The 576,716-nt window shown below is 45.1% G+C and overlaps 2 protein-coding genes and 1 non-coding gene across 7 annotated transcripts; 1 reads left to right on the top strand and 2 right to left on the bottom strand.

Annotated features, from left to right (window-relative positions):
• Positions 1-266,185: 266,185 nt before the first annotated feature.
• Positions 266,186-387,160, top strand: LOC138582140 (zinc finger protein 282-like). Its single transcript, XM_069653156.1, has 8 exons — positions 266,186-266,330; positions 310,670-310,796; positions 330,714-330,827; positions 335,397-335,504; positions 336,921-337,028; positions 350,944-351,054; positions 361,399-361,497; positions 377,241-387,160. The coding sequence occupies exons 1-8, from the start codon at positions 266,316-266,318 to the stop codon at positions 377,858-377,860; spliced, it is 1,302 nt and encodes a 433-aa protein (XP_069509257.1). The 5' UTR covers positions 266,186-266,315; the 3' UTR covers positions 377,861-387,160.
• Positions 364,570-575,530, bottom strand: LOC138582142 (zinc finger protein 154-like). 5 transcript variants are annotated; one of them, XM_069653164.1, is made up of 8 exons: positions 575,349-575,530; positions 535,189-535,309; positions 499,971-500,081; positions 469,077-469,190; positions 437,380-437,505; positions 436,649-436,747; positions 365,077-365,156; positions 364,570-364,931 (listed from the first exon to the last, which is right to left on the bottom strand). In XM_069653164.1, exons 1-8 carry the CDS (start codon positions 575,370-575,372, stop codon positions 364,857-364,859), a joined length of 750 nt encoding a protein of 249 aa, XP_069509265.1. In that variant the 5' UTR covers positions 575,373-575,530; the 3' UTR covers positions 364,570-364,856. The 5 variants fall into 5 exon arrangements, with proteins under 5 accessions (XP_069509265.1, XP_069509260.1, XP_069509262.1 ...); XM_069653159.1 differs by lacking the exons at positions 364,570-364,931; positions 365,077-365,156 and adding an exon at positions 403,651-406,670 and having other exon boundaries at positions 575,349-575,526; XM_069653161.1 differs by lacking the exons at positions 364,570-364,931; positions 365,077-365,156; positions 469,077-469,190 and adding an exon at positions 403,651-406,670 and having other exon boundaries at positions 575,349-575,527.
• LOC138448160 (U1 spliceosomal RNA) lies at positions 419,588-419,749 on the bottom strand. The gene has a single exon (XR_011260013.1). It is a non-coding gene; the product is annotated as a U1 spliceosomal RNA (small nuclear RNA).
• Positions 575,531-576,716: the final 1,186 nt, after the last annotated feature.

Below are 576,716 nucleotides of genomic sequence, written 5' to 3'. Positions count from 1 at the left end.
AGATGTGCGCTGTTTTCTATGCGATAATCGCACTTGCACTGCGATTTTCGCTATTTCACTGCGAATCGCACGTTTTCGCACGCGTGCGCCGTTTTTTCAGCGCATATTCATTCCATGAATCGGCCTGTACCTGTACCTTGATTGCTTGGTTCCTGGACCTCTGTTTGGAATGTCGAAGGTATTTGATGCAGTCATGTGAATGCCTAAGGACCGGGAAACAAGTTTATGACATCAAATGTAATCCTACAGTGCCTCCAGAGGTCGACTGAAACGATGGCTCTTTCATTAAAGGATAGTTCCGGGACTTTTTTTTTATTGTCCCTACGGGTCGGCCATGTGTTTGTAAGCATAAATCGGTAGATCGTAGGAAACTTTCCTATGGACCTTACCCGACTTTTCGCCCATTATCGCACTCGAAATCAGCCTCCATTTTGTGATAATCCTATCATTCCGCCGCATCGACCTGGCTCACCTGCCTTTGCGGCACTAAATCAAATCCCCCGCCCCTGAGCCTGACATCAGCAGACGCGTACTGCCCATTTCAAGCACGTCTCGTGTCAACAATCGCTGCGCCTCAGCTATTGACGTGTTGCCATGGAAATGGCAGGACGCCTCTTTCCCCAATAAGTATAAACAGACCGTTTCACAACACACAGCAGCAGATTTTCGATTCCATTCCTCTCTCTGTGTTACTTTGAGTATTCTGTGACTCGTTTCAGTGCTCTGGTCAGCTACCTTCGCCGCTTGTAGCCCGTGTGAACACCTGTACCATCTCTGTAAATTATTTTACTATCTTTACCGCACAATGGCCACAATAATGCCGTATATGTACGAGCCCGAGTACACCGAGGAAGAACTACTGGAAAGTCAAGCACGCGAAAACGATGGGGATTCGGACGGCAGTTGGGAGGACCAGTCAACGGATGAAGAGCCTGGACCATGTCGCATGGACGGCGTCTCCACCTGGTGCACGTGCAATCGGTGCGAGCTAATGCCAACTGAGGAGGAGAACTGCTGCTGCCGTGAAAATTCCGGGTGCTTGGCCTACATTTCGGAAAGCGAGCAAAGTCTGCAGGAAGGCGAGCAAAGTCCGCAATGCATCACCGAGCTGCCAGAGTTCAGGGAAGCCTGCCTCTCACGGACCGTGTTGAGGATGATGATGGTGCTTATGCACGAACTTCGCGGCACTGTTCGTCCGCGTAATCCGAGTAACGAGTAAGTATACTCTGTTTGTGATGTCAGTGATGCCACCACTATTTCATGGTCGTCTCCCACATATAAAATTACATTTACATATCATTCGAACGCATGTAAATTTGTTCCATATAGTGCATTTTCTAGATATAATTTTTTTCTAAGAAAAATGACATGTGTTACCTGAATCGACATTGATAAGAAAGTTTGGTCAGTTTAATACAGTTTGCATCTTTTTTTTTCACAGGTGGTACAGGCTGGTGGCCTATCGTTGCTTCACTTGGTGGCTTCACGGGAGGCTCGGACACCGCGTTCGGAGAGTAATACCTGCCTGTGCGGTACTTGCCATTAGACAACATTTCCCCAGTGACAGTGGACAATACCGCGGATTTTCCCTCGATGTGCTGCAACCTCAACTTTACAATGTGTAATGTTTATTATTTATGTTTAATTAAAATCTAAAATAAAGCCCAACATATATTTTAACAATGGTTGTTTTGATTTTTTAAATGAATCTAGTGTATATTCTCCTGGGAGGGTGAGGTATTTATAAACTCACCCCCCTGCATTCCATGTAGTAGATCCTGCAGCCATCCTCTTACATTCAGTTAGATGGCCTCTCCTTGGTGAGGCCCTGCGGCAAACGGGTCTTGTCTGCACGACCACCGCCCCGATCCACCCCCCGCCCTATCAAAGGCAGTTCGCACCGGGGTACTTGTGCTGGCAAGTGGAGCTGTCAGGGAGCGATAAAGGCCAAGAGGTGCCAAAGACCATGTACACTTCAAAGTGGTCTATAGAGCATGGGTTGTTGTTCCCATGTCTACCTCCAGACCCCGTGTCTCCTGCCAAGCATCCCCCCTCACGCTGGACGGCCCCCTGCAATCCACATAAGTGTGTCTCCATTCACGAGTCTTCCTGTGTCTTGTCTGCACGACCACCGCCCCGATCCACCCCCCGCCCTATCAAAGGCAGTTCGCACCGGGGTACTTGTGCTGGCAAGTGGAGCTGTCAGGGAGCGATAAAGGCCAAGAGGTGCCAAAGACCATGTACACTTCAAAGTGGTCTATAGAGCATGGGTTGTTGTTCCCATGTCTACCTCCAGACCCCGTGTCTCCTGCCAAGCATCCCCCCTCACGCTGGACGGCCCCCTGCAATCCACATAAGTGTGTCTCCATTCACGAGTCTTCCTGTGTCTTGTCTGCACGACCACCGCCCCGATCCACCCCCCGCCCTATCAAAGGCAGTTCGCACCGGGGTACTTGTGCTGGCAAGTGGAGCTGTCAGGGAGCGATAAAGGCCAAGAGGTGCCAAAGACCATGTACACTTCAAAGTGGTCTATAGAGCATGGGTTGTTGTTCCCATGTCTACCTCCAGACCCCGTGTCTCCTGCCAAGCATCCCCCCTCATGCTGGACGGCCCCCTGCAGACCGCATAATGCCACGACATATACACGTCATTCATTCACAAACACACCCCTGTTTCGAATTCTTTATAACCCACTTCATATTTCTAATGAGAACTTCTTTGCGCTTTGCTAGTCAACCCGTGAAGGTGCTGGTTATCTGCTCTTCGTCTCTGTGAACTTCCGTGACCACTTTGAGCAAACTCGTCAGTTTGCAACCTGTGAACTGCTCCCTGTTCTACGACAAGAAACTACTCTGATCCCTGCATCTAACTGTTTGTTCGTCAAGGTAAGTCCATGTACCATAATCATTTTGCGTCCAATTTTTTAATTTATATCTATTTGCTAGTAGTCATCAAATTGCATCCATGTTTTCTTTTCGTTCACGACAGTACATGCAAGGAACTAGTCACATGTTCTGAGTTTAGTCAAATTACTTTTTCTATTTTTTGAAAGTTATTGAAATACTTATCCGCATGTGAATAACATGTATAGTTCCAAGAACCAAAACGGACCTTGCATTGAACCTTTTATGTGTCATTTAATGTTTTAACACATTGGTATTCATAGAGAATTGTTGATCTTTACTTTTCAGAACTTTCCATAATGCCTGCCTGTTCCATTGGCGGTTGCCCTTCGAAGACCCATAACAAATCTGAAGGTACTATAATGCATGTTTTCCCTAAGACAATAGATCAGATAAGAGAATGGGTCCGATATTGCGGATATCCAGCCTCTGAGATAGAAAGTAGAGTCCTAGAAGTCTTTGCGGACAAGAGGGGTGATCGATACCGCATCTGCAGCAGGCACTTTAGCCCAGACATGTACTCCACATCATTGCTAATAAGGACGAAAACACCGCGAGCGAGGCGAAAATTGCTCTCAACCGCTATTCCCACTCTATTCGTCCACATCCCTCCACTGGTGAGTCAAGTTTACGTATTTATCTCTCGGCATTGCGGTAGTGTGTAGCATTAGCTAACAATAATTTCCCCATTTATGTATCCACTCAATATGAAGGCTGAAGATTCTCCATCCGTGTCGTTATTGCAGTCATCAGCCACTTCAAGCGCCTATCGGGTAATCTTACTTAGCTATTCTGACACTGACTTGTTTTAGGCATGTAAATCAATAGTTTTAATTGATCGTGTAATTATTTTACCTAATGGTACACCACAGTACTCGTCCTCTAGTCTTTGTTTTCAGTTATAATTATTGTTATCCAAAATAATGCAAGTACTGTCTTTCAGGGAGATGCTGAGGAGTCCAACGCATTGACGACAACCGTAGATGTCACTCAGATGCTCGAGGTACGTTTCCGGACAGTTCCATCGATGGAGATCATCAGATCTTGCATTCTTGTAGCGTGATTGTTACACACAATGTTTCTTTCGTTTTTAGCCATTGGTATGTCCTTCTGTCGTCGCCCTCCTATGTGTCTTCTTTTTTCAATATTGTGTTCATTACTAATGAAAGTCCTATGTTTCAGGGAGTCGATGGAGCATTAGTCCAAGAGGAAGGGGGAGCATGCAGTTACGGGTCGGCGCAACAGCTTGCAGAAGTGTGCACCGCAGTTACAGCGTCCCTTGATGTTCTTATGCATTTCGAGGTATGGATACTGACAGATCAATCATGCGAGATCAAATGACGTGATTACATCCGCTATACTTCCTTCTTTATTAACGCAAGTACTATGTTTCAGGGAGCTGACGGAGCTTCTTCAACAAGAACATCACCCCTAGTAGTTGATGCAGATCTCTGGGTGGTGACACTTCCAACGATGGAGCAAATCGAATCATATTTAGATATCCATTATTTATTTTAGACAACTGATCATTTGTGCAGGTCTATTTAGATGAGCCGTTGACGCCTGCAGAAAGTTTATGTTCTTTTAAACAAAATAGAAAACCATACTAATGCAATTACTGTGTTTCAGGGAGTTGCTGAAGCGTCATCTTCAATAATATCATCAATGGAAGTCTATGCGGAGCCCGAGGTATGGATCTTGACAGTTCAATCTAACTAGATCAACAATGCGTGAACTATTGTCGTTTGAATGTTCTACACAATGCGTTCATTCGTGTTTTGCTATTGAGATGTACGTATGGGTATTGGTCCCCAAGTACATTTTGTGTTTTCAATATTATTATACATACTAATGAAAGTTCTATGTTTCAGCGAGTCGATGGAGCCTCAGTGAGTGATGGATGTGCTTATCATGAAAGTATAGTCGTTGCAGCGCGAGAGGAAGTGGAGACATGCACACACGAGTCGGAGCAACAGCGTCCAGATGTTGAAGTTCGAGGAAAGAAAGTTTCAAAGAAAAGAAAGCAAAAGAAGGTTAGTGTCCTGTTCACTATATTATGTTGTCTTTCACTGTCAATAGTTCAATACTGTAAGTTGTGTTTAAACTGAACATCCCTTTTCTAATCTGTCCTCTAGTTGCGAGTGGGTGTAAGAACTAGATCTACACAGACAGTGAAGCGAACGAGAGATGTTGCTTGTCAAACCTTTTGGCAGGGACTTGAGACTGGAGATGCATCGTGCCAATGGGAAGAATATGAAGTGATTGACAACGGAGCTATACCACCACCATCCATTGATAGTGAATGTCCTCCTGGTAGTTTGGATGCAGTCGTAGATCAATTCACAGAATCCACACCCGCAAAAAATAAGAGCACGCGAAAGTTGAAGACATTGTTTTTTTCTCCCATCTCCGGACAAGGAACAGATGTTGCAATGGAAGAGAATGAAGTGGACGACAATGAAACACCATCAATATCACTCAGCATAGCGGAAGACGATATCAGAGATTGTACCTTTCATGCGAGTGACATGTCCTCAACGTTACAGGCCGAACCAGCTGGGATGCAGAGTGACAGTATAAGGAAAGAGGCCAAATTCATTGTATTCGATAGCTGTTTGATGGATATTATTATGATGATGAAATGTGGGCATTGGGTTGGTGGGGAAGTATGTGGGGAGCCATTGATTAATGTGACTCGTGCAATTCGAGGCACTAACCTTAAAATACATGCCACCTGTACACAATATCATCCGTTCGCATGGTCTGCACAACCCATGCTGGGGCAACTGCCAGCAGGCAATCTACTTTGTGCAGCGGCCGCACTTTTTAGTGGTTCAAGTTTTAAAAAGTTACAGTATTTCTTTCAGTTTGTGGGAATCCATTTCATTGCGAAAAGTCAGTTCTACAAATACCAAACCGATTATCTATTTCCAGCCATCAGCGAAGCTTGGAGAATGGAAAAAATGTCAATGGAAAGTACATTCGCGGGCAAACGCTTCAGGCTAGCCGGTGATGGACAATGCGACAGTCCAGGATTTTCAGCCAAGTACTGCACCTACCACTTTCAGGACATGGAAAGTAAGAAAATTGTGAGTTCGGTGGTCGTGCAGGTGTCACAAAGTACATCCTCAGTGGCCATGGAGAAAGTTGGCTTTGTAGCATCATTGCAAGAACTACAATCGCGGGGAATGGTGATCGACCTGATAGCCACGGACAGACACGTTTCAATTGCCAAGACAATGAGAGAACAGTACAAAAATATAAATCACCAATTTGACGTTTGGCATCTTGCAAAATCAATCAATAAAAAATTGTCGGCTGCAGGAAAAAAAAAAGATATGCAAGGTATTTCACAGTGGTCCAAGTCAATCAGCAACCATCTTTGGTGGAGCTCAAAAACATGTGAAGGGTCGTTGGAAATTCTACTGGAAAAATGGCGGTCAGTAATGTTGCACTGTAGCAACGTACATCGATGGTCGACAAATGAGCATTTCCACAAATGTGAACATGGCCATTTGTCCACAGAGGAGGCACGGAAGAAGAAGTGGTTGATTCCTTCATCACCCACTCACAAGGCCATTGAAAAGATTGTATTTGATAAAACTATAACAAGAGATTTGAGGGGACTCACGGAATTCTGCCACACAGGAGATTTGGAGGTGTTCCACAATATGTGCCTAAAGTACAGGCCCAAAAGATTGCATTTTGGCATGGAAGGCATGATAAATCGGACTCTTCTAGCGGTCTTGGCACATAACCATAATGTTGGCCGTCAACAAAGTAGGACGACCGGAACTTTAGGGACGCTTCGCTACAATAAGGCCTTCACTAAAAGAAGTAAACAATGGGTGATCAAACCAGTGTTTGAGGATATGCAATATGAGTTTATTGAGAGACTTATCGTAGATGTCCTCGATAGGCACATACATGGAGTGGTGAACTAACCTATGCAGGGGACAACTGCATTGCCACCCAACATTGCCTCTGTTCCATGTCCACCTAAAGCAGAGCTCATTGAGAAATACACATCACGGTTTAAATGATTGTAATTCGATTGTCTGTTCTCTCGAGTCTCCTCATGTTGCAGGCCCATTGCAATTAAACCAAACAGTAATATAAATCATTTTTACAAAAATTATAGAATGTTTCCGTATTACAAACACATGGCCGACCCATAGGGACAATAAAAAAAAAGGCACGCAGACAAGATGCCCTTACACTAACTGGAGCTAACTAGAAATGTGTGCTCGCTCAAAGTGAAGGTCAGCTGCTTTGATGTTTTGCTCGGGTGGCGGAACGGCCCACGACCCAATATAAGGTTCTATTGTGATTTGACCTTGACAGGCCGGGACCATCCTGAAAGACTAAGAAAAGATAATGAATAAAATTTCAGAAACGAAACGATGAGCCACGTTCATTAGAAGAAGTAACGTCGGCAAAGAAGGAGTGGTGTTTCGGGTCTGCCCTACACAGAGACACAATGGAAAATGCAAATATAATGTAAGTAACTTTTGATGAGTTTATACCGCAATTTCATTACTATACAGTGGCTTTAAAGACGGGTTCAGTTGTACTTGTTCGTTCTATGTGGCATAGTGTTTTCTACCGCGCACTATCTGGAGGAGAACCATCTTCTTTTACTGAAGCACCTCAAAACCTTCCTCTTTGCTTCTGCTTTCTCTCTCCCTCTCCCCTGCTACAACTGGTCCACTGTCTGCGACCTCGGTCCTGGGCCCTTCCACTCTCCACCTGCACTGCCTCCCTGTCAACCCCTGCACTGGGGGACTGTCTCAGTATCCTACAGCCCCCCCTTCCCAGCACTTGTTCTGCACTTACCTTGCACTTGCCACCAGCTGGCCCTATTTATTTATTATTTTATGCTACTTACCTTGTACTCCACTCCCCCCCCTCCATGCCTCGCCACGCCTTTAAACACTTGTGTACACCCAGTAGCGCTGTCCTCGCTATGAAATGAATAATTTTAATAAGGATCTGATGGTGAGACTAATTTCATTTTTTATGTTTTTAGGTACATCATTCACTACTGTCTGTGTCACGAGTACCATACACCGGCGGACGGCTTCTACAGCCGCCAGTTGCTTCTCCGCGTGAACAACGTTACCACCCTGACCATTTTATGGGACGATCGCCAAGTACAAGTATGCCCTTACGCGGTACTAACGGTTAGATGCAACATACCTACCGTTGTGGTGGCCTAGTGCCTCGTTGTTGGAACAGCCATGCGATTATCAGTGCGACAGAAGAGCTTATTTTTATCGTAAACCAACACCCTGTGTACTGCACACGAACATCGCTTCCCTCAAGACGAACTAATTTGGATCGAGAGCAAATAAAAATGCAAATCGCTGAATATTCTCTAAACATTTGATGTCCAATAAACGTACTTTGCCAAATGTACAATCTTGCCGTTTGCTTTTAAACCACGGTTTCACATTCCGAATTGTGGTGCTGTATTGTGAGATGCTCTAAGACCCTGTGTACAGCAAAGGACCATCGCGTTCCTCAATACGAACTTTTTGGAACATGAGCAAATAAAAATGCAAATCGCTGAATATTCTCTAAACATTTGATGTCCAATAAACGTACTTTGCCAAATGTACAATCTTGCCGTTTGCTTTTAAACCACGGTTTCACATTCCGAATTGTGGTGCTGTATTGTGAGATGCTCTAAGACCCTGTGTACAGCAAAGGACCATCGCGTTCCTCAATACGAACTTTTTGGAACATGAGCAAATAAAAATGCAAATCGCTGAATATTCTCTAAACATTTGATGTCAAATAAATGTACTTTACCACATTTACAATCTTGCGGTTTGATTTCAAAGTACAGTTTCATATTCCGAATTGTGGTGCGCTGTATTGTGAGCTGATCTGTGTTGATTTCCGGGGTCTGTGTGGAGTCGCGTAGAAGACGCCTGGGCGCGTTTGCCTACGCAGCACAGTCACGTCACGGATAGAGGCGGGGAATATGAATGTTTTGATAAAGTCTGTTTCAGGGGCGGGGGATTTGATTTAGTGCCGCAAAGGCAGGTGAGCCAGGTCGATGCGGCGGAATGATAGAATTATTACAAAATGGAGGCTGATTTCGAGTGCGATAATGGGCGAAAAGTCGGGTAAGGTCCATAGGAAAGTTTCCTACGATCTACCGATTTATGCTTACAAACACATGGCCGACCCGTAGGGACAATAAAAAAAAAGTCCCGGAACTATCCTTTAAGAGGTTGAGGCCAAATGCTGTTGCAGTTTTGAAGATGAAAAAAGTGAAGGTGTGAGAAGGGTGATAGATAAAGCAGAGGTTTATAGCTGAAGAAGAGTAGGGGAGAGTGTCAGGTGGGAACTAGATAGGCAGACGAAGAGATGAGAGAGAGGTTTGGGCAAGGAAGAAGAGTACCTCTGTTTTGGTAGAGTTTAACATCAGAGAGTGCAAAGCCATCTAATATTTATTGGCAGAGTGACAGTTGGACATTTTGATAGAGAAATCAGAGGAGAGCTCAGGAAAAGAGAAGAAGATTTGGGTGTCGTCCGAGAGCCCAAAGGAGAAGATTAGTGCCCCAAGAGCAGAAGTGTAGAGTGTAAAGAGGAGCCGACCCAAGACAGAGCCTTGTGGAACACCAACAATTAGAGGTGCTGTTGCTCCAGGAGACAGAGAATTGGCGAGATGCAAGGTGGGATTCATTCCAAGCAAGGGCTTGATTGCAAATCCCAAGAAGAAAGACAGTTTTAAGGAGATCAGACTAATCAACAGTGTCAAAGGTAGAAGGCAGGTCAAGGAGAATTAGGATAGAGGATGTGTTTGAGTGCTTAGCAGAGACGATGAAATTGGACTCATTCATGAGAGCCGTTTCCATGGAGTGACAGGAGCGAAAACCTGCTTGTAGGGGGTCTTGAAAGTTGTGGATGTCTAAGAACTTGGTAAGAGTTTTTTTGAGCACTTTAGAATAGTGCAGAAGGTGAGACACAGGGTAAAAGTTAGCCGGTAGGTTCAGGTCAGTCCCTTGCTTATTTAGGAGAGGGATGACCGTGGCTGTTTTGAAAAAAGAGGGAAAGCAAGCAGAGTCGAAGGACAGGTTGAAGAGTTCAGCGAGGTGAGAGGCCACTATAGAAGCAATAGGCTTGACTAGCTGAGGAGGAAGAGGGTCTGATGGAGCACAAGAGGGGTTAGCCTTCATCAGTAGAGGGAGGACATCTTCAGTATTCATGCGATTTAAGTGGGAGATGAGGCAGAGGATGACGGTAGAGTAGACGGGGTGTAAAATGCAGGAGGAGGGAGTGTGAGGAAGATCAAGAGAGAGTCTCTAATTTTGCAATTTTTACAGAAAAGTATTCAGCTAGGTCATTAGCTGTGAGATTGCAGTTGATAGTCATAGACTTAGGAAGAGTGAGGAGTGAGTTTAGGGTGCCATGTAGCCGGTGAGGATGGTTGGAGTGAGAGTCAATGAGGGTTAGGTAGAATTCCCTTTTAGCTCTATCAAAAGTGGACTTCAGATAATTCAGGGCTGAGAGGTAAAGTTGCAGGTCCTCATGTGAGTGAGTACACCTCAATTTGTGCAGCAGCTGACACAAGTCTGTGCGGAGAGAGGATATGAATGGGGTGACCCAATGATCGAGGATGCTGAGACTTAGCTGTGAATGTAAGCAGTGGGAATTGAGAGGAGAATGAGTCATATAGTAGAGATTGGAAACTGGAGAAGGCAGTGTTCGTGGAAGAGGTATTGGATGTGAAGAAGGAGAGTCAGAACTGTAGTTTGGAGAGAAAGGGGACGGTGGCAGGAGGTTTACATTTCCTTTTAGTCATAGGTGAAGCAAGTGGTGAGGAAAGGTCAGAGGTTGGAAAGGAGAAGGTGGTGGAAACATGTAACGCTCACCTGATTCTCGCAGAGGCGCCGGTCTTGACTGGGCGACTACCGTATCTTCGAAGGTGATGTGTAGCACCCGGTTGGCTCTTTGGGCTGGACCTCTGTGCACTGTATGCCTGACGTGTAGAGTAAGATGTCTTAGGTAAGTGAATGCCGAGCTCTCCATCTGCCTCGGGGCAGGGTGCTGTAACCAGTTTCTTCACTGGATAGGTAGCGCAGGCCTCTTGACTTCAGAGGACTGCTGTCCGTCGTTTACTGCACGAACGGTAAGTTTCGAGTCATTCAAATGTCTTTAAAGTCTTTAGTAATGATGTCTCTTGTTTTGCAGGGTTCCGGCGATGGCGGATGACGGGCTGAAGTGAGTTGAAGATGGAGCCCGTGTGATGAATAGAAGCGCCTGGAAGCACGTAAGTAAGCGCTTGTTGCCTGCTTCACGATGCGCTCTAACTGTCTTTTTATTTTGCAGGTACGAGTTCGGAGCGGCTGCAGGGTGCCGGAATACCCACTGGGTTAGATGTGGAAAGGAGTAATGGCACGTGAGTATTAAAGTTCCCCAATGTCTTTAAACGCACCTTGTTTTGTCTTTCAGATGCGGGATGCAGCGCCGAAGGCCTCCGGAGCGTGCGAAGAGTTGGTAAGCTTTTGTCTTTCAGATGCCGGAATGCAGTGTGAAGACCTCCGGAGCGCACGAAGAGTAGGTAAGCCTTTGCCTTTCAGATGCCGGAATGATAACCTGTTCTTTCTTGTCTTTATAGGTGTTGCTGAAGACTGGATTCAGGATGGTAAGCCTTTTTCCTTAGGCCCAGGACCGGATGCAGAAGACACGATGAGCGTTCTGCTGCAGAGGGTGCAGAATAACGCAAAGCAAGATTCATCCACCGGGTGTGATTTAAATAGCCTCCTGTAGTGCTTAGGTGTCTCCTTCCACAGCCACGCCTAGGTAAGAAAAGAGTTCCTGGTAAGAAAAGAGTTCCTGCTTTCCAGAAGAGTTCCAGTGTTCTGAATCTAGGGAGTGGCTCCAGCCCCACCCAACAGGAAAAGTAGTTCCAAACAGAAGGGGATCAGAGGCTCAACTGGCAGGCAAGTAAGCAGCATGGTCTGCTGCAGGTAAGTCCACCCAAGCATTATGAGCCCGGCGCTTCCAGCGCTGGGACTGGGCATATTTATGAGCCTGGTGCCACTGGCGCCAGGACTGGGTCCAAAAGATCCCAATTGGGACTGGTTGGCACTCGGAACCTGGGTTATGGATCTGCTTCCAAGGGAGTTGGGAAAACCCTGACCTTTTGGAAGCAGAGATCATGACAGTACCCCCCCTTAAGGCCCCTCCCAAACCGGGCTTCTCCGGGGGTTTTGGCTTGTCAGGAAATGTTCGGTGAAATCTTTTGATTAGGCGAGGAGCGTGGACATATTCAGCAGGTTCCCAGGATCTCTCTTGGGGGCCGTAGCCTTTCCAGTCAATTAGGTAGAATAGTTTAGATTTGGAGATCTTGGAGTCCAGAATGCTTTTGACTTCAAACTCGAGTTCTCCATCAACTAGGATAGGTTTTGGAGATTTGGTTAGTCGGGTTTGAGGTTGCACAGGTTTTAATAGAGAGACGTGGAAGACCGGATGTATCTTCATGTGCGGGGGCAAGTCCAACTTGACCGCTACTGGGTTCACTATGGTAGTGATGGAATAGGGACCAAGGTATCTTGGGTTGAATGTGCGTGGCCCTTTTAGAGATAGATATTTGGTGGATAACCAGACTTGATCCCCTACTTGATAGTGAGGGGCTTCCTTCCGATGTTGATCTGCTCCTTTCTTGTATTGTTCTTTAGCCCTTTGAAGGTGAGAAACAGCTTCCTTAAAGGCTTGGGTGATTGTAGAATGCAGGTAGTCTACTGCTGGTGTTTCAAGATCTTGGAGGGGATCCAACTCCGAGGTTCGAGTGTGACTGCCGTACAAAAGAAAAAACAGGGTTTTCCCAGTTCCCGAATGGACAGAGTTATTGTAGGCATATTCGGCTATCCAAAGGATATCTTTCCAAGTTTTTTCAGTTTGTTGCAGCATGCAGCGTAAATACTGTTCCAGAGTTTGATTGGTCCTCTCGGTTTGTCCGTCGGTCTGAGGGTGGTGACTGGTCGATAGTCTCACATCAATTTGAGACGACCGACAGCAACTTCGCCAAAAATGAGAAATAAATTGACTACCTCGATCCGAAATTAGAACCGAAGGAAAACCGGGCAGTCGGACGATGTTTTCGAGAAATTCTCGGGCCAGAGTTGCTGCTGTTGGCAAGCCTTTGAGCGGAATGAAATGCGCCATCTTGGAGAATAAGTCCACGATTACTAGAATCGGATTGTATCCGGAGCATGGAGGTAGATCGGTGATGAAGTCCATAGAAAGCGTATGCCAAGGGCGAGGTGGGATGTCAATAGGGCGTAAGAGGCCTGCTGGTCTTTCCTTTTGACTCTTGTTTTGGGCGCATACTCCACAGGACATTATAAAGTCTCTGATATCTTTTTTCCAAGACGGCCACCAGAAGTAGCGCTTGATTTTTTCTGAGGTCTTGGCCATACCGGGATGACCTTCCATTAAAGAGTCGTGATAACAAGAGATTACTTTTTTCTGTAAATCTGTGCTGGGTAGGTATAATCGTTCTTGGAAATACAATAAGTTGTCCTTTACTGCAAAGTCCTTTCCCTGCAGATGCCAATTCTGTATGTCTGCTGGAGTTACAAGTTGCCTGGCTTTATCCTTAACTTCCTCTATGGATTCTGTGGCGATTACACCCAGAATTCTTTGTTCGGGAATGATTGGTACAGGTTTAGGGTTGATCAAGTGTTCTTCCACTCCCATCCGAGAAAGGGCATCAGCTTTACCGTTCTTTGTACCAGGTCGATAGGTAATTATGAAGTCAAACTCGGCAAAGAATAATGCCCAACGGAGTTGTCTAGAGGATTGGGCTTTTGCGGTTTTCAAATATTGCAGGTTTCGGTGATCCGTAATCACAGTAACGGTGTGTCGGGCCCCCAGCAGATAATGCCGCCAAGCCTTAAAGGCAGACTTGATAGCCAGAAGTTCCTTGTCAGTAATCGTGTAATTGATTTCAGGAGGCGAGAATTTGCGGGACCAAAATGCCACGGGATGCAACTGATTGGTTACCGGGTCCTTTTGTGATAGAACTGCCCCCATGGCAAGGCTTGAAGCATCAGTTTCCACGATGTAGGGGAGTTCGGGGCGAGGGTGTTTTAAGATTGGTGCAGAGATAAATTTAGTCTTCAAATCCTGGAAAGCTTGTTCCGCCTCGGTAGACCATTCAAAACGTTTGTTTTTCTTTAACAAGGCAGTGATGGGCTGGACTATTCGAGAGAATTCGGGGATAAACCTGCGGTAAAAGTTAGCGAAGCCTAACATGCTTTGCACACCTTTTACGGAGGATGGTGATGGCCATTTCAGAACTGCATCGACCTTCTTTGAATCCATACGCACTCCGCCAGGTGATAATATGAATCCCAAGAATTCAACTTCAGTCACGTTGAAAACACATTTTTCCAACTTAGCGAAAAGTTTGTGTTGATGCAATCTTTCGAGGACCATTTTCACGTGTTTCCGATGTTCAGATTCCGATGAAGAATAAACGAGAATGTCGTCAATGTAAACAACAACACACACATCTATGAGCTCTCTGAGGACATCGTTCATAAAATATTGAAAGGCGGCCGGGGCATTGCAAAGTCCGAAGGGCATGACCTGATATTCAAATAGCCCATACTTGGTGCGGAAGGCCGTCTTCCATTCATCGCCCTCTTTTACTCGTACCAAGTGGTAAGCTCCTCTAAGATCCAGCTTTGTATATATGCATGCTTTTCTGACTTGGTCCAGGAGTTCAGGGATCAAAGGTAACGGATATCTATTCTTAACGGTGATCTGGTTCAGGGAGCGATAATCGATACAAGTTCTAAGGTCTCCTTCCTTTTTTGGAACGAAGAACAAAGCTGAAGAAGCAGGGGACTTGGAAGGACGAATAAACCCATTTGCCAGGTATTGATCCAGGTATTGTCGAAGGTGAAGGTTCTCAGGCTCGGTGAGGGCATAAATTCTACTACAAGGAGGAGTAGATCCAGGTATCAGGTCTATCTGGCAGTCATAAGACCTATGAGGAGGTAGAGAGTTAGCATGCTCCTTCCGGAAAACATCTTGGTATTCTAGGTATTCGGGAGGTAACTGGGGAGTCTCTGAAGAAATTGCTGCCAGTGCAACACCAGGTGGAGGGTGACAAGTAGAGACACATTCTGGAAACTGGACCGTTCTTGCTCGCCAATCGATCAGAGGATTGTGTTTCTCTAACCAAGGTATTCCTAGAATAATCTGAAACTGAGGGGCCTTGATCACATCGAACACGATCTTCTCATGGTGTCCATCTTGACTTACTAGCGTCACCTCTTGAGTGGTATGCGTTACTGGCCCGGAGGCTATCTCCGTACCATCCACCGTAGTAATGACGTCCTTTACAGCCTTGGGACAAAGAGTTAGATTCATCCTCAAAACCATTTCATGATCCACATAATTGCCGATGGCACCGCTGTCGACGTAAGCTTCAATTGCATGTAATCGATCCGGATTATCAGGGCTAATGAGGACCATAGGTATCACGAAATGCGAGGTCACGGAACTGGTTTTCACGCTCGGCAAGAGGACCTCTATTCTTGTCGGGCGAGGTCGTTTCCCTGCTCAGAGTTTGTAACTTTGGTAACTGCAGCTCCTACTGCCTTCTTGGCAGGTTTCACCGGACAGTCTCGAAGAAAGTGCCCTGAGTTTCCGCAATATAGGCATAATTGCAACTGTTTTCTCCTTTCCCGCTCCCTTTGTGTTAGAGGACCTTTCAGACCCCCTATTTGCATGGGTTCCCCGGAGTCTACTCCTTTGGAAGGAGTTGGCGGTTTGGAAAATACTCGAGCATCAAACTTGGAACGATCGGCCTTCCTGTTCTGCAGTCTGTGATCTATTTGAATGACCAAGTCTATATAATCCGAACAGTCTTGTGGGGGATTCACTACTTGGGCTAAAACGTCTTTGAGCTCTCCACGTAGACCTCTATAAAACAGCGTAATCCTTTTGTCCTCAGGCCATTGAGTTTCCACTACTAGTCTATTGAAAGATGCAATATAAGCCAAAAGGTCTTGATTACCCTGTCGCAACGAAAGAAGCTCATTGTCCAAGGCCTGCCCCTGTGAATGTCTTGCGAACAGTTTTTCCATACTAAGCTGAAAGGCTTGAAAATCATGGAGAACCGGATCATCTTGATTAACTAGAGGGATCGACCAGTCTGCCGCATTGCCACTAAGGTACGAAAGTACAAAAGCTACTTTAGCTTGATCAGTTGGAAAGGCTGCTGGCCGGCATAAGAAGTGCAACCGGCACTGATTGATAAATACTGCAAACCTCTTTGGGTCACCAGAAAATCGTTCGGGCGGAGCCAGAGGTACATTCCCAGGTAGGTTGATCTGCACTGGATTCATAGAGGATGTTGAAGGAAGATTTGCCCCTGATGCGGGTAACGGGGTCTGTCCGGCTTGTGACTGTAGCAATTGTCTAGCAAGATCATCTGTTCTCTCCTTGGAAATAATTAGTTCCCTTCTTAGAGCATTCGTTTCCTGACGAGCTGCATGCACTTCTGCCCTTAGTTCCCCAAGTAACCGGGCTAGGTGGTCAGTATCCGAGGTTTCCATACCGCCTGGGCGAGAGTTTCGCGGTAGGCTTTGCGTTCTGTAACGCTCACCTGATTCTCGCAGAGGCGCCGGTCTTGACTGGGCGACTACCGTATCTTCGAAGGTGATGTGTAGCACCCGGTTGGCTCTTTGGGCTGGACCTCTGTGCACTGTATGCCTGACGTGTAGAGTAAGATGTCTTAGGTAAGTGAATGCCGAGCTCTCCATCTGCCTCGGGGCAGGGTGCTGTAACCAGTTTCTTCACTGGATAGGTAGCGCAGGCCTCTTGACTTCAGAGGACTGCTGTCCGTCGTTTACTGCACGAACGGTAAGTTTCGAGTCATTCAAATGTCTTTAAAGTCTTTAGTAATGATGTCTCTTGTTTTGCAGGGTTCCGGCGATGGCGGATGACGGGCTGAAGTGAGTTGAAGATGGAGCCCGTGTGATGAATAGAAGCGCCTGGAAGCACGTAAGTAAGCGCTTGTTGCCTGCTTCACGATGCGCTCTAACTGTCTTTTTATTTTGCAGGTACGAGTTCGGAGCGGCTGCAGGGTGCCGGAATACCCACTGGGTTAGATGTGGAAAGGAGTAATGGCACGTGAGTATTAAAGTTCCCCAATGTCTTTAAACGCACCTTGTTTTGTCTTTCAGATGCGGGATGCAGCGCTGAAGGCCTCCGGAGCGTGCGAATAGTTGGTAAACTTTTGTTTTTCAGATCCCGGAATGCAGTGCGAAGACCTTTGGAGCGCACGAAGAGTAGGTAAGCCTTTGCCTTTCAGATGCCGGAATGCTAACCTGTTCTATCTTGACTTTATAGGTGTTGCTGAAGACTGGATTCAGGATGGTAAGCCTTTTTCCTTAGGCCCAGGACCGGATGCAGAAGACACGATGAGCGTTCTGCTGCAGAGGGTGCAGAATAACGCAAAGCAAGATTCATCCACCGGGTGTGGTTTAAATAGCCTCCTGTAGTGCTTAGGTCCCTCCTTCCACAGCCACGCCTAGGTAAGAAAAGAGTTCCTGGTAAGAAAAGAGTTCCTGCTTTCCAGAAGAGTTCCAGTGTTCTGAATCTAGGGAGTGGCTCCAGCCCCACCCAACAGGAAAAGTAGTTCCAAACAGAAGGGGATCAGAGGCTCAACTGGCAGGCAAGTAAGCAGCATGGTCTGCTGCAGGTAAGTCCACCCAAGCATTATGAGCCCGGCGCATCCAGCGCTGGGACTGGGCATATTTATGAGCCTGGTGCCACTGGCGCCAGGACTGGGTCCAAAAGGTCCCAATTGGGACTGGTTGGCACTCGGAACCTGGGTTATGGATCTGCTTCCAAGGGAGTTGGGAAAACCCTGACCTTTTGGAAGCAGAGATCATGACAAAACAATTGCGTGATCAGATATGGATGGTGTGACAGTAGTATTAGTGGCTGAGAGGTGGAGATGAATAAGGGATCCAAAGAGTTACCCTCTTTGAGGGTAGGTAGGTTATGGAACCCTGTGGGTAGGCAGGTTATGGATAGAGTGAAGAGAGTGGTCACTAAGAAAAGGTTGAAGTTCATATTTCTGAGAAGTGGTTGGAGATGGAAGGTTAAAGTCACCTACGAGAATGAGGTGATGTTTAGTGGAAAGAGAATCAAGGAGTTGCCCAAGGTCATCAAAGATGATGTGAACCGAGTGAGGCAGAGCAGTAGTAGAGATGGTGAATTCAAAAGAGGTAGGTGAGGACATGACATTGGGGATTTGTGAGGCATTGAGGCAGGAAGAGAGTAGGTGTCCGACACCTCCACCTCTGCCAGTCAGTCGGTCGATGAGAGTGAACGCAGGACAGTTTGGAGTCTCATAGGGACGCAAAAGTGTCAGTGCCAGCTGAAGAAATCCAGGTTTCAGTGATAGCAAGAAGGTCTAGCGGAGAGAGTTGGAGTGAAAGTAGTCAGTGATAAAGGAAGTTTTGTTGCATACAGACTGAGCATTCCAGAGTACAATGTTCAGTTGAGGTAAGGAAGAGAAGAGAAGTTGAGTCTGAGAGAAATAGAGGTGAGGTGGATAGGTGTTAGAGGAGGTATGGTTAGCTCATCGGTTTTGTTTGTTGGAAGGAGGTTGAAGAGAAATGGAGTAGTGCGTGATTCGAGTGGTGAGTTTTATAACAGAGATAGGAAAGGAGGAAGTTTTAGCATGATTGGAGGAAGGTGTAGCATGATTGGAGAAAGTGTAGGGAAAGATTAATAGGAAGAGCAGCAGGAGGAGCAGGAGTGAATGTATTATAGGTTAGTAGCACAGTGTGGAGAGACAGCAAAGTAATTTGGAACCTTTGAGTACTCACAGGTGCAACAGGGAGAAAGGCAAAAGCAAAGGCTCATAGGACAAGAGGCAAAGAAGCTGGCCAAGGGCTGGTCTTCACCCTTCACTATTCCACCCTTAACTGGGACGCCACGGGCCAAATGCCCCTCGGGAGTTCAGAAGGGATGACACACGCTCTTGTCACCTGATTGCCTAGGCCATCAGTGGTTGGACTCTCTGATATTGTCCCTGCTGTTGCTGGGATGAGGCGATTCCTTCCTGATTGGTGTTGGAAGAGGAGCCTCTTGTGGCTTTCGGCTGGAGATGGTTTTTGTCCAAAATGGCTGCAGGAAGTGATGTCAAGGATCCAAGATTGCCGTTGGAAGTGATGTCAGTGACCAATCCAAATGGATTGTGTCATGGTTAAAGCTGCCGGTTACACAACCACTGGAGTCTGCAGAAAGTAACACGCACATTGAGCCCACATGATTAATCAGGACAGGTCAACTGTTTCTACATTGTCTGCATAAGAAGTCAAGGTCCTGTCAAGTTTGAATATAGGATTTTGTAAAGTTTAGGTAGTGGACTTCCATCTCTAAAACTCCTCAAGTCTGTCAGAATTGTGACTAGGATTATTGAAGGCTACCTTCGACCCACCAGCTGTTTCTGTGATCTCAGAGACCTGTAAGGAAGAGAAGGAAGAGAAGGAAGAAACAAAGAGGTGAGTACTGCTCCCCAGGCCCAAATAATCAGAAGCCAAATGGGCAAAATCAACAATTCCACCTGTGCAGGACCATTAGCCCCGACACCTACTAGACCACTAGACCAAAGCGTTACCCATGGATGAGTACCCAGGTGAATCCCAGTCAGAGGCTGGGTCTAACGAGCCTATATGGCGAGAGAAGAGGCCAGAGACTCTTTAGTAACACTGAGCTAGCAGAATGTTTCCTCAGTGGTGTAGATTCGACAACAGACATAGCCCCAATATGAATGTTCTTCCATCATTAGTTGGAATATAGCTGGTCTTCCTTCTAAAATTGGGAACCTAGACTGTCAGGATGGTATAGGCTTATTTGCCTACAGGAAACGTTGTCGTTATATTTAAAGATGTCAAGGCAGGCGCTCGGTTACCAGTCTTTAGCTTCTCCTCCTAACGCACGTTTTCATGACTTCATCAATCTTCAGGGAGGCTGAGTTTCTTTGTTTTTTTCAGGCGGGTCTGCATTTCTGTTTCAGGTGTGACAAGTTAATTAGCTCTGAGGATTCTGGTACTTGTATTTTTCGCTCTTGATTTTGCTGGCAGGTGACTGGAAACAACTCCCTCCATAGCACAAATCTTCCCCTTGATGGGGGGAGGGGGAAAGCCATGGTTGTGGCTCTCCAGTATAAGGCATGATGGCCCTGCTGCACTGCCTTGTGAGCCCGGGACTCCTGGAACAATGTTTAAAGATGTCAAGGCAGGCGCTCGGTTACCAGTCTTTAGCTTCTCCTCCTAACGCACGTTTTCATGACTTCATCAATCTTCAGGGAGGCTGAGTTTCTTTGTTTTTTTCAGGCGGGTCTGCATTTCTGTTTCAGGTGTGACAAGTTAATTAGCTCTGAGGATTCTGGTACTTGTATTTTTCGCTCTTGATTTTGCTGGCAGGTGACTGGAAACAACTCCCTCCATAGCACAAATCTTCCCCTTGATGGGGGGAGGGGGAAAGCCATGGTTGTGGCTCTCCAGTATAAGGCATGATGGCCCTGCTGCACTGCCTTGTGAGCCCGGGACTCCTGGAACAATGTTTAAAGATGTCAAGGCAGGCGCTCGGTTACCAGTCTTTAGCTTCTCCTCCTAACGCACGTTTTCATGACTTCATCAATCTTCAGGGAGGCTGAGTTTCTTTGTTTTTTTCAGGCGGGTCTGCATTTCTGTTTCAGGTGTGACAAGTTAATTAGCTCTGAGGATTCTGGTACTTGTATTTTTCGCTCTTGATTTTGCTGGCAGGTGACTGGAAACAACTCCCTCCATAGCACAAATCTTCCCCTTGATGGGGGGAGGGGGAAAGCCATGGTTGTGGCTCTCCAGTATAAGGCATGATGGCCCTGCTGCACTGCCTTGTGAGCCCGGGACTCCTGGAACAATGTTTAAAGATGTCAAGGCAGGCGCTCGGTTACCAGTCTTTAGCTTCTCCTCCTAACGCACGTTTTCATGACTTCATCAATCTTCAGGGAGGCTGAGTTTCTTTGTTTTTTTCAGGCGGGTCTGCATTTCTGTTTCAGGTGTGACAAGTTAATTAGCTCTGAGGATTCTGGTACTTGTATTTTTCGCTCTTGATTTTGCTGGCAGGTGACTGGAAACAACTCCCTCCATAGCACAAATCTTCCCCTTGATGGGGGGAGGGGGAAAGCCATGGTTGTGGCTCTCCAGTATAAGGCATGATGGCCCTGCTGCACTGCCTTGTGAGCCCGGGACTCCTGGAACAATGTTTAAAGATGTCAAGGCAGGCGCTCGGTTACCAGTCTTTAGCTTCTCCTCCTAACGCACGTTTTCATGACTTCATCAATCTTCAGGGAGGCTGAGTTTCTTTGTTTTTTTCAGGCGGGTCTGCATTTCTGTTTCAGGTGTGACAAGTTAATTAGCTCTGAGGATTCTGGTACTTGTATTTTTCGCTCTTGATTTTGCTGGCAGGTGACTGGAAACAACTCCCTCCATAGCACAAATCTTCCCCTTGATGGGGGGAGGGGGAAAGCCATGGTTGTGGCTCTCCAGTATAAGGCATGATGGCCCTGCTGCACTGCCTTGTGAGCCCGGGACTCCTGGAACAATGTTTAAAGATGTCAAGGCAGGCGCTCGGTTACCAGTCTTTAGCTTCTCCTCCTAACGCACGTTTTCATGACTTCATCAATCTTCAGGGAGGCTGAGTTTCTTTGTTTTTTTCAGGCGGGTCTGCATTTCTGTTTCAGGTGTGACAAGTTAATTAGCTCTGAGGATTCTGGTACTTGTATTTTTCGCTCTTGATTTTGCTGGCAGGTGACTGGAAACAACTCCCTCCATAGCACAAATCTTCCCCTTGATGGGGGGAGGGGGAAAGCCATGGTTGTGGCTCTCCAGTATAAGGCATGATGGCCCTGCTGCACTGCCTTGTGAGCCCGGGACTCCTGGAACAATGTTTAAAGATGTCAAGGCAGGCGCTCGGTTACCAGTCTTTAGCTTCTCCTCCTAACGCACGTTTTCATGACTTCATCAATCTTCAGGGAGGCTGAGTTTCTCTGTTTTTTTCAGGCGGGTCTGCATTTCTGTTTCAGGTGTGACAAGTTAATTAGCTCTGAGGATTCTGGTACTTGTATTTTTCGCTCTTGATTTTGCTGGCAGGTGACTGGAAACAACTCCCTCCATAGCACAAATCTTCCCCTTGATGGGGGGAGGGGGAAAGCCATGGTTGTGGCTCTCCAGTATAAGGCATGATGGCCCTGCTGCACTGCCTTGTGAGCCCGGGACTCCTGGAACAATGTTTAAAGATGTCAAGGCAGGCGCTCGGTTACCAGTCTTTAGCTTCTCCTCCTAACGCACGTTTTCATGACTTCATCAATCTTCAGGGAGGCTGAGTTTCTTTGTTTTTTTCAGGCGGGTCTGCATTTCTGTTTCAGGTGTGACAAGTTAATTAGCTCTGAGGATTCTGGTACTTGTATTTTTCGCTCTTGATTTTGCTGGCAGGTGACTGGAAACAACTCCCTCCATAGCACAAATCTTCCCCTTGATGGGGGGAGGGGGAAAGCCATGGTTGTGGCTCTCCAGTATAAGGCATGATGGCCCTGCTGCACTGCCTTGTGAGCCCGGGACTCCTGGAACAATGTTTAAAGATGTCAAGGCAGGCGCTCGGTTACCAGTCTTTAGCTTCTCCTCCTAACGCACGTTTTCATGACTTCATCAATCTTCAGGGAGGCTGAGTTTCTTTGTTTTTTTCAGGCGGGTCTGCATTTCTGTTTCAGGTCTTTAAACGTTGTCGTTATAGTCTATCTTGAAACCAGGTTATACTTCTTATTTTCTACCTGCACAAAAAAAAGCTTCAGGCAGGCCATAAGATGTGCTATTAGTTTGGGCTTTGTCCATCCTCTCAAATACGGTTTAGGTCTTCTTAAATTATGTGGACCATCAAACTACATTTTTTAATTGCCTCTATTCAAGGTAACATTTCGTTCTTTTCTTACCAATTCAAAGGTTGGCCTTTACCAAGTCGGACTGTGCTAATAATTTAAAACCATATGCTGCAGGGTGAAACTGTCGTCCCATTTACATGCATTGCATTGATGCCCTGAACCATCACTATAAAGAGACCTGCTTAGCAGTGGCATATTCCGCTTTGTGGTAGCAAAAATAAAATAAAACAATCGGGTCTCTTTTCTTGTGGTCATCAATATTTCACGTTATGTTGTACGTGCAGTGAAATACAATACCACAGCAGCCAAAAAACGATGTGTTGTATACCTGAGTAACATTTAATAGTTGCATTGTTGGCTTCCCTACTCATGCCCTAAACTCTGAATCTACATAATTTCAGACCACAGATGCTACTGTACAGAGCTGAGAGCAGCTGATAAATGTCGATTAGCGAATTGATTGGAACCGTTGACCACCATTAGAAACTGCACTTATTACTAAAGAGGGTGAGATTAAAATAGGTCAGGAAATGTCCAGACCCAAGAGCTAGGGAACTATTCCTAAGATTTAGACTGAATCTACTCCCTACCCTGGAAATTGTAATGTCTGGGGTAAAAACCTGATTGATGACAACTGTAATAAGTGTGATGATAAAGAACGGCAAATGAGTAAACATCAGTTATCTAGGTGTTCTGGTACTTGGGATGTGAGAGTTGTTAGTTTTAAAAGATTTGTTCATGATGTCCGGTGGTTAGATACGGATGAGTTTTGGGTTAGGTTATCCTCTGGAAACGAGAGATTTTTGACCTCAGAAGTGGTCAGAATTTTAGGAGATTTAAATCTGGATGGTAATTGAGAAATGTGAATTCTAAAAAGATGTAATTGATTGTACTTTTATTGTATGTTTTTTTCTGTGTTCTTAAAATGTGTGAAAAATAAAAGTTTTGGCTAATGCCCAATAAAAAATAAAAAAAACAGGTCAGACGTGATCATGCCTCTTTGTTGTAAAATCAGTCGGTGTGCATTGTACAGTAGGAGGTCAGGGTGACAGTCGGGCTTGTTGAACTGGGATGACAATAGACAAGAGATGGAATGTGTGTGCTGCCTCCTCCGCCATCCTCCTGCAAGTAATAATTCAAAGAATGGCTCTGTCCTTCTGGTTTGTGGCTTTTAGGTGTGTGAATAGGGAGGGGGTTATTATCAACTATACAAGTAACTGCATATTGAGGGCAATCTTTATTTAATGGTGCGAGTATCTGGCTCTGAATCGTGTGAATGCCTAGTATAAAGACACAAAAAGTAATAATGGGGTTGTATTTATTTGTTAAATTTATCTTGGAAACCTTCCACCCCAAATCCTTCTGTCACCACAGGCACTCCTGGCTGGGAGCACCCGGCAAGTGCTGCAGTCACTTGATTGGCAATCACAGCATCTTCAATGTCTTTGGGGAAGGGGCGCAGCAATGTTAATGACCACTTTCATGGGACACCAAAGTGAAGGTGCTGGTCTAATAGTGGCCAACCAGTGGCAGGGGCAGGTTTTGGTGCCACTGGGGGCAGCAGGCGCCTTAGGCGGAACCTGTCGATGCCATGCCACTAAGGAAATGTGGGACTCTATCCAGAACCCTGCATGCTCGGCCGTGGCATAATATCTGTGCATTATGTCTGATGTAGACTGATATTTAGTGTGGAATAAAATATATAGCTATTCTATTTTGCTTTTCTACCGCACTTAACCTGGTACACTTGATATTCAAGAAAAAATCTGCCAGTTTTATATATCCTTCTTAAAAATGCAACTGTGCTACAAGAAAAATGTCTTCAGATATATTTTTTCTATGTTAGAAATTAAAGTATTGCTGTACAATAAGAAAATGATCAAAGGGATCGCTCAGACAGACACTGATCGCCTTTACCATTTACAACTCATTCACTTTTCACTTGCTTTCTGTTAGGTAGCTATTTGCACAACCCTCTGGTGACAGCTGTGCAATCATCTAACCTTATCATTTCTGTTGGATAATTTATCTCACGCTAAGCAGGGCGGCACATGGCTGGCTGGGCCTGCCCCTGCCTGACTACAGCAGCGCAGTGAAAAACATCAACATCCAATAAAAACAAACATCCTGTGTTACTATGCAGTATTCTGTGTAGTAACACATAATGTGCACTTTTCATTGGCTGTTTGCCAGCAAATCAAACATGGTCACCTGTGGTGTGGGGTTTGGCACAGCGCCACCTTCAGTTGCTAGGGCGTTGTGGACTTGTCTCATGAGGAGAGCCTGCCACGTGTGGTGCACGTGGTGTGGCCCAGTTGCTTGCTGCCGGGCCCTCCCTCAGCCCTTGTTTCATTTGAGGGTACGTTTGGAGGATTGTCACGCGTGGCACTGCCTGGCCACCCAGACCTGGAAACAGTCTCCCAACGCCACCGACCGTCTCCCGTCCCCAAGAGTAAGTGACGTGCTGATGAAGGGATGGTGCCGTTGCAGCAACAGTTTGCAACACCATTTGGCAGTTTGGACACTCACTCTGACCTTCCTTTCACGGACCCGATTCCAGGTCGCACATTATTCTCCCAGGTGTTAATGCATCAATGGCCTACTGCTGTCGCACCTAGCCGTGCACCGCCTTGCTGCTGCATATGTCACACCCCCGCGGCCTAGTCCCAGGCGCTGCCGCCTCCCAGCATGCCGGCCAAAGCGGAGCATGGCTGATAGCCTGGTGCACGGTGCTGGCAATCTGTTATTTAAGGAATACGGACCGAAAATGTAAATATTCTATGAAGAGGGAAACGATGACATGATTCGACAACGATATTCCAGTCTCATTGAAACTGCGTGGTTGTAGGGAAAACGTTGCATGCCTTCCATCGACATCTATTTTATCTACAATTATTTTGGAATATATATTTGGAACCCTACGAAATAAAATGCTTAGTTAAATGTACCACAGAAAGCCACTTTGACATAAAGGCAGCACCTGGACCACCATCCGGTAGCGATGCGGTCCCGCAACGCCCCAGGGCAGCGTAAGTGCAGGGCAGCCGGTATGTGTCTAGTCACTGGGTATCACGCATTAGTCTCAGAACTTGTGTAGTGCACACTGCCAATTGAGCCAACACATGGTCCAGAGTGCAAGGCGCACCGCTCTGCAGGCTGGCAACACTGCTCCCACTACACCACTCAAGAGGAAGCAATGCACAGGGGGAGGGAAAAAGGGGGAACAACAGACACATTCGAATTTGGGAGTAAGACGGACTGATATGAATTATACAATAAAATAGATTTAAATTAAAGTATATGATGTGTGTTCGCCTGCTTTTCCAGTGGCACAATAAGGGCAGCATATCAAACCCGATGCTGTTTACTCCGCCAGGAGCACACAATTTAAGGGACACATCACATCGCCGTTTAATGTTCATAGGACAGAATCATATTCCTTACACTGAAGACCAGCTTTATATAAGTATTGATCCCACATACGAAATGCTCGGATTCTCGGTGTAACAGATTCACTGTATGATCAAATCAAGTGGCACACTGCATACCATGTTTTCTGCACTGCACTGGATCACTTGTATTCAATTTAGAAAGGGTGATGGTATAGGAATGTGTATAAATGTTATGATATGATAGGTTAAATTATAACGAGGTTTCTAAGCGCGGACCGGGGGATCGAAGCTGTATTGCTCCATGTCGTCTTGCTTCCAAGGCGAGCACTTTGCCACTGAGCTATCCTCCCTACACAGATGTTTATAAATATACTTTTAAATGACATGTTTCTGATTTTGTTGAACTTCAATTATGGACTTGTAGAAATGTAAATAAAATAACCTTTGATTTTGAGATTTAAAAAACAGTGAAACTGTTCCTCCTTACCTTATCTCTCAGTAATGATGGCTTCCTGGAGACCTTTGCTTGATGACTATTCAACTCTGTGGAGGTGCTGTGGCTATTCAACTCTGTGGAGGTGCTGTGGCTATGTGCCGACTGATTGTCCTCTTGAGGAGTTTTACATTTTCTTGTCCTTCACTGTTGTACAGGTTTTGACACCTTATTAATTAAAAAAAAAAAGCAAGAACACGTTTGTCTTCGGATTCTCTATACCCAATCACCCCACACTTTTCTAGTTCGTCTTTCATTTGGGTTTGCTTTTGATTTACAGAACTTAAATTGTACATACTACTAAGTCAATCATCTCAAGGCTGGGAACCTTTCTTGTGTGAAGAGGCAAGGGTTGTTTGAGAGCTGGGGGGCTTGCAGTGTGAAGCCTCTGCCCCCTTTGCCTAAGTATTTCAGGTGGATTTAAGGTATCAAATGGCGTGCTCTCTGGCCCCCACACTAACTGGTGTGCCAGGTACTGCAGTGATCAAGTAGCACAGGGAGGCTGTGGCCATGTTGGGTTGGCATTTAACAGTCAAGATGAGAATCTTGAACTTCATCCTTTCTCTTATGCGTAGCCACTGCAGTCTTTGGAAGGCCTGCTCTGCAAGGTCTTCTTTATAAATCCAGTAGTGAGTCTGGTGGCACCATTTTGAGCTTGTTGAAGTCTTTCCATTTGGTATTTGCGTAGGCCAGCATAGACTGTGGGGTGCACTACTATGCTAACAACCACCACAAAGTGATGCTTGCCTTTAAGGTAGGGAAAAGTTTCTTTTGAGTTGAGGATGGTGGAAGGGGGCTCCTTTTGTAAAATCCTATAGCAGTGTTTCACTCAACAAATCAAATTTCTAATAGACCGCAGTTTTCATGTGAGAGTGGTGGATAGTACATGCCGATGTCCCTTGCAGTCCTGCAAACCAGAAGCAAAAATGGCCATGTTACAGATGGTCTAGGTACACAGCCCTTGTTTGAGCCACCTTCTATATGGCTCGTAACACTTGATTTTACAGATAGACATAGTCTCACCAGCCAGTCAGTGCACCAGATATTCTAGTATAGCGGACTAACTGTGGTAGAATCAACATTACATTTTCTCCCCTGTTTCTCCCAGCCACTGAAGTTGCTTGGGCCGTCCAGAGTACTGCCCCAGCCTATGCCAGCAGTTGCTGCAGCGCCAATTATGTGAAATGGAGCAGCAGCAGTGTGATGGGCTGGTGGTGGACCGATCTAGGTCTAGCACTGAACCGGGACGGGCCGCCCGCAGTGCGAGCAGTGCCCACCAGCCCCAGGGCTGGCATTAGGGGGCCAAGATACTTTGGGCCCTGGCACTTATTTTTTTTTTACAAATTAACCACTGAATGGACTCTATTGCATAGTAGAATTATTCCCATAATCAATTATGTTTACTTATTTATATATTTATTTAGTGCCAAAGCCCGCAGGACAACAGGCTCACAGAAGAAAGCTGGCTAGCTAGCTAGAGCGGCGCAGGAGAAGTGACAGGTGGATACAGGCTATTCAAATAGTAATGTTTTTAGCCTTTTCTGAAATGGAAGATAGTGTTCTTCCAGTCACAATTCAGTGGGGAGAGCATTCCATGCTTGGGCTGTGAGGACTGGAAACAAATGGCCATGCCCTCGTGTTCATTTATGTTTCGGCACCTGCAAGTATCCACAGGAACATGAATGGAGTGGCCTGGACGGCAAGTATAGTTTCATGTGCTCTTTAAGATACCAAGGCATCTTACTATATATATATATATATATATATATATATATATATATATATATATATTTATATATATATATATATATTTATGAGCCATGGAGAGAGCTAAACATTTTACTCTGGCTGGTACAGCTAACCAGTGAAGCTTCTTTCTTAAGGCTGAGACATGTTCAGTTTTAGGGAGGTCACAGATGATGCACACCACATCATTTTGTAATACTTGGAGTCTGTCCAGATAGCCTTTGTTGGCTCCAATCAGTAGCACATTACAGTAGTCTAAGCGTGGCATTATGATAGCCCTAACCAATGTTTCATGATTTTTTGGTGAAAGAAGGTTTTTGGTGTGCCTTACAACTCTTAGGTGGTAGTTTGAGTTGGCAATTACCCCGTCCACCTGTGCTTCTGAGCTCAATGATGCCTCCAGATGTATCCCTAAGGTCTTGACCTTGTCTGTGATACCGAAATGGCACCCTTCGATGCTCATGCCCTTGTATTCTGCACTTAGTTTAACTCTTGCTTGTTCGGACGCAAAAATAATCAGCTCAGTCTTGTTGCTGTTTAGGCACATCCAGCTACTGGACAACCAGTTATTTATGGTATCGTAGATGTGCTTGAGTCTGGCAGAATCAGTCTTATAACAACCACTGAACTCCATCAGGAGTTCAGTGTCGTCTGCATAATTTGTAAAACTAACTCCCATTGATGTTAGAAGGTCACACAAGGGTCTAATGTAAAGGTTGAACAATGTTGGGAAAAAAACAAGCTCCCGGCGGGACTCCACAGCATATTAACTCACATCACTGCAACAAACCCTTGAGGCCCTGTTTGTTCAAGAAGGAATGAGCAGTTGCCGATGGTCACTAAGGTTTCCAGTAGGCAACTATGATCCAGCAGGTCAAAAGCGGCCGATAAATTCAAGAGTTTCAATAGTCATGCTCTGCTTATTTCCAGAAATTTCAACATATGTGTCTGGAGGTCCAGAAAATTGCTTTCAGTACCATGGTGCATTCTGAAGCCAGATTGTTTAGAATGGTAAATGCCTGCACCTTCCAAGTACTGCTGGAGTTGAATAGTGGCTACTTTGTCCACAATCATTTTCAACTGGAGTTTTGTGTTGGTAATAGGGTGTAGATTACTTGAGTCTCTAGGGTTCAGCCTTGCCTTCTTCAAGCAACGTCCTTGGTCTCTGTGTACCATTGGAGCAAGAGGAAGATGCCTTTTAGGTCAGTTTGACCTGGCCAAATCACCCCTTGCAAGAAATTCCAGTTTCTATTATCCCTATTAATACTCACGTGCGACTCTTGTACAACCAGTCCTCCTGGCCTGTTTGCAGTTTCAGCACACACTAAACAGCAATTCAAAGCAGCCTCAGGTCTTTCCGGTTTGGGATATCAGCTCACTCTCCCTTGTCTGGGGAACTGTTATATAAAAAAACATTGTATTGTAATGGTTTGACAACAAATTAACCATGTTAAGATGGGTAATTGTGCAGGTACTGACCAGCCACCTGCGCGTAATCAATTTGACATGTGCTAGCTCCTCAGGTTTTGGGTTACTTATAGACACTGCACACCATTTAGCAATGCCCTGATCTACCCGCAACCCCCTAATTGCAAGTTGCGTCAGGTACAAATGTTTTCTCAGGACATATGTAATTCTGCTCTTTGAATTTTATACAGGTATCTAATTTCGGGACAAGATATAAATTGGGTTCCCAGGTTTTAAAAGATCCCATTTCAGTAGTTACAATTCTGACATATTTGTCACCCTGCCAGAAACCCAAATTGTGCACCAACTTAGTCTGATAAATACATTTTGGGATGATTATGCAATACTCAACAGAAATCCTATCTCCATCCATTCCACATCTATGTAGGGGGAACTGCACTTTTTCTCCTGAATTGTTTCTGCCTCTCTTCATGTAGTCTGAGCCATCATTTGCCGGATGATATCAGAGTACACAAAATACAAAGGAACGTGACCTTGAACCAGCTGAGACACCCCACTCTGAACCTCCCACAGGAACTAGGTCAATAAACTTTCTACTGGATTCACTACATTTAAGATGTCCTCAGAATACCCTATTGTGTTTAACAACGATATTTATGGTATGATCTAACAGTGATGATTGCTCGTTTAGGGTCAAGGCAGTTTAAATCACGTATTGCACCAATTCCTTCTGTTCAGCTCTGACATTATCCACCCTCTCCTGAATTATTTTCAATTCTTGCCGTAACTCTCTGGCTTTGCCATCCAATGTGGTCACTGTCACTGCGCTGGCTGTTAATACAGTTGTCCCAACAATGGCCGAGTTTATCATTACTACGATCGTGGCAATAAGAAAACCAGTCATTCTTCACCCCCTCTTCTTTTTAGAATCGGATCAACTCATAAAAGTTTTTTCCAACTGCAACAGATCTCTCTTACCGCTCTTTGAGCCCCTTCTTTACGTATTTGCACTCACTCTTTCACTTGGGTAAACTTAACATCAGAGACATTAAACAAGAATTCTAGGATTAAATCTGGATTTAAACTGGTGTAAAGGTTCTGACATAATAGTCTCCTGTTCCCCCCAAAATAAAACCTGGAGTCTCCTCAACCACAATTCACAGTTCTATCAGAGCTTGCCCATTTGTTAGTGTAGCTCATGTGGAGGTTAAAAAACATATTATAACCAACAAATTCTAGTACAAAAGAATGCAATGTTTTTGTTTATGTTGCATGGACTTCCATGTAGTCATCTGGATCTCTCTCTTTTGCTTGCAAGCCTCTTTCCACCTTTTCTCCCCTTTTGGTCGTGGGGATTCTGCCTTGTTCCATCCCATGGCCTCCTCCATAAACATCTGGCTCCAGGAACCCCCACGGAACACTGATGAAGAAAAACGTTAAGTATCTTAACCAGACGAGAGAGACAGACAAGTTACGCACCAAGCAATAATTTCAACTGCCTGGCATGCACCTTTTACATTTTTATTATTAGTATACATCCTTACTTACCATTCATTCCTTCAGGCACACCATACCCAGCATGCCTACATACCTGCTCCGACAAACCCTTTTTATCCCCTGTGTGAGCTACTCACCTTACTGCTATTCACCTTACCGACTTAGCTTGATTTTAATGCAACTGTTACACCTCTCACTCCCCACTGGTTTCTCCAGACTGCTCTATCCTCCTAACTTCATGTTTCGGGTGAAATGGCTTGATTTGATTCACGCGGACACATTGTTCCACAGCCAGATCCCCTTTCTTGGTCATTATTCTGTACAAAACAGCCAAAACATTGTCCACAATTTTGAATGGGCCATGCCAGGATGCCATAAATTTGGCATTTTTACTTACACCTGGTCACTCATTTCATACTCTTAACATATGACTTCCTGTCATAGTATGATTTGGCACCCTGAGCTGCCCTTTCCAGATTTATAACACATTGAATTCAAAATGTCTGGTAACTAAGTGGTAGTTGCCAAGGCTTGAGGAAGATATCCATGTACTCTAAGGAGGGACCCCAGAAAATGCCACTATTCAGGTAAGTAGTGTAGAAAGTCATGTGTGAGCGTTACGTTGTGGTAAAAGTGCTCCAGAGGAACAGGTGCAGGTAGATGTGTGGTTTCAGTGACAAGCCAGATAAGTTCCAATTCCATCCCACAGATGCAGAGAAGATGCCAGTCTACACCATGGGACACCAGTGGAGACCCTTAAAACATGATCCAGTGCTGGGTTTTAGGCCCAGAAGCCCCCATATGTCAAATACCCAACCAACCCAGGGCCTGGAGGTAGGTACCTGTGGTGTCGGTTCTTGAAATGGCAGTTCTAGTGGAGCAAAACAACCCAGTAGGTACCAATCTTCTTTTATAGGGCAAGATGAATGATCCAGTCATCCAAGGACTTGAACCCTGAGCCAGCAACGACCCATAACCTCACAGCGCAAAATAAGAATATCTGACCATCTCAGTATGGGACCCACTATCCAGAAGTTAAAGCAGAGATGGAGATGGCTTCAGGATGACGGAAAAACCGGTGCAAGGCAGGTCCCTGTGGTTCGGCAGGCAAATCGGGGCATCACTCCACCATTTCGTTCCCCACCGGCAAACTTTGAATGACCCTCTATATAATCTGAGCTGATGTGCTCTATACGAAAGCATTACTTCTATAAGAATGCATACCTTGATATTGTAATACATAGTAAACATCATTTTGAGTTAAAATTAAAGAACTTGCTGGCAATTGCCTACCCTCAGCCTATCTCACTTTTAGCATTTAACATTTCATCTGATCCTCAATCACAATATATGATCAGGACTTAACCTCTCAACAACTAAGAACACCCTACACAGCTTCATGAGTGATACTGTTTTGGCCATTCGGTAATAGTGGCAACACAATTCTACAAAATAGTGTTGGAGTAATAAAATAAAAAACACACTTTATTAGTGCATCAAAGAAAATACAACCATTTTGCCCATGGCTCTTGTACAGGACGGGACAATTTGAGATATTTGCGTTAAGTTTAATCACACCATTACCCTGGGCTATTGCCTCCTCATAGAAAGACCTGAGTCATTGGGTCATTACAAGTTTGCCGGTCTGGGAACTATGGTCTACGGTACCGGTAAACTTGCCGGTACTGTAGTTCCTGGACCAGCAACCTACAAGTTCTTCTCGTGGGTGCCATTACGGCTGCCAGGTCTATCCTGGCGGCTGTAGTGACACGCGCAAGTAGAGCATGTCGGATGCACCGGCACCATTTTTAATGGTGCTGGTGCATCCGACCTCCCCATTCCCATTGAGCCCTAGGGGCTCACCCACCGAAATACGCTGCCCTAGGGGGCTCAGATGGCAATGGGGAGTAATGCATACGCGCATCCGCGCATCATCAATTAACGGGTCCGGCTGGGTCGTAATGATCCGGTAATTGCCCATTCGCTGGTGCTGGAAAAAATTGAGAGTTTAGCAGCAGCCTGCCGGTTTTACCGGCATAGCTACCACCAAACTTGTAATGAGACCCACTTTAACTGTGTGTGCGTGTGATAAAAGTCATGCACCAAAAATGTAGGTGGATTATCATTGATGAATCGAAAAGAAAGCACCTCAGGCGACTGTGACTGTGGTGAGCCCGAACGTTTGTCATAATTGTCTGGTCGGTTTTTTTCTCCATATGCTGCTACTTACAGGGAACTGGATTATGATTCGAATGTTCTTGTGTTTTTTGTGTGTTCTTTTAACATGCAATTCCCCTTAGATGTTAGCCAAATTCGTATCTTTTGGTGCTTAGCGTTTTTGCAGGAAGGCGCACAACATCGCGTTTAGCTCATGTTAGTACGATTAGAAACTTCCTTCATTATTATCCATTCTGCATCTTGTGTCTGGCAGATGCAAATCTTTGCACCGGCCAAATGTGCTCCTCAAGCCACAAATAGTGCCTAGTGAAATAAAAGAGTTTTACTACTAAATGTGTTGTCACTATAAAATGAAAGCAGTTGTTTTATTTCCTTAGGACAGAAGATGGACATTTGGCCGAGTGAAGGAAAACCTGATTATAGATAACGTGTTCATACTTCCGCACTCAAGCATTTAAAGTGGAAAATATGTTTTGCTAATGCAGTTTGCCCTTCTGCAGTCACTTCATGGGAGCTGCAAAGGGCCAGGTGTCACAGTTCAGAGCTCTTGCCAGGAGAGAAGGTGGAGAGATGAACAGATCAAGAGAAAGAGAAGGGGAATCAAACGGACAGACCATGAGGCAGAGATGCTACACCACACCAGCACCAGTCTCTTCCCAAACTGCTCTGGGTGCAGGGGTGTTGCTAGATCTGGAAAAGATCTGGGGCTAGGCCAATGTCAGGACTGTTGGGACTCGGAGCTAGCTAGCCTTTTGGTTGTAATTCTTGAGCTTTCATCCGGGGTTACAACCGAAAGACCCGGGGCTATAGCCCCCTGAGCCCCCCCATAGCAACGCCTCTACTTGGGTGGCTTGTTTTTATGCGATCCACGATAGAACAACAGGGTTATTTCTGACATCCTCATAACATCTCTATCAAAGTCATCAGCTTTGGAATGTAATATAATTGTTATTTGTATAGTGCCTTACACCATTGATATGGTCCCAATGCGCTGTACGTTGAAAGCCCTCAGGAAACGAAGTCCAGGTAGGGGAAAGTTATCAGAGAGGTTTGGAATGCCTGTGTGCGCATTTTAGCCAATACGAAGGTAGGTAGTGGTGGCCAAGTACCTGCTAGCTATCCATGTCGAGCTGCCATGTGATTGGGTGCTGAGAGGTAGTTCGGGGAAAATATGAGAGCAGGAGAGACATTATGTGTGCAGCTAGACCAAATTGTTATCGTGGGGATAGCTGCATTCTTATGGCAGAGGTGTTGTGCAATTGTTTTTATTTGTTTTTATTTCATTGTGTTATAGTTAATTATGAACTTTCCACAAATGTACAATCAATGAAACGAAAAGGAAAACACATCATCTCATGAAAAAACTAAAGAATAGAAAAAGAGACCATTGCATATCATATTAATACATTGCAGTTAAAATCCTTATAAGAACACAAAAGAAAATAACAAGAAATAATAAACAACGATAAATAAATAAAACCTTTGCACAATATAAACATGCCCAACCAAGAATATATATTCGAGCCATCTACTTTTATGATTAACCAAGATCTGGAATTGACCATACCTCGTTGTTAGAATAACCCTTCACTCAAAATAGCACTTCTAACTCAATCTAGAGAGTACAAAGACAATGGTCTGCCATACCCTGACCATTGCAATTCATGTGGCCAAACTATGGCCAGATAAACTATTTTTCCACAATACTTCACCCATCAACTCGAACAGGCTATCAGCAAAATGCATATAATATCTAACCTAGTATTTAATCATACGACTACATGATGTTAGTACGTGCTGAAGTGATTCAAGAATTCCGTCCCCCCTACAGAGGGGACAACCCCGTTCCCCAATGGGGAGACGTAACCAAGCACCCTTCACCTCCATAACTGGGAGCTTGTTTAGTCTTATCAGCATGAACAATCATCTAGCAGTCGGACTGGGAAATTGATATTGATATTCTTGTGCCCTAAGTTAATGGAGGAACAACTTGGAGAAGGTGTTCAATGGGGATAATTTACCTATATAATTGTGGTTACACAACCAGTCCCAATCTAACTCTTTCTTCTTAAATGCCACTAAAAGGGGACGCAGGCCCTCAGGGCAGTCTGGGAACCATGCTAGTTTATGAAAAAATACCTAATTCATGACTCTGAATTCCGACTGGGAACAACATCTGCCCCTTAACCACTTAACTGCCATGGGTTTCCCCCCACCAGTGCCAAGGCCTTTTTTGGTGATTTCGGTATGCCGCCATTCAATGCCTTGTAACATTTTTGTTGCATCAGATATCTCGGCCAGGTTTTTTCTGAGTTTGCTGTAGGGGGTGAGAGAAAATAATCAAAAAGGGAGAACATTTTGTTTTTTTCAGAAAATGCCAATAATAAGGACTTCAAGATGGCCGCCGTGGAGGGAGGACGCGTGTGAGCCGAGCTCCATCTCCCCTCACCGCGCCACAGCAGCTGCTAAAGAACTCGGCTCGCACGAATGACCTAGACTGGGCTTTGAGCCCTTGCAGCACTTGCCAGGACCTCACTGAGGCAGGAAATGAACGGCTCCCCCAGGCGCATCACCCCGAGGGCAGACGCACCAAGACGCGGGAGGGCCTCCCGCCGACCACTACTGCCGGCGCCCTCATCGAAGGGCAGCGATCGGACCAACGGAGAGTCCGCCCCCTCCAACTCACTTGCCGTTGGGAGGGCGTCCACGGACCAATACTACGGACCAATACTACGCCCCCGGGCCAGAATCCAGAGACATACCCAGCGAAAACCGGGACCTGGAGGAGAGATCCACCCGATCCACCGGCCCGAGCCGGGTGGCGCAATTGCGAGGCCTACACGCTGCAGACGAGGCGGTGGTGGAGGTCGGGCCCGAAGACAAGACTGCTCCGGCAAGCCCCCCTAACACTGCCTCCTTCACCCACCTCCCCAGCGACCCGATCGGCGTCGCTGCCAGAGGTAACCGGGCAGGGAGAGCCCCCATCAACGGATCGGAGGATCGGCAGTCACAAGTTTCTCCTAGAGGTCCTCCATTGTCGTTGGAGCCCCCGGGCACGACGGCCCCTTGCCGCCCCTCCAACACTCTCCCCCCCTCTACAGGGGACGGGCAACACAACGGACGAGGAATCCGCCGCAACGGAGTAGGGGGGAGAGCTTTCCCTACCGGGGTAATAAGCAAAAGGCCTGCACTGCAACTGGGAGGCCTCCCCTGGGCCCCCCCCCCACAGACGGGAAACAAGCACTTGAGAGGCCCCAGGCAATATCGCGTCGCCCCAAACGCAGGGGCAGGCGACAGGGGAGGCGACCCGGGAAGAAATTCGAGTGAGTGGGACAGACAAGCAACCAGAAGATTCAGAGGGGTGCAAATTAATCTACCACAAGGCAAGCTTCATAGGAAATAAACTCGCTAAAGCCCAGATGTCACAGACAAGTGGGAAGCAAAAACAGACAACCCCCTCGTCCCACACGCAGAAACAGGACCAGAACCTGGTCCACCTCTGGGGGGGAGACAAAGGGAACCCAGATAAGGCCAGAGTGCACAAAGCAATGAGAGGCGCCCCGGGAGTAGACGTTCGCCACGTCGAGATGGCCACGAAGGAAGACCTAAAATTGTGGTTTGGGGAGTTCCAGCTGCAATTTATGGACTCCATGAACTCGCATCTATATGCCATGAAGAACGAATTCAAATCAGGGCTCCAGGAACTAAGAACAGAAGTCGATGGACTGGGTGAAAGAACGGATACCCTAGAGAAAGTAGTACAGAACATCGAGGAAGAAACGCAACAAATGGCAGAATTGCAGGAACATCTGGCCCGTCAGACGCATAATCTGGAGATTCAATGCAAAGACTTAGAAAATAGATCGCGTAGGTCCAACATCAGGATCAAAAACATGCCAGAGTCGGTTGAGGATAAAGATCTTAAATTGGCCGTGCAACAAGTTTTCCTAGACATCCTTGACCTGCAGGAGGAAGAAGAAATACCGATAGATCGAATACACAGGGTGGGCCCAAGGAGAACAATGACCCAAGGTAACCGCCCGAGGGATGTCCTGGTGGCCCTCACGAGATATGCACAGAAGGAGCAGATCCTACGGAAGGCCAGGGCAATGGACCATATCCGAATGAATGGAGAGGTACATTTCTATCAGGATATTGCATTATCAACGCTTCAGAAAAGAAGGGACATGGCCCAAATCACAAAAGAACTCACCACGCGTCAAATTAGGTACAAGTGGACGTTTCCATTTGGACTACCATTCACCTGGGACGGCGCGCAAAAAAGGATAACCACAAAAGAGGAAGGTTTGACCATATTAAATCTACAGGAGCAGGACGACGTCTCCCCACAAGCAAGCGGAACGGTCCCATTCGCGAGGAAGAGCAGGGGGAATGGAAAATGATAAACAAAAGGGTGCAGCGCCCCAGTAAAAGGAAATAAAGACCGATAGAGGGCAGGAATGGTGAAGCAGAAAACATGAGAAGGTGGTGCGCAAGGAGCCAAGAAAATAACTGCAGGAAAAGCAAATCCTATATAACAGGTGCCGGGAGGGAAGGGGAGTGAGGACCCGGGGTCACTGTAGTCATGTGAAAGGGTTTAGGAACCCCTTCAAAATTGTCCCTGAGAGTGTTAGAGGGTATGAAGCACAAGGCGACATGCCTGAGCGTTAATAGGAAATCATGCCATCCTCAGGGTTGTTGGGGGAGGGAAGAGGGAAATGCGCCAGTTGGGGATTGCGCAAGTTTTAGGGGGGAGGGGAGGGTGTTGGGGACAGAGGAAAAACCGAGCATAACTCAAAAACAGAGAATGGGAGAAAGGATCACTGGACATGCCAGATAGCCCGTAAACACCAATGGGGATAAAGATCTTGACACATAATGTCAAAGACCTCAATTACCCCGTTAAGCGTAAAAAAGTGGAACATTCCATCAGGCAGGGCGCATATGATATTGTAATGCTTCAGGAAACACACATTAGAGATCGGGATAAGCAGAAGGTGCGTCTCAAGGGCTTCAATCAAATATTTCAGGCGAATACACAGGATAAAAAAGCGGGGGTACTGATAGCGCTCAAAGACTCTTTACATGCACAGGTTAACTCGTCTTGGAGAGACAAACAGGGAAGAAGCCTAATAATAACTTTAACAATTGAAGGCAGACCCCTTACTTTGGCCACAGTATACGCTCCCAACACTGGTCAGGAGGGCTTTCTGAGTGATACCCTGAATAGAATAGAACAGCAAGCGGTTGGAGACATCATACTGGGTGGGGACTTAAACATGGCGTGGGACCCATCCCTAGACAGATCCGGACCCAGACATCGAGATCACCCCATCCAAAAACTTAAAGCAGAAATTCATGAACCTAGGGCTGACAGACGCATGGAGGAATGGCAACCCCAATCAGAATACCTTCTCCTATTATTCACATGTACATAATACTGCTTCGAGAATAGACTACCTATGGGTATCATTGGGACTTCTAGGCAGTGTAAAACAGATAGAGATGGAACCCATCACACTCTCTGACCACGGCCCGCTGTGGGCAGATATTATCTGGTCAAGACATGGCCACCGTTTATGAAACTGGCGCCTCCCAGAGGACATTATTATAGACCCGGTGATGAGCCAGACACTAAGAGAACACATCCAAGAATACTGGGCCATTAACAATCTCCCCGGAACAAATATGGATACACTATGGGACGCCCACAAGGCGGTCATTAGGGGACATCTCATAGCGCTTAAAACACAGAAAGAGAAGGCTCACCGTCAGTGGGAAAAAGAATTAGAAGAGCAACTTGGGGCGATACAAGCAGAACTAATTCAGACACCCACCAGAAAACTAATGCGAACGATGAGACATGTTCAGGGGCAATTGGAAACACTCAGAACGAAGAAAGCAGAAAGGGCATTACTCTATACGAAACACTGGTATTATGTAAAGGCAAACAAAGCAGATAGACTCCTGGCAAGACAGCTGAGGGGAAAACAGCAGGCCCAGACAATACGAGCTCTGAAAGAAGAATCAGGCAAACTTAGAACACAAACGGAAGAGATAGGAAGGATACTAGGCAGATATTACCAAAAATTGTACTCCTCCGACCATCCGAAGGAGGACCTGCAAGAAGCCTTCCTGGCCGGGGTTCACCTCCCCGGATTGACGGAAGACGATAGACAGGCCTTAGATAGGGACATCACCATAGAAGAAGTTTATGCAGCAATACAGTCCCTCTCGAATAGCAAAGCCCCGGGCCCGGACGGGTACACCGCCATATACTACAATACATATAGGGATATCCTCGCCCCGATACTCACATCCCTGTACAATAAATTTGGGGAGAAGGTGGATCTGACACGGTCTATGAACGAGGCAAAAGTGCTGGTCTTTCATAAAAAGGGAAAAGAAGAGCAACTCCCTACCTCTTACCGCCCGATAGCTTTAATCAACCTGGATGCTAAACTGTACACGAAGATCTTAGCGACCAGACTGGCCCTAGTACTTCCCAGGTTAATCCACCAAGACCAGTCAGGATTTGTTCCAAACTGTCAGACATATGATAACATCAGAAGAGTCCTACACCTAGTTGAAAAGATAGGCATCAAACAAACCCCTGCAGCACTGGTAGCCTTAGACGCCAAAAAGGCGTTTGATCGAGTAGAATGGTCTTACCTTTTTTGGGTTGTGCAAAAGATGGGAATGGGCAAGGGTTTTATAGATAAGGTTAGGGCCAACTACAACTCCCCGTCCATAAGGATAGCGGTGAATGGAGGGTTATCGGACATAGTGTACCTAGGAAGAGGGACGAAGCAAGGGTGCCCGCTTTCCCCCTTCTATACGCCATATACTTGGAACCTCTCTTGGCAAAAATAAGGGATTTGCCAGAGGTGGAGGGAATAGAGATGGCGGGGCTGACCCATAAAGCGGTGGCCTATGCTGGCGATATGTTGGTGCCCTAGGAGACCCAGAGAAGTCCCTCCCACACTTAATGGAAACCATAGAACGATTTGGAGAGATTTCAGGGCTGAAAATAAATAGGCAAACATCGGAGGTGTTGATTCTGGCGGGGAATAGAGAAAAAATTGACACAGCGGCCACAGACTGTCAACTGAAAATTGCCACCTCGGGCGTCAGATATCTTGGAATCACCCTCACAGACCACATAGACAAATTGTATTCCCACAATTACCCGCAAATCCTAGAAAAAGTCAAAAATGACCTGCTAAAATGGAACCCGTTAGCGATTTCCTGGTGGGGGAGAATCACGGCAGTGAAAATGACAATCCTCCCCAAGCTAATGTATATGTTTCAGGCCCTCCCGATAAAGCCCCAACAGGCCTTTTTCAAAGCACTTAGGAAGGCAGTTTCCAAATATGTCTGGCAGAACAAGACCCCAAGAATCTCAAATGCGGTATTGACAGCTCATAGAAAGGAGGGGGGATGTGCCATGCCACACTTCAAAAAATACTACGAAGCGGCCCAGCTGTGGGTCATGAGGGATTGGATATCGGAACAGGGGGAGAAAATCTGGGAAAGGCAGGATAGGGCGGTAGCGACAACATCCGCCAGGCACATGCTATGGATCAATAAACGATTCCGACATGCAAACACCCACATTAGCGAAATAATGAAGACGGCATTGGCGGTATGGGACGCCGCCATGACAAATGAAACCCTGACCAAGGATCCTGCCCCTTTCATGCCAATATTTGGAAATCCCGAATTCCCCCCGGATTGGACAAGGGAGCGTTTCGCAAGTGGGAGGAAGGTGGGTGCAAGATGGTGGGAGATATGCAACAGAATCAACAGATCAGATCCTTCGAGGATTGCAAAACTCTTTTGAATCTGACACCAAAAGATAGATATAAATATGATCAGATACATCATTGGCTGAGCACTCCACGTATAAATGAATCACTGACTAGGGACTTGACCCCCTTTGAGAACTACATCATGACGCACTCTGGATCTCGTAAATTTGTTTCCACCACTTACAAATTTATAAATGCACTGAAAGAACCTACCACATGGCTATATATGAAGAAATGGGAGAAAACCCTGGCCTACGCACTCTCCAAAGAGAGGTGGGAATACTTGTGGGGCTTGATGCCAAAACTAACCAGAGCCATACAAACGAGAGAAATGTGGGTGAAGATGATGGTGCAATGGCACTACACACCGGAGAAACTGAATAAGATGTATGCTACCTCCCCGAATAACTGTTGGAGAAAGTGTGGCGGGCAGGGAGATTGGAAACATATCTTGTGGGACTTCCCGAGGATAAGACCATACTGGGGAGAGATAAAAAATCAAATGATGGGAATGTTCCCGGGAACAGAACACCTGGGAGAGGAAATATGGCTAGGGGGCTTTTGGGATCCAAAAGACAAAACGCTAACTACCCCGCAGAAAAGAAATTTTATGGGCCTCCTAATAGGAGCATGGTTGGAAATTGCGAGAAACTGGAAACACTAATCCCCACCATTGGTTGTTGATTGGACGCAAAGGGTCTGGTCACATCTGGCTCTAGAACTAATAACTTATAACATCCACGGGGATCATGGGAAATTCCGAGAGGACTGGGGAGAGGTACTGAAATTCCTTCAAAAGGAATATAAAGAACAATGGTGCCCACACAATATAAGACTATTGGACTTATTCACGTGAACGAGGAAAAGATCTTCCGATATAAAACATATACAGACTGAGTGATGCAGGTTGGGGGGAGGGAGGGATTTCTTTGTTTGCTTTGAATGAAGTTTGATGCTTGATCCTTGTATGGTATGACATTGTGCCAATAGAAACGTAATAAAAACATGTTTAAAAAAAAAAAAGAAAATGCCAATAAAATGATGTACAAAGAAGCCTGTGGTTCTTTTCCTTGTATGTGCTAGAAGCAAATGGTTTGCTGCGCTGAATTCCCCATTTTCCAGGCTTCCAAGAACAGGTTTAGTGGAAACCAAAAAAAAATATTTTGATATGATTACCAACCGTGTTGTGAGAGATAGGCGATTTTGTCCTTTTTTTCCAATAGGACATGCGTGGACGGAATGGAAGAAAAGGGTAGGAAAGCTGAATGGTAGGACAGAAAGGCATACATTTCTGAAAAGTAGACACAATTCTAAGTTAAGGAAGGGGTGATTTGTGCAGGTCAGGCAACAACTATGTGGGAAAAATTCCATAGTTTGGGGAAAAATCAGGAAAAATGACAGAAAAAATGGTATGTGGTGGATATGGATGGCCTGGTAAGGCAATGGCTTCTGTGAATTTTCAAAATACAACGCTCCGCTATATTCCCCTGACTCTTCCAGTTAGGAAATCACACATTTTTTGTAATGTTTCACAAAACAAGCAATACCACAAGCCAAACACAAAGCCATAGTACACAGGAGTTTTATGTTTACGGCCTAAACAGACATAATTAGCATGTGTATATAAGGAAAACAAATGTGGTCAGGAAGGGCAAGCATATATTTTTTGAAAGAGCACAAGCAGACCTTTTAAAGGGTAGGTGACATGTGCAGGTTACAAAAGTGTATAGTGCCTAAAGTAGCGACTAAATGTAGGTCACATTTGGGAAACTAAAGGGTTGTGTGACAAAGGGCAGCAGCAAATGGGTTGAAACGTTATGAAAACCATGCAAACACAACAAATGTTGTACCGTCCTGCATTCCCACAGGTGTCCCGATGAAAACGGTACTTCTGCTCATGTGGACAACCTACGGATTTGGGCGTAGGGTGTCGAAGCCACCAAGGAAAACAGGGAACCCCATGCATGTCCGAAAAGAGGACCCCCATGGGAATCCACAGAAGTCTGACATGCGCGAATCGCCCCAAAATGTATTACCCACAACCCCCGGCAAAGTCCGAAATGTGGTGAAAAAAACACATTTTTCGCACATTTCGCTCTGCTCACCCACCGAAACACGCAGTCAACCACACATGGCCTACCTTCCCACGTTCCCACAGGTGTTCCAACAAAAACGGTACCTCACATGTGTGGGTGCACCTACCTGGGCACAAAGGGAAAAGGCTGAAACACTGGTAACCCCAAGTCTTTCGGGAGAGCAGATTTTCAGGAATTTTGCTCATGTGGACAACCCTGCAGATTTGGGCCTAGAGTGTCAAAGCCACCTAGGAAAACAGGGAACTCCATGGATTTCAGAAAAGAGGACAACTGTGGGAATCCACAGAGGTCTGACTTGTGTGAATTGGCCCAGAATGTATTACCCACAACCCCTGGCAAAGTCCGAAATATGCCAAAAAAATCTAAATTTTCGCACATTTCACTCTGCTCACCCATCGAAATACGCTGCCAACAATACATGGCCTACCTTCCCGTGTTCCCACAGGTGTCACAACGAAAACGGTACCTCACATGTGTGGGTGCACCTACCTGGGCACAAATGGAAAGGGCTAAAACACTGGTAACCCCAAGTCTTTCGGCAGAGCAGATTTTCAGGAATTTTGCTCATGTGGACAACCTAGAGGTTTTGGCCTAGGGTGTCGAAGCCACCAAGGAAAACAGGGAACCCCATGCATTTCCGAATAGAGAACACCCGTGGGAATCCACAGAGGTCTGACTTGCACGAATCAGCCCAGAATGTATTGCCCACAGCCCCCGGCAAAGTCCGAAATATGGAGAAAAAAAACAGCTGTGTCCCTTGTCAAACCATACTTGAACACGTTTTTTTTTGTTCTCAAAATGTTCAGCCTAGATCTCAGGATTTCATCTCTGTGTTTCAGGTTAGGGGATTTTTTCAGATATTCCAGGGTATTGTTGGGAAGCCCTGTAAGTGTTTCGGAGAGAGTATACTTCTTTAGCGCTGAGCGTCTTGCTTCAAATTCTGTCCAGTCAGCAGACATGAGCACAATCTTTGTCCTCTTTGGATTATCACATAAGGTCTTGACATACGTATTAATATTTGTGAAGATTTCCACACATTTATCTCTCCAAAGAGACAAAGGCCAAAAAGTAATTCCTTCACCCTTCATTTTAATGATTCTGTACTGCGGAGGACACAAGGGGGCCACCATTTTGCGAAAAATTGTTAAGGATTTCCAGATAATTCTGCAATACAATGAGTAGAGGCCCAGTTCATGCCTATTAACAACCATTGTCACAGATTTCGGTAATCTTAGCAGTCGCTTCCAAAATGTTCCTTTGAGGTTTTCCCATGTTTCCCATGAAAATCCCAGTTCTGCTTCACTGGCATAGGTCATAGTGGGCACCACCTTCTGGTTATAAAAATGTATGATTGGTTGCAGTGAAAATTTGCCAAACGTTCTCCTATTTTTTTTTTTTTTTTTTTTTTTTTTTTTGATTTAATTGTATTACAATTTTTACAAAACAGAAAGCTGTAGGTAAACTCCTGTTTACAGTTTATGAGAGGGCCTCGACTCCGTTAGTCTTTATGTGTTAGTTCCAAATCCTAATTCCCTTCGCCAAGTCTCTTGTTTGATAGTAATGATAATAATAAGTCTCTGTTCATATGTAGGATCAAGGGATCCCAACGTGGTTCTCCGATTGAATGCGGCATACCCATCTTTACAATCTTCCCTCATTGTAAGTTCAGTGATTTGAGAAACAAGCTTACGCCTATCACGCATCTTTTATTGTTCCCGTTGTTCAATAATGACCAGAGATTTTCCCGGTCTAATGTTTGATAGTACTTCAATGGGTCCATCAGGAAGCAGAATCTTTCAGTCACCAAGCCTGTGCAATCCATTATTAGATGTTTTAAAGTTTCTATGTGTTCAGTTGATTTGCAGAACCGACATAGATTCGTTTGCACTTGTTTACGAATTGCCAAGATCTCATTGGTTTTCAGTTGGTTCAATTTAAATCGTAGAAATAGGCGACTGAGATTCTTATCCGGGAATTTGTGGAGATATCCTCGAACTGCATTTAGCTTCATGGGAGCGTTCGGCAGATTGCTTGTTAATGAGTGGTCGGTTGCCAGTTCTTGTGTGTGGATCCAATCCGCTTCGAACAATTTTGCCACCGCTCTGTTTGGGTTTTGAATTAAAGTTTCCAACGGTAAGTCCAGTTCTTTCAGGAGGGCTAGATTTGCTTGTTCCCATTCCGCAAGCATCCGATTGTCTCCTTCTGTCAATTCTTTGCGGATAAGGACCAGCACTCGTGCTTCTGGGTTATTAATAACTTTACGATAGAGCATCATTGATGCTCTCATCTTGACTGCCAGGAGTGATGAAATACAGAGTTCCCTCCTTATTAATGCCATGGGGGTTGATGACGCTAAACCCAGGACACTTCGCCAGAAGTAGCCTTCGTATTTCACCCAAATTGAGTTCGGGATCGAAGGCATAGCATCTGTGCCGTATATCAATGCTGGTACCACCTTAGCCTTATAGAACCTCAGAGTGGGGATCAACGAGTAGCGGCCATGCCTTCTGTCCACTGCCTTTGCTTGGGCTGTAAGGTTCTTCAATTTTGTCCAAAGTGCATTTAGCATGGTCTTTTCATTTTTCTCGTTGCTAATTGTAATTCCCAGGTATTTGAAAGCATGTACTGTTTCCAGTTTCCTGCCTTCACAGTGCCAGGAACATTTTAGGATCTTTTTAGATGGTTTCCCCAGGACAAGTACCTTGGTTTTTTCATTGTTTAACCGCAGATTGTTTTTTGACATATATACTACCAAGTTGTCTAACTGACGCTGAAGACCAATGGGCGTCATGTCCATCAGGATAATATCGTCAGCGTATAGTAGACGGTTTATCTTCTCTCCGCCCAGTTCTGGTGGGAAATGTCTGATTGCCAGACTTGATTCCCCATAGTCTGCGATGTATGCATTGTATAGAGAGGGTGCCAGAGGGCAACCCTGTTTCACTCCTCTTGCTGTCGCGATCTTTTCAGATAAAATTCCTTCGGCACTGAGCCGAACTTGGATAGAGGTTCCTTGATGCAGGGCCTTTATAGGGTCTAAAGTTGAGGCCGGGCACCCTTTTGCCTCTAATTTCGACCAAAGACGTTGTCTATTGACCTGGTCAAATGCTTGTACCAGGTCAATGAATACGACGAAGATCGGCAGGTCTCCTTGTAGCGCTTTCGCTTTCAGGGCGCTCATGAGCAGGATATTTGTGGTTGTCCCTGAATTCCTAACAAAGCCGTTCTGGAAAGGGTCCATAGATTTAGAGGAATGGGCCCATTGTTGAAAGTCATCCAATACAAAGGACGCAAACACTTTTCCCATTACGTCCAAAAGAGCGATCGGCCTGTAATGGTTCGGATCGTCAGTTGCGCCTCTCTTAAAGATTGGGACAATGTTCGCCTTTTTCCATGTTGGTGGGATATCTTTTGACTGGTTGCAATTTGTGAAGAGCTTGCTCATGAAGCTTGCCCATAGCTCTGGATGTTTTTTAAGTTCTAGGTTACTAATGCCGTCAGGCCCCGGCGCCCTGGAGTTGTTCAATTTTGTGAGCTTGTTCAGAATTAATTCTTTGTCAACAGGAATATTCCACGTTGTGTCCCTGGGGCAACTTTTCCTAATCGGCGAGTAGGGGTCATTCTCGTCTATAATTGGAGCAAATAATTTGGAAAAATGCTCAATCCAGTTTGCTTCTCCCACGTTGTTCTGGATGTTATCATTGGCGCTGCTTTGGGTCCCCTTGATCAGGTTCCAGAATTCTTTTGGTTTGTTTCCACAAACTGCCATCAGCATTTGTTCTGAGTCGTTCGAATACAGTTTGTGGCGGTAGTGAAGCAACCAACTTCTATATTCTTGCACAGCCTTTGACCATTGTGCCTTATTATCAGTTGAAGGAAACTTCTGGTAATGTTTCTTCAATCTTCTATGTTCCAACCTTTTCGTTACCAGGTCCTTGTTATAAGAATGTCGATGCCCAGTCTGTGATTTAGCTGTTTTGGTTGGATCCATCTGGAATCTAGTTAACAGGGGCGTGTAGTCCAAAACATTCTCATCCCTTAGCCCTTGCGTCGGACTTTTAGTTCCAGGTCTTACGTATTGCGCTTCAAGTTGCTGTAATCCCTTTTGTGAGATCTTCACTCTTTTACCTCTCTCTGAAGGCTCAAGCGGCAAGGAGCTCTTAATTAGATTCGATCTTGATGACCAACCTTCTAGGATTAAGAGGTTGTGGTCACTGAACTCTGTGCGCCTTACCTTGAAAGAGTGGATCTTTGACAGAATTTCTCTTGATACAAAGATATGATCTATTGTCCCTTTTTGGTCACCCCTTTGCCATGACGGGATCTCCAAGTTTAATTTTGAGCGAGTCCAGTGGAGATTATGCATATCTCTGTCAGCCATTAATTTATCGAGGAGAATCCCTCTTTCCCGTGCTGGGGTCTTTAGACTCGACTGCTTAGAAAACATATCGATCCCGTCGCAGGTTGCGTTGAAATCTCCATTGATGATACTACTATGGTCCGGCCAGTTTGTTTGGGTTTCTTCCCAAAGACTATGAAGTTCTTTGATAAAGTCTTCATTTGTTGTCGTCACCGGGTTCCAATAAACGTTTATTAAGAGCAGCGTGATCCCTTGATGTTCGTTGGCTGAAGACTTTCTTGTCAAGGTTACAGCTTGGATCCAGTGCAGTGGCGACGAAATTTCATGAACTTCGAGTCCTGTTCCAATTTTGATTGCAATTATGAGTCCCGCAGATGGGCGCCCTGTTTCTCCTTTCCTAGCGCTCTTGAAGATAAGTTCGTAACCATCCAATTGCGGCTTGGCAGTCAGCCACGTCTCTTGGAGGCAAAGGACATCAAAGGTGCCCAGGTTGACGTCAGTCCTTTTAGTAAGGTGCGTAAAACCCCTTGTGTTCCAACATCCCAGTCTTAATGGTTGTAGTAGATCCGTGGTCTTATCTAAGATCTTCTTCTTGGGTGTTTCGGGGTCGCATTTCTGTCCCAACCATCGTTGCTAATGGTTTTGCCTACGGTTGGTCTCAGGTTTTTGCCAGGTCCGCGCCATGTTTTTGTTCTCCCTAGATGTTTCACGGCTCCTCAGTATCGGGTCGTTTCTTGGTCGATCATGATATCTTTGGCCTCGCCCCTGGGACGGTTCTTGGTTGTTTTCTGCTACATAGTTTCTCCCCGTTTTTCCGTTCTCCTCTCGGTTAGACCTCTGAGTTCTCTGTTTAATTATTGATTGTATTTTCTGCTCAGGGCAGGCATGAGGCATCCGGCTAATATAGCGGACACGATTTTCCCTGTTCGGTTGAGCAAGTTCCTTCCCATTATTTACTTCTCCACGGGGTTTAACTTTTTTCTCTGTTTCAGTGTTTGAGTTCCCAATGTCCAGTAATTCGAAACCCCCTGCCAGAAGGTTATTCGCTTCTTTCAGTAGGCGCAGCTTAATACTCTCAGAATCAAGGTGTATGTATGAATAGTCTGTTCGGCCTGATGTACTAGGTTCGACTATCCATAAATCTTTATTTTGAATGTTTTTCAAATTGGTATTTTTGCTTAGGATTCTGATAATGTTCGTTCTGTTCATGATCAGGTCGTCATATTCTGGGTTGATGTTTTTCAACCTAACAGTAAAATCGCTGACAATACGCTTTGCTGCGCTTTTCTGCGTGCTTTCTATGGCGGATCTTCTCTCCTCTTTTCTCTTCTCGTTTTCATCCGAAATGAAGCGTAAGTATGAGTCTGAGATTTTTTTTTGTTCTTTTTCTCTTAGGGATTTGGGGCTCTTTCTCAGGTCAGGTCTGATCTCCTGTTTCCGCAGAGGAGGAGGTGCCTTCCGGGGTTTGTTCCTTTTCCAAATGTTTGGGCTTTCACTGCATTTTGGGTCCGATCTTTTCTCAGCCATTATGTTTATCCTCGGCTTTGAATTCCTCTCTAACTCCAATTTTTGTGAGTTGTCGGTTTTCCTCGAGGGCTTTGGCGACGAAACGGAATTGTCAACGATTAGGACTTTCTTTGATGGTTCGCTATTTGAAGTTTCAAGAGTTGATTCAATTGCTTTTCTCTTTGCTTGTTTTTTTGGGCGGTTTTCATATCCAGGTTCGTCAATTGTTTGTATACTCCAATCCGACCCGTCTTCAACCATAAGAACGGGCACGGTTTCTTTTGGACAAGCTGGTCCTTTTTCCATCGTATGTTTCTGATGTATATTTTTCGTTTCTTTTGTTTTAAGAGGAGCGTCTTTTTTCTTCGCCCTCTCTGTGGAAGGTGTGTTTTGCACTTGGGACTTGGCACTCCTAGAAGGAGTTTGACTCACTATGGATTTTTGCTGGTTGAATATTCCATACGTGAATTTCTTAGTGTTCTTTCCCGAACCTTTGTTGGATTTTGTTGTACTTTCTACTCTTTTTATGTAAGAGAAGGGATTGGGAGCTTGGTCCACCCCTGATTCTGCAGCAACAAATTGACTGAGCGCTGCACGGACATCATCTTCTTCCAGTATGGCTATGATGGCGTCCAAAGGTTCATTCGCCGAGTTGCTGACTGAGGTCTTGATTTCAGTGTCTTGTGTGGTTAACGCTCTATCAGATTCGTTTGGAGTGGTAAACAAAGTAGTTGCGGTACCCTTCGGATGTTGTAGCTGTCGTTTGGTACTTTCCTCGACGAGCAGATATTCCTCTGTCAAGTGGTTCGGAGGGTCACATTCGGGATGACTTTTCCCGTGTGTTCTATCTCTGTCTTTCGATCCTTGACGTCCCAAAATAAACCCTTCTAAGTATTGCAGTTTCGATTGCATTATAGATAGCATGGTCACCTGGTCTCGAAGTGTGTCATTGATGCTCTCATAGAGCTTGGAGAACGGGGCCAGAGCCACTGTTACTGTTGACATTATGGAAGGTAAGTCCAACTTCTGGTGGTCCGGGTACTGTAGAGGAACGTGCGCAGTTTTACTTGAACTACCCGTTACGGTAGGCATAGTAATCGTTGGAACTGTTTCTGTTGGTTCAGGAGACGTTCCCTTGGTGGGAGTGCTTGAATTCGTCACGTTGATCTGGTCTGAGTTTTTTAGTCTAAGTGGTTGTAAAGAGACAAGGTGCTGTTTAGGACTTCCGCCTCTATTCGTCACAGTGTTTTTTTGCTCCATGGTGTGACAACTTTGGTTAAGTGAGGTCTCCGTCAAATTAGTACTTAACTGTTGAGCCTGCCCCCTGCCTTCGAAACTTATGTTTTCCTCTTCAATATTGTCGAGCAGTCTTTCTTGACTGGGCTTAACACCTGGCCCGTCTTGCTGTGCGTCATTTGTATTTAAAGATGTAGCTTTGTTCGAGTAGTGCCATCTAAGGGGTGAGACACCCGTTGTTTCGATCCTGGTTGCAGTGTTTCCCAGGAGGCCTAAGTTTTCCAGTGGGTCCTCGGGGGTGGCTCTTACCCTTGTTGTTTCTGTCTCTAAGTGAGTAAGGCTTTCTAACATTTCGTTGTCCGACAGATCTTGCTGGAAATGAATTCCCCTTTCCATTTTTTTCTTAAAGAAGTCGTTTAGAAGTGACATTGTACAAGGCTTGGTTTGTCCATTCATTGGGCCCATTTTCTTATTTAGGGGGACCTTTGTTCTGGAGGTCTGTCCCCTTCTGACCTTGTTGTGAGTGTGTCGCTGGCTTTTCCTTAACGTCAGTGAAGGTATTTTAAGTTGATCATCGTTTTGACATCCTTGCTTTTCTTTTCTCTTTTTCGGCAAAACTACCATTTGAGGGCATATTACCTCTGGTATTTCGATGTTCCCGTTTGGGGTGATTGAGTCTGTTAAGACTTCAATCACTTCTTTCAATTTGCAAGATGTGGCGTCCAGAACAGCTGGGTTTTGAGGCTGGCTTCTCCATTTAGGCTCTTTGATCATACTGTTTACCTCGTGTAGTTTTAAAGTATTATCCTCTGCGGTACGTTCCCGCGTTGCCAGGTTTTTGGCCGTATGTATTTGGGCGGCACAAACTAATTCCTCGCCGTCCATCTTTGAAGGTGATTTACATTTCGGCTTGTATGTTTCTGTATTTACGGGCAATTGACCCGTTCTTTTGATGGACTTTTGCTTAGATGTTTCAGGTTCGGAGGTGCTTTCTTTTTGGTGGGCACAGTCCACCTGTGTCACCATGTTCAATTCCTGCAAATGCGTACTTTCGCAGCATGGCCGTTCGTTTGTTTGCAATCTGACCTCTTCTCGACTGGGAGAATCTGTCGTCTGGTGGAATGGATTCTCTCTTAGAGCCGGTGCCGTTGCAGGAGATGTCACAGCGATGTCGGCATCGGCAAGTATGTTGCTGTTGTTCTGATTGTGCGACAGTCTCGCACTTTTTGCGTTATTTTCCTCGAGCGTATCCTGCTGGGATGAAGTTATTGTCCTTTTCGGCACCCGTTTCGGCACTGGTTGCTTTTCGCCCTTCTTCTTCGAACTCGTTCTCCCCACTGGCGTTTCCTTCAGTGGACGGAGAACGCGACGAGTGGATTCTGCCTCCAAGCCCGCCGGCACAGAGGTACGGGGGATGTGAAGGGGAGGGGGAAGAAGAACGGGTAAGGAAAATGGCAGTGGAGGGGAAGGATCGGAGGAAAGGGAAGGGGGGGGAAGGGAGAGCAAAACAGAAAAACAAGAGGGAGGGGTTAAAGACTCAGACACGGACGCAGGTCGGGTAATAGGAGACACACACACAAGTGGGGGAGGTACCGTACCTGTGCCCGGTCTAGGGCTGTTCAATGGAGACGTTCCGGGCCACGAAGTTGAGTCTATGGCTGAGGCCGAGGCCCGCGGTCGCTGTTGTAAGTTTTCCATGAGTGGAGAAGTCCTCAGGGCAGCGATATCCGCCTCCTCGTTATAGTTGCTCATGCTGGCCAGGCAGTCTGCGGTGGAGACCGGTGTCACGGCCATGACACGGTCTGCACAGTCTGCACTACCACTCTGCAGCCCACTCCGCGGCCGCTCCGCGGTTGAAGAGGCTTTTTGAAGGGTTGAAAAAGTTGGGAAAGCTGGGTAAACAGTGTCCACTGTGGAAAGACTCCGGTCTGCACAGTCTGCACTACCACTCTGCAGCCCACTCCGCGGCCGCTCCGCGGTTGAAGAGGCTTTTTGAAGGGTTGAAAAAGTTGGGAAAGCTGGGTAAACAGTGTCCACTGTGGAAAGACTCCGGTCTGCACAGTCTGCACTACCACTCTGCAGCCCACTCCGCGGCCGCTCCGCGGTTGAAGAGGCTTTTTGAAGGGTTGAAAAAGTTGGGAAAGCTGGGTAAACAGTGTCCACTGTGGAAAGACTCCGGTCTGCACAGTCTGCACTACCACTCTGCAGCCCACTCCGCGGCCGCTCCGCGGTTGAAGAGGCTTTTTGAAGGGTTGAAAAAGTTGGGAAAGCTGGGTAAACAGTGTCCACTGTGGAAAGACTCCGGTCTGCACAGTCTGCACTACCACTCTGCAGCCCACTCCGCGGCCGCTCCGCGGTTGAAGAGGCTTTTTGAAGGGTTGAAAAAGTTGGGAAAGCTGGGTAAACAGTGTCCACTGTGGAAAGACTCCGGTCTGCACAGTCTGCACTACCACTCTGCAGCCCACTCCGCGGCCGCTCCGCGGTTGAAGAGGCTTTTTGAAGGGTTGAAAAAGTTGGGAAAGCTGGGTAAACAGTGTCCACTGTGGAAAGACTCCGGTCTGCACAGTCTGCACTACCACTCTGCAGCCCACTCCACGTTCTCCTATTATCAGGTCTTGAGCGGTGAGTTGGTTAATTTTGGTCCTCAGGGCTTTTCGCCACTGTCTGCGCTGATTATTATGCCCAAGTACTTTATGGATTTTGTTGATTTTATTTTATTATTACACATGCACCATTTGAAGGATTTTCTTGTTTTTGAATGTGGGTTTTTCATTTCCAAAAGTTCAGATTTGTCAATGTTAACTTTTTGTTTATTTCATTTCACATAAGTTTGGATGGCATCCAGTTTTAGATGTAGACCTAGTGGGGTTCTGTCCAACAACACCAGGTCGTCTGCGTATAATATTTGTATTTGTATTTATTAAATTTATAGAGCGCTTTACGCCAAAGCGCTTTACATTACAACAACAAGCATACATTAGAATAATTTGGAAGCATAATTCCAAAACATGAGACAAAACATCAAAAACAATAAGTAGAACAATTTACCTAGGACTGTAAAAGAGAAACAGAACAGAGGAAGAGTAAGAGGGAAGTATTGAGGTTAACAGGACGGGAGATTAAGAAGATGAAATTTCAAGGAAGAACAGAAGGATGGATATGAGGAAATGGAGCAGGTAGAGAGAGGTAGAGAGTTCCAGTGTAGGGCGGCAAGGAGCTGAACTGATCAGAAACGAGAAGGGGCACAGGGAGGCGGGGGAACAGTGAGTAGGAAGAGATCAGCAGATCGGAGGGGGCAAGAGGGAGCGTAGAATGAGAGGAGAGAGGAAAGGTAGGGGGACGAGATCATGAAGAGATTTAAAGATGAGACATCGGAAGTTAAATTTAAGTTGAGAATGGAAGGGAAGCCGCCAAGATAAGAAAGCGAGTAAGAAATGGAATTTTGAAGAGAGAGAAGACAAAGGATACGAATAGCAGAGTGATACAGGGATTTGAGGGGAGCAAGATGAGAGGCAGGGAGGCCAAAGAGGAGAGTAGAGCAAAAGAAAAGATGAGAGAAGATGAGGGAAGAGATTAAGAGTTTAGTAGCATGGAAGGTGAGGGAGGAACAGATTTTGCGAACATTCAAGAGGTGGTAGCGACAGGCGCGGGAGGTAAGAGAAATATGGTGGGTGAAGGAGAGGGAGAAGTCGAAGTGGAGGCCTAGATTGCGAGCATGGTCAGAGATGGTGCGATTAGAAGGGGGAAAGAGAATAAAAGGAGGAGGAGAAGGAGGGGAGGCGAGGTAGAGGGAAAGAATAAGACTTCAGTCTTATCAGAGTTGAGGGAGAGAAAGTGGGATGACATCCAGTTTTTGATAGCAGTGAGACAGGAAGAAAGATTAAGGTGGATGTCAGGAGTGAAGGACGAGAAAGAGTTAAAGAGCTGGGTGTCATCAGCATAGAAATGGTGAGAGATACCGAAGGAAGAGATGATGGGGGAAAGAAGGGAAGTGTAAAGTGAGAAAAGAAAATGGCCAAATGCAGAGCCTTGCGGGACACCGAATTCCAAGGGGAGAGTAGGTGAGGTATGACCGCCCCAAGAGACAGCGAAAGTGTAACGCTCACCTGGCTCCCACGGAGGCGTGGTCAGGTCTGGGTTGCTGTGGCCTCTTCAAGTGTGATGTGCAGAATTCGAACCACCGATTGAACTGGACCCCCAAATCTTGCTTGTCTGGCCCGTAGGAATATCCTTCTGCAGATGAGAAAGGGGATTAACTGTCTGCTGAATAATGTGCTTGCTCCCCCCTTCCCCCCTTCGTTCTCCTCTGACTTCCTCCAAAACCCCCGGTTTAAGCTCACCTTATGGTTTGGAAGGATGAACTCTCCATCCTGCTTCTGGTGCAGGGGCGCGCGTTTGTCCAGTTACTTCACTGGTTTTCAGAATGGCGCTGGCAAATCCACTTGACTTTACTGAGCGATACGCCGTAAGTATGAAGATGCAAAAGTTCAAGTGTGAGACTCCTTTTATGTTGTCTTTTTCTGTCCTTTATTTCAGGTGCAGAACAAGGCGATGCGTTGAGGGGTTAAATTGCCGGGGTAAAATCAGGTGAGTCAGTGATGAGGGCGACCCCTCTAAATGTCTTTATAATTCCCCAGTAATGTCTTTTGTCCTTTCCCCATAGGGGCCGGGGTGCGGTACCTGCCAGAGATGTGGCGCCCACTCGAGATGTGGAATGGCTCACCAAGAATAGCCGGTAAGTAATATGGCTGAAAACCCGGCTTTCCTCTTGTGTTCCCTTGCTCACCTTTTGTCTCTTCTTCACTCCCTTAGGTGCGGTGCATAGATGTGGCGACCGGCACTGAGAGCCGCGATGGAGCCGGGCGGCGTCTCGGGAACAGGTGAGTGAAGCGCAGTGCTGCAGCGAGCAACGCAGTGCTTTTAAATGGAAGTCTTCCTTCAGGAATGCTGGCGTGAAGATTCCGGATGCAGGTAAGAAGGTTGAAATAGTTCTTGGGTTTCACCTTTCTCTTCTCTTATTCCCTTACAGGTGTTCCAGGTTCGAGGCGGGCGTGGCTGGAGTCCAGTTGCAGGAGCAGACACGGTGAGCGTTCAGCTGCTGGGATGCAGAACAACGCGAAGCACGTGTGGCTGTCCGGGTGTGGCTTAAATAGCCTTGGAAGAAGTTCCAGGTGGGTATTCTTCCACAGCCCCACCCAAGTAACAAAATAGTTCCTTTAGAAAAATAGTCCCTCCTAAGCCTCATTTGGCTTGGTTCTTCATGCAGCATGGTCTGCATCAGGTGAGTGTGCAGCATGGTCTGCTTCAGGTAAGTGCACCAAACACTTCCCTATATGAGCCTGGCGCCTATGGCGCCAGGACTGAATTCCAACATGAGCCTGGCGCCAACGGCGCCAGGACAGAGTCCAAAGAGCCCCTATAAAGGGCCGCTGGGCTTTTACCCGGGGGCGTGATGCCTGCTCCCGGGGGTGCTGGGCCTGGCCTGGTGCTCCGGGGGTAGGCATCATGACAGAAAGAACGGTTGGAGAGGTAGGAAGAGAGTCAGTTAAGAACAGGGCCTTTGAAAACAAAGGAAGAAAGAGTGTTGAGGAGTAGGGGGTGATCAACGGTGTCAAAGGCAGCAGAGAGATCAAGGAGGACGAGGATAGAGGATTGCTTAGAGTAGCGAGCGGTAAGGAGGGAGTTGAGAACAGAGGTCAGGGCAGTTTCAGTGGAGTGTTTAGGGCAGAATCCAAATTGAGAAGGGGGAGAAGAAAGAGATTGGAAGCTGAGAGTTGAGAGTAGACTAAGCGTTCAAAAAGCTTAGAAAGGAATGGAAGAAGAGAGATTGGCCGAAAGTTGTAGGCAAGGATGGGGTTAGCAGAGGGTTTTTTTTCAGAATAGGGATGATAGTAGCGTGTTTGAAGGCGGAAGGGAAGGTGGCAGAGGAGAGAAAGATGTTGAAGAAGGAGGTGAGGTAAGGAATAAGAAGAGGGTAGATTTTAGAAATAAGGGGGTGGTGAGGGATCAGAGGGGGCAGCCCTAGGGTGAGTTTTGGACAGGAGGAGGGAAAAATCGGAAGGAGTAGCAGGGGAGAAGTTAGACATGTAAGGGGAGCAAAGAATGTTATGGCGTAGGGTGAGTATCTTGGATGAGAAAAAGTTAGCGAAATCGGAAGGAGAGAGAGGAGATGTAGTAGAATGGTCAGGGGTAGGCGGGAAGAGAAGACAAGATAGGGTCTGAAAGATACGACGTGGATGGGAGGATTGGGATTGGAGGAGGTTAGAGTAGTAGAAGCGCTTAGCTAAGCTAATGCAGGAGTCATAAAGAGAGTCGTATGAGAAATAGGAGGTTTGATTAGCATGCGAGTGGAGCTTGAGCCAGCGTCGCTCAAGGCAACGGAGGAGGCGGTGCATAGACAGTAGGTGAGGGGAAAGCCAGGATTGAGAGGGTTTGCTGGTGGGGCGGAAAGAGGAGAGAGGGTGAAGTTGATTGAGGCTAGAAGAGATAGAGGAGGACAGAGAGGATGAAGCTTCATTAGCCGAGAGAGAGGAGAAATCAGAGAGATGGGGGAGGGAGGAAGAGCAGGTGTCAAGGAAAAGAGAGGGGTTAAAGCTACAGAGATCCCGTAGAGAGAAGGATATGGGGGAGGAGGATGGAGTGGGGGAGAGAGAGGGGGAGTGAGGGAGAAAGAGACAAAGGCATGGTCAGAAATATAGTTGTGAAGAGTAGAGACTGGGGAGGAGGAGAAAGAAGAGATAAAGATAAGATCAAGAGTGGAACTCGAGGAGTGAGTAGGAGAAGTAGGGAGAGGAGTGGGAAGGTATGAGTCGAGAATGAAAAGAAGAGGGGATGGTTGATGGAAGAGGAGTGAGGTTGAAGTCACCAAGTACTGTAAGGGGAGAGGGGGAGGGGAGATGAGGGAAAGAAGGTGATCAAAGTCATCATGGAAGGAAGAGAGGGGGCCAGGTGGTCTGTAGATAATTAGGAAAGAGATAGCAAGAGGGTAAGTAAAGGATTTGTACAGATATTCGAAGGAGGGGAAGACAGGGAGAGGCGTTGGAGAGGAGGAGGAGTGACAGTTAGGGTGATATAGGAGACCAATGCCACCACGGTGGCCAGAGGGGCGGGGGACGTGAGAGAAGGAGGAGGAGGAGGAGGTGGTAAGGGAAGCAGGTACAGTAGAGTTGTGTAGGGGAATCCATATTTCTGTAATACACAGAAATTGAAGGTTGAGTCTCAAAAACATGTCCAGAATAGCTGCGGTCTTGTTGCAGAGGGATCTTGCGTTCCAGAGGGCAATATCGATAAAACTGGAGGGTTCAAGGATAGGGAGATAGATACGGTTGGGACGATGAGGAAGGGTAGAAGGGGGATGGTGTGGACGGGGGAGAGGTTGAGCGAGGGGGAGGTTATGAGGATGAGGGAAAGGAATAGAAGAAGGGGCAAGAAGCAGGGGTGGGAGGAGGGGGAGCAGAGAGGAAGGAGGAGGAGGAGAGTGAGAAAGGGAACACGCATGTCAGAGGGGGAAGAGAAAGGTATGGACTGAGAGGAAAGGTGGGGTAACTAGCAAAGGAGGTTGATGAGGGAAGGGGAGAGTTGAGAGATGGAGCTCAGGGGGGGGAAGAGGGGAGAATGGAAAGGGGGAGGAGGAAGGGAACTACGGGGTCTAGGGTGTAGAGAATGCTAAGGATCTGTGGGGTAAGGATGAAGAGGAGCTGCAGCTCACTAGGTGGGGCAAGGAGCTTGAACAAATAGGATGACAAAAAGGGGCAGGTACAGCAGTACTGGTATGGGCGTCGAAAGGAAGGAGGTAAGATGCAGGTAGGGAGGATCACTGGATGCTACATGGGTAGGGAAGGTCAGAGCAGATGCTAAAATTGACAGAAGCAACCAAGGGGATGAGGGGGAGGGGCCCAGTAGGGTATGAAAGGTGCAGAGAGCGCTGAGCGAGTCACTGGGTGCTAGGGGAAGGCAGCCACGGGATTGAGAGGGGCTGTAGGGGACAGGTTGTCGAGGAAGACAGAGGCGTGCCCAGTAGCAGTGGAGGCCAGCAGTCGGAGAACACAGATGGCAGGCCAGCAGGAACCAGGCAGGTGTAGAGGCAAGCTGCGGGAGGCGGGTAGGCCCAGGGTGGTGAAGGCTGACTGAGGTCCAAATGCAGCAGGAAACATCAGGAGAACACAGTCAGGAGAACACAGTCAGGAGAAGGGTAGGCACAGGGTGGTGAGGGCAGACCGAGGACCAAATGCAGCAGGAAGCTTCAGGAGAACATAGTCAAGAGGACACAGTCAGGAGAACACAGATGGCAGGCCAGCTACAGAAGGACACAGTCAGGAGATCACAGACCGGAGAACACAGATGCTAGGCCAGCAGGACCCAAGCAGGTGTAGTGGCAGACTGCGGGAGGTGGGTAGGCCCAGGGTGGTGAGGGCCAAGTGAGGTCCAAATGCAGCAGGAAACTTCAGGAGAACACAGTCAGGAGAAGGGTAGGCCCAGGGTGGTGATGGCAGACTGAGGACCAAATGCAGCAGGAGACATGGACGTACCAGCAGCCGAGGGTAACAAGGGTCAGAAGGACAGCTTCACAGCCCAGGCCGGCTGAAGTACCACGCAAAGAGGCAGGCCGTAGGAGGCGGACAGACCCACGATGGAGAGTGGCAGCAGAGATCCAGCCGCAGCAGGTCAAGCCAACGGGATACAGTGGTCAGGAGCAGAAGGAGCAGTGCCACAGTACAGGCATGTAAACACCCAGCTGACGGAAGCAGGAGCAGACCCCGGGAGGGGACCAGCCAAAGCCGCCATGCGTCCGTCAAAGCAACAGGAGGGGCCCAGCGACCCAGAGCCTTGCCTCGCAGCGTCACACCAAGAGGACCGGGGTAAGAGCAGACTCTGGGGGGAGAGGGCAAGCCACCACCAACACACGTCCAAGGAGGCCGCTGTTGAAAGAACGGTGCAGGCCAGAGGAGAGCCCCGGAGGAATCGGGCGGTTCGCAGTTGGGACTAAGCAGGTTGGAGGAATAGTCCAGGCACAGCAGGAGGTGGTCAGACGCGCCCGCTCAATGCATGAGTAGGTATGATGCCTAACTGGCGCTGACGCGGTGAGTATTTGCAGGCTGAGATCAGGCAGAAAGAGGATGCGAACCACAGGGAAACTTGAGCCGGAGGTGCCCTAGAGGTAAGGAAGCAGGAACATAGAATGGGGCTCAGGAAAATTGTAATTTACATTGATTTAGAAAGGTTTGAATAGGCCTGATGGAGGGAGACGCCGGATCAGGCGACCAAGCTTCTGGGCCCCCTGGTGGAAATAATAGATGGCCCCGAGCAACCGTTTTTCCTTGGTGAGCATGATCTACTGGGCTCAAGCACTTCTTTCATGTTCATGATGTAAAAGTTATACAATATCGATGCCAAGGGGCACCCCTGTTTCAGCCCCCTTCTAGTTGGTATTTCTCGAGTTAGGTTACCTGCTTGGTCTAGCCTGATCTGCAGCGAGGTCTCAGTGTGAAGTGCTTTAATGGCTGCCAATAGATCTTTAGGGCAGACTTTTTGTTGCATTATTTACAAAAGAATCTCTCTGTCGACTCGCTGCCTCCATATCAATACAGGGTAGGAAAAGATTTTCATTTCCTTTTAACATCTTCATTTTCAAGAGAATAATTAGGACACGATTCAGCCCGCAATGTACTTTTTCTACAAAGCCAGATTGTTGGGATCAAAGTTGCCAGTAGTCAATAGCCACTCTTTCAAGCGTTTGAGTAGGATTCCTGCATACATTTTCCCCAGTACATCCAATAATGAAATTGGGCTCTAGTTTCCAGGCTTTGCTCTATCCCCCTTTTTGAATATTGGAACCATTTACCACCCTTTTCCATGAGGCAAGAATTGATCTTAACTGATTGATTCTAGTGAACAGATCAAAACAAAAGTCCGTCCAGAAGTCTGGGGCTCCCTTCAACATGGCATTTGTCATGACATCGGGTATCGTGTAGGTATGTCCCTTTTCACTAGGCCTCAGGCAATTTAGAATTAGAGGGCTGTGGCCGCTCTACAAAGCTGGCAACACCTTTAAGGAAATCACCCTGCGAAAGGGTGGCTCATCAACAAAAAATAATCGAGTGTAGCACTTGCTGGGGTGGAGGACCATGTTTTTGTTCCCATCAAGTCCCCCTTCACCTGCCCATTGACCATTCGTATGTCTCTGTTCCTAGTTTCTTCTAACCACTTCCTGGTGCAGATGTTCTTCTTGGTTTTGAGGCAGGTCTTTTCGTCCCTCTTTGAAGTCCCCAGGCAATCGACATTCAGATCCCCACAAATAATTATCCATGGGTCTTCAAATTCTGCTTGTAGGTCATCTATCCATTTCATTGTCAGTTGTATGAAGGAATGTCCTTCTCTGGCATTAGGATTCCAGTGTAAATTGAGAATAACTTGTACTCCTAAACAAAGAAAAGAGGTTCCAAAGTTGGAACCCTCCCGTCCCCTGCACAATGTCATGTACCGTTGTCAGACAGTTAAGTATTCAATTCAAATTCCATAAATGTCCAATGTTTACATACATATCAAACACCACAACATATTTGTGATTAAAAAACAAAAGATATTTAATGAGCATATCATTTCTTCAGCAAGGATGTACACAAAGTCCAAATTCATTGGCTGACGCGTTTCGAGATTATTTTCTCTTCTTCTTTAGCCTAATTGGACTGTGGACAGATAACATATAAAGAGATACTATAAAAATGTTTGTCAGTCTCATTAGTACAAGTATCTGACACATATGAGTTATGTCTTTATAGAGGATTTATTCTTTAGAGTTGGTACTGATAAAACATGGTTATATTTCAGGGATCACATGCAGTTACCCGTGAAGAACAGTATTCCTTTGACACGCACTGAGTGAACTAATACATGCAGTTCCAGTGCATGTCAGTTGAAGAATCACCCTTAAAAACAATAATATGTGGTTTATATCACAGTGGAAGCGTTGAATAGTTCCAAAGCACTTTATTAGTCGTGAACGATGCAAGTGGTTTTCTCTACTGAGAGGGGATAGCAAAAATATGACATATAGACTCCTTTTTCCATTTCTCCCTGGGTGATTTGACTCTACGGTTCTTTAAGCATTTTACAAGCAAGGACCATCCAAAACAAAAGGAGCACTGCAGGACACAATAGAGGTATTTACATGTATAACGTCCGATTCCTCATGTTACCAATAGAAGTAGCATCTTTCATAATAATATATGACCAGAATTAAAGGCACTGATTGAGATTATGATGACCTTAGTGAAACAAATAACTAATTCCATGATCTAACTCAAATGTGGAGTCTCACTTGATGTGAGCCGGGTATCGATACAGAATATCCGCTAAACCAGGCATTGGGTGGGGTAGATCCACAACACGCATTGGAGATTTCTGTATAAAAGATGAACATGTTCCCAATATTACAAATAATTATTGTTTGACTCTATAGATGTACTATTGAGACTGACAAACATTCTTATAGTATCTCTTTATATGTTATCTGTCCACAAACCAATTAGGCTTAAGAAGAAGAGAAAATAAAATCAAAACGAGTCAGCCATTGAATTTGGACTTTGTGTACATCCTTGCTGAAGAAACTATATGCTAATTAAATATCTTTTGTTTTTGAATCACAAATATGTTGTGCAGTTTGATATGTATGTAAATATTTGCCATTTATGGAATTTGAATTGAATCCTTAACTGTCTGACATTGGTACATGACAGTGTGCAGGGACCGCAGGGTTCCAACTTTGGATCCTCTTTTCTCTGTTTATGTCTATAACAGTGGTTCTCTGCCAGGACCATTTTTCCTCCCCTGATCCTTAAAAAAGTGTGTATTACTACATTTAATTTCTCAGAAAGAATTTTGTTCTCCAAAATAGGAGTGCACCGACAATCCTTTGCTTAATAACTTATACACCTTCCTTAGGATTCAGGAACTCCTTTAGTTTTATTAGGGCGATCTGCATCAGGGGGAGGGGCTTATCACTCTCAACTCTTTCCCTGCCGTTCTGTTGTTTATGAACATGAGCAGTCCTGATGATGGTCTTTCTCTTTTCCCCTTCAATGCCTTGTTCAAATATCGAGTGAATCTATCTAGAATTGGTGTTTCTCTATGCCAGGACTCTTGTAGGCAAAGGACGTCCAGGTGTATTAACTTTAGATCCAGATGTTGAAACAGGTGAGTGAAGTCTCGGGTGTTCCACAACCAATTCTCAACCCACCAGTGCTTTTGCCCCTTGGGGAGTTTCTATCCGGTTTGTTGTACTTTTTCTCGTTATTTGAATCGGGTTGTTTATATTCGCTCCTCTGATTTATTATAGTGTCATTCTTCCTCCTTATCTGCGCCTCTATATCTCGTGAGCAGAGCTTTAGATCAAATCCCAGTTCCCTTAGATCATCAGTTGCAGTTATCATTAAAGTTGTTACTGCTTGGGTTGTGATGTGTAAACAAACCCTATCGTTCTCCAATTCACTAGGGGAAAATCTGTAATCTTAATATCCTTGGGTTGAATCACTCTGAGATGGGGCACACTATACAGGAGAGTCATTATATTTGAGTGGTTCATGATCAGACTTCATTTGCTTTCAAGGCTCGCTCCAATAAGATCTTGTGCGTAGGGCTTGCCGACTCAAATGACTTTCTTGAAGGATTTGAGTACTGTTGTTCCCCCCAGGAGCAGCCACCTGCCAGGTCTTTTGTGGCTCTTCTTTGCGTCTTATTTGTAAGTGTCTCTCATGTCTTGATCGACCCGCCATGACTTCCATTAAAGCATGTTGTGAGATTTTCGCTGACGTCTTGGCTACCAAGTTGGCTGTTCTTGCTTCCAGAGTTTCAAAGTGGTAGCTTTGTTTGAGAGTCCCTACTTCACCTTCATCATGGTCTGAGTAAACAATGGTGATATCACAGGATGTGTCACTTTCTATATCAGAAGGGGCATCATCCTCATGGGTGGAGAGTTGTAGAAGTGGGTCAGTAGCCCTTTCCAAATTCAAGCTTCCTGCATCTATTTGGGACAAGGTCACCCCAATTTCTCTTGTATTGGCATCTTGCCTCTTTACTAGATTATAGAGAGAATCACTGCCCCTGCCAGTGGAAAGAACTTTTCTATGAGGATGTTCCAATACTGTTCTCAGGTTTCTGATAACGTTTCTGGAACTTCAGCCCACCATTTGATTGTGTCTTGGCAGGTTTTTTTATCTTTTGTGTTTGTGGGGCTGTAAATGTGCACCTTGCTCCTAGACCCGCTGTCTTTGGATCCTGTGGGGCATCTAATTCAAAGATGGGAGAAACTTCCTGAGTTGAGTTTGTGGTTCTCTTTACTGGAGGTTGCACTTCTTTTGCCTTCCCTTTGTCTAACGTCACATGGTCATTACTGGAACCCCCATTACTCAGCAGGGGGCAGATGTTAACATTCTTTGTCAGGTCAAACAACTGTGCGTTTGTCCCTGCATCAGTTGTTGGCACGTCAAGCTACTTTCTCTCGTGATTATGGGCCCCAGCTCAGATTGCAAATTATGCTGGTCCTGGAGTACTCCATGTTGGTTTGACTCACTGTGCTTGTTTTCTTGTTTCTAACGTCTTGTGTTCTCAATAATTTGACAGTGTCCTTAAAGCAAGCCAGGAAGGACTTTTTGTCTTCTCTTGCCTCCCCTATTAAGTGAATTAAGGTTTTAAAAATGACGCTTTCAGACTCTTTCTCTCTGGCTCTCTTCCCCCTTGCTGCGTCGATGTGCGATTCGATGAATATTAATTTAGACTGCATCAATGCGATGAGTGTCGTCTGATGCTTGTAGTTTTCGTGGAGAAATGGTGACAATGTTATGGAGACCATTGAGCCCAGTGTCAAGGCGTTAAAGGACTTCCTGCGTTTTGAACCCAATGGTTCACTTTTCGAGTGCCTGCCGCCTTTTTCCCAGTTTTTTCTTTGTCTGAACACTATGCGCAAAAAGATATTTTTGTGGATGAAATAACATTTATTTTTATTTTTTCATTTTTTTATTAAACACACAGTTTTAATACAAAAACCTTTGTTTCCCCATTAACATCCGAAAAGTCATCACAAGAAGAAAAGTAGAGATGAAAAACAAGCTGAGGATAGAACCAAGAAAGGAAAAACAAAGGGGAAAGCAACGAAAACATCAAGCCCTCCCCTCCATATCCCCAAAAGGCAACGGTCCAACCTCAGCACCCCAGGTAATACAAGTGTTCCCGTAGTAGGCAATTGGAAGAGGCATACGAAGTACGAGGGGTCATGCAGTTTTCAAGTTCCAGGAATGTCTCTGTATTTCGTCTTGAAGATTCTCTCTAGGAATATTACCATACATCTGATTGTGGGCTGGTTAACGCCCCATACAAATATTCCCACCATAATTCAGGGTCGATGCCTGCTGTGTTCTTCAGTTTTTCATATAGTATTAAGGTTCTCTCTATCCAAAGCTCTGGACAATAGAGAGTCAAGTGCTGCAGAGTTTCCTCCTGGTAGTTGCACAGTCTGCAGTTCTTATCCTTCACCTTCCTCCATAACGATACAGCACAGATTTTCATTAAGGCAAAATCTTAGAAAGATGTCACGAAAGCCAGGTTTCGGAGAGTTTCTCAAGTATAGTGGCACTACTTTTAGGTGGTTGGTCACTGTTTGAGAGATTATGATTTTTTGAGACCGATCTTTTTGCCTCTGTTTCTGACCAATCAACAGCCCATCACACTCTCTTAACCCGAAGCAGGTTTTCACATAAAGTGTTTACAGACTGGCCGAATTGGGTCAACATTTTCTGACAGTTCGCACTCCAGAGAGTGTCTACAGGTGTCCACCGGGGAAGCCAATGAAGCCAGCAGCTAACAGACACAGACAAAAACTGTAAGTGTGGCATGGGTGGGGTGTAGAGCAATTACTCTACTCCGGAAAACATCCGCCACGCTACCTTACCTTTCCATAACATAGATTGCCATAAACGTACACCAGCCAGTAAACTTTAGCCTACCCCACACTAAGATGAAATTGTGAACTTTAGCCTGCGTCGCATCTAGATAGAAATGTGAATGATAGCACATGCCACAATTAAATGAAATTGAGTAATGTTAGTATGTGCCTCACTTAGATAGAATTGTGAACTTTGGCCTGTGTCACATCCAGATAGAAATGTGAATGACACCATGTGCCACACTTAGAGGAAATTGTGAATGTAAGCATGTGCCTCACTTAGATAGGATTTGGAAACTTTGGCCTGCGTCGCATCTAGATTGAAATATGAATGATAGCACATGCCACACTTAGATGAAATTGTGAATTTTAGCATGTGCCTCACTTAGATAGAATTGTGAACTTTGGCCTTCGTCGCATCTGAGTGCGAATGACAGCATGTGAAACACTTACATGGAATCATGAACATTAGCCTGTGTCGCATGTAGATAGAAATGTGAATGATAGCACATGCCACACTTAGATGAAATTGTGAATGTTAGCATGTGCCACACTTAGATGGAATCGTGAGCGCTGGCCTGCGTCAGATCTGGATAGAAATGTGGATGATGGCAAATGCCACACTTGGATGAAATTGTGAATGTTGGCATATGCCTCACTTGGATAGAATTGTGAACGTTGACCTACACCACACTTGGATGAAACTGTGAATGTTGACATGTGCCTCACTTGGATAGAATTGTGAACTTTGGCCTGTGTTGCATCTGGATAGAAGTGTGAGTGATAGCATGTACCACACTGGGATGAAATTGTGAATGTTAGCATGTGCCCCACTTGGATAGAACTGAGAACTCTGGCCTGCGTCACACTTAGCTGAAATTGTGAATTTTAGCATTTGCCCCACCTAGATAGAATTGAGAACTCTAGCCTGCATCACATCTAGTTAGAAATGTGAATGATATCATGTGCCACACTTAGACGAAACTGTAAATGTACCTTTTCAGTGGAGGGGCTTGAGTGGAGGGCAGTGATTGGCTGGGTGCAGTGTGGCCCAGAGACCATTGATTGGTGGTTCGGAGAGGAACAGTTCAGAAGTGAAACTGATTTTCTTTGCCGCGGATTCCCAGCCTAACGACCAGGAGTGTTCATGAGCATGTGAATCCATGCATATGAATCAACATTGAGCGTCCTCTAAAAGTCATACTGTGTTGAATTTTGCATCTAGACCATGAGCCCAAAGAATATTGAGTGTACCCAAAGTTTACTGTGTCAAACTCTGCATCTAGTTAGTGTGGCCTCTAAAAGTCTTACTGTGTCGAACTCTGCATCCAGATAGTGTTGCCAAATAACTCTGAGTGTCCTCTAAAAGTTTACTGTGTTGAATCTGGCATCTAGATAGCAAGGCCAAAGACCCACGACTCCATCCCACCCATCTAAATCCATAATGAGAGCTCCACTCTGGCGGGCCTCACACTTCCCGCCCCTTAAAATCCCCCCTCCCGTCCCAAACAAACCCACCACTCCCATCCCACCCTCCACCCACCATCATGAACTCACCAGGAACCCTCACCGTACCTCCCGCCCCAATCCAACTAGCCTGCTTAGAGTTTTGAACATTGTACTGCGCCAGACCCACACAGAATTGTGAATATTGCTGTGCCTCTCCTGCTTAGAATTGTGAACGTTGGCCTGGGCCGGATCCACACAGAGTTGTGAATGTTAGCAATGCTTCACCTACTCAGAATTGTGGACGTTGGCCTGTGCCAAACCTGGATGAGAGTGTGAATGTTAGCTATGCCTCTCCTACCTAGAATTGAGAACATTAGCCTGCACAAGACCCACACAGAATTGTGTCTGTCAGCAATACTTCACCTACTTAGATTTGTGACAATAACATATGCCAGACCCAGAAAGGATTGTGAATGATAGCTATGCCTCTCCTACTTAAGATTTCGTACATTAGCCTGATTGACTAGACGAAGCAGAAAAATGGACAGAGTGGACTGAATGAATGGGGCGGAATGGAATGAGTTGAACCTGCCGAAACGGCCAAAGGTTGTATCACAGTGCACCTGTTCTTCAGGTTGTCGCCATATACCTGTATCCCCTATATATGCTATCTATCTGTATCCCCACATATATCTGTATCCCATATAAACCTGTATCCACCCTGTTGCTGTATATCTATATGTCACTATGCACGACCGCCCGTCCTGCTCACGTGTCTGGTCTCAGGCACTTTTTACTGATAACAACCATATCACACCACTACGCTTACTCTCTACTATACACCATCATTCAACTAGAACAAAGCTATACCCCTGATAATTCGGCCTAGCTGTTCACATACGAATACGACCCCATGAACACCTCATCACCCTAATAAAATGCAGCTAGCCGAGCACACTCCGGCCAGCTGTTCACATAGGCGTTCCTCAGGCCTAACGCAGCCAGAACCCAGTCTGGGTATCCACCCACCAGACTGAACACATCCAACTGATATCCTCAGCACCACACCTATCGCTATGAAGCAGCTATCATCCAACAACTACACCAGCTTAACACATATCCGGTGCACCCACCCACCATATGACACTCCCTCTCTCTACTGACTTGAAATACGGTTCCCAAGGGTGTTCAACCTACCAGCGCTTTGAGGTCATACCAATGATATATAAGGCGCTATATAAATGCCAAGTAACATAACATAACATAGGGTAGAGCTGGCACCACCCTATGGTTATAAAATTGAACCACCGGCAGTAATGAAAATTTGCCATATTTTCTGGCGATCACAAGAGCCTGGGCTGTCAGCTGGTCGGTTTTCAAAATAAAATTTGCATTGCAGGCCGTCTCCGTTATAGTGGCACTGATCATGATTCCCAGATATTCGATAGAATTTGTTGCGGATAATGAACTGTTTCCGAGACTCCATCGGAACGGTCTTCTCTTCCCACCACCTGGGTTTTTGATAAGGATTGTTCAAAGTAACGTAGGCCTGCAAGGTGTCTACCGTTTTTTGGAGACCAACAGGGGTCCTGTCCAGCAGGACCAAGTTGTCCGCATATAATAGCCAACCAGCGGATCTGGTGTTGATTTTTGGTGGGCAAGATCTTGGGGGATCCAATATATTTGCCAAATCGCTGACAAAGACATTATACAGAAAGGGTGCCAATGGGCACCCCTGCTTCAGGCCCTTAGTAGTTTGTATTTCTTTTGTAAGGCCCCCATCTTTATTCAGCCTGATCTGTAAAGTTTCTCTCGAGTAAAGATCTTTTATTGCGGCCACAAGATTTTTCAGGCAGCCTCTATCTGTCAGCTTTGACTGGAGGAGCTCTGTATCTATGGAGTCAAATGCTGCCTCCATGTCGACACAAGCCACGTAAAGGCACTCTTTTGCTTTTAATGTTTTTGCCTTTAACAGACTAATGGCGTCATTACGAGTATGGAGGTAGACATGCTGCTAAAAGCAGCATGGCTACCCCCATACCGGGTACCAGGTCTGGGTCCCGCAAAAGGGGACTTACCGGCCCATTCCGACCTTGGAGGGCCCGGTAAATTCCTTTCGTGGGACCTGGTCCCGGTACATCCCCATTCCCATTGAGCCCTCACAGGGCTCAATGGGAATGGGGAGGATGCTAACAACGGGCCCGTTAATGATGGGCCCGTTGTCAGCATCCTGGTCTGCTAGCGGGTCCCGCTAAGGACGCCTGGTCTGACCAGGCGTTCCTTAGTGGGACCCACTGCAGACCTCGTAATAGGGCGGCCCGGAATGAACGGTGCCCGTCCCTTATCAGCACCGTTCATTACGTGGCCGCCTGGGTCGTAATGAGGCCCTAAGTATTAAAAATGTAGGCCACAGTCTGTTCCACTTAAAAAACCCATTTGTCTAAGGTCATAGGGTTTTTAGTTTTTTATCCATTCTTTTAAACGTTTCAAGAGGACTCCAGCGAAGATTTTCCCAAGGACGTATAATAGGGCGATTGGCCTATAGTTCCTAGGGTTCAGCCTGTCTCCCTTTTTAAATATAGAAACTATAATTGCCTTTTTCCATGAAGGCGGAACGTTTCCCTGGGATAATACATGTTCAAATAGCTTCATACAGAAAGCTGTCCATAAATCATGGGCCAATATCAACATCGAGTTGTCATTCCTTCTGGTCCAGGCGCTCAGTACGTGCTGGCTTTTAGGATGATGTATTTGATTTCTGTTCTGTCGAGCTTGATATCCCATGGAGCAGACGCTGTTTGAGGAACTGACTCTATGTTTGACTGCTGGGTGAATAGAGTCTCAAAATGGGAAATCCACCTCGACTCATGTATAGGGTTGAGTTGGAGGGCTCCATTTGTTTCTTCCTGACCATTCAACAGTGCCCATAAATTATTTCCATTGTTTGACATGGCAGCCTTTAGCATACTTTCCGAGTCCATTTGGAAAAGGATCGCTCTATGAGAAGCGGCCCAATTTCGAAATCGTTGTTTCAATTTCTTTCTTTCCTTAAGTCTGTGTTGCATTGGTAGTTGGCTCAATCTTTTGTGATCCTTCCTTAGTTGACTCTTTCTCTTTGCCAAGGTTCTATCATACAGATGTTTGGTTCTAAAGGATGGTTTGCTGTTGCTCCCAATGCCCTCTCTAAAAATCGCAAAACAGGCTTCATAATCCAACCCCTCTGCCAGGTTTGGATGCCATGCGCTCAAAGCATTGGCCAGTGTCAGGATTGATTTTTGGTTGATACGCAACCTGCCTCTGTTATGTTCCAAAAGTGCATTATTGGGCCAGAATGATCTGTTTTTCCTTATAGCTGATGTTATTTTAGGTCTTCGGTAGGTCAGAATCAATGGATTGTGATCACTCTTGTCTGAGTTAAGTATCATTAGCGAGGCAACCCTAGGGAAGGTTCTGGTGTCAACAAAGAAGTAGTCCAGGGTTGCACTAGCAAGGGGCGAGTGCCATGTTTTATCTCCCCTCGCGGTCACCGTTCACTTGGCCGTTAAACATATGTAGGACTATAATTTCAACTTCCTCCTACCACTGCTGGGACCTCAAAGTTTTTTTCTTTGGTTTTTTTTGGGCTTTGGGACCGCTCTCCTTGCATTAGGGGTCTCTTCATGGCCAGTGAAAGGCAGTTCATGTTTAAATCACCACATAATATAATCCAGGGGTCAGTGAATTTCGCTCTGAGATTGTCAATCCACTTTGCTGTTTTGTGGATAAATATGTTGGAGTCCTTGGCCTGCCGGTTCCAGTACAAGTTGAACAAAATTGCTATTCCCTCCTTCTTAGGTGCTGTGTTTACCAGTTTTATTCACAATATTTGGATTAGGGGGTTGGGATGGGTGCAATTGAGTACCCGGCCCATAGAGTCGTTTTTAATCATGGTAAGTAACCCTGAGCTGGGTCTACCCCTAGCACCCTTTGAGGCAACATTTATTTATATAAGAGAGGACTAAAACAATCCTTTTGTTCATTTCCCTCGGCTGAGCCATTTACTACAAAATGCCCCGGGTTTGAAATCTGTTACTTTACTCGCAGCGGCTCATTCATGAAAAATAAAAAAAAAATTAAAAATGAGACCTGGGTGTGAGTGTCCAGAAAAAGGCAGGTAGTCACAACACAGGGAGTGCTTGCCTAGATAGCAACGCACAAGAGCTTTCAAAGCCGCTTTATAGTTAAAGAGGACTCTATTGTAAAAAGAAAGCTTCCAGGAGCGCTTGGCTTACCGTGCCTCGGGCAAATTCAGTGCTCCTTCTTGTTGCTGGTTGCTACACCTTTACGAGACATGCCCGCCATGCAACAGGGGCAGAGTTAAATGACAAGGGGTTCGAGGGAGGTGGTTAGGTGCGGAGGCGCCAGTTCGTGTTACAAGTTTATAAAGAGAGGTTATGTTAAATTCACCTCCGGCTGTGCATCCTTATTACATCCACGTAGGCCTGACACGCACTACATTGGGTGACAAGGCTGTCTCCCCGCCGGCCGTAGTTCTCCTTCGCTGGTGACCCCACCAAGCATACTCCTGAAGCGACCAGAGATCTGACTGTGCCCGTCCTCCTTTCTCCGCAACGCTGCCTAGTGCCGGCGAGTCCCGCCGCGCACCTCACCCTGACCGAAAGGCGAAATTTAAGACACGCCCTGGCTGTCAGGGCCCAGCATATTACCCACCCACCGCCCGGAGAAGTCCTGCTGGGGACAACGCATCGCCCGGAAGTAGAGCGACACAGGAGTTCACTGGCAACAGAATCGGTGACATCCCTCCCACTACACCCAAGCCGGCAACACTCCCGCTGGAGCTGGGGCACACTACGAGGAGCGGACACATCGCATGGGAAGTGGCCCAGCTTGACGCAGCTCCACCCTCGGCTCCCTGCTTACACCGCACGTGCCCTGGGAAGCAAGCTCTCCTTCCCACACGGTTGCTGAGCCTCCCAGGCACTTCTCCTCTACACGTGGCCTCAACCCACAGGAACTCAAAATTACCCTTGGGGCCGCTGAACCTTGGCCAAATCATACTTTGGACCTTCATGAGACTCCAGGTTGCGCTAGCATGCTGTGGACCCTCGTATTCCCCTAGAGTTCTTCCTCTTCATCCAGTGCTGAAGAGGAAGCAAGCCAACAGGGACAAACGCCCAGAAACCTCTACCTAAACCCTGTGAGTAAATATAAATTTAACCACACACCCCACGTCCACTCCAAGGGACACATACCACCAGCATGAGTAGCCCAGCCACTCCACCACCTGCCCGTGCCATGAAGTCCATTCAGCTGCGCATGCCCCTGCCATTCTCTACAACGCCACAAGCCACCAAAGGCCCGTGCTGGACCGAGTGGATGGAGGACTGTTACCACTTTGTCAGGGGGTCAGGAGATGGCGACCCACCCCACCTACGGGATGTCTTCCTCAACTTGGTGCGGGGGTGAAAACAATTGTCAAAACCATCCCAACGGCCGAGCAGCCTGACTTTGCCGCTCTAATTACAGCCCTCGACAGGCTGCTCATTATTGAACCCAATAGAGACTATGAGAGATGCCTCTTCAACCAATGCACGCAGAAGCCACAGGAGACTGTGGATGAGTACAAAACGCACCTGAGGGTGAAGGAGGCCCACTGCCAATTTGACGCTTTATCTCTGGATGAAGCCAAACACCTGCGCATCATTGAGGGCTGCCTATCACCAACACTTAAGAAACAACTACTGAAGAAGCCCCTTACAATGCACGCTCCTGTAGGATGTTCTGTAAAAAAACACTCGGTCACATCAATGACGCAGTGACTTGTTGCCAAAGTGAAAGTTGAAAGGGGCAAATAAATGTTCAAAATAGAGCATTTCTAACGATAGTCTCTATGTACTCCATTGTTCTCAAACAGATCCAGCTCCAACATCTTCCACCATCATTGACTTAACAGCAACAAATCTATTAAGCTTGGGACCATTTACATCGTGAAATGTAATCAACGAGCCAGACCAAACATCAGCCAACTCTGCAAACCCAACAGTCATGAAGTCTATAATGCTCATAGTGGACAAACAGGTCCGGTAAAACTTGGCGAAGCACTCAGCCTCAGGGAGCTCAGACCAACCATATTAGATCTTCGAGAACACAAGGCCTAGACCTGACTAGACCCTGAGGAGCATGGAGTTCTTGCGGTCTAATCCCTCAGTCAAAGATAAATCAATAATCTCTAATACAGAAGGTCCAGCTATAAAAAGTATGATTTTTACTGAGACTCTCGAAGACGATGCGCCTGTAATGCCCTTTATGACCCTAGAAGAGCGCAGGAAAAGAACATTAAGGTCAGGAAACAGGAAGCCCAGGACTGCTTCACAAAGTTCTAAAAACGTCCAAAAACAAACAAACTCAAAGGTCCCGCAAAAACAGAAAATTCTCTGTCAAGGCACACGGCCAAAACAACCTGGAAATCGAACGAAATCTTCTGAAGTGGAAACAGCGCATCAATCGCTGCAGCAAAGACATGATTAATTTCACCCACTTAACCACAATTCTAGCCGGAAAAAAGGTCCCCGGAAACTCATTGTAGATCTAAAACTGAAGTATACCGGAAAACTTGGGTGTCTGACAAACCTACTTTTAAGTGGGTCTTTAAATTGGAACAAATACAGGACAACCTCAATGAACTTACTCTAAATAGAAGATCAGTGCTGTCTCTTTTTCACTACATTCCGAAACTACAACAAATTAAAATGGACAAACTGAAAATAGTGGATCCTAGACATAAACATGGCAAAACTGTAACCACATTTCGTCCATAAGTGTTAAAGATCTTCTGAGCCATGAAGTAAAAGAATTCTAAGACTAGGCTACGGCTTAACGGAACCTAAGGAAAAAAGTCGAACCGAAAGGAGATCTTCGAATGGGTCTACATTTAATAAACAGATGAGGAAACATACAACCTGGGAGGACCCTCAGCGGCAAGAAAAAAGACCAAACTGTTTGAGTAACTTCACGTACCGAAACGAACGAGACCCCAAGAGCACTACTTCACTCGAACCAGGCTAAGTGCTACCCAACAACTCAAAAGGTTGACTCTAATGAAAAGCGCCACCAGACTGTCTCGATGGAAGGCCTCCTAAAATGTTCAATTTTGAATCTAAAGACCCTGGATCAACACCATTTAACCAAAACGTCAAAAGACTACATGGAAACTACAAGAACCTTCACACAAGTCTTTCAGGCAGGGAATGTCAAACCGTCAACTCGACTAGCTAGTTCAACTTCACAAGGCTTTTGGTCGTGGCTCCCAAAAGCTTTAACATCGCAACGTGCCAAGTAGCAATCCAAGAGCCCTTCCTACAGACAAAATCTACAACCAACACTGATCCCCCTAATCTGATGATATGCTCTTGGAATACCAGGGGTTACCTTCACTTGACTGATGTCAGAGATGTAGACCTGGGCTCTTATGATGTTTTATGTTTCCAGGAAACGTGGCTCGTCACCAATCCCATTTTAGATGGATATGAAATCCTCCTAGCCCCTGCCAAAAAGGGAGCACTAGCCGTCCAATGGCTGGTCTGCTCATGGCCTGTCGGAGTGGACAAGGCCTCACCATGACACAAACACTGGTTTCAAACTACTCTTCGCTGGCTGTGCTGCTGGATTGGACCCAAAATCGTACTTCTGAAATTCCAAGACAAGCGACTTTGATCGCAGTCCGCAACACTTACTGGAATCCTGCAGTAATCGACTCACAGAACTACTTGCAACTGATCGAGAGCACGATAGATGAGATTTTAGCGGTCTACCACATCCTAGTGTGTGGGAACTTAAACGCAACTTGCAGAAAACAGAAATCTAAGCCTAATCCCTCTATAGCAGCACATAGAGATGACTTGTGGATAAACTTGATGGACTCCAGAAATCTGTTTAACTAGACACGGTATTCAAAAACTGGGATCGTCTTCCAACATGGACAAACGGAAAATTTCAATCTACAATTGACCACGTATTTGTGACCAGTCCACCTTTGCACCTGACTTCATCTTTTGAAGTTATTCAAAAAACGGCCAGCGATCACAATCTCCTGCAGACGACCTGGAAGTCCATGTCTTATAATAAAGACAGGGCGAAAACCGGGTTGGAAGTTAAGAACCAAGGTAATAGGTTGAAACTCACCGAAAAAAGCATTAGAGACCTGACCCTCAAATATAACAAAGACGATGATGTTGATTATCATAATTCCGTTGATTACGGGCCCCTGCTAGTGATATACAAAAAACCCGGAAACAGAAAAAACGCGACGGTGACGTCGACAAAACACACTCACTTATGATAAGCTCCTGGTGTTAAAACGGCGAGAATTCCAGAAAGCTAAAGAAGAGCAGCAAACCTGGAACCACAGCAGGCCAAAGTAGCAGTCCAGGATGCCACGAGAATCTACCAATCATGGGTCGGATCCCACAGATGGAAACTTTACCAACAGGACCCCGAATCAATTCTCAAGGCTATCTGTGGCAACAATGCAAGGGACTTTTGGTCTCTTTTGAAAACTATTTCCCAGTAAATGGAGATGTAATCTTGTAGAGAATAGGTGAAGCCTCTTGGATCAACCACTTCAAAAGCCTTTTCCAACTTCCACCGAGTATGCCTCTTATGAGACCGATAGCCTCGCCGGTTGAAGGTGAGATCTACTCGGCCCACACTCTCTTTGAATGGGTGAAATCCGACGACCAAGAGGAAATTGCTGAGTTTCTACAAAAATTTTAAAACTCGAGGGCACCAGGACCAGATGGTGATGGTATCACCATTGGACCTTAAGACCTACCCGGAAGAATGGTCGAAGTTTATAAGGTCTGCCTTCATCAGATGTGCAGAGTTGCAGTCTATTCCACCTTCATGGTCATCTGCCATTGTGGTGGCGATCTATAAGAAAGTGAATAACACCGACCCTTCAAATCATCATCCGATCGCATTGTTGGACTATTCGGGTCTATGCATATGAAGAAATTTCAACACTGGGCCATCCAAGCACCCGGTAAGAACCATTTCCAATCAGGATTTAAAAATAACACAGGAAGAGCTATAAATATTCTTCTGCTTAGCACTCTGAAAAGTAAGGTGATGGAGGGTGGCCCAAGGCTGTTTGCGCATGTATTGATTTATCCCAGGCCTTTGATTGGGTCGATAGAGCTCGTCTATGCGAAAAGCTTCAAAACTGGAAGTGTCCAAGAGACATTCTTGAGCCTATAAAAGCACTGCATACAAACACTGACATTACAGTGCACCTAAACCAACGAGGAACTTTGTCATCAATCATTGCAACGCGAAGAGGAGTGAAGCAAGGGTGCCCCTTGGCCCTGGAACTTTTCTTGTCCTATTTAGGGGACTACAAGTGTACAGAAGAGTTTGTCAGATCATTCCCTCCTAAATTAGCACAAACAAAAGTCATCAGACTGCTATATGCAGACGATCTAATCCTACTTGGTCAGACCTCCATCGGGTTGCAGCGCCAATTGGATAATTTACACAAGTACATAATGGAAAACAACTTAGAAATTAACATTGACAAATCCAAAATTATGGTTCTGGAGCGGTCAGCTAAGAAACTTGAAAAACTAAAACGGTCTCTGAACAACATTGATTTCGACAAGGTGGACAAGGTGGCAAAGTTCAAATACCTTGGTGTTTTGCTGGACAGTTAAAAAAAAGAAGCATCCATGCAAGAATCTCTACTATCAAAAACCAGCAAACTGGCAACACAGGGAAAGGCGATCGACAGAAAATTCAGACGTCTTTCCAATATTCCAGTACTAAACTTTTACAAGTTGAAGGTTATTCTCGCAATCACATATGGAGCTGAGGCAATGCCATATCTACCTAAAACGATATGGCCCAGACTTGAGGGCAACTTTTGGAGGACGGTGCTGGGTTTACCAAATTCAACATTGGCATTTCTGATCAGACGGAAACTGAGCCTGCTTTCCTTACAAGGTTCACTAAACTGCAACTCTCTGATGCTGTATAGGAAATGTGTAATCCTGAACAGTACCTTTCTCCATAACTTGATCAACAAAGAAATGAGAGACTCAAATTGCAAAATGTTAATAAAATGGAGAGAAGACAACATAGCCCTCCTGAAAACAGTTGAGTGCGTGGAAGAGGATCTGATCAACAACCCTGTAAAAGTGCTAAAAAAGGTTAAGGAGTTGGATTGGATTGACACACTATCTTTGGCAAGTAATAGCAAATGTACTTCACATTTACCTACATACACGAAAAGACTGAATAACCTGCAGAGCTATATTAAAAAGTTTCCAAGCAGACCAGCGCGAAATTTCATATTAAGAACCAGGCTGAATCTCTTTGATACCAACGAAATTTGAGCAATTAGAGGCCTCTCGGCAACCAGCAATTGCAGAATATGTAAGGTTAACAACGAGAAAGAGACAATTCGCCATCTCCTCTTGTCTTGTCCAGGTACAGACATGATTAGGACCCTGTTCATGAAACACTTCTTCATACACCCACTAATGGCAAATGAAGAAATATGGTGGTCAAGGATGATCAGTGGCGATAAACCTACCTGGCAGCTACTTTTAAAATTCTTCATCAAATAATGACAATGCTGACAAATATATCAACACTGCCTACATAAGTTGCAGTGGTCTAGTAATTAGTTTGTCTGCTCTAGGATCTAACAGAAAAGATCTTTAGTAGAAAACTAAAAGTAGCAATGCAGAAACTACTTGTTGAGGATGTTGTAAAAAAAAATCAATGTTATGACAAAAATAAAAAATAATAATAATAACATTGCAATGGAATAATAAATGTAGAGAAAAATGGAAACAGTGAGAAGTACTAATACATAGGTGATGTGATAAGTGTTAGGTTGACACAGAGAGATGAACAGAGTGAAGTTGAGAGCTAGATGACACCTGGCCAGACCTCTAAAGAGTCCCACAGGATAAAGGGTGCCCAAACCACAACAACCGCACCCGCAAACTATATAAAAAAGTAACATAATGTGCGAAGCCCATGCCAGCAGCCAAAAAACAGGAGCTATACGTTGATGAAATTAAATAGTCTGAATGGAGAGTGAGGTGCCGGAGGTAGAAGGCACAGGTGGTGTAGAGGTATCTATGCTGTCTGCTTTGAGGGATATGATGTAGAATTTGAGATACACAGGGTCGTCGAAGACAGACGTTCTGCCGTTATTTGTGACTTTGAAGGAACAGCTGTGAAAAAGACCATTTATGATGTTGAGTTGCTTAAAGGCAGGACGATATGAGAGGAACTCTTTCTGTCTCTGAGCGGTCTTGTGAGCAAGGCCCTGAGATATATATATCCTGTTGCCTTGCCAGATAAGAGTGTTTTCTTCCTTTGCTTTGGAAATTATGAACTGCAGCTGCATGTATTGCAATAATAGAAAAATAGAAATACATGGCATGGGATGGTGTGAATGAGCCGATTTTAGGGGCCCAATTCTTTGCGCTCATTGGATATTATGAATATGCAGCAGGGCCAAAAGCATTTTCTGCAGAAATGAGATGGGGTCTTTCCCTTCACATCCTTCAGGGAGGCCTGAGATGCGGAGATTGTTCCTTCCTCCTCGATATTCAAGCTCTTCATTGTCCTTCTGGAGTGTTTTAACAGTGCTTTCGAGTGGGAGTACTCAGGGAGAGAGATCTACCACCACACGAATTCTTTTTTCTGCATCCTGCATTCTATTTTCAAATGCGCCCCATCTGTCGTCGAGTTGTTGCAATTGGTAGTCTCAATGAAAGGTTTACCTTATCTCCTGTAATAGTAGTTCCATGCTGGGGTCCGAGGAATTGGACAGAGGAGGTTGGGCCTTTTTAGTGTTGCTTGGGATGAGGCTGACAGGGAGTCTTTGTTGGCCTGTTTTAGCTTCTAGGTGCCCTTTCCTGATGCCATGATGTATACAGTAGAATGTGCTGTGATATCCCAAAGAATAAAGGGTTTTAAGCCAGGAGAATGTCTGTGGTGGTATTTCGAGAGTTATTCCAGTCAAGTTTAGAGTTGAGCAAAGCTGGGGAAGTGGAAAGCAGCCACCACCAAATGATAAAATAAAGGTTAATAAAAGAGTTCTCACCACAGAATAAAGCAGTTGTTGCAGACGGTAATAAGCTTTCCTTTCAGTTTTATTTCTTGCTTATTGTTTTCTGCCCAGTAGATGGTCGAACTCTGGAGACCCACAATGTTTCCAAGATGAGGTTTGACGAGTTTCACCTCAGCTACGTCATGTCCAAGCGCAGACGGCGGCCACAACGGAGCTCGGGAGCTCTATGTTAGCAAATACGTCGACAAAACCTTAGAAAGTGGTATCATTCGACGCCTAAGAAAACATATAGCCACTGAGTATAAATAAAACCATGTAAGGAGTTAATGGGGTGCTGTGGGCGTATGTGAAGCAGTATTGCGAGCGGGAGGTGCGAGTTTAATGCACCATCAGGCTCAGCATCAAGCCACGCCCCCATCATGAAGGAAGTTTCTAATCGTCCTAACATGAACTAAACGCAATGTTGTGCACCTTCCTGCAAAAACGCTATGCACCAAAAGAAACACATTTGGCTGAAATCTAAAGGGAACTGCATGTCCAACGAACACACAAAAAACACAAGAACATTAGACTCATAACCCAGTTCCCTGTAAGTATCAGCATCTGGAAACAATCGACCAGACAATTATGAAAAACTTTCGGGTCACTACAGCTACAGTCATCTGACACAAATACAAATAGGTACTTTATTTTCTATTCAACAATGATACTTTTTAGTTACATTACTTTTATCACACATACAAACAGTTTAAACAATAACTCAGGTCTTTCTATGAGGGGGCAGATTAATGGTGCGGTTGAACTTAACGCAAATATCTCAAATTGTCCTGTCCCTTACAAAAGCAGTGGACAAAATCCTTGTATTTTCTTTAATGCACTAATACATTATATTGTGGCATTGTGTTGGCACTATTACCCAATAGCCAACACAGTATCACTCATGACACCTGGCCTTGTGAGTATGAAAGGCTCAGTTAGCACTGAAGGGATTTGAACCTGGAACCGCAGTCTGAAGATCTTTCTTGGCAGGCTGCAGTGAAGACGCATGGTGCGTGCCTTTGCACTTTGTTAAGGGAGGATGACATCAATCCTGGAATTAATTTTCTGTGTATTCTGGGATTGGGAAAGGTGCAGGGTGTTCTGAGTTGTTAAGAGGTTAAGCTCGGATCACATATTGTGACGGAGGGTCAGATGAAATGTTAAGTGAGATAGGTTGAGGGCAGGCAATTGCCAGCAAGTTCTCTAATTTGAACTCAAAATGCAGTTTACTATTTTACTATATATTACCATTTCAAGGTATGCATTCTAATAGAAGTAATGCTTTCGTATGGAGCACATCAGCTCAGATTATATAGAGGGTCATTCAAAGTTTGCCGGTAGGGACAAAATGGTGAAGTGATGCCCCGATTTGCCTGCTGAGCCACATGGACATGCTTTGCACAGGTTCCTCCATGATCGTGAAGCCATCTCCATCTCTGCTTTCACTTCTGGATGGTGGGTCCCATCCTGAGAAGGTCAGCTATTCTTCATTTGCGCCATCCGGTCATGGGTCGCCGCTGGCTAGGGTTTAATTCCTTGGATGACTGGATCATTCATCTTGCCCTTTAAAATAAGACAGGTACTTACTGGGTGGTTCCCATTAAAAGAACCAACACCACAGGTACCTACCTCCAGGTCCTGGGATGGTTGGTTATTTGAGATACCCTTAGGGATCCCCATGTTCTGTGGTAACCGGGTTCTGCAGGTCCTCATATACTTCATTTATCCACTGCCTTTTATTGAGGCTATGCATACTTCTTCTGGGGCTGGAGGGCCTCAAACCCAGCACTGGATCATGTTTTAAGGGTCTCTACCAGTGTCGCATGGTGTCGACTGGGATCTTCTCTGCATCTGTGCGGCGGAACTGGAACTTATCTGGCTTATCACCAAAACCACACATCTGCCTGCATCTGTTTCCTATGGTGCTTTTGTACAACAAAGTAATGTCCACAAATGACTTTCTAGGCTACTTACCTGAACAGTGGCATTTTCTGGGGTCCCTCCTTAGAGCACTTGAATATCTTCCTCAAGCATTGGCAAGTACCGCTGATTTACTAGACATTTTTAAATCTGTGTGTTACACTCCTGCCCCATGATATACATTGCATCAGTGCTTGCTACTAATGAGTTCTTACTTGGACTGTAATATGCCTTCTTGGGTTTAGGTAGTGTAAGCCAAAAGGATATCCTGCACTTTTCTAGCTCTTCTGACTGTGTTGGGCTTGTGTACCCTTATTTTGTACCTCTATGAGTTTTACTGCTGTGCTGTGTGTGTAAGTCTAGAAACTACCCTAAACGAAGTAGAGAAGGTATATTATGTTGGCCATAAACCAATCGCATCATGTGCGATCACAGAATTGTCTATAGAACCACAGGGCATCCATCTTGTGTAACATCCGCCATTTTCTGCTGATCTCTCTTTTGCTCTTTTGCTCTTCTGTTAAAAGCTTTGCTAAAGCATATTATATTCTGGAAAGCTCATATGCGGTACAAGGCCACAGCTTGCATGTTGAAAGATCAGCCCAGACAGGAATGCCAAACATTGGCAAATACATTGTTTTCCTCCCTCATGAAATCCTTGAGAGCAAGCAGAAACAGCATTTTATCAGCGGCCCAGGTGCCGGCCTGTCTCACTAAAGCTGTAGAAATAGGCAGTTAAAACATGAATTATAATTTTCTAGCGGTCCTCCTTCACAAAATCTTCCTTAGACTGGGCTGACCCCAAGTTCACATATAGAAACTAGTAGATAAGGTGCTTTGGAATGTTGCTCTCCCGCGAACAAGATATCCTCACTGAACGAGTGCTTTATGTTCTTTATAACAAAGAACTATGTCTGCAACTGTTGCTGAGTATAATAGATTAAGAAACTTGTCATAATGTGTCATATGTGTCATAATTGTTAATCACCGAACCCTAGCTGAAGAAGATACATTATGGGCGGTTCTGATGTGCCTTGAAGGCTAATATTTTGTACATATGTAACTGTTTGTAGGATGTTCGCTCTCTTGCGTCTCACAAGGTCTGGGCGACACACGTTGCGAGACGTTAGACCCAGTCGGCCGACTGAGCATATTTTTGCAATAAACCCTAGTACTTGGAAATCGAACCTCGTGTCTGTCGTATCACTAGTATATGGTGATTGTGCCTTGGTTTCCATATGCAGAGGGTCTTCAGGGCCTAGCATGTGCATCTCTACTATGTGTGATACCTTTACCTACAGTGTAGAATTAATCCTATGAATTGGCTATCATTATTCAACATCTCAAACCTACAAAATGTATAGGTGATCCATGCTCAGCCATGATAATAAAATCTGGTTCACCCATACTTATTTTTATTTTTTGTATTTGTAAAATGCACTAGCAGCCCGGAGGCATTGAGGCGCTGTTGCAAGAAGGTGTCTTAGTTACATGGACAAAACTCTATACTCAGGGTTACAGTGAGCATGTAGCCTTATAATGTAAAAGTGTATGATAACAAAGGATGTTACATGTTACATTATCATACAATGCAAAGAGGGTAACACTGCACAGAATTAATATAAGCGTATGGCAGGCCAAAGGCTATTTAGCCGGTCATGGTCACATTAAACAAACAGAAGAATTTTTATAGCTTTCTGGAAGGCTATTGTGAGTCTATGTTTCTGAGATGTGGTGGTAGGGAGTTCCAATGGGTCGGGGCCATTACAGGGAAGCTGGAGCCTACTGCGCGAATCCTAAATGTCTTAGGAATGGTGATTCGGTTTGTGTGAGCAGTTCTGGTGGGTTTGACTTAGATCGGTTTGGCGATTCTCTGTGAAAGGTAAAGGCGGGAGTGTTCTGGACACATTTGTGCATGATGGCGAGAGTTTTAAAGATGATGTACTCTTTGATGAGGAGCCAGTGAACTAGTCTCCTGGTTGCTGAGATGTGGTCCCTTTTGGAGATGCCGGTGGCGCCCGAAGAGCATTATTCTGGATAGTCTGGAGTTTACAGATGTTTTTTGCTGAAGTGAATGCAAGGATGGTGTTATAATAATCAAGCCAAGATCCAATTATTGCTCTTGCTATAGTTAGGCAGTTCTGCTCTGATAGGAAGGGTCTTTCTGCGTTGAGCAGTTTAAAGTAGTAGGCTGCGGCAGAAGCTATGGTGTTGACCTGTCTGATCATTAAGAGGTTGGAGTCTAGGTATTCTCCAAAGGTTTTGACCACTTGGGAGACAGGGATTTGGGTGTTATCGATCGTGAAGGAGCTGTACTGTTTGTCTAGCTTCTTTAGGGTTGCACGGGAACCAATTAGAAGTAACCCGTTTTTTTTGCCATTCAGACATAGCCAGTTTTCTGCCATCCACATTTGGATAGTGGAGTAAATGGTTTCCATGTCTAATTCAAAGCCACCTGTGAGGGGGATGAGGACCTGCGTGTCATCAGCATTGTTGGTATAGGTGATGCCCAGCGCCTACAGAAGATTGAACAGTTGCCTCGTGAACACGTTGTAAAGGGTGGGTGATATGCATGAGCCCTGTGGGACTCCGCATTCTATGAGGCTCAGGTGGGTGCAGGCTTGGTCAGAAAAGACTTTCATAACTCTTTCGTGGAGCAAGGAGGTGATACATGCTATGGCCTTAGGGGAGAAGTTGGCAGCGGAAGAGAGATGGTGGCAGAGGGTTTTGTGGTCCACCAAACCAAACGCCACTGACAGGTCAAGGAGCAGAAAGAGGGCTGGTTTCCCTGAGTCTCTGAAATCATCCATTTGGTTTTTGAGGTTTAACAGTGCAGTCTCTGTGCGGTGGCCAGGACGGAAGCCTGAATGCCGGAGACCGAGAAGGTTGTTAGCCTCAAGGAATTTTTTGACTTGCAGACAGGCTGCTTTGTCAAGGATTTTCAGGAGAAAAGGGACAGTGGTGATGGGTCTGTAATTCCCAGGGTTGGTTGGGTCAAGCGCTGGTTTCTTTAGGACAGGGCGTACCCATGCTTCCTTGACACAGGTTGGGACCTGGCCTGTTGTGAAGGAGGCATTGATAAAAGCAGTAAAGAATGGGGCAAAAGTGGAGGCGCATTCTTTGATGAGTTGAGGAGGGCAAGCATCCTCTTTACAGTTGGACGGTTTGATGGATTTAAGGAGGGCTATGACTTCCTGTTCATTCATTTCCATAAAGGCAAAGGAAGGGGAGTCAAAGGAAATCCTACTCTTGATGCCCTATGTAAATTTGTGAATGCGTCTTTTCCAGAAAATCATGTCCAGATGGGGATAAAAAAGGCTTGGATAACCCTGATTTTGAAGAAACCCGGATTATGTCCTAAAATGCCTTTAAATTATCGGCCCATTATGAACACCCCTTTTCTTTAAAAAATACTCTGGACAGTGTGGCCTATGTCCTAATTTGGGCCCATTTGAATAAATATGCAATTCTTAATAAATACCAGTCCGAATTTAGACAAGGTTATGGGACCGAAACAGCACTTCCGGAACTGAAGTCCAGGCTACTTGACTCTATGGATAACTGTCAGGCCTAGATTTATGCATGGCTTTCGAGCTGGTTGACCATTCCATTATGGTCACCAGGTTGAGAGATGTTGCACATTTCTCTGATGATGTGGCTATATGGATCTCTTTGTTTCTGAGCAATAGACAGTGCAGAGTGTATTGCGGAGAGACCGAGGCATTGCCTGGGTTTCTTGAATATGGCATCCCTCAGGGTGCGTGTATGTCCCCTTCCCTCTGTAATATTTTCACGGTTTCCTTTTTTGATCTTTTGGAACAGAATGGTGTGGCATTAACAAACTATGTAGATAACACACAGTGCATCATCCCACTAACAGGATCACATGAAGACGATGAAATCTTTATTAATGGGGCATATAACCTTATTCAAACTTGGTTGATTCAGAATGGTTTGGCCCTGAATAGAGAAAAGACCTAACTTCTGGTGATCGGCACACTGAATATGATTAAGAAACTGGGACCCACCTATGACTGTTTCTATATTGCTGAATGTAAAATTGGCACAAAAAAGAAAGTTAAGACCTTAGGCATCGTACTTGATCAGCATTTAAATATGAAGGCTCATGTTAGCAGTTTGGTCTCATCTTCTACTTACTATATAAAACTGCTAGTCCATCTTCGGCAATATATTACTCAGATTAATGCGGAAACTATTGCCAGGACCATAGTAGGGTCAAAAATTGATTATTGCTGTAGTCTTTTGATTGCCATTTGAAAATAGGAATGAAAGCGTCCACAGGTAATTCAAAATAGTGTGGTTTGAATGGTCATAGGCCTTAGCTGGAGAGACTATGTCTCAGAGGCCAAAAGGAGCCTGCATTGGCTCCCAGTGGATTCTAGATTATTGTATCACTGGTTGCTGATCACTCATAAATGCTGCATGGGAGTGATGCCAAGTGATCTACAGGAACAGCTTGTTGAGAAATCTAGTATAAGACTCAGATCAAATAATTGGCATCAATTGAAGCCTCCCAGTTGTAAGACCAATAAAGCCATGAAAGGGGCTTTTGTGAAAGTGGCGCCTAGGGCATTCAATGCCCTTCCGCTAGACGTAAGAGACCTAAAGACAACATATGTCTTTAGGAAAAAATGAAAGACATACTTATTTTCCTAGACATCTTTGCTGATCTGTTGCTTGTCATTTTTGAAGGCACCTGTTTAATGCTTCACTCTGTGCGATTGTCATTGTCTTGTCTATCTGTGTGCCCTTAAGCCTACGGATCCCTAGTTGCATGTTACAAATTAAATAAAGTAAAAGTAAACTATGAAGTTCTGGGTGACATCTTGGGCTATGAATAGGATAAGAATGTATATTTTTATTGTGAAGGGCTTAACTTTGTACTCAACTCTCATGGTTTATATGTATAGTGCATACCACCAGGCATGGGGCTTGCATTTTATGGTGAAGAGTTAGTTAGGTCTTAACTGGCCATTGCTGTTTTTATAACTTGACCACCACCTAGTGTGTATTATTCTTCACCTTAGTTTCTATTTTCATCTCATCAATTTATGTCTACCCCTGAGGTGTATTCTCTTGTGGTGAATGTTTAGAATAACTATCTCCCTGTGATTATTGTTCCCTGATGGACTGCTACAGCAGTCATTGGAGAGTCTGGTATTTCCTTTTGGGGGCAACTGATTAGGTTACATGATTGCACATCCGTCATCTGAGCATTGTGCAAATATCTCCCTAACAGAAAGCAGGTGAAAAGTACAAGTGAATGAGTTGGAAATGGTAAAGGTGATGAGTGCCTGCCGAGTGATCCTTTTAATAATTTTCTAATTGTATAGAAATATGTTAATTTCTAACATAGAACACATATATTTGAAGACATTTTTTTGTAGCACAGTTGCATTTTTAAGAGTGTAGATGTATCCTATAAAACTGCTACTTTGTCCTTGAATATCAAGCGTACCAGTTTTAGTGCAGTACAAAGCAAAAGAAAATAACTATATATTGCCTTAATTGTGTATTCTACACTAAATATCAGACTACACCAAACATACATAAAACACAGATATTATGGCCACGGCCGAGCATGCAGGGTTCTGGATACAGTCCCACATTTCCTTAGTGGCATGGCATCGACAGGTTCCCCCTAAGGCGCCTGCTGCCCCCACTGGCACCAAAACCTGCCCCTGCCACTGGTTGGCCACTATTAGACCAGCACCTTCATTTTGGTGTCCCATGAAAGTGGTCATTAACATTGCTGCGCCCCTTCCCCAAAGACATTGAAGATGCTGTGATTGCCAATCAAGTGACTGCAGCACTTGCTGGATGCTCCCAGCCAGTGCCAGTGGTCACAGATCTATTTGGGGGTGGACGGTTTCCACGATAAATTGAAAAATTAAAGACGACCCCATTATTACTTTTTGTATCTTTATACTAGGCATTCACACAATTCTGAGGTTTTGACACCAAATATCCAGATACTCGCCCCATTAAATAAGAATGCCCTCAATATGCAGGTACTTGTATAGTTGATAATAAACTCCTCGCTAGTCACACGCCTTACAGCCATAAACCAGAGGGACAGAGCCATTCTTTGAATTATTACTTGCAGGATAATGGCGGAGGAGGCAGCACACACATTCTGTCTCTTGTCTATTGTCATTCCAGTCCAACATGTCTCACTGTCACCCATGCACCCTACTGTACAATGCACACTGACTGCTCTTACAACAAAGAGGCATGCTCACGTCTGACCTATTTTAATCTGCCCCTCTCTAGTTATGTAAAGACATTGCAGTTTCCAATGGTGGTCAAGGGTTCAAATGAACTCACTACAGGACATTTATCAGCTGTTCTCAACTATGTACATTAGCATCTCTGGTCCTGGATGATGTAAGTTTAGAGTTAGGTTTTGGGGTGTCAGTAGAGCAGTCAACCATACAGCTATTAAAGGTTGCTCAGTGACGCACCGTTTTGTTGGGCTGCTGTGGTATTTTATTTCGATGCACGTACAAAATAACTTGAAACATTGATAATCACAAGAAAAGAAGAGTGCTGCCGACCCTATTCTTTTTTTTATTGCCACCACACAACAGAATATGCCACTGCTAAGGGTTATAAAGCAGTGGTCCTTAAGGGATAGTTCAGGGCATTAATGCCAGCATTTGTACATTGTAGAGGCCATCTGTTTGATTGTTAAGAAAAAAAACAAAGGTTACACTGAAAAGAGGCAAGAAAAAATGTAGGTTGAAGGTGCACATAATCTAAGGAAACCTAAACCTTGTATGGGAGGATGGACGAGGCCCAAACTAATAGCACATCTAATGGCCTGCCTGAAGCTCTATTCTGTGCAGATACGAAATAAGAAGTATAGCCTGGTTTCAAGGCTCCCAATTTTAGAACCAAGATCAGCTATATTCCAACTAATGATGGAAGAAGATTCATATTGGTTACATGTCTGTTGTCAAATCTACACCACTGAGGGAACCTTCTGTTGCCTCAGTGTTACTAAAGAGCCTCTAGCCTCTGCCCTCCACGTACAAGCTCTCATAATCCCACCCTCTGACCAGGCCTGACCTAGGTACTCATGCATGGGTAAGGCTTTGGTCTAGATTAGAAGGTGCCAGGGTTAATGGTCTTGGACAGGTGGAATCGTTGATTTTGCCCTTGTGGCTTCTGATCATTTGGGACCAGGGGCAGTACTCCTTCCTCTCTTTGTGTCTTCCTTCTCTTCCTTACAGGTCTCTGAGAACACAGAGCCCAGCTGGTGGGTAGAAGGTAGCCCTCAGTAATCCTAGTCACAATTCTGACAGGCTTGAGGAGTTTTGGAGATGGAAGTCCACTACCTGAACCTTACAAAATCCTATATTCAAACTTGACAGGACCCTGGCTACTCATGCAGAGAATGTAGGACCAGCTGACCTGCCCTCATTAATCATAGGGATCAATGTGCGTGTTACTTTCTGCAGACTCCAGTGCTGGTGTAACGTGCAGCTTAAAGCATGACACAAGCATACCAAATGTCACTACCTACCAAATATGAGGCAAAAGCACAGTTTCTATTTATTGCAGTGTTTATGTGGAATCGTGACTGTTTTCATTACCCCTGTGTCTCTTTTCCTTGTCCTTAATAATGAGGATGCCCCACATCTAGAACAGGCAATCCACTGTGGCAGGTATCCCGTACAGATCAATAGTGGGCACTTTCTCAACGTTAAACTTATTTTGCTTCCCTTCTTTTGTCATGACTTCCATGAAGATTGGTATCACAGCACCAGTGGTCTGTACTAGCACTAAACCCCTGCTGTAAGTGTGGGATGTGGCATCAGCAATTTCCCCACATGCCTTCTGTGGCCTCCACATTCCCTTACTGGTGATCGTATCACTGTTTCTCAAGGTCGCTGGTAGAGGGAATGCATTTTAGATGTTCCGGTCGATTGTACTATGATGGCACATCGGTTTGGAAGACGACACTGACCAACTCAAAAGTAGTTCTGCAATTATTATTATTATTATTATTATTATTATTGGGGTATTTACTGAGCACAGACCTAGCTTCGGGAAGCAATGCAGCACTTTACAGTCATAGGGGAAAAACAAGGTTAGGGAGCAGAGAAACAAGGGAGTGGGGATCCAACAGGGGAAAGAGAAATGTTCAGCAATGGATCTACAAATAACTAGGGAAAGAAACAGTGGGGATCAGATCATCCAGTCTCAGGAATGGTGGGGCTTGAAGGGTGGATGGACCTTTGTTAATGGAGGAGCTATTCCTTGAAGAGGAGGGTGCTGAGCTCCTTCCTGAGCTGTAGACGGGATGGAGCAAGCTGGATGTTGATGGGGAGGGGGTTCCAGATTCTTGGAATGTAGACAGAGAAGACATGTCTTCAGTTTTTTTCCTTCCTGCACCGGGAGAGTTCAAGTCTGCAGATGTCCTTACTATGTGTGGATTTTGGGCCTCTGGAGATGCTGGGTTTCTCAGGGAGGTAGGTTGGGGACTACAGGCTAACAGCCTTGTAGATTATGCAGCAGGATTCGAAGATGATATGGGTTTGCAGCGGAAGGCAATGTAGTCCTATGAGGGTCAGGTGATGTGGTTGAATTCAAATCCTTAGAGGAAGCATGCTACAGCATGCAGAACACATCTCAGGGGAGACAGGGTAGTCGCCGGAAGTTGGTACAAAAGGGCATTGCCACCATTCAGGTGGGAGAGGACCAAGGCTTGGAAGCAGGTTTGAAGTTGCTTTCTGTTATGAAGGGCTTGATTTTGCTCAGGAGAGAAAGTTGGTACCAAACCGTTTCTTTCTTCCTTGCTATGTGCTGTTTAAAGGAGAGGGTTCTGTTGTTGTCGAACCCAAGGGACATTGAGCAGGTGCCCAGCTGGTCTGTGAAGCTCTTCAGGTGCATAGCAGAGAGCCAGGTCTGGATGTCCGGGTGTTCGTTGTTTTTAGTCAGCAGTAGAAATTCAGTCTTGGAGGGGTCAAGCTTCAGGTAAGTACTGGACATCTACGACTGAATCAATGAGCTGCAGGCCTTGAACCTGTGCATGTCTTCAATGGAGGATATCTTCAGGTAGAGCTGCGTGCCATCTGCGTATTGGTGGATGTGAATGTTGTGTGGAGCAAAGAGGGTTCCAAGCAATGCATTCAGGAGTCAAGCAGTATACGTGTTGGTTGATTCATAATAGTGTAGACAGGTTAATGTACTCACATATTTCTCTGTACTGCTTGTTAATATGATATGGAATACAATTGAAGCCAAGGTTCATGTTTTTTCGATCCCATTGTAAAGGTAGATCCAAGTACCCCCACCTCAAGCTCCTCCCCTATGCTGCCTTTATGTTGGGAACCAAAGTGTGAGACAAGTGCAGTGCCCATAAGAGTACCGATACCAAAGAGAATTCTGGAAACAAGGTTCCCATTGAGAAAACCATACAAACATAAACGACAATATGATGGCCATTTGAATGAAATATCGGAGAAAGTGGGAGAACCAAGTAAAAGTGCAGATTGGTGACGTCACAGAAAAGCAGGCTTGACGCAACCAGAAGAGATGCAGAAACAAGTGAACATAAATTCTATATAAACAGCGGAGTAGATGTTAAAGATGAGCATCATTTCGGGCTCGAGATGAAGATACTCATGCAACAGAAAATAAAGAAGATATTAAGTTGTTTTTGAAATGTACAGTCGCAGCAACGCAAGTAGGGAAAAGTATTCCTTAAGGCTGGCTTTATTGTGAGTAGATTATGGCAATGCGCCAACGAATACGTATAGGAATACATGGACTATAGGTATTCCATAATGCACGTTAGCAGGGCTGGGCACTGTGAACAGAAAGGATTTTTTCAGTGTGTTGCAGCTGGAAATTAAAAGCTTAACCATGAAGATGAATCAAAGAAGGGCTTGGTTGGCCTAACACCAAGAAGTCAAGGCCACCACGAGTCAGAGTGTTCTTACTGAAGTTGCAATTAATGTGTGAACAGAACAAACTCCTTTTGAGATGAGGTGGGGAAACGCTAAAGACCTCAGATGTTCTTGATTTAATAGAGTTTAATACGGCGAAATGCTCTGAAATCAGGGTCTGAAGTCACGTGGATGGATGAAAATAGACACAGGACTGAGCTGAATCGAAGCTGGGAGGCAGGGGATGCCTACACTCCCTCATATTCCCAGGCACGAAGAACAAACTCAAGGCCAATCTTCAGAGGGCTAATTGACTGGCAGACAGGAGAGTGATAATGGATAGTAAGGCTAAGTTGTGCGAAGCTATGGTTATGACCAGCCTACCAAGCACCTGGGTGCCAACCTGCGTGCTGGTTACGCATGTGGAATATTACAGGGGGGTACAAGGGTGCCAACCAATTATAGAGGGACATATAATAGAGGGCCCTATAGTTTGTATAATCAATGGAACGTTGTGTATTTGATGACGTTCATTATGAACTGTATTAGAGGAGGGATTAGTTGCCCACCTGATAGTAGATACCCAATTACCTTCCTTAACCAGTATGAAACCTATACCTAGATGTTCCATGTAAGCCTATCACCATTCCAAGTAGGTTTTGTAGCCTGCCACACAGGTAGATGTCAATGGTGGCAAATTCTTAGTATAAGAGTGATGTTTCTTATGAAATGTTTTGGGAGATTGCTGTGCGATGTCGGATGATGTCAAAGAAGGGCTTGAGTGTTCTTACAGAAGTTGCAATTAATGTGTGAACAGAGATGAGGTGGAGAAACACTAAAGACATCAGAGATTCTTCATTTAATAGAGTTTAATACAGCAAAATGCTCTGAAATCATGGTCTGCAGTCAGGTGTATGGATGAAAATACACACTGGACTGAGCTGAATCGAAACTGGGAGGCAGGGGATGCCTACACGCCTTCATAATCCCACGCACGAAGAACAAACTCAAGTCCAATCTACATAGGGCTAATTGACTGGCAGACAGCAGAGTGATGATGGATAGTAAGTCTAATTGGTGGGAAGCTATGGTTATGAACAGCCTACCAAGCACCTGGGTGCCAACCTGTGTGCTGCTTACGCATTTGGAATATTACAGGGGGGTACAAGGGTGCCAACCAATTATAGAGGGACACGTAATAGACAGTGCCGTCTATTACGTGTCCCTCTATAATTGGTTGGCACCCTTGTGCCCTATCCTTTTTATAACCAATGGAACGTTGTGTATTTGATAACGTTCATTATGACCTGTATTAGAGGAGGGCTTAGTTGCCCACCTGATAGTAGATACCCAATCACCTTCCTTATCCAGTATGGAACGTAAACCTAGATGTTCCTTGTAAGCCTAGCACCATCATTCCAAGTAGGTTTTGTAGCATGCCGTGCGGTTAGACGTCAATGGTGGCAAATTTGTAGTATAAGAGTGATGTTTTTTATGAAATGTTTTGAGAGATTGCTGTGCAATGTCGGATGATGTCCGTTATAAATCCCTGTTTTAGATAATTGACATTAAAACAGTTGAACCTTGTCAACTTCCTGAGTCAGTGTGGTTATTTATGTTTGAGTATATTCTGCATCACCATCCATGTCTAAGTATTGCTACCTTGTCTTAAAGAGCTGGAAGATCTTTCCCAGTTCACCATTCACAACACCCATAAGAGTGGCACAAGTCAGGACGCAGAAAGCGGTTCAAACATCATTACTGATCTTGAACCAGATACTGGCCAGCACCTACAGTTCTCCCTGTGATAGCCTCAGCAACCCAGCCACTTACCTGTACCATTTCATTTTCCAATCTAAAACAGACAATTGAGGAAACTGTGACTACTGCTTTTGGCAAGGGACTAGGAGTCTCTGCGGAAACATTAGTTTCTATTATATGTTTACAATCACTTATGATTGATCCCCTTGCTACCCCAGACATTAGGACCTTAGCAGGAGCCTGACCGCAATGGAGACTGGTATGCTAGAGGCAAATATCTTTCGGCAGCAAGATAACTGAAGATGTGACAATCCCACATTCTGGGTCTAGATCATAGAGTCTGAGGATGCTTACAATCTATATGTTCCAATAACCATTGTCAGCCTCCGAATCCACCAAATTATTGTCTTGAATAATTGGCAGGACCCTGAAACACTAGCATGTTTAATCCCTATTTCTGGCCTGTGTTCCCATGCCTCCGCATTCAGGGTGAAACTTCAGCACACATTGCAAACCCTGCTTGCAAAGAATGCTGCATCCACCCGTATTGGATGGCAGAGTCGGGGGACATGTTCTAAGGAATGTTTGGTCTCTCTTAGGCTAGATTCCACTTAAAGCCTTAGTAATAAACCTGATCTCTGGAACTTCATTGGATGGTTCTTGTGAATAGGCACAGACATTTGGAAATTCACTGGTGGTTAAAGAGACATCTCTTGGTGCGGTTCCCTCCGGACCCTCCTCCTCCATTTATCCAGCAGCCAAGGTTGGGGGCCGATCAGCATTGCAAATCTGGTCAGGGACTCCGTACTTGAAAGGTAATACCCAATCCTCAAATTGGAGCTATAAGTCAGCATTTAACTGTGCTCCTGGAATTTGCACCTACCCCGGTGAAATGGCACAGATGAATAACTTGGTCACAACATGTTACATTACCTGTCAAGGAGGAAAAGGTTGCCCACTTTATACTCTTGTAAGCGGAACAAAGTGTGTTATCCCATAGCCCTTAGCAGGATTATTCCCTCGACTGTGGATTATGCCCCTAATGCGGGACTCTTCTGCATAGTATGAGAACATCTGGAAATGTGAGATTAGGTCTATTTTCAACTGCCCGTAATGCATCTGTCAAGCAAAGTTGCCTTTTTGTCTTGACTTCACGAGAATTAGCATGATGTGAAAAGGCATTCATAAAATCATAATTAAAAACATGAGGGATGTGGTGGAATTACCTTTTCCCTAAATCTGGGATGTGTCTGCCCTAAGAAGCATTGATACAATGCCTGTCTCAAGAGGGTCAAGTGCACCAGAGTGCTTGTGAAATCCTGTGTCTTGATTCATCAAAGGGTTACCAACGTGATGTTCTTATGGGAAGCATAGTTCATCTGCATCTCTAATTCTTTAGTTACCGTTTACTGGATCTGTTTGTACACATAGGCAATGTGCCCCTCCCCTACAATGGCTAGAGGTCCATGGTTGGCACACACTCCCTGTCTCATGTAATGTCCTCCTTCTTTTCTTCTTTTGCCCGTGCTTGGAGGAGTTTCCCAGAGGAAGAAGGAGAGGACATCAGATATTGTTATAACCCTGTTTTGTCATTGGAAGTCCTGCTGTTCTCTTCTGTGCATGGCATCTACTCCAAGGTGTACCCTCCAGATGTGTCCTTCTCCTTTGTGTTGGCCACACCTTTTAGCTTTGTTTCAGCCCTGATTTCAATCAATGTCTTGTCAATCAACCCGTGCATATTTCAAATGAAGAGGTCAAGGGTTATTGATCAGGCTTCCCAAAATGTAAGGGAAACATTAAGAAAGTCCACCTTTAATAGCAAGTGGAGTGATCATAATAAGTATCCCCTCACCAGTGTGTCATTTGTAATTTCTATTTTCTTAGGGATGTGTTTGCCTTTGGCTAGGCAGTGTTCTCACATTCCTATTTTATGGTCACGGCAATGGCCTTTGAGGATCCCTGGTGTGGCAGGCAAAAGCTGAAAGGAGGACCATGATAGGGGTGAGAAATGTAAGAGAGCACTTTTCGCATGAACGTGTGACATTTAATAATATAGGCACTCTGATTTGTCAAACATGAAACGTAAATATTGGAAAATGCATTGATGCCACTAACAATCTACTAACACATTAACACTTGCTTTGCTGTGCTGGGAAGGGTAAACTGCTTAAAAGATGCTTTTTTTAAAAAAAAATACTTGGAGGTATAAGGCCACCATGGGTTAAAAAATCGGCAATTAAATGGAGAATGAGGAAAGCTTTGACTAAGGACCATTGTCTTCAGAATGAAGCCTCCATCATGTGATATTACGTCATGGAGATGCCTGGGCGTGTGTGAACAAAGATATCACGGCAAGAAATGAATTCGCATTTTTAGGAGTACAGAGTGGCTGATTCGATGAACCTATAGATTCCTATGAAGCGTGTACGCAGGGGATTCATGAACTTTAAGCGTCGGCTGCATGTTAGAGAAGGGCCTGCATTTCGTGGATGTTGTCCAAGCAATCTGAGATGGATAATGAGGGCTGATGTTTTTTCTGAACAGAGAGACCTACACATTTGCGCTCTGAAAATGCAAGCTGGCTTCTGTTTCTGAACATTTTGCAGAGGAAAATAACATGCTAGTCTCATGAGTATCACAGGCTATCATTGAACTGCAAAGGAGGGGCAGTAAGTAGGGAGAGACCAAGATTACAAAAGTTGTTTTGACTGCTTTGTGTGTCAACGCTATCTGTAGGCAACGTTGGTCAGGAATAAAAAACAGCCAGACACATGTGTAAGTATTTAGTTAAGTGACTAAATACTGGGAGACCTCAAGACACAAATTGAGGAACTTAAGGATAACGGAAAAACAGCCCTGCTCCTCTTACTGGACTTGTCGGCTGCTTTTGACTTGGTGGACCATGCAGTTTTATGCAACCACCTCGAATCTGCCGCCAACTTCACCGGAGACGCCATAGCCTGGGTCCAATCCTTCTTAGCAAATCGCACCATGCAAGTCTTCTCCACCTCTGAATCAGCTGACCCTATCAAAATAACCTGTGGTGTCCCACAAGGATCCTGTGTCTCCCCCACCATGTACAATATCTTCACCAAGCCTTTGTTTGACAAGTTGGACGGACTGGGTCTCATCTACACGAACTACGCAGATGACACCCAGATCCTCATACCCCTCTCGGGCGACTACGAGACAGACTCAGCCTTGGTGAACAAGATATACACCCTCATTCAGGCATGGATGGCCTCATATGGCCTCTGCCTGAACGACAATAAAACGGAGTTACTAATCCTAAGCTCTGAAGCCAACATCCAAAAATTATGCCCAAACTACACATCCTTCAGCATTGATAACAACCCTATCAAGGTGATGTCTGTGGTTAAAACCCTTGGATTCTATCTGGACTCCTCCCTCACTCTTAAGAAGCAGGTCAACTCCCTCGTCTCTTCTACCACCTACACCTGCAAACTCATCCGTGCATCAGACCATACCTTTCCAGTGCCAGCTGCCTCACCTTAGCTAACGCCCTTATCATGTCTAGGTTGGACTACTGCAACGACCTGTATTCTGGAACCAATAAATACATCACAGACAAACTTCAAAGACTGCAGAGTAATGCCATGAGAGCAGCTCTGAATATCCCCTACAGAGAGCACATCACTAATTGCAGGAAAGAGGTTAACTGGCTAAAAATCACGGATAGAATCCTACTTAAAACAGCATCCCTCACATCTAAATGTCTTAACAACCTAGCCCTCCCGTATCTAATGGAAAAAATCAATAGGAAAATGTCCACGCGACCCACGAGATCTGCCAACACCTTCAAACTAGAGATTCCAAGGTTTAAACGATCCACCGCGGGAGTAACTAGCTTTCCTGTCAAAGCTGCTCACTGCTGGAACAAATTACCACTTGACCTTAGAACTGAACAACCGTATCCGATTCGCAGGCACAAGATAATCAACTGGCTGCGAGCCAATGACACATAACGTGACTTACACCTAGTTTACCCCCACCTTAGCCACTACCTACCTTTTGCCTGGACACCCCAAGACATGCCCTGTTCCTGGGCATATGTTTGTATATATTCTTGCATATTTTTGCTTTTTTTGCCGTTTGTTTTATAGGCATATGCTTGTATATAGTCTTACATATATTTGCTCTCTTGCCGTTGTGTTGTATATACTCATGCCTAATACTGTAACAAGCTTAAGTTTTCATGTAAACTGTTGCACATGGGTTTGGCGCGCATTACCAAATAAACAAACAAACAAACAAACAAACTTTGGAGACATGTGGTTATTGTTCTGCATTGGCCAAATATTTTTAGAGGCGAGACAGCATATTCGCCACTGTGGTTTTTCTATGAATATTACCTGACTGTTTATTGGAGCTGGTGTGCTGCTAATCGTGAATATTGATGGCTCATTGACCATTTGGGCATTAGAATTACGACGCTGTATCTTTAATGTCCCATAGTACCAGATCCTGTCCACATGGTCATTGTCCATCCTGGAACCTGTCTTTCAACGTTAGTATCCTAGGGTCTCCCCCACTAGACCATCGGGGTGAGATCACTTTGCAGGATGTTTCATCCATAAAATATTGTTTCCCTTGCCAATCACTTGAGTCCACGAGGTTGAGAAATCTGTGAAATTTGTTTTTTTCGGTGTCCTTTCTATGCTTTCTTTCTGGCAGCTTAGAATTGCATCATTCAGTCCCATGATTGTCTCCTCATTCCAATTAATTAAATACAGTGTTCTTCCCACTTTACTCCTTCATGGTGGGCTAGATGCTGGAGCTAATTTGCATGCTCTGGAGGCTGGCAAACAGTGAAAGAATATCCTAAAAAGACTGTATCTATCTGTTCTATGGAGGCTCGACTGGTCTCTGCTGGTATCCCGATGACCGGGCCACTGAGGATTAAACGTAGCAAGTGCACTTGTCTTATCATTTCCATGGTTTATGAGATTATGCTGTGGCTAAAGGTCTGATCCACCAGAGGTGTGTACACCTCTTGAGTTTCCTTTAGTGGTGTTTCCTTGACTGACTTTTGTAGTGAGGCCACTTGGGCCTCACCTGACACCCTTATGAATCACTATGAATTGTCTTTGGTTGGGACTTCTACCTCTTATGGGAAAATTATACTGGACTATTTTAATCAGTGGTGTGTTCGGCTTGAATAATGGCTATACTGGTGTGCAATATACTATTGCTGCCTGGTACATTATTATTACTAAGGACTGGAATGAGGTGAAATGGTGAAGAGGCAATGCCTTGGATGTATATCAGCAATCATCATTACTCTGACTTTTCCCTGCCTCAATCCTGATACCGAACTCTCCTGCCCTGGGAGATAGTGATATGGTTGGTACTGATTGTTATTGCTCAGGATAAATTCCTGAGGGTGACACATTTCATCTACTCATGGGGCAGGAGTCGAAACATTTTTTTTTCATATGTAAGCATTGTGTGGGTGGGTGTCCCCTTCATTATTATGGAATGGGTCAAGGAAGATTGGGAATAGTCAAGATGCCCTGTAAGTAATCAGGGCATTACAGCTAGCTGCATAACCAGGTGGGTTCTCCTCAATCAATCCTTTATAGAAATGTACCCCACCCTCCGCCCCAGAAGGTGGCGCAGACCTGAACAGTGCAGTGCATTTAATTGCGTGATGTGTATGTAGAGGATAATTGTGGACATGCTGACGGATTCCCCTTTGGAGCAATATATTAGTTCATGAGTAGGGCAGCACGCTGATAACTCAAGAGCTTGCCAGCCCGCCTTCATATGCCTTTCATTGTTGTGGGGAAGCAGATATGCCAGAATACAGCTGCATTATGCCTACTGAAGCAAAGAGCCAGAAAACTGACAAAGATTAGATTCTGCGTGGATGTAGACTGACTCTCTGGAAAACATCTGCAAGCTCTTACTTCTCGCATTGAACTGGTACTGGCAGATTATTATATTTTTCTTTCATTTCGAACTTTTGCATCCCTAGTTTTCCAGCAATGGGAGGGGGAATGGTCAGCATCTCTTTACCCCTGTACTGGCCATATGTGCAGCTTGGAAGCCTTTCATTTGCTTAATGTGCATCTGATGAAAACAATAAAGCAGAGCAGGAATGACATATGTAAGAAGAACCAGACAGCTGGGTGAGCTCAGTGATATTTATTAAAAGGTGTAAAGGCGCAGTTCCAACCTTGACATGGCACAAAGCGCTAACTCCGGCTTTCTGTGGGTCCTGGAGCACTCGGATCTCTGCAAACACAAAGATAAAGGGAAGTTAGTTCTATTTGTATTTCCAGGTCATAAAAGGGCCGCTTTTGAAATAGGGCCATAAGAGAACTGTATCAACCTGGAGCAGCCTGTGTTGGTGGTTTGCAGAGTGTCCTGTAGGGAGCATCACTGTGAACACATTCAGGTGTATTGGCTAGACTTCGATTAGACAGTGGAAAATATCACAAGCACTGCGGCCTCTATGCGAAGAACTGTTTGTTCTGTGTATTCTAGTGGCTCCAACTAATCATGATCGTAATTATGATATCCATGAGGCTTATTATGGAGATATGTATCATTGAACTCACTGGGATGGAGTAAGGTCTACAAGTGCCCTTACTCACCAATCAAGAAATAGACAATGCCAAGCTGGGGCGTGTGGGTATTTTATAACATATTATAGCCATTTTGGGAACCACACAAAAGACACAGGAGAGGTAGAAAAAGGGTTTTTTATGTTAAAGGATGGTCGGTTCAAAAGGGAAAAGGGCCCAACAGGACTCATAGGGTGGCCTATTTATCGACGCAAGAAGGGTCACTCAATAGGGGACGGAGGGAGGGGGTATAATATGTGCATTAGGCCATTCTACCTTCCACTGTGTAGCCTGCTTGTGACTTAGTTTGCTATCATGATGTGGTACATGACTCAGCCATGACTCTAGGACCAACAGGTTTCCTTCTTTCTTTATGTTTTGGCAAATTCAGTTAATCACAATCCACACAGCCAATATGTGTTTCTTTCTCCTGTGTGACTCGAATGCCTCATAGTTCCTCAAAGGGTCCTTGCCTCCTTCTGATTCACTAATAAGGAGGTGTCCAGCCTGGAGACCATCATTTAATGAAATGATTGCACTCAATAAGAAGCCACATTTTGCATTCCTGCATAGAAAACACCTGCAATATAACCCTGCTGGTAGGAAATCTGGACTGCTCAAAATAGATAATCCCTTTTCATGATGTCAAATACAGATATTTAAGGTGTGGGAGATACATGTAGATATTGACTTATGAACAGATTGAGTGCATATTCTTTAAATTGATTTCACAGCAATGTCATGATTAAAATCAAACTCTGAATTTAGCGACACTCTGTCGGCAAAGATAATCTTAATTAGACCCACCCAATGGCTCTTAAGGGTGGTGACCATTTGAAGGTTCACTTTGATGATCCTCATGATGGGCTTCGGAAGCGCGAGTTGGTTCGTGCTCAGGAAGGTGCTCTTCTCTGTCAGGTGCTCTGGATGGTGCGCGTGGAAACACTGGATGCACCACATGGTCATTTTGCAGCCCGCGGCTCTCTCTGTGATGCATGCGGTGGATGTCCAGAACTTGGACGTGGTTAACTGTAGCAGCAGAAGGGACTCCCGATGGATGAGGTGGGTGCTGGGGATGGTTCTCTGCTCCTGAGCCATGCTCGTTGTCTTCAGGATTGCTGTTCGGTTGAACATGTGATGCAGGAGAAGGGAGTGACTCATTCCTGGAGGTAGGACGTTCACCTCTTTCACCCAGGGCCCCTAGAAGGAGAAACAAATATCCTCATGAAGCCTCACATCACCAAGAGGGGATAAAGGGCACGTATGACATCACATATGGCATCATTGGCTGCAGTAAGGACATCGAACTTGGCAACACTAAACACCTCACCGGTTTCTTATTATAAATTCTTAAAATTCTCTTTGTTCTAAGCTGCATCCCCTCAGCAATCTTGGTTTGTCTGTGCAAAAGACAATAATCAGCAGACCCATCACTGTGATGTCATATGTGATGCTGTCATGGATGACATCAATAATATCAATTGAAATGCCATCTGGTTTGTCATACTTGAGACCATGAGCCTCATTACATGTTTGCCGGTCCGGAAACAATGGTGCCGGTAAGCTCATCAGCACCCTTGTTTCCGGACCGCCAAACTGCAATTATGCCTGCCGGAGCCACTGTGCCCGATAGGTTTGACCCTGCCGGGCGCAGCAGCCACGGTAGGCAGACTTATCACAGAAGCACTGGCGCCGTTGCAAACGCTGCCGGTGCTCCTGTGTCCCCACTCCCATAGAGTCCGACAGGACTCTATGGGAATGGGGATTAGCAAATGTAACAGCGCTTGACTTCCCGGCCGCCGGACTTGTAATAGCCTGGTGGCACTGGGAAGTCAGGCTCCGGTAAATTATTACAAGTCTGGCGGCAATCCACCAGTAGCACAGGCAGGGTTACCGCCGGACCCGTACTGAGGCTCCATGACTAGCAGGACAATGGATGGCAGTTAAGGTTTAGCTAAACCCTTAACTTTGCGACTCTTGAGGATGTGCAGTGTGACCTTTTCACAGAATGTTAATTTAAGTCTGCCCATGATATCTACATTGGGCTGGTTATTTCCCCAACCCAGATCTTTCAGCCATAATTTATAATCGAGTCAACCCAAGAGCAAGGGACGGTGAGGAGGAGCAGAGGGTGTGTGTGTGATGTTTTGCTATGTGCCTGCACTAAGGTATACTATATATGCCTGGCCCTGTTTTGAAGTGCTACACTGAATTATGTTTGATATGCTGCACTGTTTTATGTTATGCTACCGCACATTCTGTTTCAAGCTGTTGAAACATGTTGGTAACGTCTTGCTCTATTGGATCAATGTGTTCGTTTCTTAAAGCCAAATGCACGTTACACAGAATCTACCTCAGTGCTACTGTATGTACTCATGCTCTCCTTTAGGGGGTGAGTGAAGAATATGATATCAATTTCCATTTATACTAGCTGGCTTGGTCATGTTATGTTATGTTGAGGTTTCAGTATAAGGATTTGCGTTAAATGTTTACTTTTCTATCACCTTTAAAGCAGCCTTAAGACAGCAGGAAGCAACCCCCTACCAATAGGGAGACACAGAACTCTAATCTGTTAACTCAATCATACACCCCTGTTCGGGGCGTGAAAAGGCCATAAGAGGATTCCTGCCTCACACACCAGTATAACCATTACCTTAGAGCCCCTAGTACAGTGGTATTCAAACTGTGGGTCGCGACCCCCTAGGGGTCCGCGGGTGCATCCCAGGGGGGCCCTGAGAGCTCAGCATGAAAAAAGAATTTTTTTTTTTTTTTTTTTTTTTTTTTTTTTTAGATTGGAAGAAATGGGCAGGGGTGGCCCACATGGGCGGGCTGAAGCATGAAACTGTCTCAGGCAACAATGAAAAAGTGGCCCACAGTTGTAAATGGATATTCATTCCTTTAGTCACAGACTGGGCCTCATTACTACTATGGCGGACCAGTAACAACGGTGCTGGTAAGCTACCGGCACCGTTGCTACCGTTCCGCCATAGTAAGAGTTGTGCTCGTGGGTGCTTGACAGCCCCCGCCAGGTCTGACCTCAGCTCGTCGGATGCACCGGCACCGTTATTAACGGTGCCGGTGCATCCGAGCTCCCCCTTCCCATTTGAGCCATATGGGGCTCAAATGGGAATGGGGATCTACCGGCACCTTCGAAAGGGCAATTATCATGTCCGCCTAACTCGGCATGACCTAGTAATTGCCCATTCGCGGGTGCCAGACCCGGATGCAACTCCAGTGGCAGCCGTGCCGGTTTTACCGGCACAGCTACCGCCAGAGTAGTTATGAAGCCCACTGTTTCAATAGTACCCAAAGGGGTGCTTTGTGTTAAAATGTAAGTAAATTGTGATATATTCAGCAACAATGGTCAACATTACTAACTGCATAGTGGCCCCTCACCCATTATGGAGGAGCTAAGGAGCCAGCCCAGTGAAACAGTGAGCACTCCCTCAGCTGCTTTATCCAGCTAATGGAGTGCTCCTGGGCTGGCTGAACTGTCAAAGGGAAACACTGTTTCCCTTTGACAGTTCAGTTTAGTTCCCCAGCCGCACATGCTCACTGAGCCATGCAAGTGCTGGGGCGTTTTGCTTCGCCAGCATTGCATAGCTCATTGGAAATGCTGGCTGGGGCACTGCATGTCTGTATGTCCGAGGGGGAGCTCCTGCGCCTCCTCGCACATACGGACAGAGCAGCTGGAGCAGCACCCACACACAGGCCAATGCAGAAGGTACGTTTATGTTCATTGTTTTTATTTAAACATGTGTATGGATGCGTTATGAGTGAGTGTATGGTGATGGATGCTCATGTGAATGATAGAGTGATTGCTGTATGAATGTGCAGCGCTTTGCATATACACATAATCATGTTCATTGTGTTAGGACCAGTGGGGCCCAGGGGACAGGGATGGTATCTTTTTACCGGACATCTATCATTCAAAACCCTCTGCCTTGTCCACAAGGCTTTCTGGGGCCTCGGTCCAAAATACCTTCAGCTATTCCTCCGCAAATACCTCCCCTCTCGAGCTCTTCACTCCTCTACCTCCAACTCCCTCAGGGTCAGTCGTTTATCAAAGAAACGAGCTGGGGGTAGATCTCCGTCTTCGGCTGGGGCCTCCCTCTGGAACAGCGCCCTGCCACTCTAAAACTTGAGGAGAACCATCTTTCTTCCTGCACTTATCAGACCTACCCTGTCTGCTGCCTTAAACGTAGCACTTGCAAATTGCTGGCTGCACTACCACTGTTTGTTGCCTTTATTATTTATTTATTGTTATTTATCTGTTTCTCCTCTGCTTCGCACTTTCCACTTCTCCCCCCTTCCATGCACTTTTCCCCTCACACTTGCGCGTTCTCAATGTCACTGGGCCTAGTAAGATCGCTGTTTTATTCTCCTCTGTTCCCCTCCCTTGCCTTGTCACGCTCTGAAACACTTGTGTACGAGCGCGATAGAAATAAAATATCAATGCCTGCCCCCTGGACTCCCAGCAACAATTGCAAACTGTTTGGCTATTTACCCATTTTTTGTTAAAAGTATGCTCTACAATGCAACATTTTAACCTATTATTTAAAAAAAAATTCACAGGGGGAAACCCCCCCGAACCTCCCCTTAATGCCCCTCCACTTAAAAAAGATTCACCAGCCGCCACTGGCCCTCAGACTGTGTTGGGAACGGGATGGGGGAACCGAGGGACTATGGTGGGAGCACAATGGGCGGGAACCATGGGATAGTGATGGGAGCAGAGTGGGGAGAGCCCTGGGTGTGTGATGGGGTGGGGAGAGACCAGCGACTGGGTAGGAGTGGGATGAGGGAGCCCAGCGACTTTGATGGGAGCAGGTGACGGCGCGCAATATATACTGTCCATTTGGCATTTCTGGGGGGTCCCGACCTGCCCAAATTTTGCTCAGGGGGGCCCTGGCCAAAAAAGTTTGAAGACCACTGCCCTAGTAGGACTCAGGAAGCTCCAGGAAGGATGGATTGGGCTGCTGCTCCAAGGAAGCCGTGGTTGAATCCTGCACTCAGATAAATGTGCCCACATTTTCTTCCAGCTTTCCTATCTAAAGAACCTGGCTGTTTGTCGACATGTGGGGCTTAGAGGAGTAGGTAGAGGGGCTTTCAGTGGCGGTTCATCATTAATGGGTGAGGTGGCGTTGACCCACCGGGTCTTGCCCCCCCTACCCATTATGGAGGAGCCAGCCAAGTGAAATACGTGAAATACAAGCACTCTGTCAGCAAGCTCAATGAGCCATGCAAGGCTGGGGTTGTTTGCTTCCCCAGCCTTGCATGCACATTGGAAATGCTGGCTGGGGAACTGCATGTCTGTATGTGCAAGGGGGCGCTCTTGCGCCTCCTCGCACATACAGACAGAGCGGGCTGGAGTGGGGCCTTTCGTCACCCACGCTCAGGCCCCGCCACGCATTAGCAGAAAACAAGACGCTTTCTCATTCCTGTTCATGCAAGCAGGGACCTGAGCACTGGTGAGGAAAGACATGCAGCAGAGGGTAAGTTTGTTTATGTTCTGTTTTTTAACTTAAAGTATGTGAATGGATGCGTGCATGCTTGTGTTGTTAGTTGAATTAATGTATGTTGATGCATGCTGGTGTGCATGAGAGATTGATTGATGTGTGCATGTTGTGTAAATGTGTGTGTTTATATGTTCAATTATTTATTATTTAAATATGTGTATGGATGCGTGTATGCTTGTGTTATGAGTGTGTGCATGATGGGTGCTCGTGGAATGAGACAGAGTGCGTGCAGTGAGTATGTTGTCTAAATGTGTGCGTTTGTATGTTCATTTATTTATTTAAATATGTGTATGGATGCGTGTATGCTTGTGTTATGAGTGAGTGTATGATGGATGTTCATGTGAATGAAACAGAGTGCTTGCTGTGTGTATGTTGTGTAGATCTGTGTGTTTTTATGTTCATGCATGTATTATTTAAATATGTGTATGGATGCATGTATGCTTGTGTTATGAGTGAGTGCATGGTGGGTGCTTGTGACTGTGAATAAAACAGCAAGTGCTTGCTGTGTGTTTGCTGTGTAAGTGTGTGTGTGTTTGTGCTGGTCCAAGATGATTTTGGTCAGTGAGGGTAGGAGGTTTGTACAACAAAGGCATTTTAAAAATGCTTTGTTGCACAACCCCCCTCCCCACCAGCCAAAATCAGCTCTTTGTCTGAGATGCTGTGGGGCCCAGGGAACAGGGATGGTATTTCTTTACTGAACATCTATGCCAGCCCAGTAAAAAATACCATCCTGCCCCCAGGGCCTGGCACACACACATAAACACATTGATTGTGTGCGTGTGTGAGGATCTCGGGAACTAGGGGACATGCGTGTTATATTTTTTTAATGGGCATCTATGATAGATGTCCAGTAAAAAAACATGCCTTACCACAGTGCCCCCAGCGTTTAACATGCACACAACGCAATTCATTGTCCGTGTGTAAGGCACTGGGGCCCAGAGGGGAAGCATGGCATTTTATACTGGTTATGCCCAGTAAAGAATGCCAGCCCTGTCCGCATGGATTCTTAGCGCCTCACATGCAATGTCAAGCCTGACCGCTAGGTCCCCCAGCACTTTGCATGTACACACAATTCAATATCTGTGCATGTGAAGCGCTGGAGGTCAATGATGGAAGACAATGACTGGGCCCCCAGCACCTCATGTGTACCCAATTAATGTGTGCCTGTGAGGGGCTCTGGGCCTCAGGGGGCGGGCATGGCAGCTTTTACTTGGCATCTATGCCCAATAACAAATGCCAAGAGTGTACCCTGGGACCCCCGCTCCTGGCAAGCATCTGCCCCATGCCCCCCCCCAATGCCTTGCAATCACACATAATCACATTCATCATTACTGTGACTATGTCTGACAGCAAGGCGCTAGCATAGCATGAAGTAGTCATGGCATTTTTTTACTGTGCATTGTTGATAAAGCAAGCAAGATAAGTGTTATTATGTAGCTAGCCTTCCTATTGTGATATGACATTTTATATTGGGCAGCTTTGATAATGCAAGCATGCTCAGTGGTATTATTCTTTCTGTGCATACAATTTTGTATTGGGCATCTTTGATAAAGCAAGCATGGTAAGTGTTGATATGTAGCTAGACTGGCATTTCAATGCAGCCAGTGTAGCTATTTCATATTGTGGTATTTTGTATTGGGCATCTTTGGTAAAGCAAACATGATGAGTGCTATTACGAAGCAAGACTGGCATTTTTTATGTCACTAGTCTAGCCATTTCTTACTGAGGCATGACATTTTGTATTCAGCATCTTTGATAAAGCTAGCAGGATCAGTGGTATTATTCTTACTGTGTCATGACATTTTGTATTAGAAATCTTTGGTAAAACAAGGATACGTGTTATCATGTAGCTAGACTGGCATTCCAATGCAGCCAGTCTAGTAATGTCTTATTGTGGTATGACATATTGTATTGGGCATCTTTGATAAAGCATGCAGGATCAATCATATTATTCTTAATGTGGCATGACATTTTGTACTAGGCAGCTTATGTAAAACAAGCATACGTGTTATTATGTAGCTAGACTAGCATTTCAATGCAGACAGTGTAGTCATTTCTTATTGTGGTATGACATTTTGTATTGGGCATCTTTGATAAAGCAAGCATGATAAGTGTTTTTATGTAGCACGACTGGCATTTTAGTACAGCCAGTTTGTACATATTTTCATACTTTGACATGCATTTTTATTGCTAAAGCCAACTGCAGTATGTTCTTACGTGGGGATACTACCATATATTGGCAAAACAAACATGGACATGTTTTTTATTATAGTATCATTACTGGCATTATGCACAAAGCAAACATGAGTATGTTCTTATATGGGAACAATAGGGTATAATGGTGCAGTCCGCATGGAAATGCATGGGCACAGCCAGTGTGAAAATGTTTTTTACTGGCACATATTGTGGGAAAAGGCATCATGAAAATGTGTTCGAGAAATGCTTCTTTGCACTGTTTGTAACTTGCATCTACTGGATATGTTCATGAGTTACCCTACATAACTCAACTGCATACTGTTTGGCTCATTAACAATTTTTTCTACAAATTGTGCTCTAAAATGCACAATTTTTCACCCATTACTTAAACGAAATTCTCAGGGGACATCCGCCCCCCTGAACCCCACTTGAGTGGTGTGGGCAACCTCACTACGCTCTGTCGCTCTGGCATATCTGGGACTAATATTTACGCCCCTCCCGTTAAAAAATTCACCAGCTGCCACTGTGGGCTTTGCACACTGTGTTTTCATGGGCATGGTTTCTACATGCCAGAGCTCACCATGACACTGTAGAAGGCTCCAAGGTCCAGCCATAGTGAGGGTCAGTGTCCTTTAGCACTTTACACACAAGCCTAGGGTTTTGGTAGCCATGCACAAACAAAGGGGGTCCTGGGAGTGTCTCTCTACCAGCTTATATCCTGGGTTACGGTCTCAACCAGAGTCTTTCGCTCACCATCCTTTCACAGAAGAGGAATGTCCACTAGATACCAGTCTTTGTCCTGCCCAAGGGCAGTCCAGCACCAAAATGACGGGCAATTCTCTTCTGAACAAGAGTACCAACAGCAACCCCAGACTTGTGTTTCGGCCTGGTTGTGCATCACTTTTCCAATTCTATGCACATCCTTGACTCCAAGGAGCGTAAAGCCAGCATGCACCATCCACCCACTACCTACCCAAGCAACGCCAATGCAAAACACAGTACCCCAGAGACTCCCTTTCACCATCCTCACCTTAACCATAAGCAGTCTTCCCAATCCAATCCAGACCTAACATAAATGAGGTTTCGAGAAACTAGGCCTCATTATGAGGTTGGCGGTAACCAGCGGGTTGCCGCTGACGTTGTAACACCATTTCTGCCACCTGATATCAGGGCGCCACCAGGATATTACATGGTACGGTGGCCCGGTATGTCAGGCGGCAGAAACTGTAAGTCCCCATTTCTGTGTCTCAACGGGAATGGAGACACAGATGCACCAACACCGTTGCTAACAGTGTCAGTGCTTCTGTGGAAACCATGCCTTCGGGGACCGGTGCGCCTGGCCGGTCAGACCTGCCAGGAACACTGGCCCCTGCAGGCACACTCGTAGTCTGGCTGTCCGGAAAGGGTGCCAGTATGTTACTAACGGCACCCTTATTTCCAGACAGCCAGACTTGTAATGAGGCCCAGTCCTATCAACTCTTATTTTTTTTTAAACCTGAACAATTCAGCCCATTCCCCCCCTCCGAGGGCCAGGAATTTGATACCCAATCATGCTAATTTCTGCATATCATTATAAGCATATAGACAAAGGGCCTCATTATAAGTTTGCCGGTCCAGTAACAACGGTACCGGTAAGCTTGCCGGTACTGTTGTTACCGGACCAGCAAACTACGAGTTATGCTTGCGGGTGCCTTCCCGCCCCCACCAGGTCTGACCTAGCAGGTGTACTAGCACCCGCGAGCAGACGCTGCCGGTAGCACCGGCACCATTCTGAATGGAAGCTCTTCGTGGAGTGTTTCGGAACGTTTGTGTGATCTGGAACAAAGCTTGTCGATCAGAGAATAGCCTAAGGTAATTGAGAGCTTTTAGTTGAGTAAAGGGAAAAGAGTCTTTTTTTGAAAGAAGTGCCCTCTGAGGGTGCAGAAAGACACCAGACACAATGCTGTCACTTAGTGCATAAACCTATAATACAGATTATCCCCATAGGGAGGTCTAGGAAGAAACATAAGAAAAGGTTACAATTACCGGACATTCCATGCTCACATGTTAATTCAGGGTCAGGAAATGGCACGAAATACAAGATAATCTGTCATTTGTGTAGGTTACAATTGTGGTAAAACTAAGCGTTAATAGCAGAGAGATTTTGATAAAAGTGTAACATGTAAACAGCAGCCCCTGATTTAGGGGCGGCTTTAACACACCGTAACACCCCGGGCCTGGAAGTGCTGTAACGCGGGCCCTGGTACCATTACCGGTGGTAAGTCTTAAACCGGCGTTATGGCAGTTAGCAGCCTTGCATGTTGCATAACTTTGCTTTTAATTTGTTAAATGGCATGGTCACCGTTATTGGGCGGCTTGAGCACATCTGAAGCCCACCACACAACCTAATATTATGTAATTGCATTCTTATCCTCCTATTGATCTCTGAAGCTGCCTCGCATAATGTTCAGGATTCCAAACTTGATTAGAATATGTCTCTTTTCTGCAGTGCAGGCTTATGGTCTTCTTTAGTAGGTCACATACATTCGAGCTTTCACAAACATTCCTTTTTCCTTCTACATCACCCCACCCATGGTCTGTTGCTCCTGGGCCCATTTTCCCATCATCTTATCTTCTCCTCTTATCTTCTCCTCCATTTGGCACAGAACTGAAATGCTTACATTTTCCAAAATGTTGCTGAAGGGATTGTGGTTATGTAAATGACCCTGTCAGTTAATTTAATCATGCATACATTATTTCATCCTTTCATCTCTCCACCCATTCTATACATTCGTTTTCTCAAACCCACCTCCATCCAGCCATAACTTTGCCCTCACTCAATGTTTACCTGTTTTCCGTCATCCAGTTGTCAATGAATCTGTCTGTCCATCCATCAATATATCTGTCCTCTGTCCATCCATCCACCCAAGCCCCTAATACGTATTCCCCCATCTATCACCCATCCACTCACCCATCTATTCAACTGTCAGCCCATGCCCTCCCCAACAACTACGACTTTTGTATTTAAAAAGAAAAGGCATTATGTGCATTTGTTTTTACAAACTTTACATATATATAAAAGTACATTCCATCCTTTTTTATCATACATTAATGTTTTGCCTAAAACTTGCCAGGAAACTTTCATAAATATGTCTGACAACAATGTACAATTTATTAATTTAATTTTATTTATTTTATTGCTTAAAGCACAGACCTAGCCCGAGAGCAGCGGAGCGTGTGTAGCCAGCATTTGGGCTAGCATCTTTGAAGAGTAGTGCAGTGCGGTGAGGTCTGTGTGCTGGTATGTGCGTGCATTGGAATTAGTAGTTGGTCAGGTGTTGTTGGAAGAGCCATGTCTTGTGAGATTTGCAAAAAATTGAGAATTGTGGGGAGATTCAGAGCCAACAGCGGGATGGAATTCCAGAGGGTGGGTGCATGACAAGAGAATGATTGTGTGTGGGCCCTCTCTTTTCAGACGAGTTGTGATTCAAGCAAGTTGGTCGATTTGCTGAGAGAGGAGCGTGTGCCACCAGATATGTGTAGCTCAGCCACCAGGTACACTGGTGTGCTACTCAGGACTGCTTTGAAAATGGTACATGCAGTCTTGAACAGTATCCTGGCTTGGATTGGAAGGCAATCTAGTTAGCGTAGGATGGAGGTAATTAGGTCAAATGTTTGTGTTTCCATAGTACTGCAGTATGGTGGACTGCTTTTAGGGAAGCCAAGTGAGCAGCTGGGAGCCCTGTCAGGAGAGAATTTCCCCCATCGATGTGCGAGACCACAAGGGCCTGCACTACTGTCAGGAAGTCCTGTAGCGGGATGAAGGGTTAGATTTTTCAAAATCTACAGATTCTGAGACAGGCTATTGGATCCTTCTTGGCTATGTGTTTCTGGAAGGGCAGATTACTATCAATGGTGAATCCTAAGGATTTTTCTGAGTCTGAGAGTTGTTGATCAAATCCTTCCAGGCGCATATCATTGAGCCATTGTTGGACAAGTTGTTTTTTAGCGGGTGGGCCGATGAGGACAAATTCAGTCTTGGATTGGTTTAGTTTGAGGTAGGCAATCGGCATCTATGATTCGATGATGGCAAGGTAACCGAAGAGACGAATTATGTCCTGCACCCTATTTACTCTCGTGTGCAACTGAGTATCGTCTACGTATTGGTGGATGGCTATAATGGGATCTTTGAGGAGCATGCCCATAGGTTCAATGTAAAGGCTAAAAAGGATTGCTGAGAGGTTGTAGCCTTAGAACGCAACAAGTTCATCTGGGCATTCTGGTCTCTGCCTGCGAGGTAGAAGGTAAACCCATTCAGGACAGTGCCAGAGAATCACATCCTGTCAGCAAGGAGGGAGAGAAGGCTGCAGCGGACGATGATGTTGAATGCAGCCGAGAGGTCAAGGAGGACGAGGAGGCATGAGTCAACCATATCGATCATTTGGAGAGCATCATCCACAACCAGGAAGGTAGCTGCCTCGATGCTGCACTTTGGGCGCAACCCTGACTGATAGTCATTTAGGAGGTGTAGTTGTTCGATTCTGCCTAATAGTGGTGTAGCAACTACTATATGTTCATATTATGTTTTCCTGGGCATTTTTCTTTCTTGAGACTGCATCAATGCTCTGTATTCTATCCCAGATTTGAGCGTTCTTGATTAATCTTTTCCTTTGACTGGATATATCTACCTCTTTATCAATCTTAAAATGTATTTCAGTAAGGAATTCCAGTACATCTTTCTTATTCTTAGTTAATGCTTGACAGCTCCCCCTCTCCATTGTTTTTGCTAATAGAGCATGGATACCAACTCCACTGTGTTGTGTAATTTTCATATAGATCATACCTTGTGCAATTCTAGCACAGATACACAGCAAGGTTTACCCAAGTTGCATACAAATAGTTTCTATTGCTACACTATTCTTTCTGGTTGGCCTCACTTCTTATATATTCTGGTTGGCTCACCTCTGACTCAGAAAACAGAAACCTGCTCATCTCCTCTTTCAAGCCACGTCCTCACAACCTGACATGCAGAGACCCCAACGATCCAGCCTCTTGATTCTTCTCTTTATCGTATGCATGATCTCGCTGCTGGATATTATTAACAGCACAGGGCTCTCAGGCTTCACAATTATAGGTAGATGATACAGGAATTGTTTGCAAATCTCAGATGATTCAACAACAGACATATCAGACCTTAGCATGGGCCATGCACATGTGGACAGTTGGATGGCTTTAAACATACTCAGGCTTAACCAAACCAATACAGAACTCATGTTCTGCAGCATGACACCACCAAAGACCATGCCTCGTTAAATGTAAGGGGCATCTGCCCACCACCCACGTCAATTGTGAGGATTCTTCAAATCAAAATGGGAGGCTATCTTACACTAAAACAAGCCGTTAAAGCCATCATTAGGGGCTGCTTCTTCTGCCTCCATACAATCGGACGCCCTACCTCACCTGCAATTCTATGCACCTCCCACCAGCACACCATGGTAGGGTCTGGGAATGCATCACAAGGAAACCAGATATGACCTACCCTCGAGACAACATCAATCCAGTGATGATGCCCTATTAACAGTGTCAAGCTTCAACCGGAAAAGGCAAGGATGACTTTCCTTCTGCTTTCTAGCAACAAAACTCCAGAACTCAATGTCCAAACACCTGCGCATCAAAGAAGACCATCAGACTTTCAGGAAACAAATGAAAACCTGAATGTTCAACTAATACCAACATTAGATGAGCACCATCATCTACTCAATATGAACCAGCACTAAACCATGACATGGAGCAACACAGGTTCAATCCCCGGGTCCGGGCTTAGAATCCTCTGGGTATTAAGCGCATTATAAATAACCTATCATATCATATCATATCATCCGTGTACCCTTCAATCTGCACAGCTTACGGCCACCTATCTATCGATACTGCTAAAGACCATCCAAATCAATCCATCCATCAATCTGCACAGCTAAAGCCCACCCACCCATCCTCCCACGAATTCATTGTACAGCTAAAGCCACCAATCCATACAGCTAAATCACACTCACCCATCCATCCAATCATATAGCTAAAGCCCACCCAAGCATCCATGCATTCATCCATCTATACAGCTAAAGCCCAACCACCCATCTATCTATAAGGCTAAAGCCCATCCTACTCACTGATCTGTCTATCCATCACTAAAGCTAAAGCCCATTCACCAATCCAGCCATACATTCATTGTACAGCTAAAGTCCACCCATATCCCCATCCATCCACTCATCGATCCATACAGCTAAATCCCACTCACCCATCCATCCAATCATATAGCAAAAGCCCAACCAATCATCCATCCATACCACACAAGCCCACCCATTCATCCATCAATCAACCCATCTGTACAGGTAAATCCAAACCCATGCGTCCATTAGTAGAGCTAAAGCCCAACCTGCCATCCATCTAAAACCCACCCATCCATCCACACAGCTAACCATCCATCCATCAATCCATCCATCCAGACAGCAAAAGCCCATGCACCATCCCATCCATCTGTACAGCTAAAGCCCACCCATCCATCCATGCAAATAAAGCTCATCCATCCATCTAGCTGCATAGCTAAAGCCCATTCACCCAGCCAGTCAAGCATCCATCTATCCATCCATATAGCTAAAGGCCACCCACCTATCTATACAGCTAAATTCCACTCATCCACCCATCCATTCATCCAGCCATCCATCCATTCATCCATCCGTACAGTTAAAGCCCACCAACGCTTCTACCCATCCATCACCACATCTGTACAGCTTAAGCTCTCCCATTCACCCATCCAATCATATGTACAGCTAAAACCCACCAACCCATCCACCGGTACAGCTAAAGCTGACACGTCCATCCATCTTAGCTAACTAAATCAATACGGTAACAGAAATGGCTTTGGGTCACCACTGGCTACCCATAGAGCTGGGAATGGAGTTTAAACTCTTCTGCATGGTCTACTGTGCAAGCTAGAGGTCTGGCCCTAATATAGAACCGAACCCCTGCACCAGGAAAGACCTGAAAGCCTTCCACTTCTACAAGGGATTTCAGCCCAGAATACTGTAATGAACTCTTGATGATGTTTGGGATTTAAACATCCTCTGCTCAGCCCAATGAAGTCGACATGGGGTTTGGTCTGATATACCTGGACTCCATAACCACATTTAAATTCTTAAAACCCCGGATGTTCTTCGGGAAGCTGCCTTCTTGTGCAGGAATGAAGCTTATGTTTGTTGTGAATGGAGTGGTTCTTCTCCTTAACCCCACTCCCTTTCTGATGCGTACCTACACAAGTTCGATGCTTCCTCTATCTTACCCTTCTCTCCCATTATAGTGATCTCGTGAATTTTATCTTTACAAGCAGTGTTGCATATGACACAAAAAATACATCTCTCTGACCATCATCATTGCCTCCCAACCCCACAGATCCATTAACCCACTAATCTATTTATGCATCCGTTTGTCTTTATCAGATCATCCATTCATCGTCCACCTCTCCACTTTTGCTCTCACTGACCACCACGTGCCATAGCGCTTCAGTCTCATTTGCCATCTTGGTAACAGAGTCATACCTCCCATATTGGTCTTGGTGCTTACCACGGGCAGAGAGAGAGTGGACGATGCCCACAGCCAACAGGGTGAAGAGGGCCAGGAGCTTCATGGCAGGCGGCTGTAACTCGTGTGCAGTCGGTTGCTAAGAATTCGGGAACTGGAGCAAGACTTCTCTGCTTCCTAGAGGAACCACGCCAAGGACTTTATAGTGAATCTGCATGACGTAAAGGGTCTTTCACCTTAATGACAGACCAGAACATAAGAAGAAGCCTTTAGAAATGTGCGAGAGCTACAAACATAGAATGATATTTGACCTTTGCATACAATCTCCCTCTTCTTGCCTGCAGCTTAATTCTTTGCAGTAGGGGCAGGTGAAACCGGTTTACCTCAAACACAGAAACAACTGCGGCCATTAGCCAATTGATGCCCTTGGCCTAGATCGACAGTAGCCCTTCAGAAGTTATTAAGCAGCCATTTTGTTCCAAAATAGCAGTTTTAAAAGACCCATGCATCAAGATCGTTGTTGGCTTTATTGTATTATTATTATTATTGTTAGTAGTAGTAGTAATTATGTTGTATTATTATGTTTCTTGATATTCTACAGCCATCAAATGAACCAGTAACAGTACTCAAAGATGTCAGGCCACAAGACAGATATTGCGCCATTCATCAAAAGCTGCAGTGCTTTAGAGCTTCAAAGAGCAAGTTCGGTATTGTTGGAAGGGAGGCCGTTTTCCCGTCTGCCAGGGTGTAGTGCTGGGCGTCTTTTGTTGCATTTTGCGGAATTGGGTTCAGGATTCCCGAGGCGTGGAAAGGTACATTTCCTCCCAAGCTGCCTTCGCTAATACAGTTTCGGAACACATTTGGGCCAGGAATTCCCAGAACATAAGACATCTAGAAGTAGCGCAAAGGATGCGATTTGCAGACGCCGTTTTTCAAAAATGTGCTGGTCATCCTATTCATAAGGGTGACCTGCACATTTAGAGGGGGCTTTAAGACCGGCTGCTAGCACACTACTGAGGGTCCATTTCACAGTAATCGGGCTTCTAGGGTGAAAAGGTTAAAAAAGCAAATAACAGCTATCTCAGTTTGGGGATATAAATTCAAGCGTGACAGAAGGATTTCATACCAAATTGAAGCCCATTTGCGAATTTGCTAAACATTTTGTATTATACAGGAATGCCCTGTGGTGTGCAATTGCACAAAGGTGTGAAAATAAGACATCTAAATGTGCACATTGTAAATTCTGCACAACTCTTTTGGCACAATTGATAGTGATGCGCTAGTGCAACACCATCACTTGCACCAAAAAGCATTCCGACTCGATTTATGTAAAAACAAAGAGGTGATGGCTGGAAGGAATGAGAATGAATCTTAACCTCTGGCATTGCTCTGGGCAACCCTCCAAACCATCGGTCTTCGCCTGCCAAGCCATTACAAAAGGGGAAAGATCAAATGCAAATCAGGCTTGGTCCCACCCACAAAGGGGGGGTCCAGCCCGAACTGCTAGATCACATACCTTCTGCACAAGACCACAAGCATCCCCAGACATGTTTCAGCCTTGTTGGGCGTCATCAGTGAGGAGTAGCTTGGGTCTCTCGGCTCAGTAGGCACGGGACTCACGTCTGGGCATACCCGTCCGACTCGAGGTGACAAAGCAAAAAGAAATAAAAAAGAGAAAGGTGATGGCTAGAAGGTTTAGAATGAATCTTAACCTCTGGCATTGCTCTGGGCAAACATCCACACCATCTTTCTTCGCCTGTCAAGCCATTACAATACATGTTTTGGAGTTTTTTTGGTGAATTAAAAAATGTTAAAACAGTAGTATTTCAGTAATACGGATGTCTTCATAAATTAAGCATTGTAACTGCAAACTTGGTTGAACTGGAACAGGTTTAACATCAGCGTGCATTAGGTGTAATGTAAATGGTTTCCCTTAAAGAAAGTGAAAGCATTTTCCCATGTTTTAACTTTCTCCTCCGTGCATTAAATTGAATGTTGCAGTGAAAAAAGATTATCTTACAGAGGTCTTGTTGATATATATCCTTCCTGGAAATTGCATTATTCTTTCACTGTCTGGTTTTGAAGTTAGAATGTTCAGAAAGCAGTCAATACCTGTAATTATTGATTGAACTCTGAACATTCTGATTGGCTGACAGGAGGTCAATAATGATCAAGTCAGGTCAATAGTCATCTGGACCACGCGGGTATCCTGTTTCTCCACCTGTGGCCCTAATCCTTGAACAGCAAGTGACTATTTTCTTGCTGTTGGTTGCTTAGGGACGGAGGTATTCTTGTTCCTCGCGACCATCAAGTCTTGACGGAGCCTTGGGCCATAAGTTGAGGAAGGGTCATTTTCCAAAGCAATAATGACCCCTCCACAGGTCTATGAAGTTTAGTAGCAATACATGTTTTTGAGTTTTGGTGGTGTAGTAAACATTTTACTTTAACAGTAGTATTTCGATAACATGTCTTCATGAGTTAAACATTTTAATTGCAAGCTTGGTTAAACTGAAAGGTTTAAGAAGAGCATGCTTTATGTGTCATGTAAAAGTAAATGTCTTCTTCGGAAGAAAGTCAAAGCATTTTCCCATGTTTTAGCTTTCTCTTTTGTGTTAAATATGATGTTTCAGCAAAAAAAGGCCCTCCTATAAAGGAAGCATCTTGTTGAAAGAAATCTTATCTGGAAATGTCACTGTTGTTCCCCTGTCTGATTCTGATACAGAATGTTCAGAATTACGTCAGTACCAGTAGTTATTGAGTGCACTCTAAACATTCTGATTGGCTGAGAAGAGGTCAATATCCCAAGCAATGATGAACCCTTCTGAGATCTATAAGGCTATTAACATTAGCACATAGTTATAATAGCAATACACGTTTTGGAGTTTTGGTGGAGAAATAAAAAAACTTTAAAATAGTAACTAAGGTAAATAGCAACTGTGTTGTGGTTTTATTTTGTAATATTTAATTAATACATTTTAATTGCAAACTTTGTTGAACTGGAGTAGGTTTAACATGAGCGTGCATTAGGTGTAAGGTAGAAGTAAATGGCCTCTCATGTTCCAACTTTCTCTTTGGTGCATTAAATTAAATGTTGCAGTGAAATAAATATATTCCTAGAGAGGTAGTGTCTTGTTGAAAGATATCTTTCCTGGAATATGCATTGTCTGTTTTTGAAGTTAGAATGCTCAGAAAGCAGTCAATACCAGTAGTTAGTGACTGCACGCCAAACATGCAGATTGGCTGAGAGGAGATCAATAATGATCTCAATGTGCAACATTTACCAAGGTCTGCGGTAGAACTAGTCATCCTTGCAAAATTGTGGATAATACAATCTCAGCCCTCTTGGCAATGGTTGATGCAAGTAAATCCAATGCTGCATATCACTATCAGGCTTTACAAGATATTAACGCAGGCTTTTCTTTTTCACTGCTGATCATGGAGGTAGAAAATAATATATATATTTTTTTTGTTGAGTAAGTGATTCCAAAATGGCGAACAGATGAAGCACAAACATTTTTCTTTTTTAAAAGGCCCCAGAAAGCAAGAGCAAGCATTATGTACCTGCTCTCTGGGAACACTTCGATGGATACATTGCTAAGATACATTTATAACCTATGAGTCTGTCAGTGCCTGCAGATGGTGGCTTCCTGATATCATTCTTCAGTTACCTTGACTGAGTAATTTTGGTGGACTATTGTCTACTCCTGATCACTATTCGAGCTTGCTATCAATGCATGTGTGTGCAATTAATCGACTAACTTTATTTGAATATATTGTACACTTTAAGCATCGGCGAGCTCTGCATGTCACACAAATATACAGTTACTGTATCGTTTTACTATAGCTGCTCTGATAAACATCTATTCAGGTGGTTTGTCTCTTATGTTGCCCCCCCCTAGACTTCACTTCAATTCTTGTGTGACCCCTGCTCTCACTATAAATGTCTTATTGAGATCAGTGTTTCTCTGGAAACTGCCTGTTTTGTTACGCAATTCAACATTGATCGCCTCCTTCTGATGTTAATTTTCACTTAAATGCAATCGCAACAACATATTGGGAAGTAAAAAATGCATTCCCCTAGTGTCAATGGGCCTCATTACCAGGTAGGAGGTAGCAATGGTGCTATTAGCACCATGTCTACCCCCTTACCGCATTCCGGGTCTGGGTTCCCCAAATAGGGACTTACCGGGTCATTCCAACCTTGGAGGACCCGGTAAGTCCCCATTCCCGGAACCATTCCCCATTCCCATTCGAGCTCCCATAGGGCTCAATGGGGATGGAGCTAATAACGGTACCGCAATTTGCGGTACCGTTATTAGCTCTGAAGTCCCTTAACGGGTCCCTTCCATAACGCCTGGTAAAACCAGGTGTTAAGGAAGGGACCTCAGAATAGGGTGGTAAGGGATTATCGGCACTGGTGTTCTTACCGGTGCCGGTAATCCCTTACCACCTACCTCGTAATGTTTCAAAAATAATCTTAATAGCTCCAGATGAGTAAAATAAAGTAAGTTACGTTTAAAAGGTGAGAAGATTAACAGCAAGGGTGACCAAAAACAAACAACAATAGACTATATATAGCACACAAATAACTGGAGTTCTCAAAGTCCTGCACACTCACACATCAACACATCCCTTAAAGCTTGCTGTGTTCTGTACTCCGCTGTCAGAACGCAACACAGGAACCATGGGTGTTTATAAGGGCATGCATGCCCTCACACAGCAATCAAGGTTAGCATAAGCATGCACTGAAATGGGAATGTCATCCAAGTGTGCATGTAATGACAAGCCTTGCGAGGTATATTAATTGGGGATGGGGGGTCTGCCCTGTTGCTCCTGGGGAGCATGGCCATTCCAGAGTCTGTGATGAAAACATTTGCCTTAACACATTGATCCTCACATTGAATCATTACTTGAAAGTTGCCCTGCAGTGGAATGGGGGCATATTGCCATAGGCATAGGATTTTTTCCACAGTACACGCTGATGTAGGCCTTGGTTTGAGGTGCATGAACCGCTCAGCTGCTCAGCTGCTATCACTATCCAATAGTGCTTTTATCCTAAGGCCGCAGATGATATCTTTTTGGTTTGATGTCAGCCTCTGCTAGTAACGTTATCAACACCCCCTCTGCATCTCTGTCTTTGGCATCCAATAAGGGAGTAAGAGTCCTCTTCCTCTACACAATTGGTACAGTCCATGCTTGCGTTGTGGCAATTCCGTGGGGTTTGATGGCCTACATATCTTGGCATGGTGATTAAGCTTTCCGCAATTGGAGTACTTACATCCTGTTGCTGGGCGTGCACCCTCGTGTGGCAACTCTCCACCACGGCAACCGCAGTGTGCCATCTTCCTCCTCTGTCCCGCTTTCATGGAGTCTTTCCAGTGACCACCTTGTGCCTTCATGTGAACCACCTCCAGCTAAGGTTTGTGTGTGACTGCCATCACAGCATGTACAGCCTTCATGTGTGACACTCTCACGTGGGACAGCTCATGACCTCCAATCATGACCACTGGCAAGGAGGATAAGCTCAGGGGCAATGCTTTTGTCTTGGAAGCAAGACAACGCAGAGCAACACAGGTTTGAATGTCTGTCCCGCGCTTATAGACTAGTCTCTGGTAATTAGCGCGGTAGAAATGATGAATTAATTAATTAATTAACCAGGTCAAGCCTCTTTCTGAGTAAAATGTCAGGATTCCATAGAATTAGACATCTCAGTGTTACTGATTTCTAGGCCGGAGTATTCTGTGCACGTACAACCTTATTGGGGATAGCCAGGCTTCCAAATTACATTTTGAAGTGGTTGTATATAACTCCCTATTTTTTAAAGTTGGGAATGAAATAATTTTTTGGGACGTAAATGTATATTTTTTGTCAGGTAATAATACTCTAAAACATATACTTTTGCCAACAATACTACACTACAACTAATAATTAATTCAAATAAAAAGATGAATTTTTACTGTAAAGTTCCTCTTCAGATCAGCTAGTCACAATAGAAGAGCTCATTCCTGGGGCACTGCTCTGCTGATACCCCACTGATCCTAACATAACAGTGAAGCAAGTAGAAAATAAGGGCACCTGGCGGAGTCCTGATTTACCCAGGTGGGTACATGTATACATATGAAAGATCCTACAAGCGGTTTGTCGTTCTGAATGTTGATATTTATTTCAAAACAACAGAGAACATTATTAGTGACTCACAGGCCGATTCATGGAATTAATGTGCGCTGAAAATTCCTGCGCAAGCGTGCAAAACCGTGCGAATCGCAGTGCAAGTGCGAAAATCGCAGCAAAACCCGCTGACACAGTGATTCATGGAAGTCCGTGCGCGAGTAAAATATTGGATGTGCGCTGAAAATCTGTGTGGCGCACGCCGGCGCACAGGTCATCTAACGCCGTGCGCTACGGCCACAGCGAAAGTGCACATAGCGCGGTGCACATAACAAAAGTAGGCGTAACACAGGGCGTGACACGCGGAATGGGGAACAACGCGTGAAAATGTGGCCATCACGGGGGAAGTACAGGAGGCAAGTGCGCGGAACGCCCACACGCTCGCCTACAACACGTATTCATGGAATCGAATAGGGCAAACCAGCGCACCGGTGAAGACGCGCACAGGCCTAAACACGTACGCCACACGAAGGCAGGCGGTAGCGTCCCTGCGCATGAAAAAAATGTGCGCCAAAATGTGCGCTAACAAAAAGCACGTATATTCAGCTCTGATGATTGTCCCATAATGTGCCCGAACACCCACTGTGTCACAAATAGCGTGTGCGTGTATTTCAGGGGTGCGCGGGAAGTTTCACACGCGATTGGCCTTGGGCGAGCGGGGTGCGTGTAAATCTGGGGTTGCAGGAAGTTTCACACGCGATAGGCCCTGTGCGAGAGGGGTGCGTGTATTCCTGGGGTTCGCGTGAAGTTTCACACGCGATTGGCCTGGGTACGTGTAAAAGAGGGGTGCGTGTATTCCTGGGGTTCGCGCGAAGTTTCGCACGTGATTGGCCTTGGACGAGAGGGGTAAGTGTTTTTTGGGGGTGTGCGGGAAGTTTCACACACGACAGGCCCTGTGCGAGTGGGGTACGTGTATATCTGGGGTGCAGGGGAGTCCTACACGTGAATTGGCAGTGTAGGTCCTCCCAGGTGTTCCCTCTACACCCTCCACGGCCCCTGCAGGCAGCCCACACCACAGGGGACTACCCTGCACCCCTGGTCATGTCCCCCAGGCAGCCCATCCACCATGGGCATGCCCCCCAGCCAAGCCACATGTCACCTTGCACTACTGATCACCAAAGCATGACCCCCTCCACCCCTACCCCCCAGCAGTGCAGGGCACCTGCCAGCAGGCCCCTACTCATGTCCCACTCATGTCCCCTTGCACCCCCACCCCCAGCACTGAGGGGCACCTGCCAGCAGGCCCCCACTCATGTCCCCTTGCACCCCCACCTCCAGCACTGAGGGGCACCTGCCAGCAGGCCCCCACTCATGTCCCCTTGCGCCCCCACCCCCCAGCACTGAGGGGCACCTGCCAACAGGCCCCCACTCATGTCCCCTTGAACCCCCACCCCCCAGCACTGAGGGGCACCTGCCAGCAGGCCCCCACTCATGTCCCCTTGCACCCCCACCCCCCAGCAGTGCAGGGCACCTGCCAGCAGGCCCCCACTAATGTCGCCTTGCACCCCCACCCCCCAGCAGTGCAGGGCACCTGCCAGCAAGACCCCACTCAAGTCCCCTTGCACCCCCACCCCCCAGCACTGAGGAGCACCTGCCAGCAGGTCCCCACTCATGTCCCCTTGCACCCCCACCCCCCAGCAGTGCAGGGCACCTGCCAGCAGGCCCCCACTCATGTCCCCTTGCACACCCACCCCCCAGCAGTGCATGGCACCTGCCAGCAGGCCCCCACTCATGTCCCCTTGCACCCCCACCCCCAGCACTGAGGGGCACCTGCCAGCAGGCCCCACTCATGTCCCCTTGCACCCCCACCCCCCAGCACTGAGGGGCACCTGCCAGCAGGTCCCCACTCATGTCCCCTTGCACCCCCACCCCCCAGCAGTGCAGGGCACCTGCCAGCAGGCCCCCACTCATGTCCCCTTGCACACCCACCCCGCAGCAGTGCATGGCACCTGCCAGCAGGCCCCCACTCATGTCCCACACATGTCCCCTTGCACCCCCACCCCCAGCACTGAGGGCCATCTGCCAACAGGCCCCCACTCATGTCCCCTTGCACCCCCACCGCCCAGCACTGAGGGGCACTTGCCAGCAGGCCCCCACTCATGTCCCACTCATGTCCCCTTGCACCCCTACCCCCCAGCACTGAGGGGTACCTGCCAGCAGGCCCCCACTCATGTCCCGTTGCACCCCAACCCCCAGCACTGAGGGGTACCTGCCAGCAGGCCCCCACTCATGTCCCCTTGCACCCCCACCCCCAGCACAGAGGGGCACCTGCCAGCAGGCCCCCACTCATGTCCCCTTGTACCCCCACCTGCCAGCAGGCCCCCACTCATGGCCCCTTGCACCCCCACCCCCCAGCACTGAGGGGCACCTGCCAACAGGCCCCCACTCATGTCCTCTTGCACCCCCACCCCCCAGCACTGAGGGGCACCTGCCAACAGGCCCCCACTCATGTCCTCTTGCACCCCCACCCCCAGCAGTGCAGGGCACCTGCCAGCAGGCCCCCACTCATGTCCCATTCATGTCCGCTTGCACCCCCACGCCCCAGCACTGGGGGCACCTGCCAGCAGGCCCCTACTCATGTCCCCTTGCACCCCCCCAGCACTGAGGGGCACCTGCCAACAGGCCCCCACTCATGTCCCCTTGCACCCCCAACCCCCAGCACTGAGGGGCACCTGCCAACAGGCCCCCACTCATGTTCCCTTGCACCCCCATCCCCCAGCAGTGCAGGGCACCTGCCAGCAGGCCCCCACTCATGTCCCATTCATGTCCCCTTGCACACCCACCCCCAGCACTGAGGGGCACGTGCCAGCAGGCCTTCACTCATGTCCCCTTGCACCCCCACCCCCCAGCACTGAGGGGCACCTGCCAGCAGGCCCCCACTCATGTCCCCTTGCACCCCCACCCCCCAGCACTGAGGGACACCTGCCAACAGGCTCCCACTCATATCCCCTTGCACCCCCACCCTCCAGCAGTGCAGGGTACCTGCCAGCAGGCCCCCACTCATGTCCCACTCATGTCCCCTTATACCCCCACCCCCAGCACTGAGGGGCACCTGCCAGCAGGCCCCCACTCATGTCCCCTTGCACCCCCACCCCCCAGCAGTGCAGGGCACCTGCCAGCAGGCCCCCACTCATGTCCCCTTGCACCCCCACCCCCCCAGCAGTGCAGGGCACCTGCCAGCAGGCCCCCACTCATGTCCCACTCATGTCCCCTTTCACCCCACCCCCCAGCACTGAGGGGCACCTGCCAGCAGGCCCCCAATCATATCCCACTAATGTCCCCTTGCACACCCACCCCCCAGCATTGAGGGGCACCTGCCAGCAGGCTGCCACTCATGTCCCCTTGCACACCCACCCCCCAGCAGTGCAGGGCACCTACCAGCAGGCCCCCACTCATGTCCCCTGGCACCCCAACCCCCCAGCAGTGCAGGGTACCTGCCAGCAGGCCCCCACTCATGTCCCATTGCACGCCCACCCCCCAGCACTGATAGGCACCTGTCAGCAGGCCCCCACTCATGTCCCCTTGCACCCTCACCCCCCAGCACTGAGGGGCACCTGCCAGCAGGCCCCCACTCATGTCCCCTTGCACACCCACCCCCCAGCACTGAGGGGCACCTGCCAGCAGGCCCCCACTCATGTCCCCTTGCACACCCACCCCCCAGCACTGAGAGGTACCTGCCAGCAGGCCCCCACTCATGTCCCCTTGCACCCCTACCCCCCAGCAGTGCAGGGCACCTGCCAGCAGGCCCCCACTCATGTCCCACTCATGTCCCCTTGCACACCCACCCCCCAGCAGTGCAGCGCACCTGTCAGCAGGCTCCCACTCATGTTCCCTTGCACCCCCATCCCCCAGCAGTGCAGGGCACCTGCCAGCAGGCCCCCACTCATGTCCCATTCATGTCCCCTTGCACACCCACCCCCCAGCACTGAGGGGCACGTGCCAGCAGGCCTTCACTCATGTCCCCTTGCACCCCCACCCTCCAGCACTGAGGGGCACCTGCCAGCAGGCCCCCACTCATGTCCCCTTGCACCCCCGCCCCCCAGCACTGAGGGGCACCTGCCAACAGGCCCCCACTCATGTTCCCTTGCACCCCCATCCCCCAGCAGTGCAGGGCACCTGCCAGCAGGCCCCCACTCATGTCCCATTCATGTCCCCTTGCACACCCACCCCCCAGCACTGAGGGGCACGTGCCAGCAGGCCTTCACTCATGTCCCCTTGCACCCCCACCCCCCAGCACTGAGGGGCACCTGCCAGCAGGCCCCCACTCATGTCCCCTTTCACCCTCACCCGCCAGCACTGAGGGACACCTGCCAACAGGCCGCCACTCATATCCCCTTGCACCCCCACCCTCCAGCAGTGCAGGGTACCTGCCAGCAGGCCCCCACTCATGTCCCACTCATGTCCCCTTATACCCCCACCCCCCAGCACTGAGGGGCACCTGCCAGCAGGCCCCCACTCATGTCCCCTTGCACCCCCTCCCCCCAGCAGTGCAGGGCACCTGCCAGCAGGCCCCCACTCATGTCCCCTTGCACCCCCACCCCCCCAGCAGTGCAGGGCACCTGCCAGCAGGCCCCCACTCATGTCCCACTCATGTCCCCTTTCACCCCACCCCCCAGCACTGAGGGGCACCTGCCAGCAGGCCCCCAATCATATCCCACTAATGTCCCCTTGCACACCCACCACCCAGCATTGAGGGGTACCTGCCAGCAGGCTGCCACTCATGTCCCCTTGCACACCCACCCCCCAGCAGTGCAGGGCACCTACCAGCAGGCCCCCACTCATGTCCCCTGGCACCCCCACCCCCCAGCAGTGCAGGGTACCTGCCAGCAGGCCCCCACTCATGTCCCATTGCACACCCACCCCCCAGCACTGATAGGCACCTGTCAGCAGGCCCCCACTCATGTCCCCTTGCACCATCACCCCCCAGCACTGAGGGGCACCTGCCAGCAGGCCCCCACTCATGTCCCCTTGCACACCCACCCCCCAGCACTGAGGGGCACCTGCCAGCAGGCCCCCACTCATGTCCCCTTGCACACCCACCCCCCAGCACTGAGAGGCACCTGCCAGCAGGCCCCCACTCATGTCCCCTTGCACCCCTACCCCCCAGCAGTGCAGGGCACCTGCCAGCAGGCCCCCACTCATGTCCCACTCATGTCCCCTTGCACACCCACCCCCCAGCAGTGCAGCGCACCTGTCAGCAGGCTCCCACTCATGTCCCCGTGCACCCCCACCCCCCAGCACTGAGGGGCACCTGCCAACAGGCCCTCACTCATGTCCCCTTGCACCCCCAACCCCCAGCACTGAGGGGCACCTGCCAACAGGCCCCCACTCATGTCCCCTTGCACCCCCACCCCCCAGCAGTGCAGGGCACCTGCCAGCAGGCCCCCATTCATGTCCCACTCATGTCCCCTTGCACCCCCACCCCCAGCACTGAAGGGCACCTGCCAGCAGGCCCCCACTCATGTCCACTTACACCCCCACCCCCCAGCACTGAGGGGTACCTGCCAACAGGCCCCCACTCATGTCCCCTTGCACCCCCACCCCCCCAGCACTGAGGGGCACCTGCCAACAGGCCCCATTTCATGTCCCCTTGCACCCCCAACCCCCAGAAGTGCAGGGCATCTGCCAGCAGGCCCCCACTCATGTCCCACTCATGTCTCCTTGCACACCCACCCCCCAGCACTGAGTGGCACCTGCCAGCAGGCCCCCACTCATGTCCCCTTGCACCCCTACCCCCAGCACTGAGGGGCACCTGCCAGCAGGCCCCCACTCATGTCCCCTTGCACCCCCACCCCCAGCACTGAGGGGCACCTGCCAGCAGGTCCCCACTTATGTCCCCTTGTACCCCCACCCCCCAGCACTGAGGGGCACTTGCCAACAGGCCCCCACTCATGTCCCCTTGCACCCCGACCCCCCCCAGCACTGAGGAGCACCTGCCAGCAGGCCCCCACTCATGTCCCCTTGCACCCCCACCCTCCCAGCAGTGCAGGGCACCTCCCAGCAGGCCCCCATTCATGTCCCCTTGCACCCCCACCCCCCAGCAGTGCAGGGCACTTGCCAGCAAATCCCCACTCAAGTCCCCTTGCACCCCCATCCCCCAGCACTGAGGTGCACCTACCAGCAGGCCCCCACTCATGTCCCCCTGCACCCCCACCCCCCAGCACTGAGGGGCACCTGCCAACAGGCCCCCACTCATGTCCCCTTGCACCCCCACCCCCCAGCATTGAGGGGCACCTGCCAACAGGCCCCCACTCATGTCCCCTTGCACCCCCACCCCCCAGCAGTGCAGGGCACCTGCCAGCAGGCCCCCACTCATGTCCCACTCATGTCCCCTTGCACCCCCACCCCCAGTCCTGGGGGCACCTGCCAGCAGGCCCCCACTCATGTCCCCTTGCACCCCCACCCCCCAGCACTGAGGGGCACCTGCCAACAGGCCCTCACTCATGTCCCCTTGCACCCCCACACCCAGCACTGAGGGGCACCTGCCAACAGGCCCCCACTCATGTTCCCTTGCACCCCCACCCCTCAGCAGTGCAGGGCACCTGCCAGCAGGCCCCCATTCATGTCCCACTCATGTCCCCTTGCACACCCATCCCCCAGCACTGAGGGGCACCTGCCAGCAGGCCCCCACTCATGTCCCCTTGCACCCCCACCCCCCAGCACTGAGGGGCACCTGCCAGCAGGCCCCCACTCATGTCCCCTTGCACCCCCACCCCCCAGCACTGAGGGGCACCTGCCAACAGGGCCCCACTCATATCCCCTTGCACCCCCACCCCCAGCAGTGCAGGGTACCTGCCAGCAGGCCCCCACTCATGTCCGACTCATGTCCCCTTAAGCCCCCACCCCCCAGCACTGAGGGCCACCTGCCAGCAGGCCCCCACTCATGTCCCACTCTTGTCCCCTTGCACCCCTACCCCCCAGCAGTGCAGGGCACCTGCCAGCAGGCCCCCACTCATGTCCCACTCATGTCCCCTTTCACCCCTCCCCCCAGCACTGAGGGGCACCTGCCAGCAGGCCCCCAATCATATCCTACTCATGTCCCCTTGCACACCCACCCCCCAGCACTGAGGGGCACCTGGCAGCAGGCCGCCACTCATGTCCCCTTGCACACCCACACCCCCCAGCAGTGCAGGGCACCTACCAGCAGGCCCCCACTCATGTCCCCAGGCACCCCCACCCCCCAGCAGTGCAGGGCACCTGCCAGCAGGCCCCCCCTCATGTCCCCTTGCACCTCCACCCCCCAGCACTGAGCGGCACCTGTCAGCAGGCCCCCACTCATGTCCCCTTGCACCCCCACCCCCCAGCACTGAGGGGCACCTGCCAGCAGGCCCCTAATCATATCCCACTCATGTCCCCTTGCACACCCACCCCCCACCACTGAGGGGCACCTGGCAGCAGGCCGCCACTCATGTCCCCTTGTACACCCACCCCCCAGCAGTGCAGGGCACCTACCAGCAGGCCCCCACTCATGTCCCCTGGCACCCCCACCCCCCAGAAGTGCAGGGCACCTGCCAGCAGGCCCCCCCTCATGTCCCCTTGCACCTCCACCCCCCAGCACTGAGCGGCACCTGTCAGCAGGCCCCCACTCATGTCCCCTTGCACCCCCACCCCCCAGCACTGAGGGGCACCTGCCAGCAGGCCCCTAATCATATCCCACTCATGTCCCCTTGCACACCCACCCCCCACCACTGAGGGGCACCTGGCAGCAGGCCGCCACTCATGTCCCCTTGCACACCCACACCCCCCAGCAGTGCAGGGCACCTACCAGCAGGCCCCCACTCATGTCCCCAGGCACCCCCACCCCCCAGCAGTGCAGGGCACCTGCCAGCAGGCCCCCCCTCATGTCCCCTTGCACCTCCACCCCCCAGCACTGAGCGGCACCTGTCAGCAGGCCCCCACTCATGTCCCCTTGCACCCCCACCCCCCAGCACTGAGGGGCACCTGCCAGCAGGCCCCTAATCATATCCCACTCATGTCCCCTTGCACACCCACCCCCCACCACTGAGGGGCACCTGGCAGCAGGCCGCCACTCATGTCCCCTTGTACACCCACCCCCCAGCAGTGCAGGGCACCTACCAGCAGGCCCCCACTCATGTCCCCTGGCACCCCCACCCCCCAGAAGTGCAGGGCACCTGCCAGCAGGCCCCCCTCATGTCCCCTTGCACCTCCACCCCCCAGCACTGAGCGGCACCTGTCAGCAGGGCGCCACTCATGTCCCCTTGCACCCCCACCCCCCAGCACTGAGGGGCACCTGCCAGCAGGCCCCCACTCATGTCCCCTTGCACCCCCACCCCCCAGCACTGATGGGCACCTGCCAACAGGCCCCCACTCATGTCCCCTTGCACCCCTACCCCCCAGCAGTGCAGGGCACCTGCCAGCAGGCCCCCACTCATGTCCCACTCATGTCCCCTTGCGCCCCCACCCCCCAGCACTGAGGGGCACCTGCCAGCAGGCCCCCACTCATGTCCCCTTGCACAGCCCACCCCCCCGGCACTGAGGGGCACCTGCCAGCAGGCCCCCACTCATGTCCCCTTGAACCCCCACCCCCCAGCACTGAGGGGCACCTGCCAACAGGTCCCCTTGCACCCCCAACCCCCAGCACTGAGGGGCTCCTGCCAACAGGCCCCCACTCATGTTCCCTTGCACCCCCATCCCCCAGCAGTGCAGGGCACCTGCCAGCAGGCCCCCACTCATGTCCCATTCATGTCCCCTTGCACACCAACCCCCCAGCACTGAGGGGCACGTGCCAGCAGGCCTTCACTCATGTCCCCTGGCACCCCCACCCCCCAGCACTGAGGGGCACCTGCCAGCAGGCCCCCACTCATGTCCCCTTGCACCCCCACCCCCAGCACTGAGGGACACCTGCCAACAGGCCCCCACTCATATCCCCTTGCACCCCCACCCTCCAGCAGTGCAGGGTACCTGCCAGCAGGCCCCCACTCATGTCCCACTCATGTCCCCTTATACCCCCACCCCCCAGCACTGAGGGGCACCTGCCAGCAGGCCCCCACTCATGTCCCCTTGCACACCCACCCCTCAGCAGTGCAGGGTATCTTCCAGCAGGCCCCACTCTTGTCCCCTTGCACCCCCACCCCCCCAGCAGTGCAGGGCACCTGCCAGCAGGCCCCCACTCATGTCCCACTCATGTCCCCATGCACCCCTACCCCCCAGCAGCGCAGGGCACCTGCCAGCAGGCCCCCACTCATGTCTCACTCATGTCCCCTTTCACCCCACCCCCCAGCACTGAGGGGCACCTGCCAGCAGGCCCCCAATCATATCCCACTAATGTCCCCTTGCACACCCACCCCCCAGCATTGAGGGGCACCTGCCAGCAGGCTGCCACTCATGTCCCCTTGCACACCCACCCCCCAGCAGTGCAGGGCACCTACCAGCAGGCCCCCACTCATGTCCCCTGGCACCCCCACCCCCCAGCAGTGCAGGGTACCTGCCAGCAGGCCCCCACTCATGTACCCTTGCACGCCCACCCCCCAGCACTGATAGGCACCTGTCAGCAGGCCCCCACTCATGTCCCCTTGCACCCTCACCCCCCAGCACTGAGGGGCACCTGCCAGCAGGCCCCCACTCATGTCCCCTTGCACACCCACCCCCCAGCACTGAGAGGTGCCTGCCAGCAGGCCCTCACTCATGTCCCCTTGCACCCCTACCCCCAGCAGTGCAGGGCACCTGCCAGCAGGCTCCCACTCATGTCCCCTTGCACCCCCACCCCCCAGCACTGAGGGGCACCTGCGAACAGGCCCCCACTCATGTCCCCTTGCACCCCCAACCCCCAGCACTGAGGGGCACCTGCCAACAGGCCCCCACTCATGTCCCCTTGCACCCCCACCCCCCAGCAGTGCAGGGCACCTGCCAGCAGGCCCCCACTCATGTCCCACTCATGTCCCCTTGCCCCCCCACCCCCCAGCACTGAGGGGCACCTGCCAACAGGCCCCCACTCATATCCCCTTGCACCCCCACCCCCAGCAGTGCAGGGTACCTGCCAGCAGGCCCCCACTCATGTCCCACTCATTTCCCCTTAAACCCCCACCCCCCAGCACTGAGGGGCACCTGCCAGCAGGCCCCCACTCATGTCCCCTTGCACACCCACCCCCCAGCAGTGCAGGGCATCTGCCAGCAGGCCCCCACTCGTCCCCTTGCACCCCCACCCCCCAGCAGTGCAGGGCACCTGCCAGCAGGCCCCCACTCATGTCCCACTCATGTCCCCTTGTACCCCTACCCACCAGCAGTGCAGGGCACCTGCCAGCAGGCCCCCACTCATGTCCCACTCATGTCCCCTTTCACCCCACCCCCCAGCACTGAGGGTCACCTGCCAGCAGGCCCCCAATCATATCCCACTCATGTCCCCTTGCACACCCACCCCCCAGCACTGAGGGGCACCTGGCAGCAGGCCGCCACTCATGTCCCCTTGCACACCCACCCCCCAGCAGTGCAGGGCACCTACCAGCAGGCCCCCACTCATGTCCCCTGGCATCCCCACCCCCCAGCAGTGTAGGGCACCTGCCAGCAGGCCCCCCTCATGTCCCCTTGCACCTCCACCCCCCAGCACTGAGCGGCACCTGTCAGCAGGCCCCCACTCATGTCCCCTTGCACCCCCACCCCCCAGCACTGAGGGGCACCTGCCAGCAGGCCCCCAATCATATCCCACTCATGTCCCCTTGCACACCCACCCCCCAGCACTGAGGGGCACCTGGCAGCAGGCCGCCACTCATGTCCCCTTGCACACCCACCCCCCAGCAGTGCAGGGCACCTGCCAGCAGGCCCCCCCCCTCATGTCCCCTTGCACCTCCACCCCCCAGCACTGAGCGGCACCTGTCAGCAGGCCCTCACTCATGTCCCCTTGCACCCCCACCCCCAGCACTGATGGGCACCTGCCAACAGGCCCCCACTCATGTCCCCTTGCACCCCTACCCCCCAGCAGTGCAGGGCACCTGCCAGCAGGCCCCCACTCATGTCCCACTCATGTCCCTTTGCGCCCCCACCCCCCAGCACTGAGGGGCACCTGCCAGCAGGCCCCCACTCATGTCCCCTTGCACAGCCCACCCCCCAGCACTGAGGGACACCTGCCAGCAGGCCCCCACTCATGTCCCCTTGCACACCCACCCCCAGCAGTGCAGGCACCTGCCAGCAGGCCCCCACTCATGTCCCCTTTCACCCCCCACCCCCCAGCAGTGCAGGGCACCTGCCAGCAGGCCCCCACTCATGTCCCACTCATGTCCCCTTGCACCCCCACCACCCAGCAGTGAAATGGCAATCTCATGACACAAACCAAAAGTCAACTAAGTACATCAACACATGTCCGCCACACGAAGGCAGGCGGTAGCGTCCCTGCGCTATCAAAAAGCCTGTGGCCCTCTAGGACAAATGACGTGCAAAGGGGTACGCGACAAATACGGACACCCGCTGTGTAAAAAATAGCGTGTATTTCGGGGGTGCGCGCTAAATTTCACACGGGATTGTGCCTGGGCGAGCGAGGTACGTGTACTTCAGGGCCTCGCAGGAAGTTTTACACGCGATTGTGCCTGGGCGAGCGGGGTACGTGTACTTCAGGGGCTCGCGGGAAGTTTTACACGCGATTGTGCCTGGGCGAGCGGGGTACGTGTATTACTGGGGTGGGCGGGGAAGTACAGGAGGCAAATGCGCGGAACGCCCCCACACACATGCGCCAAAAAAGACGCGCTAATCCGGAAACACGTACGCCAGCAGGAAGCAGGCATACGTGGACCCGCGCAGCATAAAAGTGCGCCCAAACAACAAGCAAGCTCAGACGCCAGGATGAACATACCGTTCCTAGCAGCAGTGGTCGTGGGATACCGCAGGAGGAGGAGGAGGATAGTCAGGCCCAGAATTTTCACACCCAGAACCAGCCTTTTTGGCATGCCTGATGACCAGGTGTATAGGAGGTACAGGTTTCCACCTCACATAATACTCGACCTGGTCAGTGAGTGGGAGGATGACCTCACATCACCCACCCTCTGCTCCCAAGCACTCAGCCCCCTGGAGAAGGTCCTCAATGTACTGCACTTTTTGGCCACCGGATCATTTCAGCGGACAAGTGCCATAGTGGGGGGGGGGGTGTCAGAGGCCACGCAGTCACGCTGCCTACACCAGGTCTTGGCCATCATGACTGCACGCCCATCAGTCCGCAGGCACATATACCTGTCCAGAACACCTGCAGAAAGGCAGGCTGCCGTCCAGGATTTCTACGGGGTGGCACAATTCCCCAAAGTCATAGGTGCCATTGATTGCACCCATGTAGTTGTACGTCCCCCCAGGGCATCAGAGCACATCTATAGAAACCGCAAGCACTGGCATTCCATCAACGTCCAGGTAGTATGTGATGCCAAGGGAATCATCACCTCCATATATGCCAACTATCCAGGGTCCACCCACGACAGTTTCATTTACAGAATGTCAACCCTAAATCGGGACCTAGAAGCTGGGCGGCAAGGCGATACATGGCTGCTCGGTGAGTATAAATGCGACAGCACATGCATGCATGCCAGATACTGAGTAATGTCACAACCCTACTAATGATACCCATCACCACCTCCCCAGGGGACAGTGCCTACCCTCTGAGCACCCACATGATGAGGCCAATTCGGAACCCCACCACGCCACCAACACAACACAGCCCATATTGCAACCCGGGGCATAGTGGAGCGCACATTCGGAGTGCTCAAGTCACGCTTTCGCTCCCTTGACCGTTCTGGCGGGCAGCTGTTATACGCTCCCCCAGTAGTGTGCCGGATCATAGTGGCAGCATGTGTCCTGCACAACGTTGCAACACGCTGGGGCCTGCCGGTGAACATGGTGGTGCCCCCACAACCCCAACCACATGCACGCCCGCTGCGCATGGGAGGGGAATGGGCATGGGGTGAGGCAGCCCGAACGCAGCTGGTGGCTAATTACTTCACTTAGAATCACACCCCTGTGGAGTGCACACAGCCCTGCCACATACCAGCTGACAATCGATGATGACACAAGGGACAGTGAACTGTCACAACCATACCAGCCTGAGATTGGTCACCTGGAAGTGTCACAATGTGTGCATCCCTACCTACAGAAACACCACCAATGCTGTGTCATCAAAAGACACGTATGCTGCTAAATGCATTACCCCCTTGCAAAATACAACATGAGAACAGTGCCATGTCACCCAACCCCTCCCCAGCACCACCACCCAACACACCATGGCATGTCATGCTATGTGAGAGCAAACAAAGCAATCCCGAAAACCTGACACAAGTGTCACAAAGTACAGTGTCCTTAATGGAAACTGGCCACACACAATATGCACCCAGTAATGTTGAACTAACAACACACATGACCAAATACTTACCAACAATACAATGCAGCTACACAAGATCAAACATAACTAAAACATGACATTACTAAGTTAAAGTAGTCATAGTCTTACAACCTGAATATGCCACCAGATCGCCCCCTTCCAACTGTAGTCTTGCATGCTTAAAAACTTGTCTGTGTACTGCATACAACATGAACTCCATCTCCAAAGTAGACGGCCTTGTGAAGACATGAGGAATGAACCTGCAAATTCAGAGGGAGACATGGAAGTAGAAGCATACATAATTCCAACACGCAGTGTACAATACAACAACAATATACACAAGGAATGTTTACACAGTATTGACTACAGACTGCCCACGCAGCTCATGGGAGCCCAACATCACTGTAACTTGGTCACACCCTTTGCAAGCCCATGGAAACGGGAAGCAAGAGGGGTGTGTGTCTCACGAACCCAAGCATCGAACCCAAACTCAGGCCAAGCCTGCATGTGCCCAGCCGGAATGCAGTGGATGCCCACGGGAGCCACACAAGGCAACACACTGTTAGAAAATAATCAAAAATAAAAAATAAAAAAAGCAAAAATCAAAAATCAAAAATGGCCATGTGGGAGCCAGTGGGGGGGGGGGGGCACCCAGGAGGTCCGAGGACAGGGAGCGCACCAACCTGTGTGGATGTTGGGAGAAAAAACACCTCCATGGGATCATGGCCTGCACGGCTATGCCAATGTGGGAGAACTGCTGCTGTTGCTCTCATTACCCTCTGCTGCTGCCACAGGAGGTGGTGATGCTATGGGAGGAAGCCCACGCAAAGCCCTGGTATGGTCCTCCATGGCAGCAAGCATGCGGGTGTGGAAGGTCTCGTTCTGGAGGATTATAGTGCGGAGATCCCCATGCAGCACCTGACGTGATGCCCGGATCTCCTCCCAAATTGCCTGCATCTCAGCTGAGAGCGAACGTGTGAGCCGCTCCAGCTGCTGTTCTGTCCTCAAGTTAGTGGAAATCTCAAAGTCAACAAGAGTCTCCCTGAGGTGATGGAGTTCTACCCTCAGGGCTTCCCTGTGGCCCTGGGACTCTATTGATATCGATTGGCTTAGAGTCTCCAGTGCCGCCCGTCTGTCCCTGTTGGACGCCAACATGTCCTCCCTGTGTGATTGGCAAATGGAGTCTGTTGCCTGCTGTAGTAGCTCCATCTGCCTTTCAGGGGGGACAATGGAAGTGGCCACCCTCTCAATTGCTTGAGCCATCATCTCAACTGATGCTGCCTGTTGGGTTGCCATACCGTAAATGGATTGTTCCCATGCGGTATTGCCTGGTGGCATACGGCCACCGCGTCGGCGGGCACCACACCTGTTTGGGGCACGGCGATCTGCGCCTTGCTGTGCCGGCACTGCCTGACGCTGCAGGACTGCATTCCCCCTCTGATCTGCTGGCCCAGGAACAGGATCAGATGTTGTGGAGTGTGACCCTGCACCCGTAACCGCCAAAGGCTGACTAACCAACACTGACATCCCCATAGAGGGTTCTACCCCTGGTGCAGGTGGGTTGGACAGAACAGAACCCCTTCCAGAAACACTTACCTGCGACGCCACATAGGTCTCATCATCCGAATCAACACCTGAATAGAGGTCTGGGGAGTTGCACCCAGAGACACCCCTTGACAGAATCGTCTGCAGCAAGAGTGGTTTCTCACCCACCACCATACCACGTCCCCCACTGGAGGCCGGTTGTGCCTCAGGTTCCTCCTGGGTCTGCACCATCTCCTCAACCTCACCAGCATCAAGTGCGTCATCCCCTGCAAAAACATGAAAGACAAAAAATGGAAACAGGCATTAGCACCATAGCACACAATTAGGCCTGACAAGCTACAGAACCAGTACATGATTTACACATGTCCCACATGACTATAACCCTCCCATGCATGCACTGTCACAGAGTTGGAAGGGGAGGCAAAAGTCTGACACTGATGACACCAAGATGGAAGAGCAACACATTTGCTGCATGCTGGGTAGCACTGCCATCACCCATTGGCCTGTGAGTGGCATGTCCTATACACATAAATGACACATGCCATCACACAGATGGCATGTACCATAGCCATGGTACATTCCACAAGTACATCCATATGTAGGTGAATGAGTACTGTCACCCATCCATGTGAGATGGACATGAAGAGATGAAAAATGCCACATAGTGTGAAAAGATACACCATGTGCCACACACTGCAACACATCCAGTGTACAAAGATACAGTGATTGCAGGGCCATGTACACATCAATGGTTGTGCACTTCAACATGACAGGAAACAACTAGCATGTTCCTCATTCAAACAGGCCCAAAAACATCATGTGATCAGGACAATACTCATTCAGCCTGAATGGTCAAATCATTCAACTACCAAGGTGACACATGTGGGCCAATGCGGGGTTCTTCAATGACAGAAGCATGTCACATATGTCACAATAGGGCTGAGGAATGTGTTGCAAAAGTGGGAGAATTGAAACAATCAGCCTGAAAGAACAATGAAAAATACAAACAATGTTGTTGCATGATGCCACCTCAAGGGCAACTGCCGTAATGTTGCGCTAAATTACTACTGTGGCCAGAAGGGATAGTGTCACACCCAAATTCAAGGCCGCAGAAGGTTTTGGATGAAGCACATGGGTGACCCATACTACTCAGTCACACACACCCTCACCTGGCACTCAATCAGAACCCGTCTCCCAAACAACATACACATGCATTACACGCACACGCATGGGCACTCACCGGACAATGTGTCATAATCGCGTAGTTCTTCCACACCTCGGATCTGTTCCTCTGTGACAAAGGTCCCAGCAACAGACTCATGTTCAGTGAGTTCGTTGTCCTCTTGTGGAGACCCACCGCCAGTCACCAGAGTAGCGGCATGACTTGAGGCCAGCTTGTCCTTTGCTCTGCGTTTTAGGTCGTTACACCGCTTGTAGCAAACATCAGCTGAGCGCCTCACAAATCCAAGGGCACTTATGTGGTTGGCAATGGTCTGCCAGTGTGCCTTACGTTGACCAGGTGTGGTCTTGGACCCTGCAGACACCACCATTTCGTGGCTATGTTGCAACACATAGCTCACAAGTGCATTAAGTTCCGAATCATTGAAGCAAGGCTTCCTTGAGGTACCGGAGTGTGTAGCCGTGCCTGGGGTCTCAGCTTGTCGTGCCAGAGCACCCTTCTTCCTCTTTTTAGAAGGTGGAGCGGAGCCAGAGTGGCTAACGCCGCTCTGGTCAGTAGGGGCAGAATCACCGGTGGACTGGGTAGTAGGAGTGTGCGAATGCACACTGACCATAGGAATTGGTGCAGGCATTGTCTGAAGTGTGATGTTGGCAGGGGGAACATCAGTATGATGGACCAGGACCAACACTGTCCTGGCTGGGAGAGTCAGAGCTGGGGCGGATGGAGCTGCAGCTGCCCCTGCAGCCTCACCACCCTGCATACTTGGGGCAGCAGATGACATAGCTGCCCCAGATCCACGTGCCTTGGTGACAACTTGCACCACCACACGTGGCCTAGACTTGCTGACCTGGAAGTCAGCCAGGGAGTCATCCTGTGCCAGGTCAGGTGCCACAATGGGCTGGTCCAAGAGGGGCTGAGCTGGGATGGTCTCAGCCACGTTTCCCTCAACCATGGGGGGGGGCATGGGTGTCCCTGATTGGTCCTCCACACATGGGGGTATAGGGGCACCCTGCAAATCCTGGCCACGTCCCCTACCACGCCCATCACGTCCACCTTTTGAAGGTCGGCCACCTTTGCCTCCCTTACCGCTTGGTCGCCTCCCAACCATGGCACTGATGTTGTTGTGTGTTTGGGAGGAGCAGTAAACTATTGTCCTGGGCAATTGGGAGTCAAAGGGGTAGGGTACTAAATGGAATTTGTACCCTAGTGCTCTAACAAGGCTGTCTGTGACCCCTGGGGGAAGATGACGGGTCACGCAACGCACAGGCAGCCCAAAAACAAAAATAAACATGCACGCAACCCCTCGTAGACCACGTGCGTGGAAAAACGAACCCGCACTACGCTGTGGCACCCTGAAACACAAAAATAAGCGCACGCGTAATACACGCAGCCTACAATGACCTCTGAAGGGGTACACGACACACGGGGCAAGCACAGTTGCTAAGTACGTGCGGAACTCACCGTCTGCCTGGAAAAAGAACGTGAAAAATACACGCGTGTGCGTTGGCAACACCCCCGCCAAAAGAGGAATTGTACGCTGTCTGAGGAGATAGGACAAAAGGAGAAGTGAACACTGTTTGAGGAAACAGGCCCAAAAAAAGTACAAAAATGAAAGCTGTCAGAGGTAACAGGGAGTACGAACTTGAAACGCTGTGAAGTAAGCGCGTGTGAACCGACAAGAAGTACAGAATCCACCCACTCGCTCTCCACAAAAGCACGTACAAGGAAATGGCGTCCTACATTTACCTTTTAAACCGGCCCACACGTACACGTCACTTACGCGTGTACGCCCCCTTTCCTCCAATTACACGCGCTGACACTCGGACGTGCAGCTTTTCCATGTGTGCTCTGTCATCACGTGCTATGAGGGAAACACCCGCGCGAGTCATGTCACAGACGCGCTTACTCGCTAAGGGCCTTTGGTCCAATGAAATCGCATAGGGCCTTTCCTCAAATTACACGCTGACGTGCAAGATTTTCACGTGCCAAATCACTCTGTATCAAGCTGGCCACGCGTTCACACACGGAAGACCACGCTCCTGCCCAGAAGGCCGAATTACTGCCCCCCAGAGCCCCGAGCACACTCCCACCTGCCATCTGCTGCTGCCTGATTGCCTGCTGCCCACGTGCCCTGCCATTTGAAGCCTGCACGTCAGCCAGGGGTGCTGTTGCTGTGACCACCGCTGCTGGAACCGAAGACTGCCGACTGGGATTCCATCGCTCCACAGCCCAGCCCCAGGACCCAGTTGCCCACCCACTCCTGCCTCTGGGGTTGCCATGTCCAGCACTACACCATCTGGCGGCACTGGCAACCCCCAGCCAGAGAGGCAGAGGGCCACCAGCTTCACTGCCCCCGAAGTTGGTGTCCTGGTGGAGCAAGTCCTGGGGCAGTATGATGCCCTCTTCAGAAGGTCGTGCACCGACAAGGAAGGACGGACCAGGATCTGGACGGACATCGTGACTGCTATCAACGCGGAGGGGGTGGCAGTCCGCGAGTTCCATCATGTCAAGAAGCGCTGGGAGGACTTTAGGTTCAGGACCCTCAACAAGGCCCGGCACCTCTTGAAGGCAGATGGTTTTTAGACATAACCAATGTACTGTGATGCGGTTGTGTATTAGTAGGATGGGGCCGTTATGATGCCCTTTCAAACCATTGTCTGTGTCCCTTGCATGAGTATGCAATTTAATTTTCTTGAATGTCACACATTTTAATCAAAGTATGCACCTTTCTTGTTCTGCCGTTGCTGGGACAGGACCTTTCAGAGGCTGACCTGACACACCACCAATACCCAATTTGCCTTGGTATGGCGCTGCATCACTTGAATGTGACCACAACTGTGTCTTTATGAATTACTTTTCCTGTTGCGGTTTATGAGTATGCAACCCAGTATTCCCTTATGTCACACATGTGTAGTACTGCATGTACCCCCCCCCCCCAGTGTTTTTTCCATTCTTTGGACTACCGTTCCAAATCAGTATAGGTCCATATGTGTTTGTACACATTTTTTTACAATTAGAGGTACCGTTCCAAATCAGTATAGTTTCCATACGTGTTTGTACAAATTTTTTTGACAATTAGAGGTACGTGGCCCACTCAACCAGAGCATTTCCCTCTAGTGCGCCCACATCACGTGCCACTTTTGCGCACCTGTTCCCCCGGCTGATTTACTGAGAATTAGCTCAGAGTATACAGGCTTTACACATGGGACTACCTTTCCCATGATGCCTTGGATTTTGAGTAGTCCAAACACCTCGAGTGTTTGTCCACGCCTCTCCGCAATGAACCAGCCCGCACCTAATAGACTGACCCCTGGAGTCCGTGGGGATTGGTTGAAGCGGCCGCCTCCCAAACCACCACGCTCCCCCATTGGTTGGCCTGCTTCTAGTGTTAATGTTCAAAACACCCGGAAGCCGGTCCACCGCACACAGCAACCTCTGGCTGCTGAGGACCCCGTGTAGACGCTCGCTCTGGACACACCGCGGTAAGTTTGACCCCATGGAGCGCCGCATTATCTTCCTCATGTTCAGCTGGCACCACAAACCGAGTTGTTTGACGTTTTTTCGCTCAACCCGTTGTTTTTGATCCTCCCAGTCTTTTATTGTTGGCTCCAATAATTTCGGATGTATTGTAGCATAGCTGCCACCGACTTATACTATTCCACTACGTCTACGTGCTTTGACTAGAGACCCCTAGGCACAATTGCGCCCTGGGTTCCATTCCACTATGTCTATGTGCTTTGACTAGAAACCCCTAGGCACAATTGCGCCCCGGGTTCCAGCCCACCACTACCACGGGTCCCTCGCACATCCGGGTACTCTCACTACTCTGAACGTGCCAGTGTTCACTTAAACACCGCACCGACGGATGGAAGTCATTTTACACCGCTTCCTGGATCAGCCATTTATTAGACCACTGAGTTCAGTCCTATAGAACATGGTCAGCACTACCACCGCTCACCACCACCACTCTGTACGTGCCAGTTTTCAATAAACGCCGCACCTACAGATTGAAGTCCTTTTACACCGCTTCCCGGATCAGCCAATTATTAGACCATTGTGTTCAGTCCCATTGAACATGGTCAGCACTACCACCACTCACACCGATTGCTACAACAATTTCTGCACGGCTTTGCGCAACTGTAGGATTACGCTTGCCATTAAAGCGCCCGTCCTCACCTGGATCTACACTAGCTCACCCCACTTACACCTTTGGACATCACCACGGCCAAGCACGTAAGTAGACTTCGCTGCCATCCACAGTCAGCCGATCTCATGGAAATCACTTCCACCCTCACTCCTCATCAGGGTCAGCGTTCTGCCCTGGCTACGACGATCACCCACAACGTATTGAGGTCTCTGACCCCTGATGCATTCTTATTCATGCAGAGAATCCATCAAGCTAGATAATTCATTTAGAATTTGGACCGCCTCACGCTTCATGGTCCACCTTTGTTTTTCTCTCAGAATTGGGACCCACTCTGGCCCTATCCGGCTCACTGAGGGACTTCGGCCTCTAAGTGCTACACGCACCGCAATCCAGCAACCACTTGAGGGTTGCCCACAGCCTCCCACTGCAACAGCAGCAGCAGGTAAGCTGTACTCTGATACACCATGTGATGTAAGTAATCTCTTAAACAAGTCAACCACGTTCCAAGATCCTTATAGCCTTCTCTCACCCACAGATACCACGGACTACACAGCAACTGGTGTCTATCCTGATGAAGGCCAACACACAGGCAGGCTCCAATCAAGCCCTATCTGGCCAAAACACACCTGTGTCGATCCCCCGTGACACAACTGTACCACCCCCTCTTGTGTATGTTTTTGTAAAAACTGTTGTGTAAACCTTGTGTAAACCATGCCTGAGACCACGTTCTGTCCCAGGCGCACCCTCTTCTAATTGTAGGTCCTTCCTACCTCATTTCTGAATGTGCCTCTATGTGAAGTTTTGACCTCAATATCTCTGAGGTTGACACTTACCTGTGTTACCACTGAATATAATCACCCTTGTCCGTTTTGCTCTAAACTTTCGTGCTTATCGAAAGTAATGTAAAGTAATCATTGAGTCACAAATAATGTTCTCTGTTGTTTTGAAATAAATATCAACATTCAGAGCGACAAACCACTTGTAGGATCTTTCATCCTGATTATTTTTGATATGTATACAAAACAGTGAAGCAGTTGGTGCAAGAGGGAGCAAGGGGACGCTCCTATGGGCCTCATTATAACCCAGGAAGGACGGGGTTAACGGCGCCGGTCAAGGTGCCGGCGCCGTCAACCCCGTCCAGCCTGATTACGAGGTCCCCTCGCAGGACCCGGTCTGCACGTCTGGTTTCACCAGTCCTGGTTTCACCAGATGTGCAGAGCGGGTCCTGCAAGGGAAGGAGGGAGCACCGAGTAAACAACGGGCCGCTCGTAATCGGCCCATTGTTTGCTCCCTCGCCCATTCCCATTCAGCCCTATAGGGGCTGAAATGGGAATGGGGAAGGTCCGGGTTCCTAGAAGGAGGAATTACCGGGCCCTCCGAACTCGGAATGGCCCGGTAATTCCTCAGTCTGGGAACCCGGACCCGGTCGTAATGAGGCCCATGTGTCTGTTCTTTTCAAATGTATATTGGGAGTATTTTTACTGTTGAACGTACTTGCATTTTTTTTGTGAGTAAACATGGCTACTATGCTACTTATCTGTGGTTAGTGGTCTTACAGGGGCTGACCAGGTCTTTCAGCAGGTGTAGAAAGCCTCAATTGATTCAACTAGCAACTGCTTGCTCCACCACATTACAAACTGTACTTAACTGGCATTCACCGGGGGGCTAAAGTGACAATGGTGGGCCGCAAGCACTGCATCATGGTCAACTTCCATACTCATAATTTTCGCCATCAGGAGCAGGTCCCCCAAGGTTCAGCAGCATGCAGAGCTTTGCGGCTGGGTTTCAACTCCTTGATGGCTTTCAGATAGTTTGTTAGCTGTGCAATCCACAAATCACACCATTGTGCATTGAACACTGAACGACACATGTGGGCAAAACAGCGGAAAATGGAGCAACAAAATTGGCCTATTGAAATCACAACAGGGCAGCCACCTGTGGCTTTCCTCTGCCATTTGGAAACTGGGACTGACCTTAAATCCAGTGTTGTGTTCTGCATCTTGCAAGAAATATCAAGAACCTGAGGCAATAATCACAACAGGGCAGCCACCTGTGGCTTTCCTCTGCCATTTGGAAACTGGGACGGACCTTAAATCCAGTGTTGTGTTCTGCACCTTGCAAGAAATATCAAGAACCGGAGGCAATGGGTCCACTCACAAAGCAGTCCTTGGTGACATACATCAAAGAAAGTGCCTTGTATTTACACAGCCTCATCATGATCTCGAGTCCCGCTCGGGTGCTAGGAACTCCTTTTTTTAACTGCCCTCATACACCAAACAGGCCAAGGAGGGGAGAATGTGTGTGTCCTAATGGTTGTGGATCATTGAAGGGGCTGTGATCTACTTCATAATGCAGCCCAATTTTTGACTATCCACTCCTTCCAGGCAGCTACTTAAGGAATGCAGGCCAGTTCCAGGCAAACACCATCGTGGAGGCTGCTAATCCTGTGATCAGTCCCTGGCACTCAGCTGCTCTGCCCACCACAAGGTTTTTCATCTTCCAGACAGCTACTTAAGGACACCAGGCCAGCTTCAGGCAGACAGCATAGATGAGGTTGCTAGTCACGTCACTAGGCCCTGTCAATCAGCTGCTCTGGCCACCACCAGGTTTTTCACCTTCTAGGCAGCTACATAAGGACTGTAAGCCCCGCTCAAGGCAGACAGCATTGAGGAGTCTGCTGGTCATGTGACTAGGCCCTGCCAATCAGCTGCTCTGCCCACCACCAGGTTTTTCACCTTCTAGGCAGCTACCTAAGGACTCCAGGCTTGCTCTAGGCAGACAGCATTGAGGCGGCTGCTGGTCATGTGACTAGGCCCTGCACTTAGTTTCTCCATCCACCAGCAATTTTTGCTCATTCCAGGCAGCTTCTGCTACCTGAGTTATGGACAAACCGGGGTAAGGTCAGTCAGGCATAGACAAACCGGGAATGGGTAAGCCAATAATGAATAGCAGGAACTCTAGTCAGAAGGCACATTCCATGAAGATACATTTGAATGCGAAAAATAAATACTGGACTCCAGAAAAAGCCAACATGATAAAAATCCACATACTATATAGACACAGGTTTGCATAAAATAGCACAAGTGTTAACAGTGGAACAGAGTGGGCAGACTGCAGCAATGATACCAAACAGTGAGGGGAATGGGTTCTCACTCATACTTCACAGAGCAATGTCTATTTTAAACAACGGGAGAAATTACACCATGTTTTCTGAGTTTCTGATCCTCCTACCCATTGAGCCAATACAGCTGGGGGTGGAGCAGGGCCCACGGGGTGCAGCAGGGCCCACGTTGTAACAGGCCAGGAAGAACCACAATACCTATAATGCAACAAAACATGACTGGAATAGCTATGCATGCGTGCCATGGGATAATCTGACAGCCCTCTTCATTTTGCAGGCACTTCTGTCCTCACACATTCGTTTTGCCGTTGTGTCCATCTATTTTGTGAGCCTACTGACCATGTCGAAGTAGAGAGATGCCCGGTAGAGAGTGGCTCCTGTGGCCTCATGCTCCTCATTTACATAATCAGAGGCAAAGGTAAAAAGAATTATCAAGTCCATTAGCTTTTGCATTTGCTGTTGTTTATTGTAACACCCCCAAACCTCCTTCCATGATTGCAGATCTGCCAGAGCGCCAAGAGACCATGCAAGGGGCAGCAGTGCGAGGTAAAAGACCACATAACATAATATTTCATATTAATAGGTAAGAATGCAGTACATATTTGGGCTCTATTTACCCAGTAATTACAGACATGAGTGTATGTTAGTGTTTGCAGACACATAAACGTTGATAATAGGCATAGTAGAAAGACTTATATTCACTGCGGTGTATGGAAGTCTTTTTACTATGCGTGTTACTAATGTTATTTTTGGACCCAATTTCTGTGTGCGGCCCCTCTCTCCCCCATTCTTTTTCCTTTTACATCTACTGCCTGCAATAGGTACCATCATGCCTTCCTCCCCTCTCGCACTGCTAAAGGTAATCCTGCCTGTGATGATGCACTGTGAAATTGTTTTACTGCTTGTGAAGTTGTTTCTACCCTTTTTACCTGTCCATCCGATGTAGTCCTCACAACCTTGTCGTGAGGCTTTCCCAATGTGTGCAACCACCCTAACTGTTGCATGTTGCCTACTTGTTCCTATATAATTTGATGTAGCCCCCTGCACAACAGGGTGAGGCTGTTTTTCAACTACCTATTGTGTTCCCTGCCGCCTGCAACCTCTGAACTTTTTCCAGCGCTGCACCTGTTTGTTTTCAGCCACCCCAATAATCACCAGTTTGACTTTTCTCTGCCTTTCTCTGTGTTTCACATCTTGCCTACCCTAAACACCAGATTGACTTTTCACAGCCTTGCGCTGTGTTTCGCATCTTGCCTACCCTAAACACCAGATTGACCTTTCACTGCCTGCACTGTGTTTCGCATCTTGCCTACCCCAAACAACGCATTGACTTTTCACTGCCTTGTGCTGTGTTTTTACATCTTGCCTACCCAAAATACTGGATTGAATTTTCACAGCCTTGTTCTGTGTTTCACATCTTGACTACCCTAAACTCTGGATTGACTTTCTCACTCTTACCTGCTTAGTCTTAATTGCTTGTATGCATGCCTGATGTAGCCCCTCATTCCATGAGATGAGGCTTTTCCAGTCTGCAGTCCCTTTTTATTTATTTGTTTGTAAATTGCACCGAAAGCCAGCAGGCATCGGTGTGCTAACAGAGACACAAGGGACAACATGCAAGTACAGGACTAGCAAAGCAAGTTAAAATTGACTTAGTGGAAAAGTAGAGTTTTTAACTGTGGTCGGAAGATATTGTGTTCCTGCTGTAGTTTTTTAATTTTTTTAAATGTATTTTTATTTTCAATAAAACCAAACAAAATAACACACATTACAACTGTTTAGGACGTACATAATCAGCATCAAACCATCACATTATACATTATAATTCTCCGTCCTCCCCCATCCCTCCCCACAAACTAGAGCCTGCTCACTCATGTCATCTATGGGAGCATTATCAGGTATCGCAGTGCTTGTGCACTCATCAGAGTCCTCTGATTCGCTATTGTCCTGGTGAGGGTTTGCCATAGAGGTCACCAATTGCAGCCAGGCCAACAAGGGCCCTACTTCCTCCTCTCCCCCTCTAGTAACCGCTTCAAGCCAAACTACGGATTCCGCCTCCGCCCATCTGAGGAGGTCCGTCCACCATAGCTCCACCTTGGGTCTGTGGGCCGCCTTCCAACCCATTGCGATCCTGCGCTTGTCCAGGATGTAGGCTAATTCCTTCATTTTGCTTATGTGCTTTAAATCCCGTGGCCTGGGAAAAATCCCGAGCATGCATGGCCAAGCTGATCCCACGTCCAGTTCCACTCCCCCACCAGCCAATTTAGTTTTAATCGCGTCCCAAAATCTGTGCACCTCCGGGCAAGTCCAGAACATGTGTAGCAGCCCCGCTTCCACCTCCCCACACCTGCGGCATTTCTGCGTAGCCGAGCCTCCAAACCTTGCAATTTTCCCAGGAGTCAAATAAGCCCTGTGGGTGACATACAATTGGAGTTGTTGGAGTCTCGCATTCCGGGATACCTTTTTATGGTACCTTTGGGCTCTCTACCATTGCTCATCTGTCATGGGTCCTCCTACTTCCTCCTCCCAGTCCTGCCTCAATTGAAGTAGGGAAGGCCCTACCTTTGCTCTTAGAAGCTCGTATATTCTAGATATCTCGTGCCCGCCCTCCGAAACATCATACATCATTTCCAGGGAGGCATCAGGGTCATCCGCCAGCACTGTCTCCGGCCATCTCTCCCTTACCCGTTTCATGAGCCTAGCGTAGGTTATATACTGGCCTCTATGCACCCCTGTCTCTTCTTGCAACCTCTGAAATTCCTCCCCTTCCTGCCATATGTCCCCAAGGGTGGCCAGGCCCACCGGTTCCCAATATCTACGGACCGCTTCGAACAGTTGTGAGCCGTTCCCGCATAGTGCCACTAGCGGGGCCTGCTGAGAGAACGGCTCTATGTCACCCATCATTCTCCACATTCTGCGCCAAACCTCCCAGCCCAGCCTCAACAGCCGCCCTCTTCCCACGAGTTTCTTCTTTTGTAACCACACCACTTCATTCAAAAAGTATGGGGCCGAGTCTTCCCGCAGAAGCCTGGCTTCCGCCGAGTATTCAGTCGACAGCCACCTGGCCACATACAGCAGCTGCCCCGCCAGATAATATAGCTCAAAATTTGGCAGGCCTATGCCCCCCATGTCACATGGGTTCTGGAGTTTCCAGAGGGCCACTCTGTTCCTGGAGTTACCCCATATGAAGCCCCTGCACACGCTATGAAGTCTCACAAATAGGCTCCTGGGTATCAAAAACGGGACATTCACAAAGAAGTGCAGGAGTCTGGGCAGGACCACCATCTGAAGCAAGGCCGCTCTCCCCATCATGGTCAGGGGCAATCTGGACCAAAACACCATGATTTTCTTGACCCCCTCTATTGCTTTCTCTGTATTATGTTGGTGCTCCGCCTCGATCCTGTGGTAAATATTTACTCCCAAATACCTAAATTTCTCAGTCTGCCATGGTATCGGCAGGCTAGGCAGGCTCTGTTACGGGACATTCCTGTATCTACCCAAGGGGAACAGACTAGACTTCCTAGGGTTCACCGATATGCCCGAGAGGGTGGCATATCGGTCCATCACCTCTAGCACATACTGCAAGTTCTACTCCGGATAGCGCAGATAAAGGAGCATGTCATCTGCGTACAGCGATACCAGGTGTCTACCACTTACTGTACTAATCCCCACCTCCCCGTATTGTTGCCTCAGACATATTGCCAGCGGCTCTGATGCCAGAATGTATAGCATGGGCGACCAGGGGCATCCCTGTCTGGTCCCCCTGCTGAGTTGCCAAGTATCTGAGATTATGGATCCTGTTTTAACTCTCGCCACTGGGGTGCTGTATAACAACTGAACCCACCTGATATACCCAGGTCCCATTCCATATCCCCTCAGGGCTGCTTTCAACCACGGCCATCGCACCGAGTCAAAGGCTTTGACCGCGTCTAGCGACACGATGGCCAGCTCACCCGTATCTTCCTCAGTGTGGTCAATGATGTGGTGTAGCCTCCTATAATTATCTGTGATGTTTCTGCCGGGGACATATCCCGTCTGGTCTGGGTGTATCAGCTTACCGATCACCCTCTTCAGCCTATTGGCCAGCACTGCCATAAGTATTTTGCTGTCCTGATTCAGCATGGACAAGGGTCTGTAAGACCCACACTCCGCGGCCGGCTTGCCTGGTTTTAGGAGTGGGATGATCATCGCCTCGCGAAGGGACAATGGCAGTTCCCCCTGCTCATAGGCCTCGTTGAACATAACAAGCAGTGGCTGAAGCAGCTCCTGTTTGTATGTCTTGTAAAACTCGCTAGGCAACCCGTCCGTCCCGGGTGCCTTACACGTGGGCAAATGTTGGATCGCCACCTCCAGCTCTTCCGAGGTGATAGGGGCGTCCAATTCTGCGTGTTCTAGGTCGTCCAGGGTGGGCAGCTCTATGTCCTCTAACGTGTCCAGTATGTCTTGGCTCCTATCCTCCCCTGCGTCCTCATATAAGTGTCTGTAAAACTTGAGGAACTCCTCGTTCACCCCCTCCTGGGTATTACAGGTGCGACCTTCCTCATCCCTTATCTCACTGATCACTATGCGGGGGGTCTCACTCTTATACAGCCAGGCCAGCAATCTGCCCCGCTTATCGCCCCCTGCGTGTAGCCTCACTGTGTATTTCTTGTAATTTAGTCTACATAGCCTATCCCAGAGTCCACTGCAGGTTAACTGTAGGTCTTTTATCTTATCGCTATTCTTCCGGGCGGTATCCTCATGTCGCGTGAGGCCCTCCAGCTCCCTTTCCATTTCCTGAAGTTCCCTTTCAATGCCCCCCTGGAGCCCTTTAGATTTAGAAATGGCTACTCCACGCACCACCTTCTTGAACGCCTCCCATACTGTTCCAACCGAACACACACTACCCATGTTTATATCAAAATATTCCTCGATGGCCTCCCTCAAATCCTCCCGGAACCCCTCATCTTGTAATGCCTCAGTCTTAAATCTCCATGTCGGGATCCGCGCTCTGAGGGGTTGGTGTCGCCACTCTACCACCAACGGCGAGTGGTCAGATAGTACCCAGGCCTTGTATTCCGCTCCCACCATTTCTCCCGCTATCTCAGCCGCTACGAACACATAATCTAGCCTCGTGTGCAGGTCATGTGGTGCTGGGGCGAGTATTGCCTATCCATTGGATGCAACCTTCTCCACACGTCTTCTAGGCCTAGATCTTTTAACAATGTCCCCAGTGCTTTAGCCGCCGGCGCCGGCTTCCCCGCTTTGTCGACTGACCTATCCATTTTGGGATTCAGGGTGCAATTAAAGTCCCCTCCCCACACCACCGCACCCCCAACCAGGGGGGTAATTTTGCTGTAAAGGGATCTAAAATAAGCCGCTGTATCATGGTTGGGGGCGTACAGATTTATGATATGCACTTCCCTGTTCTCCAGGAGTCCTGTCACCGCCACCATTCTGCCCTCTGGGTCTACCGTTGATCTAAGCACCTGGAGCGGCACGTGCAGCGCCACCCAAGTGATAACCCCTCTAGCGTACGCAGAATACGTAGCCCCCACAACATGTCCCCTCCATTTACGCCTGACAACCTCCAACTTCTCCCTTGTGAGATGAGTCTCCTGCAGCAGGGCCACATCAATGTGCATCCTTTTTAGATACAGCATCACTTTGTTACGTTTCATATAGCTATCAAGGCCCCGTACATTCCAGGTCACAATTCTGAGGTTACCCGATGCCATCTACTCGGTTTGTTCCCAACCCACCTCTCCCTCCAATGCTTCCCTTGATGGTTTGTTTTCCGGCTCTACCCCTTCACCCCCTCGACAGTTTCCCCCCTCCCTGTTCCCCAACTCCCATCCACTGCACACAACCCAGCCCCTCCCCCCACCCTGCCCTACCCCAACAAATGCCCAGCACCATCCCTGGTTCTCAGGCCCACCCGCGTCTGGTCCTGCCCCGTCGCCGAGGACTAGGACCCCGCGGGGCGTCACTGATCTAACAGTGACCTAACTAAGTATATTACTATTGGGTACAAGGGATGCCTCCCAGGAGCTCCCAGTCGTCTATTTTAGGATTGGTGCATCCAGCGGGTCCAGCCAGTTGATACTACAACACACTCCCCACAAGCTTAATACAACTCTATAATCAAGTCCCCATGTCTTGGCCATGTCACCCTAGGTGCCACAGCCGTCCGCTACTTATCTCCTGCAGCTCCCATCTGGACATCCGGTTCTTGAGGTCGGCCCTGCATGTCCAGCCAGTCCATTGCCTCGGTCAGCATCTCGAAAAAAAGGGATCTGTTCTTATAAAACACTTTCAACTTAGCTGGGTAGAGCAACATGTAGCGATGGCCTGCGTCCTTCAGCCTCCTTTTCACCGATCCGAAGTTCATCCTACTACGCTGTACAAGCAGCGTATAGTCCGGGTAGGCCGTGATTTTTGCGGAACCCTTTTCAATCATTCCTCCCCTCCGGAAAAATTCGAGGATCTTCTCCCGATCCCGATAGTTCAGGATCTTTGCAATCAGCGGCCGCGGGGGGCTCCAGGGGGCGGTCTCCTTGTCAAGGCCCTGTGCGCCCTTTCAACCGCGAACCCCTGGGTCAGCATCCCGCCTGTTATCTCCTGTAAAAGCATGGATTCCACGTATTCTGTGGGGTTTGACCCTTCGATACCTTCCGGCATGCCCACTATACGGATGTTATTGTGTCTGGCGTGCCCTTCTGCTTGCTCAGCTCTGTCCTCCAGATTGCCCACCCGTTGCACGAGGGCATGAAGCTCCTTTCCATGTGCGGCGCACGCCTCCGTGTTCGGGGCCATCTCCTTCTCCAAGGCCCCAGTGCGCTCCGCAATCGTTCGCACGTCCTGTCTCAGCAGATTCACCTCCTCCTGGACCGCTCCGATCTTGAGGTCCAGGCCCTCCTGCAGCTCTTTCATTGCCTGGCCCAACTTAGTCTCCCAGGCCACCTTTAATTCTGCGATCGCTGCCAGCACCTCCTGGATCGTGCCCGGTGTTTCTGCCGCTGCCGTGGGGGTCTCATTGCTCTTGCCCCCCTCCGCTTCTGGGGGCGACCTGGCGTAGGTCTCCATCGTGGACTGTCGGATCCTGGGTCTAACCACTTTAGAGGACAGCCTGCTATGTTAGCTGGGCGAGGGCCTGCCGTGCCTCCCTCCGCACAAAGGTCCGGACCACTCTCAGCAGGCCAAGCATGTACTTGTATGTACTTGACTCTTCCCTCGCGCCCAAAGTAGGCCGTCTCCTCTGTTGTGCTCGTACCCTCTTGGTGTCGTGGCCTGGTCTCTGTCGTGTTCCTTCCGTGGCCAGTGCTCGAGTGCGCTCACCTATTCGCCGCACTCCCTTTGTTCCCCCTCTTCCGCGATCACAAGGCCATCCGGCCCACAATGCCCAGGCCCAGAGGGGCCGCTCTAAGTGCAGGGGATCAGCAATTGTCTTGCATCGGCCCCAACCACTGGCCTGCGCCGATGTTTCGTCTAACTCTATGGGATTTCTCCCATCATCCCGTGTATACAGAGTTGATCCGCTGCGCTGTGGAAAACTGCAGCCACCAACACCCGCTCGTTCGCGTCGGCTCCAGGATCCACGGCCACCTAATTGGTGCGCTGCCACAATGAATCCTCCTGGGTTCCACCGGCGTTCGATCCGATTACGCTGCAGGCCCACCGTCGGTTATCAATGTGCTCGATGAGTCTCGGCAATGCACAGTCCGTAGGTTGTAGCAGCTCCGGGTATGTGTGCCCACAGATGTGCGCCACCTCAGTGAAGCAACAGCGCATTCCGGTCAAGTGCCGCGGTCTGCTTCTAATCACTGGTCTTGGAGTTCTATGCAGGGGCTTTACAGGACTTACATCTCGTGACCCCTGTTGTCCTCTTTGTCTCTGCTGCCATCTTGTTCCACTCGCCGATCCGGGCCCGCGGCCCGCAGACGAGTATAACTCAGTGTCCTCACCCTCCACTTGCATCAAAGTTTCAGCGAGTGTAGCCATCATCTTCACACGCATGGGCATTATTTTTCAGTGCCGGCCGGTTCCCGTGCACACACTTCTCCTCCAGGATCATTGTAGGATCAGCGGAGCTCCACGAGAGCACGTCCCTTTACATGGCCGTCCAAGCCATGCCCCCTGTTCCTGCTGTAGTTTGAGATCTAGTGGCAGCTTAGTCTCATTTGCTTAATATCTACTTGTTCTCTAGAGATGCACACCAGTGTCAAAGTAGTATATCTCTTCAGGGGTTTATTATTTCTGTTGTGCTTATTCTGGGTGTGGGAGTGTGGGGGGACAAACAGCCCTGGCACAAGGCTGACTAATATATGAATAGAAAGAAATAGTCCTAGGTTTACCGATATCAGTCAATTATTAGGAAACAATGTACATATTAACTATTCCAAAAATGTTCACATTAAATCATGTTTTTAAAAAGCATAGTCATTTTAATCGAAGCAAAATTAACAAGGAAATTATGTATTCCCCCAAAAATGTTTACAGAGCTCTACACGTTTCGGGTATATAAACTTTCTTCAGGAGCAAAAATTAAATCACAGGTCCCGATTCTTCAATTTCATATCTACAAATCAAAAGTAGAATTGATGAGCTTGTTGGTCTCATCTACAAAGTATCATTATTAGACATAGTCTACAAAATGTACAGACTCCCATATTAAGGAGTTAACATTCACCTGGATTTATTGGGTTATGCTGTCAAAATAACCAATGGACTTCTTCTTATAAATTAAGGAGCAGTAGGCTGTGTTAAGATGGTGGGAATAAGTCAGCTAGGGTGAGAGGATGTATTTAATAGTGAGTTAGAGTGGGTAAGTTGGTGCAGATAGGCTGGGATGAGCTGTGTTGGGTGGAGGTGGGTAGGCGTGGGTAAGGTAGGGTTGCTTGGGCTAGCATGGGTGCTCAGGGATGGGGTAGGGAGTGCAGGCATATAGTGGGGTTGGGGTTTAGTGGATGTAGAGAAGTGTGGATGGAGTGATGTGAGTGTTTATGGGGCTAAATAGAGTTGCTGTGGATAGAGAGGTATGAGGTATTAGAGAGTGGTGAGGTGAGGATGTGGATCGGTAGAATGGGCTGAGGTATGGTGAGGGATTTAGAGTGGGGTGGAGGTGGAGTGCAGTGGTGAAGAGTGATGTGGGTGGGTGGAGAGGACAAGGAAGGGTGGGTATAGATACAGGTGATGAAGGGGACTGGGTGGTGGCATAGAGAGATGAGGAAGGGCAGTTGCGGGTGGAGAGGGGTGAGCTAGAGTTGTTAGGGGGCTGTGAGGGATGAGGAAGGATGGGGTTACTGTTGATTGCTACTGTCAGTGTAGATTTAACAATAATTACATTTAACATATGGGACTGGTGACCTGGAATTCTGGTGGCCCGTCTTTTTGGTACAGCATAATACGGCCATGCACCAAACAATCTGACCATTGGCCACAACTGCCACACCACAACTCGCCCTGAATCTACCAATTCAAATGACATCTACAGACATCGAAATGGACTGCCAACCCTATTTTTCACCTATGAAAATATCCCCATATCATCTAGATTCCACTCCCTTACCCAGACCAAGCCCTCTTGTAGTCACAAAATAACCCCAAATGTGTGTCTCAAGCTGTCCGCTCAAGCCCTCTTTTAGTCACCAAATAACCCAAGGTGTCCGCCCAAGTAATCTTTCAGTTACCAAATAACTCCAAATGTGTGTCTCAAGCTGTACGGCCAAGACTCTGCCCGTGGACTACCGCGGTGTACGCAAACTACTGCAGTGTCTGTGGACTACCGCACCACCTGTACGCTCTTCTTCCACCTAAACAAAGAGCCGCATATCAACACTTTCCACTCCCCCACCCTTCCCAGACCCTCTTTTCAACACCAAATGACCCAAGATGTGTTTTCCAGACTTTTCCCCCACAAATCCATCCGTGGTCAGTTGCAGCTGTCCGGTCATCCATCAAGGTGGGCGTTTTGAAAAAAAAAAGACACACCTCATGCTTTTCACAATCCAATCAGTGGGCATATTCGATGTCCGCTGGCTGACCTCACGTCCACCCCTGGAACAATCGGAGGCCCGTCCGCAGACCCAACAGGGAAGTGAGTCCGTGGACCGAACACAGATATATCAAATCTTTTTGGGCCTACTTTAGGCCCGTCTTAAAGAAAACTACTGAACAGATTTACACCAAATTTACAAAAGCACACTTTCAGGACCAGGCCGCCACTCCTGCTGCAGGTTTGGGGGATATCCGACCATGCGGTTTGGGCTGTAGACATGAGCAAAACATTTTTTCCATTGCGTATATGGAAAACATGAATTTTTAGGAGCCTCCCTATAACTTTGCCACCTCCCCCTTGACGAAACCTCACCGAAGTTCGCAGAATCAATCTGACATGGCCATATACTTTTTTTGCAAAGTTTGGTAAGTATTCGTCCAGTGGGGCAAAGTCATAAGCCACCCAAAGTGTTCTTCCTATGGGATGAGCAACTTAACTATAACTACAGGATCACTACCGCAGGCTCTGTAATATATAACTAAATTCACTTACAATTGAAGTTCATACTCATATACTTCAAGAATGTAAGTTCTATTTAATTCATCATAAGTTTAATACAAACACATTTAAATTAACTAAAAATAAACTTCCTTAATATTGATTAAAAAAAACTCAATCCAATCATAAAAATAACATATCGATCTTTCAACCAACATAAGTAAACAGTTTTTAAAAAAATATTAAAATGCTGTAATCATATAACAAAACAGCATTCAAAGTCAATTTTTTTGATCAGTGAACCGTGCAATAGCTAATGCAAAACATCCCCATGTGTAATAGATCCAGTTGGTGAATGTTAACCATGATAAAAAAATAAATGTGGTGTTTTATAAAAATCATCTGTGCCTTCCTGAGGCTGAGGACCTTTCCTATATCCAAATGATCTAATAACAGCAAGTAAGAACAAATCATTAAAGCCTTACGGGAAACCGAGACTCAACAAAGAGAAGGAAAAAAAACTAGGTGAGTAACTACCCTTGTAAATGTGCTCTAAAGAAAAGAACAATTGATACTTCTGGCAAACCTTGTCATCAAATTGTATTTATTTTATTTTATTGAGCATTTGTTAGCTGGAAGGACCCCTCATGGAAATACCATGCAGTATTTTTTCTGTAAACTTATGAGTTGTAATGTTGATTCACAAAATAAACCATATATACAAAAGGTTTGTCAACTACTTCATATATTGGGACATACATTCTACCTGTGAGATTATGGCTGACCCTTTTAAGTGTCCTCACTTATCGGTCACTGCAGACAGTATTCCACAACAGCAGCAGCTGCCCTCTCCATGGTCATCCCCACCTCCTGCATGTGACAGGTTGGGCCCTGAGGAAAAGAGAGTGGCCCCGCAGGCCACATCCTATATCACTGCCACAGCCAGAGGCTCTGCCACTGTCTCTAAGAGGCATTTCCTGGGAGCCCTTCGATAGTAGACTTGTTTTAGGAGGGATCATTGACTAACCAATTATACACTGTTACAGTACCTGCAGGGCACAATTGTGGTGGGATAAGCGTGAAAGTAGCTCTCCGTCAAGAAGGAACTTACATATTAGTCCCCCTAAAGTATCTCTTAGAAATGGCACCAGCGTTTCAGCCCTCAATTACAAGAGTCACCATTGTCAATTACAAGAGTCGCCATTGTCAATTACAAGAGTCGCCATTGTAAAGCCTCACCGTAAGTATGGTTGTGCAGTGCAAAGCAGTAATGCTCTATGCAGTGTTTGTTCTGTGGCCACAGTCAGTGGACGTTCATGATGGGTGAGTAAACCGTATAACTGACAAGGCCTTGTTAGGCACAATTCCTTGCTGATTATGTTCCACATCCTATGGTCATCTCCTTAAGGCCAAAGACCGAGCAAACTCACTCTGGACCCTCAGAAACCCAAATCCTGCTTCATCTGCCATACTGGAGCCATACACTATACTGCCTGAGGGCATTAAGGCCGTCATGCTTCATCTGCTGGCATGCTTCATTGAATAGTATTTATTAATTAAATCCATACCTAAATACTAATATACTTGCATCCAAAATATAATATACCTTTCCCACTACATGTCCTGGGAGAGAGGGGCCTGGATTGATTTCACTGTGGCCCTTGCTTAGCCTGATTGCCTTGCACCATAGGCCTTCCCTGACTGTAATGCCCCATGTCTAGCCACTCCTGCCGTTTTTGCCTACACCCTGCAGGCCTGCATGTCTAATGAGAAAAGTAAAATAAGTAGCTTTGATTCAATAAAAGCTATAATTTTTTAATGAGTCTCAAAGGATTTCCATTTGCACCTATGGCAGAGGACAATGCAGCGATGTGCTTGCAGATGGGAAAGGGTGTCTACCATTGCTTTGGAAAATGTCTCTGTAAGTTTGCAAGTGTGATTGCATCACGCTATGGCCCAGGTCGTTGATGGAATGTGACCCATAACTGCAGTTTCCACAGAGCGTGCTTTATGACTATTATCATGCAAAGATTATAATTATGCGATGCACGTGCAGGGAATAATGATATGATTACTCTAACAACACAAGTATAGCATTCGGCCAATGGTGTAATTTTACCAGTTCAGTTTAGAATGGTCTCTTCTAAAATCGCAAAGTCTAACCCTAGATCAGGCATTGATTGACACTGGCAGCACAGTCTTTAAAGAAGGTATGAGTTATGTAGCACTTTCACGTCTACGTACACTCAAAGGACTATTTCTAGTCAATTTTGATGCAAAGTCAAGCCTGACATTCCTTGCATCTCAGAGTACAACAGACTACGTGCACTCTACACACCCCATCTAGATATGTACCCTATTCCTCAAAAAGGTACAGTTTTCAAAAGAACATTAATGCAAGCAGATCTTATAAGAGATCTCCCAACAGTACCACCAAAGAAACAAAAAACAACTGCTACCCCATCAAGCAGTGCAACCACAAAACTATCTAGTGCAAACACAAGTGCACATCCATCAGCAGATATAAAGAGAAATATTTCATCTAAAAAACAAGTGGAGCTCCAGAAAATGTCACAGAGACAGAACTCTCTGGTCTATTTAAATGTTCCAACACAACCGGTGTATATTGCTATGCAAATGTAGCAATCAATCTTCTGTTTCAATTGCCACCAATTGTTCAAAACATTTACTTGAACGGCTCGGATCAGTTGTGTTTGCAAATGCTCGTCCTTCAGAGAAATGCCACAAATAATCCTGACAACACTTACAGTGTCTCAGGAATAAGGCAAGAATTGGACTCCTGTGCAGGAATGGTAAAATTCACCATAAACAAACAGGAAGATCAACAGGAATGTCCAATGTACTTACTGCAAGTACTGGAAACCAAAAACATACCTACAAATGAAATCTTCTAGATTCCATACACGTGGAAACATGCATGCACTGTCTGCAACCATATTTCACAAGAGCACATTCCTAATGAACGATATGTGTATGTATCTATACCGAATTGTGAATCCATTCCATTTCATCAGCTGGTGCAAAATGCAAATCATGCCATATTATGCACTTTTTGCAATTCAGACAATCGTTCCACCTTGCACATAAACTCACATAGACAATATCTGATATTATGCTTTTAAGGTACACCGCAGATGGTACCAAAAACAAATGCAAGCTTACTAGCTTCACACACGGGCAAGTATCACTTGGCGAGAAAACCTTCACAACAATAGGCATACTCTACCACACTGGTGCCACAACCACTGCAGGTCACTATACTGCATACATTAAAACAAACAAGATAAGATTGGTTTCAATGAAACAACACTTCAGTTTATGTAAAACAGAGATTACCAGCAAATCTAACAAATGCCTACTTAATATTTTATTCCTTAAAGCTAAATTTAGTCACTGACCTGTGAAACTATCATTAGTTAGTGCACTTTAAGCATTCCCTTAAGTACTGCACACTTCAAACAAACATACTGTGCAAGTTAAACTCACATAAATGTAGTATGTTTTTTAAAATTCTGTATAGATTTCTTTTCTCAATGACCCAATATTTATGCAAACAGAAACAGCAACTGTGCAGAACACACAGTCATGCTGTTTCAAACATAGTACTTGGAATGTACTAATTATGAGGGTCTACAAAATACATGAATATGTGACATTGTATGTAATGAGACATTGCACACTAGCCTGCCTAACAAATTATACTGTTTTTTTATCTCACAAAGAAAGAAGCAAATATTTCTCCTTCATTACCATGTACAACAAACTCAACCTGTTCCCACAATGGTACAGCAATCGTAAGTACTATTTGCACTTCCATTGTATTATGATACCATGTTACAAATATTGTATACTGCCCGTACACTATTTGTAATTACTATACGCATATTATTACAATGGTTGTATCCAGTGGGCAGATTCAATTTCTGTACACATATCATTATAATAGTTGTGGCCAGTGTTCAGACGACCATGCACCCAAGAATCTAGACACCAGCCACAAGCACCACAGAATAATACGGCCACAACCACCACACCACAACTCACCCTGAACCTCTGAATTCAAATGACGTCTGCAGACATGGAAATGGACCGCCAACCCTATTTTTCACCTATTAAAATATCACCATATCATCTAGATTCCACTCCCCTACCCTGACCAAGCCCTCTTTCAGTCACAAAATAACCCCAATTGTGTGTCTCAAGCTGTCCGCCCAAGCCCTCTTTCAGTCACCAAATAACCCAAGCTGTCCGGCGAAGCCCTCTTTCAGTCACCAAATAACCCCAAATGTGTGTCTCAAGCTGTCAAGCCAAGACTCTTCCCATGGACTACTGTGTTGTCCGTGGACTACCGTGCCACCTGTACGCTCTTCTTCCACCTAAACAAAGAGCCCCATATCATCTTTTTTCCACTATCCCACCCTTCCCAACCCCTCTTTCCATCACCAAATGAACCAAAATGTGTTTTCCAGACTTCCCCCCCCCCCCAATGCGTCCGTGGTCAGTTGCTGCTGTCCGTGCATCCAACATTGCAGATGTTTCGGAAAAAATTAAGCACCTCACGCTTTCCACCATCCAATCAGCAGGCGCGTTTATGTCCACAGACCTCGTGTCGGCCCGTGGACCAATCCGAGGCCCACCTGTGGACCGAACAGGAAAGTAGGTCTGCGGACCGAACCCAGATATCACAATTTTCTTTTTACCTACTTTTGCCCCGTTTTAAAGAAGACCGCTGGACGGAGTTACACCAAATTTAAAAAATCATGCTTTCGAGATCAAGCCACCACTCCTGGCGCATATTTGGGGGAAATCCGTCCAGCGGTTTGGGCTGTAGACTTGAGCAACAAAAAAAATTCCATTGCATCTACGGAAAAAACAGAAATTTTGGGACCACCTGTATAACTTTGCCCTCCCCTGTGGAAACCTCACCGAAGTTTGCAGAATCAATATGATGGAGCCATATACTTTTTTGCAAAGTTTGGTAAGGATTCGTCCAGTGGGGGCAAAGTCATAAGCCGCCCAAAAAGTGCTCTTGCTATGGGTTGAGCAACTTAACCCTAACTGCAGGGCTGCTGTCACAGCCCCTGTATTAGATAACTTAAAACACTTACAATTGAAGTTCGTACGCATATACTTCAGTTTAATACAAACACATTTAAATTAACTAAAAATAAACTTCATTAATATTGATAAAAAAAAGAAATCTGAACATAATAATAACATATGGATCTTTCAACCAACATAAGTAAACAGTTTAAAAAACAAATATTAAAATGCAATAATCGTATAACAAAACAGCATACAAAGTCAATTTATTTGATCAGTGAACCGTGCAATAGCTAATGCAAAACAACCCCATGTGTAATAGATCCAGTTGGTTGATGTTAACCAGGACATGATAAAAAAATGGGGTGTTTTATAAAAAATCATCTGTGCCTTCCTGAGGACCTTTCCTATATCCAAATGATCTAATAACAGCAAGTAAGAACACATCATTAAAACCTTGCGGGAAACCAAGACTCAACAAAGAGATAAAAAAAAAGCAGGTGAGTAAAAACCCTTAGTAAATGTGCTCTATGTAAAAGAACAATTCATACTTCTGGCAAACCTTGTCATGAAATCGTATTTATTTTATTTTATTGAGCATTTGTTAGCTGGAAGGATCCCACATGGAAATACCATGCAATTATTTTTTCAGTAAACATATTGAGTTGTAATGTTGATTCACAAAATACTCAGAAAAAACAATATATACAAAAGGTTTGTCAACTATTTCATATATTGGGATATATATTCCCCTTCAGGGAAAGAAGGGAATAGTAGTCATTAAAGTAATCGACTAGAGGTGGCATTAAGGTCTGGGGATGACATGTGGAGCAGTATTGTGCAGTCACAATAAGAGCATGGTGTAACTATACCTCATGGTTCGGCATAGAGGAACCATGTATGGCAAGTAGGCGTGCTGTTATTATTGCAAAAAAGATGTTATTGCAAACAGGGCATACCACCAAATGGTGCTTTAAATGTACCTAGTGTAATGGAGCACATGTGCAGGTGAATTGTATGAAACATTTGAGACTATTGTACATTTTCAATACATGAACAGACAAAAAGGTGCTGCAGGGGAGGCCAGGTGTTATACAAACATTTTGGTCTTCGTTTTTAGTATGCTTCTTTAATGTGAATACATTTTGTTTTGACAGTATTATTCTCACTTTGTTTGTGTGATCAAATGGCTAGTTTACAATAATTCCTAACCTGCTGTAGGTCTTTTCGCACCTCCTGTGCATCAAAGAGAGGGGTAGCCTTGACTCTCTGTCCTTCCTTTCTATTACTCACTTACCCTCTGGAGTCAGGCCGCACCTCCCGTCAACAGAAAAGAGGGGTTTTGCCCCATTTTCTCTGCTGACTCTTTTAAGTCCTCACTTATCAGTCACTGTAGACAGTATTCCACAACAGCAGCAGCTGCCATCTCCATGGTCATCCCCATCCCCTGCATGTGACAGGTTGGGCCCTGAGGAAAAGAGAGTGGCCTTGCAGGCCACATCCTTTCTCACTGCCACAGCCAGAGACTCTGCCACAGCCTCTAAGAGGCACTTCCTGGGAGCCCTTTCATAGTAGACATGTTTTATGAGGGGATCAATGACTACGCAATTACACACTGTTACAGTACCCGCAGGCCACAATTGTGCTGGGATAAGCATGAAAGTAACTCTCCATCAAGAAGGATCTCTAATATTAGTCCCCCTACAGTATATCTGGAAATGGCACCAGCCTTATAGCCCTCAATTAAAAAAGTCACCATTGTCAATTACAAGAGTCGCCATTGTCAATTACAAGAGTCGCCATTGTAAAGCCTCACCGTAAGTATGGTTGTGCAGTGCAGAGCAGGGAGGCTCTATGCAGTGTTTGTTCTGGGGTGGCAGTCAGTGGACGTTCATGATGGGTGAGAAAACCATATAACCGACAAGGCCTTGTTAGGCACAATTCCTTGCTGATTACGTTCCACATCCTATGGTCATCTCCTTAAGACCACTGACCGAGCAAACTCACTATGGACCCTCAGAAACCAAATCCTGCTTCATCTGCCATACACTATACTGCATGTCCTGGGAGAGAGGGGCCTGGATTGATTTCACTGTGGCCCTTGCTTAGCCTGATTGCCTTGCACCGTAGGCCTTACCTGACTGTAATGCCCCATGTCTAGCCACTCCTGCCCAGGGGTGGACTGGCCCATAGGGAACTCTGGAGATTTCCCGGTGGGCCTCTGCACCCCGGGCCTCTTTTGTGTGGTATTTCCAAATGTTCTCATAGGAAAAGCATTGGGCTTGCTGAAAATGTGTCATATGGGGCCACTTTGAACATTATTTCTAGGGCCTCTTTTGGTCACCAGTAATTATTTCCAGGGCCTCTTTTAGTTCCCAGTCCACCCATGCTCCTGCCGTTTTTGCCTACACCCTGCAGGTCTGCATGTCTAATGACAAAAGTAAAATAAGTAGCTTTGGTTCAATAAAAGCTCTAATTTTTTAATGAGTCTCAAAGGATTTCCATTTGCACCTATGGCAGAGGACAATGCAGCGATGTGCTTGCAGATGGGAAAGGGTGTCTACCATTGCTTTGGAAAATGTCTCTGTAAGTTTGCAAGTGTGATTGCATCACGCTATGGCCCAGGTCGTTGATGGAATGTGACCCATAACTGCAGTTTCCACAGAGCGTGCTTTATGACTATTATCATCCGAAGATTATGATTATGCGATGCACTTGCAGGGAATAATGATATGATTACTCTAACAACACAAGTATAGCATTCGGCCAATGGTGTAATTTTACCAGTTTAGTTCAGAATGGTTTCTTCTAAAACATCTCCAATAAAACAAGAACCAGTGCAAAAATAAACATTTCAATAATAAACATTTCAATAATGTATACTATGGGGGTAATTACGAGTATGGAGGTAGCCATGGTGTTAATAGGGGAAATACCGGGCCACTCCAACCTGGACCCGCAATTTCCCCATTCAGGGAACCCAACTCCATTCCCATTCGAGCCCCCATAGGGCTCAATGGGAATGGGGAGGTAGCTAGTGGGGAGGTAGCTAGCGGGTTTTACCAGGTGCCCTTTGCGGGTCCCACAAGCAGACTCGTAATAGGGCGGTAAGGGGTTAATGGCGGCGGCACCATTACCCGCACCGTTAATCCCTTACCGCCCAGCTTGTAATGACCCCCTGAGACTATACAATACTAAAATAAAATAAATTAAGTAAAGTATACTATGCAAAACAATATGAGACATATTTCCACTGAAGTCAAATAACTTAGATGGTACAGTACAATAGCCTAGTTGTTAAAAGCAGTTATCATGAAGAAATCAAGGTCTCCCCGTCCAGCCCACATGACTCTTGTTTCATACATAAATGTGCAAAGTCCTGCTTCAGAATTGATTTCATTAAAACATCTCGAGTTAGTAGAACCAGAATTAGCAGAATTCTGAATTTGGTGCATACACAATGGGCCTTCAGGGGTTGGCCGGTATCCCGACGTTAATTGCGTCGGGATACAGCCCAGTGTTATTAGCATGACCGCAACTCGGTCTGGCGCAATTTGCGCCAGATCGCGAGTTGCGGTGGGGAGGTAAATTTCCATTCTAATGGGGGGTGTTGCCGCAATTAGTGCCCCACTAATAGTGCCAAAAACGGGCAGAAAGGAGAGATTTTTACCTCCAGCAAAAAGCTGGAGGTAAAACCCCCACTTTCCGCCCAACTTGAGATTGGGTGGAGCCGTAAATGTGGCGGTAATAGCATTGCTGGCGGATTTTACTCCTCCGCCCAACTCTTGAGGAGGCCCAATATATTTACATATCTGAACACTCTATTCAAATCCTGATGACTTCTCGTTTCCAAAGTCTGATTGACATATTTCACCACTGGAAGTGGTATATGGGCTGCCCTTACATTTCTCCACAACTCTAAGGTACTATCCTATCTATGCGCATTACTTTTTAGAAGTATTAGAATAGACTACTCCATTTGGTCCTTGTTGAAGACCCTATAACAGGTGCACCTGGGTCCATCCTTTACTAATGTAATCAACACAACCCTTCTGGAGGCCCTTACTCCATCTGTGCCTTCAGACCACTACGTCCTGCAATTCTCACTTCCCTGGGCAGACTGTTACACTTACATCTGCAGAGGTGGCATCAGAATATTTGACAGGATTTACGCTTCACAGCCCCTCGCTCCCATTACAATAGCGGTCAAGGAAAAGATTCCCCTTCATGCTTTGCTATGGGGCTGAATAAGTGTCCCGTTAGGCACCGCCCTTCAAGGTTCCCTTCGGAAGGGAGTTTTGGGGATCCAATCAAATACATATGTGGAGCTGACATATTGGCCCTGATTCACAGATCCAATCCAATAGGAAAACGCTCCGTGAATCAGGCCACCTCTGTCATTAGATTACATTTTTGTTTATTATTCACAGCGAGAGCTTTCATTTGGTTTTTGCTTTCTGTGCTGCTTAAACCCAATGATTCCCTAATGCATTTATTTACCACTGAATATCTATTAAGCTCTCTTAATTCCTCTTTTTTGTTGAAACAATACAGGAACCATTTAACACTGTGAAAATTAGCAGGCCGCTGGATTTGATTACTCCTGCCTAAATTGTATTCGTCTTTATGATGCTTTTTTATCTTGTGTTTTGTGCTATGACTACAAAAATAATGAGAATTTTTAAAAAAAGTGTGTTACCCTTGAACTTCGATTCCGGATATATTTGGCCTTTTGCTTCAGAAAAGCCTTTAATCATTTTTCAAGATGATCATGTACAACCTGGTCAGTTAGGACAGATTTGCCATTTTCTATGAGCAATCTGGTTAGGACGTTAGAATGAACGTTTTGTAATCCGAACAGGGGGACTGCATTTACTGTCACTTTACTTGCCAGTAACCGGTACCAGATCATCTGAGCATTCCTGGATATAGTCCTGGAATTCGTTCCTCACTGCTTGTTGAGGGAATACTTCCTAGTTGTAGTGCCATGTTGGTTCTATGATGTTTGGGAAAATTAGCTCTTGAGGCCCATTTGTTCACAACCTTTTTTTTGGGCACATTTACTCACAAATAATATGCCCAACCCCCTGTATGTGTTTGAAAGGAAATGTATTGAAAGGCTGTGAGTGGGTGGGCATCGAGCAAAAGGGCCTGCAATGAAATGGGCATGAACGGTCAAGTTGATACAGAAAGGAGTGTAATTTGAACAATGAGGAAAGGGTTAGAGGGCTTTTTGAGGCCGGTTTGTCCAGCATGCTGATTATGCTGATAGAGTAAGAAAAACAAACATTACTAAAAACCGAATTTTTTTCAAAGCTGGTCTTTACAGAGGTCTGCAGTGGGAATGTTCCAACCATGTACCATATTTAACATGCTAAATTCCTTGAACAATTCGGCATCATTTGACATGACTTCACTAGTGATGTATGCCTGTAAATTCTGGATCCAGATTGGCTCACAAGATTCCCAGATACAACTCTGGATTGCTATTGCCTTTTTTAATGGAAATATAGGTGCTACTATGCCTTCATATGCTGCTACGTTATACATTTTATGCAAACCATGTATGAAGTTAACCTAAAATAAAAATGATACATTTGCTGGGTCGGGTGGATCAGAAGGCGTTTTCTTTCAACATGGGAAGACAGTTGCAGATTTGAAGGAGGAAGGAAGAGTCCAGTGGAGAGAGAAAGGTTAAAGAGCTCAGTCAGATACATGCCAGTGATTGAGACTAAGGCCCTGATTCATGGAATAATCTGCGTAGAAAATCGGGGACTTGCGGGCAAAATGACGTGCAAGTCCCCATTCGTCTATACATGGAACACAATGTGCAGGGCTTACCTGGGACATGCGATGATTCCGCGCCGGCCCAACATGTCAGTGCGACACCAGAAATGCCCTGCATGAGACTCCAAGCGAAGGGCCGGCCGGGGCAGGGCAGCCACCTAAAAAGGGTACAGAACACGTGGAATGAGGAAGAACAAATGAAAATGTGGGCGTTATGAGCGACATTTCACATTCAAACAATCTCACCGCCCATACGGGTGCAAAGCAACCATATTCATGGAATTGAAATGGGATCGCCGGCGTGCGAAAAAACAAGCGCAAATCCTGAAACACCTACGTCACACGAAAGCAGTCGTAAACATCAATGCGCACACAAACAATGCATAAAAAGCATGCGCAAACAACAAACACACGTATACAGCCACGATGTATGCACCATTTGTTGCAGCAGTCATCCTGGGACACCACAGGAGGAGGAGGATGGCCAGGTCCCGGATCTTCCAGCGAAGGACCACCCTTTTTGGGATTCCTGAAGACCAGGTCTATGCCAGGTAGAGGTTCCCCCTGATATCATCCTAGACCTGGTAACGGAGCTCACTTCATCCCCTGTGTGCTCTTAAGCTCTGAGACCCTTGCAAAAGGTGCTCACTGTACTACATGTTTTGGCCACTGGCTCATTCCAGTGGACCACTGCTATAGTTGGTGGCATTTCACAGCCAACACAGTCAGGCTGCCTACAAAAGTGTTGGCAATAACTGCCTGTCCTTCTGTCCACTGTCATAGCTATATGCCCAGAACACCTGCAGAAAGACAGGCAGTGGTCCAGGACTTTTATGGGGTGGCCCACTTCCAAAAGTGCTAGGTGCCATTGATTGTACCCATGTTGCTCTATGTCCACCTCGAGACACAGAGCATATCTACCACAACCGAAAACACTGGCATTCCATCAATGTTCAGGTTAATTGTGATGCCAAGGGCATGATTACTTCAGTCCATGCCAACTATCCCGGCAGCACCCATGATAGTTACATCTTCATGATGTCCCCCTACACTGGGCCCTGCAAGCCGGGAAACATGGGAACACATGGCGCATTGGTGAGTAGGAATGGTCATGCACATGCATGCATGTTACACACAGACAAAGAGACACTGTAAACAAATGACAACCATTCTCTCCTCCACAGGGGAAAGTGCCTACCCTCTGAGCACATACACGATGACGCCAATACGCAACCCCAACACACCTCCCCAGGTAAAATACAACACTGCCCATATTACAACTCGGGGCATAGTGGAGCGCACATTCGGAGTGCTCAAGTCACATTTCCGCTCCCTTCACCACTCTGGTGGTGTGTTGCTATATGCACCACCACTAGTCTGCAGGATCATTGTGGCAGCATGTGTCCTGCACAATGTTGCAACACAACGTGGCGTCCCGACGGACATGGTTGTGGCACCCCATCCACACCCACAGGCCCACCGCTTGCGTATGGCTGGGCAAAGGGCACGTGAAGAGGCTGCACTTACCCAGCTTGTGCAAGCATTTTTCACCTAACCCCCTTGCCTTTGGAGTGCACATGAGGCCGCCACATCCCAGGTGCCATTCAATGATGACAATGGCCCAATCCACTGTGCCCACAAAACCTCCCTGAGAAAGTGTCCTGGGATGTGCTCAATTGTGTGCATCCCTTAGAACTAAATCACATTTCATCTTGCGTTTACAAAAGAAACACATTGAAGAATGGGTACCCCACTACCACCATGCCATCCATTCAATTAAATCACCTCTGTTTCACCAGAACCATCCCACATGTAATGTAAAAGGATAATTGTTGTGGTGGTCCCCTTCTGCTCTGGTGGATCTGAGTAAGTAACATACCGTGCAAATGTGTAAGCATTGATACATTCAGAAACATGTCTGAGCTGCAAGCCATACATGGCCTCAGCCATTCCCATGTACACAAACTGCAACAAGCACAATTGGTAATATATGCACACATGTCCCAGATTGTGCATGATGCGCACACACATGTCCCTATTGTGGGGTGTAAAAAAGAAGTGCAGTATTGACCCATAAATTCTTGAACATCCCATAAAAACCATCTTTGCCTTTTTGGCACGTGGTATTGGTGTTGACCCAGTGTGGCTGTGACCACTCTGGGCACTACATGCCGGACCACTAGTGGCCTGGGGCATGGGATCACCCACTGGAGCTGGGCCAGCTGCTTTAGCTGCACGTCCCTTACCCTTCGGGCCTGGGCCAGCTGCTTTAGCTGCACAATCCTTACCCTTTGGTTCTGGGACAGCAGCTTCCACAGCAAGTCCCTGGAACCTTAGGTCTGGGACAACAGGTTACACTGCACGTCCCTGGACCCTTGAGCCTGGGACAGCAGCTTCCACTGCACGTCCCTGGACCCTTGGGCCTGGGACAGCAGCTTCCACTGCATGCCCGGCCACCTATGCCACCTTTCCTTCTTGGTGCCTTTCCACTCATGTTCCAGGTGTAAGTTAACAATGGAAGGCACACCAAGCTATTGTTCTGGCCAATTAGAGTGACGGGGCAGTGTATGTGATGGAAAATGTACTTCTGTGGTCCACACACTCATATAACAAGTCCCTTGGGGAGCTGAAGGTATTTACCACACACAGATTCTCCTTTATGCATTAATGGCATTTATTCACTTTGCACATTATTAGCAGCCCCCCCCCCCCACACCTGGTTTTATTAAAATACATGCCTAGTGCCTCCCTTCATATTTCCCATTGTCTGCTTCCCAACCCTGCTGACTCCAGATTGTCTATCTTCCCCCCTCCCTATGGTCCCCTACCATGAAACTCGGTAGCCACATGGGGGCCATGCTCATCCTGGCCTGTAGGGCAATACCCAATCCAAAACTCAAACTGCTAATGTGGATGAGTTCTTCTTCGCAAAGTGTACCACTGGTTTGGCCAGTGTGGGCCAGTTTGCTGCGTTACTTATCTGTGCCGCTCGTAGTTTTAACTAGCGTTGCTGAATACTTATTCTTTAAATTGCACAATTTGCATCATGTTTCGTCAAAACACACCCCGTTGGCCCTGCTTTTCCCCATTCACCACTACAGTGCTACTGCATGCTCGGGTCTGCATGCCTGCCTGCAACCTGCACTGTCTTCTTGTTCCAGCTGCCAGACTTTTGCCTGCAATCCTGTGTTGGCCCTGCAACCACCTCCACTGTACTTCCAGGGATTTCCACCTCTGCAAAGACCACCAGTAATCCACAACACTCATCCAGGATACAGGAAGCCCATAGCTGCCTCGGGGTGCCATGGCTGCCCCATCTGCATCATCTGGTAAGGGCAGCACCCCCACATCAAAACAGAGAGCACCCAACATTTCCGACATCGAAGTTGGGGTCCTGGTGGATCGGTCCTGGTCGCCTATGATGCCCTCTACAACACAGAGACGCAGCTGGGCTGCGACGCAAGGTTGAGGATCTGGGATGAAATCACAACTGCCATCAACGCGAAGGGGGTGGCAGCCCGCACCAGGGACCAGGTGAGGAAACGTTGGGCCGATCTCAAGACCCGCAGCCATATCAAGGTGTTTGCAGCCCTCGAAACGGAACCCACTGTGGAGGTGCACTGCGCAGGCTGCCACCGCTTTCACCGGCCACAGCTGCGGGTACTTGAGAGGTTCTACCCGGAACTCCACTCCCAGTACTTGGCCTGGAAGAGACATCTGGATGACGCTCGTGAGTACCCATGTGGGATCATGCCCTACAGCGTATGTGTAGCATGCATATTTGCAGGTGCCAAATCCTGTTCGTGTCTTGTGTGTGCTGTGAGTTGCAGCTGATTGGCGTCTCATGCCAATGGTAGACATTTGTTGTGTATGACATTGTATATTAGCAATTGCTTGTCAATTGGTGTATGGTGCAGCAATGGTTTGTTGTTGGTCACATGCAGGGTGTGTGCATGGTGTGCTTGCTTGGATATGGCAGATGTGGACTGGATGGGTTGTGGCCATGTGAGTTACATGCATGATGTCCATGTCTATGTGTGGTAGGACTGACAGTGCATGCATGTAGGCACATGTGATGGATGTGACACAGGTGCTCAAATGCCTGCGTGTGTGCATTGTGTGTGACTCAGTTCATGGATGTGACATGATGACTGGCTTGCCATGTTTATTTGTTGTATGCCAGACATCCATTGGAAACTGTGACTGATGTCAATGTTTTGTCTCCTATGTTTGTGCAGTTGCTGCAGCTCATGACAAGGGTGGAGGCGTCGTTGTGGAGCATCATGGGAGGGACAAGACCGCCAGGTGTAAGCGCACTCCCCAGACAGGCCGACTTGAGTCCAGCCTATCTGAGGGTCCGTCAGCTGGGGGTGTGCATGGTCCATCGGGCACAGATGCTGAGCGTATGTCCCAGGAGGTTGCTATGGAAGGGGACTGCTCAGTGGCTGTGAGCCAAGGTGCAGAGATGGAGGGGCCATCCAGGGAGAAAGGCTCTCTGGAGTCATATAGGGAGATGGAGGTGGTGGTGGAGGAGGAGGAAGATGAAGGCCAACGCACAGGGTTGGGCGGACACATCCAGGAGGGGATTCAGGCTTAACCCCTGGGACAGGAACAGGAGGATGTGCAGTGCATCAATGAGCAACTCCCTGTCCCAGCTGGTATGTGCACTGCTCTCGGGTGGTCTGTGTGTGCTGGCACATTCAGCTGCCCACTCCTCCACTGCTTCTTCTGTGCCCTAGTCGTCCTCCGGTGGGCCTTCCTTACAGGTTCCCATCACGGCTCCCTCTACTCTTGTCATGCCCACTGCACCCTATCTGGTGGTTCGAACGTACCTGCCTGAGGTGGATGTCCAAGGGAGTACAGTGGAGGTGGATGCTGTGCCTGACCAGGCTCCTACACCGGACCGGGCATCAGAGGCGGGTCCAAATCCTGGAAGAGGCTTGCAGGGATGCAGGGGTGCTGGAGAGTAGGACAAGGAACAGCCTGCAAGCCATCCAGGACCAGGCAATGGCCCGCCTCCAAGAGGAAGAGGAGGAATGTGAGTCGGCCCTGGATAACCTAAGGGATGAACAATGAGTCTGCTTCCTGTGTAAATAGTTCATGTGTGTCTCTTTATTTTCTGTTTTACTCTTGGACATTTCCCCCTTCCTACATCCATGTTTAATTTAGTGCGCATGTTAGTAATACAGTCTTCTGTTGTTGCACACACGTTTTTTGTTGTCTCTTTGTTCATGGGCAGAATGGGGTTTGCATTCATTTTGCTATGCCTTTGTTATGTGACTGCCAGGTGGGTCGTGGGCATGGCTGTGGAGATGTGGCATGCGCTCATCAGTCATGCATGGGGTGTTGCCTCCCGATGCATGGACGACCACCAACACACAACACTCTCCATACTGTGTGTGCTTTTGTGTCATTCTACTCTTTAGCCACTGTGGTGGCTGGCGTGGTGTGGGAGGTGAGGGGGCTGGAGGGTGTTGTCATAACTTGAAGGGCTGGCCTGGGGGTAACTTGAGGGGGCTGGCCTGGGGTGAGTGGGCCAATGGTAGACATGTGTTGTGTATGACATTGTATAGTAGCAATTGCTTGTCGATTGGTGTATGGTGCAGCAATGGTTAGTTGTTGGTCACATGCAGGGTGTGTGCATGGTGTGCTTGCTTGGATATGGCAGATGTGGACTGGATGGGCTGTGGCCAAGTGAGTTACATGCATGATGTCCATGTCTATGTGTGGTAGGACTGACAGTGCATGCATGTAGGCACATGTGATGGATGTGACACAGGTGCTCAAATGCCTGCGTGTGTGCATTGTGTGTGACTCAGTTCATGGATGTGACATGATGACTGGCTTGCCATGTTTATTTGTTGTATGCCAGACATCCATTGGAAACTGTGACTGATGTCAATGTTTTGTCTCCTATGTTTGTACAGTTGCTGCAGCTCATGACAAGGGCGGAGGCGTCGTTGTGGAGCATCATGGCAGGGACAAGACCGCCAGGTGTAAGCGCACTCCCCAGACAGGCCGACTTGAGTCCAGCCTATCTGAGGGTCCGTCAGCTGGGGGTGTGCATGGTCCATCGGGCACAGATGCTGAGCGTATGTCCCAGGAGGTTGCTATGGAAGGGGACTGCTCAGTGGCTGTGAGCCAAGGTGCAGAGATGGAGGGGCCATCCAGGGAGAAAGGCTCTCTGGAGTCATATAGGGAGATGGAGGTGGTGGTGGAGGAGGAGGAAGATGAAGGCCAACGCACAGGGTTGGGCGGACACATCCAGGAGGGGATTCAGGCTTAACCCCTGGGACAGGGACAGGAGGATGTGCAGTGCATCAATGAGCAACTCCCTGACCCAGCTGGTATGTGCACTGCTCTCGGGTGGTCTGTGTGTGCTGGCACATTCAGCTGCCGACTCCTCCACTGCCTCTTCTGTGCCCCAGTCGTCCTCCGGTGGGCCTTCCTTACAGGTTCCCATCACGGCTCCCTCTACTCTTGTCATGCCCACTGCACCCTATCTGGTGGTTCGAACGTACCTGCCTGAGGTGGATGTCCAAGGGAGTACAGTGGAGGTGGATGCTGTGCCTGACCAGGCTCCTACACCGGACCGGGCATCAGAGGCGGGTCCAAATCCTGGAAGAGGCTTGCAGGGATGCAGGGGTGCTGGAGAGTAGGACAAGGAACATCCTGCAAGCCATCCAGGACCAGGCAATGGCCCGCCTCCAAGAGGAAGAGGAGGAATGTGAGTCAGCCCTGGATAACCTAAGGGATGAACAATGAGTCTGCTTCCTGTGTAAATAGTTCATGTGTGTCTCTTTATTTTCTGTTTTACTCTTGGACATTTCCCCCTTCCTACATCCATGTTTAGTTTAGTGCGCATGTTAGTAATACAGTCTTCTGTTGTTGCGCACACGTTTTTTGTTGTCTCTTTGTTCATGGGCAGAATGGGGTTTGCATTCATTTTGCTATGCCTTTGTTATGTGACTGCCAGGTGGGTCGTGGGCATGGCTGTGGAGATGTGGCATGCACTCATCAGTCATGCATGGGGTGTTGCCTCCCGGTGCATGGACGACCACCAACACACAACACTCTCCATACTGTGTGTGCTTTTGTGTCATTCTACTCTTTAGCGACTGTGGTGCCTGGCGTGGTGTGGGAGGTGAGGGGGCTGGAGGGTGTTGTCATAACTTGAAGGGCTGGCCTGGGGGTAACTTGAGGGGGCTGGCCTGGGGTGAGTGGGCTGGTGGGTAGTCTCCTTGACCACTCTGGTGGTGTGGTGTCCTAGTGGACATGGTGGTGGACATCCACACCCACAGGCCCACAACTCATGGTTGGGCAAAGGGCACGTGGAGAGACTGCACGTACACAGCTTGTGCAATTGTATTTCACCTAAAATCCCTCCCCTGTGGAATGCCACAGTTTGATGAGCCATAGAAGAAGGAAAGGCTTTAGGTCCTACCTGGACTGGGTGGTCAGAAAGAAACGAGGTTACCCAGTCTCTCAGCATTTTCGACAGAATATTTCAGAATATTACACAGAATATTACACACTGATTTAGGTAATATTCATGTGCCTAGTACCATCATTCAATACGTTGAAGACTTACTAGTGTGTAGTGTATTATTATTATTATTATTATTATTATTATTATTATTATTATTATTATTATTATTATTATTATTATTTATCATTATTAGGGTCAGTGAGTCAGTGCAGGCAGGACTCCATAACACTCCTGCAACTCCTGGCCTGCAAGAGATACAAGGTTGATAGGGGGTGTAATTACAGTAGTGCCTCCAGGAGGTGCTCTACTTGAGTCAGGTAATTTCTGTCAATGGCAAAAGAATAATTCCTGATGGCCCGGCCTCTGTGTGTGCTACCCCACAGCCCACAAGAGTGAAAAAGATGTGAATGTTTTTGGGGCTCTGTAATTATTGTAGGGCATGGATACTTAATTATGCAGCATACACAAAACCCCTGCTGTAAGGTCTCAAGGAAGCTCAGAAGGGTGACAACAAAATAGTATGGACAGAGGGCAACACCGGCACACTTTTTTGGGCACTGACTCGGGCCGGACATGTCCAGAGGCGTAGACAGGGTAGAGCAGGCAAGGCACAATCAAAAATTCTTAAAGCCCTGCACTGCTCTGAGCTGGAGTGGCGCCGAAATTTCTTTTTGTTGCACCCCTCACCCCCCCCCCCCCGCTCCACGTTGCTTTGCGAGGGAGTAGGACAGGGCAAACTTTTTTTTGAGTTGGTGGCGCAAACGCCTGGCGCGCTCAGTGCTGGTTGCTATGCAACCACTGTATCCATGCAAAGGTCGGCCCAGGCCAGAAGCGCCGGGCCACCCCTTCCGCAGTGCACCGGCTCCTTGGTATTTTAAGGCGAAGAACAGATTGTAAAACCGTGTCCGTTTGCCGTCTCTTTCTATGCCAGCTGCTCTCTATGTGCTGAGCAGCAGGGTTGGACTGGCCCCATCAGCCAATCGGCCCATGGCCGGGCCGATCCGAGGACCTGGGGCCAGTCTACAATATATGGGCCAGTGTGCTAGGGGCTGGTTGGCTAGCCTGTGGGCTGCAGCCCGCTCAGCAGCCAGCTTGCGCCTCATCGCGGCACGATGCACAGCGGATGCATTCATCAAAGAAAGGTACCACGAAAGTGTTACCTTTCTTTGATGAATGCATCACGTAGGCCGTACTGGCCTGGCAGTGCCCTCAGCTGATCCGGTGATGGCGTGGTGCCGCCAGTTGTTGCAAATTAAGTGAATCGCAACAAAATGAGCGGCTCCTGTGGCACTCCTTTTGTTGTGATTCATTGCATTTGTACCAGTGCCCCAGAGGTATAAAAAAGCATTTAATATTGGCCACAAGAAATTGTCAGTTTCCCTACCCCCTTCATTAAATGGGACAATACTAAATGACATGAAATGAGAATTAGCAGTGCTAACCCCCACTGTAGCTGCTCGGCTTCCCGTCACACACCGCAGAGGCGCAGGGTGAAAGGGTGCACCGTGAAGCCACGTGTCTTCGAGGATCCTGCGAGGAGACTGCCCAAATGCGTGGCATCCTTTCACTGGGTAGATGGCGCACACAAGATCTCACAAAAATGCGACGGAGGTAAGTGCTTCAAAATGAGCACTGGGGAGGGGAGCCCAGCCAGCCCACCACTGGGCGGGCATAAGAAGGTGCCTTAAATCCATGCATGTACCCGGTGAAAGGCAGTGACCCCCCCCCCCAAGCTTCTGCTGATGTGCACCCACGTGGCCATTCACCGGTGCACTCTGTCTCATCGGACGCAGAATCGCAAATTGATTGATCGTGTTTATTGAAGCAGGATCCCTGGACAATCACTAAATGCAAAAGGTACAAACTTGGCCCCGGTTCCGGGGAAAGTGGGGTGAGCTAGCAGGCAGCAGGAGGTGACTTTTTTTGCCTGTACGCACCATTCATTGAACAGTTGAATAAGCAGCATCCATTTCGGACTATTCGCAAGTTGCAGTTATAGCATGTTTATTTTCTGCCGTTGTCTCTGTTACGATCATCACAAGACATTCCATCTCAGTGTCCTCGGTCACTTGACAAAATCCTTGTGCCTAAAAGCTTGTGTACAGTGTAGAAATATTTGACCACAGCACATCAAGTGACCATTGATTTCATTGTGAGCAAGAGCACCGAGATGTTCGATGCGTGTCTGCCCCAGACAGGCTGTGTCTGTATGCAGTGCACTATCACTGATTAACGTGTCTAGGTGCTGCTAGGCTAGTGCTAGCACGTGTCTTTCCCATGTTCAGAGCGATGTAACGTGCCGATGCCATGCCATTTCCCCAGGGCCGTCAGATGTGCGGGAGCCCATTTACCTACAGCTGGGGATACCTACTTGCATATGTTCTCAACACAAATGCAATGATATGGAAAAGCAGACGAGCAGTGCAAAATGACCTACTTTTTCTAATGGAATAAGCATGTTCCTTTAATGCAGTTTTGCATCTTCAGAGCACACATGGGATCACACCGTGAATATGTATGAACAATAGGAGGAACTGAGTGGATAAAGGACTGCAACTGTGAGCGGTGTATAAAATATACATATAACAGAGCATTGGTATCTTAGTGAAAATTCCACTGGGTGAATTCCCCGTTTTGTGATTGAGCAATTCCCTATGGGACTCAATGGGAATGGGGATTTACCGAATTCTGCCTCCGGAATTCCCGGGACACCAGGGTCGTAATGCCCTGGTATTTCCGGTAGTCACCGAGGCGGAATAGTAATACGAGTCCGGCAGTAACCAGGCGGTTTTACCGCCTCGGTTACTGCCGGACTCGTAATGAGGCCTAGGGTCTTTTATAATCCCACAAATGACATCAAACTGCTTTTTGTCTCTGCTCTACAGAGATACGTGCCATTACAAAAGAAGAAAGGCACTTTTGCATAGTATTCCTAGACTATGCAGTGTCAGCAGAAACGCAGTTATTTCACCTGCAGAAATTCAGTGAGTGCCTCGAATTTGACTAGAGCTGCACGTGGATCTTTGTAAGTCTATTGAGACACATAATAGCATATGCATTAATGAGCAGATTCATATTTTAACAATGAGGTAAGTGGAAGCACCAACGGCTAGAATAATGAGTAAATGTGTGGCTAAAAGGATGATTGATAGACAAGACAAGATGCAAGAATTAATCAGTACAAAAATAGGTATGCTATGGTATGTTTTGTTAGGTATTATTTGTAAAGCACAAGGTTTGGCATTTACCTTGCCTCGTGCCTAATATGTCGTATTGAACCATCCAATGTTGTGTTATGTTGTGTTACAATGTGTTTATACTACGCCAAATCACCACCATAGTGGTCTCAGAGTGCCTGGCTTATCCAGAAGTTGGCGTATTGTGTACCCGCCCAGGATATACAGACTTTAGTCTGTGGAAGAAAAGGAGTCAGGAGAAGACAGGATGATGGGCAAACAGGCCCAAAAGCAACAGACCATGCGCGAGTGAGATGAAGTAGGGAAAAGGAATGTTTGTGATAGCTTGAATGCCTGTGGACCTGTTAAGGTGGACTATGGGTCTGCACTGCAGAAAGGAGGTATATTGTATTTTTTTTTTATTATTATTTATTTGTTTTGGTTTATTCAAACCTTTACAAAGAGAAATATATACAAAAAAACAACAGATTTCAATAAACACAGATATCACAATGTACAGAAAACAGGTTTCATTAAAGAAAAAAAATTTCACAATACATTATTTATACATTTCAATTTCATTAAAATACAACATACAGAAATAACCTACTCCAATCCAAAATATATAACCACCTTGCAAGCTCATTGACCTTTTTAAACTATAACACATTCTGCATCATCCATTTAGGCACAAAAGGTTTATGTCAACATACAAATGTTTTTCAAAAATTTGTTGACTTTTATTTTCAAGGCGATAGAAGAACCATGAAGCATTTCACACCACAGTTTATTTCTATCCACCCCGGCTGTATTATAGACAAAATGTGCAAAGCTTTCTAATCTCTTCTCACGAAGATTTGGACATTCCAATAGTAAATGTTTTAGGGATTCACCTACGTCTTTGATTTACAGAACCGACAAACTTCTGTCCCACAGGAGCTGTATTTATTTATTTATTTATTTATTTATTTGATTCACGCCAGAGCCCGCAGGCATCAGTGCGCACATAAACACACAAGACAAAACTGAAAAGTCAGGACTCGGAAGGAGAAGAGATGGTCATCAACAACAGGGGTAATTTGTTTATTTAAATAAACCGGTCTTCAAGCGTTTCAGAAAGGGGAACAAATTCCTTTCCTGACGTAGATCCATAGGTAAGGAATTCCAGGCATAAGCTGTCTGCACTGGGAAAGACCTGCCATTTCCATTCACGCGTCAAACTATGACAGGAGAGAAGCTTAGCATTACAAGAGCGCAAGACTCCCCTTGGCTCTATTTAGCTATGCTTTGCTTGAGGTGGACGAGAGCCATATCATAAAGGCATTTATGTGTCAAAGTAATCATCTTGCACTGCACTTTGTCAGCCACAGGCAGCCAGTGCAGTTCTTTTCTAAATTCTGAGATGTGGGCACTGCAGGAAATGTTTTTCACATTACGAACTACCTCATTCTGCACAATTTGGAGTTTGTGGATGCCACCTTTGCCAGCACCGACTAAAAGAGTGAACTAAAAGAACACAGAGTGAAGTTTTGATTGTGTTTTCCCTGGCTTTACATGACCTTATTTGAGTATCTGTTGCCCATGCCTGTTCTTAAGGGTGCTATTGAGAGGAGACCCAGTGCAGCATGAAGGCACAGACATGAGGGAGGGAGGAGTCAAGTTCCTGGAGGGTGGCAGACCCTCTTCTCTCTTGCAGGTCTTCCTGGGTGTGAGAAATGCAGGGGCCCAGGATCACAGCTAGGCCCTAAGAATTTGGAATTGTAGCCATCACTTGTACTATTCTCGGGTGTGGATTGCCTTGATGTGTACAGGCATCGCCGCTCTAACAGTTCTGTGTAAGGATTGACTGTTAACTGTTCACACCTCTGACAATGGCCAGCGACAAGTTAGGGTTAAAACACGCAGGCTACAACAAGGCACCTCATTTCAGTGCATGATGTATGTCACCATTGAGTTCTGTGCGAGTGCATCCATTCCCTCATAATTGCAATGAAAATAAAAGAAGAGCACCAAGCAAAGAACTGTGAAAATATGTTTTTTTCACCGGATTGTTTTGACTAATCATTCATATTTACTAAACCCGAGGTGTCCGCAGGTCTGGTGAATTTTGCCATCAAACATTGGGCCTCATTACAAGTCAGCCAGTCCGGAAACAACGGTGGCGGTAAATCTGCTGCCACTGTTTTTACTGGACCGAGTCCTGTAGGTGGGTGGTGTCACTCCTGCCAAGTCTGACCTGGCAGGATTAACACCACCCGCCTGCAGACGGACATGGAAACACCGGCTCTTTTCTAGACGGAACCAGTTTTTCCATGGTCCCCATCCCCATGGAGTCCAATGGGACTCCATGGGAATGGGGATTTACAGAATTCTGCCTCCTGAATTACCGGGTCACCGGGGTTGTAATGGCGGAGGCGTAATGGTATTATGGGTCCGGCGGCCGCCTTCCAGTTTTTCCAGCACAGCTACCGCCAGACTCGTAATGAGGCCCATTGTCATTGATCCGTTTTTTCCTGATTGTTTATCAGGTTTTTCTGGAGGACACCTGTGAGTTTGAATTAATTCAAGTTTAATATTTACAAATTGCAGTGGTGCCTGCCCCTCCCTTCTAGTTATCATGCATTAATTCCCTCAAGATTCTTGGTATTCATTGCAAGGTACAGAACACAACACTGGCAATGAAGAGCGCCACACATCACACACAGTGAGCATATCGCAGAGAAAAGCAGGCTGGAACGTGTGGCTGTCCTACTGCGGTCTCTACAAGCCATTTCAGTGGCTCCAATCCCACGATTTCTCCCATATTTGGGCTGCCATCCAGCACACTGTGGTGGAAATTGTGGATGGCGTAGCTAACAAACTATCTGAAGGTCATGATGAAGTCTGACCCAGCAGCTGTGTGCTCCATGCTGCTGCACCTGGCAGGGGATGAAATGCACAAGTTGTGACTAAGCATGTGATATTTGTGTGCGTGGGAGGAGGGTGAACGAGTGTGCAGCACTACTCAAAGCTAATTGTATCATACAATAACCCAGAATACTTAATTAATCCAGGTGGTAGTTTGATAAAAAGTAAATTAAAAAAAGTATACAGAATCCATGCCAATCAAAACGTCTTTCAAGACAAAGATGGTAAGAAATCCAATGCATTTTGCATGTAACGTCTTTACATTCTAACAAAAAAAATCTAAGACCATGTAAATGGATACAACTTTGTAGACCACGTGGCTTTCCCCCGGGGCAACACAAACATTCTGAAATAGAAATATTAATTATCACCCTTCATTCACAAAATACCAAATTGAGAAACATGAGTTTGCAGGCGCTTCTTAATTTACTTTACACTCCCGTGGACCTATTTGCACAGATTATGGTTGAGAAGCTGGCCCTGGAGAAGGCTTTGTTTAGTTCCACAAATTGTATTGAATCATGTTCAACTGATTAACATAGCAGACATCTTCAAGGGAAGCATTCAGCCCAATAAAAGCTGCATAATGAGGACAGAGGGAGCAGACCAGAACTGTAGTGGAGTATGGGGGTTCTAAATTATAGAGAAAGCAAATGAACATCAGTGTAAAATATATATTCACAAGCAGACACTAATAGTGACCAGGAGTAGGCAATAGACCACCATACTACTCAGGGAGCGTCCAGAATGGCACTAGGAAGCTGCCATATGCAGGCCCCAACAGGCACATAACTTAGACATGAATATTAGCAATGCATTCATCAAAGGGGGCCCACAGAGGATCTACATAAGTGCTTGGCCTGCTTGCAGGCTGCCTTTTTGAAATCAAAATGAAGGGGGGTCTATTGCTGCACCCATTTCAAATCATTTATTCAGCAAATAATGCGCCTATTTTATAATATGCCTCCGTGATGGTTTGGAAACGAAAAACATTCATTATTAACTCGTTAAGCCATAAAAAAAGATCAGACCTTGTCTGAGGGTGTGCTACTTTTAAGGTAGGGCGAAAATTGCAAGTATGCAAATGACCATCTATGACAGACATAATATTACAGTGTGGAGTACATCCTATAATTTAGTTAGTGTAAGCACAAAATAGCCCTGTACCAGGAATAGTCCAATTAGAAACTATACATAACACATGCTCTGTGAACTCATAACTTTTAAACCACATTGCAGCAACCCTCTGGCTACTGTGTAATGAAATCACTCACGCAATGAAATTGAGGATGTTCTCCAGTGCAATGACGTGGCATTTCTCATTCTGGTTCCAGACCCTGAATTACTCTGACACGTTGGTGGAAGCAATGGCATTGCCCTTTGGATAAACAGAACATTGGCAACATTTTACCAGAACAAGACCTTGAGACCTCTGCCTTCTGACACAATTTTGTATTGTGCCTGAGAAATACTGTCTTGCGCTGTGTGTGTTGGTTTGTGTACAGTTTTGGGTTATGTCATTTTGGTTTAAAAATAAGTATTTATTTATTTGTACAAAGCACAACCCACCCACCGAGGAGAAATAGTTGTACTTGATAAAAGTACATCAAGATATTAGGAGATCGAAAATGAGATGGAATCAAACGATGTTTACAAAAGTAAGAAATTAACCACAAACCACAGCCCGGCCTTCTATAACTTCCTATATAATAACGTATGAGGTCCATACATTGCCACAAAATTATGGTAATAGTGTTTAATTAAGCTATGGGTGCTATCATGGCACAGCGGTACCTCCAGGCCATATGTAATCAGAATAGACTATTTCAAACCAAGAATTGCAACCACCAACAGTCAGACCCAATGCAAAATCAATTGCTTGGAGGTCACCGCGTGTACACAACTACTGGTTTGATAATGCATTGGAAAGTTCTGCTTTGGCTTTCACGTACTATTTTTCAATTATTGTGATTTTGTTACCTTCCCTATGTTTGTATAAGGTTGACAAAGGTCTTTTTGTGATTGTTGTAAAATAAAATTAATACATTTAAAAAAAACGGATCTGATTGGACAATGGAAAGCACATTCCAAATGTACTAACGGGATACTCGGATAGTCTTTGGAATGCACAGAACACAAACACAATCCCCTGCACCTGTTTGAACACGGTCAGGGTAACACCTAGGACAGAGTGGGTCTTTTTGACTCTTTCATGCTTTTAATTCAAGATGGAAAGGAACAGTAAAAACCGCTTCAGTCACACTTGCATTTATATGAGACTAGACAGGAGAGAACAATTCATTCCGCCCTGAGAAGTCTCTGCTGCCAGTACTATATGGTGCGAGGAATCCGATGGATTCATCACCGATTCCCCGGCGGTGAGCTTCATCCATGTGGCCAGTGGACAGCAGCCGCTACCTGATCCTGACCCTGGGGTGGTTATATGAGGGAGGATCACATGGCAGGGGACAACAACTGCAGAGAGGGGATGATTTCATTGGATGAGACGCAGTACTCCCTCCCTTTTCCCTGACGAAGACCCTATAATACCCATGTTCTTGATGGTTTTTTTGTGACCTCATAATTCCGCCTCTATGTGAAAAGCATGAACCCCTTCCTTCATGGCAATCTAGAGAACAACCAATGTAACCTTCAAACATGCACAGTACACATAAAACATCTTCTGTTTCTGACATTTCATTAAGTGAAATTGTTAAAAAAACATCATTGTAGAAATCCAATTAGATCTCTGGACTTCAGCTCCCATAAAACTTCAAGTACTGAGGCGAAGAAGAGAAGGAAAGATTTGATGCAGACTAAGCAACGTTCAAAGACTAATACTAGTTGTTTTGTTCAAAGTAAAGTTCCTGGGACATTTAAAAAAGGGCAACTGCAATATCAAGCAGGGAAGTACAGTAGAGAATTGTGAATAAGAATACGGGCACATCCCTGTGGCGGCACACGAACACGAGTCACATATACCTGTGAGGCGTGAAGGAAGGAGAAGCACAGCAGGCATACCTGAAGGAGTGTGGGAGAACCAGGAAACACAGCAGAGCTCCTGGAGATACGGTTGTGTCAGGAAACAAAGCTCTCCGGTCCAGGCCACAGAAGGGAGCTGGCGAGTGAACGCAGAGCTGCAGGAAACGCTGGTGTGACATCTGCACGGTGTTGAAGAGGGATGGGGAAGTTGGTCCTCTTCTCCCCCTCCTATAAGATACATGATGCAGAAGAAGGCCAGCAGATACTGTGATCGCCCATACTTTTTCGGACCAATTTCTAGTGCTCCAATGATTGATAAGTATGTTGAGCGGTACCCCCTCAGCCAGCTCTACAGGACAGGTTTGGTACAAGTCTACCCCAGAGTGGACGAGGAGCCCCAGGCTGCAACCTAAGAGACATCAAGTGACAGTATTGACTAAAGCGCAGAGAAGCCATGTTGTTGACATCGATAGAGACACCACGACTTAGCTGCGTTAGAAATCAAGCACATGTGCCATCCGCACTTCGGGACACAAACACACACTCGAATACAAGAAGAACAATACAGTTCTATAGTTAGAGGACAGGTATATATACATCCTGTCATTGCTTTTATTATTTTGCCATTAGCTAAATGCAGGCATGCAGAAATTACAAGAAGCAAGAGATCCTGAGTAAAGTGTGACTAACCTATAGAGAATATAACATAGCACAAACACTTTAGGAACCGTGTTACGGTTTAGGAAAATTACAGCAGGCCACAAGCCTCTCACCAAGCTGAGTTGAATTCAGGCTGGACAAGAGTAAACGTGTGAGGCAGGACCCGCTGCCAAGGCCACTAGATACAGATGACATTCCATTCCCTGAACGACAATAACAACATCTGCAATAAATGCGAATAATTCTTCATAATTCAGAGCTGCACAGCTCCAAATCATGTTCTTGGGACACGTGACGCGGTCGACCCTGACAATGGACAGCAACCAGCACTGGGAAAGGGAGCCAATCTCACGCTGCCAGACAGAAGCTTTTAACAAAGATGTTACAATGTGAGACACGTGTTTCTCAGAGCGAACAAGCACTCTCAAGACTAAGGTGGTACACACAAATTACAATGCAGACACATAGTCATTCTTACCTTGAGAAGGTACACCAAGAGCTGAGAACCTTTTCGGATCCCAGGCCTGGGGAGGTCAGCTCTAGCCAATCACAGTTCAGACTCATAGGGGTGGGTAGCAACGGGCAAGAACCAATGGTAAGACCCTCACACTGCAACTTTGTTATAGTTAGTGATTTGGGGATGGACCAGGCCAGCCCCCTGATATGGGAGAGCCAGTAGAATAACATGTTTAGGGGATCATATAGGTTATTAGGCTCCAGATGTCCAATCCAGTAGTCTGATAGGTTTTCTGGAGAGGGGCCCAGGTTGTGACGTCACTCTGATGCAATTTTCGGTCAAAACTGACCTGCGAGCCAGGAGATGTTGAGACATCCACTGATTTCTTCTGTACTGATCCCTGTTGGTTTTTGATGTAATAGACCTCAGTTTTAACTTGCCGTTTGACTGAGTCCAACGTGTATTTTGGGGAAGGTGTTGGCCACCCGAGAGTCCGCAAAATCCTAGTGGCCCTCTGGCATACCTGGGAGTTTATCCCAACAGTGTAAGAAGCCAACCCAGGGAGGAAGCTTCACCGCAGAGGCATGCCATAAGTCAAAGGTGCTGTGAACGACCAGTGAGTCGGCTCAGAGCCATTGGGACTCTGGGGCATACAGACACTGAGGAAATCAAGTGAATGAAGTATGTGAGATTGATATTTTGGACAAGGCTCACAAGCAATCTAAACATAAACAAAACCTAATGTTAAATCAAGGCTTAAAAGAAAGAAGATTTGAATAGCGACAAGAAAAGGTACAACAAAACTGAACAAATATATATGCATGAGATTTCAATGTGGAGGAGAACTGAGACAAGTGGGTATCAGGTAATGTTTTCGCCAGCAAAAATATCGCCGAACATATGGTCGTCGGGAACGGCCATAGGCGATATTTTTGGTGGCGAAAATATTAGGTGCGGGGTTTGCGGGGTTGTCACCCGCACATAAAAAATGATGCGGGGGTGTCCCGCGCAGGGTCCATGTGTTATTTTCGCCGCAGAAATACGGCAATATTTTTGCATCGCGATATTTTTGTGGCGAAAATATCACATGCAACCGACAAGTGTTACCCTAAGTAAATACATTGAACAGAACAAAATAGATTCTGTGATATATATTGAAAATAACAGTAAAACCAATAAGAAGTCCTGGTAAACAGAAAGGCACCAGACAGTTGATATTTGGGGAAAGATACCAGGCAGGGAAGTATAATAGGGGATTTATAATACCCCAGAGAAGGATTCCGTGCAGTGGAGTATAGCAGGTAATCCACTGAAGTTGTGTAAAGGATCTAAACATTGTGAAATGATACCTGGCAGGGAAGTATACAAGGGCATATAACAAGTACATAAAAGAAAGAAGTCCTGGCAGCCGAAGCTACCAAACGTTTTGAAAACTGTGGAAAGATATCTGGCAGGGACGTATACCTGGGGCTCTGAAGAATCCATAAGAGGATTCCTGACAGGGGCAATCCACCAAAGTGGTAGAGGAAAGTTTAACAGTGATAAAAAATACCCGAAAAGGGAGTATACAAGAGAATCTGGAAAGAATATGAAAGAAGTTCTGATATGTACATAAACCAGGCATTTGAAGTTGTATAAGAGCTCTAACATTTTGGCAAAATACCTGACTTGGGAGTATACTAGGAGGTCTAAAGGGTCCATAATAGGATTTCTGGCAAAGGGGTACAGCAGCCAATCCTTCAAATTTACAGAACAAGAATCTTGTAAATCCATGATAAAGAAAGTGTTGCTTAACAGAAACACTTTTGCTACAAAGTCATTGTTGGATGATATGGAAAGTATTGTGTGACCAAGAACTTTCTGAATCTGACATAAAAGCCTCAAGGATCTGTTGGGTAAAGAGATGCTCATGCAATACAATTAAACTGTTGTTTACAAGAGACACTTTCACCATCCTTCCTAAAAACTCAGGAGAAGGGACCCATCCTCTGGATCCAAGGCTTTATCCTTGGAAAACACTTTTGTTGGATGTATTTTTATGTTTTGATTATGTCCACTTTCCAATAAACATATGTCACAGTTATTTCCTTAGACTCTTAGTTGTTTCTTTCTAGTGTAAGGGTCAGTTTAGAATGTTTTGGGCACACGGACGGTTTCTACATTACTAACTACTTGGCATAGACTAATTCCTAGCTTTTAGTTTCCTAGGATGGGCACCTCTTTTTTAGGATAGGGCTAAAGAGGTGTTTTTCCAACCCAATTCTGTTAAATAAAATGTCTGACAATGAGAATATTACAACGTTGGGGCCGCCTCTCATTTCTGGCCCCTCACAATGGTCAGGGAGTGGAATTCCTTCAATCCAACCATGAAGGATCCTCAGACCTAGCATCGACATGCTAATCGAAACCAAGCGCAGTGAGACAGAAAAATATGGAGTCGCAGATTTCCACACCCTCACAGCAACATTGTGCAACTCCATCCCTTAAAGAATCCTGACTGCAGAAGACCACCTAGCTTTTGGATTTTTTGTTAATATCCCAGGGTAGAAGAGACCTCATCACAGCTCGAGAAACAAACTAAATTAAAGCAGGCAGTCATAAAGCTTCACCATCGGACGACCTGGTACCAAGAAAACAAGGAAAAATCCCTCCAGAATGAGCATAAAGTACAAGCACTCAACATAGAACAGACCTACAGCAAAGTTTAAATTGTATTAACTCAGAATACCTTCGGCTATCATGCTCTGCAGGTACCGACCATCTAGCATAACTCTTCGGCCACAAACAAAGATCCCACCAGAAAGAATACAAGGAGCAAACAGACAACAAGGAAGAAGCTTGCAGGAAATCTGATATGGCCTCTACTCAAAACACTTTGGAGTAGCATGATATAAAGGCCCTGCTCACCAAGCCCATCAACCAGTATTTTCACAAGACCAAACTGGAACAAGGGTAAGTATGACACACTCTAGAACTTATCCGTACCCAAGACCAGTAAAGAAGATCCTAAACACTGCAACTGCCACAATAAACACAACCCACTAACAACCTGATCCACTCCTCATTCACACTCAATGATCACATGCTCACCAACCAAGCCAACACAAATGGCTACACAAAACCCTTCACGCTACCACATCAGTCACAATTTTACATCTCTCGAATCAACGTGCAAACCCCACCCACTGGCCACATCCTTCTTACAAGAAAGATAGTTATGATCTCGCATCTGGAAACAAAATGCCACTGATTTATCATGCACTATCCACATAGAAAAAAAGACCCACACAGACACCAGTTGCTCCTGGTTCAACATACATAAACAATTAGGTACAACTCCTTGTCTTTTCTTTACCATCCCCTCCCATATCCAATCCCCAACCACTTTTATTTTCAGATCCACATGACCCCGTGGAGACCATGCAGTTGGCATTGGTATACAGTGTCAATCGCAATAACATACAATATAATAACATAACTTTCAAGATTGTGGTATGACCACCTGCTGCACAGGCTCAGATGAGTTCTGCAAAACAAAGAGGGCCCCGTTTAGGGTTTGGAGGTATTTCCTTTGGCAAGACTGTTAGCGCATGTGGTAAGCATGTGATAATTGGAAAGTTCCTCATGATCTAGAGTCATGCAGACCCTTCAGGTATTTCCTCTTTTTGAGGCCCATTGGACTTAATTGACGATTAGCACATTACCACAAGGGGTTTTGCATACATTAGTGGTTGTTGCATGGAAGAAACTTCCTCCACACAACGCAGGTTTTTTTTTCTGAAGCCTTAATGTTAATCCAGGGCAAAGTTATCAACAGACTGCTGGCAATGTTTTCTTACAATAATAATGAAGGTCCTTTTAAATAAATGTATAATTTGCATGGAAAAGATGGAGTAAAAAGCAAAAACTCGCCTTTCCCCTTCTTTCTGCACTCCGCAATGCAGATTACTACTATTTATGCATGGTAGTTAGCATTTACAATGAATTCTTATAAGCAGTTAGATTCCAGCGGAATTAAATTCAGTTGTGCCTGCAAGAAAATATTCTAGAGAAATATTCGGCATTAGCTGCCGAGTTAGTGCAGTCTGTGGCAGGCTACTCTACTCTACTGAGACATGAGTCTCTCTACTGTTTCAGTCTTTTTGTGGGAGGACCCATAAAAACCCTCACTATCTGCGCAGTGGCTGCGGAGTTAGCTGCTGAGTTAGTGCAGTCTGTGGCAGGCTACTCTACTCTACTGAGACCTGAGTCTCTCTACTGTTCCAGTCTTTTTGTGGGAGGACCCATAAAAACCCTCACTATCCGCGGAGCGGCCGCAGAGTTAGTTGCTGAGTTAGTACAGTCTGTGGCAATCCGCGGACAGGACTGGCAGACTCCCCCTCTATGGAGACTGAAAGCCTCGAAGAACTTCTATTATCGCCTCAGGGTGGTGACGACGAAGAGAGGCGCTGGATGCGTAGCTCCAGACAAGGCCAACATCGACCCGACTCTAATCGGGGCCTTTTGGCTCGCTCCACCTCAAGACAACGGTGCTCTCCAACATCGATGCTGTCTAAAGACTTAGCTGGCACCAAAGTCTCCAAATGTTTCAAATCGTCCAAACAACTGCCGTTCGAGTGGAGGGTTCACTCGAACACTATCAGAACCCATCCCAACTTGCAGATAACGGGCCAGGAATGGCAGATTCCAGACAAGTCCAAAACCCTCTGGAATACAAAATAGCAACGGAAGACCCGTGACTGTGTGTGCAAGCGCCGAAACTCCATACTCCCGGCATGCCCCCAGTGCAGCCCGCCGAAGGGCGGACTGCGAGGGATACACCTGCCGGTTTGAGTAGTGCCGCCGTATCTGCCTTGGTAAAAGAATCTCAACATCCCCCCCTAGATACCCCCAAACCTACCGCCATCATAGCGACCCAGGTGGCCGAATGCAGGCCTCTGTCCCAAGGCCGGCCTGGCCCCCTCGGTGGGTCCAGTGTCGTGGATGAACCCTCGCCTCTGGTTCCACGTAGTATGGAGAGTGGGCGGGGTCTTTCCCCTTCGCAGGGCACGTCATCGGAACAGAGGTTGGTGGAGGCCTTGTTCCACACGGCAGAGAGCGAGGCTCTGCTTCCGCATGGGAGCTCTCTGGAGGCAGACCCCGGCTCCCGATAGAAGGAAGAGGGAGGTGGGGCTCCCCCCCTGTAAACACCGACCTGGAGGACTCAACCATGGAAGAAATTAGTGGAGACGCTTCGCCTTCCACTTCATTTTCCTCTACACCACCAAAGAAGAAAAACAAAACAAGAAACGGGATGAAAGCTTCCCATATATCAGTATCAAAAAACAAAAACATAACGCATCTGACTTCCCAAAAAAAAAAAGAAAACCCCTCTGAAGGTTTTGATGAAATCAGCAATATGTAACTCCCTGAAAGAATACTTTGTGAGCCAAGGCAAAAGAAAATATGATGTGCTAAAAGAACTAACGGACGCTGAAATGCTGGAAGTCACCATAGATCACCCAGTAGGTCCAAAAAAAACGCCTTCATCCCAAAAAAGGGTCCAGCAACAGAAAAGGGACCCCACAGTGAAACACTCTTGTTGGAAGTAAACAACGCTTCAAGTCCCCCCACTTCCATTCCTATTTTGACTGATGGAGCCACTCCTATTAACTCTCTTGAAGCTCCTCCGAACCGGGGAAAACGCAAGCTAAATCACTTCCGACTGACCTGCAATCTCTTGCAGCAGCAATCTCAACAGATCCCGAGCCCTTGGGGGAACTGTCTCCCATCAAAACACCACTTTTGAGAGACCACCAAAAAACAACCCACAATGTCGGAACCATTAGTCTCTGAGATTCAGGCAGAATCTGTTCCGCTGCATTCGATACCATCAACATTCGTCCCCGTCCTAGGTCCATCTCCATCTTCAATGGCCAAGGACCAGAGGCCTACAAAAAAACGCAGCACAAGCGCCAACACCCAGGCTCATCTACAAGCCACACCCAGAAGAAAAAGTAGAACGGGAGAGCTACTGGACGACTCCCAGAAAGAAACTCCAACAAAAAAGCTTGACCTAACAACCTTAATGTCTGCAATAACAACTGCGCTCGCCCCATTCGGAAAACTGTACAAGGCTATAAGTGATACACTAAAGGACCAAACGACGCTAATCGCAAGACCCACACCAAATTGATATATCTGGAGGGGTACATTACAGCCAAAGAAAAACTGGACAGCGAACTGTTTAATAACATTCTGGCTGCCCCCCTAGAATTGGTCCTACTATAGAGCCTCTCACACCACGAACCATTGTCATCAAAGACTCATCAGACTGTGCCTCCCAAACTGACTTCAGCAACCTTAAAGAAACTCGCCCGGCTCCCCAATTACAAGTGGCAGCGAAAGCGAAGCCTTCTGGAAATTCTCCAGTCCTACCAAAAAAACAACAAAAAAAACAGCAAACAAATGGAAATATCGACTCAACCAACCTATTTTCATTTGCAGGCTGCCAAAGGGGGGCTTTTAAACCCTCTTCAAATCTAAAGGGTACATCAGTGGGTTTTCCCAAAACCATGATAAACCCTCCGACACAGGTAGGTTCACCACCTACCGTCAAGTCGGCCGAGCAAACAAAAACTCCACTACAAATTATCAAAGCAGTAGAACAAATCGACCTAACAGCGAGAAAAGGGGGAGCACAACAAATGGGACCAACGGTTAGGCCAAAAGAAAAAGCCTCTAAGGAAAGCAAGACCCTTAGGCCCCTGTTGCAGTGTTCGGAGTCTGCCAGGAATCCTCCACAGGCCTCCCTAAGACAATCACTGATCACTGCAGAGGACTTTATGAGAGATGAAAATTTCATGAACATAACCTTCCACACATCCCCTTCGAGTGGTTCTGACCCTGAAAACTGGAAATATGGGAGTCAAACTACATCCACCAACCTCAATTGCACAATCTCTCCAAAAAACGTAGGAGACTTAGCAGCAACCACAGTGAAGAGAAGCAAGTAAACAAGTCTAGATACCCGAGAGGCCCTGCATCTTTGAGAAACCTCCCGGTATCTCCAAAAAGGCCCTACAAAAGCACAGACTTAGATATCCGGGACAAAGTAGAGCCCAGAAAAAGAAGTAGTCCGGACAGCCAACGGAGAGAAATTTGAACGATAAAGCAGAGCAGCCATTACAGGTTAAAGGATTCCTCCCAAAAACATACAACCCAGCGTAGTCTGACACCGTCCATCATTTTCAAGTTAGAACAGATCCCGCAAAACGCTGAGGCAATAACCTTGAACAGGGGAACGGTTCTGAAAGTCCTGAAACATGCCAGAGACTTTAAAGACCTGATGACGGACAACCTAATTCTAGTCGAGCCCTACCACAAAGGCCACATGTTAGAGTTAATGCTCTAGGGCGAAGGTCAAAAGAAGGTGAAGGAGACCTCCTCAAGCGAGCTACCACATCAGAGAGATGACAAGACCAACAGAGGAGCAAACAACTACTCCTCTGGTCAGTCGCCCTTTGGGCCAGAAGCCCCAGCTAAGGTCCAAAACAGCATTCATTCAGTGGATTCCATCTCAAGTCCAAGAACCAACGTGCCATCGAACGAGCCATCAAATCGGTTTTCCAGCCTTTCGACCTGAGACCAAACACGCCAACAGGAAAGACACTCAAAACTCTCCGAGCTGGCCAAGAGGAAGTAGAGATCCCAGTCCAGAACCGTATGGAGAATCTGCAACGGCAATCCAAAACCCGGCCGAAAAGGAGCACAAAGCTCCGGGATACTTGAAACCTCCACCCTCCCGGAAGACCTTGTCAACATTTGCTCCAATTAAACAACTTCTAGCATGGTTGCCGAAAGCCCCAACGACTCTAATGAAGAAATATCAACCAACTCCAACTAACATGCCTTTAAGGAAAAGCCCAGTCTCCACAGAATCAACTGACTGTTACAGGACAAAGACCCAACTTTGTGCAGACCTCAAAATGATGTCTTGGAACACCAGAGGATACAGCCACTTAACAAGGCCTGGAGAAGTCAACCTAGGAGACTACGACATCATAACATTGCAAGAAACGTGGCTCCTCGAGACTCCAGCAGTTGATGGATTCTCTGTATTGGTCTCACCAGCAGCCAAAGGGCGACTGGGTCGACCGTCGTCCGGTCTCTTAGTGGCAGTCCGTTTGGGATCCGGTCTGTCTATTAGGAAACACCTAGCTTCTACCCAGTGTCACCTAGCAGTACTAGTGAAGTGGGAGAGACCGTCTGCTTCTTCCCCCCAAACTATGGCGACCTCCTGGCTTGCGATAATAACAATGTATTGGAATCCGCAGACCATCTCGGATAAGAAATTCCTAAAAATCATTGAATCAGAGATTGACGGAATTATTGCAGCTCATGACGACACACTAATAATAATAAGTGGAGACCTAAACGCCAAATGTCCGAGACGTTCTCCAGACACTAATCCATCGCGCCCCAAACTCCAGGCAGAATCCCGTGGACAGTTATGGCAATCACTCATGAACTCCAGAAACCTCCATAACATCAAGGAGGCTCTACCCCCAGCCTGCCATATTCCAACTTGGGAAAGAGGCGCACAAAACAGGACTATCAACTACATTTTTACATCAGAAGACTGCTCACCCGGATCACATCTTTCGAGGTCATACGGACCGACGCCAGCGACCACAACATCCTGAAAATTGGGTGGCCCATTGAGAGCAGCCTGAGTCTTCATATGTCTGAAGAAACTGAGACAACAGCCCAAGGAAATCGCCTCAGACTAACGGCGGAAAGGATCAAAGAACTTTCAAAAAACTATGCTACGCAGCTCTCCAGGAAAGAGAGAGGCCTTATAGCTTCCATGGACTACCAACCTCTCCTACTCCCAGACTGCTCAAACTTACAGAAAAAAGTAAGGGGTAATCTACAACCGTTACACGAGTACGACAAGGAGTTGATGCGTAAACGGTGAAACCTGAGGAAACTGAAGAGGCAGGCGGCAAACTCAAATTCAAACTGTGCTAAGAAAGCCTACCTGGATGAACAAAAGAGTGTTAAGTCCTGGCTGAGATTCCACCGATGCGCCCTCTACCAGCAAGACCCTGAGGAAATTCTGAGAAAGTTGGCAGATAAAAACTCTGGAGCTTTCTGGCAACTGATAAGAAAGACTGGCAATCCCACGGCACTCACTGCATCGAACAGTGTTGCGGAGGATAGATGGAAATCTCATTTTTCCACCATTTTCCAGCTCCCCATGCCGAAGGGCATCATAATTGACGAGACTCCCAAAGCTATTAACTGGGAAGACTTCTAAGATATAGACGACATTGAGACAGCCATAAAGAGACTAAAATCCTCAAGAGCCCCAGACCCCGATGGAATCACTAACATCAATCTGAAAAATCACCCAGCAGAATGGGCTATTTTCATCAGCCAAAAACTGCTCTCTTTCTAGATCAATCCGTAGCTCCTGGACCTCCTTCGTGGTCGCTCCAATCTATAAAAAAGGAGATAGGGCGGTGCCTGGCAATTACTGTCCAATTGCGCTCCTAGACACGATCGGGAAGATTTACGGCTCGTTCCTCCAAAGGAGCTTTCAAACATGGGCAAAAACCGGCCCATGTAACGACCCCTTTCAGGCGGGATTCATGAAGAACTCCGGAACAACAGTGAACATCATGATCCTCAGTATCATAAAAAACAAACTTGTGGAAGGGTCAGCAAAGGTATTCCTGGCGTTCATACACCTCACCCATGCATTTGACCAAATTGACAGAGAGATGTTATGGCTGAAACTGGTCCATTGGAACTGTCTGAATGCAATACTTGAGCCAATCAAAGCCCTTCACACCGGGACCACGATGAGAGTCAAGCTAAACCAAAAAGGCCTTCTATCCGAGAAAATATCAACATACCGAGGAGTAAAGCAGGGCTGCCCTCTCGCCCCAGCCGTGTTTATTTCAATTATGGGTGATTACAAAGAGAGCGTCAGCCAAATAAGATCTTTCCCACCCAAAATTGGCCAAACAGCATTGGCCCGTCTTTTATACGCTGACGACATTATCCTCCTCGACCAGACAGGAATTGGTCTCCAAAGACAAATGGATAATCTGGCCACATATATATCAAAGAACAACCTGGAGATAAATAAAGAGAAAACGAAAATCCTGACCCTGGAAAAACCCTCGAAAAAGAAGTTGAAGAATCCAAGCTGGCACATCGAAAACTCAACCATCGAGGTAGTTAAAGACTTTAAATACCTGGGCGTGATGGTAGACAGGTCCAAAACCGAAGTAACGATGCAAAAACTCCTGTGGGAAAAGACACGGAAACTAACCACGCAGGCCCGTGTAATAGACAGGAAATATGGAGTTTCTCACTAATACCAGTGTTAAAATTCTACAAAGGAAAAGTTGTGCCGAGCCTGGTGTATGGAGACGAAGCAATGCCCATGATCCCATCAACAATTCGGCATAAATTGGAGGGATACTTTTGGCGGATGGTCCTATAATTCCCAAACTCGACATCCATTGTGGTCATCTGAAGAGAACTGGGTCTACTCTCTCTGAAAGCAGTAAAACACGCCGGAGAAATGGCTCTTTTCAGAAAAGTGTTAATGTTTGAATCCCCTTCACTGTACAACCTGATAAAAATGGAAATGATTTCCGGCAGTTGCAAGGCTTTAACAGCATGGGTCGCCAAACAGAGAGTCTGTCTGGCGAATATCGCATGCTTGGACGAGGTCCTGATCCAGAACCCAACAAAAGTTAGACGCAAAATGGACCCGGAAGACTGGATCGAAACTCAAGCCTGAGTCGAAAAAAACAAACTATTGTCCCACTTACCTTTCCATGCTAAAAAACTGAATTTCACGGCCGAAATCGTGAGAAGGTTCCCAGACAGAGCCTTGCGTCTCATCTTCCTAAGAGCAAGGCTGAATTTACTGCCAACCAATGAAATTAGGGCCGTCAGGGGCCTATCAACAACAAATCACTACCGCTTATGCAAAATCGAATCAGAAAGGGAATCGGTGAAACATCTCCTGTTAAGCTGCACAAAGACCATCAAATGGAGAAGAGCGTTTCTTGGACCCTTAATCGAATCAAGCTTTCTGTTCGAAGAGGAAGTTTGGTGAAGTCATCTTCTGAGTGGTTCAAAGACATCATGGTCCCTAGCTGCAGCAAAAATGTTAAGGGCAGCCTTGGACGAATGCTCTAAACAAGTGATTGATTAAACTCACTGCGAGTACTGTCTGAGAGACAGGCAAACTGCAATAGGACAAGGCATAAAGAAACTAAAGAAATGAACGAAAGTAACAAGTTACAACCAAGATAGAAGAAATAACAATTGAAATAAGTCATTAAAGAACATTTGCAAAATCAATGATTTGATAAACGCAAAAAAAAATATATATTCTAGTGTAAATGCATTCTGTTGTTTTCTGTCAAAAAGCACCAAAAGGCCCTGTAGTGGTTTGTTTGTTTGTCTGTTTGTTTGTTTATTTGTTTGTTTATTTGTAATGCGCACCAGACCCAAGGGTATCAGGGTGCAGCAGTTACAAGAACATGCAAAGCGTAGTTACAGAAAATCATACAATGAAATACATTACTTACAAAGGCAAGATATACAGATATTTACATTTACTTGCTAGGCAGGATAAACCGATATTTACAGATATTGTGGGCGTTGTACATGTACATGTGAAGTTACAGCAATTAGGTATTACTAGTTGCATTTTGGTTACACAGGCAAGGATCTTGCATCATGCAGATTAATGATCTGTGGATTTTGTGAGGCGTAAAAAAAGTGTGCACATGTTTTACATATAATTTGTTCACCTCTGACACCGCTGCAGGGACTTCGAAAATGAGCTTCAATGTGTTTAAGCTAAACTGGTTTTGCCTCCCATATTGCAAAGAATTTGGCTGCAGGGTGGAAACGTGCTCTTACATACAAAGGTCAAATTTTGTTTTTCTGAGCCCCTCGCGCATTTCTAAAGGATTTTTTCTAATTTTGAGGTATGTCCTTAAAATGACAGACCAGTTACGCCATGCAGACACGCTATAAAGCTCTTGGCACAGTCCATCTAGAAAACAGAGAAGTGTAGCTCCAGTACCTGACTCCGTAGAGACCGACAGCACACCAGGGGCAGCTGGCTGCCATGAAGCTCCTGGTCCTCTCTGCCCTGCTAGCAGTGCCCCTCGTCCACTCTCTCCCTGCCCGTGGTAAGCACCAAGACTAATCCAGGAGAAATGACCCTTGAAACAAAATGGTGAATGAGACGAAGGCCCCTTGAAACTTATTTGGGAAGGACCTGGTGTCAGGGGTGTTGCTAGGTCTGGAAAAGATCAGGGGCTAAGTTAATGTACGGACTGGCTGGCAGGACTCGGGGCTAGGTAGCCTTTTTGGTTGTAACCCCTGAGCTTCTATCCGGGGCTACAACCAAAAGACCCGGGACTATAGCCCCCTAAGGTCCCCCCCTAGCAACGCCACTGCCTTGTGTGCAGTGAGAGCAAAGTGTAGAGGTGGTGGGTGGACGTCTATGAAAGCAGACGGATTTAGCGTGACTAGCAAAGAGACTGAGACAAAGACAATGGAGGGAGGACAGGGGTGCAACCAAACCCAAGCTTTGGGGACGGAGCAGGGCTAACCCTTCAAATCATTGGGGAGAGGCTACATTTCGAAACTTGTGGGGGGAGGGAATGTACGTTTATGGGCCATGTCCTCGCTGTTTACCATTGAATGTCTGTGACAACTAATCTTGATTTTGCATCAAATGGTGCATTTTAAAGCACATTGGGCCAGTGTCATTGGGCAAATTATTCTAGGATTTAAAGTTGATGTCCAGGTTTCTATCGGTACCTTTGAGCATGTTATCACCTCTGCAATGTAGTGTGCATTTGTCTGTGTCAGGTTTTAGTTCGTGGTGTGTGTCCAGCTGTTTTGTGTCATAATTATACTTAAGACTGAATACTTGGGGATACACTTAAGACTTAATACTTGGGGGGGGTGCCTGAGTGTGCAGTCATTGCTGTCTTGCTGTGGAACCTTTTGACAAACAAGGCTGTTTTCAGGAGGACCACATACTGAGCAACACGCTCCTTTTCAAAAATGGTCACCCACCGACAGTGTGGCAGAGTGTGCAGTCATTGCAGTCTTTGGCAGTCGTTGACCTCAGGTGGTGAGGTGGGTGGATATCTATCCTTGCATTGAGAACCTGACCTTCTCAGCAACTAAAAGATTGCAATGAGGAGGTGTGGTGTGCATGTTGGCCTTCTGTTTGAGCTAACTGTATTGAGTTTACTTAGATCCATCTACGATGTCAAATGAAGGCGAAATTGGCTCGTACAATTTACAGAGCTGTACAATGGATACTAACACTAATACTTGCCATGTCCCTCACCACATATGTGATAAAAGTAAAATCACTACTTATTTCAACAATGCTCTGGACGTGGACGCAGCCAGCGGAAAAGTAGGGCCCATTCCACTGCCGATAACTCAAAATACACTTGTGTAGATAATAACTCTCTCTCCTTAACCTCTGTTACTCCCTACAAAACGAGGCTAGCAAGATCACGTCATTGACTATACAAGTACCACCAGAGCCTAACACACAGGGCATACCTTCAATTAACAACTCAGGTGCTAACACCAACCTGAGCACTAGCCTTACGGCTACACCGGATTTGTTTGCGGTCAGGAAATCATCAGATCACATTGTTTTTTGCACTGAAAATACTACAAGTCAGTAATAAAATCTACGATGGAATGCTTGTACAGGCAGAGGCAATACAACAATTGGAAGATGGTATGAGACACCTATGGCATAAGAGGGAGGCTTGTGCATGCAATGTGGTTTATAAGACAAATGTGTAAACTCAAACATAGACAGAAGTTACTCGTGGCCTCTTATGTTCGATCAACCAGAGCTACAACATGAGGATGCTCTGGCATCAACAGAATTCGAGGATGTAGTTCGAGCTACGTCTATCATTAATATGGGTACTCAAGATAATCAGGTCTCCTACATCACACGTAGGGAACACAGACAAATAAAAACAATTAACACAGCTAAAAAGAGAACAGGAACTAAAAACAAATAAGCCCTTGCCCCCAGATTAAGTATTTGATGTTAAAAAAGGAGTAACCGGCATCACAAAAAAACGAGGAAAAATATTCAAACAGAACTGAAGACAGCACAGGCACGAGGTGACCTCAATGGTTGGTTAATTAAACCTAAAACAGACCCTCCAGAAAATACCAGTGTTACTGAAGATTCTAATGAAGGAGAGCAGCCCAATCTAATCAAAGAGGAGGATCTGGATGAGATTGATGTGCCCAGCCTGATCGGCACCAATACGAATATAGATGACGTCAATGTACAGACCTACACATGGCTATTGTGTCTCTCCAGTCATTGTACATATGATTAGAACTTATGTACACAGTTTCCTTACACTTGAATATGATCTAGACAACATGGAACAAAATGAACTACCCGCTAGAACGAAAACTGACACTGAGCATACTGAGAGGATCAAATGAGATCTGAAAATCCCTTTGACTACAAAAGGTCACAGGGTGGAGGACTTTCGCAGTTTAGAACTGGCTAAAATGATGGATTCAGACCGTGGCGGTGGATAGCATTGGTTATCCTCATTTCTACGGACTAAGCATAAACCGAGGCCATGACACTGTAATATAATGTCCTGGATTACGTATGGTCATAGATATTATACCAGTAACACTGGGGGGAAGAAGACATTAACAGAGCCAGATATTTTCTTTATCCAAGTAAGTTGGATGATGGATCCTTTAATAATGGACAGGTACAAGATCAATCATAACCAGGCACGCAATGGACCTAAGGGGAGGCCATTTGGTGAACTACTGTTGGGGATGCGGGGTGATATTGACTCTTGGGAAATACATGTTGCATCCCATTTTAATATCCTAGCTGTGCATGCATCCTTACTTTTGGAAGGCAGGACAATTAAAGTGCTGCTGGTAAATGTCTACGACACGCCCAGGGGGCTTGAGACCGATGGCATCATGAATGATCTATATGACATCTCAACTAAATATTATAATCCTTCTGCAACTGATGCCTTATTATTGGAGGTGAGCTAAACACTTGTTGCTTGGGTGAGCTTAACTGCAACAGTACTGAGTTAGTATACACAAATAGCATCATGAGACAAGCTAGACAAGATAGGCAGTGAAACAGATGGATTATGTACATGCACGATTGGGATCTCATTGTGTTGAATGGTAGATTAAAATTGGATCGACCTGGAAATTACACGTGGAAGCTAGTCGGCAGAACCGCTACATGTGATTATAACAGTGAGATCACTCTGTGTCAAGGATAATGACTACAGTGATCACTAGTAGATTGATAAAGGAGAAAAATATCTACAACAATTGGGTGATGTTCCATGAGGTTAGTGACGTTGATGTAAATCAAGGTGCCCACCGACTTGGATGGACTGGACGTGATCTAACTGCTGTTGGTAAGTACATAAAGGTGAATGAATGAAGGTATTTGGAAATCTTCCTAGCTCCGTGTCAGATTTATTGGCATGCATTAAAAGCTTGACTGCAACGTTTCTGCCTATTAGAGGGCCCCTTCTACAGATGCATAAGAACAGGAGGACATTTGATCCTGCCATTAGTGCTGTTAAGCGACAATTGAGACAGGTGTATGTTTCTATCCTCTCCTCTGGCAAACTGCCTGCTGACCTCTTTTAATTGTTCTCTGTTGTCTGTCTTGAAAGCACCCTGAGACCTATGGGAGAATGGCACAATAGAAGAGATAGATAGATAGATAGATAGATAGATAGATAGATAGATAGATAGATAGATAGATAGATAGATAGATAGATAGATAGATAGATAGATAGATAGAGTAAAATATGCAGAAAGGCAGTGTAAGGTTGTAAACATATGAGACAGGGCAAGAGGTGGCATGGTTTGGTTATACACTTATGTTTATGTACCACAAATAAAACCTTTCTATCCCAAACTATACGAGGGGTTACCCTACCTCAACCTAAAACTAATGAAGTGTCAGAATGTCTATCAAATAATATTCACTGTCCTTGTCCAACATCCTTACATTTAAACTACATTTACATTTATATTTATAAAAAATAAATACAACAAAATAAATCTAATGATGCCAACAGGACAATTCTGGTATTCAGCGTACTTAAAAATTCCAAGAGAAAGTCTCCCTTCTCCTGGTACACTCAGAAACGTTTTCTTTACATAAAGGCACACGCCAGGGGGAATGACTCCCTTCCTCTGACGTTCTGTTGACTTCTATATTAGTTTAGCTTTCAGATTCCGCTTTACAAAAAAGCACACGCCAGGGGGAATGACTCCCTTCCCCTGATGTTCTGTTGACCTCTATATTAGTTTGGCTTTCAGATTCCTCTTTACAAAAAGGCACATGCCAGGGGAAATGACTCCCTTCCCCTGACGTTCTGTTGACTTCTATGTTAGATCAGCTTTCAGATTCTTTACCAGGAGAATGCCTCCCGTCTCCTGGTGTCCATGGATGTATGACAGTGTCCAAACACTTGGAACCAGGGGGAATGACTCCCTTGCCCTGGTTCTCAACATATAACTTATAATGTTCTTAACTCCTGCTAGGTCGGCAATTCCGTTGGCTTCTGTTCCAAGGCTCTTACAGTGTCACAGCTCGTTCTATGAGTTTCAGTGATGTCCTTCTGGTCACTGAATTGGAGAAAGTTTTCCTTATGTTGTATTGCACTTTGCTTTGGGTTCCTGACCCTTATCCAAGTAATCAGCGGTCTTCCTGTGGCCACTGGATTGAGGACATTCCCCTCTGTTGCTTCTTTCACCTATTTTAGGGTCCCAACCCCTTCTCTGATGGTCAGTGTTTTTTCTCTCTCCACTGAGATGAGGAATTACTCCTCAGATGCAGTCTTTATTCATTGTGGGGTCCCCAACCCTTCTGTGGTGGTCAGTGGTTTCACTGTCTCCACTGAGATGAGGAAGTATTCCTCGGATGCACTCTCTGTTTGTTTTAATGTCCTGACCCTTCTCTGGTGGATAGTGGTTTCTCTTTCTCCACTGAGATAAGGAAGTACTCAGATGCAATCTCTATTCGTTATAGGACCCACAACCCTTCTTGGCCCACTTTCAGGCTCTGCCATGTTGATGGCTGGAAGCAGAGACCTCTAGGCTCTTCACTTGTCCCCACTGGCACGCCCATGCCTCCCATTACCTGTTAGGAGCTGCTTGCACAGTGCCGGTTCTTCCGGGGACTGACATCAGTCTCTTCCTGACTTCCCGCAGTCTTCAGTGGCTTCAGTGAATTTGCAGCATTTCTTCATCTGTCGGCTCCCTGCAGTCTATGCGTCGTTGTGGGACCACACGTCCAGCCCCAGCATGAGGTCATGCCACTGCCTTACTTTCTTTCAATGCTTCTTGGATCTGCTGCCATTGGATCTGCTGCATCCTCCATTCTCTGGGCTTCGCAGCTTTTGGACGTTTGCATTTGGCAGCTTCCTCACCTCTCGCTACTCCGGGCTGGCTTGACCCAGCTAGGATTGACTGTTTGTATAGTCCTTTGTGTCTATTTATACTTTATTGCCAGCTCCTCTTTGGCAGAAAGTCATTTGTTCCTTTTGACATTTGCATCTTTATTCCTCCTCAGGGTCACCTTGTAGCAGTACTTGCCTGACCGGTACTTTTCACATCTTCTGTGATCTTCCTCATCCTAGTCTTTTCTACCTTGGCTTTACTGTAGATATTACAATAGTACATATGTTTTTCCTCAAGAAAGGGGTTTGTGATGGAAAGGGGGCCAGATAATGTCGTATTTGTCCCCAGGTCGGGAAATCCTCCCCATGTGGTTCATCCACATTACCAGCCCTAGGAGGAATATTGTGTAGCGGTCTCACCACCCTAGCCTTATCGGAAGGAGATCCTCTTGGGGAGAAGTGATGACACCTAGTGAATCGTCATAGCAGGATACCCCACTGAAATAACTAGTAGATTGATAAAGGAGAAAAATATCTATAATAATTGGGTGATGTGCCATCGATTTAATACATTGAACACCTCATGGCAGAATATGTATTCTATACTTAAGTCGGGTGATACTCGTAGGTTTTGGGTCCATCTGAATTAATTAAGGAATACAAAATCTAATCTTATGACTTATCCTATCGACCAGGAAGAGACATATTATCCTCAAATCGGGCAATGCAGTGGTGAGGCCAGTGGACACCTACACAGAAACCTTTTCTAGATTAGACGTGGAAATAGCACACATACAAGAGATAATTCATAAATTCAAATGATTGGGTGCCCCCGGACCAGATGTAATATAGAATATAGTAATAAAGAAACAACCAGAATTTTGGATTACCCCACTGAAACATCTGTATGATAGATCATGGAGACTAATTGTATACTTGATTCTTGTCGTATCCGGTATTTTAGAAGGGGGCACGTGAGAACCCTAACAACTACAGGTTACTGGCTCTTCTAGATGTACCAATTAAAATCTTCTCATCAATGGTTCATTTGGAACTGGTAAACTGGATACAAAATAGAGGGTTAGTAAGTGATGTTCAAACTGGGTTCAGAAGAGGCCCTGCTACTACGGATAACGTTAGTACAAAATGCGGGACTAAACAACCATCCTCCTCTATATATATACCTTATGTAGACTTCTCTCCCGCATTTGATACTTTCATATGGAACAGATTGTGGGAGAAACTGAGGAAGATGGGACTCCCTGAAAGTTTCCTCTCAGTAATAGTGCAGCTATACACTGCAACAAGCTTTCATATCAGCCTCAACAATATGGGTGATATGACAGATGAAATTCAGGCACATAGAGGGTTAAATCAGGCGTGTGTATTAAACCTCCATATTATTGATCCTGTATTTGGCAGATCGAACTGACCATATGATGAATGTTAAAAGTTTTCCACCTAAAATAGGAGATACAGATTTTCCATGGATGGCTTAAGCAGACGATGAGGTGTTGCTGGACCAAACTTTGGTTGACATTAAATGAAGTGTCATAAAACTCTGTGATTATGCTGAGGCAAATGGACTCCAGATTAATATTAGTAACACTAAAATAAGGCGTATTGGCTCAGGTAAGGACATGTTACCGTATATCGTAACACCACAGGGATACATCGAAAGAGTGCATCACTAGACCTATTTGGGAGTAGAAATATCTGTTAAAAGGGGGTGTCAAGAGATCATTGATGCCAAAACAGAAAGGCAAAGCAATTGATGAGTACACTAAAGAACTTTGACAGAAAGACAGTGGCATAGAGCCGTAATGGTAGTATTCAGGCTTATAAAGAATGCGTTATCACTGCAGTTTTGTATGGATTAGATGCTTGTATAGCCTTCCGATAAAGTGGCTAGACACCCTTGAAGGTAACATTTTGAGACGCATACTGATGTAGTGCAATGTCTCCCTGTGGAAGTGTTAAGACTGAAACTGGGCCTTGTCTGCATCAAAAGACACGATTGTTTATACAAATTAGGAATGGACCTGAATACCCTCTGTTGAACATAATGAGAAAGGCACTCAGAGGGCAGAGATGTAAAGCAGCGACTAGCTTTAATGACAATACAAGATATTTTGAAGAATGGATCCCGGACTGGGATAAGGACAAATATTATATTACACCGGAATTTATTTGTAAAGCCAACCAACATAATTGGCTGAATAGCTTTATACATCTAGCAGAATTAAAAATATCTAAACGATTCACTAGACTGGAACACCCGTCTAAAGAGTAGACATAGCTGTATGCTTCATAGAATGCGGAACTACCCCTTTTATAAGTAAGTGGAACCTGCAATCGGGTGAATAAAGATAATAGCTGCAAATTATGTAAATGTAAGGGGGTGTCACTGAAACCAATCGACATGTATTAACCTCTTGCCAAGCAATGGTTGGCGTTTACAGCATATACTTGGGGAAATATTAACAGTACAGAATGGCAGGGGTGCACTCTGGTTCCATGCAAAACCACCTCACAGTTACTGATGTTATCCTCCGACCGGTTTCTGTGCTTGTCACGTCATCTGTATTCCTGATGTAGCCTGCGCACCATGAGGCACAACTTTCCTACACTGTGCACCTACCTTATTTTGTCTTGGTTTATCTGCATTCCTCCTGAAGCCCCTTGCACCATGAGGTGGTGGCTCTGCCAGATCATGACTTTAAGACCTCTTGCATGTTGTTGATGACTTTTTTCAGCAAAATGTTTTCATTAAAAAACGAGCCGAAAAAACCTGCATACACACACACACATGCGCAATAACCAATCAGATAGCACTAGAAATGACTGCGGATATGACCAATTCATGGATAACTACACACACACACACACACACATGCAATAACCAACCAGATAGCACCAGAAATGACTGCGGATATGACCAATTCATGGATAACTACACACACACACACACACACACACACATGCAATAACCAACCAGATAGCACCAGAAATGACTGCGGATATGACCAATTCATGGATAACTACACACACACACACACACACATGCAATAACCAACCAGATAGCACCAGAAATGACTGTGGATATGACCAATTCATGGATAACTACACACACACACACACATGCAATAACCAACCAGATAGCACCAGAAATGACTGTGGATATGACCAATTCATGGATAACTACACATACACACACACAAATCATAGAAACGTTAACACCACAAAATTAGCATTGGCACACACAAACACACATAAACACACACAAAACCATACATTCATCTCGTTGAAACACACACGGCAACAGCATACATACATCAGTGTGCATAAACCTTGCCAGTATCTATATGAAAGTTGGCAATTGACAATTTTGATGTTATATTTACTATGCTAATACATGCAAACTTGGATAGTAGGGACATTTATTGAATCAGATCAGACTAAATCATTCTGCAATTGTATATTTTGAATGCACTCACACGTTTGTCCGGGCATGTTCGGAATGATCCTTATCCAGACAGTGATTGCACGTGTGTGCGTGCTTGGGTGTGCATTGTGCATGACTTACCCGATCCCATGGCCCGAGTTATCTGGGTTGCTGTGTCATCTTTATGTTCGCCAGTCTCTGAGCTGTGAATGTATTTGCACATGTGTACGAATATCCACGGCCTTTCTGGACTAATTGGAAGGATGGATAGGAAAATGTCTATTGGGTCACTCTCCCTGCCTTCCAATCATAGCCATAAGAGCGGCCTTAGGACTAAGCTCAGTTGTTCCCTCTGCTCCAACGTTAAGAAGAGGAACCTTCTCCACAATGATAATGTAACCTACGCCATGATACCTGAGGGTTTGGGCGTATATCCAAATGAAATAAATAAACAAAATTTAAAAAGTGTTCATGCTGATCACTCATATATTCATAAACTCTGATAAATATCTGGATACGAGGTTCATGCCCTTATGATGATAGCTTGCTTTGCTCAGGCCCATTAGCCAGACGTCCAAGTGCAGAACAATCAGTGTTTCTCCAGGCAATAATGCTTAATTTGAACATTGGAATGTTTGCAGCTCCATTGCAGACAATGTGGTGCTAGAGGGAAATAAGGGCGGTGTAAATCTTCTACACCAGCATCCCAATGGTGCTCAATTGTCGTTCCTTGTTCAATGTCACTAGAGCATTATAGACCTGCCACGAGGGCCGCATCAGGCATTATGGTCCCTTACACTACTTTAAAAGAAGTTGCTGTGCTTGGACCTTTAACTCGGTGGTTCAGGGCAATAATGCAGTGTACACCCTTTCCTGTGCGTCTATAAAACTATATTACAACTGTGGGATTTGGCGTGTGGTTCTCATAATGTACAATTTGCAGTCTTAAGGGAGCGCTACAACTGCAAGTTGTTCAGCATGCCACAGTCAAAGCCCACCAGCTAAGCAGCACATAACTAAAGCCAAATGCTCATGCCCGTCCAGTCAGATGAATACACTATCAATAGGCCTCTTCAAATATAGCCTCAGCCAGTTCCCCAACCCATTCCAGGGGGATTGATATACTATAAACAGGCCTGCGCATACTATGTTCACGAAGTGGAAATTACATTAACCCGAGGAAGAGTTTGACATGGTATCTCACCCCAACCAAAGGAACGGAGGATAGCACAGGGGCAATGCGCTGGTCTTGGCAGAGAAACAGAGGTTCGAATTCTGGATCCGCATTTAGAAACCAAACTCAGGTATGGTATTAGGTGTGTTATAAAAAAAACAATTAGATAAATAAATACACTTTGGAGTTCATTAGAGCAGTTAGCGATCCCTGCTCCACTCTTTTCAGCCATCAGATTATTATATACAGACAATTTCACGACAGTGAGTGGTTGTTTAAACCAGGGGTAGAGCACCCCGTTTCAAATGGGATTAGCCAGGGGTGTGTCTTGGCACCACTATCATTCTCACTGTTCATAAACATGACGATAAATGATATGTCAGCACTTAATGTGGATATTCCATCTTTGGGCGGTTTCAAAGTAGCAACCCTATTCTATGCAGATGGTTCATATCAAAAGCATCGATGAGGTTACAATGACAACTGACATTCTTTAACAACCTTGTGAAGGGTCTCAAAATAAATATTGCAAAAACTAAGATCCTGAATGGTCATCCCCAAAGGTGCAAGAAACCTTGTAGGCCACAATTAACAATAGATGACCATACAGTAAATATTGTGAATGGAGGATAGGAAGCAAGACTACTCAGAGCAACAGAGGTTTGAATCCCGGATCCGCGCTTAGAAAACCGACTTGTACTAATACGGTCTTAGGCATGTTATTAAAAAACAATTAAATTAAAGTTAAATACATTTGATTACTTGGGTATTAGAACTAATCCCATAGTTTAATTGGAAACCACAAATTGGTAAACAGTCTAATATTCTAAGCCACATTGGTGAAGCTATGGTCAAGTTCTCGAAGCACTGTAATGATCAGGTGATTTCCAGTGCTCTCGTCGCAGTATTTAAATCTCAAACTGTAGCTGCAGCCAGCCACGAATCAGAACTTTGGGGTTACAGCGAACCCCCTGCAATGGAAACAACGGAAAACGAGTTTTTAAAAGGCTTTTATCCCTGCCATACAGAGCATCAACACTTCCAACTAACATGGAATTGGATACATTGGGAATAGCCCACAAGCTGAGATTAAAACCACTCACCTATTAGTTAAGAATTTGGAATAGTGAACATCTCAGTGAGTACTCAGAGATGCTCAAAGTGTTCCTTTTGTCACCGGTTGCCGGTGATTTACCCTGGTTTAGATATGTCCAATCTATGCCTTCTAGACTTCATATCTCTGATCTATGTGTCAATCCTCATTGACTTGGAATGCGGAAACAATTTTGGTTGAAGGAGGCTTATGGGAATTGGGCAATAAGTGAGATATGGCGCACCAGCAAGGAGGGTCGTTTGACTAGAGCATACCTGAGCATTAAACGCGCTGCGTCAGATTGGAAACCAAGGACAGTGTCCTGTGGTTAACATTCCAGATGGGGATTCGCCCCATAAGGGCATTTACATCAAGGGGGGAGGATGATGGCCCTACAAAGTGTCATTATTGTACCATGCATGATGAAACACTGGTCTATTTCCTTGTGCTTTGACCCTTCTATAATAATTTGAGTTGTCACTGTTTGAAACCTTTGTTTATAGCAAAAGGTATCAGGAATGGCCAAGACGCGCAAAGCTTCTGCAAATTATCTAATGATTGTGCAATTGAAAAACTGCTTGTTTTTAGATGGAGCATGACGGACACGATTACGATTCTTTGTGGCACGCAGGGTATTTTATTCCTATTGGACACAGTTGAGACTGATTGCCTGTTCATTGCTGCCATTGCAGGCAGGTCCACCAAGCTATATTAAATTATTCCAATAGCATTCAGGAAATGTTGTAATCGATGTATACTACATGGCACATGGCACTTATCCATAACAGAAATGAATCTCTGTTATTCTAGGTTTTTTAGACGAAGATTTTAGTAAAGTCGTTAGGGTGAAGGTGAAGGTGTATAGTTAATGCTGAATGAATGCAAAGTGGATTTTTATCAATTGTGTAAAACATGTTTGATCCCAAGAGCCAGTCTAATCAGATGGTGTTTTATTTGTTGATATGTATCATGTGTGTTTGTTTTATGGAAATGCCGAAATTAGCAATAATAAGTAAACAATGGTCCAGATTCTTGGAATTATTTTCACGGTTCAAAGGGGCTTTGCACTGCTGACACAGACCCGGATTCATGGAATTGTGCAAAGTGTATTTTTAAAGGGCAAAGTCAGTGCAAAGTTCATTTTGTACTGCATGTGCCAATAGACATTGGATGGGGTCATTGACGCTTGGCTTTCTACTCCCTTGGAGTCAAGGATGTGCGTAGACATGGAAAAATATGGCACACATTGATGAGGAGAGAGGACGTATGCTCGATGGGGGATGTAGTCATTTGAGAAAGATTGATCAAAAAGTTGAAGGATGAAGGGATACAAATTAAATTGATGCATGCAAGAAAGGTTGGGAGAAGGAGAACATCTGTGCATTTAGGGAATCGTATCCAGACTCGGTGCATATTTAAGAGCAGAGGGTTGCTACAGAAGAAGAGTTTGATGAATTGATCAAAAGAGAATTATGCCTGGAAAGAGCAGGGGAGGGTGAGCCTGGCGAATATAGACATCATGGGCCGGCTTACATTTACACTCAATATAAAACTGAATTACTGAGGATCTTAAGGTCACACTGCAAATCCTCAAAAGTCCCAAAGTTAAGGGAGCAACTCAACTGCCATGCATTGTCCTGCATTCTCACTGTGCGTAGCAGATAATATTGATGTCATCACTAACAACATTGCACCTAACTAAACACCGAGAGGTACCCTGATTATTGCCATCTGCATAAATATAACATTATTTGTGGGATGGGTGCAGCTTACTATATAGAGACTGTATAATGGATAACTGGGAATGTCAGTAGCAATGTCACTTGTGATGTTGTCAGTGCTGCCCATGATGTTGTAATAATGATGCCATATGTGATGTTGTCAGTAATGGCAGCAATCATGGCAGTCAAAATGCCATCTGGTTGTCATAAGTGAGACCCAGGGGAGGTAAGACAATGCATGGGAGTTAAGGTTTAGTGCTGAAGGAAACAAGGTATAAGAAGCCCAGGGGATTGTATCTTACAATGTTTTCCTCCACTCGTTCTAGGGTGAAGCTAAAATGTGGATCTATTGCATTGTGCTATTCCGCATTTTAATCAGGCAGTGTTTACCGCTGGATGTATTCATTTGGTAATCACGGGAGTTAACACCGTCAGCGGTGTTCCGTAAAATGGAAGGTGATAAAACAGGCGATATCTGCAAAATGACGCCTGTTTTAGAATACCACCAAAGCCTAAATGAGACCCTTAATCTCCACACGTTTGATGAAGGATAATCCTCATGAAATATAAATCCCATGTTTTTCTCACAGATACTGGGCAGGAAATTGCCAGAATAAGTAAAGGATCATTGAATACTGCACTGGGTAGAAAACAGGAATTGGGTGCAACCACTGTGTTGGTATGTCTCAGCGGCTCGTAGAAAGAGGTGGAGGTTACAAGTAACGCATTATTTCCTTCACTCATTGAGTTCCCTCTGCTTATGTACCACCCAAGGCACATATTCCCATTGTCAGGTGTCTCAGGTGCTAGGACAGAAAGAGGGTGGCCTCAGATGACACAGAAAGTACGCAGCAAGCAGAATGCTATGTCCTGATTCCCCAGACATGGAACCTTGTCCCTTTCATAACAACTTGGTGGTGGGAGACTTACTGAAGAGTGGGAACCATTGTTTACAGCATATCTGTTTCTCCTTCTAGGGGCCCCCGTTGAAAGACCTACCTTCAGAAATGAGACCCTCCCTGCACTCCCACCTCATGCTCAACCAAACAGCCATCGGACACTACCGCCTGCTCATCTTGGAGACACTGGCCATGATTCCAGAGAAGAGAATCATTCCCAGAGTCCACCTCATCCATCAGGATTCCCTCCTGCTGGTGCAGTCAGCCACTCAGAAGTGCTTAACACCCACCACGTTCAACGCACAGAGAGCAGAGGCCAGCAAAATACCCGACCGGCGCATCCAGTGTTTCCAAGAAGAACACCAGAAGCACCGCCCAGACGGGGGCATCTTCCTGCACACGAAACAACGCGCACTTCCGGAAGCCATCGTACTGATCATAAAAGTACACTTCGGAATGGTCAACACCCTTAAGAGCCATTTGGTGGGTCTACTTCAGATCAACTTTGGAGTGAGACTGCTGCTAAGCATAGAGTTTGATTTTTGTCATGAAATTGAAAAGAAATATTTCTAAAGAACGTGCACTCAAATTGTTCATAAATAACTGCCAATCCGCCCTTGTAGGCAACATCTAAATAAATGGTTTATTTCATATTCAAAATGCATTGCCTATTTTGAATAGTCCACATTTCCAAACAAGAGTGCTATATGTAGGAGTGAAACACGTATTCAGTGTCTTAATTTCACTAAATGATCGACTCCAGTCTAGACAACTCCTTATTAATGGGCTGGGAGGAGGCACAGCATCTTTATTGAGCTCTGACCCAATCAAGCTGCAGAGGACAAGGAAACATGTATTGGCTGTGTGGATTATTTTGATTGGTTGTATTTGTCAACACCATGAACTAAAGGAAACCTGTGAGATATCACCTTCCAAAACCACCCTAAGCCACAATTCAGAAGAAGAAAACATTGATTAATAAAGATATTGTCCCTCCTCATTTTAAGCCCGATTAGATGTCCCTTCTTGCATCCATGATGTGATGGATACATAAGAGCTTTTTCAAACTCTCCTGTGACCTATGTGTGGTCCTGAAAATAGAGGCAATATGCTACGAATATGTCCTTGCTAAAGCTTTAATGCATCAGCAATGTGATGTCTGCATTACATGAGTTAACAAAGTACAAGCCCACCTCGGCATTGTGTCTAATTTCATTGGGGCGTATGGACACCACTAGGCTTATTCCGCCAATTCAGGTCAATGTTATTTATTAACATGATACAGGCCATAAATATGATCATCATAATCACTATTAGCATTAGTTGGAGCCACGAAAACATCTAGAACAAGCTGTTCCTCCAATAATGGACTTAGTCCCTCTGATATTTTCCATTGTCTTATCGAAGCCTAGGCAATATGATATGATAGGTTATTTATAACGCGCTTAATACCAAGAGGTTTCTAAGCGCTGACCCGGATTGAACCTGTGGTGCTCTGTGTCGTCTTGCTTCCAAGGCGAGCACGTTGTCCCTGAGCTATCCTCACAATACTCTTGAATGGGTTCACAGTGATGCTCCCTACAGGATACTCTGCTCACCCCAAACATAGGATTCTCCAGGTTAATCCTGATCTGTTTGAGCACCAAAACAAAAGTAGTCATATAAGGACCTGGAGGATAAAAAGAACTAACTTCCCTTTGTCCTTGTCTTTTCAGAGAACCAGATGCTCGGGGACTCAAAGGAAGTCAAAGATAGTGCTTTGTGTCATGTCAAAATTGTATCTGCTTATTAATACCTTTTAATAAATATCACTGAGCTCACCTAGCTACTTGTTCCTGTGCTTTCTAATGGTCTTGTGACCACTTTATTATTTTCACCAGGGGTAAATAGATCTGATGAACTTCTCCAAAGTTGCACTATATATTTACACATGGCTAGAGCAAGAGGTTTTGGCATTTCAAGGGACGAGACATGCTGTCACGCTTTTGCCAAGAAAAAATAAACGGAAAACTAGGCGGGTATAAGTATGAAAGGAAAGCAAATCCAATAACCTGCCCTCACCAATGAAATAAGAGAAATAAGACCTTAAACTTGTTTACCAGTGATTCACTATGAACCAGCCAGAATCTAGTCTTTGTCAATATTCCGACTCGTTGTTTCAATAAATAAAATACACCTACAGTATGGCATCTGTGTACGTCACCATAATAAAGAAAATTCTAAGATGGCGGATTGGCACGCTCTTCATTTATCAGCTGGCTGCTCCGTTCAGTATTTAACATATTGTTCCAGGGATGATCCCTCAATATTTCCACCTCAAGCCTCTGGTATCCTCTAAATACCCATCATGCAACTAATTGCACCACACTGTACAGGCCTAGTGCCACCTGACTGGTGGAGTCAACTTCTGAACAGGGTTGCTTGGGGAGACCTTGCCTGGTTATGCCACTGGCAGTAATTCCTTGATTAATTACAGGTAATCGTCCTTACTTCTACTGTTCCTCATCCTAGTGCTTGATAACAAAGAATAAATTAATTTCTTAAACAAAAAAACATGTTTAACTTCTTCCACATTAGAAGAGAAGGTAACATGTGTCACCCTCTGGGATATATTTTGAGTAATAACTAGAAATGCCAACCATATCAATATCTCCCAGAGTTTGGGAATCAGGACTGTGGGATGGGAGAGTAAAACTCAGAGTAATGTTGATTACTCGTGCATAATCAAGGTGCTGGACCTTATTTCTTCGTCCTTGTTCAAGTCCTTAATAATGATAATATACCATGCAGCGATAGATCATATTGCACACCACTCTTCAATGCTATGAAGTTCTCTTCCAGTGGCCCCTTGGTCCTCCTGAACCATCAAGGAAAATATCGCCTCTCCCGCCCCTGCACTTGCTGATCTCTGCAACCACTCCTTTGCAACTGGCTCTTTTCCATCCTCCCTCAAGCACTCCCGTGTGCGCCCCCTCCTTAAAAAAACCTCTGCAGACTCTTCCTGTCCAGACAACTACTGTCCCATTTCCATCACTCCCTTCCTGGGAAAACTGCTTGAGAAGCTGGCCCTCCTCCAACTCAACTCTCATACTGAACTTGTTGGTGGCCTACATGATCATCAGTCTGGATTCTTAGCATCCAGTCACACGGAAACTGCTCTTCATATCACCTGTGAAGAACTGCTTGCATTACTTGACTCCAACTCCCCTGCTGTCCTCCTCCTTCTTGATCTCTCTTCTGCATTTGACACAGTGAACCATTCCATCCTCATAAAAAGGCTCCATGACACCCTTGGAATCTCGGAGCGGGCACTGGACTGGCTTACCTCCTTCCTAACTGACCGCTCCTGCAAAACCATTCTAGGCCCTTTCTCCTCCCCTACTTCCTCCTCCTCCTGTGGCTTCCCCCAGGGCTCCATTCTTTCACCCTGGCTCTTTAACATATACCTTTCTCTACTGGCATGGCTCATTTCCCCCTTCTCCCCCAACTCCCAGTGCTACACTGACGATACTCAACTCTTCTTTGAACTTCCCACTGACACCATTGCACCCTCCTTCATCCCTGACTGCCTCTCTACCATCCAATCCTGGTGCACTGCTAATGACCTCTGCCTCAATGCCAGCAAATTGAAATTCTCCCTATTGGGTCCCTGCACCCTACTTCTTCCCTGCTCTCTGGCCGTCCTCTATGGGCCCCCTCCTCTGAATCCAGGAATCTCTGAGTCATCTTCAACTCCTCCCTTTCCTTCATCCCTCATATTCAGGACATTGTCAAGAAGTCCCACTTTCAGCTCTTCCTTCTCAAAGGAACTCTACCCTTCCTCACCTTCCCCCAAAGACTCAATGTTACCCGTGATATAGTTCTCTCCAGGCTAGACTACTGAAGAGTATGAGAATGAGGTCCAGCATGTGGCCCACCAGGAAGGAGTGAAGTGTGAAAAACAATTATTAATGTAACTGGATTTCAGAAGCAATGAGGGAATGAAAGTTGAAGAAGGTTGCATTTTTTCTTTGCCATTGAGCCAACTCTGTCTTTGCCTTTATGATTTTGATGAATTAATTACTGTTTTTAAATAGTTTTATCATCAGTTACACTTTATTCTAACTGAATTGTGGATGAATTGAAATTGATTTGCTAAGCATCGTACTTGAAGTTGCATTAGGTTTACGGATGTATTATCCCCCCATTGATTGCTCTCTATGTTGCACCTTCTCATGCTGTGGAACGGGAGAACCCTTCTGGCACTTCATTTCCCAGCTTCCTGTGCCATCTGTCCCTGCCCGCATCACTTTCCCTTGCTGAAGGCTCAAAAGGCTGGTATCAGAACAAAGCTCTGACACAAAGCCTGTTTGTGCCTGTTCCGGCAGTTCGACGGTTGGCATTACCGGCTCGCCCAACAAGTCTGGTTTAGAAACCGTTTGTCTATACCTCACTCTGACCTTGTAACTAGCTTCACCTATCTTCCTTGGATATGTGTCGCTAAACACGATTTAGGGCTATGTGTTATTATAACAGAGATATGCTTTTGGGGTTAAGCAATGATTTTGGTTTAATCAATCTTTGTGCACTCATCAAACTTAGTAAAATATGTATAAATCTAGCCCTGCAGTTCCCCCCTATCACAACACTCAACAAGCATAGTTTTTTTTCAGACTTCTTTGATAAATGCCAGATCAGTCACAAAAAAATGCAGTTGTATTCAAATACCTCATTATTTCTTTAAAATGAGATCTCCTTTTCATTACTGAAACATGGTTCTCTGCTGGCTCTGTTGCCAGGGCCATCTTAACCATTTGAGACCTGGGTCATAGACAGCCTTGCCTCCCCCAAAACCCATGCCCCCCCACCCGAAACCCATGCCCTCCCTCCCAATCTGAAAAAGGAAGGAATTGCATACATTGAGTCAAATTCAACAGAGACTCATCTAGGCTCTCAATTGATTATTTAGTTGTTAACAAAATATAAACATCACACATCTCTGTGACCTATTAGAGACAATTTCACTTTGTTTTTTGTATAATATATTAGGATTTTTTTAATTTAACACAAGGAGAACCTAACAGTTCAACCTGACATGTTTTTCTGTATGAATGTGCCCAAAGTACAAGCACTTGGAAAAACATAACATTACTAGGTAGCCCAGGAATGAACACCAAAATTCACTTAGCATTTCAGTTAATGCCCACACAGCAAACAGATTCAAGTAATCATAGAAGGAATGACATGAGAAGCACCCAGTGAGAATATGCTTTCTACTGCCCAATGCTGATGTGCCTGCAACACTGCCAAGATTAAACTATGGGTTTCTTTCGAAATTGGAATAATGCAAAATCATTAATTATGTCAGAATGTTCTATCTCTTGAACCATTCCAGACTCAATGCTTAAGAGTGCCAAATAATTCAATCTTGCTTGAAGCATTCAATTTTGATCAACAACATCCAAAATCTTATAGCATGTTATACTACTCTGAACAATGAGAAGTCAATTCAATCTGCAAATGTGAGTGTGGCAAGTAGTCAGGTTTCCATCAACAATGTTAACATTTGTCGTTTTAAATGCACACAACATACATGCAGCTGCCGTGAGCCTGTACAAAGGATATCCCTTCTGGCTTGTGGGTTGGATTCCTTCAGTAACCTTACCTGATGCTGGTGTATCATATTTAATAATATTCCATGGGCTTGTTTATACGGTACGACGTCCTTTGATTTTTTTTGTGATTCTTTTTACCACAGATTTTTTAATGAAAATCCGGGGGTTACAAAAATATATATTTGGGGTGTGGGTGATCGGGAAGATACAAAACAATTAACTAAAGAGGATGGGGTTTGAGGAGTGATCCCCCAAAAATAGAAAATGTGATGAGTTTTTTTGTTAAAAAATCTGCTGTAAAAAACCCTGCAAAAAGAATCCCACGATGAAATGAAATGGAATCGTTTATACCTCCCTAAAATGTTTATGCGCTCCTGCAGTGGCCATTCTCGTATATATTTAAGACCGCAGTGCTGGATAGTTTCTGAACGCATACAGCAGCTGTGCTTTTACTGAATTTAAAGTTGCAACTCTTGCAAATACACCCTGCCGCCGCTGAAAAAAACAACTGCATTTATCTAAACTTTGTGAAGTGTTTATTAATGCTGTGCATCCCGGAAATCTGAGTCTTATGACCTCTTGTTGCTAACCTCGAGTTTCTGTATTATACCCTCTAAAACCCTTATAGTAGTAGTCTATCACTGTACGGTGTATTGTAATACTAGCATAGAGAGTGCGTGGTCTAGAAGTGCTTTAAACTAGGCCTAAGCCCCACTCAGTGAGCTGGCTCAAAGGAAGGATAGGGGACGGAGAGGGGGATCAGCAAATTCCCCAAAATCAAGGAATTGCTTCTGGGGTGAAATCGCCGCCTGTCAGGTTAGGTGCTATTGAATTTTTCTGCTTGACCTCAAGCCCTGTGGAAACCTGATGGTCTTCCTGCTGAAGGTTTGGGGATCTGCCCCTTGTTACTGTTGCTGGCACGCTTCCAGCATGGGTAATGACAGTTTACATCCAGTACATGACGAATGTTTGGACTTCCAGGCTCGCATAGTCTCATTTAAGTTCCAGCCCTACTCCCTCCCCGAGGCCCCCAAGTTAGGCAGCAGGAGCCCCCACCACTGCGGATGGGGACCTGGGCCATGTGCCCCATTTTCCCATCCATTAAGACGTCTCTGTCTGTTGCACACTTCTATCTGCTCGTTCCTGAAGACTTCCAAATTAAGTGGTGTAGTCGTGAACATCAGAAAGAGGGAGATGCTATTATTTATACATCATCCCTAGCATCTAGCATTGTCTAATTTTCACTCCTTAAACTGGAGGATTCATCCCAAATGTATGCGTGCACACTTTCCTTTTCACCCAATGACTCTTGTCATTTAGTACTCTGCTATCAATCTCCCGGCCTCACTGGATCCTTCTTGGACAATCTAGAGCTCTATCTGGGATCCGAAGCTCTTCATTACTCTAATTCATCAATTATGTGTGATTTTAATATCTGGTATGACAGTCACGATAATCCAGACTGTGTCAAGATTAATGATATTCTTCAGTCTCATGATCTTTCGCTACTTACAGCGTCTGCCTCTCATAATCTCTGTGACAGTTTGGGTTTAGTTACGTTCAGAGGGAACACTTTACTTCACCATTTACATGGTCTGATCATTTTGTTGTCACTTTTCCCATTTCAATAGACCATGTAGGCCTTTGGCGATGTTTAGGCTATCATGCTGCAAATAAAAACCTTAACGCTATCACTGGCCCACAATTAACTTCTGGATTGACTCCGGTTGCTCCTGATCTAAAGTGTAGTGATTACTACCAGACCAATATGTCAATCGTACAGAAATCCTGTGATATGAACGCCCCATTGAAAGCTATGACAAAATCTAAGAACAAAACATAATATATGGTATTCCTACTCCCTAAAGAGTCTGAAGAAAGACTTTTACAAGAAAGAGAGGACCGGGTTAAATCTAGATTGACCTCACTAAAAATAGATCAAAGGAACCTTTTGCCACAATACAAATTTTAACTTCCTTTGTGTGTGTCTATCTTGGTTATCTCTATCACCTAAGTTGGTGAATGAATATAATACTTTTTTTAATGAAAAAGTAAATTCTATGCAACAGAACATTGATTTACAACTCATGAATCTTCAAACTTCTGTATCAAATAATTATGCGCTGCCGCCCTCTTTAACAGCATCCCCCAACTTCACATTCACTCCAGCTAATGTGGAAGATACTGATCCTAAAACTCAAACTCACAAATCATGACTGTGACTCAATTCCAGGTTGCCTTGCCAAGCAACACCCTTCCTCTTTGAGGGATTTCATCACTTCCTCCTTGGACCTCAGGAAATCTTACTTGACCCCTTTACTCAAAAAATCCTCATTGGACTATAATGTGCTATCTAACTATCGACCCATTTCTGGTCTAGCCAGTTCGTCTAAGATACTTGAAAAAACAGTAACTGCACAACTCCCGAATTTCCTGGAAGAAAACTAAATCCTCGACCTGTATCAGTCGGGGTTCATGCCTGGTCGCAGCACTAAACCGCCTGATTGGCCATCTGCGGAGATGTGGGTTAGCCGGTTAGTGCCGGTATATAAGGTAGTGCTCACTCACCTTTAGCTTCATTTTTGCTAAAATTGTATCCCTTGCATTTTAGGAATTGTTTGTAAAACGGATTGGGCTACCTGTATCTAGGCCACATACTGGGCAATTTTTGAATTGCTACATTTTGTTTGGGGCTTTTTAAAAAAACAGGTGTCAGGTTTTAATTGTTGAAGCACTGTGCTTAAATTATACCAACTTTTAGCTTAATAGCTTAATTTGCCTCTTTGCACTGAAAACGATCATTTCTCACTTGAAACTACATTTCCCAGTGATCTTGCAGTTCTAGGGACTATTTGTCTGCTAACCAGGCACGTTAGCACCAGCGTGTTAGGTACAAGCCGGTTAGTGCTGGTTTGTGTCCGAAGTGTTTGTACGTCTGTCTGGTCACACTGTCATCCAGTGCTCCGATCAGGTACAGATTCCTCTGTTGTCTCTCTCTAAATGCCACAGCTCAAGGAAATTCTAGATAATGGGCCTCATTACGTGGTAGGTGGTAAGGGATTACCGGCACCGGTAAGGACACTGGTGTCGCTAATTCCTTACCACCCTATTCCGAGTTCCCTTAGCGGGTCCCTTCTTCAATGCCTGGTTTTACCAGGCGTTATGGATGGGACCCGTTAAGGGACTTCATAGCTAATAACGGTACCGCAAATTGCCCCATTCCCATTGAGCCCTAGGGGGGCTCGAATGGGGAATGGTTCCCGGGATGGGGACTTACCGGGTCCACCAAGGTTGGAATGACCCGGTAAGTCCCTATTTCGGGAACGAGGACCCGGAATGCGGTAAGGGGGTAGCCATGGTGCTAATAGCAACATTGCTACCTCCTACCGCGTAATGAGGCCCAATGTGCCTAATTCCCATTCTTAGGAATCCTGCTGATATTCCTGCCACATATTGCACATAGGCAGTTGGTATGACGATCTCTCCTGCTCCAACACTTTGCGCCGTCTGATACTGTCACACAGACATCAGGCAAAGTGGAAAGTATCCCCCTTCTCTTAGCCATGGACAACTATGTCAAAAAGGCTCCCATCTCTGATTCCCTCAAGCTGGAAGTTGAGCAAGCCACTATTCCTCACTTTAGTATTACTATGTTACGGTCAGAATCTGTTTCTTTGGACTTATTAAGCTCCGACCCAAGAAAAGTTTCTCTGCCATTGCCACCTGCTTCCAATATATTCCACATATCCCCTTGCAATACCATACTAAAACAATGCAAACCCAAACATAATGTTAATACTCAGAACACTGCTATGTGTATGTCTTTGTTGAACACTTGTTCACTTCTTAAGCATGTTGTCTTATAGAGACATTGTGGTATCTCATGGCCATTACAGACTCTTGGCTTACTGATTCTACTCCCCCCTCCGCCACATTGGCTATTCCACCTGAATTTTCTCTCCTTAGAGCCGATCGTCTCGATCACAGATGTGGGGGAGTTGCCATTATTGTAAATAAGCGCTTTGACATGCATGCAAACCCTTACTCTTCCCTAGACAGCTGTGAAAGTCTTGTAGCTAATAAAAAACTCAATGGAAATAGCTCCCTTACCATCGTGGTAATTTATTGCCCTACATCCGATGCCGCTTTCTTTGAGAAACAATTGATTCATTTGCTTAATAATATTACACCAAGGAAAGCACTCCAGTGATTGTCCATGGAGATTTCGATCTCTGAGCAAATGATCCTCTTGATAAACAAGCAGTCTCTCTGCTTCTTCACCTGAAGGCCATTGGCTTTACTCAGAAGCTGCAAGCTCCTATTCACAGAGATCGAAACACTCTGGGATGGGTTTTGACACATTGCATAACTGCAATGGACACAAGCATAAGCTATTGTCCTTGGTCGGATACCTTTTTGGTGAATTTTATTCTTCCTTTGCCAGATTCTTCCTTGATCCTTAATTCTAGCTTCAAACAATGGGCATCTGTCACGAACCTGAAAAAGGTTACACCTCAATTGTTATGTTCTTAGCGTTTTTAGCCAAGCTTATTCCAGCAGATTTGTTCACAAATTGAAACGATCTTGCTTTTCATCTTACTTCTACCATCAATGACATTATTGAAGCCCTTGCACCTAAAAATGCAAATGAGTTCAACCCAAATCCAGCAAGAGGGCTTGGTTTGATGACACAATTATTACTCTACAGCGTATAAAATGGAAAGCCAAGAGGGATTGGCGGAAGAACCCTTCTCCCTGCTCCCTCTCCCTTTATAAGCAATCGGTACGTATTCAGAAAAAGGCCATCATTGATGTAAAATCACACATTTTTAATGACAGAATTGTTTCTGCAAAATCTAACACTCACGAGCTTTTTACAATCCTTAAAGAGTTTGAGGGTAAAGTCTCTACCAAAAAAAATCATGCAAGGACTCTGCCTGGTGCCAATCGATACATGATGAGTTTAATCATAAAATCGCCGGTCATCAAAAATCCATCAAAAATCCATAGTGGATCAACAAAATCAATGCATCAAGCGGACCAAAACCCGTCCAGGCCTGCCGACTCCTCCCTTTCTTAACAAAGAACACGTACAACCAATATTTGAGTTTAAGTCTTGTACAGAGGCCCACATTTGCAAAACTGGTGCAGGTATGAGGCCCACCTACTGTCTAGGGAACAGCTGTACTTCTAGCATCTTTAAGGCCTGAATGGACACTCTTGCTCTCTGGGTGACTAAACGTGTTCATCTTTCTTTTACCGAAGCTAATGTGCCCATGGTTCTTAAGGAGGCATGGATCACTCCCCTCCTGAAAAAGAGTAATCTTGACCCCAACATAGCAAAACATATCACCAATGTTCCATTTTTACTTGAAATCTTGAAAAGTGTCGCTTATACTCAATTTCAGGAGTTCATAGAAAGCAACAATCTACTTAATACAAGACAGTCAGTTTTCAGGTCTAGGCACAGGACGGAGATCGCATTACTGGTTCTGAAATCCAACATTGCCAGCATTGTTGACAAAGGCAAGCCAGTTCTCCTTATGGTGCTCAATCTATCGCAGCGTTCAACCTAGTGGATCACTCTTTTTTAGTTGCTAGGCTAGGCGACCAGGCATATTTTTCTAACATGGCTTCCCAATGGATCTCTTCTTTTCTCGGTCCTAAAAGCGCAAGAGCAGCTCTGGACGATGCCAGCTTTATGATTCTATTCAAGAGTGTATGGTCATCAATTCTCTGGCATTGAATGCAGAAAAAACAGAACGTTTGATCATAACATCTGGATATAAGATTTAAAAAATGGGCTATGAAAGTTTCTTTATAGCAGGGAACAAAATCAAAGTCGCTAAGAATTTAAAGACACTGGGCATCATTTTGGATGCTGAGGTTTCCATGAAATCCCAGGCCACCCATGTTCGCGCATCTTGTGGATATGTTACCAAACTATTGAATTACATTTGTCCCTACATCTCGCTAAAAAGCAGATCATCACTAGCCACAGCTCTGATTAACTTGTGCCTTGACTATTGCAACAGCCTGATGTTAGGTACACCAAATGCCGATTTTCAGGCACTACAAGTTGTACAAAAGGGTCCAGTTAGAGCTGTCTTTGACTTGTCTAGGAGAGACTATGTTACAGAGGCCAGGAGAGAGCTTCACTGGCTCCCGATTAAACATTGTGTTACACACAAGATACTCTTTCTTACTTAGAAGTGTTGTAATGGCGAGGCTCTACAATACATGGCAGATCGCATTACCGCCCTACCACCCGGGCATCATTTACATTCCTACAACCATCTAAATTTGGTACAACCAAGGTTTAAGCTTGCAAGCTTCAGGAGGTACCTTGTTCGACGTTCAGTCCCCTCCTCTTGGAACAAGCTTCCGCCCGATCTCAGGCGGGCTAATTCCCTTTCAGGCTTTAAGATGGGTGTCAAGACTCTCCTCTTTAATTGCAATCTAGATTAATTTCTGCCTGGCTTAGATTATTATTCACTTGTATAATTGTTATCTGGTGTGTCTTGTCCATTTTATTTGTGCACTCTGAGGGCTATGGGCGAGTAGCGCGTTAAATAATAATAACAATAATGTCCTCAGGGCTGCTGATGAGGAACATTTGAGCATGCTAGTCATGCTTGACCTATCAGCGGCCTTTGAAACAGTCGACTTTGACATTCTTATTTCCAGACTGTCCAAGGTGGCTCGGGTATCTGAGGAGTCATTGGGGTCAATCGGGCCCAAGTAGTCAAATTGGGATTGCAATACTCTGACTCTCTACTGTCCTTTGTGTTGTACCACAGGGGTCTTCCCTTTCCCCCCTACTGTTTAGTATCTATATCCGACCATTATTAAACATCTTTCCTGTGTTTCACTGAGGGATCCCTAAAGGCCAGGGAGACAGCCACCTGACAGAAGGGAGGACACTGCCAAACCAAGGATAAAGCCATGCCTGAGAAAATACTAAATGAGAAATAGGGAATGGGTAAAGGGACTTTATGATGATCACTGCACCAAGTACAAGCAACCCTCCAATGCCTATCAAATGGGCTCTGTGTAAAGGTTTTCCACACACTGTGGATGTCCTATCCAATGACACTTGACATATGCAGCTGTAATAAGCCACTCAATTTAGTTACCAAGCCATCAGTTGCAATTGGGACAGAAACAGAGCTGAAAAGGGTAACCCAGACAAAGGAAAAGGACATATTAGGCGGCTACACATTGTGGCATATCCCATCTGCAGAAAAGAAAGGTATGACTTCCTAGGGGGATATAACAATACCAGTTCCTCAAGGGAAACCTTGCAATCAAAGGGACAAGGCGGAAAGAAAGGAGACACTGCTAAAATTGAGAAAGTCCAAACCTCATGCCTGAGGGGCCAGAGGCCTGGAGCAATAGCAGGGGAGAAGCGCATTGTCTGTGAATGTAAACAGATCTAGTGAAAAGCCATTTATAAAGTTACAGGAAAAAGACGAGGTGTGCAAAAGAATGAACCTTTCCCTAAGTCTGGAGGTGAGATTCTGTTTAGTAATCTTTTAACAAATGAAGATGCAGGATTTCAGAAACACATTTGTAGTTCATGGCATGTCTTTAAGATTGGTATTGCACCGGAGATTCCTAGTGCAAGCCACACCTCCACACTTCGGGAAAGCGGCCTAATACATTTAGCTATAACTTTATAGATAATGTGCATGTCATGCTAAGTATCACGAGGGCAAGACGTTATAGCAAGTTTAATTGACAGGCCCCTAACAGGTATTTGTAAATAGATCTAGTCTCAGTGTCTCAGAACTTTGAGATACTATGTGGAAGAATGCAGGCACAAGGGTATAGTTTATAGTCATGGGAAAGATCCTGTTCACAGATTTTCCACCCAAATGGTCTCCTCCCCTAGGATACAATCAGACTACAAGGATTTCTGTCCACAAGAGGATGGAGTGAGCAATTGCTTTCAAAGCTCTCAATCTTGTTCTTCCTTGATGGTTGATGTAGGATTGTGTGACTGATTGCACGTTTGTGCCAACACAGACATGTGGAGAATGAGAGACAATCCCAGACGTGCCAAGTTAAATGTTGATGGTCCTCTCCAATTGGAGAAGCGACAGTTGTCTCCGAGGTCCAGTGATCCAGAGCAGATTTGGGATGTAAAGTTACCCCATATCAGGTGCTAGCACCCGTTCTAAGGACAATTAGGGCAGACAGGTCCGGAGGGATCCCTACCAAAAGATGTCTTTTTAACCACCACTGAAGATCGAATTCACAGGCACCATCTGATGATAGTCCAGAAAGCTGTAGCTCCAATAATGTACCACGTTTAATGCTGAAAGCTTTATGTGGAACCTCACACCAGGGAGCACATATATTCCTGAAAACATGTTCCTGACTTTGCAGCCTAATCCATGTGGATCAGGGTTTGCTCCCTCTGTTGCAATTATACGCTGCATAGGAGAATCATGGTTGCATAAGCTAGGGATGGAGTTGTGAATGGTTAGTGTTTCAGGCTCAGTGACAGTGTTACTCCCACTTTGTGGACGGGGATGTTGAAGACGGTTGTTTGAACATATTGACTGTAAGCATTCCCAGAGGAGGAGAAGAAGAGAAGTCAACCAAATGCAACTTCATCAGAATGTGGGTTGTCGCTTCTTCAGTTATCTCGCTATTGGCCCCTACATAGCAGTCATAATTTCCCCAATCTTCTGTCCAAGGATGGAAAATAAAATGGTACAGGTAAATAGCTGTGTGGCAGGCAATTATACCACAGAGTCAAAAAAGAAAGGAATGGAACATTATTGCTGTCATAAATGATGGTGCCTCACACGTAAGTACTATTTTAAGGAAGAGTAGAACTAGGAGGAATGAAGAATACTGTCAAGTAGTACCTTCATTACTTCTTGTCCTACTCTTTCCTCATCATAGTATCTACTCTTTTTAGAGTCATCTGCCCTCAAACATAACCTATTCCCAAAAACAAATGTTTACTTTTTAAACTCCTCACTTTTCTCATCAGGGGTAGAAAACCCCTAAGCCTACCGAACATTCTCCGGCTATAGAAAAGATTCAGGAGCGACTTGCCCAAAAGGAGAGAAAGAGGCATGTTGTAAGTACTGCAACAATGCAGACTAGCTCTACAACCTCCACCTTCCTCTTGCGCATATCAGTACTACCAGCATACCTAATACAGCGCACTGTACTGGGCAAAAAAAGGTTTGAAAAACACCCGTAACAGTACTCTTATACAAATCCCAAATGGATACAAGGAGACAACAGAGAAAATCTAACCATATTGGGTGCAGGCACCCAGTTAGGAGGAGCTCAGATCAGAGGAGAATGTACTGTTGAACAGCCTTTTGCAGTACTCTTACACGGTAGCTCAGGCACCTAGACTTATCACAATCTATAGCCATCTTGTTCAACAAGTAAGTTGACATCCCATGAAGCACAAGAACCAGTAAAGGGAACCAAGCGTTGATTACCACAGAGGGCCCTGAGCGTTTAATCACAGGCTTTGAATGTCTGAAAGGCAAAGGTAGAGGAGCAACTGGACCACAGCTAACAGATTTCCCATACAGATCTACTGCACACTGGACATACAAGAACATTTATAAAGGAACAATGCAACCGTCAGCAGACTACATTGACCCAGAAGGTGCACCAAACCCTGATTCTTGCAGCATCATTTTAGGAGGAGGGACTGCAATCTCCTGGAGTGTTCTCTCAAATGGTGGTTGAATGTTGAATGCTGAAGATGAAAAACTCCCTGATCCTTGCAAGGATGGGCTAAGCCCCTGTCATGAGTCAGCAGCACCCCTCAAGGTGCCAGCGGGAATTGACTGGACTCACCCTGCACCTGGCTTCTAAAGCTCCTTTTATACCTCAAACAGTTTGACAACAGAAATACAGAACTAGACATACCAATACTTGTGTCTTTAAACATTTCTGTAAGGCTGCTATCGTGCCACTGCAAAATGATGCTCCCTCTGTGTGTCTAGGTCAAGATACCAGTTCCTCCAGTGGAACAGCCTGTGATATAGCTCTGTTCAAGTGCAAGCTAAGGTAAAGCATTCTGCTGTCACTCACAGGCCTTTGGCAACCATGGCACTCTACTCAGTAGGAATCCTAGAGGTGCCTAACATAGTCACCAGGCCCAAGGCTGTCCCCCTCTATAGTGCCCATGCCAAGCCAGGAGTTAAGGGAAATAGAGAAGCATCCAAAACCAACAATGACCAGCAGTGAAGTCCAGCTTCAGGAATAATGTTATGTAACTTTAAAGGTATTTGTACCGTGCACCGTCAACAATGGTCGCCAGGCACTCTGGCAGATCTGAAAGAGGAGGTTTGGAGTTTAGTAGGGTGTAGTGGGAGTGGGATAGTGAGAGCTGTGATGTCCTGTTGGCAGCTTCAGTTCGGTTTTCACTGCGCGCTGAGCTTGAGTGTGGTTATCGTATCAGTGAGAGTTCCGATGTGCTGTTGATGCAGGTTTTGTGTTGTTTGTCTGTTGTAGTGTGGTGAAGTACGTGCAGATTGCTGTGTGGAGAAGTGGTTGTGTGGGTTTCAGTGTGAGAAGATTATGGGGAAAGGTGAGGTTTTTCTAGTTTTGGATTAGTGCTTTTGTTTTTTTTTTTACCTCTTAATCTTTGCGTTTCTGTTCTTTGTTCCACATCTGCGGTTATCCTGTGAGTTTGGTATTGCAGTTTGTCCGTCTCGTTGGAAGGCATGATTGGGTGGCAGATTTCTGAGAAGGTCTCCACAGAGTGTACTGTTTTAAAGGACAGAAAGAAAAACAGTAGGAATATGGGTATGTTAGAGGGTTTCAAAGTCTGGATGAGAGAAGGAAGGAGTTTAAAACATTTCTTGTAAATGACTTCTGTCAGAAGGTGGATCACTCAAAGACAGTGGGACGTGGACATACTGTTACCTCTCAACTCACATGCTTTTACGGGTCCCGAATTCATAGCTTGTGTCCAGCATCCCGCACACACCCTCTCTCCGTAACAGGGAAAGTCTAGACTTTGGGCCAGATTAAAGCCTTCTAAGCTTTCACACATCTTCACATGTTGCATTGTGTCAATGTGGCATTACAATGGGAGCAATTAGGTATTGATGTAAGGGAAGGGGACAGCAGCAGGGACTTCTGCTCTTTAGGAAATGTGAATGGTGGTTATGAAAAATGGGAATGAAAATACCAGATGGGCCGTAAACCTGCACTGGCACAATGGTATCACCAGCATATTGCGAGATTGGATTTGCCAACAATACCGGCTGATATTTGCCAGTAATACCAGCAAAACCAAATTGGAGATAACAACACCTCAGAGCAGCCGGTAAATGGACACACATGAAGGTAATAAGGCCACAGGTGCGCCCAATCAACCCAGAAGAGTCCTATGCACACAAGAAGAGTACAAAAGGGCCAGACCTTCCCCAAAAATAATTCCCAACACAGCCATGCTGCGAGCCATTGCTGCAAACATGGAGCTGGAGGTGTTGCATGCCAATTTACAGCTGCAGGAGCGTAGTACCAGCAGAGGCAACAGGAGGCCAGGGAGAGAAGGAGGAGGAGGATGGGGATGCAGGTGGTGAGGCGGAGGCGTGCAGTGATCCCTCACACAAGGGCCACACCGTGGGCCCTCACTGACAGACAGATTCTAACTCTGTACCACCTAAACAGAGAGACCATACTTGACCTCTTAACACACATCCAGGAGGGCATTGGGAGCAGGATCGCCATCAGGTCAGGCATACCACTGCTGTTAAAGCTGGTGTTGGTCCTGGCTAGTGGCACGTTCCAGCACTCTGTGAGTCCGCTGCACAGCATTTCGCAGCCTGCCTTCTCCAGAGTGCTGGTGCAGGTGCTGGAGGCCCTCCTGCACCATGTGGGCCAGCACATTGCCCTCCCCACCACCCACTAAGACCGGCTTGAATGCAATTGCAGGCATGCCCAATGTGGCGGCAGCATTGGACTGCACGCATGTTGAGTGGGTGTCACCCCTCCCCCACGCCTCAGAGGTCGTCTACAGGAACCAGAAGCAGTTTCATTCCCTGAATGTCCAGGTAACCTTTTATGCGGACCTTACCATCATGCACTGCTGTGCCCGATTCCCGAACCAACCCACAACACAAAGGTCCTGCACAAAAGCATGCTGCCAGCCTACATGGAGTGTCACAGGGGACAAAGGACATAGATGTTGGGGGATGTGAAAGCATCATGAAACAAGACACAGACAACAGATTCAAAGTTCAAACAAATTAACTTTATTAAATTAAATGTCAGGATGGTTGATTGCCTACGTTGGCCTATGCTAAGGTGGGATTTCCCTACATAAAGAAATCTAAGGAAAGTCTGAGTCAGTGAGTTCAACTGAAAAGTCTGTCTGTGTCCCAAACCTATGCTTTTCCTCACAACTAAAGCTAAACAATGTGTAGGGATGTCAGCATCAAATGAAATAGTGTTCCAAATAAAGGCATGTGCTTCTTCTAGCTCTGGGCTTACTTTCCAGTTCCCCTTCCCCAAGTTCAAGACAGTTCCACAATGTCACAAGGGTTACCTTCCCTAAGAAGACAACACAGTTCCACAAAAGCTTGGGGTTCCTTTCCCCAAGTTTAAGACAGTTCCACAAAGTTTTGGGTTCCCTTCCCCAAGTTCAAAAAACTTCAACACAATCGCTGTTTTTTTTTCCCAAGAAGACAACATAGTTCAAAAAGGAGATCTCAGGGTGCCTTTCTCCCAGAAGACAACACAATTCCACAAAGAAACCTCAAGGTTCCCTTCCTTAAGGCAGCAACAAAGTTCATAAGGTCTTAGAGTTCCCTCCCCTAAGACGTCAGCTTTTCCAGCTTTCCGACGTACACTTGGCTTCAGTCTCTCAATATCCAAAAACCAATTCCAGGTGAACTTTAAAGTCCTTATGGTTTCTTAACAGTTCATACAGATTGCTTTCTTCTGCTTCACTTCAGCAATCTCTTTCATATGCTTAGCTTCGCTCCCCCCATGTTTTCTTGGCTTTCAGAGATAGGGTATCCCTGGTCTAGGCGCAGTTGTCGGACCACACGGTCCACCCATTACAGGTCACGCAACTGGTAACCCTAGGCTTGCTTGCTCACACAGGTTCTTTTCTACCTTCACCTGTGTTCTGGTCTACATTCACTTGGCCGTAATGTGTTTTTTGCGCTTTTCCAGTCTCTTTACTTTGTCACAATGTGTTTCTTCATACAGTGCATTCCGTGGTGCTCTCTTGCGTTCACCCCATTCCTTTCACATTCTTCAGCAATATTCAATACTTGCTTTTCACTGCTTCGCATAAGGTTCGCTTGTTGCTTTCAATATATTGTACGTGCACTTCACACACATTTGTCTACTGTTCACAGGCTTTTCAGAAGCTTTCATAGGCTTGTCAAAAGCTTTCCTTTTAGTTCAATATTCCATAGTACCTAAATTCTCATTATTTTGCTCACAGTTGATCTTATTCATATGGTTCACCACAACCCCTCACTTTGGGTTCACAATATCTTCCACAACTCAATTGGGTAATTCAGCAATCACTTTTGCCATTACCAGTCCCCAGGAACGCCCTGTTTTGAGTGTTTCCTTGCATTTACTCACCGGTAGTTAGCGGCTCCTCTAGGCAGCTGCTTTCCTCATCTGCTGCTCTGCATACACCTTTCCGTTGTCTCGCGAGCCCAGCTCGAACTCCGGTCTACTTTCGATGGGTTGCCAGCAGCTCTGCTCACTTCCCCAGATGCTGCCTGTTTTCTTCTGTGTCTCGCAGCTCTTGCTGCGAGCATCCGACCAGGGAGGCTCCCACCGCTGTGCCCCTCTCACAATGCTCCTGGACCTCGGCATCACAGTCTCTGCAGGGAACTTGCTAGCATCCTGGTTTCCTGAAAATACCCTCCTTGGCAGCCTCCGTCTCCACAGGGTTTTATTCACTTCAGGCATGCAACGCGCAGCCTGGCGCCTCTTCGCTGGTCTCTCTCATGCCGGACTCTCCCCTTTTTATACACCTGCAACCATTTAACAGGTTGTAGGTGTGCATCCTTAAGCTCAATTTCCTGACCATAGTTAGTAGAGCTCTCGGGACATGCCTGACCCTTACAACAGTCTGCAGGCCTGTTCGTCGTCTCGGTACCAGAGTGGTGAAATGAGATGTTAGTGTCTACCACTTCTAGTTGCCCCTTCCTCATCCTAGTACCAGAGTGGTGAAGTATTCATGTTAGTGTGTGTCACTCCTAGTTGCCTCTACTTTGTCCCAGTAACATAGTGGTATGAATGCGGGTAAAGGAGGGTAAGTGATTCACAACAGCCTATGAAGGCAGGGGGAGGTTGATTACTACAAGAAAAATGGGGATACCATGCCTTGCCTGTGCTCCTCCTCTTTCCACCCTCTTTTTAGTGTCCCCAGATCGATAGTACCTTCTGAACAAAGGGAGAAGCGTAACAATATCCCATACATGCATCTGGGATTGAGGGTTCGTCGTTGAATGGAAATGGGGAATATTGTGTGTCATCCATGGACATCCTTCTACATTTCCCTAAGTCTCTCCTACCCATGTGATCCTCTCTCACATCTCCACCCTCAGCATTGGGATCCAAGAGCGATGGTCCTTCCCTGGCCACCTGAGCAGAGGATGTTGGGGAGAAGGAATTAGGATGCCCTCAGGTTCCTCACATACCCTGCCCCTATAAATTTGGCCTCCCGCACAAGGGCCACCTGCTGTTAGTCTTTTAGGTGGTCATTTTGCAACTCTTCAGCAATCAGAGCCCAGTCCCATACAGATGTGGTAGGAAAAAATGTCTCTGCCTGCCAGGTCTTCAATGGAGAAAACTGAAATCAGCCTAGGTTGACTTCTTGCAATAATTCTTGAAATTTGGGGAGGTCTGTACCGATAATTGTTTCTCTGGAAGGCCTGGTATTATGGCAGAAGGAAAATGAGTTGTGGTTCCTTGGACATGGCTGAGAATGGCTACTTTAGGATATATTTCTTGGTGCCCATGGACACAGGTGATCTTTACTAAACAATTTCCATATCATTTCTTATAGGGTATGAGATCTGCTCTTATGGTAGTTTGCTTGGTCCCAGAATCTATTAGGGCCTGAACCAGTATCCCATCTAAGAGAATAGGCTCATAAGTGGCTTTGGATGAGGTTCTACAAAATAAATCACTTTGGGTCTCTTCCAGTACATATGAGTGTGGATCTTCCCACTGTCCTCCTACCATGCACCCAATTTTCATAGGCTCCCCTCTGTCACGGCTCGCTCTCTTCGCTCCTGTTCCCATCACTTGGGGGCATGTTTTGGGGGTTTTTCCCTACTGGACATTTCCTCCGAACCTTATGCTACAGTGCTGTGATGAATTGGGAGCGCTAAAACCTTATTTTCCAAGTTACTTCCCTTCTGGATCCATTCCAGGTTTTTGGCAGCCAGCATGCTACGTTAATCTAATGACTATGCTTCCCAGAATGCCTGGCTCACTGCCTCACCTCCTCCCTTGCAGGACAAGGTTGGGTGGAGGATAGGCAACACCTGTGGCTGCAGGTGCAGCAGGCGGCACACCTGAGGGGTGTGCTCGTTAAGGAGCTTTAAAAGCCTCAGTTTACTTCAGTCCAGTGCTGGTCATTGTTGCAGTGTTCCTGGTCCCTTGTTCTTGGTTCCTAGTTTTTGTGCCTGGTTCCTAGTTCCTGTTTCTTGTTTCTCTGCCCTGGATTTCGAATTTATGTGCTTAATTGATTTCTGCTTTCTGGATTTCCCTTTCTGTCTTCCTCTGTCTGTAGGCAGCCTTTCTCTGTGCTTTACCCTTTGATGCTGCCCAATTTGCCTGTGTTCTCTGTTTCTTTGAAGCTGTCCTTTGCTACTGAAAAACTTGATGCATTAGTCTTTCCCTTTATAGATTTAGCTTCCTGCCTTTTCTCCTTGGATGGGTGGGAAAGGTTTCCTTTTGTGATATCATTTTCCCTGCTCCTGATCCTTACTTTCTATTGGGATCCATTCCATGTTTTCCATTGCACTTCTGCATTTATTTCCCATTGATTATTAGGTGTGGGGTGCTGTTGTAACTAGTCCCAGTGTGAATGCCCTTTGTTTTCCTCACTATTCTATAATCACTATTCCTACTTGCCCCTTGACTAGGGTCTTATGTATTTAGTTTCCTCCACCCATTGCTGTTATAGCCTTCAAGGTCCCTGTTTGATCAACTGGGTTCGTGAGTTTACTGACATTCAAGTGGTCTTTCCGGTCCTCGTGAGTACTGTTTCTACGTTCCTTATTCAGTATCATCCAGAGTGTCAGCTCACAGATCCTGTCCTTGCTTGCCCTCTACGTGGGCTTAGCGCTGTCAGTATCTGTAATAGCATAGTGGGTAAGGAGTTTGCCGACTTTCCTTTCAGTCATAAGGAGGTACTAAGTGCTTACCCCACATCCCTTTTCATATATTGGTATTATTGTTTCACTCTATTTGCACTCCTGGGTTTTAGTATACACGAGTCTTGGGTATTGTATGCACATTGTTAGATTCAAAGTTGTTCACTGTGGGATTCCGTGCACATTTCCCTTGCCATATTCATTGCCTTCTTCCTTTCTTAACACCCTCTTTCATTCTGGGGACAATTTCAGGATAGGTGTCCTGGTTCTTTACATGAAAAACAAATCGGGGTTATAGGTTTTGTTGGTTTACTATCTTCCCGGTATCGGATCTTCTTCCTATTGTTTCCCTCTCTCCACTATAAAGGTCTCTGTACCAATTAGATCATTTGGTTTGAATGTGGTCGAAGAGGCCCTGTATTTTCTTTCCTTTCTTCTGTCCGAAGTAACATATGGAAGTGTTTGTTGACATCACTGCGGGCTCAATAGCTAGAGTTAGGGTGGGCTTATTTAGTTGTAAAACTACTCTTTGAAGTTTGGGAGGTAAAGAATGAATACATTGTTTTATACTCAGAACCTCCAACATTTCAGGCAGGGTTTTCTTTCACAACCACAAGTATACTGTATTCTTAACTCGCTCCCTCAATTCTACAGGTGTTTCCCCTGAGTTCAATTATAGGCTTCTGGCGGTAGAAGTTGCTGGTTTGAACCAGTTGTCGTAATAGCCCTTCTTTGATGTAATTAAAAGAGGCTGTCCCAGGGAGATTTAGTAATTGGTATGAGGTCTGTAATTCTCCTTTGAGTAGCGGACCTATATAATACAATTTTGGTTCTTCCGCCCATCGGACCTGATTGGCTAACCTCTCGAAAGTTTAAGAAAAAACTTCCTAGATCATCTCCCTCTTTATGTGGCTGGAGCACTCCCTGGGGAATGTTTGTTTTTTCTTGGGCTGCAATCAGCCATTTGAACCCTGTTTGAAATAGTTGCTGAGCTTGGATCTCGTGTGTGGAAAACTAGGTCAACACTTCTTCTAAAGATGACATTATGCCTGGACAAGATATGGTGTCACATGTACTTCCTTCAGAATTGGACATAGAAAAGAATTCCAAATCTTCAATGGTATCAGATTTGACCTCAAACACCTCTCAACTGGTGTGCATTAGAGTCCCTTCTCCAGTTTCCTCTTTCACTGACTCCAAGGGAGAGGGAAGGGAAGTGTCATGTCTCGCTGGCGCCGCGGCTCCCTTTGGCGGCGCTGGAGAATGCGGACTTTGTCCTTGTTTCCTTCTCCCAGCATGGCTCCTGTTACTACAGGTAGCGTTGCAGTGTTCCCGTCTTCAGTCAGACGTCCTCTGACGTCACCGCGCTGTTCCAAGGATCCCGGATATGGTGCTGCAGAACCACAGCTCAGCGCGTCGCTTCTCTCCTCAGACGCTCCGTAAGTTCGCAGCTAGGGTGCATGTTACCTACATCCTTGTCCTTAAACTTACCTTTTCTCTTTACCTACCTATCTACATATCTACAGACTTGTGTCGGTATCCAGCCTCCCTCTCCCGACCTCCGAGACTCCTCAAGACTCCTCCTCCATCCAACTCGCTCGGTACTGCTCTTTTCTCACTTCTGTCTGTTTTTTCCATGATTATATTTCAGCTCATACCCTGTTTGTTTAAATTAGAATACAGAAGCAGACAGAGTCATGCAAATAGAATCCTTCCCACGTTGAAGATCGACGTACCGAGGACGATTGGATCCATCTCCGTTCCGGCAGGGTTTTCTCCCCCAGGAGGGTTTCCCTGGGATCCCTTACACCACCACTTGTTTCCTAATCAGGAGAGGGGAGGTGTCAGGGTCCCTAGGGGGCTCCCCAACTGCCTCGTTGATTGCTGCACCAACAGGTTAGTGTTCGAAATCCTTACAGCAAGCGACGCCCGTAAAAAAGAAATCTAATTATGACAACGCTGCAAGCAGCGTTAGACCAGGTGCAGCAATTAACGACTGTGGTACAAGGTTTGTCCCATGAGGTACAAGCCTTGAAACATGAAAACGCTTATCTGAAACAGCAAATGTCAGTGAAGCCTCCCACAAGTTCGGAAATCCCTCCGGGTCCGTTACCAGGAGGGAAATATGACGGAAATCCTCAATCACTAAGGGAATTTCTGGACGCATGCACGGTGCAATTTGCATTTAAAACATCTTTTTTCCCCTCAGATAGAGATAGAGTAGGATACATGATTACCCATCTAACAGGACCTGCTCTAGCCTGGGCCACCCCTATTGTAACTTCTAATAACGCCATTCTTGATTCAGTGCCCGCTTTTACTGCCAGCCTGAAGGCTATGTTTTCAAGAAAAGAGTACCATGTCTCCACTCAGGAGAAACTGCTAGATATCAAGCAAGGATCCTTAGGTATTCTAGAATACATCACTCGATTCAAACAAATGGCGGCCGGCACCTCGTGGGCTGATGACGCTCTGATAACTTTGTTCAGAAGGGGGCTTCATGATGAGTTAAAAGACGAACTCGCGCGGGTCTCTAGGCCCAATACTCTTGCGGAATTGGTCTCCCTCACCATGCAGTTAGACTATCGGCTACAAGAACGACAAGCGGAAAGGAAGAAAGGGAGAAGTCACCGCTTTGGGCCAGACATAGTTTCAGTTCCCAAAACCACTAATTCAGATGAACCTATGCAAGTGGGAATTACTCGGGGACCTCTTACTCCAGAGGAACGGGCTCGCAGGAAAAGCCAAGGGCTATGTATGTACTGCGGCTCTTCCTCTCATACAGTACAAGAATGTCCTATTGCTCCTCTTAGACGGCAAGCACGTTCGGGAAACGCCAGACCCCAACCGCAAAGGGAACAACGGTCGGGGCAGCGGGTGCTGGTTCCCACTCTCCAACCCTGATTCCTCCATCATTGGACATGGTAGTTTTACGGGTCTCTCTTTCCTTACCAGATAGAACCGTAGTAACGGTACCCGCCTTGATAGATTGCGGTGCAGCGGGATTGTTCATAGACGATTTGTGGGCTAAATCACAGAATTTACCTCGCTCTCCCAAAGCCTTTGCCATACCAGTTGAAGGGGTGGATGGCACGCCTCTAGTTTCAGGACCTATACTGGAACAAACGTTCGCCTTAAAGATGTCTATCGGTTCCCACAGAGAAGAGATCATATTCGACATTATTAAGGCCGCCCACTATCCCGTCATTTTGGGGTTACCCTGGTTAAAGCTACACAATCCATTCATAAATTGGTCAGCTGGTTCTATCTTTTTGGGGTCAGAACACTGTGTTCAACACTGTCTTGCAGACAGCTCTGTAGGATTCTTTACTCCTCCTTCACCTCCTGACAGATCCCATAAAATAGTGGACCAGATCAGTCTTCTTCCTCCCGAATATGAGGAGTTCCAGGACATTTTTTCTTCTCCTCAGTTCTCGGACCTTCCGCCTCATAGAAGAGACGATTGTTCGATTCGACTTGAATCTTCACAACCCATACCCTTCGGTAAAATGTACATCCTTTCGGAGAAGGAAAAATCGGTCTTAAGACAGTATCTGGATACTAACCTCAAGAACGGTCTGATAACGGAATCAATCTCTCCGGCAGGGGCATCATTGTTTTTCATAGCGAAGAAGGACACAGACGAATTAAGGCCCTGCATAGATTATCGGGGTCTTAACAAAATCACCATTCTGGATCGTTATCCGATGCCACTCATCCCTGATATTTTAGAGGCCGTAAAGGGAGCCACAATCTACACTAAACTAGATCTCAGAGGAGCCTATCACCTCATCAGGATTAAGGAGGGGGATGAGTGGAAAACAGCCTTTCGCACCCCTTTTGGTCATTTCGAGTACCGGGTGATGCCCTTTGGTTTATCTAATGCTCCTGCTGTTTTCCAGAGATTTATCGACCATATATTTTCTGATCTCCTTCTTCACACAACAGTCGTATATCTCGATGACATCCTGGTGTACTCCAAGGACCCAAAAGAACATCACCAACATGTGAGTCAAGTTTTACACAGATTACGGAACAACCACCTATTCTGTAAACCAGAAAAGTGCAAATTTCATCAGACTACAGTTACTTATCTAGGGTTCGTCCTGTCCTCCTCTGGGATTTCAATGGATCCCAGCAAAGTAACAGCAATCCTAGAATGGTCTCCACCTCGTACCGTCAGAGAACTCCAAAGTTTTCTGGGATTCTCAAACTTTTACAGGAAGTTTATTGCAGGGTTTTCTTCTGTTGTTCTACCACTAACAAGGCTGCTTAAGAAGGGGAAGACCTTTGAATGGACAATAGAAGCTCAGTCCGCCTTTGACACTTTGAAAACTCTTTTTACGTCAGCCCCAATCTTACGAACTCCAGACCAGAGCCTACCCTTTATTGTAGAAACAGACGCCTCTCACTTCGCCTTGGGAGCCGTGTTGAAACAGACTCAGGCACTTGGATTAGAACATCCTGTGGCCTATCTTTCTAAAACCTTCTCTCCCTCGGAAATCAACTACACAGTATTAGAGAAGGAACTATTGGCCATAAAACGAGCATTTCAGGAATGGAGACATCTCCTATTGGGTTCCCAACATCCTATCGAAGTACGCACGGATCATCAAAATCTTAAAAGCCTCCAGTACGCAGAAACACGTAACAGTCGGCAAGCTAGATGGGCACATTTCTTTTCTCCCTACAACATAACATTCACAATCATTCCGGGTAACACCAATCTACAAGCCGATGCATTATCACGCAGAGATCCAACATGCAAACCTGGTTTTCAGACCGCAAAACTGTTTCCTCGGGCTACATTTATTGCTGTAGTCCAAGATTTCCTTCACTCAATTGCATCCCAAACCTGTCTCATCAAGGATTCTATCAGTCTTCAAATGGGAAAGTGGGGTCTCTCCTTTGAAGACGGATGCTATTTTCAGAACCATCGAGTCTATGTCCCTACTCTCCAACTCCGTACTGAAGTGATGCATATGTGTCATGATTCTGTCATGGCCGGACATCGCGGTATAGCCAGTACTCGGGAGCTTGTTTTAAGGCATTTTTGGTGGGAAACCCTGGGTAAGGACGTGAAAGACTATGTTTCATCATGCATGGTTTGCCTCCAAGCCAAAACCCCTCGCAGCAAACCTTTTGGGAAATTGGCAATGGTACAAATACCTACCCGTCCCTGGCAACTGATTTCTACGGACTTCATTGTCGACTTGCCTACGTCTAAAGGTTGTACCACCATTATGGTAACGGTCGATTATTTTACCAAATTGGCCCATTTTCTGGCTTTGCCCTCCATACCAACTGCCTCACAAATGGCCAGACGCTTCATCAATACCATATTTTCTCAGCATGGTCTTCCAGACAGTATAGTGTCCGATCGAGGTTCGCAGTATATCTCCCGATACTGGAAGCAGGTCTGTTCCGCTTTGGGGATTAAAAGAGCTTTAAGTTCAGGCTACCATCCTCAAACTAACGGACAGACCGAACGTTTGAATCAAACCCTGGAAACTTATCTGCGTTGCTTTGTGTCTGCGGCTCAAGATAACTGGATGGAACTGTTACCCTTGGCAGAGTTTGCCTATAACAACGCTCCTCATGCATCCATTAAGACAAGTCCATTCCATTGTACCTATGGATACCATCCCTCCTGTTCTCCTTCCTCCCTTCTCAAAACTTCGGCATTTCCAGATGCCGACGCCCTTATGGGGGACATCCAGCAGGGACATCTTTTGGCCAGGACTGCTTTGCTAGAAGCTCAGGAAAGCTCCAAACGCTTTGCGGATTTGCATCGTTCACCATCACCCAAGATTACTCTGGGGGATTTGGTTTGGCTCTCGGCAAGATTCCTTCCTAGACACTTGATTCCGTCTAAATTGTCTCCTAAATTCTTTGGACCTTTCACTGTTTTAAGGTCGAAGGGCTCTCTAGCCTTTGAATTGCAACTTCCTCCATCTTGGTCCCGAATTCACCCAGTATTTCATGTGTCCCAACTCAAGCTCCATGTTCCAGATCGATTCGGTCGTTCTAAGGACTGTCCTCCGCCTGTGTCAACTGAAGATGGTCCCGAATTCGAAGTCTCCGGTGTTTGTGATTCTCGTTATCATCATGGTCGACTTCAATATCTGATCCACTGGAAGGGGTATACTATAGCGGACCGTTCGTGGGAACCAGCCTCTGCTGTCCACGCACCTTTGCTTGTTCGCCGCTTTCATAGGTTGCACCCCGACAAACCCGGTGGGGGGACCCTTGGAGGGGGGCATACTGTCATGTCTCGCTGGCGCCGCGGCTCCCTTTGGCGGCGCTGGAGAATGCGGACTTTGTCCTTGTTTCAATCTCCCAGCATGGCTCCTGTTACTACAGGTAGCGTTGCAGTGTTCCCGTCTTCAGTCAGACGTCCTCTGACGTCACCGCGCTGTTCCAAGGATCCCGGATATGGTGCTGCAGAACCACAGCTCAGCGCGTCGCTTCTCTCCTCAGACGCTCCGTAAGTTCGCAGCTAGGGTGCATGTTACCTACATCCTTGTCCTTAAACTTACCTTTTCTCTTTACCTACCTATCTACATATCTACAGACTTGTGTCCGTATCCAGCCTCCCTCTCCCGACCTCTGAGACTCCTCAAGACTCCTCCTCCATCCAACTCGCTCGGTACTGCTCTTTTCTCACTTCTGTCTGTTTTTTCCATGATTATATTTCAGCTCATACCCTGTTTGTTTAAATTAGAATACAGAAGCAGACAGAGTCATGCAAATAGAATCCTTCCCACGTTGAAGATCGACGTACCGAGGACGATTGGATCCATCTCCGTTCCGGCAGGGTTTTCTCCCCCAGGAGGGTTTCCCTGGGATCCCTTACACCACCACTTGTTTCCTAATCAGGAGAGGGGAGGTGTCAGGGTCCCTAGGGGGCTCCCCAACTGCCTCGTTGATTGCTGCACCAACAGGTTAGTGTTCGAAATCCTTACAGCAAAAGGCAGTGGTGCACCTCTGTTTCAGGCTTATGGGTCCTAAAGCCCCAGGTCTAATAAAGGTTTGTGATTTTCTAATCGATACAAATGTTTTGTCCCTGTGCTTCTGATGATAGGTGACCAGGGGGCGGGTATTGAGAAGGATTTCAGATCGATGGTATGAATCTTGACACTTCACAGGGATATATAGTTGGAGGGAGATTGCTTTCTTTAGGGTTGAAACTCTTGATCAAGAACCTCTACAACTGTATCCTTTCCTGCCGTTTGTTGAACTACCAACCACATAGGGTTCCCTCAGTTTATATCAATTGAGTGCATCCCACTACTGACACCATTGGTGAAGGCATGATGAAGCAAGACACAGACAACAGATTTGAAATTCAAACACGTCATAGAATGGAAATGGGGAATACCGTGTTTCACCCAAGGACATCTCCTACCATTCCCCAGGTCTCCCCTACCCAGGCCATCCTCCCTCGCATCTCCACCCCCAGGACCGGGATCCAAGAGTGATGGCCCTTCCCTGGTCACCTGAGCAGAGGATTTTGGGGAAAAGGAAGTGAGGGTGACCTCAGGTTCCTCACAGTGAGTACATGTACAAAACCATCTACCTTGCAGCATAAGTGACATACAAAGGTGGGGTGGCAACAATGTTGCAAATGCATGTCCGGAAAGCACCCTACACATGCAGGACCCAACAGCGCATCCCTCAATTGACAGGCCACAACACACAGGAGTAGCACATGACTCAAGATGTAGCAGTCACTGAGCAGGCCATTTCAAACCCAGCAGGACATCCACACGCAATGCACTTCAGGTACCAGAATGCAACACCCCCATTCTATGACAGTGAATCAGTAGACATGGCCACCTAGGGTCATCAAATGTATGTCCTGGGGCACCCAAAGAGCCCAGGGTTAAGCCTGTAGGTGACATGCAGCAACAACAAAGACCAAGGCAGTGGAACAATCACAGGAAACAACCCAGTTCAGTAATGCACAACTAGCCGTGCCTATCCAATCAAATGTCCCTAACTGGGGCAGGTAGCCCAGGCCCACTGACACTAATGCAAGGTGCGAGGCCCACAAACAACAATGTTGCCCATTGTGTTGCCGTTAGTTGAAGCACCCAAACACCCCCCCAAACATAGGATGAGAGACTACCAAACAACTACTGAGGGACACTAGCCTGCCACAGACCTGGCATGCACTCCGTCCACAAGTAATAACGCACACCATAATGGATGCCACACAGATCATCTACACGTGCAACTCAGATTCCTGTCAGTTACCATGCATGGTGGCAATGCACAGGCCCAGAACACCCCTCCATGGCATGCCGCCCTCACAGTCAGATACCAAATTGCAATGAGCATTGGCCATGAGCCACGTGCAGGTGTTACCTCATCAGTCTGCACCCCCCCTTCAGCAGTGCAGTACGCATGTGAGGACTGGCATGTGAAACAGTGTGGCACAATGAGACATGGGACATGCATGCACAGACTGACCCTTGAGATGCTGCAGTCACAGGCAGCACCACTGCTGAGCATCATTGCTCACACCTATGTCCTTGCCCTTTGTAGGTGATTCTGGATACCCGCTGCTTCTGTGGCTGATAACCCCTCTGAGGAATCCCCAGAAGCTGCAGGAAGTGGCATACAACATGGCTCAAGTAAATCCCAAGGAGAACATTGAGCGGGCTCTTGAAGGCACATTTCAGATGCCTACACCGGTCTGAGGCGGCGCTCATGTACTGGCCAGAGAAGGTGGGGCAGACAGCGCTGTCCTCTGCAACATCTGCATCAGGCACAACATACCCTTGCACCCATAACTGGACATTCCTCCAACATAGTATGATGATGATGCAGCACCAGCCGAGCCCATGTACCTGAGCATGGAGGCCAGGGATGGGCGCATGGACAGCCAAGAACTGCTTGAGAACTTCTTTTGAGTTTCCCCTACACTCTGCACATCCCTTGCACCTTTGGAGTTATCATGCACCATCACAGTAAACACTTGTTAGGAAAATATTAATGTCCTGTCAGTACTTCAGGTGAAAACTTTGCATACATTAGTAACATAAATGCACAAAAGCCCTACACCCCCCACCCACTTCCCCAAATGCACACCTCCCGAAACACACACTGTCCCCCCCTCCCTGAATTACCTACACAAAAGAAACCATCCCGCTCCCTAAACAGTGAAGCAACCAGTCAGTGTTCAGTGTCACTTCCAGCCTCTCTTTGGCATGGGGCTCTTAGCAGACTCCATTGGGGACCTGTGTCTCTGTGAGCAGCGCCTTGGGCTGCCATGCTGGGAGCTCTCAGTGGTGGTAACTGATGTCAGTGGGTCAGACACCTGGCCTGCATGTGTTCCAGGGTCATTTGGATGGAATGGTTTATGGCCTCAGCCATGGCATAGGCAATCGTGTTGCCCTCACACACTCTTTGGGCATGGGTGAGGAACGTGCACACACTAATCAGCGCATAGATGAAGACCATGGACAGAATATTCACCTTTTCTTCACCCATTAGTGTGCTAGACAAATGTTTTTGAACACGTTGACTAAATTTAGAAATATCCCTAAAAGTCCAAAGACCTAGACTTTAAAAAGTCAATTTTGAGCACTGAAGTTGAGAGAACTGTGAATAATACTCTGCTCAAATAACCAACCTTCGAGGAAACTGCGCCTCAGAATTCATGTGACACTCCATACATGTTCTATAATTGTTCTGTTTGATTGTATGTCACGTAAAATATGTTGCAGGAAATATTTAGGCTGAATTTATGCTTATTCCTTCTTTGTACATTTATTGTTTGGCACTAAGAATTTAAAGTGCAACACGGTTATATTTTGTTTTATTTTGGTTACACACTGTATATATGAGTCACTGTAAATTGGTCGCTACACACTTGTACCATATAAATTGTTCTTTTACTATATAAATTGTTTTCTCAATACAATTGGTTGCATACGGTCATTCTTCTTTAGTTTGGCAGTCAGAGGGCCCGAATCAATAGAGGCAATTGTACAAACCATAGAAACAGACATAGACCGCGACCAATGCAGAGAAATGTGAAGAGCTCCTCAGTAGTCCCCTTGTCTAACATCCAGTGACGACGCAGACAAAGACAAGGCAGGAACAAATTTTATGCCCCCATAAACCTAAGGAGCGCCACATAGAATTTATAAACTGGGAAAGGGGACAACTTTTTCTTTGTTGGCTCACACACTCTTTGGGCATGGGTGAGGAACGCAGCAGTGGCATGGCCTTCAGACCTGGCACTCCTGTGGCTGGAGGCCTGCATGCATTCCTGCATGAATCTCATCTCTTCCAGCTGCTGCCATGCTATTACAGAGAGTTCACTGTGGTGATCCTCAACTGCACGCGGGCATGCATCAAGGGAACAAATGCAGGTCAGTGGCAGTAGAGAGGAGCTGTGTGGTGTCATGTGGATGTTACATGCTGATGTGTAGGACATGTCGTTGTTCACCTCCTCCTCCCCGTCAGTCGTGACCCTTCCACGATGGCCAGGTATCTGCTGTGCGGTTGGTGGTGTGGAGGGCACAGGAGGGACAGTGGGGCCACTGACCAGAAGGGTGGTGATGGCGGCAGCCACATGCACTGCTGCTGATGTGCCACTTCCAGCGGTGGGTTGGGATGGTGGCGATGATGGTGATGGTGGTGGGGGTGATGGGGATGGTGGTGGGGCTGACGCTGCTGGAGGTGGTGGGGCTGATGGAGGCTGTGATGGACCAGTTGCCCTGCCCTGCTGCCTGGACCTGCTGATGAGTGGTGTGGCCTTCACAGGTCTGCTTGCAGCTGCTGGGCCTGATGATGATGGTTCAGGCGAGTCAATGTCAGAGGACCGTGTGCCTGTTGGGGAGAGATGAGCATGATGTTAGTCTTCTGGGAGTCATGTCTGTGGGCTTGCATTACACTTATACTACATTGTGTGTGTCCTAATCTTGTCATGCAGCTTCTTTTGGTCTGTTGGCTTTGATGTGTGCTTCTACATGTAGGTGGTGGGAGTGCACATTGACAGCTGGTCTGCCAAGGGAGGGTTGTTGTGTGTGCGGTGAGCCTATGATTCCTGTCCTATTCTCCCATGGCACCCATGGGCGCTTATCATGTGTCCATGTGTGGGGCTGTACATTATGGCAATAGTGCTTCTGCATGGCTACATCTACCTGCATCCACTGGCATGTGTGTGTGTTCTGGCCATTTGCTGTTACTGACACGTTTTTGGACCTGTTCCCTTGCCCATTAGGTGATACTCTGCCTGAGGATGCATATGTTTAGAGTCAACATATGCATTTACATGGGGTTTGTTGTACTTACTACGATCACCTTGGGTGCCAGCTCATGCCTCTGCTGTCCTGACTCCCTCTATTCCCTCCAAGTGCAGGATGTTGCTGCACCTCTCCTCCCAGGGCATGAGGTGGAGGGGTGCCACCGTCCCTCCTCCTGTGGCAGCAGAATCCCTTCTGTGTGTCGAGATGAGGTTGTGGACCATCAGGCGCAGGTCATCCCACTGCTTATCGCAGTCCGTGTGCGTGTGGGGGACAGTCCCCACGGCTGTGGCCCTTTCTGTCACTTCCTTCCAAATTACTGTCTTCCTCTTCCGGCTGGTCCTTCTGTGGCCAGCCCCAAAGAGTGTCTCGACATGCTGCACAACAGTGTCGACCAGTGCAGTCAGCTCTGCCTCTGAATACTTTGGTTTCCGCAGGTGGACGTCAGGGACTCGTGCCTTTTTGCTCCCAAGCATGTTTCCAAGCTTAAGTCACGGTGCATGGCAGCAGGAAATGGGAGATTCAAAGTGAATTGAGTTTTAAAGATGGCCACCCGCGAGCTTCCCGCTCCGGCAGCAATGCTAATTCCTGCACCGTTAATTCCATCACTGTTAATTCTGGCGCCAGTAATTCCGGCAGTTTGGGTGCTGGTAATTCCGACAGTTTGGGCGTTGGTATCGGTAGGTATTACTGGCACATTTCTGCCAGTAATACCGATGGAATGATACTGATGCTATTAATACCGTCACACTGGTATTACCGTTTACAGCAGGGGGTGCGTATGCCAGGGGACTTGTAATGAGCCAGTATTTCCGGTGGTCGCCCTGCCAAAGACGGTAATAACGGCATGACAGTGTTACCAGCATTTTACCAGTTAACTCATAATGAGGCGCTATGGCTTCTAAAACCCAGGGGGAGATTTGTTTAGACTCACATTACTTTGCATGGTGCTATAATCAAACTATTATTCAAGCACAGGAAACTGGAACCAAAACATTGATAAATATTTATTTCACCTAAACATGCGGAGATGTGTGGTCAAGTGCTTAAAATGCCCACATCCCAGCTTCACCACACATCCTGGTTTTACCACTTAAACAAAGTGCGATCCTGGGCAATTAATTTAATTTTACTGGTACTCAATTTTCAATTCCCCATAACTACACTGTTATGTAAATGGTTCCCCGCCGCCTAATTTTCCTCATTTGCACAGTGGAGTGCAACAGAATAGTGTAATAAGGCAGCATACAGTCCTGTATGCCACCCTTTTGCACTCCTCTGTGCAAATGAAGTAAACGCTGCCTGCCATGTACTCACGGCAGGTGATGTTTACAATGGATTCCTAAGGAGACCACCTACTTTTTGCTGGTGTAAAAAGCAGACAGACTCCAAAGGTATCCACAACATTTGCGCCAGCATGAAAACCTGTGCTGGCACAATTGCAGTAGTATTTTTATGGCGGAGAAGAAGGGGGAGGTAGAATTGTAAGTTGTGATCGGACCCTACTCTCTGCCATACAAATTAATGAAAATGGGGCATGACTTGAGTAGAAAGGCCAAAAGTCTTATGCAAGTCTTTTACGCCTTTCATTTACGTTGCACTCTGCTCCAATATGAGCACCCTGTTTCTTATCTGGAGTCTCTGTAAGTGATTCAGTTAATAGTTATAAAAATTATGTTATTATATTAACTAGCGGTACCAACCAGCGTTGCAGGGTTCTGTAGCTGACATGCACGTGGGGATCTGCTATAGCCTTGTGTTTGTTGTATTGTGTCATAACTTCCTATAATTGAAAATTGCAAAATTGTCAATCTCCCAAAATCATCTATACTGATAGCACAGGGCCGGACCCCGCTGCGCCATTGTGCAGGGCGAATGGGTGGGGTTGGTTAAATTTCACTATTGACAGTGCACCCCAGACTGGTATGCTGACCATGTGTCCTAACTTCTTATCATTGTAAAAGTTGCGAAATTGGCAATCTCCCGAAATCATCTATACTCATAGGACAGGGCCGAACCCAGCCCTGTGCACAGCGAATGTGTGAGGTTGGTCAGATTTCACTATCACCAGTACACCCCAGACTGGTATGCTGACCTTCGGGCCTAAATTTCAGCCCACCAACTGTTATGGGACCGGAGCCACCCCTGAGCATACAAACACACTTTCACAAATGTATATATAGATAAGCGATTATATGCTATTATTAAAAAAAAACTCCCTCATGGTTTACTTGAATATAGAGTTGCTCTATATTCGAAGCTATAACAAATGACAGGAAATGCTATACAAATATTATATAATATGACATGTATAACATATTTCTTTCTTTGTATATGATTCTTAAGGAATGTTTACAAAACAATGTCATTGTAGTACAATTTTTTAAAAGAGAAGTGTACATAGCATAATCATTATTACTTAGAATGTTTCAACAAACACTTAGTTAGCACATAGTTAAAATATAATAGTCAATCATCAACTTAAAACCCCATATCGGCAAGAGCAAATACAGGTTCTACTATCGGTGTAGCTACCCAGGCAGGTCTAATAACCGTGTTGGCTCTTAACAATTGCTGGGTCACAGTCCATCAATTTATTTATCTTTACGTCGCATGGCATTTCATATTTTAACTCTGTATCTGCACGTCCAATATACAACTACACCAGGCATTTTTACAATACATTAAAATATATGTCCACTAATAACTAATGATAACACCTAGTCCTATCATATTATTTATACTAACATAAACGTCCAATTCCTAGCTTCATTCTCAAATATTCAGCCAAATTAGAGGGCCTTTTTATCTATAGGTAGTCCACTGGCGATTCGACGCCAGAGCCAAAAGAGGCTAATGTGGAGGCTTTCCAGGTCGGAATTGAGGCATTATGTCCACAATTAGTCACTTTTTATACTGTCATAGTTGTGTATGTATCCACTGAGTAAGGCCATGTATATATCGCCCAAAAGTTTACATTTTGAATATGTGTTTGGGGGTCTCTAAGGCACCCGGTACATTCCATATTCGGCACACTCTTTGGGCCAGGGGGATCTTCGGTGCACACCCACAAAAAGCAAGAGTGGGAGTTGGTTGGTTCAGAGTCTGAGAATTAGGCTACGCACTGCAGGCGAAGATAGGGCTGTAGGCTCAGGTACCTATGTCCAACTGTCGACACGTAAGTGTATGACTTTGGTGTCGACAGTCAGACATAGTTGTTAGTCCAATCCCATTGGGCCAGTCTCTTTCTGAGCAGGTTTTTCAGTATTTCATATTTAGTCCCCAGCTCAAACAAAGGATACCATCTTAAGTTCTCATATAGCTGCTTAGACATATTAAAGAACTTGCCGTCACCCCCTCTCCAATTCTTCCCCCTATTCGCTCCCACTATTGTCAGCAGCTTGCATCTAGGATTTGGAATTAGCCTTCAGATGGAGTCCACCCTGCCGGGCAAGGAACTGACCCCACAATGATACCATTCCCTGTTCTAATCTTAAGTATTCCACGAGACGTTCTTCGCCAATCTCAATACTCGTTTCCAGAAGTTGTCCTCTAGTCTGTCAAGCCAGCTTAGATCTGTCATTGCTAGGGCCTCCAGGCCATATAACACAGAACACGTGACTACATGACACACACGCTCCAGGGCCGAATCGGATCGTGCCTCATTTACACTGCTAGAATAAGCAGCCACACAAATAGTCAAATCCAGTTCTGACATTACCTCTATGTGCCACCTTCACAATATTTGCGGATGTTCGAGTAATCAGACTCGGAAAATTGTAAATACACAGAGACACAGGCTACAATGGCAGCGTCCATTTCCGCATTGCAAACAACACAGCGAATCAGGACTCAGAACTCTTCAGTATCCTGATTGGCTGAGAGACACACACCCTCCTCCACTCCCGAGTACTCGCCTGTGCTCATTACAGCAGCGAAAAAAGCAAGCTCTGCAGACGCCGAACGCACAGCTCCCAGCAGCAGGCAGCTAATGCAGACCAGCCTCTGCACACGGCGAAACTTAACTTCAGGTAATTCTAAATACTAACCTCTCTCGATGAGAGCGCTACTTACGACATATATTCTTTATAGGATCATGATTCTCATGTGAGCCTCTCCTCACAGAGACACGCAAATTGCCAGATATGCAACTACATTTGGCATTTCTTTCCTTTTGCTTTTCCCACCACAGAAACGCATGTTGAGGTACTCACGCCGGTACAATAATTGAGCCCTCCCACTTTTGGTTCTTCAGCATAGAGGAACGCACGGAATTTAAGCAAACCCTCACGTCCAGGTATTATATTTATTCATTTATTCTCTATAGATAACAACAAATTGAAACCTGTAACTGGTACAATTGCTGCCAGCTCCAGGCCACATCTGTCTAGAACTTGTTTAGACATTTACCACAAGGCACTGGCACTCTGCATGGCACAAACTCCTTCCCTTAGATCCCGCCTTCATCTGCATCTCTGTCACTTTTATGTTAACAGAGCCTTTCCATTAACTCCTGGAGCGGGATCTGCATATTTCAGGTCAGGGAGGCCGACATTGTTTTCCTCCTCCCCCCTTCTGAAGAACAGCAACCTGTCCTGCACCCTGCGACACATAGACCGGGGAGCCTGCACGATCAAGAGTGTATCCACAAGGTTTCTGTGGTGAGACATTTATTTAATTCGCCCACCACAGTTAGGCAGAGATAGGAGCTAATATGTAGTTTACTCTGTCTCCTATATCAGGTCATTTTCACTTTGAAGTATTTCTCAATAGGCAACTAATTCCCTTAAAGTTCTGATTTATTCACCTTTTTTACTAATCTACCCAGAAAAGTCCAGCAGGGAAACACCACCCCACCAAGAGAACAACTGACCAACATTTTCCCTCTTTTGTATCTCTTGGTCTCTCCACTACAGGGGTCATTCAATCGCCCTGAAGAAGGTGGCTTCCACGTCCCTCTGATTTGGTTACAAGATGGACGCCATTGCCGCCGAAACGTTATTTTCAAGCAAGGGGGCTTTATGAACCAACTGACTGTGGTTCAGTGAGACAATACTGTATCTGTGATTGTTACACTTTAGGTGGAACCTCCACCAATATACCCCCTGCTACGTTGGCACATAACTATTTGGGACCACCCTTTCCCAATAGAACTTATTAAAACAGACATCCAACCATTGTGATTCAGATAGAACTTAATAAATTAGACAGTTCTAAGAACTGCCTAGGAATTTTTTTACATAAATATTCCTAAAGAACACAAGTTGTCGATAAACATAGATATGTGTTATATTATTTGCACATTCTAAACACCTTTTTGCTTTTTTATGTTATATGTTCCATTTTAGAATATTTCTCTACAGCACTATGTTCAAGTTGTATTGTGTTGTTTAAAACACTATGATTTGCTTTTGTTGGTAATTAATGAAAAAATGTTTTGTACATATTTGTAAGTGCGTGATTTCAATACAAGTTATTTATTTCCACAGCCCCTCGTATATATGTGGGTTTTCCTTCTGGACATTTTAGTTGGGATAATTTTTTCAAGGTACACTCTATTAGTAAAATCAACCAAGGTTCCTTGATATTACAAATAGGTTAAGCTTTATTCAATGATAAACAATCAGGATGAACCTTTTTCAGTAGCAGTACTACTTTTTTTGTATCAATTTATTTTGTGCCCGAGTCTGCTACTCCTCACCACGGGTACACCGAATATTTGGATGCATATAACACCATTGGACAGAAACTTTGTTGGTATAGGATAAGAATCATGTGCAAACTTCTCGATCATATTTTCCAGTTTGCAGCCCTTGCTCGTTTTGGCCTCTACAATGTATTTGTAGCTCAAGCTCTGGCTCATATCCAGGCCCAAGTAAGGGTGTTTGTTGACATATGTCAAATTGCCCAAACTTGTAGAGATCCTAGGACGACTTATCCGATTAGCTGAGACTACCATGATCTTAGTTTTGGATATATTGATGGTCAATTTGTTTTTTGCTGAAAATTCAACCAGAGTTTGAAACATGTTCTTTATTCCACTATACGTATGGTTAAATATAACCAGGTCGTCTGCGTAAATCAGTCTGGGATTGTCACCCCACTTATTCTCAGGCAACAAACAGGGGCTTCCGCAAAAGCAGCAGGTAGGTCCCGCATATAAAGATTGTACAACAGTGGAGCCAAAACACACCCTTCTTTAACTTCCCTGTGGAGCCAAACCGGAGCAGTAGTCAATTCCGCATCATTCATCCTTACCCGTCCCGTCGTACCATCATGCAGTCTCCTCACAATATATAGCAGCCATCTCGGGCAGTCTAAGCCTACCAGTTTTGACCATAGTTTAGAGCGGCTTACCCCATTGAAGGCTGCCTGGAATTCGCCGAAAAAAATATATAAGGCGTGGGAACACTTTTTGGCTGCTGCACGTATCAATACGTCCAACACTCGCAAGTTATGTGAAGTAGAGCACCCTGGACGAAAACCTGCTTGTGTAAAATTGTTACGCTCACCTGATATCCCCAAGGGCGTCTGGAAGGCTCTGAGATCTGGAACCCTGGATGCGTAGTTGCCCAGTGCTGAATAATGAATCTGCAATTACAGAAGGGAGGATTTGTGATAACTGTCTCTAATGGTTGAATCTCCCACCTCCCTCTGACCGATTCCCTTCCCACTGGGTTCTTTTCTCACCTTAGCTATTTGTAGGGTGAGCTATCCGTCCTGCGTTTCTTGTGCAGTGGCACTTGATGTTTGTTTGGTCGAGCTGTCCGAGTTGCTTCACTGGTGCAATATGCCTTCCTTGGGCCCAGGCCTACTCTGACCCCGAATCTGCTGATATGCAGGTAGGTTTGTTAATTGTAAGTCTTTGTTCTGTTTATGGTGGGAATTTGTTAATGTCTTCATCTCCTTCGTTTCAGGTGCGAAGGTCTTGATGCTGGCGTGCCGGATGGAGAGGCACGTTTCTAGGTAAGAGAAAGCGTGAAGCGCAGCGCCTTTATTGTCTTTTAAAGCTAACCTGTGTTTTCTTCTTCTTCTTCTCACAGGCCGCTGTGGTGTTGCGAGTGGATGAGAGCGCGATGAAAAACAGGCCCCCGGAATCTGTTAAGGTAAGTACAGCGCTGTGCGGTTGTTTAATATTGAACGCGAACCTGAATATGTCTCTTTTCCTTTTGAACTGGTGCTCAGGATGGAAGCGTGGCGTAGCGCGATGGAATTCAGGTAAGACTGATGGAATTCGATGTTTTAGAAGCGCGCGTTCTAATATCGTTTTTCCCTTTCTCGTTATTGCAGGTCGCAATGTTCGAACAGCAGCTGTGGTAGCGGTTCGCCGGAAGTCCTTAAGCTATTACTTGCAGGTGAGTGATGTTTCTTCTTCTCTCGGTTTCCACAGATTGCAGCCCAGTTAAGATGCTGAGTGCTGGATGGTGATTTCTCAGGTAAAACAGAATAATCTTGTTCTTGTTCTTGCAGGATTACAGGAAGATGCTGAAGACCAGGAGCTGGACACGGTGAGCGTCACGCTGCTGGTTGCAGAATAACACAAACCGTGTGTGGTTTGGGTGTAGTTTATATAGCCCAGGTAAAGTAGTACCAGGGAAAGTAGTTCCAGGCCTGCCACACCTAAAACACTAGACCGCATGGCTTGGTTCTTAGAACTAGACTGTGTGGGTGCTTCCATGTTGGTTTTAAAGGCCCATGTGCATAAATGGGACCTAGTTTGAACAGTCCTTCCTTCCTACATATGAGCCTGGTGCCAAAGGCGCCAAGACTGGCTCCAGGAGCCCTTCTTCAGTGGCCCTCAGGGTTCTGGTGGGAGCCTGCTTGTGGCACAACTTGTGCCCCCTCACAGTGGTCATGACAAAAATGGAGCAGCTCTCTTTCCTCTTCCCATGCTTGCAAGTGGCTCAATACCAAATTGGAAAACAGTTTGCCCGTAACATCTAGACATCTAGGAGCGACAGCAGTCTGTAGTTCGATGGAGACTATCGATCGACCCTTATATAAATAGGTAGGAGGATGGATTGTCACCACAATTCAGGGATACATTGCTCTGCACAGACTCTGTCAAACAGTATACAAAAGAGTTTAGCCCATCGGTCCGGGTCTTGCTTTAATACTATATTGGCCAGGCCATTGGGGCCGGGCGCTCTGGAGTTCTTAAGGTTTTTAATAATTTCCAAGATTCTCTCAATAGAGAATATCAAAGGACACCCATTTACGCAAAAAGGTTCCCTTGTTATGATCTCCTCCTTCCCTGATCTGTCTCCCAGATAAAGTAGCCAATCATTTTCCTTTATGGGATTAAGTGATTGTCTCATTCTGTCCCGTTTAGCACAGGATATGATCTGCCAGATGGAGCTACATTTTTTACTGCGTAAGGTGCCGATCGTACGTTGCCAATGGCTGTTACTAACCGAAGCGCACCAACGTTTTAACCAATTCCTGTATTCGGCTTTTATCGCTGTGGCCTGTCATCTCATATCCCTCTGATGCATCCCCACACCTCTGAGTTTTCTTAATTTGACTCTCATGACCCATTTTGCATCGCATATGGCTATATAAAATTTATTAGCATGCCTCTCGGTTATTGCTGGGTTTTCCCGCTGGTTTAGTCCTGTGTTGATGCTAGGCCTTAAACCATTCCTTTATATCGTTACTATTGGCCATAATCAACCAATCCATGTCCCTTATTATTGCACATTTAAACAATTGGTTGGCTTTACTTGTATGGCTGGCTGTCCAGCGGATATGATTACCCACATGCTTGGCAAAGTCCCCATGCAGCACTTTATTTCTTGGTGTTCACTCTGGAGATCCAAACTCAGAGACATGATGGCATGGTCACTAAAATTATTCAATTACCTTTTTAGTTTGCTTGTCTTCTGAAGAAATAATCTAAGGTAGCTCTGCTCTTACTCGAGCTCCAAGTGAACTGCCCCAGTACATCTCCCGTAGTTCTCCGATTCATCAGAGTGAGGTCCAATGTTCTTAGGAACTGCACCCATTGATTACCCTTTGTGTTGCCCACTTTTTGTAGCATTTGGTTGGTTTTTAACACATGACTATACAATGGGCATTCTTAGTCATCTATACATCGGGCATTCAGGTCTCCCCCGATAGGATTATTCGCTCATCCCCTTGGCTTGATCCCACGGTCAGTATTTCTCCCAAAGATTCCTGTATATCCTCCAAACTACTAATGTCAGGAGGGATATACATATTCACAATCACCAGATTGAGCACCTCATTTGGCTTATTAAGTATTAGCTCAACTCCCAGCATTGTGCTACTAGTAGGGGTCAGTACCTGGTGGGAGGCACCGAGATTGTGACTAATGCCTATAACAAGCCCCCCATACGGTCTACCTCCGGGGCCCCGTTTGGCCATAACTTGGTAAATCTGGAACCCCTCAAAAATGAAGGTGGTCTCCAGCCAGGTATCTTGTAAAAAAAAGATATCAGTCTTAGCGAGTAGCGAGGCTGATCCCGCTTTGCTCGCCAAATGATCATAACCCCTAGTATTCCAGCTTGCAATGATACACCTTTCCCACATGTCCTCGATCGCTGTAACTGTGTGTCAACAGGGCTTTGTTCATTAACCTACTGGATACATCCAGGCCTTGTGGTATAATATTACCACAGTTTCTATTCAACGGTCGGGAGAGATCATATAAAACTATTAATGTTTAGCCTACAGATCTTAACGTTTCAGCACACATACACAATAAAGGAACAACAGCTGGAGATGCAAAATTAATCAATGCCCAATTTGACACACTATAGCATCCTGGAAGTTTCAATCTGGTGCATGTCTCTACTGCCAATCAATGATAGTCTGGGGCTAGACGACCAGAGGTGCAGAAGGGCCATACGATTCATAAAAGGACTGGCAGCAGTAGGTTAAAGCTCTTCTAGTTTTACCAGAGAACCCATTCCCACCCATTCGTTTCAGATAGCGGGGGGCATGGTTGTGGTGCTAGTAAGGGGCTCGTCAGGGTTGTGGTAAGGTCGAAAGAGCGCTGTTTGTTGCCATACTTTTTCTCACCCCCACCTCCGCAGTCCTTCGACCATGCTCAGAATGCCTTAGTTCATAAGAGCATATTGTCCCATTCTCAACTGGCTGATAATTAGGAGCACTAGGCTGTTCTCCGTGGGCACTAGGATCCTCCATAGCTCTCTTCAGGGTCCTCTGGCAAGCTATATGGTCCTGGTCCTTTGGCACTTGTATATTAAGTGGCTTGTCCAGAAACGAGGATGATGATGATTCAGTGCACCTTCCACCTGGGACACCCTCGTGATTCTAGGCCTGCTCAATTGCTTGGTCGCCATTGGTGGCTCTTGTTCAGTTAGTATAATCTCAGGAAAAGAGTCTAATATAATGTCTGCCATTCTATCTGTGATAGTTTTTAGCTGCAGTTGATCGGCAGCCATATACGAATAGGGATTATGGAGGCCTTCCATTTTTGTTAAAATTAGTGTCAGTTGCTGTAAGATAGATTCGATATCAATCTCTGTGGCATTTTTATGCGAGAAGCTTGAGGAAACCTCCTTAATGGAATCAACGTCATCAAGTCCAGACTTATCAACCAAGTCTATCAAATTAGGGCTGTTGGACAGTGAGGATAGAGTAGGGTTTATAGTCTGCGCCAAATGGGTCCTCAGTGAATTGCGCTTTAAGGATCTACACATTTTGAGCAGTGAGCCATTGTTGTCTATCAAGGAGATAGGGCTCAATATTTGGTTATCAAATTCTTCTCTCCCTGTTCCCTCTGGGTTTTTAGTCATCGGGATCGAATTACAAACCACTTTCATCTGCCCATGCTCACTGTTAGATTCTGTTGTATGGCATATTACAGCCCGTGCACCTGTCAAGAAGGAGGAAGGGAGCATTATTCTTCGCCTGCTGACCACCTCGAAGAAGCCGTAAGCAGTGGTTACTTGGACCCAGCATTGACTTGGTTAATTGGTCTGATACCTTTGTGTCTTTCCCAATACAAGAAATGGTTACACCAGCTTTTGCAGACCCTGTCGAGCTGCAGGTGCGTTTTTCCGCTTTTGTTGTTCCGCTCTGCAACCCTGGGCTGCATTGGTTCGCAGGCTTTGCTGTGGCCTGGTGTCGGCCCATAGTGCCGAAGATGGAAGATAGCGGAGGGGAAAAGGTAAGAAAAGGGAAGGAAGGGGAAGGGAAGGGGGTGTGGAGGGAAGGGAAGGGAAGAGGGGATGAGAGGATGGGAGGAAGGGGGAGAAGGAACAGAGAGGGTAAGAAGAAGGGGGAAGGAAGGCAAGAGGGGGTTCCAAGGTACTAAGACCCCAAGTCACCACCCTCTGCTCTACTTCCTTAGTCCAGTTTTGATGTTATAACTTGTTTGTCAATCAAGGGGGGAAGGAGGAGGGGGTTTAGGCACATAGGCCCGCAGTCGCCGCCCTCTGCTCTATTTCCTGTTTTGGTTTAGTGTTTAAAAATAGCTCAGCAGGCAACAGGAGATTTGACCCAGACACTGCTCTTCCTTTTCCAACAGAGATCACTCTGGAACAACCAGAGGTCAGAACAGTGGACCACAGTCTCACCTGGCTATTGGGGAGTCTTTAGTAAGAGCCACATGCAGGGTGCACCCTCCTGGGCTGCCCGGTCCTGCACTTACTGCTGTGACTGCCTCTCTGCCGCCTCCCTGGTGCAGCTCCACTGTGTCAGGGGGGGTTTGAGAGGGATAGGCACGCATTCAATAGAAAGTGCAAACAAACAAGGAAAACGCCAGAAAAACGCTTTGACTTCAGTGACTGCCTCTCTGCCACGTCTCCGCGCCGCTTCGTGGTGTCGGGGATTTTGAGAGGGATAGGCATGCCTCCAATAGAAAGTGCAAACAGACCAGGAAAACACCAGAAAACTGCTGTGCTGACTGCAGTGACTGCCTCTCTGCCACCTCTAGGTGCCGCTCTGTGGTGTCAGGGGGTGATTGTGTAGGGGCCCCTGAGGGACCCTCGAATGTGGAAACAAGGCACAGTCACCACACACAAATAGATACACCAAACACGAGGTTCTGTTCCCAAAATCTAGGGTTTATTGCAATACAAATAGTCCCAATTGGCCAAGTGGTCCCACGCCCCGCGTGTTTAACAGACCTCGGGGGACGCAAGCAAAACAGAGTCGTACATCAGTTACATATATACAAAAGGAGCACCTTACAATCAGCAATGACACAATTGATGCCGCCCCCAATTCATTTCCCTTTGAATTAGAGGCGATGATTGACCATCATGACAAATATGACACTTCAGACCACCATATTTAGTAACAGTTTGCAATCTCCATTTTTACAGACACCATTCTTTGTTTGCGAGAACACAGTGTTTCTGTTTTTCATAGGCAAGCTGTGCATAGGAGACTGGCACATACCAGGCCTCCCTATCTCTAAGTTTCAATTCTCGCTCTAGAAGTCAGCCCGCTCTCCGGGGCCTCACTGGGCTCAGAAAGAGGGGCCGTAAAGAAGATCATAATTCAACTCTTTAAATGCTAGTTTCGTACATTGCTATTCTTTCAGGAGACTCGCTGGCATTCGTGTACTGATTATATGCCTTGCTCCCTGTCTTCAAGGATACGTGAGGGAGGGAATCGGGCATTCCTGTCTCGCTCTCCATTGTAATGTTTCAACATGTTTCTTAGCCTTGGACCATTGAAGCGAAATAATATCGACAGCAAAGCAGTTTTACATGAGGCAAAGTGGCAACGTTAGAAAGAGCAGACAGAGAAAACAAAATGGCGATTCTGGTCATCTTAAAATGGCTTCACTCTAGTTAAACTAATAGCTACGTAATAACTAATGACTAATGAATATCTATTCTTACACTGTAAATGAGGCGGTTGGTCTTCGGCCAAGCAATTATCATTCATTTCTGGACCCTCAAGGGGTGCTTAGTTTTTCTGGACTAACAAACCCTCCTCTTGGCCATAAGCCAAACGTCTCATTCATACATTGCATCCTCCTCCGACCAAGTATTTGGATTTGATTCGGAATCTGATTCAAATTCGGACTCATGTACACTTGTTGTCTCCTCGTTATTATCAATAATATCAATTGCCATGAATTCTTTAATGGTTTCAGATTCGTTACCATGGCGAGTGCTTAGTTTATTAATGTTCTTTTTTTTCATCATTTGTACACACTCTTTGCTAATTTCAGTACATATTATGGGGAGACAATGTATGCAACAACAACATGTCACGAATATTCCTGGTATTGCTACTAGGATTGCAAATAGTTTCCATCCCCAGGATCGCAACACTTCCCAGAACCAGGAGCTTATGTTCAATTGCCAACCGCCTTCAGGGGGATGAAGATCGGAACTTAACACATGCAATTTTCTTATCGCCTCAAAAATCGTGGGGGAGGAGTCACTTACAAATACGCAGCACGCTGATCCCACGATTTTGCAAACACCGCTGCGATCAACTAAGATTTTATCAAGGGCCATTCTATTTTGTAGTGACATTAATCTAATTCCTTTTTCTTCAAGCGTCATATTATATAATATATCAGTGGTTGCATTTATTGTTTCTTCTAATATCCTAGACAGTCGTCTTATGTTATAAGAGTTTATCGCCTGGCCCCAAAACGGTATGAATGATTTTGCTATGTCCTCTACAATCAACCCGTCTTCAATATTACGGCGAGGTCGTGACCTAGTCAATTTGATTATGTCTGTTGTTTTTAAAAGAAACACCCCAGGGAACAGAAATCCCAAATAACACGTACCTTCCCAGTTCCTAGGTAACCAAGGATATGCTTTTTCTCCACATATGAAATACACAGGATCTCCCACATATATTGGTTCCAATTCTTTATCAAGGAATGCCTGTATCTGGTAAAAGTTCCTACCTGGAAAGAACCCGTTTTCTTTAGACAGCATGGGACAGAATGAGGGTTATAATTCACTGTATATGAAGGGGGTTCCGCATCCTTATTCCCATGTGGGTTCATGTGGAACGTGATCACAGATGTTTTATAAGGTACAGACAATCTATCCTGTGGCATTATTGCTGGTGTAATTAATCGTCTTTTTTGAAACATGGAGCAACCCACCGGTTTCATAATTACTTCCTCGAATTCATTCATATTTGTTTTATCTAGTTGACCAGTTTCACTTTCGTTCCATTTCCCATAATATAAGGCACTCAGAGAAGCATAACATGCAGATGTTAAGGGCAGGGGCTGTACATACCATCCTATTCCCTGACCACCACTCTGCGGCAGGTGGGCACAAACCCAACAATTATTTTTTTCTTAGGATTGAGTGTGTCATATTCATTATTAACAGCAATGTGTTGTTCCCATATCCTTCCCTATGTTTCTCTTCCATTGGGGACAAGTTATAGGAAATCACATGGACTGGGCTTTCCGTTGTGGAAATGTTCATCATGAGAAAAAGTACTTCAAGAGGGTGCATTTCCTCTAGATACCATAACACTGTTATGGTCAACATTGGGGCTAATATACTCATTATGCACATTACTATGGTTAGACCCAACATACAATTCTTTAGACCATGCCCTTTTTTCACCTTATTATGTACTACGTTTAACTCGCTATCAGCATTGGTGCAAGAGGAGGCATTTGCAGTTTCCGACATTCTTCTCTCGTCCTTCTTCTTCCGCTGTGCTCGTCGTGAATATTGTTTGCTCTTGTGCTTCTCCGGATAGTTGAAATAGTTCAATCAATGTCTACAATCTTTTTATGCCAGTTTTCTATCTGCCTGGATTGCCGACTCATCTGGCAAGGCCTCCCTGCATTTTGCACATTGCTCTAGAATTTCAGAGCAGCTCCCTTTGTACCACGTGCGCCCCGCTTGTTCACTCGGGTTCCTGACACATGGATTTAGCACCGAGGAGTTGCGTTTCATGAGCTGTCTAATTTGCACAACTCTTACGCCACCCTCCTCTAGGCCTCTGGTTCCCACTTCATCCGAAAATAGGAAACAGAGACAAGAAATTCACCAAGAGATGAAAAATGTGATCACTCCTTCTTTCTGCTCCGCAGGTTGCACCGATTTGCTCCTGGTACCGTGTGATCAACAAATAGTGCGGGTGCACTTCCGGTCTCAAGCTTGGAGTCAGCCTGGGGCACAATGGCAGATGATGATGGGTGCCCAGGCGACAATGCAGGCTGTGGCGCAACAGAAGATGATGGGCGCCACAGAGGTATGCGCTTGAAGTCGGCCAGCAGTGATGCAGAATCTGCTGGACAACGTTGAGGCACTCTTTGCTCTTCCGTTTTCATGGCAATCTCATCAGGCTCTGTTCCAGGAGCAGGTAACTTCCGTAGCAAAGTACTGGTAATGGCATTTTCCGTTTCTGGAACCACTGTTGTCTCTTTCTGGTCTTTGTCCCAATCAGTTGACGTGTCGAATGGCGATGGGACTTTCTTGGCGTGCGTGGCATGAATCCACGCCTAGCGTCCATCCACGCATAGTGCTGTCTGCGTGGTTAATAGTACCTGATACGGCCCACGCCACCTGGGTGCTAGCGATGTTTTCCGTTCGAAGTTCCTTATTAACACCCAGGTGCCTGGCTCCAATGCATGTCCTGGGCCAGTATACCGCACCGGTAATCCCTCCTGCACCTGCTGATGAATCAAATGCAGTTTTTTTACTAACGAATTACAGTAAATGCTGAGTACAGGGTATTCAATCTCACTCATTTTCCTCGGCTGAGGTGCGCACCACACATTTGCTGGTCTCCCCATTATGATCTCATAAGGGGAGAGCCCAGTTCTGGCCTGCACGTTCGCATGCATAGTAACTCTATTGGCAATGCATCTACCCAACTCAATTTGCTGCTCGCACAGTTCTTACTGATCTTGGACTTTAGAATTCCGTTATGATGTTCAATAAGACCGACCGAACTCGGATGTCTTGAACTGTGGAATCTCTTATCGATCTGTAATCCTGCACAAATCTGTAATATCACTGCAGCCACAAAGTGCGGACCATTGTCCGACCATATGACATGGGGCAGACAAAAGCGAGAGAAATACTCTTTTAGCATTACTTTCGCCGTGCTCATTGCTGTGCAATCTTTCAAAGGATACACTTCCACCCATTTGCTAAATGCACATATGATCACTAGAACGTACTTCAGATTTTGGCACCTTTCCATTTCTATAAAGTCAAAGTGAATTACTTCGAATGGCATAGAGGGAGGTCCGAAACTTCCTGTTGGAGTCACTGTTCCTTTTCCCACATTGTGCTGTAAGCACGTAATGCAGTTTTGGACCAACCTCTCGGCATTCTTTTTTATAAGGGGAGTTTCCCAAACTGTGACTAAATGTTGGACTATTTTCTTCGCACAGATGTGTGTGGGACTGTGAGCATTTGTAACCATTGCATTTATGTAAGCATTTGGCAACATCCAATTCCCGCTTTTCTTGTCCACCCAACATCCCTCCAAATCCAATTCTGCAGAGGCCTTGGCCCATCCCTGTATTTCGTTAGCGGTAGCTTCCGGCTGCATTTCTCTAACAGTTACAATTCCATTTTCTATCATGCAGGGCACTTCCTCCGATTGTGCTGTCAACATTTTTGTATTCAAGTCAATCGCAGTCTGTTTCGCAATTTTGTCTGCAAATGCGTTTCCTTTTCCCACGTTACATGTCACTTTTTTATGCGCCTCGCATTTCATTATTGCCAGGTGCTTTGGACACGTAATTGCAGACAGTAATCGCACAATCAGTGGGCCATGTCGGATTCTAGCCCCATGGGATGTTAGGAAACCTCTCTCGGCCCATAATCGGCCAAAGTTATGGACTACGCCAAAGGCGTACTGGCTATCAGTATAGATATTTACACTCAAGTTCTATGAAATTTCACAAGCTCTTGTTAAGGCAATTATCTCTGCTGCTTGGGCAGAGTTGTAAGGAATTCTATTACTCTCCACAACGCTTTTTAATGTGGTGACAGCGTATGCGGCAGTTGATGTGCCGTCAGGTAATTTAAAACAAGAGCTGTCACAAAACAGTTCCCCTTCTGGTTCTTTTAGGGGTGTATCACTCAAATCAATTCTCCCTTTTGTTTCTTCCTCAGTAACCATTAAACAATCATGGGGAGGTGATTCAGTCCCACCACTGTTTTCCCTGGGCATTGGTATTAATTCTGCTGGATTCAAAGCGCTACACCTCATAATTTGGATGTGGGGCGCGAACAATACAATTTCATATCTAGTCAATCTAGCAGAGGTGAGGTGTTGTGTCTGCATTCTATTGAGTAGAACATCTATGGCATGTGGCACCATCAAGATTAAGGTGTGCCCCAATACCATCCCTTCTGTTTGTTTCGCCGACGCAGCAGCCGCTGCAACAGCTCGCAAACATCGTGGTAGTGCGCACGCTACAGGGTCCAGCGCAGAAGAAAAATAGCCGCACAGCGTATTTCTTCCACCTTGTTCCTGTGTTAAGACAGACAACGCGCATCCTTCGTTCTCATGCACAAATAGCCTAAAAACCTTTTCATAATTCAGTGTGCCCAAAACTGGAGCAGAACTCAAAATGGTTTTTAGCAAATCAAATGCTTTCTGACACTCTTCATTCCACTGCAAAGATACCACAGCATTTTTCTTTGTTAACTCCACCATTGGCTTCACAATCAAAGCAAAGTTCACAATCCACTGACGACAATATGAAGCCATGCCTATTACAGCTCTCACACCTTTCTGTGTCGTTGGGATAAGCATACCAGAAATGCTCTTTATTCTTTCAGGCGTTAATCTTCTCCCTTCCTTGGAAAGTAAGTAACCCAAGTAAGCTACTTCTTTCTGTCAGTATTGGAATTTCTTTAGGCTCGCTTTGTGGCCATGCGCAGCTAGATGGGTCAATAGTAAAATAGTACCTTTTTTACACATCTCTTCCGTGTCAGCAGCGATTAATAAATCGTCAATGTATTGTAGCAATACACAGTCTGCTGGTAATTCTAACATGTCCAACTGTTCTTTCAATGCTCTAATATATATGCTCGCACTTTCAATATAACCTTGTGGTATGCGTGTAAATGTGAATGATCGTCCTCCTAAAGTGAAAACGAATAAATACCTGCTTTCTTTGTGTACTGGAATGCTGAAGAAGGCGTTTTTTAAATCAACAACACTAAAATATTCTGCTGATGCAGGGATCATTGTCAAGATCGTAGTGACGTCTGGCATTAACGGGAATTGGGGATCTACCACTTTGTTCAGTGCACGGAGATCAATAATAAACCGGTACTGTACCTCATTACCCCCTTTCTTGTACACCGGAAGAATGGGGCTGTTCCACACGCTACCTGTAATTTCCTCAATCACTCCCAGTTTCACCAAATCAAAAACAATACTTTTCAATCCTTTTTCTCCTTCTGCTGGAATTTTATACTGCGGAATACGCGGTAGTGTTATTCCTTCTTTCAATGTAATTTTTACTGGCTCTATTTTCAAACATCCCACATCATTGTCATTCACGGCCCAAATACAAGTTGGCACTGTACTCAATTCTCCTGTTAAAGGTTCCGTCATAAATTCAGAAGTCGACATAATCTGGGGAGAAATAGTCAATAATACCCCATCTGGTGTACAATGGATAACTGCACTCAGTTTTTTCAATAGATTTAATCCTAAAATATTCTCTCCACAATGCTCTGTTAAAATGATTATTATTGTCACTGCTACTGATTTTGACTCGGGGTTCATTACTGGGGTACCTGCGAACCCTACTGAGATATTCTGTCGCCCTGACAGAGGTATGTCTGGAACCAAATGATGATCTATCGAGCACTTTTGTGCCCCCGTATCTACGAGGAATCTATGCACTTCATTCCCGATCTTCATTTCTACGTAGGGTCCTTTCTGATTCACTGGAATAGACACTGGATCCGAACCCTGTCCTGGGCTGTCCTATTGGGGTAACAACACGTCATCTGATGTGTAATCACCACTGTTATTATAGTATGCACCTGTCTGAGTATCAAAAATGTTCCCCCCTCTTCCTCTATTTCGCATTTGTGCACCTTGCTGATTTTGATTCTGTATATTTTGATTCGGAGCCTGGCCTTGATTTTGTGCACCATTCCTTTGATCATTCTGATGCTGCTGCATATGATGTCTCTCATGACCATTTGTTCCTCTGTGCCCTCTATGAGGCCTTCTCTGACCATTTCCGCCTCTATTTTGCAAGTGCGGACATTGTGTCTGCCTTGTCCTTCCTCCCTGCAATATGCACATTGGTTTAATCCCAAAGGCCCTCCATGCATACCTACCTACCACACCCCTACTATCGTCCGCAGCGCTTCTATTCTTATTTGCAAAGGATACTCATTACATATCTCATTTATCTCTCCTACCGAAGTCCTAGGACTTGCCATCCATCTCATCGCTTCCCGCACACACACCTGCAATCTTCGTATATCACCTATCTGTCCCGGTGGCGGCAAGGATCTCTGCGTATACAATCCTGACGCTTTCTTCCTGCCTCTCTCAATATTTTTTCTCTTATTCCCCAGTGTGGCGAATACTTCAGAATATTCTTCATCAAGTTCATTCTTCAATTCAAACAGTCTATCTACATGCTCTTTTATCTCCTCATCTCTCCCTCTACAACGGGCTAATGCATTCAAATCCAACAATCGTTGCGGTGGTAACTTTCCAATTTACTTTTTCCATTGTCCCGCCAAATACTCCCCCATGCATTCCAACAATACCTGCATTTCATTGTTCCTTCTGAAGTCACACAGTGACGCTAGCGTGGATCGCTCATCATGCTCGTCTATATATATCTCCGCTTGTTCTTGCAGCTCACGCCTTCTTTCCTTGCTGATCGCGCTACGAGTTACTCTCATACATTCATTCTGCTCAATTCCACTCATGGGAGGGGCAGTCGGAACAGTGGCACCCTCTTGATCGGAAGGTGCGGAGGGGGCAGTGAGAGGGGGGCTCATATGTTGGGGCTGTGGTAATTGCAAAACACTTGGAGCTGGCTGGCTAGTGGGCAGTGCAGTGTCTGATGCAGCCTGTGGTTGTGCTGGCGTTGGGAGGAGCTGAGCAACGGGAGGGGGTTGAGTGACAGCTACTGTCGTAGTCTGTTTCGTATCACTCCTCGGGCCCTGTTTTGTTTCAGTTAAAATTCTGTTTATCAAATCGTCTGATGTGCGTAGCTCTCTTTGTGGATATATTTTTTCTATGTTTAATTCATCGCGCCGCCTTGCCTTTCTCAAGCTGTTACTCCACTCCTCCTCCTCCTTCTCCTCAGCTTTCTCCATCTTTGACTTATGCCTACGCGCATGTTTCTCTCTACTTCTGTATCTGAGCATTGCTTCCCTTCTCCAGTCCCTAAGGGTGTCACGTGCGCCAGGGCGTGCTCTTTTACTTATCAACACCTTTTCCAGGTTATCTATAAGTCCCATCTCAAAACTCCCATCAATCGGCCACTGAAGATTTTCCTGTTTTCTGGTTTGCTTATGCCAAGTCTCACACAACATTATCGTTCCCATACCATACTTTATGTACATCTCATAAGCCGGCGTTCCTCCCGGTGGTGCTTACTGGCCAGTTTCCAAAGATTGTTCACCACAGCGGAAAAATCCCGCTAACGTGGACAATACCCCAGGCATGTTTTAACCTTACCCTTGGCTAATCAAACTTACCCTGGGTGTTTGATTTTGCAAAATCACCTCTCAACCAATATCAGGATTACTTACAAATCGGGGTACGACTCACCTGATCAACCAATTTGTCTTTCCAAGACACAATTCGTCCATATACTGACGCAACCAATGACGACGTGTCTGCGTATCTCGGCTCTGCCTCGTTTCAGGACCCTCGCCTCCTTGTTCGCTGGCCGGGGACGTCGATCAGGGATCAGCGGTGTGCAGATTTTCAGAAAGGAGTCTCATCACTTACGCAGGGCGCCCCGAACACCTCTCGATCCCAGTTCGATATCTCCCGTCCTCGCCGTTCTTGTCACCTTCCTTATTTTGCAACGTACACGAAGGAACAAGTGGGGGAGGGTCCCTATTCGGGCGCCATCATGAAGGGGCCCCTGAGGGACCCTCGAATGTGGAAACAAGGCACACTCACCACACACGAATAGATACGCCAAACACAAGGTTCTATTCCCAAAATCTAGGGTTTATTGCAATACAAATAGTCCCAATTGGCCAAGTGGTCCCACGCCCCGCGACGTGTGTCTAACACACCTCAGGGGACGCAAGCAAAAAAGAGTCGTACATCAGTTACATATATATACAAAAGGAGCACCTTACAATCCGCAATGACACATTTGATGCCGCCCCCAATTCATTTCCCTTTGAATTAGAGGCGATGATTGACCATGATTGACCATCATGACAAATATGACACTTCAGACCACCATTTTTACAGACACCATTCTTTGTTTGCGAGAACACAGCGTTTCTGTTTTTCATAGGCAAGCTGTGCGTAGGACATACCAGGCCTCCCTATCTCTAAGTTTCAATTCTCGCTCTAGAATTCAGCCCGCTCTCCGGGACCTCACTGGGCTCAGAAAGGGGGGCCGTAAAGAAGATCATAATTCAACTCTTTAAATGCTAGTTTCGTACATTGCTATTCTTTCAGGAGACTCGCTGGCATTCGTGTCCTGATTATATGCCTTGCTCCCTGTCTTCAAGGCTACGTGAGGGAGGGAATCGGGCATTGCTGTCTGGCTCTCCAGTGTAATGTTTCAACATGTTTCTTAGCCTTGGACCATTGAAGCGAAATAATATCGACAGCAAAGCAGTTTTACATGAGGCAAGTGGCAACGTTAGAGAGAGCAGAGAGAGAAAACAAAATGGCGATTCTGGTCATCTTAAAATGGCTTCACTCTAGTGAAACTAATAGCTACGTAATAACTAATGACTAATGAATATATATTCTTACACTGTAAATGAGGCGGTTGGTCTTCGGCCAACCAATTATCATTCATTTCCGGACCCTCAAGGGGTGCTTAGTTTTTCTGGACTGACAGTTGAGAGGGATAGACACACCTCCAATAGAAACTGCAAACAGACGAGGAAAACATCAGAAAAACGCTGTGTTGACTGCAGTGACTGCCTCTCTGCCGTCTCTCCCCCTCTCTGTACAATAATAGTGACCATTTATTTATTTCACTGCACAAAGTTATTTGTATCTCAGCCCTTGATGCCCTTGAGTGTCAAAGACGGATGGCGCTCCTTTCAGCGCCCTTTTCTGTGAAGTCATTTTTGTTGGTGCAAATACATAGGCAATTTAATGGGTTTGTATGTCTTTTGCCCCAGAGGGCCTGGACAAAACTCTAACAGTTCAATATCCTGCACAGTGTTATTATTTGTTTGTGCTGTGTATGTGTCTAAATGCCATCTGCCACTAATGTTACCAAAAAAGTTGACGAGTTGTGAAATATGTGCGTGAATGACACCAACGACACGCAATGCAGGTTGCGTCTGATGCGCTACCGCACAAGTGTCTTGCAAAACCATTTTGTAAAGTTGGCTTAAAACAGCGTGATAACACATTATCCTCTCAACCTTTTGGGCCACCAGGGTGGGTGAAAGCAGACGATTTTATTGTGGGTGGGTGAGACCCCTTTGAATTATATGGGCGAGCAAGGGGCTTGGTGGGTAATTTAACTTTTGCCATGGGGCGGTGGGCGGGTAGAGCAGTGGTGTTGCTAGTGGAGAGCCCAGGGGGGGCCTGGGCCCCTCCTCTGAAATGCTGCCCCCCCTACGTCAGCTGGCTACTCACTCTGCAGTGCTGTGTTCGCCAGCACAGCACACACACAGGGCCGTAATCAACAATGAAGAGCTGTTAAGTTCCCTCTGCCCTCAAGACTGTTATGTCCAGGTCTGGGGCACCCAGCAGACCTCGGGCTGCAGTCACGTAGCCCAGCTTCAAGCAGGGGTCGCTTTAGGCAGGGGTCACCCTGCATACGTCACGAGCACCCGGTGTGACACCTAGGCTGGGGGCACCCAGCTTCCAGCTCCAGACTGGGGACACCTAGTCAGCCCGTGAGTACACAGGCTCTTCCATGGTCTGGGGGCACCCATGCCAATGACAGCAACCAACGCTGGTGTTGCCCAGCAGGGGCACCGGGCTGTATGGGGTAGAGTTGCTCAGCAGGGGCTCTACTGGCCTGGCAGGCAGCCAGGATAGACGGCGTTGCCCAGCAGGGGCACCCCCATGGCAGAGGGCCTGGCAGGGCAGGCCCTCAATCAGCTATGCAGCACCAGCATGGTGCTGTGCAATAAACTCTCAGCACATCAGAGTTACATACTCGAAGCCTGAATGAGCGGGAGACCGCCCATTCCTTTTATTGAGTATAGTCAAGTGGCTACTGCCACGAGCTCCTGGGAGATACCATGCTCCCAGGAGGGGTGACACATTACAAAGACCAGCCCCTCCAATCAGAATGTAGTAAAACTGTGAGTGATGGGTCATTAGTGACTTAATGGTTGTGTGCCTACATTCTGATGGGAGGGGAGGTGCAGTGGGGTGCATAGCTCTCAACCATTTGTGTCGCAAAGGCGGTTGAAATCACCTGATTTTGTTTTTGACGGGTGAGACGCCCATTGGAATGAATGGGCGTGCAGGGGGCATGGCGGGTGAATCAGCCCTTTACAAGGCGGGTGACACCCGCCAAAAGCGTGTGAGTTGAGAGCTATGGTTTGGTAATTGGTGTGCACAAAAGTTTCTCTGCAGGAGTGCGTGTGGCGTCACACATTCCCTTTTATAGCCCCCCACCCCCACTTTTATCTGTGGCCGCCTAAATTTGATTCCTGACGACACCACTGGAGTAGAGAGGTATGAAATGGTGTAAATGTCCTTGAAATATAGAGAAAAGTAAACACGAAGGATTGTAAAGCAAGAAATTATAGTGGTTGATTATTTTTATTGAGTTATAGCGTTACATCCTTTACGACCTGCAATTGTACAGAGTAGGAAATACTGCCACGTCAAGATCGTTCCAATGACACCGGATTTTGCAGACAGCTCCTGCTTTACTGTAGGAGTTCCTGCGAAGCAGTACCGCGGCTTCTGAGCGTGTACTAGTGATTAGTGTCTCGCCAGTGGGCATGTGTATTGCCTCGAATACCGTGAAGTCGAGAACCACAACCTTGAAGTGGTCTTAGATAGGTAGCTGTTCTGATGCTCGGCGTTGATCCTCTGCCCAAATATAGTTAGGGAACTGACCTTTCACCTGGAAAAATCTATCAAAATCTGCAGAGAAATGGATCCATGCAAGGTACGTGATGTCCTGGATTTGTCAATATACACGCGTTGAAAGCCTGTGGGCATTTTGTACCCACCAATGTGTATCTTCTCTGGACTTTATAGCTCACAGTATAGCAATACATTGAAACTATTAATGCAAGTGGGAAAAAATCCCACCCCCCACATCAGAGGTGTACAGGGGATAGGAGTAGAGGGAGTTACAGCAGCTTATGGAAGCAAGTTGTTTATGTTAGTCCACTGCACATTTGAGGTACAGCGAGTCAATGAAAAACTGCAATTAAAGCCTGTCAGGAGGATATTTGCGAAACTCTGGACTGACTGCACAGCGGTCATGAAAACAGGTTCAAACTGTTTCATTTTGGAAAATGGCACCGTTGTGCAATGAGGGAGCCCAGGCAAAGCACATCTGTGCTGTGGCTTTATGTCATTGTGTATGTTAGTCGCTGTGATCTTGGCAAAGTATCAGTCAAGGCAGGGGTTTGGAGGTTTGGAGGGGGGATTGTGTTTGTCTCTTGAATTTCACTGCAGGGGGCACTATTTAAAGGAGGCGGAGGCGGAAGAGAAATGGCATTACAAATTACCGCCCACTGTAGGGGGTTACATATTGCTCTTTGGTATAGTCGAGTGCTTCAAACGCCCCCCAAGATTTTATCGCATGGAATTGAAAATTTTGCAGCATAATACAGGGCCAATTGCGTCACACGTTTTAATCTCTGCTTATAGAAATGTCGTACTTGTGCATTCTTCAAGTAGAAAAAGAATACATTTTCTGTAACGTAGTCATATAAACACATTGCCTTAAACTAAGCTTGAGTAGTTTGTACACTCTCTGACACAAAGCACACCGGCAGCTGGTGTCTTCCTGTCCCGCTCTGTTCCCCAAACTGTAATGCATACCAGAATCCTGCCTTATGACTATATGACCCTAAAACCCAGCCAATAACCCAGTGCCCCACTTCCCCCACCACACCCGTAGTATTGCTGGCCTCATGCCTCACCTCCACTTCCCCATCACACGTAGCTCTCAACGTATCTCCATTTGGAGGTTGTCACCACGGGACGACTAGGAACCAAAAGAGGCCCTGGAAGTAATTTTCAAACTGGCCCCATATCACACATTTTCAGAAAGCCCATCCCTTTTCCTATGGGTACATTTGGAAATACCATACAATAGAGGCCCACGTGCACAGTCCTACCAGTAACTCTCCAGAGTTTTCTATAGGCCAGTCCACCCCTCGTTGTCACCCACCGTGGGCTCACTGTCATCATCACAGCAAGCTCTGGGCCTTTCATAGATGTTAGCGGCATCACCCTTCAATTAAAATTTCAGAAAATGTTACTCTCCATTGGCATCAGTGGGATCACCCTAAACATATCTGAATAACCTTTCCTTGGAGACTGAAAATGTTAAGATGTGTGAGAGGTATGCACACCCACCCATACTGCAACAAAACACCCAACCATAACAGGAATATTACCCTTCACAAATAACCCTCGTACGTCCTGCCCTTCCTCCACCTCACGCAAGACTTATGCATACATGAGGTTCTGCCTCAAAAGAGCTCTCACGCTTGCCAGCACCATGCATGAGTAGGTCATCCAGACTTGGTTTTAATATATGCTTTTTGATACTTGTAGTTGTATTTCTCAAATTTTAAATTCAGGACTCTTAAATTCCCAGAATGTATTGTAAAATGAGGACTGGTTGACCTAATCAGCCATGAAAAGTGTTAGCTCAAGCAAATGCGCCTGGTATTGTGCTGTTCAAGCAAACAAGGATGCCAACCTGTGAACGGTGATTGCCACTGGTAGTGCTTGCTCTTATGTATAAGGTTACCAGATGATGCCATCTCAATGGGACAAAATATTCCAATCCTGACATTTTCTTTTAATGGGGTTTTATTTGAATCTATTCTTTTTAAATTGGAGTGACACAAGGCTACCATTCCAGATTGCAAGGAATGGTGAAAGGAAAACCCAGGACTGTGGCTAAATGGTCTTGGCTGCAGAAGCCTGCAGAAGGTCTCGTCTCTGGCCTTGGGGCTGCTGCTGGATATCAATTCGGGGGAGGGCAAGGATCATAGGGCTAAACTAAATGTCATTAGGGACGTCATCTTTCTCCCTCACATTGTAGGGAATGGCAGTTTCACTCTAGGGAGGATATTTCGTGGTGTCCTTTGTAGCAATGGTGAAATTAATATAACATGAAGACTCTGTATTGATACGTGTTATTTTCTTTTTTTTGTTCTTTTTTTATTTTTATTTAATTGTATAACAATTTTTACAAAAACAGAAGGCTGTTTGTAAATTCCTGTCCACAAACTTGTGTAAGACAAATCCCTGCTTTGGCTTTGCTTAGTCTTTGATCCTAAGTCCCAATACACCAGAGGAGAGGAGCTTCAGTGGGTTCACAGTTGAGAGTTATTGATGACAAACCTCCCCGGAGCTAGCTCCTTCTAGTGTAAGTTCAATGATTTGAGAAACAAAGCCACTCCTATGACGCATCGCTTGTTGTTCCCGTTAGTCAACAGTGACCAAAGGTTTTCCAAGTCTAGGGTTGAATAGTGCTTCAGCGGGTCCATAAGAAAGCGATGTCTTTCTGTCACCAGGCCGGGGCATTCAAGTATCAAGTGCTTTGTGGTTTCTATATTTTCCTGTGATTTGCAAAAGCGACATGTGTTCGTTTACACTTGCTTATGAATTGCCAGAATCTCATTGGTTTTCAGTTGGTTTAATTTAAATCGTAAGAACGTGCGACTGAGGCTCTTGTCTAGAAATTTATGGAGGTAACCCCGCACTGCGTTAAGCTTCATCGGAGCACTTGGCAAACTGGCTGTCAAAGAATAGTTATTGGCCACTTCTTGCGTATGAATCCAGTCTGCTTTGAACAGTTTTTTCGCCACTCTATTGGGACTTTGGATTAGTGTTTCCGCCGGCAGGTCCAATTCTTTCAAGATCGATAAATTGGCTTGTTCCCATTTCGCGAGCATCCAGTTGTCACCGTCTATGATTTCCTTTCGAATGAGGTCTAGCACTCGTGCTTCTGGCTTGTTGATGACTTTGCGGTATAGCATCAAGGTGGCTCTCATTTTTGTTGCTAACAGTGATGATATGCAAGGTTCTCTCCTTATTAGTGATATTGTGGTGGATGTCGACAAGCCTAGGACGTTTCGCCATTAAAAAACTTTCGTATTTCTCCCATATGGAGTTCGGAGCCAGTGGCATTGCGTCCATACTGTATATCAAGGCAGGAACCACCTTTGACTTGAAGAATCTCAGGATGGGGATAATTGAAAAGCGACCATGCTTCCTGTCCACTGTTATACGTGTTATAGAAATGTGCAAATCAAGCAGAACTGTGTTCAAAAAGTGTACTGTCATGAAATAGCCAGCTTCTCTAAACTTAGTCTGTTGTTTTTATGTTTTTTAGAATGTTCTGCCAACTTTAAAAAACCTGTATCGTTGGTAAATGTTAAAAATATAACATTTAAAACAGCCAGCACTCATTACACATATTACACAATGATTTGCCAATGAAGACATTCACTTAGAAAGAAAAAAGTATAAATATCTATAAATATCTGATTAAAAGATAAATGTGATTAAGACTCACCTACTGAGGATGAGAAAATCTACACTTGTGCTCTTAAAATGCCATTATAGCGGAGCAGCAGCGAGGGGGACTGTTCCCGCTGTTTATTGTGGAGGAGGGAGAGAAGGGACGGTCCTGGACCTTGGATCCGTTCGCACTTGCGCATTTAAAATGCCATTATAGCGCAGCGGGCAGCAGGCAGGCTGTTCTCGCTGTCTATTGTAGAGGAAGGAGAGAATGGGCGGTCCTGGGCCTTGGATCCGCTCACACTCATGCTCTTAAAACCCTATTGTAGTGGAGCCGTCGGCGAGGTGTGCTGTTCTCGCTATCTATTGCGGAGGAAGGAGAGGAGGAGCAGTCCTTGACCTTGGACCTGCTCGCACTCTTAAAACACAATTATAGTGGAGTGGGCGCTGAGGCGGGCGGTCCTCGCTGTATACTGCGGAGGAAGGAGAGGGTGGGCGGCCCTGGATCTTGGATCCGCTTGCACTCGCGCTCGTAAAAAGCCATTATAGCAGAGAGGGCAGCAAGGCGGACTGTTCTCACTGTCTACTGCAGAGAAAGGCGGAGAGGGGCGGTCCTGGACCTTGGATCCACTCGCACTCATGCACTTAAAACACCATTATAGCTCAGTGGGCAGAGAGGCGGCCTATTCTCGCTGTCTATTTCAGAGAAAGGAGGAGAGGGGCGGTCCTGGATCTTGGATTAGCTTGGACTTGCGCTCTTAAAATGCTTTTATAGCAGAGCGAGCAGCAAGGCATGGCTGTTCTCCCTGTTCCCGCTGGTTCAGCTGTTTGGCTGTACATGCACGGAAAACACCACTGCTTACGTGGTTAGCAACCTGCGGTGCTCGCACTTGCCTATGAAGTGTCCAGTGTTAGCTGGTCGCTCTGAGCCATCTGCTCCAAGCTCTGACTGCATGCTGAGACCATGCTGGTGTTGGTAAATCCCACCAGAGAGCTATTGGAGCTGTGTAGCATTGGAGCGCATAGCAGCCAATAGTGGCCAAAGTGGGATAGGAAGAATGGACGCATTGCTTGCTCATTTGTTTGTTTGCATGGCTTGCAAAGCCTGGGAATTGGAGCCAGAGAGCCTAATAAAATTCGAAAGGGAGCTTGAGAGAGGGAGAACTGAGACCTGAAGACTGAGGACTATGCAAAGACTAATCAAACAACAAGCAGCAAGCAGCCAGGAGTGGAAAGCAAGGGATGTGAGGAGTAAAGCCCCTTTTGTCCGTGTAGCCCCTTCGGTTACTGCAACCTTTGGTAACTTTGGTAGCTTTGGTGGTTTGTGCAAGTGCTAACATCAATGTCAGTGTGTTGGAGTACACACAGATGTGCTGAGTGCTGCTATCCAGGTTGACGAGGAGGCAAGGTGGACGGGGGGAGACAGACTAAAGAAGCCCCTTAAGCCACTCAGGCATTCTTCCAACCTGACCCTTTGTCTCCTAGGTGACATGTGATGGACAGTTGATACACAGTTGTCACAAAGGTGATGGTGTTTATATATTGAATTAGATAGCGATGTCCCTGTGCTCTTCTGTGTCTGTTTGACTATTGAACATTGAGGAATATATCAGAAAACCTGCCCGTTGAGACCTTTTTGTGCCCTGCTTTTCCTATTTCTTCAATTCCACTGCTTGATTTCCTATTGTGTTAATTGTTCTCTGCACTTTGCACTTGGCACTTTGCATTGGTTTTTGCACTTTGCACTTTGCATTAGAGCTTGTGCTTATGCAGTATTTACTATCCAGTATTCAGTATCAATTTAGAAGTGTTTTAAGTGTTTTACTGTGTTCCTGTTTTTGTTTCATTACTGTGGACGTGAACATGGACTCTTTTTAACTTTCTCTGGTTTCAGGTTTTGTTTTAGCGGGCTTTAGTACCTGCACATTTTTATTGTATTCAGGTATTATATTGGGTGACTGTGCTGACAGTTACCCAGGGTGATGAAACGAAAGGCGAGCGAAGGCCATCTTGCTGGCAGTCATGAAATAAAGTCGACAAATGTTGTGGGGAATAAGAAAGGTAGTTCACAATCATTGCTTGACTTGTATCTTAAAGAGATGGCTGGGAAGATGGAGGAATGCATATTGTTTGGCGAGAGAGCCATTGTTGCTGCCTTCCAAGGAAAAGAGCTCAAGGCTCTGAACAGCCAACTAGAGCAAAATGTGCTCTGCTTAGTGCCCCTACCTCCCTCTTTAGATTTATCCCCAGATTTAGCTTTAGCCCCGATCTTGCTTTGCTGTCAAACGTCAATGAGACGAGTCACCATGAGGCTGAAATGGGTAACTTCGCTAAGAACGCTAATTAATCTGAGAAACAAGTACATCTGGAGCCCCAGCTGGGTCAGAAAGGGGGTCTTGTGAATTCTGATTTATTGCCTCAGGATAGTGTCAACTCATTAGATAGTGATGTGAAACCTTGTGAAGAAGTGCTGGACAGGAAGTTACGTCCCATTATTGATTACCTACATTCCTTCAGGCAATTGATTATGGGGTCTTTAGCAATCATGGATGATTCCATTAGGTCCATTAAGAGAGGGCCTTTGGAGGCAAAAGGCACTCCACCAATACCTGTGCATTATACCAAAATCACATCAAGGGTATTGCCTTCAAGCCTTGATGAAAAAACAAGTTGTTATGTGTCATGTGCAGTCACGGCTGATACTTGCCCGCCTGGACCAGGTCTTAACTGTTAACCTTCAGTGCAGGGCTGGCATCTGTACATCTGGACATGCTGTCAACCCCAGTAAACGTAGGTTAGAACACACGTGGGAACATAGAAGCTTCACCAGGTATGAAGGGAGGGAGGTTATAAACCTTCCACCGGCCGCTGCCCGTCTGGTCGGCGTCATAGTCGATGTCCCCTACATACCAAAAGAAAGTAGAGAATCAACAGTTTTGCTGATCAATAAAGCAAGTCACTCGCTAAACACTAACTTGCATAGGCCGAAATCTGATCATGACACAATCCTTATGGTAAAAAGAGTAGGTGGGTGGGTCAAACTCCAAAAATAATAATAGGAGACTGTGTGGTAGTCAATTTTGCCAATCTCTTGCTCCTAACCCACCTTTCCAACTCTAATCTATCCAGAGGTTTTGTGCATACGGGACAATCACATTTGAGTAGGTTTGTCCTACTCGCTTTTTCTTACCTTCCTGGTCGGGTTTTAGATCCCTACTTCTTTACATCCATAGGTATTAGGAGGAATAGCGGCCTGGGTAAGGCCGTCCTGATCAATCAGAATAAATGGGCTGTTGACAAACCATGTCCCTGATCATTGGGGGTGGGGAGGCTGTCATGATCTCAAATCAATTTGACGTGCTATAAAGCATAGAAGAGATAGATTGACTGGTCTCCCCCCTAGTTCTAGTTTGTTTTATGTCCCCACTGAATGGGTAAACACAGTGACAGATGAGTGCCGTGAGGGAGCTATATCCTGTACCGCAGATGCAACTTCCTTTTTATCTTGGAACATTGCATTGGCTAAATCAACATTTTGGGACCAGGCTACATTAATCCTTTTAGAAATCCTATTACAAGAAACCTGGGTAGTAGAGAATCTATTGTTAGATGGCTTTGTGCCATTTTCAGTTCCAGCTTGCAAGAATAACAGAGGTCGATATTTTGGGGGCCTTGCAACCCTGATCAGGGTGTCTTTATAGTGCAGAAGTGACTGTCATTAATACTAATATGAATTCCCTTCAAATGACTAGACTTAATTTAAGTAAAGGTTGCATTTTTATAGTAGCCCTCACATGCTCGAAAAAAATATATTGGGTGAGCTAAAGAAATCTTTTGAAGAACATATGCTCTATTAACTGGATCTTAGTACCATTCTACCGTTAGGTGGGGACTTTAATGTTAAGATAGGCAATGCGTTGCCTTGCGGTCTTCTTGATGAATCTGAGGACCTAGAACTGGGAATTCTGCACCCAGTGATCTGCACCCATTGATGAAGGATCCACACACTTCTGTCAGAGGTTTACAATTTTGCTCTTAGCACAAAGAATGGGGTCTGCGCACAGTCAATGGAAGAGTAGGTCCGGATGTGCCTGTTACTTCAACTTTTAGTAGTTGTCAGGGTTCCTCAACCATTGACTATTTTTGTATTCTGGACAGTCAATGGCACATGATTCGAGAATTTTAAGTGATGTATTCCACTATCCCATCTGTCTTAGGTTATTTTTTTTTTTTTTTGTATTTGTGATTTGATTATATATTAAACCTTTCACATTGCTTATCGCATTACATATCATAAAAACATCACAGTTTAGTTATATCCACTTAAATATCACATTAACAAAAAATAAAAAATAAATGATATTAGCAGGAAAGAAAATTATTATCCAATTAAAACTACATTCCCATCAGTTCATATATACACAGATCAAATGCACATAATACATACATTATAAAATTCATTTCTTTCATCTTTGCTTCATTAAAAACCATATTCCACATAAAACTTCAATAGACATTGTTATTAGTCAATTAAGCTTAATAGCTCCCTTGAGGGGACAGGTATGTCTCCTGCTAATATAAAAACAGCATCTATAAAATTCATTAAGGCAATCAAAAGTGACAGCGAATCCCCCTCATTATCCACACCCACTAACATTCATAAAGAACACAGCTCTGTGTGTGTGCAAATCTTTCAAAGTGTTTAGTGTTTTAAACCGAGTTCATTCAGGGCTTCACAATTTGGTACCCAGTTCTTAAGAGTTTCTTTAGCCTGTAAATTACATAATCTAGAAGGTCCTCTGCTCAGAGGCAAACCCAATCCTAAAACCTCAAGAATAAGCAAACAGTTCCGCCTAAATATTTGAAAAAAATGTTTTAGATGGCAACTTAATAAGATATAACAGAGGTTCCGACATGCTCACTGATAACCCGACATATTCTGTATATAATTTATACTTCTGTATTTTATCCCAGATGACAATATTATCCCATTCTTTTTGTTTCTTTTTATAGCATAGGTGGCCGGTCTCCTCAGCCATTCCTGCTTCTTTCAAGAATTGCTCACATGTCAGCATGGATTTTTCTTGTCTCGATAGACCCCTCCCAATATATTAAGAAGGGAACATTCAGAAAGCAGCACAGAGTTTGGTAAGCCTAATACAGATCTCATAGACGTCCTTCAATAATCTCCAACCATTTCTTAATTGTCAGAGCGAGGAACTCCAATCGATACATTCATTTTGATACTACTTTTTGTTTATAAAATTGCAATAAGTGCAACAAACAAAAAGGAACAGAACCTTACATGGATTAATTTCATTTTTATTATAATAGCTTCCAATTTAGCAATAACCATTTCCTTTACAAAAGCAACAGTAGATTGTGTAGAAGATGTGTAGCCAAGATAGACTAAGGCCGACCCCAATCATGGGGGAAATGCATTAACTGCACTTAAGGCAACCTCAATGTCAGAGATATATACATTTAAAAGGGTTGGGGCAAGCATACACCCTTGCTCTAACATTAATCTCCTTCGTAATATTTCCATTAGCATTTAACCTGATGCTCATGTAATTATTCTGATATAGCAATATAATCATGTTTAAAAGACCATCAGGAATCCCCCAAGAGTAACGTTTCTGCCAAAGACGCTGCTGGCCAGCCTTATCAAAGGTGGCAGACATGTCTTGACAGGTGACGTACAAAAGTTTATTTCTCGTAGAATTACCTTAAATATTAAAAATCAGAAGTTGCTTGGCCCAGTTCGTCAAGTCCTTTTAAACTAGCTTTTTCCCATAGAATCAATACGGGTAATTGGTTGATAGCTGTTGGGCTCATTGCAAAGCCCTTTCTTATACATTGGTACCACTACCGCTGACTGCCATGACACAGGGACTCCATTAAATTCAATTATTTGTAAAAAAAAAGAGCATACAGAATCTCGGCCCACAAATCAGAGTCATTTTTCAATACCAAATTTGAAATGCTGTCACGGCCACAGGTCCTTGAATTAATTATTTTCCTAATTAGAACCTTAATGTATTGAGTGCCCCAGTGGGCCAACCACTTGTTGGTTTCCCCAAAATTGGCCAGACCCTCCTATAGTCTGTATAGAAAACAGAGTGGTAAAATATGCTAACCAGCAATCATCAATAATCCCGTTATTCTACAAGGATCGCTGATGATCTTTCAAACCATTCAAGGTCCACCAGATACAACGCTTATTATGCTGTGCACATCTTAATAAAATCTCCTGATTCTGTTTAATATACTTCCCAATTTTATACAATTTGAGCCAGTTTTTTAAATGTAATTTACTCCTGCGTAGCTTCACTGAATTATAACTGGTGCCTAATTGAGTCGTTCTTAGAATCACTCTATTTCACCTTCTAACTTCACGTTTCTTATCTCTTATCACAGAGTAAAATGTTTGTGTATGATCGGATCTCACTGGTCCTTGCACCCAAAGACCAACTGAGCTAAGATGATCAGCTAAGTATTTCAAATCATCTGAAAATACATCCAGCAGAGAGTGCATTCCATTTTGATTATTGCTCACATCTAACCACCATTCTCACACCAAACAATAACATTTTTGCAAATTCTTCACCACATTGAAAACCTTATTACCTTGTGTATTTACCAGTAAGTCTGTGCAGCGAGTCACCCTTGGAGGATCATGGTTAGAGGGGATATTTATACTCAATATCAATTTCCCATGATCACACAATGGGCCACGCAGTATATTTAGAGCATCTGCTAGATGGACATGCAAATCCGACAAAATCAATCATCGAACTCAAGAAAAGGCCAAACCAAATCCGACAAAATCAAGTCACAGTCCCAGTCCCCCTCCATATTTCCATTTAAACAAATCAAATTCCACCTTCTCATAAAAATCGTCAATTCTAACCCTCTAGCATTTCACAGGTCATTTCCTGGCTTCAAAGGGGGACACTCAAAATCATCCTCTTCCAAGCTACTACAATAGCAATTTAAAGTCCCCTACACAAAGTATAGGAGCAGAAGAGGTGATTTTGTACCAATTTATTATAATCTTATCTAACTCTTACATCAAGAAAAAATCAGAAGTTAGCAATGGATTTAGATATAAGTTAATCAGTAGACACTCAATTTCCATTTTACCTCCAGATGCTCTTAAAATTCCTGTCAAAAGCCCATCAGATGTGGAACTTAAAGGGTCAAACTTCCCCGTCGAAGAATTCCTTACTGCAATCATCAGACCACCAAAAGGCGACCCTCTGAGGGCTTTCTTAGATTTTTTTTATTACGGCAGAAAAGCCATCCAAATCCGGTGGATCAGCAGCCAGGTTTCTTGTAAAGCAATGATATCATACACCTGCAGCTTCTGCTATTCATCAAGCCTCAGAAAGCTGTTATGGCCCCTGGTGTTCCAAATGAGGATTTTGGTCAACAAAGCATTAGAACCAGGGATGATGCCCTGACCACTCTCCCAAGGCACCTGTTACCCAAAATGATTATCTGTGGAGTGTTGATGCTCAGAAACCTGCCTCCATCCCAATGTGTCAGCCTTACATAACCTATTCCCATGAGAGTTGGCTCCTATATATCTCAACTTTACCAGGTTTGGTTTCCTGATTGTACACCATTATTTCTGTCTATTCTAGATGATATTAGGACACCCTCTCATACGGTGGGCTGTTTTGTGGAGTTCCTGGAAACGCTATCAAACTGTTTCCAGAGAAATTTCACAGGCAAAAGGACTCAAGCCAAAGGCTGGTTTGACGAAGAGTGCAAGAGTCGTAACATGGCACTCCTTAATGCCTGAGATCCCATCAGGGGATTTAATTCAGGTCAGAGTGGCCTATGGAGCATCCATAGAGAAGCATACATTGGAGTTGGAAGCACATGCATGGGACAATTTGGTAGAGGCATCTCATGAAAATGAGCCAAGAGATTCTGGGAGTTTGTTGCTTATGGGCCACTATATAAGCAGCTGCTGAAAGGTACCAAGACGCTTGGTGAAGCCAATGTCTGGATAGACCACTTAGATCATTTATACCATGCCCCAAAGGACTCGCCACCTATTCTAGTCCCCTCTGCCTCCTTGATCTTCACAATAAAGGAGGTAGCCACAGCAATCTCAAATCAACTACATAATCGTGCACCTGGCAGAGAGGTAGTTCCTGCAAATTTCTCCCAAATGTTGGCGGATCTATGGGCCCCGGTGTTGACAAATACTTTTAATGCCATCTTGAAATCTGACGAGATACCTCCCTTGTGGAAATTGGCTACTATTTCCCCTATTTTTTAAAAGGGAGAACATGTAAGTCCTAAAGACCAATATCCCTACTTGACACATCCTTTAAGATATTTGGAAGAATTGTGCTGGGGTATTTGGAGAAGTGGATTTTGACCAACTTCATTCTCTCTGATATTCAGTATGGCTTTCGTCCGGGGGTCAGCATTGGGGATCGGGCTCTCAATGTTCATTTGGTGATGGCACAGTCAGTGTATGCAAGGGGGAGAACCTATTTTTCCTGGCATTCATGGAGTTGAGCACTGCTTTTGATAAGGTATATAGAGACAAGCTGTGGAACGTGCTCAGTTCCATGGATTGCCCTTTGGAGATGCTGGCTGTCCTTAGGGCAGTGGTAGAGGGGAAATCAGGCATGTGTGTGCTATGGGGATCAGGGCCAGTGCACACCAGTTTTCGATGTAAATGTGGGGGTACATCAGGTTTGTGTACTGGCTCCTGTCCTCTTCACTTTTTATATTAATGGCCTATATAAGGCCTTAACGGAAACCAATAACGATTATCCCAAGGCAGGCAATAGGGCCTTTCCCCTTTTGTCCTTTGCTGATGACACTGTCCTTATAGCACAAACCCCCAAAGCCCTGCAGAAGCTGATTACCCTGTACACAGACTTTATGAATGCCCTGGATTTGAAGGTGGGTGAACACAGCCTAGTCTGCTGTCATGGCCCGTGGGCCAGGGAAAACACTGGTGCAAATGCACAAAATGTTAAGTAATGGGGTGACTATACCGAGGTTGTATGACTTCGACTATCTAGGGAATATGTTTTTCATCAGTGGAGTCGGGCAAGGTCCATATAAAGAAACATATAACTAGGATGAGCCAATCCCTGGGGGCTGTCACGTTTTATGGCCATGTGCCAGGAACAACCCCTTTCAATGATATTGAAGGTTTATGGAGCACAGACCAAGGCAGCAACTAGTTATGGTGCCTCGCTGTGGGGCTTTGAAAGTGTACGAGATTTACAGGTATTGGAGAAAATATTTTTTAAGAGGGCTTACCCAGCTCAGCCCCCACCTTTGCAGTACATGTGGAATTGGGTGCTAGTTTTTTGGATGATGAGTGGCACATGGCCCCTCATCTACGTTGGATGCGAATCTGGTCAAACCCCAAGGTTGCTTTGACCCAGGATATGTTCAAGGATATTTTAGTGGGAGAATGCTGGAAGAAAATCCCATGGTTAAAACATATTAGATCTAACCTGCAACAAATGAATGCCTGGCCATGATTTCCCCCCTGTACCATTTTGAGCCCTGGACATAGGAACATTTATAAGAAAACCTTTGTTAACTCTGTAAAGGAACAGCAGGAAACAAAGGAGTTGTTAATGCTAATACAGCGTACTCTATTGTGAGCCGTGTGAACTCTATGCAACAGTACCTCAGCTTTAGCCATAAGAAATCAGAGCTTTGGCTGATCAATAGAGCTTGTTTTAATAGTCTTACGTTGAGATCCAACACATTGAAATGGCAAGGTTATCTAGACGACCCCAGTGCCCGCTGTGCGGTACTTCAGATGAGGCCCTTCTGCACTTTATTCTCTTTTGTCCCGCCTACTCACATATAAGGCAGGAAACTATTCTCCCTGTTTTAAGGTATCAGAATTTCACGCAATGTCGTCCAGCTTTATACTATCTTATCATGGCCGACTCGCCTTATGTAGGCTGGGTTTCTTACTTCAGAAGAGCTACAAAAGCTAGAAGGATTTTTATATTTCATCATGAATAATTAGTATTTAAACCTGGTCAATGATAATACACTGGTACGTTTTGTTTTATTTTAAATGCGGTATTATTTAATAGTACATGTTTTTTATGCTTGATCTTTTAATCAGATATTTTAAATTTGTCTATGTATGTGATGTAATGATATGTAATGTATATTTTGCCTGTTTAATGGATTGGTTTTATCCGAATGAACTACAAATTATGATGATGAAAATAGTTAAGGTGCAGACTGTACAATATAGATCTGTGTACTGACTATATGCCTATAATCCCTTCGTCCCAGGTGATAGATAGTACTTTGGGAAATAAGGTGTATGCTGCTGACTGCTACAGAGTAAGGGAATGTGGTAACCCATAAGCAACATATTTCCAGAGCGTGTGCCTGTAACAGTGCCTACACCGGGGTGGCGATGGTGGCGTGGGGCTTTCGCTGTAAATCGGACGACATTCGGCATTTAATTACGTCTGTGTGGCTGAACTACATAATCTTCTATTGCTCTGTGTCTAAATAGCTGAATACTCTGTGTTGTGTCTGAGGTGCCAAGTTGTTTTGATTGAAGCTGCATCGTAGCAACCAAGGTGATAAAACAAACATTGTGCACCGTTGAAATTGTCTATCAGCTATTCCTATTTTGCAACTGTGAAGCTAAGTCTTTAGATACTACAACAATAGAAAAGTGTAAATATGGTTGCCAGTCTACGGAGCAGGAAGAGTTATTCTGTGGTAAAAGGGCATACAGGTTTAAACTTTACCGCACCCATAAAACAACATGATTCCAGTATGGAGTTTGTGGCACCTGTTGCTCGAGTCACCTTTCATGGTGAACGTGCTATGGATACTAACACAGTACCTTATAGCCAGCAACCGCTCGCCATAGAACCGAATGATAGTTTGAATGTTCACTTGCTCACTACACCAGCACAGAAGCCTCCAACCGGGGGGAGCTTACGAATACAGTGCCAATCATCAGCCGGATCATGCGAAAGGAAAACAGTTTGCTGGGGACACAGTCGAACACACAAACTTGAGCGCTTCAGAGACGTTCAAAAATTGTATCTCCGATGTGTCGATTTTGGCCCCCACTCTTCTAAACAAATGGGGGAAACGTTTTAGAATCTCTTTGGACCCCGCCTCTCCCGCAATGTTTCTACCCTCTGAGGTTGAGAGTATTTGTTTATACAATCTCCAGGGTAACAACATGCAGGATCCGATGTTGGGGCATTCTGGTCTGCATCCTCCAAGGTCAATGCGGCCATCGACAGGTTCTCCTACACATCATCACAATTGGAACCCATTCAGGGATGGTCATATGGAAAAAATCAGACAGATGACTTATCAGACTGCAACGGTATTGAGCCTTATGTCGGGGATAATGGCACAAATATATACGCCTCTCAAACTGACAAATTCGAGCAGTCCAGTAATGCGAATGCAGAAGTTTTGTCGTTCCCAGTAATTTCAAGTATCCTTAACCTATTAGACAAAGGACATGAGTTGACTCACATACATCTAGTTAATATAAAATCTATGATTGCAGATCTTTCGCGCAAAATCTGTAAACTTGAAGGTTTTATGTTGGCTCATGTATCCTGTCAATCTGAGAAATTGGGCCTTATGGACTGGTGCATTTCAAAATTCCTGATTCCTGCCAATGCCGTGGTGATTAATAAATTTACTCAAACCTCTGAGGAGGTAGCAGTTGATGCCATACATCAGCTTTCATATGCAAAAGTCATTTCTGGCGGGGCGGCGTCTACTGCCCCCCCTTGGACGTTATGCCAAACCCACTATTGCAAGCCATTCAATTGAACTCACTAAAATTGAACGGGATGATGTCTTTCGTTACTTAATCTCGCATCCCACGAGTGCACACAATGGTGGCGAAGACGAAATATCTATAAATGTTCTAGGTGCCTTGCAGAGTGGAAATCAAGAGGAGTCTCCAAACAGTCCTTCGCCCCTGATCGAAATTATTGAGCAAACGGGCGCTATGCAAGTAGAGCCACCTCTCATTAATACGGTTCAACAATCTAACACAAAGGCAACTACAGACGTACCGAGCGATATTTGCCCTGGGCACTCCTCAAATGATTCTAATACAGCCTTATTCTCGTGCAAAATGAGACGTGCCCATGCAAGAACGCTCAAACGAAACAATATGAAGAAAAGAAAATACTGTATCGCATGATACACAAAAAAATGAAATAAAAACTAAATTCCAATCACCTATGAAATGTGGATGTCAAATTTTAAATACAAAAATCAAAAATAGTCCTTAATCTAGACATGCCAGATAAGGTTCACCGAAAGTAACTCAAACATCTACGATCGGCGTATCCGCTTCATCATCAGTAGAGCATCCTCCCCGGAAACAAGGCCAACTATCTTATTATTATCCATTGGTGGCTCACAAAATAACTGGTGCCATGCCTGCATGTAGTGTGAAGATGGTTAAAACTATGGGAGCTTCCTTACTGGGATATATTCTGCTTGAAGCTACTCTATCAAAGTCACCCTCTGTGGTGCAGATTCCTAGTATGTCCTCGGTATCGGCGAATTCTGATTTGAATCCACGAAATGCAGATATCATAGGGGATATACCTGTTTCGGTGTCTGCAGCTACCAACGGCAATATTGGCACTAGCAGGGTAGATACTCTATCCACAGCGGAGATCCAAGTTAACAACAACCTTGAAAGTGGAGAATTGGTATCGATGAGACCAACTGATCAATCTGCTAACAATTCTAAGATAGAGAAAGAGGAAAGCGGGTTTTCTAGGGACACTGCGTATATTTTGGGGTGGTGATGCGATCCTAAATTAAATGGTCTTCAGAGACTAAACCGGTCCTATTTATTTAACATCTTTAAAGGCAGTCAGCAACTACGTACCCTACACTCTGATGACATTGAGTGGATTAGGTTGGCAAACCACAATGGCCCTCATTAAGACCCTGGCGGTAAGTGAAAAACAATGCCGGTAAAGGATTACTGGCATCGCTTACCGCTACGGCCGATTATGACCTGAGATAGCGCTTTTAGTGGCACCATAATCAACGGTGCCGGTAAAAGCACCAAGGGCACGGGCACGCGACCTCCATGCCGTAAATACCGCCATGGCGCTAAGTGTGGAACATTACGAGTCACGCGAACATGCAAATAATGCCTTTGTGAAGGCCGTAAAGTACCTTATCGCCATGGTGCTAATACCGCCATCGCGAACCAACTGTAAATGGCCATCTGCAGTGTTCCCAGCTGCCACAGGTGCTCTCAATCAGCACAGGTGGAGGCAATACAGACTGGGCAAGCACAAAAGGAGCACACCCCACCCCACCCCTTCCCACACCCAGTCACACTCCACAATGAATGCAATACTACTAGCAATGCTGGGGCTGGAGGACCTGATTGCAGTGGAAGTGCTACAACAACAACTACAAGAAGAACAACAACAGGCAGCACAGAGGAGACGCAGGAGGCGAAGGAGGGCAAGGCAGGCCCAGCATGCCACACCAGCACAGCCAGTGCCACCACGCAGGCAGCCCCCAATCCCACGCATCAGAGCCAGTCCATTCAACCTAAACGCTGAACAGATCCACACCCTGTACCGCCTGGACCGGGACACCATCACCACCATTGTGGACATGATACATGACGACATTGTCAGCCTCATTGAAACACGCACCGCCATCCCACCCCCACTGAAGGTAGTGTCTGTGCTCCACTTCCCGGCCACAGGCACCTACCAACACACAGTGGGGCAACTGCATGGCATTTTACAACCATTATTCTCACATACGTTGAACCAAGTGCTTGATGCCCTCCTCAAGCACACAGACAAACACATTTCCTTACCACGGTCTGCCCAGGAGATCTCAAACACCAAAGTGGGTTTCCATTCACTGGCCGGCATACCTGGTTGCATTGGCGCCATCGACTGCACCCATGTGGAATTGGTGGTCCCACATGCCATGGAGGTAGCGTACCGCAACCATAAGCTATACCACTCAATCAACGTGCAAATGGTATGTGACTCAGACAAGATCATCACACATTGTTGTGCTCGATACCCCGGATCAACGCATGATTCAATGGTCCTGCGGAACTCCACGTTACATGGAGCGACATGCAGGGCAGAGATCCTGGCTTCTCGGTGAGTCGCATGTTAGGCTCATGGAAATGTGATGTGGGTAGGTGATTGAGGCATAGATGCATACTTCACCTGGCTGAGATGGGGCGGCGGGGAGAGATGCATACTTCACCTGGCTGAGATGGGGGGGGAGAGATGCATACTTCACCTGGCTGAGATGGTGGGGGAGAGATGCATACTTCACCTGGCTGAGATGGGGGGGGAGAGATGCATACTTCACCTGGTTGAGATGGGGGGGGGAGATGCATACTTCACCTGGCTGAGATGGGGGGAGAGATGCATACTTTACCTGGCTGAGATGGGGGGGGGGGAGATGCATACTTCACCTGGCTGAGATGGGGGGCGGAGATGCATACTTCACCTGGCTGAGATGGGGGGGGAGAGATGCATACTTCACCTGGCTGAGATGGGGGGGGGGTGCATACTTCACCTGGCTGCGAGTGCCAGAGGGAATGGAGCAAGGTCATACCCCAAAAGCAGCCCAGACTGGACCTGACACCTGACCACATAATGCAAGATGTAAGCAGTCCTACCATAAGAATGAAGCGGTGTCCCAACCATCCCACAGACATCTGTATGTGCACTGTACCAAATCAGACCGCATCCCCCTCAACAAAATGCAGCTGCAAGCAACGACTATAGCCAATACACAGCACAAAACACCATGAACTGAAAGGCCAGTCCCCCATTACTGCGTACAAAGGAGTCACATGAGGGTCAAATACATCAATACACCACCACACTGACACAGAGGCCCAACGAAATTGCATGACACCATTTGTTGTGCGTAGTGAGAGCATCATGAGGCTGACATCAACGTTGCCAGATGAAAGCATACAAATAACTGGACATCTGCAAGATCACAGAAACAACGGTCGTGGACTGACACCGTGCATGTGCAATCACAAGGCACTGGACCCCCCAACGCACACTAATCGATGACATTCAAAACAGTCCATAAGAGGAATACACACATAGCAGTCACATCGTGTGACTCCATTCATGCATGGAAATGGGGTTGAGATGAAGAAATAAATGCATGCCATGGTGTCACTTAATGAGGACAAACATGATGAATTGACTTACACATACATTGTTGCCCACATGCAGGTGATGCAGGCTATCCCTTGAAGCGGTGGCTCCTTACCCCAGTCCGGAACCCACAGAACAGGCACGAGGAGTACTATAATCGTGCCCATACACAAACCCGTGTGGTGATTGAGCAGACATTTGGCCTCTTGAAGGCACGGTTTTGCTGCCTCAGCAGGTCTGGTGGGGCACTCCTGTACCGCCATGAGAACTTGGCAAAGATCGTCATGGCATGTGTCATGCTACACAATATGTGCATCAGACGGAATGTGACCCTGCCCCCTGACACAGAACAGCAACCACCTGACGAAGAGGATGAGGAGGGTGGGGATGGGGCAGCACTTCAGGGAGAAAGCGATGCACAGGAGTGACGTGACATGCGTCGGACTCTGATCAACCAAATATTCTAGCACACATGGATGGGGGTGTCACATGGAGATGGCACTTGGGGCACTGGGTGTGTCAGGGACATGGACACTGTATACTGTTAACCAATAAAGCACACATACGCAATAAGCAATGTCCACACATGTGATTTCTGCATAACCAAAAAGTGTATTGAAAAGGTAAATCTACGTGAACACACCCACCACCCCACACACCCGCTCCCCCCTCCCCCCTCTACTCCCCAACACACCCACTCCTCCCTCCCCCTCTACTCCCCAACACACCCACTCCTCCCTCCCCCTCTACTCCCCAACACACCCACTCCCCCCTACCCCCTCTACTCCCCAAAACATGGTGTGGATGACTGTGCACAAGCGCATCATGTGGCACCGGTCACAAGACTGCGCCTATTGGCATCCCCCGCTCCCAGCACCCGGTGCACCCCTGTCGGAACGCCGCAGGTTCCTGCCCGATCTGCGCACGGGGCTGGTTCTGGTTGAACTGGCAGCCGAGGAAGAACTGGGTTGCTCACTTGGACGCATGTCCCGCATTGTTTGCAGCACATATGTCCTTAGAACTGGACTTGATAGCAGACCTAAGAGTAGCAGCACAATCACGCATTTCCTCCCTAGTGCTGGTGCATTCTGTGACATGCTGTGTCAACAGGGCTGTAAGTTGCTGTTGGCGCGTAATTATTTCCTGCATTGCCTCTTGGGTGTTGTGGCCTGTGGCTGATGGTTGTGGCGTGTCCATTATACTGCTGCCCTCCTGCACAAATGTGCGGTTGGGCTGGGAGTAACCGGCAAAGATTTTCCAGGAGATAGCCCCTGTATGATGTTGTCATGCTGGCTGCACGGGGACAGGTAGGGGGAATGCAGGGGGCCAGTGGGGGGACTCACAACATTATCAACATCCCCTTCCTCGTTGTCGGAGATCGCTGCGGTGGCAGCAATTTCACTGATGGTGCTGCTTTCTGCGTATCCAGTGCCTTCGGCGGACAACACTGGGCAGATGGTGGATGTCGGTGGCGCCGAAGTGGTGGACTTGGTAGACATCGGTGCCGTGGCCTGTGCTGTGCTGTGCTGTGGGACATTTCCTGTTGTTGGGGTTTCCTTGTTCCCCCTGAGGTGGAGGTGTTGTGCCTCTTCGGCCCTGGACTTCTTAGCAGTGGTTGCACCTGTGTCATCATCGGCACTGTCCGAATGTGAGCCTGTGGTGGACCAAAGGAGGGAGAGGGTTAGTGATGGGTCTACGGGCATTGAACAGGCATTGTGATGGCTGCATTCATTTTGATTGCTGGATGGTTCACATTGGAGGCAGTGACATACAGGTAGTCTCACTCTTAGGTGGTTGATGCATGGAGGCATGTGGGTAGCTAGAGAAACGGGGAGCATTATGCATGTGTACAAGGTGGAGGTCAGCACTGCCTGTAGGCAGTCTTGTGCTAATGTGTCCGATGGACCCTGGTATGCATCATTGCACTTCCCAATCATCTGGACATCATCGTGGTGAGATTGGCATAGTTGGACTTGAGGCACCTACCTGCATCGCCTGATGTCGGGGCTCCGCTCTCCATGTCCCCAACTCCCTCAATGCTCTCCATGCCTATGGTGGCGGCACATATCTCCTCCCACGGCTGTAGTTTTAGGGGTGACTTAGCACCTCCACCAGTCGCCATGCCGAGATTCCGATTTGCCGCCAGTATGCTTCTGACGCGGAGACGTAGATCGTCCCACCGCTTGCGGCACTGTTTGGCAGTGCGGGGTGTTGTGACAACGGCACTGACCCTCTGGGCGACCATGGCCCATATTGCCTTTTTTATCTGCAGAGCCGGTCTGGTCATCTCCGTGGAGAACACAACATCAGCATGCTCTTGGAGTGTTTCGGCCAACATTGTTAGCTCCTCCCTTGAAAAGCACTCCTGGCGCAGCCGATCTCTGCTCTGTTTCAAAACTTTAGGCATTGTGATGTCAAAGGGGTGGTGTAGGAGGTTTGTGGAAGTTGTGGGGGTCAGGTGTCTACTGGTAACAGAGGATGGCAATGGATTGTGTTTTTAAAGATGGCCGCCGTGCTCTTTCCCATTCCTGTGCGGTGACGCTACTTCCGGATCCGCTTATTTACGGTCACCGCTAATAGTGGTTCCCGCTAATTGCGGTTACCGCTATTAGCGGTGACCAATGATGTCGATGGCTAGGGTGGCGGAGGTGCTATTTGCACGGCATACGATGCCGGTAAGTGGGATTTTACACCCTTTAGCGGCATGGCGGTGATTGCATTACCGGCATGGCGCAATGCTCGTGCCCGAGAACTCGTAATGTGCCGCTTTTAGCCGTCTCTGGCCAGCACAGACACGTTATTTGCGCCATGCCGGTAATGGCCAGTACTTACCGCCAGGGTCGTAATGAGGGCCACTAACTTTTGCATGATAACTTTTGTGCTCCGCAATCAGTGACATATTAAAGTTGTTGTGGGAAGACAGAGAGAGGACTTTGAACTTCGTGGTCTCTCACTTTGTTTATTTTGGATAATCAGTGAGGCCACTGATTTCCTTGAGGAACAGTTACCTTCCAATAAGTTTAAATCGCAAAGTGCCTCCATCAGTCAAGGTCTCTCTGTTCAGGCCGCCGATATCATAACTCAGATGTCTTCACTGGTGGGGGCAGCCTCAAACATCACGTGGTTGGCTCCACTTTCGACTTCAATCTTAGAAATGTTCAGAAGTAATAAGCAAACATAGCCAGTCGGCAATTACCATAGTTTCATGGAATTGTTGTGGGCTAAATAATTTAAGGACCTGGCTCGCATTGAATGACATAGTTGGTCATCCTATGGTCCTCTTGTTGCAAGAAACGATGTGCGCAAACCACTTTTTTATCGATGGTTTCATGACCTTTTGCGCCCATGCGGTTCAAGCCACGGCTGGCCGCCCTTCAGTAGGGGTAGCTATTTTGCCAAACAACACCTTCAAGCTTGTATCTCGTACGTTATTCTCTACCAATGGAATACTAGTAATTGAATATATTCCCACATGCGAACCTCCTTGCACTTTTATACTGATGTGTATGTATTTTAATCCAGCTTTAAAAATTTTGGACACATTTTTAGATCTCTTGGATGGGGTCCTTGAAGAGGTACATATAAAAAATCTGGCTTTCCACATAATTATAGGAGGGGATTTCAATTTGGTGTGCACAAGTGCCAATTCTAGCTTTAAGAATAATCCACGTTATTCTCACCAAGTGTCATCGGTTAGAAGGGGTGATTGTTGGACTCGCTATTTTTTGGAATGGAACATCCAAGTGGTTACATTTAAAAGCAGTTCTCACTAGGCGACATGGGCAAGGGGATCAATAACGTCATATATTGACTACTTTTTCGTATCACTTAACCTATTGGGTTTGGTGGAAAACGTACTCATTCTTGGAATATCAGCTAGTGATCACGCATCCATTCAGCTTAATTTACATCAGAGAAATGAATCGATTGGATGGACTCATTCTTGGGACTGGTGCATTTGGATCGAGTCAAGACTTCTGTCAAATAGCACCCTAGGTTATGTAGGGAATTGACTTATTTGGTAAATAGGGACGCCTGGCGAGTGAATGGGGCGAGCCTAATGACCTGTAATGCCACTTTGAGGGAGGAATGGAATACCTTTGTTATAAAAAAGCACATCTATGCACTGATGCGCTGCCCCAATCTTGTATACTCTCCACAGCATCGCTTGTATACCCTAAAATAGCTGCAATTAAACGTGAAAAGAATCAATGCCTTAGACCTGTGAACCACATGCAACTGGCTACTACTAATTACTTTGAAGCCAAACAGAGGATTCTCCAAAAATATTGAAACCTGATGAAATCCATTAAACATCACCTACATCTTAAATATAATCAACAAATGATGGGCCTTCTGATCAAGAACGACACTCGTAACATCTGGAATATACTCAATGGCAAACACCAAACAGAACAACGCAATTTAGGGTCATCAATCTCAGCTGATACCTGGCAGCGTTTCATTGGCGTCAAATTTAAATTTAAATTACCCCAGCCTTTTCAGGCTTATGACTCTGGGATTTTACACGCAAGATGTACAGAACAAGTGTCATTTTCGATAGAGGACATAGTGGTTGCCATACAGAGTTTAAAATCTTCTAAAGCTGCTGGTCCCGATGGGATTCCATCATCTATTTTAAAATCAGATTCTCACTTTTGGGCAGCTATTCTATTTACCAAATTCAATAATATTCTATCTTATAACATTATGCCGGTATCATGGCTAAAGGCGATAATTATACCCATCTTTAAAAAAGGGATCCGAGTGATCCATTTAATTTTCGCCCGATAAGCCTAATGGACGCGGCTGCGAAGGTATTTGCCATTCTTTTGTTGAAACATCTTCAATCTTATATTCTCGAAAATAACATCTACTCTAAATATCAAATAGTATTTTGGAAAGATATGGGGACCACTCTAAACGCCATCATCATAGCACATATTCTCGCTAAGTCCAAAGTTACCAACTCGGCCCATATACACAGCAGCGTTAGATCTATCATGCACTTTTGAAACTGTAATTAGAGAAGTGCTCTGGAGGAAGCTATTATCTTTGGGTTTTTTCACAGAGGTTGGTCCAACTGATTGCAATTTTACATTCAAATACGACTTATCAAGTCAGAATTACTCAATCTGGTACACTCACTCTTCTGTGACATGGACAAATTGTGGCTTGAACCATCCATGTATCCCGTGAGACTCAGTGGGCTCAAGTTGCATTGGTTGTGCTTTGCTGACGACATTGCCCTGTTTAGACAGGACCCCCCATGGTCTCCAAAATAAATTAAATAGATTTTATGAATATGCGACCAAAAATAATCTGTTGGCAAACTCGATCAAATCTAAAGTCATTGGGCCTCATTACACGGTAGGCGGAGAACCATGGCGCTAATAGCGCCATGGTTCATGACGGTAAAATACCGGCACCGCTTTGGTGGAAAGGGGAATTACTGCCCCATTCCAAGGTTGGCGGGGCGGTAATTCCCCCTTCCACCATTGCCCTTCCCCATTCCCATTTTTGCCCCATAGGGCATAATGGGAATGGGGAAGGCGCTAATTACGGCACCGCAAATTGCGGTACCGTAATTAGCTCCCTGGGTCCCTTTGCGGGTTGGTTTTTAACGCCTGCAAAAAGCAGGCGTTAAATTCCCCAACCCGCAAAGGGACCTCGTAGTAAGGCGGTAAGGATTTACCGGTACCGGTAAAATACCGGTACCGGTAAACCCTTACCGCCTACCGTGTAATGAGGCCCATTATATTTAACAACAAGAAACAGATTAAATCTTATTTTTGGCACATGGCTGGGGCGAGATTAGAGCGTTCAAATGTCATCTGTTACCATGGCTATGCACTATCCGACTCGAATTCCATTAAATCATGGGCTAACTCTTTAAAAACCAAAGCTCGTCCCTTGGCATCAATGATGAGAATAATCTTTAGGAAACATTGTAAATTCTCAATGTTGCCGGTAATTGAGTTTTACTCGATGAAGGTAGAACCCATCCTATTATTTGGACTTGATACCTGCCTTTTGGATGTGGACGTCACATTAAATAGGCTCCAGGGTCAAATGTGGAAAAATACACTAGGTTTGGCGCCATCAGTGCATAGTTCAGCATGTACTAGGGCTTTCCTCTCTGGTTTTAAGGTGGACATGGCGCAAATTGTCCAGATATACCAAAATACTGGACCCGCCCCGTAATTCTCTCTTTCTGGATCTTAATGAACTCATGAGGGTTGGCAATCTACCTTCGATGGTGAAATTTCGTAGATCAAATAAACAAAATTATGGTTAATATTATTCATTGATTGAGGATCTAATGTTGGACTTACCGAAGGTTAAGCCCAAATTGTATGAGCTTGACTGGATCACCACAATTGAATTAAACAAATCATACAAAACATTTGTAGAGTATACATTGGTATCAAGAAAGAGAGAGTTGCGATCTCCCTACATAATCAAATGTCCGTGCAACAAAGTTGGACTGATATATTTGGTATTCAAGCTTAATCAATTCCATACATTGGAACATATTCAAAATTGGCAACCTTGTTCTGTGGATAGCATTGAGATCAATTGTCGCTTTTGTGAAAGTGGTACCCAGTTAGAAACCCTAAAACATCTGGTGGTCTACTGTTCGCACTTTGAAGATTATAGATGCAAACTTTTGGGAACTTACTATCCTCAGCCAACCGACATTGCACGAGTCTCATTTTGGGAAAGATGTTTACGGGGCGATAGCATGCGTTTAATCGTAGAACTGGCAAGAGTGCTTAACAATATTGATGAAGCACTTCAAAATGTTAATGAAATAAGTGGAAAGAAATGTATTTTTACATTCCTATGATTATCAGCAGTACTTCAGTCAGTTTGTAAAAAAAACGATGACATTTGGAAGTGTGGATTGAATTGTTTTAACGAAGTCAAACAAAAAAAAAGGAAAATGTACATATGTATGTTGAATTAGATGTTTTATATTGTGTCATTTATTAAGATAATAACATGCTACAAAGGTGTATTCGCTTCCAGTCCTGCTTGGTAGTATGGATCCAAGTAGGCATTATGAAAGTGCAGAACAACAGCAAGTAGATACGAATGTGGTGGTGGAACAATGATACAGTGAATTTTAGGATTAACATATTTTATGAGCTCACTAATATATCTTTTTATACATGCACTTGGTAAAGAATGTATATGTCAAAAAGTACATTGTTTTTATGTTCTGCTAAACCTATGTTGTAAAAGTTTGCTACCTTTTGTTGTCCAAACTAAATACAACTCAACAATAAAAAATAAAAAATACAAATAAAAAAAAAATAGTGCCTCGACCTGGATTGAAAGGTCTAGCCCCAAGAACCCTTTAAACAAAAAAGAGACCATAATGCATGCAAATAAACACTGAAATAAACAATAGTGTAAACATATTTTAGTGACTGGTAAATATCAGTACACAGGTGATCAAGAACACTAAGATTCTTCGGAAACATGACTATAATTGGTGTTACAATAGTGTAACGGAGTGGGGAAAAAAATGCCAGCTTTGCAGGACAATGGGCCTCAATCTGAGTCGGCCGGTCCGGGAAAAAGTGCTGATATTCATGGATACCGGCACTTTACTGGACTGGCCGACTTCGGGTTTGCCAGTGGGGCACCTGGCTTACCTCCAGCTAAAAGCTGAAAGTAAGCCAGGTGCTGTACCGGCAAAGAAAGCCGTCATAACCGGCGCTGGTATTGACGGCAAATCCCCTCATGGAGTCCTGGACCTGGTGCCGGAAAAGGTACCAACTTTTGGCAGCTCTACCGCCAGGATAACAGCATAGTTTGAATGAGGCCCATAATGTCTTAGTGGTTTCCTTATCTGGCAGGGCATCTACAGACTGCTTCAGGGACACAATATGCTAAGTGCGTCCAGCTAAATATATGAAAGCATTGACCAGTTTACAGATCCTAAATGCATTTATCTGCCTCATTAATAGTGTGGCCTTCACTTTGGCCGATACCACACTGTGTGTGGTGGGTTAGTTCACACAGCCGGCACCCAGGAAGTGGATTCTCCTGAGGTCTCAGGTTTCTGGAAGTTTCTAATCCAATGGTTTGTGTTGCCTTGGTTTACCAAAGGTTGGTTCTGCGGGGGAATTTTGAGAGGAAGGCTGTGTGTAGCTGCATCACAGAGATGTTCTAGTGGGCCTTATGGCTGAGGCCTAGATGCAGAGAGAGCTTCCCTGACAGATTATTTCAGTGTCACAGAAGGGTGCAAAGGGAAAGTTTCCTTTATAATTGTCATTTTTCATCTCCTCAGTCATGTGTGCTGGCGACTGAGGTGTGTAGGGGAGTCTGTAATTTCCCCCTGCAAGGGACTAGTCCATTCTGTGCCGTAACAAATCCATGTTATGAACATAGTTTAATAATTTCATTTAACACATTGCTATTTCATGCTGGTGCAGCTCACTGGACTGGAAGCCAGTGTACAGGATAAACCCCAACACTGTTCTCTATTTTCTTACTTTCTTCACAAGAACCTGGACAGAAAGCACACGTGTCCTGTTCTTACCAAGTGCTCCTTGTGACCCTCTGTGTAACGTATATGCCCATGTAAAATCCTCACTTTGATCATTTTATTTCAATAATCAATATAAACTCTCCAGAGGAGTGGCAAAAACCAATCCGGTTGTTGAGAGCCCGATAGTAACTGCCTGTATTGCTCATGATTTCTAAGCCTCTGAGGGGCTTGGCATACATCCACCTGTCTGCTGCACTTAATGGTGCAACCTCGGTGGGGCGTGATAGCAGTGCTTCTAGTAATGGCTCATTCCTTCGCAGGCTTTTCTCTTCCCAGCCGTTTGGAAAGTCGAGATGGAAATTCATATGTAAAGCAGATTCCTTTCATTCAGGGAAACGTATTCTTGATCTAAGTGCACTACGTTTCGAGTACGTTCAAAGTGCCCTCACTGTAAAAAATGTGAAGTGCATGTAGCTGTAAAGAACGCCGTAGCAGACTGTAATGTATGTGAAAGGCAAACACAAAAGAAACTACCGCTGGTAAATAAGAATTTTTCTTAGATTGTGGATCTGATCTGATTTGTTTTGAGTGGGGGTTTGTAAATTAATTGTCCCACTTACTATCACCTTGTCAAAACATTCTCCAAAGGAGTAAATAACAAGTGTTTTTTAAGTACAAAGAATGTTTAATAGCGTCATGGCTACCTCCAAACTCGGAATGAGGCCCTGTGTCCTGAAACAGGAACCAGCACACTGTTAACAATATGGCACATGGTACAATACTGAAACGCGACAAAGGCAAGGGGCAGAGATTGCCTGCTGGGAAACCCACCAGTCAAACTCTGAACAAAGGAATTACACAAGACAAGCACAAGTGAGGACAAGAACAGTAAAAGAAATATCCAGGGAAATAATAGGAAGTCAAAGTTTCAGGACAGAACAGGAAAAAAGAGGAAAAGCAAGACGACAAGAATCTAAGTACAAGGGTACAGTTCACTGGAACTGCAGACTATAAACTAAGGACCGGAATCAAGGAACAACGAACTGAACTATAGACCATGAACTAGAAAACTCTGGACCGAAACTCTGGACTGGGATAGCAAGGACTGAACTACAGACTGGTAACAAGGAACTGTAACTATGGACTGGAATAACAAGGGCAGGACTGCAGACAGATAACAAAGAAACTCAGGACTGGAATCTAGGAAGCTAAACCCAGGTACCACAGATTATGGGCACAGAACAAGGAACAGCAGGCAAGGAACAAGATAATTGGTCGTAGAGAGCAAGGGGCTGCTGAGAGGGAACAGAGGACTGCAAGCAGGGGAGCAAGGGGGTACAGACAGTGTAGCAGGGCTGCAACACAGGGAGCACAGTGCACTGGAAAAGGAGCAGGTTCTGGAAGCAACCTGACAAAGCAGATATCCAAGAATCAAAGCACAAGGGGCTGGGAGTGAACCTAATGCAATAGCCCTGTGCTCCTGCAGGCAGATGCTTAAATACTGACCTGCCCTGTGCTGGAGCAGGTTCACTAGCAGCAAGTGGAGCAGCACACCTGAAGGTAATCTGCTTCCTCCCTCTCTGGTCCTGGCAAAGTGAAAGCTGCACTGATCTCTATGGCTTATGGAGATTGTAATTCTAAAACTGCTGCACAAGAATAGCCAGGGAATGGCAACTGCCACAAGGTACACTGTGGGATATGTAGTTCGTGAAATTAAATAAGGAAGTTCCAAAAGTTTTGCAAATGGAATGTAAAGATAACATATGAATAGGTAATGTCGGGGGAGGATGATGGTAATGAATGAGTCCCAAATAGTCCAAAATGTGTGCCAATTGGTTCTGCAGTGGCACAGTCATGAGACCTTGCTTCACATGCCTGCTCTACAGACAGAATGTACAGTACCTGGTACAGAGAGAATGTAAGCCTTTATATCTGTCAGAGCATGCTTATAATATCTATCAATATTTCAGCCCTGAGTCTAGCCATTTCATGTAAGACATGTATTAATTTTTTTGTTTAAAGCATGGGCCTAGTTTGAGAGCAGCGAAGCACTGTACAGGGTGTGGGCAGCGCTAGTGGCTTTTACCAATAGCTCAGTACTGTGAGTTGTGGGCTGTGCGTCAGTCTGTGAATCCATTGGGATAACTCTTAAATCAGGTATTGTTAAGAAATCCATGTTTTGAGATCTTTTCGTAAAGGGAGAAATGTGGGCGCATTCCGAGCCGATACTGGGATTGAGTTCCAGAGAGTGCATGCGTGACAAGAAAAGAATTGTTTGTGGGTCCTCTGTGGGCGAGTTGTGATTTGAAACCATTGGTCGGTTTGCTGCGCGAAGTACATTTACCACCAGATATGTGGAGCTTTGCCTCACTGATATGCAGATGTGCTACTTATGACTACTCTGTAGATGGCATATGCAGTTTTGAACAGTATCCCAACCTGAATATGTCAGTCAATGTAGTTCCCGTTGGATGGCGTGTAATTTGGTTGAATTTCTGTTCACCCACAATAAGGTGTGCGTGGAATGCTAGACAGCTTTTAGTGGTTACAAAGGAGTGAGTAGGAGCCCATTGAGGAGGGTGTTGCCCTCATCGAAGTGCAAGACCAAAAGGGCCTCCACTAAGGTCCAGAAGCCCTGCAGCGGAATGAAGGGACTGATTTTGCAAAAGACAGACGTTTGGTACCAGGCTGTTTGGGTATTCTAGGCTATGTGTTTTCTGGAAGCACCAGCTGCTGTTGCTGGTGAAGCCCAACGATGTTGCTGAATCCGAGAGCTGCAAAAAAAATCCTTCTCTGCACATATCAGTGAGCCATTGTTGAATTCGTTTTTGTTTAGCAGGTGTACCGATGAGGACAAATCCTGTCTTTGAGTGGACTGTATGATGCCTAGGTAATTGTAGAGATGACTGATGTCCTGTGGGCTTTTACTCTCATGTATAACTGAGTGTCATCTGCATATTGGTGGATGGCTATGTCGGGATCTTTGAGATGGCTATGTCGTGATCTTTGAGATGGCTGCCCATAGGCTTCATGTAAAGATTCAAGAGGATCTGTGAGAGGATGGAGCCTGGCAAACTCTGCACACTGCAGGAGACTGGGAGTTGGTTAGAATGCAATGCGTTCATCAGGATGGCCTGGTGTCTGCCCAAGAGCTATTGTCTTTTGGTGAGTAGTTGTGAAGCGACTACTTTGTAGGTTAAATGCAGGATAGCAGGTCTGACCCATGGCCCAATCACATGGCCAGCAGCCTCCTCAATTGTTCTTTTTCCCAGGTCAAGTAAGCTCTATTTTTTAAGTTTTCCATACAAGCAATACATAACAAACAGAATAAAATGCATTAAAACAAATATACATTTAAAATCAAGCTTACAAGTAGTAGAGTAAAACCAAAATGTACATTTCAGCAGCCTGATCAACGTTGATTTCAGTATCAGTCTTTGGCCTTATGTGGAGCCATGTACTAAGCATTTTTAAACAGCCCAGCACACTAAATGGAGAGCTACACATTATTAAAAACATCAGGGCCGGAACCCACTGCTTAACGTGAATCATGCAAACTAATGGGAGTAGGGTCCTACTACAAAAAATGTTTCTAGGACAGAACAACATAAAGGTCATATTGTCCTCAACAACATCTTGCCCGCATGGCCATCCTTACATGGTGAGATTTTCCTTTTTCTAGTGAAAACCTTTTATGGAAGTAGACCAAATCCTAATTTGATAATAAGGGACTGAGAATACAGTTTCCTAAACCAGGTTAGATTTGATTCGCAAAATAAGGCAATTCTATTGGTAAATAGGGAGCATTATGCACCCTTTCCCACTTCTTTTTTTCTCCGAACGCCTAGCTCTTCACCTCTGTTCACAAGGGTCTGGAACACTGCTTGCAAGGTTAGTTGCCAACGACACCTACCATCTCTAGTGTCCTCTTTGTTCCTCCTGTACTCTCGCTTCTGTTAAGATCAGGAATACATCCCGCAGTCTTGCCTGTGTAACAACCCTGACCTTTTCACACTCTTCACCCTGGTCACTTCTTGCCCACCTCTGATACGATAAGGCATTTATAACGCGCATGCACACAAGTGTTTCTAGCCGCCACAAGACAGGGGAGGGAAGACAGAGGGAGGACAAGACAAACGATCTTATTAGGCCTTGTGTCATTCAGATCGTGAAAGTGCGAGAACGAGAAATGCAAGGGGAAAGGGAGGGGGGAAGTGCAAGGGAGAGGGCAGGGAAAAACAGGGCAGCAATGCTCTGAGTAAGTGCAGGCATGAAAGCGCAGCTCTGGGTAGTGCAAGGAGAACAAGGGACTGTAGGGTTACAGTTACATCCCCTAAGTGCGTCAGTACAGCAGACAGGTAGGTCAGCAGGGGAGGGAGAGAGAAAGCAGAGGAGAAGAGGAACGTTTTGAGCCGCTTCAGGAACTTCAGGCGGTCCGGCTCAAGTTTGAGAGGGGCAGGGAAGCCGTTCCAGAGGGAGGCACCTGCAGAGGAGAGAGCACTACCCCCCACTCTCTGCCTGGATAAGCATCTAACCCTTAGATTTGGAGGTACCTGAGCGAAGGGCTCGAGAAGGAAGGTATTTTGGAAGAGAGCACTGGATGTAGTGCGGGCCCCATCCCCAGAAAACCTTGTGGACAATTCAAAGGGCCTTAAACTTGATAATTGCAGCCACCGGGATCCAGTGGAGAGATTTCAGGGCTGGAGAGATACAGTCCCTGGGCTTGAGGCCAAGGATAAGTCTTGCAGTCCTGTTCTGGATTAGTTGCAGAGGGCAGAGAGTAGAGGAAGGCAGATTGGGAAAGAGGCTGTTGCAGTAGCCTAGAGAGAACCAGGGCCCTGGAGACAGTGAGCTTCTGAGGGAAAGTGAGAAAGGGAAGAGTTCTTTTGAGGAGGTGTAGCTGGTATTGGGACTTCTTGGCAATCTCTGAGATGTGAGGAGATAAAGAAAGAGTGCAGTTGAAGATGACACCATTGTTTTTTGCCTGGTAGGATGGTGAAGGAAGAGGGCTTAAGGCGGACAGCCAAAGTGAGAGAAGTTATTTTGATTGCAATGTAGTGTTTTAACAAAGTTCATATCCATCGCTGGCACAGATCCCCCTCTCCCTCTCTCTTTACCAACTGCAAAACTGCTCTCAAGAATCTTGTGACTGCCCTCCCCACTGCCACTTCCCACTAGTTTATCAATCTGATCCTTTCTTTGCACTTGCGCCAGAAACTATTCCCTCACGCTCCAAACCATGCTGTGCCCTCACTGACAGTGCTCCATTTAGCTCTCCCTAATGAACTTGACTTTTCCTCTAAAATTTCTAAGATGCACGACAGCCTCATGTGGTGAGTTAGAAGAAGGATATGGACTCACTTTTGACATGATGTCTAATGTTTTGTTAAAGTTAAATGATAATTGCCTATATTTCCCTATCACTATGGGTGGTCCCTACCTATGTTATTAGCTAAGGTCCTCGTTAGTCGGTCGTGAATGTTCAAAAGGAATATGTCTGCTGTCCAAAACTACCCTTTTCTAACCCTACTGCTATGAATCTAACTTAGGTCAGGAGAATGACTCCCTTCTCTTGAGGGTACCTCTAGTACCAGTCTTTTTAATACTTAAAGCACAAATAGTTCTCTTGTGACTTCTTTAATCAAACTCTTCAGTTCCTTAATTAGGTTATTGGGCTTTCGCTTCTCTTTGGATATCACTCTTGGGAATCTCTTATTCTCCTTTCTTGTCTGTGGTTCTCAGCATATCCCTGAAAGTTAACTGAGCTGTGTTGGCCTTTACTTGATATGTGGTTCAACTGCCTTCTTTTGCTAAGCTCTTTTCCATATCTTGCTTCCTCTTCAAGCTTATATTGTTTTTTTACAGGGTATGTTTATCCTTTTTTCTCTCCGTATTTAGCTGCTCAACAGTTCTTCCTCCAAAGCTTGTACTTTTTCAGATTTTATATTGGGACGAGTTAACTGTATAGAATAATGATCCCCTTCGGTCCTCCAGGGCCTCCAGTTCACCTTGTTACCTTTGTTGCGGTAGGTGAACGACTTCGGGAGCCTTCTTCCTTGGAGAACCTTTTCCGAATCATTGACTACTGACACCTTTTCTTCTTCGGCTTCACCCTATTTGCGGTTTCCTGCCTCTTCTCAGTGTCCCCTGTCCTCCGTTGTGTGACAGTACATCATGCAGCCTTTTTGTGCCAGTGGTATCGGCGATGTTGCCTGCACCTGCTGTCCACCTCGGATTCCCATCCATGGTCCTGCCACCACCTTCTACCGTGCTCCTGCCCTTCCGTTCTCTCGTGCTTCAGATTCGCCGTCGCTCTAGCATACCATATTGTAAAGTTTCCTTCTCCGTCAAATTTGACGTAGCTTGGGACCTTCCCCATTTGACGTACGTGGTTACCTCTCTCTCCTTCTTGTTTGTCTTTCTTTATATGCACATTAATCCACATCCTCAGTGGATGTGGCAACTGATTTAAAGTGACATGACCATCTCTTATTATTAACTGTCTGTTAGAAGTTTCTTCGTCCCAGTTTTGATACTTCACAGTTTCTGGTATTGTAGTTTCTTCATCCCAATTTTGGTATTTTACAGGGTCTGGTATTGCAGTTTCTTTGTGCCAGTATTGGTATTTCACTGGGGATGGTTTTGAAAAAACCCCATGTAGGCCATAGTATGCAACACTTGAGGGAGTTCCTCACAGGAACAGAGTCCTTGTCCCCTAAGGTGGAGTCTCTCCCAGTGAGGTCCCACTTGGGGAGAAGGGACAAATTCCCTCAATTCGTCACACTAACAACTCTCCTTTCCCTCACCTTCCCTTCAACTAACCTCCCCTCATGCCTTCTACTCTGCACTAAGCTCCTACCTCGTCCAACCAAAATAGCACCTTTTCCTTCTGAATACAGGTATCCTGCTTTGTGCTCCTTTTGAGCATATGCCACCACAAGGTTTTAAAGGAATAGCACCGATAACCGACTCCTACCACTCATCTATTTTTCGACCCTTGACTCTCCTCCAAAATCTTCTCCACTTGTTTTGGAAATGCTACTGTTCCACCCATACTTATGAAGCCTTGAGTCTATCTAGAGATTCATGCTGACTATTGACCTGTCTAGTGTGTGTTGTATTCAATATGATCACCCACTACCTTGAATCAAATAATCTCTGTTATGGACAAGACATCACCTAAAAAACTGGACAGGACCAAGGGCTGGAATTCCTGCCTTTCTTTCAACATTAGGCAGACATTAAAAGGTGTCTCCAATGGTCGCATACCATCCCAACACTCTCAAGAGCACGGGCCCATCGACACTCACAGAAACCCTTCCCTGTTAATCACCAGAAGCTTATCCACATGCCTCTTATCCCCACCTAAGCTATGCGGCTCTCATGCAGCTTGATGCTAATCAATGCTCACTCGGCTGTCCTTCACGCCGCCAACATTGGTGACCTTATTGCCATGCTTCAGATCGATGCCCTCTTTATCACATGGCCCTCAGACTCTCAAATCTTTGACTTCCTCATTTCACCTGGCTGCAGCATCCAACATGGTGACTCACTGCATGGGCAATAGAAGTGGAGGTTGTGAGTCATCCACAAATCCAACTGGGCCTGCACCAATCTCATCCAGGTGCCTATGAACTCCATCAAGCTCCTCACTTGCCACTTCCAATGGTCACACAAACTCCCATTTCCCTCTCATCTGTTGCCCACCTTACAGTGAGCGTCATTCCTTGTGAATATCTCTGATCTCATCACATCGGCATCCATCACACAATCAATAAACATCTTCTTTGGTGATCTCAACCTATTACTGCATATGTAGGAACTTGTGAAATAGTGTTTACGATTGAGTCATTGTGACACCAACCTCTGATGAACCGTTATTCAAAAGGTAACAATCTCAAGAAGCTAAATCAATCTAGTGGATGTTTCAATTGTACTGGTTACACACTCTTGATGTTATAAGAAACGGGTTGAATGACAGCGAGAACACATTCTTACTAGTAGGGTAATACTGTGCATATGGATCTGTTGAATAAGCTGGCATCTGGGACTGTCACTTTCCATATCATTATTTGAAGTTGACAGTTGGTTCAGACAAACCATTGTTATGTCATGGCAGGATGTAGTAATCAAGTAACACAATCCAAAATGGCGTCTGGTCTTGTGAGATGCTGATGAGCAGCGACTGTTGAAAGGAGAGTTTAGCGGTCACACACCTTTGCATGGAAACCAAGAGGCGCATTCTAGTAAATCAAAAAATACCTCGGCGGGGTTGATGTTATGAACAGGGAACCATTATAGATGGACAATTCATGATTATGCAGTAAAATAAGAACCCAAATGTCGTTGCACGAAGCTGGGTTGTCAGTCAGCTCAAATATGGACGTTATACAAAGGAAAAGATCCGTAATGGGATGCGCTCCACTTTTGGGCTCGTTGGTCTCTGAATTAAAGGGAGGCAAAGCAAAGTGTGTTGCAGTAAATGCAGTGGACTGGCAATAATAAACATTTTTGAATGTATTACTATCACTACCTTTGTTAACAAGTGGCCTGATTTAAAAAAAAATGATAATAACTTAAGGAAGTAAATATTAATTTAGCTTTAATACAGGCTGACATTATTAAGTCGGTTTACCTTGCGAACAGGGCAGTGAGTTTTTCCCTTGAGATATGCGTCTGCCTATGGAGGCGGTACAGGTTTTTGGTTCTTTAAAGGAAGGTACTCCTTATATTCGGTTGAATAAAATCATTTATTTTTATTTATCACCGTGCAAATATGCATGGAAATGTAATATATTCCTGTGAGGTGTTCCTGATTCAAACCAAGGTCTTGAAGAACACGGGGTGGCATTTGAAATGACCACATTTTATCCATCGAAACATATGTAGGCCTATTGCTGAATTGTTTAGCAGTCGACCTTTAAGGAAACATATTTTATATTATTGCGCAAAGTAGGTGTGATCCATTGCTTTTACTTGCCATTTGGCTAATTGATTGAATGAACTCCATTACAAAGAGTTTGGGTTAAAGCATTGAGATAATTTTGAAAAGTCCCTGATTTTAATCACTTTTTACCCTTTAGAAATACAAGCATAATTTATTCTGATGCAGCTTCAATTGTCTTGGGGGGTGACAAGAGGGTTTACAAGGATATCATTATTGGGGGTAATATGATTACATTTGTGGGTTTACCCACCAGCAGCTCCAACAGGTGGATCTGAAATTAAGTAGGGATCCAAAGGGTTTATGGCACTGGATAAGGCATCTGGGGTAACTGGAGTCCCATTTCCTGGACAGGAATGTTAACCCAGGGGCACAACTGTGCATATGAGACCGTTGAGTAGGGTGTGAGGCGACCCTGGCCATATGAATGATGCTAATTCTTTGGATGTGAGGCAACATCTCCAAATAAAAGTATACGAGCCTTGAAAGTGAGCAGTGAGACTCCACCAATGTACATGGGGCAGTCACTTGGGATAGAAGTAGTCGCATAGCATGTGAGTCTCCACTTTATTTAGGCTGAACATGGCATAATGAATGGAACCTAGGCATTTGGAGCTTGGGCCTGGCCACATCTGTGCATACTATGCTCTGAATAAATGAAGCGGATTCTAGGCAATCAAGACCGTCCATCATTTGAGACCACATCTTAGCATATGAAGCAGCCCTTCATTATATTAAGCTGGATCTGGGCCTAGTATTCAGGCAGTGTATAATATACTATGAAATATGGTCGTGTGTGACTAAATTAAAGAAAGAAGCTTCTTTTTGGGAGATGCATGAATTCCTTTTCAAAATAGTTAAAGCTGACACTTGTAGATTGATTTGTAGTCAGATGTTACTGTTATTCTGGCTTTATTTGTTTGATGCTGGAGGACACTTTCTTACTGCGTGAGTGTTTATTTCTGAAATTGTGTAAAGTAATTTTATAAAAAAACACTGATAGCTTGTAATGCCTTTTATTATCGCTTTACATAACTTTGCTCCCATAGGTCAGATTCTGAAAGATTCTGAAAGATTGGTAGGCCCACTGCTGCTCATTTCTGCATGGCCCTTTCCCACTTCACCCACACACAGGCTGATGCATCATGCATAAGGACTAAGTGGCATGCATGCACATTAATCTCCCACAAAGCTATGCGCAACTTGTGTGTGTCAGTCCATGCATCTTGCATGCAGGTCAACACACCTTCCGCATGTTTGCTGCATGCTGTGAGGAATCAGACATGGGAGACGGACACACAGATGGTGTTTACTCATAATTTGCCATTTAGTAAAATAATAAGGGGTGAAACAAACGCCTATCTTTCCTTAACTTAACGAAACCCAGACTAAAGACAAATGACCAAGCGTCCAAAAATGTCTGTCCCTCACACTATTACATACAGCAAAATCATACAGGAATCATACATCTGCTCTGGCATCCTATGCCCTCTGCATTGCACTGGATTCCCACTTCACAACTAAAACTCAGCACATCCTGTCCTCACTCTCCTCTACTCCCCTCCCGCGACTGCTCTCAGGCCTCCTTTGGCCCCCCAACACCCTTCCCTCCTACTCTCCTCCTTTCTTTGAAAGTCTCCTCCAAACAGGTGCTCCTCTGCTCTTCCAGGACTATCAAGGACAACATTGCCTTCCTTGCTCCAGCCTTGGCTGATTTCTGCAATCACTCCTTTGTCACTGGCTCCTTCACATTAGCCCTCAAGCACTCCCATGGGCACCTTTGCCTTAAAAAGCCTTCTTCCGACCCTTCCTGCCCGACTAACTACCACCCCATCGCCACTACCCCCTGCCCGGGCAAACTCTTGGAGATGTTGGTCATCTCCCAATTGATCCACCACAATGAATCTGTTGGTTGTCTCCATGACCACCAGTCTGGCTTCAGAGCAGCCAGAGGCAGAGAAATTGCTCTCCTGAACACCCATGATCCCACTCAAATCTTCATTCCAACTCTCCTTCCGTTTTCATCCATCTCGATCTTTACTCTGCCTTTGATCAGGGACGTCATTTCGGGGTGTCCAGGGGGTCTCAACTGCGACCCCTGAGGTCTCCCTTGCTACCCCTGTGGTCTCCCTTGCTACCCCTAAAATAAAATGTTAGCTCCTGGGCGGTGGCCAGTGCCATTTGGCTCTTTGTTTCTGGAGTGGATGGTTTTCTTGCTCAGGCCTCTTAAAAAAGAACATGGGGTTCCAAACCAAAAGTGTAACACTTTGAGCAGTGACACTAAGTAAGAAAGAATAGGTATAACAAATAATGTGTCTTTCTGGAATTCTATACAATAATTGCTAGACTCATTAAAGGTTTGTTTCAGGCACACTTCAGGGGGCGAGTCGCTGATTTAGTCTGTTCTTAAACACCTCAACTCAGCCTCTCATTCTTCTGAGGTTGCTAAATGAGTACCAACATAGGTTGGGTGATATTGTGTTTATATTTGTTCTATATAAAGTGCTTAAGTGGAAGTGCTATATAATAACACATCATAATCATTTGGCCTTGGACGTTTGCATGCATTCACAGTAGTTTGGTAATATGGGCCTATACACACTGAGATTAACGATGCATATGGTGATTCATTCCTGTATGAAATGTATATTACGATGCTATCATAACCATATTTTTTGGTGTGTACCTAGGATCAATGCTATGGGATGCCAATTCCTGTTTTGTCAAGGGATGATGTCACTTCGGGTGGGGTCAAATGACATCACTTCCTGTTATGTTATCAGAGGTCATGTCGTGTGATGTCACTTCTGCTACCCCTGGCATTTTGGTGAAATGAGGTCCCTGCTTTTGATACAGTCAATCATGCCACCCTTACAAATCAGCTCCATGATACCATTGGCATAACGGAACTGGCACTTGACTGGTTGACCTCCTTCCTATCTGACTGACCTTCCCAGGTTCAAATGGGCCTTTTTCTCTCCTCCACCACACTCTCCACCTGTGGCATCCCTCTGGGCTCTATCCTCTTGCCGTGGCTCTTCAACATCTACCTTGCCCCCTGGCCAACTTGATCTCCACCTTCTCTCCTCACGTACAGTGTTATGCTAATGTCATGCAGCTCTCCTTCAAGCTTCCCTCCAGTTCTTCCTCTTTTTCCTCTCTCATTTCTGACTGTCTGACTGCTATTCCGGTACGATGCGCTGCCAACGATCTCTGCCATAATGCCAGGAATACTGAGATCCTTCTCATCGGGCCCCCTCCCCTCACCCTCTTGTGAGGCTAAAAACCTTGGCGTCATCTTCGACTCCGCTCTATCCTTCTCCTCAAATCGCGGACCTTGCCAAGAAAGCCCATTTTCAGCTGCACCTCCTCAGAGGCATTCTCCCTTTCCTCACCTTCCTCCAAAAACTCAATGTCTCCACAGCTCTGGTCGTCTCTAAACTGGACTACTGCAATTCTTCCTCAATCTGCCTTTATCCTCCCTTCGCCCCCTTCAACTAATCCAGAACAGGATTGCGAGACTTATCCGTGGCCTCAAGTCCAGGGACTGCATCTCTCCAGCCCTAAAACCTCTCTGCTGGCTCGTGGATCAAGTTTAAGACCCTCTGCATTATCCACAAGGCTTTCTGTGGCCTAGGACGCTGCTACATCCAACTCTCTCCCTAAATACCTCCCTGCAAGAGCCGTTCTGTCTTCTAGCTCCAACTCTCTGCAGATCAGATGTTTTTCCAAGTAGAGAGTGGGGGTCCTCCCTCTGGAATAGCCTCCCTGACCCTCTCAGGCTTGAGCCAGATCTCCTTAAATTCCGGAAGCTTCTCAAGACCCTCCTTTTCTCTTCTTCCTTCCCTCTCCCCCTCCCCTATTAATGCCCCTCTCTGCCACATTGACTGACTACCTGGTCTCTTCTGAGTCCTACAGGGCATCAGGCCCTCCTCACCCAGTCTACCCCAGCACCCCGGTTTTCCCTGACCTCTCCTCGTCCCCTAACCTGCCCTTACCCTGGTCCACACCCCCCCTCGCACTTAGGATGTGGTTCTCACTCCTGCATCCCCTGGCCTCCCCTTAGCACTTGCCTAGCCTCAGGGGCCCTCTTTTCCCCTCCTTCTCCCCCTGCAATTTTTGGCTCCACTCTCCCCCGCACTTCCATTCCACCCTAGCATTATCCCTTCCCCATCCTGCACTTCCCCCTCCGACTCCCCTCCCCCTGCACTTCCCACCCTACCACTCTCCTCCCCCCCTGCAATTCTTGTTACTGCACTTGTACAATCCGAATGACACAAGGCCTAGTAGGACCAGTATTTTTGTTTTCTCCCCTGTCCCCCCACCCCCTTTTTGTTTTTTGGCACCTTGAAACACCATTTGTTGTACAGGCGCTTTATAAATTCACAATGAATAAAATAAATTTGGCAGTTTCAACTTTGTAACTCAACATATATTTATATATAAGAAAAACAGAAATTCTTATGTGCATCAATTCACAATAAACCAAAGTTAATTTCAACAAAGTTATTTTCTTTCACCTAGTTCCACTCCAGTTGAAATGTACAGTTCTTTGTCTCCAGTGTATCCTTCAAATGTTAAAACGTCCACTTGACAGTTCACAAAGTTTTTTCTTCATAAACTAATTTGAAAAGGTTAATGCAAGAGTTCTACTTCAGTCAGGATGGTTTACCCAATATTTAATCAAACACAGAAGTGGAATTATTGGGGCTGCTGTTGCGTGGCTTGCCAAAATGGCAGATTTTGCTTAAGCTCTGCATTGTGTGGAGGACTCGTGTTAACAATCATGCTGTTAACGTGTACACAACCTGCTGCAGAATCAGGTCTTGACTGATCACTGGTAGGTGCGCAATCGATGCAAGTATCGGAAGAAACGGGATCGCCAGAGCTGTAATCTGAGCAGCCGTGACAAGCTGTCTCTCTAAGCGAGTCAGAAAGCCAGGCTGTAGCTGAGGCACGCCTGATTACGACCCGGGACGTCGGAGAAGAGAACTCAGCAGGGACAGCTGCAGCAACGCTCTGTATGCTGTAGTCAATATGGCACGGACTGAGGATTCCTTGACCTCCCCTCTCCTAATACAAGGATTCCTGCCATAGATGCAGGCATGCGTGTGCTGGCATTGACATTTACCGAGCCCCAGTCCTCCTCCTCCTCATTCATACGGCTACCTCTCCGGGGACCCTCCCCATGCAAATTACTAACTGTGTTAACAAGAGTCACACGCCTAGCTTGGCTCCTATTGTGGGGGAAGCTCGCCTGATTCTGACCTTGTTACGCGGCCATTCCCTCGCACACTCTGCAGATTTGAACGTGGTTTTACATTTTTAATCTGTCTCCCTCTTTGGACTATCTGGCTCATGTGACTGCATATGGGCCCACATTGGCTCTGAGAAGGGGGCTCCTCCTCCAGTCTCTAATAGAACCTACAAGGGCACCACTCCCTGTAAACCAGGAAACGTAAGACATCAAAAGCACGTTCTGTAGGCACCATGACAAAAGGGGCTGCACACAAGAAAAGGGGTACAATTGACACATTGACGGAGCCAGCTCCTAAGTCTGTGGAAATGGCAGGAGAAGGTCCAAGCAGCCTGGCCCCAGTGATGGAACCACAAGCCTCACCACCTATAGACCTGCAGGGCATTATGGACTCAATGCAGCAATGCTTTGTAGCAATCAACGACAAACTAGATGGAATAACATGAAATGTTACGTCAATTCGCACACAACTTGAAAAGGCTACCCAACGCATAGCAGAGACTGAGAAACGGATTAGCGACACCGAGGATGCAGTGACGGCACTGCAGGGCAATGTGACGACTTTATCGAAAGAAATGACGACAGTGAAGGCTAAGTGTGAGGATCTAGAAGCAAGATCACAGCAGAATAATGTGCGAATTATAGGGGTGCCGAAGGATGCGCTTACAGGTGCAATCCAGAAAGAAGTAGAAGGGCTGCTAAGAGAACTGTTGATGATCCCGTGTGGTCTCCACTTTTCGTAATAGAATGTGCACACATGGCATTGATGGCAAAACCTAGGCCAGGAGGGTACCCGAGACAAATTATCGCCTGTCTGATGAACTACAGCGACAGGGACCTGGCATTACGGGTAGCTTGTGAAAAACAAGAATTGAAGCTGTGATCTAACATTGTGCGCATTTCCCCTGATTATACTGTAGCTGTGCAACAGTAAAGGCGTACATTTGCCCGAGTTAAAAAACTTCTAAGGGAGCACGGGATTGTATACGCAATTCTCTATCCTGCCAGGTTGCGCATACAGTATAAGAATAAAACCTACTTCTTTACGTTCCCTGAAGAAGGCGCAGCGTTCATAGCAACTCAAATCCTACTACCATCGGAACGCAGTCCTGTGGAGTCCTGAATTACTGTGCTGTGACACGTACTTACATTATTTAGGCAATGATGTGCTGATGGTATAATGACCTGGCATGTCCATGTGCTATATATGTATGGCCCAACCGTAGTCGTGTATAAAGTCCTCCACTCGTAGCGGAGACAGTTTCCCCCTATGCAAGTGCATTTTTCGTTGTTGGGTTAGGTAGGGTAATGATGGGAAGGGAGGTGGGAAGATACATAGTTAACGTTTGGGGTACTATGAGGGTGGGGGTTGGGGACACAGGGAAAGTTGGGAGTAAATGTTACAAAATGCACATGGAAAAGAGATCCAAATGTGTGATTGCATTGATGGGCATGCTGATGAGAATGTTCATAAAATTGGGCATAGGATGATAACAAAAGTAAAATTGTTAAGCTGGAACGTGCCAGGCCTGAGGTCACCAATAAAAACACGGAAGGTAATTTTGCATGCTAATAGGCTGGGTGTTAAGATTTTATACCTTCAGGAAACACATATGTTAGGTCATCAGGTGCAACATGTGGCTCTGGGGTGGGGGAACCAAAAATATTACCCCTCATAATCCACGAGGGCACGTGGGGTTATGATCTTGATACACCGTTCCCTCCCCTTTGACACCTTATAACTGTTAGTGATTAACAGGGGTGGTTTGTATTTGTGCCGAGCAATCTGGGGAATCATGAGGTTCTTCTACTAAATGAATATGGCCCGAATGTTGACGATCCAGACTTTTATGTATATATGTTTCAAGACTGTGCTAATTATCCTACTGCTCTTGTTATCTGTGGGGGAGACTACAATACCATACTGAACGTGCAACTAGACCGCATGGCTTTATCGGCAAGGTCCAATGCAGCCTGTATTAATTTAGCTCAAACTGAGAATCTGGGTCTTAAAGATGTATGGCGAGCATTGAACACTACCCAGCGTGAATACATTTTACTTGTCAGTACATAACATGCACTTGCGAAGTGACTTATGTAAGTTGGGACCAAATCCGTAATTATTCACGAATACCGACACTTTACCGGACCAGCCGACTACAGGTTTGCTTGTGTGTCATCTGGGTTACCTCCAGCTAAATGCCTGCATCGGTATTGCCTGTGCCGGTAATGACGGCAAATCCCCTCATGGAGGTCTATGGGACTCCATGAAAGGGGGTTTACAACGTCACTCCGGCACCCGTAATCCGGCAGCAATGCAAGTGGACCGGGTGCAAGAAACGGTTAAAAAAATGTTAGAATGAGGCCTGAAGAATTGTAGTCCCAATGTATCCAGAAGGGTGAAGTTTTACATAAAAAATTATATCCGTTTATAAACTGAATCCGTTTCGAAATTTAAACTGCAAAATAGAAGGTGAATAATAGAGAAAAGATACATATATCCAACGCAAGGTCAATGTCCTAGGACAAAATGCACAAAATCAAGAGCACGCGTCAGAACGAAGAAGAATGTAGATGCTTGAAGCATAAAAATAGCGCAAACCATCCTGTTTGTTTTTATCGATCTTTGCCACAGGATTTGTATGCACTGACAGAGATCTAAGAGACTTAAATTAATATAGTCTTTAAGTTGGCTCCCAAAATTTAGAAGTGGTGCTCACACGTTTTGCCCACAGACCAATTGGCGTTAGCCACTGATTTGCAGACTGATGTGGTTAAGAAGCATTGTTGAAGGTTCAGGTGATTGTGTAGTTTGACATGATATGTCTGCTATAAGTATTTGAACAAAGGTGGTTAATCTGTGATTTGAAACTTGCTATTTCAGGCACCATTCACGTTCCAAGATGTCGCGGCCTATTTCTCGGAAAAGGAGTGGAAGCTGTTGCATGAGTGGCAGAAGGAACTCTACAGGAACATGATCAAGAAAGTTCACCAAGCCTTGATTTCACTGGGTAATGACGCGTCCTTGTATTTTACTTAGGTCTCTAATCCCAGGACACATTTAAGTTTCATTTATTATTAGAAAGATCTTTCAAGATGTTTTATTACAGGATACAACGAAGCAAATCTTTTGCATAACCCCTCTCAAGACTGAAAATGTGTCTGATGGTACACACATGTGACTGTGGATTTTTTAACAACATGCACGTTTTTAATTCAAGTATTATGCACACTGTAATGATACACCCTGTATATAGAATGGCCAGTTTTATAAGTTGTTTGACAAAAAGGCATAGCTTCATATCATGAAGGGGAGGACAAGTCACTTATTGAGTCAAGCAGGCACTTCAAACTTCACGTGGAACTGAAACACTCACTGCACACAGTGTAATGGTACTAATTCTACTCAGTGACTCCAAACGGGACTCATTATGAGTCTGGTGCAACCGACGGATTGAAGCCGAACTCATAACATTGTACCGGCGCCTGACTTCCCGGTGCCACCGGGAGATTACAAGTCTGGTGTGCCCTGGAAGTCAGGCGCCGGTATAATGTAAGTCTCCATTCCCATAGAGCACGTTGGGACTCTATGGGAGTGGGGACTCAGAAGCACTGGCACCTGCTAATTGTGCCGGCGCTTCTGTGAAAAGTCTGCCTATCATGGTCGCTGCTCCTGGTAGGGTCAGACCTGTCAGGCGCAGCTGCCCGCCAGGCAAACATGTAGTTTGCCGGTCCAGAAACAAGGGTGCCGGTGAGCTTACTGGCACCCTTGTTTCCGGACTGGCAAACTTGTAATGAGGAAACTCGGTAGCTATTAACATTTACAGAACAGGAAGCGGGTTTCTGGAAGCACAGCTGGCAGTGAATTCTTGTGTTGTGTGTGTGCATGCTTCATATGTAGCCACCCTTAGCAGCCGTCAACATCTTTAAGGAAACCATCTCATGAGCGCATGGTCAAGTTCAGAGATGGGGACGTCATGAGGAAACAGGCTTTAGTGATGAAAGCTCCAATGGAAGGCCATCTCGGAAGTTTGGAGATTGATCATTATTTGTTGTGCTAGATATTCCCAGTTCCCGGCCCTTTAGTCACAGTGTTCTTATTAATGCAGATGTTCCTGATTTATGGATCCCCCAGAGATTGTTGTGTCTTCTAGTCAGTGATTTTCTTCCTGTTGGTAATTGCTACCTTATCGCAGAGCGCTCTTGTGCACCCTGCGGGTATAACCATGAACCCGTCTAAGACCCGGTGAACTGTGCTAATCTGTTCTTGATGGATGCAGGGAAGGCCATCTGTAGGGTTTCTTTAATGTGTTTGGTTATTACATCGCATTCATTTTCCACTGAAACAGGCCACAGCCAAATTATCTGTGGACTCGATAGTGATTTGGAGAAATGTCATAGCCAAAGGATCATCAACCAAACTGAATCCAATAAATAGGGTTCACCAGTTGGCTTCAAACAACGGGCTTAACCGAGGTCACAGGGTTTACATTTTTGTGATGAATGCAAAAGAATCAAAATTTATTAGGATCATATCCCTCAGTCCTTCCACTCACTTCCCCCTACTCACAGACCATAGGGTTTTACGTGTCCCCATACTACTTTCTCTGCAGCTCTGTCGATTCTCGATTGGCCTATTCTGTGCTAGTTAGGAATTTGCACTTTACCTCATGGACTGGTGTGAATACCTGGCACCACTAATCCTGGTGCCTTGGGTCTTCTTGATGGGGATCAGGTGTCTGAACCTAATGCAATCATTGGACCCCAAGATTGGTAGGCTTCATATTCCCCCTGGTTGGTGTGCATGCCTTGCTAAGCTGGTCCTTCCAAGCTTTAACAAAAGCTCTTTCTCCCGCTTGATGAGTTGACGTATGTTTAGAATTCTGTGACCGTTTTCTGTCCCCTTTGCTCCTCCTTTCATCTCCATCATTTCTGTGGCCTCCTTGTTTCCCCGCCACACAGCTCACTTCTCCACATCAACTCTACACATCAATACATCATTTTTGCTTTAACTGTTTTACTGCCCCGCTCTTATTTCTGTTCTCATTTCTTTTCCATTAACCTCCACTTTTCTTTTCAGCTTTACTCCTCCTATTCTCCTCTCCACTCCTCTATTCCCCTATCCTTCTCTCCACTGCTCCTATTGTTCACCTCCACTCCTTTCATTCTCTTCTCTGACCCGCTGTCACCTTTACATCTCTCCTTCTCTTCATTGCTCCTGTTTTCACTTCGGCTCCGTCACCCAGCACTACTTTTTTCCCTCTCTCCTCTGCTCTTGTTTACACCTCTGCTCCTTCAATTCCCCTCTCTGTTGCTCCTATCACCTCCACTTCTCTCCTTCCCTCCCCCACTGGTCTGTTTATCTCCTCTCCTTCTATTCGCTTCTTCTCTGTTCACCTCTTCTGTCGATTCTTCCCTCTCTGCTGCCTTTCCTTCTCTCTCTGTTCCACACCTCCACAATTCTGCTAAATGGGCTTCAGGTGTGATGAGCATGTAAATGTGCCCAGGGATTGGACGCAGGGTCTTGGAACCACAAACCTATCAGCTGATACTAATAGGCTTGCAATCTGCCTACCAGCTCCCCCAGCCAAGGTTATTCCAGTCTTGTCCGCTATCCTGATTTCAAATCAAGCACCACAGCAGCCCATGCAACGTGAAAGCAAGGGAGTCTCTCGTCTCCAAAATGGGTATGATTTTGGATGGCTTGGATCCACTGTCTACCACAAACTTTAGTGAGTGGGGTTTGTGGACATCCCCACAAGCAGCATGTGCTGACTTGCGTCTCTGAATAAATCAACTCTCTTCCTGGGGAGGATATATTCTATGCATGTCAGCAGTAGTGGCTGCCTGCTTTTTGCCCATCTCTCTGTTTAATTGTCCACATTGTGATACATCCTTGTTCTGCTAGTGGTATCTAGGGGAAGCATACTGAAGCACCAATACGAGGCTGTGGGCGGATTGTGCAACCTGGGGCATCTCAGTATACGCCCTTCCAGGCCCCCATCATGGAGCAGGTGGCGGATCCAGGACTCCGTGTAACCCCGGCTCTATCAATTAGCCTTCCTTGTGAGACTTTATTACAGAAACCATTTACATTCTCCAATGTCTTGTAAGAGGATTCAATTCAACACTACAGCTAAGTCAGCGCCTAGTTTATAGTACTGAAAGAAAACCCTTATTGATATACCTTTATGTCCAGTTCATGCGTTCTGGATGACTACCCCTATATCACACCCCTCTCTTGGAATCCCCCTGACCCCACTGAGCCAAGAAGTAGTTCTGTTTTGCAAGTTAAAAGGTTTATTTGATAATTTAAACAATAGGTATATATATCCCACTTTATAATAAATTAATAATTGAATATCGCCCTTAATCTGATATGATAAAGATTAACAATGGAGAATCTGGCACTAGCACACTTCTTTATAATCAATAAGGAGTTGACATGAAATGGATAAGGTAGCACACTGGTAAATAGGTACAGAAGTATAATGTGGTAGAGAATGCTTTATAAGGTTCAAGGAAATGCAAGGTTGAATGAATGAAATGCAGTATAGAAAACAACTTGATATGATTTCAGCAAAACAATGTAATCACTTTTCTCTGGCAATCCCCTTCCCCCCTTGATGCAAGGCAAGGAAATGGAAGGAAGCACACAGTTCTCAGAAATGCAATCAACTGTAATTCAGTTCAATCCAGCAAGCTTAGACTACATAAGTTTGAAAACACAGGCCCAAATTGCTTTGATATGTGCTGGCAATGAATTGATAAATATGCTAAAATACTTTTAATTCCCTTTCAGAGGTTCAGGGTGAGTGGTATCTAGTTAATATTAGTCCAGGCTCACACTAGCAATGATTCAGGAATGATTAGCAGGTTAAACGAATTTCTGGCAAATGGAAGGCAAGCAGCAGCAATTTTTACACGTGAAGAAATTTGCAAATCGCGGCAAAATTCGCGCGTGCGTTTTCCGCGATTGCGGTAAAACTATAAGGGGTAGGAATGTGGTTCTTGGTGCGATTCAAAGCTAAGATTCTAAGCTTTCAAATGAAAGTTACTGCAAGTCTCTAGCCCAAACGGTTACAGAGTTATGACCGATTTTGTGAAGGTCGTTTTTGGCTTTGCAAATTTTAAAAGCTCAAAATGACAAGTGGCAGATTTTGCAGCTAAAATGACAGGTGACAGATTTGGAGCTATCAGGCAGTTCTACTTAGGTTAAATAGATTGAATTAGATGAATTTAAACTAAAAGCTTGGTTCTACACAGTCCTGCTGGGTACTCACACTATATTCTTGAATTAAATGGGCCTCGTCACGGATCTGGTCAGGGTTTTGGACTGGGCTCGGGTCTCTCTCTGGGCACAGCACTGCTTTCTCTCTGGGTACAGCACTGCTTTCTCTCTCTGGTCTGGTCTCTAGTTTGGCTTTCTGGAGGTTGATGAATTTGAAGTCTGGATCTCTGGATGTTGTATGGTCCGGCAGAGCGCGTTGCAGCAAATGGAATTGAAGGTCTCTACCTAAGTTTCAGTGGTCCATTTATATGTTCTGCAAGTGGGTGTGTGTGTTTGGTCATAACTAAACTCGCCCCTCTCACTTGTCATTGGTCAAATTTCCATTCCCCACTTGATTGGGGAATGAACTGTGAGTCAGAGGGATGTCATTTTATGGCTTGCAGATAGGACACTCCTCTGTCAGATTGCACACATTCTATATTTGATAATAAAAGACATATTTCACAGTTACACAGTTGCTTGAAATTACATATACATGGTGTGGCTGAATTTAGCCATGTCTCTGTCCAAATCTGCTGTTTCTAAGAGCTTGCATTCAGAAATGGCACATAATTGACTTTTTAACTGATTTTTCAATTTCTGACATTGACCCAACTTTACATACATGTGCGCAGGGAGTATGGACATTAACTGATGAAGTTTCAGATTTTTAACATGCATACATTTAGAGTAATATCCACTTTTCCGCTAAAACCCCCCTGAACATACCACCGGTTCTAAAAACCTCTTAAACTGTGGGCAGAAAAATCACAAGAATTATGGTATAATTTATAAAATTTTCACATGTCCGCTCTATGAATGATCCATCTTTTTAAAGTTATGTTCTGGCTCCAAAGGGGTGTGGTTTCCTCTCAGCACAAGGTAGAAATACTGGTTTATCCAGTTCTGCCAAGCCAGCTTGCTCTCACAGGCAGTGCCCCTCCCAGCTTCTGCCAAGAGGAAGCTACATTTTACGACTGCTGTAATAAAACCTTTGCCTGAGTCAGAACAGGCTTTGTTCAGAGCTCCTGTAGAGCACAGGTAATTCAATTATCAGATAGATGGCATATCCTTAGTGTTGCCAGCAAAAGGCAGATAGCCTGGGAACACAGCTGTGACTCAAGTTTCACTCCTGATGGGGGTAGTTGCCAGGCAGAATCAAGTTCCTTAAGCCAGACTTTCAGCTAACTGTCATGTTTTTTTTGTTGCTTTTTAACTTACTTGCAATTTTACACATGCAGCTAGAATGCTGATTCTAAGTGCAAAACTATGACATTTCAACAGTTACAAAGGCATGTGACACCAAACATAGGTCACTCATTTAATCTAAACATTTTCGATTTTAGTATCTTTAAATCCAGTGCAACTTAAACTGCTGCAATCCACAGCTCAGCCAGTCTTGTTATAAACCTTCAAGTCACTTCAGAATATCACTTTACATTGTATCCACCTCTCAGTAAGTCTTTCTTTAGCCTGCTTTGGGTTCATTCAGTTTTACACAAAAAAGTAAAATCTGGTGTGGTTTTAAAATGCCGGCTTTTGGATAGTGGTGAGTACTGGTACTGCACCCATTTTTGGGATTTAACAAATGAATTCCCCACAATTCTAGGTTGCATTTGGCAATCAGCATTGCCATTCCCAATGGTTTCAGACTACTGTGCGGGTAGTCCAATGGTGGTTTTAAAGCGCTTTGAAGCTAACTGGCGCTACTGTTTTTCCTTTGGCAACCCATTTCCCTCATGGCAACCCGGCCTTTCATTCTCGCACTGGTGGGTGGCAAGTGAGGCAACCATTTCGGTGTGCGCACAAACTGCGCAGCTTTCCTGGATTTCGGCGCACATGTGGGCTTTCCGCCATCTTGAATTTTCTAAGCCCACAGCACCAAATGTTGTGGCATGATAGCTTAAACGTGGGTCAGGACACCCAACAAGCCCCCCCACGCGACTGCACTTTGAATTTGAGTCGATGGGGAGTCGCGTGCCCAAGGGTTTTGACCCACGCACCGGTCTGTCCGCATAATCTTCTTCCTCTTCTGTAGATGGCATAGTTCAGCATCTTCTTCTCCATCCGGTACTGATCGATCAGTTCTCCTCGCCGGTCCTGATGGGAATATTGGGCGGTCCACTGGGCCCATTGGATCTTCGTTCCCGGTCTCCGTATCATCCTCCTTGGCCCGTCTTCAGGTTTTCTTTCTCCTAGGACGACAAAGGAAGAGCGGCAATACCTACTCATAGACATTTTCCACCACTGTTGAGATAGTGGGGCAGCATATGCATTTCATCATCACAAAACATTACATTCTTATTTTGAAAAAATAAAAACAGTATAACTAAGAGACAGTTTCATGCAAATCACAATATTTTAGAGACTAGATGTGGTATGTTTTATGGTTGGAACTGAATTAGTCTGAGACAGTACCCGCTAGGATTCCAGAGGATTCCTCCAGTTGTTGCAGAGTGTGCCTGGGATGGCAACATTTCAACTGGTTTATGTGGACCCACTTGTCTTCCCCCTCTGCCGAACCGCCTTTGGGGATGTGGATTGTGTAGGCCACAGGTGAGATCTTGTCGATGATCTCAAAGGGTCCTTTCCATGTAGGCAAAAATTTGCGCTGCTTGGCCTGGTTCCTTTGGAAGTTGTATAGATAGACCCGGTCCCCCACCTGATATTCCTTCCTGGAAGTTTTCAGGTCATAGTGGGTCTTCATGCTATCAGCTGATCTTTCTAGATTCCGCTGAGCATAAGCAAAAGCATGTTGGAGGTGTTTCCTTAAATTCTCTACATACTCATGAGTAGTGGAGGCATTTATCAGTGTCTGCTCTTGGGTCCTATAGAGCAAATGCTGAGGAAGCACCATCTTGCGCCCAGTCATCAACTCAAATGGTGACATTTTGGTTGCAGATGAAGGGGTAGATCTGATGGCCATTAGGACCAGAGGTAATCGGATATCCCAACTTGGCCCAGAATCTGCCACAAACTTCTTTAATATGCTCACAATTGTCCGGTTATATCTCTCTACTGCCCCAGAAGAAGCTGGTCTGTAAGCAATATGCAGCTTTCTCTTGACCCCCAGTATCTCCCACATCTTTGTCATTACTTCACTGGTGAAGTGGCTACCTCTGTCTGACTCAATCCTTTGAGGTAGACCAAAACGGGAAAAGATGTGGTTAATCATCAAGGCAGCTGCAGTTTCTGCCTTGCAATTTGGGGCTGGGAGACATTCCACCCACTTGGTAAACAAGCATGTCACAGTCAACATGTACTTATTCCCCCTAGCCGAGCGAATCACAGGGCCTACAAAGTCGATTTGTAAATCTGACCATGGCAGTGTCATCCCCCTCTTTTGTAAAGGCGCCCGGTGCGTGAGGGATGATGGCTGAAATTGTGCACACACAAGACACCCCTTCAAATATTGGTCGAGGTCCTGCCCCATGTGTGGCCAGTATGCAACCTCTCTTAAGATTTCCAGTGTTGTGTGAAACCCCCTATGACCGGCGGTGGCCGCATCATGGGCGTGACTTAACATCAGGCTTCGGAATGAGGTAGGAACCACCCACTGATCGTGGCCAGCTTTGGATTTCCTTACCAACAAACCGTCTTGGATCCGGAACATTTTTGGACATTTCATCAACACTCTTAGGTCCTCTTTCCCAATGTAATCGGTATCCGTCAGGGGAAAGTTCTCAGGGTCCTCAAGGTGCTGGTAAAATTTACCAATTAGTGGATCCCCCTTTTGAGCAGTAATCAAATCAGCATCAGGGGTCTCCTTACTCCATTGTGCAATTGAAAGGTCGTTGTGAGCATTTGTCTGGGACCTAGTGATAGCAGTGACCTGGATTTCCCCCAACAGGGACTCAATCTCAATTAGATCCCCTTGGATGGCTCCGGTTTTGGCCAGCTGATCAGCTAAGTCATTTCCAGTTTTGTCTGGTCCCTCTACTTTGGAATGACCCTTGATCTTTTTCCAGTAGATGGTCATCCCATTCGATGTGACCAGATCATCAATGTTTTGGATCAACTTCCCATGTTTCAAGGGTTTGTTGTTAGCACATAACATGCCTCTGGTTTTCCAATTAACCAGGTGCTCCACGAACCCGTTCCGTACATAATCCGAATCTGTGATTATGACCAGTTCGCGGAGTTGATGCTGGACAGCAGTGAGGATGGCCTGATGCACAGCCATCAATTCTGCCACCTGACTACTTCGGGGACCAATTTTGTATCCAGCGGAGGGTTCTGGGGACTCATTCACCCATGCATTCCCTACGCCGGCCACCAGTTCTTTCTCCCCGTTGTTGTCAACATGGTAAGAGCATCCATCCACATAGACAGTGGGCATTCCCTCACACTTGTCTTCTTCAAAGACTTTGTGGGGGGAATTAAGGTATGCCTCCGTGTTGTCCTTGATTTTTAGACTTTCGTCCTCGAGACAGTTTTCTCTGGCACAATCATGCAAGTCAGCCAGACCTTGCGCGAGGGGACTCTTCTTGTTTTGGCCATATCTGACCTCCACAGGAAAGCCTTGCATTGACAGAATCCAGGAAGTAATTCGGGAATTACTCACATTTCCGGCCCGGATTCTGTCACTTTGGAGATATTGCAGAGGCTGGTGTGGAGTCTCCACTATAATGTGTTCCCCCTGGATAAACGGACGGTAATTCTTCAATGCCCACACCGTTGCCAGGAGTGCCTTCTCACAATCGTTGAATTTTTCCTCCACAGAGGATAAAATTTTGCTCGCATAGGAGATTACTTTATTGACCTTGTCATGCTTTTGGTATAATACTGCCGTCAAGCACGTATTAGAGAACCCCGTCTCCAGGAAGAACTCCTTGTTTCTGACACGGTAAGCTAGGCAAGGCGCTTGTGAGAGGCTTCTTTTGAGTTGTTTTACTGCTTCGGCTTGTTCTGGACCCCATTCCCACTTGACCCCCCCCTTCAGGAGATGAATCAGGGGTCTGGTGATCTCTGCGTAGCCCTCAATGAACTTTCTGCTGTAATTAGTCAGTCCAAGGAGGCTCCTTAGTTCCCGCAGAGTGGTGGGGTCTTTCAGTTTCTGAAGTGCTTCCACTTTCTTTTCCTGGGGACAGAGACCCTGAGGAGTAATCTCATGCCCCAAGAAATTAACACGGGTTCTACACCACTGTGCTTTCTGAAAGGAAAGTTTTGCTCCGGCGGCCCTCAACTGTGTCAGAACATAACGGATCTCCGCTATGTGTTCCTCAACAGTTGAGCTTTTGATGAGGACATCATCTACATAAGCCAGGTTACCCCTTGCACCCAAGTCGGGCATGGCCTTGTGTAGAAAAATGTTGAATTCATTGCCGGAGTTGAGGTATCCGAAGGGAGTCCGGGTCCAGGTGTACTGCTGGCCCCCAAAGGTAAAAGCCAGTTTGTATTGGTCCTCCCTGCTGACAGGCACAGTCCAGTATCCATTGGTCAGGTCTATTGCAGTGAATACCTGTGACCCCTGGATCTGGGCCAGCCCTTGGTCAATGTAGGGCAGAGGCCATCGGGAAGTATGGACCGTTTGTTGAGCTCCCTGAGGTCGGCGCAGAGTCTCCACTGGCCGTTTGGCTTCAATATTCCCAGCACCGGATTATTGAAGGTGCTGTGGACTGGACGGATTATTCCCCGGGACTCAAGGTTCTTAATTATTTCAGTAAGGGACTCCATTGATGCGAGAGGCAAGCGATATTGCTTCACAAACACAGGAGTCATGCCAGGGTCCGTGGGGATTGTGGTTGTGTGGATGTCAGTGCGACCACAGTCATATGAGTCTACCGCAAAGAGATCTTGGAAATCCAAGAAAACTTGTTTCAACTTTTGCTTTTGTTCCAGAGTCACACAGGCATCAGCTAGGTTGACTCTCTCTTCCACCATCTGCCTGAAGCCTGGAAAGACTTCTGGTTTGGCTATTTCAGCGGCCTCCTCCAGCTGGGTGGAGAAGTCCCTGGTCAGAGTGCTGATTTGGACCGGAGGCTTCAGGTGGGAAAGGCAGCCCTCATGGACCTGGAAAATCACCTCATCCCTCCTGAAGTCACAAGTCACATCTTCCTTACCAAAGGGGCAAGAAGTGTACACCAGGAAGTTCCCCCCATGCCGGGTAAAAATCCTGTCTGGTGTTGTATTGTCCTCACTGTCACTGTCAAAACAGTCCTTGGGGATTGGTCCTAACAGTTCATTTCTAAGATCAATGGAGAAATGTCGGTCATCAACCGCCATTCCAATAATGGTGCCTGCGGCTAGAGTAATACTCTTTAAGTCGCTGTTATCCACCTCTATTGGAATGGTGTCATGTTCTATGTTGACTAATGGTGTTGGGTTTACCCCCAACCCTTGCTGTTGGAGAGAAGCATTTAGATGTATGTAAGCATCAGGGTTTTTCAACTCTTGTCCCCTTTTAACTTTCACTTCCAGGGAGAATTGTCGGGTCCTTTCTGGGATGGTGACTTCCTCTTTAACCTGAATTTCAACTGCATAAGGTAGCAATTGAGCTGACCTCAATGCTTTTTCTGGATCATCAAAGCCCATGGGATTATCCGCTAATCGGGACCAAGCTTTGAAGTTTATTAGGTCCAAACTAATGGCAAAGCGATTGAGAATGTCACTGCCTAAGTAAAAGGCGGCAGGGACGTCTCGCACGACCCAACAATTATGGACTATGCTCTTGTTGCCAATGGAGATTTTGAGCATACACCTGCTTGGCAGGAGATGTTTGGAATTAGGTGCTTCCAGGTCCATTTCCCATTTGTCTATCAGTTTGAATGTGGGAATGGCTGGATCATTTGGGAGTTGGCGAAACACGGCTTCGCTGAGGAAGCTCTTACCGTTGTTCACACACACTCGAGCGAGAACAGAGTCCTTCCCATCATTTAACTGAACAGGGATGAACAACTGCTCTCCAATTTGCTGAATATCAGCCAGGCTCTGAGCTGATTTCACATCTTTCTGGACTATAGGAGTTGGAGTTTCAGATTGTGGATTGGTATAGAATTTCAGAGTGTTTCCTTCCAGCGTGGAATACCACCTTAAACTGGAAGGAAGGTTGATTTTCAGAAATAGAGAGGACCCCCCATCACTAGTCTGTTGTCCTACTGCTATTACTGTCACGTCTGGAATCTGGTTGTTCTGGAAGTGAAATTCTACTTGGTCAGATTTTTGTTCAACCATGTGGCATGTGCCGTTTAAACTAACATGGTTGACACTCTGTTTTAATTTTATTGGTCGGCTAGTCTGGGTCCAGAGGACCTTGTTTACACAATCTATTAGGGGTGACAACCTTCTCAGGAGGTCATTCCCTAGTAAACAAGGGGTGCCCTCCGGGGTCACAACTATGACCGGGTGTTTCAACTTATGTCGCCCAATTTTAATGTCCAAGTCTGCAGTCCCCTCAACGGGAATTTCCTTCCCGTCAAAGTTCTGTAGTTGTCCCGGAAGAGAGGTGAGAGGAATTTGGTAATTCTCTCCCCTTCCTGCATTCAGTTCGTCAAAGGCCCTTCTGGACAGAAGGGTAGCTTGAGATCCAGTGTCCACCAGTGCCGAGATTGTACCCTGCCCCTGTACTTGTACCGGGGCATAATATCTTCCCTCCTTCTCCTCAAGGGGGCACAGATAATGTACATTTTTGGACAACTGGTGGGCTAACTTTCTGGTTTTGGACATTGCAAGAGAAGAAATTTGGGCAGAATTCTGTGGAGAGCCTTGGGAATCTGAAAGAAAAAGTTGGCAACTGGAGATCAGAGCCATTGTGGGTTCCCCTGGTTCCGGTTCTGGGCCGCCCCGCCCTTTTTGGAGGCAGTCACCAGGATGGGTTTGAACCAGGGGATTTTCTTGCTGTTGGTTCTGGGATGAGATGGTGGGCGGCGGTAGCTCAGTCTCCACATCTCCCCAGTCTGGATTTGCATTCCTAGGGACCCATTTTTCTTTGGGAGGAGTTCCCCCCTCTCTGAAGGAGAAGATCCTTTTCTCAGGATCCTCTGAGGATCCCTCTCCCTCAAATTGGAAGATCTGTACCTCCTCCTCAAACTGAGTCTGTTTGGGTCTTTTGTTTCTCCTACCCCCCCTCTGCTCCTTAGGGGTCAGACTTTCAGGGGCAAGAGATTTTGTTTCCGGTTCCTGGGTTTCCAGGGGCTGTTTACAAGTGAGGAAGGAAGCTTCCTCCAAGGCCTTACACCCCCCTTCCCCTTGTGCCTCCTCCCTGGGAACCGGTGAGTTATCGGGGTGCTGCCCCCGTCATTGTTCTGGAGCACCAGGTCCAGAGTTGGGTGCGTTCTGCACTGGCACGCCCATCTGAGGGTTCTGCTGAGCCCTCAGTATGTGACCCATATCCCGCGCCATGTTTTGAACCTGGCGCTCTAACTGGGAAACCCGCTCAGGCTGATACGGGGCCCTGTTTTCTCCCCTGGGCTGATCCCGGGAAGGGTAGCTGTCCCTTCTTTGGTAGTACCCCTGATTGGGAAGATTTGGGTACCCCTCCACCCTTGGCCTCCCCTCTCCCGGATTCAGTGGTCTGGGCTCAGGGAATTGGGGAAAGAAGGATGGATGATTTTGGGGTTGGAAGTCGAGTGGATATCTGGGGAAAAAGTTCTGCCCAGGGTTTGGTAAATTTCTGCCCTCCTGTGGGAAGTTTGGAGGGAAGTTCCCTGGGTTAGGTGCTTGGCTGGATCCCCCCCCTTGGGCTGGAGGAGTCCACACATAACCCAGGATGGGTCTGTTTCCCTTGTAACGGGGACTTACATAATCAGGAGAGCGAGGGACCCCATTTGTGGGGCTGCCTCCCTGGCTCCCTGTCTGTGACTGGCCCGAGGACCTTCTGGGCCTAGCATTATTAGGTGCAGGTAGGTTTTTAGGCCCCCCTATCTCCAAATCCAAAACAGGGGTGACCTTTACCTCTGCCACCTTGGCAGCAGCAGGGGTGCTGTTGGCTTTGGGGTTTTTCTGGGCATTACTTTTGCTATCTACCGGTTTCTGCACCTCATAGATCCGGGTAGCCTGTTCAATGACCCAGTCTAAAGATCTTTTCTCGTGAAAATCCCTCACGAGCTGGGTCATGATATATTTGGGCAAGGCATGGAAAAACGTATTAATAAACTCTCTACTATCTGTGCGCACCCTTCTGGTGGTTTGCGCAAAAGCACGTTTCAGTTCTTGCACAAATTCTTGTGGGGCCTGATCCTCCCCACATTGCAAATTGTAGGCTGCCTTGCGAGCCTCTTGAGGATTTCTGTGAACAGAAAAATGTTTCAAGATGGCCGCCTTATAGGTGGACCATCTTGAATGATTTTGGTCCTCCAGCCCCGCAAAGAAACTGGAGTATTCCGGGGAGAAGGTCCACTTTACATATCGAATACAGCTTTGGCTGTCCTTCAAATGGAAAGTCTCCATCATTTGTTCAAACAACTCTAAGTGCTCCCAAACAGAATACTTAGCGTTCTTATGGTAAGGCGTGATGACGCTCCTGATTGCCTTAATCTGCTTTAAGGGGTCCTTAAGCAAGGCCCTTTTTGCCTTATTGGCCTTTTTGGTTCGGGTAACCCTTGTCCATTCATCCTCGGACTCAGAGGCACTGCTCCCAGAGGTTCCCGTCTGTTCTTCCAGGTTTTCCCGGATTCTGCGAGCCTGGGAATGGCTGGCAGAATGTGGGGACCTGGTCTCCTGTGTCCTGCGCAGTTCAGAGGAGTCTTCAGATTCCTCCTTGCTGCCAGGATTTGCTGGGTACCCCCCCCACTGACCTAACTGGGCAGAGGTTTTCAGGATGCCCTTAATGGGCCTATTCTCCCGGGGTTCCCCACTGAATTGCACCATGCTTGGGTGCCCATACCCGGATGCCCGCCCCTCCATTCCTGGATGGTACTGGCCTATGAGCCCCATGCTTCTGGCTGGATAGTAATCTGCCATCCCTGTGGCCCTGTGCTCATGTGCGCCAGGGGACACGGGGGTGGCAGAGTCCAGGGACTGAGAGGTATGAGGGCCTCTGGTACTAGGGCTCCTGAGGTTATGCTCCGGAGTTTCCATTTCCCAGCGAACCTCATCTCTATCCGCCCCTGCTCCCTGTTGCAATGCAAGAGCCTGCATTTGTGCCTTCAGTTCCTCAGTTAAGGCCTTACTCGACTCTATCAGTCTCTCCTGCATCGCTACCTGCTGTTGGAGCCTATCATTGTGCTGGCAGAGAGCTTCATTCTCTCTCTGTGTTTCCTGATTGGTCCTGGAGCACTGGGCCAGTCTTTGCTGCAGGAGGGTTACCTCCTGAGCTGTGTCCCTATTGGCCTGCTCCTTTCTTGCTAGAGCATCCTCCACCCTCCTGGTGTGCTCTAACAAGTTCTGGTGTTCTTTTTGGAGGTCACCCAGTCCCTGGCGGGCCAGGTGATTTTCTTCCATTTTTCTTTTTAGATGGCAGACTTCCTGGCCTATGGCGTCTCTTTCCTGACTAAGAGCCTGCATTTGTGCCGCCAGGTCGTCCCTCTGCCTTTGGAAGGTACCAGCTTTCTGGCGCTCCTGGTCAAACTCTGTCTGGGTATCCAGGTCTTTCAAAATCAGTTTATTGCTCTCTGCCTTCTCTCTATCTAGGTGGCTTTGCAGGGTGACTACCTGCTCAGCACATGCCCTATTGAAGTCTAGCTGTTGCTCCAGCTTTTTCTGGCTTTGCAGTAGGGAGTCCAAACCTTCTTGGTGTTCCTTCTGCAAGGCCAGAAATCTGGTATCCTGTTCTGACTTTTCCTTTTGCAGCACATCCATATCCTCCTTCATTTTAGTGATGTACAGTCTGCTGTCATTTTCTGACTCCTGGCTCCTCTGCAGCCTCTGCTCAGAAGAGACCAGGTCAGATTGGACCTTCTCTAACACCATCTGTTGCCTATTTGCCAGATTTTGGCTTTCAGCACATCTATCCTGCATGTCTCCCATATATAGGTACAGGTATCCTGGCAATCTTATTGTGTTCCTCTTTGGCTTTAGGAGCCATATATAGTTCACTCAGGGCCACATGTAATGGACCCTGATCTCTCCATAAGTCTGACCCTGTTTCAGTGACCTGTCGTGTGATGGCCTGCAACCAGGCATCCTGGCCCTGCTCAGCCCATTCACCTCTCACAAATAGTTTATGTAAGAAGTGCTCTCTGGCTATTTTCATATCTACCAAGGTCGTCATTCTAGAGATTGGTCTCTGTCCTGACTTACAGGAGTTAGTATTTTATTTTTGCAGAACAGAACTTTTCTTGGAGTGTCCCTTTTGAGGAATGCTTTACAGCGTAACACAGCGTGGTGATCAGACCGGATATGTGTATCTGGTCAGCTGGCACACTGTATTAATCTGCACAAGTGGTATTCTAACCCAGAATCCCGGATACGAGCCCCCACTTTGTAAGAGGATTCAATTCAACACTACAGCTAAGTCAGCGCCTAGTTTATAGTACTGAAAGAAAACCCTTATTGATATACCTTTATGTCCAGTTCATGCGTTCTGGATGACTACCCCTATATCACACCCCTCTCTTGGAATCCCCCTGACCCCACTGAGCCAAGAAGTAGTTCTGTTTTGCAAGTTAAAAGGTTTATTTGATAATTTAAACAATAGGTATATATATCCCACTTTATAATAAATTAATAATTGAATATCACCCTTAATCTGATATGATAAAGATTAACAATGGAGAATCTGGCACTAGCACACTTCTTTATAATCAATAAGGAGTTGACATGAAATGGATAAGGTAGCACACTGGTAAATAGGTACAGAAGTATAATGTGGTAGAGAATGCTTTATAAGGTTCAAGGAAATGCAAGGTTGAATGAATGAAATGCAGTATAGAAAACAACTTGATATGATTTCAGCAAAACAATGTAATCACTTTTCTCTGGCAATCCCCTTCCCCCCTTGATGCAAGGCAAGGAAATGGAAGGAAGCACACAGTTCTCAGAAATGCAATCAACTGTAATTCAGTTCAATCCAGCAAGCTTAGACTACATAAGTTTGAAAACACAGGCCCAAATTGCTTTGATATGTGCTGGCAATGAATTGAAAAATATGCTAAAATACTTTTAATTCCCTTTCAGAGGTTCAGGGTGAGTGGTATCTAGTTAATATTAGTCCAGGCTCACACTAGCAATGATTCAGGAATGATTAGCAGGTTAAACGAATTTCTGGCAAATGGAAGGCAAGCAGCAGCAATTTTTACACGTGAAGAAATTTGCAAATCGCGGCAAAATTCGCGCGTGCGTTTTCCGCGATTCCGGTAAAACTATAAGGGGTAGGAATGTGGTTCTTGGTGCGATTCAAAGCTAAGATTCTAAGCTTTCAAATGAAAGTTACTGCAAGTCTCTAGCCCAAACGGTTACAGAGTTATGACCGATTTTGTGAAGGTCGTTTTTGGCTTTGCAAATTTTAAAAGCTCAAAATGACAAGTGGCAGATTTTGCAGCTAAAATGACAGGTGACAGATTTGGAGCTATCAGGCAGTTCTACTTAGGTTAAATAGATTGAATTAGATGAATTTAAACTAAAAGCTTGGTTCTACACAGTCCTGCTGGGTACTCACACTATATTCTTGAATTAAATGGGCCTCGTCACGGATCTGGTCAGAGTTTTGGACTGGGCTCGGGTCTCTCTCTGGGCACAGCACTGCTTTCTCTCTGGGTACAGCACTGCTTTCTCTCTCTGGTCTGGTCTCTAGTTTGGCTTTCTGGAGGTTGATGAATTTGAAGTCTGGATCTCTGGATGTTGTATGGTCCGGCAGAGCGCGTTGCAGCAAATGGAATTGAAGGTCTCTACCTAAGTTTCAGTGGTCCATTTATATGTTCTGCAAGTGGGTGTGTGTGTTTGGTCATAACTAAACTCGCCCCTCTCACTTGTCATTGGTCAAATTTCCATTCCCCACTTGATTGGGGAATGAACTGTGAGTCAGAGGGATGTCATTTTATGGCTTGCAGATAGGACACTCCTCTGTCAGATTGCACACATTCTATATTTGATAATAAAAGACATATTTCACAGTTACACAGTTGCTTGAAATTACATATACATGGTGTGGCTGAATTTAGCCATGTCTCTGTCCAAATCTGCTGTTTCTAAGAGCTTGCATTCAGAAATGGCACATAATTGACTTTTTAACTGATTTTTCAATTTCTGACATTGACCCAACTTTACATACATGTGCGCAGGGAGTATGGACATTAACTGATGAAGTTTCAGATTTTTAACATGCATACATTTAGAGTAATATCCACTTTTCCGCTAAAACCCCCCTGAACATACCACCGGTTCTAAAAACCTCTTAAACTGTGGGCAGAAAAATCACAAGAATTATGGTATCATTTATAAAATTTTCACATGTCCGCTCTATGAATGATCCATCTTTTTAAAGTTATGTTCTGGCTCCAAAGGGGTGTGGTTTCCTCTCAGCACAAGGTAGAAATACTGGTTTATCCAGTTCTGCCAAGCCAGCTTGCTCTCACAGGCAGTGCCCCTCCCAGCTTCTGCCAAGAGGAAGCTACATTTTACGACTGCTGTAATAAAACCTTTGCCTGAGTCAGAACAGGCTTTGTTCAGAGCTCCTGTAGAGCACAGGTAATTCAATTATCAGATAGATGGCATATCCTTAGTGTTGCCAGCAAAAGGCAGATAGCCTGGGAACACAGCTGTGACTCAAGTTTCACTCCTGATGGGGGTAGTTGCCAGGCAGAATCAAGTTCCTTAAGCCAGACTTTCAGCTAACTGTCATGTTTTTTTTGTTGCTTTTTAACTTAACTTGCAATTTTACACATGCAGCTAGAATGCTGATTCTAAGTGCAAAACTATGACATTTCAACAGTTACAAAGGCATGTGACACCAAACATAGGTCACTCATTTAATCTAAACATTTTCGATTTTAGTATCTTTAAATCCAGTGCAACGTAAACTGCTGCAATCCACAGCTCAGCCAGTCTTGTTATAAACCTTCAAGTCACTTCAGAATATCACTTTACATTGTATCCACCTCTCAGTAAGTCTTTCTTTAGCCTGCTTTGGGTTCATTCAGTTTTACACAAAAAAGTAAAATCTGGTGTGGTTTTAAAATGCCGGCTTTTGGATAGTGGTGAGTACTGGTACTGCACCCATTTTTGGGATTTAACAAATGAATTCCCCACAATTCTAGGTTGCATTTGGCAATCAGCATTGCCATTCCCAATGGTTTCAGACTACTGTGCGGGTAGTCCAATGGTGGTTTTAAAGCGCTTTGAAGCTAACCGGCGCTACTGTTTTTCCTTTGGCAACCCATTTCCCTCATGGCAACCCGGCCTTTCATTCTCGCACTGGTGGGTGGCAAGTGAGGCAACCATTTCGGTGTGCGCACAAACTGCGCAGCTTTCCTGGATTTCGGCGCACATGTGGGTTTTCCGCCATCTTGAATTTTCTAAGCCCACAGCACCAAATGTTGTGGCATGATAGCTTAAACGTGGGTCAGGACACCCAACAGTCTGCCGTGTCGGAATGTTTTTGAGCCATTTGGCTTTAATGTAATGCTAACACAATGGAGAAGACTTTGGCCACTTGTTCCCACTATCACTAGCCATCACTCAGCTTGGCGTCTTCTGATGGATAGGCAACTCATGTGGGTACACACATTAAGTTTTCAGAGCTGGACTATGGCAATGCCCTGTACTTGAGTATGAACATCAACCTGTATAAAAGGCTACCACAACCTTAAATGCTACGCCCTATTGTATCGGCGGAGAGATGGAAGAGATAATAATCAGTGTGTTCTGGTAGCCTTACCTTGCTTTTATATCCATGAGTGTGCAACATTTAGGGCATTCTTTACTGCTCTCAAGACTCCCCTTTTTATCTTCAAGCCTTTGGACAGAAAGGGCCATAGTAGATCATTTGTTGGCCAAAGTGAACTGCTGCTTATCTGGGTAAAGATTGAATGGTCTGCTCAGCAGGAGAGTAGACAGAGCTCCCGCCCACTCTCTGAGGGAGGAACCCATGAATTTCCAATGTCAGCAATTACATTTTTTGGAAGCCGAAATGCTTCCGTGCATACAATTCTGGGAGTAAAGGATTTCAGTTTGTTTAAATCTGGAATATAACAACAAAGAGTATCAGCAAATTAAAGGATACTTCTTGGCTTCACAACTAGAGGTTCTACTTTAAACGCACTGCCATCTATGGAACTCTTGGTTTTCCTGCTCATGGTTTTGGACGCTTATTGGCTTTTTCTGGACTTGAACTTGTGCAAAAAGGCATCACTGAAGCACTGGGTATTGTCGCAGAGATGTCAACGCCCAACAGTGAAACATTAGACTGTATATAGATCTCTTGGGGACTGCAAGGGCCATTGTGAGAAGTGATGTTGTGTAGTGCATCTGTATACAGAACTCAGGTCTCATTCCACCTTCATCTTCTGCGCTATTTGACAAACACTGTGACTAGGTCCTTAGCGCATGGCCAGTGCGTTTCATCTGGAAAATACAGCTTATTTGTGAGCTAGGATTTGCCTAAGTATGTTTGACAGAAGGCCATGATTTCGTATTCGTGATTTTGTGGCTTGGTGGTATTCAGAGGCGGGGGTATATCAATGTATTTTCAGCTTGAAAACTACTAACTACTAATCACAACATGTGTCCTCTGACCGACACTATGCGATTTCACCGGCTAATAAGTATATATGTCTCCCAACAGGCTATCAAATTGTCAAACCTGACACCTTACTCCGCATTTATAAAAGTGAGAAGGTATATATTGATGTTCCACTGAGTCCGGAGAAGAAAACAAACCTCAGTGAGCCTACCTTGTGTAAGTATTCCTCTTTAAGATGACTCGATGGAAATTGTTGACCCTAAACAAAAAGGGATCTGGTAATTTGTCTCACATAAAATGTAATATGTTCTCCGGCGCATTTCTAAACCATGTTAAAATCCGACTATTATTTTCTATGCTTCAGCCTACCGAGCTTCATGTTTATGGCTAGTACATTTCTACATGATTTTTATCGAAACAAGTCTCTTTTTGTATTTTGTGGTATGAATTTGGATTTCTACATCATTACACATTCTCCAAAATAACCGTTAAATTCCTTGGCAGCATAATCCTAGGTTTTGAAAGTCATGTCTAGCAGATCAAGGTCCCTGTTTTAGGGGACATGCACAAAGGGGGAGAATTGTCATCCTTTCATCAAAGAATGCAAGTCCCCCTAGAGTGCACATTCTACAGTATTTCACCTCATGTCATTTATAAAAGGCATATTTCAGTTATTTATGTGCAACTGTTGAATTTCATAGGGACTTCTGATAAGGCTGCGATTGCTTATTGGAATTCCGATTTGAATAATGAGAAAGAGGAAGCGTTCTGGCAAAGTAGTCTCAGGTGGACACACAATTGCTTAATGGCGGACCATTTAAAGAAAGGGCATTATTTTACTTTGTTTCAGTTATATGTCATGCAATAGACAATTTGTCTGGCCAGTGCCCTGGATTCCCCCTATTCCCACCCCTGCCTGAAAGCCTCAAGTCCAGCCTCCCCAATACCCCAACTCCACATGACCTTGTGTCTCCACTCTGGCACATTACTCCATGTCCCTGCAACCTGCCTCAAGGTCATGGACATTGTAAAGGAACTAGCTTTCTTTACTATTTCTTGGCTGCCATCCTATTTTTGCAGTTTCTTTAATGGGAAATCAGCTCACGCGAGTGGTGCAAAGTGGTTTCCAATCCACTGTTCGGGAACGGTTCTGGTTGTTCTGAGCCTAGGCTCAGGCTGGCGAGCCTCGGCTCTGATTACTGGTCATATTCGCTCCTGAAAGTGGGGCTTTATGCTATACTGTGTTACTCTCAACCTCATTTTCTTAAACTCTTTTATACATGTCCTAAATTAGCAAGACATACCCGCCGAAGCACAAAGTCTCCAGTGTCTTTAATGCCCAGTATAGCCCGCTACAGTTTTTTAAGTGTGGGAATGTCGGTTTCCCTTCAAAAGAAGCACACTTGGAGGGCAAACACGTTTGGAACCTGCCACCACACCCTTTTTTATTTCTATTGCATCAGAACTGATGGATCAGCAGTAGTGAAGCTGTAAAAGGAATCTACTGTTTGAATTCCCCCCATCTACCACTACAGCAGAGAGAGGAGGTCTGACAAGCCTGTTAAGTGGAACCGACCTCTGATGGAACACTAGCAGTTACTGCCTTGTTCAGAGCACCCTGGATGTTTGTGCTGCACCTGGTGGTAGTAATACTTTATTTAATTAAATGCAGTCATATAAGCACGCTTTTTATTACTTAATTTCATGCCCCCTAAACATGGGTTTTCCTTTGATATTCATAACTTTACCATGTCTGAGTTTCTCTTTAGCGGTCCATATACACTAAGAACTTTGATACTTTTGCAGGAAAGCCCCAAGACATTCACACGAGAAGAAATAGAACCCACTAGGGAAAAAGGCCAGATACACCCCTTGCAAGGATAGCACGTATTTTTCCATACAAAAGGAAAAAGCGCCACCATAGAACTCTGCTGCCACGGAACGTTCTGCTAAAATCTGCATGAGCAGCACATTTAGAAGGTACATAGCATCATCAGTGATGTCATCACATACAGTAGAAACCCGTGCTGCTGGTTGGTGAGACCCTACACATAGGTCACCAGCTTCATAGGGGATGCCAGGCCATTGGTCCCATCCACGTCCGTCCATGTTCCTCCACATGGGCGATGTTGCAGTCATTGGTTAGCAGATGGCCAAGTTATAATTATATTACTAACTAAGAAAATACATCTATCTCTATGTAGCAGTGCACTTGGTACAAACAAACAGGGGCTCTGGTGGAAAGCCAAGGTCATACTAACTCACACACACTTAACTCGCTCCCAGACAGGCCGGCATTTCTCTAAGGTCCCCCACCCTAGTTCTGAGCTATAATTTCATCCCTCCCTGCACCTTGCAGCACAAGTCACATGACCTAGAAATGAAGGCAGGAAGGCCCTGCTTTCTGATCTTTTGATTGTTCGGTGTTCCAGTCGGTTTATGGTCATTGGTCTGGAGACATCTGCTACATTGGAATTCAGGAGTCCTAAAGCCAGAGCATTTTGGTGCTGTAACTTCGGTTTGGGACTAGTGGGGGTTGGAGGCCTGTGCCATCCTTCTCTCATTGCACTGTTCACAGACATTCAGCCCTCCTCCCATAGCCTTGCAGGGCACATTCTTCCCAGGGCGCAGAGGTTGGCAACATTTTAGGACAGTGAAGAGTTCATGGGTCTGTGTAACACTGGCTTTTCTCATCAGTGTCTGGGATACAACCTTTTCCTTTGCTCATGTTCGCGGCCTAGGCCTGGGGTGCTGACTGCCGTGCTACATTTAAGCTTTGTGCCACTGTATGACTGCTGATATCTAAGATGGCTGCTATTCCCGCATGTGCACTACACGCACTGCACTTACAAAGTATGCAATAATATCATTGTGTAGAAGACTATAAGGGCATCCCCTATCCCCTGGTCTCTTACATTACTGGTGACAGCCTTTGTCTTATTCTAAAGCACCTGGGCGTGCAGGAAGATATTACCCCCTTCCCAACACTGTGCAGATCATAATCCACTGACATCTCCGTGTCAAGAATAACATTAAAGCACACAGTCAGAGTCACGTTAGTCGACTTGAAAGAGGCTCGCCCTTTTCAGTTATGGCATCTTTAGCTTCATGGCTTAAGATGCAAGTCCAAAGTCATGATAATGGGTGTGCCCCGAGTGACAGGAAATGGTACATTCCCTGGTTGATGTGGACTGAGTTAACCATAGCTGTATTCTGGAAAACATTGGAGTAGTCTATTCACATAGTCCCGAAATATAACACTGGTAGCAATACATCGCTTGAGCAGGTGAAATTACACTTGTGCAGACATGGAGCAGGTCAGAAAGATCATGGAGCAGGTCAGAAGGAAACATCAAGTTTGGGGACCATATAGTTCAAAGACACTGTGCGGCACAGACTCAACGAAAGCCAATACTGCCTACTTGCTTTTCAGCCTCCCATACTTCCCGACAGCACATCCCTCCACTCCACCACAATGCTGAAACACCCCAACACTCTAGACCACCCTCTTAAAGCACAAAGGATGTATGCAAGAATGAACCTGAATGGGTCACTGCACAACATATAATATCAAACATATTCAATCCACTGTACACCCAGGGCGCGTCTCACTGGACTCTGCACATCCGAAAACATACCTGCGCACAGAGACTGGTGTCTCCTGATCGGCACACAACAACTTCATAGCCGTAACAACCTTGCTACCCTCTTTACTCATACTATCTTACCAAACCAATTTCAACCCAACTCTTCTCCTACATGTCCAAATCAGCACGGGCCATGAGAATGGCGGCTGTCTTGCTATCTAAGAGCCAATCACCTAATGTGTGAGCTATTTAAATGCTGCCAGTGAAGTACAAGGATGACACTCAGATGAAAGTCAGTCTATCTGTTAGACTGGGGGGATGCAACTGCTTTACCTACAGAATCCCATGTCATCTTGAGCCCGAAATTGTTGAACTCCTAAACCTCGTTTTATCAACCATGAAGGATAGTGCGCAGGGTGTCCAATCTGTGTGCATGATGCAGCAGGTCTTGAATGGCACAATTCCATCAATGTGGGAGTGATTTGCTTGTCTTACTTTAACCCTCTGAGTCTAACAATATTGTGCCGAAAGCTGTTTAGTGGGTGGTCATGGTTGTGTTGTGGATTCCAATAAGTTGGATTTGGACTCTTGTTAATGTGAGAGTGGAGCTGGGCTCCGACAGTGGTTCTGAAGTCGTAAAACATGAAAACCACAAATTAGTCAATGGGAAACAATGGGCCCATTGTAAGTCAAAGAGGATTTTATTCTAGAGTTTGCTAAAAATAGCAGGAATTCAAATTGACTTGAGTTAGTAAAACACTGGGGATAATCTGGAATTGGTGAGGGGAGGCGCGACTGCAGAAGGAGCGTTTCCTGATAAATGGAACACTCCAAAACCATTTGCAGTGTTTCATGAGTAAGTGTCTTGATCATTCAAGGGATATACTAGTCTGACAAAATAAGGAACTCCTGTTCAAGGGGGGAAGGAAGGGTGGCGTCTTTTTTGGGCTTCTAATGTGTAGTTAGCCTTAGACTGGGCTTTGGAGGTAATAGACCCAACTATCTAAGTGTTTTGTGGTTCTGAGAGGGCAAGAAGGATGTGGCCTAGGAATTGTTTACTTATGGGTCTCAATAGCAACAATCAGATGAAACCCACTAGACTGTGATCAGGGTGTGTGGGCTAGAGAAGCACTGATAAAACACACAAAGATGAGAAAAGAGGACTAAAACAAGTGCAACCGTTTCTTTGCATTTGCAGTGTCTCAGCCACCCGTGAATCCGGATTTGTTATTGAGAATCAAGCAAGAGGAAAAACACAATTACCCGCTTTGGCCAGAGGAAAGGTTTCCTAACAATGCCGCTGCACGTGAGTTGGATACTGTTAAGGTTAAGAAATGTGGGTTAAAAGGAAGCTACATAACCTTTTTCGCACTTGCCCACTTTGTATGCTTTTAATGTTTTTATTGAGTGATTTGTTGAATTCAGACATTTGGGCAGTGAAGGTATTGGGCCTATTTTGACAGTATGAGCATTAATGCCCAACATAACTAAACCTCATTCACTTGTATAATGGCGCAAGTGGTTTCAGTACAGAAGCGCTCACACTGTTTTTTGTCTAGCCGCCTTTGCTTTGGTTTGATGTATTTCCAGAAGTTAGCAAGGCCTTGGGATGTGCGTTGGCGCCCATTAGGACGGATGGTTGTGACGCTTTGCATCAGTCAGGGCCAGTTCTCTTAAAATGAAGGACTGTAATATGAAGTTCCTTTTTCTGAGCAGATAACCTATCCAAAATAAACTGCTCTTTGCTCTACACCCAACTTTGTCCGACCTGAGTTTTCCCTCTTGCATGTGCTTAAGAACTATAGAACTAGAAGGTTACATCAGTCTTTACTCCCCAAACTATAGTAACTACAGCTTCTCTGCCGGAGTGTTGTCTTTTTTCCCCCCACCAATGGATCAAGTTTCTGTGGTGGGTGCTATGGTTAATGCTTTTAATTTAGTTCACCGGTATATTAGAGTAAAGGACTGCAATGGGTGATAAGCAGCTTAGTCTATTTGTTGTCTCCTTATCCAGTCACATAGGCCTTTCATATATTCACTATTGTATGTAAGTGTGTATTTGCACAACTTTTTCTAGGGCATATCATCCGTAGATATATGCCAGGCTGCGTCTTGATCTCAGTCAAAGCTGGAAGTTTCACAACCCTGGTGTTTCTATCATGGAGGTAGGCACGTTTCCCACACGTGGAATAATGATCCCACTTCACTCATCTCCTCTTGAAGTTATGAATGCTTTAAGAAAGCAAATTGTTCTGAGCAGCTAATCATGCAGACGTTTGATCCTTGAAGATGAAATACTCATGATGCAATTGATTTTGCACTGTTTTGTTTAAGTATATTTCAATCAATCAATCAGTCCATCATTGTTGGGTTTCATGCACATGCTGTTCTTACTGAGCAGCCATTGTGAGTTTCTTTTACCCGGTATGATGTGGCATAGTGATAAAGTTGCCTTAGGTAGGCTGTCGTGCTTCAGTTCAGAGTCACCAGAGAGACACAAGGGTCCCAATGGTGTGTGTTCCATGTAGTTCCTCATATTAGACAGGCAACTTATCGTTCCACTACTTTTTGGAGTAATAGAGTGATCTTGGGGGTGAAAAGGGATATTTTTAGACAACTGAGAGACTTGCACACATATCAGGTGTATGTCATACATTCTTTTTTTACGGCTTGTAAACAGAATCCTGCGACATGACATGTAGAAGTTTGTTTCTCCTCACAGCTTCTCCGCCCCCTGCCAATCCTGATTTGTTATTAAGGATCAAGCACGAGGAAGGGCAGTATTATCTCCATTGCCCAGAAGACAAGGTTCATAATAACCAACTCGCAGGTAAGTACCTACTCTATTGGCCTTGTAAATGTGTATTTAGAGAATTATTTATTTAATGTATAATTTAGTGGAGGGCAGACCAGGCTATTTCAGTCTTCCATGCTCTACCCATTTTGAGTCTCATCAGACATATTCAGACAACATGAGGTTAAACAGTTGACATTGCCTAATACAATATCATTGATTAATGATGTTAGGAGTGGGTTCTGTATATCCAGCATAATTGCCTTAGCGGTTAACTTTTCTTTGGACCTTCCTGAAAAGACATGATGTGTGTTCTTTACTCAATTGAGGAAGGTCTGTGGCTCTGTTAGTGAGGTATGGGCTTTGGTTTGTGTGCCACATAAGGAGTAAGATGGTCTGGGGCCAATCTCCTGAAAAAATGGCGGTTGCACTTCACTCGCCTGCATCCTGTTTTTTGGACCTGCGGTTTTCATGCCAGTTTGCTCACTTTGTCAGAGCTCTCTCAGCAATATCAAACACACTTGATCTTGGGAAACATTTCCCTATTATTTCTGCATTATTTTGCAACCTATATGAACAGAGGCTTGTCTGATGTGCCATCAGGAACAATTGACATTCTGTCGGATGATTGGAGAGACAATGGGCTTCATTATAAGTATGCCGGTCTGGTAAAAACGGTGCCAGTAAGATATCGGCACTGTTGTTACCGGACGGGCATGCTCCGAGTTCTGCAAGCGGGTGCCTTCCAGCCCGCCAGGTCTGACCTGGCGGCGGAACGGCACCCGCTCGCAGACCTTGAAGGGTGCACCAGCACTGTTGCACACAGTGCCGGTGCATCCCTCCTCCCCATTCCCATTGAGTCCAATGGGACTCGAATGGGAATGGGGAGTAATTTTATCCGGCACACGCCAATTGGGGAATTATCGGGACCGCCGGGGTTGTAATGCCACAGTAAGTCCCCATTGCTGAGCGCCGGAAAAAAATGACTCCGGCGGCAGCCATGCCGTTTTTACCGGCACAGCTACTGCCGGGGTCATAATAAGGCCCTATGTGTGCAGGGTTGGTTGGTAACGTTGGTTCCCTTTTTAGATGTCCATGTTTTTTCCCAGTGGCATGGCAGATCTGCGCTTCAAAAAAGTGTACCTTTTTATTGCTGCGCGTAGGACCAGGTGTGGTGTTTGGTTCCATTGTCTTTTCCTTTCTCTGCAATATACAACAGTCGCTTGTGCGTTTGCACCTCATGTCTTGAGGAATTGAGGAAAATTGCCACTCCATGTCATTGCATATAAGGGGTTATTTCTTCATCTTACCACTCACTTTTAGGTCTACGTCTCTAAACGCTATGTTTTGCTGTCATTGTACACAGTAGATTCCCATTGGGTGCTCTCTCCACTGTGATCCTAGTTTCTCTTTCAACCAAAAATGTAATTAATTGCTGTGGTGGGTCAGAAGAACACACTCTGATTTTCCATCTCACTGCTGTTGTTTATTAAAAGAAAGGTGAAAACTCCTCTCTTTCCCTATGCTAAGGGTGTTCCCTACCTAACAAAATGAAGGTGCTCGTCAGTCATCATTGAGAGTCCAAGTCAAAATCAGTCCACTGTCCAAACTAACCTATCCTCACCCTACCACTATTAGAACAAGAAAAGAATAGGAGAATGACTCCCTTCTCCTGTGGAGTGGTTTTTCACCAAGTTCAGTTCAATAAAGTATCCTTAAGTAGTTCTTGGTAACTACTTTTATTAAATCACACAGTTCTCATACTCTGTTCTTCAAGGTTTCAACTGTCACTTTCACTCTATTTCTCTTTCTTTCTTGTTCTCTTCTTGTCTTATTCTAGTTGTGTTTATCCCTTTCCTTCAATGTGACACGTTTATTCCTTTCTCTTCCTTCAGATTTAAGATTTCCCCTTTATTCAATGTCTACTCTTTATCTTGACTGGGGCGTGTTTGAGTGTTTCAGTATTGATTCTCTTGTCCTTCATTCACTCTTAATATTATATCTCGACTCGTATGAGCGTTCCAGTAATGATTCTCAATCTCTTCATTTACTCTTGATACTTTGGGCCTCATTATACGGATGGCGGTAAGGGTTTACCGGTAAATCCTTACCGCCTTACTACGAGGTCCCTTTGCAGGTTGGGGAATTTAACGCCTGCTTTTTGCAGGCGTTAAAAACCAACCCGCAAAGGGACCAGGGAGCTAATTACGGTACCGCAATTTGCGGTACCGTAATTAGCGCCTTCCCCATTCCCATAGAGCCCTATGGGGCAAAAATGGGAATGGGGATGGGCAATGGTGGAAGGGGGAATTACCGCCCCGCCAACCTTGGAATAGGGCGGTAATTCCCCTTTGGACCAAGGCAGTGCCGGTATTTTACCGGCATGAACCATGGCGCTAATAGTTCACCGCCATCCGTGTAATGAGGACCTTTATCTCGAATGGGATGAGTCTGAGCATTCCTGTAACTATCTTCAGTCCTCCTCCCTTCCGCTTTCCCCGTTACCTGGATTGTTCAGGGATAACATCACTGGGGTTTCTAACAGGCTGTGACCCTCTCCTTCGCTTGCCAGGTTGGCTTTGTTTCTTCTGTGATCTCGCATACAGTCCCTCTGTTCTTTCCTTTGTCGGTTCGCTCTACGATACCTCAATGGGAGTGGTGTTGGAGTTGTTCACAACCCCCTGTCCACCACAAGTTACTTGCGGTTACACCACCCTTTATCTTTCGCTCAGGCCACCTTGCGTCCACCTCAATTTCTTGTGTCTCTTTGCCTCTCCAAAGCCATGTGTCGGAAGCTGCACTTGTGCTTCTGTGTCTCAGTACCATATAAGTTTTCCTTCACAGGTATAATTAGTGTCTTTGGAAGACAATAACAGATTCTGGTTTGTTCCTCATATCTTTCTTCACTGGGTGTTGTTGAAGGGGGGTTCGTGATTTGTTGCTTAGGGGGTTCCTCATAAGACTGGGAGTCTTTGTCCACAGAGTGGGAGTCTCTCCCGGTGAGGAATAGCTTGCCTCTACCCACAGGGGAGGGCGTCATGGCCATGCACCCAACTGGACGTCACCACCATCGCCTCTTTCAAAAACCTATCGTGACCATTCTCGCTCTCCCATGGACAGAGTCAAAGTCCACCTCATCTATATACCACACATTACAAGCCCAACACTTCCTTCATCGTAGACTTCACAGACTTGGTCACCATCTTGTCTCTCACACACGCCAACATCTTCCTCTGCGACTTCAATATCTCTGGCAACCCATTGTAGCACTTCCATGAAAGAAAATCTCCACTACCTTCTTGACACACTGAACCTCACACAGCACATGATAGGCCCAGTACACAGGAAAGGTAATATCCTCAACCTCATCCTTACCAAACTGCCTACCCTCCATCACAGGTCTCGAATACCACTCAATTTGTTGGACCATCCCCATTGACTTTTGTCTCACCACCAGAGTCTAGCACACCCATCAGTAACCCAGCAAAAAACACCCTTCAGATCTTTGAATAACTTCCAAATGGATCCTCTCATGGAATACCTCGACAAACTCCACCTCACATAGGCCAATCCACCTTAGATGAACCAGGATTGTGACTAGCTTCTCCAAAATCTCAACACCGCCCACACAAACATCTGATGCTATGCTTGTTGAAACAACACAGCCTCAAGCCTAAACCTTTGCACCCTGGCACAGTCAAGAACTCAACCTCAACAAAAGAACAATCAAAAAACAAGAAAAGACTTGGCAACAATCCTGTAGTGCATCCAGCCTCACCCTGCTCATGGAACTTAATGGCACACATAGATGACTGATCACCACTACCAAGAACACCATAGCCAAGGCCAAGAATGAAAGCAGAGTCCTCTTCAAAGCCATCAAGCATTGCATCAAACCTCTGCCTGAACCACTCCTACTGACTCCATTGAAACCCCCCTGCCATCAAATCTTCCCTCAACAAAATCAGCATGATCTGCTAACACATAAATAACTCTGCCACAGCACACCACACATCCTATCTTGCTAAACTACCACTACCTAGAGAACTTTCAAGACACTCACCATGAAAGACCTGATTGCTACCTTAGCATCTCTGAAGACCACATAGTATGTGGACAGAATCCTCCCTTCCTTCATAATCAAGACACTTCTGAATGAAGCACTTTGCCCTTACCTGGAAATCATCAGCCACTCTCTCTGCCAAGGCACTTTCCTGTTGACCCTTAAAACCAGACAACCCCTCCTGCTTCTCAAGAAATCAACACCGTACCCTGACGACCTTAGCAACAACCGCCCCATCACCGATCTTCGCTGCCTAGATAAGATCCTTGCACAAGCAGTAGCCACACAACTCCTACAACACATCAATGGCAATGACCTCATTCAGTCCTACCAATTTGGATTCCGACTCAGATGTAGCATGGAAATGACTACTACCAGGGTGATCGATGCCCTTATTATTCTCGACTGTTCAAATCTTTGCTGCCTGGTTCTACTCGACCTCTCAGCCACGTTCAACACAATAGACCTCCAGACACACCCCGACATTCTACATTGCTGCATGAGGATCAGCAACACAGTCCTCAGATGGTTCAAATCCTACCTGGCCAACTGCCACCAACTTGTCCAAATGTATTCCTCCGGATCACCAACTCTACCCATCAACTCTCCTTACTCCAATATCCAGAACCGCCAATACGCAGATGACACATATTTCTATATCAAGATAACCTCCATCAAAGAGATCCACATGCTGAAGGCCTGCCTCACATTGATCCATTCATGTATGTTCAGTCCTTACCTGAAGCTCAACACCTCCAAGACAGAATTCCTACTGCTAGTCAACAACAACAAACTCCCTGACATCCAAACCTGGCTCTCAGCTGTGCAATTTGAGGGCTTCACATCCCAGCTGGCCATCTGTGCCAAGCCCTTTGGGTTCTACATCTACACCCACATCTTCTTCAAGGGGCACAAAGCAACGTAGGCACAATCGGCTTGCTGCCAACTTTCCCTCCTGCCGAAAATCAAGCCATTCATCCCAGACTTCAGATCTGATTTCTAAGCCTTTTTCCTCTCCCGCACTTCTGCCATCATGAAGATGTGTCCTACATGCTGAAAAGCATGACTTAACAATGGACACATTCAACTGCATCAGCCCAAACCTCATCAAACTGCTCCAGCTACGGTTGCAAGCACTTAACAGATCCACCAGAAGTAAGGACATTTGCAGACTTGAACTCTGCTGGTGCAGAAATGACAGCACCAGAAGAAAGGTCTTCTCTGTCTACGTTTCCATACTGTGGAACCTCCTCACTGCCAACACGAGACTTACTCCTTCACTTATACAATTCAGGAAGGAACTCAAGACCTTCCTCCTCAAGGAATGGTTCCTCCCTAACATCTATGTCCATACACACTCCCGTCCTACCTTGAAATGTTATATTCCCCCTTTTTCCTCCCTTGTTTACTAGCAGATCTCTTCCTGTCAAATTGCCTGTCCTCCCCTGAACCATTCCTATTTATTTATTTATTTATTTGCTTATTTATCTATTTAATATATATAAAAGTCAAAAATGTTGTGTTTGTGGGTTTGTGGCGTGGCAAAGCATTGTTGTATGGGAGGCGAAGGAATATGAGAGGCGAAAGCCGAAGGCATACGGGAGGCGAAGGCGAGGTGTATGGCAGGCGAATGGACCTGAGAGGCGACCTGAGAGGCGAAGGTGATGGCAGGCAGCCTCCCAGAAGTTTCCAAATTGTTGCTATATAAAGAAGTGAGACACTCATTTCTGTTACCCTATTACAAATAGTGCTAGCTGCCCAACATAATTGTAGCAACAGTGTTGACCAGGAAGCGAAAAGGAGATGTATTTGTCCCCCGCATTCCATTCATTCCGATAGTCATGCCCTTTAGAGGAGGACCTAAATTAAAAGGTTTTTCAAAAAGGTCTGACAAAAAGAGAGATGATCCTTTGTATTCTGTAGGAACAAAGGCAAAGCATTCCAGAGTTGGACTGCTACCGAAAAAGCACGACCCCCGGTCCTAGAGCATTGGAAACGAGGCACCTGAATAAGACAAAGGGAGGCTGAGTGAAGGCAACGCGATGGGACATAGGGGCAAAACTTTGCCTGTAAATACTGTTTTGTAGTGCCATAGAAAGCACAATGGACAATGCATAATGCCTTAAATTCTACACAGTTGGCAACCGTGAGCTTATGTAAAGTGGCCAGGGTAGGGGGGCGAAGCCCGGAACGCTGCCCAAAGGCTACTCTGGCTGCTGTATTCTGTAGACACTGCAGGCAGCACAGTAGGTAAAAGGGGATGAGCCAAATATAGGAAGTTGCAATAGTTGAGAGATCCCAACACCATGGTGGATACCACCACTGTATTATTATTTATTTATCTATATTGTGCCGAAGCCCGCAGGCATCAGGGCGCATACATGAAGACAAGGACAATAAATAATATACGGGACAACCAGGTTGTTTAGTGAAGTGGGCTAGATCTTTTTACATGAATAGGCTTGTTTTTAGTTTCTTTCTAAAGGTTGTGTAGTTTGCCTCCAGTCTTAGTGAACTCGGTAAGCAGTTCCATGTCTGAGCTGCTCTTGCAGGGAAAGAACGCCCCTGACCGTTTGCGCTTTTGGCTACTGTGCATACAATGTGGCCTTGTGCCTCCGATCTCAAAGAACGACCCGAGGTGTAAAGGGTTATTTGATCTTTCAGATAGGCAGGGGCTAGTCCAAAGATGCAACGATGCACCGTAGTCATGGATTTGAAATTGATTCGGTCCTCTAAAGCTAGCCATTGGAGGGACTTCACAGCGTTGTTTTGTATAATTTGACAACACGGTATACACCCCTTACTAGCTTCTAGCAGAAGGGCGTTCCCATAATCCAGTCTGGAGAGGATAGTGGCCCTGGCAATGGTTGCACAGTTCTTTTCACTTAAATAAGGTCTGATGAATTTAAGCAATCTCAAGTAATACTGACAGTTTTTGTTTAGGTAAGCAACATGTGCTTCAGCCCCCAAGGATGCTTCCAGGTATATAACCAGGGTTTTTACTTTCCCTGAGACCGGGATAAGAGAATCTCTGATCTTAATTGATGAGTATTCCGGGCTTAGCTTAGACCTTGCTTGGTGAGAGCCAAAAATCATCAGCTCGGTCTTGCTCCCATTTAAAGATAACCATTTTGCCTTCATCCAGGCATCGATGTTTTCCGTGTTGTGGCAGCCACTCAGCTCGACCACCAACTGGGTGTTGTCTGCTTAGTTGGTAAAATAAACTCCTATGTTGTTAAGAAGAGTACAGAGACACCAAAGGTACAGGTGGAACAGCAGGGGGGGGGAGGGACAGACTGGCGCCCTGTGGCACACTGCAATTGATGAATATAGGGCGGGAGGATTGATCACCCCAGTGTATTTTAGATCTTCATTCAGGTAGGAAGATCACCCAGACTGTTGCTTCCTGAGAACAACCTCCAGAATGTTCTAAGGCCCAATGGAGTTGTTAGTGATCCAGCAAATCAAAGGCGGCTGATATGTCCAAAAGAACTAGCATGCCCGTCTTGCCTTCATCCATAATGTCTAACATGTGAGTTTGGAGGTCTAACAATGCAGTTTCCGTGCTATGCGACCTTCTAAAACCTTTGTTATCGGGCGGAGATCCTTCTGATCCTGTCCTGGTTTTTTAACCAGCACTGTAACAGTATCAGTTTTAATGGCTACTGGATATCTACAGTGTCTGAAGGATGCATTGACCATTCTAGTAAGTAGGGGTGAAAAGATGTCCTTATTTTCTACTATCAGTTTGGGGGTCTGGATTTTATCTGAGCAGGCTGTTTGTCACATGGTGGAAAAAAGGATTTTCATATCCTCTAAAGAGACAGGACTGAACTTAAATGTATTTTCTACTTTCAGGGCATATTCTCCTCTTGTTGGGTTAACTTGATCGTGCAAGGACACTTGAATTGACCTTATTGCCTCTCGAGCCTTTTGGATTTTATTACTAAAGGCCTGTTGCACCTTATCGCTGTCGTCCTGTGAGTGATGTAAGATAGGAGGGGGGTGACAAAGGTTTTTCTATTGATTTTATGATCTGAAAAAGTTTACTAGTTGAGTTTGTGGCCGCTGATATTTGTTTGTTAAAGAAATGTTTCTTTGCCTCTGTAATCTTTTCTTTGTATTGTTTCTCTATGTACTTGCACCTTATCCTGTTGGCCTCCGAGGGATGTTTTAGCCATCTACTTTGCATTTTCCTCTTTTCCCTCTTCAGATTGTTAGTCTGCGTGTTGAACAATTTTTGATGATTTAAATTGGCGCTAACCTGTTTGTGTTTCATTGGGCGCATTCTGGTCAACCATTTCTAGTATTGTATATTTGCACTATTTTATCATAAGTATCCACATCAGAAATGCATGCCATGATCGTGTGTATGCACTGTGCTAATATGTGAGGTGTGATGTTTTTAAAGTTTCTACTGTAGACCTTTTTTTGTCTAGTTTTTCCTTTTTGCGGGACACTTTTTTGGAGTCATTACAAATTCCACTTTTTAATGGTCAGACCATATGCATGGAGTGGTCCTTTCCATAGAGACGTCTTGGTTGGAGGTTATTACCCAGCCTAGTTGATTGCCTTTCAAAGTCGTGGGTTCCTTATTAATCACGGTAAAGGCAAAAGCACTCAGGTCTTTTTCCAGTGTCAGTCCTTCTTTATCTTTAATATTGCCCCTCCATCTGTTAAAGTCTCCTAGTAACATGCAAGCTTTCCGGAAGGAAAGGGAGCACCTGCCGTAAGACTTTCAGTTTGAAATAAACTGATTGACAAACCAAGCTCACCTGTGGTTCCAAGGACAGGGATGAGACCACTTTAATTCTGAGATTTTTTGCCACCTGGACAGGTTTAGGCAAGTGACCAAAGGCCAAAAATCCACAGTCCATAACAGAGAGCCGGATGTGGGACCCACCACTGAGACCTCTGTCTTGCTACCATTGAGAAGAAGCCAGTTATCACTCATTCACGTGTTAATGGAGATAAGACATGCTTGGCAACATGCATAGCCATAGACTGCTGTATCAGGTCGAGACGCACCAGTGTCTGGGTGTCATCTGCATGGGAATGACACCTAAAGCCCAAAGTGTGAATAAGTTTGACCAAAGGTTGGATATAGATATTAAAAAGAAGAGGATAAAGTGCTGAACCATGTGGAACCCCACAATAGATGGGCACCGGGGCAGAAATAAATGGGAAAAGTGAAAGAGATTCAGAATGATCTGAAAGAAAAGAACAGAACCAGGCAAGGTCCGAACCGGTGATGCCCGCCGAGACAAGCTTGTCAGCCAAAATGGTGTCGAAAGCAGCCGATAGAGGTAATAAAATCAGCGCTTTGACACCGCCCCAATCTACCACGCCAGCTATGTCATCCACTGCAGAAACCAACACCGATTTGGGACCTCACCCGGGCCGTAAACCAGATTGAAAATAATCAAGGAAGCCAGAGTCCTCAAGAAAGGAGCGAAGAATAGGCACCACCAAATGTTCAAGCAGCTTCATCAAGAAAGGAAGCAAGGAGATAGGCCGTAAATCAGACGGGACGGAAGGGTCCAAGGAGGGTTTTTTCAATAGCAGGATAACCATAGCATGCTTGATTGAGGGGGAACAGAGCTATTGGAAAAAGAAGACGTCCTTGCAGATGACACCCAAAGGCCCATACGAGGCATAATCTCCTCTGCCAATGAAATGGGATCTGAAGGAGAGGCATATTCATGGCCATATTATGTCCTCTGTATTAAACAGAGGGAATTCCACCCAAGGCATAGAACAGTCAGGGGGGCCCAGATTCTAGTGGACAGTAAGGATTGAGACCCTGAGTCAACAATTTGCTGACTGATTATAACAATCTTGTCCAGAAATAACTGAGAAAGAACAATGGCATTAGACATGGGAGCAGCTGACAGTGATTGGACAAGCTTGAACAGTTCCCTAGGTTTGTTCACTGCTAACTCCAATCTTGATGAAAAGTGTAGATGTTTGGCTTCAAGAACAGCTGATTGAAAAAATGCTGTGGCTCTACACAGAGCCCTACAGGATGCCAGGCAGTTGGAAGCCCACCACTTACACTGCGCTTGCCTGCAGAGAAGTCAAAGGTTGGTCAATTCCGTGGAAAACCAAGGCTCTGAGGGTAGACAACAGGGGTTTGGCTTTCTCAAAAGGGCCAGCGTATCAGCCGCAGCAGAACAAGCAATTGAGAGTGAAGCCAGATCCACCACCTTCAATGATTGACAAACAGACAAGATTTCCTCCACAATCGCTGAAGAATCAAGACACCGCCAATAGCGATAAGAAGGACGACAGAGCACAGGAAAATCAGAAGGAGGAGGAGAAAGGATTGCAAAAGGAATAACAAAATGGTCCGACCACAACCTGGGCAAGGGAGGTCAAATTGCCACTAAACCCACAGGGGAGAAAAGCAGATCCAGGGTATTCCCCTGCTCATGAGTAAACCCCTCAATCAATGAAGGCGGACAACAATCGCCCCGCCTGAACATCTAACGGGTGTTTGGGTGCAAATTAAAATCACCCAAAATAATAAGCTCAGCGGTATGCAAATTCAAATGTGAAATGACCTCCGAGAAGTCCAGCGCAAAGCTGGTGGGAGGTCAATATGTGAAACTGAAGTGAATGACTCTAGAGGAAGCGATGACTATCCTCAATAGTAGTGCCGCCATTTTAAGATTGTGTGCAAGCGTAGAAGTTGTGCATACAAAACGGGAATGATGGATCAAGGCCACACCGCTTCCAACATGGGGGATGGGGGCTATCCAGCTTTAATATGCAATATTCAGGTGGCAGCACAAAGGCCACCCGAGGGCCCGATGCTGCATTAAGCCAGGTTTCTGTTCAGAAAACCAAATCAGGTGAAGGTTTGTGAAGTAGTTCTTAAACAGACTGAGCATGTGCCCCCAATGAGCGGGCATTAATCAATAAACATTTAATCTGTGAACCAACCCCTGCAGAAACAGACCCAGGCATGTTGCTCCAGTTTGGGTGCATAACCGTGTCCTGCGGTAAGAGTTGAAGTAGAACTTCCCCATAGACTTTACCTGTTCACCAGACATATCTTGCGTCCATAACCCATCTGGAACGCGGATGGATGCAGATGGGCATGATTTTGGCGCTAAAGGCGCCTCCGCTGATGTCGGCCTCCATCTTTAAAGCGGCACATGAAATTAGTACTAGACAATCGGCTCCAACAGAAGAGTAGAGAGTGAGAAAAGACTTGCAGTGTCTGCAGGAAGTGCAAATAAAGAGCCTGTGAGAGCAGGCAGACCGGGATCGAGATCCGGTTGAGCCAGATGAGGCCAGGCAACCTCGGCCAACTAAAACTGGCCACACAAGGAAATTAAATAAATTAAATAAATGCTTAGCTGCACACACCATTGTATCTATGCTTCCTTCACTGTGTACCTCCCCACTATGACTTACAAAGCGCTCTGTTGCTTCCTGCAGCTAGGTCTGTGCTCAATAAATACCCTAATAATATTGGTGAACAAATTATTCTTGTGTATCTCTGCGGGAACATATTTCATAAACCGTGATTCTTTGTTCTATGGGTAACATTTCCAGCTCCAAGAGTATGTAAAGGAATGGCAGCCAATTTTGGAAAAAGTGTATCCTTTCTCTCCTGAAGTAGTAGCACTTAAGCCTCTGGAAGTCGTACTATATCATTGCTCAATTACTCTGGCCGTCCTAGATGCCATGAACAGAATGTTTTTTTTCGAACATTAATATACAACCTTAACTAGAGGAGAACATAGTTGCTGGAGGGTCTCAGGTTGGATGACAACACATACCCATATTTTCAACATGCCTAATACTTTTTAGGTCTTGGGCAGATATTGCATCAAGACACTGGAATAAGAGAAAAATATGTTTTGGCACCGTCTGAAATGCAGTTGACTCCGACCGAGAATGTTAAGCAACTTTAGTCTTGCATGTCTAACGCAGAAGTATTGATAGACACCAGGATGCAGATTTCGAGAAAGCAAATTCATTCGTCCCTGGCTGTATGGGCTACAGGGCTTCCGGAGGGTTGCAATATTTAAAAGTTAATCGCTGAGTAAGGAATATGTTTGGCAAATGTTGAGAGGATAGGGTTTGGTTCCTGCCACACAGGGAGGACTGCATTGATAGAATGTATTACAATCCTAATCTGGTCTGCGTCTTTACTACACAATTGATGTTCTGCTGAGTGTGCCAAAAGGAAAATAAAATATGATTCACTGACGGAGGTCTTTCAGGTCTCCTCAAGCCTCTGTGTGCTTCTTCAGTCAGAGGTTTATCGTGTGTTGCCTCAGGAGCATTCGGGGGACCCTTAATTAATGGGCATGTGTGTTTTCGCCATATCTGATGCTTTTTGTGAGTTTGTCTTGTCTATTTCTTCCACAGTGAACTTATTTTGCTATTTTCATTTTTTTTTTCGCTTGTTGGGCTAAAAGCCCATTCTGGAGTTTATCCACCAATGCTTAATTTCAGTCCATGTCCTACTTATTTTGCTCATTTGCTTTTTTCACATCTGTCAAGGCTACTTCTTGTGCTTTCCCTATTTTGGTTTCAGATGACTCACGCCTTGTTATCTCTCCTCTCCTCTGCTCCTCTCACTCATGGTTGCGGTGCCTTGCTTCACTGGCTTTACCTATTTTTAGGTTTTAGCTTAGTGGTGTCACTTTAGCAACACCTGGTAGAGCAGAAAAACTATTGGTATGTATATTGGTAGATGGCAAATTTATATGAATCTTCATGCATGTTTCCAATTCTTCGCTGGCAGCTGCCTTGTTCCTCCTCCTTCAAAGATTGCTTTTTATTCCCAGACCCTAGTGTTTCTTTTTCATGGTTTGGATTCCAATGTATTCAGTGTGTTGATCCAATTGGAGGACAGTGTCAGCGACCACACTTCCTCTCAGCTCGCAATGCTCAGCTTCTGGTAGTTGATCACATAATGAACTTTATAATCTAATTTGGATCCTTCCTCAAAAGGATATGCAAATCACATTTCTGGAAACTCTCTGCTGCAGGGGGTAGGAAGCCAAGAGGCATCGTAGAATGTGTCACTCACAAAACTTTGCACATTGTTTTTTGCAAATGTTTAATTAAATCCTAAATGATTATGTAATAAATATCCATTTGATACACAAAATTATTTTTTATTGCCTAAAAGCTCAGTAATTAGCCAAATTCAGTACATGGGATTTTTGTTGTGTATGGCAGAGCACCATGACAGCATCTGTTCAGATGACAGGTGATATTAGGTTTCAAGGATAATTGAGGGGCCACAATGTATATATCATTAGCCTCCTCACAGCACACACATTGCTTACGCAGTCATACCGAACCTGAAATACAAGTTTTGTTTCCGAATACACAAACAGAAATTGAGATCTCTTGGTTTGGGAGCCCAAACTACACTAGTAAGATGCTGATTTCTTCACAAAGGTAGTTTAGAATCAATGTTCTATCTCTTCGTGTTTCTATTGAGTGGCTGTCAGACCTGTAATTTAGCAACCCGTGGAACTACCGAGTAGGGAACTCTTACTCCTATAGGTACCTAATGATTAGAAAATAACTTTCACATATCTGAAAAAAGAAATTGTTTTAAAAGTATGAGAATGTTTTCTTCCATATCCCAAGGTGAACACACATTTTGAGACAACATCCTAATCATTAACAAAATAGCCACTTAAGGAGTAAAACAATTATTATAAAAGGAAATGAGTTTGAAAAGAAATGATTAATCAAGGACAAAGTAGGTGATGAAATGAAGGAAATGAATAATTGGTTCTTTAATAGATGTTATGAACCATAATGACAACATAAAACTGAATTGAATGTGCTTTTATCTATTCAGTGAGTTGCTGTCTAAAAAATATACCATTTTAACATCTGGTTCTTTAGATAATCAATTTCACAGTTCAGAAATTCTTCTGAAGCAAGATGTCGCTGACAATTCTTTGATGGACCCTCAAAGTGAAGAAGGGGCGGAACACAGCTCTGAGTCTGACTCAGGTGAGTTAGCAATGATTTTTTTGTCATTATATAGTACCATTGCTAATAGTTCAAAGTAGAAACCAAGACAATTGGTATCTTCTTGGGAATTACATAATTGCCTATGGGGATTGCACTATAGCGGTTTTGCTGAATCTGCTTTAGTGAATGAAAAAACAAACCGGATTCCTGGTCACTGACATTGTCCCCCATGAATCACCACACTGGGTTTTACTCATTGCTTGAGGAATCCCCTACTTCCAAATATAAACCTGCCGGGACCATTTATGAGGTGTCCTCATCCAAACCATGGTTTGTTTCCATGTACAAAAAATCATGTTGCTCTGGGCGGACAGTCTTCCTTCCCGGGTCATTGGTTGGAATGCATGTCCTCTTTATTATTCTGTGGTAGTACTAGATAATAACTACACAGTGGTGGTACAATTTCATGTGTTTTCTAGTAATTCAAATCTCCTTTGAGTCTGCATTAAAAGAATGCATCCTCAGTGGTGTTAGATTAATTTTGAATGTCAATCTCTGGAATGTATATATTGTATTCATTCATTATGACTTTTATTTTAACTCGCTACATGTATAAAGCACAACCGCTTTGTAGTGCCGGGTTTGGTAGAGAGAGAGAGAGACTGTCTGAGGTTGGGGGGTCCTTTGAAGAGAAGGGTGAAGGGTGGTCTGACCCAGAAATCATAGAATAGAAGAAACAACTGGTAGTTTGGGGTGGTGGGGGGGACACAGCCCTTTGACCATCATACTGGTAATCAAGAAGAACACATTTTTTTTCAGACAGCCTTCACAAACAAGTCTTTTTTCAACAATGCCGTTAAACTTCTGTGGTTCTCCTGATGGCTCAGGGTGATTGGCAACTGTTACATATCTGGCATGAAACCACCACGATATGACTAGTTTGATTCTTGGCACCCTGAGGAGGCCAGTTTGGGACAATCTGAGTTGACTTTAATGTACCGGTGCCACTCTCTGGAGATGTAGGATGGACCAGAGTTCCAGATGGCCTCCTGGGAATTGTGTAGGAATTGAAGACGTGAAAATGCGTCATTTTCTATTAAGTGTAAATAGCAATTTGTGGACAGCTAACATTAGCACTTGCATGCCGTTGGGTCCCCTTCATGCAATTTTCAACGTTTGGAAGGCGGAATGCAAGACTTAAAACCTGGCAAAATAGCTGTTACTGCTACTGTTACACTCTGTCTTGTAAAAAATGGCACCTCAAATTATTCTTTGAAGACGGTAAGTACAGCGGATTCTAATGTATTCTGCCTGTTATGAGCAGGTGCTAAATGGAAGCAGATTCCAAAGGACTTTATTTTGTTTTACACATGCATGAAACTCTCATGCAGGTGTTAAACAAATCACGGCAGAGATGCTAATTCCGCTTTTCTGCCTTGAAAGCAAATGAAAATGAGGCAGAGAGTTTAATCAGGTGTAAAACTAATAATAGTATGACTTTCACACTGCACCCCAAAAAATGGCCCCCAAAATGTTTTCCTCAATGCTTTACCCATAAGGAAATAACATAGGATGGCTCTTTGGTATTAGTCCACCTTAGCTGCTTCATATTTTCTTGCAGGACAAGAGCATTAACTATATTAATACAAACATACTTTGTAATGCCTCAGAAAAGAAGGGTGCTGTTACCACCTCTCTGTCTGGTAGGCCCTGTGAAAATATCTGAAGTTTGGTCCCGTTAGGGCGTGGCTTGGACAGCCATGGAAAAGGCTGTGAGCCCCGTGTGCTCCGTGATCCGACATCCCAATCCGTTCAACAAACGCATGTTTTCCACTTGAATCTGGAAGCAAAACACACACAAGCGTGTGGGAAGGTGCCGGGAAGAACGTGAGCGTGTAAGCGGCTCGCGGGAGACTGGAGAACTGCCGAACGGACGCATTGTATCCTGGGGAGCGGCCGCGGACGAAAACACCAAAATGGCAGCGCCCCCAGAGAACAAAGGGATCTAGCAGGACGCGGCGGCGAAACGAAACTGCCGGCCCTCTGATGCAGCCACTGTATCGGACGACAGCCACGGACAGCCACAGCCGCGCCCAGCTGCTGACATGGCTGAGACATGCGAGTGTGTAACACACTGTTACCAGGACATACCCCGGTCTGGCAAAACCTACATGTAACTAGGCCATTGCAAAGGAGGTGAGCAGCTGTTGAGTTCTGTGTGGCACCTCGAAGTACGTTGATTGCGCATGGATGATTGTGTGCAGCAGGAATACATGGGAGAAGACAGCCCATTTGAATACATTGCCGCGCTCCACAGCACAACGCAACCCGCCGCAACTGGCGCCCTAGCATTTGAGGGACCTGAGCATGACACAACAGCATCGCAGTGTGGGGACCAGGTAAGATAGGGAATCGCGAGATGTCTGTGAAAGGACTGAGAGCCAAATCCAAACAATCCACAATGGAGGTCTTTGCGAAAACGCAGCGGACCCCTGCGACAGCGGCGCCCAAGCATGGGCGCGGCCTCCGCTGATGGTGCCGCAGAAGGAGATAACCGTCAGGTCCTGGCGGCTATAACGGATTTGAGCACCAAATGGGGCACAGCGATGGCGCACTTGCGGACGGCCCTGGAGAATAAAATTGACGCTGTGGGAATCGAAGTTACCGTGCTGCGTCAAGATGTCCGTGCGTTGGCGGAGAGAACAAGTGGCCTGGAAAGCGCAGTGAAAGTCAACACGGAGGTCAGCACGAGCAATGCAAAGGAGGTCCATGTGCTAAAACAGCAGGTCACCAACCTTGAAAATCGAGTGGAGGAGGCGGAGGGAAGAGCGAGGAGGAACAACATACGTGTGGTCGGCCTGCCCGAGGGGGAGGAAGCCCATGACTCCAAGGACTATGTAGAGAACATGATCCTCCAGGGGATAGGAGCAGAAAAACTCTCACAGGGGTTTACTGTTGAGCGGGCCCATCGGGCCTTGATGAGGAAGCCACGACCTGAAGCTCCGCCGAGGCCAATAATTGCAAGGATCCTGAATTACAAAGACAGGTAGAAGATCCTGGAATATTTCCGTAAGGGCAGGACAATTGAGAGAGCATCCACCAATATCACGGCGTTCCCGGATTATACGATGCTGGTGCAGAGGCAAAGGTATAGTTACGTGGCCGTCAAGAGGTGGCTACGTGCTGCGGGCATCAAATATATGCTTCTGTACCCGGCGAGGCTAAAGGTGCTGCATAAGGGCAAGAAGCTTTTTTTCGACACTCCGGAGGAAGCGGCCTTGTGGCTGGACCTGCAGGGCTACCCGGAACAGGAGGCTGACTGAGATCACCTCGAGCGTGACAAGTGAGGAGTCGGTGCCATGGACATTAAGGGGATAAGTGGGAAGGTGGACTTGTTTCGGGAACACGGGAGATTTGAGTGAATTTTTGTAGCCCTTGGACCTTGTGCTCTGGCTGGACTGGAATATAGAGTATCAACTTCATGCTGGAACTGAATAGCATTAACAAAATAAGTGATAGTATGGGTAGTAAGAGCAATGGGATGGTAGCAACCTACCCCCTAGAATTGGTAGTTAAGTAGCCATTAGGGCGACTTTACCCTGCTGAGCCCAGAGTATAGGCTTGCTAGGCAGGGCTAGATGTGGGGGTGCCTGAGATCCAGGGATGGAGCTGGGCAACTGTTGGGGAGGGTGTTGTTTGGTGTGGGTGGGGAGGTGGGTAGGGGGGAGGAGGGGAAGTTTGTGGTGTATATAGTTTTGGGGAGTTTTAGTTTGAGTTTGTGTATGAGCCTACAGGGAAATGACGAACAAATCAATGGCATCGGGTAATCTCAGAATTGTGACCTGGAATGTGTGGGGCCTTAATACGTAACAAGGTGATGATGTACCTAAAGAGGATGCGGATTGACATAGCTCTGCTACAAGAAACCCACCTCACCAAGGAGAAGTTGGAGGTGATTAGGAAGAAATGGAGGGGTACTGTCATGGGGGCCACATATTCGATTTGGCATATGCAAGAGGGGTGATTACATGGGTGGCACCGCATGTACCATTTCAGCTGCTTAGCTCGACAATAGACCCGGAAGGCAGAATGGTGGTGGTGGCGGGACTCCTGGAGAACAGAGAAGTGAATATCATAAATTTGTATGCCCCTAACCATGATACAGCGGCATATATTAGGTCTTTATATAGTAAAATTAGCCCCCTGGCGGGTGGCGCGATGGTGTGGGGAGGGGACTTTAATTTCACTCTGAACCCCAGGATAGATAGGTCAGATGACAAATCAGAAAAGCCGGCACCAGCAGCTAAAGCTCTGAGTACACTGTTGATGGACCTGGGCCTAGAGGATGTGTGGAGAAGGCTACACCCAACGGATAGGCAATACTCGCACTATGCAGCGCCATATGACCTGCACACAAGGCTAGATTACGTGTTCGGATCTGCTGAGATAGTGGGAGAAATTGGTGGGGGCGGAACACAAGGCCTGGGTTCTCTCCGACCATTCGCCTTTGGTCATAGAGTAGCAACATCAACCCCCCAGAGCACAGATCCCGACGTGGAGGCTCAGGACTGAGGCTCTAAAGGATGCAGGCTTTCGAGAGGATCTGAGGGAGGCCATCGAGGAATACTTTGAAATTAATACGAGTAGTGTAAGTTCGGTGGGAACAGTATGGGAGGCATTAAAGATGGTGGTGCGGGGAGTAGCAATATCTAAATCCAAAGGGCTCCAAGGGGGTATTGAGCGGGAACTGCAAGTGACAGAAAGAGAGCTAGAGGACCTGATACGAAATGAGGGGACCACCCGTGTGAACAGGGTTAAAATAAAGGATTTACAGCTAGTTCGTAGTGAACTTTGGGACAGATTATGAAAACTGAAGTACAAGAAATACACGGAGAGGCTGCATGCTGGGGGGGATAAGCCGGGTTGGTTATTGGCTTGGTTATACAAGAATGAGACACCCAGCTCGGTGATCAGAGAGATCAGGGACGCGGAGGGTCAAATCCATAATACCCAGGAAGGGGTAAATGAGGTGTTCCTCAATTATTACAGACGATTATACGAGGACACTGGAGAGGACATGAGTCAAGATATACTAGATACAATAGAGGACATAGGGCTGCCCACCTTGGATGACCTAGAATGAGCGGACCTAGACGCCCCCATCACCGTGGACGAACTGGAGGCGGTGATCCAACACCTGCCCACATGTAAAGTGCCCGGGGCGGATGGGTTACCCAGCGAGTTTTATAAAACATACAAGCAGGAGCTACTCCAGCCGCTGCTGGCCATGTTTAATGAAGCATATGAGCGGGGGGAACTGCCGGCGTCGTCCGGAGAGGCGGTGATCATTCCGCTCCTGAATCCAGGAAAACCGGACACAGAATACAGATCCTACAGGCCCTTGTCTATGCTCAATCAGGATAGTAAGATACTCACGGCAGTGCTGGTCAATAGGTTGAATTGTAATTGGCAAATTGATACACCCACACCAAACGGGTTATTCCCTGGTAGAAATATTACAGATAACCACAGCAGGCTACACCATATCATTGACCAAACTGAGGGAGACTCGAGCGAGCTGGCTATTGTGTCGTTGGACACGGTGAAAGCTTTTGATTCAGTGCGGTGGCCGTGGTTGAAAGCGACTGTGAAAGGATACGGGATGGGACTAGGATCTATTAGATGGGTCTAGATGCTATATAGTACCCTGACGGCGAGAGTCAAAACTGGAACCACAATCTCAGATAAATGGCAACTTAGCAGGAGGACCAGACAGGGATGCCCCTGGTCACCAATGTTATACATCCTGGCATTAGAGCCGCTGGCAGTATGCCTGCGGCAACAATACAGTGAGGTGGGGATCCGCACGACAGGGGGCACACACCTGATATCATTGTATGCAGATGATGTACTTCTCTACTTGCGCTACCCGGAGGAGAACCTGCGATATGTGTTGGGGGTGATGGGTTGTTATGCCACCCACTCGGGCATATCGGTGAACCCCAGGAAGTCCAGTTTGTTCCCCCTGGGAAGGTACAAGAGCACCCCATTGGAGAGGCTGCCGTCTTGCACATACCCTGGCAGACCGTGACATTCAGGTATCTGGGCGTAAATGTTTACCACAATATAGAGACAGAGCACAAGCATAACACAGAGAAGGCGATGGAGGAAGTTAAGAATAGCATGGTGTTCTGGTCCAAATTACCCCTAGCCATGATGGGGAGAGCAGCTCTACTCAAAATGGTGGTCGTGCCCAGACTCTTGCACTTTTTTGTGAATGTCCCGTACTTAATCCCCAAACGCTTTTTTGTGAAACTTCATGGCATGTGCAGGGGCTTCATATGGGACAACTCCAGGAATAGGGTGGCCCTGTGGAAACTAAAGAACACATGTGATAAGGGGGGCATAAACCTACCGAATTTTGAGCTGTATTACATGGCAGGACAGTTGTTGTATGTGGCTAGGTGGTTGTCGGCAGAAGACTCGGCAGAAGCTAGGCTTTTGCAAGGTGAATCAGCTCCTTACTTTTTGAGGGAGATAGTATGGCTGCACAAAACTAAAATGGCGAGGATGGGGAGATTATTGAAGCTGGGCTGGAAAGTATGGCGCAGGACATGGAGAACGGTGGGTGGCCCAGATCCGCTTTCCCAGCAGGCCCCGCTGGCGGTGCTATGCGGGGACGACTCCCAATGGTTTGAAGTGGTCCGTAGGTACTGGGAGCCAGTGGGATTGGGCACCCTTGGAGACATATGGCAGGAAGGGGAGGCGTTGGGATTCCAGAGGCTGCAGGATGAGACAGGGGTGCATAGAGGCCAACTTATTACTTATACCAGGCTCATGAAAAAGGTGAGAGAGAGGTGGCCTGAGACTGTGCTAGAGGAAGAACCCGATGCCTCCCTAGAAACGATGTATGATGTCTCGGAGGGTGGGCACGAAATATCTAGGATATATGAGCTCCTGAGGGCGAAAGCGGGGAAGGAGCTGCTCCAATTGAGGCATGACTGGGAGGAGGAGGTGGGGGAACCCATGACAGAGGGACAGTGGGATACAGCCCAAAGGTACCATAAAAAGGTGTCCCGGAATGCAACACTCCAGCAGATCCAGCTGTATGTCACTCATAGAGCTTACCTGACTCCCAGTAGAATAGCTAGGTTTGGAGGCTCGGCTGTACAAAAATGCCCCAGGTGTGGGGAGGAGGAGGCAGGACTACTACACATGTTCTGGGCCTGCCCTGAGGTGCACAGATTCTGGGAGGAAATAAAGTTGAAAATGGCTGGTGGGGGAGTGGTACTGGACGTAGGATCTGTCGGGCTTGCATGCTCAGGAATTTCCCCAGGCCACGTCATTCGAAGCATATCAGTAAAATGAAGGACCTGGCCTATATTTTGGCTAAACGCAGAATCGCAATGTGTTGGAAAGCGGCTCACAGACCCAGAGTGGAGATATGGTGGGCGGACCTCTTGAGATGGGCGGAAGCAGAAACTGTGGTATGGTTTGAAGCTGTCACCAAGGGGGAGGAGGAGGAAGCCAGGCCCCCTGATAGCCTGGAGGCAGCTGGTGACCTCCATGGCAAGCCCCCACCAGGTCAATCATGATACAGAAGACTCAGATGAGTCAACGAACACAGAGATTCCCGAAAATGCTCATGCAGATGATGAGGCTGTGATGGCTCGAGTTTGTGCGGAGGGAGGGGGGAGGACGGGAAGCGACAATGTATAATGTGATGTTTTGATATTGATTATGTATGTCCTAAAAAGTTACCATGGTTGACGTGTTCATTATAAAATAATAAAAATTGTTTTAAAAAAAAAGTTTGGTCCCGTTACTATAAAGCCCTCACTAGACCATGGCAAAGGGATCCACCATATTCAATGCCGTTGGGGCATCTCTCATCACCACTGAACTCTTCTGTGTAAACCCATGTAAGTGAATCAATTCCAGTCACTGATACTCTATAGCCCATCATTCTCTCATTTTATGGACCGTAACATGGTTTCCCAGTGAATGCACAGAGTAGAGGTGACAGAGTCCGCTCCCCCACACTCACAAGCGGTTAGGACAGTCCCATTTTTTTTACACCAACACTTTCTGGCATTTGTGACTGTGCCACTACACAGGCATAGGACCATGTGGGGAGCAAACGCCTTACGATTGACGTCCACCATATAGTTTGAGTCACATCTTGTCTTAGAATTCTAGCAGAAAACCTTGGATTTGAAATAGGCCCAATGTCTCCTGTCTTTTATGGGTCGAGTGATAGATTATATTTGAAGTGGTAAATGCACTGGAAAATTGAGATTGGGAAGAATTGATTTAGTGGGATAGGATTTGTTTGAATTTCTAGCATATCAGAATATTGTACTTCATGTATTTTTCAATAATCCTGATGAGCCGGGACCCTTTTGGGATCTGCTACATCGGCTGTTATTTAAAGGATGTACATTTTCTCAACATCATATCTTACAGTTCTGATGAGTTAGGGTATTGGTTTCAGATATTTTGGAGTAAACTCTCATTAGCACAAGTCGGCTTAGTTCATGGTTAGGTATCTTGGTAGTCGTAGTCCGTAACATCTGGAGGACACCGATTGCAGACCCCTGAGGTAGGACATCTGTGGGTCAGAGATCCAGGAGTGTATGCCAACCCAATCCCAAGGTATAATGATCATCGATACTCGTCTGAAAGGGCATGCCTACCCAGAAGCGTGGTATCACACAATAGTGTCAGACAGTCCAGAAGACAAAGAAAACCTGGAGGGCACGATAACTGATGTGTACCCGAGAGATATGCATCCACTGATGGGTCCGGTGACATGTGGTCCATGATGGACTTGGCTGGGAAAAGTGCTTGTTTGACCCACAAAGCTGCTCTATGGGCTATACTTTGGCACAAGCTAAGGCCACTTTGCTCACCCTGTCCACTGAATGCAAGCCCAAACTTAGATTTCACATTGAGGCGGTGTGGATCATACACCCATTTTGTGAACCAACTCTGCCCTGCAAGGAAGGCACTTAACCTCTGCGGGCACCAAGCACACATCCAAGTGTTGCTGACCCCCAATATAAAAACCAATTGGAGTGTAAATAACACATGCAGTCTGGTGAGAGAAAATACAAAGAATACATGAGAAAGTATGGTATTTCTCCGATCAAAGAGTAGGACACAGGACACACAGTACACCATATAATCAGCATCCTCTACCTTTCTAAAGTAGTGCCTCTCTGCACAGGCGGACGTGCGCTGTATCCCGAAACCTGTAGTGTGCCTGGCACTGGATACATGGACATGAGCTGGGCATGTATTCCCTCTTAGGTATCTGGGAACTATATCCCGGTGGGTTTACACAAAGCTTTCTGGGCCCTATGTCCCTGAGGCTGTATTTAGAACTGGGCGTGATGTATGTAGCCTGCTGGGTGCTGTGTCCCTGAAACTGTGCTAGGATGTCGAGGAGAGAGCTGGGTGCTGTAGCCCTGTGTCTGCGCGATGGGAGGTGAATAGAGAAGGAAGGGAGGCCAGCATCCCTGCATGACAGAAACCCCCCAATAAACTGCAGTTTATCCCTTGCCTATACCTTACGTTTCGAGAGAAGTTCATCTGTTCACTTTGAGAAATTCATCCTGACTAAACAAGTCTTCTGTTGCGCATTATCAGTCATGCATTCCCTTGGCCTGCTTTGGAAGGGTTGCATCACAGATGTGTCTTCCACTTCCAACATATGTTTGCTTCTAACTAGGATTGATCGATTCAACCTTGGATGTATATTTTTGTGCAATAACAATTGGTGTTGCGAAAACTAATTTTTCTTGGGTTTTTACTTTCTGATAAGGATGTGAATTCTTAACAAATAGTCATATGGCTGGGTGGCATCCGATGACCATGGGTACCCGCAATTCCATATTAAAACCCCTTCCTGAAAACCATCGTTGGTAAAAAGAAAAAAAATTAAAAAAAAGTTCACCCAATAACGTTGGATTTGTGCGGTAATGTTGTCTTTCCCCCTTTTTCACATTTTATGGCTGGAGTGTCCCCTCAGAAAGCTGCCTGCTTTTGCACCACCTGCTTGCCATTCTCTCCTTATTTGTTTGCTTTGTTTGTTTTTGAACCTCCATCCCATTCCCTTTTGCTCAGTGTATTTTTTAGGGGAAGCTTATTGGCTTTATCCTCATTGCAAATGGCAGTATTTAAAAGATGTTTGCACATGTTAGTGTACCAATGTGTTTTAGCTAGAATGTCATAGTGTGTCTGCAATGAAATATTTTTACTCGAAAGCGGTTTGATCTGGGCATCTGTTATTTTCTTTACAGGCAGCATTATATATGCAAAGTGGTGTAATATTGCGTTTTGTGAAGACTCATTAAACCTTACCTCTCCTTTATCTGGCAGAACACGAAGTTATTTCCTTCATCATTACAGATGAGGAAGATGAGCAATCAGCAGATCCTCCGGACTCTGTGGCACGAGGCTCCGGCAACAGTCCCAAAGGTGAGTAACCAGTATGTTATGTCAATTTATAGAGCGCACGGTCGCCCGCAGGCATCTTGGCGCTAAGAGGAAAACCACTAAACGAGAGGACACAGCAAAACTGAATAAGAATAGACAGCTCAGAAAAGGTACCAGTACTTACCTGCACCAAACGTAGGGCAGCTTGGTACATATCTAGAGAGGCCAGTATTAGTGCTGATCCTGTGTTAGTGGTCCAATAACATGGGGCAAGCCTTTATTCCTACAGGGTCAGTGCTATACAAAATCCTGCATCAAGTGAGAGACCATGGTGTTTCCGTACCCGGAGGGTTGAGTCTCTTCACTTCTTTCGGCCTTACTCGTACTCTAGGTGTTCTAGGGCATCGCTGGGCAAGCTCCAGTTATTCAAACTGGCTGCCCAGGGCTTGTGAAGTGAAAAGAAAGGGGAATATGTGGACTGGATCGCCTTGACGACTGAACTGTAATTGCAGGTGTGCAGAAGTCTAGGCACAGAAAGATGAAATACAAACTAGCATGGAAATGAGGAGGCTCATCCAGTCAAGACGATGAACTACAACAATAAACAGCACTGCACATTCTCAGCCTCATCACGAGTTTGGCAGTAACCCTTAAATGCTGCGGTAACACTAGCACTGCTGCATTTAAGAGTCTGCTAAATCACGGGTTTGGCAGGATTTACCCCCAGCTTGGAGCTGGGGGTAAATCCGCTGCAAATGTGCCGATTTTTCGTCGCTATTACCGCACGCTAATACCACCGACAGTAGCAGTGCCGAAAATTCCCTGTTGTGCTCAATAGGGAATGGGGAATTCCCGAAGGGGCCCAATGGGGAATTACCGTTCTGCCAAACCGTGATCCGGCGCTAATAGCGCAGGGGGGTTTGCTGTAACGCTAATAGCTGCGGCGGTATCCTGGCAGTATTACTGCCAGGATACCACCCCATTAGTGATGAGGCCTTCTGTGTCAGTAACAGTACAAAAAAAAGTTACACTTGTATGTGCTAAAACAAGCATCAAATTCGCAACACAAAAACGACTGCCCAAATATGAGAACACATCTACACTTCACGATGATGAAACAATGCCCAGGCTGACTCGTACAAGAGGATGAGGCAAATTAGGCCTGAAAATAAAGTAAGTAATTGCCTGCCTGTGGCCAAAAGTGAAAGAATGTAGTATTTCAATGGAAGCAGAAAGATCCTAGTGCAGTGGCCAACATGACCCAATTGTGGCATCTGCAACCGTCTGTACCATAAATGTCAGACTGTTTGCCTAAACACAAAAAGCTGCAGGTCTAGCCCCAAACCATGCGTATCTACTTTGAAGGCAGGAAAAAGGGTAATATATTTTCCAGTAAAAACGTGCAAAAGTTTGGAAATTGCAAAGGCCGAAAAAAGGGGTGAAACGGGAGAACCTTCCAAGCCATGACATCTGGACTGAAACTTGTATGCTATTGTGGTATTAATTGCCTGGTTCACATGCTATGAGGTAATTGATGGTCTCCAGATCAACCTGAAATTTGAGAATTTAGCTGTAAGCTCACAATAGAAGGGTTTCTATGCCCAACAAAAACATCGGACATATGAAAAGGCCATCCTGCGGCATCCAAGGAGTGCCTTGTTGCATTTCGTGTACACGTTGTAATACGTGTCTCGCGTGATTCGTTCCATACGGTTAACTAGGTGTGGATAGGAGCCCTCCATTTGCAGCACTCCAGAGGGAAGTTGTCCCAGGTGAGAGCCCTCCAACTATAGCTCCCTGAGGGAAGTGATCCCAGCGGAGGTTGGCAATCTGAGGAGGTAGGGGTGATCTCAAATAAACAAGAGTGCCTCCACAGAAGTTTTTACAATTATCTCCAGCATGATGCAGGTGCATGTCGTGGTAGGTGAGTATACCTTATCAGAGTGCAGAGAGGCTGAGTTGGAGAAAAGGAAAATGAACACATTACCTGGTGGGGAGGTGGGGAGTTACCTGAAGAGTGGCCTACCTCGTCTTTATAGACAAAAAAACAATAAACACTTTCAATATTCAGTGGGATTGGTTGTTTTCAGTGCTAAAGAGGTGATTGATGTCAAAACATTTATGCTACAGGTAAAACAGGGTAACTAAAATAAAGTAGTTCAGGCTCTCTATATTGGTAGATGGTGCAGGGCAGTCTTGCCTTCATACAGAGGACAGAAGTTTAGTGGCTAGTTACAGTTAGTCATAATATATAACCTAGGAAATTAAACTACCATCTGGGTTTACACATAACCCAGTGTGGTGGAAAGGACTGGCAACATGGCTGCACACGTGGCCAACAAGACCACAGATCCCAGGATGACTAGCATTGTATGTACATGCGCGTGGACACCACTACTGAAGCAACAGGGCGGATCTGTGGCAGCCGCTCCTCAATGCGTTTCTGCTGCTTGCTGTTGCAACATCTTATTCCTTAGCGTTCTTCAGGTCTACTTTCTTCTTCTCCGATACCTCCTCCGACAGTACTGACTTTGAACTGTCTCTGTTTTTACCTGCATTGTATTCATTACCTGCCCCCTGCCGACCTCAGAACTCTTTTGGCTTGTCTCTGCAGACTGTCTAGTTACATCCTGCCACTTGCCAACCAGAGAACTCTTCTGCACTGTCTGTGCCTGTGCATAGTGTCTAGTTACCGCCTGCTGGCCTCAGTACTCTTGTGGATTGCCTTCGTCATGCACCTATTCCTGGGTGAATGTGGAACGCATCCAACTCCCTTTTTTGTATGCCCTTGGAATTGCCCTTCATTTGAGTACTTCAGTTTGGACTCTGAATTACTTTCTAAACTCTACCGTCTGTGTGCAGTCAGGCACTCTCCCAGACTGCCCTCCTTTCATCCGGTCCTCTACTCCGGATTTTGCTATTCCTCAACATGTCATTGAACTCCACATGCTATCCAGCATCTCTGCAAAAGAAAATCAAAACAACCACTGGTGCAGTAGATCACCGCTAATTAACGGACAATTCACAACTTCTTCAACTCCAGACATTCACCAATACATGAAACATGTTAAACAAACAACAGTCATTCAATGTATATAAATGTGTCTTATTGAGATCAAGGCAGTGTCATTTTGAACATTCCGGGTAACAATAATACATCGGTGATAAGAATGTCATTAATACAGGTTATATTATTCAAAATACAGCCACAGTATAGTCTAACAATATTCTTCTTTCCTGAACCTCAACCAATCAAACAAAACGATGACATCTAATCCTCTCCACGATTGTAGAAGCCATTGAAAAAGCCAACACATGTTTTGACGTGCAGGGGTGCTCAACTGTATAATCCAAGTTGCAGTTGTCGAAAAACGGTCCATTCATAATATTCTTGATAGATGTCAGAATGAAAAGCCACTCAGGACAAAGCCCACACACGCGTCTTTGTCAGGGAAACACAATGCAAGTGTAAAGTTCTAGAAAGGAAAGACACAGAATCAGTAGAGTTATGAAATGATCAGCTCTAGTGAAAAGGTGAGTGGTGACCATAGAAGGAACAAAAAGTGAAAAATTAAGAGACACAAGTGCAGGGGTCAGAATGGGAATGTAAACCAGACTTACCGCAACTATGAATGAATCGGGTGCCCAACGAGCGAGACCTCCGCACGGTAGGTGCTCGGAGGTTGGCCGATGTCGGCACTCTGTATAAAAAAAATCCCAGAAATTACGTTGTGATGTGACGCAGCAAATATTTTATTTCTTTATGTATTTATTTATTTATTGTGATATGGTTTGCATAAAACCTAATATAAATAAACAAACCATCCAAAAATAACACTACACAATTTACATTTACTACATATCCACCAAATTCGAACACATATAAACATTTTATCATAACCTCATAATCACGTTGAATTAAAACTGACCAAATAAAAACAATCATGGTGTAAAAGGATCACACATAAAGCAAAAAATAAAAGCTGAACAACTCATGTTCCTCTATCAATCAGACAGGCTTGGCACCAAGTTGGAAATGTCTCCTAGCAGCTCACATATTTCAGCTAAAAAAGACATCAAGGCAATTGATAGAGTTCATTAACTGCCATCAGTCGCCTCCATAAATTATGTAAGAACACCATAGAAGCCGAGTAGACAAGACGACTAAAATAGAGCAAACGTTGTTAGGTAAGATTTTCAATTATGTGAATAATCTTCCCGACCTGTGTCAACCCCAGTACTTTTTGCTGGACTTTGTGATTAGTTTTCCCTTATTCCTAAGTGAGTGGGAATCTTTTTCCCCTCTCACCTAGTCGTTTACTCTTTTTATAGGTGGCCTATTTATGTCTCCCCATAGTGCGTGATTGGAGTTATACTTTCCTCTAACTTATGGGCATAGGCCGGGTTGCCCCTTTGTATTCCCTTTTTAATTCTCTTATCATTTCTTTGGTGGACTACTGTTCCCAAGAAGTAAAGTGGGATTCCCATCCCCTTTACATTTATTTAAGTGAGCCAGCACACCTCACCTTATGTGGAGTGCTGGGGAGATACAATGTATCTCCTTTCTTACATACCTGGTAACACTTTTGTTACAATTACAAGTTAACTTGAATGGCTGGTGGCAGTGGTTTTATCTTAATGACTTTTAGTCGATATTACCCGCAGGCCATCAAAATCAACGGTGGTAATGCACAGGAGGGTCACCCTTCTGCTAGAAGGGTGGGCTACTTCTTTATTGCTTTTTTTAAGTATCCTTGTTCTTTCTTAGTTCTTCTGCCATCCCAGGTGGGAAAGATCTTGGTTGAAGTTTTGTCTTTGGCAGGAGTCCTTTCAGTCCTCGCTGAGACTCCAGAGTGTCTGTGAAGTCAGGAAGCGAGGGAGGAGTCCAAAACTATGCAGCCCTTTGTCTTTCACCTTACCTGAATGGAACCAGTTCCTACTGGGGAGCTGGCTGCCCTGATTGGACAGGCAGCCACCCCTTTTCTGTAAACTACAGGCAGAGTTTGCAGAAGAAGTGCTGTAGTTCGTGATAAAGACTCTGATTCTGGAAGCTGCTGACAAGTCGACCACTGGAGGGAATCCGAAGAGGAAGATGAAGACATTAAGACTATTATTTCCAGCTACCGGAAAGCTTGCAAAGTAACGGGTGCCTGATGTAACCCTTCCTTTCATCTGACCTGGGGAGTCCCACAAACAATGAGAGGTTGGTGAGACCGAGTAGACTCAGGAAGACCTGCAAAACGAGCCATCCGTCGAAGTGGCGTGACCTTCCTGGGCTGAATACCTCCAATACCTCAAGCCTGAGTGCAGTGCAACCTCTTCCAAAGTCCGATTTCTGCTAAAACTTTGGTGGACTCCTGCCGGACCTCCAGAGACACTATTCGAAACCCTGAAGTCCCCTCACCAGAGTGCAGGACCGAGAGAGTGAAGAGAATCCAACTGGCGATATTCGTTCTTTATCTGCTTCCTGTAAAAGGGCACCAAAACCACAGAGCCACGAAAGGCCTTGAGTAATCCTTTGTTGGAAGCCTTTTCTGACAATTGCTGCTGCCAGTTCCCATCCAAGGTCCGTTTCTTTCGTCACCAGACCGAGATTCCATGGTCCAGGTCCTGAGCTGCTGCACCATGAAGCCATCCATCTAGGAGCTTTTCCTTTCTGTCAAGGTACTGTGTTGGCTTGTGTAATACTTACCTTAAGTCGATCCTGTAAAGTTGAGTGGGAGATTCATGTGTTTGGGAATTTGCCCTTACTGTTCGCCCAGGCCAAAGGCTGGAACGCCTATAGGGAGTCTTCTATGAAGTCCCTGTATACTTTTAACTAACTCAAGCTAATACTTCTTGTTGAAGAAGATATCCTCTGAAACTCTAACTTTTCTGTACCTGAAGCCTGTCCTGACCTGCCTATAGCTGGCAGCTCGACCACTAGGGTCCCTTTTCTGCCTCTGAGATCACTCATGCTTTAGAATAGGGAAGGACTCAAAAAGATAAGGCTTCTGTCTTTAAAATATAACAAGTGTAAAAGTACTTGCTTGTAAATGAGTTAGTGTAACTGAATCTCTGAAATAGAATAGGTTACAAAGTGTTACCAGCGTTATTACTTACCTTTAAGTTGCTACTTGAAATGGTGTTCCACTCTTCTTAAAAGTAATTGTGTTGGGACTGTTTTATTACTATTAAGTGAATGAGTGTAAACGCTTACCAATAGGGTTTACCTACCATGAATAACGTATTGTCATTCTGAAAGTGTACCATTGGGTTTTGCTTTCCCTGATCTGCTTCAGTGCATTTCTAAAACAGTCTTTGAGTTAATACTTGTACTAGAGTTGCATACTGCCCCTCTGCAAAGTATATCTATTGGGTAGCGTATAGTTTTATACTATTAGGTTGTACTGTGCTCTTCTAAAACTGTAATTGGGTTGTGCTTTCCCCGAATTACTTTAGTGCACTTCTAAAATAGTTTCACCAGGTTCTTACTTGCCCATGACTAGCTTATTGCCCCTCTAGAAAGTATACAAGTTAAGTTACTCCCTCTGAACTGTGTTCTTAAAAAGTGACATTGGTGTTGTAACTGTATCCATTCATAATAGAAGATACATATGGGGCCTCATTACGGGTCGGGCGGTCCGGAAATAACAGTGGCGGTAAACCCCCCCCCACTGTTATTTCCGGACTGCCCGATCTCGAGTCCTGCAGGCGGGAGGTGGCGTTCCCGCCAGGTCTGACCTGGTGGGTTTAACACCGCCCACCTGCAGGCGGACGTGAAAACACCAGCACCAGCACAAGATGGTGCCGGTGTTTCCACTTCCCCATTCCCATTGAGTCCTATTGGACTCAATGGGAATGGGGATTTACCGAATTCCGCCTCCGGAATTCCCGGGACACCAGGGTCGTAATGCCCGGGAGTCACAGAGGCGGAATGGTAATACGAGTCCGGCGGTAACCGAGCCGGAAAAACCGGCTGGCTGCCGCCGGACTCGTAATGAGGCCCATGGTCTGCTGCCCTTGAACTGCTTATGGTATACTAAAAGTCTAAATACATTGGTTTTACTACCCAAGAATAGCTTAACGCCATTTTGAATGTGTTACATTAGATTTGACTCACCTTGACTGCTTATTGTATTCTAAATAAGGTTAACTCATAACTTTTGAGTTTGTCTTTATAGTTCTGTTTATATGATATGTGATAGTACTTACCTTTCCCAAAATTTATCTTGGCCTACTTGTATTTAAATAAACCCTTTATTTTTACAACACATAGGGCCTCATTACACGTTAGGCGGTAAGGGTTTACCGGAACCGGTAAGGGGAGGGTACTGGTAAACCCTTACCGCCTTACTACGAGTTCCCTTTGTGGGACCCGACCTTAACGGCTGGTTTTACCAGCTGTTAAAGTAGGGTGCCGCAAAGGGACCTCGGTGCTAATTACGGTACCGCAATTTGCTGTACCGTAATTAGCTCCTTCCCCATTCCCATTATGCCCTAAGGGGCAAAAATGGGAATGGGGAAGTGCCTTGGTGAATGGGGAATTACCGCCCCGCTCACCTTGGAGTAAGGGCGGTAATTCCGCCATCCACCAAGGCGGACACGGTAAAATACCGGCGGCAACCATGGCGCTAATAGCGCCATGGTTACCGCCTACCGTGTAATGAGGCTCATAGTATTCTATGTGTTTTACATAGTATTTACATAGTATTTTTACAAGCAGAGAGTGGGGGTAGATCACTTTCCTTGGCAGTAGCCTCCATCTGAAATGGCCTCCTTGCCCCTATCAGACTTGGGCGGATATCCTTAGGATCCTCAAGACTTTCCTCTTCTCCTCCTCCTCCCTCTCCCACTCCCTTGGTAATGCCCCCCAGCTGTTACGACTGGCTGCCTGGTTCCTTCCAAGTCCTACAGGGGCCAGGCCCTCCTCCTACCAGTCTTCCAAAGTACCCCATTACCAGCACTTGCCTTCGGGCACCGTTCCCTGATCAGCCTACTGAGTCTTGTTCACTCCTTTCCTCACACTTTTCCCTTGCCCCTGTCTCCCTGCGTACTTGCCTTCCATGGGCTCCCTTGGCGCTTACCCTGCCTCAGCCCGGGTCCTCCTCCCCCACAGCCCCAGCGATTGTTTTACTGCACTCGCACAATCCGAATGTTACAATGCCTAGTAGGACCGTTACTTGTTTATCCTCCTCTGTTCCCCCTCCCCTTTTGTCTTGCGTTGCCTGGAAACACTTTCTGCTGTATAGGCGCCGCCATACAAATACCCAATAAACAAAATAAAATAAGTATCAGTGTTTCTTTGGACTATATGCATGCTACAATTTCTTTGTACCAAGCTACAGCCAACATTCTCAGGTTGGACAGCCTTATACACTCTCACCCTCCTTTCCTGTCACCCTCTGGGTGGCCTCCCTTGGCCCTCCCCCTACCACCACCTGTGAGGCTAAGAACCTCAGGGTCATCTTTGACTCCACGCTTTCCTTTTCTGGCCATATCTCTGATGTCTCAACAAAGTCAAACTTGCAACTGCACCTCCTCAGAGGTATTCTGCCTTTCCTCTCCTTCCCCTAGAAGCTCACTGCCTCTCGAGATCTGGTTCTTTCTAGGTTGGATTACTGCAACAGCCTCTTTCTAAATCTTCCTGCTTCTACTCTCTGCCCTTTGCAACTCATCCAGAACAAGACTTTTGGCCTCAAGCCTTGGGATCATATCTCTCCAGCCCTGAAATCTCTTCATTGGCTCACAGTGGCTGCAAGGATTAAATTCAAGATCCTTTCCATTGTCCACAAAGCCTTCTGGGGCCTGGGTCCAAAAAACCTTCAACCTTCCCTGCGTAAAAACCTTCCCTCTCGAGCTCTTTGCTACTCCACCTCAAACTCCCTCAGGGTCAGTCGGTGCTCAAAGAAACGATCTGGGGGTAGATGTCTTCGGATGCATACTCCCTCTAGAACAGCCTCCTTGCCACTCTCAAACTTGAGGAGAACCATCTCCGGTTCCGGAAGCACCTCAAAACCTTCCTCTTTGCTTCTGCCTTCTCTTCTCCCCTGTTGATCTGTTCTGCTTCAGAATCGTGCACCTGGTTACCCTCTAATGTATATAGTTTCCAGGTTATCTGTTTTACATAACCTACAATATCTTTGTTCTAAGTCTAAACCCATAAGGGGTCCCACAACCTCCAATTTAGGAAGATAGTTCAGTTGAAAGCCATTTCCTGCTCCTTCGCTGCTGTCATATGCTGCCTCGTAGTGTCCATGTCTCACCTCTTCGTATTGTTTCTTTGTGCCTCATCACGTGGTGGGCAGTAGCCCTTAAAACAGCGGTATCGCTATTACCGATGCTTTTAAGGGCTGGCCCTATTATGGGTTGGGCAGAAAGTTTGGAGTTTCACCTCTAGTTTTTGGGTGAAGCCAAAAATCCTGCTTTCTGCCCGTTTTTGGCGTTATTAGCACAGCGCTAATTGTGCAGCGCTAATAGCACCAATGGGGAAGGGACAATAACCAACCAACCGCTACTCATTATACGGCGACAATAGCGCCGGACCGAGTAGCATTAGTGCTATTTGGAATGGCGGTATCCCGGTGGTATCACTGCCGGGATACCGCCAGACTCGTGATGAGGCCCTTTGTAACTAGGGAGGCAGGTCTTGTCACCACCTCCCTCCCCTTCTGTCCACCCTTGGTTGGCCAGCATGAAATCCTCCAACACCATGGTAGGAGAGAAAGGTCTGTGGGGACTAGCAGCATCACCATCTCAGACCTGACCGATTGAGGAGCCAGCCTTTTCATTCCCCTGGACACTGTTTTAGACCCAGTAGCAGCTTTTATGCAAGAATGGAAATGTGTGCTAATGCCAACCATTTGGACAATATGCGGGCCAATGCCTATGCCTTACCTGATGAGGCAGAGGAGTTAGGAGCCACTGCAACAGCAGCCCTGGCTCCTCCAGTTGTACCTCTTCCAACTGGTTTTCCCGCGGTATCACTGGCTCCCATAAAACATGTACTGATTCGTAGGCTCTTCAGAATGGTTATATGTATTTATTTAGTTTTTGGTTTATACAAACCTTTACACCATTAAAACCATTTAAGACAAATTTTAAAACAAATTATTATTAGTAAATTAATGTAGTGATACATATTCATCTAGTTAAAATGCAGAAAAGAAATCCAATTTAAAAAGAGTAAAAACCACTCTATAGAACCAAATTCTGTCTAGAAATAGTTCACCAATTAGTATTCCGTCCTGATACCATTGTCAAATTCCCCTCTGTAACCTTTGGTAGGAGCGATATCTTCCCACATGCCTTCTTCCATACATGAAATGTTGCACCAGTCATAATTAGCGATTCTGCACTGTTGATAGCAGACCAGAATTAGTTGTCTCCAATGTTGTCAATGTCCGCCATAAAATTGGAGTAGCTTTTCATATATTCAGTTTTCATACCATTACATTGCGTTAGAATGGGTCGAGCCATCTCCACATTCAATTTCCACAGGGGGCATCATCTGTCATCTAGTGAAATCTTAGACCACCTCCCTGTATGTTCTAGGATCGGAAGGACGTTAAATCTAAGGCATGTGATAAATCTTCGCATCTCATTGGAAAACACTTTAGTAAGGTATGTACACCCTCAGAAATGAACCCTCACACCCTGCATTCCACAAAGCCCTCAAAACCAGGCTGTTTAACTAACCCATACACCCGCCTCACTTTTTCCTCATATGTATGCTCGCTCTCTGTAATCTTAAAACCTATACATACCTTTTTTCTATGTTTTGCTCCTGATGTACCAGGTTCTCTGTAACGCCATGACCCTCGCACACTGTTTTTATGTCTCACCTCTGTAAGTAAGTAACCTGTGTTACATACCTGTGTAACAGCGCTGCAATGCCCATGGGCTGTTTGTGAGCTATACAAATAAATAAATAAATGAATAAATACAGGGAGAATGTTGACTAAAACCGTGTTGCATATTCTCGTTACATTTTCGACTTAGCCAAACTGTCCAAGTTATTGGAGGAGTCACAGTCTCTTGTTTTCTTCTTCAAAAACGTAGATCTGTTTTGATAGAGGATTACGTCTTCCAGCCGACTAATCGGTTGTGATGTGTGATTCTTGACCGTATTATATAATTCAAATAAAAAGAGATGTTTTACTTTCTCTAGTATATTGTTCTGCCAAGAGGCTACACATAATATTGGTTGTGGGAGTAGATAGAACCATGTTAAAATATAAATGCCATGTTTGTAGGTACCAGAGTGATATTATTGAGGGAACTGCCAGGTCCATGCACAGCGCTTCCACAGGTACCGATTGAGACACCCCGATTATAGAACGCAATATTTTTGCTTCAAGTTTTTGTAATCCGGTCATCATACTTGCCGGGAGGGCTGCTAACCCATGTAATATACCGGGGATGATACTTTTACCTCAATATTGTATCCTCCCCGCTTGCAAATAAAACTCCTTAGTATGGACCATTTCTTCCAGACTTTCAATCGAATATTATTACAATAGAAATCTTCTGAAGGCAAGTTTTTAACGGGAAACCTCAGGTAGTTATATCTCTCTACCACTTCCATCATCATGTCATTGATAAACCAGGCGGGAGGACGAGATTTTGTTTTAGCACCTATGATCATTACTTCAGTTTCTGCGACTTTGATTTTCCGATGGTTATATGGGGCGCCCAAAAACTTTCCCTATATTCTTGAACCAATGTAAACTTGGCCGGCCGGCCGGCAGTGTTACTTGATTCACAATCAAAAGCAGCATTTCTGTTGTCTTGCTTTGGGGAGAGAGTGTAGCTCCCACATTTCATGAGCCAAACAATGGCCTCTTCTATGACTTTGATGCCTTGCATAACGTGTTTGATACCAGGCATACAAAGCAAGCCATGGGCATTGAGTTGCTGGAAATGATACAAGCATCGAAAGACTTTTTAAAATATGTGCAAGATTTCAGCCAGCTGGCCATAGCAACCACATATATAACAACCATGTAGGAAAACTCCTTGACCCACCAACACCGGGGAGAGAATACACACATATATGGATGTCTAGAGGGATACATTTCATGGAAATACCAAACTATTCATGGGTCAATTAATGACATACAAGTAGTATGACTGACCCTATAATAATGGATTTACTTCATCCAACCAGATCAAAAAGGAAACACATTAGCAAAATTTGAAAACTTTAATACACATACAATTGCCGAATATTTGTCAATGAATGAGACACGAAATCTTAATGGAAACAAATCAATATAATTCACAAAATATATCCATTGACAACCTAATAATATATTAGAAAACCTGATTCCTTCGGGGTAATTGGGGAGAAAGGGAAAAGGTTTATGTGCAGTGTAGGATTTGTGTTTTTGAATGAAGCATGTGACTTCAATGGTCTGCATTCTATTGCACCATTTCATTTCAAATGTTACTGCAAACCCATTTCTATCTGCAGCTCTGTCTCCCCATCTCAGACGCAGTCGCTTGTTAGCTCAAGAATGGTGGCAGCCATTCAGTCCTAGGCAGGGGGCACATGGCTCAGACGGCAAAGACCCTCTGCTTCTTGACACCCAGTACATGAAGTTGGTGTGTATTTATTTATTATTTCAGTATACTTACATTCCTCTGGGTGGATAACACACAGACTAACTGCCTGATTCATGGAATTATTTGTGCCGAAAACGCAGATTTGCGCACCTTTCTACCCGAAAATCCCTGTTTGAAGTATGGGGATTTTCGGGCAGAAAGGCGCGCAAATATGCATTTTCGGAGCAAATAAATCCATGAATCAGGCAGTTAGTGCTTGCCCGTCACCTGGCCTCACTTCACAAGTTGAAATTCTGACTGGGAAGACTGCATTTTATCCTTCTGCAGGTTATGCATAGAGTACTATTAAGTTGAGCAATAATAGCAGCTATTATAACCGCACTTCATATCTAGTGGAATCAGCATGAAGCGCTACATTAAAACGTGACGTCGCTTTTATGACTATTAAGTCATAGGCCAGAGCGAGCATATCACTTTACAGCATACCCGTGAACAATGTAGCACAGTAGAAACACGGCATTTGGGCAAGAGCAAAGTGAGGTTTACCAGGAGTTCTAATAGTTATATTTGTATGCATTTTCCCCCAAAAGGAAGATTTTAACAGGTGGGGTTTCAGCTCGTTGTGGAGGAACATGAGAGAGGGAGAGCAGTCTGTAGTTTTTAGGGAGCAGTCCAAGAATTTGTGGCTCAAGCATGCGTAGCATTCACCTGCGTTGTCCAAGAGGAGTCTTGCTTGACATCTTGGTGCTCGGATGGAATAGTAAGATGAGTGTCTGCATTAGGTACAGAGCCTTGTGAAGTCAACGTCCTTTATACATGCGCGATGCTAAACATTTTGACGTGGATTTCTCCCCTTACAAAGATAGCCAATGAATGTTGATTAGAGCGAGAATGATAAAGTGGTTATTACTTATTTTTTTATTATTATTATTTGGTTGAAGAAATATCAACCTTTAATAAAGAACTTCAAATATAGTAAGAAAATGCAACATACAGTGCATTTGCAGTTAAAATCGGCGATACAATAATTCATTTTTCAATTATCAGTCATACAATACTAAGATATATATAAAAACTGTGAAACATGCTAAGATTGCTCTAAATTGAGGGCTCTGATAAAAGAGGTAATACCAATTACTATAGATGTGGTTCGCCCTGCCAAGCATATGTTCCAAGAAGCATTTAGGTCGGAGTGAGAAGTTGCCAATTGAAACAGTTTACCCAAGTAGAGACTACGTAGAGCAATTACCCCCGTGCAAGTCATTACTAGATGTTTAATCGATTCCTCAATGCCTGGTATCTTGCAAAACCTGCACCCTCCATAGTTTGGCGAGATCTTCCTATATCTTACCAAGATTTCTTTAGTTTTGAGCAAATTCCAGTGGAAACATACAAAGATGGTGAAGGTCAATTTACCCGGGTCAACTCTAAAAAAAACAGGGCCAGTATAGCCCTCTGTTTGTAATCTTCCCTCAGGTGTGCCAGAGAAGGATAGGAATGAAATTGGTCCAAATTCGTGGCCCAATCATAAAGTGGTTATTTCTACCTCCAGAAATTAGGTCTACGATCACATATTCGATGTGGTCGTCGTCTTAGGCTCATTTCCAAAGAACAACAAGATCTGTTTGATGGAACCAAGGCCTGAACCAACATTCTGCAATATTCTATTATTTTTTTCCTGAGGAGGGGGCATGTATGAGGGATTGCAAAGCTTGCTAGTGGACATGCTTGCGATATGAGGCGGTAAGATTAAGTGAAAGTGAATATTTAAAGCCCAGCACCACTCTGGTTTGAATATTGTAGTGGAAAGTCCCAGAGGGTTGAGTGTCTTCGGCCAGTTGTTGGTAGCCTGTGTAGAGCACAGTGGTCTGCAACATCAGGGAGGTTGGGGCAGGAGCCCAGGCCCTCAATGGCTTTAGGCAACTGAAACAGGGTGTGGAGCAGAAGGGAGTCGGTAGTCATTTGGGGCAGAAACACGTGTACTGTAGGGTGGGGGCTCCAAGGAGCTGTTTACCATCACAATTGAAGCACAGAGGGTGGAGAGTGGATAGTATTGGTATGCTGTGAAAGTGTTGGGATGGGCAGATGCGATGGCACAGTAGTGGGGAAGTAGTGTTATGGTTTAGGCTGGCAATAGTGTGAGTGACCCTCCCTGCTTTTTTCACAGTCCCAGCCTTGTGGAAGGTGTTGCGGTAGAAATACAGTGTATAGGGGACCCTTTCTTCTTCTTATTATTATTATTATTATTATGGAATTCATTGAGTGCAGACCTAGCTTTGAAAAGCACATACAGAGGTATACAACAATACAGATACATAACAGAGCGCTTTACAGAGGTATAGAAGAGTACAGATGCATAACAGAGCACTTTTTTAGAGGTAACAACAGAACAGATATACAGCAGTGGGGTAGGATGCAAAGGGGTACAGAGGAGGTGTACAGCTGAACAGAGGGGTGGGGAGGAGAGGGGCAGGTGGCATCTAATTAGCCAGGTGGCACGGGGGGAGATTTGTGCGTGCAGTGGGAGCCAGTGAAGGTCGATGAGTGCCGGGAGGATGCAGTCGTATCTGCGTAGACCCTTGATGAGGGGTGCGGCCTTGTGTAGGACACTTCTCAGGGGCTCTAGGGAGTACAACGGGAGTCCTTCGTTGAGGGCATTGCTGTAAAGAGAGCCGTAGCTGGGTGCAGTCTTCGGTTGCGGTACGGCAAGGTGCGTTGTCTATCATAGTCACATATGTGTTAGGCGGTGTACATGAATATGCTTGCTCCTCATGTTAGGGGAGTGGTGGTTAGAAGACATTGTTGTCCAGGAACTATTAGTATTTTGTAGCATTTTCGATTTATTTCACAGCAGATGAAACTGTTGAAAGGTTCCTCAAAAGGTTGTGCACGTCAGCTGGGCTGGTTAGTTCACATTGCGCCCAGATGCCTCAGGGCTTGGTGCGCTGTACAAATAAACAAAATACAAGTTCATTATTCCGTCTAATTGATGACTTATATGCGACAGCATGGTGTTTGTTGAATTCAGTTTCATTGTTATCCTGGGTAAAAGAATGTATTATCTTGTTAGAATGATGTACTTTCATGCCTTATCTCTTGAACCGAATAGGGGCTGCAGTACTTTAGGAGTTTCAATAGGCAGTTCATCTGCACAGTAATATATTAAGCTAACCCAACATTGTGTTTCTGTACGATTTATTTGTTTGAATGATGCCTTATTTTTGTTTGTATTCCTGCAGGTGAGGAAAGCACAAAAAGGAAAAGAAAGTTCGGTTCCACTGTTGCACAAACGAAGAGAACACGCACATGCAAAGGTTTGAATGGGAAAGTAAAAGAGGAGAAGTTCAAAGGAGCGGCAAAGGACACAGACCCAGAAATTCTGCTGTCATCAGCAAGTCCTGGAGATCAGAAAGGAGCTTCTCAGTGTGAAAGTGGTTCAGTTCATCCAGGACATTCCACATTTTGTCCGGATCCGCCCAAACTGGAGAAAGCAGATATAGTGCATGGCTGCGACAGCAATCTGTCGGATGCAAATAGTCTTTCATGCCAGCAAAACACACTGTCGGTTGCCAGACCATTCGCATGTGCAGAATGCGGGAATAATTTCAGGACGAACCAAGATCTTACAAGGCACCAGAGAATTCATTCGGGAGAGAGACCTTATCATTGCACTGTGTGTGACAAGAGCTTCAGTCGGAAGCACCACCTTACTGGACACCAGAGATCTCACACAGGAGAGAGACCTTACCAATGCTCAGAGTGTGAGAAAACCTTCAGCTGGAGAGAAAACCTAAATAAACATATGAAAAAGCACATGGTAAACGCCAAACCACTTAACTGGGAGGAATTGTTCATGTGAGGGGCGCCACCTTTCAGAAACGATCCCCCAAACAGACATATGTGTACATATATATATAGACAGATTTACATAATGTGAAAAATTCTTTGATCAGAAGAAATAAACTGATTTGTTGCAGAGAACAAAGCAAGCATGCCTTGGTGAATACTGAAATACTCATTCCTGACATCGCAGGAAGTCAACATTGAAGTTGGCTTGAAGACTGTGACTCCAAATTAACACTCACTTCATGCTATAGGTACTGCAGAAATAAGGCATCAAACAAACCATACCTAGACTCAAGAGTGAGGGTCGATGCGGGTAGAGCTCTATCCAGAACAATGGATCTAGACCTGGAGACATTAACCCTGGGGATGAGAGTGGGTTTATGCTCCCAGTGCAGATATGTTATTGATTACACAAGAAAACAGGTGCTTGCAGTGTATCCACATTTGTCAGCAGGTTTCACAATTAAGAGGCCCATATGTGTGATACAATTTTAGATAAACCTTACAAAGCATTGCGTGTGCATGACAGTTCTCCAGCAACGCGTGTTTATTAGATGATATACTTTGAAAGTCAATAATTAGCATGAGCAAATGATATGTAGGAGGGTATGGGTTCACCCTACCGTGGGTCAGCTTATCATGCTGCAGGTCCGGCTTCTTACAGCAAGGCTCCTAACACTCACCCCCCCCTGCCTCCTATTCTAATGCTCCTTTCCCTTTGTGTCTCCTCTTCACCGTTCTCTGGGCTCCCACCCCTGTCCTCCTATACATCACTTCCAGTGTAGGCCTTTGCCTTCCTGCCATGGAGGGTTGGACTTTAGGCTCTCGAAGTTGCCTTTTGGGGCCTGGGAACAGGTCACAAGGCTTCCCTACTACACGTGGTCCACCCCCGTTGCCATGTTTCTTTCCCCCTGACACGAGCTGTGGCAAGGCTTATCGTGATACATCTACCCTTTTTAAAGTGACCTGCTCCCATGTAGAAGCAGTGAGGAGACATACAATGGGCTACATTACTATTTACGTGATAATACTACCTAGTTTGTTGTGATTCACGGGCCCTTATTATAAGTGTTCTAAGTTGTAGGTAACAAACTGAGTATCATACTTAAGTGACAGGGTTACGTTTATGCCATAGGAAAATAGAACCGTTGACTCACAACTTAAAGCCTGGGTGGTTAAGCAGTCAAGTACAAAATGTTCTATGTGGTTCTCTTGCAGAATTATACATTGTAAAAACAAATTGAAGTTGTTTTTCCCAATATGGTTTATGACATTTATATCGTTTTTGATATATAGAGCAACATTAGTCCAAGTTATGCTAGTCTCAGATTGTGTTGGATAGATACCGGTAGACTGAACACAACAGACACGTATTCTTAGGGTTGCAATATTTGTTGAGCTTTTATGCTTATTGATACATTTCTCCGTACCTGGGCGTCTGTTACCCTAAGTGTTCTCGCTCCATGTTTGAACATTTTGCATTTCACCTTTCTGTTTGATCTTAGATTTCCACCTGCACAGTTACCTCTTCTTTTTGGAATTTACATCTGTAAATACTTATACTACATGATCAACCAATAACGGCATTTGAGTAATCAGTTTCACAAGTTATGCTTACATTCATATGATACAACCATGTAACAAAGTTCTGGTCAATTTTCGAATGAAGATTAGAGAATCAACCATTTTGGAAATCCAAAGTATTTATATGTAGAAAGGCCTTAAAGCGAGGATCAAAGGAAATGAGTTCATAATTCGACCCTCCATATTGCCCGTCCACCAACATTTTTTACGTCCTTCTCCGGCACCCAGCATTTTATAGATTAGATAGTCACATTCTGCCAATATGTATTCTCCACTGTGTCTGGTACCATTTTATCTACTGGCACACTATATGATCTTTTCACAGTTTTTTCTTATATTCACCAATTTCCTTGGTGCCTTGCGTCATCCATGGCGTTCCCCACCATGCTTCCCACATGTTTTTACTTTTCATTAATTATTTAAAAATAGCATGGATGTAAATTCAGGCAAGATTTCATCCTACACATAAAGAAGATATTCTTTAGCAGATGGAAACTTAAATCACTTCCCTGCATAGATCTTTCTTACTCCTGCATTTTCTTAAGTCTTTTGTTCATTGGTAACTCTCAATGGTTGCATTAGAATTTGAATGGCAAGTAGTTAATGTAAGAAGCATCTTCCAGAAGCTTAGCTTCTAACTGTCTAAAAGCTCATGCTTGCAAAGTCCTTGTATATTAGCATTTGTATAGATTTAGTTTAATCTAGGTACATTATTGGCTAGCTGTCGTCCAGGTCATAATACAGAAATACCCTTTTATGTTTAAAACGATGAAGATAATACTGTCGTTCTGACAAGGTAATCATTCCAATAATGTGTTATGTGTTCTTAGTTTTTGGGTGGGTTATATAAAAGCTACCCTCATTTTTGTTCTGTTAAGATTAGACTGATATAGGGTATTTGTCCCAGAATTTCTCAAGGGCAGTTTCTGTATCTCTTGTTGTGGACGTCACTTTCTCTTGATATTGGAAATGGAAAAATTAGATATTTAAATCATTCCACCCACTGAAACGTAAAGCGGGATATGGATTAGTGTAGTGTTGAGAGTAAGCAATACTTGTATGGCTTCAGCTAGATACTAAATACAGCTATATTTTTGGACGAGGTAATGGGTATATGAACCCTTTCATATACATGTTATACTATTACCCAGCCAGTTATACATCCATATTTTTTCATTATTTTTCTTTAATAACAGACGTTTGTACTGTTCCAGAAACTGACCTTTTCAGAATCTGTTGTCTATTATAAAAAGGAGTATCTCACAGTAAGCAAAAACAAATGTATAATTGTATGTATTTCAATGTTTTCTAAAGCCTGAGTGCTATTGCCTTTATACATAAGGAGATGCCTGAAATACAGGGGCTTGGGGAGGACAGTCTTCGTGGCACTGCATTATAAAGCTAATATATTGCCTCTTTTATGTCGATTTGTGGAAAGTTTGAATTTAGTATGTATAAGCAAATGCTTTTTGGAGTTACACAGATATATAGCAGCTGGCTTGGGGAGTAACAGATGAGTTTTATCCAATTAGAAAGATTTTAACATCCCACAAAGCAAAGTTCAAATTGTATTTCTGGATGAAATATTGAGATGCTACATTTTAAAAGAAATCATTTTCAGGAAGAGATAATATGCTTTCCAGCCCATGGTGCTAAGACTTAAAAGACCACGATGGCCGAGATTTGCAGATAGGTTAGAATGCTATTGCATGCCGTTAATGCAAACGCATTACAAAGGTAGGGATTGGCGAGAAGTGCACCAACAGGTTCCAAGTATTTGTTAAACTCCCTAGGGAGAACATTAAGCAGTGGGGAACCATCAGAGCAGTAACACCACACTGCAAGATTTTTTAACTTTAGTCAGGACAGCCTGGAACCTGGCAACTCCATGCCAGATGTGGTGGATCATGCCAGATCATTTATGCGAACTAATAGAGTTGCATCTCATCTTAATTGACCACATATTTGCCTCCTTAAGAAAAACATGGTTTCACATTGTTTCTTTTTATTTATTTATTTGTGGTTCATTAAATCATAACTCTCCACACTAAGAACATATCACCATAAAATAAATATATCAAACATCTAAATGATTCATCACATACTAAGAAATGCACACTCTTCCAAACCTACATACATACTCAATAATTACCAGACATTCCTAAACATTATGGTACCATCATTCCTGTGCTGGAACCCCTTCTATAGCATTGAGGACTTTAAATACACATAGCCATAGCCTGGTCAATGCCAACAGTAGCAACAGGCTTCTGCATTCTAAACAACGCGCCCAGAATGTGTCCCCTTGTACACAGCTGGCATCAACTACAAAACAAACGCAGTGCATTTCATAACAATTCACCAATTCAGGGCACTGCGTTATAATGTGTCAGTTGGTTTCAATCACCATTACATAAATGGCAAAGACAGTTCACCCTCTCCATTATTATTCTATGGTGCACCTGTGAGCGATGGATGACTAAGTACCTGGCTGGGGTCAGGAATTTCCTATATAATCATCCAAATTCCTGGAAACTCTTGAGACTGGCTAGGTGCTCCTCTGACTTCATGAAGCCCCACTCTAGGGCCCTTATTTTAATTTCCTGTCGTCTAACCATGTTCCCATTTCGGGGACCAACCGATCATATCAAAGTTTTGCTTACAGCGATTTTTAAATGTTCTTAATCCACTACTGCGATTCCCTGTAATAGCCTCAGCCAGTATTTGTAACGGAGGACACGTCAGGCCCGACATTATCTTTATGTACAACATGTTCCTTTTCACTAATACAGCGGTTGATATAGAAGTCAGTCCCATTTCTAAGCCAACAGCTTTAACCAGGAATCCCTGCAAGAGGCCCAATATTATTCTCCATATTAAGCCTTCCAATTAATCATACATCATCATTTATAACTGGCCCGTATTATACCATGGTAGTAAGACACGGTTTATAGGCCAGATGGACTCCATCTAAACTGTACCCCACAGTGTTACAGGTAAATCTCTTAATTGCAATCATCAGGGATATAGCTTTAGATTGCTTACTTGCAATTAGTTATGTACTATTGCCCTTGTCCATAACGGAATGGCCTAAGTTCACATAAGAGGGAGCTCGTTGTATACACTCAGACCCCACTTTAATCACTAACCTACCATCTTTGTTTCTACCATTCTTCATAAATGTGGTTTTCTCACAGTTGATTTGGAGATTGTTGCCCTTGCAAACTCACATAATTTGGTCGCACTTCTGAGCATGCTGGCGTATGAATGATAAAACGCACATCGTCGTCATATGCTTGTCAGCTTATGTGAGTTGCCCCTATTTTTTGGAGAGAAGATCTTGGCATCTTCCAGGTAATCAACTAAATCAGCCAGATATAAATTGGAGAGTGTAGGGGCCAACAGACACCACTGCTTTCCCCAGTGTTTAATGACTACCTCAGACAATGTTCCATAGCAGTTCATTTTCACGTTCATTATCATTGATGTGACATGGTTGGTCAGAAAAATCTAAAATCACAGTAACAGGATAATCAATCACCCTCTTAAAAAGACAAACATCTTCGACCAATTTAACAAGTTTATTGAGAAGTTATTTATGCCATAATATACTATAACACAAAATTCCATTCACTCGTGCTCTGGTCAAACGTTCTTTTCTTTTGTTGTATTGTCAGTGCAACTTGATTATTTGTTAAAATGATGTAAGACTACTGGATTTGCAACCATGTTGCCATCATAAGGCATTACAATTCAAATCTCAACAACATACGTTTGTGAGGTACAAAAATACATATTATTTGATTCCAGCAATGTAAAACATATACATAAGGCACACATTCATTCTTATCTGAGTTTTACTCACCCCAATCAAGCATAAATAGACATACAACAACATAATAAATCAGATTCCACCTAAATCATGGATCAATCTTGATTTTGCATGTGTAACAATCATCCAATGTCCACCTTGTACGGTGGCAATTGCTCCTCATAGCACAGATCACTACATATTCTAAAACGGCATCCTAACCTCACCCAACATGTTTTGCTCCTTCCACCAACCTTTGATTCAGAACTTCATCCGGGGAGTCAGAGCTCAAGGTTTCTACATTACAATCTCCTGTTAAAAAAATAATACATAATAGCTTTACAAGCAGCACCACTTTTGTGCAGCTACACCCTCACTCATCGGTCCTCTCTACATTTTGTTTCATATACCTTTCGATGGTCAATCACACATGGAGCATCCACTTTGTTAATGTTCATTACACCCCGGCACATAGGCGCCAGAATTGATATTCAATTGAAAAGCCAATCAAGCGGTCATTCGTTATTTTTGTCACCAGTCCCTGGTAATCCTCATTATTTCGAAGTTCTACCACTTCAAAGTTTCTGCGACTCGTGGTTGAGGTGAAATCGATCTAATGAGCGAGACATTTCTTTTGGTAACGCTATGCCAACAACTTAGTTTCCATATTGGTGGTTCTTCCCTGTAAATCTTCAGATGCCTGATCCAAAGGTATGAGCCTCTGATTATGCCTCAGTAGTTTTGTAATTACATTAGATTAGTTATAACATATTATTTCCCTGATATCAGATCCTCCAATAGCCCAGCTCTTTACCACATGCCTTTTCTCGTACCCAGGTCAATTCAAGCTGGACAGGTACATGGTGGATTTCGACATGTTGATGGTCTGATCCCTTCTGGGACTTCTTATGGCTGGTCAATATGGGTTAATGCTCCTTATTACCCTGAGGCAGGTGGCAAAAACTTCTGGATCAGAGAGAGACCTTGGTTTGTTGTGGTATAGGGTGCAGATTGAAATTCTTGTACACATTATGCCTTTATTTCTCTAGAGCCATGCTGGTTTACCAGGCTGAATTCATCCTTTTTTGGTCAAGATGGCTTTACATTTGCTGTGCTGTGCTTTTGTTGTTTTTGCCTGCCTCTCCGTATGCTCTAGTTTCCAAACTACAACACTGCTTAGGCTCTCCAACCTCTATTTGTTAACTGATGCAGAAGACTGTTTCTCATGTGAACAACAGCTTGTAGCACCTCTATGAAAGATGTAATCGCAGCTACACATAGGCATTCACACGGTTCCATGGAATATAGCTGCCTTCAAAAACTGTATATGTCAAACTTTTGGGCGGTCCACCCCCCCGCCCAACCACCAGGCAAGCTGTTCAACTGGCCACCCCTATCTTCACCCACACTGGTGGGTTCTCACAGAAACCCCCTGCCGTCTGCTTCCCCTGCAAATCATTCCCCCAGCACAGACACACTGATTCTGATACACAAACATGCAAACACACATGCACATGTTTACATATTTACCCACCACAAACATTCTCCCTCCTCTGCAACAGATACACACACAACATTTAAAAAAACACCTACCCGAGACGTCTCTGTCTTCCCACTTTCTGCCCGCTCGCTGCCTGTCAGCCCTGCCCGCATTTGTATGCATCCCGGGTGTGACCGTTCTATTTAGAAAGACCGCCTCGAGCGGTCCACAAGCGATCTTTCTAAATTAGCATTTATTTTTATGTGTTGATTTAAAAAAGAGATGTTCACTCCTTACCATTCACACACATCATTTTGCCCTTATTTCTCCTCACAGTCCAGACAACAGCACTTGCTCCTGCATTTCGAGCTGAAGCACACTGCACATAGAACAAAAGGAACCCAGGATCAGTTCATCTTTGGACCCCAAGATGTATTTTTCCCAGCTCTGAAAGGAAGGGAATGTGTCTAGCAGTCTGCCACTGACCTACTTGCAGATCCCAGTAACTGGCCAGGGCACTTAGTAAAAAGAGAGAAAAGCAACATAAATTTGCTTAACCTGGTACATTCCAGAAAGAAATGGGAGACTACAGATTAATATTAAGTCATATAAATCCACTTCTCTGCCACTAAAGGGGCACTGGTAAGTGTAAGCCCACACTTCCCCTCATTAAAATGGCTTCTATAGAGGGACCTAGGCCCCCTGGAAAGTGGGGACTCGGTGAAAGCAATGGCGGCGGCCAGGGAGGTAAATATATGCCCACGGATGGGATGGTTCCAATATAACATTCTACATAGGGTGTATTACTCCAAGGACAGGCTCCACGGGATGGGCAGGGCTGAGTCCGACATGTGCCTTTAGTGCAGGGAGGCGGTGGGCACTTTCTGTCACCTGCTGTGGGAGTGCCGGTTGATCTCGGCCCTGTGGGACAGGGTAATTGGCAGGATGACCAGGAACCTAGGCAGAGCAGTGCCTAAAGACCCCAAAATGCTGCTCTTGCCCACTAGCAGATAATGTAAGGGGACCAGATGGCAAGGCAAGTCCATCGCATTTGCAGCGATGGTGGTTAAAAGGAACTTGGCGCGCAAGAGGGGATCCGGAGACATGCTGACAGTGGCGAATTGGGAGGTGGGTATGGACCATTGCTGGTGCATGGAAAACATAATGTATCAGGCAAGAGGGATGCAAGGGAAATACTTGAAAATATGGGGGAGGTGGGAAGAAAACACGGGGTAGTTGGGAGGACGGGGACCTTTGAAACGCGACTGGTTCGGAACATTGTTTATTGCTGTTGCTTAAATATGAAAAGGTTAATAAAAAAGAAGTTACACAAAAAATGGCTTTTATAGGAAAAACGAGGTTATTTGATATTTGCAAAGTTGGATAAATGTATAAATGATGGCTGATACAGTATTGTTAACACTAGTGATCGGCAGACAAACGTGCTGATGAGCTCCTTAGAGCTAGTTCTTTCTTTGAAATTGAGGCAGGTCTTGGAGCCCGGTGTCACCGTTCTTGCCCTGTGAATGACAGCAAATTTCTGAAATGTTGTATGAGCCAAGTGCCTGCAGTCTCTTTTTTTGGAGCTGAGGAATGAATAGTGTGTGATGGCTTCTTAGCGCACTCGAAAGCTTAATGCCACTTATAAAAGCAAGATGCCATGAGTTATTTTACAGCAGCAGAGACCACAGAGTGATGGCATATGTTTATGGCCCCAGTGGAGTGCCAGAGTGATGCTATAAGGTTTTCCACTACGGCAGATTCGCCAAGGAGATACCCTAAGTTGCCTCCTTGTCTCAGTGGAGCCCCCAGTGTGATGCTACAATTTGATTTGGCCAGATTGAGGCCATGAGTTGCATCTGCAGAGCCTCCATGCTGTTCAGCACTAGTTGGTAATGTTAAGGCACTGTGAAATTAAAGATTCAGGCCTGCAAACTATGTTCAGGGGATTTTCTCAATTTGATCAGTATCATGACATTGGATGCAATATTATTGCTAAACAAAACATAATGTAATATAATTAACTGTACCTCAAAGGAGTGTGAATGGCTTGCTAATTGGGGAAATGGATTGAAATACTAAATGTATCATTCTGTAAAGGTTTTTATTGATTGTGCTAATTTTTTTTTAATATTATTATTGAATGTTGTTTATTTAATCCAATAGTAACGGAAAGTATTATTGTTAACATTGTACATGAATAGGATATTCAATATATATATTCCACTTGAGAAAAAAGTTATTGGAGGTAGTTTAAACGTTTTACCACCACCGTTGTATTGCTGAATTCGATTAAATGACTGGGAACCTAAAGACCTTTTTCTCTGAACTCATTTAGACCAGGTTTAACCAGAGTGAATTATTAATTTCAGATGATGTAAATACCAACCTATTTTTGCCAAAATAAAGCGACTGTGAGTCACACAGCCTAAATGCAACCCTATTCTTGTTTTGTTGAACATTTTATCTGGTTTGCTTAGCCCCTTTCCTTTTTTGAGGCCTACAGTTCCACTGTCACGAAATTGAGAAATGCCATTTCTGTGCAATTACCTATACCTACTAAAAGTATGCAATCAAATTAACTGATCAATTTGAATCCAAGTGTCCTTTAATGTCTAATATTTTGAAGTCAAGTAGTATTTATTTGGGAGGCTGGTCAGCCAACAACACTACTATATTGTTGTGCAGCTGTATTGACCATGCAAAGTTTCTTCTTAACTTTGTTGTGGGGCTGTCCCTTGACTGAGAACCCTTTCTACAGGGCTGAATGGAGATAAAAGCGTTATACTGTACACTGACCTGTATTGCGAGAGGGACTTCTTAACTTTTGTCAGTCCTCTGTTAAGCATCTAGTGTTCCAATCTAAAGGAATGAGCTAGCATCCAAAGGGGGTTGTCTTAGACAGGGAGATGATAGGGATACTGGTTAACCCTTTGTTAGTTGAACAAATCCTGAAGCAATTTACTCACGCCATATGCCACAACAGGATTCTGGTTTCGACTGTGAAAGCAGATTTGTGTGAGTATAATTTATAAGGTATTATATTTTCAATTATACAGAACCTTAGTGGACTTAAAAATCTGTCAGAAAGGTTTTCATCTTGCAGAGAAAAAATTAGAATGCCATTATGCATGTCACTGCCCAATGGTCCATTTTGTTTCCCCATCGAGGAGACGAGAGTCGATAAGGGTTATCCTTTCCCAAAGGTTAGCTGTGCTTCAAGCCTAATCCCTCTGCCCTTTTGTTAAAGTGATTTAGTGCTTAACAGCAAGATTTGTTTGAAAAAATAAACCTTATAAGATCCTGCTGGAAAAAATGAATTTAGATATGTGCAAGAGTGGAGCTGTGCTCGTTAACGTTTGGAAAAGACAAAGCTAGGTTTGTTTCCAGTGCTAACCATACATTTAACATTAATCACAGAGACATAACCTTTAATTTGCCATCACCCACTAGATGTTGCCATGTATAGCAGAATGAGCCTCTCTAGATGATGTAGTGGTAACAAATGCCAAAAGAAAGACATTTAACTCTGTCTTTCATATGAAGACTATCTGTGATATGTAAGTGTATTCCTATGGATCCAATTGCTTTCAAAAGTAATCTTAGACATTAGCCTTGGTGGTGAAAGAGATTGGTCCAACCTTAAACAGTTTCAGTTAAATTTATTAAGATGAATGGCTCTATGTGTTTATGTTGGCAGTGTAATGCTGCTGGTGAAAATTCTGCGGATGGTGTTCCTGTTTGTATTTTATTTTAATGGGGTACCACACCTGTACTCGCTCATCTCTCCCTCCCCCAATGCTTAAAAATCCTGTTGTGTATCCCCTTGATTAGTGGGGTTAAATGGCAACTAACTTGTCCGCCTTTTCAGTGGTAGTGTTCAGCTGTCGACATAGTGACATAACACAAAGATTGATACCAGATTTATAAAAAAACATCAATCCTTATACATATTACATATATAAAGACATTATAGTCATAATACAAATACATATAATGGTAATGTGAGTGGCAAAAGGACAGGAAAAAAGAAAAACAGGTCATACGTTCGGCAATAACTTCTAGCTATGGAATATATCGAAGTGTCATTACATACAGTGAAATATCCATGATCTAATACCCACCACCATGAACATCCACCCGCCCACTCCTCAAATATTTGACAAGAAACAGGATGCTTTAAATCTAAATTCCAAATAATAAATCAAGAAATATAAGGTGGCTCCCTAACTTGCCGACAACGTCACCCAACTATTCTAGACAAAAGAACAACATCCTCTCTCCAATATAAACGTAAAATGTATTAAAAGAATGGTTTTGTCTTTTTGAATTGTGTCAATTTGTATGACAATAAAGTTTACGTTGTTTTCGCAGAAACCTTCAACAAGTGTTGGCGACAGAAAAATATCGACTGTCTTTTTTGGGGCTGATTACATTATGAAATGTTGAACACCATTGATTTCTAGCTTGGGCACATATAGGTGGCTTAGTTACACTTATACTAAAGGCTTGGGTTCAAGGTGGAAGCCTTTATTTTGGAGAGAAAAATATCTTGATACATTAAAGGGTCACAAATGCATGCGAATATAAATTTGAAATATAAAAGTAAGTTAAATTTAATTGGCATTATGAGTCCACTTAAGGCAGAATTCTTCTATTTCTGGGCAATGTAATTTGAAAAAAATGGCATATCTTATTTAAATTGACATTTACATGGGAATAACGGGGATAGACTAATCTCCTATTCCTCTTTGAAACTTACAAAACTTTATTGAGGATTATTCCAATATGTAAACTATATTCTTCACAGGTCAAGAAGTGTAGTATCAATCCCTGAAAATATGTGAATCTGTGAGACACTTTGTTCACCCTGCTCACAAACACAGATAAAATGTGTCCTGGGAATTAATTAATAATTGGTTACTGTCAGTGACCCTGTGAAATTGTGTGTTCTAGTACAATCTATATTAAATATATTTTCACAAAGTTCCATATACAGCTGGTTCTTCTTTTAGTAACATAGCGTGGAAACCGGGATTCCCCAAAATACTTTTAGTTACCCTCTGGGCTAGCATTAAATGTTGGGACTTTTGTACTTCCTTTTGGTTTGTTTTTCACAGGCCCAGGGAGGACAACTCTGCAAGGTAAGCCTTTCCTTTCAGTCGTTCCAATGCTCCTAGATACCTTTTAAGCAATCTAGTTCTGTATTGGGAAAGGCTTCTGGACCCAACTCCATCTTGAAAAGGCCTTCTTAAGGAGAATTGTCATCAGCTACTTCTTCTTTTGCTGCTTCCTTAACCACCCTCTCCTCTTTCTATATGGTTAATTCTAAATACCCAGCAATGCTGACACAGGCCAGAGCCTGTAATAGGTTCTGTTCACTTACTGACACCCACTAGAATCATCCTCTTTGCTTTAATAGCCCAAATGTATTTCACCATGTCATAAGGGAATGTATTTAGCTGTGACTTAGCTGTCCCCTCAGGAAGTATTATCAAATTGGACGAAAATATCTCTTTCACTTATAATTTCTTACATGGACTTGTGCTATTAACAAGGACTTTATATTCAAAATCACAAGAAAGTTCTAAATTCAGAGATATCCAAATATATATATATAATATATACTAGCTGATATAATAATACTAGCTGATATACCCAGCATTGCACAGGCTTTCATTTCCTCATAGGTACAGGTAACGCTGCACAATTTGGTGTAGATTGGTGAAACATTGTGGAATTGTATAAGGTACAGCGCTTTGCCAAAAGCAACAAACCAACAAACAAATGTTGATTTTTGCTGAAATTCGGGGAAAGGGGTGGGGTGTCCAAATGCCATCTAGCCAGTAATATCTGGAGGGCCCTTCGAGGTGACTGTGCAACATTTGGTGCAGATTGGTGTACCGGTGTGGAATTGTATAGGGAACAAACACGAAGCCACAAACCCATACCCAGATGGCACGTAAACAGTAATGTCCAGAGGGCCATAACAGGTGACTGTGCAAAATTTGGTTCAGATTGGTGAAACAGTGTGGAATTGCATAAGGAAAATACACAAAGCCACAATCCCACACATTTTCACTTTTGCTGAAATCCGGGGTAAGGGGTGGGGGTGTTCAGATGACAAGTAGTCAGTAATGTCCGTAGGGTCCTAACAGGTGACTATGCAAAATGTGGTGCAGATTGGTGGAATTGAATAGGGAACATGCGCAAAACCACAAACCCACACCCACATTTTCACTTTTGCTGAAATCCAGGGAAAGGGGTGGGGTCTCCAGATGTCATGTAGCCAGTAATGACCGGAGGGTCCTATCAGCTGACTGTGCAGAATTTGGTGCACATTGGTGAAACAGTGTGGAATTGTATATATATATATATATATATATTGCCGAGGCTTGTGGAATCTGCTTAGATCACATGCTATGCATAGACTGACATCTAGTGGTAGCTGCAGAGTATTACAGTTTTTGTTTTCGAAACTCGAAAAGGGATGTCGACAGGACGTGCCAGTAATACTATCCCTAGTGTGACGTCTACTGTACCCATGGTCCTTCACGTGTCGAGGACCCTCAGATTATTTTTTTTCTGCCTTCATAGTCGGACGCATATCACAGAGTTCCTTCTTGGCTGACATCATTATTTAGAAAAGTTTAATTCTAGTATCTCTTTCTGTCCCTTCGATATCCGTTTACCGCAAGACCTTTGGCGAAGGCTTCAAGGTCAAGTTTCAATCGTTGACGACAGCAACACCTGTTGATACAATCCTTTGTCTATGCCCTCTCGTCTATGCCCTCTTAAGGCCCCATCAGGCCTCGGCCCTGCACTGTAGGGAGAGCGGGGGAGGTTCATATTCTAGTCTCATTAAGAGAATGTATATTCCCCTTTACTCCAATATATTTTGCCAGGCTGCCATCCCCATGCATCATGGAAAATACCCCTTTTAAATGTTGTCCTTCCTGTAATAGGAAGTTTCCCTGGAAAGAATTGCACTGGGTGTGCAACCTTTGTCTCCCCAGGGACCACGCCGAGGGACAGAGCAAGACTTGCAAACTGTTCAAGCCTAAAACCATAAAGGACTGCAATACCAAACGCTGGGCCCACCAAGCCATGCAGGCCGAGGCTGCCATGGACATCGAGGGAGCCTCCAGCGATGGCAGCATCAATGTCTTGAGTGACGCAGAGGGTGATCAGGATCCATCGGATTAGTGCGTGCAAGACCCCGACCCCAACAGGCAGTCCGGCGGTTCTGTTACGGGGACGACACCCGGCGGCTCAAGCACTACCAAGATACATCACACCAAGCACAAACCCCAAGACCGAAGGTTGACCACGCCGCCGACCGATAAGCCACATGCAGCCATGAGGGGAGGTGTGAACTTTCCCTGTCTTCTGGGCCATCACGGTCACAACAGCGCGTCTAAATCTGTAAAGTCCTAAGGCGCCGGCGACCGGGCATCAAAAGACGCACCAACAGCCTCGAGAAAAAGCACAAAGTGCTCAAAGATGAGCGACCTAATTAAAAAACACATTCCCGATATCCTTTTAAAGGCCAGAACGTTGAAAAACCATAAGTCTTTGACGCCCCATGTGCAATGCGATTGCTCAGGATGATGGCATGCATTTACATGGTTCTGCATGCACGGCTGCGCATGCGTCCAATGCAAGAGTAGTTAGCGAAACAGTGGTCTCAGGCAAGCGGTAAGTGGCACGATCTAGTGGTTTTTTCACTAACCCTAGTTCAAGTACTACGCTGGTGGACAACGAAAAACTTTTTAAAGGGAAAACCTATTCACAACACTACAGAGCAAGCAGTTGTCACAACAGACGCATCACTTACCGGGTGCGGAGCCGATTACCTTCACCTCACAGCCTATGGCCTGTGGACACAGATCACAGCCCAAAATCAGAAACCTTCTGGAACTGCAAGCAGTGCTCAAAGCACTGCAAGCTTTCCAAGTGCACCTGTCAGGTCAGACAGTACAAATCCTCAAGGACAGCACAACTGCCATGTTTTACATTAACAAGCAGGGGGGCACACACTCTCCAAGTCTGTCCAGGCTAGCACAGAAAATGTGGATGTGGACACTCAAGCGGGGCATGTTCTTAACATTGCAACATGTTCCAGGGGAAATCAATTCTCTGGCAGACTCATTAAGCAGAGATCCTCTACCCAAAGACCACGAGTGACAGCTCGTCAAAAATATCATAAACTATAAATTCTCCCTATGGGGTTACCCCCCTTTAGACTTGTTCGCCAAAACATGCAATGCTCAGACTTCACATCCAGGTTTCCCCAACACGGGTCCAAGGGGAACGCCCTGTGGATGAACTGGTCAGGAAAATGTGCCTATGCCTTTCCCCCCCCCGACTCCGCTATTGAGCAGGTTGGAGAACAAAATGCCCCAGGAACAAGTGACACTTATCCTAGTCGCTCCTATGTGGGCGAGACAACCTTGGTTTCCACATCTACACAAACTGGCGATGTGCAATCCACTCAAACTCCTGTGATCCTACAACATGCTTACACAGCACGGGTGAGCAACGTTCCACACACAACCTCAGTCTATGAACTTGGCAGCTTTGCTCTTGAAGTCATAGAATTTGGCCATTGAAAACTACCTCAAAGGTGTATGGACATCCTCAAACCAAACACCAGACACTGTTATTTTAACAAATGGAAAAGATTTGTAATATGGTGCTAGTCACTACATGCTCCACTTACTAGGCTCAGGGCTGGTATTTAACTCCATCAAGGTTCACCTAGCGGCTCCATCTGTGTACACCACTTCTCAAAACAAGGTGCCCTAGTGGAAAATCTCTGTCTTTAAGGCATTCATGGAGGGAGTAAAAAGATTCCACCCTCCCATTTCAAACCCGCCTTCAGGGTGGGACCTAAATGTGGTACTTGCAAAGCTCATAGGACCCCCTTTTAGCCTCGGCACAAGTCCAGCCTTAAACATCTTACATATAAAATGGCTTTTCAGGTCCATAAGAAGAGTCAGTGAACTACAAGCGTTGTCAGTGCAAAACCCTTTCTTTGTTATCCACAAAGACAAATTGGTACTAGAAACGGACCCTAGGCTTTCACCTAAATTCATATCTAAGTTCCATGTCAATCAGTCCATCAAATTACCAGCTTTCTTTCAAAACCCTTCAAGCTCAGCTGAGAAAAAATCCCATACAATAAATGTAAGGAGACTGGTCCCTTACTATGTAAACAAGACAAGACCGCTAAGAAAGACAGACCAACTTATTGTCTCCATAGCAGTGACTACATTTCATAGAACACCATCTCCAGAGGGTTAGTCATATGCATACAGCTCTGCTACTCTGTCAAATAAAACTCTGCCTTTCACACCAAGAGCTCACTCTACCGGGGGTACAGGAGCTACCATGGCCTTTTTCGCAAACGTCCCGCTGGACGCCATTTGCAAAGCAGCTACATGAAGCTCTATCCATACTACTGCATTGACACATTCTAAAGCAGATTCACTGGTGGGACAAGCGGTGCTAAAACATCTATTTGCCGCTGTACTTTCTCACAACCCACCACCTTCTCCAGACACTGCTCGCTAATCTATGCATAGCATGTGATCCAAACAGATTACACAAGCCTCAGAAGGGATACATTACTCACTCTAATCTTATTTCTGATGCTTGTATCTGCTTAGATTCACATGCGCCCACCCTTCCTCCCCTGTGGAGTAGAAGGTGCATAGATGTTTCTCTGGCTTGATCTGCAATCATCTGCTTTATTACAGCTGCACTTACACTACACTTCATGCTACCTCATGTCAGAAACAAAACTATCTAAGGGAACTCGACGCGGGAAGGACCATGGGTACAATAGATGTCACACAAGGGATAGTATTACTGGCACGCCCTGTCGACGTCCCTTTTCAAGTTTCAAAAAACAAAAACTGTAATACTCTGCAGCTACCACTAGCTGTCGGTTTATGCACAGCATGTGAATCTAAGCAGATAAAAGCATCAGAAATACTATCATAGTGAGTAATGTATCATATATATATATATCTATCAGTGAAAAAACTTTGTTAAAGGGACATTATGGTTACCAGTAAAACCGGAAAACCTATGAAATGCGCCAGTTGTGGTAAACTCAGCAACCATAACTCGCCACCACCGTGCACTGCTAAAACGAACACCCAGGACATCAAAGATAACATCACAAATGTAAGCAATATAAGCAAAACTGCTATTTATCTTAAAAATGGCATCAGCTATTGCCATTCCTCCTCCCCAAGATCCACCACCACCAGCTGGAGCTCCTACACAACAAGAAAAGCGCAGTACTTCCAAAGACAATAAAGAGGACCAAGAAGATGAGGTAGAGGAAGTGTCTACCTCTAGCACCCAGAGAGAATCATGGGTGTGGCAGTCCTTTACCACTGTTGGGAAGGTACCAAAGGCTAAAGCTACCAAAGTGAAATGCACTGAGTGCACTCAGTCGGGGACTACCTGGAAGTACTCCTACGGGACCGCCTTTATGCGCCACCACACCAAATCCAACCACCGCAATGCTCTCAGAAATGTTGTTGCTTTCTTAGCAAGTAGTAGGCTGTCTTCCTCCACCTCATCTTCCCCAACCAATGCTGTAACCACACAGCCTACTTCTGTGGGACACAAAATCCCACCAGCTATTTTACGAGAAATAAAAGAGGCTGTTGATCCATATCTTTTGAAGACAACAGTCCTCGGTATATACTGCAACACACCACTCTGCAGTGGGAGAGGTCCTTTCAAAGTGCTTTTGGAGCTGTAATCAAGGAGCATGGGAAACACTGCCCCCTACAATAGAAGTAACACACGCGCAACATATTCCCCTGACAACCTGCCCCTTCATATTAGTGCTTGGTGCCTCTTCCCTCATTTCCCTCCCCACCTTATGTTCTAACCTGTCCTGCAAAAAAAAAAAAACAATCAAAAACAAACAACAAAAGAAAGGTTCCTTTAGGAAACACCTTTGACAATTAAAAACTAGAACAAAATTAAATCTTATAGACTCCATCTACTTAACATTTCTCAGTAAAGTACATAGACTCAATGGGCCTCATTATGAGGCTTGCGTTCCCGTAATGAAGGGTGCCGGTAGGGGACCGGCACCGTTCATTACGGGATGCGCAATTACGAGTTTCCCTTTGCGGGACCCGGTAAAACCAGGCGTCCTTAGCGGGTCCCGCGAGGGGAACAGGGAGCTAATAACGGGCCGTTATTAATGTGCACGTTATTAGCTCCCTCCCCATTCCCATTTAACCCTATGAGGGCTCAAATGGGAATGGGATCCTTCAAGGAGGAATTAACGGGTCCTCCAAAGTCGGAATGACCCTGTTATTCCTCATTGAAGGAACCCGGTACTGGGACCCGGTATGGAGCCAGCCATGCCCTTATTAAGGGCATGGCTACCTCCATACTCGTAATGAGGCCCAATACGATTTCCATTTGCACTTTGTGTTCTGTTAATGAGAATAATGTGGCGTTCATTCCCCATTCCAGGGACTGGAATGGGGATAACGGCCCAACAGCCCAAGTTATCAGCCCAAGCGAAGCGAGGGAGGATAATGAGGGCTCCGGACCATTATCCCCTGTTCCAGCCCTTGCAATGGGGGATGAAGGCCATTGGCATCCCGGGTTCCCAAATGCGAGATCCCGAAGTGATAAAAATAAGGGGAAAAAAAAGGATTTTTCTTCATACACCGGGACGCCCGCTGTAGGAAGGAAAAAACTTTTCCAAGATGGCCACCATAGAAAGGGAGGGCGTGTCTCCGTACAGAGCCCCGCTTCCCTTTCCATGGCAGCCTGCAGAAGGCTAAGAGAGAACCCTAGGACCTTATTATCACAAGCAATTTCTTTTTCCCTTTCAAACCTATCCCACTTTCAAATAACTTTACCACCTGCCGATCCCAGGTGGACATGGCCACTTTAACCCCATTTGTCGTCCTTCGTAGTCATGGCCAGTAGCCAGATTGTCCAGGTCATGACCTTATGCCATGACCTGGACAATCTGGCCACTGCCCATGGCCACAGCCTATACCTCAGTCACCAAAGGTATATCACTATTTGTTGTACCTACATTATGACACTGGTCAAAAAATAAAACAGGGGCACATTTGCAAAACCATGCTTTAAGGTCCTTGCCAATGCTCCTTAGTCGGGTTTGCTGGAAATCCGCCCAAGTTTTATTTTTTCAAAAGTGTCAAAATGTATGTACATACATTAGTCATAGAACTTGGCCCCCGCTTGACAACATCCATTCAGACTTGACACAAACATTCAAGGTTGGGTCTATAATCTTTCTGAAAACCTTTGTCCACATTTGTCAAATGGCAACAAACTTATAAGCCATCTAAAAATGTTGAGACCCCACCCTCTAATGTAGCCCCCCCTTGACAAAATCCCATTAAACTCTGCAAAAACATATATATCTAGCTTCAAAGTCGTTTTGCTAACTTTTGTGCCGATTCATCAAATGGCATCACATTTATAAGCCTTTATAATATTTTGGGACTCCCCTCTAATTTTGTTCCCTCTTGACAAAACAGCTCCACACTTTCCAAAACCATTCGGAATCAGGTTTAGACTAAAATCCCAAGATTTCATGCAGTTTCATTGCGTGGCGTCAAAGTTACATTCCATCCAAAAACTGCTTTTCATCTACCCTGTAATGCAGAAATAGGTAGATGCCCTCGAACATCTGAAGTGTTTGCGAACATCCGGACTGTTCACAGACTTCGAGGATGAAAAAACACCTGTTTTTTGGCTTCTTACAGCCATATCCCATCCCATCCTCATCACCCCTCACCTCCACAGAGATTGTTTGGGGAGTGCAATGTTGTGCTTTTTTAATATGTTTTTACTGCGATGATCGATATGGCAGGCATTCGCCTTACGCTTTTCACCATCCAATCAGTGGGTGCGTCCGATGTCTCCGGACTTTACGTCAACCTCTAGACCAATCGGATGCCCGTCCACGGACCGAAAAGGGAAGTGGGTCTGCAGACCAGATCCCAGATATCACACTTTTTTTAACCTACTTTTGGCCCAAGGCTCTATTTTCTTGGTATTTTAGAACAAGCCCTTTGTCTGGGTTCACGCACCTGTGTATACACAGCTCTTTTAATGCCTTTTTTTTTTTTAAATAGTACACATTTTATTAAATGTTGAAACATACAACCAATAAAACCAAAGCAGCACCATGTGTGATGCACTTCAGAAGTGTCCAGGCATACAGCAGAATACAAGGCAAGTAGAGATCATGAACAAACAAAAACAGGGCGAACAACACCTCTCGTCCACTTAAGAGTCCTCCTCACCCAGCCTCCTCCCATTTGTGCCATTTTCTCTGGAATTTGGTTGGGCATCCCTGTGCATTGTAGAGCCGTCTTTCGTAGGACCTGCAGCCATCCATATCAGCCACCCATTTGCTAAATCCTGGTATATCTGTTGCCCCACATCATCGCTATATTTCTCTTCACTAGAATGGCCACAGTGGATATCAGCAACTTGTCGTATCGACCATAGGATTGGGTGTGCCAGTTTCCCAGCAACAATAGTTACGGTTCAACAGGCACAGGTTCCCCCAGCACCACCGTCAGTCTGTTCAGAATTCTCTCCCAGAAGCGCATCAGCAGGCATTCCCATAAAATATGGAAAAAGGTGCCATCTGCTCGATCTCAGGCATCGCTGGTGGGCAGCCCACCACATCTAAAGAGCAGTGTGCATGAGTAATATGTTCTGTGTAGGACCTTGAGTTGGATCATGCAAAACTGGGAGGAAATTGCCACCTCCCTTGGGGACATCTAGGCCTCCACCCCGTCTATAGCCCCACCTCTGCCTCCCACCTGTGCTGCAGATTAATCAATTCTCGTGATAAGGAGATACATGGTACTTAACAGAGGTAACCTTTCTATTAATCAGTTGCTCTACAATGTTGGCCTCTAGAGGAGAGCAAAATGGGACATTCTGTATATTAGCGAACTGGGCATGCAGTGCATGTGTAAATTGGATATGATGGAAGCTCTATGCCGCTGGGAGCCCACAGGAGAGCTGTAAGGTGGGAAAGGGAACCACACTCTCCCAGTATAATACTTGACCATGGGTCAGAATGCCATGATGGGCCCAGGTCCCAAACACCCTGATCTTGTTGATTTCGGACAGGAGCAAGTTTTGCCACAGAGGATGGGCCAGTGTCGGTCTCCCACCCCACCCCACCCAATGCCCCGAAGTGCTGACCCCCAAACCTTAACCACATGTTTGGGTTGGTGATGGTAAAGCCCTGTCATTGCCACCGCGTACAATATTTGAATCAGCTTGACCTCTCCCATCCAGCCCTGACATGAGGTATATGTGGGTCCCTGTGTATCCAATGATTTATCACCACTATTTGGGAGGCCCAGTAATAATGCAGCATATTCGGCAATCCTATACCCCCTTCCTAAATGGAATGCTTTAGTGTAGACAGGGAAATCCTAGGTTGCTTCCCACTTCACCGCAGGTCCCTAAGGGCTGTGTCCAACCTGGAAAACTTCATCCGGTGCACTGGGATGGGGGTATTCTTGAGGACGTATAGATACCTGGGCAATGTGAACATCTTAAATAGCGCCACCTTCCCCAGAAGTGTGGTTGGGAGGGTGTTCCAGTGTCACACATCATGCAAAAACCTCTCTGTGATTGGATGTAGATTGCAAGGGAGAAACTCGAGGGGACCAGGACTAATGTGAACACCCAGGTATCGGAAGCCTGTCTGTGAAATCTCATAGGGGCAGTCAGGGGGAATCGCCAAGTCGCCACCCTTTATTGGAAATGGGACTGATTTATTCCAATTAACCCCAAGGCCCGTAATTGCTTCACTATCTCTGAGACACAGTCACGGTGGGATAAGAGACTTTCATGTCGCCCATAAATATCAACAGATCAGCATAAAAGGAGACCCTATACTCCTGGCTGTTGGGCCAGTGGAAAACCCTGTCTTCTTCAGTATCCTTGCTAGGCTTGCCATTCCCACCAGAGCTGGATTCGGTCTCCCTGTTAACCTGCCTCTGGTATTTATCTCTTAAGATTTCATGGATCTTTAGGTGTTGGCCTTATTGGGTGCTGGCCCCAGGTCCACAAGACGCTCACCTGAACTATGCCCGGTATCCTGGCATCTCCTCTTCTTGGACCCCACTGGCTATGCCTCTCACCACGAAGCACACCTTCCAGCCTGTGGCCACCATAGCTTGGCCAATGCAGGGTTTGCAATTTGGACATTACTGACAACGATCACCTTTTTTGCTGCCTTAATTCCTTTGATGGTCTGCTTTTCTCCTGCCTCCACCACTTCTCTCTACTTGCCTCCTTCTTCCTGGTCTTGCCCTTCTACCGCTATCACTCTTCCGCCACTTGGTCTTAACCTTCTCATAATTGCACCTCTCCCTGCTCTTGCCACCTTCCATCCCCCTACTGATCTTGACTTTTGCTAACTGGTGCCTCTTGTATCCCTCCTCATACTCCTGATTTTTCCATTCAACTCGTACCATTCCCTTGTTGCCCCACCTCCTCTCTACTCAGTCACTGTGTCTCCAAACTCCCACACCTCGCCCCTAGGAGGGGGACATTTTATAATCTGACACATAGGTTCACTCTTACTAGCCTAAGCTAAGACATCTGTGTGGTGTCATGATTGTGTGCATCCAGCGACACAGCTACCCCAGGTACAGTGTGAGCTAACATTACAAGAAGGGGGGCTGTTATGGCTCCCTGCACTCTATCCGAGTGGGTTTGCTTCTCTCTCACCCCCTTCTATTTTTGGCCTCTGCAGCTGCCCCGACTCACGCTCATAATGGGTATGCTATGGCTCACACTCTGCTTTGTGGGCGGTGACTGCGCATATTATTGCTCTTCAAATAGGACTCTTTCTTTCGAGTACCAGTCTCTTGCTTGTCCACCATCCTATTTAATATCTACATTAGACCACTTCTTGATCTCTTGGATGTACCGGGTGTCCATTATGCCAATTACGCTGATGCTACCCAGGTCCTCTTTGAATTTTCTGGCATTCATGCCATTGACTCTAAAACCGTGAATGACATCTACAAAGAAATTCAGATTTGGTTGGCCTATAATTCGCTTGCCTTGAACGATAGCAAGACCACGCTCATCAACTTTGACTCAGGCCCTTGCCTTAAGAAAATTGATGTCAAATATTCCCACTTTTCTATCATGGGCAATCAATTACCACAACAGTAAAAACTTTAGGTATTATACTGGATTCTGAGCTATCCATGAAAGAATATGTAGCGAATGTCTGTTCATCCTGTGGACAAGTCACTAAACTTCTCCATCACATCAGGCCCTATCTTACTACCAAAAATCGATCTTTCCTGGCTACTGCGTTAATCAACTCGCACCTGGACTACTGTAACAACCTTCTTATAGGCACCTCCAAAGCCAATCTTAAATGTCTGCAGACAACACAGAATGGTGGCGTTTGGGCCATTTTTGGATTAGCAAAGGGTGACCATGTATCAGATTTTAGAAGAAAACTCCACTGTTGGTTGCCTGTCAAGGAGAGAGTCAGACATAAGATCTTGTCAACATTCCGTGGTACTATAATACTTGGAAAGAAGAATTTCCCAGTTATTGCCCACAAGAACCTTGCGCTCTAACATATCCAATTCACCGAACCAAACTCGCTTTCTTCTAGATTGGTTTTGAGGTACACGTTTTGAAGTTCGGGCACCTCGGGAGTGGAAGGCATTGCCCCTCTTCATCAAATCTTCCATATCATTATCCATATTTTAAAAAACTATGAAGACCTTTTTTAACTCACTTGACTAGACTATTCCTATCTTACGCAATTGATGCCTGGTTCTCTCTCTTGTTTTCTTGTTCTGTTTGATTGTATGGTTTTATGTGCGCTCTAAGGCCCAAAGGCATGTGGCTCTTACAAAAAATAAAAATAAATGAATAAAGTTACCTCGACATAGGTGCCTTGTCCCCAGTAGACGAATCTGTAATTGGTACACGGCCTTCTGTGGGACCCCTGCACTACAAAAACCTGCCTTTCTACTCGTGCAGCACCGTACATCATTTGGCTTGCACCTTACAACACTTGGTTGGCATGGCCAGTGTTCCATTTTAAGGTTTAAAGGTTTAATTTCTCCTTTGAGCAACAAGTCCTGTATTTATGACTGAACTCCAATAATTTGGATCAAAAAGATCATGTCACCGCTTAAAATATTTATCTCTATTGAAGTCACCAGTAATATCGCAAACCAAGTATAACAACACTAGATGTGTACTTCCACTCTAACTATGTAGCAAGACAACCAAACACACAAGTGCAGAAGGCAGCATTCCTTGAGAAGTTGTACCACTGTAAGATTCCCTGCCTGCAGAAATACAACAGTGGATTCAAATGCAACAAAGTTCACAATTCATCTTTGAAACTAGTAACAAGAAGCTGATAACTAACATACCCTTCCACCCACAATCATTAAACTGTAGTTACTGTGCATACATTCTGCACATTCTTTAGCCTTCAAAAAATAAAAGAAGGACAAGTACAGTACAACACAGTGCATGACCCTATGCAATACTTTTATGAGATATTTCACCCTATAACAAGGTCACATGTTCTCAGAAACAGCTTGCGCACCTTCAATCCCCATCCCCTGCAGGGTCCCCCAAGGTTTCTGTGTCTCCCCCACCCTCTATAATATTTTCACCAAGCCCCTCTTCGACTGTCCTGGACTCCATCGGCATCTCCTACACGAATTATTCCGACAATACTCAGATCCTCCTCCCCCTGACCGGCAACTATGACAATGACTCCATGACCATCAACAAGATCTACTCGACAATCCAGGCCTGGTTGGCAACTAACTACCTATGCCTCAACGATGACAAGACTGAGGTATTACTGGTGGGAACCCCTGCAATGCTCAGCAAGATCAACCCACTATTCACATCCTTCACCATTGATGGAATTCGGATCCCAGTCTCACCCTCTGTAAAAACACTTTGGGTCTATTTAGATGCCACCCTTTCGCTCACACAGCAAGTGAACGCTATCACATCATCAGCGGCCTGCACGAAAAAACAGCTAAATGCCGCCGACAATTCCTTACACCCTCTAGTTCCCTTGCCATCGCACAAGCAATAATAGGTGCAAGGCTGGACTACTGCAACGTGCTCTTCATTGGCACCTCAAATAAAAACATTAACAAAATGCAGATTATCCAAAAAAATGCCCTAAGCTCTGCACTAAACCTCGCCAAAAGAGACCACATATCCTCAGCCAGAAGTTAAACCCACTGGCTCCCCATGCGAGAGAGGATCATCTTCCAAACGCTCATCATCACTCACAAATGCCTTTCTAGCACAGCTGCAGTCTACTGGGCACAAAATGTTGTGAGCCAAAACCTTCAAATCAGAGAGATGAATGCATGCAAATCGCCTTGTGATACCTAAATTTAACCAGATCAAAGGAGGTGGCTCAAGCTTTGCCGCCTTGGCAGCTGCACACTGGAACTCCCTCCCCCATAACTTACGCACTGAGGAATCTTATTGGGCCTTCCGCAAAGCCCTCAAAACTTTGCTGTTTACCTAACTGCTGGACCTCGATACACATGCCCAATGGACCGTAATGTCTTCTGTGACACTCTAAGCTGTATGTAATATGCTTTTCCTCTGTAACTGGTTGAAACAGCACCTTGATGCCTATGGGGTTATGCGCTTTACAAATGCAAAAATGATAATAAATAAATAATTAATCTATTCTTGTTTTGCACAGGTTGCCAGCAGCATTTGTTGTTGCATAAACATTTATGAAAGACTCTAAATTGATCAGGTTCCACGATTAACACTCTGAACCCTTATCACATACAGCCTGACACACCCACAATGAAATACCGTTTGTATATGAGGATGTTGTCACAATTCTTTATTTCCAGTATGCTTCTTGTGCTTCCAGTTCCGCATCCATCTTTTTATACTAAAAGAGATGTTATGTAATATGATTTGCGGACAGAATTTGCTGCTCTTCTGTCTAATCCATTTGAGGAGCTCCGTTTATACCGTTATCAGATGAAATGATATATTCAAAGTTTGATATTGCATGTAGTTTTGCTATTTTTGTACCTTAGGGCTGGTGATGCCGGAAGTGCTTCTGAAGCCTCTAGGGAGAGACCGGTTTATGTAGTCAATTCCCATAAGGTCCTCGCCTCCTTCCACTTTCACGCTAGTCTTTTGCATGCATAGGTGTGTGCAGATCAACTTGTGGGGGACGGGATTCCTTTGTGTTTGCATCCAATGAAGATGGGTATTTTAAGAGCAATCAATGATTTCATAACTGTGGGCTAGCACTAAGTGGCAATCGTATTTGCAACTTGTAATGTACCTTGTGATGTATTGCAGGGCACATTTGTAGCATCCTGTACTATTTTTTTAATATCTTTCCTTACCTTGATCTGCAAGACATCTGGTTATCAAATGTGTGATATTTTTAGACTCCCTCCTCTTCAGTTCGTTTATGGCTTATGGCTTATGCTTAATGCTTTCCTAGGTGGATGTTTTCAGAAGCTTGCTCTTTCAAAATATTTGACTTGTCACACGCTTGTCAGGACACACGCTCCATCTTTGCATCACTTGAGTTTAAAGTTTCTTTTAGGCGCTAGAGCAGTTTTAGGTCCCATGCAAACAATGTATGAGATTATTTAGTGGGTCCATATTCTAACTACAAATGTATGAATCTTCTCAGTAACTTTATCAGGGCATGTTACAGGTCTGGAGAGATGACAAAATCACATTAGAATAGTCATCAGCTAACGGTTCTATCCAGAATTACTATAGGTTTGCTTTCATTACATAAATGTATGTTGTCGCTTCTTCAACGAGAATCCAATTAAGTTCATAAAAGGAAGAATATTACTTTACAGTTCTTGGCATCTGGGTATGATTTGGGATTTTTCCTGGCTTCGCTCCAAAGAATTATGCCCCTCAGGCTGAGATCAAGCATCTACAAGACAGCCCTCGGATCCCATCCGCTTTTTCACCTTAACCTCTCATGGTTGAAGTATCTTGTATATGTACATGTATTGCATGAGCACACCAAAGACTCTTCTGTATAAAATGTGACATAACTGCTGCAATCGCCCCCTAATGTCACACTTATCACCCTCTCGTCCAAATATTGGCGTCCCGTCTCGATGCACCGCCTATCGCCCAGTTCAGAGGTAGTGGAAGGAGGCCTTCACTTGTTTCCACCAACTCTGCCAGTACTGCTCAATTTACAGATTAATTAAAAGCAGAACTACTGCATGTGTAGATGGCAGTTATTAAACCATAAACTAGGCACATTTATTTTTCCTAGGAGGAGAGCTTACTTTCAGGCTTCCCTCTTGGGTTACTGATTTGGGCATAAACTCATTTTGCCATTACTGTTACTGATATACACAATACCTAACTTTGCTTTGATTGTGTCATTTCAGATATATGTGATACACTGGCTTGTCTGCTACATAAGCATTCAAGTTCTGGTAGGGAACTTGAGTTTATGGCAGCATTCTCGTTTGCTAACATGTCTTTTACCATTCCAATGTAATTCATCAGTTACTAGATCATGGGCCTCATTACAACTCAGACGTTAAGGGTTAACGCCGTCGTTAACCCTTAACGCCTGATTCCAATTTTAACGGCTGCTTTTAGCAGGCGTTAAAATCCATGGCGCTAAACCGCCTTGGTGCTAATTACGGCACCTTAATTTACGGTGCCGTAATTAGCGCCTTCCCCACTCCCATTATGCCCTATGGGGCAAAAATGGGAATGGGGAAGGGTAAATGGGAAATGGGGATTTACCGCCCCACTCACTTTGGAATGGGGCGGTAAATCCGCCATCCACCATGGTGTAAACATAGTTTACACCATGGTGGTAAAGTTGGTGTACTTACCGCCTGGGTCGTAATGACCCCACATGTATTCCAGCTCTGAGTTTCCATGTTTTATGTAGTGGACCAGTTAATTTTGGCTCTGCCACATCACATTGCACTTATGTTCATAGAACATGATATGCTAGTGTGCCATATAGAGTGCAGTTTTAAATCAGGAGTTGATACACACACAGTGGTTGATGCTATTTGATTTGTGATCTGGTCATATTATTCTATGCAATTTATCTATAAAACCGGCATTGGATACCTACCTTTTACAAATTTCACCAATCGTTTTATTCTTTCCTATGTCATCCCATATCCGCTTTCAAAAGAAGGGGCTAGTTGGGCTAGTGTTTCCTTCTTAGGTGTTTTCTAAGATCACTTTTCCAAGTGAATTCTTTCTCACATTGAGTGCACTGATATGGTCGCTCACCAGTATGTATTCGTATGTGCCCTTTCAGATTATCCGCACGTCCAAACCTTTTGGGACAAAATGTACATGAATATGGCCTGTCACCTGTATGTGTTCTTTGATGCGTGATAAAATTTGCCTTCCAATAGAAGGTTTTGCCACAATCAGAACATGCATATGGCATGACTCCTGAATGGTATCCCATGTGTTTAATAAGCTCCCCCTTAAGGCGGTAGCTTTTGCCACATTCAGTACATGTGTACGGTGTCTGCACTTGCTCTGTGCCCGGATGACTATTATTAGATGGGAACTTCAACAGTTTACTCCTATTCTTGGTATTTTTCTGTGATAACCTTTCTTTGGCTCTTCCCAGATGCAAATTGAAATGTTCTGTATTGCTAAAAGCTTTGTTGCATGAAGTTGTTTTCTGTCCCCCCAATGCCTGGAAACCCTCTGGCTCCAGCTGGCACCCAGAGTTGGTTTCCTTGCCGGAGCTCTGCAGCATTCTGGTGTTTCTTCCAGCCGATGAAGCTTTAAATGGTGCTGCAGTTTTGGTACATGGTGTGGCCCTTCCAACATTCTTTCCGTCCAGCATTAATCCTTCACCTATTTGATTGAAACGACAGTCGATAATTAGACCTCATCATAAAAGAACATATCTATGCAGAGAATACATTATTCCAGAAAATAACAAAAAATGTGTCTATTAAAAAAAAAATAACCCTTTTTGCCTTTGGGTTAATTGAGTGGTTAAAGCTGGGTAAACGTGAAATTGAATTAACACAGTTTAAGTAATTGCTAAATGGATTTATGCCAAACCACCAAGAAGCACAGCCGATCTACTTAGTGAGGTATATGATGTAAATCTAGTCAGAGGTGTCCTCTAAACCTGCAACAGAATGAAATAGCCATGGCGTATGTGATAATACATGGCAGTTTCTTCCCATGCCGAATAGCTTTTGAACCTCTCAACAGAAATGCATGATATTTTACAAACACGAGTCAAGCTTGTCAAATAATGTTTTCGAAAGTTTTTTGCTGATTTGTGGTTAGGTGCTCACATTTTAAGGAATAGAATGTTGGTATTTTCAAAGGACATGCCAATATAAATAACTATGGAGCAGTGAATGCCACTCTTATGATATATAATGAACATTCACTACTGCATAGTTAGAGGTGTGCATCTTTGTTCAAAAGAAAAAACATGTTTGGAAGACTTATAACTTTCCCCCCCGCCCCCCGCCCCAAATCAACACCAAACGTTGCAAATGATTAAGTTGGGTCACATAACATTTAGTTGTGAAATGTGATGCTGATTGGTAGAGACGGAAAAAATGTGTAGGAATGTCCAAAAAGGGTTTATAGTCTTTAACCGACAATTTATTGAACTTGGGCAAAAAAAGACAGCAAACAATTCCCCGTAGACTGTTGAGTCTATGCCCCTCCCTAGGCTGGAAATGGGAACACAGGGTCTGACAGACCCTTTGCAGCGGCCTAGAAGAGGGAAGTCGCTGGCACAGAGAGCAGGTAAGTGTGTTTATGTATGCGTTTGTTTGTGTGCGTTTGGTGGAGGGGTGCAATGCTTGTGAGGGGGGGGGGAGCGAACACGGTTCAGGGATGATACAGAGTTTAGGGGTGAAAAAGAATTTCTCACAAGTGGGGGAGATGATGGGGCATGGGGTGGGTGAGGGTTTTCTCGCACCCTTTTATTGGATGCAGCCTTCAACTGGCAGGTTTTAGAAGTAGAACCCCAAAACGTGTACTTAAGAGAACCTCAAATGGCAATAGTGAAAGAAGAAAATTCCACTGGACGAAAGTTCACCAAATTTGAAAGACAAATGGCACTACACCTCATTCAAAGCTTTCCCCGGTAATAGCAGTAATGGCACATTCTGATTCGGCACTTTTGCTCAAAAACCCAAAATGTTGCCTTGCAGTGTGCGTACATAGCTTTTGCATATTGTGAGAAACTTGAAGGTGTCTCTCTGGCTAAACCTCGAGGATCTGTCATCCAGGTTGCTAGGACACGGCCATCGCTATTGGATCCAGTTCCTGGGGGTGGACCAGTGAGGGCGGATCATCTAGATGGGGGTCCTCTGGAAATGGGAGTGGGACACCGACGGGTGAGACGCACTATTCCCCTTCCTTTGACACCTTTTCCCCATCCTCTCACATAGGACATGCCAAACCACTACCCCCACCTCCTTTTCCGCCGTAAACACTTTCGCACAACACTACGGACAAAGGACCAACAATGGAGCCGTTAACCTGACAAGTCCCAATACCAGGGTCAGGCAAAGTCAGGCAATTGATCAGAATCGCATACACCTGACGACCCTTTCTCTTCCACACAGGGATAAAAGGTGGAGCCAGAGAGCACAGTACGAGAGAGGAGAGCACGGCAGACAGCACGTTGAGACAGCTAGCACGCGGCAGTTCAAAAGAAGGAGAAAGACAGTGGGTAGCGAGAGGGTGGCGAGGACGGAAGCGACCTTTCCCTTTTCGTAACAGGCCCGTAGAACCTTACGGGAGGAGAATCTAGGACCTCGAACAATTGCACAAGTGTCCTGCAGCAGATGTCAGCAGTAAACAAAGTAAGCCTATGATGAAAGGCAGGAGCGAGGGAAACTCATGCGTCAGTGGTACCAGCCTGGACTCCGAAGAAACCAACACGCAGGCCGTTCATCACAACCAGTGAGTCGTGGGGAGAACTGATAAGAACCAGGCTGTGATGAGTGAGAATCGCAAAGTGGCAAGGTAGAACCAAAGCTATTGAACTTTGAGTGAACTGTTAAGTGTGAAGGGGAGAACAGCTGCAAAAGGGAAAGCGGCACTGTGGTGGTGCCAATTCGAGAGACTCTGGTCGAGTCCCATATGAGAGAAACTACAAGTACCAGAAGGCCTTCGGAAGGCCTGCGAAATAGGTCAAAGTGGTCATACAGAGGGTCAAGCAAAATCTGTGTACAATCGAAAGTCTTTGATCTACTATCACTGTGAAAGAAAGGGAAGTTAATCCCATAGCGAATGTGAACATTGAGAAACCAAGGGAATTGACCCCTGTTAAAGTCAAGAGGGGTCTGGGCCCGAACAAGGAAGATCAAGGTGTGAAGCCATCACCCGAGAAGATAAAAAGGCAGAGAAATGTCTGAGCCCAAACGAGGGAGATCCAGGGAACACCCAAAGTTTGAGAAAAGAATAAGAGATGCAAAGAGTTACTATTGAGAAACAGATGAAGCTACCACCTGAGTACTGACAGTCAAGAGAGGTCTGCTCCAAGCCGAGGGAGATCCAAGGGCAATGCTTTCATCAAAACTTCATGTGGAGAGCAATACAAGAAGGATCAGCCCAGAAGAGGGGGAGCCAGGGGTGAAGCGGTCACCCTAACGGAATTTTAAAGTATGATACAAAAAGGGTCAGCCCAGAAGAGGGGGAGCCAAGGGTGAAACCATCACCCATATGGAACTTTGATAATGAACTTTCATTTGTTAAAGGAACTTTTGTTTTTGATTAACTGAATACATCAGGCCCGAAGGCAAGAGACTTTCTAAGGAAACGAGACTTGGCCATTGATGGTCCTGAGAACTGTATGGAACTGTCATCTCATGCTAGAGAAGGATGAGACTGTACTGTGCTTCATCAACACCACCTTACCCTGTGCTCAAAATGTGGGTAAGGGAGACCCAAGCTACCGCCTCCTGACTTCTTTCTTTTTCTTGAAACTTGGCCCCACCCAATTTTGTTTTTAGTGTAAGGAATTGGCAATAGGTTTTCTTAGTATAGGCCCTTTTAGTTGACACGACACAACTAGGACTGCCTTCTTTTTCATTTGATGGTCGACACCCGTCCCCAACTGAGATTTATGTTTAGATTAGGCATTTGTCCAACCTGCATACCATTTTCATTGTTCAATAAACACCCTTGAACTGTGATCACTTGTGTCTGTCTTACTTGTTGTCACCGTGACTTACAGGTTGGCAAGGGCCATTAAAAAAAAGGACCCCTATTCGCGGTACTGTAAGGTAAGTGGCACATAGATCAACAGTTACCAAGAAATGGCAACATAGTCGAAGACCAAGGGAAACAGTTTCCCAGTACTGACAGCCTGAAGGACTTGTCCGTTTCCCCATAACAAATGAGCGAAAGCCCAGTGGAGTGCAGCCGAAGGCTGTGCTCCACTGGTAAAAGTCAGGTTATGTAATCCAGACAAAAGCAAAAGGTTTGGGGGGTTCACAAATGGAGGGAAAGTTGAACTTAAGGGAAATCTTTCCTAACACCTGCATTGCAAGCAGCCTATTGGAAGCTCACTCTCTCCCCCCTGCCTTCTATCCTCTACCCCACCGCTGAACTCTCCAGCTTCAGACCCGCCCTCAACCAGCTTCCTCCAACCACACCCACAGATGAAAAAAAGGTAGGGCTTTCCTTGGCAGTCTTCTTACATGTATTGGAGCTGTGTGGCAACCATGAAATTGATGCCTGTAATCTGCGAGTGGGCCTCATCACGAGTTGGGCGGTAAACCGGAAGTATTACTGCTGGATTACTACCCGCACTAATAACATTACTGCCAACCAGTCTGGCAATATTAGCGACGGATCAAGGGTTGGGTGGTAACTGTAATTCCCCATTGGGGTCAAATTTGCAAATTGTATAATGCTCTAAGCTGGTTTCTTTACTGTTCTAAAATGGAGATATAATGAAACTTTAAATGTTATATCCTACTGTCAACATACAAAATATACAAGGATCTGGTGATAACTGAACAGCAGCAAAGGAGGAAAACTCCAGCAGAAACAAAGCCCAGAGAAAGAAACTATGGGCCTGATTCATGGAACGTTTTCAAATGGGATTGAGCCATTATAAAACACTTCCATGAATCAGGCCCTATGTATTTAAGAAAATCTTTAAATCAAATATTAACATTTCTGTGTAGATTTTATTCGTCACAGCATGTGGATTCCAGTATCTTTGTGGATGTGTTTGAGCGTCACAAGTGACGGGTTCTAGGCTTTATGCTGCTGTACGCAGTGCTTTTTCCATGATAATAAATAAAGATTTAAAAGCCACTCAATGTTACATTCTTCTACCAACACGTGAGATGTAAATATTATGCGGATGACACCCAAGTACTCATCCCGCTTACAGGTGACTATGAGCTGGACAAGAACACCCTCAACTCCATCTACGCCACCATCCAAGCCTGGATGGCTGACAATTGGCTTTGTCTCAATAGCAAGAAGACCGAGCTTTTACTTATTGGGTCACCAACCATTCTAGGCAACCTTGACAAACAATACACCTCTTTTACCATCGACAACATACCGATTGCGGTATCCCAATCAGTCAAGACTCTAGGAGTCTACCTCGACTCTAATCTCACCATGGACAAGCATGTTAATGCCATAGCCTCCTCATCAGCATACTACGCCAAACTCATCTACGCAGCAAGACCCTTCCTATCCTCACAAAATGGCCTCACTATTGCTAGGGCCATCATAGGATCCAGGTTGGACTACTGCAACGCACTCCTTGGTGGGACCTCCGGAAAAAACATCGCTAAACTCCAGCTTGCCCAGAACAACGCCCTCAGGGCCGCTACAGGTTTTTCCAGGAAAGACCACATTTCTGACCTTAGGAGGCAGGTCCACTGGCTGCCCATTAGGCAGAGGATCATCTTTAAAATCCTCTCCCTCACCCATAAATGCCTCCATGACCTTGCTCCCCCCTACCTTGCCCAGAGAATTTCACGACCCACCTCGGCCAGGCCCACCAGATCTGCCTACACCAACCTGATTTCTACCCACAAGACTTGTAGAGTACGTGCGGGCGGTTCGAGCTTCTCAGCCCTAGCAGCCTCACATTGGAACGCTCTACCTTCGCTCCTCAGGGGGATTGACTCTCACCTAGCCTTCCGCAAAGCCTTAAAAACTAGGCTGTTTGTCTAAACCTACCTGCCTTTATATCTACAGGCATACGAACGTCATTTGTAACTATGCTCCGCTCCTCTCTCTGTAACTAAGTACCTTATGTTTCCTATGTTTACATAATCTTGCTGCTTACGCCTTCATGTAATAGCGCCTCGATGTCTATGGGCTGCAGTGCGCTCTACAAATGTAAAAAAATAAATAAATAAAAATAAATAAATAAATAGTGCCAGGAGACAAGGCTTTCTTTGTAATTTTAGCCCAACGGGGTAGATGTGCCACTCTTTAAAATTGCCATGAAGTGTGGGTGGGGGATTATGGCACAATCTTTGGGTAGTGGCAACACTGGGAGTGATAACATACAACATGACACCACAGGTCTAGGCCTGTTTTTTTTAATGACTCTTGGCTTTCCACCAAAACTAGAAAGTGATGGATTGAAGGTATTGAATTATAATTGTTTTGGTTGGTCTGCACCATTACAGGAGGGACCAGCCATTTGTAAACCTGTCTGGGCCATGTCACCAAAGGCACTAGTACAGTCACAGCAACCTCAGACAGGTATTCTCTTTGATTGTTGTTGGGTTGTGGGACCAGACATTTCACAGCATGCAATTCAACGGATACTCCTCACTCTCTCCTTCACCAGGACCCTTATGTGCCAGGTCAGGACCCTCATGGGCATCTTCTACCCCTTCATCACTCTTCACGTCCTTGGGCTCTAGTTGATTCTTCTGTCCTTGTCGCCTGTACTCTCCCTCTTCACCATCTCTTCTCCGCTTTGCTGTATGACGCACTCTCTGTGTCCAAAACTGCCTAATTGAGCGCTTCCGCCTCAGCGTGGAGTCTCCTATTCTGCACCTCCTTTCACCTCCTCTGGCCTCCTCCACCTACCGAATTGTCCGTCTGGCACTAGTGTCTTCCTTGGTATTGAAACTCTGCAACAGTGGCAGTTTAACCACAGGTGGCAGTTTCTTTGTCAACAGCTCCTGCAATGCCTCAGTAATTGTAGTGAACTTCAGGCACCCCTTCCTCTTTCAGTCTTCCCTTTTTTTAAAATGGGCCAATGCCCTAGCCATGTGATCTCAAAGGGAAGTACTCCTACAGCTTCTTCCTCTGAAATTATATCAGTGCCCTGCCACCAGGGGTTCCATCATTTGCCTCCACCTTTTTCGGTGGAGGTTGAAATTGGTGGATTTTTTGGAAGACATTTAACTTCCTAATTAGGGGGTTGCGAAGAGGTCACCTGTTTGTCACCTGTAGAGGAAACCCTGAGGGCGATGGGGTCCACCTGCTCCATGATGCAGCCCGGGGAGGCAGTATAACAAGGAGCGGCCACAACTTCCCAGCCCTTGCTTGGTTGCTTCAGGAATACAGTTTGTGCCTAAATGATTAAAAAGACCCCAGTCCAGTCAGGGAGAAGTATGCTTCATGGGTGGGGTGTATGCATGCAACGGATTTATAAGGCACAAATATAGTTAGAAAGCAATGGAGTGCTGTAAAAGGAAATGCACTCATGGTTACAATTAGCGTGTTGAGGTAGCAGAGGAGCTGACAGATATGCTGGGGGAGAAGGGTAGAGGGAGAGCATCAAAGGGGAAAAAGTATGGTTGAGTGGAACGCTTAGCAATTGGTGAGATGATCTTTGACAAGTAGGGTCTGAAAGTCCTTCCTGAAGTGTAAGTTGGAAGGGATCAGTCTTATCTGCACTGGTAACATGTTACAGAGAAAGACTGCCTACCAGAAACAAAAACAGTTTTCTGTTTTTTTCCCTACAGAAGTTTGTTGTTTGCAGTCTAGAGATATTGCAACTTCTCATGATGTGCAGGCATCCAGAGATAACGATTTTCTCAACTAGGTACGGTGGTGTTTTTGATGTGACTGCTCCGTAGATGAACATAATGGATTCTTGAAGAAGTAGCAAGTGCACCTCCTTGAGGAGGTGTTGATGTGTCATCCGTGACTCTTGAGAGTAGGATGTTGCCACCATTCAGGCAGGAGATGAACAGGGCTTCAGCATTTTTTCTGAAACTCGGGCAGGGATCAAAAGATGCAGATGAGTCAAGGCTGGTACCATGATGTCCGAGTCATCCTGGTGATTTGTGTTTTGAGAGATCACAGGCAATGGTAAAAACAAGTGATTTTACACTGCAGGGTTTGAAATCACCAGAAGCTGGGAGCCATTTGGTTCCTACTTGTAGCCTAGTAGAGCCTGGATAGCTGAACACCAACAGCTACCAGGACATACCTCCGACCCCACTGGCCAACTGGTGTCATGTAAGTATCCCTATGTGACATGAACTCTGGGTATTTGTGAATGCCTCAAAAGGAGGCTTGGGACACATCTAGAAGGCGTTTACACCATAATGGTCATATATAGTTTACCTTCACATGAAAATTGGATTTCCAACTCACTAGTTTCTAATTCTTTTTCCCCAAAATTCTATTGTTAATAACCCGTAGGCAAACAAGGTCCATTTTTTCCAAAGCGCACAGCCCAGACCTTTGGACAGATTTGGACCAGATCCAAAACAACTTGGGCATGAAGTGTTAACTTGCGGTCCATGCTTGGCCATGCTTGGTTTGGGGTTATTCCATGTAGTAGTTATTTAAATACTTGATAGAGAAGTGGGGACCCCCTTTTCAAAATATAGATAGCTATCTCTGTGGCAATTGCCAAAACTGGGTGTTTTTAGAAATGAAACAGCCGCCATCTTGTTTTTCTCACAATATGAGAGATGGCCGCAGCTATACCTGAGGATAATGGAAAATGAAATATTGGAAAAAAGCCATTTTGTGGTCAAAAACATGCAAATTGCATCAGGCTACAGGTGGGGTGGGGGGGTTTGCTAGAGGGCACCCAGTGCAAGTTGGGAGTTGAGGGGGTCTAGGGACTGAGTGTGCAACACCAAGCATTCTGTAACCTCGGCTATAGCCGCGAACAGCCAACATCTCAAAGCAAACTGAATCACAGAAACAGTGTGTTGTGGGAGGAAAGGGAGGGGAGGTGAGGAGGCCATCCGGGAAGTGGGGGCAGTTGGCACAGATGAGGGGGCACTTAGTGAGTGCCTAGGGGGGCAGGAAAGTATTTTTTGGCCAGTTATCCTAATATTCGCTGCTATTTTTCCAATATTCAAGGCTATAAAGGGCTACAAATAGCAGAGGGTATGTGTAGTTCCGTAACCGCAGTTAAGAGTTTTTTTTATAAAAGATGCTATAGTGGCGTCGGGGGTAAACAATTACTGGCCATGGCTGAAAGCCACGCACAGTGACACGATAGCCATCCAGGTCTCCCATCCATGCAGTAACCAGGACAGACCCTGCTTAGCTTTAATGGGAGGAAGGGGCCAGCCCCCTCAGGCCATGTTGCATGATAAATGAGCCACAGTTACAAGACCACTTAGAGAAATGGGCTGGCCCTTTCCTTGCTTTGAAGGTAAGCAGGGTCAGTCCTGCTTTGAAGCTAAGCAGGGTCAGTCTAGGTTACTGCATTTACGGGTGACTGAATGGGCATCCAAATTATTATTATTTTAAACCGTTGTGCACTAGCTGAATTGCAGTCTGCTATTTGTAGTCCCACAATCAAGATGGGGCGGAATCATTCCACAATTGGACACTTTTTATCTAGCATAGTTATTTAAGGATTTATAGAATTGAGTGACACTATGGTATGTGTACTTTTCAAGTTATCTTTTTAAAGCAGAGTATTGTTGAAGCCAGACATGGGGGTGAGGAGGGGAAATGATGAGAGGGCAAGTAAGTCATGAGTATTTGCCCACAATGTGGCAAGAGATTTTGCAATCCTGAGCAGTGGTGCAGTTATTTTCCCCCTGATTGTGGCTGCTTTTTAAGGCACAAGTAAAAGACATGTGGGTGGACAGCGTAACTTTTTTTCAGATGGCGGACGCAACCCCTTGTTTTTTTTTTAGGTTGGCAAGCTTGCTCAAGTACTTGGCTACCAGGATTTTACTCAGGTTGTCATGTACCCAGTGTAGCCGCTTATCCACAAGACCACAAGCACTTGTTTGTATTGGGATTTTGTTTTCCAGGGAATATTTCATGACAGATTGTTGAGTTTAAAAGGTGTGCCCGTTTTATACGTTGCCAGTAGAAGGTATATTGAACTACATTCCTATACTTCACTTTAAAATATATATTCACTTACTGTGCATATATTCATGGGTGCCAACCTTTGATTTTCGCTATGTTGCAAAAGTACCTGGGCATATGTTATTCTTGCAGCTGGTCATTTTATTCCCTTTTCAGTGCTGCTTAAATGTGTTTTTTTTTGGTCATGTGATGCATCACAACTGTCAAGAGACCAGCCATAAGAAAAGGGGATTGTAGCACATTGCTTAACCAAATTGTGTGATCCTCTGAAAATAATGTAATCTAACTGTGCACTGACTAAAAACATTGTGAGTTCTCAAAGCCTGCAATCTTTTATACATAATAAAAAAGAAAAAAATATATATTTGTATTGCTACAGTGAGTTTCCAATACACACAGTAACCGCAACGGACCCTACTTAGCTTCAAAGCGAGGAAAGAGCTAGCCCCCTCAGGCCACGTTGCCTAATAAATGAGCCCATCTTACAAGACCACTCAGAGCAACACGGCTTGAGAGGGCCGGATCCTTCCTCACTTTAAAGATAAGCAGGGTCGGTCCCCGTTGCTGCATGGATGGGAGACAGTCCACAGTCCCGAATGCTGCATGTTCTTCTAGTTTTAAATATCTCCTAACACACAGCATTCCTTGAAAGTTTTGCACTCAGAGACCATTTATATTGCCTTTTGCTGAATTGCATTCTGGTATTTGTAGTCTACCAGTCATGATCGGGGGGAATAATGCCACAATTGTACACTTTTTGCCTAACATCGGATATATAAGGATTTATATATTTGGGTGAAACTATAGTATGTGTACTTTTCAAGTTATCTTAATAAAGCAGAGTATTGTTGAAAGCCAGACATGGGGGTGAGGAGGGGAAATGATGAGAGGGCAAGTAAGTCAAGAGAGTTTGCAATCCTGGACACTGGTGGAGTATTTTCCCCTAATTGTGGCACAAGTAAAGGACACATAGGTGGACAGCGTAACTTTATTTCAGAGGGCAAACGCAACCCCTTGTTTATTTTTAGGTTGGCAAGCTTGCTCACGTATTTGTCTACCAGGATTTTAAAGACGCTTATTCACAAGACCACAAGCACTTGTTTTGTATTGGGATTTTGTTTTCCAGGGAATATTTTACGACAGATTGCTGGGTTTAAAAGATGAGCACCTTTTATACATTGCCAGCATATTTATTTGAACATTTCCTCTCTCAGGTTATTTTTCTGGTGTTCATTACTTTTTCCAGTGCTATTTTGTCTTGCGCACTTTCGTCTAAGGAGTAGGTCTATTGAACTACAATTGTATATTTAACTTTAATATATATATTCACTTACTGTACATATATTCATGGGTGCCAGCTTTTCATTTTCGCTATGGGGGCAAAAGTACCTGGGCATATGTTATTCTTGAGGCTGGACATTTTCTTTCCCCTTTTCCGTGCTGCTTAAATGCGGCTAGTTGGGGTTGTCCAGTCACCAAGTGATTGGCCATAAAAAAAGGGGCTTGTAGCACGCTGCTTAACCAAATTGTCTGATCCTCAACAAATAATGTAATCTCACTGAGAATTGCCTAAAAACATATTGAGTTCTCAAAACCTGCAATATTTTATACATATTAATACCACTGTCAAAACAGGTCAAAATCAGTTTGGGATTGAGGAACGTCTTTGAGTGATGGGTGAAGTGTTTTAAAATATAGGGTGGCTGTGGCCAAAGGCCATGGCTAGTGTTCTGGTAGTGTTCTAAAATATACAGTGGGCATGGGCGTACGCCGTGACCACTAGCCAAGTGCAGCAAAAATCTATGGAATAACAAAACCCTTGAAATTCAAGGGAAAAAACTTTAGTTGCATGGATGTTAAAGTGAGAACTTAACGCAACAAAAACTCTGCAATTCAGCTAAAGCCACCTTAACTTCGCACCCCATGTTGCGCAGCCTATGACTACAATGATGACATCACAGATCACATCACTGATGACATCACTAATTACAAGTTGTAGGAGAACACTGATGACATCACAAATGGCATCACTAATGAAATCACTTGACAACACTAATTACATTGTCTGTAACAGATTACATCAATAATGGCATTAGACATAACATGATTAATAAGTTAACTCATAAAAACTTGGATTTTGTTAATAACAATTTAGGCCATGGATTTGGCCATGATGGAGGTTGTGGTCACTGGCCATCACAAACACCATAGCTGGTGGTTAGTTAGTGTTGCAAAATACCATTGTGCATGGTTTCAAAATATACAGTAGGCAACGTTGAAAGCTGCAGTCAGTGGCCATAGCAAAAGACCATAGCTAGTGCCCATTAATATGTTAGAATATACAGTCGGCACGGCCAAAGGCTATGACCACTGGCTAGTATTGTATTGAAGACCATGGCTAGTGGCTGGTTAGTATATATAATACACAGTGGGCACGTCCGAAGTCCATCACTTACGGCATGTTAGTATTTTAAAATATACAGTGGACATGGCCAAAAGATGTACAAACTGCTCAGGGTCAAAGCCCATGGCTAGTGGCCCATTTATATATTAGAATATATAGTGGACACAGCAAAAGATTGTGGCCACTAACCAGTATTGTGCTAAAGCCCATGGCTAGTGGCTGATTAGTGTATATCAGGCTTGTCCAACCTTTCTGAATGTGGGGCCGAAGCATTAACTTTTTGTCACCCAGTGGGCCAGCGTGCCAAAAATCAACAACCTCACCCCAAGCAGTATAATAAAAAGCGATATTGTGTGACCTTTGACACAACAGCATCACAGGCAGTGATAGCCATGCAGTCCCAAAGATAGCGTTTGGTGTCATGGGCAGTGATCAAAGGTTAGTTGCTTGTGATTTCTTTCAGTGTCTATGTGTTAATATTTTTCTGAAATAACGGGGGCGACCGAGCGTAGCGAGGGAGTTATAAGGTTCTAGGGAGGGTTTGGGTTCCGCCACCCAAGAATTTATTTTCAAATATGGGGTTGAAATGGTGCATTTTACAGCAGAAAAGGTGACCAAAAAGCCATAAGTTTACAATCAGTTCTAAAGGGGAACATGAAAATTCCATGTCACCAACAGCAGAAAAGAACATTTTACAACATAACACATTTTAATGATCAATGTGTCCACAGTGTAAGACAGCACTGTCACTGATGTAACACATTGTCATGCTGGTTGTACCCAAAATATGCCTCTGTAGCAACATGTCTATGCTGGCTGTTCCTAATTTAGGCCAGCATTGTCCTGTATAAAGCATGATTGATGCTGCCTGAGCATGTGCAGTGTGCCCAATACATATGGTAGCTTATCTCTGCAATACACATTACTTCTGTGGTGATGAAAGAAGCATAATTCAATTCAACAGATAAAATGTGGAAAAGCGATCATCCAAATGTGAATATAATTGAAGAAACGCAATGTGAGCACAATCTTAAAGTATGCAACCTAGCACGCCTAGTGCACACTTTACCTTTTCTTTCACCAATAAATCGGGGGGAGAGCACGAACGCAGTCCCCCACTACCAGAAATAATGCAGTTGTGTATCCCGCATTTGGGAACATAGCAGGGGTCAGCAAATCCGATGTGCAATGGGTAAGCCTCACCCTGGGAGATCTGCCCTTGAGATCAGATTCTCCCCTGCCAGCTAAGTATGAGTTGCATGCAAGAGGGCAGGGGTTGGGTCAGTTCTGGGAAGCCCCGCTAAGCGAGGTTGAGAAGGCAGGCCCTGACTCTGCCCCAACCCCCCAACCCCCGGAAGCTCTGAGCGTCTGCAGAGCTGCCTGTCCCACGTGTAGGGGGAAGCTCCAGCAGGCAGAGCCCAGCAGAAGAGCAGATTGTAGCGCAGTTCCTTTCTCCCATCAGGCCCTGCTCGGCCCAAGATTTTTATAAATAGCAGGATGGCTCGAGCAGGCCTGTTGTAGTCTGCCCACTGGCCTGTCGGCCCCACACGGGCCCATGGCCCTCCTCAGCGGAGCTGCTCAGCGCTGGCCCCATTGACACCATCATAATCATTCTGGACCTCGACGCTCCACCACCCCTGAATCTCAGAGTTCTGCTCAATGACAATGCTGAAGCTTTGAGATCTTTGCCGTAACCATATGCCGTGTTGTGTCAGCCGAGCCTGCACAGCGCCAAAGGCAAGTATTCCCTTGTCCGGGCCCAGAGGTCACTGAGTCTTCCAGTGCCATCCACTTGGCACGGCCTACTGTTCCCCGCGTTTTCTACCCGCAAATCAGCACCACTGCCAAACAGAACTGCATCATTGGGGCCCATCACTGCTGCTCTCCAACTTGACCCCAGCCCAGCGCAAAGGCACCCATGCTTCTGGTCTGATGCTGAAAAGCCTGGCTCTGCTGAGATCCGAAAGACAAGAACTAAGGTATTTTGGGAACATAGTACTATTGTTTTTTGTGTTGCAACTGTATCAGCTCACACCTCTCCTGAAGGGTATAGGCTGCCCTCAGACTGCGCTACCAAAATAGTGAAAATAAGTTATACCTGTTGGGCTTGCTTGTTTCACTTTTATGATTGGGATCACTGCTGCATGGGTATTAAGCGCGTTATAAATAACCTATCATATCAGATCATATCATAGATCATAGATCAAGATCATAAGCAACTTCCAGAAACCTTGGCAGGTGGTCCACTGAGGCCCATTTGCAGGTTGCACTGTGTTATTGGGGCACTACTAGGCTAACATATTGTGCTGTACATGTGGTATTCGCCATGCTTTGATACCCCACTGGCCACATCTATAATGTCCAATGTACTTGGTATAATGCATGACATTTTCACCAATCCGCACTGTGCTTAGAGGTAAACGTAACTGAGCTCCCGCTGTTCTTCTTTGTCTCGAGACGAGGAAAAAAAGCACTGCAAAGGTTAAGTTTCTCAGGTGATAAAGGTTCATCTTCGGTGACATTCGCAATCCAAAAGAACGATTTTTGGGGCAGACAGGCTGTGTCGCCGTAATCCCTGCTAAACATATGTCCAGAGATGACAAACCTTGAAAGTATCTCCGCACAATGGCCCTCTGAGCAACGGCCCACGGCTAATCAGGGGTTCAGGAATCCGCTGTGCTGCCCACGCCGAGAGTAACTCCTGCACAGCACCTGTCCACATAATCCTTCGCCCGGGCCAGCACTCTCTTCTCCTGACCTCGCCACCTCCTCCCTTCATCTCGGCTCGTCTTTTGCCCCTCGGAGCACCATGCAAGAGAGGAACGGGCATGTCTGGGCCGGAGCCCGTTCCTCTCTTGCATGGTGGATCCTACTTGCCTGAAATGGGATATTTAAATGCAAAGTAATTGCTACTATATTAATCCCATTGTTCATAGTTTGTGGGAGTACTGGGCAATTGTATGGACCCGCACTCACTGAAATGAATGGTATTCCCGAGGTAACCCTCACTATGCCGTGATACAAATTAGTCTCTCCTTAGTCCATCATCAAATCTCAAGATCTTCTTGACGAATGTATTTATTTCTGCAATGTTTGTCGGATATCCGACAAACATTGCATAAATAAATAAATTAATGCTTCGTGGCTGAGGACTGTAACTACCTCTGTTGACCCCATTTAAAAAATAAAAAAATAAAATCTTTTTTGTTTTACTCAAGAGTTGTCCAACATACGGCCTTGCGGGCCACACAAAATGGCTTGGCGGGCCGCATTGTGGCCCGCAGCCCGTATGTTGAACAACCTTGGTGTATATAATATACAGTGGATACCTTTGAAAGCTGTACCCACTGGTGAAGGCCAAAGTCTATGGTTGGTGGCCTGTTAGTGTTTTAAAATATACAGTGCCCATGGGTGAAGACTGTGGCCAGTGTCCATGATTGAAAGCCATGATTAGTACCCATATATAAAATATAATTGGCCACGCACAATGACCATGGCTGAAGGCCATCCTTAATGCTGGTTACTGCTATAATGTGATCTGTGATATCATCATGTGGTCAAAGGCTGCGCAACAGGTGGCGCGAAGTTAAAGTGGCTTTATCTGAATTTCAGGGATTTCGTTGCGTTGAGTCCTCACCTTAATGTCCATGCAAGTTTTTTTCCATATAATATGATTCATTTTTTTTTCAGGGCCTGCGGTAGCAGCCCTGTTGTTATGGTTAAGTTGCTTAACCCATAGGAACAACACTTTTTGGGCAGCTTATAACTTTCCTCCCCCTGGACAAATCCTTACCAGACTTTGCAGGAAACGTATATGGCTCCGTCAGATTGATTCTGCAAAGTTTGAGGTTTTGTCAACGGGGTGCAAAGTTATAGGGGGTCCCAATATTTCTCTTTTTTCCATAGATGCAATGGAAAATAATTTTGCTCACGTCTACAGCTCAAACCACTGGACTGATTTTCACCAAATTTGTGGCAGGAGAGGCGGCTTGGTCCCGAAAGTGTGATTTTGTAAATTTTGTGTAAATCTGTGTTAGCAGAATCACATGCAGTAGCCTTTGGGAACACTACACACAATTAAGACTACAAGTGTCGGGTACAATTTCACCTTTGGTAGAAGCCTGTACTACACAGTACTGTGCTAGCAGTGGCTGAGCAGCCAGACTTACCTCAAGAGTAAAGTGAGCAGTGCAAGAGGTTACACAAAGGACTAGCAATCAAAGTGATTCAAACAAACACTTGCTCAAGGTTTCTTTGTAAAAGAGTACACATTTATTTACGCAGTCAGTTGGAAAACATTCCACTAGGAAGAGTAGCTCTATATCATAATCTAATATACTACAATAGAAAACCAATCAGTTTCTGAACAAGTTCAGCTCCCCTGAAGTGGGAGCAAAATGGCACATCAGTTATTTTAAAAAGCGGTAAAAAGACAAGGTTAAAAGAATCAAAAGCACAAATAATTTCAGAGGTAGGGCAAATAGGCCTGGGCCAGAGTCTTGGATAGGATAGCACAGTTCTCGTAGTAAACGGTTAAGTCTTTGACATGATTTTTAGAAGTAGTTGGTCAGACGAAAAGTTAGATGTTGGTTTAGGGAAGGACAAGCCTTCAAAGTTGGGAAAGTTACACAAACTTTCACTGCAGCCGAACGGAATTCTGGGCCGCACTTGCACAGTACCTTTTAAATGAAGAAGAGCTGTAGCTGAGGCAGTTGTTCCTGGCAGTTCCTGCAGATCTCGCTGTTCCTGAGCTTCAGTCGTGGGGACAAAGAGGACATCGGGAGGTTCCTGCACTGCCCAGGGACGAGGCCACAAGCTTGGCAAAACTTCGGTTTAAGGTGTGAGTGCCTTAAAGACCACAAACTGGTATCCTTCCCACTGGCTATCAGGTTTTAAACAGCACTCTGAAGAAAATTCGGCCAGTATAGGGACGGTGTCCAGGAGACATACGAGTTGGTTGTTCCCACCAAACTCAAGGGAAGAAGTTAACCTTGATGGGCTTCTTTGTTGATGGAGTTTCAGGCAATTCAGACCTGCAGCAGGGCTTCACCGGTGGACCAGGAGTTGCAGCAGTCATCTTCCTTCAGCTCGTCTTCGGTTCTTTCGTTCCAGTGGTCGACTCTGCTTTCCAAGTCCCAGAGGCCTGCTTTTAAACAGTTTTCCCTCATTCATTCCAGCCTGGCTGTCACTCACACAGCAGGGTGGCTGTCCTTGCCGGACAGCCAGCCGGCCAATCACGCCAGAGTGCATTCAGGTCTCCTAGGAGACTAAGCACAGGGAGTTTCGGGCACCTCCCCCACATCCTGTCCACCCGAGACACTCAGGCGCCAGAGGAGGGCACTGAAGCCCGCAAAAGACCAACGAACAAAGGGACCAAACCTGGTTTGGCACGCAGAGTTTAACACAAGAAGGACCTTTTCTAAAAGAAACGGCGAAAAAAGTCGACCATAGTCTGTTTTTACAGATAGGTCTTGGGTGCCATATTGGAAAACATGGCTGACGCGATTTTTTGCTACCAGTGTTCGCAATCAGGAAAAATAATGGTAGTTTGTTAAAAACCACTGCCACCAGCCATTTCAAGTAGAAAAGGGTAACATTTGACTGTTACATGAGTGTTTAGACTCAGGGGATGCTAGGCAACCCCTCCAGCACTCTATAGGAAGATAGTGTGTGCTGGGTCTGTAAATTTAAAAAGACTAGTAAAGTCAATTTAACTTTACATGATCTGGGAGACAGTAGTCAGTCCCAGAGAAGGTATTTAAACTTTGGGGAGTCTGAAAGACACCCCTGTGCCACTGCACTGAAGGTGCTGTGTGACACACAAGAAAAAGATGCCTATGGAGTCGTTTTAAAACTCCATATCCAAATAACACAAGAGTAAAACACACATCAAAATACATGAAAGAGTGGGAAAAAAGGCTCACACTCTTTCCAGGTAAAAATTAAAATCCTAGAAATCCAGCAAAGTTGCTGCGGGTCTCAAAAGGTAAGGGAAATGAGCCCATTCTTGAGGATTCTCCCTAACACTCTGTCCAGTAGTTTTTTTTTTTAAATGGCACAAAATTAGGTAAGAAAAAAAAGTAATATCTGGGTTCGGTCCGCAGACTCACTTCCCTGTTCGGTCTGTGGACAGGCAGCCGATTGGCCTAGAGGGCGACATAATGTCCACGGATATCGGACGTGCCCACTAATTGGATGGTGAAAAGCGTGAAGTGCATCACATTTTTGAAAATGCCTGCCATGTTTGTTTCATAGACAGCTGCCGTTGTCCGCGACCATCGTGGTAAAAACATATTAAAAAAATACAACATTGCACTTGTCAAACTCATCCAACAATCTCTGGAGAGGTGGGGGGTGATGAGGATGGGATGGGATGGGATATGGCAATAAGAAGCCAAAAGAGGGGTGGTTTTCATCCCCAAAGTCCTCAAACAGTACAGATGTTCGGGTGCAGTCCTGTGATGTTCGTGAACACTTCAGATGTTCGGGGACATCTGTGCCTTTTTCTGCATTACAGGGTTGGTGAAAAGCAGTTTTTGGATAACTTATAACTTTGGCGCCACTCAATTAAACTGCATGAAATTTTGGAATTGCATTCTGAATGGTTATGGAAGGTATGAAGCTATTTTGTCAAGAGAGAACAAAATTAGAGAGGGGGTCCCAAAATATTGTAACGGCTTATAAAGGTGGTGCCATTTGATGAATCTGCACAAAAGTTTGCAAAACAATTTTAAATCTAAATATAAGCAAAGTCTGGTGGCATTCTGTCAAGAGAGGGCAAAGGTAGAGGGGGGTCCCAAAATATTGTAAAGGCTTATACATGTGGGGCCTTTTGACGACTCTGCACAAAAGTTTGGAAAACTATTTTAAATCTAGATATAAATGTTTTTGCAAAGTTTGGTGGGATTTTGTGAAGAGGAGGGTCTCAACATTTTGGGATGGCTTATAACTTTGTTGCCATTTGACGAATGTGGATAAACGTTTTCAGAAAGGTTATAGACCCAACCTTGAAAGTTTGTGTAAAGTCTGAATGAATTTTGTCAAGTGGGGGCTAAGTTATATGACTATTGTGTGTGCATACATTTGACACTTGAATAAATAAATCATGGGTGGATTTCCAGCAAACTCGTGTAACGAGCATAGGCAAGGACCTTAAAGCATGGTTTTGCAAATGTTCCCGTGTTTTACTTTTTGCCAAGTGTCATAATGTAGGTACAAAAAATAATGATATACCTTTGGTGACTGAGGTGTAGCCTGTGGCCATGGGCAGTCGCCAGATTGTCTGGTTCATTGCATAAGGTCATGACCCGGACAATCTGGCTACTGGCCATAACCACAAGGTACGACCGATGGGGTTAAAGAGGCCATGTCCACCTGGTACCGGCTATGTGGTAAAGTTATCAGAAAGGGGGATAGGTTTGAAAGGCGACAAAAAATGTGCTTGTGGTAATATGGTCATGGGTTCTCTATTCACCTTCTGCAGGCTGCCATGGAAGGGAAGAGGGGCTCTATTTGGAGCCCCGCCTTCCCTTTCCATGGTGGCCATCTTGGAAAAGGATTTTGCTTCCTACAGAGGGACGTGCGTGCGTCCCGGTGTAGGAAGAAAAATCATTTTTTTATTTTTGCATCCCGGGTTACCATTTTGGGGAACTTTATACTCTGCAGTTTGTGGTAACCTGGGGTGCTTAAAATGTAATTTTTTTAAAAGGATTTTTCTTCCTACGCCGCCCCGCACGTGGCGCCCCGCTGTAGGACGGAAAATCATTGCTAATGGCCTTCATCCGACATTGCAGGGGTGGAATGGGGGATAACGGTCCGGAGCCCTTGTTATCCACCCTCGCTTCACTTGGGCTGATGACTTGGACTGCTGTGCCCTTATCCCATGAATGCCACATTATTCCCATTAGCATAACAGAAAAAAACGCTAATGGAAAAGTTTCAAAATCTTATTGAGTCTATGTAGTTTACTGAGAAATGTAAAGTAGATAGATTTTATACGATTTTTTTTTGTTCTATTTTTTAAATGGGAAAGCTGGTTCCTAAAGGAACCTTTCTTTTGTTGTTTTTTGATTCCTTTTTATTGCAGAAGAGGTAAGAACGTAAGGTGTGGAGGGAAATGAGGGAAAAGGCACCAAGCACTAATATGGAGGGGCAGATGGACAGGGGAATAGGTTGCGCTTACTTCTAAATTAGGGGGCAGTGTTTCTCATGCTCCTTGATTACAGCTTCAAAAGCACTTTGAAATTGCCCCCCCCCCCCTGCAGAGTGGTGTATTGCAGAATAAACAGAGGACTGTTGTCTTCGAAAGATATGCATCAACAGCCTCTTTTATTGCTTGCAAGATAGCTGGTGGGATTTTGTGTCCCACAGAAGTAGGCTGTGAGGTTGCAGTTTTGGTTGGGTCAGACAGCCTACTACTTGCTAAGAAAGGAACCTTTCTGCGAGCATTGCAATGGTTGGATTTGGTGTGGCAGCGCATGGAGTTGGTCCCGTAGGAGTACTGTCCAGATAGTCCACGACTGAGTCAGTGCATTTCACTTTGGTAGCTTTAGCCTGTGGTACATTCCCAACAGTGGTAAAGAACTGCCACACGCATGATTCTCTCTGGGTTCTAGAGGTAGGCACTTCCTCTACCTCATCTTCTTGGTCCTCTTCATTGACTTTGGAAGTACTCCAGCTGGTGGTGGTGGCTCTTGGGGAGGAGGGATGGCAATAACTGATGCAATTTTTCAGATAAATAGCAGTTTTGCTAATATTCTTCCAGGTATGTGCTTTGTACTAGATTGTTAATGGATAATGAGTAAGAATAGGTGTAGAATTTGTGCATTTTGAGCTTGAAAGTTCCTAGATCAGTAGAAAATGCAGTTCCGAACTGCAAAGTGCGGATGCGTTTGCGGACACGTCATCATGCTGAGCGCAAGTTCGTGCTCACATGTCACTGTCAGGAAGATCCGCGATGTCAGATGTTCGCGGACATCGGCAGATGCAAAAACAGTGGAAAAAGTTGCAAAAAGTAAGAAAATGGCAAAGTTTTAGGGAGAAACTTCTTAAATTTGACAAAAATGTTGCTATATTGAGTTAAGTATGATGTTAGTAAATTGTAGGAAATTAGCATGCACTTGTAAAATCCCATCTAATTTACTGAAAAAACGTTAAAAGGGACGTTATGGTTACAAGTAAAACCGAAAAACCTCAGAAAATCGCCATTTATTAGCTAAGCAACCATAACTTGCGCCACCACCGTGCACTGCTAAGACTAACACCCAGGACATCAAAGAGTAGCAGAGCTGTATGCATCCAACTATCCATCTGCAGATCGCATTCTTGGAAACGCTGTATCCTTCCCTGCCTGGAGCTATGGAGACAAACAGTTGGTACTGTCTGTGAAGATTTGTACTGTTTGATGTGACAGTTTCAGACCAAAGACTGCAAATCTTCTGTCTTCCCTTGTTGTACAAGCTGAGGGGGGAATAGATAAAAGCAAACCGTCCTTGATGCCATCGCCGAAGATCTTGCCGTAGACTGATATAGAAAGGACAGACAGAAATACTATAGTTAACTTTTTCTAAGCAATGGCGATAGCCAACAATGAACTCTGCGACATGCGTCCGACTATGATGGCGGAAAAAAAAATCTGAGAGACCTAGAAGAGTGAGGCACCATGGGTACAGTAGGTGTCAAACTAGGGGAAAGTATTACAGGCACGCCCTATCAACGTCCCTTTTTGAGTTTCGAAAACAAAAACTGTAATACTCCATAGCTTACACTAGATGTCGGCCTATGCATAGCATATGATCTAAGCAGATTCGACAAGCCTCAGAAGAACAAGTTACTTACCAACTGGTAATGTTCTTTCAACTGGATGTTCCTCCAACGTATTCCTCATCTTTGACATGTAATGTCCACAGCTTGGCTGTTTCTGAAATCTTTTCGGCAGAGGGAGCCTTGCGTCGATGGCATCAGGTCGATGTCCCTCAAAGGCCTCTGTCGAGGGTAACGTCAGATGTTATACGTAGCACGCACGGCACCCGTAGCCTCAGTTCTTGTTTTTTCGCCTCACAACATGTGGCACCTGTGCCTATAATACAGCATTGACTGCACTAAGCCTTGTTGGAACGAAAGCTGTAATGGAATGGGAAATTCTTGAGAGGGGTAGGCTGGGAGGGCGATAAGGAATACCTTGGAGGAACATCCAGTCGAAAGAAAGTTACCAGTTGGTAAGTAACTTGTTCTTCGAATGGATTGTGTCCTCCAATGTATTCCTCATCTATGACAGACTCCCAAAGCAGTATCCATGAGTGAAGGAGGGAGAAGAATTTAGACATACACAATTAAATGGCAGAGTAAAGCACTGCCTTACCAAAGGCAACATCCTGAACATGGGAAGTATCCTGGGTAAAATGCTTAACAACCGTGTGTATGGAGGACCACGTTGCAGCATCACAGATGTTCTTTACTGCTACACCCCTCTGCAGGGCTGTCGAGGTAGCCATGGCCCTGGTGGAATGAGCCTGCAAGCCCTCAGGAGTGTCCTTGCCAGCCAACGTGTCTGAAATAGTGAGGATGATCCACCTAGACAAGTCTGCTTACAAAACAGACTGGCTTAAACAGTGTCCAGTATACCCCACAAAGAGCTGGTCGTCCACTCTGTCCCTGGACATTCTAGAAAGATAAAAGCTCAATGCCCTCCTAGGATCCAACCTATGGAGTCTCTCCTCGTCCTTACTAGGATGTGGAGGAGGATAGAAGGTGGGGGAGCACCACCTTCTGACTTAAATGAAATTCCAAGGTAGGAAGGACGGACGGACATACTCTCAATACAACCCAGTCCTTGTGGAACAACGTAAAGGGTGGCTTAGAAGAAAGTGCCTGCAAATCGGTCACTCTTCAAGCAGAGGTAACTGCAACCAAGAAAACAGTCTTAAATGTCAATCTGAACGAACAAGAGTGCAAAGGTTCAAACGGAGCACCCATTAGAAACTTGAAGACCAAATTAAGGTCCCAAACAGGCACCTGAAAAGGCGACAGTGGGAACACATTTGTGAGCCCTTTCATAAACTGAGTGATGACTGGAATCTTAAAATAAGAGCATTCCTGGGACGAGCGCTTAAAGATAGAGAGCGCTGCTAGGTAACCTTTAATGGTTCCCACCTGCAGACACCTGTGGGCCAAAGAAAGTAAGAAGGAGAGAACCTCTGGAATTGAGCACTGAAAAGGATCAACATTCTTTCCTCTGCAACAGTCGCAAAACCTATGGCAACGGTACAGGGACTTTGGGGCTGGCCTCCTGGCCGAAAGCAACACCTCCATCACGTCATCCGGGAGGTCCCAATACTTATATCTCAACAGTTCAGAAACCATGCATGAAGGTTGAGAGTCTTGACCTCTGGATGGAGGACCTGACCTTCCTCTCGTGAGAGAAGATCCTCTCTTTGGGGAAGACGTATTGGAGGACAGATGGACATGTCTAGAAGGTCCGGGTGCCACACTCTCCTGGCCCAATCCGGACCAATGAGGATCATGCGGGTCCCGAACCGTCGTAACCTCCTGAGAACTTGAGGAATTACAGGGATCGGAAGAAATGCGTACAGAAGCTGGAACAACTAATCCACAATGAACGTATCTCCTAGAGCTCCTCCCGGAGGAAATTCCCTTGAGGAGTACCTTTCGCACTTCCGGTTGGTACCGGTCGCGAACAGGTCGACCTGTGGTATGCCCCAAAGGATGAAGATCTCTTGAAGGACTTCCTGAGCTAGTTCCCACTTGGGGGAGACTGCGCCCTGCCTGCTCAGGGTGTCCGCCACCATGCTCTCCTCTCCGGCCAGTTGAACCGCTGTTATGGAGATTCCTTCTTGAATTGCCCAGAACCAGAGCTGCATTGCCTCCCTGCACAGAGGGAGTAACCCTACACCTCCTCTCTTGTTGAGGTAATACATTGCCACCGTGTAGTCCGTCATTATCAGGACATTCTTTCCCCGTACAGATGGCAGGAAAGCCTTCAGTGCTAGCCTGATTGCTCTCAGCTCCACAAGATTGATGTGTAGTTTGGACTCAGATGGAGAACAACAACTGCTGATGGACAGATCGTTAGCATGAGCCCCCCAACCCGTGAGGGAAGCGCCTGTCACTACTGTTACCTCTGGCCACGGTTGCCAAGAAGGCTCCCCTTTCATGAGATTTTCCTCGCTGGCACACCACAGAAGAACCTGGGCGACCCTGACGGGAACATGAAGGAGATCCAACATCTTCCCTGAGAACTGGGGCCATTGAGTTCGGAGAGCCCACTGAAGAGATCGCATTCTCAGCCGGGCCTCTGGAAACAGAAAAATGCAGGATGCCATGAAGCCGAGCAACCTTAAGAATTCAAAAGCCGGAAGAGTCTGGGCTTGTTGAAACTTGGAGAACATCTGTAGAATGTGCTGAGCCCTCACCTTGGGGGGCTAGCACATCCCCAAGGACGTGTCCAACACAGCCCTGATGTATGGGAGCTGTTGGGAAGGTGTCATATGCGATTTCTTGAAATTGAGGGAGAAGCCCAGTTTGTGAAGGGAGTGGCAGGTGACGGCAAGATGATCCAAAGCTTGTTCGGGGGAACTCGCCCGGATCAGCCAATTGTCCAGGTAGGGGTAGATGTGAATCCCCCCTCTCCTGAGATATGCTGCCACTACCACCATGAGCTTGGTGAAGACCCTTGTGGCGGAGGTCAACCCGAATGACAGGACCCGAAACTGATAGTGCGAGCCACCAACTGCAAACCTCAGGTATTTTCTGTGCTTGAGATGGATCAGCACATGAAAATAAGCATCCTGCAGGTCCAATGACACCAACCAATCCTGAATTCGGAAGGCCTGAAGGATCTGAGAAAGAGTGTCCATCTTGAACTTGTCCTTCCTGAGGAACTTGTTCAAGTATCTCAAGTCCAAGATGGGTCTCAGTCCTCCGTCCTTCTTGGGAATCAAAAAATATGGGGAATTCCAACCCTTGTTCCTCTCTGCCAAAGGCATTGGTTCTATAGCGCCTTTCTCTAGCAGGGTCAAAATCTCCTGCACAAGGAGTGGATCCGGAACCTTCAAAGATTGCTTCCCCGTTGGATTGTTGTGAGGCTGTTTTAGAAAAGGAAGGCAGTAGACGTGGGCTATCATTTCCAGAGCCTACACATCGGAAGTAATGGCTCACCACTCTTCTAGATGCTGAAACAGCCTGCTCCCACACCAGTGAACAATGAGACAAGGCCTCAGAGTGGTTTTGAAGCGGCTGTGGCAGCGCCTGATGGCAAAGCGGCTTCTGCTTGAGCGGCTGCGGCACCTCTACCTTGTCCACCACGAGGAAACTTACGTTGGCCCCTCTGACTGGCCATCCCTCTCGCCCTTCCAAATGAGGAGTAGTAGCGAAAGGAACCCCTCCATTGCTGTCCCCTAGGACGAAAAGGCGGAAGGTTGTCATACAGCTGCACCCAAAGACTTGGCAGCAGCTTTGGATGTCTGCAACTTTTCAAGGCTCTTGTCACCCTTGCTGTCAAACAGATGTGTCAAACAGATGCAAACCGTCGAAGGGCATGTTGAGAAGACGAGCCTGCACATCTGGTGCAAACCCCAAATTCTGCAACCACGCAAATCTGTGCATCACAGTGCTTGTGGCCCAGACTGAAGGGATACACACACGCATCCGTGCCATCCTTCACAATAGCTAGAAAGCCATCCCTTTCTTCCCCTTCGGGAATATGCTCAGCCGCTAAAGAGATGCAAAAGAGTGTGCAAAAATGTTGCTAAACCCATACTCCCAGCAGAAAATCCCTTGCATGCCCATCCATACATGCGCTTATCGTCCCTATCAGGAGGGATGGTATTGTATGCTGCCTGCTTCGAGGTGGCCGTAGCCGCCCAAACTCTACGGAGTGGGGTGTGTGGACAGGTAGCTGGGGTGGCTACAGGATGGGCAGTATTTCTTAGTCAGCGACTTGTTCACCAAGTAGCAGCCACCCTCTTTTGCAATGCCATATGAAATGGCAACACTGGGTCAGTGGACAGACCCTGATCCAGAATATCTGTAAGATAATCTTGATCAAACTGTACCGGAGGCCTGGCCAAGCCCAGTTACTCCACAACTCTCTACATCAATTTTCGATAAAAGGAGTCGGGATGATCCTCCGGCTCAGGCCTACCAAATTCCATCGCAGGGGACGTGTCAAGGCCACTGACATCATGCAAGGACTGACACAGATCGTCCATCTGACTCTCTTCAGAAATGAGGCACTCCGGAACACCAGGAGTCCCATAAGGGAGACCAAAAGGCCCATCATCATCCTCTGACCTTTTTGTCCTCACACATGTCCTGAAGAGACGTAAAGAAGTCCTTCCTTGGGAGAGGAGTAAACCTCTTCTCTGCTACAGCCTTCACAGACTTAGAAGCAGCCTTCCTCGGAGGGTCCACAGTCACAGGGCCCTCCACTAGTAAATTCGGCCCAGAAGGCATAAATGGCGTTGATGAAGGCGTCGACAATCGTGCCGACAGCTTTGAGGGCCTGTCTGGGGGCAAGGACACCTTCGAGTGCTTAGAGGATTTCACAGGTTTCGACGGTTTTGCTGGGGACAAAGACCGCGACCTTGATCTGGCACGTCTCTGATGCCTTGTCCGAATGGGGCCTCGAAGGCTCACGGTGCTTATCACGCCGACCACCCGGGCCCGAAGGCTCACTAGCATCCGGCCGAGACTGTTCCCTGCCGGCTACTTCAGAAGGCGCGGACAGACCTGTGCCCTGGGTTTGAAATATTTTCAACATCTGCACCCCGAAAGCATCCCACTCCTCTGGGGTCGAGGATTTAGTGGGGCAGGTCACCTTCTTCAAAGAGGCGTCATCCGAAGAGGACGAGGAAGGCGAACAGTGACGTCGCTTCCTGAACCACGGCGGCGAAGAGGACGAGTGGCGCGAACCACTGTGGGACCGGGAGCGTTTGGACTTCTTTTGACGAAGCGAGTCCCCTTTCGACTCGTCGATCGAAATGCTAGCCGACTTGACTTACGGGGGCTGGAACACCCTTCCTACCTTCAATTTCCCCTTACATTCCCACAAGGCCTTGGCAGTCAACGACTGGCACTTTGAGTAGTCATCCGTCACGTGGTCCTCGCCCAGGCACCACAGACAAATCCTATACAGATCCGTCATCGACATCTTGGAGCTGTAGTCCCGACATTTCTTGAAGCCAGACCGCCGGGTCGTCGGGGTAGAAGAAGACATGATATGGTATACGCAACAGTAACCACGGAACTGAGGCTACAGGTGCCCTGCATGCAACGTATAACATCCGATGATGATGTCACCCTCGACGGAGGCCTTCCAGATGTGGAAAGTCATGACTAGCTGAACTCGGCACATTCCTGTTGATGTGCCCCATAATGCCATTCTGTATGACATTGTGAAGCCCATCTTTTATAAAATGTATGTGCTCATGGGCTTGACACAGGAACAAGCCAAGTTAAGCTGTTCATGACTTTCCACGTCTTCTGAATTTCATGGGTTGTGTTAAATCAGCGCAACATAAATGCACCTTAACTAAGGTGTTTTCAGTGAATTTCAAGTGTTTTGTTTTACCATAGTTTTTTTACAGGCCACTGGCCATGGTCCCCCAATATGTTTCTTTTGGACCAACTAGGTGGCCACAGTTTCTGGCCATGGCCACTATACATGTCTTTCGGGCCCACTAGCCAGGGCCTTAGGCCCTGGTCAGTGAGCACGGCTTTCGGCCATGCCCACTGTATATTCTAAAACACTACCGGGCCACTAGCCATAGCCTTCAGCCATGTCCAATGGCAAGGCCTTTGGTCGTGTCCACTGAACATATTCCCCCATTAGGTTTCTTTTGGGCCCACTAGGTGGCCACGGCCATGTCTTTCGGGCCCACTAGCCCGAAAGAGTACGGCCTTCATCCTCATTGGCCAGGGCCATATTGCACGCCATGACAGATGGCCCCAATATGTTACCCCCACACACTTCACTGTAGCTGTAAAATTACACTTTTTTGAATCAATCTCCTTTTTTGAATGCTCTTTTTTTTACAACTTTAATTTCTGAAAAGCCTCTCTGCAGCAAAGCACCATGGAAGATACACCTATAATTTTGGGAGAAGGGGGCACCCCCTTCTATGTCAAATATTTTTAAAACTACTGGAGGCACTAGGTATGAAACAACTTGGGCAAGAAGCGTTAACTCGATTTCCGAGCGTGCTCTGGGTTTATTCTGTCCAGTAGTTGAAATACTTGACGGAGAAGAGGATGCACCTTCTCCCAAAATTATAGCTATATATGTGTCCCACAATGTATCAGCGAGGCTTTTCAGAAATTAAAAAAGGTAATTTTTGTTGTTGTTCGATCCGAGAGAGTTATGACGGGTATAACCAGGGTTAGTCGAAAACAAAAAGTGGAAAAAATGCAATTTAAAGGAGTAAAAAGGATGAAATGGCATTAGGCTAGAGGGGGGGGGAAATGACATCATGAGAAATTGGGGAGTTGGGGGAGTGGAGGCTGGGCTCCGAGTTCAGAGCTCAACTGTTTTGGCATAACCGAGATTATACAGGGGAAACCAGGGTTATAGTATGAAATCGGATCGGGAATGAAAGTGCATTACACGAAAATAACCTGGGTTATTTGCGATCGTTTATGGATAACCGGGGTTATTTGTATTACATCGCAAATATAACCACGATTATGGGAAAAAAATTGTATTTCTTTGTTTTAAAAGAGTTAAAAAAATTAGATTAATTAAAAAAAAAGAATTTTACAGCTACAGTCAGGTGGAGGGTAGTGGGTGTTGCCGAAGGATATTGGTACTGGGTTACCTAAGGACCCAAATGGTGCAATAGGCCATAGCTAGTGGGCCCAACGAAACCTATTGGGGCAACATGTCAAGGGGTGCAATATGGAAAGTGGACATGGCCAAAGGCCATGGCTAGTGTGTCCAAAAGAAACCTAGTAGTGTGACCATGGCCAAAATCCATAGCTAGTGGTCCCGCTTAGGAAACCTATTGGAGCAATATGTAGAGTGGCCACGGCTGTAGACTGTGGACACAGGCCATGGCCAAAGGTCACGGCTAGGGGGTCCTGGAAGAAAGCTACTGGGGTAACATGTAAAGGGGCCACAGCCAAAGGCCAGGGCTAATGCTCATCGATGAAGGCTCTGACTAGTGAATAAGAAAGAAAGGTAGTGTTTTAAAATATACAGTGGGCACAGCCAAAGGCCCTGGCTAGTGACCCCAAAAGACATGGTTAGTGGCCACGGCTGAAGGCCGTGGCCACCTAATGGGTCCAAAAGAAACGTAATGGGGGGCTTTTTTAAGGTCATGATCTTGTGAAACTCGTAAGTCCTAATTGAGGTAATTTTGAACCTGAATGTGTGATCTCGTAACTCTCATTCTGAGAATATATACAAAGACCAGCTGATTTTTCATTAGTTGTGAATTCCTGTGGTATTCCTTAAGTTTCCAACATTGCAGATGCCCCTAATTCTTTCAATTTGGCCGGGGCAACTCAGAATAAAGAGAGTTACGAGATAACACAATCAGGACTCAAGAGTTTCACAAGATAATGCTCTTAGAAAGGATCATTTTAAAACTATATTTTAAAACTGGAATTTATGAATAATTGAATTGAGAATAATTTGACAAATGTCCCATTTAAACAGATTAGAGTATCACGTATAATTGAAACCAATTAATTTGCCCCAATTGTTTCCTGGTTTTTCCTTTTCACTTTATTCTTTTGTCATTTAAAATTTAAAACATTTTTCAGCAACTAATGTTTATATACACAAATTATGTTTTAGCAAATCCTAATATTGTATGAAATGCCAAAGTAAATAATGATCAGCCTTGAGAAAGCCACTTTGGTGAAACACTAGACACGTGCAACTGTGTTGGCATGTAACATCACAGGCACAACAACATTATAAACTATATGATGAGACATAAGTTTTGATTTTAAAAACCTTGATTAATGTATGGGAATTTGATATAATTTATTTTCCAGCATCAGACAATAAGTAGAAACACTCTTTTACACCCATCGAAGGAAGGCCACAAGACAAGTGCTGCCACCATTGGAACAGTAAGTACTTTCAAGAATGTTGCTGAATGAGAGCAGCTCAGCAGAATGTACTCACCTGTGGGTCTGCTGAAGCATTCTGTTCTCGCACTATCTAGATGGTCCATGCAATAGGCTGCTCCCTCATCTTTTATGCGGAATGAAATAATGTCCTGTCCTGTTGTAGAAAACACAATATGAAATTGGAATGAAGAAATTATACAAAAACGCAAGTGGAAATTTTGGGGAAGAAGGGTCTTCTTATTCACGTCTATCAAAGAGGTCATGGACCGAAGTCAGATCCGTTCATGAAGTGATCAGTAGTTGACTGTAGTTGACTGATACTGAATGTTTTGATAATCCTACATGTCTGTACTTGCCTAAGTGGATAATCACACAATTAGCATGAAGTAGTCTATTTAATGGATGCACTAAGTGAGGCATACAAAATCCATTAGGAAGAGTTAGTATAATGTTCTCTCAGAGCCCAGGAAGACACCAAACTGGAAAATTAAGTGAAAAAAGGATGATGCATTACATAAACTTGTACAATGCAATAACAAATACATCCCAATCCAAAACTTGCTACAAAACCACTCCAGCAGGTTTGTGAAATGTCTGAAATAAGGGATGACTCACTGTCTTCATACATGGAAGACAATAAATAGAAGGCCTCTGTAACCTGCTGAGAAGGGGTCACTCACTGGTCAGGATTAGCCTGTAATAAATCAATAGCCAACATAACACAAGAGGTGGCCGTCATCCATATCACTCTAATATAAGAGTAACTATGGAGCATGTGTATCTCACCTGGGACAGGACCATTGCTGGCGCTGTCACAACTTTCGCGGACTTCCACTCCAAAATGATCAATAAAAAGTGAAACGGGCTCTTCTTCTTTCATCAAGCCAGTGTCGCGATCGGGAAGTGGGATTCCTGCAGAACAGGTGAGATGATGTTATGTTATATTACTCAGCTTTTATACTGCACCAGCCACCACCGTAGTGGTCTTACATAACAGAGGATAGTCGCGAGTGTGGCATATTGTACCACTTGCAGGGGTTCCCAGACAATAGTATGTGGAGAAGTACAAAAGGAAAAGGAGAGGCAGATTTTAGACAAATAGGAGAGGTTTGTACCACCCAGAAGAGTGGGGGCATGAAGTCTAGGAATGGAGGATGGATGAGTGAACAATGCAAAAATAGAATGCGACTTAACCAGTGCAAACATACAGATGGGAAGTAGTGATTTTCTCCACAAAGATGACTCGGGTCAAACAATTTTCATCTCAATGTCTAAGGATGCATTGTTCTTGTGGAGGTTAACAAGTTATCTCTCCTGTTAAAGTCCATGTCATTAGCTAAGCATAGTTTTATTCACCCTCCCATGGTCTTCAAATTTTAACCCGATGAGTCATTCAACATGCATGATATTGAGGAGTTACTATGGAAGCAAGTTGCTACCAGCATATGTCCACTTGCTACCACTAAGAACCATGTCATTTAACAAATCTACTGATGGTTTTAAAGTATGTTTACCGATTTCTGAAAGTTGTAGTTCCGTCACCTCGGGTTATGGTGGTTATCATCTTGAAATTATGTGTGATGTTCCCTTGCCCTATGTTTCTAGTTATTTGATGCCAATATTTACAAATCTCTAATTATTATGATTATTTTAACATCTACAAAGTAGTTCATTGTAGGTTGATACAGCCGGGCAATGGTTTTTGAGAAACAAGAAAGAAAGTGCCTCTCAAATTTGTAGAGATTGGGGGTAGGGTAGGTGGCTGTAGAGAGAATGGGTGGGGTAGAGAGAGTATTGTGGGTGGGGACAGAGCGGGTTGGGGTAGAGTGGGGTTAGAGAGAGTGGTGGTGGTCGTTGGTTTGGGATAGAAAACATGAAGAACAAAGCAGCCTCGGGAGGACTAATCGAAAGTCAATCAAAATAGCACAAAACCCTGCACACGCCTGTAATTTCCCACACACATTTTTAGTAGGCAAAATAGCCCACTATCGCAATCATCCAAATGACTGCACGGCTGCGAAAAGGGAAGCCGGGCACCTGAATTGCTTCTTGCAAAGCTGCCGATTGGAGCAAATATTGTTAGGGAACCCTAATTTTGATACTACGACAGAGATATTTTATGATTTGGCATTTTCCTGCTGTGGTATTGTTGGTTGCTATGCCAACCAGATATTCTCAGTTCAGGGCCCCTTTTCCTCTCTCTCTCTTCTTTCGCAATGATTTTGGTATTTGCCAAAACCAAAAATGTGACTAGCTGAGTGATTCCGTCTTCAATTTGGATGGCAGACTTTCAAAGTAGAATATTTGTCTGTAACAATAATTTAACCACATGTGCATATGAAAGTTATGATGGATTAATGACTGTGAAGCTGATCAAAACGCATATTAAAGCCCCTCACTGCCTAGAGCTATTTGCTGGCTTCAAGGTCAATGTTTTAGCGCATGAATTTCCCACAACCCCCATCCCTCTTTCTCTCCCTTTAACAGTTACTCGTTAACTGTGTGTGGCTGCTTTGAATTAACTATGTATCATTACCAGAAAGTTACAGAACGTATTTTGGAGAATCCGATTGGTTGCCGCCTCTCTGTTTTATGGATGGCATTTGAGCTTTGCCATAGGTCACAATTGCAACACTTATGGCCTAGATACTCTCTGTATCTGAATGATCCATCTTGTGAGTCTCAATCACCCAAAGGAGTACTCAGGGGCACGATTGTGCATCAACTCACTCTGGCAGGATTCATCAAGGAACTGATTGGGCTGGTACCCTATGGTGCAATTCTGTTTGCCTTTAAAGCCGATTAGCTGTTTTACACTTTTGGTAGTATTTTTTTATCCACTTCTGTGATTTAATTGGTTCAAATGCAATTTGATGTCACTGTGTGAGGTCATCTGTGTAGAATGGATATGGCGATGTCACTTTCCTTGGAAGAGAGGCAGTGAACACCAAACAGCACCATAAGAAAAAGAAATGTTGCCTCCAGCTGCAGAACCATGGGCAAGAGTGTCGGTCACCCGCTTGGGCCCTTTCTCTAAACCCGACTGAACTTCTCACGACATGTGGCCCTCTCCTTTGTTGAGTATCAGAGGGGGGGAGAAAAAATATACATGCTTGAGTTAGAGTAAGTGTACATACCCAGGCACGTACCTAGGCAACCTGACTACCAGCACACCACACGTGTTCTTCCGGAATGCTGCTTGTGCCCCATCCAAACCCAGAGAAGACTGAAGCAGCAGTGTGTAAAGGTAAGTTTAAAAAAATATGAAAAGTGTGTTTGAATGTAGTAAAATGGCTGTGAGAGAGTTTTAATGATTCTGCACTTCTCTGTGAGTGTATGTGTATATGTATATGGTAGTGGCCATGTAGTTATAGTTAATTTGCTGTTTCCATAGGAAGAGCACTTTTTGGGCGGCTTATAACTCAGCTCCCCCTGGACGAATCCTCACCAAACTCTGCAAAAAAAATATATAGCCCACTCAATCGTTTTGCAAAGTTGGAGGGGGGGGGGTCCCAAAACTTCTTTTTTTCCCATAGACTGAATGGGGAAAAAACTTTGCTCACGCCTACAGCCCAAACCGCTGGACGGATTTTCACCAAATTTGGACCAGGAGTAGCGGCTTGGTCCCAAAAGCGTGCTTTTGCAGATTTGGTGAAAATACGTCCAGTAGTTTTTTTTTTAAATGACCAAAATTAGGTCAAAAATAATTAGTGATATCTGTGTTCGGTCCGCGGACACACTTCCCTGTTCGCTCCGCGGACAGTGTTCTGATTGACCAATCGGCTTACGTCATGTCCGCGGACATGCAACATGTTCGCTGATTGGACGGCGTAGAGCGTGAAGCGTGTCAGATTTTCGGTAGCGCCCGCCATCTTGGATTTGCGGACGTCCGCTGGCAGCGCAGTGAAACTTGGTTTAAAAATTGTATTTAGTAGAGTGTGTTGGTGTGTAAGAGTGTTGGGGAGGGTGGGAGAGTATGAGATAGGTTAAATGTTGTATTTTTTTATGTGGTAGACCCTCTTGTTGTGTTTGATTTGTCTGCGGACAACACGGCTGTTCTGAAATGTTCTAAATAAACTAAATGGGGGTGTTCTGAGGACGCAATATGTGTCCGTGTTGTTCGCAAGCAAGCTGAAACTGTTCTAAGAACACTCGCGGTGTCCTAAAATGTCGTTAAGTAAACAAGTATGGGGGCCTCCGGACGGCGCTGTACGTATTGTTCGCTAGTAAGTTGAAATTGTTTTAAGAACATTCGCGGTGTCCTGAAATTTTGTAAATAAACAAAATGGGGGTGTCCTGAGGACGCTGTCCATATTGTTCGCTGGCAAGTTGAAAGTGTTCTAAGAACACTTGCGGTGTCCTGAAATGTTCGTAAATAAACAAAATGGGGGTGTCCTGAGGACGCTGTCCGAATTGTTTGCTGGCAAGTTGAAAGTGTTCTAAGAACACTCCCGGCGTCCTGAAATGTTCGTAAATAAACAAAATGGTGGTGTCCTGAGGACGCTGTCCGTATTGTTCGCTGGCTAGTTGAAAGTGTTCTAAGAACAATCATTATGTCCGCGGACATTAAAAGTTCCCATAAGACATAGTTAAAATGTTTGACTCTATGGGTGTGATATGCTGCAGTGATTGTGGCCATATGGCCATGCTCCCAAGACTCTATGCCCTGGCCACAACCACTGCAGCAAATCACACTCATAGTGGCTTATAACTTTGGGATCCAAAAACAAATTTATAAGGAACAAAGTTATAAGCCACCATGGGTGAGATATGCTGCGATGGTTGTACTTATTATAATATACTTACTCTTTGGTTTAGTAACTGGAGTACATGTATTTCTTGTTCATTTCTGTGATAAAAGAAAAGATCATGTTAGTATTGGTATTTTGTAACGACTTATAACATTCAATAATTAATATTTTTTTTTACCCTCATATTTAGTAGATTACAAACCAAAGTACTGTGCAATTTGCTCAGTTTCTGTGTTTGTTGCTAAAATCATTGGGTCTGTGGGAGAAAAAAAAAATCCATTTTGGATAAAAAAAAAAACTTTTTCTGTTATGTTACAGGTTTATTTGTTTGTTTGTTTTCAGTGTTCACTTGTTTCTGGCTAATGCTGTATATATTGGCTTGTTGCAGTTTTTTGGAGCAGTAACATATCATTTATTTGTTTGGATATTGTAAAATTTTGGATAACTTAGGTACCAGTAGGCGTATTCTAACTGTCTATTTTTATATATATTTTAGTGGTATTGATTTATGTTTGGATATTGTAAAATTTTGGGACCGTTAGATACCAATTGACGTATTCTAACTGTATATTTTTTATATAATTTAGTGGTATTGATTTATCAGTTTGGATATTGTAAAATTTTGGGTTAGTTAGATACCAGTTGGTATATTCTAACTATCTATTTTTTGGTCTAATTTAGTGGTATTCATTTATCTGATTAGTTGTTGTAGAATCTTTGGTCAGTTAGATACCTGTTGGAATATTCTAACAGTTTATATTTTTTTACTATAAGTTTAGTTAAGGTTTAAGTACAGTTTAGTTAATAAATTTTGGTTTTAAGAACATTAAATAAGCGTTTGAAAGATTTGCTGGTAATCTCTGCTTTAGAGTAATGGTACTATCATTACATTCAAACTATCCACATTTCTTTTTTATATATGCAGTGTAGTGACCTGAATTGGTTGTGGCTCCTGCGTGGTAGATTATACCTATTGTTGTGAAGGTGTTCTGACTTGAGTGTCATGTAGACCGTTGAAACCTCTGTTCTCAAGTGACGCACAGGGGAACTAAAAGAAACCCGCTGTGTGACCTTTGGGGCCACAGGTGGGAGATGTTATTCCCAGATCCACAGAACCTCTGGAACACCGATGCTGCTGTCAAAAAGAGCGAGGTTAAGTACAAGGCAATTACAGTATATAATCACAATAACCAAAGGATCTGAATAGCCTTACCTATCCGGTGTTTGGAAAACCCAGAAAACCTAGGAGGGAGGTTCGAGACTCAGATGAGGCGGTCCCTAGAACATGAGGACCGTAGACAAGTGTGGATGCTGGATAAACCACCTGTAGGACTGAAGGTGTGACTTGAATCCCAAAAAGGGAAATGGCGTAAAAGTTCAATACGGTACCAAGGGATGATCCAAAGGCAAGTCAGGGTCGTGTCCGAAATCCAGCAACAGGTAAACAGTTCCAAGCAAAGGTACAAAGGGGTAATCCGAAGGAGTCCAAGAGAGAGTTCCAAGATCAAGGTAAACCAGGAAAGCAAACCAAAACGTAACGCCAAACAGGGTCTGAAGACAGCTGAGAAGCAATGAGTGTTCCGTGTCTCAAGCCTTATATACTGAGCGTTTCGGGATCATGTGACGTCCACCAAGGTCACGTGATGAATGCCACTCTGGATCACGTGAGCAAGTAACCGATCGGCGTGGAGATGTAACGCCGCCTCTTCTGCTGTATGTTCTCCATGGCAACTGCCAGTGCAGGAAGGGTTGCAATCGAGCCCGTAAATCATATCTGGTACGGAGCTTTCGGTCCTTTGGGTAAACCGAATCACATGAGCCTCGAACCCTGGAGGGAGGTGTTGGGGAAATGTGAGCAGTATTCTGATGTGCAGTGGATCGGTGTGCAGAGGATCGCCTAACAGAAGTTTGTCTTACCAAGTGATACTTGACCATGTCTGAATTCAGTCAGCTTGCAGTTGTTTTTGGTACCATCTGCATTGTAACTTAGAAGCATTAGTATTAGATATTTACTATGTGTTTGTATTAGTAAGGTGGAGCGATTATCTGAATTGCAGGTAGTACATAATCTACCATGGTTTGCAATTCGTACAAGTTTCTGAAATGGAATGGATTCACAATTAGGTATTGATATATATACAAAGCGTTCATTGGGGATTTGCTCTTGTGTTACATTATTGCAGAGAGTGCAGGTATTTTTCCACATGTATGAAATCTGCGAGATTTCATTTATAGGTATGTTTTTAATTTCCAGTACTTGTAGTAAGTACATTAGAAATTCTTGTGGATCTTCCTGTGAGTTTATAGTAAATTTAACCATTCCAGCACAGTAGTCCAATTGTTGTCTTATTCCATGAACACTATACGTGTTATCAGGATTGTTTGTTGCATTTCTGTGAAGTACTAACATTTGCAAACACAATTGGTCTGTACTGTGTAAGTAAATGTTGTCAACAATTGGTGGCAATTGAAATAGAATATTCATTGCTACATTTGCGTAGCAACTTACTCCAACTATATTTGAGAGTTTAAACGGACCAGGTAGTTCTGTATCTGATTGTCAAAGAAGGAAGACAAACTAAAAAAAATAAAAGTACCTGGTTTACTTTCCCTAATTGGTTCTTTTATGTTTGTGGTACTTGATGAAGTTTTAGTTTCTTTTACTCTCTTTGGAGGATTTGCAGTAACATCCTGTTGCATTTCTGTTTGATTTAGTTTTCTTTTACAACGTTTTACTTTTTGTGGAACAGAATCTGTTTAGATGGGGGGTGTATAGTGAGTGAAGTCTATTGCATTCTAAAATGCAAGGAATATCAGCGTTTACTTTACCTGCATCAAAGTTGATTAGAAATAGACCGTCAAGTGTACGTAAGCGTGATAGTGCTACGTAGCTCATGCCTTCTTTAAAGACTGTGTTACCAATGTCTATCATTGCTTTGTCTAGGGTAAGACCTTGTGATTTATGAATGGTGACTGCGTATGCAAGAGAGAGAAAATTGTTCTCTGCGTACATACATGTCTTTGAAGGGAAGGAATCGAGCTGTTGAGCGTCCTATCCTTTTTGCTTCTGAAAGTTTGTCAAAGAGAATATTGACAAACTGAATTTTGTTGTCACATGGGTATGTTTGAAAGCCAACAACTGTACCCAGTGCTCCATTAACTAGTCCTTGGTCCACGTCAAGGTTACGTTTAAGCATTACTCTGCAATTTAAGGATAATTTTAATATCTTTTCCAACCCAGCTGTGTTGGAGATTGAATTTTCTAAACTATTTAGTCTTGTTGTGGCTTGCTCACACATGGGTAGTGTCATACCATGTATATCTAGTTTGTCTGTGGCGCCAATTTCCATTATTGGTTGCATTTCTTTATTTAACATGGTTTCATTGAATTTGAAACAGCTTGCAAGAGTTGTCATTAAGGCCATGCAATTGACATTTTTATGGGCCAATTGTTCCATAACATCTGTAGCACATGCATTATCGCCATAAAGTGCATGAATGTGCCGGGTTTTCAATATTGCTTGTGCTTCTTTAGATAGTATACTGACTAATACTTTTTAAGATGTTGGCATAAGTGAGATCTGCAGATTGCCGCATGTTTTCTGTTAATTCTCTGTATTGGAAATGTTGCCAAAGGTTGACATTTCCAATGCTGCCAACAGTTTTACAGCAGAGTTTGTGTCCTAATGTTTTAAAAATAGGCTCACTTTTTACTGGTGTCAATTGAAGAAGATCTCCGAAAACAATAATATGTTTTCCTGCAAATAGCTCTTCATAGTTTGTTTTGAGTACTTCTTGTAATCTGAGGTGAATCAAAGCCAACATTAAGTTGGACACCATGCTCACTTCATCTATTAGTAGCATTTTCATTTGTTTTAATTTTTAATTTTTATTTTTTTATTTTATTTTATTCAGATTTGTAGAGCACACGTCAGCCCGGGGCTTGTTACAGACAATATCTTAGTTACATAGGATACAATATTTACATACAAATACAATATTTACAGTAGACATGTACTCATTAGCAATGCAGTATATTTACATGGATTACTGAGAGTTTCCTATTATTTTGCAAGGAATGAGGTTTTCAGTTTCCAACGAAAAATAGGGAGTGAGTTTTCTACTCTAATGTATGCAGGAAGAGCGTTCCAGGTCTTGGCTGCAATGTAGGGGAAACTTAGACCTCCGGCTTTGGCTTTTTTGATGCTTTCTTAGTGGGATACAGAGTAGATTGGAGTATTGCCGTTCTGGTGGGACGGGAGGAGGATGGTTTGAAGATGGTTTCTGATAGATAGGACGGGGCGGAGAGAGAGAGAGGCATTTGTGAGTGAGTGTGAGGATTTTGAGAGTGATCCGCTCTTTGCCCGGGAGCCATTGGGCTGAGTGCCTGGCATGGGTTATATGCTCTCTTCTTGGGATACTAAGAGCAGCCCAGAGAGCATTGTTCTGCATGACTTGTAGTCGGTTTAGGTTTTTGGCTGATATGCCTACTAGGAGTGCATTGCAGTAGTCCAGTTTGGCTCCAATGGTTGCTCTCGCTATAGAGAGGCAGTTGAGTTTAGAGAGTTAAGGCTTGATGGCGTTTATGAGTTTGGAGGTGTGCGCAGATGCGGAAGTGATTGCGCTGACTTGTCTAGTCATAGATAGTGACGAGTCAAGGTATACTCCCAGTGTCTTTACGGCTGTGGATACGGGGATGATGGAGTTGTCAATGGAGAAGTTAGCGTACAGTTTGTCAAGTTTGTCTAGGGTGTTCTGTTGACCTAATATCATGATTTCAGTCTTGTCTCCATTGAGGCAGAGGCCATTAACTGCCATCCATGCCTTGATGATGGAGTAGATTGTGTGGAGTGCCTTGGCGTCTTCGTTGTATGATCCTGAAAGGGGTAGAAGTACTTGTGTGTTGTCCGCGTAGTTTGTGTATGTGATGCCGTATGAGTCGAGTTTGTCAAAGAGGGGCTTGGTGAACAAGTTGTAGAGTGTGGGTGCAGTGCATGATCCTTGAGGGACCCCGCAGTGGATTGTCGTGGGAGTGGCTTTGGCGATGTCCGAGAAGACTTTCATGGCTCTTCCCTCTAGGAAGGAGGTGATCCAGAGAGCTGATTTTTTTAGAGAAGTTGGCTGAGTATGTGAGGTGTGAAGTGAGAGTCTTGTGATCAACCAGATCGAATGCGGCTGAGAGATCTAGAAGGAGCAGAAGAGCAGGCTTGCCTTTGTCCATGATTTGGGTGATCTGACTCTTCAAATCCACCAGGGCTGTTTCTGTGCCATGTCCTTTCCGGAAGTCTGATTGCCTAGTCCCGAGGATGGAGTGGGTTTCCAGAAAGTGTTGGATTTGGCAATGTGCGGCTTTGTCCAGTAATTTCAGGAGGAATGGCACCGTGGTTATTGGTCTGTAGTTGTTAGGTTGTAAGGGGTCGAGAGTAGGTTTTTTTAGGAGAGGCCGGACCCAGGCCTCTTTGAGGTTAGCTGGGATGATGCCTGTTTTAAAGGACGCATTGATGAATGCCGTAAAGAGCGGCGCAAAGCAGTCTGCGCAGTCTTTGACGAGTTTTGGTGGTCAAATATCACCTTTACAGGGGGAGGGTTTGAGATTTTTTAATAGGTTGATAACTTCTGATTCAGTGACGTCTCTGAAGGAGAAGTCAGGTATGGTGGGCTTGGACGAGGTAGGTGGGGTATTGGTAGGTTTAGTTCCTGTCTGTTGAGGAAGTGCTTTGCAGTGGTCTTTGATTTTCTTTTGGAGAAGGTCAATTTTGTGTAGCATGGCAGCTTGAATTCTGTTACACCAAGCTTCATCTTTGATTATTTCGTCCAGAAATGAGCTCATTAAAAATGGCGAAGATCTCTTTAGAGTGTGATTTGGCATTAGAGATTCGTGTGTTGAAAGCATTGGCTTTGGCATCAGTGATAGCTATCTTGTATTGGTGGGAGATTAAATTGAATTTGTTTTTGGTACTGGTGCAGGGGTCAGATTGCCAGTTTTTTAGTGCTGCTCTTTTGTGGGATCGCATTGAGTGCAGTTCAGTAAACCATGAGTTGGTGTGTAGAGATTTCTTCTCTTTTTTCCATTCGAGTGGTGCTATTTCATTGATAGCTTTGGTGATGACATCTTTGTATATATCTGCTAGGATATTGGGGTCATTAGCGAATGGGGGACCTAACTCGGGGGTATTGAGGTACGTGCGCAGGTTATCCTCAGTTTTTTTGAGCTTCTGACTTGTGCAGCGCTAGCAGGTCTCAGAGATTTGTGGTTTTTGGTGATAGGAATAGCGAACTCGATGCAGTTGTGGTCAGTCCAGGGCAATGAGGAGTTAGAGGTGATAGTGGAGAGGCAGTTATGGTCTGCAATCCAGTCAAGAATGCGGCCTTTGGTGTGAGTAGGACTTTCTACTTTTTGGGTGAAGCCCAGGTCATTAAGTTCCTTGGTGAGAGTGGCTGCAGATTTGTCCTTGGTATCGTTGAATACAAGATTGAGGTCTCTTAGTAGAACGGTTTTGGTGGAGCTTTTGATATTATTGCCTAGGGTGTGAATGATGTTATCCTGGGAGTCTGGGGTGTTGCCTTGGGGGAGGTATAGTAGGTGAATGTTGATGGTGCTGTTGGGTGACAGTGTGAGTTTGGCCGATAAGAGGTCAGAGTTGTTGGTCGAGGGGTGACTGACCGGTCGGAGCTGGAGGTTCTCCTTGTAGATGAGGGCTACTCCGCCTCCTATACGATCTGGCCTGTCTTGTCTGAGTATGGTGAAGCCAGGTGGTAGTGCAAGTGCAACGGCGGGGCCTGCGTAGTTCCATTGCAGCTTCTGTAGAAAGTTTGTAATAGTCTAATTTGTTTTGTTGTTCTACTGGCAGGAGTAGTAATCGGTGTAAAGTGATACTGCCTATGTTGTAGGCAGCTAAACCTGTGGGGGCAGTGACAACAGCTCACAATTTGTTGTTTGTCAATTGTTGAAGGAACTTACTGATGATTTTGATTAGGAATGTTTTGCCAAAACCAGCTTCACCACTGACGTACAGTAGTATAGGTTTGTAATTTTGGCAGGTGCATTCTTTGTTTTTATGTTGTACACCATGTGCAATTTCTTTTGTTACTTCTTGAAAAATGCAACGTTGCTCATTGTTTAGTTTTGATTGTAGTATAGTTAAGTATTCTTTATCTTCATACTGACACATGGTATTTTCTACTTCTGTCAAAGCTAATTCTGCCTCATTTGTTATTAGTGGTTCTCCCAGTGGTTCGTGGCTTCCTGTTACAGAAGGTTGACTACTGTCAGGAGTGTCCTTATCTAGTTGGGCCTGGAGTTCTTCTTCGTGTTGATGTTCATTGTGCAACATTGTTTTGTACTGTGTAAAGTTTACATCAGTTATAGTGCTTTCATTTGCTTTGAAAGCGTCTTCATATGAGTCATAGTTATCTAGTATTTCTTCTTCTTTTCTCCATGGTTTAAAGAGTTGTAGCAGGGACATGTAATATACTTCTTTATGTTGAGGAGTCTTTAATGACAATTTGATATGATTAATTAAATTTGGTTTGGTGAGTTTTACTAAGCTGCCTTCACAGTTTGTCACTCTGTATTTACCTTTTTTTTCCCATCGGGTTTTATATTATTTTTGTATGTGAAGTTTTGGGCTATGTGGTATAGACACATGGTTTCCAAAGTATTACTTCTGTTTGGGTAGTATGTGTCCAATAAATTGTTTTTTTAAAATGTCTTGGCTGTTGGGATCATGTTTGGATATTGTTTCTATATCTTCGTATGATTTTAGAACTCTTTTTCTAGATTTTGCTGGACCAAGACTTAGCCATACTATATTTTCAGATTTACCATACAATGCAGTACCAGTTCAACAATCAGCTGCTTCATAGGATCCATATTCTCTATGGGAGAGCATTTTTATGCCCAAGCTGTATCATTTCTGAGACACTGTTTTATCTGATGAAAGGTCATTCCAGAGGTCTTGGAGCTCTGTCTTTTCTGCTTTGGTTAAGTATGCTGTGACATATCATGCAACTGCAGTAGAATTGTCTGCAATGTACTGCACATCTATATTTGCATTCCATAAGTGGGCAATGATTGCATTGTAATCATTGATATATTTTTTCTTCTTCTGTTCTTTTTATGTAATATGTATTTTTAGGTGACTTACCTTTAACACTATGTGTAACTGAAGAAATGAGGTTGTTCACTTGACCTGTATTTGTAACTGGTCTAGGGAAACCAAATCGGCATTTGGTGTAGTATTTCCCTTTGTTTTTGTATTTGCGACGACAATATTTGCCACATTTGTGTCTTTGAAATTGTAAAATTTGTGCATGAAGATCACTATTTGTGGCTTCTGATGGAATTTCACAAGTGACATATTTTTAAATAAACTGTAAAACAGTGGCATCACTGTCTTGAACAAATTTAGGAGCATCTTTAATCCATAAAAGTATGTGGATATGTGGTGCTCCTCGGCTTGGTATTCTTTTCTCCAAAAGAAGTGTTGCACTTCTCCAAGGGGAGGAACAGTTTTATTACAAATAAAATGTAGCATAGCAATGAAGCAATGGTGAAAATATCTTGAAACATTAACAGGATCCAGAGAAAAAGTTCTCCAGGTGTTAGTATATATATGTTGATATTTGATGCTGATATTTGAATAGGTCTATCATCGTACCTTCCTCCTTTGCCAGTAGGAAAGAGTAGAGGAAAAGCATGTGCTTGTATACTTTTTTCCCATATGCCGATTGGTGATCCTTTTGTTTGGCGCATTTGGTACGTTTCCAGTGCATCTTCTGTGGTGTCATTAGAGTGCAATGGATGAATTGTATAATGGTCTAAAGTATTTGATATTGTAGCAGGATCTAGGAGCTCAAATTGACCAGCTTCTTGTGTCTCTCGAATTATTTCAGTTGTATCCTTTAAGTTTTCTTCAATATTAATTTCTCTGTAATATTCATTATTCTCTTTAGGATATTGCAAGGCTTGTCTAACTTTATGTAAATCTACCAGCTGTTGCCAAATTCTTTTGTCTTTTGTAGGTACTCCATTTACTAAGATAATTAAAGATTGCTGCATTGGACATTGCACTCCTAGAGTGTGCACATTTTCTTTTAGATCTAATGGTAAATACACTACTTTTCCACGAATACCTTTCACTAATTCAGAGGGAGGTAATTTTTCTGTTTTTGGTTGAAGGCGTATTATTGCTTGAAATGGGTGCACTGTTTGAATTATGATGCTCTCATATAGGTTGTGTGGGTTTTGGTAGTGGATATCATTCCAAATTATTTGTGATAGCACGTGAAGGAGTTTGGTTGTTGTCAAGTTTTGTCAGTAACTGCAAAGTATTAAGGGGTCAGTTATTTCATATTTGTTTTCTGCTATAAGGTAGAGAGCTAATTCAAACCATTTAGAATCTTCATTGTCTTCTATTTTGTATGATAGCTCTACAGTTTTTGTGTTACTTTTATAAAAAGTTCTGCGGCAACATACACACACATGGTTTGGTACTTCAGCTGATGTACTTTTAAAATGTAGTATTTCTTTTTTGTATGTGTGTAGTAAAAGGTTGCCATGTGTAGAATTGTTGCTAATTTGGTTTACAGCTATTTGATTCTGTAAGTGGCTTTCACTTCCAAAATATTTTTTCTGGATATAGTCGATTTCTTCAAGTAGGTCTTTTGCTGTACCATGTAGAAGAATGTTATTTAAATTGGCTAGTGCTAAAGCAGGACTTTTAGCATAGTACAGTTTATAAACTAGATTTCTTATAGTTGAATGATGTGTTGATATCCTTTTGATATCATAGAAGGTGGTTTGCAAGTAGGTCCTGTAATGCAGGCCAATGAATGTCCTTGTAGTCCTGTGTACTTGCGCACTTGACAGGTATCCATATTTTGCAGTAGTTTCATTTTGATTTTGTCTTTGCCTTTCACATCTTGATTGAGGAATTGGCGTAAAGACTTGAACATTTTTTTGAGAATGTTACACATTGACGTGCATGGCCATTTGTACACTAGACGTTCTGATTCAGTTGAATGGAGGGGTAATTCTAAGTTTTCAGGGCATATTTTTGTTAGGAGTACTTCTTGTTCCATTACAGTATTAACTTTTTCATAACCTCGACCACTGCTATGTATGGCAATTGTATTTGTTTGCTTTTGTTTGTATGCTTCTTCATTAAAGTATGGTTCTGTGCTTGTAGTGTGACTCCATTCACCTCCGCAGATATTTACAAAGTTCTTTCTGTTGACATTTCGTTTATTGAGAAGTCTTTTTTGTAATTTAGTCATTAGTTTTGTTATTGGTTTCATTTTGTTTAACACTAAAATAAATAACTTTCTTTTGAGAAGAATTGCACTGTCTATCAACGCTTGTAAGATTAATTTTCTACGATAGGTTTTAAGGGTTGAACCTGGTTTCTCTCCTGTTTTTCATAAGATTTTGAAGGACTCTGACGGAACATTTTGGCTAAAATACTTTTCTTGGTATGCTTACTTTGCACTATATCAAGATTTAAAGAAGCAGTTTTATCTGTAGTGATAGCTGATTTTTTGTTAATAGTTTTCTGGTTTGTTTTACATTTTGATAGAGGAGGCAACGTTTTTGTACTTTAAACTTCTTTTGTTTCACTAAATGACTGTATTAGCTGTTTTGTTTCAACTTTTTTTTACAAATTCTGCTAGCGATGGATGCTTATGTTGGACACTTATTTTCATTTGCTCTACTTCTGCGTTGCTTTCTACGGACTTGATTTTTTGTAGGCATTCTTTAGGGTCTGTTGAAAAAAAATAAAGAAGGTATAGGTTGGGGTGTTCTGCAATGTATGTGTGCTGTGTGCATGAGTGTTTGAGTAAGATGATAAAGATGTATGTAATGGTGTATGATTGTGCATTGGGCAACTACAACTAGTAGGGATGGGTATTCTTGAATTAATGTGCTACTAAACTGGGGTTCATATGACAGAAAAAAGTAAGCTAGTGGTATGGAGAAGTACAAATAGTAAATCTAATGCTATACAATTTAAACAGTTGTTTGTTCTATAACATCAAAATTCTAGCAGCTGAGCTGGGTAATTTGTGTGTCGAAAAATAGGAATTTGTGGACCATTCTGGCTGTAAATCGCTGTTTAAGAAATGGGTATTTTTGGAGAGAATGGTGCACAATCTCTATTTTTAGGCACAGAAATAGCATGACTTAACCTTACAATTTATTTGAGTAATAATACAAATATTATGGTGGAGTAATAATACAAATATTATGGTGGTATTGAACTTACTTTTTTTCTAAAATGAGCAGGTTACTTCTTAGTTGTTCTTTGTACTTCAAATTCGACTGCTTCTTTTCAGGATAATGGTCTTCACTGCAATTGTAAAAGAAACAAATTAGTAATTTTGTTTGTATATAGCACTATTTTTAATTTAGACATTGATTTTTTTAATTGACATCCTCAGCGCCTTCCTCAAAACCATTAAAACTATCTTATTCACATGATATGTCGCACCAGTTGAATACATATCATATGTTGTTAATGAATAAACTGTACTGCAATGACTAACGGTAGCAAACAAAATATCTTTAGTATGCCTTGTGAAGTTCATAATGTACCACTGAATATCACTATTCCTGTAACTAAGCTCTTACAAGTAATAGTGCCTCAATGTCATAGGCTGCTTGCCCTATATAAATATAAGTAATTAAATAAATAAAAAAATAAAAAATGTTTATGTTATTGTACAAGTATTGTTGTTTGAGATTTGAAAATAGTGTGTGCATGTAATTTTGTTTGACTATATGTAGTCTATATATTGTATTTCAAAAATGTTAGTTCTACATGATTTGAATGTGTGTGTGTAAAAAAAAATTAAATAGCATAAAGGTTTGTAAGTAGGAGATGGAAAAAAGACAGTAAATTCATTTTACAGATTATACAAGGTAAAAGTCAGTTAATCAGTTTATATGAAACTACAAAATGTGTACATGTACTTTACAGAAAATATGCATACCTGTAGTTTGTGTTCATGCATATGGATATGCATGGAGCTGCAAGTAGAAATCTTGGAGACTTGTACAGTATTTCTTGTAGAAGGTGCTTTCCAATGAAATGACACTTGTACTCGGAGAGATTCACAGTACATTTGCAGTGCTGATCTATGATGATGCAGTTAGATGTAGAGGTCTTCTATGTGATTGGTGGATGGTCATGTGACTTCTTAGCTACATCCAATGATGGAATGGCATAGAGGGTGAAGTGGAAATGGTAGAAGGGCTGTCCATGTTACGATATGTCTGCGGACATGGCGGTAGTTCGCGGACATCGGGTGTTACATCCGGGTATTTTTGGGTTGGGAAGCCTTGCAAATGGGAAGGAGCATAGAAAGGGATTGGTCAGGAAAGTTTAGTGGGTGTGTTGTGCCAGGAGAGAGTTTCTCAGATACTCTTTTTGCTGAGAGAAGAACAGATAGCTATGGCTGTGTGTTTCAGAAAACAGATTGTTTGATTTTGGGAGACTCATGGATACATTGGTTGAAGGTGCATGCAGAAAGCTGAGAAGTAGCTGTAGATCTTGGATTCCCACATGTGGAAGTACACTGGCATGGATTACGTGGAATGAAGTAGTTGGACTCGCTACCTCTCTGAGCTACTTTGGAGACAGAGCAACATCCAGATATAATTATAATTCATTATGGAGGGAACAGTTTAGGACATGTGTCTGGAATTTCTTTGCAATTTGCAATGAAAGAAGGACTTGAGAAGGTCATGGACATGTTCCCAAATTCTCAAGTAATCTTTTCACGGATTGCGCAGAGACAAACTTGGCTTCGTTCTTCTTCATTTGGTCCACAAATGGAGAAAGCAAGACACAATGTCAACAAGGCTGTTTGTGCCTTTCTAAAAGATTTTGGCATGTCCTCTTTTCACAATGAAAATATTATGTTTCGTAGTGCATACATTTTTCGCAGAGATGGAGTACATCTTACTTATGCTGGCAATCAGATTTTTCTGAGAAATATACAAAATGCATTGCGACCTTTTTTAGAATTACAACATCCATTTTGTAGTAGGTGTTGAGTATTTATAATTTTTCAAACACAAACACCACCAAAAGGCTCTTTTCAGAGCCACCACTTCCTCGCAGAGAAAATTGCAATGGTTATGATAGGGCAGCACCTCAAAATTTTAGATGTCCGCAGACTGTCCGTGGACTTCTAAAAAAATACACAGGGCCCTGCTTCATTTATTTTCACTTCTATTTTTTATCTGTGAAAGGCGGCTCTGAAAAGAGCCTTATTTTTTGTTTATTTTTGTTGTTTTATATTATAAGACACACTAGGAGAGGAGTGGAAAGGAGGGTAAAGGGGGGGACACCAACCACAGGGATAAGAAAGGGTGAGCTGAGAGAGGAAGATGTAGAGTGGCTTTTATTGGGGTAGTGAGCAGATCTTCTCGTGCTCTGAGACGATAGTCTCGAAAGCACTTCGAAGTCGCTCCCCCCTGCAGAGTACTGCGTCGCAGTACATACACACAACTGTGACCCTCGAAAGGTTAAGTGTCATCAGCATTGCGTATGGCCTGTGAGGCAGCTTGAGGAATACGCTTTCTCACAGGAGTGTTCCTTGTGGTGACAGGATCAGAAACGGAGGATGAAGTAGAGGAAGTCAACCTGCTACGCTCCTCGCAAGGTACAACCTTGCGAATGGCCCCAGAGTGAAATGACCTAGGTGTCGCTTCATGGTAGTGGTCCCAAAGCTGTACGAACCATGCCTCCCACGACTGAGTACCATTTTGCACTCATTGCAGGTGACTTGGTTCGCACGAGCCATAGGACCATTCCCATGAATGGTAAATAACCGCCACACTCAAGACTCACGCCGAGTGCGGGTAGTAGGGACTTCCACTACCTCATTCTCGTCATCCTCTTCTTCCTCCTCTGCATCCTCACTCCTGTTCCCCTCTTCAGGCCCTTGGGGAGGTGGTGGAGGGGGTTCGGGTGGTGCTGAGGCAGATGCAGCACCAGGTGGCAGCAGTGTAGCCATGGATGCCATCAGGTTGAAGATGGAAATCTGCAGGTGGCAGCAAAAATCGCTGTGCTCTGTAGAATAGCCAGAAACACAATGAGAATAAGCTCTAGGGCGTGGTCTTTTATAGGGGTGCTTGTACGCGGTTCGCAGACATGCGCACTGTCCGCAGACAGATCGAACACATAAAAAGGTTAAAAAAGTTACAATAAGTATGTAGAAACTCAGGATTAGTATGTGGGACTTGTGCTATGGTGAGTTTTTATTGAAAAATATTGTGGATTACTTGAAAATGTACTTTTAAATTGTTCGGGGACACGAACAGTGTCCGCATTCAGAACACGCGATCAGCGTGGGCGCAGTCACATGATCGCTTTGCGAACATGTCCGCGAAGAAAGCGCCTGTCCGCAGGACACCAAATGCACGGACATTGGTTTGCGCATGCGCGTTGATGTTCTGCGGACACTGTTCGGGTCCTGAAGTAATTAAAAGTGCGTCACACGTCAAACGAACAGTTACGGACAGGCGTTTGTTCTTAGAACAGTTTCAACTTGCTTGCGAACAATACGGACAGAAATAGCGTCCTCAGGACACCTCCATTTTGTTTATTTACGCACATTTGAGGACACCACATGTGTTCTTAGAACAGTTTCAATTTGGTTGCGAATAATACAGACGGGCATAGCGTTCTCAGGACACCCCTATTTTGTTTATTTACGAACATTTCAGGACACCGCGTGTGTTCTTAGAACAGTATCAACTTGCATGCAAACATTACAGAGAGGCATAGTGTTCTAAGGACACCTCTATGTCGTTTATTTATGAACATTATAGGGCACATGATGTGTTCTTAGAACAGTTTCAACCTGCCTACGAACAAAACGGACAGGCATACCGTTCTCAGGACACCCCTATTTTGTTTATTTACGAATATTTAAGGACACCGCGTGTGTTCTTAGAACAGTTCCAACTTGCTAGCGAACAGTACGGAGAGGTATAGTGTTCTTCAGGACACCTCCATTTTCGTTTCTTTACGGACATTACGGACACCCGCGGTGTCTGCAGACACCTAAATTGCTTTTTTTTTAAAAAAAATGAAATTAATTAGAACACAATATAAAAATTGAACTTTATTTAACATATAAGAATAATTTATGACAGAGAAGGCGAGGCAGAAACTGAAACAAAAACAGGAGAATTAGGGGTTTCAACAGGATTTGTATGAGGTGAAGAAGGGATGGAAGTCTCATCAAAACGTTTTGGTTCATGGAGAGGGTTTGGGGATAACTGACTGGGATATGGTGAGGGGGGCAGGTACATGTGGGACAATGGTACGAACTTTTTTGTTTAAAATGATCTTCCACAAAGGTTTTCAAATTATTAAAATTAGACAACAATAAATCAATTTTTTCTTGTATGCTGTGAAGAGTCTTATCCATAACAGCTTTTTCTGAAGTACTTTCTATTTTGGTATGCTCTGTACAAAAAAATATATAAATGTTAAATGTCTATAAAATAATAATAATTAAATGGTTTATATTGTAAAGTGTCTACCATTAGTTTCACTATCTTCTGACATTTCCTCATGTGGGAAATGCTCCTCTAGCCACTCTAGAGTACTAGACATTTCTGTGAGAAAAAAAACATATCATCATTTTTTTTTATCTAATACAGAAAGTTTATAAATATATGAGTAAAATGTAGTACACTTACTATTTCAGGTAAGGTATGTTCTGAGTAGTCTGTAGGTCTGCTATTCTTCTTGGTTGTGGAGTGTCTGTGAGGTAATTATGTTGGAAGCCTATTTATCTTCTTTTGGTATATTCCATTTTAGAACATATTGTATTTAAATGAATGGTTAGTGTGTTAGATATATGGGTTACACTTCTTATGTATTACTACATATAATGTGTATGTGTGCTGGTTTGTGAATTTGTAAAATGTTCATATGTTGTGATATAACAATTAAACATACCTCCCCCAGAGTTTTTAGGCAGTGGTGCTGTTGTCCGAACATGGCCGAGGACATTAAAAGAGTTTGCGGACATCAAACTCAGTAGAGGAGGTTCAGTATGTTCAATTTTACATGTACATAAAATCAGAGTTATTATTAAGTTGTGCTACTAAAAACCTATGAAATTCAGAACTTTTTTAAAGGGACATTATGGTTAAGTTGCACTACTAAAAACCTACGAAAATCAGTGAAAAAACTTTGTTAAAGGGACGTTATGGTTCCAAGTAAAACCGAAAAACCCTTGTAAGCTAAGCAACCATAACTCGCACCACCACCGTGCACTGCTAAGACTAACACCCACGACATCAAAGATGACATCACAAATGTCATTGATGACATCACTGATGACATCACATGTCTGGCTCACTCTTTATTCCTTTACAGACAAATCTAGGGCACATGGTTTTATTCAGTAGCAGGCCGGAAAAAAAACAATTGAAAAGGTACTATATTTGTAGAGTTATCCCTCAAGTATGTTTTTACAGAAATTCTATTAGGGTCCAGTCATATCATGTGAAACATATACATAAGGGAAGACACAGGCTTAAAAGACAGCAATCCTTTCTGTGCATGAACATAATCAGTAGAGTTATCAGCATTTTCTGATAGTTCTGTTTTTTTATTACTGTACTTTCCCTGTACATGCTCATATTTGTATACATTGTACTCGCACTACTTTCCTTAGGGTCCAGTCACATCATGTGATACATATACATAGGGTAAATAGCAGCTTTGAAACAGAGCAATCATTTATTTGCATAAAGATAATCAGTTAGGTTATAAATTCTTTCTGCTACTACTTCTGCCTTTTTGCTTACTTCACTTTCCCTGTATATACCCATATTTGTATGTGTTATTGTGTCGTCGTGTTTTGTCTGTAATAATTCAATTATGTAATATGTGGGTTTTATTAGCTATTTATTACGTATTTCACAGTACACACAACTTTAATAAGAAAACAGTTATCATTTCATTATTCAACATAGCAACATTATGAATATTATACCTTTATTATTTATGCTGCACACAATGCCTATGTTTCTGCATGAGTAGCTTAGTATACTGGATAGAACTTCATAATAGAATGCTATTTATATCAATGCATTGATTAATGCACTAATTAGCTCTTGATATTTATTCCAATGATCTTTGACACTTTTTTCTCAACATTATAATAAGAATCCCTTGTACAGACATTTAATGAAAAGTAAATGCATATGTGATGTCATCAGTGATGTCATCAATGACATTTGTGATGTCATCTTTGATGTCGTGGGTGTTAGTCTTAGCAGTGCACGGTGGTGGCGCGAGTTATGGTTGCGTAGCTTACCATAACTGGTGAATTTCAAGGGTTTTTCGGTTTTACTTGGAACCATAACGTCCCTTTAACAAAGTTTTTTCACTGAATTTCATAGGTTTTTAGTAGTGCAACTTAACCATAACGTCCCTTTAACAAGGTTTTTTCACTGAATATATATATACATATATGTGGGATACATTACTCACTGTAATCGTATTTCTGATGCTTGCATCTGCTTAGATTCACATGCTGTGCATAGGCCGACATCTAGTGGAAGCTGCAGAGAAACTCAAAAAGGGGTGTCGAACTAGGGCGTGCCAGTAATACTATCCCTAGTGTGACGTCCACTGTACCCATGATCCCTCATGCGTGTAGGACCCTCAGATTGTATTTTTTCTGACATGAGGTAGCATGAGGAGTAGCGTGAGTACAGAGTATCCCAGCAGATAAGATAGATAAGACTACAAGCATCCATGCGCCTTCTCTCAGAGGGGAGGAAGGGCGAGCACATGTGAATCTAAGCAGATACAAGCATCAGAAATACAATTACGGTGAGTAATGTATCCCTTCTCAGGCTTGTGGAATCTGCTTAGATCACAAGCTGTGCATACATTAGCGAGCAGTGTTAAAAGAAGGAGGTGGGATGTGAGAAGGGTCATGAGCGAACAAATGTCTTAGAACCTCTTGTAGAGTGGGCCCTTGGCGTAAAAGGCAGTGTCTTTTCTGAAAGGGAGTAACACAGCTGGATACATTTGACTATCCATTTAGAGATGGCACCTTTAGAGACGCGATCTCCTTCTCTGCCTGTAGCTGCGGAGACAAACAGTTAATCTGCCTTTATTAGCGGTCTGGTCTTGTCTACGAAGTAGAGGACCGCTCTTCTCACATCTAGTGTGTGGAGTTTCACCTCAGCAGAGCTCTTGGATTCTTGGAAAAAGGCTGGTAGCTTAATGGACTGGTTAACATGGAATTTAGAAATAATCTTAGGTGAGAACCTAGGGTGAGTTCGTAGAACCACTTTATCCTTATGGACAGTAAAGAAAGGATCCTGCACTGACAGAGCTTGAATTTCACTGACCCTTCTTATGGATGTAATGGCTACTAAGAAGGCAGTTTTATAAGTGAGGTGTTTGAGACTAGATTTATGCATGGGTTCAGAGGGGGGGGGGGGGGCATGAGTTTAGCAAGCACCACATTAAGGTCCCACCCTGGTGGTGGGTTAGAAATTGGAGGGTGTAGTCACTTCACCCCTTCCATAAAGGCTTTGACAACTGGCACTTTCCACCATGACACCTTGTTATGGGAGGTGGTGTAGGCTGACAGCGCCACCAGGTGTGCCTTGAGTGAATTAAATACCAACCCTGCGTCCAGAAAGTGGATCATGTAGGTGACAATATTGGAAGGAGATCAATCAATTGGGTTGATTTTGTTTATTCTGGCACCAAATAACAAATCATTTACATTTATCAAAATAACAGTGCCTTGTGTTAGGTTTTCTTGATTCTTTTAAGATATCCATACATCTCTGGGGTAAATTGAGATGGCCAAACTCTATGACTTCAGGAGCCATGCTGCCAAGTTCAACGAGTTTGGTTTAGGATGCACTGTTTGTCCTTCATGCTGGGAGAGTAGGTTGTACCAGCACGGGAGTCTGATGGGGTTGCACACTGCCAGTCTGCGTAGGTGTGGGAACCATGGTTGTATCGCCCACATAGGAGCAACTAGATGAGCATCATCGATTCCCTGTGTAACTTGTTGACCACCTTCCTCATCAGAGGGGTTGGTGGAAAAGCGTAGGCAAACATCCCTGACCAATTAATCCCTAGAGCGTTCCCCTTGGAGCCTGGCTGGGGGAATCTGGATGTGAATTGTGGGCATTGTCGGTTTTCGCTTGTGGCAAATAGGTCTATAGTGGGGAAACCCCACTGAGAGAAGAGATCTTCTATGACTTCTTCGTGTAGACGCCATTCGTGTTCTTTTTGGAGGGGATCTCTGCTCAAAGCGTCCGCTAATGAATTGAGATCCCTGGAACATGTTGAGACGACAGGTAAATGTTCCGTCTGAGTGCCCATATCCAAATTTTCTGGGCAAGCCCAGACAGATTTGGCAAACGAGTGCCCCCTTGTTTATGTAAAACATTGCCATCGTACTGTCTGTTTGGATCTGCACTGACAGGTTGGATAGGTGGGGTTCGAACTCCCCGAAGCGCTCTGAAGACTACCAGAAGTTCTAGCAGGTTGATGTGATTCTGAGCCACTGTGTGAGACCAGAGACCCTGAGCTGTGTGGTGAAGGAGGTGTGCTCCCCACCATGACAGGGACGCGTCTGTAGTGACTACGGCCTGTATTTCTGGATTGTAAAAGGGTTTCCCCTTTGAAAGATTCTCTCTTGTCCACCAGTGAAGACTCTGTACTAGTGTTGGCGAAACGACCACTAGATCGTCCCACTGACCACTTGCTTGAGACCACTGTTTCGCCAACCATTCCTGCATGGGTCGCATGTGCAGGCGCGCGTGGGGAGCTAGGTAAATGCATGATGCCATCATGCCTAGCAAACACATCGCTTTGCGCACCCTTATCTGGCAACCGGACTGATATTGAGGAATTTGCAGTAACAGATTACGAATTCTTTCCTCTGATGGAAAGGCCAATCCCTCTTTGGTGTCTAGGACAGCTCCTAGGAACTATTTGGAGGTGCCTGGCACCAGGCTTGACTTTCTCTCGTTGATCGAGAAGCCCAATTGGAAGAGGAGGTCGATTGTTCTTTGAATGTTGGATCTGCAAATTAAGGGGGTTTCCCCCGTGATGAGCCAGTCGTCCAGGTAAGGGTACACTGGTATTGCCTCCCTGCGTAGGTGCGCCGCCACCACCGCCAGTACCTTGGTGAATACCCTTGGAGCCGAGGCTATACCGAAGGGCAGCACCTTGAACTGGTAGTGCTGGCTGTCCACCTTGAAATGCAAGAATCTTCTGTGCGCTGGGAACATGGAAATATAAAAATAAGCATCTTTCATATCCAATGTTGCAATGTAATCTCCTCTTTTTAGTAGGGGGATTACTTCCTGGAGTGTAGTCATGCAGTTTTTTTGTGGCTTGACATACTTGTTTGCAGGGCGCAAGTCTAATACTGGGCGCATCGTTAGATCTTTTTTTGGCACAAGGAAGTAAGTTGAATAAATACCTTTGTTTACCTGGTTGCCCGGGATGAGTTATATTGCGTCCTTTGCAAGATGAATGACGATCTCTTCGAGGAGGATTCTTTGGCGCTCCAAGGAGTGTATCTTCTGTCTTGGAGGATGGTTGCGGGGGCGTTCCAGTAGCTCTATACAGTATCCCGCGGACACTGTGGACAGCACCATCTGTCCGAAGTGATCCCTTCCCATGCGTGGGTGAAGATGGAAATGCGCCCCCCCTACTGGGGATCCATGGGAAGGGACCGGGAGCAGAACGTCACTGCTGTTTATTGGGAGGCGTAGCGCCTCTACCTGGGCTGCCTCTACCCCCATCACGGCCCCTCTTTTGACCTCTGGAGAAACCTTGGGTAGCCTGTTGGTTGCCGCCCCACGAGGTTCCTTGGTTCTGATAGTAATTGGACCCTCTCTGGGAGTTTTGGCCGTGAAAGCGACGAAAATTATTATTTCCCCGCTGGTTTGGGGGTTTATTTGTTAGTTGGCCAAGGGACTTTAAGGTATCAATTCGTCCTTGGCCGTTTTTAGTGCTTTCTCCACTGCTTTCCCAAACAGGACATTTGGTTCTACCGGCATGTCTATGAGGGTGGCTTGGGTCTCGGGTTTAAACCCTGACTGCCTTAGCCAAGCGTGTCATTTAATCACTGTGCTTTCTGCTATTAGCCTCCCTGCATTGTCTGCTGCATCGAAGTTTGCCCTGAGAATGCATCCGGACACTGATCTTCCTTCCGACACAATCTGGGCCAACCGGCTCTTTAGAGGTTCTGGTGCGGAGGCAATTAGGGCAGCTACCTGTTCCCATTGGTGGCAATTGTAGCTTGCTAGCAGAGTGGTGGTATTGCCAATACGTGCTTGGTATGCCGACGTTGATGCCACCTTCCTACCTAGAGCATATATTCTCTTGCTCTCTTTGTCCGGGGGAGCTTCCGAAGATGCTAGTTGTGTTCCCGCTCTCTTTCTGGTGGTTGTAACCACTAATGAGTCGGGTTTTAGCTGACCCCTTATGTACAGTGGGTGGGAGGGAGCGGCCCTGAATAATTTTTCTACTTGCAGGTTAACTGCCCCGATTAAGATTAGGGGTCACCAGAGAAGGATTGATTCTGCGTTGAATAGATTTTAGAATGGGGATAGCCTGGACAATGGATCTTTTATCCCCTAGAATTTGCTCTGCAAAATCTCTCTCTTCTTGGGCACCCTGAGTGTCAATTTGGAAATGGGCTGCCGCCTTGGATAAAACTTAATTGAGCAAAGGCTGATTGTAAACAGGTGAGTCATTCACATGGGGTCCTTGGGAATAGGGGAGTTGAGACTATAGGCCTCTGCCTCGTCTTCCTCCTCCTCTTCCTGGTCTTCATCATCTCCATAGTAATCCACCCTGGTCTGGTCGTCTAGCATTTGTACTTCCGAATCCTCACCATACTGCTGGTAAGGTTCAACACTGAAAGGGTCTGAAATCAGCCCCTGAACTGGAGTCTCAGTACGGAGTCTCTTAGTAGGAGGTTGAGGGTCTTTGGGTCCCGAAGTGGCAGAGGTTGCAGGGGTACTCTGATAGCTCTGGAAATAATTAGGGTCTTTTTTGTAGAAATCTACAAAAAAGGACATTCTCCTCATTACCCTGTCAATGTCCTCCGAGTTCCATTCCTTGGAACTGAGAATAACCCTTTCCTGCTGTGGTTCCTCATCCATGCCCATATGCTGAGGAGTGGGAGGGACAATCTTTGGCCTAGCGACAGGGTCAGGGGCATTGGACTTTTCTAAAGATTTGGGGTGCTTGTGTTTCTCCTTCTGAACCTGGAGTTCAGAGGCTTTCTTATGTTGTTTCTCCCCTTTCCCATGTGTAGAGGAATGCTTTCCTGACCCATTGGACTTTCCTGAATCTTTTGACGCTTGGCGTTGAGAATCGGAGGAGGGATCACTAGATTCGGGAGTCTTGGAAGAGGGGCGTTGAAGCAGACGTCAAACGAACTACCGGAGTAGCTGTCGAACGTGCTGCCTCGGGGTAGAGGTTGGATTCGTCTTCTGACGACCATACCTCTGTGACTTTAGGTAATGTGGCACTCTTAGCAATCGTGGACGGTTGCTGTGTGTCATGGGGTGACCGTGACCTGGAACGCCCACAGCACACCGATTTGGCGGACCACTCTTTCTGTGCCTTCTTATGCCGATCACCCGACACACGTGTCGAATCTCCGGTGGGGTTAGTGTGTTTAGTGGAAGAGGTGTGGGTAGCGCTTTTGCGGCCGGGTGTTGTCCCCATAACTGACCCGCCGGTCGGTCCTCCGAAGTCAGGGGCTTGCGCTTGGGTGCCTGACGACACCCCTGTGCCCTCGCCGTCTGATACCGCGGCGTTGCTGCCATCGCTGAAGGAACCCACTGCGTCCATGGCCTCGAGTTGCCTGGCGTAGTGGGCCCAACGCTTGGTTGAGCGGTCCTTAAGTGTCTTGGCTTTGAAGAGCATACAAGCTCTACAATTTGCCTCGGGGTGGTCCCTTGGAAGACACAGGTTACAGGTATTATGTTAGTCTACCCAGGGGAACTTACGGTTGCACTTCGGGCAGAATTTAAATGGAGTACTCTCCATATGTCAATATCTGGCAGCGGCCGGGTATATGTAGGAAACGAGTGTGTGTGTATATCCACCACCCACTCTCCCTACTTGCACAGGGCCGAGGCCAGAGGCCTTCAGAGGCCCAGGCCGAGGCCAGAGGCCTTCCAGGGCCCAAAGTCCGTCGTGTAGTCCAGACGGCTGTTCTTCCTCGGTCTCAAGTACGGACGTCGATCTTCGGCGATCTTCGACGTAGTGTTGGAGAACGGGGATTTGTTGATAATTATATGACAAATGGCTAAAAGCCAGGGAACTCCGCGATTATGCTTCCGACAAGTATGGTGGAAAAAAACAATCTGAGGGTCTTACACGCGTGAGGGATCATGGGTACAGTGGACGTCACACTAGGGATAGTATTACTGGCACGCCCTAGTTCGACGCCCCTTTTCGAGTTTCGAAAAACAAACTGTAATACTCTGCAGCTTCCACTAGATGTCGGCCTATGCACAGCATGTGATCTAAGCAGATTCCACAATCCTCAGAAATATAGATATATGTTATTTCCAGTGGCAATTGAAGCATATACTGTGTGCGGGAGATTCTCAAAGTGATTAGTGACCGATACTGAATGTTTTCATAATCCTGCATGTCTGTAATTGCCTAAGTGGATAGCCAATCACACAACAAGCATGAAGTAGTCTATTCAATGGATGCACTAAGTTCAGAAAGATATGGAAACATATTTTATGGCTATGTGAAATATACAAGAGCCATTAGAAAGAGTTAGCATAATGTTCTCTCAGAGCGAAGGAAGACAGCAAACTGGCAAATGCTGGCTTAAATTGTGGGTGCAGCTTCCTGGAAGTGATTTACAGTACACTGGCAATAGTGGCATTTATTGCGGACGCATCATCAGAGCATTTACAATATGCATGTTGGCATATATAGTAGGCTCAGATTCATGAACGTGAGAAACAGCCTCAATGCAGATAATTTGAGCGCAGCAGCATGAAAGGGATTGCAATGGAATTCTGGCTTGTTGGTCAGCGGACATATTGTATTTAGTCATGTGTTACCCTACAGAATCCATCGTAATGTGTATGGCTTTTACCCCATTTTCCATTTCAACCTATTATTTTTACAATTCTGTCTGGAGTGGAGCTTGTAACCCCCCCATACCCCAATAATGCACCAACATTATTTTGGGCACAATGCTTGGTCACTAACAAATTCGGGGAGATGTTCATGCCCCTCCACTGAAAATATTCACCAGCTGCAACTGACCTTGAATTATTTAGAATGCTGGTTCTCTCTCAGGAGCTGAACCCTACCCCCAGACCCCCCCACCCCCGGCACCAAATGCGGTCTCTGTAACTGGATGACAGAACCATCTTATTTTAAGTGCAAGGCGGACACCGAAGGGCACCATTCTAAAGCGTGTCATTTGACAATGAAAGTGACAGGAAAAAAGGAAGATCACTGCTGGACGCTCCAAAATAATGTACCCTTGACATGAGACCTGAACCGATCACAAGTAGAACATCCGATGCGTTCCTGGTGAGCGTGCAGCACTTGAGACAATACCTCAATCCCATTCCGGCTACATTCACTGTAGCACACACATCCGCTGATTCCAGGTACTGCAGCGGTAGGTAAGCTGTTCAACTATTTTAAAGTTAATTCCAGAAGACTGAACACGAGAAAGATAGCTGACCGGGACTTCCTTTTACCCCGTCCTTTCATTGTGCAAATCCCTGCTTATGCCTTGCCCATGTGGCCGTCACTTGACTGATTCTAGTTGTTTGCATCAATAACCCAGACAGGGTGACTTGCAAAAAATGGTTAAGTCAAATTTTCATTTAAAAATGTGATGCGCAGAAAAATACTGGATTCGATTATCTTTCAATTTAACTACCTCCACCATGTATAGGATAATACATACATGGGTACGCTGCAAGTGAAGACTGGACAACATTGTAACTTTCTTCTTATCTGGATCCCTTCAAACCTACATGACAAGACCAAGGGCCTGAGTCACAGAGCGATTTCCAATGGGATTGTGCCATTATAAATGCTTCTGTGAATCAGTCCCCAAGTGTTGAATGACGTATATGCCATCAGTGATGAACAGGAGAAATGTGAAGACATTCTTTTAAAAAATATAAAGAAGTTATAGGGCCTCAGTATAAATTTGGTGGTAAATCTGCCGAGATATTACCAAACAGAATTACTGTTACCGCCACTTGGTCCGGCCGAATTACCAGTGATTACAAGTGGTGGTAGGCAGTGTTGTCTGTAGGACTCCATGGGGATTTCAGCAGAGTTACCACTGGCGGAAATTCCCCTGATTTTGCTGTTTTTTTGGCTGGAAGGTGCTGGATTTTCCTGCAGCTTCTAGCTGGAGGAAAATCCTCCACTTCTCTGTCAAACTTGTTGTATGGCGGGGCGGGAATTCGGCGGTAACATGGCAGTAACCGAATTACTGCCACATTACCATCATTTCCCACACCTTCCTACCCGTAATAAGGCTTATAGTGCATTGGCTTTCTGAGGCACAAGGTTTCTTTTTTTTTTTAAACTCTTTATTTCTTATTTTCAACAATATTCAACATCCAACAGTAACATCATCCAAAGTCAATGAACTGCATAACATACAATAGTGGGAAGCAATACAACAGAATTGTACATCAAAACCCTGTATCCCACCATATCAAACTGTAAAATCAATCAAAAACCAAATCAAATGTACCAAACAAATAACAACATGCAAACAAGACCACACAAACAACCACATAAACAACACAAATCCCCCCACCCCCAAAAGTATGGTACTTGAAAGTAAACCATTGCACTCCACTCCATAACACAACCTAGCCTTATCCATAAAGGTCATCAAAATCCTCCCACATTTCATCATAAAGGTCTGCCTTATCCCGTTTACGAAACATTGTCTTTTCAAACCTCGATAAAGCTCTAACATCCAAAATCCACTCCTCCACTGTTGGCTTTTTCGTGTCTTCCAGACCTTCAACACCTGTTTAGCTGCCACCAACAAAACTTTACGCACTGCACACAACGTCACCCAACTCACATTACGCCCACCACCATATGACAAAAATATAACAGCCAAGGGATTGCGTGGGTAGACAATGTTCCAGATCTGGTAAATCCTGTCAAGAACCTCCCTCCAAAAGCCTAGCACCCTTCACAATGCCTTAACATATGTAACAGTGTACCCTGTTCTTTCCCACAACCCCAACACAAAGCATCATCAACCAAACCTAATTTGCACATACGCGCTGGAGTCCAATAAATTCTGCCCACTATCCTTTGATGGATGTAGCGTAATTGCAAATCCACTTTGGCTGTCGTCGGCACTCTCCAAATATTATCCCATTCTCTCAATGCTATTTTCCTGCTCCTCTGTCCACGATAACCTCAACTTTTCCCACAAATCCAACCATTGCCTATCCGGAAGCATAAACTGTGTAAACTTAGACACTCCTTGAAATCCCATCTCCAAAATACCAAAGTTCTTCGGCTTTCTCAAAAATGGAGCATCCAACATCTCTCTCCGCTCAATGAGTAAAGCTACCAAAATATTATACCTCCTCAATTCCCTATTCCTCAAACCAAAATTTTCAACCAAACTCTCAAAAGGCACTACCCCAGCATCATTCCACACATCTCCAACAGTCAAAACTCCCCTCTGAATCCAACTTTTCCAAGACAGTACCTTATTATCAAACACCAGACCAGGATTATGCCAAAGTGAGGCCTCCTCATAAAGATACAATCCCTGACCAGTATCAACCATCCACGACGACAACGCCTCTTTAGTAGCCAACACGGTTTTCAAACACTGTACCTTCTTAGGCAACTTTCCAAAAGAAAATAAACATTTAATATCATAACGCAAAAACCGCTGCATCTCAATTTGTACCCAAAACGGTATCCCGTTCAGATCTGCACCAGACTAACAAGACACTTTCTTCAACAAGAAACCACTACAATAATTTCTCAAAACCGGATACCCAAATCCTCCATCTTTAACACTCTTGACCATAATGTACCGGGGAATCCTGGCCCTCTTCCCAAATCCCCACAAAAAATCCTGAAACAATCTATCTATATGTGCAAATGTTCCCTTTGTAAAAAGTAAAGGCAGAGATTGAACAACATACAGAATCTTCGGTAGCAAAATCACTTTAATAGCATTGACTTAGCCCCAAAGAGTCAGATTAACACATCCCCATCTCATAACATCCCACTTAAGAACCTCAATGATTTTATCAACATTAAAACTTACTAACTTTCCAAAATCACGAGTAATATAAATCCTCAAATATTTTACACTAGAATATTTCCATTTACAGTCCCACCCCAACAGCTGTTCACAACCAGGCGAAGCCCTCACCGGAAATACCACCGTTTTATACCAAGGTTTCTAATTACTGTGTGAGATCATATTCTTACCATAAACCCAAGTGTTCCCAAAAGCCATGTTTTGTATTTCATATGATGCACCAACAAACACTATCACGCCCTCCAACAACTGAAACTCCTTTTACCAACAAGGCCACAAGTTCCACAAGGAGTTTTTTTCTGGGGGACATGAGCAGCGGGAAAAAGTTAATGAAATGTGTACATTCAGAATAGAACAGATATCCTACTTCTTCACCTGCACTGAGACAATTGTTTCTTTCTTTTTCTTCTGTTGCTGGAGGATTGTCCAGATGTAGGTTATCCTCTCGACTTATCCTCAGTAACTCATTGAGATTGGTGGTTTTGTCCCCTGTTGCACAGAGATAAAGACAGACATTCAGAATGTATATGCATAAGAAACAGGCATTGGCAATGCCAATAGTTTTGGCATTCACTGATGTTCTTTGCATTCTGCATTTATAGGCACCAGGGTGCAAGAAGGAGAGTGAACATTTTTAAAGGAGGATGCGATAAAGGGGTGCAGGTGTGCAATAGAATGAGAAGGGGAATAGAGCAACGGTGGAAGCCATTGATAGAGGGTGCCGATGATGAGCAAGAGGAAATATGAACGAGAAAGAGTAAGAGGGCAAGAAATAATGCGAAAGTGTGAGAGGAAGGATGAGAGGGGATAGGGAGCGCAGGTAGGGTGGATGTGTGGGAATGAAGGCTGTAGGGTGGGTGAGGCTAGAGAGAGGGGGTTTGGGTGTGTGTTAACAGAGGGGGTAGGGTTGATAAGAGAAAGGGTGTAGGATGGGTGGATGGGGTAGAGAGAGGGGATGGGGTGCTTGGCAGTAGAGAGGGGGTAGTGTGGGTGGGTGAGGGTAGAGAGAGTGAGGGTATTGTGGGTGTGGAGTAGAGAGAGTGGGAGTTGGGTGGATTGGTAGAGAGTGGGGGTAGGGTGGGTGGATTGGGGTTCGAGAGGACGGGGGTTCAGAGTGGAGGTACAGAGCATGGGGGTATGTTAGGTTGGGTATAGAGATTGGGGTAGAGAGAATGGGGATAGGGTAGGTGGGGTAGAGAGTGGGGGTAGGGTGTGTGGGAGTAGGCTGGCTTGGTGAGTGGGGTTAGGATGTGTGAGTGGATTTAGGGTGGGTGAATGTGGGTTGGGCGGGGGTAGAGAGAGTGGGGATAGAGAGAGTGGGGATAGAGAGAGTGGGGTTAGGGTGGGTTTGTGTAGAGGGTGAGGGTAGGTTTGGTGGGTGTGGGCAGAATGAGTAGCAGTAGAGAGAGTGGAGGCAGGGTGGGGGGGCATCAAGAGAGTATATCTTTTGACAGCCAAAATAAACTGTATCTGTAGCTTCTGCAAATCAGGATGTTTAATAGCAGACTGTTGCTGCTGAAAGGTATGCAAGGCTGGAGCAGAATCAGCCACCTGTTACGCATCCGAGTGACCGCATGGTCTGTCATCCTGGTCTGCCTTAGACTCTCATCTGTTGCAAGACGCTCCCACCCCATTGCTTTACCAGCACCACACATACCCAAGCGAGCAACAACCACGAAACCTGAGGCTGATGGGCTGAGCCAGGGATCCGGCATGCTCAGCTCCCAGGCCTTGCAGAGGCGCTTCACAGGCCCTGCAACACTCCTATACACACTGCAACTCCTCCCAAGGCTAGCACATAGCATGACAACCCACCTCACACAATGCAGCTCTCACAGGGCCCTGCAACTCGACCCCCCACGCCTGTGCACACATTTAGGATGGATGCCCAATTCCTATGCGCAGTCCTTTCCCACATCTGTTTACATTGATGAAGTGCGGGAATAGAACGATTATAATGGCTTGTTGGCTGTTCAATACTTAATAGTGAGAGATTGCCATGGTGAGCGCTGTGGTGCTGCGCATGCATTAGCATGGAGACAGATGCGGCTGAGAAAGTCCAGCAGGGACCCTGCAATACAAACTATCCATTGAAAACATCCCTACTTTCCGGTTTGCCGATGGGCAAACTGTCCCCGCGGCGTTCGTTCGTTCGTTCGTTCGTTCGTTCGTTGCTTCCTTCCTTCCTCCCTTCGTTCCTTCCCTTCCCTGAAGTGCTACACCTAGACGTCACTTCCCTCCTCCACTCCTGTCCCCGACTGCGCAGAGCAGCGCTGACCCAAACAAAAGGCTTGAAGTTTTACATTGCATTATAACGTGTTTCCATAAAGAATAAGCAGTGACTAATGGCCGGTAAAGCGTGCGCCCACACATTTTAACACGTGTTTAAATTGCAGCATTACAACGATTTAAATGGAAAGTTATAAATAGGTTGTTAGATATACCTTGCAGTGAAGCGGCTCTGCCCGACTGTGCACGTACCATTTTCAATACTAGGGCCGGCTTGTAAGTCACACACCAGAAAATTGCTATTCAGTAACAATACGTGCAAATTGTCAGAGCTCATTCCGTAATACCGGAAAAAATGCTTTTTGATATATCTGGACTGAATGTAGTGACGCATGAATGTGTGTATATAATATATATTTTAGAGGGCTTGGGCATTGGTCACATTATGAGGGTATAGTGAACACTGAAATAGGATGCAGGGTAGGTGCAGTGGATAACGAGGGTGGTTTGGTGGGGCTGGGGTCATGGTCGAGCCTCATGCCCAAGACAATTTAACCATGACTTGCATCCTCAGCATGCCCTGCTGATAACAACACACATCAGTATACGTTGCAAAAAATCTTGGCGCTGAGGAGGCAGGCAGAAAGGAGCGCAGCTAGAAAAGCAGGGTTTTTAATCCTCCATGAAAAGCGAGGTGATTTGAGATGTCACGTAAAGGAATGGGAAGGTCATTCCATGTTCTCGCAGCAGTGACAGAGAAAGCACGGCCACCCTTATGGGCCAGCTTGAACCGAGGTACAACCACCCACCGGGTGGTTAGGGAGCGTATGGTGCGGGTGGGTTGATAGGGAGCGAATTTAATTTGCAGATATTCTGCTCCAGATCCATGAAAAGCCCGGTGTACTATACACATAGGGCCTCATTACACGGTAGGCGGTAACCATGGCGCTATTAGTGCCATGGTTGCCGCCAGTACCGTACCGAGTCCGCCATGGTGAATGGCGGAATTACCACCACATTCCAAGGTGTGTGGGGGCGGTAATTCTCCATTCACCATGGCACTTCCCCATTCCCATTGAGCCCGATAGGGCTCAATGGGAATGGGGAAGGCGGCAAATACGGTACCGCAAATTGCGGTACCGTAATTGCCTCCAAGGTCCCTTTGCGGGCCCGTTCCTTAACGGCTGGTAAAACCAGCTGTTGAGGTCGGGTCCCGCAAAGGGACCTCGTAGTAAGGCGGTAAGGGTTTACCAGTACCGGTACGCTTACCGGTAACGGTAAACCCTTACCGCATTCCATGTAATGAGGCCCATAGACTTAAATACGATGCGCTGAGAAACAGGGAGCCAATGAAGTTGTCTCAATAAGTGAGTCATATGGGCTCCAAAAGGAGGGCGGATCATGGACCGGGCTGCAGCTTTTTGAAGCAGCTGCAGCCAACCAATCAGGTAGGCAGGTTGCGCCAGATAAAGTGAATTGCAGTAGTCCAGGACGCTAAGGACCAGGGCTGCCACAACCGGTGCCTGACTGGCAGAGGGAATAAAAGGGAGGACTTTTTGGAGAACCCGGAGTTTAAAATGACCTGTTTTGCAAACTGCTCCGACCTGCTCGTCCATGGTCAGGGTGGCCAAAAAGTGCACTCCCAGGTTCCTAACTGATGGGACGTGTATAGGAAGAGGGCCCAGTGACGGGGGCCAGAAATCAGCCATCCAGAACACATGAGGGGTAGAAGTACCCACAACCAGGACTTCCGTTTTTGTGCCATTTAGCTTGAGCCATTTCAGCGTCATCCATAGTCCCAGTTCCTCCAGACACTTTTTTAGCTTGTAAGCTGTTTCTGTTTTTGTTAAGTCCAGACGGACCAGTATCTGGGTATAATCCACATATGAATAGAAGCGGAATCCATGAGACTCAATGAGGAACAGCAGATATCTTATATAGATGTTGAACAGAATAGGGGAAGCGCCGAGCCCTGAGGCACACCACAAGAGAAAGAGACAGGGGCAGAGCAAAAAGGGGGAAGCAAAACTGACAGAGCGATTAGTGAGAAAAGCTATGAAACATTTAAGGACTTGACCAGAAATTCCAGCTTTGGAGAGCCGTGAGATTAGAAAAGAGTGATCGACGGTGTCGAACGCAGAAGACAGGTCTAAAAGCAGGACTGCTCCGACACCGCCCTGATCAACAAGACGCATAAGGTCATCCATCACCGAGTTGAGAACGGATTCGGTACCTCTGCCAGGTCGGAAGCCAGACTGAAAGGAATCAAGAAACTGTTGGATTCCAGAAATGTAGACAGTAATGGAGATACTAGTGCCTCCAAAACCTTCATCAGGAAAGGCAGGAGTGAAATGGGGCGATAGTTGGTCATCACTTCAGGGTCGAGAGAAGGCTTTTTAAGCAAGGGGATCACTAAAGGATGTTTGAGTGAGTCTGGGATCACTCCCATAGTGAAGGAGTTGTTTACTGCTGACGTGATATGATTAATCAGGTCCACAGACGTCTCCTTCAGGAGAGCGAGTGGTATAGCATCTGAAGGTGATGCAGATTTAAGTTTTTGAATAGTAGAGAGAACCTCAGTATTAGAGAAGAGGGGGAAAGATGACCAGCATCCTCCCGTAGAGGAGGGTAGCGGGAAGACTGGGGCGTCAGCAATTGCTGCAGCCTCTGCCATGATGTTATCTAGAATGGTAGTTATTTTAGAGAGAAAGAAAGTGGAAATGGAGTTGCAGAGCTCTTGGGATGGAGAGACTGCATCTTGTGCTAGTTTTGGCATAAAAAAAGATTGCATTAGGTCAAATGGGGCCTTAGGTTTGTTGATAGCTTCCTCTACAGTTTTAGCAAAGTAAGCTTTTTTGGCGTTTACCACTTCACTATGGTAGGCAGCTAGTGTATTCCTGTACAGGGTTTTAGAGTTGGGAGAGTAGCTGCAACGCCACTTTCATCTACCTGCTCAATTGCGATTATAGGAGAGTCGGTGGCTCTGGGTAACTAATTTTGAGCTGATTACCTGCTACTCACTCCACCTTTCAACTACAATACGCGAGTAACAACCTTTGAGCCGATCACTTTTTACATGTTACATCATTGTAAAAGCGGTATCTTGTGCACGGTTTTCTCATTGACTTGGACAATTGCGATCACAGGAGAGTTGCTGGCTGTGAGTAACTACCTTTGAGCCGACTACCTGCTACTCACGCCCCCTTTCATTACAACCCTTCTGAGGAGCGGATCTCGCTGAGAACTTCTTGTTATCTGTAACACTAGTTGACTATCAACCTTTAACTTCTGAGACTCTGCAACCAGAGTAATGCCAACATCAGAATCATTGTGATAATTGAATGTCCAGATTATACTCCTTAAAAACAAGTATCCCGACAATATCCCTGAGAAGCAAATGATTACAACAAAGGCTAAAATACAACCTCGCTATCGCGCAAGAGGAGTAACCTTTCCTGCAAATGGACTGAAAGACAATAGACCATTTCTTTCTGCCAACAAACCTGGAGAAATACCGATACAACAACAAGCCAATTTAGGACCTATGATAACCAAACCCGAGTCCAAAACGGATGAAAATTGCCTTGTTGCTCAATTAATATCATTTGCAGATATTCCAGACTCAGATCTTTTGGCAATACCAACTAGTGGAGAAGGCCTAAACTCTGCCACTAACAACCTCTAGATCATCAAAACATGAAAAAAAATGTTATCATAGAAACACTTGATCACCAAAATAAGCAAACAACAGATCCAAATCCTCGCCAACAAGTATGCCTTGCCCCATCTGTTACAGTTATCCATATTCATTCTCACAAAGACAATTCTACATTGCATTCTCAATCAGAGTTTATAAAAAGCCCATCACCTGAAAAACAAGAAAAGCAGAAGCTGGGGATACAGTTACCTGTGCACATGGAAACCAGCCAGTCACTCTATGACCTTGATGATATTTACCTATCAGAGCAACAAGATTCTCAACAAAAGCGATTTAATCGAGCTACAAGGAATCAGAATCTGTCAGCTTCAACTATATTAGGGCAGAGATCACTGAACTGTTCTTTTTTTTTAAACCTTTTATTTATTGGCAGAAGTTAGTAACAGGTAGACAGTGCAGCCAATTTTGTTTAAATACATGGATAGACATCTCTTATATCGATGGACGACATATGGGGGCATATTTGCATAGCATATCTTCAACCAACGTAATCAGGGGCTAGATCAGTCTTGCACAGGTGGTGAAGCAGGGAGTTCCTCTTCGTCGTCAGACTGTTTGTTGAGATAACTACAGAAGGCAGTCCAAACATTCTTAGGGCGGGAGTGCATGGGAGGGAGTTTATGTATTCCTCTTCGCAGGTCTGAGTCCAGGTGAGTGCATTAAGCCATATGGCAAACGTTGGAGGGGAAGGGCGTTTCCAGAGCACTAGTATACATTTCTTAGCAACCATACGACTTACATTTAGAAATTTTGACATTTTCTTTACCTCTTCCCCATCCCATATCCCAAATAATACACCAAACGGATCCGGTTCAATTGCAGTTCCAACAATCTCAGACAAAGCCTTAAGGATCTCAACCCAGAATATGCTAAGTGCCCTGCATGACCAAAACATATGTATGTGATCAGTACTTTCAGAGTGGCATCTTGGGCAAGCATGAGCTTGGTTTCGGTCAAATTTGGTCAATTTTCACTGAGTTGAGTGGGTCCATTCTTTGTGATAATCCAGCTATGTAACTTTGTGAGATGTTCAAGTTATTTTGTTGGATGAATCACAGCTATGTATTGAGAGGGCACTCTCACTGTGTTCAGTCGGCCATGTCACAGTGTCGATAGGATTCTCCGATTATGTTAAGTGGGTCCTGTTACTCTGTCGGTGGGTCACTATTTCGACTTGCAGTTCCTGGATTGGCACCTCGCAATGTGCTCAGTAGACCCTTCTCCATGCTGATGGGAATAGACCGCATTGTTAAGGGTGTATGTACCAGCAATGTGCTAAGTGGCGGCATTGCTGGTTTCAGTGCCGATCCGGTAAGTGATCTGCCTCTTCCATGTCCAGTCTGCATTTATTTCTGACAACCGCTAAAAAACCTGCACCAATTAATGGCAAGCTGAAATGACTCTTTACCTGGCACATGCAACCATTTGAACCAAACTATTATCTAATCACAGGGTGAGTTTCACATTTGAACTGTAGGTGAGGTCTGCATGCGTGTTAGGTAATGCACCGACAGACTCCAAATAGCCTCAGGTGCCCTGCACACAGTTTGTAGGGTGAACTGCACGTTTGACTGTGTCAAGAGGGCAGCCATTGCACATTGCACCACTGTCTGTGGATCATCATTCTAGTGTTTTACAGTAATGGGTGCTGTGTGACAAGGAGTATGACATGTTCTGATAATAGGGGGACAGGTGGAGGTGTTACCAAGCATGACACCAGTTGGATGTGCCTCCTGTGAGCAACCTTTTCCGCCTCCTATTAGTCTTTATGTGGCATGGTGAATTTGACCCAAATTCCCTCATAATCAGTGGAAAGCACTGTGTACAGGTGGTGCAGCAAGATCGGATTACCAAAGCTTGCATTTGTGCTTTGAACTCCAGTATGAAGCCCCGGTTTGGTACTGAAGCCGAGCAGCACAATAGCTCCTGGACATGAAGATGGTGATACATATGTTGCAGCTTGGTAAAGTTGAAAGTCGCACACCCATAGCCCTCAAGAGCATACCTACGTGCCCAGTGCCACACCCGAGTTGAGAATAGCTCTAGTGACTTATGTGCCAGTTTTGGCAGAGCGAACATCGAAAGCTGGCTAATCCTTTAATACAAACTGTCTGCCACGCTGAAGATCCCCGGGGAGTGGTTCTGTAAAAGTTCAGGAGCAGTAATGGTGGCAATGGCTTGGTCCCCGCAAAGGCGGAACTACTTACATTTTTTGTTCATACCCAACCTTAAGTACAACATTAATTTGATCATTTACAATTCATAATAAAACAATAACTTTTAATAGTTACAATATTTACAGTCCTCAATCGTTAAAGCAGTCTCAGCCTTCTATTGCAAGATCAATAACAGGAGTAAACTGAGAAGAGGGAAAAGAAAAGAAAAAGAAGAAAAAGTATAAAATAAGGCGAAGAAGAGTAAGAGAAGTTTTAACTAAATCATTAAAAACATTCTCAATGTTTCAACATTCATTTTAAAACAGTGCTGGTTTAAATCATTATGACCACCTAAATCGAATGAATCCTGCGCAATGCAGAAGCGTGACCACTCCAATATGTACTACAGTTTCCTCGCCACTGGAGACTCGACTGAAGAAATCACCTGCTACTAAATAGTCCATATTAGGGACTAATTGACCAAACCACAACGTTTGTTTAATATGTAATTTAGGACATGTCAACAAAATGTGTTCCCTGTTCTGGATCACCACACTGTTTTTGCATAGGTCCCATCCTCTTATATCCCAATCAAGAGTCGACCTGATCAAGAGTATTTCACCCGTGTGAAGCAGATTTAGTCTATATCTTAAGAACTGGTGGCGCCAATGTCCATTAGGGAACTTCTTTAAGTACCTTGGGATTTCCACCAAAGGCTTGTCGAGTGGACTCAAATGGTTGTATAATTTTGATGATCTCATTTACTAAATTGTGAACATCCAATCATAGACGAATAGACGTTTTATTAACAGACATTGGATTCATAATGAGATCATCCACTGATACATCACAGGTGCCCAGGACCTGATCCGTCCGTGTCTTAAAATTCATCAGTGAGCCAGGAGATCAGCACCTCACGCCCTCAGCAAGGTCATAGTACAGAGTCCCTTTTTGAGACACCACCAGCTTCCTATATAACATCAGGATCCTCCACTCCAATTGGGAGCCCAGAGCTCCAACTCTAACCAAAGGGCTGCGATGGACACACAGTTGCGTAGGTTCAAGGCTCGCTTCAACACCACAGACTCTACTCTGTCATAATTCAAAGTCCTAGTTTTGGCACCCAGCTCAATGCCATATAAAGATTTCGGTATTACCTTCATCTTTCAATAATTCAACAAAGGATGTATCGAAAAATGACAGAACTTTGAGTTGATTTTCTTCATTTGGGTGGCTAGTTGCTTTGCCTTGGACATGATACGCAATGTTACTGTATCAACGTAGTCCATTGCGTTTAGGTTGAAGCCCAAATAGATAAAGCCTTGCTAAGGGTCTATTTTTGAGTCCCTATAAACCAACTGAAACCAATTATTTCATTCATATTATGGTGAAACATGAGGATACTAGTTTTCTACTCAGTCACGCAGAGTTTGTTTTTAAGAGAATGATCAATTGCCGCAATGTATACCGGCAAATGACCAGCCCTCATTGAGTCCTGCTTCAGGCAATTAACCACAAAACCATTCTAGCCCGTCCAGGTCCCGCTCCGAAAGCCAGTCTAATATTACTGTAGGCAACCAGAAGAAGTTGCCCAACACGCCAGGTCTCCCAATACCAAACCTGCTGAAATCTTACTTTCAAAATCATAAAGGGAGATAGGAATAGGCCTTTTAACTATCGTTTAACTATCGACCTATCTCCCTTCTTGTATATGGGCACAATTACAGCGAGGCTCCAGGATAATATTGTTACCCCCGCTGCTATAAATTCTGCAAATAGGATGCATAAAATCTTTGCCCATAACAGGCGATCCTCCCTCAGAACAACCCGTTAGGGCCCGTGGCCTGTGAATTAGAAGCCTTCCTAATTTTGGTCTCAATTAGTTCTATTGATAATGTCAAAGATCAGGGGGTTGCCAAATTCACAAAATGGACAAGGTTATCAGACTCCCTATTACGATGCAAAAAGTGTTTCACTCAGACTGCTTCTGCAATGGGGTTGCTTAGAAAGCATTCCTGGCGAGTTTTCAGCTTATTGATCACCTGCCAAAAGTAGCAGGAGTCATTTTTAGTGAGGATTTCCAACCCCCCTTTCTAGAATAAAATGAACTTATAACTTTTGATCCCATTTTTGTATTTCTGCCTAAGTAGTCTGGCACCTTCTTTATAGTCTGTAGTAGCCAGGCCCCTCACTGCCAAGACCGCCAGGATGGTTCTCAGGTTTTTTTCCTAACCTGTATTTCTGGATCAAAGTGATAGGTCACTGTGCATGATGCTAGCCAATTCCCGGCAGAGATCTTCTTGAATCTGTCAACAATTGCCTGGAAACACTGTGGTGCCATTATCTGCTTCTCCTCCAGAGATGTTGTGGAGAAAAAGGAACTAATGCTTGAATTATGTTTGACAATGTTTCCTACATACCTGGCTTGTACATCGACATGACCAGAGTCTGCTAGTTCTCTCCCTTCCTGCTGTATCGGACTAGTGTCAGCCGCCCTATCCTCAATAGCCTGGTCTGCAGTTCTTCCGTTAGTTGGAGAATCCGGAGAAACTTCCTGGAGTTGGACCGGTTAGCTTTCTTTTCCTTTTTCCTGGCTCTACCGGTTGTCTTGTTGGCCAGGCCATAATTGATACAGGTTGAGCCAGTGTCTGTGAATCTGTCAGACTGTTAGTTGTGGGTTTTGGCACCTCTTTTTGCTAATCTTCCTCCAGGCCTCCACAACCTCAGAGATCGGTTACAGAATTGTGAATCATTTCTACATTAATTTTCACACCCTGAAGGGTATTTGTTGTCAATTCCAGCCGAATGTTGTCGTATAAGGATGACAGAGAGCTCAAAGCCATATTTAATGCTGATATCCCTGGGGCTGTCAACCTGACCTGGTTATCCAGTTCTCGGAGCATGTGATGTAACTGCTTGTGCGGGGTCAGTGCACCAGGCACCGTGTCCTCCTCTTGTAAACTGGTCAAGCTATTTGGGTGCTCTGTCAAGAATTAAGGGAAATCATCTATGTCAATTGGAACATTAAGAATCTCGGGTCTATCTGTGCATGATTCATCAATTGCTGATCCGACGGGAGTTCCGAAATCCACGATACTCTAATTGCTAATGAAATTTGTGCATGAAGACTCTAAACTTTTCCTTGTCCTCACCAATGCTTGAGGCTTAAAGTCTGTATACTTACTTATAGAAGGGCCTTTTTTCATATAGGAGTCAGATATAGTTTTCTTGTTGCCCTTGCTAAAGGGAGTAGGAGGATTAGCAGGCATGATTTTCGTGGATCCCTTTCGGGTGTTGCCTATCGCAGGCCTCAGCCTCGTGTTAGCGGTCTCGGCCTGAGGTAATGCAGACCTTTCTAGGTCTCCATCCCCTCTGGCACCGTCACTTATATTACTCCATAGTGCAGTGCCAGGTATCAGTTCCCTTTGAGGAGACGTTGGGTGGTGCTCATTACTCGATGAGCCCAAATTGCCATGGCCACTTTGCTGCCATGGCTCTCGATCACGTCCCACATGCTGAATGATTGAGTAGCAGTTTGATGTTGGGATCACCTTAACAATTGTTGTATTAAGACACACCGATTTGCTTCCAACCCCTTTTATTCCAGCTTCAATTACCTCTACGGTCACTGAGTTATCAAAAAACTGCCCTTCACTGCTCCAGGTGCTTGTAGAGACGCTGCATGTACAGACAGGAAGGAAAATTTATCAGAGCCTTCTCCTTCATATTGTGTTGTTGAAGGCACCTCTGGGTGTGCTGCTATGTTCGCCTGCGAGTGGCAGTCCAGAACGTGAAGCATGAATGAGGAGTTCAAGTCCGCCTCCACCCACCCTGAAACAGCTGATGGTTGGAACTGTAATGTTGTCAATTTTTAAGGCTTCCCCGTTACAAGTAGTGGCAAGTTAAATCAATGTGGCAGGGTTTGTGGTGTACTGATATTGTTTGGGGCCTCACCCCTCCCCCCCCCGCACCAGTGATTCGCTGATTTTTTTAAATCACCTCCTCAACTCCTGTGCCTTCTTCCTCTGTTTTAGGGTTACTTCTCAAATTATTATTTGTCGGCATGTTGGACGAATGTGGTGAATATAATGTGATGAACTGTCAAAGTCTCAGCAAAGTTCAAGAAAAAGTTCAGATGAAAAAATACAAATTGCACAAATGACTTGCTGTACAGTAGGACCCTTCACCTTCCCAGCACCAACACTGACACCAAACCCACTTGTCTGCACTTTGCACAGCAAATTGTTTTCAGAATGTTTGGTAGGCAGAGGGTTAGGGGGGCAGCTGTGGTCACACTCGCAAGCAGCTATAATTAAAAGGTATAGACTCCTTGATACTGCAACCGGCGTCGCTCCTGCAGTGTGGGCAAAGCAACACTCTCCTGAGCGTTTACTGGGCTCCCAAAAAGTGACAGCAGAGAAACAGCAGAGAAACAGACAAGCATCGACACCACGCTTGTCCACACTTCACACACGCTTCACGCAGCGAAGTGGTTTAAGAATGCTGGGATGGGGACGGGGGAAGGCTCAGTTTACACTTGCAAGCCGCTGCAGTTAAGGGTATAGACGCCTTGATACTGGAACTGGCGCCGCTCCTGCAGTGCAGGCAAATAAACACCCTCCCTAAACCAACAAACACCGACACCACACTTGTCGACACTACTTTAATTAGCATCTACAGATCGCTTTGCTGGAACCTGTTACGGGAGGCACAGTCTGTATTGTTGCTACGAAGGTGGTGCTGGCAATTTGCACTGTTGAATGAAGTGTACACTAGTGTGAAAAGTCTCACCAGGTACCCAAACCTGGCTGTGATGTAGGGCCCAGTGAGCATCTTTCATCAGGAGCGGAGGACAGATCGCGGACACCTGTCATATGCTTCTGTTACCTCGGGGTTATGTGGGAGAACCTGACTGCACTTTAAAGTGAATGTATGGATGGTAAGTGGCACCAGTGGAGGTTCTTGCTGCATGTTCAGGGAAGGCAACATTAATAACTCTCTGCCAAAACTGGGCTTGTATGCCCCACTGTCCCCATCAAGTTGAGGAGCCAGAGGAGGAGCTTGTTTGTGTAAGACCAGACAAATTAAGTAAGTGTTCTTGCTAGATGCCCTGATATGAAGAGTGGGGTACATAGGTGTGTCTCCCCTGTAGCAAATGGTATGCTTACTTGAGGGCTCAGCTCAAAAGTGAGGATAGAAGATTACATTTTCTTGCAACCCTGACAATATGCTGCAGGTGTGGAGTCACAGAGAAACTCTTTCATGAACTGTCTTTGAAAACCTAGGGGAGAAGAGACTATGGCAGAGAATAATGAAGGACCACCCCCACAACCATCTGACTGGCTGGGTGGATGGACGGACAGAGGCCGATGCCGAAAGACATCCTGGAAATCAAAGCTAATATCTCATCTCTAAGGGAGGACGTAATGACCCATTTTTCTGAACTTAGACACAATGCCTCTTCAATGGAGCGAAGAATAAATTAATGATAATAGACTTGATAAGCATTCCAATGACCTGGAAGAACGCTCAATATGCATGCTGGAAGTCAAAGAACAAGTTGCTACTTTGAAGCATTCACAAAAAGACAAGAAAAACCAAAAGATTAGAAACAATATTCACATTAGAGCGGTGCCAGTGTCCATTCAGATTGATAACATGACCGGCTATGTCTAATCGCTTTTCTGTTAGATATTGAAAACCTCGAAAATGAAGGGGTTGCAGATACATCATATCCACAGAAGAGTTACAAAGCACCGCACTAAATTACATTTCATCCAAAAGGTTTATTGAGAGTATTGAGAGTGCACTTTGTCATGTTGTGGACATTTTATCAACAGACATGAGCAAGCTTTGCATAAGATTTTATTATTTCTTTATAAGCATCCGTCTACAGAAAAAAACAAGCAATTCCAGGAGCCTGACAAAATTCTACCAAAATTCTCTTCTTTTAAGGTTGTCTTAGTTTGATGCAACCTTCCCGCACAAAAAGCCTTTCACAAAGCTTCTTCAAAACAAATGACCAGTTCTTAACAAAACAAAACGGTTCTCCAAGGAATATTCAGGAAGGCGTCTCCCTCCACACTCCCTCCGACATCCGTCAAATATAGGACATCACCCATCTATAGACAGAATCACTAGCAGTCCTCAAAGAAACGGTTCAAGCTCTCGCAAGTCTTTTGTAAGGTTCATCAAATTCCAAGGCATCCCCTTGTTACTCACAGTCTCTGGTCCCCCGGGTGGTCTCTACTTGCTGTTAGCCTATGAACACTGTGGAGCCTTACTGCAGGTTCTGTTGAAGTTGCTGGATCCCCATCAAAGGACGCACCTACAGTTAAGAGTTTCTCTCCCACTGGAAGAGCCAAAAGGGTTTGCAGGCCTCCGTCTCTAAAGAGGCACTGTAGAGGGCCTCATCAACTCTCTTTCATCTGGTAACTTGTAGCATGTCTCTAACTCAGTTCTGTTCCTGACCCTACTCAATGCCATACCATGCCTTCATTCCTCTTTCCACTATTGGATCAGGGGGGGTCACACCCTTACCCCCTTCTTTGGCCAATAAGTGCCCTCTCATTCCTTCCTATTCTCACTAGCTACCACCTTGCATGCTCTTTGAGATCTCTCCTGGCTATCAACCTCCTTCTGATCTTCTGATCTCTTACTAGTATCAGCTCCCAATTTCACCCTTCCTCAATATCTGGATGTCTTCCTCAACCCACCTCTTCATCTCTCTGCAACCATCTCCTGGAATTCTCTTTCCTATCACGTCCTGTGGTCTCCCTCTTATGTCTTTTTTCTTACGATCCCCTTTGATTGTCTCACTCTACCACCTTTCAATGTTTTCCTTCGGCCACCGCCTGTTCTCTCTTCTCCCTCTCTTGCCTCCACCCCCAGCCTCCAGCTCTTGCCTGTCTCTCATTCAACATCCTCTGTATGAAATTGGCAGTGCAACCTTCTTCAAATGTCCACACCTTCCCTCCTGGGATGTCCCTGTTATACAGGAACAAGTCCTCCCCCGGGAGGGTCTGGGCTCAACACCTCTATGTGTGTATTCCTAGTATTCCAGCAAGGGGATTGGTTTAATAATTTCCCCACTCAGCTAAGTGCGTGCTTCATCTTGTGTAGCCATCCACCCTCCTCGATTTTCTGTCTGTGCTGGTCGGTTGTGTGCAGGCAACCTTGGGTTGTAACAGAGCCACATTTGCAGTGGAAACCGCTGTAAGTAATGAGTGTGTTTGATGAGGTCGGGCCTACACCTCATTGAATCTCTATGAAAGGGAGCACATTGTTCAGCAATGGGCTGGAGGTCTCTTGACAAGACCTTTAAAAGGACATTAGTATTTACATGCAGCATGTGACTGACTTCTACTGCCCAATGGAGGAAGCTAAGTTAGGGCGAGCAGGGATTCCTCCCTGTACCGCTCCCCAGGGCCACCATCCACTAGCTTGGAGAGGTCCCTGATCCCCTTCCTCACCTCATAAGAAGAGTCCAGAATCAGGCAGGGTACTTCATCACAGCGTCACTATGCAAAAAAAGATGATATGAGCAAAACCTGGCAAAAAAAAAACTCTTTGAGGGACGCCTATGTCAAGATCTGTCAGCTACTACAATGCAGAAAAAGATTCAACGATGGACATGACTCAGTACATTAGTGGAAAATATAGCACGCGCAAATAGGGGTTAACTTTGGACTCCTCTTTAAAATTGGGCGAAGACAGAGGCACCACAAACCTCTACGGAAACAAAGCTTCTCTTGGGGTTATCCTCTACTTTGAGTACAGAAAACCTGTCCATCTGTATTAGTGAAGTTTTTATTGCAGTTATTTTGTAGGTTTTAATTTTGATTCCTTGGTCTTTTGACAGATGTGTTGGGGGTGGCATACTGGTATGTGAACGGGTAGCTACAAGAGATGTCTGAACGGAGGACTGGTACACAATGTTCAGGATTTTAATTCAGCTGCTAAGATAACACCAGTTCTACATCGGCTTCTAGACATGAAACTAAATGTAGCTATTCTACAGGTTATGCACATATGCCAGGAGGAATGGTATTTATGCACCATATATTTTCTGATTTAATACCTGTCCATGAGCGGGGTTAAGAAGAAAAGGGTATCAATCTTGCTTGGCTTTGGTTTTCAGTTAAAGCATCGAGACCCACAGAGATGTGTAGACAGATTCCTAGCTCTGAAGAATGCTCTAGGTGCTGTTCCCCTCACAATTATCACATTATATGGCTACAATTAGGGACACAAGTCTGGTTACAGGAAAATAGGACATTATATATAATATATATATATATATATATATATATATAAATGTTTGCTCACTGGGGAACTATGGATAGCTGGAGATTAAAGTGCAGTAATTGGCAGGGGGTCTCCCCATAGTGTATAAGGATTTGTGATCTGTCGTTTCCTGACTTTTGGAGAGTTCTACATGGTTCCAACAGCGACTATATGCACCTTTCTAATAATGTACATAAATCATATGCAGGACTGCATAAGGTACTACAATGCCCAATGGAAAGGTATGTGAGCCAGACAGCGGCGATAGGGCAGAAGGTCCTGTCAGATCATGCACAAGTAAATATTACTCTGGAGAAAACACAACGGATTCCTGTGCACCACTGATGGCGGAGACCGGCAAAGGGTTACTTAAAAGAGCCTCTGTTATGTGAAAGCATTTAAAAAGGCATGTTTTGAAAATAACTCATGGGATGAGATGGGCTTGATGTTACTGTGGAAAGGCAGTGATCTGTGGGGAGGGTATATATTTGACAAGAGCACATCATAGGAATACAATGTTACCATGGCAATCTCTGGGTGTACAATTGGATGAATTAGAAAGGTAGCAAACAAACAGTATCTCACACGTTCTACCGCCTACCTTTTTTCAACAAGAGGGGATTTGAAGGCTCTCCTTTTAGATACAATGAGCCAATTCATGTTGCGCTGTAGGAATAATTATTATGATAAGAGTAACAAGGTGAGCTGCTGAATGCCAATGAAGCTGTGAGCAAAAGCAGATAGGATCCACACTGTAAAACTAGAGTCCCAGCATATACCATCATTTCAAGAAAAGCTAATCTTAGAATTGTATCAAAAACTTAATATAGCGTCAGGCAGAGTATATACTTGGACATGATAGATCTACCAGAGATGGAGAAGCCGTTGAGATTCGGAAGGGGAAGTCCTGGTGACAATGATGCCCTTTGTGGCAGCAAGGCCCCTGGGTCTGAGCATCTTGAATGGTTTTACTGAAGCAGAGGGAAAGGGACCCCATTCTCTTGTAAACCTGGTCAAGGGACTCAAGAGTCTAGCTCATTTTCCCCTATTGTATTGTTAAAATATGATGGTAAAAATATATAAAAGTCCTGGCTCAACACCTGGAGGAGGAGCTCTCTAAACATATAAAATAAGTGATCAATCAAGCTTCAGAAAGGGAAACGCACCTTTGAGAATGTTCACACTTTCTTGACCTGTTTGACTTGGCCAACACTGATGCTGTATAACACTACTGATGTTCTCTGGCAAAAAAGCCACAAAAGGATTCACACAGGCAAAAAAGGGGGCAAGATTAGGATATGTAGAGTGAGATGCTGAGAACAATGAAGGGAGATGGAATGGGTGAGGGCTAGGAGTCCCACACAGAGTGTAGGTAGTGGTAAAAGATATTAGAGAGGATATGTGGTTAAAGAAACACCTGTCATGGGGTGCAAGTAGTGGTGAGGGTTGATATGTGGGACCCAGAAGGGGATACAGGATGTACTGATGGGTTATAGAAGGGCAAGGGGTAAGAACCCCACTCACAAAGTTGTGTAAAAGCGCATCAGTGGGGTAAAAGGACAAAGTCCCATTAGGAGAGGGGATACAGGTAGTGGGGAGTAGTAGTGGAGGGTGTAAAGGGTGAGACCCCACAAGGAAAGGAGATGTAGTTTCTGGTGATGTCTCACCACTTTCCTGGGGCCCGGCTCTGCTCTTCACATTATTAGCCATGGCACTACACCACTTGCCAATTTAGTCAAAAGGGGTTCAGAGCCCACTAGGCAGGGCATCACCCCCTGCCACTTATCCATATTGTCAAACTGGGAAAGGGATATTCCTGCCTAAGTGCTTGCCCCCATCACCCATTCATATAGTCAAAGGGGATATGCTTCCTCAAGACATTGCCCTGTACACATGATCAATCAAAGTGAAACTGGGGCAGCAGGGACACAAAGATGGTCTCCTCCCACCACTACCCACTTAAGGACAACAACTTGGACAGGAGAATCCCATTTGAAGCCAACACCTGCTGAAGCACCAACACATCTCGAAAAGGAAGTAGGAGGCCCCAAGAGCAGACCACTGCTCCCACTGCCTATGCTGAAGGGCAAAATATGTGCTATAGCCTATACCTCTGTATGTATGTATGAATGAATGAATCCTGCACCTTTGTTGCCTTTTTTGTCCCTGTTTTGTGTGAGGGTTTCTTATACTGTTGACACCTGTCCTGCACTTGTTCTCTAGGTGTTTGAGGGAAGGTGGCACATCTGCTGTCAAGCACTGCTACCGAAAGTTCTACACTACTTGGGTAACAGGGAAACCTGGAATGTGGTTGCATGTGCCGTCTCTGTTCTAAGAGAATAGCTCATGTGTTAAGCACACAACTCTGACATGGAGCCACTCTGCCCTTCTTCCGTCCGAAGTTAATACATTCCGTACCATTAAAAGGGGTAATGATAGGTAATACCGGAGGGCGTGGGCATAAGTGCTATATAAAAGCATTTTATTCTCAAGCTTGTACGGCTGCTTCCTACCTGCCATTGGTTACGTGTGTGAGTGAAGCTTGCACTGCTTTGACCCGGTTTGCTGAAGCCGATTGAAATATGCCCTGTGATCGCCTGTGTCCTATGTTTTGTGTGTGGCCAGGTAAGCTTGTAGTGTGTATGCTAGTACTGCATTAAACATCATGTTTTGCTATCAGTGAAGGAGAATGCACTTATGGTGCCTGTGCTGAAGTAAGTTCAGGTCTTCATTTTTAGTGCGCCCCACCTCCTAACTCGCATGTTGCAATTTGACATGAATTGTGGGACAGTATTAGTAGTTATGTTATGTTACATGGGGGACCGGGCCCAGGCATAAATGTTTTGTATTCAATGGGGTGTTGGCACAAAAAATGTGAAGATCACTGTCATATGGCATGCCGTGATATGCCATGTCAAATGGCACGATATGACATGGCATATGACATATCATGTGAGAAAACCTCAATGACATGACAAAGCTAACACAATACAACGCAACAATCCCTGTAGTTCCATACATTCCCAGGCATAGGGCCAGTCTGCACAATCTCAGTTTCCTCCCATAATTACAAACCAGTATACTCAGTACGAATTTCTCAATTTCACAATTCCAGTATATTGCCAGTGGCCAATTCAGTCAATTGCCAGTTTGACAGCCCTACCATAGGTGCAGTTTGTACAAATAAATCAAAATTTTAAAATCCAACTACAGACTTAGTTTGCTTTATCCCAGTTTAGGATTTCCGGGGCCATCTGAGTTGGACTAACCTAAGATATTTTCCCAATTAGGCACCCCCAATATAAGCCCAGTTCCACAGTAAAATGACAGCATATTCCCAGTTTGAAAATCCCAGATTTATCCTTGTCGTACAAATCCAATTTGATTACCCTAATCTATTCCTAGATCCCTCCCTACAGACATCAAATAAGTACACTTTACACCTCTACAACCAACTTATTCATCACCGCCCTGGACAATACCCACTAGCGCCACAGGCACACAAGGCTATGCCCTCAACACAGACTACCTAGAAACAGAATCACATGCAGTACCTCGGGTACTTCTAACTGCACGCATCGACATGGCATCAAATCTATCTTGCATTTGCCCTCTCTCCATGCAATTGTCAGAGGTGTGTGTTAAAGCCTGCAGTTGCCTAACATAACATTGGCTATTCCTGGTTTGATAAACCAGGAGACTAAGTTTGAAAATCCCAGTATACCTCAAATGTTCAGAACCCACACTTTACTCTGAGTTTAACTAGCGCCGATATTCCCACTTTATACAATTTCTGTCCTCCCTGACAGTTCGCAAAGTCCCAGTACACTTTCAGGTTGGCAGTCCCAGAATGCTGAACTGAACATCCAAATATCATGGAGAGCGAAATGCCATTGGAGACACCCTGCTTGCGCAGCTCTCACTAAAAAGACACAACATATATATTCTTACGCTCAAACGAACATAACGGCAGGCGGTGTGATTAGGGCTGGGGCTTACCCCCCAACCCTGGGTAAAAAAAGTGAAGAGTTTCTATGACCAAATAAGATGACAACTTTGCTGTTCGTTCTTAAAAGTGCTCATTATACACGAACATTCACTCCATGCACCAGAAAAACCTATTTGGTCCCCCAGAGAAAATATGTCTTTATGTTTCTCAATCCTTTTCTCTTTTGTGTTCTGAAGCCTTGCTTTAGGGTTATTAACAAGGAATCATTTAATTGTATTCCACTTTATATATGCATTGGTTTCCTGTTCTTTCTTTGGATAATTCACTTTCCTTTTCGTTTTTCCCTTCTGGGTTACTTTACCTTTTTCCCCACATGTCCTTTATTTCTTCTCAGCATGTCGCTTCCAATGCCTGATAGGCTGTTCCCTTCTCCTGTCTTTTCATTTGTCTCCCTCAGGGCTGTAGCACTCTTTGTCCCTTAATTAACCGTATGTAGGAGTCCCTTTTTTGTTTCTCCATCAGGAGCCCTTTACTCCTTACCCCGCTACTTTGAGGCTTAACATTCCCTTGCATCTCTCTGGAATCTTCTTCCATGCTTTCATCTATACGATTTGCTTCTTTGTCTTTGTGCATTCTATGTGCATCTCTATTTCCATCCCAAGCTTATTCCCTGAAAATGGTAAAATGGAGAGCAATTTGCTTTGCAAGAAAACTTCCAAACCACGTAAACTTAGTAGGGAATATGAATGAGAAATTAAATTCTGAAAAAGGCAGAATTCAAGACCTGGTGAAGTAATTACTGACGGGGAGATAGTAAAGGCAAACTAAGCTAAATACACGTAACAGCTTGAGAAGAAATACAAATAGTGAAAAATCAAAGAATGACAAAAACCGTAACCACTGGGAATGAAGCAGCGTCGTACCAACTTGCGCTACGCTGCAAAGTCAAGCTCTGAAACACTTGTGTACGAGCACGATAGAAATAAAATATCAATCAAACAAGCATTTCATCCCTGCTGTGAGTTTCACAACTCTCAGCTGGAGGGTGGCAGCACCCTACCCGAAGGGTTCCAGGTGCCCCGTTGGCCCCTCTGAAACACGTTCAGCATGCCACAGAATACCTCCTTACAGGAGTAGGAATATTTCAACCACATCACCCCCATCATATCACGCATCAAGAGAGCTACTGCTGGAGGCCTAGGCTTCTCCTATATTGCACCGCAACTCTGGAACTCTCTCCTTGCCACCCTTAGAGCTGAAACATCCATCTCTGCCTTCCGCAACAACCTCAAGTCCACATTCCTCAACTAGTACCACAACTGCCTCCTCTACCCATGCCATGTATATTGTAATATTGTATATAATAGATGCAATATAATCAGAAATGTAATATAACTTTGTATATATATTGCTCATGACTATGTAACTAAGCCTGTACTGTAACAAGTGCCACAATGTCCTCGGGCTGATGTGCGCTATATAAATGTTAATAAAATAAAAAATCCTCAAACTACTCCACGGGCTACCTTTCAAGCACAGCTTGTACCAGCTACAAAGTATGCCCAAGCGAAACACCACTCTACCTGGCCACGAACCTCACCATCTTCAGAGACCAAAATGCCACCTATGATATCACCAGACTGGAAACAAAGAACTACAAGGAGGAACAAATAGGAAAATTCCCCTTTTCTGCGACACACACTGCAGCAAATTCTCAATTTATTTTGTGTAGGTGAGAAGATGCGCTAGCACATCTCATCATCTGCACCAAAAAAAGATGCACCCCATTTCAAAAAAGGTGTTTGACAGGGACAGACCCTTTAAGATCCTGTCACGAAATGTGTGCTTTGCACCAACGTGTGCAAAAGGGTTGGTCAGCGCATCCTTTGCACTGCATGTCCATCCGCTCTGAAATGCCATGAAAAAACGTGGGTCACCTTTGAGAATATGGGTAGTTTTTAAGAATTGGGCCCCCTTTCAAATGAACAAAACAGAAAAGAAACTGGCCCCTCCATTATACACTTCAGATGGCCCTGAAGACTCTTCTCTTCTACAAATATCTCGGCAATCGTTGATCACTCCACTCAATTTCCCCTACTCGAGAGCTTCACCGCTTCTGCTCTCCTTACCCATTACAACTCTGCGGCTAGACCCCACACCCTAATTGTAACACCACGGGTACGTCTCCTATGTCTAGCACTCTGTTGGTTTCTAGCTAGGTTCACAATTTATTAATCCTATATTTGCATACATATACAGAGTTACACTTCAGTTGTTCCCTTATGGAAGCATGTTTCATTTGCATCCCAGAATCTGAGAAAATGTGGTATGGATTGAAACAGTCCATTTTGCTCAAAGTCTGCTCAGAGAATGAACTTAAAAAAGGAAAAAGGGAGGAGCCCAGACTTATATAATATTCATGAGCTGAAGTAACAATTTCATCTTGGGAAAAACATTTACTTGTGACCAATGTTCAATGTAAATTCTTGTATGTCCAATGTTTAATCATCTTTCTTTCTATGTTTTGTTTAGCACCTTAGCATTACCAGTTGTTTCTCCTTGTCCTCTACTGGAGCTGTCAGGATTACTTTGTAGATTAACATGTGAACGGGGGAGATTGATGATGCCACCATGGACATTGTTGAATTTTCTAGAATTCCTCCTGCTATAACCAAACCTACTGACTGGCTTTGAACTACTTCTGGCAATCAAAGTGGGACTTTGTAGATCATTGTCTTTTTCATTGTGCATTTTAGCCGTTATTAATCAACTTTGACACATTTAATTAATGATAAACATTTCAGTATAAAATAACAAAACAAATCAGCATAAGTGTATGGTTAAAAAATCTGGAAATGTAAGAAAAGAGCAAAATAAACTAAATACACTTACTTTATAAACAGTCTCCTAAAGCTATTAATTAAATTAGACTTCATGACTGAATTACATGATAAGGAGTTAAGTTCAGTGCTTGTAACAATAGGTAAGTAATCGTAATCAAAAATTAGGCATAGTCTTACCCTAGGAACACTAGTTCTGTCATGATCTCTACTACTTCGACTGTCAGTGCTCTTTCATGACCTGAGCTTAGACGTTCCCAGAATGAATCTGTGTAAAGCCATTTGCTTGAAACAATGTACTTCTTAAATCTTTTGCTTCGTAATTCTGTAGTGCCTACACATGATGTAAGAATATGTTGAGTAGATCTTTCCTCTACATAAATTACATGCTGTACTACAATCTCTTACTGCCTGTAGTTCTGCTGTTTTTACAAGATTTAATCGAAACCTAAGGAACTCAGTCCTCAGTCTTGTATCTGGGAGCCAATTCCAGTAGTTTGGCAAGTAGTGTTTTGGCTTATCAAATAGCGACAGTGATGTGAAGATTTTATATTTTCTCATTTGTGCTATCGTCATGATCCAATCTGTTCGCGATAGAGCCCATTTTACTCCTCCTGGTTTCACAATCAGACCATCTTATTCTCTTTCACAGACTCTGGAGATCATTTTTGTGTATGTATTGAGATAATGTTACATATTTTGATCCTTATTTAGCTCTTGATGAATGTCCCAGTACAGGTTTTCTTCATTTGATGTCATGATACATCTTAATGTATGAAGGATTTTCCAGTCTAGAGACATTTTTTATGAGGGCAACCCTAGCTCATATCTTAATGACCCCATAGGATAACTCATTGGTAGATGTAACACATTTTTCCAGAGTTTTCCTTCTATGCCCTCCCAATTAATCTGAATTGTCTCATACCCATAGAGGATTGATGGCACTACTTTACCTTTGCAGTATTTTATCAGAGGAGTGATCAAGAATGTGCAGTAGACTGTATATATTTGTTTTATCTGAGCACCAAATGATAGAATTTTTAGATCTAAATCTTCTTCACGTGACCCTTTGGACTGTGATGATTTCAATTTGATGCCGAGATATATTCGGTCTTGGACTACTGGAATTATCTTCTCTTGTAACGTCCATTTATATTTGACTTGTTTCATTCCATTGTTCTTAAAAATCAGGATTTTGAGGGGTTCACTATCAGATTGTTTATTTTTTTAATAGGAGCCAAATGCATTTAACAGACGCTGAAGTCCTCGTGGTGTGTAGTTCAAAAGGACTGCATCATTTACATATACAATCCACTGTATGTTTTGAGTGCCGATCTTCGGGCTTGCTAGTGATTGTGATGATAGTGCTACAGATAAGTCTGCCAGTTAAAGATTAAAAAGACAAGCGACCAATATGCATCTTTGTCTTACTCCACGTTCTGTTTGTATACCTTCTGTTAAGTGGCATTGGGTATTACAGACGTACCTGGACTGAGGTGTCTCCATACAAGGTCTGGATTTTCTTATTCATTTTTTTTTTTTTTAAAGAAACAATGCAAGTTACAATACAAACAATGGCGCCTTGTGACCCCGCAGACCCGCCGCCACCCACCTCCCCCCATGTCCTGAGTTTACCAAGCACTTGACATACATGCTTAAGTATTACATATTGCATACAGTAGTTGCTGATCGGTTAGGTTGTGCAACAAATGTCCATGCTCGATGGACGAAGCGGGTTGATTCAGTCTGGACGATTCAATAGGTAGTTGGTGTAGGGCCTCTAAATGTCTGGTGGTCTAGTGTGGAGGGGCAGGGTTCTGATAAAGCTTGAAAACTTGTCATGACAGCACGCAATGTCCTGTAACCATTTTTGCGCAGTGGGCGGTGGACCCCTCCCCTAAGCCATGGCTATCCGACATCGAGTTTGGTAGGTTCCTGGTACACCCCAGGAGTGTTACTGTAGGACAGTGGTCGAGTTGCTCCCTTACTATCGGTGAGTTTTTTTTTAGAACCTCTCTCCAGAAATGGTTGATTGCCTTGCACTCCCAAACTAAGTGCAGGAAGTCTGCTGGGGTCTTCCCGCAGCTCTCACAAGCTGCTGATAGCGTTGGTTGGTGTCTGTGTATTCTTGCTGTTGTGTGGTATGTTTGGTGGACAAAGTTGAAATGAATGAGTTTGTATCTCGTGTTTAAAGACACTTTTTGCGTCTGTCGTAGGATAAAGGCCCAGTCCTCTTCATCGATCGTATCTGCGAGTGCTTTTTCCCATCTCTGTTTGGGGCCTGTTTGTTCTGGGGAGATGGACATTAGTTCTTTATAGAAGGTCTGGATTAACGATAATAATCGTCTTGGAATTCCACAAGAGGCTGGTTTAGCCCAAACTCTTCTTCTATTGATGGTATCGAAGGCCTGAGATAAGTCCAGCCAGGCGCCATATAATGGGCAACCTTTTTTTACCCATGTCTGACACGAGATGATCGACATAGCCAGACCATTAAGGGTGGTAGATAACCCTTTTTGAAATCCTGTCTGCAATCTGCTTAGAATTTTGTTTTCCCTGATCCATTCCTCTAGATCTCAGAGGTCCACTGATGCAAATATCTTACCATCAACGTCAAGCAGTGTAATTGGACGGTAGTTTGAAGGATCATCACAATCTCCTTGCTTAAACATGGGGATGATAATTACAGTCTCCCATGAATCTGGGATGGTCTTATAAACCAGGCACATTTCAAACATGTGCAATAATATTGTACCCCATAAATCTACATCCACTTTTAAAATTGCATTAGTACGCCCTTTAGGGCTTGCCACTCGCGAGGATGAAGATCTTTTAATTAGATCTTTCACTAAATCTTTGTCTAGTTTCAAGTTCCAAGGTGCTGGTGGTAGTTCCTTGATTCATTCAGGACTCTGGTCTCTGACTGTATTTCGAATGCAGTTTGTTTCAGGGGATTATTCATGTTGTTCAATAATTCCAAGAAATTATGTTTTTATTATTAGAGTATTTAACATCTGCTCTCCGTCCCTCTGGACCTGTAGAATCTTATGGGCTCTAAACCAGTTTCTATGCTCATTTCTGAGCTTTGTTTGTTCTTATGCTTTGTTTTCTATTGGGAGATTTAAATATTTTAAATTGATGATGGCTTTCCGCAGTTCTTTTTTCTTGGTCCATATTATTTCGACAAACTTGTGTGCATGTTTTTTGGACTAAGTTCCTTGTAAGGTATTAGGCGGTTGTGTCATAAAGAAGTATTAAAATTGTCTGGGGTAAGCATTTTGTTATTGAGTTCCTTCTCTATCATTGTTCAAAAGATTGCAGAGCTTATTATTTAATAATCTTCCATTTTGTTTGAATTTTTTGGACTCTATTTCTGACATTATTTACTTCGAGGACCTCAAGATGTTGCTGTCTATGATGAGATTTTCCTAATTTTAGTTTGCTGAAGTCTGTTTATGGTCGCTTGTCCCTCCTCTTAAAATGGAGAAATATTTGCAACATTCAAATAGGGCTTCTGATAGAAAAACATAGTCCAAAATAGACTTTCAGCCCTCGACCAGGTGATATTCGCCAGGGTATCACCCTTTACACTGCCATTCACTATTCTTAAATTTTGATGTTTTAGAAATTGAGCCCATTTTCTTCCATTTCTTGTTATTTTTTTCAGTAATTTGCCTGTGATCTTATCAAGTACTGGGATACATTGTGAGTTTAAATCTCCAAGTTTCACTATATTTGCTGTAGTATACTTATCATGCAACTTTTGAGAGTTAATCTGATAGGGCTTCTAAAAAACGAATTAGTTGAATTTTCGCAGGGTTCCAGTAGACATTGATGATTATTATGTCTGAATTGGTACTTCAGTCTGGCAGCTTGAAGACCATGACAATCTGTTGTAATAGGTTCAAGATCTAAACATGAAGAGCTCTTTGCTGATATCATTAGGCCTCCTGATGGTCTTCCCAGTGACCCTGCTTTAACCATTTGTTCTATTGTTAAAAAGCCATCTAATTTAATGTTGTCCATCAGCCATGTTTCTTAAAAGATGACTAGATTATTGCCACAATTCTACTTCTGTTCTGAGGTTTTGTGTAATTTTACCTCCTATACTGATGTAGACATATTCTAGGAATTGCATAAGGCTGTAGAGATGGAATTGGAGTCCTTATTTTTAGGGATTCTTGAGAAGCAGATAATTTTTGGTTGTCTAGTGCATTACTAGTCATCGTAGAGTGGCTTCCTGGAGTTTGAATTACTTTGGAGCTTGGAAATGCCTGGGTCCCTACTATACTTGGCTCGGCATTCTCTACGGTAGTTTGGTTTATTCTCTTTATTTTTGATGTTCTTTGCTTAGTGACTTGATTTTTGCATTGTTGGAAGATTGAGTCCCGTTCCACTAGATCTTGTTTTCCTCTGACATCTTCTAATGAGTCTACATGGTTTCCTTTATCATTTCTTCTTGTCTTCATTTCATTATTACTCATTAGAATCTTGCTGAGAGTGCGAGGTATTTACTATGGATTGATATTTTTTACATTTGTAAAATATAGGCTCTAATTCAGTAATATTTGATGACATAACTGTGATGCAGTATACATTTTATGACTGCCTCTTTGTTTACAGGTGATCACGGCGGAATAAGCCCCCCCCAACCACAAGTTGATAGGTGAACTTGTCTTTATTACTGGCTCATTTTGTTTTTTATTTTTATTATTTCCTTACCCTGTTTTTTTGTATCTTCAATCTCTGAGATCTTAAGTGAGCTTACAAATGGTGTTTTTATCACATTATTTTATTTTATGCCCTTTCTTATTTTTTTGATAAGGTTCTCTCCCCTGTGATGGAGTTGGGACGGTTAAATCTTTGGGCACATTTTTTCGGGGTTTTTTTCTGTTGTGAATTCTTTGGTGTGTCAAATGATGCTATTGAAATTTTGCTCACAGGGACTATTTCTTCTAGTTGGGGATCTTCCTCCTCACTTATTTCTGTACTTTCTACTACGTTGGTGAGTCTCAAATTATTCCACCATTGAATTGGAAGGGTGAGTGTCATCTAGAAGATCTTTACTTTCTTGTTCATGATGGTCACTGTCCCTTCTCTGTTAGTTTCTGTCTTTGTCGTAGGAGCTTTTTCTATTATTAAGTTTTCTACATGAATGAATGAGTCAGTCCCTAGGGTCTGCAATTCGTCAATTTTGACATCCTGGTTCATGATAATATTATGCATCGCTTTTGAATCATGCACCAGAGATGTATTAATAACTGATTTCAGACCTACTATCTCAGATTCACAATTATGCATATCTGTAGTCCATTCCAACAATGTTCATGAGTGTGATTGTACTTCAGACCCTCAACAATTCAAATACATTAACTAATGAAGTTAACACAAAGTTCAGAGTGAGAAGCGTCACATCCGATTGATTCCAGGTTGTGCATATGATTTGATTAGGAGAATTAATCAGTGCAATTTTCCAGCGTCACCTCATGTACTACAGATGCACTGTCAATTATCGATTTTTTGTTTATGTTTTCACTGGGATCATGTTCTATGTTTTCTTGATCCTTTCCTACGTTTACTGTTGTGTATATGTCATTCTCAACGAAAGGGTGTCTTGCCACTGCTAATGGCAATGTTTCATAGAGCTCTACTGAGTCTACGTCACCAGTGCTCCATCTTTTATTTTTGAAGCATTTGTTTATTTTTTGTTTAATGTTTTTTGCAGTTATTGTATATTACAGTCCTTTGGCCCAGAATGACGATGGAGGATCTTCCAGTGCCTGTCTTACTCTTAGATCATTTTGAGGTTCTGTCTCTTGGATTTCCAAAGTGTCACTCGACCATTGATTAGTCGCCTCTTTATTTTGTGGAGTTTTTAGCTTTGATTGCTCTCGGTGACTCCAAGTCCCATTTTCAAGTTCGGGTGCTCGTAAGTCATCTATTAATGCTCCACTTCTCAAGTTGTATATATTACTTGGGCTTCACCATTTTTTTTAATTAGAATCTTGTTTCTCGTTTGTTTACTCCGATTGTTCTTAATGTGGGAGCAAGAATTTGCTGACTGTATGAATTAGTTCCTGGATCTCACACGGTTCAAAGGGTCCTTACCCCACAGTCACTGTGCACAGCGTTCTCATGGCTCAAAGGGCATAAGCCCTGCAGTCACTGTCTGCTTTTTGTGATTTTTCTACGGCTCAAAGTGTTAATACCCTGCAGTCACCATGGGCCCCTTATCCACGGCTCAAAGGGTTAATACCCCACAGTCACTGTGGACACCTTATCCACGGCTCCAAGGGTTAATACCCCACAGTCACCATGTTTTATCTTCAGATGGCTCCGGGAGACCAGTCCAACAGTTACGTTTTATAATTTATAGATTTCCTCAGCGCGTTCTATAGTTAACAGGAGTCCTCCTTGCAATTGCAATGTTTAATTGTTTAATTTGTTTGTATCGTTATACTAACTTGCGGTTATTAAAGCTGTTTTGAAGTTTTGGGCTATTTCGCAAAGAAAGCGCTTAGTCACCTGTGGGTCTCATTTATTTTGAATGCTTTATTCACTGGCAATTGAGATTAGATCTTCACAGTTCTCAATGGATAGGAATGGCAGGAGAGAGTGTTTCCTCAGGTTCCTCTTTCTTTCACTCCTTACATCAATCAATTGTACTACAAATGGTAGCAATATAATGAGGTATTGCAGAGAGTTACGAGCGGAGGAAGAATAGACAGCACCGCACCACAGTAGATAATTGTGCGACGTGTGTTTGAGGGGTTGTGATTTAATCGAGCTGGTTTGGGGAGGAATTCAAACGTGAAGTGTCACCAACCTGATTTTTAACCGCTGTCAATGCTGTCCCCTGCTGACCACTACGGACAACTTTCCACTCCACTTTCCGCCTCCAGAATGGGCCTTAAAGATGGAAAGTCAACTGCTCAGGATATTAGGACACACCTCCAGTAGTAGAAAGAAAAAAGATACTGCGACTTCTACAGACCACTTTGCACTCTACTTTCCCCTCCGAAGATCATTAAAAGGTACATTAGCACCTTGGAGATGTAGTTGAGCCAATCGGATGGTTTGGAATGCAGGTGCACGTTCACACCAAGCCTTCTGAGTGGCTCACCACAAGTACCGCTGCCAGTGGTCTCATCACCTCTCTTGGCAGCTGAACTTGTATTATACGGCTGCCTTCAGTCCAGCTGCTTTCATTTCTCTGGTTCTCCTCCAACCCCTCAGTCCGACAGTGGCATCAATGAAGGAGTCAAGACTTTGTCAATCGCCACCCATCTTTCTTTTTCTGTTCTGGCCATCCAAGGCCAGCCTTCTGCCTCCCCAGCTCCAATCCACACTGCCTACTAACCGCATTTGAAGTGCCCCACATGGTGTTTCTTTTTTCAGCCGGTTGTTTTTTCACCTTTTCATGGGTACCAACAGTGATAATGGCTGTTGTAGCAGGCCCTACAGGCGTAGTAAAGGGCAGTTCCCCTTAGCAATAAAGCCTCATTTTGCTTGGGACATTACTCCAGGCCACTGGACATTACCAGCCAGAACACCTGTTGCAAAACCACCATTAAAACTATATTAAAGGTTCTTTAGGAGGTCATTCTGTTTGTTGTGCCTACAATATTCAGCCACCAATCCCTTCTCAATTCTCCATTGGAGTTTTTTGCCGTCCCCGACAATATATGCAACGTGAATCTGTTCTTGCGTTTGTCTCTAAGTAAATCGACAAGCAACCGCTTACATCTGTGTTTGTGGCAGCCAGAAAACGTGGCTGGAGGTGTCTGCACATATCTGGGCCTGTTTGAGAGGTAGTTACATGTGAGAGTTTGCCATTGCTATTGTGTGTGCACATACATTTGACTGTGCTCATGTGACTGCTAGTCAGTATTTATGTGCCTGGTTGTTTCTCCCCTGAGGTGAGCAAGTGTCTATGTGACCACATGTATGTGGGTGCTTGTTGACTTTAGGAACATAACCGTACGACTTAAAAAATGTCCACCCTCCTATCTTCACTTCAGGGAGGACCTAAAGTCTCTTTTCTTCCAGGAATAATACTGTCATTTTGCAGCTATCACAATTCTCACTTACCAGAGGACCAATTACCAGCAGGCCTGTTGTCATTATATAGGATGTCCATGTGGGCAAGCTCTTGTGATTCTTTCGCTCTTAATGAGCATACAGTAGTTGCAATAAGTGGACCTGTTAATAAAAGAACGCATAATAAAAACATTATTTCACAAGTCTTTGAATAACGAAGTTCTCATTTTACCGTTTCTAGTTTTTTTTACTATTAGCTGGCGCATGGCGCTCTTGGCACACCAAAAAACGATTGGCATAGGAGTAGATAGGTGGGAAAATGGATTTGATGAGGGGGGCACAGTATGTGGATGTTGCTTGGATTTTTACTCACCCAATGGCCATCCCCCGCAGTGCCTTGCAATTCCCCACCCTCTAGCCACCCCTCCTCGCCAAAACAAATCCCTAGGATATCTTTGAGGTAACTACCATAGAGTAACATCGAACAATGCAGTTTATTTGGTAGCCATTATTATTATTATGTGGTCTACTGAAAAGTAATTGCAGCTATAAATCAGCCCCTGGTGTAGTAAATATGTTTTAAACCAGTGTGCCTTCAGCCACTTGATTTATAAGCAATGTCTTTCTACATCTAGTTTAAACACCTTCAATGTCAATTTTTTAATTTTTGCATTTAATATTGTGGCACAAATAATTGACTTGGGCACTTTACAATTTAAAAGATGCAGTCCTTACAACTCCATTATTCTGAATTTCAGTTTTCAGCCTACTAATCCCCAAGGTCGGTCTTCATAAAGTTTTAACATTTTCAGCAATTTATACAATTCCATAGATAAAAATATTTCGTGCCCTGAGAATAAGTGGTGCCAAAAATGTCTAAAGTTTAACCAGCCTGGCCAATCCACGAATCTAGAAATGCTTTGAACCCTCTGGTCTGGAGTTCCTGCACATTAACTCATCATGTGATATAGAGACTGGTTTACACTCAGATTGCAAAGAGGACAGAAATTACTTGTTAATCCATTCAGTCGCCTACTTGCCAGGGTTTCACATGAGGGCAATAGATTTAGGCGGAATCTCAGCATGGCATCTCGCCCTCTACTATCCGGGAACTGTACAAGATAACGAGGTAGTAGACCAAGGTTTTTGTCTAAAATTGATGGTTTCATATGTAATTTTAAGGTTCTCACTGAGTCAACGGTTGTGATGCTGGAAATGCATTGGAGGGACAGGGCCTCCCTGCCCTTGTCCTGTAGACCTTTTTCATTTGTGTTCTGTATTGTTTTCTGAACAGAAGTCCATGTGGGACTCCTGGCAGTGCAGCTCTTCCTGTTTTTGGTTTGGTGTACAGACCCATGGGATCCCCTTATGGCACCCATGGGTGGGGGTACAACCCTGTGCCCCTAGTGTATGTTTTTGGGCACCTGTGTGTGACCCACAGAGCAGGGTATGGGCTGGTGGCAGCTCCATGCTGAATTTGACAGGTGCTCCGAGTATCCACCTATTTTGGGATAACCAGGCCCTGCCATTGGAATCAGTTGATTCCTGATAGAAAAAACAAGATGGCCCCTGTGGCCTCTTGCTTTCTGTTGCCTGTTACCTTGTTTTCCCAAAGTCCTGGGAAGCCCTGACTCTGTCCCTTCCCCCTGACTGGCTGTTGGGTGAAAGTTCCATATATGGTGTTGTTGTGAAGTCCAGGCCACACTGGCTGGAGTCTTCCCAGTGACTGTATGTTGTGGGTACACCCTGTGGGTGGGACCTGGGTGAATGGAGTGTGAGACCAATATGCTCTTCTTGTTGTGGATGTCTGGTATCTGGTGTTTGACACAAAGACGGAGACAGCCCTCCCTCAATCTGGTATGAATGCAGTGTGTAGTGTTGAATGGCTGGGTACTTGTCCCAATACACATTCCTTGTTGTGAGTGTCTGAGAGGGAAGAGTATGGCCTGAATGCACTGTATGCCTGATTGGCTGACTGACTGCTGAATGCCCCTCTGAGTGATTGGTTGCCTGAGTGTGACCCAGCAGAATGAATGGGAGATCAACTAGTATATCTGGGGGCCTCTTACTGCTAGTAATCGTAGAGAAGCTGGAGTTGAAACTAACATTGAAACTGAAGCTGAATCTCGAAGCCGAACCTGAAGAAGAAGGTTGACTGCAGTCTCCCTTCACCGAAATCGGAAAGCTGAAAGCCGTTGAGACTGATCCAAGAGAGTACCTGGTTAGGTGCCCTCTTCCCATGCTCTGAGGGACCATCAAGCACCGCTAACCTTCGCCGAAGCGCCCTGGAAGTCAGATGCTCGACAGGCTGCCGACCGGAGACGGGGACCGCAGAGGAGAACGAAGATAAGCACCGGACATTCTGTCCACCGCCGTCGAAAAGGGTTTGCAGGATCGCATAACCGCTGGAGGCCCGTCGAAGCTGTGTTGCCCAGAAAAGTGGACCGATTGACGCTGTGCCATCGATGACGGGAGCCGCATGCTCCTTTGCCTAAGGCTTTTGATTCACGGACGGGCTCGTCCACACTGCCGTCCGCCTTATCTGGCCAGAAAAGGCCAGGCTATCGACGCATCGACGAGCATCCGCAGGTGGGTTTCCCACCACCCAAAGACCGTAGAGACGCCGGACTCCTCGACGCCCTTGCTGGGCCACAGTTCTTCACAATCTCTTTGCGGTCCTGAACTATCGAAATCGAGGTGCCCCGCACGCCTCTTCCTTGCAGGACGTCTTCGCTCCATCATCGACGAGCACCCCTGGGACCGAAACTGCCACCTCGACGCCGAGTTCACTTTCAACGAGGGATCTCGACGATCTGTGGCTCCCGCTTTAAAGAGAGCCGCTCAAGAAGGATCGGGCGATGACTAGTCGTCGAACTGGGCTATTCCAGGTACATTGGGGTGGAAGAAACATTATAGAAGGAAATAAGACTTATAGAACAATATATGGACTGGGCTTGTGATATATCTTTATTTTACAGGTTGCCCAGGTGGGGGGGGATCTCCACACAGAATTGTGTCTAGGTAACGGGGCCAGTATTCTGCCAATTGTTCTAAACCAACTGCTTTCCTCCTATGTCTATTGTTGGATAGCTTTATTAATTGATGTGTGTGACATTTAACCAGAGTACAGTTGATGCACTTTATTGAAATCTGATAATAATTGTGGTACCACTTAGAACTGTATATATTTGCCATTGTAGATTTACTGAGCACAAAGTGAGTTATTGTGATTGTGTACAGAACCTGGAAATAAATTATATAAAGTATGTGTTTTAATTAATACAGCGTGTGGACATTCCTTTGTGGGGGCTCGGGGACTACACTGTACTTAAGAACCAGCCTGCATCACCTCCTGAGAAGCTAGGCCTCGATTGCTCGTCCATTGCTACCAACAATAGAGAATCTTGGCTGGGGTCCTCTGTGCCTCTCCTCCACCATATAGAGAGCAGAAGTACAGACCCCCCCTCCAGTCTTTACAACGGTCATAATCCGATCCATGACAGTTAGGGATTGTTTACATTCCTTTTGATTAAGGTTTAAATCAATGATGGATCTTTGTATTCGGAAGAGAATTAACTCTGCCTTAGTCTTCAATTTTTTAAGAAAATGACTGGACCCTTGTTCATTTTCCTGGGCTAAATCCACGTACAGCGTATTGTCTTAAGGCCATTTAATCGACCTATATAGCTGTAAAATTCTCCACTTAAAACTTGGCCTTGGTGATTTTAGGCCTAATCCATACTGCAATGGTACTATGGGCAATGAAAGCGGCAGAGTCAGGGCTCTTTTCCAGACTCGTCCCTCCCAGTAGTCCCAATCGAGATCCCAAGCCTGGGAATCAATGTCAAGTCCATAATTGTTGGAATGATTTACCCTTATAAAATCTAAGCATGGGTTTCAATGAGAACTTGCAGTATTTAGTTTTTATATTTTTCAGTTGTGCCTTAAGTTGATCTAGTTTCTCTCCCAGCTTTTTTTTTAGTTGAAGCCCATTAGGATGTGCTGTTAATCTAAAGCCCAGATGTTAAGTTTCAAGTGTGGGCTTAATGCTTACTGATTCCAGAGTCCATTTATCATACAGGCTCATTCCGTTTTTGTTAACACATCCTGATGATATTGGTTTTAGTGGGATTAATGATTAACTCATTAGCCAAGGCATAACTGCTTATGGCATCAAGCAGATGTTGGATTCCTTTCTGAGTCAAGTCCATAAGGAGGATGTCATCTGCATAGGCCAACCAGCACACCCTTTGTGATCCCACTTTAGGACTCACAAATGCAGCACTGTCTAGATGGTTATTAATATCTGCCAGATATATATTAAATAGAAAAGGTGCAAAAATGCATCCTTACCTCACTCCTCGGCTAGAAGATATTTTCTTGGACAAGTTACCAGCACCATCAAGTCTCACCACTATATTGGTCTCGGCATGTAGATAAATAAAAATTGCTATCAAACCAGGTGGAATACCCCAGTTATTTAAACTTTTCCCATAGTAGGGTTCTATTCACCATGTCAAAAGCCTTACTAAAGTCTATCAGTGCCACGTACAAAGGGGTGATGTACCCGTACCTGGCATTGTCTCTGATAGATTTCAATATACAGCCATTTAGAGTAGAGGACACACCTCTCCTAAAACCAATCTGGCTTTATTTGTATTTATTTGTATTTATTGATTTATTAAGCGCCTTACGCCAAAGCGCTGTAGAATTGAACAACATAATACATAAACAAACAATATAACAGTTGAAGCAAATGCATTATGAATCAATCAACAAAACAGTGATAAGAGCAATTAACTGAGGGGGATAGGTAGATAGGTAGGGAAAGGGGGGGAGTGGATAGGAGGGGAGTGGTGAAGAATGGTAGGAGGAGGCAAGGAGGAGGGTGAGAGGGGGGAGGCAGGAGAGGGGGGGAGATAGTTAGGGGAAAGAATAGGGAGGGGAGGGGGGAAGCAGGAGGGGGGGAATAGAGAGGGGAGTATATTGTTCTCATTTGCCAATTTTTCCAGCTCCATCAAGACAACACCTGCAAATCTTTTACTATCCGCGTACAACAGGGCGATAAAACGATAGCTTTTCAGAGTCGTCTGATCGCCCCTCTTAAAAATCGTTACCACCACCGCCGATTTCCAACTGGGGGGGCATGTTTCTGTCTCAAAGCAGTTAGCAAACAGTTCAAAGAGTACTGTCGACCAGTCGTCAGCATTCTGTTTCAGTACATAATTGGAGATACCATTTGGGTCAGCTGCTCTCGAGCTGCAGGCTCAGAGGATCTGTTCTCTAATCTCTTCTCTCGTACCACACCTCAACCAGGGGCTCTTCAAATAAGGGGTAGCATCTTCCAACTGCTGATGATTGAAAAGCCCTCCTAAATAGGTGCACCATACCTCCTCTGTCACGCAATTACTCCGTCCCGAACATTGAAATGCTTTTCCCCCTGTTCATAAGTGACCAGTAATTGGGATTTTTTTTTTAGTAATGAGGGATTCCAACATCTCTTCTCCCCGACGCTGATATGGGAGTAACCTATTTGATCTGTTCCATCTCTGGTAAGCTGTCATTAGGACCCTTTTCTCTCTTAGGAAATCATCCTGCCTTTCACTGTGGATTTAAGAGCCTTATTTTGCTCCCTAGCTCTCATTTACAGAGTAGAGTGTTTTCATCAAAATAATTTGTATGGGTATCATCCTTTCCAGCTTTCCATTCAGACCCCTACCATTCCTGCTGTATCGCAAAAGACAATTTTTCCCCTGGTTTACTTCTAATTCCATTTGATACAACCCAGGCTCCCTAACAGAATTCACCATAAACTTTAAGCCTAGTGTACTGTGATCGCTTTCCGCCACCTCTTCCACCTTGAGTTCTTCACAATCTTGAAAGAGGTTTCGGGAGACAATCACATAATCTATTATTGATTTAGAATTATTTCTCTTCTTTATTGTATTTTAGTGCATAAGAACTTTTTACAAATACATTTTAAATTACAAAAACGTACATAAAAGCATTACAGACAGTACATAATAACATCACATATACACCTAACACAAACAATTATTGAAAACGAATTAAAAGTTTCATCATTAAGGCTAAAATCTAATGGTGTTAAATTAATGGCACTGACTGCTTGCCAAGGTTTACTAATACAATGCTGATCATGCAAGGACTGCTGTGGAAGCCATGCAGATGTTATCTTCCAGTCCATAACTTATTTTCTAAAAGCCAGTGCTATTGTTTCAGAACATCTTAATACATGACTTTTAATTTTGCATCCCTAGTAAAAGTTTAATGTGCCTATGGAATTTCTTCCTTCCTCTTTCGCCGACAGTTCAATGTCAAAGTATAGAACATACGCAAAATTAAGTCACGTACAGAAGAAGAAGAAACTTAAGAACATCAGTGTTAAATGCTTGTGAAATGTTCATTAACCAAACTTCGTAGTAGTGCTTGTCGCTCCTGGTTACATTTTTGTGATTGCTGTATGCACATACATATCCTGTTTATGGTTTAATGCTTAAACCACCTAATTTTGCATGAAGAAAATACTTGGCAAGTAATAATCGAATCTGCAAAGTGGCCACCTTCCAGCCAGTCCTTGCTTTACAACCAAACCCCTTTTGCAGTCTTGTAGTGTAGACTTTCTCATCAATAAGTGTGTACTTTCTCGCAGCATGTAAAGTACTGCTGGCAATAAAGCTAGGACTGGTTAAGGTGTCAGATGACATGGGTCCACTTGCCCGACAATAGACAATATGAAAAGCTGTTTTAGTGTTGCTAAAACAGTAATACTCACATCCATTTCATACAAATTCGTTTCTGTGACTGGTTCTAGAAGGTTGTTCCATCCTTTCCGGTTTTTAGCAGCAGGTTTTCCCCTTGTGTACTAGAAAACACTGGTCTGTGTTTGTACCCTTGCTAAATGGCCTGTTTATTTTACATGGGTTGACCCAATGAATCACTTTTCAACGAAGTAAGATTCCACTACAGTGCTCTTCTGTGGCCTTTTTGTGGTATGCAAACTCTTCTTCCTCTCCCATCTCCCCATTAGTGTTTGCCACTCAAGATTCATATTGTCAGAAACATTGTTTTTTTTGTTAGTGAACCATCTATATTCTTGGCATGTTTAGTTCATTTAGGTTTCACAATTTGGGTCAACCATATGACTGGAAGGAGGGTTGAGACCCCTCCCCCCTTATTCCTATGCTTCCCGGGTGGACCCAGCATGGCTGCTTCAGGTCCAGGGCCCCGGCTCTGGGGCACTCATGCGGGAACACCTTCGGGAACCATGAATCCTTTCGTACAGGAATATCTCTGGGTGCTGCAATACCCCCACGTACACCCTTGTATAGCAAAACCAGGGTTACGAACGACTCCATTTTGTAACTCACAGACTCAATTTTCAAATAGCAAAAGGCTATTTAGGTCTCACTCCAGCCTGCAGCCATCCCCGCCAAGCGCGTACAACAAGCGTGACTCTCCCCCCACCTCCTCCCCTCTGCCACCCACATAACTACTTGGTTCCCGTGAGAAGGCTGGCAGCAAGAATGCAACAAAATCCACACTGTATCACTTGCCGTCCGACTCCCTTCATTGATTCAGATGCGGCCCAGAACGAGGGCCAGAGCAAGGGCTATCTGTCTCTGTAAACCTGCCCCGCACCCCACAGACCCTGGCCATAAAAACATAATCCCTGTGCACCCTAGAGCAAAGTCAACAATCAAAAGGAACCTTAAACCAGTGAACCTATCTTCCCTTTGACTTGTATAAAAGTAAACATGCCTTCTCATCTTGTGCAAAATTATATAAACCTGCTGATAACCTAAGAAGGCTTATGAGTAAGCAATGTAAATACATACACGTGTGTAACTGGAAGTTCCTATGCTAATCTGCTATATTGAAAGCAGAATAAATGTCGACTTATAATGCTGAAACGTTCACACTACTAACTCTAATATTACAATGGGTAATGAAATATAGATCTGTGCATGCTCACACAATGCTACCTCTGAATGTAATTACATGTATGATGTCAAAAAGGTACAATATAGAAGTGTCTCTCTCTCTCTCTCTCTCTCTCTCTCTCCCTCCCTCCTTCCCTCCCCTTACCCCCCCAGTTGTATAGAGATAAAAGTATGTCCCAAGCCTATTTGACTCAAATGTAAACCAGCCAGCCACATGCTAAAAAGTAATCTGTTAAGTGTAATTAGAAAGGCTTCCAGCCATTATGTAGTGTGGGACTAAACTGTAAAGGGGGCCTCAGCTCGTCTCTGATCACCCTGGTGTCTGGACATTCAAACCCTTAAGCCACCTCCAAGGAAGTGCATGTTTAGAATGAAATGTATCTTTTGTAACCCGGTCATCAAAGCTATATAGTCCAACCTTCCCCTTGTCAATATTGAATGAACACCCCCGACCAAACATTGACCCCATAACCCCTACCCCTGACCTAGCATTTGAATATGTTTGACCAGGAGAGTGATACGTTTGATAGGGACATAAAATGTATGCCCAGTAATGAATAAGCTCGCTTCAGAGCCTTGTTTTCACAAGTGCAAACTACTGGCCTTGCTGCCGGACGAACAGGTCAAAAGTCTGAATGGATGAGAATGTGTGGCTACAAGGGCAAACGTTGCCAAGGCAGGATGTCAGAGAATCAAGAACTGATGCCGGACCAATGAGCCCAGCTGAATGTTTGACCCTACGCACCACTTCATCTTGTCACGTGCCTGTGGACCAATCAGCCATCGCCGACCATATAGCACCTATAGGTGCCTACATTTAGTGTCCAATCCCGACTGACTCTGTGCCCCTTAGGCCTTCCCTTCATTCGATGACGATAAAGCTGTATAAAAGTAATTTGTAACATGTTTCCTGCAGAGCGCTCTCGGCATGAGCAGAGTAGATTCTGTTTGCCCTGCCTTTAGATAAAAGCCTTTAATCGTACTCTCACTTGGTCTTGGTCTTATTCCCTCCTGGGATGTACCTTTATTGACTCTGTTGGGTGATTTGCCAGCAGGGCTGAGGGCCTCTCACTCTCATTGGTGACCCCGACGCGATAGCATTCTTTTCCGTCCTTCTGGCACGAGACGCCCACCTGCGTTGACCCTGAACCCGCTCCCTCAAGAGCTACCCGCCAACAGCAACCAGTACACCTAGACGTGCGCATGCAGTAGGGCGAGCGGGTACGGGATCCCTCTTAATAAAACCCATACGCACCACTCGCCGGAGCCGGGCATGGTCTTTGAGCGAGGAGCGGCGCCCTGCCTAATCGGGTCCAGAGGGTCTCGGATCAAGACAGGCACGTGAGTATCAAGTGCGAGTGATATTACAGGCACGGGTGGGAGTCAGATTAGAAGGTCTTGGGATAAGGCACATAGCCTTGGTAACACAAAAAGGTGTGGAGGGTTGAACCTAAAGAGGGTTGAAGGGGTTCTGGGAGTCTGGGGCTTTTCTATATTTCATACTATTCTCATTCTATCGCATATGGCCATTAGGACGGTGACGAAGTATAAGGTGACAAGAGGTTAACAGGGATCCTATCTCCGTGGGGGGGTGGAAGGCGGCGCCGCATAGTGCTATCTTGACTAGTACAGGATATATGGGTATAAGAAAGGTAACGTAGGGTTTCAAGGGGAGACACGGAGTATTGTTAGAAATGCTTTTTCCAACCTTTATTTTATTTATTTTCTCTCTATCCCTTCCAAGTGGGTGAACTTGAGCAAGGTGGAGGAAGAGATTAAAACTCAGAAGAACAAGGGAGTGGGCAGAAGTAGTGGAATATTGGGGACAGTGGGAAATAACCTGATTTGTTTATGTTTTCTGTTGTCTATGTGAAACGTTAAACGTCAATTTTTGTGTTAAGAGTTTTTTTTGGTGCATAACGTGGGAAGCAAATTTGGTGATTTATGAGAAAAGTTGCATATATAATAACGTGATTCTAAAATATTGAAAGGTGAATGAACATTCAATCTACGTTGACGAAAAGTGTAACGTATATTAATTTGGTTATATGAGAAGAGAACAGGTACAAAACAGAAACGTCAGGTAAGGCGTACTGAGAGTAAAACACAATGTGTGCAGAGACGCCCCTTGCCCATATTTGTAAAACGTTACCAGGGTATGCAGAGAAAATAAATACCATGAGCAGTGGATCGTGGAGTTGATGGGGGAAGGGTTACCCCAAGTATGGCCTGAAGGAGGGTCCTTTGACAGAGAGGTGTTAGATATGGTTGCCACTTGTCTGTTCATTAAGTACAAGGGAAAGCAGTTGCAGAATAGAAGAGGGATATTGGATCTGTGGCGCCTATTCGAGGAGGTGCCCCCAGGTAAGAATAGCGATCACAATGCATCTCCCCTGACAACAGCTGGCAGCACAGGGCCACCCACTCAGGATGAAAAGTTAATAGAGGTCACATGTGTTTACCCCCTATTGTCAAAACCAGTGCCCACAGAAGGATATAGTGACCCCGTATACGTAGCACAGCCCACAGCCCTGCCCATACATAAACCATCCGCTATGGCACCACCCCCGTATGAGAGCCAAAGCATAACAAGACCCCTAGATACACCAACAGTTGATATCGGAAAGCTTGCACTTGATTTAGACTCGCAACACACAAGCTGTCTCACAGAGCTGTCTCCCATAAGGGCCATGGGAGAGGGAGGAGGGGTCTTTACCCCCCCAGGCAGAACGTGACGACACACCCCCACTGAGTGTGGGAGCAGGGGAAGAGGGATGGAAAAAGGGAGAGACCTTATTCTGAATAACTGACACCCCTACACGAATAATAGAAATAAACACGGCCGACAGTGAACGGGAGGTAAAGGAAGGAGGGGCAACGTCAGACAGAGAGGAAAAGTGCTGGAGTGACTTAGAAGAGCAAGAGGAGGAGGGAAGAAGGCTAGGAATTGCCACTGGTGGGGCCTCGTTTGGAGAAGGGTTGTCCCCCATGGAAGAATGGACGGGGAGGCTAAGAAACAGGGCAGGGCGCATGGCAGTGATCGGAAAGAAAGGAAAGAAGGTGAGTACTAAAAAGGGTGGGGGAGAATTTACAGCTGCCTCTGATACACCGGGGGGATGGAAGGCCAAACTACATACCATGGGCTCAAATGGACAAGGCTAACTTGCTTAAACAGCTACCCCCACTATCCAGAGGCACCAGCAAGTGGATATATGTGTTCGAAAAACACACGGCAGGAGTGCCCTTGGCAGTGGGGGATGTTAAAAGCTTGCTGGTATCTGCAGTGGGAGACCAGGCTAACAGGGTCTTCGCAAAGGCGGGGTTCCCAGGAATAACGTTAGATTGTGACCGCCATGATGGGGCCTCTTTCAACACAGTGCGAGCGCGCATGTGGGATGCATTGAGGGAAACCTTCCCAGACACTCCCGACTTACAGTCAGTGATGCAATGTACAATGAATGATGAGGAAGATGCAATGTCCTTCATTCTCCGGGTGCAGGACATGTGGAGAGAAGAAACGGGTATGGCCTGGGACCAATCAACGTCCCTGTTTTACTTCATTATAAAAAGAGGGCTCCCAAAGGAAGTGCAGAAGGCCCTTGATAAAATAGCTGGGACAGAAGCCAAGGGGTGGCCTGAAATTCAAAGCATCATAGTTCACCACTGCAAGAGGATCAAAGAGAAGGAAAAGGAGATAGCTCAGCGGCAGTTGGCAGACAAAGCTAAATTAGTGCAAAGTAAACTACTGAAGGTCAGTGCAGTGGCAGCTACCAACACAGCAGGAAGGGAGCGGGAGGAAGAAGACGGACAGATGGGGATACCAATGCAGATGGTGACAAATTGGACAGGTAACAGTCAGGACCAGTGGGCAAGGGAAAATCAATATGAGGGACCGCAGTGGCCATCGAAAGGGGGGCGAGGCAATAGAAGAGGATTCAGGGGATCAAGAGGAGGAGGTGTGGGGTATGGAGGGCCACGAGGGGGAATGCAAGGACAATGTTGGAATTGTGGGAGGTGGGGCCATTTTATGAGAGAATGTCGAAGTAGGCCAAACAATTCCTATCCAAACGAAAGTCAGGTCGGACACCCCCACCCGGGCGGAACTAGGCGAGATAGTCACCCGATTCTAAATACGTGAAAGAACGCCCAATACCCCCTCAAGACACATCCTCACACCCCCAGTGTCATAATCATGCCGCCCCAATGCACAACCAGCCTTAACCCACTAGAGCCAAAGGGGCTCCAACAACATCATGCAGGGGGACAACAGTGGTGACAGGAAAGGTTTTTGACATAGATGAACTCCCGTGGTACTCAGCATAGGACAGGCCACAGAGAGCACTTGCATGTCCAGTACTATCGATAAGCCGTAATGCAGCAGAGGAACCACTCGTTGGGGCGGCGATAGGGAACAAACAATTCATTTTCATGGTGGATGTTACGCTCACCTGGTATCCACGGGGACGCCACCCAGCCCTGGTTGGATGATTTGCACTCTCGAACCCTCTCCCGGTTCCTTGGTAAGGCCTCTGGTTAAAGAAGGTCTGCAATATAGGCGAGCTGGATTCAATACCAGATTGTCTTTATGTTTTCCCACCTCGCTTGGCCTCAACTCCTTCCTCCCCCTTGGGCCTTCTGCTCACCTTAATATTGTAAAAGGTGGATTCTCCGTCCTGCTCCTCGTGGCAGGGGCGCGTAGATGTGGGGGACGAGCAGCGACCAAGTTACTTCACTGGTGCAAGCCCCCTTGTGGGTAACCAGGCCTGCTGCAACTCCGTAGGTTTGCTGCTTTAAAGTCTTTATATGCAGTTCTTATGTTCCTCTTAGTTTGAATAATAATGTCTTGCTTCTTTCCTTTTAGGTATGGAAAGGTATTTTGGTGTTGTCATGCAGTTTGAAGATGAGCATGGGCCGGTAGGCGAAAGCGCGGTGTGCGCGATGCTGTCCGGAGAGTAATGCGCAGCGCTGTTTCACCTTTTATATTGCTAACCTGTGTCTTTTCTCTCCTTGCAGGTTGCGATGTGCCTCGCCGAGCGCCGTAATGTTCCAGCAATGATACCGACAAGGAGAGGACTATCCAGGTAAGAATTGTGTGGCTTTCTTCATTCGGGAGGAAACGTGAGTAAATGCTTACTAATGCTGTCTTTCTTTCTCCTCTTTCCAGGTTATGGTATTCCAGGATGCATGCGGTGCCGGATAATGGAGTTCGTACCTTCAAGTGAGTGGAACTGAAGTCAGCGATGGATTGAAGACAGGATACTGTTCCAGGTAAGTTTCATAGTGTTCTTTCTCTCTCTGCAGGTCCTTAGTTTCAGGTAAGCATGCATCAAAGAACTGGACACAGTGAGCGTTATGCTGCCCATAGCAGAATAACGCAAAGCATGTTCTGCTGTTTGGGTGCGGTTTTAAATAGTCTCAGGTAAAGTAGTCCAGGTAAAATAATCCCAGGCCTGCCACACCCAAAGTAGTCCAGGTAAAGTAGTCCCTGCCCTGCCACACCCAAAAGACAAGACCGCATAGCTCAGTTCCTTGTAACTGTGTGTGCCTCCATGTTGGCTGAACCCCCCCAAGTTAAATTGTCCCAAGTAAATAGTCCCATTCTAATGTTGGTCTTCATGATGGTTATGAGCCTGGTGCCAAAGGCGCCAGGACTGACTCCAAGAGAGTCTTGGATGAGGTTTTAAGGCCTTTGACTTGGCCCTAACTGGAAGGCTGACTTGCCAGTGAGGGCCAGTGGCAAGGGGCAAGGGTCATGACAGTGGATTCGGGAGTGGAGAAATCATGCCTCAAAGAAGGCAGGTTCCTGCTTTCCAATCGGATTTTGGAAACGCAGGGGTTCTCTGGGGCGGTGGTCGAGGTTCCATACACTGAAGAGCTAGACATAACGGTGGGGGGGGGGGGAACTGTACGTGCCCCCAGGTTGTACTATCAGGAATCGCCTATCAACCTACTGGGAAAGGACCTTCTCAGCAAACTCAATGAGCATCTCGTTTACTGAAAGGGGGATAGTGTGCTCCACGCCAGGCATATGTACAATTTGTGTGATGTTAGTGATACACACACAGGCAGACTTCCCACAAACACAAGGCATACCCGTAAATCGTGACATGTTTATACAAGGGTTGAGAATACTAACGCAAGTAGTGCCAGAACAACAAAAAATGGAGAGTCCCTTCAGAATTCATCTTTCGCCCAGTAGCAGACCCAGAAATAGTACCGGGATCCATTGTGTCCCTGGAAATACACGCAGTAGAGGTGTCAGCCCAGACAATAGCAGTGATAGCAATGGACATGCAGGGATGCCAGTGGAGAACAGTGCTGTGCATCAACGCCAATAAGGCCCTGCGAGACTTAACCGATGAGCTTTTTTTGTGATGCAGAAGACGCTGGGGAAATAGTAATGTAAATTGCAATCCCTTGTGACGTCATGATACAAAGGAGAGAGTTGCAGCTACCTCTCGTGGCAATGATCAAAGCCCCACCAGCTTACTTTGAGAAGACATGTCCCAAGTGACACAACAACTGTGGACCACAGGCCCACACGATGTAGGGCTGCTATATGAAGTGACACCAGTAAAGATCAAGCTGAAACCTGGGGCTATTCTACCCCGGGTGAAGCAATAACCCATATCGAGGGAAGCTGAGGAGGGAATAAAAGACACCATTTATGCACTAATGGTACAGGGCATAATAGTTCCGTCAAGCTCACCTTGTAATACCTGCATTTACCCAATTAAGAAAGTGAAGGGAGGGGTGTGGAGGATGATCCAAGATTTACACCACCTCAATGACATAGAACAAAAAGAATTCCCTCTTGTCCCAAATCCTGCCTCAATACTATGCAGCATTCCAACAGAAGCCGCCCATTTCACGGTAGTGGACCTAAAGAATGCATTCTTTTCAATCCCACTCGATCGAGGTTCTTGGTACCTAACAGCATTCACGTTAGGGGGGAAACAGATATGAGCATTGTAGCTGCCCCAAGGGTATTGCGAGAGCCCTATCATATTTAACAGAATATTGCACGAAGACCTTGGAAACATACACACAACGAGCCCCATAATTCAGTACGCAGACTATCTGTTGGTCTGCGGAAAAAGTGAAAACGAGTGCAGAGAAGATTCCATCATCTTGCTGACACATCTTGCATGGAAGGGGTACAAGGTAGACAGACAGAAGCTGCAATACTGCTTAACAGAAGTACTATATCTAGGACAATTGATCTCCAAAGATCGTAAAAGGATAATTCCAGACAGAGCGGCAGCAATAAGAGCAGTAAAAGAGCCCAGTACAGTAAAGGAAATGCAGAAATTCCTCGGCATGTGTAACTACTGTTGTGCCTAGATACTAGATTATGCATCATACACTAGGCCCCTGCTACAAGCACTTAAAGAAGCACAAAGGGAGAACGCTAAGTTGCAGTGGACACAGGAAATGCACAAGTGATTGTGCAGAAGAGGCTGCCCCCACATTTTTCAGCCCAAGCAGCAGAGCTAGTAGCACTCATAGAAGTGCTTCATGCAGCAAAAGGATGTATGGTCACCATCTATAGAGACTCTGCCTATATGGCAACCACAGTACATGGGGGACTAGCACGGTGGGGGAGAAGGGGATTCCGGAGAACAGATGGGTCCCCAGTACAACATGCAGCATTACTAGGAGATCTGAGTGATGCCTTGAAGGAACCCACACTTGTTGCAGTCATGAAATGTCAAGCCCATACCCGAGGTGATGACGTCATCTCATTAGGGAACGCAGCAGCAGACACTGCTGCAAAAGAAGCCTCATAATTACCAAAGGACGCAGCAGGTGAGTACATATTGCAAAAGGCAGTAGAGGAGATACAACCAGAGGGCTTTAACACGTTGCCAGTTTCCCAGATAATTGAGCTTCAACATGATGCACCTGGTGAAGAGAAGGAGATGTGGGTGAAAAGGGGGTGCAGTCAATCACCCACCGATTTACTATGGAGACAAAACATTACAGGCAAGGCGGTGATGGCAACAAAACTGCTAGAAGTAGCATTTAAAGAGTTACATTTCCCAGCCCACAACGCAAAACAACACATCATGGCAGACATCCAGGAAAATTGGTTTGGCCCCGGGATACAGGAACATGCCACAAAGCTAATAGTAGAGTGCATTACCTGTCAAACGTACAATTCCAGTATGACACTACGAACCCTCAGAGGAACATTACCAAAACCACAAGGGCCCTTTAGAGAGCTGCATATAGATTATGCAGACATGGGAGAGCGGTGTAACGGGGCCAGATACTTGATTGTTGTCGTGTGCCCATTTTCCCGGTGGGTGGAGGCAGGACCCTGCGCTCACCCAGATGCACGGTCTGCTGCCAAGTTCCTAGTGAGAGAGGTGTTTCCCCGCTGGGGTATTTGTGGCATCATACGTTTCGACAATGGAACGCACTTTGTAAATGACATGTTTAAGCACATCACTGCAATGTTGGGTATAACCCATAAGCTCTGCACGATTTATCATCCGGAATCGAATGGATTTGTGGAAAAAATTAACGGACTACTCAAGAGCAGATTGTCCAAACTGTGCCACACACTCAAAAATAATTGGGTGTATTTGTCATGATCTCTGCTTCCAAAAGGTCAGGGTTTTCCCAACTCCCTTGGAAGCAGATCCATAACCCAGGTTCCGAGTGCCAACCAGTCCCAATTGGGACCTTTTGGACCCAGTCCTGGCGCCAGTGGCACCAGGCTCATAAATCTGCCCAGTCCCAGCGCTGGAAGCGCCGGGCTCATAATGCTTGGGTGGACTTACCTGCAGCAGACAATGCTGCTTACTTGCCTGCCAGTTGAGCCTCTGATCCTCTTCTGTTTGGAACTACTTTTCCTGTTGGGTGGGGCAGGAGCCACTCCCTAGATTCAGAACACTGGAACTCTTCTGGAAAGCAGGAACTCTTTTCTTACCTAGGCGTGGCTGTGGAAGGAGACACCTAAGCACTACAGGAGGCTATTTAAACCACACCCGATGGATGAATCTTGCTTTGCGTTATTCTGCATCCTCTGCAGCAGAACGCTCATCGTGTCTTCTGCATCTGATCCTGGGCCTAAGGAAAAAGGCTTACCATCCTGAATCCAGTCTTCAGCAACACCTATAAAGACAAGAAAGAACAGGTTAGCATTACGGTCTTCAGTGACAGCTCTTCACTTACCTGGTCCATCGGCTGTCACCAACGCCTCGCGCTGCATTCCGGCATCTGAAAGACAAAGGCTTACCTACTCTTCGTGCGCTCCGGAGGTCTTCACACTGCATTCCGGCATCTGAAAGACAAAAGCTTACCAACTCTTTGCACGCTCCGGAGGCCTTCGGCGCTGCATCCCGCATCTGAAAGACAAAACAAGGTGCGTTTAAAGACATTGGGGAACTTTAATACTCACGTGCCATTACTCCTTTCCACATCTAACCCAGTGGGTATTCCGGCACCCTGCAGCCGCTCCGAACTTGTACCTGCAAAATAAAAAGACAGTTAGAGCGCATCGTGAAGCAGTCAACAAGCGCTTACTTACGTGCTTCCAGGCGCTTCTATTCATCACACGGGCTCCATCTTCAACTCACTTCAGCCCGTCATCCGCCATCGCCGGAACCCTGCAAAACAAGAAACATCATTACTAAAGACTTTAAAGACATTAGAATTACTCGAAACTTACCGTTCGTGCAGTAAACGACGGACAGCAGTCCTCTGAAGTCAAGAGGCATGCTCCCCTTATCCAGTGAAGAAACTGGTTACAGCACCCTGCCCCGAGGCAGATGGAGAGCACGGCGTTCACTTACCTAAGGTGAGAGCGTTAACCTTTGGGGTTCTACAGGAGAAGAGAAGGGGAAGAAGAGAGAGACATTCAATAACCCAGTTCCTTAATCCCATATTTTCTATCTGCAGACATCTTACCCCTCGAGTCAGACATACAGTGCACAGAGGTCCAGCCCAAAGAGCCAGCCGTGTGTTACACATCACCTTTGAAGATACGGTATACGCCCAGTCAAGACCGGTGCCTCTACGGGAATCAGGTGAGCGTTACAGAATTGTTTACCCCTGAAATTGTGACAGGTAGGAGAATGAATAGCGCCCATTCACCCTTGCACAGACAATAAGACACGCATCAAAGCACCACTGTCCTAGGTGAAGAGTTCCACGAATATCTCAGAAAGTTGACGAAATCAGCACGCGCCATAGCAAAACAAATAGCACCTGCCTTCACACATGATACGTCCACGGACACAGCAGCCCCCACCACAGGGAATACAGAGCTGATGACAGGTGACATGGTATACGTGAGAAGTTTCATGAGGGGATGGAACGGGCCAAGGTTCCATGGCCCATATAAGGTGATCTTTTGTACGCCTACAGCAGTTAAGGTACAGGGACTGAGATACTGGATACATTTGACAGATGTGCGTAGGGCTTGTGGGAGCATGAACGATCAAGGTACCCAAGAAGGTGCGTGCAAGGGTAGTGCACAAATTTACCAAATAAAAGGGTTCAGGAACTGGTATCAAATTGAGTATAAGAGGAAAATTCAGGGATGACAAAATATGTAAAGAATTGTGTAAGTGTAATAATATTTTTGATGATCAAAGAACGAGAAAAGTTTGATTAAATGCTCTCTTTCTCTTCGCATAACCTCATGGTTTTATTCGTCAATTTAAATGACGACTTGTAAATAACACCTTCCTTCCTTTCGTAATGAAATGATGCAGCTATATTGTTCACCTCCCCCGGTTCTCTTCCCCCAGACGTACAGTGTGGGGGAGGGAAACAGTATGGACAAAGAACATACAAATGTAAATATGGCTATGACATAAATTATGTGTAAAATATTATCACGGACAAGCAGACCTTAAGTGACAAAATCATGGTTGTGAACAATGCATGAAAATGTTATGCATGATTAACAAGTGCTTATATCTCATTTATTAGGAGCATCACTGGTCATGGACGAGCCTCCGGCAACAGCTAGCGGTAGTGTAGACAGGAGTAGATGGAGGAGAGAGGCGTATCCTAGCTATTCGTATGAGTGTGTGTTGTTTGTGTGTGCAGTGGTATTCTTTTCGGTACTATTTGGCCTGTTTCTGTACTGGGTCATAGTGTACATTTCAATTGATGCTGTCCAGGGGGGTGCGGGCATGGAGACAATAAAGAAAGGGACCCACCTAATTTGGGATGGTGCAAGGTTGATATAGGGTCATTGGAATCCCGAGAGTGAACACAATAATGATGATAACACAAGTGTCACCCATAGCACAACAATGCAGACCACCCCACTGCCCCTAAAAATGAACAACTCCCATTTTAATGTGTATACAATGAATGACAGAACTCCTTCAGAACTCACATGGGTGCAGAATCATCCATATCCAACAGCTATGGCAATATCCAACGCAGCCTTGCGAACCGGCCCAACCAACGGGGGAGGGGGTAATAAGAGCAAAGTCATCTTAAGTATTCACCACAATTTCTATAATCATGGGAGTGACGAGCAAGGGTGGCGAGCTGAAGGGGAAAAGCCCAGAAGAAAGCAGAGAGAAACAGGGGTAGATTATTGGGAAGAACAGTATAAATTCGGCTTAGATACAGTTGATGACCCCCAGCACCCTCATCAAACAAATAAGTGGTATGCCGACATGAGCCACACAGAACAACAAACAACTAATGAGAGCTGCTATGTCTGCTCACTCATACCCCACGCCTCAGGCACTCCCAAAGTAATATTGATACAAGAAATTCCATTTGCAGAGGTCCAATGTCTTCTACATCTCACGCTGTGCCGAATTAAGAATACATTTCAAGCACATACAGTTTCTTTTGAACTATTGTAGAATGAACGCACATGTTACTCCCGACTGCAAGGAGTCATCTGCGTAAAAGAACCTTTGTTGGTAATACAGGGGACATTGCATGCTGACAACAAGTGGCAGAAGGAAGAGATACTATGCAAAGCAGAAGAATTGCAAGGCTTGTCCGAAGATAAACTCTCATGGGTACAGAGAACATGCACTCCCATCTGGACTGAACACATAAGTAAACTTACATGGGTCACCACCATCGAGAAGCCCTTAAAATTACAGAAAAATATTTCATACAAACTATGTTTCCATGGAGAAGGGAGGAGAGACATGGGGAGCTACGAGAACTGTAGCAAAACCCTCATAATTCCTGACATGTAGAAGGGAACTGCAGCTTTAATGGACACGTATTGGGTTTGCGGCAACATGGCATACCTGCACTTCCCGCAGTCATGGAAAGGAACGTGCTCTCTGGCAACATTGCATTCTGCATGAATGGTAATCCCTCAGAGCCACATCAATGGAAGACTCAAACATGCAGCAATCCCAACTGAACCTTCCCCAACGCCACTCGAGACGGAACCTGCGTATGCCTTAGATGAGGAAGGAGATCCATACTGGAGGAAGAAACGGTCATCCAACTATATCTCCACCAAGTCTTCCGAACTTTTGGCCCAAATCCCTGATAGATATCGACTATTCAGCTCAGTAGAGAAATTTTTCGCGTCCCTCGTTCCCAGCATCCAGGCGAGAGCAAATGCTGAGTGGCTCAAAATCACCAGGTGGGAGCTTATCCAGTTGACCAACGACACTGAATAAGGGTTCAATGTCATCAAAGTAGAACTCCGAGCCTTGCGATTGATGACGCAGAATCGATATGTGCTGGATCTATTAACAGCAATCGATGGAGGTGTTTGCCGAAAATCGGGAGCGCATGTTGCACATTTGTACCTTCTGCAGACGCTGAGAATGGCTCCCTCTCACATGTGATAGCCGCAGTGCACGACCTTGGCAAGTGAATGAAGAACAAAGGAGGGGCACAGCCCAGCACCTGGTTCGACAATCTTTTCTTGTGGGTGCCCTCCTGGCTTGGAATGACTGTAAAGCTCCTCCACCTCTCATCGTCTTTTTACTCATGATTTTTTGTGTGTGCCAACTGGGACTTCGATGCTGCGCAAATGCAGTACCAAATGACACGCTAATGATGGTGACAATGGGACGTGCAAATGGTTTGGCACAACTCAAACATGAGGCAGAAGTACAAACAGGAGATGCTCCGGGCCCCAAATATAGATTGACTGCCATATACAACACAGAGCATATAGTTGATAGTTTATACCACACAACTGTAAACAAACCTAGAGAACTGTCTTGGTTCAAGGAAGTATGGGTGGTCCTGGAAGGTGATGGGGGTGTATCTATATAAGCTGCGCCCCTGATGAATATGCTAGAAGTGGACACAGCCTCAGAGCAGTATGCAGGGCATGGATGCAAATAAAGGGTACCCCTGCATGGGATAAAGCAGTGGCAGGAGAGGAAGAACGTAAGAGATTGGGACAGTTACAATATTCGTCACTTAAGTAACGAAAGGGGGAATGAGTGGAAGGAGGGGACCCTTGAGACCCCCCCCATTCCTATGCTTCCCGGGTGGGCCCAGCCATGGCTGCTTCAGGTCCAGGGCTCTGGCCCTGGGGCACTCATCCGGGAACACCTTCGGGAACCATGAACCCTTTCGTACAGGAATATCTCTGGGTGCTGCAATACCCCCGTGCACACCCTTGTATAGCAAAACCAGGGGTACAAAAGACTCCATTTTGTAACTCGCAGACTTCATTTTCAAATAGCAAAAGGCTATTCAGGTTTCACTCCAGCCTGCAGCCATCCCCGCCAAGCGTGTACAACAAGCGCGACTCTCCCCCCACCTCCTCCCCTCTGCCGTCCACATAACTACTTGGTTCCCATGAGAAGGCTGGCAGCAAGAATGCAACAAAATCCACACTGTATCACTTGCCGTCCGACTTCCTTCAATGATTCAGATGCGGCCCAGAACGAGGGCCAGCACAAGGGCTATCTGTCTCTGTAAACCTGCCCCGCACCCCACAGACCCTGGCCATAAAAACATAATCTCTGTGCACCCTAGAGCAAAGTCAACAATCAAAAGGAACCTTAAACCAGTGAACCTATCTTCCCTTTGACTTGTATAAAAGTAAACATGCCTTCTCATCTTGTGCGAAATTATATAAACCTGCTGATAACCTAAGAAGGCTTAGGAGTAAGCAATGTAAATACATACACGTGTGTAACTGGAAGTTCCTATGCTAACCTGCTATATTGAAAGCAGAATATATGTCGACTTATAATGCTGAAACGTTCACACTACTAATTGTAATATTACAATGGGTAATGAAATATAGATTTGTGCATGCTCACACAATGCTATCTCATTCTTGACAACACTGAATGTAATTACATGTACGATGTCGGAAAAGTACAATATAGAAGTTAGTCGCTCATGGCTGTCATTATTATGTGGCCATTCATCGACATTCATCAACAATCTTTCTCTCTCTCTGTATAATAATGTTTGCACTTTTTCACAACTGCAAAGTGAAAGCTGGTCTTGGTGTTTTGTGCTCATCACTGTAGGGATGAGATATTACATCCATTTCCCCGCAACCATGGACGGACCCCTTCCTCTGGTCTTTTACGCTCTCAACTACTAGACCACTCCCATCAGTTATCCCTACTGCCCCACCTTGTTTAACAAGAAACAAAAAGAGCATCACAGTGGACAAAGTGACACCCGCCATCCTCCCCACCCTTAACTCGCTTGCTGACAACCTAGATCCAGGAACGCTTGTCGACGAGTATAACAAAATCATGTTAACCTTGCTCGACATCATTGCCCCTATAAAACTTAGACCTAGCAAGCCCAAAACTCACCTGAACAAATGGTTCACCCCGCAGTTAAAGGACCTATGGCAACTAAAGAGGAGCTGTGAAACCTCCTGGAGATTACTCCCGTCGGAAGCTAACAAAACCAAACTAACTGAAATCTCATCCCAATATACAAAAGAAATGTGCCTGGCCAAACGCAACTCTTACAATAAATGCATCTCCAATGCCAACTCCAATATGAAGGAATTATTCACCATCATAAAGGAATTAGAGTCTCCCATCCCCACTCCGGACATCTGCACTAAAGACAAAACTTGGTGCTCAGATATACAACATGCATTCTAACAAAGTAACCCCCCTCCAATGCAAAATAGCCTTAAAAAAAGCCTCACTTAGTTCCCCATCGCATCCTAATAACGCCATTCCTGACACCCCCATTAAGCACATACTACCCGACTACCCAACTCCCGTGCCCGATTCAACTTCACCAAAACATCCACTCTTGCGGTAGAAAATGTTATTCTCTCACTTAAGCCCTCCAACTGTCAGGGCGACCTCTGCCCAGCCCAGCTCATAACGGATGCTGCAAGAGATCTTGCCTCTTATGTCCAAGCTTATTAATGCCTCTTTTACGTCAAACAATCTTGGGTGCTACCATTGTTAAAAAAGCAAACCCTTGACCCCCTCATACCCACTAACTACCATCCCATCACAACAGTACCCTTTCTGTTAAAAATACTCGACCAGGTTGCCTACCTTCAAATCCAAAAATACTTGGAACTCCACAAACTCGTAGGAGCTCGACAATCAGGATTCCACCCACAACATGGAACGGAGACCGTCCTCATCGATTTGAAGACACAAGTCGATGAATTAAGAGACAAAGGGAAAACAGCCCTCCTCTTACTGCTTGACCTGTCGGCTGCATTTGACCTTGGACCATAAGGTCTTATGCAGCCACCTAGACTGAGCTGCCCACTTTTCCAAAGGGGCCATACTATGGATTGAGTCTTTCCTGAGTGACCGGACTATGAGGGTCTTCTCCCCTTTGCAGCGGCGGAACCTATCCCCATCACGTGCGGGGTACCCCAGGGCTCTTGTGTCTCCCCGACATTATACAATATATTCACTAAGCCCCTTTTCGATGATCTGGACCATCTTGGTATCTCCTACACGAACTATGCAGATGATACTAAGGTTCTCCTCCCAGTTTCCGGGGATTACATTAAGGATTTGACCTTGGTGAATAGAGTGTATCTTGCATATTCCTGTAACTGCTGCGCCATGATACCTCCGGGTCTGGTGTGCATTACAAATGATTAAACAAACTAAACAAACAAACTGGCAGGGCATATTGTTCAACTGATTCTGGCCAATTTGGTATGTGTCTACAGAATGCATCCCTTCACTAAGAATGATGTGTCATTTGAAAAATAAACATATTCCGATAGCATAGTCAAGGAAGCAAGCAGCAGCTTAAGAGCATCAGTGTTAACTGCTCGTCTACACTCCATTATCCACTAGTCCTTATTGACGCTTGAAGTTGCTGTCTAAATGTGTGCACTTGCTGTAGGCACCATACTTAAGGTTTACTTCCAAATTGAGCATAACACATGCATACAACTTTTCAGTTTCCTTTCCTAAATTTGCAGAGTTATACATATGAAGGGATATTTATTTTGCCACAATGATAAAGCACATAATCTTGTAGTGGAAATAATATCCTTTTTTAAAATAAAATGTAATTTGCCTTGGCGAAATCATGGCTTTTCAAAAAATACATATAAAAGTGTCATACAAATATCATACACAAAGAAAAGAAAGATTCTCCAAACAAACACAACTAAGCAGTATACATTACCATAATAACTTAATAATCCTTAAAACAATCACAATCCAATAAGATAAAACATATCCAATATTATGTGAGATTTTATTTTTTGTCATTCTTTACAATCAAGCCTAACGCTTGCAGTATCCGAATCACCTGAATTTTTAAGGCTGGTTCTTCACCCACAATTAGTCTATTCCAGAACATGTCCGAGAGCAATAGTTCTTCCCCGTCTCCTATGTGGAACAACTTTCTCCTAAATTCCCATGTTGCATTACAATTCATCAAGAGACGTTTGAGGGACTGGATTGTTTTTTTCCTTGCATAGGTGACATCCCAACCTACTCATGCTAGTTTTTGTCCTGCGATAGCAAGAGTCCCCCATTGGGACAATACAGAGTCGTACCTTCAGGAATTCTTGCCTCATTCTTGGGACTACTCTTAGTTTTTTATCAATCATCAGAAAAGATTTCGCTAGAACTAGGGACTGCATGGTGTCTATTGTGCAGATTCAATCTGCTATTTTCATCAGTTTCTTTATGAGCAGTGGATTTGTGATTAACACCTCTACATCACATTCTAGCAATATTCCCGTGGCCAGTTCTTTCAATTTTCCTAAAAAAACAGAAGAATTTGCCTCCAATGTATTAGCGATATCTTCATATAGAGGGTTCGTGTGTGGCACGGTGGTCAATCTATACAGTGAGATGAGACGCCAGTCCACTTGCATTTTTATAGAAGCCCTAGTTCAAACCTTAGGCTCGCCATAGGTAAGGATAATGGTAAGCCTAACACCTTCTTCCATATCCGTCCCTCTACTCTTACCCAGTTGGTCTCCCAAATCAATGGCTTAGCATCTATCCCATAGAGCAATGCCAGCAGCACCCTGGTATTATAGAATTTTAATAACGGCTACAGGGAGAATTTGCAGTATGACGAGAGAACTTTCCTCATCTGACTTGGCAGTCGATCAGCTTTTTCCTTCAGATCAGCATTGGACAAGAATATAATTTGAAGCCCAGATAGGTCAGCTTTTTGACTGGGGCCATTTCTTCCTCTCCCAGAAGCCATTTTTGGTTGCGGTTTTGTTTAGTAGGTCTTTTACAGATCATAATATTTGATTTGTTTACGTTGACCTGGAGTTCATTTTTCCCTGCATACTCCCATAATGCTCTTAAGGGACGTTGCAGACCCAACATAGAGTAATCCATAAGGACTATGTCATCGGCATATGCCACCCATATGATCAGAGTACCTCTGATCCTAGGGCTGACTAAAGCTGCTGACGCCAGACTTTATCTAGGTCTGCCAGATACAGATTGAATAGAATAGGGGCTAGAAGGCAACCATGTCTCACCCCTCTTTCCACCATCACTGGCACAGATAGATGTCCCTCTGCATTCATTCTGATCTTCATACAAATCTCATCATGAAGGCTTGCTAATATGCTTAGGAGATGCCTCAGAATCCCCCAGGCATCGAGCTTTGACCACAAGCGATCCCTGCAGACATATTGAAAGCCTTTCGATAAATCAATCCAAGCTCCATATAAAACGGGGCCGCCTCTGACCAATTACTTTTCGCTGACTAAGTTCAGGACCAATCCATTCAAGGAAGTAGATTGACCCTTCCTGAAACCTATTTGGGACTTCGAAAGGATCTTACACTTTGTTGACCAGCTTTCTAACTTCGTAAAAGCCCTGTAAAGATCTTGCTGTCTGCATCTAGAAGGGCGATAAGTCCCTGGATTTTCCCGGTCGCCACCTTATAGATCAGGAAAACTATAGAGGAGTTCCATTAGATTGGGAGCGTGTTTGCCTTTAGGATCTGTTTAAATAGTATTCCCAAAATTCTAGCTCAGGTAATAGGATTGCTCTTTAAGATAGTATTAATGAGTCAATTTGGGCCTGAAGTTCTAAAAGAAGAGGACTTAATTATTTACTCTACTATTAGGTCCTCTGATATTTCCATATGCCATGGGGAGAGACAATCCCTAGTTGGTTGGTCTTTCAATACCCTACTTTATACAAAACAGAAGTGCTCATACCACTCCATCTCTGCGATCACATTGCTTATAGCTAAAGGTTGGGTGTTCTTTGTCCTACTGATCAATATAGGGAGTCACCCTTCCCCGAAGGCCTTATCACTGTCTCAACATCATGCTGATAATGCTGATATGTTTGCCCTCGTATCCAGTTTCTATACTCCATTTGTAGGTGCTTTTTCTTCACCCTTTATACCAATGGATCCAACTGGGTCATTATTAAGACACTTAAGGCTTTCTGCAGAAGTCTTTTTCTCCTGCAGATCTCTTCATCGAATGAGTGTAAGTGATTTAGATGTTTACATATAAATTGGGCATCTGGTCGTTCCACTGACCAAAGAAAGGTTTGGAAGCTAGAGGGTGTACAGTATCTATCAACTCATCATCATTCATACCCTCACATCTTCTGGATAGAATTTCATTCAATCTCGACCTCTCCCTCCCCCTTTTTGAACCTCATCAGTCTGTTTCTACCTTTATTAATGGACTCCTTTGGGCATGAATCAGTACTTGATGTTGACAACCCCCATTTCAAAGAGCCAGAGATTCTCCTGTGATCCATATTCCCTCACTCCAGTACCTGCTGTTTTTCACATAACGCAAGTAAATATGGAGACAGGAAGACATAGTCCAATATTGAGCTCAAATAATATTCAAGTGACCATTGAAGCTGCAAACTGACCAACATAGATTGGGCCAAGTCTGGCTTTTCAGCCAACAATTCACTGCAATCTGGGATTTGTAGTTCAACTGTCCTCATAAGTAGTAAATGCCTACAGTGGGTTAATGTATCTTACATAGAGATTAGTGTGCACACAAAGGTCATAACTTTGATTGCATCTTGTACATGCAAGCGATGGATGCAATTAATTTAAATGGCTTAAATAATAGTGAAACATGATCACAGACATGCACATCATAATCTGTGAGGTAGTCCAATTTTGGGCTGTATTGTGCCGATTTCGGGGTGCTATACAATGATTTTCGTTGCACTTGTCCCTTGTACCAATTCCTGTAAAAAACAACAACCATTGAGAAAGCGAACAGTTTTGGCTCTTGTACATACTTTAGAAAGACATTTGCCTGTCACCGTCATCATATGGCCTTATACTCACAACATATGGCAGATGTTGCCATCTAAAGGCCAGGTTGTAACTTTATGGTTGTGCCTGCAAATTGCTATCACATGCCTACAAAAATCCCAAACTATTGTCTTCGCCAAGGCTTGTTCTACATGTTCCATATCTTGATTGGGACCACACCATAAACACAGTATGTCCACAGCTCTCTATGATGAGGGCCACTGAACAAGAACAGGCATGCCACACATGAATTGGCCCTTTTAATGCGTGGGATTAATAAAACATATGTGAAATCAATGCAGAAAACACGCATTGACAAAGCCAATATGCCTGGCTTTGCAAATGGAATTTGCTAAATGGCGTTTGTGAATATATCAGCCTGAATGGTACCCAACTATTGAGAATTTGATTTGAATACAGCATATAGAGTCACTCCATTTTATGTTCATATATCTGCTCTCTGACACTTTCAAATGACATTGAGGTAGAGACATAGGAACCATAGGGCATGAAGGGACTTAACATCACACTTCCCAGATGGGGAGTCTAGAAGACAACCCATCACTCTCACTTTCCCGAGCAGACTATGCAGGAGAAAAGGGCTCACAGGTTTGTCTTTAATCAACAAACATCCAAAAGACCACAAGAGTTGAAGTTTCTACTCCAGCCACTGAAGGGTCAATGCAAATGCTCTCCATCTGGTGTCCTGCCAATTACCAAATATCCAATTATTGGTGAGAAGGACACGGGGGAGGACTTTGCAGTTTGCAAATTGACCTGCCCAGAATGTCATGTTAAGCTGTTGTATTTAAATTGAGCAAGTAAGAATCTCTGTGCAGTCAATCACATGCTTTCTTTTTCTGGATGGATGAGGATGGTGATAATATCCCTAATGTCTAATGATGGACTCGAGAGGTGAGTGCGCTCTCATGAGTAAAAGAGAAAAACCCTGCTGGAAAAAGCCCATTAATTGCTAAGGACGAGTATGCAGGTCAGTTAAGGCGTTACATTGGAAAACGAAGGGGGATAATACTTCTGATTGAACAAAAGCTGGCAACTATGACCAATCGGGCTTTAAGTCAAACACATAAAAAACACATTTAAAAAAAAAAAAGCGTTCAACTGTGGTTTGAACCTGTGATGCTCTGCGTTGTCTTGCTTCCAAGACAAACATGTTGCCCCTGAGCTATCCTCCCTGCCCAACTTTAAGTTGGTTTCATGAAATTCTAATGGTTAGAATAGATTTATGAAAATTGTTGGTACTGAAAATCATTTAATGCTATCAGATATTGTATGTTTACAGGGGACTTGGCTTACAGTTCCAAATGTACTTGAAAACCTGATGGTCATTGTGACATCTAAATATATTTTGATAATGGGTGACTTTAACAGAGAAGGGGGACTGTGCACTGAAATGTGAGGTACTTGAGGAGCAATTGTATCATATCAGATCTAATTCTGAAGGGAGGGCATGGGCAGAATTGTTTAATGGTCTGATTCTGGGAGATATACCAGCGACCTGGACTAATGGGAAGTTGCCTTGATTACATATTTATGACTCCCGGTTGTTGTTTACCCAGACCCATGTTTATTAGTAATCTTGACGCTAGTGATGATAAAACAAGATTCTTACATTTGAGTGACCTCTAAATTGGGCTCTGCAGTGGTGAACAATGGTTAAAATCATATTGTTTGTTCAGAAAATATCAGTTGAATAGCGGATTTAACTCTTTACATGCATTCTTGGGGCCTTGGGTGCCCCCTTTATGGTTATCAAAGTGTTTTCACTCACAGTAGACCATTTTGTGTTGATGACCTTCCTAAAGCCACTGCTAAATCTTTAAGATCCAATTATGATTGCACAAATACCAATCAGAAAAGATTACCAGGATAGCAGTTGAGGCAGATAAACAATGCCAGTCACAATGATGCCGTATTCGAGGAACATAGAAAATCCAACAGAGCTATCAAAATTGGCTGATTGCTTATACAAAATTATGGAAATTTAAGCAGTGGCGAAAGGTGGCATGGATATTGGGATTGCAAAACACAGAAACATTTTAGGCCCAAGTAGCCAGAGAGGACACGATTTTCGGCCAAGTTCAGGTTAATCCCAGTATGGCAAATGTTGGGTTCAAATACATTTCAAACAAGTATACCAAGCTACAGAATGGTGGGAAAAACTGCCACAACATGGGATGTGCGATTAAAGCGAGTGTCATTAGAGAGGTCATTCTTGTCATTAGTTATTCAAAGGCAGCCATGCCCGATGGCTTGACAAGCATTGTACTCAGCTCACACAGTCTGAGATGCGTTATATGTGGTTTGAGCGCTTCATTGGAGAATCATCCTTGCCAAAGACCTGGACACATTCACATATAATTCTGTTATCATAGAACAGTCTACAAGAAAGTCTGGATAGTCGTAGGGCAGCAAAGTGTTTGGCACATAGCTTTTTAACAATCTTAATGGCTGGGCCGTTCCCTCCTCCATTCAGCCTCGCCATCGCCAACAGCTCCTTCCAGGAAGTACAAAGTGTGTTGGTGACGTGTGGCAGAAATAAGCCAATCTTTCACTTCTGTATTTCAGTGAATATTTTTAGAACACAGTCCTGCAGTTTCTTTCTTAAAAGATGTGCAAGATGTTCCATTATATAAGACTACAATGCTGTGTTCATGATTTCTCAGTAAAGTGCAACCTGTGTTAGTTTCCCTTATTCCCATAATGCATGATATTCTTATTGAGCGAGCTTTTCAAACTGGCAAAGGTATTTCACATCCCACCTGTGACATGTAGGTTACATAAAGATCTCTGCAAATAGTGTTCAACCTCAGAAGAAGTTTCCTAGGGGAAGAAACCGTGCCATGCAGGTTACATATAGATGTCTACCACAGCTGGTCAACTACTCAATGATCTGAAAAACCTTCATGCACTCTCTCATCCCTAGCACTTTAAGCAACCTACTCTGACCTGTTGCAAACAATTATCCTTTCTCTCCTACGCTGCCAAGATCTCTGCATGCTGCAACCCCTAGAGTTCAGCCCTGTTGTCGCTCTTACAGTACCACGTTATTGTTTATTTACAACAGTGTAGATATTTATTGAACAGGGATCTGGAGGTGCTAATTTCCAGGATCTCTACAACACAATACTCTTTAGGGCCTAATTCACAGAAGCGTTTTATAATGGCAAAACCCCATTGGAAAACGTTCTGTGAATTAAGCCCTTAATGCCTAGATTTCTTTTCCCTTAAATTAGGATATTATATTCAGGATAATCTGATCACTAGCAGTTTTAATATGTGTGAGTAGCTAATTCAGTCCAGGTTTTCTTCCTTTCATTCCAGTAGTCCTGCCTTTTCCAACATAAGTACAGATTTAAAAGCCTCAGAATATAAAGAAACAAGCTGTGGCAAATCAAAATGTTTTGGCGTTTGTGTAGGCATGGGATAGATGTAGGACCGAAAATCACTTGTGAAAGAGCGACGTTGCGAAAAGCCGCCCAGTAAAAGCCGACCACCCAAATGTTGCATTTTCATTTCCCACCCTTCCTGTATCCATTTTGGGGGTGGCGGGAACCCCACACCCTCTCCCATGGCGCGGCCCCACAGGTTTCTCTCTCTCCACCCCTCGCTCCCTGCATTCCCCTGCTCTCCTAACTTACCTCCCCACTACATCTTCATTCCAATCTCCATTTCACTGGCCAGAAGTATGATGTACTATGCATCAGCTGATGTGCCATTGTTTTGTGTGCATCACGCTGTTGACCAGTGGTCTGAAGACCGAAGTCGCATTGGATAGTCATTCTCCAAGCATTGCTAGAATGCCAACATTTGGCCCTAACATGGAAACATCTAAAGCTGTTGGGTTTGTCAATGCTTGTTTTTAGTAGGACTTCAGGGCCAGGAATACATATATAAATGAAGTGGCTGAAGGCACCCTTGGTTGAGACATTTTATTACAACCGTAACACGTTAACTATCAACAGATTGCTTACAAATAACATTGACAGTCTACGTTTGAGTTGTGAATTGGTGCTTCCTTTCTTTGTCACAGGCTTGTACACCCTCCTGGATGCACATATGTTTTAGAATGTATGTTCTTTTCATGTTGGTATACAAGAACAGATTTGGAAACCACACATGCACATTCCGATATGTGTATTTGATAATGCACACACAATTCTCATTCTATTTGCTACTATTCACACATCTGTCTCGATGCTCGAGTGTTTCTGCATGCACATACAATGGTCACTGCACACACATGTATATCACAGAGCACAAAAGGTTGATGCCACTTGTTTTCCTGAACACATTTTTTAAGGGACTCTAGCAATGGTAGCTACAAAGCAGGAGCAGAGGAGACGCAACACTTCTGGGGGAGAGAAATACAAGTTAGAAGATTTGCTACTGAAGCATCCCATCTGAATTCAAACCGAATTGCAGTATTCCTGTGTGCCTTGAAGCACCTATTCGTATTGCTATATTTTTGGGGAGTAAAAAAGTATCACAATATTTCAAACATAACTACTCTCCAAATTGCTATTTATTTAATTTATTTATTGTGAGTTGGTATAACAAGGAAATCTTACACATATCTTTGTACATTAGGTAGAGCATTGTAGATGATATCATAGTCATGATAATATTACCTTTATGATAAAACATATTTCATTTATGATAACACATTTTAAATCTGGTTCCAGTAAAATGCCATTGCATTAATTAGTGAAACTTGTTTGCCACTTCATAAACGCCGCTACAACTGTTCCGTAGATATACCTTCATCATGACACACAAATCTACTAAAAACACTTTTACAAATCTTTTCCCCAGCAGGGGATTTTATACATAAGTGTCTCCACAACATGGGAATTTGAACTAAATTGACAAATATGTAAACATCCGAGGATCTCATGCTCATTCCCACAATTTCATAGGTGGACACTGTTTAAAACAAATAATGTTGAAGGTCCTAAAAATGTAATGATTAGGGAAATGTACCACATATGGCTGTACAAAAAACATTTCAGAAAATTACACACATATTTAGATGGTCTATATAAATTGGTCAAATAGTCTAAGCTATTCTACCAATCACGCATCATAATTTTCTCTTTAAAAACATCAAAAAAGTACTGAAAAATCCAAATAAAGTATATAGTTGAAATCAATTTTGGCAATACTTTCTTCACGCCTCCTCCTGAACTTCCTGTCTAATAAAGAGCCATCAAGATGATTACGAATTGCGGCTACTATTAAAACCTCAAATAACGTATCCAATTGTCGAAACCTTATTTTAGCATATAACTTGATTTTCTTTATCATAGCACATGCAAAGAGTGAAGTTAAAGCTAATTCAGTGCATTTAATGTAAATGGAGTCACACTGTGGAAGACCAACAAGAATGTTTATGTGCGTCCTTCAAACTTATACAACCATCCCAGTGCAGGCATAGGACTTGCACCAGCGCCATGTAGCGCACTTGGCACAATCTCTTGTTTTTATATAGTAATCTTTGGCACTAATGACAAACCACCATGTTTTAAATCAAATTTCTTAAACTTGGCTGCAATCAAGACGTATCTTTATTAATAGTCTTAACCTGCATCCTAAATAGTTGTTACTAATCATTACCCCAAGTTAAGTCTCATATGGGAATCTGGTTCAAATGCCAACTAAAGGTGTCGGTGTAAGCTTTAGACATAGACAATCTCATTATAGCAAATTTCTTAAGTTGTGGTCTTCCACGTAGGCCACACTGCTGTCAGGGTTATCGGCAGACCAGCCTGTGATAAAATATCAGTTTGTTTACATAGACAAGCCAAGAAATAGGTATTGAATCTAACCCACAGAGAACATTTCTTATATTGACTTTGGGTTAGATAGCTTCACCAAATATAGGTTAAAAAGAGTGGATGCCAAAACACAACCGTGTTGAAGGCCTCAATTCTATGTTGATTTCAGTGCAACCCTCTGCATTTACACGGATGCTTACCACAGTATTCATGTGGGGTAAAATAATTAATTTCAAGAGACCCCAAGGAAGCCCGAATTGAATACATTTTTCGACAATAATTACCGATTCACTTAATCAATAACGGAAGTATAGTCAACATATATTGAAAGGCTTGATGTAGACAAAGCCGACTATTTCAAGCACTGCATAACAAATCTGCCAGGAACAGCATCCATACCCTTCATAAACCCAGTTTGTTGAAATGGAAGGATATATTTAGCGGAAACGTCCAAAAAGACCAATAATCCCGAATGGAGGATTTGGCAGAACGGCCGAAAAGTTCTACTAAATCCCCCATCCTGTGGCAAGGGCTGCGGGTGAGTCCTCCGCACACTTGTTCACTTTACTGTGGGCGGGGGCAGCGGGGGTGTCCCCCGTTGCAGATCCCGTAAAAAGTAAAACATTTAAAATACATTTTAAAAAGGACCCTGCGTCGCTGGTTCCTGATCACGGACGTAAAAGGGAACAGGCGCTGCAGGGACACAGCGAGTCAGCGGCACACAGTGTGCTGCCACAAGGGAAGTAGGGGTGGGGTTGTGGGCGGAGGCAAAGGTTGAATGTTATGGGGAGAAAAGACCAAAAGTTATTTTCGGAAAAATAACTTTCGGTCTTTTCTCCCTCGAACATTTCCACCACAGACTTCCAACCCCAATCCTGGAGGAGAAGGTGGCATTCTAAATTGTATTTTCTTTCAAGTGGCAACTTTACTGGTCCACAGCGATAAGCTAGAGTGAAAGCAATTGGCAAGTCTGTGGAATTGCATCAATGCAATACTGTTTAATGTATGGCTTGTCAGAAAGTAGATCAGAATGGGGCCCATCCCCCTGCATTTGCCAATTATTTAAAATGTTCCCATTTGTTGTCTAAAGGTGTTTCAGCTTTCCCTGTTTGCCCAATTTAACTTGAAATGCGCACCAGATTTCCTCCCACCAGCCCACGGCTATCTCCCTCCCTTACTGCAAACTCCCTCACAATTGTCTATCTTAAGCTCTCCTCAACCTCTTACCTCATCCTCCTATTGCTTCCTCTCCAATTAATGTTTTATCATCACAATAACAATAAAATAAATAGACCTTTACAATAATACATTTCTCCTTGATATCTGCGTTGCTGTACTCCCAGATCTACCCAGGATCAAATCATTTGTATTAGGAGACTTCCCCAGGATGAAATCGTTAGTATTGGGAGACTATGGTCCTGATTTACAAATCCTTTTTCAAATGGGATTGTGCTAATAAAAAAGGCTTTGGTAAATGAGGCCCTGTATATCTAAGAGACTTTTTAAACGAAAACCTTATTGATTTTGTTTTGAAACCCCAGAACAAGCAAAAAGTTAGATAAAACATACAACATAGGACAATACAGTTGCTAGAAGACTCTAAAAAGCAGATAAAAATCATTACGCTGGAAAAACGAATTTTGATAAACATCATGTAGATCAATGGATATTTCAGCCGAGGCCTCCCCACCCATCCCCAGGAAAGCATAAACCTGAGAAGACTGTACACGTTTTTAGAATAGAACAAAAAGAGAAAATGAAAACCCTTTCGGAGAACTCCAAATCACAGATCAGTGAGAGCACCAATTGTAAAACCTGTAAGGATAAGGAGTGTCGCTTTACCTAGTGACATCAAGGCTTGGTGGATCTCCTTCATTACGCTCCTGTAGAGGTCCTTTTGCCATTCATGTAGAAGCGTCCACTCCTCCCTCGAGAAATAGATGGAAGCATCGGGCAATAAAACCTATGTCATGAACAGATAGTGTTAAATCACAAACACCAACACCAAGTAATGCATTGTGTATTCATGCGCTCAAAGTGCAGTTGTGACATGCTATTGGGTCCAATGCTCCAGTGTCCCTCATAGGCGTTTTGTTCGGTTTGAGCAAAATGTAACCACACTTTCTTTTCTTACACTTGGTAACAATGATGTTGCCTATTTCCCAAAGTGAAAGTAGTCTAACCAAGAGGCCCTCTTTCACCTCATCGAAAAAAAGCTGCAGTGAATATCGTGACCGCTTCTGCATTCACATACAGGATCGGCTTTAAAACACGTGGACATTGAAAGTTATCTGCGCTAGTGTTCAGCAGACGTGTAATGTGGATAGAATTGTCACTTGTGACCCTTTCTAGTTTTGCCTATTAGGTGTCACTTAGAAGTCGAAAATTGCATTAGAGTGCAGCTAGGGAGAAATGGCATATGAGGAGAGACATAAAAGGTTGTAGGTGTTTGGTTATTTACCCACCCATTGACTGCCCCTGGACATGGCCATTCCCACCCACTTCCGGCCCCTCCCCACACAAAACACATCCTTCTGGGATCTCAGACCTTTAACAAGCTTTACCATCTAACTTTGTGCTCAAAGTGACTGCCAGTGTTTTTCAAAGTAGTCTTCTGAGAGGTAATAACTTGGTTGGAGCTGTAAATCCGATACAGGTGTAATAACGTCTAAACAAGGTCTCCCTTCAGCCACTCCATTTACAAACACTTTGTGTCCTTCACTGAAGTCCTGTTAAAAACCAAGCATTGGCAAAGCCAACAGTCCAGGTACTCGCACCATTTTGCACCTGCAACCACTGATGGCCAGTTAATGCCACTACGCCAGTGCTTGGCAAAGGCATTTCCTGTGCCTATATAAAAGCCAAAACTGTTGGCATTGCCAATGCTTGTTATTATTGGTGATTGGCTTTGAAATTGCTCCAACCTTTTTGTACATAAGTTTACAATAGTAAGCTAATAATTTTCTCAGCAGGTAACTTCCCTATTTTGCATTCATTGGCGATTTGTATTACATCATACATGAGTTAAAATGTTGCGTCAACATGTGTTCCACTTACGAAGGCTGCTTCAGGGTTTCTCAATGTGTACGTTTCAGTAGTATTCTAAATATTTGAGGAGGAAAATAAATGATGATATAGCTCTCGGTCAGATAGAAATGCATAAATTATGCATAAAGTAGAGGGTAAGGCAAAAACCATTATAACTTCCTGATAGTATTTCCGTTTTGTAATGAAGTCATCCTTGTGGAATAATTCTTAGTTTACGGAAAGATTTTTCTCCTAAAACAATAGCTCCATTTATTAGATATCTGTATATTGCAGAGTAAGGACATAGCTACATGTAGATTACGCCTTGGTTACCTGCATGTTTGCAGTACTTCACTTATGTTTAAGTCAGCCTCATGCCTGAGTTTTGTGAACCTTGTGACTGCTGGATCAGGAATGGTACCTATGAATGGCATTTGCCTAAAAGAACGCAATCTCATTTAGTAAATATAAAAAATTTAAAAGGCAATGTGATGATGGTGCTGTATTATCCCCATGTTTGCATCTTGCCCGTGTTTATAAAGCACACACTGAGTACAACATATAGTAGATAATTGTTCTGGCAATAAAGAAGTTCAGTATTGGTGGCAATTGTTACTGAAAGCATATCGCCTTTTGGAATCTTTGTAGTTATGACATCAATGCAATTTCAAGTAGAAAACAAATAAATAGGCATTAATGCCAGTTGTTACCATTTATGAATACATTTCATACTATAGGTGTCTCACAAACATCCACTATATTGCATCCATAATAGAACACTTGAGATTTAACGTCATGATCATTTAGACAAGCTTTTCCTGTGATGTAAACAATAATTGATTTGGATTATATAATATGCAAAAATAACGTGTTGGTTTATGAAAGAAAAAAGAATGGAACCCTATGCAAAATATGCCCAATTCCATCCCATAACATTACTAAGCTCAGGCATTTAAACAAAAAAGTGTTTTTACATTTCTTTAAGGTATATTGTGGCCGATTTAGCCCAAAGGCGCAGCATAGGACTTTACAAATAATATTAAATGTAGCACAAGCCTTTGAAACAGGAGGTCCTGTGCACCAGAGTGGAACATTTGCACTCGCCACTAAACAATGGCTAGAGATAATTGACACTTGGCGAGTAAACTAAAATGGTGGGCTGTGTGCATGTATAGAATTGAGGTGGAGAGTGAATTTCTATGGCTGGCTAGTAGCTTGTAACTTGAAATGTTGCCACTTGCTTGTACACAGTACTATTTGTTGAGTGAGGACCAGTTGGGACAGTCCTATACAAACCAAAATATGATGGGTAGCAGTGATGTAGAACACAGAATTGAATTACTATGAAGCTGGTTCTAAATATTTGCATACGTTTACAAATTGAAGAAAACACAGATCAAGTTGATTTGTCCAGAATTACACTTCTTTTTTTCAATGGCTGTAGTTGCTTTTGGAGTTCCAAGTGCAGAAAATCAGCTAGCAGACCACAGACCCCTCCATTTATTTGTTTTTACATTGTTAGGCAGCAAGTCACTTTAAAACGCCAGGGTAAAGGATGGAAACGGGGGAAAAGGATATTTATTTTTTTGTTGGATATTTGAAAGGCGCTGTAGTGCTTATGTGCAGAAAAGTGCTAAAAACAACATGGCACCGGTGCGCAGCCGTTTTGGACATTCACTTCCATTACCGTGATGAAAGCCTACATTTTCGTGGGCTTAGTAAGGAAACGTGCATTTCTGCAGCAGAAGCAAGGTCACATAATGTTGTCAAATAAATGATCTGTGGAGAATAGTTGTATTGTCCACTGAAGGACGAACCAGAAAGGGAGTTGGAGCGCTCTGCAGGTGCAGTGATAAGGGGTACTGGCAAGGAAGGGAATCTGGGTTTTTCCACTTCTAGCTTAATTTTTCCACTCTGTGCTCCTTATGCTTGTGGTCTGCTCTTCGGCCGAGGGCAGTCATAACCAAGAGGGGCGGGGTCTCCCCCATAAAGAGAAGAGGTATCATTCTTGGAAAATCAGTTAGAATTTGGACCCCCGGGTGACGCAGTCTCGCTGAGAGGGAGGACGCTCTGCTCCAGACCCCGTTAGCACGAGTGATATCTCTGCCTACCTGCTCTGGGAATAAGATGTGTTGAGGTGGCCGAGATGAAGGTGTCTTGTGCAACTATTATAACAGCGATGCATTTTCTTTATGTATAAATTACTATAATGTGTGAATAAAAGGCCTGTAACAAACCATTTGTTTTTTAATAACTATTAGTCATTGGGCCTCATCACGAGTTGGGCCCTAACCCCGGCTACCGGGGCCATTAGCCCTACCGCCAAACCCTCTGGTGCCATTAGCGCCAGATCATGGGTTTGGCAGAACAGTAAGTCCCCATTCCCCATTCCCCATTGGGCCCATTCGGGAATTTCCCATTCCCCATTGGGCCCAATGGGGAATATTCGGCACTAAGACCGGTGGTGGTATTACCGCTGGAGCTAATAGCGCTGAAAATCAGCAAAATCGCTGCGGATTTGCCCCCACCTCAGAGCTGGGGTAAATTTGCCAAGCCTGTGATTTGGCGAACCCTTACATGTGGCGGTAATAGCGTTACTGCCGCATTTAAGGGTTACCGCCAAAATCGTGATGAGGCAGTAAGTGTGATTTTTTGCTCATCTGAGTCCAATAACTCATTTTGTTAGGGTCTAGGGGGACGTAGGCTTGAGGTCCCTCCACGTGGCCAAGCAAAAGCAAAACAGGCACTTATACAATAAATGGCATTTCAAGGCACCACAAGACAAGAAAAATGGAGGGGAAACAATGGAGAAAGATACAATAACGATTCTACTAGGCCTTTTGACATTCAGATCGTGCAAGTGCAGAACAAGAAATGCGAGGGGGGGAGAAGTTCAGGTTTATGCAGGACGAAGTGTTAAGGTGGGAAGGGAGAAGGGGAGAAGTGCAGGTGTTATGGGGAGGCCAAAAGGCAAGTGCCATGGAAAGAAGGTAAGCAAAGGGAAAGGGGTGTGGGGGACTGGACGAAGAGGGAGCCAGTCATAGAGAAGGAGGAAAGGAGTTAGCTGGGGAAGAAAAGAGAGAAGGAGGAGGAGAAAAGGAGGCTCTTGAGTAGCTTCCGGAACCTAAGGAGTTCCGGCTCAAGCCTGAGGGGGGCAGGGAGACCATTCCAGAGGGAGCATCCTGCAGAGGAGAGAAATCCACCCCTACTCAGGATGCATGGCAGGATGCTAAAAATACATCCACAGAACAGTGTACACTGCTCCCTATGAAGCAGATTTAATTCATGTTAAATAAATGTAATCGTCAGGTAGCCTAACCTGTAGAATAGAGTTTTCAGTCTTCAATAGGTCATCTAACTTCGTTAGGATATTAGTATTTACTGACTAATTTGAGAGAGAGACCTGTGTCATCTGTCACGAAGGAGTCACAGAACATAAACACTTAAGTTCAGTTTCACTGGTTATTGAGGGCATGCAAGGTAAATTAATGCACATCGGAGTAAGCAGACCCAAATGATGGACGCTATGAAGTAACAACCAGTATCAGGATAGTTAAAATAATACAGTGTAACCCTTCCTCTAGAAAAGACCTGTTGCCCAGACTCTGAAAAAGTCTAGGCCCTATTCTAGAAAGCAAGATTCCCGAGCGATCACACCCAGGCTTAAGTCTAACAAACCTACTCACTGTGGTTATAGTGCCTTGCACATTTGGACAGAGCATGGTCATCCGTTCCCAGGTCCACAGTGGATGTCTCTGACTTGACCGCATTTCCTTCAGGGAGTGGAGATGCCATCCGGTGGTATCTGGTCGCCTCATCCTCCAGAGCCTTATAGTTCACAACTACTTAACAACTGTTACAGTAGTCAAGATTAGATAAGACTGTTGCCCTGATTAGCTCAAATATTTAGGGTAGGATTTTTCCTAGTAGGTGGAGCTGGAAGTGGGCTTTCTATGTCATTTCATTTTCAGGTGGAGTGAAAGACAGGTCAGTGGCCATTCCCTAGTTGCAAGGGTATAAAAAAACTGGTATAAATGAGTTTTTTTATACCCTTTCAACTAGGGAATGTGGTGGGCCCACGGACTCAGGCCATTTGACTGATAAAGTGGCGGCTAGGAACTTTGAAGAAAAATACTTCCTATATCTTTAAAAGTCATGAATCACCCAATCTTGCAATTATTGGAGGCATTTGGCGACAGTACAGTTGGTATCCTGATTGGCTTTTATGTTGAAAGCAATCTAAGGTTCAATGTGACAATATCCACAGAAAAATGTAATCATGTGAAAATGTAGTCATCCTAACTGAATTCCTAAACCTTCCCCATATTAATTACTAGCCTGAACATTTACAGTGCACTAAATCATTTTATTTGCATATTACTCAACACGAAAATTAACAGTGAACCTAGCACCAACCCCATTACCAGCTCACCATAAAAGACATAGCCGTTGCCCTAACCCAAACCCTTGCTCTAATCCTAACCTTAGCCTTACCCTAACTGCAACTCTAACACTTCCCCTAATGCTTACTTTGCACTAACCACTTGGTCTATCCTAACCCCCAACCTACACCAACATCACCAGCCCTCCCCAACTTCCCCAACTTCCCTATCCATTTAACACTCACCCAAACGATTACTTTATTAGCCCCAGCCTTGCCATAACCCCTACCCTAACACTTAAACTGACACTTAATCTACCCTAACAACTAACCAAACCCCAACAGCACCAGCCCTGCAGCAACCACCCTCAACTTTACCCTAATTCCAACCACATTTTTTACTCTAACCCTCCTCCTAAACCAGGCCAAGAACAAGCCCACAAAACCCTCCGTAGTCCCAACAATTACACCCTGGCTTTTCAACCAATACCTGGCAACTCTCGCCCACTGCATTGCCAATTTCTGCTCAAACTTCCAGTGCTATGCCGACGACACAACTCATTTTCAGGCTGCACTCGGCCACCTCCTCTACCTCTCATCTCCGATTGCCTAACTGCCATTCAAGATTGGTGTGCCGCCAATGATCTTTGTCTGAATGCCAGCAAGACTGAAATTCTACTCATCGGCACATCATCACCATCCTTTCCCTCACTCTCTGGCCGGCCTCCCTTGGCCCTCCTCCTAACCCCACCTGCGACTCTAAGAACCTCGGGGTTTCCTTCTCCGCCCACATCGATGATGTCTCAAAAAAGTCAAACTTCCTACTGCACCTCCTCAGAGGTACTCTGCCGTTCCTCCCCTTCGCCCAGAAGCTCATGGTTTCCCAAGCTCTGGTTCTCTCTAGGTTGGAGTATTGCAACAGCCTCTTTCTAAATCTACCTGCCTCTATTCTCCACACTTTGCAACTTATCCGGAACAGGACTGCGAGACTTGTCCTTGGCCTCAAGCATTGGGATCGTATCTCTCCAGCTCTGAAATCTCTCCATTGGCTCCCAGTGGTTGCAAGGATTACATTCAAAACCCTCTGCATTGTCCACAAGGCTTTCTGGGGCCTAGGTCCGACATGCCTTCAGCTATCCCTATGCAAATACCTCCCCTCTAGAGCACTCCACTCCACTACCTCTAACTCCCTCAGGGTCAGTCGTTTTTCAAAGAAACAAGCTGGGGTTAGATCTCTGTCTTCGTCTGGGGCCTCCCTCTGGAACAGCCTCCCCGCCACTCTAAAACTTGAGGAGAACCAGCTCCGGTTCCGGACCTCCCACACTGCCTCTGGGCCACCCCTTGTACTGGGGTCTGTATCTGAACCCATAAAGCACCCCCCCCATTTTCTTCCTGCACTTATCAGACCTACCCATTCTGCTGCCTTAAACCCAGCACTTGCCACTTGCTCGCTGCACTACCATTGTTTGTTGCCTATATTATTTATTATTTTATTATTATTTGTCTGTTTCTCCTTGCTCCGCACTCTCCTTTTCTCCCCCCTTCCATGCACTTTTCCCCCCTCCCCCTCTTCCATGCACTTTCGCGTTCTCAAAGTCACTGGGCATAGTAAGATCACTGTTTTGTTCTCCCCTGTTCCCCTTCCCTTGCCTTGCTGTGCTCTGAAACACTTGTGTGAGCGCGATAGAAATAAAATATCAATATCAATAGCAGCACTCAATTTTTGGCTACTTTTTAGCTGATTTTTGTTTACTCTTTGCTCACAACATTTTCACTGGATACCAATCCAAGAACCACCACCAGCAGAGAGCCAAAAATCCAATTAAACTGTTTGATTTGGGTTGGCAGAGTATTGACGCATGTGGTGAAGAAATAAGGGGAGAGGATGGACCATTGTGCTACTCTCCTTTTGAGGTTTAAAGGAAGGGATAGGAAATCTGTTACTCTGGCGACTCACTATGTTGACCTGGGATGCACGCTCCTTTAGGAATGAAGGCCATTCCTTCAATTCCCATTGTGTGTTGAAGCCTTTGTGGAACTTGGGCATGAATACTGCGGCGCAACACAGGTTCGAATCTCTATCCCACGCTTAGAAACCACTCGCTGGTATTATAAATGAACAATAAATCTACTGAGTCATAGGCCACTGACAAATCCAATACAATTAATGGCATTGGTGAATTATAATAATTCAAAGTGTTTAGGTTCTTCTCTCTGGTGAAACAGCTGCTGCCATGTACCTGAAGGAGAGGAGTGCAAAATGTGCACTTGCCATTGACTAGTAACATTTGCCTCTCAGCGATTAAGAAATGGTGTGCTCTGTGAATGTATAGAATTGAGGTGCAAAGACACGTTTTAAGCTTGCTAATAGCTGGCAAAATTATTTTTTGTGTAGAAGTGACTGCAAAGTGTTTGCAGTCTGTAGTGAAGGTGCTTGCTGTTCCTTTGGCTCCCATTTTCCAAAGCTTCTGTGCATGATCCGCGACTCCGCACCCTTGCTCCACCTGCTTCACAAAACCTTGCAGGACCCGCAAAGTGACTGCAAAGGTCGGAGGATTGAACATTCACCACTGTGTACCAGAACTGAACTAAGGTACTGTAAGTAGCTCTTGCCTCCATTCCTCCCTTTTTCGGGCCAAGATGGGGCGTCTGTGTTTGAGAAGCCAGGCTGGCACCAAGAGAAACAGGAAAAAAGGTAGATAAGTGTGGTGTGAGAAATTAACCAGAGGGGATAGCTATGATAAGGTCCAACACCCTCTGATAAGAAAGCTGAACAGCTCTCCCTGGGTTTCCTATCAGGAGGATGTAATTGTCGCAGAACTCTTAACAAACCTAGGGCACTGTGACCACTTATCAGTGATCTTCCCTGCTGCCCAGGAAAAAGGTGCTTGAACAAGAAAACCATTGAGCCCTTTAGCTCCCATATTTCACAACTTGAAAAATGTATCTGTGGGGACTAACCTGACCACCAAAAAAAAAAGAAATCGGTGTACAGTATGAAAATAAGGCACTGGAAACTCAAAGAACCTGGGTGAGGCGGACCATACTCACGTGAGTGACCTCATATGATATATTTTGCGGAATCTATGGTCTTTGATCCACCGGCTGCTGTCTCACCTTCTATTCAACCCGTATCCACAGTTGAGAGATCTATACATCATGAACGAGACATTGAGGACATAGATTCCCTGTTGGCTAAGTTGCTGGAAGAAAACAATGAGAGCCAACTTGCAGGGGAGGGTGAGCCTAGTTCTCTTCAGAACAGTAGATCTGGGCTACATCACATGCTCCTAGACCTTGATGACAGAATACGCCTTACTTCTCCTACAATATCTGCCTTGAACATGGTGCTTAGCTCTTTTGTAACGCTATATGATGACATACACCAAGAAGTCAAGGACCATTCAAACTACCTAGATGCTATTGCACGGAAGCTGGACTTGATGGGGGATAGGATATGCCCTCTTCCGTTGTTGTCTTCAGTGCGGCTCCTGGAAAAACAGCAAAACAGACCGGATAAAATTATTTTGGACGACTCTGTGGAGAGATTAAATCTGTGCAGAGACTCTGTAAACCAAGTGGACTCAGTCGACCCATCAAAGGAAGAAAAAGTCATCGAACAAACCTCCTTAACACAATCAGACATGAAAACAATGAGAATGAAAGACACTCTTCGGAAGGGCCTGCATTCCCACATTGTTCAAAAAGAATTCACGAACTTAAGGTACTCAAAAAGGAAGAAAGTTATTGTAAACAAGCTAATAGGCAATTCGTTAACAGCTGAGTCACTGTTTGTGAGCTCAAAAAAGGGAAATGTCCACAACACGTACAACAATCTGCCAAGACAATAATCAATGGAGAATGTTCGGATTCCCTTAGATGGCAACAAGATACCTAATTTATTCTTCAAACATCTGCCCGCTACCACCTGCGACTATGCGTTCCAACCGCCTTCCTTCCAAGTAAAGGACAGATTGATAGCAGGTACACAAGTGCCCATCATTGCGAAGGCCGAGAATGACCCGGTTGAAAAATCTGCTTTACCCTTGACTAATGAACCCGACACATCACGGATCAGTCAAAGGGAATTACCTCTGGGGGAGCACAGAGAAAAAGCTTGCAAGAAGTCGACTGGCTTTCAGACTGTGCCATCTGTGTCATCAAGTGCCCGGACTGACCCTTCAATGGTCCACATCTCAAAAGTTAATGACCAGCAAGTCTTTTCCCGACCCCCTGAGAGACAACACAAAAGGCCCCAACCATGTAGTGGACTCGCCAGAGGTCGACAAGAAGCCTCCACATCCCCTGAAGGAAGTTTGTGAGGAGTTCTTTGCCACCCAGAGCGGCGTGGAAATAGACTCACTTGACATGCGTCCAATTACCAACAACTGTGTCCCTGGGTCAAGTCTCAATTACAAAGGGGATCAGTCTCTTCCCACAACCATAGGCAACATTGATATGCAGAGTCTTCTGGAGAAACTTTATTGGCCCTGACACGATAGAAAGGAAATTCAACTGACTCCCCCAACTGTGGAAATGTGCCCCTCGGGGGCTGCTGAAATGAGTAACCCTATGAGACTAACAATTTGCATGCCCAACAATCGCTTTGACTCCTATTCAATCCCTGGAGTTACTAAGGGGCAGATAATTACAACTCATAGCATTCTCTGAGGTGCCAAGAGTTCAGACGCTAACAAGGATGATTGCATCAAGGGCCGATGTTCGGAAATGGTTGCGTCCTTCCGAGGCAAGCAGGACTTTCAACAACATGTTAAAAAACGTTCTAAAAAAGGTGCGTACGACCTGTCATTTGCAATGTGATGAGAATGTTGGTTTGAATCTTTCAATGTTCTATCTTTGCTGAAATTCCGACCCTGCGTTCGATCTCTTCATTTGACATAGAAAGAATTCATTTTCCTAATAGACTGCATACAAACAGGTGTGTCATTTACTTCAACTCGCACCTAGTGATGGGGCTTGTTTTAGCAGACAGAAGTACATTTGAAGGTCTGGGATTTAATATTGCAATAAGCAGTAAACTTAAATGAGGGTGCTAACAATCCAGTGATGATGAATAGTGGGAAAACTCCTAGAGGCGGAAAATTGCTGGGAATAGTAGACAGACCTCAGCACAAGGAGTTTACCAGAATGCAGGGCTGTGTGTACACAGAAAAAACCTCAGCCTTGTGGGACACTGAAGGGAAAAGACAAAGGACATCTAGTTGATTTCAAGAGCCTGCTTTTTAAAATAGTTAGTTGGAACATTCGTGGCCAGGCACACTTATATGGGAATGTTGTAGCCTGCTCTCACCTGAAAGAGAATAAGGTAATGCTCCTACAAGAAAGCCGGCTAACAACCTGTCCTCAGGTAGACGGTTACGATCTTTTCCATCAAGCAGCTAAATCAGGTGACATCTGAGGGTTAATTATCGCAATAAGAACTGGCCAAGGTTTGTAGGTGAAGCAAATTGCTAATTTACCTTTTGGGATTTTGCCAGTTGAAATGCACTCCCCCAAATTGTGTGCACCCGTACTGCTGGTAAATATTTACTGGCAGAGGGATAGCTGCCCTGGATGATTTCCTAAACAACTTGCAATTGAGAATAACTGATTGGAAAATGCTGAATAAAATGGGGTTTATTCTGGTAGCTGGAGATCTAAATGCTGACTGTCCTGACACTCTAATAGATGAAGTTCTCGGCCGTGTTAACGTTGAGCCTGTCAGGACTAAATTGGGCAACCACCATGAGGTCATTAGACCTAGACATGATCAACAAAGTCATCATTTTACAAGCAAATGATTAGCTACCTGGCATAGAGGTAAAAGCTACTCTACGCTGGATTACATTTTCAAAGATCCACTCCTACTTGAGGCCTGCACGAATTTCTCTGTTCCGAAGAATAAGCTAAATGGTCCAGTCAATCTGACTGTGAATAATAGCAGGAACAGGCTGAGATGACTCACAGAACCACAATGCAACTGAACAAAGTACTTAGGGCCCTTATTCTTAATTCAACATATGAATGGAAATGGGGCCACTTTGGAGCGGAGGAATTTGCAAACATTATGGGCCTGATTCACAGAAGCCTTTTATAATGGCACAATCCCATTGAAAAATGCTCTGTGAATCAGGCTCTATATGTCAGTTTGCCTAATATGATAGCGGGCCGCACTGTTAATCCCAGACAAAATAAGTGTGTTCTTACACCACTATAATGAAAAATTGGCCGCAAAAAAAAAAAAAGAAGGTTATTCAGAAGAACGATTAGGTTAATAAGGAATGGGCCAGGTGAGCAACCTTTGAAAAATTCTAAAACAAAAACTTTAAAAACAAGTCTAGAGAAAAAAAAAACACAAAGCAGTTCTATTATAAGAATATTCAGAAACCATGCCAAGAATCCTAATTAGTAAAGACTCATGTCAATTTTGGTATACCGTCAATTCAACAATCATTTCTCAAGCTTGTATACAGTTGAATACCGTGTCATAACTTGCATGGGTGTCCCATTTTAAGAACGTGTACGTAGGAGATAATGTACTCCCAATGGATTCGATTCAGATGATGCCGGATCCAAAACGTAGGGCCATCTATCTCTAAACCAGACCCCGAAAAAAATCTTAGCATTAATTGAAAGGCCAAGTATTCGGTGCCCCGGCCCTAGCGGCCTAACTATTATTGTTTTGAAGAGCGACCCACATGTCTGGTCAGTCATTCTTTCCATTATTTTCGCCAGTGTGGTATACAGTGAAACTCCCTGAAACTTGGATTCTGTCCCATGTGGTTCCCATTTACAAGAGGGGCGATAGGACCGATACGTAGAACCTACCTATCACCCTCCTTGATGTTGGAGAGTAAGCGTTTGGCAGGTGTCCTATTAGGCCATCTAGAGAGATGGGTAAGAGCAACAGGTAAACTGGATTGACTCCAAACAGGCTTTCAAGTGGAGTGCTTACGAGGGAACTGCAGGAGTCAGCATGGAGGGACGCCGAGGCATTAAGTTTTCGTTGCATCAATAAATCTATCCGCGGCCTTTGATAGAGTGGACTGTCAGAGGCTGTGGTCCAAACTAGCAAACTGGGGGGTACCCGCTGGTCTCCAGCATCTGATTATCTGCTTGCATACTAAAACAGGCATCTGTGTGCACCCAAATCAAGCATGGGGCCTGTCTAGAAGAATACCCACTGAATTTGGACTAAAGCAGGAGTGTGTGTTGGCTGCCTGCCTTTTTAACTTGTATATGTCTCTGACATTGGTGAAACCCTGAACCCGGCAGAGTTAATTTCCCCGAACTTCGGTACAGTAAAAACCTCTTGGATGGCATACGCTGACTTCCTGCTCTTCGATCGATCAAAGATAGGCATGCGCAGACTCCTCATAGCCTTTACCAACCATGCCAAATACATTGCGTTAAGAGTTAAACCCACTACACTCTGTTTCTGTCGAAGGGCAGGAAGCGTGAGGGAGGTAAATGGTGGTTGCAATCAGAAGAGTTGGAAGAAGTTGGGAGTTTGACATACCTAGGTTATCACTTTTCCTCCTGGCCAAAGTTCCAACACATACAGGCATTAGTCAGCTGAAAGGTGAAGAATGTGACCAATCAGTTAACCCTGATTGATAAGAGATATGGAAGGTTCTCTATTAAGGCCAGCCTGCAATTTTATGAAGGAAAGGTGATTCCAAAAATCGTCAGATGGGTTGGAACTTGGGCCCAACCAATCTCAACTTTGGTTAGACACAACTGAGGGAACAATGTGGAGGTATGTACTGAGAATCCCTCACGCTGTTCCGGTTGCAGCTTTAAGATATGAATTGGGGCTTCTTTCCCTCAGCATCTGTGTGCAATGGCAGACCCTGTCTTAGTATTATAAAACTCTTACAGCTGAGCCGGGCACATTATATTCAGAAGCCCAAACTGCACTGGATGGACTAAAGAGATCTCGAGCTGGAGGTTTCTTAGGGAAGTTAAAACTCCACAGCGAACTTTTACTTCAAGAACTGGATTTCGAGGCAGAATTTTTTATAGCAACTCAAGGAAGTTCAAAGTGGCCTTATATGACCAGGACTTGACAAAAACTGTGGACACCTTTCACGGTTATGGTTCTCTTCGACACTTGTCTCATGAACATAAAAGGAGAGGAACAGTGGCCCTGTACTTGTTGCGCTTTCTGAATAAATATTTTCGGTCCATGATACTCCATCTTTGCTGGAATTTGTTCCATACAAAAGAGCATTAGACACTTGTTCATGGATTGTCTGGCCCTACAGTTTGAACAAAGAACGTATTTTAATAGATCATAGGCACAGTTAATAATTGGTACTTAAATAAAATGTGGAAAAGAATGTTGAACCCGACATCACCTCTGAAGGGCTGGCAATAACTGCATTTGTAAAAACGTGGGAAATAGCGACATCAAATGAAACAGTTTAAGGTTTTTGGACCGGTGGTAACATTTAAGAAAAGGTAACAAGATTTGCACTCTTTGGCCATAGGACGAGTCAAACCTTTTTAGGTCATTTTATCTAACAGATGCATTATCATATGTTTGTATTTTTGCATGGACTTTTAAGCTGATTTCTTAACATTGTGTTTTTATATATTGCTGTGTATTGATTGTTTCTTCTTTTTGTAAAGGTTTATATTAAACCATATACAAATAAAAATACAAACATAAACAAAGAAAATTGTGTCCCCCATCTGAAGGATCTAAAACCTGGTTGGCTACTGCGGAGCAAGCCGTCCTTGCTGTAATCTTTTTTTCAAAGAGTTGTGATCGTTTCTTTAGTGTGGAGGGGATTCAGACAAACTCAAGGGATGCATTAAAGATGCACGTTACTAAAGGGGGCAGGGATTTAATGAACCATTTAAGCATAGTTTAGCAGAATCCTTTATAGATTTAATTTATTTTGTGACATCCTTGGGCGATGGTTTCAGGCATGAGAGGAGTGTAGTTCTTTCTCACTCATCATGGGGGAGATCCATAGATAGTGCTGAAGGGAACCCATTGTTGTTCAGTCTTATGATCATGGGCTTAAACTAAGGGGTCAATTCACAAAGCATTCTTGAGACTGCAAAAGCTTAGGAGCCACATCACTTTGTATATTACAGTTGGTACTAATTATGCCCGATTCACAAAATTGTGGAAAAACAAGCATTTTTGCTCCAATCCAGGATTGCCCATTTCTGACACCTATGTCAATGCTTCCTCCAGGCAGACTATTACTGACATCCTCTTTACTGTCCCCTCTCCTGACCTATGGACTCCCCATATGGTCTCTTATCCAGGCCCCCTTTTCTTCCTCGCCCATTAATGGTGGAACCTGGTAGGAAGTTCTCTTGACACACTTCCTATTTTCTAGGTGCATCATTAATGTCTACAAGAATTGCACTATCATGGCCCAGGGCTCTCAACCCACCCTCCTCCTTCATGACAGGTGTCTTCCTTCTGTCATTAACATCTTCCCTTCTCCTGCCATTCCTCCAGCTGCCACCGCTCTGGCCTCTTTGCCCCCACCAACGGGTGTACCCCACCCCTGTACCCCATCAGCTCCACCTAGCTACCCTTAAGTCTCATTCTGCTGTCAAACATTCCTCTGATATCTGTCATCTCCTTGACCCCGACGTCCTCGCTTTCACTGAGACGTGGTTCAATGCCAGCTCTGTCACTGTTTTTGACAAGCTCCTTGCCGAGGGCTACAAGATCCTCTTCAAGCCCAGGTCTAACTGGTATGGTGGCAGAGTGGCACTTATGTATCCTGAATGGGTCGCTGCTTTCATCATACCCACGCAATCCTACTATTCCTTTGAATGCCTTGTCTGCAAGCTTTGCACCTCTCCTACACTCTCGCGACAATCTACAGGCCTCCTGGGCTGACCCCCCCCCTTCCTCTCTGAGTGGGCTGACCTTGCCTCCTCTCTTCGGACCTCTTCCTCTAAGCTTCTCCTCTTGGTAACTTCAATATTCATCTGGATTCTCCTGATGCAGCCACTCTATTCTTTCGCAACGTCTGGCCCAACCCATTCAGTTGGACACACCCTCGATGCGCTCAGCTCAGCTGACATCTCCTTCTCTAACCCTCTCACTACTCCTCTCTCCTGGTCTGACCATTCTCTCCTCTCCTCCCATCTGTAGCTAGTGGGCCCCCAAGCTAAGCCTCCGCCCGCACTGCCAGTCTCCTTCTCCGTCATTTGACCAATGAAGCAAGTGGTTGTAGCTGCTTTTGCCACCTCCTTCACCCCCCCACTCCTACTATTCACTCTCACACTGACTCAGCGCTTGCTAACCTTCACCTCTCCATCTCCAACACCCTTGACATCCTTGCCCCTGCCATGAGGATCTGCATGAAGCCGGCTTCCAAGTGCAATAGTTGGTATGATTCTGACTTAGCCTTGTTGAAACACAAGTGCAAAGTTGCAGAACGGAAGGGGCTGGCTTTCAGCACATCCATGAAAAAAGGGAAAGTCATCTGTTCCAAAGGCAATACAGACTCTCTATCCGCTCCAAGAAACAGGCACAAATCCAATCCTGCATCACTGGAGCCACAAACAACACGGCTGAACTTTTCAAAATCTGCAAGGAACGTGTCAATCCTACCGCAGTCTCCACTTCTCATCTTGCTTCTCAGGCCCTCTGCACAGTGTTGGCCACCCATTACACCACCAAGACTCAGGATATCCTGTCCTCGCTCTCAACTGGGCCTGTTTCTCTCCTCTACCTCACTCTCGACATGCGGCGTCCCTCAGGGCTCTATCCTCCCGCTGTGGCTTTTCAACATATACCTTGCCCCCACTTGATCTTCACTACAAATTTGCAGTGTTATGCTGATGACACACAGCTTTCCTTTAAGCTTCCCTCCTCTTCCTCGTCTCTCATTCCCGACTGTCTGACCGCTACTCAGGAATGGTGTGCTGCTAATGATCCCTCTCTTAATGGCAGTAAGACCGAGATCCTGCTCATTGGGACCCCTACTCCCTCCTTCCCGCCTACACTCTGGCCGCCCTCCTTGGGCCCCCTCCCCTCACCCTCATGAAATGTTTAATAAATAAGTAAAAAATTAATTTGGAGCCAGATACAATTAAATACAATGGGTGCATGCGACTTGGTGGGAGGGAGCAGGGATGTGCATACAGTAAGACCCACTTTGCATAAACAAACTATGTGTTTCTGGAGTAGTGTCAATATTTTGACAATTCAAATGAGACACACACACAAACACACAGATAAGCCTGATTCACACACAAAAATGTACTCACGTTAAAATGAAACAAATAATTTTATCACTTTTCAACATTTTCCTTCCAGAAACATGCACCTGGTTGTCTTTTTCCTCAGGTTCATTTGTGTGTGCAAACTGGTCATAGGACATGTTAGATTCTACGTGTATCATCCTGCATGTGGAATTTGCAGGTGGCCCAGCAACAATCGGCTCCTGTTACAATTTGCACACATTTCTTTGTTAATTGGTCCCTTAACATGTTCAGCTCCTGGGTTCGACAGAAGTGCTTTACTTAGCGTTTTTGATTTGACATCTATGGTTGTGAGGCGTTACAGGATAGACAGCGGTCTTAAAACGAAATCATAATGCAAATAATTGTTCGTACTGTCCTATCTATGTTTCGTTATCCACTGCAACATTTTTTTTAACTTTTTCTTTTCATCCCCACCAGATATTTTGCGAATGTGCCCATCAAATCTGCTTAATCTCATTTGCCTGTCATGAATGTGAAGCGAAGTAAACAGATGCAGCTTAGAGTAAGCAGAGAATGCAGTGGATAACAAGCAACCTTGCTAGGAATAGTTTAATAGTTTATTATTCTCTTTGGCATGAAATAAATCACTAGCCAAGACAGTAAAAGGAAACTCAAAATGATATACATATTGTTTGAATAATATTTTTCTAATATTTATATTAAAATAATTTCATACGGTTGTAGTTCTAGTGAGTAATTATTAGCTTGTCTTTCAGTTTAGATACTTACGGTCATAATGAAAACGAGTTAGTTAATACAAATGATATATGAAGTCACTAACGGTGAATTTTATATGTGTAGCACAGTTACAATATACAGAGGATTTCATAGTAACAGTAGAGACAGCAGCATATATCAAGGTCAACTCCTAGATTAACTGGCGGGACACAGAATGTTCCATGTTGCATTAATATCCAGTCTTTGCAGTGATATTCACTGAGATGGCGGTTTGACCCTGCTAGCAACGTCTGCCATCCAAGTTAAGGGTTGGTGCGAAGCGAGGGTCCCTTAATGCAGGCAGGCGTGGCATTACCAGCAGGATTGGCCCACCACTGAAGAGAATTTCACCATTAGCACACTGAAAGACCACACAGGGGTGCTAGGGCCTTGTTTGATTTATTTTTGTATTTTATTAGTTTTAACCAGTGATGTCTGAAGCAATCAAAAAATAGTCATGGGCGTACCTCTGCGAGAACGAACACACTAAATGACCTATTCTTTGGGAAGGTAGCCACTCGAGAGTCCGCAGCCACACTTTAGCTCACTGTACCTTTCACAGAAGGGAAATGGATATTTGCATATCAGTCTTTGTCCTGCCCACATGGGCAGTCCAGCGAAATGCTACGGCAATTCTCTTCTGAACAAGAGTACCAACAGCAACCCCAGACACGTGTTTCAGCCTTGTTGGCCTCATCAGTGAGGTGGAGCTGTGACTCTCTGAGCACAGTGAGCAAGGGGTCCGTGTCTGGATGACCTTAGGAAACTTAGGCTTACCCTAAGTCCCTTAAACAATCAAAAAATAGTCATGGGCGCCCCTCTTCGAGAACGAACATGGCTAAATGACCTGTTCTTTGGGAAGGTACCCACTCGAGAGTCTGCACTCACACTTTAGCTCACTGTACCTTTCACTGAAGGGAAATGGTCATTTGCATATCAGTCTTTGTCCAGCCCACATGGGCAGTCTGGCACCGAAATGCTATGGCAATTTTCTTCTGAACAAGAGTACCAACAGCAACCCCAGACACGTGTTTCAGCCTTCTAGGGCCTCATCAGTGAGGTGGAGCTGTACCTGAAGCAACACTGCACTTCTAAAGCCAGTTTTCCTTGCTAATGGCCATGACGTCATCAACAAGGAAAAGGGACTTCAGGAGTATGGCACAGCTTCAGGGATCACCCATTAAGATTGTTTTTTCTGTGATTTCATTCAAATGAGCCCCTAGCACCCACGTACAAGGCATACATTAGTTTTGAAAAATTGATTAGCAGAGTTTGGTGATTATCATTTTCTTGATTAGCAAACAAACATATTTGATTAACAAGTTCTTACTAAAAATGTTAGGTCACCAAACGTTATTTGTACCCAAGACATAAAATGAGTGAAATTACAGCAGTTTTCTGTACCGCTGGAGTAAGACATTAGTGAGATCTGACTCGTAATGTAAAGGCTAGCTGCATAAATCGACACAAATAAATAGATAGGAGGGCTCTAAAAACAGTTTTCAGTGCAAGGCTCTGTACAGCTGGGTGCAGTCAGTGTGGCAAAGGGCAGTGCCCCATATATGTTATACTTGACCAATCATTTGCTCTGTAAGGAGAAGATCCATAAATCAAAAAGTTCACAATTTTAAAGGAAAGTCATAGCCTGAGACTGAGTACATAGTATGGTGTTGCGGCAGGCAGAGTATTAGTCAACTTCAGGCAGATAAGAGCTTCCCTTGCCCGTCATAGATATCAGCTGTTCTCAATAAAGCATGAAATACCACTTTTCGGGGAGGGCAGGGTCACTAAGGTTCCTTAAGCCCGAGTCAGGTAGGCCCAAGTGCAGCATGCCAGCCCAGCCCTGCGCACCCATGAAAGCAATACCTATCGCTATTAGCACTCAAATCTGCATCTGGGGTGCTGATACTTTGTGGTTTTAAGAGAATCAAGCTTTGCCCAATTCATGCTTCCCTTCAAACAGAAATTGCACATGTCTGCGATTGGAAATAACCATTCCACAATATGAAGGTATGCAGGTGAGTGTGTGGGGGGGGTGGGAGGGGTCGGGGTGTGGCACTCAAGTGGAGACTTGTCCCTGGGCACTGCCTCCAGGGACAGAGTGAAGGCTGGGCAGGGGCGACTAATTGCAGATTCCACTTGCGTTACCAAACTCTGGATTGGCTATCTCTCCCCACAGGTGGTAATATATAATGCAAACATAATCGTAGAGCAAAGCGAGCTCTGGAGGCCAATTACTGTATTATGATATTGCAGCAGATCTGTAGTTGTGCAGACTGGATGTATTGATCACTACTACGTAAGCTTTGTGTTTTCCTTTTGTAAGAGCAGTTCTGCAGATAAGATTTTGAAGTGGCAGTATTCATGCACATTAAAACATACATGCTTACCTCTTCAGATCTGACAGTAATGAAATGGTTTCTTCCTGTGGCTCTATATACTACTGGTCCAAACCAAATATCTATGGAGCAGTGTGGATGAAAGAAGGGGACCTTAACACTAAAGGGCTACTGGGCAAACCATATATTCTTCTCTGACTCTCAACGAGATTATGTGAAACACAAAAGAAGAGAGGATGTTTTTCAATTGTAGTCACCTGTAACCTAGGTACCTGTCCCTACAAAAGACTAACTCCCCTTAGTGTGGAAGACTAACTCCCCTTAGTGTGGGTGCCTCATCCTAGCCAGTGGTGGTGGGACACCTATCTAGGTGAGAGATAGAGGGAGAGGTCTTGCCCTTTCTAAATGTCTCATCATCATATTGTATGTTCCTTAAATACACAATAACAGCAGTGCATGGCATTACGAAGGCAAGTGCAACTAATGTAAGTGGACAGATAGACTAACATGGGCGACATTTAGGAAATGGAGAAGACATGGTACTCTGTGGCTAGAGTGAGGCACCCACACTAAGGACAGGGTGTTTTGTAGGGACGGGTACCTAGATGAAAGAAGGGCACAGGCTCCAATATGCCCATTTGCTATTTGTTGTTGGCAGTATTTTTAGTCCCAATTTTTTTTTTTGGATTTGCCCATTTTTAGGGAGTAAAAGTGGCTGCTACACCCGCTATCTGTAAGGCTGTGTAAGAGGAAAGAAAGTAAGAGACTAAGCAGAGTGGATGGCGTAGCATGCAGAGAACTTGGCAAACTATGTGGAATATTACAGTTTGCAGCCATCCCACTTTTGAGGTGCAGCTGGTAACAAGGTGATGAGATAAAATGTCAAATAGTTTGGCACCAGTTAAGCACCTGCTGCACAGATGTATGCAACCAGCAAGTCACAGAACTAAGATTGTCATAAAAATAATTTGGACATGTGTACATTTTCAAAAGTGTTCACTTGTCAATATGAAGGACCTTCCTCAATTAAATGAAATGTAATGAAAACAGACAATTTGGTGTTTTACAGTAGCAACACTGTAATCACTTAAATGTTAAAAAATGGAATCGCAGGACTGTCTTTAAAAAATAAATAAAGTTAACACATTCTTGTCTTTGCCAAACAGGATATAGTTGGCCAAAAAGGGTAGATTACTTCTGATTTGCTATTATTTGAAAAATAAATACCTTTTCTTGCTTAGCACCCCTACAAAGGCCGTTGGCACTTTTAAGAAAGGAGGAGAGGATTACATCTGCACTCTCTCTTCATTAGCCCTTTTCAACTTGCAGACAAAAGAGGGCGGGGAGAGTGTCCTCAGCACAAGAGAGGAATGCAGGGTGAGATGCGGTTTCATTGAACAGGGTCATTTAAATAGCTAGCTGTGCTAGACAAGTGGCAATTTAATTAGCAAACCTACAGAATTGCTATGCTACACTGCTTATTTTATGCCTTGCACATGTGCTCTTCAGTGGCTGTTAAGGGACTTTATAGCAGTAGGCAGTTGTCGAGGATATAGAGGGGATGGGGGTGGGGCAGGTCTGAGGTGCGCTCAGGCTGCTCGGAACGCAGGCTTCTGCCAGTGAATACAGCCAGTGTTCACAGCATCCTTATTGGCTTGCGACCCCTCCATGGGTGCTAATGAAGTATTGCCCCCGATTGACATTTTTGGAGTTAAAAATGTTGCTAATAATTTCTAGAATTGTATTATCTATCATTTGGTTGAGGGCAGACTGTATGTAAAGACATTTAAGAGGTCTTGTGTGCTTATGGTATACAGAAGAACTTAGATGCAATTTCCATCCACTTAGGTACTGAAGAGCAGATGCTACCTAAAACACAAGGAAAGACAGTTATGTTACTATACATTTCCAAACCCAACATCCAATAAGAAAATGGGGTGCTAAGGTTAAAAGCTTCTTAGTGCCCAAAGAAAAGGAAACAATATTGGTCTGTACAGAGTCTGGCTTTTGTAGCTTCGAGGTTCTGCTTTCAGCGGCTTCCTTTTTCTTAGCTGTACTGTTCTGTTTTCACCTTGTCCTTGTTCCTTAACTTGCAGCTCATAGATTGCCATACACTGAAGTGTCTTATGTTGTTCTGCCTTTGTATATGGCAAGGGAATACGAGTCAGAGTTCTTTTTTTTCTGGTCACTACTATTGTTACTGGATTTTACACATTCAGATGTGAAGGTCGCATCACTCCAAGTTTCTAAGCATAAATATTATCCACGTTCTTAAGGGAACACATATTTCTCAGGATTTGAATATTCATTTGGCAAATGGTATTCCCAATTTAAATTGTAATGCATTTGCAGCCATTGGAAAAGATGTAAAATCTAGTGTTCTGTTAATGACATGTTTAACATGTAATTGCCTTGATTTGTTATATTGAGGTTACTGAGTTTGTATTATTTACATCCAAACAGATTGAGCAGTTCCCACATTTGCAAAAACCTTTTGGTAGTACTGAAGTTCAGGTGGTTTTGTTGGTTGTATTGTGCTCAAATGGATTGAACAAGATTTGTTTTAAAAGGTTTCAGCATATGCATGATTAAAATAGTTCCATCTGACAAATTCATGACGTTGCCTATGTATTTTTCCATACAGCTATTTAGAATACTGAAACCTACTAACAGAAGAGGACTGGAGAAGCTTTAATAAAAAAGTTCTATTTCAATACATCTATTGAGAAAATGATTACCATAATGTTCTATACTCCTATTTGTTATCAATTAATGTTTCTATTCATAAACAACCGATAAAAACCAATACACACAATATTAATACACCCTTTACTAGTAATAATTAATACAATAACAAACCCACCCCACATACAACCATACACTCTTGCTAAAAGAAACTAAATATGAACAATTCATCAATATTCCCAAATATCAATTTCAGCAAAAGTAATCCCATTCTTCCGAGAGGCTATTAACATTTTCTGTGCACATTTTATATTGCCTTACGCTGCACGTCTTATTGTTTCCACTTATCACAGCAGTGACAGGGGACTCTTTCTTGGGAGTTGTTTTCTAGCACCTGCAATTTCCTGTGTTCCATTGATTCAAAGGAAAGCTAAGCATTTTCCTCCCAATCTCCTGGCCTGTCGTTTCTCTCAAATGCCTCTGCATAATCCTGTATAATATTTGTGCCTTATCTCTCTTCTCAATGTCTCCTTAAATTACCTATGCCCTGATTAGTGAGTCTCTATACTTTGAAATTTACCAGGCCCATTTGCTTACACCTTGCTTAAAAGGTACCTCCTTTCAATCCCCATCATTGATTGTGTTTAGATAATTCTATCTCACTGCACAAACATATGTTTCTAGCAAAGTGTAAGACCCATTCATTTCTGTAAGACAACTTCACACTACCCACCCAGAAGTTCAGCTTCAAAAGAACAGTGGTGCACAAAGTGCCAGTGTAAAGTGTCCAGTAACATGTAAGCACTAATTACTGCAGTGGTGTGGTGGGTGCCCCTGGAGTGGCCCTTTAATTTCTATAAGGGGTCAAGTCACATGTCCCACCCGGAAGCTCAGCTTTAAAAAGGTCACTGGTGAGCAAAGTGCCCATACAAAGTGTCCGACGAAAAGTGTAAGCAGCATTCACTGCAGTTGATGTGTACTTGAGAACATTGTTCTTGTAAATTTGATATATGCAATATTTTTTGAGTGATCAAAATCTTTCTCCTCATATTTACGTGAAAGATCTGTCTTCACCTTGTGTCTGTATTTAAATATACAAGAGCAACATAACCCAATCTCTATTTTCTTATGGGCAAGTATAATTTAAGAAGCAAAAATACAAAAAGGCTGGACGGGGTGCAAAAAGCAACAAAGATTATAAATGGTGATTAATTACAGTCATAAACCCAACAGACAACTATATTTTAGTAATTGATTCAGGATCAAATGTATATATAAATGTAGATTTGAGGAATCTCTCCATGTCAGAAACCTTACAATCGAACGATAAAAGGGATACAAGGAACAAAATGACTATGTATTTCCCTAAATGTAAATCTGTCCTAGACAAACTTCTGGGCCTTGTTCCTAGTGGAATAATATGAAGGCTTTAAAGAATAAAAACATATTTGTACACAATGTAAAGGGGGCTGAACGCAAAATCTCTAGGGGCCTCTGCCGTTTCTAGATTTTAGACACATCATTTCTAAGAATACGTTTATGTCTTGAAAGAAAGGTGGAACAACTGCATGAAATGGTGTCTATCTATAACGCCAGACAACCACCAAGAGGAGCTTTAGATGTAAAGGGAGTTAATAAAGGACTGCATCAACCTCCAAACCGGTCAGAGAAAATCTGTACTATGGGCCTCATCACGAGTCTGGCGGTAACCCTTAAATGCGGCGGTAGCACTATTACTGCCGCATTTAAGGGTCTGCCAGATCATGACCTTGGCGGATTTCCCCCCAGCTCAGAGCTGGGGGGAAATCCGCTGCAAATTAGGTGATTTTCGGCGCGTTTACCGCCGGCAGAAAATCGGCCGGCGGTAATAGCGTGAATTTTCCCCATTGGGCCCAATGGGGAATGAGGAATTCCCGAATGGGCAATAACCGTTCCGCCAAACCCATGACCCGGCGCTAATAGCGCCGGGAGGTTTGGGGTAGGGCTATTAGCGCCGGCGCTAATAGCACCAGCGTTACCGACCAACTCGTGATGAGGCCCTATGTCTTGTCAAGCCACACATACGTCTTTCAATGTAATGCCCCAAGACGGTGCAACCAAGATTGGTTAACACCACTACACTTTAACTCTGGATAATCAACTTCACTTTAGGCCTTAAATCCAGTGCTTGACTCATCAGTGAGGCTTTACGATAATATAAGAACCAATATGAAAGCGCATATTAGTCTCACACATCAGATTTATGGTCATAAAAACAGGGGGAACGGCCAAGTGAAGAAAGACAGCTATTGCCTGAATTCCAGACCTTCATTGAGCCCTGGAAACGTTTGCTTGAAATCCTTCCAAACAGAGCTCCCATTTTATCTATGCAATTTACTTGTTTTGAGGAACTGGGTGAGTCCTACTCCAAAATGTTAGATAGGCTGAACCCCCCCAAGAACTAATAATCGATGTAGACATTTCAGAGATCATTACAATTGATAATAAGATGCTGTACAGGAAGTTAGTGTGATTGGAGAAGAAGCAACTGATACTTCCTGCTCCACAGACAGCTCATCAGATAAAACAAAGGGTACTAGATGATTTCAAAACAGTAACGCACGTAAAACATTATTAGTAGATTCGGACATGGCTATGAAAATTATTTTGGCAAGGGTGAGTAAACCAAAAAGGAAAAAAGAACAAACAGAAAGAATCTACAAAGAGAAGTGAGGACATGAGAATTTATTTGGAAGTAACTACCTTGAATAGGAAACAGCGAGTCATAAATGATTGAAGAGCTAAGCAATTGAAAACATCAAAACAGGAACAGCAAGATAATGACTCCAATGATTAGGTGGTGCAAGAAGATAGGGAATTTATACGAGTTGTCAGTGGAAGAATCGCACATGTGGTAAATGAGCCAGACACAATAGGAAAAGTCACATTTAAATTATACAAATGTAACAGTAGAGAATCAGTTAACATACAAATCAAGGAGGAAAAATTGTTTGGACTAGAAACAATTTTTTTATAATTCAACCTAAAACTTGGATGCCTCGTGCAACTGTTTCCAGAGTTTCCCAAGCTTAGAGTTAATATTTCAAGAGACATATTATTGGTGGTATTCTCATATGACCCAAACATTACAAAGGGTGAATATTACAGTTAGACTGCTAAGTATTGATGTCATTTGACTGAAGGAACACACACATACCGACACCGGAATAAGCTGGACAGGTGTTATTACACAAAAGTAAAACATTATATTATTATAATAATAATTATTATTATAATTGTTCTTTTATAACACGCTTAATACCTAACAGTTTCTAAGCGCAAGCCCAGTGTTCAAACCTGTGTTGATATGCGTTATCTTTCTTCCAAGACGCATGCATTGACCCTGAGCTAACCGCCCGGCCACGGTTGCATGGAAATTGGTTCAAGATGGCTATAACATCTTGGGAAACAAAGTCCTTGAACTCAGGATGATGTATCAAGGACAGCAAAATAAAAGGCATACAGAAAGAGCCAGACAAAAAGGTCTCCTACTTAAGGATTTGTTGCTCTTCTTGCAAAGTGATCCAAAGCTCCTGCCCTTCTTGGGGCTTTCCATTTCTCTGTTCCTTACTCCCCTCTTCCAGGGCCTCTACACCTCTTTTACACATCTTTTACACATCCCCTCTTTCAGGGATCAAAGACTGACGTTCTCTCTTCACTATAGCACACTCCTCTTCTGGCTTCCCAGGGGTTCACTTCCTTCTGACAAGAACACATTGCTCTTCTGGGGATTAGAGGGCTATTCTCCCCCTCACTGCAACACACCCTTCTTCTGAAATTCAAGGGGCTCTTCTCCCCTCGCTGGAGTATATTCCTCTTCTGGGCGCAAGGCATTCCACTTCTCTGGACTGATGCTCTCCAGCTTTGTCAAAAAACTCTCTCCGCCACTGCTAGTCTAGACATGCCCTCTGTGATTCTTAGCCTTAGTTTTGAAGCCCTCACCATGCTCTCATTGACCAAGGAAAATGTTCAAATTGATTGGTTAATTGGTTTCCAATTCCAAGCCAGGCGAAGGAGTCTTTAAAAGGATTCATGCCATTCTGTTTTACTTTGAGTGTGCTTCCAGTCCTTGAGTTGGCATTTGTCGGATGTTCTGCTGCTGCCTTGCTTCATGGCTGTCCCCTTGCACAAAAATCTGTTTTGTGGGTTTCCAGTGTTTAAAAGTCCATCACAAGGGGTAGTGTGCAAAATAATTTTTTCTTTGGGAAGGGAAACTTAAGTATTTCTCTCTTAATCCTATAGCTGCAGGAGATTGAGAAAACCGTTCTCTTTCACAAGCACTGCTGCTCGGTGTGGTGGGATTGGGATGAGTTAGGTTTTTCCCGTTGAGGATCTGCACCTGTAGACTGAGGGACCTCTCTGGATGTGCTAGTGTTTCCCCAAAGCGTATCTTTTCCCGAATCCCTCAAAGAAATTCCAAATCCGCTCTGGGTTTTGGATTTCTAAACCTGATGCATCTTGGCCGATGCTGCCCTAAATACCCTGTTTCTTTTGGATCTGGTAGTTTTTAATTAGTTTATTTATTTATTGTTCACTTGTTAGGCGCTTATACAGGAAGTGCATACTGTTTCAAGTGCCCACAGGGCAACAGTTAGTGAACAATGGGAAAAAATACAACACTATACAAAGAAATATGAAGTACAGTGGGAGAGGAACAACGGAAGAACCTACTATGCCTTGTGAGTATTCAGAACGTTCAAGTGCAGCAAGGATGAGTTCGGGTTAAGTGCTGGGGAGTGTGTGCTCGTGGGTGAGAAGTGCCACGTATGGAAAGTGCTATACTGCATGGGCTGCATTGGGTGGCAGAGTGTGAGCCTCCAGGGTGGAGGGCATTCAGAGGTAAGTGCTGGAGACAGACAGAAGCTAGGCGATTGGGGAGGAGAGGTAAAGGGCTCTGAAGATGCATAAGGGCCCTGTACACCAATCACAGCAACTGTAAGATTAGCAGGGGAGAGAAGAAGGGGAGGACGTACGTAAAGAGGAAAGTCTTGAGTAGCTTCCGGAAAATTTAGTAAGTTCTGTTCAAGACGCAGAGGGAGTGGGAGACTGTTACATAGGATGGAGCCAGTCGAGTGGTGAAGTGAGAGGCAAGTGTGTTGCAGAGGGCCTGTGAAGGAATAGGGCTGGAGGAGACTGCAGAGGGGTTTTCTAGTTCCCTGCATATTTTGAAAAGTTCAGCCATGTTGTTGGATACGCCACATACCCGTGCCTGAATGTGGGCCCTTTTTTTGGCACGGATAGAGAGTCTGTATTATCTTTGGAGCGGGAGTCGTACCAGGTGTTATGCTTCGAGGCAGGTTTCAGGCCGATCCTCATGACTGGGGCAAGAATGGCAAGGGTATTGGTGATGGACAGGTGGTTGTTGCTGAGAGCATTGTCTGTGGTAGAGTCTGAGTTAGGGGTGTAAGGTGGAAGTGAAGGCAGCAGCTGACGTTTCATCAAGCGGATGTTCGTGAACAAGGTTGGCAGGTCACAAGGCCATAGGGACCCAGGTGGAAGGAGAGAAGACAGTGTTCTAACCAGGAAAGACGGTTGACCAGAGGAGATGAGAGAGGGAGGTCAGAGTGGATGAGGACATCCAGTGTGTGTCTAGCTAAGTGGGTTGGACCAGAAAGGATTATTGAGAGGGATAGAGAGGTGCAGAGGTCAATGAAAAGAGTAGATGCTGTGCCAGGGGAGTCCAATTGTATGTTAGAGTCACCCAGGCGGAGTAAGTTGGAGGAGGATGAAAGTAAGGAAGAACAGAAATCAGCCCATTCAGAGAGGAACTGAGTAGAAGTGCTTGGAGGCCGGTGAACGGTGGCATTGGTCAGAGTGGAGGAGGGAGAAATGACCAACTTGCATACTAGGCTCTCAAAGGATGAATAGGGCTAAGTGGGTAAGATGGAAGAAGGAACCCACTCAGGAAAGATTAATGCACCCCCACTGCCAGCACAGTGAGGTCGGGGTTTGGAGATGTTCTTGAAGCCATCAGGGAGGAGGGAGTCAAAAGCAGTAACTGAGCTGGCACTGAACCATGTCTCAGTAAGAGCGAGAATATTGAGGTCTGCATCTTCAAGAAGGAGGCAGATGTCAGCAGAATGTTTGTTGGCTGAGCGGGCGTTCAGCATCGCATGGTGGAGACAGTCTCAGCCTTTGAAGGTTTTCTGAGGTGGAGTGCAGGGGCATGGTAATTCAGTCAGGGGGGCAGAGGGAGTGGTAGTGGGAGAGGCAGGAGAGGGTAGAAAGTTAATGAGGATAGCAGGATCCGGTCAAAGAGAAGAAAGCGGTTGGCCTGAGGACCCTGAACCAGAATAGTGCCTCTGCCAATTAACGACGCAGCTTGATGAGAAGCTGGCCAGGAGGACTTCCCACTCGGTGTCACCATTAATGAGCGAGGAAGTGAAAGGCGAGAGAGTAGAGAGGAGTCCATAGATCTGGAGAAGGGACAGAAAAAAGGATATCAGTTGCTGGGAAGGAGATGGTCCTATCCCAACCCCCCTTAAACCCATCTTCAGTATTCAGATGATGTATTGGCCAAGGGCGGATACACTCACCTCCACAGCACTAGTGTTTCATAATATAACAGACATTTGCATGGTAATGTAATTCTTGGCCCAAGCCATAGACGCCATTTTGTACTACCACACCCGCCATCTTTTCACTAGGCCCAAAAATCACCCCTCTGCAAAGCCAGCTCTCCCATTCCCAGCACCGCGCACAGACACACCACAGCCCAGCCACCCTCAACCAGCTCTGCATGAGCCTTGTTCTCACAGAAGTCCAACCATTCATTATTGCAATTGTTTAGTATCATTCCCAATGACTAGGCTTTCTGCCTATCGTGAGACCAGAACTGGCCCAGGTCTGCGTGCCCATCCATCTCCACTAACCTGCCCATACCCCCTTGACTCTCCACCCTACCAGGTCCTCCACTCTCTTTCATGTAGATAAACACTTGCCCCTTGATCCCCATGTACTGGCCATCACAGAACACCCAGTGTGAGCCTAGTCCTGTAATATATTGCCCCTAATACTAATTCATGTCTGTATACATCATGAGTCATCAAGTAGATCAAACCCCTCAGGGGAAGCACCTGGGAGGGGGATTCCGTTATCAATGAGCCCCCAAAATGCAGGGGTTGGAATGTCTGCAAATTAGCCTGTGGTCTCTGAAGTACCCCCATGTAATGGTTTTTATGTCCGCCATTATTTCACTCATTATCTGGTCATGTTGTTTAGCTTAGATAGATAGTTTTTTAGCCCTTCTCTGCCCTGACCTTCACTGCGAAGATGAGCCCAGCAGAACCACGTGCCATCACATCGACTGGGGAGCAGCTGCCAATTACAGCCTGGCATCCCTTACAGAGCAGGCTGCATCTTAGTATCCACCCAATCCACATTGTAATTCTTGACTGTATGTGATGATGTAACGAATGACGACATTCCGTCTTATAAGGTGCCGCGCCATGTAATTGTTGGGAGAGCGCTCTCGGGCAGTAGAGTTCTTTGCTTGCTAACTTTATTCTATATAAAGTCTGTTGACTCTTGCAATGTATCTCTTAGTCTTATTCCCTTATGGGGTGGGGCTTTCATTTGTCTGGGGATAGGACACATGCTAATAAGGGTGTTGGTGCCTTCACAATGAAGACCTCTCTGGAAGATGCACCAACATAGGTGTCTGTGAGGGTAAGGCTAGGATTTGCATTTAGAATGTTTTTTTTGTGCTTTTTTCTTCCAGACTTCGAGAGAGTTAGAGGGTAGGTGATAGAATAGCAGTTAGAGAAGATAGGGGAGATGGTGCGTGCCACCACAGTGGCAAGGGAGGAGGGATGCACTGCACAGTTCTATTCTGTACTCGAAGGAGGCTTCTGGGTAAGGAGGAGCACAACTGCAGGGCAATAGATAGCGCTGCCAGGAATGTTTCCAAAGAGGATCACTGTGAATGCAGTACAAATGCAAGGGTGCATAATGTAAAGTGAAGCACCTGGATTTGATTTTTTCAAACAGTGTACCAAAAAAGCAAGCAAAGTGGCCCCCCTACAAACATATCTAAACTAACACATGTGCCGAGAGAGAGAGCGCAGATGAGACAAACGTAGGTTAGAGGAGGAGGCAGTAGAAAGGATCGGCCATCACTCACGAGATCAAAAGGGGTGCATAGAGGTCCATGGGCCCAAGTTCAGTAGGGTGCAGGGGGTAACAGGAGACCACCACATGGTTCTTGAATGTACAATGGTTGTGGCAAGGCCCGGACAGGCTCAGACAGGGCCTTGGTCACGGATGTAGGAGACGGGCCGGCTTTTGCTTGGCCGGCTTGCCAGATTGGATACTTTTGATGTGAGGAGGTCCAATCAAGGGCCAGTAGCTTGCAGGGCAGGCAGTCTGATGTGCATGCAGATGGCGGCGGCCATCATGGAAGGGGCCAGGGTCTCCTGCACAACCTTAAGCATGCAGCTAGTGCAAGGTGGATGAACGGAATTTTGTTTCTTTTTCTTTCTTCTTATCACATTTTTTCGTTTAAAAAAAAAGTGTGCAACTGCAGGGTGAGGGTTGCTGGTGCACCCAGTGCGCCTCAATAGTAAGAAAACCCCAAGATGCCCAGCAGGGCTTACCTCACAAGATGTTGGAGGGGGCATTGGGGAGGGTCCTCCAGTGCTCGTGGTGGTGACCCTTGATAGATGGCTGTCCCTGAGAGAATAGCTTTCAGGGGTGTAGTAGAGTGTCAGGGCTGGTCCATCTAACATCATGTGGGCTTATTCTGCAAGGATCTACCCCTCTCTTAGGAATTCATTATTTTACTTCCACCGGATAACATTTCGGATGCTTAACAGGCCAGTTTGGTATAAATATCAGGTTCCTGTCAGTTCCACTCTCAGGCAGACAGTGGACAGGATACCATGTTGGCACTGTGACTTTGTCACATTACAATAATAATTCTAGAAAAAGCTGAATAATGTTTAACTCTAGAATATGAAATGTATAGTTGGAAAGAGAGGGTATACACTGAAAAATGAGGAGGGTCTTTGAAGCAAAGCCAAAAATTGAAGTTATGTAACTCAGAAAAATTGAATCTTATTGTGAAGCGAGAAGTTGAAAAATTGGGTGATAGCAATGTAGAAATAGATCAGAGGAGGAGGAGGGATACAGTTGATAACTGGACACACAATGACTGGAGGGATTGCCTAGTGCTTTGCAGCCTAAACAAACGCAGCAACTCCAGTAATTTTTCAGAATCATCCATTGTCATGGAATTCTAAAGGCGTAAATTGTTTCATGAGAAATGGAGAGATAATAAGATACTTAAATGAAATTATTATGCTGTAAAACGTTTGTACTTCAAATGATCTATTTTTAGACAGCTTTATAGGTCATACAAAGAAAAGCTGCAAAGGATACAAAAGGCAGACACATGAGAGGTTTGTTTACAGCAATTAATAAACACCTGAGGGGCTCGACTTATTAAAATGGAGTCACAGTAAGATTACAACCTGGCCATTGGCGTTAGGGCTATGTGGCCCCACTGGAATGATGAATGCAAATTAGTAAATATATGCCCCTGCTGGAATCTCTGGAAGGGATTACATTTAGTGCTGCAATCTTTGACAAAAATCACATGATCATGGACAATATCTGTAGCAGGTTATTTTAATTCACAATTTCATGATAAAGAGAAGATAAAAGATGACAGCGTGGGGTCATACCATAGAAATTGTAAAAAAGTACTTTGTTGTATCATTTGGCTGATAGAACAGGGACGCCATGGGTAGAAACACACTTATATTGGTGTTGTAATATGCTGAATGGGATAATAGAGGATGCTATTCTAGGGGCACCCAATGGTACTGGGACTTCTAAGACATTTTAACATCAACTTTTATTTTTGGACAAGTGGAAACTCCTAAAATAGAACTGTGTCCAGTGACCAATCATTTATGCAGCCAACTGTAAAAGTCCCCAATTCTAGAAAAGACCTATGCATAAACATAGGTCCCATTGAAGTAAGCAATGAAATAACTTGATTACGCTGGAACCCCAATAACATCAAGAACATTATCAATACTATACCCAAAATTGTTAAAGAACATGATGTTATTAGCGGCTGTGATATATCCTGGTTAGATCCAGGTATATTCTCTGAATCTATGACCAGATTAACAAATACAATAAGAACGAAAACCATCCAATTTGTCCTGCTTAACCATAGGGTAAAAGAGTCAGATCTTTAATCCTATTATACAGGAAAGAAAGCCATAAGAAAAAGACATCAGATGTCTATATGAATTTAAAAGTAAAGATTGGGACTATTATACGAGACAAATTAAATCGATTAAACAGAAATATAAAAACTGCCTAAAATCTTAAATCAGCTTGGCTAATCAATGGAGTATTAAAATGCTAGAGATAATAAAGGAAATGAAGGATTTGGGTATTAGAAGGACAACAGAACTCACTTTATGTCAACACAGTAACAGAGGAATAATGGTGTGAGTTTATTAGAAATATTCTTTATTCCACAGAAAGTAATCACAGTAATATCACTCCCAGTGCTTTTTCAAGCTGGGAAGGGAATATTAACCAAGAAGAAATAGTAAGCATAATACTTCATCTTGACCAATCAGGCCCCTTGGCCTTTGATGGTTTAGAAAATGTTATTCAAAAAGCAGATACTGAGTTATGGTTATTCTTATTAGAGATCTTCTTTCAGAAAATTGATCTAATTCGTGGTTCCCCATGTCTTGGGAAATGGTGCATATTGCACCAATTCATAAAAAAGGAAATCCAATGAATCCAACAAATTATCCCCCTATTTCACTCGTAGATGCTGTTAAGGTCTTTTCAGTAGGACTGCTAAATAACTTAGAGAATTAGGTGATTCAATCTGGGAGACTAAATGGGTTGTTAATAAATCCACTTAAGGGCAAACACTGAATTGTTCTGAGTCTTACTTTCATGCAGCGTATGTGGATTTTTCTGCCGCCTCTGATAAGGTTGACAGGAATTGGCTACTGAAAAAAGTTATAACTGGGGAATTGACCAGGGACTCCTAAAACGAATCATCCTTTTACATGAAAGGACCACTGTTCAGGTACAACTTAATGCGGAAGGCCAATTACCAAAATATTCCAAACTAATAAGGGAGGTAAAACAAGGCTGTAATGCTTCACAGTGACATTTCAATGTATACATCTCTGACTTAAGGGAAACCATAACGAATGGCCAGGACCTGTTCCCCCAAAATGAGGTCGCCTGAGCGTGTCATGGCTCATCTCTCTGGCACTCTCAGGCCCCTCTACCACCTCCGCAGGGTGTACATCAACCTTGTACCCTGCCACGGAAGCCTTTTAAATGTGGCAACCTGCTCCACGTCGCTACTCTCAACTCTCTTTCTGCTGTCAAACACTCCTCTGACATCTGTCACCTCCTTGAAGAACCCGACGTAGATGTCCTTGCTGTCACCGAGACATGGTTTACAGCCAGTTCTGTCACAAGTTTTGACACTCTCCTCCCTGTGGGCTACTAGATCCTCTACGAACCCAGAACCAACCGCCTGGAGGTTAAGTAGCCCTGATCTTTCCAGAGTGGGTCCCGGCCAGGCTCTCTCTCTCTCCTTGCCTCTCTCTAACAGTGGCCACTATCTACAGGCCACCTGGCCAGGTCGCCCTCTTTCTCTCTGAATGGGGGCGGCCTCTCCTCTTCTCTCCTTGCCTATACTTCTCAAATTCTCCTCCTCAGAGATCTCAACAACCACCTGGATGTTTCTAATCCCTCCTCCGGGCTTTTCCGCAACCTCCGCAACACTCTCTCTTTGCATTCTGTCCTCTGGCCCGACACACTCTGGCGGACATACTTTGCATGTACTCATCACCTCAGACATCCCCCTCTCTAACCCTCTAAGCACTACTCTCTCTTCGATTGACCACTTTCTACTCTCCTCTCATCTACAACTCTCTATCCCTCACTAAACCCCCCACCCCCAGCACTGCCACCTACCTTCTCTGTCATTCGGCCCATAAAGCGTGTGTCAGTGAATGCCTTTGCCTCGACTTTCCCTGCTCCTCCTACTCCTGCGGCTGACTCACACCCTGACAGCACCCTTTGTAATCTGCATCTTATATTTCCAACACCCTAGACATCCTTGCCCCTGTCATGAGAATTCGGCTGAAGCCTACCTCCAAGTGCAACTCTTGGTATGATTCCGACCTCGCCATCCTGAAATGCAAGTGCAAGGTGGCTGAGAGGAAGCGGAGGGCTTCGAGCGCATCCTCTGACAAACTGGCCTGCCACCTGTTCCAAAGGCGATACAGACTCTGTCCTGTCCAAGAAGAGAGCACACATTCAAGCCGCATCTCTTCGGCCTCTAACCACACAGCCAAACTCTTCAAAATCTGCCAGGAACTGACCAATCCTATTGCAGTCTCTACCTTTCCTGTTCCCTCCCAGACCCTTGGTATGGCTCTGGTTTCTCACTTCTCTGCTAAAACTCAGACATCCTGTCCTCTATCTCCTCTTCCTCTCCGTCTTCCTCTCTCTGCCCCCTTTTGGCCATCTCTCACTCTCCTCCTCCTTTCTCGTATTTCTCTCTGACAAATCCTGACTACGTTTCTAGATAAGTCCAATCTAGGAAAGTGTCATCTAAACAGGTGCTCCCGTGCTCCTCCAGAACCATCAAGGACCATATTGACACCCTTGCTTCAGCCTTGGCCGATTTCTGTAATCAATTTTTCGCCACTGGAACTTTCCCCTCTCCCCTTAAGCAGTCCCTTGTGCTCTCCCTCCTCAAGAAGCCGTCTGCCGATCCTACCTGCCCGACAAACTATCGCCCAATCTCCATCACCCCTCTCCTGGACAAACTCTTGGAAAAGCTGGCCATCTCCCAGCTTACTCTCCACACTGAATCTGTTGGTTGTCTCTATGACCATCAGTCTGGCTTCAGAGCTGCCAGGGGCACGGAAACTGCTCTTCTGAACACCTGTGAAGATCTGCTCTACAACCTTCATTCCAGCATTCCTTCTGTCATCATCCTCCTTGATCTTTCCTCTGCTTTCTACATGGTCAACCACGCCATCCTGATCAATCGACTCCATGAGAGCCTGAGCATTACAGATCAGGCCCTGGAGTGGCTGACCTCCTTCCTCTTGGACCGCTCCTCCCAGGTCCAACTTAGTCCCTTTCACTCTGCCATCTCTCTCTCTCTACCTGTGGCATTTTGGTTTTTCAGCCTCTACTTGGCACCTTTGGCCCACCTGATCTCTACCTTCTCCTCTAACTTTCAGGGTTATATGCCCCGCACTTGCACAATCTGAATGACACAAGGCCTAGTAAGATTGTTATTTTGTCCTCCCTTTGTTTCCCCCTCCTTGTCTTGTCGGGCCTAGAAACACTTGTGTACAAATGCCATATCATATCCTATGTGGATGACACTCAGCTTTCCTTCAGGATCCTCTCCTCTCTCACTCATTCCTGACTGTCTATCCACGATTCAGGATTGGTGTGCCTCCAACAATCGCTGCCTTAATGCCAGTAAGACGTAGATCCTTCCCATTGGGACTCTATGTCCCTGCTTTCCATCTCTCACTCAGGCTGCCCGCGTTGGGCCCTCTCACTTCGCATTCCTGTGAGACAAAAAACCATGGTGTCATCTTCGACTCCACTCTCTCTTTCTCTCCTCACATCTCAGACGTCGCAAGCACCTCCTCAAAGGGACTCTTCCCTTGCTCACTTTCCCCCAGAAGCTCACTGTCTCCAGAGCCCTAGTTATCTCTAGGCTGGACAACTGCAACAGCCTCTTTCTCAATCTGCTTTCCTCTACTCTCCGCCCTCTGCAACTAATCCAGAAAAGGACTGCAAGACTTATGCTTGGCCTCAAGCCCAGGGACCGTATCTGTCCAGCCCAGAAATCTCTCCACTGGCTCCCATGGCTGCAAGGATCAAGTTCAATACCCTTTGTATTGTCCACAAAGCTTTCTGGGGCCGGGGCCTGCTCTACATCCAACGCTCCCTTCCAAAATACCTTCCTTATCAAACCCTTTGCTCAGCTACCTCCAACTCTCTAAGGGTTAGACGCTTCTCCAGGCAGAGAGTGAGGGGTAGATCTCTCTCCTCTGCAGGTGCCTCCCTCTGGAATGGCCTCCCTGCCCCTCTCAAACTTGAGCCAGACCAACTGAAGTTCCAGAAGCAGCTCAAAACGTTACTCTTATCCTCTGCTTTCTCTCTTTCCCTCTCCTGCTGACCTACCTGTCTGCTGTACCAACTGGTTGCTTGGCTACCTTCAGAGTCTCACTGGGTACCAGGCTCTTTCTTGATCAGTCACCCTTGCACTGCCTCCGGTCCTACCACGCACTTAGGGGCTGTAACTGTAACCCTACAGTCCCTTGTTCTCCTTGCACTACTCAGAGCCGTGCGGTCCTGGTTGCAGTTACTCAGAGCATTGCTGCCCTATTTTCACCTCTCCCTTAGCCCTTGCACTTCTCGTTCTTGCATGATCTGAATGATACGAAGCCTAGTAAGATCATTTGTCTTGTCCTCCCTCTGTCTTTCCTTCCTTGTCTTGTCACGCCTAGGAACACTTGTGTACAGGAGCATTATAAATTACTTAACATATCTATGCAGATGATGTGTTATTGTGCAATGCAAAGCAAATCAGCCTGCATCACTCTTTGAATGAATAAGTTGTTAGAATATCAAAATTAGATTTTTGAGCTCTAAAATAGAGAAAGCAAAAATTATGATCTTCTCAAATAAGAACAAAGATTATGGTTTCACATGGAAATTGGACATTGTAAAGCTAGAAGTATTGTCTGAAATAATGTATTTTGGTTATACTACGACCAATAAGAAAAGTACAATAGCTGAATGGAATTTTTTCAAAACTACTGTAACAATGTTAGCTTGCTAACGTTGTGCTGGATATAGCGACTGAATATTGTATCTATAATTTTGTATGGGACAGAACTCACAATTGGTGCTAATCGGAAGGGTTTTGAAAAGCTGGATACGTGCACCTGGAGATCACCCCTAGGAGTGCAACAATCAACTTCTTGTGCAGCCCTAGGATTAAACTGGGTGGGACCTCTCTGGTAGGCCAAGCAAAACTGTGGAAAATGGCATGTTATGTAAAAAGTGAAATGGCCTATCCATTTTCCTTATTATATGATGTAAATAAAAAAGGATGTTGATCGCACATCACCAGTTAAAAAAAAAGGATATAGAAATCTGTGAAAATGAAATCAGAGAAATGTCCTTTGATCCTGTCCAGTGAAAAGAGGAAACGTAGGCAAAAGGTAAAGTGTAAAATGCTGAATTATGAATGATGTCACAGCCAAATGGTGCTAAGTAAATTAGTGTTAATGGAACATTCTATACCGGAATCATGTACAACTCAATCATATCTTGAAAAATGTCCAGGAGTCAAAAAGATTTTTTAATGGAATTCCATTTCAATAAACTAGATACCTTGGAATGGCTAGAAGCAAGAACCGACAACAAAAGAAATGAGACGTTAGTTTAAACACGGCCAAGGATTCACTGTAGGCATTGCGTAGAGTGCAGCACAATTAGAATACTATAAGAAAATGATTTTAAACATAGTGCTGACACTGTGGAGAATGGTTGTTTCTAAAAAAATATTCAGAGTTGTCAATAGACATCTTTCATTATTAGCTATATACAATTTATGTGAAAGAGTTTTTAATTTGTTAGAGGAAATTACACTAGCCAGAACTTAAATTATGATTATTTTAAAATATAAATAGATATAACTTCTATGTAATAATATTGTTATTATGTGTCACAGAGTGAAATCGTACTGGATGATTGTAAAAGTTTGGATTTTAAATCACACCACAAAAAACAATAAAAACATATCTAACTTCACAAGTCCATTTGCTTTTAGCGACATCAAATCCAGTTAATGTGTAAAATAAAATAAAATAAAAAAAGATCAATTTTACCCTGCTTCAGTATTAGTTCACATTTCCAAAATGTGACTTCGGCAACAACAAAGCTACATTTTCTGATGCATATAAGACTTCAGTTCCAATTAACAGGCATGGAGTCACTATCCTCAGATCAGCTTTCCACATTGGCTCGACAGGCATCACTGCTGCAATAATGAGACCGTTCCAAGCATGTTGCTAATTGGGTAGCTTTCTGGTGCTTCCGTCTGTTGGAACCAGTTCTTACCTAATACTATAGGGACACGCATTCTGTGATCCATCCCAACACGTAGTTATCAACTTGCCAAACAAATGTAACATGTTACCATTCCCCATACACACCGTTTTGATACATTAATTTCAAATTATTTCTCTCACAGTACTTCTAAGGGCATCACATGTTTTGATAAATTAATGTCAAATAATTTCTCTCACAGTACTTCTGGAGGGCATCAAATGATCTCTTAAGAGTGACCGGGGTGCCGCCTAACTGCACCACTGTACAAAACAATACGAATATAGTGCCTACCCAGGAGGGGTGTAGAGGCAGGCACTCCCACCTTCCCCAGCATTCGACCAAGTTAGCTACTTAGAGGTGAAAAACAGGAGTGGGGCAGTGCAAGTACACGCGCCTTATTTAACCTCATGTTCACATACTTTTCGATTTCTTTTCAGAACATCACCCATTCCCAAACATGCACACATGGGTCCACAGCACATAGCCATAGCCAGCTTTCATCTCACATCCATAAGGTTAGCCTTCTTATAACGAGTCTCTTCTAGATAGAATTGTTAAGTTCAGCATGTATCACATCTAGCTAGAAATGAGAATTGTGAATATTAGCTTGCGTCACATCTAGACAAGATTGTGAATGTTAGCTTGTGTCACATCTAGACAGGATTTTGAATATTAACCAGTGCCACATTTAGATAGAATTGTGAATGTTAGCTTGTGTCACATCTAGACAGGATTGTGAATAATAGCTTGCATCACATCTAGACATGATAGATATTCAGGAGCCACTTCAAGAAAGAATTTGGAAATTACCATGCATCACATCTAGATAGCAATGCCACTAACCATTCCACTAAAAATGTCACCCCTCTGCATACAACTCTCAAACTCTCACCAAACACAATCACACCTATCGCACGTACTTAAATACACTGCAACAACAAAACAAATCACACATAGCCTCGCACAACAGAACACAATGGGTACCAACTGACGACACCAACACCCAAGCTCAGCAAACAGTGTTAACAGAACTGAAGCTGCCAACAGAATATCACTGGTCTCTTGTACTTTTCCCACTCGGTCCCAATAACTCACCCGACCCCCATTTCATTTTTAGATCCGCCAGAGCGCCAGGGGACCACTTTGGTGGTGTTAGAGTGTGGTACAAATGTCCTTTAACATTAACAAATAAAACAAACATATTTTTATAAACCCCAAACAGATTCCACACAGCGGAAATGGGGAGTGAAGAATGGTCCCCTTAGCAACGTAGGACGCCTTCAGAAATAGTTCCCCCACTTATAGAACTGCCTCCTTAAAGAAAAACTCTCTTAATGCGCTACGCCCCTGAGAACTTCCTGTGTGGCTTATGCGATTATTGGAGCATTCACGTACATGATACTACTCACCTCGTCGGGCTTCTTTGACGACATTTTACCGGAGGGATCTCTTTCAAAGCCAGGCCCTGAAGTACAGTCTATTAATGAAGATCGCCCGATGAAAACGATTGCTGCAAACACTTTAAAACAAAAATACCCAGAAATCTTCCTGTCTCACATCAGTCTGCGCAGCTATACGTTTATTACTGCGCGTGTCCTCAGCACGAGACACTAATCTCGATGCCACATTCAAAGACCTCTTGCAACAGAGCGCGCTCGCAACCGAGACATTTCCCCACAACGTGAGGACGGGCAGCCATTAAAGGGCCCGCTCAGAATAGACACTAATCGCCAAGGCATGCTCAGCTCAGAGATCTTTCTGTAGGTTCTCGGCAAACGATTAGTCTTTGTTATGTTTTTTGTTGGCGCTGTTGTAAAAATCGTAATGGTCAGCAGGCAACACTCAGCACAGTGCTGCCTTCCTGTGAAATTCGGTAAAATTGAACAAGCATAAACATCGCCTGCAGTCTAGGGTTGCCTGCCACCTCTGTTTGAAGCAAAAACCGGTCGTGGAGCCCAGGGGAGTATCCGGCATTCAAGATGATTGGGGGGGGGGGGGGGGGGGAAACCACGAAAAAAGTTATTTCCCCTCCAACTGCAGCCCCAATCTACTTTTTGGGTAATCCTAGTGGCAGACCGCATTTTAACACATAAACAAAATAAAACAGCAGGATAATTACAGATGCGGGGAAACTCATCTATTAGAGCTCTGCCCAGGCACTCTGGGGCAAAACACATGCGAACCTCCTCATTTGAATATGGATTGCACCAACAGAAGTGGCTTCACAGAATAGGACATTACAAGGAGCATCATCTTGGCGGCACCATGGAAGTGACTTTAGAATAGGTTGCCATAAACCAAGTGGCAACAACAAGTTGTGGTACAAAATACCTAAATTGCAGTCTTATTATATATTTTAATATAAAGTTTACAGCAACTTTATAGTCATTGGGCTTGTTTTATAATAGCAAGATATGTTAAAATAAGCTATACAGTGAATCAGAATAACTTACAGAGCTGCAGATAAGACACAGTGTGAATAAAGGATTTGCCCAGGATCACACACTTTGGTTAAATGGTGAAGCCGCAATGTGGACAATTTAAGCAACTGAACACATCTTCCCAGGTTTAGTTGATATATATATATATATATATATATATGTATTAAGGTTTTGCTTTGCATTTCATGTGCTTAAATAACACTGTATAACAATGCATTGGAAGCAAACCTCATTACATAATAAACTAGCCTTTTGGCTTACTGCACAAAAACCCAGACTCATTTAAAAGTGGAAAAGGTTGCTTTAATGTGACAGGCCCAAGCTTACAATTAACGC

Source organism: Ambystoma mexicanum, chromosome 3q (assembly GCF_040938575.1).
Source record: "Ambystoma mexicanum isolate Mex_15411 chromosome 3q, UKY_AmexF1_1, whole genome shotgun sequence".
Taxonomy (NCBI): domain Eukaryota; kingdom Metazoa; phylum Chordata; class Amphibia; order Caudata; family Ambystomatidae; genus Ambystoma; species Ambystoma mexicanum.
This window is presented reverse-complemented; position numbering and strand designations above follow the sequence as displayed.

What these genes read in the sequence shown, in the direction of transcription:
- LOC138582142 (XM_069653159.1), bottom strand. Translation starts at nt 575,372, where the DNA reads ATGTCGTCAAAGAAGCCCGACGAG. An exon ending in TGCTGGTAATTGGTCCTCTG is followed by an intron (nt 469,191 to 499,970) that starts GTAAGTGAGAAT and finishes TCTGTGCAACAG; the next exon opens with GGGACAAAACCACCAATCTC. An exon ending in ATGCTTCAGCAGACCCACAG is followed by an intron (nt 406,671 to 436,648) that starts GTGAGTACATTC and finishes TCAATCAAATAG; the next exon opens with GTGAAGGATTAATGCTGGAC.
- LOC138582140 (XM_069653156.1), top strand. An exon ending in CCTCAGTGAGCCTACCTTGT is followed by an intron (nt 330,828 to 335,396) that starts GTAAGTATTCCT and finishes TTGCATTTGCAG; the next exon opens with TGTCTCAGCCACCCGTGAAT. An exon ending in TCCTAACAATGCCGCTGCAC is followed by an intron (nt 335,505 to 336,920) that starts GTGAGTTGGATA and finishes TTCTCCTCACAG; the next exon opens with CTTCTCCGCCCCCTGCCAAT.